This window comes from Molothrus aeneus, chromosome 20 (assembly GCF_037042795.1).
Source record: "Molothrus aeneus isolate 106 chromosome 20, BPBGC_Maene_1.0, whole genome shotgun sequence".
In the NCBI taxonomy this organism is placed as follows: Eukaryota; Metazoa; Chordata; class Aves; order Passeriformes; family Icteridae; genus Molothrus; species Molothrus aeneus.
This window is the reverse complement of record NC_089665.1, coordinates 7,952,732-8,422,452: the sequence shown is the minus strand read 5'-3', so window position 1 is coordinate 8,422,452 and position 469,721 is coordinate 7,952,732. Positions and strand designations below refer to the sequence as shown.

The 469,721-nt window shown below is 48.0% G+C and overlaps 27 protein-coding genes across 47 annotated transcripts; 10 read left to right on the top strand and 17 right to left on the bottom strand.

The window, feature by feature from the left end:
• Window positions 1-12,337: 12,337 nt before the first annotated feature.
• Window positions 12,338-56,466, bottom strand: RPH3AL (rabphilin 3A like (without C2 domains)). 5 transcript variants are annotated; one of them, XM_066563224.1, is made up of 10 exons: window positions 54,904-56,466; window positions 53,315-53,442; window positions 43,875-43,991; window positions 41,838-41,981; window positions 39,761-39,890; window positions 35,947-36,033; window positions 27,951-28,113; window positions 22,065-22,178; window positions 20,683-20,865; window positions 12,338-14,685 (listed from the first exon to the last, which is right to left on the bottom strand). In XM_066563224.1, the coding sequence occupies exons 3-10, from the start codon at window positions 43,949-43,951 to the stop codon at window positions 14,651-14,653; spliced, it is 933 nt and encodes a 310-aa protein (XP_066419321.1). In that variant the 5' UTR covers window positions 43,952-43,991; window positions 53,315-53,442; window positions 54,904-56,466; the 3' UTR covers window positions 12,338-14,650. The 5 variants fall into 5 exon arrangements, with proteins under 5 accessions (XP_066419321.1, XP_066419320.1, XP_066419322.1 ...); XM_066563223.1 differs by lacking the exon at window positions 54,904-56,466 and having other exon boundaries at window positions 53,315-54,695; XM_066563225.1 differs by lacking the exons at window positions 53,315-53,442; window positions 54,904-56,466 and adding an exon at window positions 51,722-51,813.
• Window positions 56,467-57,612: 1,146 nt separating this feature from the next.
• Window positions 57,613-58,578, top strand: LOC136565264 (uncharacterized). Its single transcript, XM_066563766.1, has one exon. It carries the CDS (start codon window positions 57,613-57,615, stop codon window positions 58,576-58,578), a length of 966 nt encoding a protein of 321 aa, XP_066419863.1.
• Window positions 58,579-62,310: 3,732 nt separating this feature from the next.
• Window positions 62,311-68,717, bottom strand: RFLNB (refilin B). The gene is made up of 3 exons (XM_066563673.1): window positions 68,514-68,717; window positions 67,059-67,168; window positions 62,311-65,035 (listed from the first exon to the last, which is right to left on the bottom strand). Exons 1-3 carry the CDS (start codon window positions 68,715-68,717, stop codon window positions 64,705-64,707), a joined length of 645 nt encoding a protein of 214 aa, XP_066419770.1. The 3' UTR covers window positions 62,311-64,704.
• A 2,962-nt stretch (window positions 68,718-71,679) lies between these two features.
• VPS53 (VPS53 subunit of GARP complex) lies at window positions 71,680-136,153 on the bottom strand. The gene is made up of 22 exons (XM_066563508.1): window positions 136,058-136,153; window positions 133,499-133,579; window positions 132,422-132,471; window positions 131,580-131,646; window positions 117,059-117,145; window positions 116,706-116,821; window positions 115,493-115,612; window positions 110,167-110,245; window positions 109,194-109,337; window positions 107,437-107,579; window positions 105,245-105,386; window positions 103,818-103,919; window positions 100,488-100,582; window positions 95,494-95,736; window positions 93,921-94,068; window positions 92,976-93,058; window positions 89,350-89,428; window positions 84,259-84,407; window positions 79,493-79,562; window positions 77,093-77,230; window positions 74,476-74,580; window positions 71,680-74,184 (listed from the first exon to the last, which is right to left on the bottom strand). The coding sequence occupies exons 1-22, from the start codon at window positions 136,139-136,141 to the stop codon at window positions 74,014-74,016; spliced, it is 2,496 nt and encodes an 831-aa protein (XP_066419605.1). The 5' UTR covers window positions 136,142-136,153; the 3' UTR covers window positions 71,680-74,013.
• A 311-nt stretch (window positions 136,154-136,464) lies between these two features.
• TLCD3A (TLC domain containing 3A) lies at window positions 136,465-141,837 on the top strand. Its single transcript, XM_066563255.1, has 5 exons — window positions 136,465-136,586; window positions 137,184-137,267; window positions 139,276-139,489; window positions 139,593-139,688; window positions 140,079-141,837. The coding sequence occupies exons 1-5, from the start codon at window positions 136,465-136,467 to the stop codon at window positions 140,346-140,348; spliced, it is 786 nt and encodes a 261-aa protein (XP_066419352.1). The 3' UTR covers window positions 140,349-141,837.
• A 433-nt stretch (window positions 141,838-142,270) lies between these two features.
• GEMIN4 (gem nuclear organelle associated protein 4) lies at window positions 142,271-146,506 on the bottom strand. 2 transcript variants are annotated; one of them, XM_066563252.1, is made up of 2 exons: window positions 142,905-146,506; window positions 142,271-142,773 (listed from the first exon to the last, which is right to left on the bottom strand). In XM_066563252.1, the coding sequence occupies exons 1-2, from the start codon at window positions 145,522-145,524 to the stop codon at window positions 142,481-142,483; spliced, it is 2,913 nt and encodes a 970-aa protein (XP_066419349.1). In that variant the 5' UTR covers window positions 145,525-146,506; the 3' UTR covers window positions 142,271-142,480. The 2 variants fall into 2 exon arrangements, with proteins under 2 accessions (XP_066419349.1, XP_066419348.1); XM_066563251.1 differs by having other exon boundaries at window positions 142,271-146,506.
• Window positions 146,507-146,629: 123 nt separating this feature from the next.
• GLOD4 (glyoxalase domain containing 4) lies at window positions 146,630-150,599 on the bottom strand. Its single transcript, XM_066563253.1, has 9 exons — window positions 150,495-150,599; window positions 150,059-150,108; window positions 149,371-149,491; window positions 148,809-148,953; window positions 148,473-148,609; window positions 148,087-148,173; window positions 147,866-147,979; window positions 147,698-147,784; window positions 146,630-146,989 (listed from the first exon to the last, which is right to left on the bottom strand). Exons 1-9 carry the CDS (start codon window positions 150,582-150,584, stop codon window positions 146,924-146,926), a joined length of 897 nt encoding a protein of 298 aa, XP_066419350.1. The 5' UTR covers window positions 150,585-150,599; the 3' UTR covers window positions 146,630-146,923.
• A 1,017-nt stretch (window positions 150,600-151,616) lies between these two features.
• MRM3 (mitochondrial rRNA methyltransferase 3) lies at window positions 151,617-152,936 on the top strand. Its single transcript, XM_066563631.1, has 3 exons — window positions 151,617-151,721; window positions 151,995-152,162; window positions 152,316-152,936. Exons 2-3 carry the CDS (start codon window positions 152,024-152,026, stop codon window positions 152,837-152,839), a joined length of 663 nt encoding a protein of 220 aa, XP_066419728.1. The 5' UTR covers window positions 151,617-151,721; window positions 151,995-152,023; the 3' UTR covers window positions 152,840-152,936.
• An 857-nt stretch (window positions 152,937-153,793) lies between these two features.
• Window positions 153,794-201,160, bottom strand: NXN (nucleoredoxin). The gene is made up of 8 exons (XM_066563630.1): window positions 200,831-201,160; window positions 167,798-167,915; window positions 166,307-166,440; window positions 165,865-165,965; window positions 165,319-165,425; window positions 159,653-159,832; window positions 157,069-157,193; window positions 153,794-154,986 (listed from the first exon to the last, which is right to left on the bottom strand). The coding sequence occupies exons 1-8, from the start codon at window positions 201,146-201,148 to the stop codon at window positions 154,804-154,806; spliced, it is 1,266 nt and encodes a 421-aa protein (XP_066419727.1). The 5' UTR covers window positions 201,149-201,160; the 3' UTR covers window positions 153,794-154,803.
• Window positions 201,161-206,596: 5,436 nt separating this feature from the next.
• On the top strand, window positions 206,597-215,500 carry LOC136565028 (multidrug and toxin extrusion protein 2-like). 2 transcript variants are annotated; one of them, XM_066563421.1, is made up of 17 exons: window positions 206,597-206,695; window positions 208,494-208,595; window positions 209,017-209,085; window positions 209,411-209,559; window positions 209,704-209,746; window positions 210,336-210,380; window positions 210,763-210,860; window positions 211,101-211,198; window positions 211,488-211,601; window positions 211,797-211,864; window positions 212,143-212,251; window positions 212,644-212,719; window positions 213,029-213,098; window positions 213,646-213,778; window positions 214,063-214,157; window positions 214,390-214,471; window positions 214,821-215,500. In XM_066563421.1, the coding sequence occupies exons 1-17, from the start codon at window positions 206,600-206,602 to the stop codon at window positions 215,054-215,056; spliced, it is 1,683 nt and encodes a 560-aa protein (XP_066419518.1). In that variant the 5' UTR covers window positions 206,597-206,599; the 3' UTR covers window positions 215,057-215,500. The 2 variants fall into 2 exon arrangements, with proteins under 2 accessions (XP_066419518.1, XP_066419519.1); XM_066563422.1 differs by lacking the exon at window positions 210,336-210,380.
• Window positions 215,501-216,362: 862 nt separating this feature from the next.
• LOC136564933 (multidrug and toxin extrusion protein 1-like) lies at window positions 216,363-222,459 on the top strand. Its single transcript, XM_066563269.1, has 18 exons — window positions 216,363-216,432; window positions 216,880-217,044; window positions 217,121-217,222; window positions 217,375-217,443; window positions 217,703-217,851; window positions 217,950-217,996; window positions 218,082-218,122; window positions 218,472-218,569; window positions 218,721-218,818; window positions 219,312-219,425; window positions 219,531-219,598; window positions 219,849-219,957; window positions 220,093-220,168; window positions 220,247-220,316; window positions 220,591-220,723; window positions 221,016-221,110; window positions 221,451-221,586; window positions 221,919-222,459. Exons 2-18 carry the CDS (start codon window positions 216,886-216,888, stop codon window positions 222,131-222,133), a joined length of 1,779 nt encoding a protein of 592 aa, XP_066419366.1. The 5' UTR covers window positions 216,363-216,432; window positions 216,880-216,885; the 3' UTR covers window positions 222,134-222,459.
• Window positions 222,460-223,412: 953 nt separating this feature from the next.
• LOC136565263 (aldehyde dehydrogenase family 3 member A2-like) lies at window positions 223,413-227,087 on the bottom strand. Its single transcript, XM_066563764.1, has 10 exons — window positions 226,914-227,087; window positions 226,468-226,699; window positions 226,294-226,379; window positions 225,997-226,205; window positions 225,728-225,845; window positions 225,480-225,621; window positions 225,153-225,319; window positions 224,491-224,590; window positions 223,571-223,806; window positions 223,413-223,430 (listed from the first exon to the last, which is right to left on the bottom strand). The coding sequence occupies exons 1-10, from the start codon at window positions 227,073-227,075 to the stop codon at window positions 223,413-223,415; spliced, it is 1,470 nt and encodes a 489-aa protein (XP_066419861.1). The 5' UTR covers window positions 227,076-227,087.
• Window positions 227,088-228,240: 1,153 nt separating this feature from the next.
• On the bottom strand, window positions 228,241-235,489 carry LOC136564978 (aldehyde dehydrogenase family 3 member A2-like). 6 transcript variants are annotated; one of them, XM_066563348.1, is made up of 12 exons: window positions 235,405-235,489; window positions 234,554-234,727; window positions 233,950-234,181; window positions 233,776-233,861; window positions 232,698-232,906; window positions 232,429-232,546; window positions 232,181-232,322; window positions 231,882-232,048; window positions 231,649-231,748; window positions 231,004-231,239; window positions 229,938-230,061; window positions 228,241-229,672 (listed from the first exon to the last, which is right to left on the bottom strand). In XM_066563348.1, the coding sequence occupies exons 2-11, from the start codon at window positions 234,713-234,715 to the stop codon at window positions 229,981-229,983; spliced, it is 1,533 nt and encodes a 510-aa protein (XP_066419445.1). In that variant the 5' UTR covers window positions 234,716-234,727; window positions 235,405-235,489; the 3' UTR covers window positions 228,241-229,672; window positions 229,938-229,980. The 6 variants fall into 6 exon arrangements, with proteins under 6 accessions (XP_066419445.1, XP_066419442.1, XP_066419446.1 ...); XM_066563345.1 differs by lacking the exon at window positions 235,405-235,489 and adding an exon at window positions 235,216-235,256; XM_066563349.1 differs by lacking the exon at window positions 235,405-235,489 and adding an exon at window positions 235,216-235,256 and having other exon boundaries at window positions 228,241-229,552.
• Window positions 235,490-239,529: 4,040 nt separating this feature from the next.
• Window positions 239,530-276,360, bottom strand: ULK2 (unc-51 like autophagy activating kinase 2). The gene is made up of 28 exons (XM_066563313.1): window positions 275,700-276,360; window positions 274,449-274,541; window positions 273,233-273,274; window positions 265,053-265,085; window positions 264,670-264,706; window positions 263,083-263,256; window positions 261,938-262,011; window positions 261,315-261,416; window positions 260,943-261,001; window positions 260,554-260,636; window positions 258,527-258,577; window positions 258,046-258,131; window positions 257,279-257,450; window positions 256,341-256,401; window positions 256,018-256,110; window positions 252,991-253,128; window positions 251,451-251,596; window positions 251,125-251,205; window positions 248,130-248,416; window positions 247,819-248,012; window positions 247,074-247,183; window positions 246,122-246,274; window positions 245,170-245,378; window positions 243,744-243,922; window positions 242,760-242,878; window positions 242,245-242,402; window positions 241,476-241,611; window positions 239,530-241,386 (listed from the first exon to the last, which is right to left on the bottom strand). The coding sequence occupies exons 1-28, from the start codon at window positions 275,790-275,792 to the stop codon at window positions 241,319-241,321; spliced, it is 3,231 nt and encodes a 1,076-aa protein (XP_066419410.1). The 5' UTR covers window positions 275,793-276,360; the 3' UTR covers window positions 239,530-241,318.
• A 1,619-nt stretch (window positions 276,361-277,979) lies between these two features.
• Window positions 277,980-289,432, bottom strand: NLE1 (notchless homolog 1). The gene is made up of 13 exons (XM_066563268.1): window positions 289,405-289,432; window positions 288,987-289,133; window positions 288,686-288,903; window positions 288,509-288,588; window positions 288,182-288,258; window positions 286,923-287,020; window positions 285,391-285,583; window positions 284,871-285,006; window positions 284,581-284,627; window positions 284,258-284,460; window positions 283,220-283,379; window positions 283,065-283,135; window positions 277,980-282,621 (listed from the first exon to the last, which is right to left on the bottom strand). The coding sequence occupies exons 1-13, from the start codon at window positions 289,411-289,413 to the stop codon at window positions 282,609-282,611; spliced, it is 1,452 nt and encodes a 483-aa protein (XP_066419365.1). The 5' UTR covers window positions 289,414-289,432; the 3' UTR covers window positions 277,980-282,608.
• Window positions 289,433-289,987: 555 nt separating this feature from the next.
• On the bottom strand, window positions 289,988-308,044 carry AKAP10 (A-kinase anchoring protein 10). Of its 2 annotated transcripts, XM_066563265.1 has the most exons (15): window positions 307,753-308,043; window positions 304,175-304,222; window positions 301,932-302,114; window positions 301,106-301,621; window positions 299,643-299,741; window positions 299,126-299,210; window positions 298,665-298,788; window positions 297,505-297,641; window positions 296,430-296,574; window positions 295,522-295,695; window positions 294,024-294,133; window positions 293,598-293,680; window positions 292,993-293,045; window positions 292,326-292,421; window positions 289,988-291,279 (listed from the first exon to the last, which is right to left on the bottom strand). In XM_066563265.1, the coding sequence occupies exons 1-15, from the start codon at window positions 307,910-307,912 to the stop codon at window positions 291,274-291,276; spliced, it is 2,019 nt and encodes a 672-aa protein (XP_066419362.1). In that variant the 5' UTR covers window positions 307,913-308,043; the 3' UTR covers window positions 289,988-291,273. The 2 variants fall into 2 exon arrangements, with proteins under 2 accessions (XP_066419362.1, XP_066419363.1); XM_066563266.1 differs by lacking the exon at window positions 304,175-304,222 and having other exon boundaries at window positions 307,753-308,044.
• A 4,423-nt stretch (window positions 308,045-312,467) lies between these two features.
• LHFPL7 (LHFPL tetraspan subfamily member 7) lies at window positions 312,468-371,714 on the top strand. Its single transcript, XM_066563653.1, has 3 exons — window positions 312,468-312,755; window positions 324,054-324,192; window positions 368,554-371,714. Exons 1-3 carry the CDS (start codon window positions 312,468-312,470, stop codon window positions 368,778-368,780), a joined length of 654 nt encoding a protein of 217 aa, XP_066419750.1. The 3' UTR covers window positions 368,781-371,714.
• Window positions 371,715-372,206: 492 nt separating this feature from the next.
• On the bottom strand, window positions 372,207-376,967 carry SPATA22 (spermatogenesis associated 22). 2 transcript variants are annotated; one of them, XM_066563649.1, is made up of 9 exons: window positions 376,693-376,967; window positions 375,922-376,014; window positions 375,388-375,516; window positions 374,615-374,669; window positions 374,396-374,491; window positions 373,681-373,984; window positions 373,229-373,358; window positions 372,793-372,890; window positions 372,207-372,473 (listed from the first exon to the last, which is right to left on the bottom strand). In XM_066563649.1, the coding sequence occupies exons 1-9, from the start codon at window positions 376,721-376,723 to the stop codon at window positions 372,282-372,284; spliced, it is 1,128 nt and encodes a 375-aa protein (XP_066419746.1). In that variant the 5' UTR covers window positions 376,724-376,967; the 3' UTR covers window positions 372,207-372,281. The 2 variants fall into 2 exon arrangements, with proteins under 2 accessions (XP_066419746.1, XP_066419747.1); XM_066563650.1 differs by having other exon boundaries at window positions 375,922-376,011.
• Window positions 376,968-378,160: 1,193 nt separating this feature from the next.
• On the top strand, window positions 378,161-385,364 carry ASPA (aspartoacylase). Of its 2 annotated transcripts, XM_066563652.1 has the most exons (7): window positions 378,161-378,233; window positions 378,842-379,089; window positions 380,928-381,123; window positions 382,282-382,375; window positions 382,776-382,883; window positions 383,446-383,555; window positions 384,088-385,364. In XM_066563652.1, the coding sequence occupies exons 2-7, from the start codon at window positions 378,863-378,865 to the stop codon at window positions 384,298-384,300; spliced, it is 948 nt and encodes a 315-aa protein (XP_066419749.1). In that variant the 5' UTR covers window positions 378,161-378,233; window positions 378,842-378,862; the 3' UTR covers window positions 384,301-385,364. The 2 variants fall into 2 exon arrangements, with proteins under 2 accessions (XP_066419749.1, XP_066419748.1); XM_066563651.1 differs by lacking the exon at window positions 378,161-378,233 and having other exon boundaries at window positions 378,763-379,089.
• Window positions 385,365-387,303: 1,939 nt separating this feature from the next.
• On the bottom strand, window positions 387,304-400,697 carry TRPV3 (transient receptor potential cation channel subfamily V member 3). Its single transcript, XM_066563648.1, has 17 exons — window positions 400,579-400,697; window positions 397,986-398,090; window positions 396,349-396,435; window positions 395,323-395,480; window positions 394,326-394,502; window positions 394,014-394,154; window positions 393,559-393,839; window positions 392,791-392,967; window positions 392,118-392,276; window positions 391,581-391,682; window positions 390,929-391,002; window positions 390,154-390,319; window positions 389,611-389,677; window positions 389,016-389,287; window positions 388,523-388,635; window positions 387,868-387,938; window positions 387,304-387,406 (listed from the first exon to the last, which is right to left on the bottom strand). The coding sequence occupies exons 1-17, from the start codon at window positions 400,695-400,697 to the stop codon at window positions 387,312-387,314; spliced, it is 2,364 nt and encodes a 787-aa protein (XP_066419745.1). The 3' UTR covers window positions 387,304-387,311.
• A 13,452-nt stretch (window positions 400,698-414,149) lies between these two features.
• Window positions 414,150-426,518, bottom strand: TRPV1 (transient receptor potential cation channel subfamily V member 1). 2 transcript variants are annotated; one of them, XM_066563437.1, is made up of 18 exons: window positions 426,144-426,518; window positions 424,793-424,976; window positions 424,129-424,159; window positions 422,345-422,660; window positions 421,627-421,793; window positions 421,188-421,340; window positions 420,680-420,820; window positions 419,914-420,212; window positions 419,135-419,311; window positions 418,768-418,932; window positions 418,407-418,502; window positions 418,038-418,108; window positions 417,492-417,657; window positions 416,703-416,769; window positions 415,986-416,302; window positions 415,290-415,417; window positions 414,917-415,059; window positions 414,150-414,477 (listed from the first exon to the last, which is right to left on the bottom strand). In XM_066563437.1, the coding sequence occupies exons 4-18, from the start codon at window positions 422,644-422,646 to the stop codon at window positions 414,308-414,310; spliced, it is 2,562 nt and encodes an 853-aa protein (XP_066419534.1). In that variant the 5' UTR covers window positions 422,647-422,660; window positions 424,129-424,159; window positions 424,793-424,976; window positions 426,144-426,518; the 3' UTR covers window positions 414,150-414,307. The 2 variants fall into 2 exon arrangements, with proteins under 2 accessions (XP_066419534.1, XP_066419535.1); XM_066563438.1 differs by having other exon boundaries at window positions 414,917-415,032; window positions 426,144-426,507.
• A 215-nt stretch (window positions 426,519-426,733) lies between these two features.
• Window positions 426,734-435,131, bottom strand: SHPK (sedoheptulokinase). 2 transcript variants are annotated; one of them, XM_066563439.1, is made up of 7 exons: window positions 434,693-435,131; window positions 433,360-433,501; window positions 430,846-431,029; window positions 429,515-429,667; window positions 428,289-428,464; window positions 427,983-428,183; window positions 426,734-427,143 (listed from the first exon to the last, which is right to left on the bottom strand). In XM_066563439.1, exons 1-7 carry the CDS (start codon window positions 434,858-434,860, stop codon window positions 426,749-426,751), a joined length of 1,419 nt encoding a protein of 472 aa, XP_066419536.1. In that variant the 5' UTR covers window positions 434,861-435,131; the 3' UTR covers window positions 426,734-426,748. The 2 variants fall into 2 exon arrangements, with proteins under 2 accessions (XP_066419536.1, XP_066419537.1); XM_066563440.1 differs by lacking the exon at window positions 429,515-429,667.
• A 99-nt stretch (window positions 435,132-435,230) lies between these two features.
• On the top strand, window positions 435,231-442,167 carry CTNS (cystinosin, lysosomal cystine transporter). 4 transcript variants are annotated; one of them, XM_066563564.1, is made up of 11 exons: window positions 435,266-435,348; window positions 435,757-435,830; window positions 436,584-436,662; window positions 437,261-437,345; window positions 437,436-437,539; window positions 438,408-438,539; window positions 439,250-439,349; window positions 439,444-439,563; window positions 440,631-440,801; window positions 441,005-441,122; window positions 441,457-442,167. In XM_066563564.1, the coding sequence occupies exons 2-11, from the start codon at window positions 435,767-435,769 to the stop codon at window positions 441,585-441,587; spliced, it is 1,104 nt and encodes a 367-aa protein (XP_066419661.1). In that variant the 5' UTR covers window positions 435,266-435,348; window positions 435,757-435,766; the 3' UTR covers window positions 441,588-442,167. The 4 variants fall into 4 exon arrangements, with proteins under 4 accessions (XP_066419664.1, XP_066419661.1, XP_066419663.1 ...); XM_066563566.1 differs by lacking the exon at window positions 435,266-435,348 and adding an exon at window positions 435,386-435,495; XM_066563563.1 differs by lacking the exon at window positions 435,266-435,348 and adding an exon at window positions 435,555-435,578.
• A 254-nt stretch (window positions 442,168-442,421) lies between these two features.
• TAX1BP3 (Tax1 binding protein 3) lies at window positions 442,422-446,179 on the bottom strand. Its single transcript, XM_066563568.1, has 4 exons — window positions 446,110-446,179; window positions 444,598-444,717; window positions 444,239-444,316; window positions 442,422-444,016 (listed from the first exon to the last, which is right to left on the bottom strand). The coding sequence occupies exons 1-4, from the start codon at window positions 446,146-446,148 to the stop codon at window positions 443,879-443,881; spliced, it is 375 nt and encodes a 124-aa protein (XP_066419665.1). The 5' UTR covers window positions 446,149-446,179; the 3' UTR covers window positions 442,422-443,878.
• A 156-nt stretch (window positions 446,180-446,335) lies between these two features.
• EMC6 (ER membrane protein complex subunit 6) lies at window positions 446,336-447,120 on the top strand. Its single transcript, XM_066563518.1, has 2 exons — window positions 446,336-446,461; window positions 446,564-447,120. The coding sequence occupies exon 2, from the start codon at window positions 446,606-446,608 to the stop codon at window positions 446,936-446,938; it is 333 nt and encodes a 110-aa protein (XP_066419615.1). The 5' UTR covers window positions 446,336-446,461; window positions 446,564-446,605; the 3' UTR covers window positions 446,939-447,120.
• Window positions 447,121-447,625: 505 nt separating this feature from the next.
• Window positions 447,626-458,234, bottom strand: P2RX5 (purinergic receptor P2X 5). Of its 2 annotated transcripts, XM_066563486.1 has the most exons (12): window positions 457,820-458,234; window positions 455,057-455,207; window positions 454,618-454,689; window positions 453,598-453,673; window positions 453,088-453,184; window positions 452,637-452,717; window positions 452,028-452,166; window positions 451,315-451,451; window positions 450,958-451,051; window positions 450,396-450,461; window positions 449,970-450,052; window positions 447,626-449,606 (listed from the first exon to the last, which is right to left on the bottom strand). In XM_066563486.1, exons 1-12 carry the CDS (start codon window positions 457,954-457,956, stop codon window positions 449,531-449,533), a joined length of 1,209 nt encoding a protein of 402 aa, XP_066419583.1. In that variant the 5' UTR covers window positions 457,957-458,234; the 3' UTR covers window positions 447,626-449,530. The 2 variants fall into 2 exon arrangements, with proteins under 2 accessions (XP_066419583.1, XP_066419582.1); XM_066563485.1 differs by lacking the exons at window positions 454,618-454,689; window positions 455,057-455,207; window positions 457,820-458,234 and having other exon boundaries at window positions 453,598-454,593.
• Window positions 458,235-466,120: 7,886 nt separating this feature from the next.
• On the top strand, window positions 466,121-469,169 carry HASPIN (histone H3 associated protein kinase). Its single transcript, XM_066563553.1, has one exon. The coding sequence runs from the start codon at window positions 466,121-466,123 to the stop codon at window positions 468,854-468,856; it is 2,736 nt and encodes a 911-aa protein (XP_066419650.1). The 3' UTR covers window positions 468,857-469,169.
• The last annotated feature ends 552 nt before the right edge of the window (window positions 469,170-469,721 follow it).

Below are 469,721 nucleotides of genomic sequence, written 5' to 3'. Positions count from 1 at the left end.
GAGACAGCTCACTGCTCCTTTGTGCCCCTGCTGTGTTTTCCCTCCGAGGTGGCTCCTGCCTGTTGCAGGTCTAACAGCAGATCCAGCCTCAGACAGTTTAACCCCCTTCCCACATCCAAGGGCTCCCAGGACACTAATTCAGAGGGAAATGCCATCCAGAGGCTGGAAACCTCACAGGTGGGCTGATGCTGGGTGGAAAGCTCACGGCAAGCACAAGGAGGTACCTCTGGATTTGGGTGTGTCCATCCACACAGGCTCCATCTTTGGGTGCAGCACGCAGGATGTGGTGTGGACTCAGACAGAACGAGGCAGAAATTGGGCCTGATGCCCAGAAAATAGCAGCAATTTCCTCTGAGAAAGGGCAAGTAAATAAATAAATAAAATCAAGTTACACGTGAGAGCCTAATGCCGTTACTACCATTACAAAAGCGTCATCATTTCAAATGCTTCCTCAAAGACCCAAATAGGCAAAGATTGTTTTATAGGACAGAAAATCAAGGCTCTGGGAATTAAGCTGAACCTCTGAGCTCCTCTTGCTCCTGCACCCACAGCCCACAGCCGGGATCAGGGCCCAGCAGCACCAGCTGGGAGATGCTCAGCTCACCCGGGGATCCACTCCCATGCTCAGCTCACCCAGAAAAGCAACAAGGGGACAAAAAAGGCAGAATTGAAGCAGACAAACTCCCTGAAGCAGGGCGGGTGTGGCCCCTGATGGAGACCCCATCACCAGCCCTGCAGACAGAGAGAAACCAAATCCAAGACCCACGGCAAACAGCCCAGGTGGGACCTTTGCAGTCCTTGCCCGATCCCAAGCCTACAGAAAGCAGCTGGAGCCTTTTCTTAGCCTTTAATGAGTCCCAAAGCAGCTTGGTCTTGATAACACACACTTTTCCTGCCTTCCCATCCTGCCTGAGTGTTTCCTCCTGCCCTGCACAGCCCCATATGTACCCAGGGCTCCCCAAACGTGTCACGCACGACAACACAGAAGGTGAAAGGGACAAAAATAGAAAGTTGGGCTTTGGAAGACAAAAGCAGGGCTTGCAGATACAAAGCCAGTTTCCAGGTAAAGCTCTTAATTCCCACCGTCTGTCTAATGCCCTGGAATGTGACTTGATTTGATCCCTGGCTCTGCTGGGGCCATCCAGAGCTGCTCTGCCCACGCTCGTGGCCTCTGCTGCCCTGAAAGGGGGAGTTTGATTTCCTCACCAGCCCCCCGGGAGGAAAAAGGAGAGTTTTAATGTTAAAATGCCAATTTGAACCCCCAGTTTTTCCTGGCAGGAAGCAAAGCCACTCTGCCAGGGCAAAGCCATCCCTGTAGGAAGGGGGAGGTGGCCATCACAGAGCCAGCATCAAAGCAGGGGTGGGATGAGGAGAAGAGTAATTTTCTCTGTCAAAACCCATGTTTTCTCCCAAGACACTGAGCCCAGCACCTGTGACATTGTGCTTGGGCTGTGGGATGCAGGAACTGACACTCAAACTCCAGCCCAGGCTCTGACAACACCAAGGTTTTACTTTAAATGTTGCCCTTTGGGCAACAGGGGCACAAGCACAGGTTTAAGTACACCCAGAAAAAGCCTGTGGCACTCACCCTCCCTGTGCCACAGCCCAGATTCCTCCTCTGCAAATGGGCAAACAGAAGGGATGTTCCTGCAGCCCCCAAAACTGCAGCACACAGATTAAACACACACCCAAACCCACAGCCTGTCCTCAGGGCACACTTCAACCAATTTTCTTACAAATGCTGAGCACCAAGCGCTGCTGTTCCAGGTTTAAATCCACGAGAGCAGGGGCTGGTTCCAGCCTGATCAATTAATTTCCAAATGGAGAGCACAGCAGCAGGCTGGCACATCCCATTGCCTGCCAGGGGTTCACCCACTGGTTCTTTATTTATTTCTTTGTCAACTCAAAATCTCTCTGAGCCCCCTTGCTCTGCTGGAGAGAGCACAAAGACGCCAAATTAAAGCCTTCAACATCCCTGGGTCTCATCCTCGACCTCGGAGAGGTGGGACAGGGGGGTTTGTCAGTGTCCCCAGGGAGCTGACACAGGCAGCACCAGCCCTAACTGGAATTTTGCTTTTCCCAACCATTTTTAAGCCTGAAAGTCCCCGCAGCTGCAGGCAGGAGAAGGTGCCAGCAGACACCACCAGCTCAATCTGGCTGCAGGGGCAGGGCTGGGGAGTTCAACACTGCCAGGGGATGCCAGCACTGCTGGAAGAGACCCCTCCATCCCTCCGGGCTGGCTCAGCACTGACCCTGCCCTCAGCTCCCCTGGCTGGGAGGTATGAAACATGGTTTTTATTTTTTTTTTTTCCACTGAGCTTAGCTCCAGCATGGCTGTGTGCATGGGAAGGGGGTTAATTGAAAAGCAACACGTGCCTGGCTCCTTGGCTGGCTCGGGGCTCTGTCTCCTGGCTGATGCACAGCTCCTGGCTGCCTCCCCTCCAAGACCCCTGCCCTCCACTGCTGGGGAGGCTTGGCTGAGCCCATTGCACTCCTTACCTGGTCAAACAGCCTTTGCATTTGCTAGGTAAAGCAATAATAATAATGGTGATAACTGGGAAACTTGGCCAAAATAATCCTAAGGAGCTTATTGCAGGCTGTGCTGATGACGGCTCCCCAGCAGTGCTGATATCTCAGTGCACCCTGGCCCCCACTGCTCCTCTGCTTGGATAATATCTGAAGTTATCTGTGCTCCAACAGGCCCTGCTAGCAACCATTATTTGACCAGATTTAACCAGCAATTACTAGCTGTGAGCAAAATCACTGTGGTGGAATACAACCCACATCCTTTTCACAACACAGACACAAACAAACCCTTGCATTCAGCCAGGCAAGGGCCAAATGCCAGCAGGGAAGAGCCCTCTCCCCTCAAAACATTGCTTAAGGTTCCCAGAGACTTTATGAAACACCCAGCCAGTGGCAAAGGTGGATGGAATCTTCCTGGCCAGCATTTTGCTACCTGCAGAAGGACCTGGAAAGGAGCTGGAAAAGAGGAGGGAGGGAGGGAGGGAGGGAGGCATCAGCTCCCCCTGCATCCTCAGGATGGGCCCAGAATAGCTCTACTTTTGGTAGGGGCTGATGTTTAACGTTCAGCATATGTTGCCATTTCCATGGGAATCCCAAAATAGTTGGTGTTTTCTTTTGTAATTTCCATGCCCTGAGGTTTTTTGGAGTCCTGAGCAATGCCTGCCCTCCTGCTGGGGAGGGGACCTGCTCTGCACCCTGACACCCCCCTGCCAACACCCCAGCACCTGCCAAGCCAGCAGAGGGGACAAACAGCTGCTGTCAATCCCACTCTGTGGAGCACAGCATCAGTCCACCCAGGGTGGGTCTGCTCACAGCAGGAGCTGCAGGAAAATCCACCCCAGCAGTGCCCAGGACTGGGGTGACACCCAATCTTAGGGCACAGCACTGCCAAGGGCTCAGTCCTCAGGGGGATTATCTTGGGGATGAACCTTTTTGGAGTTTTTCCCTCGGATTTTTCTCCTGATCTGTGGGTTCCTCTGACCTCCAGAGCCTTGGCAGGGGTTTGCCACCACCAGAGCCATCCTCTCACACGGCTGGCTCTGATTGTTGTGAGATAAATGCAGACCCACTCCCTTGCAATCAAGGGAGGGGAGACTCCTGTGCAGCATCAACTCCTATTAGACTAATTTTATCTGCTCTCAGCGCCTTCCCAAGCTGGAGTCAACGTCCTCTGAGATTATCCAGCTGACTTGTCTCAGGAGTTTCACCCTGCTTTTACCTCTTCCCGACTGTCTCCCAGCTGCGGGAGGATGACAACATCCCATCCCTCCTCAAGACTTCCCAGGCAGCCAGGAGCAAAGCCTGGTGTTCATTTTGCAGCAGCAGCTGATGCTGTGGTGGCTGGGACACCAATGCTGGCCTGGAGAGCTGAGCTGGGGCTGGGCTCTGCTGCCTCCGCACCCCCAGCCCTCCCCACTCCATGAATGTCCAGGAACAGAGCTCCCATCAGCAGTTGGGGCCTGGCCCCGTTGCCATGGAAATGGATAGACTTTCTGCTCACATTTTGGTGGGGAGAGGCATTTCAGGAGTCACAGCAGCTCCCAGAGTGAGCACAGGAGGAGCCAAGTGAGGGCAGAAAGCAGCAGAGCTCCACAGAGGCACTGAGGGGAAACTGCTCCCACCCCGCGCTCCAGGAATTCAGAGCTGGACGCAAGCAGAGGGAAAAATGCCACCAATAACCAGCAGCAGAGTGAGCCCCAGAGATTCACAAAATAACATCTTGGGTTTGCAGTATTAAAGAGCAATTTGGCTGCATTAAGAGAGCTTTAGAGCTGCTCCTCTCCCACATGCGTGTCAGGCTAATGACATCCTGTCAAAAGCAATCCACCCAAACCCCCCTGTGCAATCCCTGTACCTGGCACAGCTCTGGGGCAGCTCTGTCCTGCCTGCTGCTCCTCCCAGGGCTGTCAGATGCCCTGTCCATCCCTAGATCATGAGGCTGAGCCATGAGCTGTGAGGGAATGACCCATCCTGGGTGCCAGGGCGTTTTCCTGGCCCCATCCACGAATCCCAGCATCTTGCCAACATGAAAAAAAGCCACAAAAATGGAAGAGCAAGAAGAGGAGCAGGAAGAAAGAGGAGCAGGAAGAAAGAGGAGCAGGAAGAAAGAGGAGCAGGAAGAAAGAGGAGCAGGAAGAAAGAGGAGCAGGAAGAAAGAGGAGCAGGAAGAAAGAGGAGCAGGAAGAAAGAGGAGCAGGAAGAAAGAGGAGCAAGAAGGAAGAGGAGCAAGAACAGAAGCAAGAAGGAGAAAAGACCCCAGAGATTCACAGTGGGATCAGGCTGCTGGAGAAGCAAACAACCCCAGATTCAGCCCTGAACCAGGCAGGGCTGCTCACACGGGCACCACAAAAGCAAACTCACAGCAGCACCTGCGGGTCAGCAGGGAAGGAATTGAGGCCACAGCCCAGACAAGCAGATTCCTGCCTGGAGAGCAGCATTCCTGGCAGGGCTGAGCAGCCAGGCCAGCCTGCAGGATGCTCCCAGACCCAGGGGCTATTCACTGCCTGACCTTATATCACCCCACTCAGGACAAAGCTCCTCTCCACTACAGGGAAGCCCAAGCATTTTCCAGCTCTGTGGTGATCCTGGGAAAACAAAACTTTGGAGCAAAGAAAACCCACCAGATGGAAAAACAGCAGCCAGAGGGAGAGGTGGCATTCCCCAAAACACAGAATTTAACACCATCATCGAGGGGGGCACCTCCCAGGTCATTTAGCAGCCAGAGGAGTCACTAGATGGCCCTGCTAGCCCTGTTCATCTGATCTCAGCACGGATAGCGAGAAATGCTGCCCCGGCTGCTCTGCAGGAGCTGGGAAAGCTGCTCCAGGTCTCCTCCTGAGAGGAAGGGCCTCAAGGAGAGCGTGGCACCTTGGGCAGGACATGTGGCACCTCCCAGGCAGGTGAAGGGTCCCTCCTGGCGCCACCGTGCCCTGGGTGTCCTCTGCCCTCCCCGAGAGTGGCTCCAGGTGCCAGGGATGCTGGGAAGCTCAGCACAAGGCTGCTGACAGTGATGGGTGTAAGAGCCAGGGAACCATATTAATGAGCCCCGTGCTGCTGGATAATCATGACATTAGCGTTATTGGATTAGCACATTTGCATAATTTGGGCACGAGCTGCTTACCTGCGCGGGGACATGTGTTTACATGAATTTACATCCCATTTGCATCCCAATCAAGCTGCATCCTCAGCAGCTTCCCTGGCTGACCAGTCAGGGGCCATTGGCACCTCCACCCAGGGGGCATTTCCTGCTGGCAGGGACGGTCCCAAACCACTCAGGTGCAGAAAAAACAGCAAAATTTTCCCTCCTCGAGGTGTTCCTCACACAGGTTGGACCTCGTTATGCCCCCTATCCATCCCCAGCCTCAGCACTGGGGCAGAGTGACTCCTCCAATGACCTGGGAGGTGCCCCCCTCAACGGTGATAATTTCATTTTAAAGTTTGTGTTTTGAGGAGTGCCACCTCTCCCTCTGGCTCCCATTTGGATCCCGTTTGCATAATTTGGGCACAAGCTGCTACCTGCACGGGGACATATGTTTACATGAATTTACATCCCATTTGCATCCCGATCAAGCTGCATCCTGACCAGTCAGGGGCCATTGGCCCCTCCACCCAGGGGGCATTTCCTGCTGGCAGGGTCGATCCCAAGCCACTCAGGTGCAGAAAAAACAGCAAAATTTTCCCTCCTCGAGGTGTTCCTCACACAGGTTGGACCTCATTGTACCTCTCATCCATCCCCAGCCTCAGCACTGGGGTCACCCAGGCTAAAGTTGTCCTTCCCCAGCTCCCCCAAGCTCCTGCTGCCTCCCGGGTCCCAGGATAAGGGGCAGCTGAGTCCATCCCACTCGCAGCTGTGAAAAGGGATCCACAAAACACTCCCAGCAGGCTGCAAAGCTCAGAATTTAAGAGGCCAATAAAGGGAGCCCAAAATGAACTCCTTTCTCTGTCTCTTCAAATCATGTGCTCTTTGATTCGATTACTTGATTTTATAGGAAAGAGGGAGGGAGATTCAATTATTTGGTTCTTGATTTCTTAGCGCAGCAACACGGAAACCACAGAAATTCTGCAACCACAGAAAGGCAGAAAATCCCTTCAAAGCAGCATCACAGCAACTTGGTGGCAACATCAGGTTTATGGAGCTGTAAGAAATCAGCAGCTTCCCCTCCTGGGCTCCTTAGCAGAACCTGCTCCAGCATGAAAGGGGTGCAGGAATATCTGAGCACCAAGTCCTGCAGCCCACCCACAAAATTACAGGGTGAGAGGTGGCAGCTGCCTGGCTGTGTGTCCCTGAGTGCTTCCCTAGAGCAGAGCTGCTCAGGGAGTCACCAAACACCTCCACAACCCCGGGAATTATGATTTGGGAGGGAGCAGGAGCTGCACACTCGCTCCCAGGCATCTGCAGCCCCCCAAAATCGCTGCTGCCTCTGTCCAAAGGCTGCCATAAAAACTGACAGCAGGACCAGCCCAGGGGTGTCCAAACCGTGTCCATCCAGGCTCGGGGTAACCACACAAATCTGCAAATTACAGGGATTTATCTCTGAGTGCCGGCCTGCAAGATGTGAAGAGCTAAAATCCCCAAAGTGCCTTTGGGATTAAACCTACCTGAAGCCATCAGCGGCAAGGAGAGCAGCAGGGATTCCTGCTGGGAAGGGTTTCCTGGGATGCTGGGAGCTGGAGCAGCCCTCTGTCCCCTTTCCTGGCGCACACAACGGTGCTGCCGAGTCAGTGAAAGCTCAGATGGTGCTCTCAGGGTCTGCTCGCCCAAACCGAGCCACAGCTGCTGCTTCCCCTCCCGAAGAATCTGGAAAGGAAAGGAGCATTAAGGAACTGCTCACCTGGGTGAATCCAAGCCTGGGGGATTGGGTTCAGAGCCCAGCTCCGCTCTGAGGAAGGTGAGGAAGGTGAGGAAGGCCTGGCCCCCAGCCACCACGTTTTCCAGTCCCTGCTCAGCCTCAAAGCCTGGCATTCAGCACATCTCTGCTCCAGCCACTCGGGCTGCTAAACGGGAGCGTTTTCACTCAAAACCCTCCGGGAAACTTTTATCCTTATTTTAAATGGAATGCATTGTACTTCACCCCAAAGCTGTTCCTCACAAAGCTCATGAGAAACAGAAACAAACACAGCAGAGGGGCCGGGGGGAATCTCACCTCCACAGGAGGGACATCACCCCAATTTCTAGCTGAAAAATTTCTCCTGCTTTGGAAGAAAAACAGGCTTGCAACTGTGAAAAATGCCAATCACCTGTTTTTAAATTTTTAAAAGTTTAATAGTAATAAAATGGTTGTAAAAATAGTAATACAACTAGAGTAATGATAATTTGGACAATTTGAATTAGGACGATATGAGACAATAGAAACAAAGAGTTACAGACGTCCAGGTACCTTTTGCCTCTGGGCAAAATAAGCCTGAAAAAGGACCCACATTAACAGAGGATTAACCCTTAAAAGCAACAGCCTGTTGCATATTCATACACCTCATCCATGATGCATAAATTCCATTCAAACACAGGATTCTGTCTGGGCAGTGTCAGCTTCTTCCTCTGAATCCTGAGTGAGGCAGGAAGAAGTTAGTTTCTTCTGATAATGGGGCAATAAATTCTTTTTCTCTGATAGATTCAGGTGTCCTGTAGCTGCTATCTTGCTGCTGCGAGTCCTTTCTTTAAAAAAAGTATCTTACATAGCATAGTTCTTATTTTAACTTTTTTTTTTTAATCACCTAAAACTATATTAAACACAGTACTTAAGAGAATTAGTACAGCATTACTTTCTAACACAACACATACAATATTCATTTGAATATTTGCGAAAAGCCAATCACAAAATCCATGCATTTTTCACACGGCTGATTGTGCCATCAGGTGCCAAAGGCAGCTGCTAATGCCTGGTGGCTCCGTGGTGTCACAGGAGCCCAAAACCACGGCAGCAGGAGGGGGCAGAACCCTGGAGCTCTGGGCTTTGTGGTTTTCAAAACCCTCATCCTAGGTGGAACCCTAACCCTAGGCAGTGGAATCAGCTGGGGTTAAAGCTGGTTTTGATGAAAAAGCTGTAGAGGAAGGCATCTTGTGGCAGTTTTGTGTTCCCCTTGGGATGCCTTTTGCAGCTGCAGTGTGCCTGGAGCTCTGGGATTTCTGCTTTAAAACCCCTAACCCTAGCTGGAACCCTAACCCTAACCCTAGGCAGTAAACCCAGCCTAGGGATAAGTCTATTTCCAAGTAAAATGCTGTGGAGGAAGGCCTGTTGTGGCAGTTTTGTGCTCCCCTTGGGATGCCTTTCGCAGCTGCAGTGTGCCTGGAGCTCTGGGCTTTGTGGTTTTCCAAACCCTAACCCCAGGCACTAAACCCAGCCTAGGGCTCAGGCTGCTTCCAAGGGAAAAAACTATGGAGAATTTTATGTTATCTCAAAATCCGTCAGGACTGAGACTGTGCTGCAAAAATCTGACTCCTGCAGGCTTCCCTCTGCACAGAGGTAATGCACCAGGCTGCATCTGATTTCTCCTCTCCCCTTCCAGCCCTCTCACCCTCCTTTCCCTGTCTTCGAGGAACAGATGCACCCATTCATAACCAAGCAGAAGAAAGTGTGAATTTTCCTTCCCCACTGCAGCGCAGCTTGCAAAGCAGAGGAGGGAAAATGATGTTTTGCACGAATACAGAAATTATCTGCACTGATCTTATTAAGCCTGAATGGGGAAGCGACGGGAAAAGAAAGGAGGGAAGTGAAAGGCATTGTTTGGGTGCAGCATCATTATTGTTTACCCTCTCCAAGCACTCCATCATCCTCATCCCAGCATCTCCCACGGTGACGGGTCAGGAACAGGGATCTGTGACACAGCACGACGCAGAGCCTGCCTGAGGGATGCAAACCCGGCAAGGCAGCACCTCGGGGAAAGCCTCACCTGCAATTCCCAGGCAGCTCACAAACGTTATCAGTGCTGAAAATATCCACGTGGCACCAATTAGCGCCAGAGCACTGGGATAGGCAGGGGTGGGGGAGAAGCAAAGGCTCAGGAACTCCCCAACCCACACCCCCACACAGGGATATTCTTATTTATCGCACGAATAAATCCCGTGCCAGGATGCCCAGGACACAAGAGCCAATTGCTCATGCTAAAGGCAGCACAGCAGCTCCGGCAAGTACAGAAAAGCAATCCCAAGGTGGAGATTCGAACAGAACACAGCTCACCTGCTATCGAAACTGGGAGAATTTGGCAAGTTTCCTCCTCAGCACTTAGCACATCAAGGCTGCTCAGCGATGCTAATTAAACAGGTCCCTCCCAGACACAGCCTGGGAGATTTACATCCCTCGTTTGCATTTCTCAGTTTGTTTTTCCTTCCTCCAAGGCACCATTTGAGCGGCCGCGGTGTGATTGCTTGGAGGGGCTGGATTTGGCACGGGTGCCTTTTGAAGATGAAGGGCTGTCCTGTCAGCAGCTCCAGGGCTGCTCCTCCTGCCCTGCTCTCCCCCAGTGGGGCTCAGCTGGGCACTGAGCTTTCCTTGGTCTCTGGGGCTTGGTTTCACCGGCTGGGAAATAAAGAATGCTGGAATCAGCTGCTCTGGGCGATCCAGCTGCTGTCCCAGGGGCTGGGAGTGGATCAGTCTGGGCATTCTTTTGAGGATGAGTCTCTGAAATACCCAGCAGGGTTGTTAGGACCAGCCTCAGAGGTGTGATCCCCCCACCCAGCTCCCAAATCCTGTCCCAAAACCAGAGACCAGGGCAGCTCCCACACCCCTGTTCTGCTCAGAACAGAAGTTTGCTGGAACGGAAGTTTGTATAAGTGCAAATAACAAAAAGCAGCCTCGGCGCTGTGGGAATTTGTCAGCTCCGGAATCACAGGTCAGTCACACTCAGGGCAGGAGGTGTCTCTGCCAGCAGCCCTCTCCCGATAAGGCTCTGATTAGCAGCAAGTCACCAGGCTGATAAGAGGTGGGAGGAGGTGGCAGCTGGCATCGTGTTCCTGTCTGTTCTGCCACCGAGTAAAGGCAGATCCTCATCTCCTGCCACCCCAGCACCACCTGAACCTGCTGCTGACAGAGGCAATGGTCAGGGAGGACTCTGGGGGAGGAACTCAGGATGGAAGCGTCCCACGAGGTGCTGACCCATCACCTGCCATCCCACGCCTGCTGGAAGTCTCATTATGGGAGGGAGAGCCCTGCCAAAACGCTCCCCTGAGCTGTCTGTCCATCCCAGCCGCCTGCAGAACAGGCTGGAGAGCAGTGCCCAAGGCAGAAGGAACAAAGGGATGGGAGGAAGAAAAGGGACAGGGGAGCTGGTGAGACATCAGCCCTCTCCCCTTGGAGGAAACAACCTCTGGCAGGGGAGGGGAGCAACTGCACCAAGTTCAATTTCACAAATGAATTCCAGAGGTTGTTTGCCAGTTTGTGTCACTGTCCAAGCCCTCCTGCAGACTCTCCAGACCCAGCAGTGCCCAGAACCACGTTGCCCAACGTGAAAAATGCATATTTTATGATTGGTTTTTTGCAAATATTCAAATGAATATTATATGTGTTGTGTTAGAAAGTAATGCTGTACTAATTCTCTTAAGTAGTGTGCTAAATACAGCTTTAGGTTATAACAAAATGTTAAAATAGAAACTATGCTATGTAGGATGCTTTTTTCTAAAGAAAGGGCTTGCACTGAGATAGCAGCCACAGGACACCTGAATCTTTCAGACAAAGAGAATTTTTTGCCCCATTATCAGGAGAAACAAACTTCTTCCTGCCTCACTCGGGCAGGACGACGCCATCAGGATTCAGAGGAAGAAGCTGACACTGACCAAACAGAATCCTGTGTTTGAATGGAATTTATGCATCATGGATGAGCTGTATGAATATGCAACAGGCTGTTGTTTTTAAGGGTTAATCCTCTGTTAATGTGGGTCCTTTTTCAGGCTTATTTTGCCCAGAGGCAAAAGGTACCTGGACGTCTGTAACTCTTTGTTTCTATTGTCTCATATCGTCCTAATTCAAATTGTCCAAATTATTATTACTTGTATTACTATTTTTACAACCGTTTTATTACTATTAAACTTTTAAAATTTTAAAAACAGGTGATTGGCGTTTTACACACCCAAACACCAGCCGCTCACCCCATCGCTCTGGCCACAGACGCCTCTAACAGGTGAAGCACTGCCCTCCCCTCCCAAAATAAAGTGTAAAAACCAACCAGGGGAGCTTGGCAGTGCCCAGGCAGCGTTTCTGACTCGCAGAGATCCCACAGCTGACTCTCCCATCTGCTGGCTGTTGTCATGGCAAGCAGGGAGGGGAAGCAGCAGCACCAGAGCTGCTCAGTCCTTGACACGCTCCATCCTTGGCCTGATGGCAGCTCCCCAGCACAACAATCCCAGCAGCAATTACTGAGGAGCTTTTAGAGCAGGGGAAAGCAAAAAAAAAAACAGATTAAAAAGCTATTTGAAACCTTGAGGCTGAATGCTGAGGGCACAGGAGAGCCAGGGCTGTGTGAGCTCAGCACACAATGGGGAGACACAGAGGCACTTCTTGGTGTCCCTGCTTGTCACAGAGCCTCGGGAGGCTGTGGGGACAGCACTTGGCAAAAGGACAATTGCTGCTGCTTTGTGAGTCTCGGTTGCAGTGTGGAAAAGCTTCAGGGAAGGGCTGAGGAGCTGATCTGTGTCCCTGCCAGCCCCAGCACCAGGCACAGAGGAGGGGACAAGACAAAAGGTGACTTTCAAGTGCAGGATTCAATTAAAGTCCAGCCACACCAATCACAATTCCACTGGCTGGGTTATTGTCTTACCTCGCTGGAGGATTTGGAGAGTATCTACAAAAAAACTTCTTTACTGTTTCAGGAATGGCAAGGAGCTGTTACTGAGCAAAAGCTTTATTGTTTCCAGTAGTAAAACACCACATAAAAGTTGTGAGGGATGGAGGTGAGAACAAGAAAATAATAAACACAAATGACCAGAGCAGACTAAGCACATTCACTGAGCTCTTCCTGCCCACATTGAGCTGGCTCAAAAGACAGGTACAGGTTTAGGGTAATATTCCAACAAAAGCCACAAAACACAACCAAGAGAATCACCACAAAGGGAAAAGTGGTCTTCAAAATAAAATAATGCACAGAGCTGCAGATGTTCCTCTATCACATTCAGTTGTGCCTGGATCACATTGTCCAGGACCAGATCCTTCCCTCAATCCAAGAGGAGTCTTTCCACAGCTGATTGAACAGTTCTGGTTTGAACTCAGGTGGAATTACCCCATGGAGTTAAAATACACAGGTAAGAAAGAAAAGTTTCCGGCCTCACTAGCACCAGAGCAACGTCAAATTTATCTCTGAGGGTGTTTTATAAAAGCTGGCCTCAGTTAAAAACCAAGCTGATGCCTCACAGTGGCACAGCAAGGACTCCCAGGCTCCTGTGCAGAGCTGGCAGCCCATGGGGTGGGAAATGAGGGTGGGAATGGGGACACCAGAGACCTGCCTGCACTGCCCTGGAGAGAAGCACAAGGGACACAAGGAGAGTTAGAAATGACACTCAAGATTTTAAAAGCTCTTTCCAACTCAGTGTAGAGCTGGTGATGAGAAAGGAACAGGTTTAAGGAAAACAGAGTCAATTCCTAAAAGTCTTTTCCCTTCTCCTTGTGCTGTAGAATTAACTTTGCCTGGCAGGCCAGGCTGAGGCACTGCACTAATGAGCAAGGCAAGAATCACTTGGGTTGTCAAAAGCTTCAAGGCAAAACAGAACTCTTTTTGGTGCCTACACACACTGGAAATTGAAGACCCTACAGCCCTGAAACCACACCAGTATTTCAGCTGACAGCTGGAGTTCCTTTTTCAGCTACAGCTGATGGTTTTGGCATTCCCCATTCCACAGATGCAGTTAATGGCCAGGTTAACAGCAGACCATGCCATAAAACATCTCTCAGTGGAGAACAACCTCATCCTCTGCTCTCTCCAGCACTGCTGGTGTGCCCCTCACACTCAGTGATTTCTTTTTCTGCCATCTCAGGGAGCCCAAAGGTTTTGTTTCCATTTGTAAAAGGGCGGGAGGAGCAGATCACAGAGGGAAAGGTGGGAAGCATTTCACCAGCAAGCTGCCACAGCACATGACCTGGGGAGCAGTGAGGGAATGGCCTCTGTTGGGCCTGGCTCATCTGGAAAGCAAGCCAGGGATTGATTTCCCATCTCCTGCCAGAGTGTTCCAGCACCCAATCTCATTTATCTTCATCCTGCAGCCATTTGTAAGAACACACACTACATGCACACAAAGTGCCCAGAGCAAAGGGAAACAGAACAAAAGAGAAATAACCAGGGGAAAGGCTGACATTAATGGGCACAAATTGCCTTTAACTCTGTGATTTCAGAGGGAACTTTTTGGAATCCTTTGTTTCTTCATAATAGACAGGTCGGGTCCAAAGCATTTAATAAAATCCACAGACTCCCAGAGTGGGTTTTGTTCAGGCCTTCAAAGATCTAATTGCTCCAGAGATGTGAGGTAATTTGATTTTTCTCATCTGTCAGGCCTTAGAGGGAAATTGTCCATTCTGGAGGATAAGCAGGACCAGGGCATGCAGTTTTCAAGAGCCTGACTCATGATGACACCACCAGAGTCAGCCAGATGCTCAAGACTTCCAGGAAAAAGGCAAAAGAAGGTGTGCACGTGGGAGGGGAATCTGCAGAGCTTTACAGGATAAAGTCATTTGAAAGCTTTTATCCCATTTGGGCACTCACAGGCAGCCAGCTGGGCTGGGGTTTGGGGGTGTGCTCCCCCCAGGAGCTGCAGCAGACACATCTCCCCTGACCCCCACCCTCCCATGAGCACAAGGGGAGTGAAAAAATCCCAGCAAAACCCTCGGAGTGCTCCTTTACCCTCAGCAGAGAGGGAGGGAATGGGAGCGCAGCTTCACCAGGTTCATCAGGGGCTTCTGGTTCCTGCTGCTCCCTCCAAACTCACTCCAAGCAGAACAACCGACAGCAAACACAGGGATGGGAGCAAATCCCAGCCCCAGGCTCTTTGCTGGGGCTCTCAGGGTCAGGCAGGGCTGTCCCAGCTGCCACTGCCTGTGGAGCAGCATCACAGAGTCACCACTGGCAGCAGCTCCTGTCTGGGGTGGGATCTGAGGAATGGCAGTGCTGGATCCAGGAAAAGGCAGCTCCATCTTCACCCCCCTCAGGATCAGGGCCGCGTTCTGGTGTGGGCTCCTCGTTTGCCTTCAGAAAAAAAAAAGAAAAAAAAGAATAAAAGTTTTGTTTGGAAAGCAGCGAAGGGGAGAGGCTCCACAAAGTTATTTCACGTTGCTTTTGTGTGCTCAGTGCCATTTTGAGAGCTCCCTAAAAATAATAAAGAGAACATCTATGCATCATTAGTCCAGCAGTCAGAGCCCATTAGACTCGATTAAAGGAAGAAAAGCCAGGGGAGGGAAATGTGGAAAGGAGGAGAAATGAGGAGTTGTGCTGCTAGAAGTGGCCCTTCAGTACATGTTCCCAGGTCAGAGAGGAACCAAGGCTCCGCTCTGAGGGGTGGCTGGGCAGATCTGCCATGAGACCTTCCTGCTCTGGGCCACGGACAGGAGCCACAGCACAGGGACAGCCCCAGAGCTGGGGATGGGCACAGGACAGCCCTGCTCGACGCCAGATTTGGGCTCCTGTTGACTGAACAAACCTGAGCTGATCCCTTCAGTGCCCTGGCCAAGCTCAGGCTCTGCTGGGACACCCTGCTGCTCCTCCTGGAGAAAGGACAGGGGAACCACAGCACTCAGTGCCAATTGTTCAAGGCAAGAGGAGTCCCAAAGCAAATTCCTCCCAGCAGCTGCTGCCTGACATCCCTGCTGAAAGATAACCACAGAACCTCTCCCTGTGTTTACAAAGACTCCAAAATCCACTTTTCACTTCTATCTGGCTGACTTCCCCTGCTCTTCCCTTCCTGCTTTGTTTGCAAAGCTGCCATCAACTCCTGCCCTCGGCGCTTTGTGCAAAATGCTGAATGGGAAGTTGGAGTGAATGTATTGCAGAGGGCAGAGAATGAGTCTGAGGGGGTGGGGACAGGAGGCCAGACAGGCTGTTTGATCAAAGACCAAAGCACAGACCTCTGCAGTGGGAAAGGAGGCACAAAAACAGGAGTTTCATCCTCAGCAGCAGACTTGTTTCCTGATAGATTGAGTGAAAGAGCTGAGAGAATGAATCTTTGTCATCCCTCTATTTTGAAGGAAGAAGCCTTCAATTTAAAACTCCATAAAGAATTACAGGAGTAGTGAAAGCAATTTATTTTTTAGTTACTTGAGCCTTTATTCGCTTAACTCCGAGGCGGGCTTGAAAGAGCAGGAAATGTTTTGCTTCTTCCACTCGAGGATGAAAATATTTTAATTCCCTCAAACATGGAAAGGGGCACAGGCTTCTCCTGAGGTTCATATTTACAAATGCATTGTATCTGGAATGCAAACTTGAATCATTTCCTAATGCTGCCACTACCCAGAGCTATGTTTTATTTATAAGTACAGCAGGACCACTCGGTGCTCTGCGGATCTGAGGAGGCAGAGACAGCTCAAAGCTCCTCAGCCATGAAGGCACAATTCAATTTTTTCACTTTGGGGAAGACAGACAACTTATCCTCCTCCTTGGCAGCAGGAAAACTCAATCCCAGGGAGCTCTGAGCAAAACAGCAGTGCCCAAAATGTGATGAGTGAGGCAGCCAGTGAAGGGAGCAGAGGCTTGGATGGGTGTGGGTGAGGGTCTTTCCTTCATATCTGATCCCCCTGTCCTTCCCAAATTGTGCCCTAAATGCAGGCAGAGGGAGGAGGAGCAGGGATTTCCCACCTCTTCCAGCCTGCTGCAAATCCAGCCCTGGAAATCCACACAAACAAGGAACAAGCCTGAAAACATTTCAGCAACTTTCTCACCAGGCACAAGAAAACAAAAGTCAACTCCCCAAAGACTGCCATGAAGCAAGTAATTAAAGAAATTACTACCTCATTTGGAGCCTAATTACTGTTAGGACAGTTTTTTTTCCCTTCCTACATGGAATGGAGTAGTCAGACCCACTGAAGCAAAATGCTACCTCCTCATGGTCCCTGAGGGAGCAAAGCAGACATCTGAGAAGAAGAATGGAAGTGAAAATAGAAGTTAATGCTTTAACTTCAAAGATGCCCAGAGAATTTCCTGCCACAACAATAATGCTGGATGGCTCTGCCTGGCTCATGTATTAACAGCTTGAATATTTATGAGCAAAAGTGGATGCCTAGCCCAGCCAGGGAGGCATTGAGCCCACAGGGAGACACCACCTCATTTCTAAATCCAGTCAATTCCTGAAAGACAGGGCATAAATCTCCCCAAATTAAGAGAGCTGGGAGCAGCACTCCCTGTCCATCTCCCTCAGCTCTGCTCAGCCTCTCCCAGCACAAAGGAGGCACCCAGGAGACGCAGGGGAAGGGCTCAGGCTGGACCTGGTGACATCTGGGGATCTTTGCAGCAGGTCTCACCCCGTGCCTGCACACCAGAGCATTTCTGACCCTCAGCAGGCAGTGCCACCCTTGTCTCAGCTCTGTTTAACGCCGCTCTGTTGAAGTGCCAGCTGCTGCACCACTCTTTAAGTATTAATGATTTAGACAACACATTGGCAAGCAGGCAGAGATGGGGAGGCTGTGGTTTGCACTCACTCATTAAGAGCTTCTCTCCTGGCTGCCTCTCAGAGCTGATTCCAGCAGGAATCAGAGCTTCTGCAGCCCCACAGCCCATGCCAGGCTGGTTCCCCACTCCCCAGCAGCCAGCTGCTCATGGAACAGCCAGCAGGATTCACCATTTCTGGGGCAGATTCCTCAGAAGATGCTGAGAACCCCATCAGCTGGCACCCATCAGTGCAGAACTTGCTGCTGATCTGAGGGGAGATGACTTTGGTTTCATTTACCCCCTGCAGCAGGCCCAAGCTTGGATTTCTTATCTCCATTAAAAGCTCTCCCTGGGCTAATGAAAACCACTGTAAGATACTGATCATTTCTTTGTTTCATTCTGTTTCATATTCCCCTTCCTTAATAAAAACATCATAATCAACACAAGTGAGGATTTTGCTCTTTTTTAAGGCATCTCTCAGCATCAGCTGTGCAGCCAGAGCAAGGTGAGTCACCTGCCCTAGCTGGGAGCAAGAGGGAAAAAGGAAGACTGTTCTTCTTCCATATGTGCAAATTTAATTTTCTTTAGGATAAAACCTGCTTCAGGACAATGAGTGTGTGACCTTCCTCTTGAAAGCTATCAGGTCAGAGCAGGCACCTCCAGGAACTGCAGCTTCAGAAGCAGAGGGAGCAGCAGCCCCTCCGAAAACAGGGCTTTTGAAAGGCTTTGAGAGCAGGTGGTAAAAAAATTTAAAAAAAAATAATAAAACTGGCAGCCTCTCAACTCACCACTCTTCTGAAACTTTGGCACATGGGCTGAGGTTGCCTCAATCCCAATGCAGCTCTGACAATGAGTCATTTTATGACAAACTCCAGGCTTCATTATCAGCCCCAGCAAAGCCCAGGCAGGGCTGGAGCAGTGCACTGGAAACCTCCAACGTCTCCTTAAGAGCTCCTTGTCCTCCCCTGGCCAAAACCCTGTTGCTGGCTTGGTCTTCAGGCTGAAAGAGCCCAGGACAGTGAGAGCAGCTGCTTTTGCAGCATCTGTCCCCCGTTCCCTGCTCTGGAGGTGGCCTGGGATCTCAGGATGCTCCGCAAAGCCGCACTTGAGAGCGGAGTTAGAGCAGAGGTGAGAAAAGAAGTGCAAAGAAAGAACAACACCTGAGGTGATAATATGGAGCAAAAATTGCTCCTGACAGGGCGTTCTAAAGGTGCAGAAAATCAGCTTTTAACAGCCCCATCCTGCAGCTGAGGATCAGCAGCTGAAATGAGGAAAGATCTTTGCCCCTTGCTCTGCTCTTAGGGCAGGGCAGAGCTCAGGGAAGGGAAAGGGCAGGGAGAGGCTGGGAACCCTGAAATCCACCACTCTTTAAAGATCTCAACAGCAGGAGCAGCCTCTGTTAGCTGGCAAAGAGAGGCACCCATAGTGCTGATTTCTTGCCTCCCTGCCTGGATTTGGGGGGGCCACAGAGCCCCTGTACCTGAGCTCTGCTCTGAACAAAGCAGCCCCTTCTGCAGGAGCACTGAGAAATAAATGACCCCAGACATAACAAAGATCTTTACAGAAACTCCCTAGGCAGCCAACCTGGCTTAACCTTTTCCTTAGCAGGATCCTCTCTACATCTCAGGGCCAGCTTTAACTGGGCTCAGGAGGTTGCTGCAGTTTTCCTTTTTTAAATATCAGCCCATGCTGCCTGTCACTTCAGCTCTCCCCCATCTTCACAGGGAGATCCCTCTGGAAAGATCTGACCCCTTGTGCCAAGCTTTGCATATGGAGTTTTTAGCAGGAAAATGGGGGGGTTTTCTTTCTTTTTTTTTTTTTTTTTTGCCTCTGAAATAGAGTTTGCACTGTCATGGCCAGGCAGCAGTTGGCTCAAAGAGCAGGCAGAGAAGCTACAGAACACTGAGTACAAACACATTGTCCAGGCGTGGATCCATCTATCCACCAGAGGCAGCACCCAAAGGGTCACCTGCTGTCCACCAACACCCATTCCAACCCCAAGGACAACCTGCAGCTCCCCTCCACAGGCAGCAGGAATCCACCCTCTCTAATCCTGCACAACAGGAGCTTAAAATAAACCCCCCAGGGCAGGCTCTAATCCAGGGGGAGTAAGGACAGAGCAGAAGAATCACTTGTTTGGTTTGTCTGGTGAAAAACTAAAGGAAAACTGCCAGTGCCTGGAAGCTGGGGAGGGAGGGAAGAGCAGAGGAACAATTTTGTGCTGCCTGTTTCTAGCAGGAAGAGAAGGGAGGGAGGGGGACCACGGCTCCCTGGTGCACTGAAGGATGAACCTCCTCTCTCTAATCCAATTTATGCCTCAACATGGCCAGCACCAAGCAAGGCTCAGGAAGAACAGCAGAGGCAGTTCAGAGGGCAGGAATGCTGAGGAGGGAGCGGGGCTGGATGATAACTTGAGGGGTTAGTGACTAAATTAGTGGGAACTGCAGAGAGAACACATTTGCATCTCTTTCAGCTGCTTCAGGTGTGATAGCAGCCTCTGCTTTCCCAGTCACTTAATTGTTCTGAGGTTTTTTGAGGGGGAAAAAGTGTCTTTCTTCTGCACTGCAGAGTTCTGGGAAGAGCCATGCTTGGCTTTAAGAGCAACTTCACTCCAGGAAAAATGTTACTCGGTCTCATAAAGCTGCTGGACTTTGCTTTGCTTCAGGAGAAGCTCAATCTGTTCTGCTGGCTCTGCAGGACACAGAGGAGCTCTGCAGGGCCACAGCCCCAGGCTCTGAGTGCTCCTGGCCGTGGGTGTAGGCAGCTCCCACCCCAGACCATTACTCATGTTGCAGAAAAGCTTTTGCATTCAGGGAAGAAAGTGTGACACTGTGACAGCATCTGCTAATACGAAAAGAAAAGAAGCAGAGTGGCACAATGCCAGTGCCCCCATGAAAATACACTCTCCCTGGTGTCTGCTGTGAGATGTGACCAGGAATAGAGCAAAACAGGCTCCCACTTAGAAATAAAGAAGAGAAAACTTCATTAACTTACAACTATATGTAAAAACAAACACACAGAAAGAATGAAAACCTTCCAAAAATGTTTCCTCCTCCCCCCAGCAGATTTCCAATACATCCATCCCTCAGATCACCAACTCTCAGTCCATCACCACCCTTTAGATAATCAATTCTCCGTTCATCAAGGGGTGAGGAGTACCTCTTGTGCCATAGGCTTCCCCTGGAAACACGGTTGAGACCTCTTGACCACAGCATCCCAAAAACCTCACTTCCTCTCAAACCACGACACAGAGAAAAGTGATCCTAGGGCCACAGCTTTGTGTGCCTCTGGCAATTCAAATTGTCCAAATTATTATTACTCTAATTGTACAACTATTTTTACAACCGTTTTATTACTATTAAACTTTTAAAATTTTAAAAACAAGTGATTGGCATTTTTCACACCCAAACACCAGCTGGTCACCCATCCGCTCCAGCCACAGACGGCTCTGACAGAGGAAGCACTGCCCTCCCTTCCCCTCCCAAAATAAAGTGTAAAAGCACACAAAGCCCTTGGAAAAGCACACAAAGCCCTTGGGAAAGCTGTGCTTTCAGGGGGTTCAGCCCCAAGAAGCAGGGGTGTGCCCAGAGAGGGGGTGCAGCTTACCAGGGCTGCTGGTGCCGGCGTCGCCGTGGCGCCTGTCCAAGGCTTGGTCACCCTGGCCGCTCTCCGTGGGGCTGAGCTCGGCCCCCTGCTCACTGCCCAGGCTGCTGTGGCTGCCCCACAGCTGGGGACACTGCGGGGGCTCCAGGGCTCCGCTCCTGGCCTGGCTGGGTCCACTGGTGGGTGCTGTAGGGACAGGACAGAGACGAGCTGAGGGTGTGGAAGGGGGTGGTGTTGTATTTAGGGGAAGGAATGATGAATCTGGCTCCGTGTTTTCGGAAGGCCGATTTATTGTTTTATGATACTATGTTATATTAAAGAATACTTTACTAAACTATACTAAAGAATACAGAAAGGATGCTTACAGAAAGCTAAAAAAGATAATAATGAAAACTCGTGACTCTCTCCAGAGCCCCGACACAGCTTGGCACTGATTGGCCAATAAGTCAAAACAACTCACAGCAGAAAGCAATGAAACAATCTTCAAACACATTCCAAAGGAGCAAAACACAGAAGAAGCAAATCAGATAATTATTGTTTTCCTTTTTCTCTGAGGCTTCTCAGCTTCCCAGGAGAAAAATCCTGAGCGAAGGGATTTTTCCAGAAAATGTGAATGCAGAATTTTCCAGACAATGTGAATTCAGAATCCACAGGATGTGGATACTGAACTGGGTTCTACGGGAGCAGGAACATCCCAGCTCCAGCCAGGAGCCCTCAGGAGCAGGGTCAGCCCCAGTTCTTGTGCTCTGCTCCCAGGAAACACCAGTGATTCCAGGAGTGAGGAGCTGGCCAGGGACGTGGTGCCAGGAGCTGCCACATTCACATTTTCTGAAAAATCCCTTTGCCCAGGATTTTTCTCCTGGGAAGCTGAGAAGCCTCTGAGAAAAGGGAAAACAATAATTATCTGATTTGCTTCTCCCGTGTTTTGCTCCTTTGGAATGTGTTTGGAGATTGTTTACCCACAGGAGATTGTTTCATTGCTTTCTGCTGTGAGTTGTTTTCACTCATTGGCCAATCAGTGCCAAGCTGTGTTGGGACTCTGGAAAGAGTTTTCATTCTTATCTTTTTAGCTTTCTGTAAGCATCCTTTCTGTGTTCTTTAGTACAGTTTAGTAAAGCATTCTTTAATATAATATAGTATCATTAAATAATAAATCAGCCTTCTGATAACATGGAGTCAGGTTCATCATTCTTCCCTGCCACGAGGGTCCCCACAAATACAATAAGGAGCAGCTCCCAGCTCCTGGAATGCTGCAGGCCATGGAAGGAGCCAGGGAGAAATCCCAGGGAGAAAGGCTCACACCCTCACCCAGCACACCCAAGAGCCAAACACTGAATCACTTCACACCTCCCACCCTCCAGCCACAGGGAAGAGCAGCTCCTCACCCATTCCTGCTTGGAGCTTTCTCCCTTGAGAGCCTTTTGATCCCACAGGGCCAGGTTTGTCATCCAGGCTGGAGGAACTGAGCTCCGAGTCGCTCTCACTGTCACTGGAAACCACTGCAGGAGAGATCAGGGGGAGGAGAGGAGACAGACACTCAGCCACAACATCCACAACACTCCCCAAAGAGCTGCCAGACGGATCCAAAGGGAACAGGAACAAACTCTGACTCCCTGCTCACATTCTCCCTCCCCAGAGGAGACCCTTCCTGCTGCTCCTTCCTCCATGAATCCTCTGGAAATGCTGGAAATCACCACAGCACGAGGTGGTTTCACTCCTTGCAGATGATTTAGAACTCTAGAAGGTCCAGACACCACCAGTGCTTCTCTCCTAAAGCTGGCTGGGACCACGGGGGTGTGGTGCTTGTGGGGTCCCCAGGATGAGGTGAGAGATGAGAATTTGGCTCCATGTTATCAGAGGGCTGATTATTATATGATATGATATTTTACATTACTTATATTATATTACATTATATTATACTATATTTTACATTATTTACATTATATTACATTATATTGCTATACTAAAACTATACTAAAGAAAGAGAAAGGACACATCAAAAGGCTTTAACAAGAATGAATAATAAAAACCTGTGACTCCTCAGAGCCTCGACACAGCTGGACCATGACTGGTCACTAAATTAAAACAATTCCCATGGAACCAAATCAAACAATCACCTGTTGGCAAACAACGTCCAAGCCCCATTTCCAAAGCAGCAAACACAGGAGCAGCAATCAGAAAATTATTGTTTTCATTCCTCTCTGAGGCTTCTCAGCTTCCCAGGAGAAAATCCTGGGCAAAGAGGATTTTTCAGAAAATGTGCTGGTGACACGGGGGTGCTCCTGTGCCGCTCTCTGCTGCCACTGACCCACCCCAGCAAGCCCCCTCCTCCTGATATTTGCTGCCTCCCACCCAAAGTGGCTCCCTGAGGGATGGTACAGGGCTGGCTCCTGCTCAGCTGCCCCTGCTCCGCCCCTGGCTGATGAGGGGAGAGGGGTTGTTCCCCTCCAAGCTGCATTTCAAGTGTGGCAGGGTCTAAGAGGAAAACACCAGATAAATCCTGAGCACATCCAACCATCCCCATCAGCAAATTCTGTTGCTCCAGCATCCCCAAAGCTCCAAAGGGTCACTCCTTTTCCTCAAGGAAACTCTTCTCCTGTTTCAAAGCTGCTTTTTTTTCTCCTCTGTGTTTTTCTTCCCCCTGAATCCTGGCTCTCTTCCTGCTGCTTTCCACTCCCCATATTTTCCAAAAGAGCTGGAGGAGCCTCATTTTGCCAGACCCAGCTTCCCAAAACTGGCAGGTTCTTCCCACTTTTCCATGCAATTATGCAAACACCTCTCCTGCTTACACTGGTGTAAAAGATAACTCGACTGCCAGCTGCTCTGGGTAAAATTAAAATAATGTTTTTTCCCAATTCCTGGGTTTTTGTGGTGGTTTGATCTCAGAACAGAAATGGTGGGGCTGAGGAGGAAAGTAATGGGAAAAAAAATCTGGGTTTTGTTTGAGGGATTGCACTTCTCCATCTGAGCAGGCAGATACCAGCTCTCCTGGCAGCCACTTCAAACAGCAGGTCACAACTCCTGGTGAAAAGTACAAAATCAGCCCACGAGGGATGTAAAGTAGGTAACACTGCAAACTGCAGCCTCTCCTGAGGGAAAAGGAAGCCCCAAGGATGTTTTTTAGACCCACCAGGCCATCTCCAGAAGCTCACACTGCAGTGAGAAGCGATTTTCTCTGTGGGGATGTGGGTGCAGGGGAACAAGGTGACACCCCTGGGGTAACACAGAGCTGTCAGCTCATCCCTCTGTGTCAGCCCAAACCCCCCAGCACTCCCCAGGGCAGCAGGATGGGAATCGCTCCCCTTGCACAGAGCAGGAGCTGTCAAATATTCCTGCCAAGCACCTCTGCAGGCACTGCTGTATTCAAAGATCTGTGCTACACAAAATATTTAATTTAAAATAAAGAGGAAGGAATACCTAAAGTAATGCTAACATCTCTGAGGATATTAGAGTTGGCAGCCAGTGTTATTGCAAAGCATTATTGAAGTTGCCCTGGCAGGCAGCTCCTCACACACACCCTGCACAGCCTTTCCCTGCAGGGAAAAAGGCTCTTTTAAAAGCTGGGGGGCTGCAATGCTGGCTAAGAGTCCTCAAAGCAAAGGTTTGTCTAAAAAATATCTTCATTACTACCTGGGAACTTCAGGAAAAACATCTTCAGAACTCCCTGGGAGAGGTGGGGAGCTTTATATAAACACTGCTAAAAACAATCCATACATACCAGAGTGGGCTTTTTTTTTTCCTATATAATCCAAATCTCAGCTGCAAGACTCATTCTGACCATCTTATTGCTCAATTCTCTCAGAAAATGAAGTCCCGTTCCACTTGGTCATCATCTTTTTTTTTTTTTTTTTTTTTTTTTCTTTCTTTTTTTGCTCTCCTGGATTCATAAAATCCATTTCCTCAGCACAGCTCCTTCCTCCATGAATCCTCTGGAAATGCTGGGAGCCAGGATTTATTTGGAGAAGGCCCCAGTGAATCAGTGGAGGTGACTTTAGCTGCCTGTCCCTGCTGCCATTCAGCAGCTCAGAGAGAACCAGCACAAGAGGAAGAAGAAAATATTAATGACTGGGAGGCACTCTCACCACAGGACCAGCCCTGTCTGCTCTCATTTCCTCTGCTGCCAATAAGATTGTCTTTTACTCACTGCACCAAAGTCTCCCTTTCAGGTAATCCTTCATCCAAACCTTCTGCTGGCACTTTCCAGAGCCCAGAAGTATTAAATCTGGTGTTCCAGCAGTTGCTGATATATCAATGGGAGTTGTTGGACAGCTGTTCTTTCAGAGGATGGAACAGATTTATCCCTATCTCCAGCTGACTGGGGGAAAAAAAAAAAAGCTCATAAAATAAAATCTGCTGAGATAAAACTTGCTAGAAAAGCAATATTTCCACAGGGAATGGGTCACTCAGTGAGAGCCTGGAGCCCTGCAGCTGCTGGCAGAGCCCAGCTCCCTCCACACGTGCCTCAATCCCCAAGCCAGGGGCACACAGGGGATGGTGAAGGACAATTCTGGCTGTTCCTATTCCCAGAGGCAAATCAGGATGTGAGGAGGCTGTGCTGAGGCCAAGGGGAAGGAGCACTTGGCTGGGGCTGGGAGCTGGTGTTAAATGTGTGTTTTTAAAGCCATCCCAGCTCCCTGGTGCTGCCAGCTCAGGGCAGGCCCAGCCTGGCACACACACACACAGAGCCCTTGGCATCTCCTGCAGCTGCCAAAAACAGCAACAGCACGTGGGAATCACAGCCCCGGGGTGAGCACAGCCCCTGCAGCACCCAGAATTTTGGCAAGCACAGGGAGCAGGGAGGGTCACAGCTCCTGGTCAGTGCAGGTGGGGGAGTGAGAGAAAATGAGGATTTTTACTGCCCAGGGTCCCACAGCCAGATCACACCCCAAGAAGGAAAAGGTGACTGGAGCCAGCCCTTGTCCCTTTCAGGAGCAGCACAAGTTGCAGTTTTGCCAGTGCAAAGTTGGCAGGTTGGGTGACCTGCAGCCACCCCCCAGCACATCCCTTTCTGCTCCATCCCCCTGCATCCCCCTGCATCCCCCTGCCCAGCGCTGCTCCCCTGCCTCTGGCACATCCCACTGCTTGGCAACAGGGATGGAACAGGAAAACCCCCCAGGGACCAGCAGGGCAGGCAGCCCTCCTGCCAAACAGTGCAGCAGCTCGGGGATCACACTTCTGTTTGCTTTCCAGCTTTTTCCTGCACAACTCAGAGCCTGGATCAGGAAAGCCCTTGCTGCTCTTGCTCCCTCCCCCTGACCCAGCTGAGAATCCCACCCACATTCCAGCACACGGAGCAGAGCTGCTGCCCAGCAAAAGAAGTATTGCTGCCGTTCTCCTCCTGACAATACATTTGTGCCTTAATTAATAGCAGGGTTCCCATGGCAACTGCTTGTTTACAACAGGAAAACTAAAGGCACCAGCAAATCCCAGTGGCAGCAAGCACGGGAGAAATACTGGGTGTGCAAAAATAAAACTTCTGCCTTCCACCCTCCTGCAGTGGGAGCAAATTCCCAGGTTCTGACACTGATCCCTCCCTTTTGAGGGGGAAAAAGGGACATTTGAGGTTTGTCCCATCTCTGCTGCATGGCGGCTCCTGGCATGGAGGGTGTGGCAGGACTGGGCTGGCCCCACCTGACCTGAATCCCTGAAGAGCTCAGAGCTGGCTCCCCTTCAGCACCTCAGGGATGAGCAGAGGGGCTGGACAGGGCTGGCCAAGATGATGGAAAGCCCAGGGAGAGCAGCCTGTCAGAGGCAGGAGTGTTAAATGCCAGAGCTCATTCCCAGGAACATCCGGCCAAGCAAGCTGCAGGGCTGTGCTCCCAGCTGCAAGGACGTGTCTGGGGGAGCCTGCACCAGGTGTGAGCTGACAAATGCTATCAGCCAGGCACAGGGAACCAGCCCAGGCCAGCTCCAGCTGCAGGTTCACCCTGGCAATATCATGGATCCACATCTCCACGGGGGAAGGAGCTGCCCTGCCCACGGCAGAGCTGGGGGATGACAAACAGCAGGAGCCCCAGCACTGGCAGCTTCAAAGGAGGTAAAAGGAGGGGGGAGATGCACAAGTTCCCAGCTCCAGAGATGAATTACAGCCTGCAGTGCCCACTGAAAGCTGGCCAGAGGACAGGCAGGGCAACAGGGAAAGAAAGCACCAGAAAATAAAGCCATAAATTAATATTACCCAACCCATAAAGCAGCAGCCAGACAAACATCAGAGAGCAGGGACAGAGGCAGCTCACCACCCACATCAAAGCTCACCAAAGGTCACTTTGCTGTCCTCTCCTGCTCCTGCCTGTATTTAAGGGGAAGCCTTCTCCAAAAAACAGAACTCAGCTGAAAAGCTGAACTTAGCAGGCCAGGCCTGGGCTCAACAGCTTCAACTCCTAATGTTATTTCTATCATGTGAACAAAAAACAACCTCATCAATCAGTCCCTCTGCTAAGACAACTCCTTCCAAGCATCTCCTGGAGGGCAACGCAACCATCTATTGTTGATCTAATTTATGTTTAATTACAAAAGTTACAGCAGGGCTGGGAGTGCTTTCTTAGCTGGGCCCTGAAGAGCAGGTTTGTAAACCCAAGGCTCCTGAGGTTTCTTTATTAAAAGGTTATTTCCCCCTGCACTTCTGCTGAGTGGAGGAGAGCATGCAGCTGCTTCACTGGAGAGGTCTTCTCCAGCTGAGGGGATCTAACAGCAAAAAACAGAAGGGGAGAGGCCAGACAGTTCTGCTAATCCACACAGAGAGAAAGGAAATCAAAGCAGAACCGGCAGCAGCTCTGATGCTGCAGCACTCACATGCTGGCAGAGCAACTCCTAACTCAGCTCACAGTGACTTGAGGAATCTGCCCAGCAGAGCAGCAGAAGTGAGGAGCAAGGAGGGAGGGAATGAGCCCAGTTTTGGGTCAGCCCTGGCTGCACAGTGCTGGCCAGCAGTGGCACAGTCCCTGAGCTCAGCAGGAGCAGCTCCTCAGGCAGCTCTCTGTTCCATGGCTGTGTAGTGAAGGAGAAGGAATGAAAAACAGTGGGGTGAGGGCTGCAAGGAATGGAGGAAAGCAGGGCTGGACTGAAGGACAGGCACTCCAGGAGGACTGGGACTAATCCGAGCACTTCAACATCAGCGAATCCTCCAAAAACCATGAAACTCCAACATCCACATGGGGCACACACCACACCTTGTGGGACAACACCCCTAACAGAGAACTTCCCTGACTGCTGGGAAGCAAGAGGAGAAGGCAGCTCCTCCTCCCACCTCTTTTTTGGGGGGGACAACCAACCTTTTCCCCTGGCCCAGGTGAAGGGGCGGCTGCTCCCGGCGCTCTCGGGCTCCTGCCAGGGCTGGGCCTGCAGCTCCAGGGCTTTGCTGCTGCTGCTGCTCTTCAGAGGGGTGATGTACTTGGGCAGCCCTTTGTAGAACCACGCCCCAGACCTCTTCCAGACCTGCCAGAGACACAGACAGGACACCTTAAGCTGGGTTTTTACAGCAAAATGAGCTCCCCACCAAGCTTGGCCCAGCCGCTCGCTCTGATCCCAAATTCCTGCCCGGATTCATCTCCGTCCTCCTTCCACAGCTGAAAAATCCCAGCTGGGAGGAAGCAGCAGGTACAGATGGAAGGAGGAGCAGAAGGTGGTGGCAGAAGTGCTGCCTCATGCTGGACCTACAGCACAACCCCAGTGTTCATCCCACAGAGCAATTCAGGCCAAGCCAGGTCGTGTAATGAGCTTGAGAAAACAAGAAGAACTCTCAAATAACCTGAACCTGCCGCAGGAAATGGACCTCGAGCACCAAACTGTAATATCTGCTGTAAGAACAGCCTCCTCTCCAATTTAGCTTTAATGCAGCTTATGATGAAGGCACTCTATTAGGTATATTTAATATAAAGCCTGCTGTAAGCCAGGGGAAGGGAGAAGGGTGGCAGCTCAGACAAGAAGAAATGGCCTCTTACAAACCTAATTCTTGTGTGCCTTCCAGCAGCCTGATAATGAGCTAATGACACAGGCAGGGCAAAAATAAGTTAATATAGTAAAAATATCATTTTTTACTTCTTGCACTTCTGCTCAGAGTGAAGGAGATCATCAGTGTTCCCACTCCAAGTTCCCACAGCATTTTACACACAGTTTCATCACGATGGCAGTGGGTGCAAATGCAGATACCCCTAATTGCAGCAATACATTTGCAATTTGCCTTTAAGCTTAATGAAAGCAGAGGGCAGTGACAAAAGCTGACATTCAGGAGGACACCTGTAGTGACAAAATCTGACATTCAAAAAGCGGGACAGCAGCAGCACCACCACACTGATGGTTGCCTGGCTCCCAGAGCCACCAAGAGAGCTCAAATCTCCGTGTTTGGGGTCTTGAAAGCCAAGTGCAGGTAATCTGCATGCAGAGGGGGAGCTGGGAATGTGGTTTTTAAAGAAATCCACCCAGCAGGAGAAGCAAGCAGAGCAGTGCTGCGACCCAGCACGCGCGCAAGGGGGAGAGGCTGGTGCATCACAGCAAGGTCTGCAAAGCAGCAGGTGAGAGCATCCCACAGCTCCACCAACGTTCTCCTGCTGGGTAAGCACCCAGCAGGAATAACCACCCAGCAGGAGGGTGAGTCTGCCACCCGGGAAAAAAGCTGGGGAGCCAATTTCCCCAAGAACCTGCAAGTTGTAATTCTGCAGAGGGGGTTTGGCAGGCAGGACACCTCAGCAGCTCCTTCTCTGCTCTGTGCCAACAGTCAAAGTGACCCAGCCAGGCAAGGCACAGGCTGACCCAGCTCCTTCTGTCCCTTCTGCTGGCACGTGGGGACTCCCAGCAGTCGGTGCAGTGTGTCAAACAGCACATGGCAGAGCAGCACAGGGACCCTGCAGGAACGGGCTCTGCCTGCTGAGAATCAGGAAACGCAACAGATTCTGAAGTGTGGGACAGAAATCTCTGCACAGAGCTCAGGTACATGCAGGAGCTGCAGGCTGGGCAAGCCCAGGGGTCCCTGAGGAGGGCTGGAGGTTTTGGGAGCAGCTGCACCCAGGGGCACAGCAGGAGAACAGGGACAGGGTTGGGAATTGTCCATCCCTGACACACGCTGGGGATCTGGTGCACACACACACCTTCCCTGGATGAGCTGCTGGGGAGGAAACAGCCCTCTGGTACAGTCACTCTCTGAACAGACCTTGCAACATCTGTAATTTAATTTGAAGCACTGGAGAGACCTATTATCTTCAGGCTAGCTCCAATTTAGACACACCATAAAACCAATCAGACACAGCATGGATGGCTGGAACAAAGGCTGGGCACCCCCAGGTTCCTCACTACCCCAAAGCAAGTCGTTACAGAAAGAGTTAATGACACAACACACCCAGCTCTGATGTGCTAATACTACTATAAAATTGATTCTCTGCATACATATTCCCTTTAAATTGGTGCTTCTAATAGAGTTTGGTCCTATTATGGCAGCAGTGAAATTGTTTTGAAATCAGCTCTGAAATAGCTGCAGCAAGATGCTGTCCCCTGGATGGATTCAGTCCCTCTGCCCCTCCAGGTCTGCAGCACAGCCCATCCCAAAGGACCAGAGATCACATCCTGCTCTGCACATGGGGCACTCTGAGCATCCTTGGATCAGAACTCCATGTTTTGATCCATGGTTGATGTTGTTGACTGCTATTGATGGCATCTGATTGATGGCCAGAGTGGCCTGACAGCAAAGTCCTTGCTTGATTTTAAATTAATCCATCTGCAACAGAGCCTTGAGAATAAAATTCTTATTTATCAGCAGGACTTTACTCTTGCCAAGGAAGGGAGGATGCTGCTCCCAGCAGTTCACATTAAGGTGGAATTTGTTCCCCACAGCAGTCTGAGTTTGGGTGGAGCTGGAACGTCAGCAGGGAGAGGGACAGCCGTGGCCATGACAGATAAATGCCTTTTATGACCCTGATAATATTCCCATTAAAGCTGCATCAAGCCATCACTGCAGCTGTGGAGTGACACACGCAGAAGCAGATGGGGATTTTATCGAGCATTTTCAAGAGCAGCCTGGAAATGGGACCTGACACAGAATCACTGGGCCCTGCTGAAACTCATGTTGCTGCTCTGAGCACACAAGTGCTGAAACAAGCTCCTGAGCAGGGAAAACATTAGGGCTTGCTGATAAAGAGGTGGATCACAGCTTAGGGAATCACAACAAACACTTGCAGCCTCCCCAGAGTCCTCCTCATCTAAACAGAGATGCTCAGCTCTCGGGTTTTGGTTGTTAATTGCAGCCCTGAGATCTGCAGGATGTCTCTGTTTCAGCCCGTGTGTCCGAAGACCAAGTCAGAGCTCGGTCTTGAAGTTGTTTATCAATTCTTATCTATAAAATTTTCTTTCTGCCCAGCCGAGGTCTGCTCAGCAGGGCAGCCACAGGCGCTCTCACTGCCCCCGAGGCTATGTTGGTTTTTTATACTACAAACTACCTATAACATATTTACAATTACTTTCCAATACCTATCACCTATGTTAGACAGTGCACTTCTATTCCAAACCAATCCCAAAGTGCCAGCATCACAGCAGAAGATGGAGACCAAGAAGAAGAAGAAGAAGAAGAAGAAGAAGAAGAAAGGCTGGACACGCCCAAGTTCCTCCATCTTATCTCCAAAACCCCCATACCAAAAATCCTAAAATCTACATTTTCACCCTGTGATCATTTTATTATTGTACTATTTAAACTTCTATGACTATCAGGTCCTCATACAAAGCTGGCAATTTGCTCCACGGGTCACAATCAAACCCTCAGGTGCTCTGGGCTGTGTGCCAGGGTCTCTGAGCCCCCCGGCAACTCTGGACACCCAGAGGGATGCACTGAGTTCTGACACTTAGGAAAGATCTTTGCTGCAAAGCCACATTTTGCTCCACCACCTCCTGCTCGTGCCATGCAGCGTTCCCGCCCTGTCACAGACATCTCTTATGAAAAATCCTTTCCTTAGGATTTGTCCTCCTGAGAAGCTGAGAGGCCTCAGGAACAAAATGTAACCAATGGTTATCTGCTGCTGTGGAATGCAACAGGTGGATGTGTTGGATGTTTGTAATTAATGGCCAATCACAGCCCAGCTGGCTCGGACAGAGAGTCCCAGACGGAACCTTTGTTATCATTCTGCCTTATTCTATTCTTAGCTAGCCTTCTGATGAAATCCTTTCTTCTATTCTTTTAGTATAGTTTTAATGTAATAGATATCATAAAATAATAAATCAAGCCTTCTGAAACATGGGGTCAGATCTTCATCTCTTCCCTCAACCTAAGGCCCCTGTGAACACGGTCACACCACCCTGCAGCCCTTTCCTTCACAGCAGCCTGGGCTGGGTGAGAGGAAAACCACCCACTTCTACCCTCCCATGCTGACACCAGCAATACCAAAAGGTGGGGAAGCAGCTTCCTGTGGGCTACAGGGAGGAGAAAGGCACCTGCAGATGCAGGCCCCTGCTGGCATGTCCTGCCTGCAGCACATCCCCACACAGCCCCTCTGTCCCAGCCCTCCAAACACTGCTGGCAGCACAGAGACAGAGAGAGCCAGAGCTCCTCAGCCTCGTTATTTGCATTCATCTGCTTTTCCATAACACAGAGATTTCCAATTACATTATTTACAGCAAGCTGCTGTCGACTCCCACATTGGGCACTTGAGGATGAAGGAAATTAAAAGGCAGTGGAATTACCATTCCCAGCTTTGTTTCTGGAATAGCAAAATCCATCGCCCCCCTGACCCCGACGTTTCTCGAGCTGCAGTGCCTGCCAGCCTTCAACCATTTATCATCCCCCTTTCAATCAGGCCTCTTTTTTTCCCCCCCTCTATTCTAGAGGACACTATTTTGAGTCTAACTACTCTGCTGCCACCCCCAAAATAATATGGCAGAGGCTATTGATGAGTTCTTTCAATTGCAAACAGGTGCACATCGCTCCCATTCAATGCAGAGTCACCCAAAATAAACACCCCTCTCCATTCCTGGGGTGTTTTGCCAGGAAATCGTCATGCCAGGCAGGAATAACCCCAAGCTATGGTGCTTTACAGTGTTCCAAGTGGTAGGAGTGGATATTTGAAAAGGGAAGCCCCGGGGGCAAAAGGGGGGGGAGATGACTCTGCTCCTCCAGCACAAAAATCTTTGTGTGATAAACTGAGAAATGCAGCCATGAAAATGCTGTGTAGTGAAGGAGAAGGAATGAAAAGGAAAGTGAAGCAGAGAGGGCAATTCTAAACTTTTAACAGGTCCCAGGTAGTTGACACTCTCTTTCATATTCGAGGGAGTTTAAGAAAAAAAGCTTTCCCCCCACCCCACAGAAACTGCTTTCATTATCCCTACAATTCTGGATGTGTCAATTCAAATGTAAATGTGCACAAATGCTTCCAAGAGGATTTAATTACAATGATAGCATCGCTAATTATGGATATATATATATATATATTAAAATATATGTATAAGGGGTAATTCAGGAAGGTGCTCTGCAGAATCTGGTGCTACCAGTCAAAATAAGGCTGTGCAGAGAGTTAAAGGGCTGGGCAGGGATGTGACAAAACCCAGCAGGTCCCTTTTCCCCTTCAGGCCAGGAGGTGAGAGGCAGATTTCAGCCAGGCACAGCTAATTCAGGATGGGCAGTGCCTGGCAGCAGGGAATCCTTCCAGCTGTGGATTTACCAGCAGCTCTGCCGCCAGGCAAGCTCTGCTGCTGCTGCCACCAGCCCTGTGCACTGCAGGAGCTGCTCCCTCTCTGCCCCGGGATCTCACTCCCACTGCAAACCCACAGCTGCAGGCAGGGATCAGCACCCCTGAGCTCCCACAGATCCTGCAGGAGCAGGGGTGACCCAGGGGATCAGCCCTCCACACCTGACTGCTCAAAGGTGCAGCAAGATCAAAGCAAGGCACAAGAGGAGGGAAGGGGGAAGGGACATTCTTGCCCTCAGAAGTGGATGTGAGCATGGCTGAATTTGCTTCTGCCTTTGCTTGCAGGAGCACTGAACCACAATCCACAGCATCCACAGCAAAGGAAAACACCCACAGAAGCCTGGAAAAACAAAGGGGGGCTTCCCACAGCTCCCGCCGCAAACAGCTGGGACAAGTTCCCCTGGAGGGATGGTCTGGTTTACTCCAGGATGCACTGCTGGTGTGGGGCTGCCTGGGGGATGCTCCCCCTGCAGACACAGCCCCTGACCCTGCCCATCCCCTCTGCCCTGCCCGGGATGCCTGGGTGCAGCCAGAATCCCAGGAATCAGCAGGCAGAGCCCATCCCCTGCTTCCACTCCCCAGAAATAAGAAGGTGCCAGAGCAGCTCGCGGCTCTGCAGCACAGCCCTCCCAGAGGAGCTCCCCAAGGAAACAGAAAGCAGCACCAAGGCTGGGATTCCAGAGGGATCTGTGGGCACCCAGCACTGGGCTCTGACTGGAGAACTGATATTCCCACAGTTTGTAGCTCTGGAGTTGGTTTTGACCCAGGCTTGGGCGATGGTTTAATCACAACCAAAGCCAGGACTGCAAAAGGGGGACCCTAACCCTGACCTCAACCCTGATGTGCCACTAAACTTCTGCTGGCTTCATTCCAGCCTGCAGGGCTAAATAATAACCTGGGAAATGAAGGGATGAAGAAGTGTGGACACTGCCACAGGCTGCAGCTGTTAGCTGGTGCATGGGATGCCCAGCCCCAGCAGCCTTAGATCCTGCTGGGCCACATTTATTCTGATTTACCTCGACTTCCTTGGCCAAGGTTTCTCTAATTCTCAGCTCCCAAATCCCCAAAATAAAGGCAGGGCATGTAGGAACACAGGGGATGGATGATTTGATGTCTGTGTGCCTTCACTGTGACCCTGCCAAGCTTCTCCTGTTTAGGGCACCAGCAGCAGCATAAATAAAAAAGGAGACAGGCTTGAACCCACCTTAAAAGGAAATGGAAAGTAAAGCAGAAGCTAAGGGTTGGGGGGCAAGTTGAGGCTATGATTTAGTCTAAGAAGGAAAGGTCCATCCATTTTCCTCAGGGATGCACTTTGGCTGCATCTCAGGGCTCACAGAGTGAGTGCTGAAGGTTATCATACCCTCACACTCTGGCCACACCTAACACGTGCTGGACACATCAATATTCTCTGCCCACTGACCAGGTTACTTACTATTTTTTAAGAAATAGGAAAAAAAACCCACAGTGGAACAGAGAGACTGAAAAAAACCCCAAAAGAATAAAGGAAATAAAGCAAATTTTAGTCCCTGCGTTTTCCTGCAGAGCACAGAGAATACCTGCACCTGCCTCAGTCTCTATTTTGGGATCTCTATCTGGAATTCAAAACATCCAGATGATTCAGTGTATCAAACTGTTATCAAAATCCAGGGAGCTGGAATGCTCTCTTCCTGCCCTACCCACACTGTTGCTGATAATTTAAATTATCAGCATCCACGTACCCCTCATTTTACCCGAGCATGGACTTTGTGGGTGCTCCCACACAAAAAAAAAAAACCCCTCCAATGTAAAACCTAAGCAATGCAAAGTTTCCACGACTAATTAAAGAAAAAAATTCAGCACCTCCAACAGCTGCACAAACACTCTCACTACGCTTCAAAAATTGATTTAGCAGAGCACCCAGGTTACACAGCTGGGTACAGCTTGGTCTGAAATAACTGGACTGCATTGATGCTCAAGGACCACAAGCCAAAGCCCAGAATAAATTGATGGGAACAAGTGAAAATCCATCTGTAATCACAGAACAAATTCACAGACTTCACTTCAGAGCCCTGATGTTGGGGGATGCTGGCTGGCAGACAAGAATTGAGGCAGATTATTACTTTTTCTTTTTTTTTGCAGTGTAAAGTCAAGGATGAAGGATATAAAAATTTAGAGACCTGCATTAGAAGTCTCACACACTGGCAAGTTATGGGATTTTTGCAGGCAGGGAGGAAAACAGATTTAAAGGCTGCAATTCTAGTTATTTTTAGTGGGGCAAATATTGCAGTTACGCTCTACATCTCTCAAGCAGTATTAAAAAAAAAAAACAGTTAGCCAAGTTTATTTGCCACAGAGTGAGGAAGGAAAGGGTATAAGGGAACAACTTTATGGCCAGAGCTAGAAAAATCTCACAAAGTCAGGCTCCAAGTGTGGTTTTTCCCCTTCACCCCCTCATAAAACAAAGTTGTCACCACTGTGCGTGTTTGAGCCTGCCTGGCCTCCAGCCCAGCCTCCCAAATCCCATTTTCTGCCTTGCAAGGCCCAGGGAGGAGCCCACACATGCTGTGCACAGCTTTGGGGTGGGCAGGTGGGTGCTGCCGAGCCCCAGCTCCCCACAGCTGTGTTTTACCTCTCTCTGCTCACTGCAGATCTTGCACAGCCACAGGGGACGTTTCTGGCCTCCAACAGTTTCTATCCCACACTTGGTGCAAACTTTCTGAAACAAGGAGAGAGAAAAAAAGGAAGAAAAAACAAAAAAAAGAGAGAGGTGGTGTTAGCAGCTCCCCGCAGCCCTTGGGGGAGAGAAGGTTGAGAAGCAGCAGCTCTGTTTTGCTCTCCTTAAAAACCTAAAGCGTGGCACAAATTCCCTGTTTTTCCTGGAGAAGCACTGCCTGCAGGAAGGTGCTGCAGGGCTGTAAGGACAGGAGACAAAGGCAAATCCACTGCACAGTCCTTGATCCCAGGGGGAGGAGAGAGCTGGGCAGGGCAAACCAAACCCCATCACCCACAGGTGAATTTCCAGAGCTGCTTTTTTATTCCCCTGAATCCCAACCCCCGGTGCCTGAGGTGTGGAAAGCAGCTGTAAGCGGGCACAAGTGCGAGGTTGGGAATGTTCTCCTTCCTCCTCTCACACACAAGTGTTGAACCCCACGTTTTCCCCTCCGTCTCAGCGCTCTCTCCTCGATCTGGGGCTGTTTAGCAGGTGGCCATGGCCGTGGTCACACACATTTCCTGAATGTCTCTGGCTCTGCACAGCCCTTGCTGCTGTCTCTGCTGGCATTCCGAGCCATTTACAACCACCTGAATCACCCAGCATTACATAATGAAGCTGATGCCTATCAGCCCTGGCACTGCAGCCTGAATGAGAAATGGGATGAATCCTTTGATCCTCACAGAGGAGCAGCCGCTCACAAGACTAGAGCAAAGGCTTGCTGAGATATCCACGGGGATTGGATGTCCCCAGGTTCACACATCGCCCACACCAGGCTGCTCCTGTGCCCAGGGATGAAGGTCTCACCTTCTTCATCCCACTATTCCTGCCCTCATGCTCATCCTCCCAGAGAAACAATGAACAGCCTGTTGAGCCTGGTGCATCACCCCTCAGCATGGTGCTCCCCAGGCCAAGGGGGATTGGCACATTCAGTCACACACCCCAGCTAAAAGACCCCAAATTCTCCCCCTCTCAACCCAAACCCCGAGGGAGCAGCTCAGCCTGAAACACCCTCCAAAATCCCAATCCCCATATGGATAGTGCATTCAAACGCTCCCTCTAGTGGAAATTCCCAACAGGTTTTACTCCCAGCCACGAATTCTGAAAAATCCCAGCATTAAAACGGTGTTTTCCTCCTCCTCCCCTCCTCTGCAGAGTAGCTGGGAAATTGAGCATCACTCAGAATCCCCCCGGAAGAAGACATAAAAATCAAGGGCATTAAACGCAGCCCCATTTCTCATTAAATACAAGACAAAGCACTTTCCTCTCCCACTCATCCTTCACCTTTTACACATGACATCAATCCCCTCTGCATGGTAAAGCACCCTGGGCTTTGTCTCACTCCTGCTATGGTTAACACATCTGGCTTTGCCACAGTTATTTCACAGATAATAAAAATATCCCAATATTAAAAGCATTCTTTCCAAAGCAGAAAGCGGCACTTAGAAGACCCATCAGAAGTGCAGAAGCTCTGTTCAGCAGCAGGGACTTGCTGGAGGTAAATTCTTTGCTGTGTTTCAGGTGCATCATTACAATTCCTGGTACTGAATTAAATGTGCTGCAACGACACGGTACCAGAGCAGGGCCTGCCAGAAAAAGATGAACTTTAAAAAAATCCATAATTCCCTGACAAATTGCTTATTGCACACAGCACTCCATGAGTGATGGATATCCCTGGACAAGAGGAAACAAGCAGTTCACTCTGTGCTCTGCTGAAGGGTTGGCTGTTCCCCGAGTTCACTTCACAACATTAAAAAGCAGAAGGGGACAAGCCCAGGGCACCCAGGCAGAATTGCCTTGGGCCAGCACAGAGCTGAAAAGTGCAGCCAGTCTGAAAGCAGCTGCAAAATGCACCCTGAAAAAGTTGGGGCTCACTTAAATCAACCTGGATGTGAATGCCGCTGAACTGCCCAACAGACTCCAGACAAAAGGGAATTAAAAAAAAAAAGAAGAAAAAGAAAAGAAGAAAAAGGGAATAAGAAAAAAAGAAAAAGAAAAAGAAAAAAAAAGAGAAAAAGGAAAAAGGAAAATGGAGAAAAAGAAACAGGAAAAAGGAAAATAGAGAAAAAGAAAAAAAAGAAAAAAGAAAAAGAAAAAGAAAAAGAAAAAAGAAAAAAAGAAAAAAAAAAGAAAAAGAAAAAGAAAGGAAATAAGAAAATCCAGGTTTTCTCTGAGGTTTTCTGGACACAGCCCTCCTCAGGGACAGCTGAGGGTCACTCCTGCAAGGGGACAGGGCTGGGAAGTGCCTGAAGCAGCCCCTGCCTCCTCAGTAGCGCTGAGGGCTCACAGGAAATTGGTTAAAAAGCCCCATGGCAACGTGACTTAGCTGGCTCCTGACAAGGTGAGGGCAGAACTGCCAGGGGAAGAAGGCAGGAACAGAGCACATCCTGTTATTCCACATGCCTGAAATACAGGAAACAGCCAAGAATCTCCTGCCTGTCACCAACCCTTTATTGTCCACAGTGCACAGAGACCACGCTGCTCCCATCCAAACCCAACCTTTCACTCCCCACTGCTGCTTCCTCCCACACCCCTTCCCTAAAAGCTGCTTTCCCCATGGTTCAGGAGCCAGGGGCTCCAAGATTTGTGTTTCCTTCCCCAGGCACTGCCTTGGAAGGAATTTTCTGCACAATCCCAGTGATTTCTGTGGCTTCCAGCAGAGGAACCTGCTCTGCACGAGGGCTGCGTCCCACAAAAGCCAGCAGGGCCACAGAAGGTTGTCTCCCATGGTCCAACCACCAGTCCATGGTAGTTTTTACTAAAAAAAAAAAAAAAGGAAAACCAGCAGGTTTTACTCAGCAGAACCGCTCCAGCACCCAGCAGGTGCCCTCACCTCGCCACAGGAGATGCACTGGCATGAAGGAGCTCCCAGAGGGGAGTCCCCAGGGAAGGTGGGCTTCAAGAGCAGGAAAAGCAGCCTCCCAGCAGAGGCAGGATGAGGTGGTTGCCTTGGAGATCATAATCTCCACAGAAATACAGATGAACCCCTCAGCTGTGGAGCCAAGAGCAGCAGGAACCATCCCTGGGGTGCTGGAGAGCAACAGCTCACACAACACAGGCACTCCCTGAGGCTCAGGGATGGAAATCTTGCACTGGCTTGGAGCTTGAGGATGGACTTGGGTCCTCCTGGAAGGTCTCAGGGCAGACCTTGCAGTGAGGCCCAGCAAAGCTCACAGACTCTGTTCTGAGCTGTCTCTGGTGGCTGCACATTCCTGCCCCTTGTCCCACGCTGCAAACCCCAAAAACCCCAGCTGGGAATTGCAGAGGGGGCTGGCACAGCCCTTCCCAGCACTGAGGGCAACTCAGGCACTTTGGGATCCCAAGGAATCTCTTGCTATCACCAGGATCCTGAGGAACCTCTTGTTATCACCAGGATCCCGAGGAACTTCTTATTAGCACCAGGATCCTGAGGAATCTCTTGTTATCACCAGGATCCTGAGGAGCCTCTTGTTATCACCAGGATCCTGAATCTCTTATCATCACCAGGATCCTGAGGAATCTCTTGTTATCACCAGGATCCTGAGGAGCCTCTTGTTATCACTAGGATCTTGAGGAATCTCTTGTTATCACCAGGATCCTGAGGAACCTCTTGTTATCACCAGGCTGCCACAGCAAACTCGATGGTCTGACAGCACCGGTGACAATAAAATCACCCTGCAGAGCTCTCCGAGGGCCTGGTGGTGTTTCCTGGAGAGCCCTGCTGCCAGGGACAGGCTCGTGTGACCAAACCCACCTTTTTGCAGTCCTGGCAGAAGACAGAGGAGCTGCCCAGCAGCCCCAGCATCTCCCCACAGAGCAGGCACTGCGAGAGGCCGTTCCCCATGGCGTTCCTCCTCATGTTCTCCAGCCTCTCCACCAGGCGCCTGCAGGCAGGAGGCACAGCACAGTCACAGCACTGCAGGAAAAGCTCCAAGTCCATACCAATTTATTTTCTTTATTGACATTTGGCATGCTAAAAGGACATTTCAGAAAACTTTGCCATAGTTTAAAGTCGTTATTTCTTGTGAGAAAATCTAAATTTGAATGAATTGAACTAGCTGAAAAAATACAGAAACACTTCTAATCTACAAAATAGCAGTAAAGATATTGCTACCTGAATGAAATTTTTTTGCATACCTTCCCAAGGGGAGTAAATATGATCTATAGTATTCTACAGCACCCAAAGCTTGTATGTGGGTCTTGAAATCTCATATTTCAGTGTAGCTGGAGAAGATCTTTACACAATATACTTAAGTGGGGACATCAAAATAGCACATATCTATTTCTGTCTATGACATGTAAAAGTCTAAGTTTTATCCATTGTCTTGCCCTCACACCAGGGCAAGTCAAAAAGCACTGGGAAAGGGGCAAAGGAGCTAAACCTGCCAAGCCCTCTCCATTTCCCATCTCCCTGAAAGCAGCACTGACTTGCCCATGTCCCATTAGAAGCAGGAAGGCCAGGCTGAAGGCCAAAGAGCAAAATGAGCCAGACTGAAGCCATCAGACCAAAATGAGCCTGGCTGTGGCACCGGAATGGCACTGACTGCTCCCTGCTCTCCACCACAGCCCGTCTGGAAGACAAGAAGCACGTATGCAGGCTCAATGTCTGCAACAGCAGGGCTGGGAGAGGGCAGGAAGGCGGGACAGGCAATTAGGATGCAGGGTGTGGGGAGCATGCAGAGCAAGGCTGCTCTGCCGTGAGATCACTGCTTGGCAACCTTCAGGCCATCTGCAGAGGGGGACAGCAGCAGCCAGGCCATTCATCAGCACCAGCAGCAGGAGGGAGTGATCCTGCCATCCATGAATCCCACTCTCATTAGTGCTAATGTCCCATCCACCAGGGCTCCTTGGAGAGCAAGGCAAGGGCTGTTTGAAAGAGGTGCTGCCGTGGTGGGGAGGTCAGGCTGCACAGCCAGGGAGAGCCATCATTAGTGGTTTTATGATCCTCGACTTGGACTCTGGCACAAAAGAGCTCCTGGGAGTGAACAAAAGGCATTTCAGAGAATGCCTGAGCACAGGAGCTGCAAGGGGAGCACTTGCTGCAGCTCCAGCAGCAAGCACACAGGAGCAGGCAGGCCCTCAGGGTCGCTGGCTGCTGCTGGGGTCTCCCATTTATCACAAAAACATCACTGCCACTGCTCGTTAGCCCTCACTAACGAGCTCAGCACAGGGAAGCAGAGAAGCAAGGCCTGCTGGACAGGGGCTGGGAGTCCCTGGGATTTCTGTCTCATGAACACAAACACTGCTGGGAAATGCTGCAGGGCTGCCCAGCTCCCTGCCTCTGAAGGCAGCATGATCACAACACAGAGCTCAGGCCAGACCTCCAGCAGGAATGAGAGCAAATGGGAACCTGCAGGAGCAAAAGGATGCCTGTAAATTAAATAATTCAAGCTAGCAAACCCCATCCAGAGGGCTCAGCCAGCTAGAACATAAACTCATTCTCTGCTCCAGGCAAAATCCCAGGGGCCTGTTGCGGACAAGGGAAAACCTGATTACACTGCCAGCAGTGATCCTGAGCCACCCATGCCCTGGGCACAGCCCAGCCTCTCCCAGAGCCCCTGCCTCACCCAGCACCACCTGCATGTCCCAGGGGCTACGTCAGGGCTGCAGCCTCAGCAACCCCCAAGGCTCAAAGCAGGAAAAGACTTCAGCGAGAAGGAAAACACAGCGGTCATCACCTCCAAACAAGCAGCATGGGAGGGGAAAATCACTGAGCTAAGGGATGCTGTGAGGGATGGAGGCTGAGCTCAGGCAGCTGGGAGAGGCACTCCTGCCTGGGCCGGCCTTTTCTGGGGAGGGAGGGAAGGGAAGGGACAGGAACGTGGCCGTACCCGACGCGCTGCTGCTCCGCCACGTCCAGCTGCTCTGCCTTGCGGATGACTCCCAGGATGAGCTCAAGCTCCTGGGGGCTCAGAGCCTGCATCTTCCTCTGCTTCTCAGTCTGGAATGTGTGCACTGACCAGCCCGTCTGGAGCCTGTGGGAGGGCGTGGAGGGCAGGACTCAGCTGGGGAGGGAAGCACAGAGCCCCGGCCCTGCCCTGGAGGATGGCTGGGATGGATGGAGGGCAGAGATCTCTGGAGCCAGGTTGTGGAACTTGGGGTTTATTGCAAAGGGTGTGGGTGCAGGGGCTCTGCTGGGAGCTGCCAGCTCAGAGCAGGCCCCAAAGAGGAAGAGAGAGGTAAAGAGAGAGAAGGCAAGAGGGTGGTAAAGAGAAAATGAGAGAGCAAGGTCCCCGTTACAATCCAATAAATCTTCTTCTGTGCTGAATATTCTATTTTTCACTAGCCAATCTAATATAAGATAAAAATCCTATAGCATTTACATACAGCCTATAGGAATCATTACATTACCATACATTTTAAACCCTAAAAACTCCTCTTTGGACCTCTTCTGCCAAGCCTAAAAACTACTCTTTGGAAGCCCTAAAAACTACTCTTTAGAAACCCTAAAAACTACTCTTTGCAGTAGTTTTAAACCCTAAAATCTACTCTTTAGACCCTTTCTGCCAAGCTAGTAGGGTCTGCTCTGCCCCTTGGAGCTGTCTGAAGGCAGAGGGTATTGTTTGATCAAAAGGGGGATTACCTTCAGCTGGCCACATCATTGTTTTCCAGTTGTTCAGTAACTGAGGTATCTCAAAGCCTGCTATCATTTCCATCTTGTTTCTCTATTCTCAAAATCTTGTTCCTATATTTCCATCAGTTTCTATATTCTCAAAACCTCTTGCCAGGCAATCATATTTCTAAGGCTTTCCTGTTTCATCTTTCCTGCCCCACAGCCCAGGCACACAGACCCACGGCAGCCTCCCAGCAGGGATGTCTGCTCCATGCCTAAAGCCCAAAGCAGAGGCTCCTCTCACTGCCCACATTTCCACAGCAGCACTGAGTGCTGTGCTGCCTCTCCCTGACCTCCCTTTCTGCTCCTGTTTGTGTTTTTCTAAGCCCCTGTTCTGTTCCTGCCTGTCCACAAAGCAGCAGCAGCAGCATCACCCTGGGGCTGCCTGTCCTGGGGATCCCCTCCCAGGGATGGATGCTGGTGCCAGGCACCACAAATGCCAAGAGCAAACCCCCAAACACAGGGATCACCTCCTCCCTGCAGGATCCCACATCCCTCATGCCCTCAGTTCAAACACACAAACCCCTGGGCATGCCTAGAAATACAAATTTGGCACCATCCTCCCTTGGTCTGGCCCAGGTTCACACGAGGACTCCAGCAAACCCCCTGTGCCTCACATGCAGCAGCTGATGCTTCTCCTTGGCTCACTTGGCAACAGGCAGGAGCTTTCACAGCTCAGTTAATTAATTACCATCCAGGAGGGCTTTGGAGGTCACTGGACACACTTATGGCTGCAAGGAGGATGCACTCCTGGGCACCACTGCCTTGCTGAGGCTTTCTGCAGGCTGGGGAGGTGGCAGTGGGGTGCTGAGCCAGGCGGCCCCCTCAAACCATGGGGTGTTCCCCTATTTTCTAACACTCTGCAGCAGCAGCTGAGCCCAGGGGGTCAGGCAAGAGCAGAGGTGGCACAGTCCCAGCTGCCAGGGAGTGAAAACACCCAAGAAAAATGCACTTCTAGAGCTTGACTCATCCCCGTCCTTTTAGTCCTTAGGTTGTGCAGTAATTTTAACCTTCGGGGGAAAACGAGAACTAATTACAAGTTCCTAAAACAAAAAGGTGCTGGCAGCTGGGGGATGCCATCAATTGTATTTAGGGTGCTCCAACCCTTCCTTTCACCCAGAGGAGGGCTGTGGGATGGACTCCAGGGGTGCAGGATGAGGCCAAGAGCCCAGAGACACCAGGAAAGCTGTGAGGGCAGAGCCAAGGGTGGAAAGGGAGGAGGAGGAGGAGGATGAGGAGGGTGGGGAGGACTCACTTGGCTCTCAGGGCCAGCTGCCGGTCGTTGGGGCAAACCCAGGGGCCCGAACCACTGCCAAAAATCATGTCAGCCATGGCCCCAGCCTGGGGAGGGGTGGGGTGGCAGGAGTCACACCTGGAAGAAGCAAACAGAGCTGATCTGCCAGTACCACACACAGTGGGAACAGCCAGCCTCTCACCCACAGACAGTGATAAAAACATCCCATCACCCTCATAAAATAGAAGCTAATAAATACTTTCAGATACCTTGAAGGCAAGGCTGGAAGTTTAGATTTTATGGTATACACTGAGAAAAAAAAAAAAGCCAGACACTCTTTGTCAGTCCTGATTTTTCATTTCAAACTAGAGAAAAGCGTTGTCTGTAAAAATAATCCCTGCCTCCCCACCTCCAGAGCCCCAGCACTGCAGTTCTGACAGAGAAAGCCACTCCAAAGGACACAAAGAAGCTACAGTTGCCTTTTTTTTAACCTCTTAATGGGGTAACAAACAAAAACCCACGCAACAATCAGCATGAATAGTGGTAAGTCATTTCCTTCATTAAAACTGCCTCCATAATAGCCTGATATTTATAACTCCAGCCTACAACAGCAGCTTGTTTGCATCCCCTGATCCTTGAGACAGCACCTCTTGCAGCAGATCTCCTGCTGTGGCTCCTGTCCCTGGCATGGTCACACCAGAGCTCAGTGAAAATTCCTCTGAACTGATCAGGAAAGGCAGCAAGAACCAACTTCCAGATGCTCGTGGGAGAAACATCCCCCAAGGAGACTCTGCAGCTGAGCAGTTCTGAGTCCTACCAGCAGCTCAGATGAATGGAAAGCACCAAGGGACAGGCACAGCCAAAGGATTTCAATGGATGCTGAACTAGGCTTGATGTACTGAGCTTTCAACCAGCTGGATGTGCTCTCCAGCAGAGCGTCTCACAAGCCCTAATGCATTAATTCCCAGGTATTAATGCTTGTCCCCAGCACAGACACTTGCCAGCTTTGGAGCCACACCTGCTGGGCAGAGATAAGGTGTTTAATGCTGGTTGGCAAGCAGAAATCAGATCCAATGGCAGGCCAGGTGTATCACCTGCCAGCTGAGCTGGAGTTCCCAAGCAAACTCTGTTTTTCCAGCCTCCCTCCCCAGCAGTGCTGCAGCCACCCCTGCTATCTTGCTGCCGCCACACTGAGCTCTGTGTGCTCTGCCAGGCACAGCCTGGTGGCCTTGGCCCCCTCACACAGAGCTTGTGCACATCAAACCCTCCCTGCTGTGCTGAGCTCACGCGTCCCCCAGCACAGAAACACCAGAGAACTGCCAGCTCCCCCCTGCCAAACCCCACCTCAGCCCCCAGAGCCAAAATGAAGCAGTTCCCTCCTCTCTCTGGCCATCCCAGTTTCTGGAGAGAGACTGAAAATGCAGCGCTTGCAACAGGCAGGAGGGAAGAGGGGAAATTCCACACAGATTTCTTTCAGTGCAAGGGGAAATGTGTGCAAAGAAAGGTGGAGGCTCAGAAGGGTCTGACTTCTGCAAAGGGAGGCATGGGGGAGATGGGAAAGCTGCAGGAAGCAGGGCTGAGGCAGGAAGGACAGACAGAAATGTCACACGGGATTTTTTAAATTAGTCAAAGTGATGGCTCTTGAAAGAGAAGAAAACCTTGAACCCTGGCACTGCTCCCCTCACTCTGCTCAGTGCCACACGCTGGGTTTGCATTTCCATCCAGCCCCAGAACTCCTCCTGCTCTTTTAATCTTCCTGACAATCTCCAGCCAGAGATTGTCTGTTCTCCAGGAGAGAACACCAAGAACACCTTCCCCACTCCCATCCCACAGTGCTCACACCCAGGGGAGCAATCAGGCATGAACAGCACAAGAACACAGAGGCTCCCACCCTCAGGCCTGAGTTAGAAGCAGAGAAAAGCTACAATTGCACACAGAATGGCTGACCTGGGATTTTGCAGTGATTTCCCAAGCCTGTGATGTGTGGTTACAGGATTATATGCATATGTAGCCCCCCACACAAATGCATATATTAAATTACTCCTCAGCTGCACCATGAATTCCTCCCTCCCACTCGTGAACACCTGAAGAACAGCACGGCCCACACTCTGTGTCCATGCAGGGCTCCAGGCAAGCAGCCTGTGGTGCCTGGGGGGTCTTTGGAATAAAACCTGGAGCTGGAGATGAGCCCCAGAGCAGAGCCAGGGCAGAGGAGCTGGCTTTGCCAGCAGCTCTCAGGGTGGGAAGCTGTGCTGGAAGCATCTGCCCCTGCTCAGCAGAGCTTTATCTGCTCCACCAGAGCTGGAGGCGAGTCAGAACAGAGCACATGAGCTGAGCATATTTTCTCAGGAGAGGCTTAAAGGCATTCTCCAGCCTCAGAGCACAGTGAGCTTTGCTCAGCCTGACTGAACAAAAACAAGCAATGTCATGGTCCTCTGCCTCTTGTTACTCAGCATAAGCTCCCTGTCCTCCCCCTTCCCTGAGCAGCATCTGCAAAGAGAGAAGGCAAACAAAACACAGCCTAAAGAGCCACCAGGTCCCAAAAGAGTCTTCAGAGAGATTATTCCCTGAAACATTCACAGGATGTGCCATCTCCTCTGATGGGAGTTGCGGGCTTTCCACTTCTGCCCGTGGAAAAAGCCTGGTGGGGACACAGCTCGGGGAAGGAAACAGGAATGGGGCTGCAGGGCATGGTCTGCTGGGGGAAAAGCAGGGCTGGAGGGAAAGGATTGTCCCTCATGGGTGTGGGAATGATGCCAGAGGAGTGGAAGGCGTGGAGCATCTTCTCTCTTATCTCAGTACAGGACAAGAAGTGCAGGGAAATCAGAAACACCCAGATAGCAAAACCACGCCAGCCTGGGGAGTCGTTTCCATGGGCTGTGGTGAAATATGCCCCTCCTGCAGTCTTGCATTTTCTCTCAAAAAAAAAAAAATACTCCAGTGAGCACCAAGCCATCCCTTCCCTGCCCTCCTCTTCTCTACTGGTGAGAGAGCAAGAGAAACCCACAGCTCCTGGCCCTGCACACAGGGTGACAGCAAAGCACGAGCACTTTGTGGTACAGAAAAACCTCCCACTCCAGGCTTCTGCTTTTTACCTAAATTCAGAATTAAAAGGGGGAGTTCTTATCAATATTTTGTGACCTGCTTTAAAACCACTCCACCTGTTCATTCCTTTCCTGTGATGGAGGAAGTCATGTGAGACAAAACCTCATTAAATCTGAGTCCACCTGGCTGCCCTTGGCACAGCAGTGCCCTGCAGGGCTGCCCCTGCCTGTGGGGCCAGGGGCATCCAGGAGGATGCAGAGCTGAGCACATCCCTGCCCGCAGCTCTGTCTCTGCTGTCTCCGTGACAAGAGTTGTACTCTGGCAACCAGGACTCAGAATGTGATTTCAGTCTGGGAGGGAGAAACCTTCCAGTGAGGGAAGCAGTGGCAGGCAGACACAGCCCTTGGACATGATGCTCTTCAAAGAATTCCTGAGAAAGAATCCAGGTTTCCTCAGCAGAACATCAACATGAGCACGATGAATTTTACCTCAATAACAGCACAGACACAGCAGGTTGTACCTGCCACCTCACCAGCTGAAAGAGCAGGTGCTTAAGGAAGAATATAACAGGAATATAACAGAATATAAGAGCACAACACAGCAATCCTTCCCCAGAACACCCTCCCAGCCTCCAGGGATCCCTGGCTCATGCCTGACCCAGCCTGCAGCTCTGTTTAACACCCTCAACATTTCCCTGTCCCAAATTTACCAGCTTGCTCTTCCAGCACCAAGTCCCTTCCCCACTCCTCCACCTCAGACATTTGGACTTCAGCAAAGTTAAAACTGAAGGGTTTTACTGACACTGAGGCACTCATGGCACGAAAACCTCCTCATGCAGTGACAGAAAAAAAATCCTACACAGGTCCATGATGAGGCCTCCAGTCAGCTTCCATTTGCCTGCCTATTTCAGCTGAGCAGCTCGTAATTTGTTCTCATAGCAAATTAATTAGACTACTTTTTTTTTTTTAATATTTCATTTTACAAAAATCAAAATGAAGCAGTTGGCTGGAGCCAAGCTCCCAATTCCCAAGCTGTGTAAATACCTCACCTGCTCCCAGGGCATCACCTCCCTCAGGATTCCCAGGTTTTCCCTCCAAGAAATCAGTGTTGTGAAAAATGCTAATTACTTGTGTTAAAATTTTAAAAGCTTATATAGTATGTACATATAGGACATGTTTATACTATATGTATATACTATACTATATTATACTGTATTTTTATGGATTTTTGTAGTATATTATAGTATATTATACTATAATATACTATAAAAATAGTATATTTTTATATATTACTTTATTTTATAGTATATGTATATACTATATGTATATACTATACTATAGTTTACTATATTTTTATGCATTTATTTTTATAGTATATTATAGTATATTTATGGTATATTTTTATATATTACTATATTTCTATAGTATATGTATATACTATATACTTTTATACTATAGTATAAAAATAGTATAAAAATTAGAGCAATAAGTATTTGGACAATCAGAGTTAGGACAATAAAGGACAATAAAAAAGTAAGGAATTATGAACGTTTGGATGTTTTCTTCAAAAAAGCATGTCTGCTAACAAAGGATTAACTTTTTAAAGTAATAGTTTGTTGTATATTCATATATTTCATACATGATGTAAACATTCTTTTTAAACTAGGGATTTTTTTGTTTATTGTCAACTTCCCCCCCTTCATCTTGTAAATTATGATTTGACTCTGTGGAGTCTGAAAGGAGGTAGGAGTTTGGTTATTCTCAATAAGAAGGTAATAATTTTTCCTCTTTGGGATTTTAGTGTCTTGTTGTTATCTCTGTATGAAGAATTTCTTGATTATCTTATCCATTCCTTGAGCTGGTTAGAAAAGTATCTTGCACAGTTTGTATTTTAACATCATGTTATAGCCTAAAATTATATTTAACACACTACTTAAAAGGATTAACACAGCATAACTTTCTAACACAACCCATATAATATTCATGTTAATATTTGCAAAAAAGCCAATCACATAATACACATTTTTCACAGTGAAATCACCTCCTGCTCTGCAGCCAGACCCCATTATCCCAGGGAAACCCTGGCAACCCAGCAGTGTTTGCTGGTGTTGCCATGACACAAATGAGGGGCAGGGATTGATAAGGTTAACCCAGCTCACCAGCAGGAAGGTTCTTGCTGCAGCCACCCCTCTTGCCCTGTGCTTTAAAGGCCCCCAGCTGTATTTCAGAGCTGGTTTGAAGTGCCAGGAGAACCCTCGGGGCTGGAGGAAATGCAAAGTTGGCTTGGGAGCCAGAGCAAGGCTGAATCAGGGTTTGGAGAAGTTTTTCTCACACCTGAAGCACACTGAGCTGCTCATTCACACCCACATCCAGCAGTTCCACAGCCCCTGCAGCAGGAGCCTGCTGTGGGCACCAATAAAATGCTGGAAAATGATTTTATAAGGGCTAAGCAGGGCCAGGAGATCCCCAGCAGCTCCCTCAGGCAGAGACACACCTGGGCATGGCTGAGGAGCAGCATTTTGGCATTCCTTACACACCCTCAGCAGGAGATGGAGAGCCAGGAGACACAGGGAATCCAACAGGATCAGAGATGCTGACACAGGGATTTAATGGGATCAGAGCTAGCACAGGGAATCCAATGGGATCAGAGCTGACACTGGGATCTAATGGGATCAGAGATAACACAGGGATCTAATGGGATCAGAGCTGGCACAGGGAATCTAGGGATCAGAGCTGACTTGCAGCTTGGGCCAAAAGACTGCCCAAATAAACACCACAAAGCTTTGCCAAGCTTGGAGAAAACAACTTAAGGACCCAATCAGGGAGACTTTCCCCATGAAAGCTCCATCCAAGCAGCATCAGTGCCAGCAAAATGGGGACAACCTCATTCAGATCCTCATTCTGGCTGGGCCAGCCCAAACCAAACACCAGCTGGGAGGAGATGTCCTCATGGTGAAAGGCCAAGCTGGTAAAGAAGTGGGTGAGGATGAGGTTTGGGGGGGAAAACCAAGAAGTTTCCTCTCCACCACAGCTGCTTCCCAATCCCAGCAGCAGCAACAAGAAGCCAAACTGCTTTTAAGATGCAGCTTATAAAGAGTTTTTAAAATACAATGCCCTGGAGGCCCATGCCAGTCCCGTGAGTGGGAAGATAAAATCAGCTCGACAGGAAAGCCAACATCCAGCACCAACAATTCTGCATGAACGAGAGGCACTTGGTAGTGTGGCTACCTGAGAGATGGTGAGCTGCAAAAAAAAACAAAAAACAACAAAAAACCCCAAACCAAAACAAACAAAAAAAAAACCCACCAAAAAAACCCAAACGGGTTTTGCCAAAGCAAAGCAGCCTCCAGGTGCCCCAGCACCCCTTGATGCCGGGGAGGAAAGCCAGCACTGCTCCACCTGCCAAGGTGTATCTTTATTTATCAGACTTTGGACCCATTTCCTCCTGATCCCCAGCCAGGCAGGTGCCTTATGCAAAGTGAATAATTCATGAAGACAGCAGGCTCAGGTTGATCTGGCATGGGAGAAGGAAATTAGCATCTAAATGGCCAATTAGAGAAACTCATTTCACTATTCTGATATGCTAAAAAGCTCAGGCTGCAGGCTGGCACTGTGGCACCTCCCAGCCTCCAGAGAAGAATCAGGTTTCTTAGAAAGAATGGGACAGAGGGAAGCACTGAGCACGGGCCAGCTTTGTCCAGGAATCCCGTGCAGAAGAGGAGCCTCATGCCAGCCTGTCCCACGGGTAAACTCCAGTGAACCAGGAAAAGAACAGCTCCTGGCCGTGGAGAAACTCTGCTGAGCAGCCAGGCCTCCCCAAAAACTCCCTGTCCTCCGAGCCACAGGCCTGCTGGCACATCTGGGAGATGGAAGAGCTTTTCTCGGCATCCTTAAGGTGTAAAACTGGTTTTAGGCACCCTTGAACAGCACCACAAACGCAGCCGCTGCGAGGCTTTTATCACCCTGGACATCGTTGCTACGAGCAGAAGTAAAGCCGTGGACTTTGACCAGGAGAGCACCTGAGCCAACCTGCAGCACCCCAAAAACCCCGAGGGTGGGCACAGCATGTCGCTGTCACCTGCACGTCCAACCTTAATAACCCTCTCCACCCCTATCCTATTCCCACTTTGATCTAACAGTCGCAAGAATACCCTCAAGACCATCACAAGTACAGTCAAAACCTCCTTCCTAATCAGCTTAATCCCCATAACAACCTACATTTACTCGGGAACAGAAAGCCTAACTTCCTTCTGAGGATGAAAATTCATTACAAACTTCAAAATTCCCATCAGCTTAAAAACAGACTTCTACTCGCCTTCTTCCCTGTCACACTGTTGGTGTGGTATCACCTAAAACCCAGGACAATCCACCCTCCCACGGGTGGCTTCTCCCACCTGCCAGGCTCCCAAAAGCAGGACGTGCTGGTAACTTTTCCACACATCGCTTTCACCTCCACCTGTGGCTCGTTTCCCTGCACACCTTTCCCACTCGCAGTCAATTCCCTTCAGAGCCCGAATCCCACCCAAATTCCCAGAAGGGCTGGGGGTGGGAAGGCACCTGCGGAGCTCCTGCAGCCCAGCCCTAGGGCAGGCTCGCAGGTCACATCTCCCAGCTGCTCCCGGAGCCTTTCAGGGACCTCTCCCCCGGCTCTGGGTGCCCTGAGCCCCTCCAAGCTGCTCCCCCTTCCCAGAACCCACAAACCCCGGGCACGCCGCTTTTCCTCCCGCTGCCGGCCGCTGGATCCCGGCTCAAACTCCGCCCAAATCGAGCCGAGTTAGGCTGAGCCGAGCCGAGCCGAGCTGAGCCGCTCCCCCCCGCACCCACCTGCGCTCCGGCCTCACTCGCGGCCGCTCCCGGAGCCGCTGCCCCGGCGGGACGAGGCGGAAACGGAGCCGCACCTGCGCCCGCCCCCGCCCGCCCTCCGCGCGTCCCCTGCTGGTGTCCGGAGCGGCTACCGAGCGGCCCCGAGCGGCCTGGACACCGCCACATGCGCTGGGAAAGGCTGGAGGGGATGTGGGTACAGCCAGATGTGCATTGGGAAAGGCTGGAGGGGTGTTGGGTACAGCCAGATGTGGATAGGGAGGGTCTGAAGGGATGTGGGCACAACCAGATGTGCATTGGGAAAGGCTGGAGGGGTGTTGGGTACAGCCAGATGTGGATAGGGAGGGTCTGAAGGGATGTGGGCACAACCAGATGTGCATTGGGAAAGGCTGGAAGGATGTGGGTACAGCCAGATGTGGATAGGGAGGACCTGGAGGGGATGTGGGTACAGCCAGATGTGCCCCAGGTCCTGTGTGAGGTTCTAGACACTGCCAGCTGTTCACCAGGAGCAGAACAGGGCTGTGGGCATAGCCAGATGTGATCCAGGCGAAGCTAAGGGGGATGTGGGCACTGCCAGATGTGCCCCAGAACCTTTTCTGGGCTCTGGGCACTGCCAGATGTGCGTCCCAAAACAGAGCAAGAGCCCATGGGAAAAATACACCCAACCATAAACAAGGAAAGGTGGTACCAAAACAAACCCTGAAAAAGACCAAACAATAAGTTTCCCCAAACAATAACAACAAAAAAACCCCACCCAAAGCAGAAACAAAACAAACAAAACTACCCAACCAAACAAACCACAAACGCACACAAACAGAACAAACCGTCCAACAATCAGAAAAAGAAGGAAAAAAATCCCCAAAAACCAAACCAACCCAAAATCCACACAAGAAACAAACAAAAACCCAACCCCAACAAAAAAGGATCTTTAGAACTGAACAAGGGCACCTGCCAGGCCTGGGACAAGCACAGGGGACTCAGACCTTTTAAAACTGAAGGACCCAAACCTCCTGAGCAATCCCAATTACAGACATTTGCTGGTAATAGCAGCAAAATTTGGGTTTGTGGAGGGACAGCCTGAGATCCTGTGGTGAGTCAGCAGCAAATCACAGGAACACAATTATTCCTTTGCACCAGAACACAGGAATTTGGTCTCCTTACTGTCTAAATGTCCAGTTGATGCTGTGAGTAAATTTGCCGTGTGACAGGAAGGGATGGGGGGGAAATTAGGGAGGGAAAAGAGAAAGGAAGAGAAAATAAATTGTGTTTCTATTGCCCATTCAGAGCTGGCTCTTGAGAGATCTGGAGCTTCTGCAAACCCTTTCACCTCCACACATCCACCAGGGTCAGCTCAGGGACCCTCAGCCACCTTGCACCTGAATCAACTCAAGTCTAAGCAGATAATTTTCTTTTTGATTCAGGCAACTGTTGAAAAATACATCAGAGGGAGCATTTTGCATGAACACAGAGCCTGCAGCTCCGTGGAAGAAAACACTTGACGATGACATTTCGCACCAGGGTAGTTCTTCCACATAGTCAATAATATAAATAAATTAAACACACAGTTCAGCCAACTTCAGGAAGAAGATAAATTACCTTATTTAACCAGCTGTGCTGGCAGGGAAATAACACACATCTCAGAGCCTGCATCCATCCTGCTGTTGAATTTTTCTTGTCAGGATCCCCACAGTTGCTCCAGAGTCTGCAAGGCTGGGCCTTGGCAGCTGGATGCCACAGAGAATAAATATGATGTTACATTAAAAAAAATTTAAAGGCTAAATACAAGGTTTTATCTTTGATAGCACCAAGTCAATTTTTAATAGACTCGTTTCTCAGAAGCCAGGCACTTCCAGTTCCACCCAAAGAACCCTTCAAAGTCTCTCTTTTATCAATGATGGGTTTTGCTGAATTATTCACCAGATCACAGCTGCCAGAGATTTTAAATATCCCCGTGACAAGGACAATGAGGGATAACAACCTCCTCCTGCAGGCTCACCAGTGCTGCTGACAGTGGCACCATGCCTGCCCTCAGCTGATCCCTTCTCCTCTCCTGTGTCACATCAGGCTGGGATGTTCCCCAAGGAATGGCAAAGAAGGAGCAGCTTTTTGGAGAGGTTAAACTTGGTCCCGCAGAGGAACCACAGGTGCTTAAAAGCAGCTTTATTGTACAGCAGAATGGTCCAAGCTGGGAGAATCCTGGAGTGCTCCAGGATTCCCAGTTTGAACACTGGGCTGGTGAACACCAGGAGGTCAGACTGGCTGGATCCTTATCTCTTGAGCAGCAATTTCCCAGGAAAACTGGAGCAAGGAGCTGTCTGGCACTGCTTCCCCTTCTGCCTGACTGCCCCAGCTCAGTTCAGCTGCTTCACAATTCACAGCAAGAAGTCCAGGGCTTTTCTCCAAGCTGTTGCTCTGATTGCAATACTCTGATTCAATTTGTGTTCGTCCCTCTAATTACCGCTCCTTAATAAAATGTCAATGATTCTGTCCCTAATCTGAACCAAAAAGGTCTTGTTTACAGAGCACACCTGCTCAAGGGTGTGCAAGACAAAGCAAATGCTGGAAGAATACTGATGCTTCACAGCAAAATCTGCTTATTTTTTAACCTGTTTTAAAGAAAAATTCCCAATTCTGATCCACATTTTGCTTGCATGGGCAAGGCTCAGGTCTAATTCTCCTTTCCCTGTTCACATTGAGCCTGCAGCTCCCACAAGATCATTTCACAAGGCTTCCTTGGTAGCCCATGTGTAGATTCATACACAACTTCTGTGCCTCTGTGGCACAGGAAAACGATGCACATTTGGGAATAAACTGAGAAATTTAGAGAAATTTCTCAGTGTAGTTGTATCCAAAGTCAAAAAGGGCACCAGGGTTTGCCTGGGGATTTTGCCCTTTCAGGATAACCCAATCTGCCGCCAGGGGCACCCCAGCTCCCAGCCCCTGCAGCAGCAGGAGGGGCAGATCAGCCAGGAGAAAGCTGCTCCTACCTGTCCTGGCATCCAGGGAAAAGCTGTCAGAAGATGATTTTCTTTACAGGCAGCTCAGGCCAGCAGCTCCCACTGGGCTCTAATTTTGGCTGGCGAGTCAGGTTTTATCATAATAAAATTAACAACATCCACCACTTGTCATCAGCAACAAGTAATCCCCTTCCAAAAATACCACACTGGTATGGATGAATTATTTACACTCCATCACTGCTGCTGCTGCTTTCCTTCTCTTCTGCCCTGTGTCACTGTCCCTTTTATCCACAGGCAGCTCTGGGGACCTTCTGGCTGCTGTCCAGCATCAGCACTGGGCATGAGAGCATGGGTGGGAGCAGGAGCCTGATGCCACCTCCTGTCCCAGTGCCACCAGCAGTGCCACATCTGAACACATCAGGACAAAAGAGGAAGGGAGGAGGAGGAAAAAGCACCCAAAAAGGATTAAACCACTTGTTCCTCCCAGGGTGAGGACCTGTAAGAGGAGCATGGATTCAGCAGCTGCTCCTGGAGTTGTGAGGAAGGATTTTCACCTCTGCAGTCTGCCAGGGTCTCACAGCTCTTCCCACCAAACCCCAGCAGCAAGGACAGAGCTGCACCAGCCCCAAAAACCTCAGAGATGCTGCTGCCTCAGAAAATGTGCTTCCACTATTCTGGTAGGAGTAAAGGTGGAGAGGGAAGGAAAGGAAAAGGCAAACTGGGCTAGAGAAAGGGAAATGGGGAGAGGAAGGAAGGGAAAGATGAGTTTCCCTCAGCCTCTTGATTTACAGGGCTGAGGTGTGTGAAGGGATGGGATGATTTGGGGTTTGGTGTTTCCCCTGCCAATCCTGCAGCACCCTGGGGCTGGGACAGGGGACAAGGGACAGGCACAGCCCTGCACCTGCTCACGCAGGGACAAGGGTAGGGAACGGCTCCCAGTGACAAAGGGGCGAGTCCAGGCTTGTCCCTGTGTCACCCTGCCCTGGAGAGCTGCCGGGAGCGAGGGAAGGCGCTGGCATGGAGGGAGGAGAGGGGAAGGGAGAAAGTGAGGAGGAGGAGGAGGCAGGGAAGGGCTGAGGGGAGATGGGGGGGAAGGCTCACAGGGGAGGAAGGTGCAGAGGGGTCACAGACAGGAGGGAGGCCACGCTGGGGCTGCTGAATTTCCTCCCTCTGCTCCCTGCCAGGCCATTCCAGGGCTGTTGGGCAGCAGAGGGATGCGGGCAGGAGGAGGAGGAGGGACCCAGGACCCCCTCCAGCAGCTGGCACGAAGCCACCAGGGAGGAAGAAGCCACCACGCAGGAGTGCCACCAGTGCCATCACCGTCAGCACCAGGGCAGGTGAGAAAAACCAGCTTTTCCCAGGAAACCACCGATGGTGATTTAAAACCTTGCCCTGCCCCCTGTATATACACAGATTTTCCTCTCTAGCTACAAATTGATCCCAGAGATGGAGCACATGTAACTGCAGTGGGAGGCAGAAGGCACCTGCTGGGGAATAGAGAATTCCATAAAATGCCCAGGATTTGGGAATATTTAAATATTCACCCTTGCACTGGGTTACAGCACTGATCTATCAATCAGGGTGAGTGGTTGGTAAAACTACTTGACTGTCGTAAAATTGCCAAAAAGCGAAACTGTCGTAAAAGGTGCCGTAAAACGCGACTGCCGTAAAAATTGCCGTAAAGCAAAACTGTCGTAAAAGCTGCCGTAAAGCGCGACTGTCGTAAAAGGTGCCGTAAAGCGCGACTGTCGTAAAAGCTGCCGTAAAGCACGACTGTCGTAAAAGCTGCCGTAAAGCAAAACTGTCGTAAAAGGTGCCGTAAAGCGTGACTGTCGTAAAAGCTGCCGTAAAGCAAAACTGTCGTAAAAGGTGCTGTAAAGCGTGACTGTCGTAAAAGCTGCCGTAAAGCAAAACTGTCGTAAAAGCTGCCGTAAAGCACGACTGTCGTAAAAGGTGCCGTAAAGCAAAACTGTCGTAAAAGGTGCCGTAAAGCAAAACTGTCGTAAAAGGTGCCGTAAAGCGCGACTGTCGTAAAAGCTGCCGTAAAGCAAAACTGTCGTAAAAGGTGCTGTAAAGCGTGACTGTCGTAAAAGCTGCCGTAAAGCAAAACTGTCGTAAAAGGTGCTGTAAAGCGTGACTGTCGTAAAAGCTGCCGTAAAGCGCGACTGTCGTAAAAGGTGCCGTAAAGCAAAACTGTCGTAAAAGCTGCCGTAAAGCAAAACTGTCGTAAAAGGTGCCGTAAAGCACGACTGTCGTAAAAGGTACCGTAAAGCAAAACTGTCGTAAAAGGTGCCGTAAAGCACGACTGTCGTAAAAGGTGCCGTAAAGCAAAACTGTCGTAAAAGGTGCCGTAAAGCGTGACTGTCGTAAAAGGTGCCGTAAAGCGTGACTGTCGTAAAAGGTGCCGTAAAGCACGACTGTCGTAAAAGGTGCCGTAAAGCACGACTGTCGTAAAAGCTGCCGTAAAGCGCGACTGTCGTAAAAGCTGCCGTAAAGCGCGACTGTCGTAAAAGCTGCCGTAAAGCGCGACTGTCGTAAAAGGTGCCGTAAAGCGCGACTGTCGTAAAAGGTGCCGTAAAGCAAAACTGTCGTAAAAGGTGCCGTAAAGCACGACTGTCGTAAAAGGTGCCGTAAAGCGTGACTGTCGTAAAAGGTGCCGTAAAGCGTGACTGTCGTAAAGGGTGCCGTAAAGCACGACTGTCGTAGAAGGTGCCGTAAAGCACGACTGTCGTAAAAGGTGCCGTAAAGCAAAACTGTCGTAAAAGCTGCCGTAAAGCGCGACTGTCGTAAAATGGCGTGCCGTTCAGGCGTCCTCCCCACTGACTTTTAGGACACAGGTTTTTAAAGCACTTTTATAGGATCTCCCGCCAGGATCTGGCTGCCGAGGAGGTGGTCCCAGCTTGCTGGGCGCTGCTTGAGCTGTTTGCTGCACGGGGGATGCCTGCAGCAGCCACTCCGCCGAGCTCCGCCCCTCCTGCGACTCCGCCCCTCTCCACCGCGAGTCTCCAGCGGGACACGCCCCCCCCTCCCCGTGGGACCGCACAGCTCCGGTACCCGCGGTCCTGGTCGCCCCTGCCAGCCCGCCCCCGTCCTCTTGGCCCCTCCCACCGCTCCCGCCATCCCCGCCTTTGCCACCCCGTTGGCTCCTGCTCTCCCGGCTACCGCGGGCCCCGCCCCTCAATCCCGCCTCTACGAGCTCCCCCCCCACCGGCGTCACCGCGGCACCGCCCCCTCCTGCCCCCGCCGCTCCCCCCCCCCCCCCCCCCGCTACCCGCGAGTGCGGCCGCTTCTGCCGCCCCCCACGTCCCCCTCATCCCCTTTGCCGATACAGCGGGGTCGGCTGTGGCCCCAGTCCCGCCGCTGCTGCTCCGCCTCTGCAGTTCCCTGCGGCTCCCGGATCTGCGGCGCCGAGCGCGCCTGGCGCGGCCGCGCCACGCCCCCAGTGCCCCCTGCGCGCGGTGCCGCGGGAAGCTCTGCCCGCCCCCCCCCCCCCCCCCCGGCGTTCCAAGCGCACGCAGCGCACCCCGAGCTGCCCACGGGCCCGCCCCTGCCGGCGTTTGGGCGCAATCCCCCGGTCCCGGCACGGCACCGCTTGCGCTGGGACCGGAGCGCCCTAGCCCGCCCACCACCCCGTGCCGGCGCCGCGGCGTCTGCACCAGTGGCTGCAGCCTCTGCCGTGCCTGCTGCCGCTCCAGCCCAGCTTCTGCCGTGCCTGCTGCCGCTCAAGCCCAGCCTCTCGTCAGCGCCGCCCCTGCCCGCCGGACCAGCAGCCCCCCCAGCCCCCAGCGGCCGCACGCCGCGGCCAAGCCGCCGACCAGCCCATCGCTCGCCATGGCCGCCCCGCAGCACCTCCCGCCGCCCCCACGCCGCCCCTCCCGCCACCCCGGGATCATGTCCCGCTGACGAGGCCGCCCCGCCGCCGCCCGTGGCCGCTTTCTGGCTCCTGCCGCCGCCGCTCCATGGCGGGCCGAGCCGTGCCTTCCCCAGCACAGCCTCCCGCTTAAGAGCTGCTGGATGCCGCGGCTCCGCCGCCTCCTGCAGCCACGGCCGTCCCGGCGTTTACTCATCCAACCACCGCGCCGCTCCCGGGATCAGCCGCACGCATGCGCAATTCTATCCCCACGGCCCCGCCGCCCCCCCCCCCACTGGCAAAGCGGGCAAGAGAAACAGGAAGGGAAAGATGAGTTTCCCTCAGCCCCTTGATTTACAGGGCTGAGGTGTGTGAAGGGATGGGATGATTTGGGGTTTGGTGCTTCCCCTGCCAATCCTGCAGCACCTCAGGGCTGGGACAGGGACAGGGGACAAGGGACAGGCACAGCCCTGCACCTGCTCACGCAGGGACAAGGGTAGGGAACGGCTCCCAGTGACAAAGGGGCGAGTCCAGGCTTGTCCCTGTGTCACCCTGCCCTGGAGAGCTGCCGGGAGCGAGGGAAGGCGCTGGCATGGAGGGAGGAGAGGGGAAGGGAGAAAGTGAGGAGGAGGAGGAGGCAGGGAAGGGCTGAGGGGAGATGGGGGGGAAGGCTCACAGGGGAGGAAGGTGCAGAGGGGTCACAGACAGGAGGGAGGCCACGCTGGGGCTGCTGAATTTCCTCCCTCTGCTCCCTGCCAGGCCATTCCAGGGCTGTTGGGCAGCAGAGGGATGCGGGCAGGAGGAGGAGGGACCCAGGACCCCCTCCAGCAGCTGGCACGAAGCCACCAGGGAGGAAGAAGCCACCACGCAGGAGTGCCACCAGTGCCATCACCGTCAGCACCAGGGCAGGTGAGAAAAACCAGCTTTTCCCAGGAAACCACCGATGGTGATTTAAAACCTTGCCCTGCCCCCTGTTTATACACAGATTTTCCTCTCTAGCTACAAATTGATCCCAGAGATGGAGCACATGTAACTGCAGTAGGAGGCAGAAGGCACCTGCTGGGGAATAGAGAATTCCATAAACTGCCCGGGATTTGGGATGCTGTTAATATTTAGGGGATATTTAAATATTCACCCTTGCACTGGGTTACAGCACTGATCTATCAGTCAGGGTGAGTGGTTGGTAAAACTACAGAAAAGGAAGGGTAAATTCAAAAAATTTTCTGTGCAAAGGAATAATTCCATTCATTTGCTCTATCTTAGTACAAAAAGTGCCTGAAATTTTCCAGAAATTGTACTATTAAAAAAATAAAATCATATGGCTCACTTTATTAATGGATGGCAGCTTAAAAAAAATCCCCAACAACTCAGAATCAATTTCCTGCTAAAACTGAGTCAGGCAAATGCAGTGAACTTGATGCCAGTGCAGAAGTGCTATTAATGCATTAACAGCTTCAATAAATACATTTTACAGATGTGACAATCCCTACGCTGGCCAATTGGAAAAATATCTATTTCCTACTTAAAAATAAGATTTTTGGGCCATTACTATTTTTCCCGTAGATTTGGGGTTGTATTAAGGCACAGCAAGCCATTGGCTCGTTTTATTTTTGTTTTATGAAATAATCAGGAAAGCCTGAGAGGCAACACTTACCTTTTTTCTAACAGCATTTATCATTTCAACAGCAGAACAAGACCACAAAAGCAGAAAGCAGTGGGCCCACTCCCCTCCAGCACTTCACATCCCAGCTCCTGGGAGGAACCCTGACTCAGCCCAAAGCTCTGCAGAGGGGAATCAGGAAGATGCAAAAATAAACAAGGCTGTAGCATCAGCTGGCAGCATTTTGGGTTCTGCTGGGGCAGGGGAAGGTCTCTGTGCTCAGCTGAGCCAAAGCCTCCGCTGGGATGGGATTCTGGAGGATCCCCAGGCAGAGAGGGAAAGGCTGCAGGTTTATAGGGTGAACAGGAGGAAAAGGTATGAACTGTACATCCAGGAGCACTTCCCAGCTGCCAGGAATTCCCCACCCCTCCATGGCAGCAGCAGGTAAAGGGGATTCCTGCAGTAATTACTTGGAAGAGCAAAAATTGCTGTCCCTGAATGCTGATTGAGGAATTGCTGTGAAATGAACGCTGAAGGAGCCTCCGAGCTGCACCAGGGGTGTCACCCAAAATCCCAACAATTTCTGTATCCTAACAGTGGTTCCTCAATGTCTGTGTGGAGAAAAGGACATTTATATTTTAATAAACAAACCAATCTGTTAAAATATGGCTGCAACTCAAACTGCATCAATAATTAGAAGTGCTCCTTTCCACACTGTGTTTGTGCTAATTATTGCTGTTGGTTTATTTACAAATAACACTGCTAAACTTTCCAAGTATTCACGTTGTACGCTGATCTCTGAGCACTTGAAGGACCAGACACCTTGTTTAGAGGCTGAAATTATTTCCAGGCACATGAACTTACCTTCCTTGAAACTGAGGGAGCTGCAAAGTCAGGATGGGAATGCAGCCCTCACCTCCTGGCTTTTGATCCAATTGTTAGGTTGAGTGGTTTATTTTGTAACAAAAATTCATTATCCCAGACCCTCAGATGTGACATTCTGGAGAAGCATATGTGAAAGGGAAACAGCATATCCAGAACAACAGGGCTTCCTTGGAATGGTGGCTGCTAATTAGAAGCTCATTGGGCCAATATGAATTAAAAATCACATGAGCAGCCTTGTACTCCCCAACTTCAAATTTTTATAGTAAAATAATGTTTTTCATACAGGGTGTCATGACAATATTTAAGGAGAACAGCCCAGCCCTCACTGCAGGAAGATTTGAAAGTTAGGTGACATCTGAAAGTCTCCCTGAAGTTCCCTGAAAAACACTGTGCTGACTTCTCAGGTTTTTTCTTGATGGCTTTTTAAATCGACCCTTTTATACAGCATTGATGTTTATAAGTGGCTTTTCTCCTGTTTAATACTTCAAAACTCCAGGATACCCAAAAGCTCTCAGAGCCTTTTGCTGGAAGCAGCAGCTTTGCAGCAGCTCCACGGCTCCCCAGACCCCAATAATGTCATTACATGCAACTCTAGAGCTTCCACAAGCACATAACCAGATGAACAATAAAAAAGTAAGCAAAAAATCCCATTAGGAATTAATTAACTGATGTTCAATTACATCCATTCTTGCTCTGCCAGAGTCACTAACAAAATCAGCACGCCTGCAAAATGTGGAAAGGTTAAAAGAACAGATTAAGCATCCAGAAAACCACCACAGCATTTCTCTCAACACAATAGCTTATAATCATCTCTTCTGGTTTTATAAAGTTTAATGCATAACACACTCTAATCTTATATTTATGCTATGTTTACTAATGCAGCATTTGAGCATCTACATTTTAAAAATAAATTCCTGCCTGGATAAATACATGTTATATTTGAAAGGGATTAGTTCTTCACTTGTAGGATATGCTGAAATTCATACCAGAAACTCTCTTTAAAAACAAAACTGTACCAGATGAACGACTCAAACACATTAAGGAGAGGATTTTCAGCTGTCTTTAAAGAACTTTTTCAATGTCTTACTAAACTGAGAAATCCACAACATTTGGTGTTGGTTTGGTTTTTAATATAGACAGTTTTATATAGGAAACACCCTCCTAGAATATGTAAACAAAAATAGAAGAGGAAGGAGGGGAGATGGGATTGGCAGGAAATATTATGTATTTTTTTCTAAGTAACTACCACAATAAACACTGAAAAGCTTTGAATGAGAAATAAAGAGACTTCCCTGCAGGATGGTTTTCAGATCATTTATTACCAATAAAGTAAAAGACAAATTGAAAATCAGAAGGAGGGGGTGGGAAACATCACAGACACCAGAACACTTGCACAGAGCTAATCAGAGCTTTGCAAATGTTGGAACATAAATAATTTAAAAGGTATCTCTACCAATTAAAATATCCTTAAGAGGTACACATTAAGTTTGCTTGCTTTATAAAAATCAGGTGCTTTATCCTAAAACCGGAGCGTGAGGGGCATTTTGTGGGTTATTTTGCTTCTAACTAGGAACAGCTAATGGCTACAACTTAAAACAACCTCCTCTTAGATGTGTTCCAAGTGGATTCCTTGGGAGAGCATTTGTGGGAGCAATCCAGGGTCCGTGCTCTCCCAGAATCCTGTGCCCAGCAGCAGCAGCTGCAGGAGCGAGCTGCGGCGAGCGAGGGAGGGATGGAGCAACCCACCGAGCAGAGTGTGAAACCCCACGGGCTGTGGGGTGAGCTGGGCCCTCTGTTACACCACCAGGACATCCTGGGGCACACTTAGGGCACAATTGCATCATCTCTTTAAGACACATCTCCCCATCTTGCAGCCTGAGACCAAAGTGTTTAAGGGTGACGCCGCGCTGCTCTGAGCTCCGGAGCGCTGCCTGCCCAGCCGTGTCCTCTCTCATCCTGGGATTGTTTTGGGAGCTGCCTCTCTGAGGCAAGTACCAAAGGTGAAGGATGTTCTTTGCTGAGCTAATAAATAAGTAAAAAACCCCAACAAAAACAATAAAAAAACACCCAAACCATACAAACTCAAGGTTTCCTTCCTGCTGCACTCTTCATCTCCCGACTCCTTTCAGTTCCCTGGGATTCACTTCCACACCATCCATCACACTTGCACAAACACACGTTAAGCACAGCTCAAGAACAGCCTCCCGAGGCTGCCACTGACAAAACTCACCCTTGGGGCTGTGCACTGCCAAGTCCTCTTTAAAAGCTGCTCCAGGACCGGTGTTGCACGCCCACACCTTGGGGGAGTTTTGGAACACGTGGGTGTCCAGCTCAGACAGGTCTATCAGGTGTTTCTGAGAGACTACACCACACAAAAAACCAGCACAACCCACGCTCCCCAAAGCAGATGCTCTCAACACTACACTCTGTCAACACAGGAAAAAAAATTCTGGGGAAACAAGGAAACCTCTCTGTCTTATTTTCATCAAGGCACACGATAAACGAACGCACGTAACATCCAGACAGACTTTCATAGTATCTGAAGCTATTCCCTTTGGTCCCCAAACTCATCACACACTCAGGAGAGGATTTTCAGCAGCCAGCAGACAGGCAGAGGCTGCCCCATCCCAGTGACATCCCCAATCCCCAGGACACAGATTTGTGCTATGACAAGCTCAGCTGGGAAGCAGAGCTACAGCTGTGGATTTTGTTATGCACTACAAACCTGCCTGTCCCTCGCTACTTTTACCTCCTCCCAACCCCATCACAACAGTGTCTCACACCCAATCCAGCACCTCCTTGGCCATTCTGGGTCTCTCTGTCCAGCACTTTGTCTGAATCTTGCTTTGGTTTACAGCTCCTTTAGAGCACGCAGCCTGTGTGGGCAAAAATAAGGCACTTGTGGTTTTCTACCTCCACATCACCAAGATCCAACAACACAGGGATAATTTCTGGCCTGATATTCTCTGTTACAAGCCCTGCTGCAGGCACAGAAACACTTGTGTGTCACACAGAACAAGGGCTCCTCATCACCCTAAGAACTGGAATCACACAGTCCTGTCTCTGCTGCCTGGAGCTGCAGAAGCAGTTCATCCCCCACTCTGCTCAGAACTCCTTTTCTTCCCAATTTACACCTTCACACAAAATGTGAATGCCACTTGTTAACATTTTTGTATGTGTTAAATGCAGAATTCTGGGGTTTTCTCTGTTAGCCTTTTCCAGCAATTTCCAGGGGATGGTTCTTCTGGAGAAAACACGATCTAAACTGAAATGGCTGACAGCAATATGTGTAACCAAACAACCTGCTGGATCCTCTGCAAGAGAGTGAACTGCCCTTGCTTTTTGCACATCACCAAAGCACCCAATGGATCTCCACCTACCAACCACTACCCCACACTCCTCCTTACCTGTCACCTTTTCCTCTGGGGGAAATCACTTCCCGTTGTTATTTTCACCTGATTACAGCGGGGAAGGGGAGGGAACTCGCGGCTTTCGGGAGGCGAAGAGCCAAGCCCCTCGCCAAGTTATTTTCCCACAGAAAACCACGCTCGGGCTGCCGTGAGGCTTAAAAGCAGGAATTAAGAGCTGAGAGAGGGGGTCTGTGCCTGCTTTTAGCAAGTGGAGTCAGCACAGTACGTGAGGGGCGGATCGGAGCGAGAGGGGCGGCCGCCCTCAGCAGCCATGCAGGCCGCGGTCAGCAGCCGTCCAGGCCGCACTCGGCACTGGGGCACTCCGAGGTCTCCAGCTCCACGCTGGAGAGGAACCTGCGCGTGGCCTTGCGGCAGTTGTAGTCCAGCGTGGTGGTGTAGACAGTCTTGGCGTGCTTGGGGTAGATGATGGTGGTGCTGGTGAAGCGGCGGGGCCTGTGGCGCGGCTCGAAGCGCACCTCGGCCTTGTAGCTGCGCCACGAGCAGTTGGGCACGCAGACGATGGTCTGGCTGCACGAGGCCACGCTCAGCCCCACGGGCAGGTACACGTCGGCGATGAAGTGCTTCTCCGAGTCGTACCTCACCGAGGAGGTGTACCTGAAACAGAAGAGCCTGTGTTTATTCTGGAATAATCAGGCAAAATCACTGGGTTGGAAGAGATCTTTACGATCATCGAGTTCAACCCAGCCCCAACAACCCAGCTAAACCAAGTGCCACATCCAGTCTTGTTTTAAACACATCTACCTCCCTGGGCAGAAAGGTGCTCCCTGGGCACCTCATTCCAGTATTTTATAACCCTTTCTGTAAAAAATTTTTTTTCTAATATCCAACTTTTATTTCCCTCGGCGCAGCTTGAGACTATATCCGCTGGTTCTGTCAGTGCTGCCTGGAGAAAGAGACCAACCCCACCTGACTGCAACCATTTTTCAGGGAGTTGTAAAGAGTGATAAGGTCACCCCTGAGTCTCCTTTTCTCCAGGCTGAACACCCCCTGCTCCCTCAGTTGTTCCTCAAAGGGTTGGGTTCCAACCCCCTCACCAGCCTCGTTGCCCTCCTCTGGACAATCAAGCTTCTCAATGTCCTTCCCAAACTGAGGGGCGCAAAGAGTGATTACAGTGAGGAAGAAGTAATTCTAATATAAACTACAGAGTTTTAACTACAGCAGTGCAATTGTAGCTTGTAGCTAGGAGAGCATTTCTGTCGGAGACAAGCTCCAGTCACAGAAACACAACCTTTAAACATTGTTGACCTCGTCCATAGAAATAACTCTGTGTAGTCTCAGGCCAGTGATTCTTTAAAGGACAATTTCACATTTGCATGAGTGTTTTCTGGCATCAGCACGACTGATGGGACATCTGAGGTGGAAGAAGCAGGGCTGAGGATGGGTTGCTGCAGGGGATTTGTGAGCTCTGCTCATGGGTTTGTGGGGAAGAGGAACTGTCAGGTACTGGAGTGGCTCCTCACCCCACCTCACACAGAACCATCTGCTGGTGTCTTACACATTTACAGGATGAGAAAAGAGCCTCATGTTAGCAGCATTCCCAGGATTATCACCGCCTAGCCCAGCTGCCAGCGCTACCAAAACGTCCTCTCAGCCCTGAGCTCTGTGAATGTACAAACCTCCTGCAAACTCCCAAACCCAGAGGCCTTGATCCACATTTAGGCTTGGCACACAAACATCCCAACTCCTCTGGGCTGGGAAGCACACGTTATCTCCTCAGCTTTTCTCTGCCAGGAATCACCCAGGAGTGCTCTGCTATCACCCCTGGCACGGGGCACTCTCTGAAGACAAACTCCTGAAGATTCAGCTGGCAGGAAAACACTCCAGTTTGCACACCCAAATCCTCCGTGCCTGGGTTGTAAAAGAAAGTTTTAATCTCCTTCACACTGCCACAACTCTGTTGGCTTTTCCACTAACTAAGGAGTTAACTGCCTCCAATTCCAGCCACAGCACAGCTCCTTCCCCACACCAGGACATAATTCTCCCTACCCTCCCCTGCATTAGGCTTCCATTTGATTTTATCAGCCTCTCTCTAATTGCACAGTCATCAACTGGGAGCCTTCTTTTCTCATTACTGCAAATCATGGTGTTCAAAGGAATAATTCACAGGCTGTGAAGTGATGCAGTGCATTAAAAAAAAAAAAAGAATTATGCACTCCTCTGAATGTTAACATTTCTTTTAGTTCACACAACCAGCCACAGCTGTTAAGATAGAAAGTGCTTATTATAAAACCAGGAGGTTGAAAGAACAAAATTTCTTTCCCTTAATGAAACAGTCCTCGGAAGATCTTTGAAGGTCTTCCCTCATGATTGCCTCCTGGTTAATCAGCTGAAGGGAACGTTTTGGAGCAATGCAAGGAAGGAAAAGCAGGAGAGTAAAATGTAAGAAAGTCTTCCTGGAAAAATAACCAACAAAACAACCATATGGGTGGGATTAAAAGAGGCTGAACACTCCTTTAGCCTGTACAAATGTCCAGGTCCAGGAATGTACAGCTGCAGTGAACAATGGCTCTGCAAATAAATTAACTTGACTCACAGGCACTGATAAGGCCTAACTGCTCGTTTACAGGCTAACTCCTCTAACTCCTTCCAAAGGAGATGACTGTAACACAATATTTACCTTATTTCCTTGGCTGGTAAAGGGTCAAACTCAACTCCTTCACCAAAGGATAAAGGACACAGTCTTGGAGGGCAGCTGGAGAGAACGGGGCTGGGGGAGAACACGGAACTCTGCAAAAGAAATGCAAAATGGTTTATGTTACCATACTGTTGTACCTTTCATGTTACAATGCAGCACATTCTCAGGGAAACAGATTTATTTATCCCTTGGAAAAGAGCTGTTGAGGTTCACATTTACATGCAGGAGGATCTGCTATACCAAGATGTGCTACAGGTGCATCCTTTAGGCCTGACTCCACACTGGTCTAAAGCATCCTAGAGGTGGCCAGGAGCATTTTTTGAAGACAAGGTCCTAACTTGAGCAGCTTAATGCAGAGGAGCCACTCTGGGAAATGAGAGAGGAATGCAGCCCCTCTGTGCAGTGTAGTCTGTTCCCTGCATGAACCCACACTCAAATTAGAACCAACATTTTTTGGTGCCTGAGAACTCCCTCCTTGCTGAATTCACCCCATACCCCCACGGACAGACCACAGAGGAAATTACCACAGGGCACCTCGCCGTGAGCCACCTCCCTGCTCCACAGCTACGCCCTGGCTCCCGTTTGAAGGCATTAAATCCAACCTAATTCACACACCAAGGGTCGGGAAGGATTAACTCATTCCTGCCGAGCGGCGGGTGATCCACTGCCTGTCCCTGTGCTCCTCTCCTGACACCCAGCACCACGAGCCGACACCGAACCCCACAGCCCGAGGAAACCAAAGCAGCCCTGAAGGATGGAACCCAACCCGTGTGTGTTTCTGAAGCCACCTCTGCACGTGTCTTTGCTATCGAGGGGCTGGGGGGCTGTGAGCATCTTTCCCTCCTATGGCCTTTTCCAATTTCACAGCAGCAACGCTGCAGAAAGAAGATTTTCCCTCTAAATCTGCAGTTTCCAAAGTATTTGCACCAGCAGCTCAACATCCAAAAACTATTTGGTGAAAAACCAAATTAACTGAAACCGCAGTTTATGCACGAGAAAGTTACTGCTCCGGGTCACTCCGGAATAACGGGAGTTCACTTTCCACAGGGATTTCCAAAGACGTGCTGCGATGCCAGGAGGGACAGGAGCTTCCCTTGCAGACAGAGCTTTGTGAAAAGCCCCGGCCACCCCGGTTCCCGGCGGGACCCTTCCCTCCCGGCGCAAACCCATTCCGGGACACCACAGCGGCCGGAGGGCTCGGTGAAAACCGAGAAAAACCAGCGGACGGTTCTTCCAACCCATCCCAGGGCGGCCAGACCCGGGTTCCTCCCTCCTTTCCCCGCGGGATGCGCGGAGCAGCGCGGCGGCTCCGCAGGGCAGCGGCTCCGCCGGGACCCCGCACCTGCCGCGGCGGCACCGGGGGCACCGGGGGATCGCGGCTGCCGGTCCCGGGGGCTCCGGAGGGTGCGGGCAGAGCGGGGAGGGGCCGGTACTCACCGCAGCGGAGGGCGCGGGCGGCTCGGGCTCCGGGAGCCCGTTGGCGGCGGCGCGGTCGGGGCTGCCCGAGGAGAGCAGCCAGGGCGGCGGGGCCGGGCCGGGGCTGGGCGGCAGCCCGGAGTCGGGGCTGTCGAGGCCGGAGTCGCCCCGCTTCCTCATGTCCGGGAGGTCGGGCACCTCCCGCAGGCTGAGCCGCCCCACCATGGCCGAGCCGCCGCCGCCTGCCCCGGCCCGGCCCCTGCCCGCGCTGCGCTCCCTGTGCCGGCTGCGCCCGGGCGGCGGCGGCGGGCGGGGCGGACCGGGCCGGGGAGGGGCCACACAGGGGCGGGGCGTGCCCGGCCCGGTCCCACCGGGGTCCCGGGGTCCCACCCGTGTCTCTGTACCCTACCCGTGTCCCTCTATCCCACCCGTGTCCCACCCGTGTCCCTGTACCCTACCCGTGTCCCTCTATCCCACCCGTGTCCCACCGGTGTCCCTGTGTCTCACCCGTGTCTCTGTATCCCACCCGTGTCCCCGTATCCCCGCGTCCCACCGGTGTCCCCGTCCCCCGGGCTGTCCCCGTCCTCCCGGTACTCGCCGTTTTCCCGCAGTCCCTGCCCTCCTGGTGACCCCATTCCCGCACCCCCGTCCTGCCCCCTCGCTCGGAATTTGCCATTGGAAGGTGGCAGTGGCGGAGTCACCGTGCCTGGGTAAGGACAGACCGGCCTCAGTGCTCTGGTGGGGTTGACAAGGTGGGGATGGGTCCCGGGTTGGACTCGATGATCTCGGAGCTCTTTTCCAACCCAAACCATTCTGGGATTCTCTGGAACCGTGCCCGATGAGCTGCCCTCCACACATCCCGGTCCAACCCACAGTGCACCATCCCAAAGTGCTGCCAGCACGGATTTTGGGAAGCTCTGAAAGAGCTGCCAGATCCTGCTGGGCTGCCCCCACCTCCATTGGTGCTTTCCCCAACAGCAGGGATTTTGGCAGCCGGGTTAAGCCCCCCAAGTTCTCCCTCCAGGCTGCTCTTTCTCCCTCCCCATTCCCAAGCATTCAGGCTCAGGCAGCAGCACTGCTGCCTCTAATTGCATTTTTCAGGCAAAGCTGCCGAAGCTGAAACAAGAGAGCAGAAGGAAACGGTCTTTCTAGCACTACAGGAGAGCGAGGGAACCTTTTTTGGAAAATCCTAATGAAATAATTGCGCCATGTCATCAGATTTGGTGGGGGAATACTCTTGTGGAGGGAAAGCAACCCTGCAGCCGGCCAAAGTCAACACTCCCCTGCACAGAAAGCAGCAGTCTGGGCTGATGGGCCCAGCACAAGTGAGCCCAAACCTCTGAAAAAAATTCCTTCCCTGCCCCAAAATTAAAAGCAGAGCAGAACTTTCAGCCGTAGGCGTCTGTGGTTTGCAGCTATGCGGTGCTGGGAACTCCGGAGACTTCCTCAAGGAATTTACATTCCTTTGAAGAAATACTATGAGGCTGTTTGTCTTTGCTGAAAAATGCAGATGGAAAGAAAAGGAACATTAAGAATTTTGACTGAAATCTTTGGGGTCTGAGCAAATGTGCTGGACAGGTGTTTTCTTCCTTCTAATTTAAGTGTATCCCCCCCCAAAAAAAGAGATGCTGGTCTCTGCAAGCAATAGGAAAACTGATCAGTCCTCGCTCCAAAATCTCCCATAAAAGCCCTTTATGAAATCAGATGCCTTGGAAGGCACTGGAGCAGTTTCCAGATGAACACAATCATCATTTCAGAGCTGCTGTGCAGCTCCTGGGTGAAAACCCATGCTGCCAACAACCCACTAAGTGCAGTTTAGGAGGGGAGAACTTGTGGCACATCCCAGCAGTCACCTCTGAGAGCTGTGGGTGCTCCCACAGCCACTCCCATGGGGATCAGGGTCCAAGACAGAGAGATCTCAGTGCCTGGGATAAGCAGAACTCATGGAAACCTTTCTGCTCCTTATTTACCAGCAAAAAACCTCCCATTCTGGCATGGCTTGACACAAAAGTTAATTTTTTGTGCCTTTCCAGGTTCTCATTTCTGGGCTTTGCAGCCCACCCGAGGGTCTCCTGCAGCACCAACATCCAGACCTGCCGTTCTGCCTGCTAGGATGGAAAGGAAGTGTTTAAGCAGAATTTTAACTGCTCAATAACTCAAATACTGTTGAGTCACTGTGTACAGGGGCTCAGCTTTTTCAGGCCGTGTACTCTGCCCCCTCGGAAAGTCTGACTGGTTTCAAGTCTCAAACTGTACCAACCTGTGCCATTCCCTGATGCCATTGGAAATCTTGTCCCTTGCCTGTTTGTCCACATTATTTACTCTTTAACTGCCCACACACAGGCAGGATGGGGCAGATAAAAGTCTCTTATCAAGATCCTCCTTCCATAAAGGACTTTCCACCAGGCCGGGCGTGCTCAGCTTAATCAGCAATGAAACCACAGCCGATGCCACATGACAGCCCCATAGCTGGCAGAGGCAAACCAAAAGGATCCTGTGGTACCTGAAAAAGATAAAACTTTGGAAATAATAACTTTGGGAAAGGATGGGAAATGCCAGGCTGTGTCACAGAGGAGCTGTGCTCACCCAGCCCTGGGACTGATGGCAGGGACGAGCGCTGACAGCGCGTGGCTGAAGCTGCCGAGGTTTCATCAGCTTTTACAGCCCTGCTGCCACCGCCCTCGTGGAGCCAAGCAGAGGCTCGTGGAGGCTTGGCCATCGTCACTGGGATGCTCAGAGTCTTGGCTGTAAATCTGGGGGAAGAAAGGAACACCCAGCGCCCGGCGCTGCTCCTGCCCAAGGGCGGAGGGGGCAGGACCGCCAGGAGAAAAGCAAATGAGTCATTAATTCTCTGAGTGAAAGGAGCTGCTCCAGCGTCATGCAGAGTGTGGAAAAAGGCACTACCCCTTAATTAATTCCAAAGGAAAAATTAGGATCTCCCAGAAATCACTCCCACAGTGGCAGACAGCAGAACTGATGTGATTATTTAGAGGCACAAGGTCGGGAGCGTGGAGCCACCCACGCGGTGCAGGGAGCTGCTGTGAGTGTGGATGGTGCCAGAGAAGGTGGAAAAGGCAGAGAGGAGCTGCAGGAGCAGATGGACAGCAGGGAGTGCTGGGTCCAGCACAGTTTGGGTGAGGTCCATCCCAGCCACTGGGATTTGCAGCCATACAGAAACACCCAGCAATGAGCATCAGTTACCATTTAATTCACGTTAGTGTCACACCCCACGTACAGCCAGGATTACACCCCAGTCTGAAACCATAAAAAGTGGCATTTTGTACAGAAAACACATAATCATCCTTTATTCCCCAAAGCTGTAAACTCCAAAGAGCTAATGCACAAATAGAGACCTGCCAAATCTAATAAACACCCAAGAGCCAGGGGCACAAAACTCTTACACCAGAAGTAGGAAACTGTGGATTTGCTCTCTGAAAATGGAACTCCAAATACTCAGCCCTGTAGCGTTCTTCAAAGGCTGAAACTAAAAATTCATTTCTCATTTTATTTCCTCTTATCTACAGAATGAAATGCAGAGAATGAAATGGGGGAAGCCTTTGGGTAAGACACACGATGATAACTTCAACATCGTCTTCAGCTATTCATAATTTAGTAAGAGACTTAGCCTTAGACAAAGCAAAGAAAAATTCATCTAAAATAAATTATTCATCCCCTCATGGGAATAATGAATCTCTGCAAACCCATGTTCCCTCCTCTCCAGCTCTGCAGTGTGGTGCCTCGTGAGCCATCCTGCACATGCACCTTGAGATAATCTGTCCTTGGGGAATGGCTGCTCAGAATCCCAATGTGCTTTCAACCATTCCTCCTTCTGTCACCTAACGGGGAATCAGGAGGCAACAGCAGCTTTGTAAAACTGGAGTGATGAGAAACTGCTGTCCCTCCCCACAGGTGTTGTTATTGCTGCTCTTCATTCCCCATCCCAGTGAAGCTCTGTCTGGATGGAACTCATGTTCCTGGAGTCTGATCTGCCCTCCCTGATGTGAAGCAGTGATTTTTACAATCCCTGTGAGTACAGCCCCTAAATAAATACAGTCCTAAGGCCCAAACTTGCCCTGGTGGGGAGCACAACCCTCCCAGGAAGGAAGGCATGGTTGTTCCTCACCTGCCACACTGGTACAGGACTTCCCTTTCCTGCACATGCAAGTGAAGTTTGAGTTAAATAACACAGGCACGACTGGCTGATCTGCCCTACACCCGTGTGGGATGCACTCATGGTTGGGCATAGGCCTTCAAAGTCTCCCAGAAAGGGCACAGAGGAGTTTGGGAAGAAATCCAGCAGTGCTAATAAAAAGGTGAGGCCTCAGTGCATGGAGACTCCTTGGAGAAGCATCCACTGATCCCAGCCCTGCTCCACGCTGGCTCAGTGCCTGGGAGCCAGGAGCTGGGCCATGGCAAGAGGGAGCTGGGTTATCCAAAATATTTCACTGCTGGTTCTCCTCCCCTCTGCACTGCTGCAAGATGAGGCTCAGAGGAGCAGGAGGAGGAGGAGGAGGAGGGCCTTGAAGCCTGAGGCTGCTGAAAGCCTCCTGTGCCACTAAGTGACCCTGGCGCCCTGACAGAGCCAACATTTCCAGCACCTCTCCCTTGCAGGGCAGCAGAGGTGCCAAGGTGGCACATCCCTGCTCAGGACACTCCAGCTGGAGTGAGAATGAGGGGCTGGAGCAGTCTGACACTCGCTCCATGAAGGGCTCTTTGTGGAGAGAGGGACAGATGCTGGCCAGGAAGGATGGGAACTCCCACTGGGGACAGCAGGTGAGCCCAGCACACACCAGGGAAGTACCAAGCAGCTGGAGAGGGCTCCACACGGGTCCTGCTTTAAGCTCTAACAGCAACAGAGGCTGCCAGCTGGTTGGCAGGAGCTTTGCCAGGGTGCAGAAGGCATTAATTCAGCCCTTTCCTCCTGTTCTGAAAAGGATTTGCCTTGCTGTTTCATGGTGCTGTGTGCATGCCTGTCCTGGGAGCAGGGGAGAAATCTGCCTTGGGGTTCCCTCCTGGGCATCTCATTGATCCAGTGGAGCTGCAGGTGCCTGGATCCCAGCTGTTAAAGGGTTGGGGTTTTGGTGGTGGTGATGGGGTTGGTTCCCCCCACCCCACAATAAATAATGAATCAGAGGAACAGCTCTGCAGCAGGGAGTGAGAACTGAGGGAGTGAGAACTGAGGCAAAACCCTCAGTGCTGCAGCAGGAGCTCAGCCAGGATAAAAGCTGCGACACCAAGTGTATCACAGCCAGACAGTCTCTGAATCCACCTGAATGCTTTCTGTAGCTGCTGGCTTCCAGGTACTTCTGTTTTCTCCATCACATGGGCCTGGCAATGCCCTGGGTATCACTCCTGCTAAGCTGAGGGCAACACCATGGTCAGATTCCTCCTCCTCGGTCTGAAAGCGTCGCGGCACAGCAGGGACTGGGAGGGACAGCACAGGGGTGTAAATCACAACCTGACCAGCTCTGCTCCCCCTCCCTGCCAGCAGCCCCGAGGCAGGGAGCTCCCCTGTGCTCCCTCAGAGCCTCTTCTTGATGAGTTTCTCCAGTTTGCGGATGCGGGAGGATTCCTGCTCGGGCGTGGGAGCGCTCAGCGAGAGCGAGCCGGAGCCGTCGCCGCCGGGGGGAGGAGCGGGGAGGCGCAGGCGGAAAAGGTCCAACATGCTGCTCTGCTCACTCCTCTTCAGGCCCTGAGGGAGCAAGGGACAGCACTCACTGACCTGGGAGCACCTGCAGCAGAGCCCATTCAAACCTCCACCTCCCACTCAGCCAGCATAAAGAGCTCTGGATGATCCCGAGCAGAGCAGGTATCAAAATGTGAAATGAACTCGAAACTTTTTCTTCAGCAGCAACTCTACTTTCAAAGTAAAGATACACTTGTCTTAAAGCGCTTCTCTCATCCCCAAGCCCCTCAAAATTCACACTGAATTGAAGTCCCCAGCAATCCCAAAGCAGCACAGAAGCCCTGCACTGGTTCTCACCTTCATGTCGAGGATCTTCTGGAATGTGTCAGTGCTGCAGTCAGCGAGGAGCTTGATGTAATTGTCCACAAACACAACTGGGGGCTCGTGTGGAGCCATCACCACCTGCCAAGACAAGGAAAAAGAGATCAGACAAACAACAGGAATTAAAGGCAGTGCTCAGTCAACTCTGGCACAGGAGTGACAGCAGGGCTGGCTCCTAAAATAAAATGCCAAAGGAACAAGAAAGAGGCTGGATATGAGAGGGGTAAAGGTGAGTGAAGAGAAGCAGAGTAAGGACAGGGAGGAAGTTGGGTCTCTTTCAGCACAGCAGTGCTGCTCGTGGGCTCTGCATCATGTTTCAAAGGGCAGCAGGACTTTGTCTGTGGCCTGTGGGCTGGCAGGCACTGGGGTATTGTTAAAGCTCAAGATTTTATCATGTTGCAGGGGGAAGACAAGCTGGGGAGCTGCTCAGGGGACAGCGCTGGCAGTGGTGGTGACACTCACAAAGTCCCAGGAGATCAGGCAGCCTGGACAGAATCCAGAGCCTCAGCTTGGCTGTGTGTCCCTCCTGCTCCCTCCTGCCTGGAGGCAGGACACACAGTGTGCCACAGGGGAATGTGACAATGCTCTGGTCACTCCCTCAGTGCCCAGGACAGCGAGGGCCGGAGCTCTCTGCTCTGCAGCTCTCCTGACATGGCACCAGTGGGTGAGCAGTGCCTCACACAGCCACTCTGTCCCTGGCGTGCAGCTCCTCTTGGACACTCCTCTGGAGAGGAGGAATGAAGGATGGGAACCCCCCACCAACATCTGCCCAGGAGCAATCATAAAAAACAGGGAAAAAATCAAAATAGCATCAAAGCTGGTAAGATGATCCCTCACTGATGTGCTTTTCTTACATAAGCAGCAAGCTCCAGAGAACACAACTTTTGATAATGCTGGGCAGCCAAACCATCTTCCTGGGGAAGAGTGTGTGTGTGTGATTGTCTGAGTGTGTGTAAATGGGCAGAAACAGCACCAGACCAGACCCTCCCCTGTCTCCAAAAACATTTCCATATGTTTGCACTGACCCAGCTCACCCCACACTGCATTCTGTCACCAAGACATTTCTTTCTTCCCCTGCACTTCAGACCACTGAAACATCATAGCCATGTATACACTTATAAATCCTTAATTTACAGCCCTTGTAAAAATCCTCTGCCAAGATGAAAAGCTGGAGCTTCAGAGAGCATGGCCAGAGGAGAAGGGGAAGAGCTCAGCAGGATGTGCATGGCCCAGGGCCCTCCTCCCCACTCCCATCTGTGCTTCGTGGGGCTCAGCTCAATGGACTTGTTTGTGCTGCCCATGGGCCCAAAGTTTGTCTTCCTGCATTACCTGCCCCAGAACAAGCCTGGGAACACAGACTGGAGCTCCCAGTGCTGTCAGCCTGTGGCTGTTTGATTTGCAGTTCTGCACACTGAGCCCTCGCAAGGCCAGCATGGATTGTGTGACACAGCAGTGACACTGCTGCTGCACAGCCTGGGGACCTGCAGCACTCCACGTGCTGCTTTCCTCTCCAATGTGATGCTAAGGGTACACAAATTAACTCCATTACTCTTCTGATTCACACACAAGCTCCAAGGAAAGCCCTGCTCTGTACACAACAGGCACCAATCTTCCCTGCTCCCGTTAGCACAAACCAGGAACATTTTTTATTCAGGTCATTTCTAGGAAAATTTAGACTACAATTCACTAACATTTCAGTCACCTCACTCCAAAAGCAGGGAGCTGGAGAGCTGATGTCTGAACCCAGAGCACAAACTCAGCTGTGACATTCCCCTGGGCATGGGAGCAGAGCCACCCTGAGCAGCAGCTGAGGAGGGACAGCCCAGGCTCCTCACCCCCCTGGCCCTGGCTGTGCTTTACAGGAGGCTCTGGCTGGCAGCTGCCTGTCCTGCCTGACCCCAGGTCCCACTAATTCCCTCCCAGGAATGCCTTCCCAGCATTGCTGGCCAGCAGGGGACAATCCCATCACCCAGGAGGGCACAACTGTGCAGCTCCCACAGCTCCTCCTGGGATCAAACCTGACTGCAGCACCAGCTGGGAAGGGCAGATTGCTTTCCTTGCTGCTTTTCATGAAGACAACACTCTGCTTTTGGGTCATTTTCCAGGCACCAGGTCTGGAAAATGAAAAAGGGCTCTGGTGAGTACAGTAACCCAGACATGTTTGCACTGGCTGTTACACTAGACAGTAAACAGGTGACTCAAGCACAGCTTGGCTCCCCTGAGTGAGGAGTCTGCACAAAGGCCTGGAGTAACCTGAACCCTGGGCTGTGCCCCACACCAGACCCTCAGGGATGCAAACTCTGATTTCCACCAGCTCCTGAGGGAACCTGGTGCCCCAACTCTCCAAACTTGAGCCGTTGGTTGCCTTGAAAAGTGAGGGTGAAAACTCCTTGGTGGTATTAGAAGAGAGTGGGGGCAAACCCAAGGGGAGTGAGCCAGGTCTGCAGAGCAGCTGGCAGAGCCCCCAGGCAGGCTCACAAACCTCATGTGCAATTGCAGATTGCTGCATTCAGAGGAAGGGCCCCCTGGAATTCACTGCTGTGATTCCCAGGCCAGCAGTCTGGCTGGCAGGGTATCAACAGGCTTGAGTTACCTTCAGGATCATTTCAGCCCGAGTCATGCCTTTCACCACTATCTTTGTGTAGCTGGCAGGAGCCTTCCTCACCACTTGGGACCCGATGGAGGGAAGATCCAGGAGAACCATCTTCAGAGAGTGAGTGTCCAGCAGCAGCTGCAAGAGTTAACCACACTCTGTTACACAGGCTCCTTCTATACCAAAATCCATCAGCTGCTCTAACCCAACACCCTTAAAAGTTTAACATCCTTAAAAGTTTAACATCCTTAAAAGTTTAACACTTCCCACACTGGAAGAAGTCCTGGTAATTGCACTGCAGAACAGGAGGGACTGAGCCATGTAATGACACTTCCAGGAGACAGGATCACCCCCATGGCTACAGATCTGCATCGTGGTTGATTTTAACACAGCACTGCTCTGCTGACTGGAAATGATTTCTGGCAGCCCAACATCTGGCACATCAGGCACAGATTTCCAGTCCTCCCCCCCAAAAAGTATGAAGTGAAATAATCTTGGTTACCTGGAGCTGCATCATGATTTAGATATTGAGGTCAAATGAACTAACACCAGCCACACACACAGTCAGGTTTTCTGCATTTACTCAACCCCTTGATTGGGGTTTATTTCCTTAAAAACTGTCACACAATGCAGCTACACTGAGAACTGCTCACACCCTGGATGTTGTTTGTTTCTACCCCAGCAAATAAATAAGCAGCAGCCACGAAATTGAGCCCAGACAGACAGCACTGTCTTGTGACAAAATGCTGTGGGTTGGGGCTCCTTAGAGCAAAATTATCCTGAATACCACACTCCTCTGACTGCACAAAGTGTGTCTGAAGAGACAAGACCAGTGAAGAACAGAAATCTGAAATCAAACCAGAGGAAAGAGCAGCCCAATTTATTTAGACAGCAGTGAGCATGAAAGCCTGCTGGGCTGTCAGCACACCCAGAGCATTTCCTCAAAAAGGGAGCTCCTTCTGGAGGGACACAAAACATCCTGGGCACTGCAGAACCCCCAGCAGTGACCACAATGATGTGAACATTGAATTCCTACATGTGCTGAGGCCAAAGGAACACAAAGGAGTGGCTGTGGAGGAGGAGGAGAGGCTGGCAGGAGTCTGCACCCCATTATCTGCAGTGTCCTTGCTGCTGCTGCCTTCCCATGGCTTGCATGAGAAGAACTGATCCATCAATCTCCTCCTGGAGCCAGGAAACCACAGCACAGATGAGCAGCTCTGTGCAGCCCAGGCTGCTGGAACCCACAGCTCAGGCTGTCATTGCTGGGTTCCTGTGTGCCTACCAGGGATTCCAGAGAGGGAGAGATTCCAGGGTTGGGGAATTCACATCCTCCCCACATCAGCTCTCTCATGGCTAACAGGAGTTCTGCACACTCTGCAGCCTTTCCCACAGGCACAGCTCCTGCAGACTCTGTCTCCTCACCCCATTTTCCATTCCAGGTCCCTGGCATTGCTAACTCACTGCCAAAGCTTGCTGGGGTGCAGAGTTGTTAAGTCAGAGAGGAAAACACAGAAAGCAAAACCCCACAGGTCTTGTTCCCTGCACTGAACACTAAATACCTCCATAAATATCACCCCAGCATTCATATTGCAGCTGTAATTATCAGCAAACAGCAGGAAAGGCTGTGTGTAGAACCAGAAAGGCCAGGAAAATGGATTCCCCAGCAACATCTGCACCAGGGAGGAGAAGGTGGCACGGAAAGATGCTGGTGGGTGACCAGAGGGGTTCAAAAGATTTTAAGGGAATTGGGGTTCAACTTGCTGCAGAGAGAGATCAGCTCCTGAAACCTCTGCACCCTTAACCCCAGGGATGTATGTCCCACTTGTAATGGCAAGGATTCACTGGGAATCAGCCTAATAAAAACCTTCCCAGCCTGCTTTAAAGAAGCAAATTGGGCCTGTATTCCCATACAAGAATATTGAAAGCTTTTAACATTAGACACAAGCCCACTGCTGGTTAATCACTTGAGCAGCTTATTTTAAAAAGACTCCCTTTAATCACTCTCAGGTTATTGCTCATCACACAAGGCAAACAGGCACTGAGCTTCACTCATTTGCTTTCCATTAAGGATGAGGAAGGTTTTGATGTAAAGCTCCTGTTTCCTTTTGCAGACACTGCTCAGAACCATCTTTGATGCCTAAAACCCAAGCAGCTTTGAAGGAACCCATTTGAAGTTCACAGCAGTCCCATTAGGGATGATTCTGCTTTTTTTGCTTTTTCTTTCTTTTTTTTTATGAGCCCACAGGAGTAATAAGCTCTATGTGCAGGGGACAGATGAAATCCTGCCTCTTCCAAATCCCATCCTCACAGGGTCCAGCCCATGGCAGGGTGGGAGATACCTCAATTTCCTGAACCCAAAAGCCATCAAATACGACAGCCAATGCACCTATTTCTCCTTACCTGTTCTGCACCCACCATGCTGATAGGCTTGCACTTGAAGAGATGGTTAATGAACTTGGGAATGAAGGAGCTGCAGGAGAGGTACAAAAGGATACAATTACATAAGAATATTTGCAGTCAGACAGTCTTCTGTGGTGACAAAGCATGCAGAACCAAACCAGGATGGCTTCCACAAAGACACTCCCAGTGCCAGCTTCCCAAACTGATTCCAGACATGTTAAACGTACTAAATAAAAAACCCCCAACCCCTAGGCACAGTTCTTTTGCTTTAATCCCTCCTGATCTCCAAGTTTATTGAGAAGCTGCACACACACGCTCTAGAGGTAAATAAATTGCTATAAACTAAATATGAAGTGTTGCAGTAAAAGGTCAGCAAACAAACAATTTTATTTATCAGGATTAGTCTCACTGCTCATGAGTGGATGTATCTTGACTGTATCCAGAACCTACATTTTCCTGCACACAAGTAATTCCATAACATGCATATTACACACTGAACTTGAGGTCCAGCCAAGGCTGGAGGTCTGCTGGGCCCTGGACACTCACACTGAGGCACCTTTCCAGAAAGCTCCTGGCCAACACAATCAAGACAAGAAAAAGTTTTGTGAAAAGGAAAACACCATTACCATATTTTACTGTCATGGGTTTCAGACTCAGAAAAATGACTGCCCAAGCAGAGAGAGCTTGGTGAGGATGGAAGCCCAATATTCACCACTTCAGAGCATCTGCTTGGGGTTCAGCTGATTTTTGCCTCTTGGTTTGAGGCTTTGAAGCAGTTTCATTGCAAAAGCACTGGTTGGGCACCTGCAGGACAAGCTCCTGCCCCTGGCTCCACCAAGGAGCAGCACCAGGAAAGCTCAGGAGCCACAGACTCTGTCAGGACCCCACCACTTGACCAAGTCTTCCTCTCACTGCCTTGTTTTTAATGTACTCTCCTTCTTTCACATGTCCTCCTCTGGCTGAGTGCCTGCAGGGCTCACATTTCCAGCACTTGCCCATGACCTGGTGGCAGCTCCTGGGTTTTAATGGCTCTGTCCTGAGTCAGTCAGGTGCTGTACTCTGGACTGAGGCTGTCCATGATGATGATCTAAATTCAGCATGGTTTCTTCCTTGCATCTGTTAAGCTTTTTGTTCCCTCCCCACAAAGCGAGGAGCACAACAGCATCTTGTTTGTCCTGCCACCTGTTTTCCAAGGCAGGACATTCATTTCTCATCCTTTCTCATGGAAAAGTGACAAAAGTGCAGCTCAGGCACAGAGCAAGCCAAGCTGCTGAGCAAACCCAAAGGAATGGCTCAAGGAGAGCCCTCACAAGCAAAGATTCCTTCCCTTTCCCTCTGTCAGACACAGTCCCTACCTCTCTCAGTGAATCATTTTCTCCTGGAGAGGTGTCAAGGAGAACAGTTTCAAGCTACTGTTGAGAAGCAGCTACTGGGCTGCCCCGAGCAGTTTTGAATTTGGCCACCAGAGAAACAACCTTGGCAACAAAACAGAAAGAGGAGGAGGAAAAGAAGCTCTGACTCCTCCTGCACAAAAGCATTACAGTGGAGATTTAACCTATCTGTTTTAAAAGTCCATTTTTCAGGTCTATAACTAATTCCCAGAGGGCAATTAGAGAGTGATGAGCACAGCTGGAGCTGAGGTGATCCTAGAAAATGATAAATTGGCAGCAGCTCTGGATGCAGCAGCTCACTGCTGGCAGAACAGCACAAGAAATTAATTGTGCCTTTGATAGCACAGGTAGATCCAACTGTCCCTCCCTCTGCAAGGTCAGGCAGGGAGCTAAAGCCCATGTTGTGTATGAGAAACAGGGTGAGCCTCTCCTGCTGCAGGGGGGCACACTGGCAGCCCAAGCACCCCCTCCCCTGTTGGTTTTAATCTTCTTTTCTATATAACCACACAATCTCCCATAGACAGCATTCTGTCTTGCATGAAACAATTCCCAGGCCCCTCTGGATGGCCACCCACCATCAGTGCAGAGGGGTAAAGTGACCTTCCATCCCCACACGCCTCTTATTTCACGCTGCCTTATTGGAAACAGCTTCCCAACTCCAGCAGGACAGACAAGACAAACTGTAAGAGCCAAGGGCTGCTCTGGAATTTTTTTCCCCCCTTGGTTTTTATTTTTTTCCTGGACTAGCAGAGACCATCAAGAGCAGTTACACTTAACAGAAAGTGCCTCTTGACTAGGCTGGATTCAGTGCCTGGTGCTCTCAGAGTGCAGCAGGCAATCCTGATGAGAATAAAATGTGCATGTTCAGGGGTAATGCTCTGCATGAGGCTCTGTGCTCTGAGTGCCTTTACTCCCTGCACAATCACAGCTAGACTGGATGCCAGAATTCATTTACAGCTTCAGCTCTAAAACTGAACCCAGCAACCCCCCTCTAGAAGCAGGTAAGTCCCCAGTGTAATAATAAAGCAGTGCAAGACAGATGAGGAACCTGAAGCACAGAAACCACAGCATCCGAGAGCCTCCCCTGCAACAGGAGTGTGGCTCTGCCAGAGCCTGTGTTTTCCCTGCACTGATGATGCATCAAACACAATGCCTTGCTGAGAGAGGCACAGACAGACTTGCAACCACAGTCTGTTTGTCTGTCTGTCTGACAGCCTGAGCTACTGCAGGACATCCCCCAAAGGTTCTGGTGTCACTGAGTCACTGCAGCCCAGGAGGGTTTTGCTCTACACCACCCTCTGAGCTGGTGACCAGCCCTTACCCAGGCTGAGCTTAGCCCTGAACCCTCCACATCCCAACCTTCCTCCACCAAACTCCTCTCAGTTTTTCTCTGGAGCACCTGGAAGGACCCAGCACTCACCAGGCCTGGCTGCTGCAAACGGAGGAGCCGCTCCCCCGGCCAGGGGAGAACTGTTTGTTTTTCCTGTCTCTCAGTTCTAATCTCTTCCTCATTGAGGTCAGGTCACAGACTTCCCAAACACATCCCAGCAGAGCAGCCTGGCTGCTGTGGGGTTTGGTTTCAAAGGAGAAGGTGCAGGGAGAGCTGAGCCCCCCACCCTGCCTGGCAGCCTCGCTGTCCCCGGGGAGCGCCGCTCGCACATTGGGCAAAACAAAGCAAAAATGACAAATTAGCTTAAAGGATTGATGCAATTTCTGATGGCCATTTTTCTTCTCTCCAGACTTGGCTCAGATCCTGCTGGTTTAAATTTAGTGACTTTAGCTGCCTTCTCCCCTGTGGTCCTGTAACTCAACACTCACGCTTTATACAATCCATTAGAGCTGAGAAGTGGCAGCTCACAAAGACACGGGCATTAACATGTGGAGAAGCACAAGGCCTGTTAAAAGGATTTTCAGCATTGTGGGGCACACAAAAGGCCAGGTATTTATATTGGTCCAGCCAGAATATTCCATTAAAATGCAATTTCAAAAACAAAAATATTTATAGGTATTAAAAGGTATTTTAAGGAGATTGGTGCTCCCTTACCATTGGGCTGGCTCTCCTTAGCACCAAGTTGCACAGATCCAGCAAAATCACATGCAGGAACCCATTTTACCCTTCTACATCTGATCCATGGCACAGTGAGCTCAGGACTGTGTCTTAATTTTAATGTGCTGCCAATCAGAGCTGCAGTTGTCTTAAAAAATGTTTTGGAGAGGAGCAGGGGCTTCTGTGCTCATGGATGAGAACACTCAGCTTAGATGGGAACTTCCCTCAAATCTGAGAGCTGTTTCATCTGGAGTTTACTTGGTATGTGCCCAGCAATAAAGTTAAAAGGGAGGCAACTAAGCTGAGGTATTAAGAGTGTGCTGTGAACAGCTGAAAAAATGGGGGGTTTTATTTATCACATAAAATTCAAGTGTAACCACACAGAAGGTTTTCATACAATAAATTCTCACTGAGACAGCGTTTCAAACAGTGATTATGGGCAACATCCCAACATGATTTATCAGGAGCTGCTCCTTAAAGCAAACTCATGAGTACCCTGAGACAGAGAGGGGGATGAAACTCTCAGGTTGAGCCTCCCTGCTGTGAAAGCTCCCAGGATAGCTCCTGCATCCCACCCTGCTGAGGCAGGAGCTGCAGCTCAAATCTCCAACCCACACAGTCCCTGCCAGGCCACTGAGCTTATTTCAGGCTGGTTACCTTATCAGAGATGAATGAAACATTAAGGTATTTTAGAGTGACACATGACACGCACGCCACTGCCCTGCAGTCCACCAGCAGGGTCACATGTGCCACCAAAAGCAGCAGCTACAACTGGCACAGCCCTCCCAAGGGTTTTTCCTGGGGCATTGCCACGTGGAGCTCAGCTGGCCAAAGGCAAGCAGGGAAGAGCTCAAAGTATCTTCCCAAAGAGCTGAATTTGTGTTTCAGACAAAGTTTGGATGTTCCACCCTGAATCCAGCAGCAAGGGGCATTTCTGTCTCATCTGCCACTTCTGTCATGCTGCTCAACTTTAAGTGACTTGCCAGGGAGATACTTTAATACCCTCCAACATTTAAATTGCATTTCCCCTCCTGACTGGGCTATTTTTTGCACAGAAAAGCAGCTTTCAGATTGTGAAGGTAAAATATACTTCTCACACATGCCCTCCTTACAGGGCAATGTTATTTTGTGGCAAATTTCTCAGTACCTGGAAGCCCCATGGAAGAAAAGTAGATTTCCCCACAGCAAGAGTCATAGCTGAAGTCAGATATTCAAAGTCTTTTAAAGGTGCCCAACCCAAAACTTTCTGCACTTGGCAAACACCACCCAGTGACCATCACACTGTTTTATGGGATGAGCTGAATAAAGTGTCTGTGTTGGTAACTTACTTTGCAAATTTTATGCAGAACTGAGTGAAATACTTCCTCGTGGAGGCCAGGTTGTCACGGATGATGGGGACATTCTGTTTGATGTGCAGGATCACTGAGGTGACATAAGGACTCTGGTCACCAACATGTTCCACATTCTGCCACTGCATCTGCACAGAGGGGAAAAAACAACCAAAAAAAATGACTGTTTAATTCATCAACATTCAAGTAATAAGTAAGGGAAACTGTACAAACTTCCTGCCAGGGGGTCTCTAAGGAATCATTTAGAGACTGCCTCTGCAATTCACCACCAAGGTCAAGTTCTTCATCATTGAAGTGATTGGGCAAAACCATTCCAACAAGAAGACCCAAAGAAAAGCCAGAGCAGCCCTTTCTGCACCAGAGCAGAGACTGTCACCAGTAACCCACACAAATGGGGACCACTAGGATTAAAAATGGCCTTTGGAGCACACCAGGCTGCTTTAATATTTAACAGTTTCCAATTTGCTGGGATGAAGTGCCCATATAAATCCTGATTACAGGCATTTGAGAAAATATCTGCAAGCTTGCAAAGTCTGGATTCCTGTATGGCAGCCAAGACTTTAATACTGGTGAGACTGATGACAGATAGATGGAAGAGGTAAAAAGTCTTAAAGTCCAAAGCACTCTACACCAGAGCAGCTCACTGAAAACACTGCTGGTGTACAAGCCAGGATGCCCAAGTCCAGCTCTTCCAAATGCATGTAAAAAGTACAAAACAAGAGGAGTTACTCAACCTCCCATTTTGTTTTCGTTTATTCTCAGCAGAACTGCAGGAGAACAGCCCCTGTGAGCCAGATGTGTGGCTCTCTCGATTTTCTCTGAGCCTGGTTTGCAGTACACAGGGTACTCCCAATTTAAAACAAGTGGAAAAAACGGGAAAAAAAAAAAAAAAAAGAGATGATTGGGTCTGGCCTGGCCTTGTGTATGTACCAGAATTTCATTGAGGAACACAAGCACCCAGAAAAGCACACTCAGTTCTGCTGCTGCTCAGAACTCTGCAGTGTCCTCCCAAAAACTCTTTGGAGATCTGTTCCTCATGCTGGAGATGAGACAGGAGGAAAACTCATAGGAAATCAGGAGAGGAAACTGGGCACATATGGAAGATGAGCTTTTTCCTTTGAGGAGCTGTTTGTCCTCAAACTTGTTTTCCCAAGCTCTGGATTTTGCATATAAAGTTTTTTATTCCTGGTTTTAATTTAATTTAATATGGCTACTTTGCCCCCTGCAACTCAGCTGACTCAACTCCATCCAAACAACCCCAACCTAAGTGACTTAGTGGGAAAGAAAAGCCAAATTCTTTGCAAAACCACAGTGTCTGAGTCTACACATGTCCCACTAAAGCTGCCTTTATTTAAACCAAACAAACCAACCCCAGCCTGCTGCTCTCACATCAGCTGGGTGGCTGGAAGGGATTTCTCTCTCATCACCTGCTCCACAGGTTTTCAGAGTCACAGAGCATCCTGAGTTGGAAGGGACACACAAGGAGCACCAACTTCAACTCAGACACCCCAACAATCCCACCCTGGGTCTGGGATTGTCCAAACACTCCTGGAGCTCTGGCAGCCTCAGAGCTGTGACCATTCCCTGGGGAACTCCAGCATCCTCTGGGGAAAAAACCTTTCCCTAAAATCCAACCTAAACCTCCCAGCTCCAGCCATTCCCTCAGTCCTGTCACTGCTTTCCTGCTTTTCTACTCCTCATGGGGCTGATCACATCAAAACAAAATATTCTGTGCCTTTCTCCCTGATGGATTCACACATTTCCTTCTTGACAGAGCAATCCTCACCCAACACACCATCCCCACAGAATGGGAACAGCCAGAAAGTGGGAAGGGACTGCTGAGCTGAGTTATTGCACCAACAATGAAACAGTAGCTTTTTCATTTTGTTGGTCATCATTCCAAAAGCAATACTTTACAACCAAACCTTTAAAGCATGAACAGTAAAAATGGCTCTTTTGTTGTGTGTGTGTGTGTGTGCATTGTGGGTGTGTTTCACCCAAAAAAACCCACCCAGTAGCTGCAGAGAAAGGAACAGCACCACATACTGAAAAGTCATCAAAAGAAATATGAGCCCAACTCTGCTGGTAAAGCTTTGTTCCTGTCCTTTTAAATTTATTCTTCTTTTTCCCTTGTCCTGTGTTTTTCTTGGGATATCCACAGAGTTTACAAACACAAGCTGGAAATGAGTGCAAGGAACAGGAGCAGGGAGATTTCACTGCAGGGAGAAGCCCAAAGGCACCTGCAGGCTGGGAGGACACAGAAGGACTGGAGGAGCTGGTGCTGCCTCCTGCTTCTCACAACAAAACACAGGGATGAGAGTAAAACAGGCAGGAGAAAAGAGAAATGAGCAGAAATGGGGAACCCAGGGAAGGGGCAGGGGCCCAAGGGTGGCATGATGTCCCCAAAGAGCCACCAGCTCCCTCCATGTGTCCAGCCCCCCAGAAAAGGGGTTTGTGATGGAGCAGAGGATGAATGAACCTTCAATTCTCCCTGTTCACTGCACGGTGCTGTGTCCCCCAAAGAGCCACCAGGTCCCTCCCTGTGTCCAGCCCTCCAGAAAAGGGACTTTGGGATTGAGAAGAGGATGAATGAACCTTCAACTCTCCCTGTTCCCAGCAGCATCCCACTGCCAGCTTGCCCTGCAGGCTCCAGCCTGGGCACCTGCAGAGGGGCTGGGAGGGGAGCGGGAAGCGCTGCTGGCCCCGAGTTTGGGGACAGGAGCTGGGCTCTGCCCTGTCACACCCTGCCCTGCCACACTCTGCACATGTTCCAGGGCTCACACACTCTCCTGAGAGCTTTTAATTAGCAGCTGTAGCTCTGCCTGCTCTGCTCTCAGGGTTTTTTCTGTGTGTGGAGTGCAGAAATGATTAAAGCCCCGCTCTGTCCACTCGGCTGTGAGGGCACAGGGAATTGCAGCTGGGCCAAAAAAGGTTTCAGGAAAATGTAAAAAGCCAGCAAGAGGTTGATGTGAGGCACTAAAATGTCCCCCAGCCCCAGTTCCAGGCACAGTTTTGAATATAAATTGATGCTTAATTCAGCATGTAAATCAAGCCTTAGCCAGTGCAATCCATAAATTTAATTGAGGCGAAAATATCCCGTGCAGATTAGCAGTTCCCTCATCCCAGAAATGAAAAAGGAAGCACACCAGGCAACGTGAGTGCCTGCTACAGATCAGTACAGACACATTAACAGTTCTTAGTTATCCAGGATATCACAACAGGAGGGTTTAGGGCAAATTCTCCTCCCACCCACATCCCAGCTCCCCGTCCTACAGTCCTGTTTAATCATCCTACACCTGCTGTAAAGTCTGAGTAAGGATTATCACCTACAAGTTTTGTAATATGGGGCCCTCTCAGCATTTACCATTTTCTTCAGGACACACCAAGTAAAGAATCATGGAAACCAAGCAGCATTCCCAGCTGAAAGCAATATTCCTGATGCTGTTTTCTGTGTTAAATCTCTCAACGTGGCCTGCAGCCAAAGTGGATTGAGAGGTTTAAGCATTTCATAATTTACCTCTATAGTTCCTGAACATTTTTGCAAAGAAAAAAAAAACAAAAAAACCCCAAAGCCAGACTCCAACAAAGGACTGGGAATGTTCAATCCTGGAGGACACCAGAGTGAGGTAAATGAAAAGAAACTAAACAAAGGAAAGCCCTAATGGAGCATGGATCTTGAGAGAGCAAAATTGGAATGGATCAGCCACACAATCTTTATTTCTCTAATACAGGCTGAAATTTTACATTTCCAAATACTAGCTCTGTGTTTAAATAATTACATGCATTTCTTATTGAAGTGTCAGAGTAACAACCCAGCCCTGAAGGAAAGGGAGGAGGAAGGTGAAGGGAAAAAACCTCTTGCACCAAATCCAGGTCTAATAAAATCACATAAAAGCAACTCTGTCTGATGCAAATAGAGGAGTGTGTGCACAAGTGACAGGTATTTATTTAGCTAATTTCATAACACTTAAACTTGTTTATATATCATCAGTCCCATCACATGTGCTGCATTTTACAAAGACAAAAATAAATGGCCTACCAGCTGCTGCTTTCTCAAGGTTGTGGTTTACTTGGGTATAAACAGTGAGAGCTAAGTGATTTAAATATTCCTGTACTCTGCAGCTTCAGGAGATCTGAGGGGCTGCCACAGCACACAGGCAACACCTGAAGTGCTGAGCCCTTCCTAGGGGTGTTATTTGACTGGGCAAAAAAATCCTCTTTCCATTTGGAACCTGTACAAGCTCTATTACCAGCTGCATTCTACTTCAAATATTAGCTGGGGGGTGGTGGGACTGGTTACAGCTGGAATACATCATAAAGCAGAAAGCTATTAAAATTCATGGCAGCCAGACAGTGTGTTGATCCTACAAAAATGGAGCTCTATGTTTAATATTTCTAATTAAAAGGAAAAAAAAAAATATAGTTCAATCCACTTTTGTTGTCTTCACCTCTGTCTAAAGCAAGTCTGGGTTTTCACAATACTTTGGCAAGGAAACACAGCTCTGCATTTCAAACATATAAAAGCCAGCAGTGTAACTGCAACAAAATCCTTAAGCTCAGTCCTAGGGGCCTCTCCAGGAATGGCTCCATATGTCCTTGAGAGGATCACAGAGGCAATAAGGCTCAATCTCAATTCCACATCACCTCCAGTGTGGACTACCTCCATTTCAGAGCCCCAAACAAGCAGCCTGGTAAAACTCCCTGCCAAAGAAGACAAAGGGGAGAGCAAAACCTGAAGGTGCATTTGGAATTTCACGCTGACAAAAGTTTTTCCAAATTTGAAATGTTCTCACTGGCATTGGGAGTGGAAAGAGAAAGCCTTGAGTACTCACTGAATGTATTTCATTGTCTGTAGGTTTTAATGTGGTGCAAAAAGCCTGGAAGCTCTAATCTGAATAATAAGAGGGTTTGGAGTGAGGGATGGATTTATAAATACAGCAATTGCTGCTCTAAAAAGTAAGAAAAAAAAATCAGAGTAAAAAAATGTATCAGTAGTGAAATCAAGCAATCAAAGCACACAAGAACTCCACATGGATCTTAAGGTGACCTGTTCTGAAAATCCACCCCTACCTTGCTCATAGCAGTCAGGGCAGGGTCACAGGCTGCATCCAGGTCCTGCACTAACAGCTGGATGCTGTTGGAGATCACACTGCAAAAAAGGGAAAAAAAAAAAAAGAATCAAGCATGAGTTTCAGAATCACACTGAGTAACAGAGTGCCAGAACTGGAGCCTTTGACTGTGAGAGGAGGAAAATCCTCCACTGGCTGACAGCAGCACTGTGATGTGAATGCACACAGCTACAACTTGTACTGAGGAGGAGCTGGGAAACCCTGCAGGGAGCTGCACGATGCTTTAAAGTGGGCTCCAGGGGAGACAGGATGTTTTTACAGTTGACCTTTCTCTGTTTTAACACAAATAAGGGGCTGGGGATCAAAGGTGGCAGATGAAGAGGAGAAATCCCCAAGCACCAAGCCCAGACTGGGATTCAGCTTCACATTTAATCCAGTCTGTGTAACACCAACATTTTATCATCTCTCCATTTATTCACAGCCAATATTCTACTGCTCACAGGATCTCGCACAGAGGATTTTAAAAATGACATCTGCATGAGTTCTGTGTCTCCCATGTGTGAAGATGAAGGCAGATGTCTTATTTACACTATGTCTAGGACTGCTGCCATCCATTGTTTGAGTTCCTGAGACATATACCAGACTAAAGGACACATTAGTCAAACACATTTCCCTCCCTTCCCCCCCCTTTTTTTTTTTAAATTTTGAACAGCATGATATTGCTTTGAGACATATTTAATGCCATCATATTATGATGTGAATAGAGGTGCAGCTGATCCTAAAACAACAGCCAAGAAACTCTGCCTGCAGCAGCTCAGAGCCCTCAGGGGCACAGGACCAGCACCCCCGCTGCAGACAGCTTCTGCTAGGAGCAAGAACTGATTCTGTTTCACTAAGCACAGTTTTTAAAAACAGTGTCAACTTTAAATCTGCCACAGATGCGTGTTTACAACCTCAGGATTATATTTGTAAGAAGTGGATTTTACTTTTGCTCTTTCTCATGATGGTAGCACAGATGAGAATCACAGGGCTGTGAGAAACCTGAGCAATGCTTCCTCAAACCATCTTTCCTCTCCCTCATTGTCTTTGTGAAGTTTTGGACACTGCTCTGGGGTTCACTGTTCAAAATATCTGTAAGTGTCCACCTTCTCACTGAGACATGGCGACACCCACATGTCATTCTGACCTGGGTTTGTTCTTCACCACAACCCAGAAAAGTTGCCTGTTCCCTTTCCTACACCTCCAGCACATAAAGTCTGGAACAGGATGCAAAGTAAAAGACTTCCTTCAAAGCAATCCATTTGTTTGTAAAGGCAAACTCATGTAAAATAAGTTGGAAAAAATTAATATAGGAGGTGAAGTGACTACAGGCTTCAAGTTACACCATCTAAAACTTGCATTGGGATAAAAAAAGCCTGTGACTGTTTCTGCTGGTGCCTCTGCTTCTGCTGGGCACTCCAGAATCCCCTCCCTGGGGGATTCCCCCAGGCCAAGGGAGCCAGACTGAAATAAGCTGAAATAAGCACCCTGCAGGGCCCCTGCTGCCGCTGCCTGGCAGGGAGGAGCTGTGCTCAGCACCAAGGAGCAGCACAAAGCTCTGAGTGGGTGGAAAATGCCCCCACCATTTGTGTGTCCATGCTCAGGAGTCAGGAGAAGTGCAGGCTCTCACCTGAAAACCACAAACCAGGGAGAGAAACTCATTTGTGTGCACTTCAGAATGAACTCCTGCTGTGGAGGTGCAGCAGGAAAAGTGCTGGGAACACAAAGGATCACACCATGCTGAATGAGAGGGTTTGGAGCCTGGTTCTGCAGGAAAACACTTCCAATCCTAAGCCAGGCAGCAGTGGGTGACTCCTCACACAATCCCTGGCATGCACAGAGGGATGGATCAGGGAGCTGAGCCCATGAAGGAGCAGGGCAGCAACCCCAGTGAGCCCAACACCTCAGGGGTTCTCTGAGTGCTGCCCATCATTTCACAACACAGACCAACAGGGAAATGATGGATTTCTGGATTTGCATTACAATCATTTTTCTTTTGTGGAACATCAAGAAGAAGTTCCCATAATTTCTCCAACTTTCCTAAAGAAACTGCTTTGCCACCCCAAGGGTAAACCCCTCCTTTTCTCCACATCTGGGGTGGTTCTGCACCCTCCTTTCTCTGAAAGAAGAAACACTTCCCAGGGTGCATAAACAGCATTTTATCACTTATTTTATGACTGCCTAACAAGACATCAAATCCCAAAAGAAACCCCTTGTTTGATGTTGAATGAGCCAGCAAGGTTTATAGCTCAGACTTCCACTGACAGAAGGCTGGACAAAGCCCTCAGCTGGAACAGAATGAAAGTCAATTAAAAGCCTTTGTTACAAGATATATCAGCCCTGTCAGTTGGACTTTAAACCTGTCCAAAGCAGCAAATGTGAGCTGTACATTAAACAACTTCCAAAACACTTCACACGGGCTGTCTGAGGCAGCCACTGTGGAAATCCAGCAGCCACCTGAAGCTGCTGGCTCCTGATGGCAAAACTCACCTGTCCATGCTAAGAAAACCCCACCTTATGGCACATTTTATTTCTCTTTTCCTGCTACCTTGCTTGCTTTGGCTGAGTGGACACAGCAACCTTGAATTTCAGACAGGGATTCACTCCTAAAAAGGTCTGAGAAGAGCCTGGGGGGAAGGGAAGGGAAGGGAAGGGAAGGGAAGGGAAGGGAAGGGAAGGGAAGGGAAGGGAAGGGAAGGGAAGGGAAGGGAAGGGAAGGGAAGGGAAGGGAAGGGAAGGGAAGGGAAGGGAAGGGAAGGGAAGGGAAGGGAAGGGAAGGGAAGGGAAGGGAAGGGAATTCTGTGCAGCCTGGAATGGAGCCTGGGACCATGTGAAAGAGCTGGATGGAGATTCACTGGGATCCTGTCCACAGCAGCAGAAAAGCAGGAATCACAGGAAGGAAGTCTTCTGAAAAAAATATCTTACTGCTATCTGGGCTGAATCTTTGTTTTAGGAGAGGAGGAGCTGGTGACAGGGATTATTTTCCCAGTCTTGCAAAGATATTCTTTTGTCTGATAAGAGGCAAAACAACTTTTGCCTCAATTTTCTTGTCTCAAAAAATACATTCAATCTGTCTGTCAGGGGTGGAGAGGAAAGGATGTTAGAGCAGAATATTTTTAGCACCGCTACATGAAAAGTTATTTTAATGAACGATAATCTTCTCTCAATTATAATCCCCAAATATAAGATTGGATCAGTCTTTTATGTCATCTGAAATGGGGTTTGATCATACTGACAAGGCTGCTGATTACCAGGGGGAAGTTAAAGCAGGAAGGAATGTACTGAAATAGCTTCCTTTCTTGAAATGTAGCAGCCACCTCGCAGAGCTGCCAAGATGCAAATGATGTTTCAAATGGAAACTCACTATTTCCTTTCCCTTTTCCAGTGCTCTTGTTCCTTTGGCTTGGACCATGGGGAGCAGCTAAAGCCTGTGCTAGTGCTCAGCCAGAGGATACCATTCCTGAGCAGGGAAATGCCTGTGCCCATCCTGTGACACCAGGATTTCGGGATTGTTTTTACTCCAGCACCATCTGGCTGACAAAAGGGGATGTTTGACACATTGTGGGGAGAAGTAAGTGCTGGACATACATGCTGAAAGTGTCCATCTCTCCTGTCAGGTTGATTCTCTCCATTAGGCTTGTATCCACTTTTTCTTTGAGCTTCTCTTCCAACTGTTGGGAAACAAAACAAGCAACAGGGAGATCAGGTTTCCAGCTCGAAATAATTGTTCTTGAAAACTTGTGCCCTGGAAAGGTCAGCTTCTTCAAACTTCATCTGTGACCAAACCATATCCAAAACACATCCAGTGACACTGGAAATCTTTCCTTCCTGGCATCCCAGAGCTGTTGATTTGCCAGGATGGCCCATGGTGGCTCCATGTGCTCAAAGAATGAAAGCTCCAAGGTCAAATATGTAACTCTAGTATGACATGCTACCGTGCTAGCTTAACACTGTGGCATCTGTCCTGCTAATAAAGATGTTTCTCAACACTCTGCCTGTGCCCAAACTGCAGAGGAGGAGGAGGAGGAGGAGGATTGCCAGACCTAGTGGTGGAGAGGCCTGGATAGAGCCAAACATCACAGCTCATTGCTGACCCATGGCATTTTGGAAGCACCTGAATGTAATGAGTGGAGTGGCTGCAAATCACATCAGCATAAATTCCTCCTCTCTCCACTCCACATTGCCCCAGTATTTCATGCAAGTATTTTCCCAAAAGCATTTTGAATTATTGTTGTGCTTGTTTTGATGAAGGGGAGATAATGAACAGAGAATCTTTAAAAAAAAAAAAAATTGGCCCCCAATCCAAAACAAATTATGTAACAAGCAGAAAAGGATTGACCCCAAAACTGATGCTGCAAAGCAGGATTACAAGCAAATTACTTTTCTCAGAAAATCAATACTTTTCTTTCTTTGAAATACAGAATGAATCATGTAGAGCTCAATAATCAAATGGATTTTTTTATTACTTTTGGCTGTCCCAGCCTCCACAGCAACACAGAGGAGGGGCTGGTGTCTCCTCAGAGGAAAGCTCACCTGCTGGGTGGTGGCCAGGCAATACTCTGCAGTGCTCAGGATGCTGCAAATGAGGCACAGTTCTTCTAAAGTAAACTTTGCCACTTCAGAGCCTTCCTTTTCTTTCAGCAAACTTGTGATGGTGAGCCCACCACTGCTGCTGGTTGTCCTGGGGGGAAAAAAAAAAGGCAAAATGATAAAACCTGTGAGGTTTTTGAGAGTACAGACACTCAAGGTGCAAAATTACTGCTGGATTTTAATGCCATAAAAGGGCTTTATGACCACAGCCCTAAACCCTGTGCAATACAGGACATCAAACCCACAACTGCTATTTTGGTGAAGGAATTTCTTTTCCAAAGAGTTTTGTACCAGGTCTTCAAGCAAAGGACAACTCACTCATTGACAAGAAAAACAGATTAGGATGCAAGTGGAACACAGCCTTCCCCAGGCAGCTTCACCTTCACTGCCAGTTATCCAAAATCTAATTAAAGATTGCAGAAGGATCTCAGAACTATCAGGAAACTTGTCATATTTATCTCTGCAGCACTAAACAGCTTTCCACATGCATTTGAGACTTTGGCAACCTGTTTTAAAAGCTGATGGTATCAACAAAGTAAATTATGGAAGATGTGCCTTCCCCTCCACTGCCTTCCAGTGAGCAAGGTTCATGTATCAACAAAGACAGAGCAGTTTAGAGGCAGGAAATTCCCTACCTCTCAACTCTTTATAATCCAAATCCATTAAAAAAAAATAGGACAGTGATATTTATCTTGGACAGCAAAAATGGAGCACTCAAAAAAACGTGGATAAAGAATGCAATTGAGGTCTGATGGAGAACACACATTAAATTTATCTTTCCACTTGTCTGGATGGAACCCTCTCCCCTCCTTCCATCTGTGAAAGGTTTTACTGGTTTCAGAAAGTCATTCTGCTGCTCCCAGGTTTACAAAGGAAACAAACTGAAGATGTTAAATGGCAAATAAAATTATCTGCAGTGGAGCTTTGGCAACATCTCAAGAGCACCTTTAGCCTGTACACTGATCCATACTGCTGCAAACTCATTATGATTTCCTTTCCTTGCACTGGATTTACATCTACAGATCTTATTTATACAGAGATAAAATGTTCCAGAGCAGAGGGAGGTACAGGGAAGCACTTCAGCATCTCAGAAATAAACCACCTTCATTATAAATTACCATATAGATGATGTTGGGCTAAGGCAGCTGAGAATCCCAGTATGAGCTGGATACCCAAGCAGCAATTCTGAAAGCCAGGACCCTCTGAAGAGACTTGGGCTGGCATTTCAAAAGGAATTTCAAGAAACTGCAAATCTGACTGTGAATCAAAGCCAAATATGAAGCTGTTCTCCAGAGGCCCTTAAAAGAAAAACAATGTGTGACTGCCCATTTGCTCTCCTGCTTTTCTCTCTGTGCAAAAAAACTGAATTTTGGAGGAAACCATGAAGTAAATGGAGTGATCCTGCTGCTACCTGGGCTGTCTGACAGGGAAATGAGTGTATTTGTGAATCATCTTTACAAATGATCAGCTCCTCAGTGCAGTGGGATGTGTGCAGCACTGGCAGTGCCAGACTCACTTGGGCAGGTTTCCAGAGAGGATTTTCCAGGCGTATTCCCTCAGGTATTTCTGGAAGATGGTGGTCAGGGCTATCATGGGCTCCCCGGTGCTGAGCTGGGAGCACTGCACCATGCACTTCTTGTAGTACACAAAGAGGTCAGCACAGCTGGGCAGCACAGCTCCCCCTTCATCCACGTTGGGCTTGGGGGGACCCTGAGCCTTGAAGTCAGCCACAAATCTGTCAATCAGCTCTCCCAGATTCCTGGGGTGGGGAATAAAAAGATATTTGAGTCTGTTGAGGGAGGAATTGGGAGTGAAAAGAGAGAATAATGCTTACAATGAGATGCTCTGTCTTGTGACAGCAGCAAGTCCAGGTTTAGCAGCTGGGTATTCCCAGCCCTTTCTTATCTCCACACTCCCAGCACAAAGCTCACACAATTCCACAGCCCAAACCTTTTGTGCTCAGGAGTTTTAGTGGCAGCTTCAAATCTGTTCTCCAGCCACACATAAAAGCTCCCAGGTCTGCCAGGGCTCAGTTCAGCACATTTGATGCAAGTGCATTAAGCCCGTGCTCAAGTTTCATTCCTGGCAGCAGGAAAAGGAACAGTCAGGCCTCCCATCCCAGCAGAGCTCAGGGAATTCGGATTTTGAAGGGATGTGCTCAAAATGGTGTGTCCCATTTGCCATTGCTTGGTCCCATTTGGATACCACCTGGTTTTGCACAACTTCACACTTCCTTTAAAGAAGTTTTATTTAGCATGAGCACGAAGTGCACTTCCTACTCAAACTCTTTTTAAAAGCACAAAAAGCCCTCTTATTGTCTCCAGTGATTCATTACAGCCCGGTCCTTACTCAAATATTTCGGTCTTTAGGCAACAATAAACTTCACTCCATCCTTTCACCAGGACAAAAAGGCTTTTGAGCATGGCAGAGAGCCAGAGCCATCAACAGAGGACCAGAGAATCTTCTGATCTTGGGGAGTTCCTCCGGTCCTACCCCTCCAGAGAACAGCACATCCATGTCCAGCTCAGCTCCATGGAATAACCTCTGCCAGATGAATTCCAGCAATAAACCTCCTCCCCCAGGCAAATTCACACAGCCTTCCTCAAGGAAGCTTGGATTTTGGGAAATAGATAGGCCTTTCAGATGAGAGGTACCCTGCTGACCAGGAGTTCCTGTATTTTATATTCCTGTTTTGAATATGGTTTTCCTGCAGCTCTCCCCTTCCCATGGCACAAGCCACACCTCTGAGGGTAATGGCTGGGCTGTGCCACGATCCAGGGCTCCTAAGGAGAAAACCAAATCCTCAGGAGAAAGGCTGAGACTCTGCAGCACGTTCTCACCTTTACCAGTGAAAGGGGAAAAATCCACCAACAACAGCTTTCCCCCAGTTTCTATCCCTTTTTGCTTTCCCTCTTGTGAGAGAGAAAATTCCAGAGATTCAGAGAACCCACAAGTCAGAGAATTGAGAGAATCAGAGAACCCACAAGTCAGAGATATTGAGAGAATCAGAGAACCCACAAATCAGAGAAATCAGAGAACACACAAGTCAGAGAAGCAGGAGAATCAAAGAACCTGCAAGTCAGAGAATAGGAGAACCCACAAGTCAGAGAATTCAAGGAATGAGAGAACCCACAAATCAGAGAATTGAGAGAATTCAGAAACCCCCTAAGTTAGAGAATTGAGAGAACCCACAAGTCAGAGAATTCAGAGAATTCACAGAACCCACAAGTCTCTTCCCTGACAAACTCAGAGGCTGCTGCCTCAGAAGGGATGAGCTCCTACCAGGGGTGATCTGCTGGGCCAAACTTATCTCCAAAGATGTGCTTGGAATATCAGGATCTCCATCATGGAGCCAGGCAGTTGCAAAGACAAGCAGCCCCTTTTTCCATGCCTATTGCTCAAGCCCTGCACACAGCTCTGATTCCACACTCCCAGCTCCTCAGCTGTGCTACAAGCACTGTAAAAACATCAGGCTGCTCCACTGATGTGATAAATCTCCACGCTGGCAGCAGCAATTGAAGGCTGAAGTGAAGCATTGATTGTGTTGGGCCACAGAGAAGCAGAATTTACCTCCCTCTGTAGCTGTAGCAGAGCCAAACAGATGGCTGCTGCAGGAGGGCTGCAGCCTGCACATCCCTGCAGCTCCTCAAGGAAGGAGGACGTGGCTCACTCCTTGTCAAACTCAACAGCTGCATCTCCACCTCTGCATCTGTGCTGGGCTCCAGCTGGGCAACAAAGTGGAGCTTTCTTAGCACTCACCAGTCACTTGATTTTTTTTTTTTTTGCCTTCTCTCAGTCTCAAGACACGGTCAGGAATGTCGATGGCTTTTGTTTCTTTATGTTTAGCCCACATGTTCTCCTCTTCTCTGAGGCAAAGTGAAATGGATCTGCATTTTCCTGCTCCCCCCCAAGGTCTTGTCAAGTGGGATGCAGGAGAAAATGCAGCTGTTCAGAAGGGCTGGGAGAGCAGTGCTGGGGCTTCATGCTTGTTCTGATCCCAACCTGGATAAAGCTGCCCATCAAACCAGGCTGTGGGACTGCTCCCATTTCAGAATGGCACTGGTGACAGCTAAACATCAGGATACTGTGCACTAAAAGAACTAATTCATCATTAATGCACACCTTGGCTGATGGCAAAGCTTCACATGAGCCTCGGCTGGCCCAAATGTGATACCAAGGCCACAAACCTTTGTGTGGTGCAATGGGAGCACAGAGAGTCTGGCAGAAAAAGCTGCTGGGAGATGAAACAGAAGGCAGGAGAGCTACAGAAAATGAGTATTTTCTGCACAGACTCTGCAAAAAGGAAAAGCTCCAAGAAAAGTCTCTGGTAGTGCAGATGTGGTATTTCCTAACAGTAGCACATTTATTGGGAGTGAGAACTCGCCAAATCTAACCAAGAGAAAGAATGAAATGAAATCACATAAAGGGAATTCTATTCTGCTTCTTTTCATTCCTGCATTCCTCTTCCTTTGTTTTTTGGGGGGTTTTTTTGTGGTTTTTTTTTTTTTTTTCTTTCACTCAACCTATTGAGGGTTGTTCTGGCAATCAGGAGAAGAACCAGGAGAGGAGAAGAGGGTGCTCAGGAACCTGGGTGTGCCCAGGGGTGTGAACAGAGCAGTGGCACTGCCACACCTGGAGCACTGCAGAGCACTTTCCATGCACTGGGGATTCTGGAAGCCCCTGTGCTGACGAGGCTGCAAACACACAGCACAAAGTGCCAGCCTTCCAAGCACTCTGGACTCAGACGTGCCTCTGAGCAGATTTAAGGAGGGCTCTGCACACTCTCAGCCCTGCAGACCTGACAGAGCTCTTCCTCCTCTCCCAGAACAGCTCAGCTCACATCTGTGTGCTCCTGCTGCTCCAGCTGACCACAAAGGACAGCTAAAGATGCACATCCCAAAGGGGCAGGAATGAAATCTGCTCTGCTGGTCAGAAATCTGATATTTACTCTGCAGCTGAGGGTGGAGAGCAGCATCTTTAAACTCCTTCTTTCAGGTGTCTCCTCTTAAACTGCTACAGATTTTGGCAATGTGTTTCTATAAATGGGTATGGAAACAATTTTTTGGCAGAAAAAATTGTCCAGGCTTTTTTTCTGCCACAGATTTAATGTGGCAGAAAAATGATGAATAAAACTATTGCTCTCACTATTCAGAGCTCAAATATACAATTAATGATCTAAGCAACATCTCATTTTCAGACAATGGCAACAGATTCCTCCAAAGTTCAATCAAAGGAGGAAGAAGAGAGAAAAAAGTGAAGGAAAGCAATTTCTGGCAGTCAGGGGCAGCATGGGGAATACTGTGGCAGTTTTTCTTTGAACTCCCTGCAGCTTGTGGCTATAAAGATAATATAAAACATCTCAGGATTGTAAAGGAAAGGGAGAATAAAAAAAAAATAAAGGCAACTGAAGGGGCTAGGAGCACTGTGGGGTAGAATTACCAAAATGGGGATTAAAATGGCCCCCAGTGAGAAGGGAAGAAATATTCAAAGAAGTCTGTGCTCTGTTGGCTGAGGGCAGGGGGGAAATATCAGTTTCCCTTTGTGATATTGCAGAGCAGAACCTAAACCCAGCAGGACACAGCACTGTGCAAGGTTTCAGCTATTCAATGATTTTTTTTTAAGCATAAAAAGTTGATGGGACATGGAAAAGCTTTTTCAAGATGCTTATCATGGAGTTTGGATAAAATCAGGACACTCCAAGCCTTGAGTGAGACACTGTCTCATTGGAAGACACAAAAGCACACACAGGTGAGACTCCAAGCCTCCTCCTTTCCAGCACTAATCTGTGCTAAAAGACCAAACTGAACCTTTTTCAGCTATTTCCTCTCCCAGGTGGCACTGCAGCTGTTACTGAGATGTTGTTTAAACCCTGGTGTGAATGGAGGTGCACAAGGAAGTGTGGTGAGAGCCCTGCACACTTCTCAGAGCTCAAAGCTGAAAGCTCCTTTCATTCAAGGTTTTTTGCTGCAAGTCAGAGAGGAAGATGAAGAAGGGTGCCAGGGATTAAAGCCCCTGACAAAGTCCCAGTCTGTGAGCAATGATAATGTTATCTTACAACCAGCTTTCATCTTAGGATCTCAAATAACTTATTCCTACAAAGCAAATCCTGCAGCTCCTCTGCCACAAAGCCACATGTGTGTTTTACAGAAAACCCAACCCTGTTATTTGTGGAAGCCATGAGATGAAAGAAAGACACATGTCTGCAGTGGGAATTGCAGAGGCAACAGAAGTCATTTCAGGAACTCTGAGCCTCTTCCAGAGAAAGGCAGCAGGCACCACTCCTGCAGCCCTCTGCAATTACACACAAAACCAACCCCACAGCCCTCTGAACACTCATTTTGTCCAAGCAAAGGCCCCACTCAAAGCTTCCTGAACCACAAACACTGCTCCTGTTGAAATCAGGCAGCAGAGGTGCAATATATTAAATCTTCTGCAGCTTGAGTACAGAATCCAGCACAACCCAACACATCCAAAACCAAACAAACCCTGAAGTTCAGGCTGGTTACTCACTTGTCCTGGGACTCAATGTACACATAAAGGTGAGGCTCAAAGCACTTGGAAACAATGCCATGGAAAGGATTGTCAGGGACCTTTGGCTTCTTTGGCTGCAAGGAAACATTTAAAATGTTGGTTCAAAGCTGCCCTGTAAGACCTTGAAGGAACAGCAACGCAACAGCACAGAAGGATAGAAATCTTTAGAGATATTGTAACACAGAAATTTGCTGTCAAATCATCAAAGCATATAAATGTTATTATATCCAAGTCTTCCCTCCTTCTTAGAGAGCTGTTAGCAATCCAAGGAATTATCTTTCCACTTGTAAAATATTCTTAGCCTTAAAGAGAAGGCTGCTCCATGCTAACAGATTTCAGCTGAAGAGCCTTAATGCAGTTTGCAAATAAAATCTCCCTGAATCCTTCAAGCAGTAACAAGGCTCCTCTAGTCCCCTCTGAAATCAAATGTAGCAGTTATTTGGAAGCAAGATTAAAGAATCCTTACATTTTAGAGTGTCAAGGGCAATAACTCAAAGCTACAGGCTTCATCTGAATGAATTTTATTTAGATAAACAGCATGTAATTACTGCAGGAGCCAGAATTATACAGGCCTGCTTTCACTGTGAAACATGTTTCTGGGGATGCAAAGATTTCTATTTTTAAATCACATTTAGAGCATTAAGCACAGGTGCCATGTGGGAGCCATCCTGTTTACCCCCATTTGAGTTTAGTGCTGCACTCCAACCATGGCCAAGCACAGCCCCTGGGACTACTCACACATTTAAATTTGTGCATGTTTAAGTACCAGGCTGGGCAGGACCTTTAAGCTCTTTTTTTTTTGCCCTACAGATTATTATTATTCTTTTTTACCAATAGATAATTTCTCTTGTTGCTTCCCAGCAGCTTTTCCCTGGCTGCAAAGAGAGCTGCAGTGACTCTGGAATGGAATTCTTGCTTCTCTCTCCACAAAAAGCCAAGATCAGCTCCCAGCCAATGAAGATATGAATTTTTCCAGCTGAATTTTTTTTAAAATTCAGGAAAAGCCAAACAAAAGAAGCAAAGCCTAAAGGACTTTCTCTCCTAAACAACAGAGGAGATGGCACTAAGAATTTGGCAGAACTATCAGAGTGTGACAAGGCAAACTTTTCTCAGCAACAATTCAGCCCCAAATGATGAATCCCAACTTATGGCTGCAAGCCTAAAGTGAGGAAATGGTTTTATGGAGGCCAGACCACCTCTATGAGCCTTGAATGAAGAATTTAACTTTTAAGAGCCTTGGGACAGAACCATCACCAGGCATCCTCCACCCAATGCAGGATGCACTCACTCACTGGAGCTGGGAGGAAAAAAAAGAGCTGGGAATTACAGAAACCTCCCATCTGCAAAGCCCTGGCATGGCAGTGCCAGCACAAAGCTGCAGATTCACCAAGTTTAGCACTCAGCTCCTGCAGCAGGCCTGGCTCTCTGTGTCTCTGCACCACGCTGCTCCCAGCATGTCTGGTGGAAGGAATATTAAATCTTTTACCAGTAGCACTGAAGCTGTATTTCTGAGTGTGCAACCCTGTCCAAAAGCTGCAGATGTTTAAGCTATTTCCTCCTTGAGTTTGATGGAAATAATAAAAGGTTACTGTTGTCACAGCAAGGAGGTCTGCAGCTGGCCCAGTTTCCTTTCATTACCATCCAAAGTAAACAGATTAAATGGAACTGCTAGGATTACCAAAAGAGGTGCTTTTTTAGCATGGATTTCCCCCCCCAAAATTCTTGTGCTCCCTCTTAGATTCCCAAGTGTCTTGAATTTCCAGGAGTGGTGTCTTGGAAGGGCTCTTTTACTGAAAACCCTTCAACTCTTTGTGTCCCTTCTGTTCCTCATGCAGTGACAGGAAAGATGAGATTTTCAGCACTTCCAGACTCCCAGCATGAACCAGCAGCTGCTGGCACTGGGACACTGAAATGTTGGAGCCCTGCTGGCACCCAGGAGGCTGCAGGGCAGCAGAGCCCAGCCCTGTGACACTGACACAGGGCATTCCTGCAAGGAAGGGGCAGCCTCACCACAGCCTGCACTTCCAGGGATGTCTCCTCTCCATGGATGGCTTCACAAGGTCCAGGGAGCACAGCAGTTCCTCTCTCAGAAGCTCCTGAAGTGCTGTTCAATAAACCCAGCCCTAATTGTTGTAATTATCTCTTCACCTGCCTCCTAACACCTTGACTTCTCCAAGGATGTTCTCTCATCTCAACACTTCACATCCCAGCCAACATTCCAGTCACGAGGCACTGGAGAGCAAATTCTTCCCAAAAAATGCATCAGAGGTGTCTCCCCAGGTTCCAAATCTGCCTCACTGATAAAATCCACACAATACCAACTGTCCAAGCTGGATTTTAATGGAAAGAGCAAAACCTTGCTTAAATCATTCTGTTTCAGGACTTTGGCTGTGGATGAAGGCAGAGGGGCTGCCTTGCTCATGTGGAAATCTGGAGGGGATGCAATGCACCAGGCTCCCACCTCCTGTTCTCCCCAGGGGCATGGATCTGAGCAGGTCCTGAGGCCCTGGTCACCCATCAGGATACACCTGTACATGGCCCATTTACAGGGCTCTAAATCCCCTAAATAAGAGGAGAGTACCAGCCTCAAGTAACCCACAATTGAACATTTAGAAAACATCCATCTGGTGTATAAAAAAAAAAAATACAGGCTTTGATATTGGTGCCAATTAAAACAATTGCATTTACCATTCACCCTTTAATGTTTGCAGAGGGCTTTGGAAGCCCTGTGCTTGTACAAGCAGTTAGGTGCTGCCTGCTTTGCAGAGGTAATGGATAAAAAGCACTGTAAAGATAAAAATCCCACAAGTGATTTATCTGGAGTGAAAATCTAAAGCTGACACTTGAAAGTTCAATGACTTGCCTGGTGACTCCAGACAGTTTGCTTGGCTGACAGGGCAAAATATGAATTGCAACTGTTTGTAGAGGAGCTTCTTTGGGGATCTGAAAACCCAAATAGCTATTTCATCTCCCTTTGACAGAAATCCTGTAGTTACATCTGGGCTGTTGCTGTACAGGCTGGAACAGATTCCAGCTCACTCTCACGTGGCAGGATTGTCTCTGCACTATTAACTGGAATAAAGATTGCTTTGGTTTCAGTGAAGTGAGCCAGAGCAAAGCATGGTCGTACTGGGAGCCTGAATGCTGCACAAAGGATCAAAACTGCACTAAATTAATTGCACAAAGGATCAAAACTGCACTAAATTAATTGCTGTGAAAACAAACTTTTCAAATCAATGGGATGGGAAAAGCTGAGGCCCCACTGGAGGTTCTGACAGAGGCTGAGAAGTGGGAACTTCAAAGACTTACTTTGTCTGTATCACTTTTCTCCATCACAATCTCATCTGTCTCTGCCCCAGTTTCATCCTCCAGAAAGGGGTTGGTGGAGGGAGGTGGCACCTCTGGCTTCTTCTGTTGGAAAAGAGGAAGCTCTTCAGAGAACAGCCAGTTTTGTGTCCTCTGGCACACAGCTGCATCCACATTTTGCTTTCCTGAGCCCTTGAAAGCATTGCCCAGCAATCTGCCTTCTCCCAGCAGAGCTGATCAGATCCTGGCTCCCTCTCCACCCCTCCATGCTGCCTGAATCCTCCTTGAAAGTGTGACATTTTATCCAGTGTGACATTTCCACTCTCCCAAACCCCACTCCAAAGTGTGTGGTCTCCACTGGGATAAACCACAACAGCAGCTCCAAAACTCTGCCCTGAAATAAACCCCAAATTGCTGCTCCCACTGTTTGTCCCCCCCGCCCCTCAGCCAGCTATTTATAATGGTGGCCTTCATTTTGGGTGCAAAACAGGACAAATGACAGCCAGAGTGTCACAGCCTCTAGACATGTCAGAGAGAGGGAAACACAGGATTTTCTGTCATTTGAAACCACACCCTCCCCTTCTGCTTTTCTCACTTCCAACAATCCAGAGAAGTCAATTTAATTAAAGCTGCAAAATTTTCTATGAAATTTGTCAGAATAAATAAAGCCATATTCCTGAGAGATCTAAATTCAGCCAGGAGGAAAACCTTGCAGGACTCCCTCTTTTAATTAGCAGCACCCACAGCAAATGACCAGTGGGTCCAGCAGGCTTTCCTTGGAGGCTGAATTATCACATCCAGGCTGGACAGAGAAGTCAAGCTCACATGCTCTGTGCTGCCAGGGCATCTGGCTGGCAGAGTTCTGGGCTGAAATTCCAGGCAGGAAAAGCTCAGAGATGGCTCCAGAGATATTCCCTGAGTTTTTTCTCTTGTTTCTGCCTTTACAATCTACCAAAAGAGACAAAGCAGAAGCTACCAATGGAAGCCAGAGTGGCCCAACAACGTGGGACTGAAAGCTGGTACCATGTGGTCAATGTGTGGTACCCAGAACTGAGAAGAGGAGACTTTTAGTTATAATGTGTCACTGACATGTAGAGAACAAACATTACAAGGCATTTTACCACACCATAATAAACTCTGTGGCTTCAAACAGCACAGGGCCCCAGGAGAACCAAAAAAGCACACAAGTAGTGCATTTTTTATTCTTGTGAGCCCTGTGCCATCTTCTCCACAGTCGACACAACTAAAAAATCATTTTTCCAATACAGTAAAAAAAAGTGATACTGAGTAGAGTCACAGTGAACACCCTGAGCAAGGGGAGGCTGCAGATGACACCTTTTATAGTCTCCAGCCCCTGAGCTATGTGTGAGGGGCTTCTTTCTCCTGAGCAAGCTGCTGAGTAAAGGAGAGCTCTTCAGAAATGTCCTTACCCCTGTGCCATCAGCAAGGGTGCAGCCTGAGAAGCGTTTGGCCAGGAGCCCCTCAAAGTTGGTTGTCCTCTGAATTGCAAACAGAAGCAATTTCACCTCAATCTCCTTGGCCCTGGTGCGCATGATCTTGGAGAGCTCTGCCCTGCAAGAGAGAGGGGAGATAGAAAAAACAAATGTGGTTTCCTATAAAGGTCTGAAACCCAACACTGGAACTCAGTCCGTTCCCCAGAGAGACTTTCACCACAGAATTCAGGCTGATTCCTAAGAGGCTCTCTACCATAAAACTGCTTTGCAGATCCCATTTCAAACACAGCCACGGTTGTTGTGAGCTCTGTGGGTAACAGGACCCCATCTCCTGGCAGCCACTTGGGAAAGCCCTGAGGATCCAAGCTTGGGAAGCTCAGGGGCTCCCACTGGGACCCAGAAAAAAGCCAACAGTGTACTGGGACTCCACTGGCACCTTCCTCTGCTTCCCTGTCTCTGGCTGGCAAAGAGCCTGGTCACCACAATCAGCTCATGCTATTCCACTTTGGCCTGAAATATTGCTGATTTTTACCTCTGTTACGCTGAAAATTGATTTTCACATCACTTCAATTTCTCATCGTTTTAGCGACACTTCTCAGCCTTTTCACTCCTCACTTCCTTTTAACCATGGACAATTCCACAGAGACATTTTCACCCTGCCTTTAGACACTGACCAGCATGGCAGGAACCAAGCCAAACTTTTATTTTCAGGAAGCTGGGAGGCAGCAGGAGCTGCATGATATCTCCAAAGGGGTATTGGGACAGACAAAGGTGATACAGAGACTCTATCTTCAGAAGGCATGAAAAGGCACTTTATTATTAGAAATTTGCAGGGGTTTTTAAATTATTATTATATTTTTATTATTTATTATTTTTATTATTTTTATTATTATTTATTTACTCTTATTATTATTATTAGATGATTATGATGATGATGATTATTATTATTATTCAGTTTTTACAGAAACAATGGTGGACTTAAGACCTGATTGCCCTTTAGTGTCATTATAGGATACAAAACAACACAATGCAGACTTGCTGCTCTTTCTAAGGTAAAAAAGGGACTTTTATTTTACTGACTCTAATATTTATAGATTTCCAAAAGTGACAGTGGATTGGAGGGTGAAAGTGCTGCCTCTCCAATGACACTGGACAAACCAACAATCTTTTAAATTTCTCCTCCTCCATAAAAGAATGCAAAACAATGAGTTATTTACATAAAGTGTGTGAGAAAGTTCTTTACAAGAATGTAAACATCAGAAAGCTTAAAATATCTTAAAAAATCAGAGCAACACTTTAGGAATCTTCTTTTACACTACTGGTGAACTACGAATAGTACACTCTGGAGAATCACATCTATAAACAATAGAAAGAGAGATAATAATTGTTTTATTCTCTGAGCTTTCTCACAGCTTCTTACAGAAAACCCTGGGGCAGTTCTGTGTCTGTCAGAGCTGTGGGGTTCCCCAGGTGGGGCTCACCTGGTGATGTGGCAGAATGCTGGGGCAGTTCTGCAGTTCTGTGTCTGTCAGAGCTGTGGGGCTCCCCAGATGGGGCTCACCTGGTGATGTGGCAGAATCCTGGGGCAGTTCTGTGTCTCTGTTCAGAGCTGTGGGGCTCCCCAGGTGGGGCTCACCTGGTGATGTGGCAGAATGCTGGGGCAGTTCTGTGTCTGTCAGAGCTGTGGGGCTCCCCAGATGGGGCTCACCTGGTGATGTGGCAGAATGCTGGGGCAGTTCTGTGTCTCTGTTCAGAGATGTGAGGTTCCCCAGGTGGGGCTCACCTGGTGATGTGGCAGAATGCTGGGGCAGTTCTGTGTCTGTCAGAGCTGTGGGGCTCCCCAGATGGGGCTCACCTGGTGATGTGGCAGAATGCTGGGGCAGTTCTGTGTCTGTCAGAGCTGTGGGGCTCCCCAGGTGGGGCTCACCTGGTGATGTGGCAGAATGCTGGGGCAGTTCTGCAGTTCTGTGTCTCTGTTCAGAGCTGTGGGGCTCCCCAGGTGGGGCTCACCTGGTGATGTGGCAGAATCCTGGGGCAGTTCTGTGTCTCTGTTCAGAGCTGTGGGGCTCCCCAGGTGGGGCTCACCTGGTGATGTGGCAGAATGCTGGGGCAGTTCTGCAGTTCTGTGTCTCTGTTCAGAGCTGTGGGGCTCCCCAGGTGGGGCTCACCTGGTGATGTGGCAGAAGTCCACGGCGATGCGCTCCGTCATGCACCACTCTGCGGGGAACATGCGCCCGTACTTCTCCTCGTAATCCACCAGCTGCCTCTTGATCCACGCGTAGCGCCGGTCAATCTTGTCCAGCCAGGCCACCTGAACCCCAGGGACAAAGACTTTTTAGCACCATCAGCATCTTTAGCAAATATTCAGAGCTGTGCTGCTGCAGCTCTGCTTTGTCTCATGATTTTATATTGATTAACATCCTCTGAATGCTTTGGATTATTGGTGATGTTTTTGCCCGATGTCCGAGAGAAATGATGAGGACTCCATCTTATCAGAAGGCTAATTAATTACTTGATTATACTATATTATTCTGTATTATATTAAATTACATCTAAACTGAATCTGCCAAGCACTCAACTCATCTCCACTGCACACACACATGGATTCAGTTGGGCAGTGAATCAAAACATTGACACCAAAATCCAATCACCAATTCCCTTCAGGTGAGCAACCTCCCACAATGCATTCCCACTTGTGAACAACACAGGAGCAGTAAATGAGATAAGAATTGTTTTGATCATCTCTGCTTCTCTCACTGCTTCTCTCAGGTTCAGAGAATGTCAATCCCACATTGGATATTAGGAAATATTTCTTCACTGAAAGGGTTATCAAGCACTGGAACAGGCTGCCCAGGGAATTGGCTGAGTCACATCCCAGGAGGGATTGAAAAGATGTGTGGATGTGGCACTTAGGGACAGGGGTTAGCAGTGGACTTGGCAAGGGTTGGAATCAAGGATCTGAAAGGTCTTTTCCAACCTCAATGATTCTGGGATTCCAAGTGCTTAAACACATGCCAGGCTGAAAATCCTATCTTGTGCGAATTAAAGAGAGAAAGTTCTGTTGAAAATGAGGATAACAGTACTCCTAAATCATGCAGAGATTATTGAAAACTCAATCCAATAATATTTCATTTGATCCCACCCTCTTTGTTTCACAGATAGAGAGGTTAAAGTGAGTGGGATGAGAGTGCAGCAATTCCTGGATTCTTACATACAGCTCACATTTAAATCCCAACTAAAATTCTTACAAGCTGAGCAGGATGGAATTTTCTCCCCACAGTAATTGTGTTTTCTGGTCAAAAAGTAGAAAGATTAATCAAGAAAACTTTGGTGGAAAAATGTTATTTAAACTTAGGCAGTTTAGCCTTTCTCTATTCTATGTCAAACATTTGAAATTGATAAAAAACATTTTCATCTAAAGGTGATTCTGGTCTGTGTGGGTTTTTTTTTTCCAAATTCAAGAAGGTTATGGTAAATTTTTACAAAGCTGTTAGTATCAGGACAGGAAGTTTAAAAAATAGCTATAATTTAATTAACTTTCTAGAAATCCCTCCCTCTCAGCTTCCTAAGCATGTTGGGGTATTTCTTGATTGTTTGGGAGGGGTGGTGTTGAGTTTTCAATTTTCAGATTTTCATTTTTCAACCTTTTGCAGGGTTGAAATAAAACTAACACAAATTTATTTTCTATATGTGGGAGAAAACATTTCTAGTGATGATCTGAGAAACTGAGGTCTAAGGTGGGAGGATCCTGGCAGAGATAACAGCAACTCCCAGCTCATCAGCCACTCCAGATCACACCCAGAATCAGTTTCCAAGCCCTTGGGATAAAAACTTTTCACCACAGGAACCTGTGGAAGTGAGAACTCTGGGAATGCCAGCAGAGCAAAATGTGAAATCCAAATGGAGCTTGCAAAGCTTCCCTTACATCTTGATTTTCCTGGAAAAGGACCAGATACTCTGAGAGGTGTTGTTTAATGAATTTCTTGATGATTTCCTGTTTGATCCTGGGATCCAGGACGTTGGCTACCAGGCAGGCATCACGTAGGACATTGCTGGGCCCACCAGTCCTCTGTCAAAATAAACAGGAAGAAAATGATTTCAGGTTAAATAAGTTGCATGGGTGATTGTAAATGCATCCAGGTTTATCCTATTCTATTATTCTCTTTTCTGCTGCTACTCTTTATTTATTGCTGCATGAAAACTGAGCTGCTTCCATTTCACCGACCACGAAGCTGTTCCATGGTAAAGCCAGAAAATTTAGAAACCTTTTTTTTAAAAAAAAAAGCTGCTTTGGTGCTGCTTCTCACAGACACAGATTTGCCCTTCACCAACTGTTCCAAAAAGTCTCCTCATTTCTGTACTTGTCGCTTGCATGAAGAAACCAGCAGAGCTGGTAGTTTGAAAGACAGAACTGGTGTTTTCTTGGAAGTAAATTCAAATTCACACCTACTCCCCTTACTGTTTGCAAATGTTTGGATGCACAGTGCTGGGGAAGCACAGCTGGTGCTTTAGCCCCAGCCCAGATTTGTATCTGTACTGAGTAAACCAGACACAAACTTGGTGGCACTGTGTCAACAGCCAGCCTGTGCTTGGCTTCCCCTGAACAAAACACTGATTTTTGTGACAAACAAATAACCAGGCACGGGGTGAGACCCCAAGGAAACCCCAGAGATGGATTATTGGGCATTCCCTGCCTGGCTGCAGGGATCTTGCAGGAGCTGGGTGCAGAGTGAAGGGAAGGGATGGCAGAAATCACCCTCTGCTTTCTAAAGAAACTCCTGAAACAGGCAGAGACCAAATCTAGAGGAAAAATGAGACTAAATCCAATAACACAATCATCCTGAGGAGTTTTCAGTGACACTTTTCAATGGGAGGAAGAGGGAAAGTGAGAACTTTACCTTTGTACCTTGGGAAGGAAAGGCTTCCTCGAAATCAGCCAGGATCTGCTGCCCCAACTCGTTCTGTGCTGCCTTCACCCTGAGGGGACACAGAAAGGGCTTTGGGGGGATCTCAAAAACCTCCCTGCAGGGTGGCAGGAACACCAGCAGCTGCAGGAAGGTTTGTAAGGGATCAAAAGGATGCTGAAGAGAAAATATCCACACTCAGAAGGTCTGTGTGTCAAAACTGGGAGACTTTTTGCTCCCTGAATGATGATTCCTGAACCCTCAGCTGCAGCAGAACATGGCCTGGGTTCTCCTGCCCTGCTGCCATTTAATATTTCAATAAGGGGCAGTTAATCAGCTATTTGAAAGGCCTTTAATGCCAGTGTGAACTACACTGAAATTCATTTCTGTTGCCCACATTTCAACAGAAATATGTTTCCAACATGTAAAAAGCTTCACAATGTCTCAATCTCCACCATGAACCTTTCACAGCTCCAGGTGTACTGATCCACTTCTAAATGAATACAGCTGGCAGCAGTTTTATCCTATAAATTCTCAGTGTCTCAGAGAAGCACAAAAGAGCAAAAGGTATGAAATGGGAGTAGAATAAACCACAACCTTGCTCCTTATTTGGCTGAGAGAATAAAGCTTCCAATTTCCAGAAATAAAAGTCAATACAGCTTAATTGATACTTCTAGGGAAATGGAAATGCCTACACACACTAGAAAGTGCCAAAGCAAACAGTGAGGCACTTCTATCCCTCTGCAGCCCTTGAATTCTTCCATCAGTTTTTATTATACTGGAAAGGCTTTCAGGTCTGAACTGATCACTCAAACAGTGGATTTTTCCACTGAGATTGATACTTTAGCAAGACTGGCGACATTTACTGTTGTGAAAATGTTTGTTCAGACTGTGGGCAGAAGACTTGGGAATTTTTTTTTGTGCTTGTTTAAGACTCTTCAACCTTATCAAGGAATGATCTGCTTCTTTAATCTTCCCATTCGAGTTCCATTAGTAGGAAAAACCCACGAGATGATCTGACAGTGCTGGATTCTTTCCTGGTGCCAAGTGCAGAAAATTCCAGCCCTTTAAAACTGATGGCTGAAATATAAATTTATATCTGTGATTTAACTGGATGTACAACCTGCCTTCCTCAGGATTTATTTATGGGGATTTTGTTGGAAAAGCTTCCTGCCTGCAGTGTCAAAAATAATTCTCACATAAGCTCTCTGCTTCACAGGAATGTTCAGAGAGTCCTCTACTCTTCCAGGTAAAGACATCCAGTTAACAGCTTCATAAGTGGGAAACAAAATGTTGAAATCTAATTCACTAATATGTTGAAATAGGAGTGGGGAATTTAATCAGTAAGGAGGAAGCCACAGCTACAGGTTTACTCCTGCTTAAATTCTACAAGAAAGCACTTGATAAATGATGTGAGAAAGCATCACAGAAACAAACCTTTCATTCTCCAGGAAAAGAAGAGGGAAAAAATAAAAAAAAAAAAAAAGACACTGAAAACAGACTGAATTTTTTTATCTTCTAAATAATCCAGAAACAAGAAGTGTGTGGAATTAGGAGTCACAGAAATTAGTGAGTTTGTATGAACAACTGGAAGCTACTAGCAGTGATACTTCTTTCCTTCTGAATGGCTGTGGGGACCTTTCTGTTTGACAACAGCTGCAGTGCAGCACAGTGGAGGCACTGAAAAGAGCAGCAGCCAGATGCCTAAAGACTCAACAAATTTAAAAGAGCCTCTGTCAAGCAGTTAAAAGCCCTGTCCACAAGCTTTGTTGTTTTGGGCTCTGATTCAGGAAAGTACTTAAGGATAATCTTAATGGGGATTCTCATATCCTTAAATTAAGAAACTTGCAGGAATGCCTTGCTCAAAGTGGGATGTTAAAAATATGTATTTTTTAAAAATAGGTCCTGTATAAAAATCTCTCAAAAGCAGGCAGGGAGAACAAGTTTGAAGATCTTTTTTTTTTCCTTTCATATTTTCTAAGAGAGGGACAGGGCAGAGCCAAAGTTGAGGTGTGAGCAAGGACAGGGAGCCCCAGTGCCCTCCCAGTAAAATTCATTTTTTATATAACCACACACACAGAAACACTCAATTATTTTCACAATCATGAAAACACAGCCAGAAGCAAGAAAACCTTTCTGCTACCTCTTTAGAGCTCAACTGCCTTAGGCAGAGCACAAGGGGGGCACTTGCTTCAGCCACTGGAGATTATTGCCCCTGTGGAAAGCTGTCAGCTTTGCAATAATTCAGAATATTCTCCACGCAGTGGAAACTGCAGCCATAAAAACCTGGACATTCAACCCTGCACATGCCTGAGGGTGTGTGGGGAACCACTTCACCAGGTGAGCTGGCTCAGCAAGCCCAGGTAAGAGATTTAGGATCCCTCAGAGCCTCAGTGGGTTTGATAAGGGTCTCCTTCCCTGGGTAGGTTCCCCCAGAAATGTGCTGGGATATCCCAGCAGCCATCCCACACAGCAGGGAATTGCCTTTTCCTGGGGCTGCCAAACCCTCTGGTTATCCAGCTATTAATGATTTCTGTTTCTCTGACTTCTGTTTTATTATTAGTGGCTTTTTGTTCTCTGTTTCCCCTGCCTTCAAAAAATAAAAACAAGAAAACCCACTGCTATGTTTCAAATGACATTCAATTACTAGAAACCACAATTCCTTTAGCCAAAGCTACCAGAAATCTTAAACCAAGCCTGGCAGCTTGCTGAGATAAAAAGAGGCTGAGCCAGCCTGTTTTCCTGTGGCAAACTTATAATTATCTTTCTCCTAAATACTTTCCAGGCTTTTTTCCACTATCTGCTAGGCCTACAGGACCATTTTTTCTGGGTGGGTTTGGGACCACTAATTGTACCTCTCTCCACAGACAGAAAACAGCAGAGGATTGAGAGATAAGAAAATATTCCTGTTTACTACGACAGCTACCAATGCACTGCCTTAGTAATTGCTTTAGGAACACTCTTAGGAAAATATTTACATTTGGCTATGAACTGTGACATTTTTACATCAATACTCAACAGGATCAGCACAAGAAAAGCCATCTAATTGAGAGTTCAGTCCAGGTTTCCAATGAATCCTTACAGTGGGATTTTGGCTTGGTTGTTTTCAAAGGGACAGAACAGGTGGAAAACAACATTAAAAACACATCATTACTTCTCACAGCATCCAGGAGCAGCAACCCAAATTGGATACCCCATGACAAAGAGCACATCCAACAGCACCAAGCAGGCACTTCTCCTTCCCATGGTTTCCCATTCAGACTTGGCTTCACTCCATTCACACCATGAAAAAAAGAGGCTTTTTATTTCAGAAAGCAACAGAATCTGCTCCTTGAGCAGTGGATATAAAGGACTTATTGTATGTAACAGACATTGGTTACTGTCACAGGTCTGTGCCAACATCTACTAAAGCATTTCTTGCCTTCCCCACCATCCTAGAGGCTTCACTTGTACCCTTAAAACAAATCCATGAGATATCAAACCCCAGCAATTTCACAGCCTAAAAATACCCCTGCAAGAAGCCAGGCAAACTTCCTCTGATGTTTCAGGAATCACAAAAGGATTTCCAAGCAAAAGAGAGAGAACAGTCAACTCCAAACCAGGCCCTAACACACAGCCATGGAGTCAAGCTCCAAGAGCAGAATGATGGTGCCATGGACCTCCCTGCAGGAATTTTCTGCCTGGATGTGGAGCAGTGAGGAGCTCCCAGCAGCGCCCCAGAGCAGCTCCTTTCACCCCACAGCAGCCTCCTCTATCACTACCAGATGGTGCAGCTCTCCCTGTATAAACACTGGAAGGAAAACCCTGCCGAGGCAATGCTAAAAATAGGAGGAACAGACTTTCCTGAGCTTTTCAGATCCTTATCTTGAAGGGAGAATAAAACAACAAGAAGTTTTCCTCCATGTCCTTGCTGGCGTGACTCGAAACCACCCTGACTTTTAGCAGGAGCCTGAATTGGTTTCTGTAACAATCAGCAACTACAAAAGTATTAAATAATCATCCAGCAGAAAGGGGAAACCAGCCAGGATTCTAGAGCAAGGCTTAAATCATATTTGGCCTTTAAATGGCCAATGACAGCAGGTTTCTGCCCAAAGGGCATTACCACTGCAAGCAATCTCTGAGCACAAGGTTGGAATAGACAACAGCCTCAACTCAGAAAAGCACTGACATATGTTTACATTTCCTTGATGTTCATGTTCATTTAAGCAAATGCTTATGGTCAAATGCTTTGTTAAACAAGGCCCCATCCCTTCTCTAGATTTAGAGTGGATTTTTCTTCTGCTCTGTTTCATGGATTCCATCTGTGTTTTCTGGAAGAGGTGTCTGTACCATAAAGAAAGTCCAACAGATTTACATGAAAACATTACAAACAAATCATTCAAACTCTGTTTCCATCACTAAACAACACAGGGAGCCAGCTGCTGTCTTAGCAAAGGAAGGCACAAAAAATAAATTAATGACTGTGCCTGGAAGACTCCTTTGAGTACCTCAGTACTGATCAAAGTCATCTCAGGCAGGGACAACACAAGGGAGGACCTTGTTCCCTGAAATCCCAGCTGTCACATCCCAAATGAAGCCAAGACTGAGGAGAAACGGTGGCTTAGAGACCACTGAGCCTTCACCTGCTACTGCTGAGGGTGGTGGGGACTTGCACCAAACCTCACCAAATCAGTGTAACTCCAGTTCAGAAAATCAAAACTGTACAAGCCCAGCAGCAGATTTACTGTAAGCCTCAAATCTCAGCATAATTGGGCAATGGGAGCAGGTTTTGGCTGAAGAAACTTCAGGTGCTCAGAATAACCAGGTTTGGCAAAGGCAGAAGGAGAAATCCTGCCTGTCCAAGGCCTGGGGCTCTGCACAGCAGCACTGAGGATCCTGCTGAGGCACAAAGGGGCACAGACACCAATGTGTCACCACAGGCAGGGACAGATTTGTGCCTCAGGCCAGGCTGCTGAGCTCCATCACTGAGCTGAACAGAGCAGGAGAGAGCATCACCTCAGGGCTCACCACAAACACCTGCATGTGGCCATCACACACAACAACCTGCACTTCCACAGGCTCCTCCAGGCAAGGAAATGAAAAGCCAGTCAGTAAAAAGCACAGAGTGAGTTAAATTCACACTAATTACTGCTACTGAACAGAATGGGCTGCTCCAGATTTGAGCAAACTCTGTCCAGTTTTAAGCTGTTTGTTTTGGCTGTAAGGCAGCTCCAAGGACCATGTCCAAGCTTCACATCCTTGAGACTCTGAACCTGCCTAAGACATTTCCTACTCTTCCTCCCCAGCAGGAAAGGGAGTGCTCAGGGTTTGAACCTTTTACCTTTCAGACAGCTGTCGAATCTGAGGGATCCCCATGTATTTGTTGAAGTGCTCCAACACATTCACCACACCTTGCAGAAGGTTGGCAACTTCCCCATATTGTCTCCTCCTGGTCATAGCCCTGCAGAGGAAATTAAAGATTTACAAAGGCAGATGCAATGAAAATCCTGGGTGGTAATTCCACAGGTTACTTCATCCCCACTGGGTCACATTGGTCCCTACTGACATTTATTTTTCTAAAACACACAGCTCTTCATTAACATTCCAACGCTGCATTAAAATTTCACTTAAGCGACGCTAAAATAAACCAATCTGGCACAAATCTAACAATGCCTCAAAAAAACCCATAAATGTCAAAGCAACACTTGGCAAAGAACATGTAAACTACTGAATGCATCCACTTCTCAGTATGGGTCTGGAGGCAGTAAATGTTATTTCACTGTAATGACCTGAGTGAAGCCATTCGTCATCACACACAAAGTGTGAGTTAAAGCTTCTCTGGAGGAGAAGGATGCTGAAAAGTCATTAGCCTTGACTTCTCTGTTAATAACTTTCACAGGGAACTGACAGGGAAAAAAAAAAAAAAGAAAATCAAGTTAATTTATTTTTATATCATCCTTTAGGATCATTCCAGTGGAGACAGCAGGCTAAGTAAAATTTAATTCTCAGCATTTCACGACCCGGCGTTCGTGCAGGATTTGCTACAAACCAAGAACAGGCTGTGCAATTTCACAGATGCAACATGTAAAAAAACCTGTATTTTCCTAAATTGTGTGTTCCTCAAGCATATTAAAAAAACCAAAAATTACTATTAGAAATATTTAACCCCCAATTTACACACGGTACAAGCTGCAAGGTTTCCTTAAACTCATGCTAGAATGAAAATTAGAGTCGACCTTTACCAAAACTCATTGCAGTTTTAGATATAAGAGTGACAAAAATCCTCCCAAATTCCCAAGAGCACATCCCTAATGATGATTCCTTAACGAAGCCAGACTCATTCCTTATCACCAAGAATCAACAGAGCAATACAAGCAATCAGTGCTGCAAATTATTAAATGCAACAACACAGGCTGGGGGTCACTCAGAGCAACACAGATCTGCCAGCAGAAATCCAGACCTGGGAGCAAAATTCCCTCCAAAAAACCAGGCAGGCTGTGCCAGACTCATAGAGAACACTGCACAAACTTCACATCAAGAATTCCCAGACTTACTCCAGGGAATCCACCCCCCCTGCCAGCATGTGGAGGTGGTTGAGGGTGGTGATGGAGGTGGTCAGGTGACGTTTGGCATGGTCCAGCTGCTTGATATCCCTGGTGATTTCCTTCACCTGGGGAATGAAAAAGGATTCTGGTTGAATATCAAGCCCCAGCAATGGAATTTTCAGGAGATAAGAAGCCACTCTCTCCTCTTTGGGACTGCAGAGGTGTCAGCTCAGCAGCCCTGTGAACACCACAGGTTCAACACAGGAAATTACCAACCAGCCAGGACCAAGGACAAAAATGTTACTGCCAGGAAAAGTCAGTGTCCCTTCCCTTTCAAAGGCCAGAAAGAAAGTGCTGCTCACCATTTGTTCAGATTTTTCAGCCTTGTCTTTAATATCCTTAATTTTACCAAAGAGCTGTTGAATGGCTTTCTGGGCTTCTTCCAGGGCCTGGAAAAGAAACAAGGTCAGAGTGGAAAGAAAATCTGCATTCAGTTTTCACCTTTCTAAGAAATACACAGTTGCTCTTAACACTCTCTGGGGCTGGGGCACTGGAGGGGAGCAGATTTCTTACAAAGAAAATACCAGCAGCACAACAAAAGTCAATGTACCACGTTGGAATATTGAACCTGAGTGGGCCAGGGTTTCAGAATCCATTTTACAATAATGATCTGGCAAAATTTCATCAAGATATTTTATGAAAGCAGCTCTTTAAGGTTACTGGAATATATTTTGACATACTAAGTGTGGAAAAATCGGTAGAACTTGCTCCTGATCAACACATATTTAGAGCAGAAAAATGAAACCTCCACAAGACCTCCATGCTCATCATTAATTATAAATAAAAACCACACATATAGAACACTGAGTGCTTGCACAAACCCCTTGCTGAATTAACAGGACATTATCCTGGTGGAAAACATGATGCTGATTCCTTTGGAATGGGCAGCTCAGCCTCCCACACACCTGCAGGAGGAATGGCTCTTTCTAAGCACAGGTAAAGAGGTGGAGCCCAGGAAACGGCTCTCACCATTTAACAGGATTAAAAAATATTTTTAATATTTAAAATAGGATTTTAATGCTATTTTCTTGGGGCACCTGGTCCTTTTTATTTATCCAACCATGGCCCAGCCTGAGCTCACAGCAGCAGCGTGAAGCACATGTGGATGCAGTGAGGGAAGCCACACGTCCAAAATCCAAAATCCAGAATCACATGGCCAAAATCTGCCTTCTGCAGTAATTCTACACGTTCTGCCTTCCCAGCCTGATAACATTTCCAGCTCCAGCTCCACTTTGTTGCCTGCTGTTAAGTGGGCTTCTATCCCTCTGCTTTTATGTCCAGTCCCATGACCAAGGTTACAGCACAAGCTACAAGTTCCTTCAGCAAATAAATTTAACACATCTTCATTTGGAAATGGATGAGGAAACTATCTGCCAGGGGCTTTTTGCTGGAATATAGCTGGGTTATAATAAAAGCATAAAAGCTGGAGATGGTTCATAATTCATTTTCCAGAGGGGGTGGGGGAAGAAAAGTCTCCTCTGAAAAATTTTCTGAATCATGTGAAAGTTAACACTTTCTGGATTGGTGTCACAGATGTTCACTGAGGGACATGAACACACAGAAATGTGCTGCAGGGTGGCTGTGCCAGGGCTGAACAGCCCCCAGCAGCCTCTCCAACTCTTTTGAGAATTAAATTTCCTCCTCCATTTAAAGGCTTGTGGATTAAGTGCAAAGCAAAGGAGCAAAGAATGCTCTTTTCGACATATTTAGCTCTGTCTCTGTGCTCAGGCCCGCAACACATTACTCTGTAATGTAATTAATAATTAATAATTAAATTATTAAGCAAGCAGCAACTGTTTTGTATGGCCTGAGCTTTGGATAGGTCTGTATAAAATTCAAGATTCAGCCTGAAATTCTTCACAGATGCCAATTACTGTCTCCCTTTGCTTCAGCACTAACAGCAAATGCTGATTTTTCTGCACAGTCCCAGGAATTCAGAGCTTCTTCAAAAGAACCTATTTCTCTAATGGTGAAATTTAATGATTGTGATTAAAAAGAGGCTTTACAGGAAAGTGGGTGAAGAACAAGTTCCTGCTGCTCAGTGGAAAGCAGCACACTCAGGGTGGGCAAAATCCCCACCTAAAAACTGCCCCTGGAACACTGAGCTGAGAAAAAATGGGATTTTGTCCCTGAAAACTGCCAAAAATGAGGCAAACTGGTGTCATCACCTGGTCCTGACACTTTCACCTCCTAAAAAACTCTGGAAAAACACAAATGAGACAATGTGTGCTCTGCCCCATCTGATGAATTAAAGAATTGTGGTCTCCTGCTGCTGAGAGAAATGTGGCTGGGATGGGGGAGACACCAAACAGCAGCTGCTCTTCTGTCCTGCATCACATCCCTCAGAAAAGGGAAAACATTTCCATAACTGCGAAAAAATTAATAAAAAAACAGGCAGGGAGCTCAGCTGCAAACTTGAGTAAATCAGAATTGCTCATCAACACTTGTTTCATTCCTTAAAACTTTCTTCCAAATATTTGCTTGGACATTAAGACATAAATCTTTATCTATTCTCCTTAGAAAAAGAGCTGCATATTCCTTACATGAGTCAGAACACACCAATTTATTATATAATCTATATATATTTCTATAATGAATATATCATCTGTATAATTTACATTTAGAGATGAAAACATTCCTTCAAACATTTGCTGAAAGTAACAATGTGGGAAAATCTATTTTTTTTAAAGTCAGGAGGGCTCTGTCAGACAGATCTGTGAAGTTCAGAACTGGATAAAAAATGTTATTTCATGCATGTGTACCATTAAAAAAATCCCAGAAGACAGTTTAAAGAAATCAATTAAACTCTTTTTGCTGTACACTCTAACTATAGCATCTGAGAGTAAAATACTGTGTGTAGAGGAAACAAATAAAGAAAATTAACCAATAATAGAGAAAATTAACCAACAAATAAAGAAAATTAGCCAATAAACAAATAAAGAAAATTAACCAATAATGAAAGAAAACCATCACCTTCCCAATTACTATAAACACAGAGTAAAGCAAATAGAAAAACAAATTTCAAATACAAGAAAACACCTCATCTTTGATAAATAGTGTTATTAGGGGATAAGAAACCAACATCTAGGGCATGAAAGTAGGTCTAATTGCTCAAGGTGCAATACAGAAGTTTATTAATGTAACTAATGACTGTTCTTTCAGCTGTAAAAAGAGAGGGGAAACCACAGCCACGCTGAAGGAAAAAATGCATTTCCCTTCACACTCTGCTCCTGCTACAACAGTGAATCGTGAATTTTAAAAGCATTTTCTTCCTGCTTTTGTTACTACTTTATTAATAGGTTTCTTTTGGACAGAAATTCTAGGGAAAAACAGTATCAGGAGGCCAGGAATTGCTTTTATTGCAGTCTGGTTGCCATGATGGATGACAGGCAGTGCTCTCCCAGCTGTGCCCCAGCACTGCCTTCACCTTGCCTTGCTCATTGATTGCTTTCCTCACCAGTGCAACTGGGAAACATGGAAATGCACACACCCCAAACAGCAACCAGGAGGGAAGTTATTGCATTTCCTGCCCTCCACCAGCAGTTCATTCTGGGGGCAGAGGAGCAGGAAGAAATAAAAGAGACTGGAGACATCATCTGTTGTGGTTATACGAAACGAGGATGTTGAAAACAAGGTTGTGACACACTGGAAAAACACCATATGACTCTAATCAACAGCTGAGCCTGCAAGCTACAATTAACCCATCAGAATTATTTATTCAACTTTGTGCAACCTCTGAGTGCCAGCACCAGCTGAGAACCACGGTGGGGATGGAGAGGGCTCGGCTGGGAGGCAGAGCCAGGGGTGTCCGAGTTTTTCCCTAATGTTTGAGCCCAGGCTCCCCAACTGCTCTGAGCAGTGGAAATTTAGCAAAGAGCAGCTAAATTAGTAAATTTGGCAGGAGCAGCCATGGGGGGAGTGGCTCCAGCCACAGAGTGCTTGGTACAAGCCACGGATCACATTCCTCCTCCTGTGGTTTAGTGTGTCTGACACGTCCCGGGTGCAGGAGGGAAGGAGGGGATGTGGCCTGCCCTGCTTCCAGGGCTGCCTTGCAGAAGCGAGTTCCCAAAATAATTCATGGAGGGGAAGCCACAAAGGGGTCCCCCAGTTTAAGGCCACTGTGATTTTTCAGCCACCCCCATGTTTTTCAGGCAGTGTTTATGCAGTGGGAGCTCCTGTGCTCACAGCAGAAAGCTGAGACACCACACACAGCAGGTGGAAAACTCAACAGCCTGAGCTCAGGTAAGCTGGGCAGCCAGTGAGCAGCTCTGCTGTTTGCCAAATTCTCCAAAGCTGGAGGGAAAAACACAGCCCATGAATCAGCCACAGCTCTGCAACCTCATTCACCTTGAGATGTGACAGCGAAAGACTCCAAAGGCAGCGGTGTAAAACAATAGGGAGCAGAGGTAAACCGTGAATCACTGAGAGACTGCCTCTAAAATTGCTTTCCTTGGCACTGCCCCAAGCAGCTCCTGAGGTCAGACCACACATCATTCCTTGTGTCACCTCTTCACACCAGATCTTCCAAGCAGCAAAAGGAGGGAAGAAAATAACCCAAGCGAGAGGTGGGACCAGACTGTGACTGGTTTGTTAAATTTGGAAGTGATGCATTCTTTAAAAGGTTATGTTCCAGTGACTTACAGTACCAGGCTGACAAAAAACAGTGTTAGCAACAATTATTCCAGCCAAAAAACAAACCAGCCCAGTGAATTACAGTCAGTCTCTCCAAATCCCTGCAGTGCTGCAGATGGACACAGCCTCCTCCTCCTCCTCCAGCCCAGGTACAGAGCTGTCACATCACCCCATCAACCAGCAGCTCATTAGTGGGTGTGTTAATTTCTAAATACCTCTTTATGCATCCCATCAGGAATCTTGTGCAAGAAAATACTTCAGTACCAGGAAATATGCAAATAGGAATTAAGAGGCCTGTGTGTTACTAGAAGATGTCATTGAAGTGGGAGAAAAAGCAAATTTTCAGATGAAGTTTGCTTGCTTGGGGATTAACTGAACTAAGACTGGTTTTTTTTCCCCCTCAGTAATGGTTAAAATACCTCCATGGTTTCTATTTGCTTGCTGGTGTTGTGCTAGAAACATGTTATTTTTATTTGATTCTAGCCAATATATAGTTCAATTGAATGTTGTTATTCACATCAGAAAGCTGCCCTCTACCAAGTGTTTTATAGACACTTGACATCTGCCAAATTCACAGCATCCAAAAGTATTTTTAATGTTACGAATAGGGCTGTGGTCATGATGCTGAGAATTTAATGCTCCTGGCCTGGTCCCTGCTCTTGAATTCTGAGTGTTAATGCTTCTTTCATTTGCTGCCACACTTCCAGCCCAGATCAATGAAAATCTAGACCACGACTAAAAATAAAGTTCCCATCCCCAATTCTCTGAGGAGCCTCAGCTGTGGAGATTTCAAAGCAACCCTCTCACACTGGAACCAGCCTCACATTTTCTGCTGCTGAAACCTCATACAAACGAGTCCCTCCAGATTGGGGAAGGGTGGAAATTTACTTTGATTCTCAGACTGATTTCATTTCAGAGAAAACCCTCACGTTTTAACCACTGTGACTGAAGCCTGGGCTTGTCTCAGCACAGGACAGTGCCAGCTGCTTTCCCTAAGCAGGCAAACCTGAAGGGCTCATCACCCTGGGGTTTGATTTTAGCACATTTCTACCCTGGCAGTTCAGCAAATCGTACATAACTACTCCAATTGTCACTGAAGAAGAGAGTTTTGTGTCATCAGCTCCAATCCCAACCACTCAGGCTGCACAGGACACTTTCTATCAGCAGATTACATCCAACACTGCACAAAGCTTAAAATTGCTGGAACTGCCCCTTCATTTAACCCCAAATCATGCTTAGAAATCAAACCCCACGCTCTCCACAGCTGCACAAACACTGCCAGACACAAGGGGTGAAGTGACAGCTGATTTCCAGGTCGTTCTGGCCAAAACCTTGCAGTTTAACTCCTGAACTGCACCCTGGGCTGCTCCAGCACCTCTCTGAGCTGTCAGATTTTACTGCACCAGGGGTGTCTGCAGCACCCCAGATTTTACAGCATCACCCAGGGGTGTCTGCACTATGAGAAAGGTGCTGAAGTGACAGAGGTTTGGGTGGCCTTGCTCCTGTGAGTAATTTTACATGAGTTTTACAGTGCCTTATCTGCACCAGGGCAGTGTGGCCATTTAAATGTTAATTGCAGGCATTGCACAACCTAAAAAAATAAAGCTCCTGGAGCTTCATCAGGCTTAGGTTTCGTGGGAGGTTACTACAGCTTCACCATCACCTCATGGTCATATTTATAATGAGAATTGAAAATAAAAGGGTTAAAAAATAAAAATTTAAAAACAAAAAAAGAAAGGTTGAGGCTGGTGGTGCAGCTTTTGAATTTGGGGGATGGCAAGGATTTGGGAAGAAATGGTTTTAAACCAGAGCACTGGGGGCTTCTTGGCCCAATACAGCATAAATACTATAAATGTATTATATAAGTACAGTATAGTATTATATAAATACCATAAAATACTATAAATGTATTATAAATACTATATATGTACTTATAAGTATTTATAAAAATATATATAACCTCATGGCAGGTTACTACAGCTTCACCATCACCTCATAGCAGGTTACTACAGCTTTACCATCACCTCATGGCAGGTTACTACAGCTTTACCATCACCTCATGGCAGGTTACTACAACTTCCTCACGTGGCAGGTGAGCAGCCACAGCCTTGCCCCACGCCCAAAATTAAACACTATTATCATGCAGCAAAATCTCTGCAGCCACTCATTATTCTCCTTATCTATGTCAGGATAGCCAAGCTGAGGCTCTGCCCTCCTGTTGGTGTTGACACCCTTGATTGCAGGTGTTTGCTGCACCTCCCTGTGCACAGCACACACCTTGGAGAACCCAGAGCCCCTGGGAATGCTCCTCACCCTCCCTCCATCCTCCATCCTGTGTCTGCTTGATCAGAGGGAAAACACACTCAGTTTATTTGGGAAGGCTGTGAGTGACTGAGGGACCCCAGCTGATTTGTGTGCTGAGGTGTCTGCACACTGCAGTTGGTGATATTTGCAATTTCAGAGCCACATCTGCAACTTCAGAGCCACATCTGCAATTTCAGAGCCACATCTGCAATATCAGAGCCACATCTGCAATATCAGAGCTTGACTTCTGTGGAGGGTAAGTTTAGCAACCACTCAGGTTACATCAGGTTTTGCAAGATGAATTCTTATCCAGGTTCATGTGCTGGTTTGGGTTGGGGTAGAGTTAATTTTCATCACAAGGATGGGGTTCTTTCTCTGCCTCAGTCAAAATCAGCACAGGTTAAGAGTTTAAAGGCAAATAGAAATGGGGGGAAAGGACAGGCACACCAGGAACCCTGCAAGTAGGGATCTCCAAGTGGAATTCCTGTCAGTTTACCTCCTATAAGCATGGATGCAACACAGCTGGAATAAACATGGCCACACACCAAAAACGTGAGGCGACAACAACCAAAAACAAGACAAAAAATGGGGGGAAGAAAAGAATTTTAAATATCCACGATAAGACACAACCTCCTGCCTGTTTGGAATTCTGTTTTCAGGCTGGGTTTCTTGCTTTGTTGGCATCAAAGCCACACAGGACTGGTCACAGTTTGCAGCTTGCAGTGCCTCCAGCAGCACCAGCACCTTCCTCCTGCCAGCACAAGCACAACCCCATCCCCAGGCTCAGCTGCAGGACAGGAACATCCCCTGAGCTCAAGCACAAGGCAAGGTCAAGCTCAGACTTGCTCCTGCCTTGCAGCAGATGGCAAAAGTTATGCCAGCATGAGAATAAACAGCACCAGCTCTTCCTGGCATGCCATTCACCTGAAACCTTGTTCACTGAGCGTGTTCTGGGCTAGAAAAAGCTCAGTGTCACTACAAGGGAAGGACATTGTCCAGCTGTCACAATTCACTAGGGAAATGACTCTGAATGAAACTCACTTCTGATTCATTTTGGCAGCTCAGCTCCTGCTTATTATTCATGGGTTACAAAAGAACATTATGGGACTTTAATCACTCAGCTGGAGCCTTACAGAATCTGTGGCATGACTTTTTATAAAATATATGAAGTCACACAGCTTAAAACCCCATATTTAACCCCAATCCATTCACTATCTTAAAAAGGTATTGAAATCTAACACTAGTCATATTTCATATGCTCACATTTCAGAATAATGACCCATTCATAAAAATCCAGGTGATAAAGCTTAGCCAGGCAGGAGAGAATGAATACAACTGAGAGATGGTGCTTACAACACCAGGGATTGTGACACAAAATAGCTCCCAAATATTTCAGAGACTTAGGTTTAATTATTTATTAAGAGATTATGACAGCCAGTGCTGTCCCAGCAGCAGGGACACATCAACACCCTCCAAATGAGTCAAACCTGGCACTGGGGCCAAGGAAGCAGCTCTGGAATTTGATGGCTGGAAGTGTTTAAATAAACAAATAAATGGCAGGGAAGTGCCTAGGGTAGGAGATGTGCACTGGGTGCCTCAGTTCAGCAGGAAACACGACCTGCAGTCAGAAAAGTCACCTCATAAGGAGGTGGAGGTGAAGGAGGGAGGCTGAAGCAACAGAGCAGCTTCTTAAGCAGGTTTATACACAGAGAGCACAAAAGCACCTCCCTGCCTGCCAGGCTGACACTCCTGTAGCCAGTCCTCACAAAGCTGGAGGCGACTGTGGTGACACCACCCAGCAGCTGCCCTGGGGCTCGGGACACTGCTCAGAAAAGCAGCAGAGTGTCACAGACATCTTTTATGAAAAATCCTTTCCTTAGGATTATTCCTCCTGAGAAGCTGAGAGGCCTCAGGAACAAAGTGTAACCAATGGTTATCTGCTGCTGTGGAATGCAACAGGTGCAGCTGGGATTGGGCTCATGTGGCTGTTTCTAATTAATGGCCAATCACAGCCCAGCTGTCTCAGTCAGTCACAAACCTTTGTTATCATTCTTTTTCTATTCTTAGCCAGCCTTCTGATGAAATCCTTTCTTCTATTATTTTAGTATAGTTTTAATATAATATATATCATAAAATAATAAATCAAGCCTTCTGAAACATGGAGTCAGATCCTCATCTCTTCCCTCATCCTCAGACCCCTGTGAACACCACCACAGCAAAGGCCCCCACTGCCCTGTGCAGCACCTGCATCCCTCTCCTCTTCTGCTCACTCTCCATCTTCATCTCCTCCTTCCTCCCTCTATTGATTCTGCAAAGTGTTTCCTGATCTCTGTTTAAAGAAAAGAAAAACCAAGGGAGTATTTCACGTATTTCCAGCTACGACCTTGTCAAACCCACAACCTGTGGGCATTTTTCTCTGCCAGACACAGCCTCCTCCTCCTCCTCCTCCCACAGGCTCAAACACTGCCAGACACTGCAGCACACCCAGGGCAGGGCAGGCAGAGTCTCCCCACAGCTGCAGAGCCCAGATGTTCATTTTTACATGCCAGGAGAAAGGACAGCCCTGGCTGACCAAAAGATGGGATGGCCAAGTGAACTGTCTGGGCAGCAAGGAAATATTCCCATTATTTGACCACAGCAGCTACCATCCCTTTTCTTGTACTGCTGGAGTTATGAGAAAGAAAATATATATCACTGTTTTCATGGAGCAAAACAAAGAAGGAGCCAACCAAAGCAATCCCAAGTTATCAGCCAGTATCTTCAGCCATGAGAAACATCCAAAGCTTTTCCCAGCCCAGGCACATCCATTTGCACTTCTGGTTAACACTTAACTTTGTTCTAGCACTAATTGAGCCAGACTCTAACACAATTAGACACATTAAGCAATAAACCACATTTTTCTTTGAAACACAGTCCTTGTTTGATGCAACTTCAGTCACTTACGTTGTGTGCACAGGGCAGGAAGGGAAAGATGGACCAGAGATAACAGAAAGAACTTTGTTGGGTTTTATTTAGATTCAAATTATCAAGCCACAAATCCATTTGGGATCTTGGGACTGCTCTGGGACTCTTGATTCTTTCTTAAACGGATTTCAGCTGAATCCACCTCACCTTTACTCACCCTGGTTGCACAGACACTGCCAAGGGTTAAACCAGCAACAAATGCAGAGGCTACTTATTACAAGGACAAAAGCCTGATAGGTGAAGCAGCTTCAGCCAAACAACCAGTAAAGGCATGTCAGCAACTGTCAGAAAAATTACAGCCAGCCCATGCAGAAGCTCCAGCAATAAACACAACTGAGGAGTGACACATCAAACCATAGGGAGAGCGTTCGACGCTCCCTGGAAAAATCTATGGGAACTTTTTATACTGCACCCTAGGGCACAGAGGAAATTATGCCACAACTGGGCTGCAGCTCTCAGCAAGGTCAGCCCACACTCCAGTTCAGCAACAGCAGCAGCTCTGAGGGAAAAAAAACCCAAAAAACCTTCCAGAGGAAAAATCTGCGTAGCACTGGCTCCCTAGAAACTGTTACAACTGAAGCACAGCAGCTCCTGCATTCCCAGCCTCTCCCAAGGCATCCAAAATAGTCCAAGTCTGGGACTCCCAAGGAAAATTTTGTTACACCCTGCAGAGGAATGTTCCACCCACGGCTGTTGTTTCCTCCCATAAAAGGATCATTAGTGAGATAATTTCTGAGGTTCAGGGCATTGTCTGCAGATTTTACTGAAATATCGCACCAGGAAGGGGAAGCCAAATGAGCCAGACTATTTTAAGGCTTTTGCATTTGGAGGAAATTCTAGGGCAAAATTTCAAGAAGGCAGATGCTTTGAACTGGGAAACGTTATGCTTTGTGGGGAAGGGAGCATTCCTGCTTAAATAACTCTTTTGGGGCCACATCTATTTGATGGCCTTTAATTTTAGACTCGGAATCTGCTTTTTCAAACACCTCCTTGCTAATTTATCCACACACGTTGTACATGAGCAAGAGTGTTTGGGAAACAGTTTAAAAGCTGATAGACAAAAAAAAAAAAAAAGCTATTTTCACATGAAAATTTCTTACTGAAATGCCTTCTCATAGCTACAACTCAGCTCAAAGCCCTGCTCATTAGGCAGGGGGGCACAGAAGTGTTATCCCAACCATCATCCCAGCCAGACAGGACAGGAGACTCCAGCACAGCTGGAGCAGCTGGATCTGCAATCAGGATTTTGGACTTCCCATCCCTAAGGTCTCCTTTTCCTTAAGGAGCACAGAGAGCACATTTCCATAGCTGCACGCTCCATATTCCCCAGTGGCTCAGACTCAGGGATTTAGATTCCTCTGAAAATGTTATCCTGCTCTCAAAACCGAGGCTGGGCTCCCCTCTCCTGGACAGCTGGGAAGGTGCAGCTCTCAACAAAGCTCCTCCACAAGACAGCTTTGGAAAGCTCCTTGCTGGGCTCAGCTGGTAAATAACCCCTTCTCCTCCAAAAAAACCCAGGCTGGCAAGGCTGAGAAGCTCAGTTTGTCTTCTAGGAACCTGCCTGGATCACTGGTGTCTAAAAAAGGGAGTGGGTAGGTTGGTGATAAACCCCAGTAATTCAAGCAGCTTTGAATTAAGTGCCTGCACGAGATTCCCAAGCATTTTTTGGGCAGCTCTGGCTGACAGGAGATGGGAAAGCCAAGGCTGAGCTCCCTCACCTGCCAAGGGCAGCAGGGATGGACCAGCACAGGCAGCCGAGGGCAGGGACTCAGCAAAGAATCCCCTCCTGGCCTGCTTTGACTTAAACAACTTTTTTTTCCTTCTGTCACTGCATCCAGGGTTTGTGCTTCCCTTGGAAGGAAGTCAGAGACTGAAAGGATGTTTATTCAAACTCTTATTTACCCCTCAGACAAGGACATCTCCAGCACAACACACTCAGGCAATGCTGGCAAACACTGGCCACAATATCAGGGGTTGTTAGGAGAGAATAACTGAAGGGAAGATGTTTTTGAAAAACACCTTTCAGGCTCAATCCTGCAGTGAAATACACAAGATCCTGAGCTCCTACTGAAATCCAAGCAGCTACAAAATCAGAGTTCAGATGCACTTTTATTTATGGCACATGCTTTCAAAGGGATGATGGATTGCAGTGCTCCTCCTGGATCTCAGTGTGCCAAGGGATGGAAATCAAAAGACAGGAATTTTCCAAAAGTTTCTGACTTTTCCAAAAGCCAGCATGCTGCAAGTTCTGTGCACTACAGGCAGGAGACATCTCTAACTCCTAAGAGTTAAAAATGGAAGAAGATTAGAGATTGAATTTACTGATGTGGCTGCCTTTGAGCTTCGTTTCAAACCTCTTGCAAAAGCTGGTTGCCAACTGTTTCCTTCCTAATCAAGGGTGGTTTGCAGTTGTGGTTATGATGATAAAATGCAGTAATGATCTTCATCCTGTGCTGCCTGAGGGTGAGGCTCACAGGATGACACTATCTGTCCATGTGGATGTGTCAATCCAATTTTCCAGGGAAATACTGGTCTTGAGGATACAAGTTTCTTACAAATTTAGTAAGAATAGATCAGTAGAAACAAGAACTTAATTTTGTTGTGGGACCAAATTACCAGGAAAACTAAATAAGGAAAACAGCAACTCCCTTCCAAGCACAGAACTGACCTGCCTTAACAGCACCTTGTTTTCAGTTGTTTTAAAACAATTTATTGCATTGGAAAATAAAACCCTTCCCCTCCAAGTGGGAGCAGTCAGGCCTCTTACTCTATAAAAACATTTCCAAGTGTCCTTGATTCCCCCTGTGAATATGCTGGTAAAACAAAGGCACTTTTCAGCACAGGAACAGGCAGCTGAAGCTGGAAAACAAGGTTTGCACCCCCACAATGTGCTATCAGCAGGGTGGTCATGTGAAAAGGGCTGTGCCTCACTCCCCCACACAGCACCCAGGACACTCAGGGGACACAGGGCAGGGGTGACAACAACAAGAAATGTTCCTGCTAGGTTTTCTCTGATTTTGGAGTGACAAATGTAAAATTCCATCTCAGACTGAAATGCCACTCAGGAGTTCCCCAGACCTCCTCTGCTGCAGGTCCCTGTGATCTCCAAAATCTGAGCTTGCTGATGCTCCTTCACTGCTTTAAACTTCAAGACCCAGCCAAGTCCTGCCACTCCAACAGTCTGGCTCCAGCAATTCACACAAAAAAATGCAAATCCAGGTGTGAAACAATGGGCTTGGATTAGAAACATAGAAAGAAAAAGCTCACAGCAGTTCAGAATCAATCTTTTTTTCTTCCCAGAGAAGTAACACATTAAATAATTGAATGGTTTCAGTGTTTGTTAGGATCTCAAAGTAAGAAACAACAGCTGTGCTCCTGGGAGATTGTCTGGCCTCAGCCCATGCCACTGCAAGCTCTGGCATCTGTTTTAAAGTTTGCTTCTACTTTGCAAAGCAGCAAAATGAGGGAAAACAGGAAAATCCACAGCTAAATACAGCAATATCTGTGATTAACTACAGCTCCAAGCCACTTGAAACATGTCCTGCAAGGACACCCAAGTGAACACTTGAAGGTTTTTAGTTAATCAGGATTTTTACTGGTTCCTTTACAACCACACTGCAGGAAGGGCAGCACAGACAGCTTTGCCTTCCTGGTGCTTCAGAGCAGGACACTGCCCATGCCCTGGAGAACTTCAAAGGGATGGAAGAGTGAGAAAGAACAGACCCAGGACAGAGCTCTGAGCAAAGCTGGCCAATCTCCACAGCACAGAAATGCTCCTGTTATCCCACAGGCACTGATCATGGCACTGCTTGTGTTCATCCTTTTTTCCAAGCCCTGAGGCACTCCAGGCAATTCTCACCCAAAGCTCTTCTCAATGCCACTCCTTTGTGGCATTTCAGAGAATTTATCCTCTCAGGTGGGCCCAAAAGGCTACAACAGGTCCAGCTTTCCAACCACAGCCAAACTCCCCAAGCACTGCACCAGCTTCCACTCCCTCCTCAAGTCCTGTAATTGCCACCTCACCTGATTGCTGCTCTCCCTCCTGCACAGTAATTACAGCAGCACCACTCCCAGGTAAGCCTCATCCCAAGCACATCCCCAGTTTAACAGCACTGCTGAGACATCCATGATTCAACTTCTTCTGCTAGGACAGGTGAGCAGCTCTCATGTTTTTCTAAAGCATGACAAAAGTATAGACAGCTTAAATAATTCCCTTGAGGGCTCTGTGGCAGAAATGAGATTAGAAATAGATACCAAATGATGTGGTAGCAAGGAGTGGGGAATAGAGAGGGTCATTACCCCATGCCAGTGTTAAGGCTGGTATTAAGAAGTCACTGAGGAACCCTGACTGATGGTTCAAGGTTCAATGACCTCTAAAACAGGACAGGAAATAGAACCAAAGCAGGTGACACCTCAAAATCAGCTGGCACGGGAGCCAAGCTGAGCACCCACAGCCCCTGCAGACATGGCTGTGCTCACCAGTGCTGAACCCCCAGAAAACACCTCTGCCAGGCAAAAAACAAGAGAAAACCTGAGAGGCTGCAAGAGGAAGAGGCAGCCAGTGATCAGCACAGTGACAGAACTTGGGACACCTCAGCAAACAGCTCAGTGAAAAGGACAAACAGCCTTGTATTGATCCCCACCCAGGATCAAATGTACTTGTGCCTGCTCAGTGCTGCTTGTTTTATCATCAGCTCCAGAGTGGCACACACAGGCCTCCTGCTTTTGATCTTTAAATCAATTCCTCATTCCCTTCCCTTCAGAGGGTGAGGCAGGTCACAACAGCTGCCGAGTGAGCAGCTCATCAGTGTCAGAGGCACAGGAACATCTCAGCAACAGCAGCAGTGGAGTTCTGCCTGCCAGAGCCATTCCTCAGGGTGACATGCCAAGGTGAGAGGCCCTGGCACTGCTGGCTGCACATACCTGCCTGCCATCCTGTCCCACGTTGGTCTGTCCCCTCACCACAGTTCGGATGTTGTCATCCAACCTCCTGCAGGAAAAACCCCAGAGTGTCAAACCCAGGCTCTGGGAGCCTGACCCAAACAAATGGGGGGAGTCCTGAGAGCTACAGAACCAATTTAAAACAAAAAAAAACCCTGCTCTTACCAATGCTAAACTCATTATTTCCCCCCTCCCTCTCTGTTCAATGGCGCTATCTTGCACAATTTCAAAGTCCTGTTGCAAAAATAAAAATCCATTTCCTAATTTAACCAGGGTTTCTTGCATTCCTGTTCCCTTAAGCAATATTGTCAGCTCTCCCTTGTCTGTTTGCATTTCAACTTCCCACATGTGAAAGTGCTGTCTCAATCATTTCATGTTGGCAATATCAGCCAGCACAGAAAATTTAATTATTTCATGCACACTTGTGTTTCTTTTGTACTTTTAGGACCAATAAAGACAATTTAAAAATAGAGAGTGGGAGTTTTTACAATATATTCCAACCCCAAAAACAATGAATTCTTAGCAACTGAGTCTTTTGGGTAGTTTGCTCACTCAGCCTTCAAACTGTACTAAAATTTGGTATTTTTTGGTTCTTAGTTGTTTTTCAAAGCTGCACTTTGCAACCCATCAGCTTAAACAGCCTGAAGGACACATAATAGAAGTGAAATATAAAAATTATAATTGTTTTGTTCCACTATTAGACTCGAGGCTGGTCCTATCCATGCCTTTTAAACAAACTAAATCCTGTCAGCTGAAGCACTTTATGAAGCCTTGGTGACAATCAGACCTGAGATGCAATGAAATGCAGAAATATAAACATTTACCTTATTTTCAACCTGATCTTGTTCACAACTTCATCAATGTTTGCCAAAGACTGAAAAAAAAAATCAGAGAGAAGTGAAATGGTGAATGTTCTACAGAGGAATTTGTGATCCCAAACACTTCATCACACAGGGGTTTTGGGGAAGAGGAGAGCAATGGTTTTGTTTTACAGGTGGAGGAGCTGAGACAACAACTCAGCTGCTCCTCGGTCACATCACAAAGAGCAGAAAAAGACAGGTCAGGTTTCCCCCATCCCTGAGCTGTGCCCTGTCCTCTGCCAGCAGAACGGTGTGACAGTGACCTCCAGTGGGCACTGGGGATGGGGACAGAGCCTCGGGGCTGAGACCCCCTCCTGCAGAGCCCAGGGCCACAGAAAATAGGCTGGAAGGGGATGCAGTGAAGGCACTGCTGGGGAAGCAGCTCCTCCCTGCTGGCAAAGGGGAAAAAAGCCAAACCACAGCACTGGAGAAAGCTGCAAGGCAAAACCACAGTGCTGCAGAGGATCTCAGACATAAGAGATGTTGGAGCAGCCTCAAGACACAAAATTCACCTGTAGAAACATCTCTGTTTGGCAAGAGGTTAATCCAAAACTGCCCTGGGGCTGAAGTTGGGAACACCAAGCAGGGATGTGGGCCCACAGCAATCTCGTTCTTTAAATCTCAAAATAAATAATTGGATTCAAACTCTCCTGTGATACTGTACAGGCAAGACCTGCCTGATTTGGCTGAAAACCCCAGGAACTCACCAATGATTGATATATGGCAAGTTATGACATTTACTCCATCTACAGAGAAAATTAATTTATTTCCACAAATCAAAGCAAGACTTTAACTGCAGCAAGCACTCTGGGTGGAAAGAGACACATAATGACAGCAACCCTGTGAGCTGCAAATTTAAGAAGTGATTATTGTTAAAGCTTTATTTCCTGTGCTAGTGTTTAAAATAAAAGGTTTGGATAGAGGTTTAAACACTGCTTTGGTCATTTGCTATCAGGTTACCCTGATAGTAAAGGGTGGAAGTAAAATCTGATAGTAAAAAGTGTGGAAGTGAAGCCTGAGAGTATTTGGAGCATTACTTACTTGCTCAGTGGGAAAGAGAGCATTAATATACTCCACAGCATTGAAATCTGCTCTGTCCAGTGGATCTTGGCTGGGAAATACCTGGGAAGAGGGAGGGAAACAAACACAATCAACCATCATCAGTGATTTCTGTAACTTTACACAGTTTCTACAATTTTAATTCCCTCAGCACCCACTTCCAGCTGAGTTTCACAGCATTTCTCTAACAAGTGGCCAGGAGCAGAGCATCCACATGCTCTGCAGGGCTGTGACCTCCCAAAATTTCTGTGGCTATCAGCCTAGATAAACACAGATAATTCACACACATGACTCCACACACAGCCCTGGCACAACCCATCCATCCAGGAATTCCCAAGGCACACGAGCTCTGTATCCCAAACCACGCTGATGCTTTTGCTGCTGTCTGGGAACAAACTGAGGCTCAGCCCTGCTCTTTTCAGCAGGCAAGAGCTTTGCCAGGCCTCATGGTGACAGGCAGAGGGTTTGCTTTCCACAGCCCTGCAATAGGAAACGTGAATGAATCAAGGAGTGGCTGTACAAGTTCTCTGGGGACTTGGGTTTGCCACTTTTCACCAAAGAGAAACACAATCTGCTGAATGATTTGGGCAGGGGGAAAGAGCAGCTGTGCTGCAAACAGATCTCATCTCTCCTCAGCAGCTCAAACAACACAAACACAGCTGCCAGGATTTGCTTTTTGTCCCCAGAGACTGGTGTGTGGTGCTTTCCCTTCTCTGCTACCACACTGAGGCTGTGGATGTGCCATCACTGGAAGGGTTCAAGGTCAGTCTGGATGAGGTTTGGATCAGCCTGGGATGCAGGAAGGAATGGGATGGTCTTTAAGGTCCCTTCCAACCAAAGTATTCCATGATTCTGATATTTGTCCCATATTTACAGAGCCATCAGCTCTGCACCCCAAGGCCAACATGCCCCTGGCAAAAGCAGAGCTGACCCCACACAGCATCCCCTGAAAGCCTTCATACCTGGGCACATTAAATAGCATTTATGCACTGTGAAATCAGTGATTTTGTGAGATAAAAGCAAATTCTGCCTGAACCAGCCCTCCTGGGAAGCCTTCCCAGTCATCCTGTGGCCCGGGAGAAGCAGGCAGCAGTTAAACATGCACGAGGCTGTGGTGAGTGAAGAGAATGATCTGGCATCAGCCCATGGTAAGAGCACAACTGCAGCATCACACTCAGCCCATCCTGCTCACAACTCACACTCAACCAATCCCCACAAACCCCAAACCTCCGCAGGTATTAAGAGCAGATGAAACAAGAGGTGAGATGGGAGATAAAGGCTGCTCAGGAGCTCCACTCCAAGTGCAGATAGGGATCAGTGCTGCAGGCAGCTGGAGCAGCTGCAGGAGCTGTCACTCCCAGCAATTTGTCACAACCTATTAATCAGAAATGCTAGCCTGGCTTTGGTGGGGCACCAGTCCTGCCTGTGCTCCCCACCCTGCTTCCGGCAGGGCAGCTGAGCCAGCTCTGCTCATTTAACCAGAACTGGGCAGCTTTTGCCCCAAAACTGGTTAGGGAACACTGACAGGAGCAACAGGATTATTGGGCTGAGAAGTGCCAGAGAGGAAGTTGGAAGCAGCAGGTGGTGTCATCCTCACCATCTCCCAGTGCTCAGGATGTGAATATTTTACTACAGCTTTAATGTTTGTTAAAATAATTAACCTGATAGCAAATGTCTACAGGTGCAGAGGATTCTTTCTCTGGACAAGCTCTAGGTCCCCTTTAGAAGTTGCCATTTAATTTACCAGTTCCCAAAGTCACCCCTTGCTCTTCAAAGAGGGCCACCAAAAGCGACCCACAAGCCTCAACACCCAAGAAAGTGCAAAAACTTAAATTTGAGTGCTGCTTTGTGGGACAGACACTGCTGCTGCCCAGACTTCTGCTCCAGGAAGAGCCCTCGGGATGGAAGGGTCACTGCAGGCAGGGCAGGCTCAGTCACAGAGGACAAGAGCCATGGTTTGACCCTGGGTTCTCACAGGATTGGCTCCAGGTGCCACAAAGGGTTTCAGAGAACACTGGAACACAGAATGCCCTGAATTGGGGTGGCCCCACAAGGATTATCCAGCCCAGCTCCTGTCCCTGCACAGCCCCTCCAACACCCCCACCCTGGGCACCCCTGGAGCGGGGCCCAAACCCCCCTGGAGCTCTGGCAGCCTCGGGGCCGTGCCCCTTCTCTGGGGAGCCTGGGCAGTGCCAGCACCCTCTGGATGCAAACCCTGTGTGTTTCACCGCAATGGAACCAGGACACTCCCATTATCCCAATTCCAGCCGAGCCACGGGCACCGGGCTGCTCTGCACACCACGGACCGCGTCTGCGATCAGCGACGGGGACACGGCGAGCCACGCTCAGCCCCCGACGCGGGCCCGGCCGCTTCGAGCCCACAGGGGCTGACAGGGCACGGCCAGCCCGGGGCTCCCGGGCCCAGCAGCGGAAGGCCCGGAGCCGGCGGGGAAGGGCTCGGAGCCGGCCGCGGGCTCTCACCGAGCGGCCCCGGGCCTCGCCCGCACCTGTCCCCTGAGCAGAGGGGCCCGCCCGGCGCACCTGCTCGATGGCGGCCTGCACGGCGGGCGCCAGCTCCAGCGCCGCCTCCAGCCCGGCCTCCAGCTCCGGCTCGTCCTCCTCCATGGCGGCGCCGCTTCCGCCGGCAGCGCGCGGGAGGGGCGGGGCCGCCAGGGGGCGGGGCTTGACCCGCCGGGGAGGTGTCGGGATGGGCGTGGTTCCGTTGAGTGGGCGGGGTTTAACCGGACGGGGGCGGAGCCTCCGCCCGGCGGAGCGGGGCGCGTCCCGGCGGCGGCGGGAGCGGCGGGGCTGGTCCGGACCGAGCCGAGCCGAGCCGAGCCTGGCCCAGCAGAGCCGGACCGAGCTGAGCCGAGCCGAGCCGAGCCGGGCTCTCTCGCCGCCCGGCCGGCTGTTGACAAGCGGCGGCGGGAGACAGCGCGCTCGTCCCCATGTGGCGGACGCTGGCCCTCGCCTCCGCCTTCTTCCCGGGGCTCTTCATCCTCTGCATCCGGTTGCTGCGCTGGGCCTCCCCGGGATTGAGCCTCAAGGACCGCATCCTCCTCAGCGGCAGGTACGGGCGGCAGCGGCGGGAGGTGACGGGAACCGCGGCGGGACCCGCCGGGACCGGGATGGGGACCGGGAGCGGGACCGGGAGCGATCCGGGCGGGCCACAAGCACCGAGTCGCGCCGGCCGTGAGCCTGGACTCGGGGGTGCCGCGACGCTCCGGGGAACGGTCCCTGGCTGGCCCGAGCGGGGGGAGCAAGGACCGGCGCCAAGGAGCAGCACTCCGAGCGTGGGCATCCCACCGGAGAACGGGCATCCCACCGGAGAACGGGCATCCCCCCGAGCACCGGCATCTCTGCCCGGCCGGACCCGCACCGCGGTACCGCTGTCGGGCCGGGGATGCTCCGCTGCAGCTCTCCCTCCCTCCCTCCCTCTGCCCACGGGGAACCGGCAGCGTTTCCACCGGCCCGCGGGGGTGGAAGGGACGGGAGCCGGCACGATCCCCCTGGTACAGCCACCCCGACACGTCCTCGCCGTGACGAGGCGCTGGGGTGTGCACGGAGCGGGCACCTCAGTGCCACCAGCTCTCCCGGTGGCAGCCCCGAGCCTCGGCCCGTTTGGGGTCACATTTGGGGTGAGCCCTTTCCTCTCTGTCCGTTTCAGGCTGGTATCAACGGTCCAAGCCACGATGGCAACGGTGTCGGGGATCACGGTTATGCTCAGCTGCAAGAACGTGGTGCACGACAGGTAAGGCAGAGCCCCCTGGGGATGTGCTTGAGGATGTGCTCTGCCAAAGGCTTGCACGTACAAAGGGGAGAGGAAAATCGATTTCGTGCTCCTCTTTGCCCCATTTGGGTTGGGCAATGTGCTGGCTGTACACCCCCTGAACAGCAGCAGCTTGCTCAGGCCTGAGGGTGCTCTGCCAGCACAGGGTCCTCAAAAGATGGGCTGGAACAGGGGCTGGAACATGGGCTGGATATGAGAGAAAAATACAGATATCAATAGCTCTGAAGGGGTAGGGAGTCTCCTTGCTGGAAACTGAAATTGTAGAGTCAAGCAGACCTGTTGAGAACTGATTTCAGAGATAAATCAAGGCATGCCAAAAGGATTCTGAAATAGTCCAGAAATGGTAAAGTTGGGATGGAGCTTGCTCTGAAGGAAAATCTTGCTGCCTTGTCCTCGGTGCTCTGAGATAAACTGCCCAGAAGTGGCTCTCAGGAGCAGTGATAGTGTAATCTGGGTCAGAAGACTTAAAAACAGAGCTATTATCCAGACTAGCAGAGAAGATTGCAGGAGGGAAGAATATAATTATGCTGAGCTGGAATTCAACCATCACACACCAATTTTAGGGTGAATTTCAGGAAGGGCTGCCACCTTGGCCATACACACCTGTCTTTAACACACAGATATGAATTATCTTGCCTTGCTCTTCTAGGTAGAGATATCTACCCAGATCCTCACACCTGCTTAACCCAGGCAATCTATGAGTTATCTTTTTGTTCTGAAATAAAATTTCTGCTGTATAGATAAGGCAGATGATGGATCCCAAAGCCACACAGACAGAAGGTGCTGCCAGCAGCCCTCCTTCCCCCGGAGCTGTCTGCTTGCCTGGGTGTACTCAAGGCCAAGGGCTCTGTGCAAACACTTTGTGGGCAGAGACCTAGATTTTCTTTGAATCTGGAGGAAATTGAGCCCAGTGCTCAGCAGGGAAGATGACAGCAAGACAGCGAGCCAGGAAGCATCACAAAGGTTGCGGTAAAATTTGCCAGTTTATTTCCAGAGGCAGACAATCGTTATATTGCTGGTGCTGTAATTGCCCTCCAAAGCCCTGGGCAAGTTTTGCGAACACAATCACTTGCCACCCGTGCTTCACACCACTCACATCTTTCCATCTGGAGCAGAACTGCCACAATAATTTTTTCCTTGGGATGGCAAGAGAGCAAAAAGAGATTTGAGCCCCAAGCTACATTTCTCCAAGCAACAGCAAAGGGTAGTTTTGTCTATTTTTTTTTTTTAATCAGTGTGATTTCATGCAGGACTTTTTAAGGAGGCTGGTGTCCCTGCAGAGCAGGGCTTGCTGCTGCCCAGATTGTGCAACCAGGATTCCAACATGCTTTGGGAACAGGCAGCTGCCTGCAATTATTTCCCAACTGACAAACGCCTCATGGGGGTTTATTGCCTATATTGGATATTTTGTGCTTCACTCTCCAAACTCCAGGCCAGCCATCCCTGGTTAACTCTGAGCTCTCCACGTGCTTCCCAAGCATTCCCTGGGTTAGGCAGCCAGCTGGTGCAGTGTGACAGGCAGGAGAGACCCAGGACTGGGGGTTTCCACCACCAAGCACCAGCTCTGGGGGTCTGAGGGCTTAGGGAGGAGATCACCTGTGCAAAGGTGTCAGCTTGGTGCTGGATCCCAAAAAATGCTGTGCCTCTGGTCCGTGCAGCAACCACCTGGCTGTGGGGCTAATCAGGATCCATCCTTAGTGCTGTGTTTGTGCTTGGCCAGGCTGAGCTCAGTGCCTGGCACAGCCCAGCAGCAGCAGGGTCAGCACTGAGATCCTTCTTCCACACGTACCAGGCACCTTTTCTCTGGCTCAGCCTGTACTTGCTGAGCCAAACAGAGTTAAAACTCACCCCCTTTCAGCTTCAAAATCCATTGAGAATGCTGCCATTTCAGTCCTAAAGACTCTTCTATCTCCCAGAGCAAGGTGCTGGGAGCTGTTGTGATGTCTCTGTGTGTGCTGCTCCTCCCCAGGCACTGGCTGGCTGTGGAGTATGTCTGGGTCCTGGTTCCCTACATGACCTATGACATCTATGTCATGTACCTCTGCCACTGGCACAAGAGCCAGGAGAAGGGGATCCTGGAGAAGAAGCACTCGCTGGCCAGCGTGTGGAGCTTCCTCCTGCAGGAGAGGCTGATGGTGACCCACCACCTCTTCATCCTCATCGTGCTCACCCCCATCACCCAGGTAAGGGCTGCTGCAGGAGTCCAGAACCCTCTGGACATGCTGGGTGTTGGCTCCTGGACACCTCTCTGCAGGGCCCCATGCTCAGTGCTGGCTTTCTTTACAGCACTTCAGGGGAGAGCTGGGGGACTTCTTCGTGGGCTGCATCTTCACAGCAGAGCTGAGCACACCTTTTGTTTCACTGGGCAAAATCCTCATGCAGGTAGGTCAGGAGGGATGGGGCTCAGGGCCGGGAAGCCCCCAGCAGTTCATCCCCTTTCCCTGGCCCAGGGTCCATCAGGCCCTCTTCAGGCACTGGCTGAGCTGGGGGTGTCTCAGAGAGGAGCAGCCCCACAGCTGTGGCACAGATCTCCCCTGCAGTGCTGCCTTCCTCCCAGCGTCCCATCCCTCTCTCCCAGTCACCAGCATGCCCAGCATGCCCTTGGGCTGGTGCTGCCCTCTCCTGCACCACATTAATTCCCACCCCTGCCCTCTGCCCTCCTCCATCCCTTCCCACTCCCCTTCCTCCAGCCCTCCTGGATGCTCCCAGCACCGCCAGTGCCCCGGAGCTTTGTGATGCTGCTCACCCCACATTCACCTCCTTCCTCCCCAGCTCAAAATGCAGGACACGCTCCTGCACAAGGTGAACGGGATCCTCGTCCTGGTGACCTTCTTCGTGTGCCGCATCCTCCTCTTCCCCTTCATGTACGCGGCCTACGGCCGCCAGGTGGGGATCCCGGTGTACCTGGTGCCGTTCCGCATCCCCCTGCACTGCAACATCGCCAACGCCTCCCTCATCGCCCCCCAGCTCTACTGGTTCATGCTCATCTGCCGCAAGGCCGCCCGGCTCTACAGCGGCTCTCCCGCCCACCGGAGCAGATAACGGAGCTGATAACGGCAGGGGCTGGCACGGGGCAGCCCCCGGCCCTTCCCTCGGGGAGCGGCGGCTCCGCTGGAAGCGCCTCCCGTCCGCAGCACAGCCGGGGCTTGGAGGGCTCTCCTCGCGTCCTCCTGCCGAGGGGGGAGCCGGCCTGGAAGCGCGACATTCCCGCTGGGAGGCGGCTCTGCGGCCCGAGGGTTACACGAGAGGGGTTTGTTCCAGCCCCCCCCGGCGCTGACACCGGACACCGGCGCGGAGATGCTGGAGCGGGCCCAGCCCCGGCCATGGGGAGCCTGTGCCGGACCTGCCGCGGCCCCAGCCAGGCCTGGAGCTGCAGCACAGCTCTGCAGAGCCCTTCCTGACCTTTACTGACCTCAGCTCTACACTACAGCCCTGTTCGGCCTCTGACCTTCCACGTGCACCTCATCTCCTCCTCCTCCTGCTGCTGCTGGGCTCAAGCTCCACTCAACCCCACACGGTGCTTTTGGGTGCTTTTCTCTACAAACCTCTGACAGTCCTGGGGGGACTCCTGTGCTCCCAGCAGGGCTGGAGGGCAGAAGCTCATGCCAGGACAGGGGAATGGTTCTGCTGTCTCAGACAGGATGGGGACAGGAGCCTGCCAAGTCCTTGTCTCACCACCACCACACAGAGCACTATGCAGAGCCCTTCCTTGGCAAGGGGTGCAATTTTCCCTCCCCTAACCACAGCTGCTTTTATCTGGCCTGCATCCCCTCAGCAGGTATTTAAAACCACCTGGCAGGCCCTGCCCTGCAGCTGGCACCACCACCCCCTGGAAACACCTGTACAGTCCATCCCTCCAGCCCCATCCCACCCCCATGAGGCTGCCAGGGACAGACGTGGGGCTGCACAGAAGGAATCGGCAACCCCAGAGCAGGATGCTGAGCTGGTCCTTGACCAGCTCATTTCCACTTTTAGTCACAGTAAAATGGGTACAGGCTCCCCAGCCTGCCCTGCACCACAGGATGTGTGCAATCAGACCACAGCTGAGTTCATCCCCTGCAGCCAGGACAGCCACCTCCTCCTGCAGCCTCCTGTGCCTGCTCCAGGCAGGGAACTGCACTGGCACAGCCCTGGCACAGCCCCCATGCCCAGAGACCTGTGACCACTCTGTGCCTTTCATTCTGTTTGAAACCAGCAGCCAAGCTCTGCGAAACCTGGATCTTTTGGGCGTTGGATCTCATCCTAACCACAGCTGCTGTTCTGGATACAGTGTAAAAAAACAAAAAGGGCCTCTTCCGACCTGTGGTTGTCGTTGCAGAGACTCCACAGTCACAGTAACCACCGAGACCAGCTGATGTTACAAACTCCTGCAACTCCTTACAGATGTTGTATCTCACTGTTTTCATTGCGAATAACGTGCCTTATGTAAGGACCAAAAAAAACCCCAGCCAATGAGGCACCTCAGTTTGCACTAACACTGCCCTATTTACTATCAGGAGACCAATAAAGATTTCCTCTCTGAGTCACACCACTGGCTGGCTCTTCCACGTGCTGTTCATTGCTGGGTGGGGGCGTTACATGTGGGGTTACTGCTGCACCCCCACCTCCGGGCAGAAGCAGCACACATGGATTTCCAAAGGTTCCTGCCTGTCCTGAACTCACCCAACTCGATCCCAGCCTCCAACTTGCTTTCCAGCCTCAGGCAGCACATGGCAAAACCAGCAATTCTCCCGGGACTAGGAGAGGGCTGGTGGCAAAGCAGCCAGAGGGAAGCTATTTCCTCGATGCTGGAGGCTGCTGTGTAAATGCAGAGAGCCAGCAGGCAAGGCTGCAGCCACAGAACTGGCAGCTTGGCTCAGGAACAGCTCTGCCAGCCATTCCAATGGAAAACCAAAGTGGCTCCTCCTACCCATCTTTATACTCCTACTTCCAGTGCTTAGCGGGAGAACACAGCAGGGAGGGAATAAACTCAAAAAACGAAACATAAGGGTTTATTACAGATCTTACAAGGTCCAGATCAGTGCTCTGAGCGTGCTCCCAGCTTGCTGAGCTTCTGCAGGAGGGTGCAGCGCAGCTCCTCGTGCCCCAGGCTGTCGGTGACGGACTGCAGGAAGTGCCCCTCGTTGGCTCTGCGCAGCGCGGCACACGGCGACACGTCAGCCTTGCTGGACACCTCATACTGTGACAGCACCTCCAGGGCCACCACCAGCAGGGGCTCCTCGCAGCCCCCAGCTGGCAGCATGGCAGCCACGTGCAGCAGGTGGCAGAAGAGCTGGATGCAGGTGAAGGACACCTCCTGCGCGCAGGGCTGAGCCGCGGCTCGCGCCGTGGCCTGCAGGGAGGCCAGCAGGTCGGTGAGGCTGGAGCAGTAGAGCTGCACCAGGTGCAGCCAGGCCTCTGGGGGCAGCCAGCTGGAGCAGCTGGAGCTGCAGAGGAGCTGGAAGCCCCTCAGGAGGAGCACAGAGAGCTGCAGGTGGCAGGAGAAGGGGCGGAGGTTGAGCAGGGGCAGGTGCTGCACGTACTCCAGCGTGTAGGGCACGTGCAGCACCTGCCTCTGCAGCAGCTGCTCCACCACGGGCACCAGCCTCTTCCACTCACCGTGGCTGCACCAGGGCAGCACCTGGATGAGGGCCACCAGGAAGCCTTTGCTGAAGAGATTCACCTCCTCAGGGTTGTCCACGTTGACGGAGAGCAGTGCCAGCATGGTGTCCCTGAGCGCTGGGGACACGCAGCAGCACTCCATCCACGCCAGCAGCCCGCTGCCCGGCCCATAGGCTGGCCAGGACTGGGATGTCCACTCGTCCTCAGGGAACCTGCAGATCTCAAACAGTGTTGCTGGGACCTCGTTCTTGAAGTGGTCCCCATAAAGGTTCTTCAGACGGAGCCCCACGGTCCAGTCCAGGGCTGCCACCTTCCTGTGGAGCCAGGCCAGCGACTGCACCCACAGCTCCGGGGAGGGGACGGTCTCTGGTCCCAGCAGCTCACACAGCTGGCAGAGGATGTTCAGAATCAGGTCTTTGGTCTCCAGGGAAGGGAAGAGCTGCTCCCTAGGCTGATGCCAGTACTTGGTGTAACCATCCAGAAGTTTGCAGAGGCTGAGGAGAAGCGGGAATGGGTGGCAGGATTTGATCCAGTGCTCTTCTGAGCAGGATGGTATTCCCAAAACCTTACTGAGGATCTGCAGGCTCAGCTCAATCTGAGCACAGCCTGACTTCAAACAGGGAAGGACAAAGGCTTTGGTCACTTCTGCAGGTGACACCAGTGGGGTGGCTGAGCCTGGCTGCATAAGAAAGGCCAGGAATTGAAGGAATTGTTCCTCTTCCCTTGCTGTGGAAAGCTTCCCCCACACTGCCTCCTGCAGACACCTCAGCACCAGGCTGTGTGGCCTGCCTGCATCCTCGTGGCTCTCCAGGAAGCTCAGTGCTGGGAAGGAGCAGAGGATTTGGGCAAGGAACTGGTGTGCTCCGAGGTTGACCACAGCGAGGTGACAAACCTGCTTCACTGTGGCCTCAGGGGACAGGAGTGTCAGCCTGGCCACAGAAGCCACCGCCCTGGCCAGGCCTTCATCAGACACACTCTCTGTGATCTGGTTCAAAGTCACATTCAGGTCCTCCTGGAAACCCTCCCTGACAACTTGCACGTTCTGGGACAGACCTGGGCCACCCCAAGACGCCAGGACACCTGAGATCACTTTGTTTTTGTCACTCAATGAGAGCTCAGTGTAACACTCCATGATGGCTTTGGTCACTTGCATCTGCAGCTCTTGGGTCTCCTTGTCATGGTGGGATGTGGCAAAGCTCACCAGCGTCTCCAGCAGTTTCAAAACCAGCTCAGGGGTCTGGAACAGAGCTTTGTTTTCCACCAGGCACTCAACCCAGGCCTTTGAGAAAGCCCAGGTCTTTTCAGATGCGAAAACAGAGCAGGTGTCCACGTGGCGGTCCAGCCTCTGTGCAATGATTGCCATGGCAACTGAAGACACCAGGCTGGTGTCCAGATCCTCCAGGACAGCACTGGTGTCCCTGAGGAAGTCCTTGGTGAGCTGTGTCAGCTCTGACACCAGATGTGTCTCGCCCTCCCCCAGGTCTCTGGTCTCTGAGAGGAAATCCAGGTTCTTCCCAAGGCTGGTCAGAGCATCCAGCAGCCGGTAGCTCTCGAAGCTCAGCTCCTCAGGTGTCCTCAGAGTGTCCTGCAGCTCCTCTCCCCAGGCCTGCAACAAGCTGCAGAGCAAGTTCAAGCCAGCAAAGAGCTCCTCACGAGAGGGTCTGGTCAGGCACAGGAGGCTCATGCTCCTCTCTGCCTCCCTCACCTTCTCTCCCAGCCCACAGGGGTGGTACTGGCTGTCAGTGTCACTGCTCCACAGGCTGACCATGGCACTGAGCTTGGCCAGGTGCTCTGTGATGGGCAGGGGGCTGTCCCCTGGCCCCAGCCCCGAGGACAGGCACAGCAGCTCGGCCAGGTTGGCCAGGGCGTGGCACCTCAGGCGGGGCTGGGCGATGCTGCCTCGGATCTGCTTCAATCCCTGCAGCAGCACCGCCGGCAGCCCGGGGGCAGCAGGGTCACCCTTGAACCTCTTCGGGGGCTGCAGCCCATCCTCCAGCGAGGGCTCCCCGCCGTGCTGATGGATGAGAGCGCCGAACGCCGACACCGTGGCATCCTCCTGTCCCTCCCTGTGCTTCAGCACCTCCCACCACACGTCCAAGAAGAAGCTGACGTCGGACGGGGATGTGTCGCTGGAGATGTACTGCACCAAGCTCTCCAGCTGTGCCCGGCACACGCCGGGGGGCAGCGCCAGCAGCAGCTGCACGAAGAGCCGGGGCACGCCCAGCGCCTTCACCAGCTCGAAGAGCGCGGTGTGGTTCACATCGGGGATCATCGCGCCCACCGAGAAGAACCCGTCCTCCTTCCAGCCCCACTCCAGCGCCGCAGCGGCGGCAGGAGGGGCGGGCAGCAGGATCTTGGCCCACACGATGGCCACGGCCTCCTCCTTCCAGCGGCCCCGCGGCGAGGGGCAGCGCTCGCCGATCTCGCGCAGCGCGTCCGTGATGGGCACCCCGGCGCGGGGCCAGTCGGCCTTGCGGAGCTCCCGCAGCGGCCGCGGCTGCAGCAGGCGGGCGGCCAGCAGGAAGCCGCCGTGCAGGATCGCCGTCTCCTCGCCCACGGCCCACGGGCCCCCGGGACAGCCCGGCGCCATCGCGGCCCCGCGCTCCGCCGGCTCCATGGCGGCGGCGCCGCGCGATGACGTCACCACGGCGGTGAGCTGACGTCACGGCGCAAGCCGCGCCCACAGCGCCCCCTGGCGGGGCGGAGGTGGGCTTAATTAATTAATTAACTAATTACCGTGCTCCAATATCAACGTGTTTAATTTGATGAATAGGATCCAAAACCATCAATAAAACTGAATTGAATTTGGCTTAATTAATTAATTAATTAATTAATTCTGTGCTCCAATATCAACGTGTTTAATTTGACAAACAGGATTCAAAACTGTCATTAAAAAAAACTGAACTGGGCTTAATTAATTAATTAATTAATCTTGTGCTCCAATATCAACGTGTTTAATTTGACAAACAGGATTCAAAACAGTCATTAAAACAAATTGAATTGGGCTTAATTAATGAATTAATTCATTAACTCTGTGTTTAATTTGACCAATAGGATTCAAAACCTATTATTTCAATTCATTAAAAGTGAATTGAAAAGCTCAGACAAAATTGCAGCAAGGTATTTTTCCTGTTCCAGCTCAGAAATGCCTGATCTCCATGAAACTCATTTCAGTTTCATGACGAGAACCCGATTTAAGGTATTTTATTTCATTTTTTCATCAGGAAAACGAGCAGTCAGGCAGCATACCTGGCACAAACAATGCCAGGAGTGACTCCCTGTGTTCCCAGAAAAAGCAGAGTGACTTCATTCCAAAGGAATAAACCCTGAACCGTTATTTCCAAAGTTTCTTACCAAAACCTAACTGCAAATCTTATTTCAAGCTGCCCCCTGGCACCTCAGCAGACATTGCAGCTGCAAACCCCAAAGCACAGCCTCAGCTCATGGAAATCTCCTGGAGAAGGAGTGGAAACCACCCCATCCACAGCAGGATCCCAGTGAGAAACATCCCAGGGGCTCTTGAGTGGAATTTCCCCCTGGAATTTGGGGAAAGACCTTGGAATGAAACAAGGATGCAGCATTCACACAAATCATTTCTTTGTTCCCAATAAAGGGATGCACCCCACACCCCAGTGGAGAGGGGGAGTAGCCACAGCTACCTCAAAATCTCCTCTCTAGCCTGCAAATAAACAACAGCTAAAGCAAATTAATCAGAAAATCAATTAATCAGAAAATAACGCATCTATTCACCTTTCTTTCAAGTACAACACCACAGAAATGTGAGGTTTCCTTGAGTGATGATCCCTGGTTCTGAAGCCAGCTGCTCCTTCGCTGCACAGCCCCAGTTCTTTGGAAGGAGGAGATGTGAAAGGCAGAGACATCAGCTTAAATCAACCCAAAAATCCACCATGGGACATCCCAGCAGCCTCTGAGTGCAAAGGCAGCACTGGAACAGGATTGGCATTTTCTTGGAAGGGCTCCAAGGCACAGAGGAGCAGCCCAGGCCATTCCCCCAGCTAAGCTGAAACCTTCTTCATGTTGTGCTCTGCAAACCACTTGTCACTGTTGTCTGCAGCCATGGCCTGCACAAAGAAAGGGGGAAGTGCCCAGAACAGCAGGAATAATTTATCCCTTCCTCTCTGGAGGGATTAATTATTTTTTAGCTACTAATAAGGAGAACTGACACTGAAAACCAATGTTCTATGCCACAGCAAACAATGTGACCATGCCCCAAGAGTGAGGCTGGACAAGTCTACCCAGGGTACCAAGTGAGCTTTAAAAATTGATTTATTTTCCTTACCAAGCCTGGGTAATTTGCTTCTAGGAAAAACTCAATTTTTTAATGAGTAAAAAATTAAGTTTTAAAAATAAATTTTAAATTTATAAAAATAATAAAAATATGGATATGTATAAAAATATGGATATGTATAATAAAAATATGGATATGAATAATAAAATATAGACAATTATTATAAAATATAATAATAAAAATAATTATATAAAATGTAAACATTTTCAAAATAAATAAAATAAAAATGAAAATAAAAATATATACTGGAATAAAATAAAAATAATATCCTAAAATATAAATAAGATTTAAAATAAATATATATACTAAAATATAATAAAAATAATAAAGTAAAAATATAAATAAATGAAAATGAAAATATATAATAAAATAAAAATTAAAAATAAATAATAAATAAAAATTATTTAAGATATAATTATTTTTAATGAGAAAAATTACATGTATCTCTAAAAAGGAAGAAAATGATCATGCAGTCACTTACATCATCCAACAGCTTGTCACCATTAGGATCCACCTGGGACAGCTCTCTGAACGCTTCATCTCCCACAAAACAGACTTCATGGCCATCCTGGAAGGAAGCAGCTCAGTTATAACCAATGGCAAGGAGAAATTTAACCCCAGTTTAATCCCTGTTCCCAGTTTCACTCACAGGATCAGCCAGAATCACCACTTGCACTGTGGCTTTGCCAGGTGTGTCCAGGCTAACCAGAGGTGTCAGAATCTTCTGATTCTCCTTTTTCATCAGGGCTTCAATGCTTGGCAGCTGAAAACAGAAAACAAACTAAAATCACCTCACTGCCAGGAAGATAAACAAGGTGAGTTTTGCTAATACTAAAAATGGGAAAGGGCTGAGGGAAGTGGGGCTGGTACCTCATCCTTGGCACAGGAGAAGGCGACGCGGCCGAACGCTGTCCCGTGATCCACTGCCCCTCCTACAGCCCTCAGTTCCAGCTTGCACTGCAACAGAAAAACACAGCCTGGGCTGCAGGGAAAACCCAGCCTGGGCTGCAGGGACACTGCTCCACTGCTCTCCAGGCTGCAGCTTTTCCTCCAGGATCTGGTGATTCCAAAATCCCCGCATCCATGCCTTTGCCACCAAGCCAGAGCAAACCACAGCCTGACTTTTTTTAAAAGCTTCAATTCAATACAGCTTCAATTAAAACACTCCTAATTAAGGGCACAGTTGCTTTAATTAAGGACTTTTTCCCTTTTAAGATTCTGTTCTCAGGAAATTGGTGGTCTTTCCAAGGACTTACCTGGTCATCAGCATAGCCCAGCAAAGCTCTTTGTTTCTCCTCATCCTTCTCATATATTTTCATCCCAAGTAAACCAGACCAGTAGCTCACAGACTTCTGCAGGTTTGAGACACCCAGGGTTACCTTCCACACAGGATCTTGAGGATTGCAATAATTTCAAATTAGCTACAAACATTACAGGTTTAAACCCACAGTTAATGTCATTAGTACTCTTGAGAAGTAACAGAGAAATGATTTTAAAAAGTGTTCTGTTTGACAAAATGACATCAAAATAAACACACTCTAATACCCCATTGGTAAATCTCTGCTGAACACCAGTAGGGGTAAATATTTCACCTTGCTTGAGCCGTTCCTTGTCTTCCAGGTAGAACTTGTATCCTCCTGGGGCTTCAGTTTCAAAGACACCAGAGGTGACCTCTTTGAGGGGCCAGCCCATCTTCTTGGCATTGCTCACAGCCTGGCTGGACACCAGAGTGATGCCCTAGAGAGGACACAACACAATCCACGGGGTGGATGCAGAGACATCACCTGTTTTCACACAGCAAATACGACAGCTCCATCTGCTGCCAGCCACTAAATCTCAAAAAAATTATTAAAATAATAAATATAAGAGTGTTTTCCTGCAGCAAGTCCTTCCTAGCTCAGCATTACATGTTGGACCTGGCAGCAAACACCAGAGCAGAGGCAGAGCTCCAGAAATGTTTTCTGGACCTTTAAGTGAGCACAAATCTGTTCTTCCATCTCAGAGACAACCACAAAAACAACACTGAAGTGTTGAAGGAACCAAACAGCATTAAAAAAAAGGCAGCTGGTACAATCCATACAACAAATGAGCTTCTAATTATTAAGGTAAATCAGCTTATCATGAGAAGGGTTGGCTGCTTGCAGTGGAACTCACCAGGAAGTCGTTGCCCAGGCGATATTCCCCAATGCCGTAATTGTAAGTCAGCTCTACCACAAAGTGATTGTCCTCAGGTCCATAGCCCACCATGGTCTTGCTCCATTTTCCATCATAAGGGCTGGAATATCCATGTTATCCATATTTTAATGTCATTAGAATTGAAATGAACCACCAAGAGATGCAAGTATTTGTGTTTCAAGGGGGAGTTGCATTTCTAGAGTGAGATCATGGCAGATTTGACCCCGAGCTGTCATCCATGCCCATATGATAAAAGCAATTCTACCTCATTAACAGTGCTTTAAGGGCACAGGCTGCTCATTAGCTGCAATTACATAATCACTTCCTTATTGCTGAGTAGGAAAGGGCTCTTCAGAATAAAATGTGTTCCTCTTTCTTCTTTTTTTCATTCCTTTTTCTTTACAAAAGCCTTTGGGGCTAACAGGAGGGATTTTTAACTCAAGAACCTTGATAGTACCACGCTTATATAAACTATCAGTGGAAACTGGATGTAATTCCTGGTAAGCTAAGAAACAATTCAGACAAGTATCAATCTATAGATGTGGCATTTATGTTCAATACAAGCTCCACACCTGCAGAGTGGGGGGCTGTAGGTTCCAAGGGAAGAGATTGAATAAAAGATAAGATAACCCTTACTTTAGTGTGAATAACAGCTCAGGGCACTCACCCGTTGCAGGCGGCCTTGCAGCCCTCCTCGAACTCCTCGTGCCGCAGCACCTGGAGAGCCACTGCACGGGTTGGCTTGGGAGGGGACCCCGAGGATCCATCCCCTCCTTCCAACCTGAAACGCCTTCCCGAGGCCTGGGGAAGCGGGAGGGAGCGGGGCCGGAGCGGGCAGGAAACGGCTCCCACCCCATCCCCATTCCCATTCCATTCCCATCCTACCCCCACCCCATTCCCGTTCCCATTCCCATCCTATCCCCACCCCATTCTCATCTTACCCCCACCCCATTCCCATGCCCATGCCCATTCCCATCCTATCCCCACCCCATTCCCGTCCCCGTCCTCTGGGCCGCGCTCCGGGCACACGGAGGGCGCAGAACCGCCGGTTCCAGGCCGCAGCCGCCGCCGCCCCCCGAGCGAGCGCAGCCGTCGCCGCTGACCCTCATGCCGAGGAGCTCCCGGTAGAACCGCGCCGTGCGGGCCCGGTCTCCCACTTTGAAGACGAAGTGCAGCGCCCTGCGGGCGGCCATGGCGGCGGCCGTGACGTCACTGGGCGCTGCGCGGTGCCGCGGTGACGTCACGGGGCGGTGTCATGGCGGCGCCGTGGCCGGCGCTGTGGCGGGCGCTGCTGAGGCCCCGCGGGACGCGGGCGCAGCCGGGGCCGGGCGGGCGGCGCGGGGTGCGGGCGCTGCGGCGGAGCCCCGTGCGGGTGCTGCAGCCGCAGAGCCCCCGGGAGCCGCCGCCTCCGCCCGCTGTGGAGCGCAGCGCGGCCGCGCCGGGGCTGTGGTACGAGAAGGCGGCGGCCGGGGACCGCAGGCTGGGGTGAGCGCGGGGAGCGGGCCCGGCCGTGCTGCCCCTTAGAGCCCCGCTGGACGGGGGGAAAGGGCCGCCCGTGGGAGGGAGGGGGGGGGTCTGACAGGCGCTGCCGGGCTGGAGGTACCGGGGAATGTTTGGGTTGGGAGAGAGCTCAAAGCCCGTCCTGTTCCATCCCTTGCGTGGGCGGGGACACCTTCCCACAGAGCAGGTGCTCTAAGCATCATCCAGCCTGGCCTTGGGCACTGCCAGGGATCCAGGGGCAGCCACAGCTGCTCTGGGCACCCTGTGCCAACCTTACCACCCTCACAGGGAACAATTCCTCCCCAGTATCCCATCTAATCCTGCCCTCTGGCAGTTCAAAGCCATTCCCCATTGTCCTGGCACTCCAGGCCCTTGTTGCAGTCCTTCGCCAGATCCCATTCAGGTACTGAAAGGTGCTCTAAGGTCACCCCAGAGCCACCTCGCCCAGCCTTTCCTCCCAGGACAGGTGCTCCATCCCTCAGATCACCGTTGTGACCTCCCAGAGGAGCTCTGAGGGGCTCGCGAAGGTCAGACTGAAGGTGTTGTGAGCATCACGGCCACATTCCCTGAATAATTTCTCCACAGAAAAGTGGTGACTATCGCCAAGTCAAAGAAGTTTCGGGATAATCACGGGAAGGTTCTGCTGGAGGGGCACAGGCTGATCAAGGATGCTCTGGAGGCAGGGGCTGTGCCACAGACACTCTTCTTCAGCACCGTGAGGCACCTGAAGCTGCTGCCTGAGGCTGAGATAAAACGAGCCAGCTTGGTTAAGGTGAAATTTGAAGACATTAAGACCTGGTCTGACCTCGTAACTCCTCAGGGGCTTCTTGGTAAGTTGCCTCTGAAACAGTTGCAACACTGCCCAAAGGGAAACTTTTCATATTTAAGATAATGACTCTCTTAATAATCTTTCCGTAGACGTAGCACTGCTGGAAAATAAGTTTTCCTTGCCAAGTAACAAACTCTGCTCAAACTTCCTTTAGGTGGTGCTTTTCCTAACACTTCCTCCAGCACATCTTTAGTGAGATTTGGGCCAACTCTTTCAGAGCAGGCCTCTCCTTGGGGTGGGTCACTCATAAACCTGTCACACTCCATTTCCTCAGGCATTTTTTCCAAGCCTGACCCTGCCAAGATGTCCTACCCAGCAGCTCAGCTCGCCAACTCCCTGCCACTGCTCCTCATCTGCGACAACATCCGAGATCCAGGAAACCTGGGGACTATTCTGAGATCTGCAGCAGGAGCAGGCTGTGAGAAAGTGCTGCTCACCAAAGGTAAGAGAAAAGTTTGGGGGTAAGGGGGGGAATGAGGTGCTTGAAGATGCTCCCCAGAGTTCCTAAGGAGTGGCTGGCATGGTTGGCTGTGGTGTGAATCCCAGCTTTGTGGGGATCCCTGTGCTGTCACTGTTTCTCCCCGTTCCTTCCCAGGCTGTGTGGATCCGTGGGAGCCAAAGGTGCTCCGTGCAGGCATGGGGGCTCATTTCCGTGTGCCCATCATCGCCAGCCTGGACTGGGAATCCCTTCCCACCAACCTCCCTGCGGGCATCCAGGTCTGCGTGGCCGACAACAACGACCCCAGCAGCACATCCCTGCCCAGAGGGGCTGCCTCTGCTCCTGCCAGCCCAACAGCTCCTGTGAAATCCAGCCCCAAGGCTGCTCCTGAGCACGAGGATGAGGAGGGAGCAGCAATCCCAGTGCAGCATTACTACGAGGACTGGGCACGGGCTCCGGTGGCCGTGGTGGTGGGAGGGGAGACCCAGGGCCTGAGCCCAGCTGCACTGGGGCTGGCAGCCAGCACGGGGGGCAGGAGGCTGCTCATCCCCGTGGTGCCAGGCGTGGACAGCCTCAACTCTGCTATTGCTGCTGGCATCCTGCTCTTCGAGGGCAGGAGGCAGCTGCTGTGGAGGCACAAGCAGGAGGATGGCAGGCAGAAGTTGCCTGTGCCAGGCTGAACTGTGGTTTGGGTGCTGAAGGAGCACTTCTTGCATTTGGCTCCTTGAGGGTTAATAAAAGAGCAGCTGGGGCTGTTTGGTTTGTAGTAAATGAGTATTTAAGGCTGGAGAGTGCTGGGATGAGTGTGTGGCTCCCAGTGGATGTGGTGGCCACACGGTGATGCTAGAGAGAAGGGAAGGGAAGGGCCGGGTAGCAGCCTGGCCTCACCTCAGCCGGTTCCCCTCTGCTCCAGCTCTTTTATCCAGGAGATCCATGGAGAGCTCAGATCCCTGGTCTGTGCTGGCCGAGCCTGGCTGCTGCTGACAGCGTGTGTCCTTCCCAGCCTGGCTGTGGTTTTGGGTCACAAAGACCACATTGCTGCTGCCTGAATGGCTCCTGCCTGTGCTTACCCAAATCCTGTGCTCCAGCAATCACTCCCAGCCCTGCCATGGCCAGGCTGGCCCGGGTGGCTGTGCTGTGGGGTGTCCCAGCTCCAGCACTCCTGCCCACACTGCTGGGAGGTGCTGGGCTGCTCCTAGAGCTGCTCCCCAGTCACTTCACCACTGCTGAACAGGGGAACCCCTGAAACGTGCAAAACACAGGCTGGGTTTATGCAGGCTGAGCTGGCAGCCATTCCCAGCTCCTGGCAGGGCGGGAAGCTGCAGCAGGATAAAAGAGGAGGCCCTAATCCTGCCATGGCTGACTAATGAGCTGAAAGGGAGAAGCAGTGGCTTGCACAACACGGGCTATTCAGGCTGGGACATCAGGCTGGGAACGCCCCAGTGGCTGCCAAAGGGCTCCCTCCCTCCTGAGGAGCTCTGAGCAATGCCAGCAAAGCAGCACAGGCAGGGGCTGTGTGAGCCCAGGGAGGACACAGTCCCTGGAGCCCCCATCCACGGGGACAGGCTGTGGGCTCCTGTCCCCCACGCAGGTTTCCTCTCCCTGACAGCAGGACACAGCATCGGCACCTCGGGGAGGAGGTCATTGTAACAGTTTTATTACAAAGTTCCAATCACCATGTACAGTTTTTACAATGTCACTTTTCAAGGGCTCGGCTGTGCTGCTTGGGTTAGGGAGGGAGGGTTTGTTTTTTTTCTTAGGGTTTGGGAGGGGTTTTTTTTGGTTATTTTTTTTAAAGAACAGCACCATTAACGTTGAGTTTGGGACACACCTACGAAAAACAGCTCAATCAACTAACACAGAGGGGAGAGGACAATTCATACCAGAGAGAGGGACGAGACGGGACAGGGAGAGCACAAGGAAGAGACGAGAGGTGAGGGCAGCCCGGTGGTGATCCTCCTCCTGGCTCAGAGTGGGAGGGACAGAGGGAATACCCACCCATGGCAGGGGGATGGACCCTGACACAACAGCCAGCGCTGCCTAAGGCTGTCGGTGCTTGGAGTGGGGGGTGGGAAACCCACAAGGGAAGGTCTCACCCCCAGGAGGAAGAGCTTGGCTGTGCCGTGGTCTTTCAGAGGTTGTCAGCAGTTAAGACTTTGTCTTGGCCTTGTCAGGGGACTTTCGTGGGAGAGAAAGAACTGGCCAGGGGCGATGGGGACAGTTTCCTTATTGCTTCCTGGAAGTCATTTAGTCAGCAGGGGTGGTGAGAAAGGAAAGAAGGGGGGGAGGAGAAAGAAAAGAGCCCCAAGAACCCACCCACTGCCTGATGCATATGTTGGGAAGAACACCATGCAAAAAGATTTGCCTGCTAGCTAGTGCCGTGTATAAAATAACAATACAGTAACAGTTCTGGCCTGGTTATTAGAGGATATATCACCATGAAGCACAAGCGAAGTCTCCAAACGCCAACAACTCCCTGCTGAAAGTGCATCTCAAGGAGTTTGCTTAGGAGAAGGATTCACTGCGTAAAACAAGGCACCACAAGAAGGTTGGATACTGGGTCGGGCGTGAGGACACGCTGGAGAATCCACAAGCGGCGGAAGAGAGACCTGGTTTTAAATAACGTCTGTTGGCACAGGGGCCCTTAGATGGGCTCGGGTTTTAGCTTGTCTGCTAGAAAGTCGCTGACAAAGGCTTCCACGATTTCAGGTGTGATCTCCTCCACATCCATCACGTACTTGGCCCTGGCTGACATGTCCAGGATGGTGAGCAGGGGTGCAGCCTCGGGCAGGTTGGTGTAATCCCGCAGGGAGTCGGTCATGTCGTCCTGGAGGCCAAAAAGAGAAGGACAGAGGAGTCAAGAGCAGAGCCAGGAGACCAGGAACAGTTTGCTGCTGCCACAGTGTAGCCCAGGAGGCTGGGCCTTGCACCAGCATTAGCAGGCAACATCCATCTTGGTGCCTGCTCTGCTCGTGGTTTGTGTCAGAACCAAACTGGGTTGGTTTATCCCAGGCTGGAATGGGACATACACTCCTCCAACCCAGAGGCACTGCTCCCAGACTGACCTGCTGCCCCAGCCACCCCAGAGCCTCTGGGACATCCACAGCTCAAGGAACTGGGGACAAGTGCTGAATGTGGGGACTGCCAGGTCTCTGCCAGCACAGCCACGGCCTTGCTGCTCACCAAGGGTGGATACCAAAGGGACCCAAGTGCACGCCCAGAACAAAGCAAAGAATGGGAATGGGATGAAGACTTTGAGCCAACGATGAGACCCCACCAGCAGGTCCCAGTGTCTGGGCACAGACAGGAGCAGCAGGCTGCTTGCAGGGGGAGAGGACTGCCCTCCCCTCACCCAGGCAAGGCTCAGCTCTGGGCAAAGGCAGTGATTTATCCCTCCCAAGGCTGCGGGATGCAAAGAGCCGGCAGTGGCGCCATTCATCCCCGAGCCCAGGCTGCGCCGCACCCGCAGCGGGGCGTTCCTGCGCGCCCCTTCCGAGGGGCAGGAATGGAATCTGGAATCTGGATTCCATCCACCTGGTTGGCGGCCGGGGCTCTGCAGTGCTGGGGAGCTCCGCTCGCGCCTCCCCTTCCTTTGCAGGGGTTTCTGGCGCAGCTGGACCACGTGGCTGGAAGGGCCAGCAGGGCTGGGCTCGTCGCCTCAACCGCCCCCCACCCAGGTGTCAGGACGCCTTCGTCCCTTATTTACAAAGGCACCGAGGAATATTTTTAATCAATGCAAAATCGGTCCAGACGGTGCTGGGAGAGCGATGGGAGGCGCCTGCTCCGGCCATGGCCGGGCTGCTTTGTGCGTGGGGGCCAGCGGAGCCCCGGGGCCAGCGCTCCCAGCTATTGAGGTGACGGATGAATGGGATGTGCCGGACGCTCCCCATTCTTCGGGCCGGCCGCCGCAGGGCCGTCGGGAGCTGCATGAATAGCAGCAATGTTTCACTACAGCCGGCGAGCCAGGCTCTGGGGGAGGGGGGAAGGTCCCGGACCCTCCCAAAATAGCCCTTTCTAACAAGGGACTTATTCAAGGGTGCCGGGCTGAGCTGGGATGCTCAGAGACCCGTTACGGTGGTGGGAGCGGGAGCGGCTGCACGGAGGGGGCCCAAGGGGCTGTGGGAGGTGGCAGTGGGGGCCTGGCTGGCTGGGGGGGCCTGGGTGTGGCACTGGGGACCCTTTTGTCGCAGGGCGGCTCCGGAGGGCTCCGCGCATGGAGCACTGCAGTGTGACGTGGGCGTGCAGGGACAGAGCAGGCGCAGCCACTGCCACCTGCCCAGGCCCCAAGCAGGGATGTGGGAGGGGAACTGCAGGCCTGGGGGTGCTGGGAGCTTTTTGGACACAAAACCTTAGTTTGCCAGACTGCAGCAAGGCAAAGTGTCTATGCAAGGGAGGCCAGAAGTCCTCCAGTTTTCCTGTTTCCCATCTCCAGCCGATCTTTGATTTGGAGCACTGCAGCCTGCACATGCCTCAAATACCATCCCAGCCAAGAAAAACATGGTCAGCTCAGGGAAACAGCCAAAATTTCACTAGCTGGGCCAGGCTGAAACTCAAACCCTGCTCCTCTTCCCTTGCCCAGCCACTTTCCTGCCTGCACAGCCTCAGGGTTGAGCAGGCAGCAGCCCCAGCATGGCAGCTCCACTCCCTCCCACTGCCCCACTCTGTCTGTCCCTCTCCCACCTTCAGCTTTTCCATCTCTGAGCAAACCCTTTGCTAGAAGTAATATCCAGCAAGGAGAGCACAGACTGAGCCAGGCCTCAAGTCTGGCTTTGCTCTGTGCTGCCTGACAGCTGCAGTAGCTCCGTGCCTCAGTTTACTCCCTGAACAACAACAACAGCAGCAGCAGTACCCAACTCAGCTCAGCCCCTGTACCCAGCAGGACACAGCCCTGTGCTCTCCTCTCACTTACCTCACCCGCCACAAAGAAGAGCAACGGTGCCTCCTCCTCTTTGGCTTTGTACTTGGCTATGATTTTTTCAGCTATGGGCTGAATCAGTTGTTTCGCCGCCTCCGACTCCCCATCATCCTCTGAATCTGCAGGGCACAGGGTGGTGGAGACAAAACAAAAAGAGGCAGGGCAAAAAAAGGAGGTTAGGATCAAAGGATGCAAACGGGCCAGGAGCTGGCAGCTCTGTCCCACGGCACCACCAGGCAGGAAGCCGGAGCCCGGACGCGCCGCACGGACTTCAAAGGCACAGAGCTCTGGAGGAATCAGGGAAATGCACTACAGGGAAACACCGAGCTGAAGAGCAACTCCTGCTCCCCAAATACTCCACTGCTCACTCCCTGGTGCTGTTGGTGATGTGCAGGGACAAACAGGCACAAAAAAGCTGCTTTGTGGTTTGAGTGTGTTTTGAAGACCAAACAAAGGCGCTGATCTGAGGCTGCTGCCACCCCTGCCCGCCACCCACCGTCCCTCTGCCTCAGGATGGCTGAGCTGCAGCTTTACTGCTCCAGTCTCAGCGCTCTGAAGGCAGCTTTGATTTGACAGAGGTAGGGCAGAAAGAGATGGCAGCATCAATCAAATGCCAGCCACCACTGAAGTTCAAATAGTGAGCTGGAAAGAGGAGAGTCTGCGTCCTTGGGAAGCGTGGAGATGAAAAGATTCCAATCTGGGGACAACTTTTAGGCATTAAAGGAAGAAGGTAGAAGAGAGCCCCTTTTCTACCCTCGTGGTCCCTGATGTAACCACCACAACAGGTCCAGCCCCAGCTGGGACAAGCCATGCCCATGCCGGGAAAACTCTCTGCCCTTGCTTCACACATCCCTGTCCTCCTCTCCAAGCAAAGCAGGAGATTCCAGAGATGCTGCATGCTGGATTTCAGGGTCTGTCCTGCGTGCAGGGCAGTGATAAATACACTGACTAGGGGGTGTCTGCAAGGATTGCTTTTCCTACAAACATCAGCTGCTGGCAGTGCTCCAGGCAGCCCAGCACACTCTGGCTAACCCAGCCCTAACCCCTCTGGGGAAGGAGGTGCATCAGTCAGCATTTATTCAGCACCAGCACTTGCTAAGCCTGCCCTCTCCTGGGGGTGCTGCTGCCTGTGCAGTGCAGGCACTGGTCTGCTGGGGGGTCTCCCAGCAGGACAAAGCTGGCCAGGAGCCCCCATTCTCAGTGCCTGCCTTGCTGCAGCACCAGCTGCATCTCTGCCCCAGCACATCACTGGTGGGTTTCATCAAGACCATCCACCCCCAAAAGCACCGAGCAAGAGCTCCAGCTGTTCCCCTGATGAGCCGTTTGCAGCAAGGTGATAGAAAAACTTTGCTCAGAGCAAGATAAAAATAACTCTTTGCAGAGGCCTGCAGAGCCAGCCCCAATCCATCAGGCTTGGCGTGGCCAGCCGGCCCTTCCCGCGTGAGGAGAGGATTTTTGGCTCTGTGCTCACATCCCCTGCTGGGCTCTGCTGAATAAATAACCAGGGTCAAAAGGAAATCTGAAAGGGAAGAAGGAAAGGAGCGAGGGCCATGTTATCAGAGCTGCAGAGGAGTGTGTGCTGCTCACAAAGGGCACACGAGGAAGCGGGACACGAGTCCTGCCCTGGGCCGGGCACAGCACAACAAGGCAAGGGGGGCTGAAGAAGCACACCCCCAAACTCCACACAGCACACAGGGAACAGCTGCACCCCCCACGGACTCAGGACACCTCAATTCCCTGCATGGGATGCTGTGTGCACCCCAGTGCTGCCCACCCAGGGCTCAGCCTGCAGCACAGCTCATCCCAGCCATGCCCTTTCCTGAGTTTTTGTGTCCATTGCTGGAAGCAATGAAGCAATGAAGAATGAGCCATCTGTAGCTCTAGGCCTGTTTCTAACTGCAGGGAAGCTTCATGTGTGGGTTAGCAGTGAAAGGACAAGAACTTCGGGGGAAAACTTGCCCTGTCCTGCAGCCAGGGGAATTGGGGGAATCAAGGACCAGCAGAGCACGAAAGGCTGCTCTGACTGTCACTGTTCAGGGCTCAAGCCCTGAGCTGTGGTTTCAAGCACAGATCTCTAATCCCTTGCACACACACTTCCTCTGACTCCTCTGTAACATCACATGTGCCTCAAGTCCCTGCTCCAGAAAGGCTTTTCCCATCTCCACCACCACCAGCTGTGACAGTGTATTTCTCACACTCCCAACAGCTCATCAGCATTCCTATCCACAGCCACCACCACACCTTTGTTATGACAGCTCCTCTGTGCTGCCAATCGCTGCTCCAGCACATCCCAGGGGGGTGTGTGGGAGCTGCAGGAAGCCCCGTGGGCACAGCAGGCTCTGGCAAACCCCTGTGAGCTGCTGTGGTACAGGAAAGGGGCTAAGGGGCTTCCACAGGCCTTTCTGTGAGCACACAGGGATGGAAAATGGAAATGGAAGTGATATCCCCTCCCAGGGACCTTGTCATCACCAGAGGCAGGTCCCCAGCCCCGTGGTCAGCTCTAGCCAAGCTGTCAGGTCACCCAGCCCCCTTCCCCAGCACAGGCTCTGCTGTCAGAGCAGGGATGCTCCATCCATACCTACAAAGAGAACGAGGCAGGGGCCCTCATTCAGCTGCACGGCGTTGGAGTCTGTCAGCTCCAGCACGGGCTTGGGGTGCCAGGGGAACTCGCGGCACTCGACGTCGTTCAGCACCTCCACCCGGCCCTGCCGCGTGATCACCTCTCCCTTGGCGTCCAGCACAATCAGAGTGGGGATGCCTGCAGTGGGAAAAAACAGCCAAAGTATGAATGGCCAGCCACAGGGTGTGGGGAGAAAGGTTTTTCCTATGGGCTCTGGCTCTGGCAGGAGCCCAGCGAGCCTCCTGCCCCCGTGCAGCTCACACAGTGGGGATCTATCGCCGGCCAGGGGCTCTGTACAAATCACAAACGGGACAGGGCTGCTGTGGAACTGCCTTGAGCTGTTTGATTTTTCAGCATCAGTCTCGTTACATGGTTATGACAATGGGAAGATGCCAGCAGCTCCCATCCCAGGTAGCAGACAAAGAACTTAATGTTACAACTCACTTTATAAGTTTTTTGACCAATCACACAAAGCAAAAGCACAGTGACAGTAGTTCTATCCAATCACCATAAGCACATGTACCTTTGGTTAAACAATGCTTGCTTATTTCGAATACAATACCTGCTTGTAAGCCTTTAAACACGATGCACAGAGCTCCATTATTAAGCTTTAAACTTCCTAATATCTCTCTAGATAAACTTTTCTGTAGCTTAGAGAGTTATTCTAGACAAGCGTTAATACACAGACCATTGTTCTATTTGTCCTTGCTTTTCTACTTTTTAAATAATTTTTCTGCTGACCTATCTCATGGCTGCTGCTTAGCTCTGATCACAGTTCTGCTGTCTCTGAGGCCTGCCTTTTGCAGCTTTCCCAAAACCCTCTGATTTTGTGGATTCCCACAGGGATCAAGCTCCCTGGATCCTGTTTCCGTCCCAGCAGAGCACTGTGAGACAGGAGACAGAGCAGGAAGCTGACAGACAGCTCTGGCATTGCCTGCCTCTCCCTGCCCAGCTGCTGTCTGGTGCCACGGGTGCAAATCCCACTGTACCACCCAGGGACCCTCCCTCTTGCCCCACCATCCCAGTGCCTAGATGTGGCTGCCTCTGGAAGAGCCCAATTCCCAGGAACTCACTCCCAAGGCCTGCAGACAGCAGTGGCCAGGAAGCAGGGTGTGTTCCTTCCCCGAAGAACACCATGTATTATTGCCCCCACAGCCCTCCAGCACTCTGCACTAATGGCCCAGCCATTTCCACAGCACATCCCTCTGGAGACTAACAGAGCTGTACAGGAATGTTCAGGTCTACAGGATCCTGGCAGGATGTGGCTCAGGGAATATCCAGTGATGGTCTGGCCCTTGGGGAAAAGCAGCATTTTAACCTGAGCTATGAGGCTGAAAAGTTTAGACATAAAGGAGAAGCTTTGTACAGGAGGTGAACAGAGTTGCAGCAGAGACAGAGCACAGATCACAATCAAATGTCAGTGCAGTGGGGCAGGTTGGACACCAGCTGGTGACCATCCCATCTGATAAAGCACCGGCTTTCCGGCCACAAAACAGCCACGGGTGGGTCAGCAGGAGCGGCTCACACTGGTGACTTCATCTGGAAAGCACACCATTCCTCTGTCATCAGGGAGACAAAGAAACATCCCAGCAGGAAGGAAGAGGGGACAGCGGGATTGGGCCCCAAGGGACCAATGAAGTGACCAGAGTTAGTGCCAAGTGCTGCTGTCACTGCTCATCACCTGGGCTTTGCTCTGCTCCCTCTGCAGCATCTCCTTCACCCAGCAACATCCCTGGCAAGCTCAAACTCCTGCCCTTCATCCCAAGGTTCATTTTAAAGCTCATTCCTCAGAAATTCCCGGCAGAACCCTTCCCTGAGCAGAGGGCACACAGCGTTGTGTGCCCCTGCCAGGCTGCTGGCACTGAGCACTCCCGTGTTTGTCCAACAGTGGGTTACTCACAAGCCCTCTGAATCGGAGGCGTTTCTCTAGGAAATACTCGGCCATCTGTGTGTCCCAGCCTGCCTGCAGGTCCAGGCAGCGGCCGCATTCCCGGCATTCCAGCCCAGCGCATTCCTGCCTGAGCCGGGGCTGGTGCTAAGCAGCAGTGCAGGAACCCGCCCAATGGCTGAGCTTGCAGATCCTTAGGGTACGCCAAGAAAACCATTTTGTATCACAAAAAGGCTTATTCATTACCTGCTGGTAATTCAGTGTAGCCCCAGGGCAGGGATGGGTTAAACAGACTGGAAGGAATTGGGAAATCTCACGCTGGCCCTGCCCTTAGAGGCACAAAGTGCTACTGACACCAGGAGAAGCACTCGGTGCTCAGCAGCACGCAGGATTCGGATCTTGGTCCTTTTAGGATTGCCAACCCCACCCCAAACGCCTGCTTTCCATCCATTATACATGAGGGACAGGCTTCCAGGTCATCAGTCAGCCTGAGCAGCACTCCCAGGCAGAGCTTTCAAACAAGCTTTGCTGATCTGGGAAAATTAAGGGCTCAATTTAGACACAGATCGCTGTGATTCTGCAGCTATCAAGGATTTCATCCACTACTCAAAGCATTCCTTTAGACTTCACCTAATTTGCATATGCAGATTATTCCCCCCCCCCCCCAATATCAGCCATTGAACCTCCAACTGCAAATACAAAACTGAATCAGAAAACTGAATATTTTTTAAGATACTTCACATCCTCATCTTCTCAGGTGACCTTTGTGACTACCCCCCTAAAAGACACATCCTGTTTCCAGGGGACACAGACCTGCAGGACTAGGGAAACCTTTTTTAATGTTATTCACACCTGCTAACCCAAATAATTCCCCCTCCCCACTTGTCCCAGCCACTATTTGTTATTTTAGTGCCTTTTGGGGGATTTGGTAATTGCCTTAAGTCATAACACCAGAATTTACTTATCAAGAAGAATCAGCGATCAGACACTGCAATGAATATTGTATAAGCTTGGATGAGAATTAGCATAGACAGCCTTGGTTGGATTTTATGCACTAGAAAATGGATTTGGCTCCCACGGGGGCAGCATTTTATGAAAACACAGGGGCCAAATGGTTTGTTACCGAACCTGGCAAGGCATTTACATATTTATATATAAAACCCCAGACCCGATATTGAAATCTCATCTGCATGAAGTCTGTTGGGTGAGCAATCACAATCTAAGTGAAACAAACCCCACACCAACCACAGCACAGGTGGTGCATTTTATTGCTGGTTTTTCACTTTTTCAGAAGAAAGCTTCAGAAATCTCCTGTAGCAGTGATTTCCAGGCTGTGAGGGTGACCAGTGGGTGTCTGGAGCTAAAGCATGGGGAAGGAGAAAAACAGTTTTTGGAAGGCATTGCAAGTCCCAAAGAGACACCACAGAGTGCAGGGGGAATATTGGGGAACTCGTGAGATACACAACAACCAGGGGTGATTCCTATCACAGCACCAAATTTATCACTGCTCCCCATTCCACTGGAAGGAGAGCTAAGGCCAGGGGATTTCACCCAAGGCAGGACTGGGAGCTGCCTGCACAAAGGGGAATTATTTCTAAGCAGCCACAACACAAGCCATGACTCCTTCTCAGAACAGCACTGCACCCAGAAGCAATTTACTAGAGAGTGCACATGAGTTATGAATAGAGGCATTCAAAGTAAACTCAAATAAAGGCCTATAACTCAACTTGCATTTTATACTGAGTTTTTAAAAGTTGTAGGGGCCAACACGGGACTAAAACAACAAGAGATTTGACTCTCTTGCTGCTTTCCACCACTCAGGAACTTAAAGCAGACAGGGAAGATAAACTCTTGTGTTGTTTCAGTACCTAGCCTTCCAAAAAACAGAGGGAAACCTCCTCATGTTGTGCTTTCAACCCAAGCACCAGGATGGTAACCTGGACACTCTCACTGATCATAGGTGCAGCTCCTTTCAGAGAGGCAACATCAGAACCATGAGTGTGGGATATGCAGATGTGGCTACACAGAGCTAATTTTTCATGTAGGTGGAATAACCATGTGTGGTGACGAGCAGAGCCCAGGACACCCAGCTCTGTTTGCAGGAAGGTTTGGTCCCAGCTGGTGTGAAAAGCCTGGCTGCAAACAGGCAGGCAGCCCCAAATCTGCATGGAGCTGAGATTCAGGGATGACATGGGAGCTCCCTGGGCAGAGGAGGGGACTGGGGTGCAGGGGAATATTTACATAGTACAGCCAATATTTGCATTTTCAGGTCGGCACACAACAAAGAGAGATACCTTTAAGAAGGCTGGAGTTGGAGGGAAAGCTGTTGTAACTGTTTCCCTGGCTACAGCATACCTGGTGCTCAAGTATCCATGTCTGGACACCTTATTTACAGAAAGTCCCAGTGAAACTGGCAGCAGTCCTGCAGCGCTGGGCTGAAAGCAGCACTGGAGAGGGTTGTGAGTGGGCTGGGAAAAGACAGATGAATTTGGAAAGCTCTTGCCTCATGGGAAGGTCATTAAGCAGTGAACTGATGGCTATTTAAAGCAGGCTGATGGTTATTCTTGGGCTAAGGTCAGGGGACAGGGCTGAGTGGCAGCACCTGAGCTCACACGAGAAGGGGAGTTTGGAGAGGACTCCAAGCAGGGATTATTTCTCCTGTCACTCTTCCCAAGCCCTCAGCCTCCTTTGGCAAAACTCCTCCTTCCCTGCAGATCACATGAATGTTCTGCCAGCCTGCACCCACCTGGACAACACAAAGCTGAGTCAGGGGAGGTTTAGGTTGGATATCAGGAAAAAAATGTTCTCATCCAGAGGGCGGTTGAGAACTGAAGGAGGCTCCCCAGGGAAGTGCTCACAGCACCAAACCTGTCTGAGTTCAAGCATTGGGACAAAGCTCTCAGGCACAGGGTTGGGTTGTTGGGTGTCCTACATAGGGCCAGGAGCTGGATCTATGATCCTGATGGGTCCCTTCCAACTCAGCATATTCTGATTCTATGACATCACACAGAAACAGATGAGGAACAGCCACATTGCAGCAAGACCCTTTAACCACAGGGAGAAACTATTTGTACACACATGAGATCTCCTCACCAGCCAGTCACCTGGCACACCTCTGTGCTGCCGTTTGTCCCCCGCAGGAACAAGGTGCCAGCCCCCAGGAAGGCTGCTGTGAGCTTTTATCATCTTTGAGACTCTTTGAAGCCACCCAGACACACAGAGTCTCTCCCTGCCCCTGTGAGCAGCCGGGGCTGCTGGAATTCTGGCACTGGCATGTACAGTAAAAGCAAAGCCATGGTTTACATCAAACACTCTCTCCTTTGTAATTCATGTCACTAACATAAACCAGATGCCATCTTCCTCAGCCCCTGCACAGAATGATGGCCTGCTTTTGCATTACATAAACCAGCAAGAAAATGAAATTTAAACCTTCAAGAAATAGCAAAAAATAAATAAATCAGTAATTAGACAAAAAACATCCAAGCCAAAAAAACAGCTTCCAAGTTTCCAGGAAGAATTAGGTTGTTTATGGAAGTCCTGTTTCAACTAACAGCCTGCCTGGCAGGTGGTAGGAATGTGAGTTTGTGGAGAGCAGAAACATGAAGCTGCTCTGCCTGGGGCACTGTGCTTTGCTTTGTTGTTTTCTTGGTTTAGTTAAACAAGAGGAGACATTACAAATGCTCAAGAAAAAGGAGGGGGGAGAAGGAGATCTCTGCCTCAGTGTGGCCTTTCCTACCTTGGATGCCGTAGAGTCGGTTCAGGCGTGACCGTCTGGCCTCGTCCGCGTAGGGCACGGCCACCCAGGGCATCTCGCTGAAGTACTGCTTGAAGGAGTCCTCTGACCTGTGCCAGGGGAACAGGGCATGCCATGCTCAGCCCTCCACTTGCCAGGCTCTTTCCTCATTAAAAACCTGCCTTGCAAAGCCTCTTATCCCTCCCACCAAAACCCATCAGTTGGGAGAGAGTCAGACCAAATTTAAAGCTCCCAGCTCCTCATGAAGAAGTCCATGGTGTATTTTACCCCAGTAAAATATTAAGAAGTCCACAGTGTATTTTTCCCCAGTAAAATATTTCAAATTCTCCAGGGCATCTGAATGTCAACCCATGGTGACAGCAGCAGCTCAAGCATCCTTCAGACCCCAGAGGCACAAAGTGAAGTACAGACCTGCTCTTGCTGACCCCATTGTGCAACTCCCCACTGGGCAGAGGGAAAGGACTCAGGCAGATTTCTGATGCCAGAGCCAACCTGCTCTGCCTGCACAGGGTGTCAGGGCTGCCTCACCTGTCTGCACTAACGAAGAGGATCTCAAACTTCTGGCCTGCCTCCTTGATTTTCCTGTAGGACTCCACCAGCACCCTCGTGAGGCTCCGGCACGGCGGGCACTGCAAGACACAAGCATGAAGGAGGACATTGTCTCCTCCTCTGGACCAGCCCCACACCCAGCAGGGCCAGGTGACCCAGTGACCATGAACTGCTGTGACCTCATCTTTGAACGTGCCTGGGGTTTATGGTCTGTCAGTAACCAACAAAACCTCTTCCATTTTTAAAATCTGACCACTCTTCCCCTTACAGGGCCAGCTGAGGATAACAGGCCACTGCAATGCTGATGATCAAAGCATCCTAAATTCTTCTTAAATTCTTAAATTCTTCAGCACCAGCCAGCCTGGGGTCTTTACTCTCCCTGAGCCCAGTCCAAGTGCTCTGCCCAGCACCTCCTACTCACCCAGTGTGCAGAGAAATAGACCCCGACGTGAGAGCCCTCCAAGGCACTGCTGTCCAGTGTCTGCCCATTGTTCCTTAGCAGAGGCCCAGCAACAACTTCACTGAAGGGTTTTGGCCCCCAGGGAAACTCCAGACCTGGGGAGGGGTTGGGATAGGGGTGGAAAGAAGACACAAGATGGTAACGTGTGCATGCAGCTTTTACAGACTCAGAAGGTTCCACTAGAAAAAACATCCCATCTTGAGGATACAGGGGATCCTGTCTGAGGAACCCTGCTGGGGTTTATTCCCATCCAAGGGGGATGCAGAACACCTCAGCTGTCAGGCACCACCACAGCCCTGCCCTGAGGCAGCCAAGCTCTGCACTGCATCCAGGGTCACCTCTTTCTCTCACCCAAGTCACAGCACCTTCAGCTTGACAAAGCCTGCTCTGGGTTTGTGCCTGATGAGGCATCTTGCCCTTATCAACAGTGTTTATTTTAGCAAGAGAGGGCAAGGTGGTACGTGCTCAGGAATGCAGTCAGAATGTGTCCCTTATGCTGACAATAACCATATATTTTTACACATATCCATACATGTCTTTATTTACAAACCTTAGCTATATATATGTAAAAGATGGTGTGTTTATATCCATATATCTCTATATATATCTCTCACTAACCCTCTGCACCCCAAACAAGCTGTGTGTGTACACAAAAACATGCTCTGAATCATCTGCTGCCAGCTCCCAGAGCAATCAATCCATGTGCTCAGCCAGAGAGGAGGAAACATCACAGATGGCTCAGGCCACAACATGTTCCTGCTGCACAGCTCCTGCCACTGAATTAAAGACTCTGTCAGGATTTACTGCACCAAGAAACAATCAGCCAGTAATAAAAGAAATGGATGGACAACTACAGCACATGACTGATGGGTCTGCAGGGTCTATGAGTAAGGGCACATTTGGGTGGGTTTTTTTTCACAATTTGGCTCATTTGGGTTTTTTTCCAAATTGGAGGAAGATGGATTTAACACCAACTCCCAGCACAGCAAACCTCAACAAGGGAGAATAGTAACATTTTTCTGTTTAATTTCTAAATAATGGGAAATGCATTAACCTGAGTGTAATGTCAGTGATAAAAGTCCCACTCAGTATTCTGGAAGGATTCTGCTCCCAAGGTATGGAAGGTCTGGGCCCTCATTCTGTCTGTCCATGTGCCTCCATTAGGGAAAAATCCAAACTTCATGTTTCAGTTAGCCTAACCTTTTCCTCATTAGCACTCCAGACAAAAATCCTAGAGGGAAATTCTTTGTTCTTTTCAGTAAGCAAAACCAAAACACAAGATCTGGCAGGAATTACGCAGAAAATTTTATGCCGAAAATAGCACAGTGCTTTGAATAGTTAATTATGACAATAGTTCTTTGTTCCTTCCCCCCCAGGCCATTCAGAATGAACTGAGATGAAAGGGCAGCTGTGTGTCCATGTTTCTGTGGCACAGGGGACTGCAGGTCTTACCTTCAGGGTCATCTCTGATGACCAGGAGGCCGTTCCTGCAAACCACCTTCCCAGAGGAGGCATCGATAAATATTAGGGAAGGAATGTTGGAGACTCTGTACTTGTTCCACAGCTTCAGCTGCAAAAGAGATTGGAAAGGGAGATAAGGAAGGTAAACTTGGCTGCATGAAGAGGAAGATTTTGGAGCATTAGCATCTTTCAGAGCAGAGGTCAAAGGTGAGCAAAGAAACAGAGCTGGTGCTTCAGGGATGAGTGTGTAGGAATGTGAGGAAGAGCTGCTGGGCCAGGGCCCAGAGAGACCCTCACCATCACCACCATGCCCTCAGGACCTCAGGGGAGACCCCTGTGTGTCTCCCACCTTCTGTGAGCTTGCCTGTGAGCAGAGGCAAAGCTTCTCCTCCTTCTGCTTTTACCTCTTTGCAAGTAAAATGGGGATAATACTTGCCATGCTTTGAGCTCTTTGTTTAGAAGACATGGTAAGCACAAATACTTTTAATGCCACGGCTCTGAAGCAATTTGTAATGCTTCCCTGGCTGTTTCCTCCCCTCCCATTTCCATGTTCATTAAACAAACCAGCAACCCCTGCCAAGACACAGCCAGGCTGAGCACAAGGCCAAAACATAAAAAAATTATTTTTCTGTAACTGGGGCTTCCCGGGTTTGTTCCCAGGAGCTGATTAAGGGCTTTGACATCAGCCTGGAGGCCGAGCTCATCCATCCTGCACTGCCAGCTTTGCAGGCTGATGGCCACATTTTGGGCATCCCAGTCTGGATGGGCCTGTCTGCTGGTCACTGCAGCGAGCTCAGCCCTGCACAGCATCAGGACAGAGCCCTCTGGGTGTCACACACCCCTGGGCTCACGTTCCCCAGGATATGCTTCTGGCACAGGATCATTTAGAGCTTAATTCATGCACAGAAGCTGGCTGGGATGAGGAGGAACAGGACCAGCAGCTGCTGGCACAGCCCAGCCTGCAGGTGTGGGCTGGCAGAGCTGCTCTCCCCACCGTGCATGGAGGAGCTGCTGCCATCACCTCATTCTCCTTACATTTCTCCAAGCATTTCAACCCAAACAGCCCAGTGGTGAATTATCAAACTCTCAAACAAAAGCCAAACCATAACCAAGAGCCAAATGTGGAAGGAAACTAATCTCCACTTTCCCCTAACATCAAGCTTTGCTCTGCAAAGCCCCTCAGGCTCTGTGTGTTTACAACGTGCTCCAGTTTGGAGAATAAAACGCAGGCACTGGAGCAGCACAGAGGGGCCCACCAGTGCCAGCCAGTACAAGAGCCAGAGAAACCATCATGTGCTGCTGCTTCCAGCACTATCTCACAGAGAAACTGCACCCACGTGTTCCCAGAGGAAGAACTCTGCAGATGGCTGTCCCTGATTTGCAAAGAGAGGCAACCCCATGTCCCGAGATGGGAATGATCTGGGGACGTAGAGAGAGGCAAGGTTTTGTGTCCTACTCCCCAGCTTTCCATTTCCAACAGACATATTAATGGATTCACAAACCAAATGGCCTTGGGTATGAAAAGAACAAAGAAACCTTACTCAGTGCAAACCAGCCCCCTCACAAAGACTGTGTTCAAACCACAGAAGGTAAAATCCACTTCTGCGAAGTTTAAAGGGTGGGGGAAAGCTCTTTATAAGGATCACAGGCATTTAACAGGGTGCTGCAAACAATAAGGAAATTACAACTAGCAATCGGATCGTTCTTTTAAATAGTTGCTTACATTACACTTCATTTTGCCAAGTCCTTTGTATACAGAAGCAGCTCCCCCGGGGCATCACGGTGGGTCCTGGCAGTTTTGCTTGGCTGGGGAAGCAGCAGGGTCTGCACTTTGGAGCCAAGAGGCTGCACGGACTTGCTGTGCTCAGAGAGATGGGGCTAGAACACCCCAGACAAGGGGATAACAGCAAACCAAACCTGCTCAAAGCACTGCAGCAAGCATGGCACGGCTGGCTCCAGGCAGTCTATGAGGTCCAGCACATGTGGCAATTCTTGCCAACAGTTGGTCCTGGGTGTTCTCAGGATGTGTAAAACCACTGGACACAAACTGCAGGCACTGCTCTTGGCTTCCCAGACATGGATGGCACAGGCAGTCTGCAATCCAGACACTCTGTCCCCAAGAAATCAGGAGTTGCCACTTCTCACTCATCAGCAAGGGTCCAAAGGAAAATGCTTCAAGCAAGCATCAAGCCAGGTGTGCGTCAAAAGGGTCAAAAAGCATCAAAAGAGGTCAATGTGACATCTCTTGCTGCTGGGGGAGCACGTCCATCACTGAGCTCTGAGACTTGAACCTGAAGAACATCATGTCAGGCTCAGTCACACCTTGGGTGAGTGAGAAAAACAATTCAAATGGAAAGGTTTTTAAAAGCTCCCAGACACAGCCCACCAGCCAGGGAACACCAAACCAAGTTTCAGAGCTTCACACAGGCTGAGCAGCACTTCCTATTTTGAACAGATTTGCTGCCTGTGTTATCACTGAAATGCATCACACAACACCAATGAACAAACACAACAACTGCACATAAAGCAACTGGAACTGGGCTGGCATTTGAAGCCTTCTATAAAAGCCTTGAATTGGAAGTTAGTGGTCTCGCTGCACTAACCATATTAATTCCATCCAGGAATGTGCTGTTTAAAGTGGGAGCAGTTTGGTTTGATGAGTCCCCTGTGCGCCAGGAAAGCTGATGGGGAATGAGAAACGCACGCGCCGCAGGAGGAGCGCCAGGATCTACCACAATTCCCACCACCCTGGCCCTCATCAGCCAGATTCCAGCCTTTCCAGAGCCTGTCAGACATTTGGGAAGGAAGCCTGATGGCTCCTTTTACTGCAGGTCTGACCTGAAAGAGCAGAACCTTGATAGGAAATGGGCTGGTTCCTTTCAGCCAAGCTGAAGACAGCTCCCGATGGGATTCCCACGCTGTGCCATTATTTTGCACCTAAACTACAGCTCCCAGCAAGGGCATCTGATCCCCACCTAAAACCACTGGGATGACCCAACCTGTCTTGTGGCAAACCATTGTGCTAGTTAGCTTTTCTCAGGGTAAAATGTCAAGGATTTGCACATGTGAAGGTTCTGCAAAGGGACAAGCTCAGTTTACACCCACCCACTGGTTGTGGTCCATGCAGAAAGGGAAATCCAGGAGAAAAAAGGCATCTCTGGTATGGGTACCTGCACAACCACACAGCTCACAAAGGATTCTGTGTCAGGCTGGGTGTGGGATGCAGAAAGCAAATTATAACTTGCTGTGAGACTGCAGGCTGATGGGATGATAGCTCAGGCAGGAGGGCAGAGTGCTGCCTCAGCAACTCTGAAAAGCTGTTTTTCCTGCCGTGAAGAGGATGACATGGAAATAACATACTCCACACACTCTAAGGATTTGATCATCCATTTAAAGAGGGGATCTCTGCTCTGCTTCCCAACAGCTGTTGCAAATCTGTGGGATCAAGCCAAAGCTAACACAGATGTGGAAATAATCTACGGACTATTCAGCCTGAAAGCAGCTGATCCTCTTGCAGTGCTCTTCACTCCTGGTTCAGGCCTGTTCCAGTCACTGCTCACCCCAGGACACCCACTGGAGAAGAAGTGAGGAAATACAGCCCCTCACAAGACTCTGTGCAGGCTGAGCAGCCTTACAGAAACCTCCCTGGCTCCTGTGCAGATGGTTTAGTGCAGCGGTCCAGTGGAAAAACCGGAGTCACCAGATTCCTCTGGTAACTTTATCCCTGCACAAAAGTATCACCACGACATCCTGGAAACCACAAACCCTGGGGGCTCCCTCCATGACTCCATCCACAGCCAGCTGGGAGAGGCTTTCAGAGATCACTCATGATCTGAGGGCTGATCCCAGACATTGATCCCCAGACAGACCATGCAGCAGCACAAGGCTGCTCTCCCCACCAGTACCGGCTCCATTATTCCCCTCATCCTGAAGACTGGGAATTCCTGGCTGAGAGGCTGAGGAGACATTTGCAGACAGCCACAGTAATTTTTCCAGATAAAGGTGTCAGACAAGAGGTCTCCCCAGCAGCCATGGCTGTTTCTGCACAGGGCTGGCACCCGGCCGGGGAGGATGAAATCCCCTCCTGCTCTGCTCCTTCTGCTGGGGAAGGGATCCCCCACTTCCAACAGCTGCCAGGTGCTATTTTTGGTTGTGCTGATTGATTTATCAGTCCTGCTCGCATTCACTGGCTCACATAAATCCTGAGCTGCAGCAGTGAATGCTGGCAGAGATAAAGCACAACTGCCTACAGCGCACTGAGCCCTGGCTGCTGGGAAAGTGGTGCTCCCACCCTCCTTGGGGGCTGCATTTCTCTGCTGCTGTGTGAAACTGGACCATAAAAGCTCTCACACTTCCCTCTTCCATTGCATATGGAGCTGACTCTGCCCAAGGATGCAGAGGGCAGACATGGTCTCTACCCATCTTGCAACCCACACTTCCACCCTGACCAGTGACAGAAGACAAAGGCAGTTAAAGTACTCAAAAGCAGCAATAAATTAACATATTCCTGCTGTGGATGGCTGCTGCTTTATAGTAGCACAAATGTAAAGCCACTTTTCTAAAAATTCACTCTTAGATGCAATGGAGAATTTGTTCTGGTGAGGCATTGGAAAGATCCCACCTTCCAACAGCCCCATGAGTGACCATGTGAGAGCACAGAGGGGTTTCCATTACAGCAGAGGCTCAGCTCTTGCTGGTCTCACTCAAGAGCCCCAGGCTGAAACATGAAGCCTGTCTGAGGAACACACAAGCAGCCCACAGGTGGAAAAATGCCCTTGGTCCAGGGCTGCAGGGACCAGCAGAGCTCAATGTCCAGCTCTGCCACCCAGAGCAGCTCCAGGCTGAGATATCCATGGCCATTCCCAGTGCTCCAGCGCTGCGGGAACCCCTCTGTCCTCACTCACCGACAGTGCTAAACTGCAGCTTTTACATCGTGCCTTAAAGGGTTTACAAGCACCAGGGGCCACCCAGGCTCTGCAGACAACAGGCTGCTCCTCTCCCTGTCGATTTAAATCTACTTCACGCCTGTCCTTACGACTCAAGCTCAGCTTGGACAAAAGCTGCTCTTCCAGCCCTCCCTCGCTGCTCCTTTTCCTTCGTGCATCAGGGAAGCCCCTGAGCAGAAGGAGAACACGGTGAGGGAACAACACACAGCCAAGCAGTGGGGGGAGACCAGATGGTGCATGCCAAGGTCTGACCCCGTGACACAGAGGAGACCGAGCGAGGCTTGGGATAAATTAATGTCCATTGTGCTGTTGCTCCTCTCCGAAAGTAAATCAAAATCTAATTACAAAATACAATGGTGACAGAGATGTCTGCTCCAGGAACGTTAATGAGCTGAGGAGGGAGGATTTGGCATTGTAATAAACGAGATTGATGTGAACAGCTGAGACAGACAGCACAGAGCACCAGGGCTGTGGGTCCACACAGACCCCATTGCTCCCCTCCCTGTGCACACTGCCTGCAGTGGCTGAAAGCCCAGCTAAACCCAACCAGGGTCCCCTGGCACTCAGCCTGGCAGCACCTGCTGGGGACATTCCAGCAATATGACTCGGTGCAAGAAAAAACCTAAAGGAAATCAACCCAAAAGTTCTGCTTGTGACTTCCATCCTCTCCTTGCTGCGGCTCCATGGTGGGAGATGGGCACAGCACAGTCCAGCTTGTGGCTGCCCACATCGCCCCACAGCTGCTGGGGGGACAGGGGACACCCTGGGCTTTTGTTCCTCCTGACCAGGGAGCACAGTAGCAGCAGGTTTGGAGGTGAAGCAAAAGGAAATCCTCTCTGTGGGTTTCTGGCACAGCCAGAGAGCTGCTCTTTGTTCCCTGAGGAGCTCCACAGCCAAAACCTGCGATGAGGGACCTGGGCCAGCCCAGCCTCATGTCCTGGCGTTTCCTCCCATCCTCTTCCCTCACCACCCTGTTCCCCAGAGCTGGCTGCTGCTCTTTGCAATTTCCCAGGCTGTGCCATCCCAGGGACAGAGAGCTGAGGGTTTTGTTTGAGGGCAAGGCGGCAAGGCTGGCTCTGAGCACAAGCTGCCTGCTCTGCCCCTGACACACACCCAGGCTGACAGGCTGGATCCTCCGCAGCCCACAGCTGATAGGAAAACATTTAATTTGAGCAGAGCTGAAGAGCAGTTAACATGATGTATGGAGAGCAAAGCCCCAGGGCCCTCAGCAGACACGGGAGCTGGCCTGGTTGTTTTACATTGCAGGTTTCAAAGAGGTGCTGGGATGGCAGCTTGATTTGATCTCAGGATCAGGAGGAAGCAGCATTTGACTAAACATACAGATAACAACACAGGCAGGAAATCAAGCTGGGAGGATGCCACCAGACAGGCTGGTCTATCAACACTATGAGGATGCTTTTCATAAATATATTTTTTTCAAGTGTTCCTCAAATTGTATTCAACAGCCCAAAGAATGCAGAATTTAAGGATGCAGCACTGCACCCAGGACTAGGAAATACACCTCCGTGTATATCCAATAAATGGGGTTTTTTCCTCCATGTGCACACCATGCTTTACCTCTTAAAAGGGGGCTTGCACATGAGCAAGGTATTTAATAAACATTTTTCTTTCTGCAAAAACACAAAAAGCAGTGAGGGCAGTGGGAGTTAAAATGTATGTGGGAAAAATTTAAGACACATGTAGAAGTATATCATCCATGGCCCCTATAAATTACTCCCCCAAATGACTAACACTGAGTAAGAAATGGCTATGTAAACACAGAGGCAATAAGAAAAAAGAATAATTTCTGTCTATGGGAAAGGGATATTTTTCCATCTGTTTATAGGAAAGGCAAGGGGTGGGGTGGGAGTCTGGGATGTTGAATTGGAGTTCAGGGCCTCCCTTGGTCCCATGTCTCATCTGTCAGTGGAAGTGGGACAGTTGCCAGAACATGGGTTTCCTACCCACTGCCTTTGCTGCTACTGTTCACTTGAGGGCTGGCAGTAATCTCAAGGTCAAACACCTTGCAATCCCGGATCATTAAGAAACAAACACTTCTGAAAAGCCTTGAGTTAAAACAGAGTTCCCACCAAACACAAAAGCCTTTTAAATCAGCAGGGAAATCGGGATTTGGTTTTTTGTTTTGTTTTGTTTAATGCACACAATGAGGTATTAGTGAGGTTTCTGCTTTGTTTTCAGTGGTTAATCTGAGAGGGAACCTTACACAATCAGACCAACAAAATCCTGGAAAACAATGGAGCATTTGTTAGCACTGTAACACACCCTGGGGAGGGAGGCAGCCAGGAGCCTCCCAAGCAGTGACAAGGCAGCACCAGGACATCCCCCAGACCAGCTACACAAAAGATCCCTGCAAAACTATTAAGACATCACAGATACCCCCTTGTGCCCACTCTGCTGAGGTACCCACTGGGTGGATGGCAAATTTGCTTTTCCACAGCACCTTTTGAAATGCAATAGCTCATCCATCACATCACAGTGATGCTTCCTCCACTCAACACAGCTCTTGCATCACTGCAGACACTCAGACTGTTTAAAAGCAGCTGATCTCAGGATGCTCTGGTTGAGGTTGGTCTGATCCTCCCTACAGCAGATCTCCCTACAGATCCTCCCTACAGCTGCATCCATCTCCGTGTCTCAGAGCCAACAGCATTGAATCTCATCTGGCAGCACTCCTGGTTTGCAACCCAAGGAGGATTTTCATGCAAAGGTTACACAGCTGCAGAGCTACAAAGGCCACAACCACAGCCCTGGCTGCGGGGGCAGCTCTGGGCTTTGCATGCAACAGGCTCTGCTCCCAGCTCAAGGGATTCACTCTGTAACCACAGATCAAAATATGCCAGGAACTAACCAGATCCAGGTGCTCTCAAGCTGCAGCTGGAAAGAGCAATCCCTGCCAGTGACAGCTCTGAGTATTCCTGCTCCTCCTCTTCTCAGGGTGCAGCCTGTGCCAGCCTGGAGCAGCCACAGTGCTCATGGGGACTTCTCCTTTGGAGCCCCCAGTCCATCCTGGGCAAACATCACACCACCAAAACGGCTCTGGGCAAACCCCCTGATGATGATGTTGTGTTTTCAGAGCCTCTGTGCCCTCCTATCACACTTCACCAGCACAGCTGAGCCCCAGAGCTGTGCTGGCCTGAGCCAGCACTGGGTGCCCTGCGGGGAACAGCATTCGAGTGAGGCGTGACATGGGCAGGACAGATGTAACACAGGCTGCTGGAAAATGCTCTTCTGCTGAGCACTTCTCTGCCTCCTGCTCCCCAAACTGACATCCAGCCCCTCAGCAGAAAGGCTGGAAATGTAAACCTGCCCCAGCCAATGATCTCTAAATGGGAAAACGCCACCGAGAGTCCCACGTTTGCAATTAATCACCTGCACACATGAAAAGCCAGGGCAGAACAAAGCTGCCCGGAGCTCAGATGCACCAACACCTCAATTGCAGCACAAACCAGCAGGTGGGAAGTTGGAGAAGCCATTTCTTCACCCACTTCTTTTGCAGAGCAGCTTTCCCATCACACAGTGCTCCAGCAAAGCTGGGGAACGGGGAAGGGAGGGACAGGGAAAGGAGCAGAGTCATGGTATGGGCTGGGCACAGAGGAAGGGGAGGGACAACCAGTATGGGGCCAGCAGACAGGCCTGAGGGGTTTATGACACACACACATGGTGGGCCAGGTGCAGGGCCAGAGAGGGAACCTGATCTGTCCCCAAAACCCAGCACCGAGCCACAAGAGGCCCCCAGCTCCAGAGACATCGAGCAGGGAGGAATGGGACAGCAGCCTGCAATTCCTCTTCTTCATTTTAAGGCACTGTGAAGCAGCCAAACCAGCTAAGAAAATGAACATGGACAGTGAAAAATCAGTAGCAAGTCAAAAGCTCCACTGATGAAAGTCAGAAAATACAGAGCTTCCCAAGGAGCCAAGAGCCTGTTGTCAGCATATGGAGGAAAGCAGGACACTGGCGAGAGAGAGCCTTGGCCACCGTGTCCCTCCTGCCACCACGAGCATGGCACAGACAGTCATGGAGAAACAACAAGGAGCTGCTGCCAGGAACTGATGAAATGTGAATCCCACGGGGGTGCTGAGAATGTCAGATAAGATGCAGAGTATTCATTCCCTCTGCTGACAGCCAGCCCCAGCTGGAGGGGGAGGCTCGGAGACCGCAGGATTCAGAGAGCCAAGATACCCAACACCAGCTCTGCCATTGAGTCTGAGACAAGAGCAAAGCAGGTGACACAGAGGACTGGGTGGCAGGAGGGCTACCTCATGTTTTTGCTGAAAATAAGGGAGATTCTGTGCAAAAAAAAAAAAAAGCAAATTGTGTGTTCTTTTATAACATGCTGAAAACTTCTGTGCGCTGGCAGCGACCCTCCTCAGATGGGGCTGTATTTCAGCTGTTACTATATTCAGTTTGTAAAATGCTCTGGGATGATAAAAATCACTCCAGAAACAGTTACTAAAACTGTTTCCAGGAAATAGATTCACAGAGTTAGAGAAAGCCTGGTGTTTTTACAAGACCTTCTACTAGAGAAAGACCAAAGATAAGCAGCAAGTTTTGCTTCCTTGTCTTTTCAGCAATGAAAAGGACCTGTGCTGGGGTTTATTTCATTCTGCAACATACAAAACCACCATCAGTTATTTCCTCAGAGAGTAGCCTGACTTGAAATGGACAGATAACACCCCTCAAATCACCTGGAGTTGAAGGCTTTCTGCCTTAGTCAAGCTCTGGATTTGTCTGCTTGCATTCTTGTTTTATCCTGCTGCTTTCCATGATTATAGAATTGTCCAGAAGATGATCCCAGGGTAACTAAATCCATGCTGCAAAAACAGAGGTTTTATCCAGGAAAAGCACCGTGGGAGCACGGTCTATCTTCCCATCCCCACTCCAGCCTCAGTGCAAGGAAGGAACATGTTTGGAGTTGGATGAGCCACAGGAAATGCAAGCAAATCATCCACTTGTGTCCAAGTGCCTTTTTCCAAGGATCTGCCATGAAGTTTCAGGCTCAGTCACCCCTTCCCCACCCCTGGGTCAGAACTGATTGAATGCAGCCACCGAGTCAAACTCCAACACACTCATCTCCTTTGGCAGCTCTGCGGTTCCGCTGCGAGCTCCAAGCTTTTCCCCTCGTCTCCCTCTCCCTCCTCTCCCTCAATTATCTTGCTTCATCTTTATTCTGTTTCCAGGAACACTTAGCAACAGGCTCTTGCAATCAGCCACCGGCAGGCAGGATCTGAGGAGGAGACTGCAGTTGTGATGACCTTTTGCTACACTCATGCAAATTTTAAAGAAAGTATGAGAACAATTTGCCTTTTAAGTATCCTCTGCTTACATTCACCGGGAGTTAATTCTCCTTCTCTCCTCAGAGGCATCAGAAACACCAGATTTTCTGATTTTACACTAATGAGAACAAAACCCGCAGCTTAATTCCGGCTTACTTTGTGGGATTTTTTTTTTTTCTGTATCTCACGATGTGAGGAGAACCTGAAGGGGCAAAAATTAACATGTGACACCTACCCTGGCCTAGACCTCAGGTCTGCTCAGGCACCACGTGCTCCTGTCAGCAAAAGCCAAGTGTGGATTCAGGGCCCATCCCAGCAGCCAAACTCGTCCTGAGGAGGACAAGATGCTGCTGGCTCCTCTTGGTGAGGAGCAGCTTTCACTGCTCACCATCAGAGACTTTCATCCCAGGACAGCCCCAGGGTATGCCAGGAGCCAAACATTGCCTCAGCCTCCCAAGCAACCACAGCTTTTGTGATCTCCATAATTAAAGGCAGCAGATAATGGCTGGGACAGTGGCTCAGGACTCTCATTCCCATGGGACTCCTGGGGTGCTCCTGCCAAATCCAGGGACTTTGGCAAGTGACATCCTCCAAAGCAACACACCGACCACCACAGGGCTCTGGGAGGGCAACACTGATGCTGGATGGATGAAAATGGGTAAATAACAAACCTGGGTTTGGAAAACCACAGCAACAAACTCACAGCAGCCGTTTTTACAGCCACCCCAATGGGTGCTGGCATGGGAGAACAGGCAGCAGCCTTGCTTTTCATCAGATTTAAATCAAATCCCCAAAGCTTTCCAGCACTTTCCCTGTCACTCAGTAATTTTCTCACATACACAAACAAGTCTGGAGACAGCCCAAAGCACACACCAGGACAGCCAGTGCAGCTTGCAAGGCACAGGGCATTACTGAATTTAGTACTTTCCCCTTAAAACAAATACTCTGTGTTTGGAATAAAAAAATCCTGTATTTCTTGCAGTGGCTAGAAGCTGAAGGGAGGGAATGGGTGAATACCCAAGTACCAAGGCTGGCAGCTCAGCCTCTGCTTTCTGACGGGTGTTCATAACCAGGGAAAGAATTTGCAGGTCCCCGATCTGGGAAACAAACGAAACAAAAACCCCTCACAGATCTTTGATACTTCAGATTATCTTAAAAAGTATAATCTATTTCTTTTTTTTTTTTTTTCCTTTAAAAAATGAAAAGTCTAAATAAGCACATCATTGATCTGATTGCTGAGAACAGCATCTGGAACATCAATCTCTGACTGAGACTGCAGAAGCTGCAGGAGAGCTCAAAGCAGCCAAGGCTGCCCTTGAACCAGATGCTGCTCATTCTTACAGAAACGCCTGTGGATCTGTGTGAAAATGATTAAACAAAATTGCTCCCTCTTTTTCAAACTACAGAACTCAAATCTGTTTTCTCTTAGAGGGCAGATGCTCATTACATATCCCACAGAACATCAAAGAGCAGGAAAAGAAGGAAGGCAGCCACCCTGCCATGCACCAATGCCCAGGGTCCTGCCTGAGCAGCACCCACCACCTCCCCTCCCCAAAACCCTTGGCTTGGGGTACAGAGGGTAAAAATGCCTCTTCAAGTTCAGTCCCCACTTAGTGACAGCATCAAAGATGCCAATCAGGGGCTGTCTGCTCCAACAGCAGCAAACAGTAGCCATGTGTTTTGTAGGCAATTCTTTTGGGACTTCAAAAACTCCAGCTACCGCAGCACCTCAGGGAGCCCCAAACCTTGGGCATTTCTCAATATTCCTTTCCCATCAATGCTTGAGCATTCAGAGCAGAACACGAGGGACCATCAGCCCAGTCCCAGACCTGTAACCCCATCCAGATCCAACCAGCACCTTCTTCAGGTGCTTATTAACAAATGAGAACATCAAAAGAGCATTGTAAAGGTGCCAGGGGCCTCCCAATCCCCCATGAGAGGCTTGGCAGGATGTGACCTTAGGGGCACCAAACTCTGTGCCTTTAATGCCACACCTGATTCAAACCCCTGTGCTCAGAGGTAAAAGGCAAGTGACCGATGGGAGGCCTCATTCCCAGAGCCCTTCTCGTTTATTTTCGTTCAAAGAGCTCAGAAAACTCAAGGCAATCACTCAGCAGCTCGGATATTTAAGGAGGAGTGTGGGGAAGTGTGCCTGGGAAGCAGGAAGCACAAATTCAGCTTCATCCAAGATCCAAGAGAGAGGAGTCACAGCCAGGCTCTCACTTAACAGCTTCTTCCAGGCAAGCCACAGCCTCATCTGTCTTCATCTTTGACCACTGAGAGATGAAAACAATTTATCCTCATTCCCTGCTCTTACAAGGAGAGGTTACAAGAAACAAAACTAAACCAAAGATCAATGTTATAGCCCTTCTCAGAAAAACTCTGCCTGACCTGGACTTTCTCAGTATCCTTTTATCTGGGAGCGTATGGCTAAAGCTTTGCCGAGGAAAGCCATGTGAGTAAGCCAGTTAAAAACCTGGTACTTTCATGTTTATACAGCCAGCTAAGCAGCTCACTACAAAGGCTTTTATTTCAAGTCTCTCCTGACAAGCCAGCATGGATAAATTACATAATCTCCCAGGAATTATGATGCACAGGAGGAAAAAAACCCTCCAATTCCCTAGGTAAGAACTAAGGGCTCAGAAACTGAGAACTGAAGGAAAAGTCTGTACAAAAACCATCCCAAGATTAGAAGGCAACTTTTTTTGTACTCAAAGAGACAGCAAAACCAGCTGTAGATGCAGACACACTCCTTCCCCATGGCTACCAATAATTCACCAGGTCCACAGCTGAACATGGAAATATCTCAAAGGTCTCTTCTCCCAAATACCTTTATTTCCAGAAAAACCAATCTGAAACAAGCCCCTGTGCTTGACAAGCAGTGCAAAAGGCTACAAGCACGAGAAGAGATGAGCTTTCCAGTCTGAGAGGTGCAACTGAGCAATGAATCACAGAACAGAATCATGGAATATCCTGAGCTGGAAGGGACCCACCAGGATCATCAAAGCTGCTGTCAATGGGGTGCATCCAAGTACAGCCTGAGTCCCCAGGTTGAACCAGGCTTCACACACTGGCTGTGTACTGAGCTGTGTTGGTTTTACATGCTGTGTGTGCAAGAGCCAGGAAAAATCCATCTTCAATGTCATAACAAACCCTAAGTTAAACACAAAGGCAAAGCCAAGCATGTTATTCAGTTAAACAGGCACATAAAGGAGAAGGCAGCCCTGGCCGTGCGTTTGCTCCTGATTTTTGTTGTTTCTCAGGGAGCACACACATAAATGGGCAGATGCTCCCTTCTCTAAGAACAAACCTGCTGCTCCTAATAAAAAACAAGAGTTTTGCAGAAGAAACCTGCACTTCACAGCCTGTGCACTGCTCTCCCCCACCGTGGAGTGAGAAAGGAGCACACCTTGGTCCCCTTGCAGACACAGTGCCCCAGGGGCTGCCTGGGCTTGGGCAGCTGGGATAAACACCCAAACCCAGGGAATTCCCAAACTCTGAGAGACCAAACCAGAGCCAGCAGGTCTGTAAGGCTCCAACCCTACAGAAGAGTTTTGTCTTCAAGTTATGAATTTTATGGCATTTGCTCTGCCCATTATAAACTACACATGTGGTTTTTAAGGTGGTGGGCAAAGGAAGGGGTGTCTGAGGGTCCAGGTGCCCAGTCAGGCCAGGAGCAGCCAAAGGAAGAGTCCACCTACACAGAACCTTCTACAGCTGGATTGGGTCTTTTGTGCTTTCTCCAGGAAGTCTGAGCAGCTCCTCCCTCCACTGGGCAGAGCTGGAGCCTGACACATTAAATTCTGGGCACGGAACTGGTGGCACTTTGGATTACTGACAACTTCAAAAGGACCAGACAAGCCCTTCTCGGGTAAGTAAGCTCTTGCTGCTCAGTTTGCTGAAGGACATGAGGACAGCCTGAGCCAGCAGCTTTGCTGAACATTTCCAGACAGCCTGGAAACCTGGAAACAGTCTGGCAGCCTGGCACCCAGCCTGCTCCTCCTTTTCCGTGCCAACAGGGACACGCGGATACGCAGGACCCGCCTCGGGTACGGCAGCTCCGAGGGGAAGGGATGAGCAACTTCTACAGGAAAGATGCTCCCACAGATTGTACAAAATTCGTGATTTTCAACTCTGTGCTAGCTTAGGAAAGATTTAAAGCTCCAAAGTTAGGCTGTTTGTAAAAATAAATAAATAAATAAATAAATAAATAAATAAATAAATAAATAACCATGAGTCCCAGATTCTGTTCTGGATCTCAGGGAATCAGCAGGTGGCAGATGGTCAAAGCCAGAACAAGGTTATTTCAGATCTGCAAGCTGAAATATCCCCCTCCATCCCCCCTGCAGATCTACAGGAGGACCACAGGGAAGATTTAGCACCTGCAGCTTGGGGTTGTTGTGGTTACCTTTTAGCCCATTCAAAAGAACATTACAATGTATTCCCCAAGGGAGTCCATAAATAGAAAAGGATTCTGCTCTAATCCCCTATCTACTCCTTTCTGGATAATATGGCGTTTGGACAAGCACTGCCAAGACAAAGATTTATGACAAAGCTGAGAGTTTGCATGGCCAACACATGCTCTAAAAACTCAGGATTCCAAGGAATAAATAAAGCCTCTCCTAGGATATAGACAGCCCCTATGGAAGCTTCATGCAGATACAAACTTGTTTGCAGGATTTCTGCTTCCCTCTCCCATACCAGGCAAAAGACAAGTTTATGCTGATTTTGCCCAACACCAAAATCAACTGTTCTCACTGGGTGTTCTTGCTGAAACCACCACCACCACACAGTCACTTCCCATTTCTTTACTAATACTTTATAACATCTATCAGCTATTACCTATCCAGCCAGCTTCAAACTTCTTTTTCTGACAGTAACCAACATCAAAGGGAAAAGAACTAAGAAAACTGCAGACTAAAGGAACTATAAAAAGTACAGCTGATGAATGCTACAGTTTTACGGCTTCACTGGAGACACCAGGGAGCTGTGTGTTCTTAGAAGTTCCTCAGTGAATGGTGTATTAAAAAAACAAACAAACAAACAAAAAAACCAAATAACAGCAACTTTGCAGTGCTACTGCAATTAGATTTTGTAATGGAAATGCTGAAAAGCACTTGGACAACAGAGTCAGTGTAACACACACGTGTGCCAAAGCAGAACCAGTGGAGGCAGAAAATTCAGCACCAAATGCAAGCAAATATATTTTGCCCACCTGAAAATTCAAGGCAGTGAAGACACATCCACTCACAGAGGGACCAGGCAGGATTGTTTCCTACTCCACACTCCCCAGGTGTGATTTTAAATTACTCACTGCTGGGGCTGTCACACACCTCCCTTGGCTGCCTGCACACAGCCCTATACAAAGGCACAGATGAACAGCCAGGCACCACAGCAGGGTCTGGGAGGTGCATGCTAGGGTACAAAATTAAAAAAAAAGAAAAATGCAGTCATTTTTGACAAAGGGGAAGTGCTGCATCCCTGCTGAATCTCTGTGGCTGCCTACACACCCTTTGGATCCTGGCTACTTGCAAGCAAAACATAAAACCAAGGATATTTGTTCAAAACCCACAGGCGGACACTGTGATTCTATTGAAGAAAAAAATACAACTGGCATTCATTCTAAAAACTTCCCACCATTGGGACTGGGATTCAAAACCAGCACTGGGCAGCGAGGCCAAAACACACTGAGAGCAGACGCCTGCAAAAGATTCCAAGGGAAATTAGTTATGTGGGTTTTAACAAAAATAAAATTAAATCCAATGTTTACAAAGGGAAAAAAAAGGCAGCTTCCCTAGGAGACAGTGCTGCAAACACCCTTTGCAGATAAGTCAAGACCTGTCTGAGGCTTCCCCGGGTTCCTGTGCCAGTGTGTGCAGACAGGGAAAAGGCAAAGCCAAATGCTGAGCAGGCAGCAGCTGCCTCCTCCCATCCTTGGGGCTGGCACTGGCTCTGAGGGGCAGTGAAGGGAACTCTCCATCCATCCATCCATCCATCCATCCATCCATCCATCCATCCATCCATCCATCCATCCATCCATCCATCCATCCCTCCCTCCCTCCTCTTCCATCAGGGAGCTGTGGCCAGGGGAGCTCCTGGGCTTCCACTGCTCTGCTTCTCCTGTCTCATCTCTCTCCAGGAAGAGACATGGTGAGCTAAAGCTGGACGAGCAAGTGGATTTACAGAAAGCCCCAGCTTCCCTCCTGGTGTGCTACAGTCAGCCTGATTCTGTAAACTTTTCTTTTTCCCTTAAGTAATTTTGCTGCAGCTGAGTCACACACAGGTCCTGCCAGGAATTTTTATAATTACTGAATTAGAGCAAGGTTTTGCCTGTGCACGCCTGACAACATCTGCTGATGGAAGTGAGCTCTGCTCAAACCCTTGCAGAGCCCTGGAGGAGCAGGGCTGAGCGCTGCCCTTCCTCCCAACACCACCTCTCACGGGGCTCTTCTTGCCGCTCCTCCTGCAGAGAGCTTTGCAGCTCCCAATCCACGTTTTGGGAGGAAGGAAATAAACTGGAACAAAGTCCAAAGGGTGCTGAAGCAGAATGCTGGCTGCCTCTTGGCTCTCCAAGCCTCTTGCTGGAGCATCCCTGGGGCAGCATCCACAGTTATGTGCCTCTCCACATAGCTGCAAAGCCATCGTGCGTCACATCTTCCTTGGAGACAGACAACGGTGTAGAGTTCCATAAAACCACAGGAGAAAATAACTCCCTCCACCTCCTCCTTCAATGGACACGAGGAGTTATTCTGCAAGCGAAGCTCCACCACACAACACTGCTCCAGACTAAAGATCAAACACAACGCAGGTTCAGATAAGCCAAAAGCAGACATCTGGCATTAGCAGCCTAGACTACCCACTTCCTGGACGATCCAAAAACCTCCCACTTTATGCTACAGGTCAGAAATGCAAAGGAATTACCATGCTCAGCCTCCTCCTTGTTACTGTTTGCTGGAGAGTGATGCCTGTCCCCTCCTGGTTCACCCAGTGCTGTAATTTATCCCATGCTGCACCCGAAGGGCTGCATTAAGAACACAGTACAGCTGCCAAGCCCTGAAAAGCAGGGATGTGCTGGAAATGTGCTGTCTCTGTAGCTTTAATCCAGTCCACTTGCAGGGGTCTTTACAGCATGGCCACATACCATGTGTGCACACAGTCCTGACGCAGTTAGAACCAAGAATAGATGCTCAGCTAGAGGGGAATTACTCAGTTCTGGGTTTCAGCTGGTTGTGCATGCATAGCACTCAGCTCTCTTCACTTCACACTTTTCATGTGCTGCTCCAAGGCAAAAATGAAGGCGTCTTGCCACTACAGACTGGGATTCTTCTCAAAGGATCCTGAATTTATTTTCATAAAATCCTAAAGAACTATGTTCACAACACCTCGGGTTTACAGATGAAGAAAATAGTTACAGAGAAGCTCTGGGCACCCTGTTCCAGAATCAGCTTCCAGCTCCCTTTTAAAAAATAAATAGCACGGAGAGGCATTTTAAATGTTTGACGTACAACTTCCCATGAGATCATCTGCAGCAGGAGCACTCGGCACTTCTGCAGTCAACCCTCACCCTGGGGACCTGGGAAATCAAGTCCCTCCTTGTGCATGAAAAGCAATTTACCCAGCACCATCCCTGAGCCCTGCAGCAGCAGCAGAGCAGGAATTCCCATCTCCTTAAGCAGCACTTTATCCTCTCTTTTTCCATCACTTGCCTCACCTCCAAGCCTGAGAAGGGCTGAGGTTCTACACATGGAACCCCATCCTTCACTGGGCTGCCTCAGCTGCCCTCCAGGAGCAGCAAGGGCAGGGGTGCCATGGAAAAAACCCATCTGTGGTCCCATAATTAGAAACGGCATGGTAACGTATACAGGGGAATGAATTAAGGTTGCAGAGGAATACTGTAAATTGGATGCACATTTCTTGTTCCATTTTACTGCTATTTTTTTTTTGCCCTCTCCCTTATTGGGCTTTGGCTGCACTTCAGATTAAGCTCCTAATAAGGGCTGGAGTTGGATGAGATTTTTTTCAGCCCATCAGATTGCAGCCTTCCAAGCCATTGAAATGAGATTCAAGCTGAACTTGAATTTTCAATAGTTTGGCCTAAAGGGGAGGGTGTTAACAACAGACCTGCCAACACCTTCTCCATACAAAATGTCTGAAAACATGTCTACACATCAAATGCTGCTCGGGCTCTGCTAGACAAAAGCCACAAAGCCAACATCTCAAATCCACTGCTGACTTGCTCAGCTGGTTCCCCTGCCAGTGAAGCTCACACATTTCTCTGAAAATCCACAGAATTTCTGTGTTCTGTATTCTCTCTAGGAAAAAGGGTTTTCCCCCAGCAACCCAGCTGTTGTAGTTTCATTATGATAAATCAGGCTGGCCTGAGGAGACATCAGGTAAATCAGGTGGACACACAGGATGCAGACACACACCAGTTCACCCAACACAGTTTACTTAAATGATACAGCCCCAAAATTAAAGATACTCCAATGACATGCACAGGCTTTAATCAAGACCTCTGCCAGTACACATTTTTAAATGCTGAAGTCTATTTTCTTGAGGACATGAATGTTTCAGCTTCCATGCCACTAAAATTATTTCCATTTCACATTTCCAGTATGAACATCCATGGCTACTTTGGCCAGTGCTGCAGGGAGCAGAGCAGTAAAGGGAAGGTGCTCCTCTCCTTTGATGAGAAACAGTAAGAGAAAAGGAATGATGGTTTCTTGATCTGCATTCAAGGGAAAGTATGCCCGGCTGGAGTGCCTGGCAGGGCATCAAGAGCAATGGAAATTTCAGCTTTCAAAGAAATAATACTCAAGAAGGGGGTGGGAATATCGTGTAGGAGCTGAGGTGACACTAATCCCATGGTCTGTTTTACAAACTGTCACTTCTCTCCAATGAAATTAAATCCTCTGCAGAAAAATCCTCTGGCTCCAACATCTTTTGGTAAGTAGAGCATAAACAGAATGAAGAAGAGCTCATAACTGAGCAGAAAATGGACTCAGATGGGCTGATTACAGGCAGGAGAGTAGAGGGACAGCAACCTGACCACTGGGATTTTGCATTTTTCTTTGGATGGTCACTGCAGGATCTTTGAACCTCACCTGGCCAACAAAGCTCTTCCAACACGACAGGGACCCTCTGCTCACTGCGAGGGGAAGGAGAGCAGGGTGGGAGAAAATCACAGCAACTCCTGCAAAAAGGTCTGGACTTGATTAGCAACTTATTTTCTTTAGGAGCATTTAGCTAAGCAAGTGGGGAAGAAGCCTGTGGTGTCCTGCAGTGGCTCTTCCCAGGGAAGCTGGAGTGAGGCTGTTCATTCACCCGAGGAGCTGAACAGGCTCAGCACAGCAGCAGGAGCTGCTCACACCAATATCCATTTCCCTGTTGGGAGCTGCTTTCACCAGCACAAACAAGAAACACTGAAAATGTGTGAGTGAATGGCACTTTGAAATCAGAAGGTGTCTGGCAGCTCTGTGTCAGTGTGATGAACCCTCCAGGGCAATCACACACCGGCTCCGGTGGCTTGAAGCTCTGAACAAAGCAAATGCTGTGAGTAATCGTGGAGGAAAAAAACCCAACAAAATGGCATGGAAAGTGTTTGCCCAAGCTCATGTCAGACAGGACTTTTCTATCTCTGTGACACAATGTCCAATCTGCTGAGCTACAGAAGAAGTTTAATTTCTTTTTATAGGTTCGTGTTCTCAGCATTGCTCTGGCCACGAATCCGTGAATCCAGAACCAACAGGGATGCACCTTCAGCTACCTTCATCCAAGGATGATTGGAAGTATTTAACAGCTGAAGGAAAATACAGGTACAGCTTTTGTAGCCCTCATTTTTATGTCACTAAGCAGCTGCAGGTGGACACAGGCAAAGCACTGACTTGTGCAGGAGCAGCTCAGGCCAGGCACAGTCTCATTGACTGCAGAGGGACAGAGTCAACATCCACATGGATCCTGATTCTCTTAAATTCACCAAAGCCTCTCCAGGGCCAGCCTGTGCTTTTGCACAAGGCAGGTTTATCCTCAGGGCCAGCAAATGCTGTGTGAGACACGCACACAGAGCAGCAGAGGGAAGGCAAAATCTGTAGCTGTGCTAATTGGTGGAGGAATTACAAAGTAAAATACCAAACTAAATACCACAAGTCTGAGAATGAGCAAAGAACCCTTTCCCTTTCTGCCTCTCACAAATGACTTTCCCCACCAAGAACCACCTCCACGGGCCCAGACAGATGTTTGAGCAGATGACCAAAAAATGTCAGGTATTTTTCTTTTCAATAGATTTGCATCCAGACAGGATGAAAAGCCCTTTCTCTTGAGCAATTGAGTTCTCCCCACAACAGACACGAGCTGGCATGTTCTGAGCCTTTGGTATTTCAATCCCAATTAATAAAATAGTAATTGCTGCACCTAAGGGGTTCTCAGCTCCCTAAGAGGAAACACTTAATACATACACAGATTTTCCTAAGCTTTACCACTACATACTTAAGACATGGATTGAGGGATGAATCACAACTTCAAATTCTTCACTACTAAGCCTGGCAATCAACACTGCCACTTTCTGGCGAAGAAACCCTAAAAGCCCTCACCTGTGATGTCATCTGCCGACAGATTTATGTTCTGTGGGGCGCTCCCGTCCTGTGACTCCTTCACTGAGGAGGCAGCTGGGTAACAGGATTTGTTCTGGATAATCCCTGCTCAGGCTCTCGGGAGGGGAGGAAACAGATGAAGATGCACTCAGCCAGAGATGGCAGCCACCACTTTTAGGGAATTTATTATGCCCCAGCCACCTGCCAGGTGTAAATCCCATTTCTAGTTTCAAGCCTGGAGAAGGCAGCAGCATGAAGACAGAAGGGAGGTGAGGGAAGTCTGCACTTCCCCTCCCAGATCCCAAACCTGTGTGTCCACAAGGCAGGAGGCATCAAGCCTGGCCTGTCACTGTAGGGGAGAGGTAACACAGCCCTACATAACCTACTCTAGGGTAAGGACTATATCCTTCAAATGCAGTTCCCTGAACAGAGCCCAGCACAACAGACCCTGAGCCACCAGCAGGGCCATAAGCTCTGCCTGGGGTTATTATTTTCATAATTAGAGGGATGGCAGCAGACAGAGGTGGTATTTGGTGGCCTCTTAACCTAGAGACTTACTGGGGTTTATGCAGATGACTCCACTTTTCCAGCAGCAAAGCCTGCAGCAAATCCTCGTGGGGACAAACATCAAACCAGGATCTGGATGGGGCTCAACACAAGGCCACTGCTCGGTCAGCCAGAGCCAAAAGAACAACACAAAACATGCAGAGCTCAGAGGGAGTTTAAGTTTTAAAATTGAGTGAACCCTGCCAATTCAAATCTGTCTGAAGCAAAGTGACTCTTCAGGTGAGGCACCACTCCTTGCTCCAGCCTGGTCCTCATGCCTCCCTCCATCCACCTGCTTCTCTTCCCAGCCTCGGAGGCTCCTCCCAGCCTACCACATCCCCTTCTTTCCACCTGAAGAGCCACAGGTCCCATGCAGCCAGCAGGGACATGCCTGCAGGGAAAGGCAGGGACAGCCACCTACTCTTCTGCTTTACAACGCAGCAATTAACTGGTTTGAAAACTGCCTCTCTAGGCAAAAACTCATCCTGGGAGCCACCAGGGTGACAAACATCCATTTTGTGCACCACCTAAGAGATAAACACCAATCGATGCCCTGGATGCTCCTGTCACACACAATAATTAAACCATCAATGGGGACACAGCAAATTAAAGCAGACAGAGGGGGACAAAGGAATGAAATAGTTTCATTTGAATCCTCACAGCTTAACAAAAGCAAAACCAGGCCAGACTTATTGAGGAAAAAAGCAAAAGATGGAAAAAATCTCATTTAACAGTTGCTTTTCCCAGAGAGAAAAGCAGAAACCCAAGTATGCAGCAAACCAGGATCAGGCTGGGATGAAGACAGGCACCAGGGGCATTGCTGTGCCACAGGCAGGAGCGCACACAGGACACTCCTTTATTGAACACCAAGAAAACACTGTAAGAGAGGTGGTCTGCAGGTCTCTGAAGACAAGAAGGAGGCAAAATCCCTGGAACAGCAGCCCATAGCATTTTCCACTCCTTTAAGAAAGAAAGGAGCGGAAGCTGTGCCATACGTTAGCACTTAAGTAGTCCTTACCCTCAGTTTCCCACCATCTGTACTGCTCTCTGAAACTCCCCTACTCATTTAATTTATTGCTGTGTGTCTCCGCCAAAATCAAAGACCTAAATATCAGCAATCTTGGTGGGAGGCATCCAGCTGCTCCAGCTCATTGTAGGAACAAACCCTATTTGTGCAAAGTTGCATTGAGAAAGCCGGGCAGCAAATCTCCCCAGGAACAACTTCCCATGCTTTCAGATTAGCAGATCAAGCTGCAGGCATTAAGACCTTGCCCCTTCTCTATCTGTGAAATCCAGGGCTTTAGGACACGAAAATGGGTCTTTTCTAACCCTGGAACGAAGCGATTTTGGAAGCACACGGCACAGCAGCAGCAGGGGGCAATGGCTGAGGGAAGCAGAGCTCAATCTCGGGGTCATGTTCATGTGAGATGGGGATTTTCTGGGAGGCTGGAGTGCTGGGACCTGGAAATCACGGCTGTGGCAGAGGCACAGCCCCACTCTGGTCACTCATCCAGCCCCTTCTGCTTCCTTGCACAAGGGGTGAAGCCAGCAGGATTTCCCTAAGAACGCAGCAATTTGCAAATTTCCAAGCAGAGATTACAGGGAAGAGCTCATTAGAAGCAGTCTGTAACATAACAGCACAGTGACCTCTGTTCTGTGGCCACAAACCTGAATCAAAAAGGGAGCATCCTAAAAAATCAGCTCTTAGAGTCATCAGCCTCTCAGAAGCAAATAAGCACAGCTCCCTGCCCTCTTAAAACACCAGATATCAGCTGATAAAAGAGGAGCAATCCTGCAAGCCAAACACCCAGGCAGTACTTGCAAGGCAGGATTTGTAGCCTGGTGCTCTTTGATTTGCTCTGAGAGTGACAGAACAGTAGTCAGAAAAACATGAAGGGGAAGAACATTTCTAATGTTCTGCTGACCCGTCTGATGCTGAAAATCCCACCAGACCCAGGACTGTGCACAAGGACCGGGGTGCTGCTGCTGCTGCTCAGACCCTGAAGGGCAGACAGAGGGACAGCAGTCCCCCAGTGGGGCTGGGGACACCACGGACCCCAGCAGCTCTTGGACTCACTTGGTTCTCAGGGGCTGAAACAGACATACAAAGGAAGTTTCATCTCCTTCACAGATCTGACAGTAGATCTGGAAATTGTCATCTCCTTCCCACGCCATCACACAGCGTGGTTCATTTGAAACCTGTTTTATCCTGGCTCAGTTCAGCTTCTCTTACTCCTGCTCACAACAGCAGCAGCCAAGCAAAGAGTGGACAAACTGGGACCCCCAGTGAGGGGGAAGTGGATGCTGAACGGGCAAGTGGATGCTGAACTGCAAACACAGGGGCACAGCCCACAACCAAAGCACCCCACACACATCCCCAGCCCAGCGTGCAACCTTTCAACCAGCAGTGAGCAGGAGGGGATGGAACTGAGATCCCTGGCAACACCACTAAAACCCCTGTGTTTCTCCTTTATTTTGGGAGAGGCAGGATAATCCTTTTGAACTACCCAAGTGGGGGAGAACCAACATCTGTTCAGATTCAACAGCTTGGGTCTCACTGCTTCAGCTTCAACTCTTTCCTGGAGGCTGGGGAAGGTCTCTAGCTTTTATTCAAAGGCACTGCCCTCACACAGGACCTTTCAGCAGAGGCTTGCAGAGCACCTCACAGACATTTAATTAAATCCTACAGCCTGCCCCAGTGAGGGAAGGATTATAAACAGGCCCCCAGCTCAGGCAGCAGCTCAGCAGCACAAGCATCTCTTTCTGTGGTATGGCTGAGGCGTTGGGCTCACTGCAGGGGTGCAGCAGTCCCAGCTCCACCGAGCTGCTAAATACACATCAAACAGCCCAGAGACTCTGGAGAGCCAGCAGAGCAGAGCAGAGTGACCAGGAGCATCCTCTGATGGGATGGGTAGGGGCCCCTCTCCACGCTCAGAGCCGCGGCAACAAATCCGTGTTTTGTCACCCCTCTGCAAATTAAACCATACATTTCCAAAGTACAGCATTCCTGGTGACCAGTTCATCCACCCCACAGCCCTGGGAGCTTCATAAAATGGAAAAACACCTTTTTTCCTTTCTTTATTTTCCCCCCCATGCTCACCTATGCAGTGAGACTTTTGCTGGCTGAATTACATCTATTTAAACAAAAGTAAGGTCAGACATCTGCCTTTGCACAGTGTCAGCTGCAAGAAATGAGCTAACATCCAGATGCAGTGGCATGTCAGGATTAGCCCAGGCTGGGGCAGGAATGCTTCCATGTATGGAAAAATATTGGAGCAGTGAAACCATAAGCTTGGAGCTGAGTGAAGTGAGAGGCCCTGTCAATGAAATTGCAGGCTCAGATTTAGAGGATTTAGCAGCTCAGATCCGCCATAAGATCCTCAGTGTGTATTACAATAAATTTCACACTTTTTCCAAAAGGGACTCCTACAGCAATGCTGAGAGTCGTGAGGGTGAGATCCTGCACCCCTCTGTTCACTCTGGAAGCCAGGCTGGAACTGCTGGCCACCATTAATGCTCCCCATACCAGGCACAGGCTCGGGTGTTGATGGAGATGTTTTGGCTGCTGCTCTCCCATCCCTGGGCTGCTGCCTTCTGCCCAGCAGGATTCATCAAAGCCAGCTCAGAGCTGCAAGCAAGGATGAAGCAGTGGCAATTCAAAAGCAAATGCTGAGCTGGATCAGCTTGGCTGGGGAAGCAATGCCCACTTCTGCCACTGTCATGGCAAGGGCAGTGACTGCCAGGGCATGGAGAGAGAGCCAGAGCAGTGTCCCAGTCAGCCTGACACAAATCAAACAGGCTCATTTGTCAGCATCCTGAGCTAACACTAATGAAGTCATAGCTATGACTTCATCTCTCCAGTGGGAATCTCCTGGGAACAAGGGAGAACTAGAATTTCTCTCTCCGGCTCGCTCACGCAGTTGCAATTTGTTTCAGTCGCCTTATTCTCTGTTCTGCAAACATTACTTAATTCTCACCCAGATTTTTAAATCCTTGCCCTGAAATGTAAAATAATGTTTCCTTCTCAGCTGTCAAAGGCCAGGCTTGCTGAGATCCCTCCTGGTGGGATCTGTCTCCTTGTGCCAGCTGCCACCCATTCCCTGGGGTGTCAGCCCACAGCTGAGGATGCCACCAGCTATTTTTTAAACCTCAAATGTGTAACTAAAATCTGGTTAGTCTTGCCAAATTCATTTTAAATAGAGACTTTTGCACCTTTTGTCCATTAAAATATTTTAAAGTCAGGCTGGATTCAGCCACAGTTGCAAAGACAAACAAAATGTTGCAGGAGGAGCCTGGAGCTTCCCTCCTTGGCTGGGCAGGACGGATTCCAATGCTGCAAAAACCACCCAGCAATGAATGTCTCACACCACCCTGCTGCTACAACACCTTCTCTGCCTGGAGATGCACCCAGGAATTGTCCCAGGATATCCCTGCTGCCTTCCTCATCACAAGCTGTGGTGAGGGTTTGCTCCCCTCCCATTTCTGTTGCCACAGCTGGAGCAGCACCCATCACTAGGAATGCATCCTTTAGGAACCAGATTCTCTGTGGTGTTTGGGCTCCCCCCACACAGGCAGGGATCCAGGGATCCCACCCTGCCCTGTGCCTTGTTGAGGGCTCCCATCCCTTTGTTTTTAGGCCAGAGGGGCTTGCTGAGCCCCAGCATGGGTTTGATCAAATTGCAGATGCTCAGCTACTGCCCTGATGCAACTGAGCAGTCAGTCAGTCGCTCACACTAAATAAAGACTGCAAATTCTTTACATATTAATTGTTGGTTACAATTGTTCTCAGTGCTGACAGACAGACGTGAGAATATGCAGAAAACATTCCTGCATCTTTTTAGTTCCACCCTTCCATTAGTTGTGTGTGCTCTATGCCAAATCAATAAGGGACTGCATTTTCCCTGGAAAACTGAGATGATGAAAACGTGATCAGCTAGGAGACAAGGCACACATGTTGTAATCTGAAATACTCAAATAATTCACTTTCCCATGAGAGAATTTAACAGGTCTATCTGCTTACTTGTCAACTCATCCCACTCCCAGCTTCTCCATTGACCCTGTCTTTAATTTACAACCTACAGATTTAACTCTGATTGTGTTTTTTTGCCTACAGAGCATCAGCTGAGAAGCAGCAGTTCCAGCCAGCACAGAGGAAGCTGCTCTGCAGAGGGACATCAAGGCAGTGCTGGAGAAAGCCCCCACCCCAGAACACCCCCCAGTCCCCCATCTGGGCTCCCACCTCAAGAACAGAGAGGAATTAACATGCCCAAACCCCAAGGTGGAATGAATCCAAGCACCCTCCCCAGGCTGGCAGCACTCCCTCCTTTCCCAGCCGTTATTATCTGGAGATGGCACAAAGTGATCTGTCTACAAAAACATTTCAAACCTATCGTGCATTACACTGTGATGTGCCATGGAACCAGTTTAGAGAGCACATGCAGCTATAAAGTTGTGATTATTCAGTATTCAACCCAGCCTGAAAGCTCAGGAGTCAGCTTGTAGCTGCTGAAAGTGGGGGGGACCTGAAATTATCCGTGAATAGTTCAAAGCTGCAGTTAATTCAACATCTCCACTTTCAAAAGCATAAAAATCACAGACTCCTGGAGCGTGTAAGCTTTTCAAAAATTACAAACCACTAACTGTCAAATCAAAGCAACAAATAGAAATCCACATGGCTGATAAGACAAATAGTTGCATTTTAAAGAGTAATTAAATATCACTTTGGAATATTTTGCTTGGAACTTGTTTCCCTGATAAAAACAATGGGGAGGGGAAGGAGGAGGAAGCAATCCACACACACCAATAAGCTTCTCATCAAACGAATGCTCAGGCAAGCACTGCTCAAATTTGTTTTGCTGAATTCAGAGTTCAGCCTGCTGTACAACAGCCTCCCATGCCCTCTTAGTTTCCCTAGATCCCGACATTTCACATCAAACTCCAGCAATAAGGAGGAGGCAATCACTATGTTGAATCTGGATTGTTGGGGAGGAGGGCTGGGACGAGAATCCCCATGGTGTGGTCACTAAAAACTGCAATATTTTCTGATTTGACTTAGATTAAAACCATGCCCCAACTTCCATGCTGGGAGCATGGCTGAAAAAAACAGGAATGCAAAACAGAGAGCTCTACCCAAATGCAATTCAGAAGTGAAACTTTACCCCACTCCCACACCGTCACCCCACCAAGTTCTGCTTTGAAACATTAAAAGTTTGTCCATGAGAAAGTATCAAAAAACTCCAAACCACCCTGGACTCTTCCAAAACCTGAACCTGCCAGCAATGAACTCACCATGAATTTCACCCAAACTTTCTAGTACTAAGCAATACTTGTGGGCAACAATACAAAAGGATTGAGTACTGAACAAGGAGACAGCTACTGCATTTCAAACTAAAATGTTATTGAACCACTTGAAGAAGCCACCATGCAAAGGCCAGGCAAACCTGATGTCAGATTTTGGGATGGGATGTGTACAGAGCCCTGTTCAAGAACCAACCATATGATCAGCAAACAGTTTGTCCCCACCCTGGAGCCAGGAGGATTTGATAATGGAAAGATGCCCAAGACTTTTAGAGCAGGTCCTAAAACGTGGGCAATTACCCACTGAAGGATGTAATAAACACCACAGCAGACTACACGTCAGCAAGACTTTTAAAATACTAATTCTCCCCCAGGGAAAGTGCTCAGGCAGGCAACAGTTTGGATATGGGGGGAAATCCAACCTCCACGGACGTCAGAGGTGTTTTTGCAACTCTTGCAGGACCAGGAGCAGGACAAAGTCCCCAGACTTGCAGCCTCCTGAGCTGATGGGGATTTCACACAAGGATTAGGGTCTTGGCATGAGAGAGGACTGTTAATTGCATGGAGGGTGACTGCAAAGCTGTGTAAAACACACACAGAAATCATTTGGAAAAAAGGCATCAACAAAAACAAGAAGAAGTCAAAATGTTTTGGCTTCGATGTCATCTGCACAATGTGGAAATAGTGAATAATTGGAGTTCACTGTTGAACGTCTCCAAAATCGCAGGGAAAAACGCTCCATTGTTCTGCACTTTCTTTTGTAAAGCTGTTACGTGTTCAGCCTCTAAAGAATGCATTTTTGGAGAAGAACTATGCACTGATTACTTTACAAACTAAAGTTCCTTTGCTCGGTCCTGCAACCTGAGAGTAACGAATGAAATTGTCAAGCGTGCATTTTTAAACGAACATTTTCATTTCAACATCTGGATTAAGATGCCACAATGAAAAACAGCACACAGGCTTCCCTCTGCTCCCTTCATACATCTCCCATTCTTACATTTCAGAACCAGGGAAGTTTCAAAGCAAACAAAGAATCAGTTGGTGCTGCTAATGCCTTGCTTCTTACTCAATAGCCTGATGTCATGAAAAGACCATATTTTTCAAATCTACAGCTCTGTGAGCCAAAGAGTTCATATACATTCCCACCCCAGAAATATAAAGTCAGGAATACAGCTGAAAGTGATTACTTAGATATTTTTATATGATGAAATTCAAAAGCTGCTTCAAGTGATTTACAAAATCTTCTGTAAGACAAATCCCACATCTGTGCTGACCACTTGCCTCCCAGATCTCAGCAGATGGCAATTTCAAACAGAAAAATTCTGAGTCCCTGAAAATCAGGGTGTACCTTAAACTAATCTAGGGTTTGAAGATTTCTCCTCCATTAAAAAAAAAATTGTGGACAGTCTAATTTAATGACATTTCTATCTTCTCCCCACCATTTCTTGTACAAAATCTACACACAAAATTAGTACCTGGTTTCTTATTAGGAGAGGCTCCCATGGCAGATGATCTTTTCAGATAAAGAGAAAACACTCTGTCCCAACCAAAGGAAATTTACCAGCGTGAGCAAAGAGAGATCCTCAAATTGTTTTCAGATACTTGACTGAATAATCACAGAAAAACAATCAACATGTTTTGCATTTGTTTAAATCCAGAACAGAAGCATCTCAGCCTTCCCAAGAAGAATCTGTACAACACTCAACCAGATGCATAAATAAAGTAGAAAAACACAAAACACGAGAGAGGCAAAGCACAGCCCCAGAGCCACTGCGGCACTGTGTGGATGCACCAAGGAAATGTCAGGAGAAATTTCAAGATGAAAAAGAATGAGGAAGACGACTGGGCCAAGAAATTAACAAGTAAAAACAAAAGCAAAGGCAAATAAACAACAGCAAAAGATAAACTGCTGCTCCCTCACTGTAGAGCTTTTTCTCCTCCAGCACTCTCCTTTCTCCCACTCCTATGTGGAACCAGGTGAGAGGATCTACTCAATGGAGAATGTGGATGGTTCAGCATTTTTTAGCAGAGATGCCCAAGATGTCCCACAGCAACGCAGCAGGGCAGCACTCCTCCAACAGCCTGTGTGCCACAAGGCCTTGAAAAGCACCCAAATTCACCCTGAGTGTGGGTGGACTCTGCAGCAGGGACGGTGTGGAGCTCACCAGGAGAAGTCTGGGACCCTTCCGACAGCAGGAAGGGAGACAGCTCACTGTGGGTGCTGGGGGACATCAGGGCATGCAGGCAGATGGGGGCTGTTTACACTACTGGGGCTCTCAGCAGCAATCAGGATATTAAAGCTGTTATTAAATCAACCCTCCAGAACTTGAGCAGATGTCCATGCAAACAGACAACAACGGGGTGATGTTAAACCAAAACCACAAGCAAAACGAAGACACTGAGTAACATCTTCTCCCCATTGCTCTGCTCAGCCAGGCATTATCAGAAGAAAAATCAATCACCAAAAGCTACCTGTGGCTGCTCAAATCCAGGCCTGAACAACCTAACTGAGGGATGTGCACTATGAGCTAAAGGCTCCAATCTCATTTGGCTCATTCTGGTTTTGTCCTTGAAAAAACCCCACCCAATAATAGGTCTGGCTGCGGCTCAGACAGAGGCATAATGCCATCCTCCTCATTAATCAAAGGCTTTCCCCATGGCCAGATGTTTGCTGACTTGTACTGCTTTCTTTTATTACTGGTTTGGAGGCAAAAATTGCTGTGTGTTGAAGTTACTCCAATTGAACTGGCTGTCCCTGGTAACTGCACCCCAGCATTATTGAGTTACCGAGGCATTCAACAAAGAGCGGCTGTTTGCTTTGACAATTCCATCTACTTTCCCCAATAACCATCAGAGTAAGATGCTAATTTACTTTTAGGACTGTGGGGATTGTACTGCAAACCCACAAAGGAGCCTGGGTTTTAAGATCTATCAACCTAGATCTATTAGGTGTCCAGGATTTGGAAGAAAGAGAGATGTAGAAAAATGCAGAGTACGCCAGAGAAGGACAATGACAGATGGACCTTAAAAGTCATATTTTTTAATAACACTGAGCAACAAAAGTGATGCTTTTCTATAGGATAGGAAGCCATCATCTCTCCACAAAGCTTTCATGGCCTCAGTAAATAAAGTAAGCAACCCACAATGGGAAGAGTTGGCTTGAAAGGACTTCTGGAGGACTCTGAGCCGGGTCATCACCCACATTCAACCCTGCTGGGCAGAGCTTCTCCCAAACAAGCCCTGTAAGCTGCAAGGATGGGGAGCTGGGAGCTCTCAGTGTTCCCACCCCTCTTGCTGTCTCTACCCTGCATCTACAATATCCCTTTCTTCCCATAAATCTATATAATTCGCTGGGGTTTAGGAGTATCCCTTAGTGCAAAGGAACCATAACTCAAAAGCACTGCCTACATTCCTCTAATGCTTTTGTTTTAAAACAAATTAAGCCCGTGAGGTACTGAACATATGCTCGACTTCCCCAGCTCTCGCTGGCATGTTTTTGAAAAATACAAAGTTTGTGCTTTTCTGGGGAGTCAGGTCATTAACCCGACTATTTAAAAAATCAGCCTATTATACAAGGAAACTTCTAGCTGCCTGAGCTACAGGTTATAAATCTCCTGTTTAGAAATCTGATATCCTGACATAATTGCCCTTACAACTTACAAATAGGTTCTCTGTTATCCGTAGATTAAGCTTCCTCCAAAGCCACATCACATCTGCTTAGTTTTGAAAATATACAGCACGAGCTTCAATTACTTTACACTCCACACAAAAATAATCCTGAATTTAACTCAGGGCTTCTTGGAATAAGAGTTTAAGACCCCATAATCTTTTTATTTCATGTTTTCTTGCAATCTAATAGATGGAAGCATTGGCTGGCACGTAAAATTAATGCCACCTTCCACTTCTATGATTTCCCGACCATTTAACTACATTGCAGTGGAATTTTTAAAGCAAATACGGCAAGCAGAAGTCCCACCATCTAAATAATCTGAAATGTTCTGTAGGGAAACGGTCAGCTACTAATTGGAACCACAGTATTTTCACATCCCTGTAGGAAGAGGGTTTGGTTTAAAAGAAACCTGAGTTAAACTGTAGTTTCTCTGAAGGTTGCAGCTCCTCTGATTAATGGAACTGCTCAGATCCCGAGCACTTGGGTGAGCTCCCAGTTAGAAGTGTCTGGACTTCAAAGGGGCAAACTGGGGGCCTTGGGCAGCACTATCATCCAGGTGCACGGCATTAAATACACGAGTTTTTGCAGAACTGGGGGCTTAGTGACAAAAAAACGGCAGCAAATGAGGGAAAAACCAGCAAATCCATGGTTCAAAGCTACATCTCTTCTCAGCAGCAGGGACATCACACGGCGCTGCCAGAGAGCAGCCACCTATTCCTTAAACAAGTCCTTCACCTAAGGAGCAGAGCAGGGCTCAGAGACCCATCCTGGAAGATGCCATCCCTCTCATGCCTTCCATCCCAGCCCCTCAGTGTCCAGACACGGGGGATGCCTGAGGGGGCTCAGCCACCCCCGGCCCTGCAGGTACCAGCGTTATCCCAATCCCAGCCAGGGCTGAGCCACCCGCTGCCTCAACCACTCGCCAGAAAGACGTTTAGAAATGGCACTGTGGGGCACCATCTTTTCAATTCTTACTCAATTGCTTCCAGAGATTAGATTTCTAAAGAGGTTTCTTTTTTTTTCCTTTTAAGCGTTGCAAGCTCGTTGGGAAGTGGAGGCTCAGCCTGCGCCTTTCTTTTCATCGCAGCCTGCTCTGTCTGGGTCTTAGCGTGCTTTCTGTCCATTATCTTTCAGATTAAACTCTACGGATGAGAAGCTGTAACTTGCAGAGTACCGAACGCACCAAACGAGAGGAACAAACCCCATCCCACAGACTGGCCGGGCAGCCTCGCCAGCCGAGCCGGGCTCACTCGCTCCTCCAGCACCGCGTGTCCTCCCACGGCTGCCGGGGGCTCCTTTCTGTGCCCAAACCCGGGCAGGAGCCCACGGGCACCGTGTCCGCTGTCAGGGCAATGTCTGCCTTGCCCGGGTGCCCACCGGAGTGACGCCGTGCCCGGAGCAGCAGCTCCCCTCACACCTCACCTGCAGCCCCGCTCCTCTGCGGGCCCGGCGGTGCCCACGGTGCCCAGCCCAGGGCTCCCCTCGTACCGGTACCGCGGCCCCCAGGCCCCGCAGGAGCCGGCGTCGCCCCGCGGGACAGCAGCCGCCACCTCCCCGCCGCTTCCCCGGCTCCCCCGGGAACTTTCTGGAAGGCGCCCGGCCCCGGCCGAGCCCCGCGGCCCCCAGACAAAGCCCGGGGCGCGCCCCGCCGCCCCCCGCCCGGCCGCGGCCGCGGGGCTCACCTTGCGGTGCTTGTCGGCGAAGGGCAGCGCCAGCCAGGGCATGGCCCGCACCGCCTCCTGCCACTGCTGCTGCTCCTGCTCCGCCGACACGAAGACGATCTCGAGGCGCTGCCCGCCGGCCGCCGCCGCCTCCCCCCTGAAGCGCCCGTAGAAGGCGGCCAGGCTGGCGCCGAGCTGCGCGCAGGGGCCGCCGAGGCTGCAGCCGAAGTAGAGCCCCACCAAGGAGACCCCGCGGGCGGCCAGCGCCGACACGGCCACCTCCTCGCCGTCGGCGGCCACCAGCACCTCTCCCAGCAGGTCGGTGAGCGCGCCCGCCATCCCGCTCCGCTCCCGCTGCGCGCCCGCTCCGCTCCGCGCCCGCCGGCCGCGCCCGCCCCGCCCCGCCAGGGGGCGCTGCCGCGCCGCGCGGCCCCGCGCCCGCCCCCGCCCCGGGCAGCGCCGCCCCGGCCCGGCCCCCCCGGCCCCTCAGAGCCGCGGCCGGCCCAGGCCGGGCACGGAGCAGCGGCACGGCGGGACCGGGCTGCGCACTGTGCACGCTTAGGTGGGGAGTTGGGGGGAAATTCTTCCCTGAGAGGGGAAGCGCTGGCGCAGCTTGCTCGGAGCGCTGTGGGTGTCCCATCCCTGGAGCGTGCGAGGCCGGGCTGGATGTGGCTCCCAGCAGCCTGCTCCGGTGGAAGGAAGGTTCTGCCGGCCTGTGGGAGACCTGTGGTGGCACACGCAGGGTCGCACAGAACCAGCTAGGGTGAGAAAAGATCTTTGAGTCCAAGCTCTGACAGAACACTGCCTTGTCAAAGAGCCCATGGCACTGTGTGCACATCCAGCCTTCCTTTAACGCCTCCAGGGATGGTGACTCCACCACCTCCCTGAGCAGCCCATTCCAGCGCCCAAGCGCTTTTTTCTGTGAAGAACTTCTTCCTCATGTCCAGCCTAAACCTCCCCTGGTGCAGTTTAAGACCATCCTCTTGTCCTCTCGCTGTTATTACCTGGAGCAGAGGCTCAGACCCTCCACCTGGGTGCAGACCCTCACCTGGCCACAACTTCCTTTCAATAATTAATAGAGAATGATAAAGTCACCCCTGAGCCTCCTTTTCTCCAGGCTAAACATCCCCAACTCCCTCAGCCATTCCTTCCAGGGCTCCTTCCATAAGCTCCTTTCCAACCCAAACCATTCTGTGACTCGCCCATGAGGGTAGATCCAGCCTCCCCCAAAGCCCACAGATTTATTCCCTTCTTTGTTTCCAAAATCGAACATAAATACATATTTACCCCTATCGGATGCAGGCAGAAAAACCTGAAAGCCAATCCAGAAGCATAAACATAAATCGGGCTGCGTTGAGTTACACCGTCTGTCTGGCTGGGATACAGAAAGGAAATAAAGCAGAGACAGTGACATGCAAACCAGGCTGTAAAATGTATTTGCTCTTTGTGTAATCAAAGTCTGCAATCTGCAAGCCTGCAGAATTCACTGCGGGATCCTCAGCTGCTCCCGACTGATGTCCATGCTGCAGAAGAGCCCCAAAACAGCACATGAAATCTTACTATCTACTGCAATAAACACCTTCATTTTTACAACCCTTCCTTATTTGGTTTCTCGTTACTGTTGTTGCTTTCCATTGTATTTAAAATCGTTGTGTAGCATCCAGAGCCATTAGGGGATGCTTTATAAATACAATTAATTATCATTATTCTTATTATTTCAGCTTTACAATATCTCTTTTCTCTTGCCAAGACCTGCTCCCTTGAGGTGGTTCAAAGGAGGAGAAGTTTTGTCTTGTTTTTTATTTGTCCTTCCTTATCTGCCTTAATTAAGTATCTGGGTTCTTCAGGGCAGGGAAGCTGTTTTTTAAGTCTGCAACCCTGAACTCAACCAACCCATGCAGCAAGATAAATATTCTGCTGTAAAAATATTTATGGCTGCAGTTAATACGTCTGGCCCTGCTTTTAGTGAACAAAGAAGGAGGAAGATGCTCTGAAACACAGAAAAAGTCGAAAGCATTTCTCTCTTAAGGAACAATAAAATAAAATGAGGAAACAGCTGTTCTTAATGAAAAAAAACAAATCACAAGGTGAGGTGTGACTGAACTGAAGTTACACCATGAGAGAGCTTAAAATGTGGTGGGTGAGGTGCTGGTTCTGCAGCAAAATCACAGATTCAGGATGCCCATTTGAGAACCAGCTTGAGAAACTAGAATTAAAGAGTCAGGACAGCATCCCAAGGTTTTTAACAAAAAATTTCTTGTCCATATAGAGCCAGTGCCTATCTGCATTTTTCCAGCTCCTATTTATTTTTCATAAGTAGTGAGGTTTTTTTTTTTAATATTACACCCTAGTTGACTAGTACATACTATATTTTTCACTTAAGTATTTAGCAAGTATTTTTTCAAATATATTTAGTTTATTATATTATAACTATTATATTTTATATATATCTCTTAGTTTATTATATTTAGTTTATTTATAAAATAAAATTAATTTATTATATATATTTATTATTAGCATATTATACATTATTATATCATTATATCGTTATATACTTCTATATTATATGTTATATATATTTATACTTATATTTATATTTATATTTATATCTATATTTGTAGGTATATTTATATTTATAGGGTTTTTTTTTAATTTTATGTATATTATTTCAAATATATATTTTTTCCAAGCATATTTAACCAGTATTTTTTTCCAAAAATATTTGGCGTATATTTGGCTAATGATTGGCACATTTTGGGATTTCCCTGCATGTTTAACAGACACCCGGTGTCTATTAAACATTAGGGTCTTGAAAAATCAGCTCATTAGTGTCTTGAAAAATACGAACACCGGCGAAATGAGGCAGGGAAAAGCGCCGAGCCCGAGGAGCGGAGAGAAGAGGAGCGGCAGGAAAAGGGGATCCGTGTCCCCCCCGTTCCCTCCCGGTGCTGCGGAGGGACCGGAGGGACCGCGGGGCTCCGGTGCCATCTGCCGGGGACACCGCGCACGGCAAGCGGGGACCGCCACCGCCACCGGGCAGCGAGCGGGGACAGCGCGGCCGGGAAAAAAGAAAGGCTCGAAGGGACTTTATGGAGCTCCAGAGCTCCCTGCGGAGAGATCGCAGCCAGGTGTGCGGCAGTCGGTCCGCCCAGGACAGGAGGAAACGGCCTCGAGCTGCAACAGGATGGATATCTGGGAAAGATTCTTCACCAAAAGGGTGGCCGAGCCCTGGAAGAGGCTGCCCAGGGTGGTGGTGGGTTCAAAAACCATCTGGATGCGGCGCTGAAACAGCAGGGTTACCCTAAAGTATCCACTGATGGCTCTGATCATCTGATCTATGGTACGAAACTTATATAAAACCTTAATTTGATTGCAAAAGGCTCCTCAGTTTTTAATTCAGCTGCATCCTGAACTCCACGTTGCACTGAGGGCAGTGGATCTTCCACAGTGTGTGGACATCAGCCACAGCAAGATGCCTTAGAGGAAAGGGACACACTCCAAACAGTTCAGTGCTTGACACGAACCCATTGTGTCCTGACATTCTCCTTATTGGGCAGCTCTCAATCACGAGCACATTTGTGGGGTGCATTTTAGCAGTGAGATGTTGTCTGTGATTCAGATTATGGACATCCATACCCAGAGAAAGCCTGGGGTAACCATCCTGTGAGGAATCTGCAGGGAAAACAAGAGCTAATTCTGCTCTGCACATGATGCAAGTCAACTGCAATCCTTCTCCTCTCAGTTTTTTTCTTCTGCAGTCACATCAGCATTGCTGAGGACTGCACAGTGTCCCGGCTGCCGAAACCAGCTCCAGCAGGACAGCCCGTCTGCTCCAGCTGGGCTGGGGCTGGTCACACATTAACTCCTTCAAACTGCTCTGTGTTAAGGTACCGGCCCCCCAAAACGCTGCTATGGATCCACTGGGGGTCTGAAACAACCGTACGGAGTTTGACCCTTCAAATTCCTCCGGCTGTGTTGCAATCCTGTTAATATCCGGATTGCTGAGGGCAGCTCGTGGTACCTTTGACCATCCTCGTCAGAAGATAAGTCCTGCTGAATCCAGCTGCTGGCAAGGTCCTTGTCCCTGTCACAGAGGCGGAGGCAGTGCCAGGTCTGTTGTGCCTGCGGCCTCAGGGCACCCCTGCTCATCCAGCCAGGTCCCGGGTGCCCGTTCTGCCACTCTCCAGCAGGACTGGGATCCACGTGTAACCACAGAAACACAAACCAGCGCTTCTGAAAGTGATCAGAGTTGATTTCAAACAACACCAGCAAAACACAAGGAAACTGATTTCAACCACAGCCCTTCTGTGTGTATTTGGTTTCTGGGGGATAGTCCAGGACCTGGCTCCTGGGACTGGGAGGGAGTTTTTCTCCCCAAGCTTGTAAAGATGACCCTTTTTATTTTCAAAGCCCTTTCCCCCCAGGTTTCTGCCCGATTCTCTCCCTGCTCTTCATCAGCCCGGGGTATTGATCTCAGCAGGGTCACCAGTAAACTTCAAAGGGACTCACACTTGCACTGCTCGTTTAGGACCATGAATAACAGCATCTGAGCCTTATCATTTCCCCTCTGCCTCCACGGGAGATAAGGCACGGCAGGAGCCCTCCGGCCATCTCGCAGCCAGGCTGGTGACAGTCACACCACCAGTTATCACCTTTTCCCATAACCATTTCTGTTTCTTCAGAGCTGTCCCTGCAGCACCATCCTGCACCCACAGGAGAGGAGGGAAAGATCATTGAGAGGAGCACTCTTTTGTCCGGAAATACTCTGATTTTATCACGGCACATAAAATCAGAATGACTGTGACTCACCACCACTACTATGCGATTTTTCATGATGTCACGTCGTATCTGAAGGGACAAGGGGATAAGTGAAACATTAACAAGACATTCTATTTCGAGCTGGTGACACCACAGCTATAAGGCACCAGGACAGCATTTAAACAGCTGGAAAACCGAAACCCACTTTCCACTGCAATTTTCCATGCGTTAGCAATAGGTTTGGTTACAGCTACTTGGTTACCAGCACTTAGGTAAAATTTCACTCCTGTAACAACCCAGCCTCTGACCAAACCAAATCTCCTTTTTGCCAGGTGCTGGGCCAACACAGCCATTCCAACCTCCTCACCCTGCACCGCTGGGCACTGCTGGGTGGCAATCCCTGGATCAGGGACAATCCCTGCTCACCAGGTGTTGGTGAGTGGATGGAGAAGAGGAGGCTGCCCAGAGCCGGCTGTTTCCATGACGCTGATGGCAGAGGGGACATTCCTTTGCTCGGATGTCCCATTCCTACATTTGCCAGCTCCTGTGTTAGGGAGGACACAGCACCTTGGGGGTCCTAAACCATCGTCCCACAAGGAGTTCTCCCAGTCCATAACCACCACCCGGGGGTCTCTGGTGACCCCCTGATCAACACGTGTCTCCTCAGGGAATCCCCATCCCAGAGCCGGCGAGCAGGAGAGCTCCAGATGCCGCTGAACAAACAGGGGAGGTCCCCTGCCCTTTGCGCAGCAGATCCCCAGACCACCATCACCGGCAGGGGATCCCCAGTCCCCAAATTCCCCGCGACGGGCTCTGGGCACCAACACGTGTGTGCGGGGACTGCCCGGCTGCCGGAGCGCGGCCGTGCGACTCCCGCTCCCAGCCCGGAGCACGGAGCTGCCGAGCCGAGCCGAGCCGAGCCTTGCCGAGCCGTACCGAGCCGTGCCGCCCCGCCCACAGCCCCGCGGCCCCGGGGGCGGAGGCGGCCGTGCCGTGCCCATAAGGCGGGCGGGGGTGGCCGGGGTGGCGGCGATGGCGGCAGCGCGGTGCCTGCGGAGCGCCCGGCGCCTCCTGCCCGCGGGCGCACGGCACGAGTGCTTGGAGCTGGCCCGGCTGGCGGGGCCCGTGGTGAGAGCCTGGGCGGGGTGAGGCGGGAGGGACACGGGGGACACCCGGGGGACGCTCCCCGGCACGGGGATCGTGGCGGGGCTCGGCTGTCCGCATCTCCGGGCGCTCCGGGATGCTCAGGAGGGGGATTTCAGGCACTGCTGGTCCCGTCCCGCCGGGTTTCGGCTGCCTCCAGCCTCCGGGTACGGCTCTGCGACCGCGGTCCCTCGGCCGCTCCCCGAGCCTGGTTGCCGCCCGTGTCCTTATTCTTTGCCCCAGGCGCTCTTACTGCTGCCCAGCGTGGTCCCTGCTTCCCTGCAGCTCGGCTGTGGAACAGCGCTGGTGGGCTCGGGGAGGGGGACTAAGCTGTTAAACTGCTCTGTGAAACCAGGCCTGAGCCCTGGCACTGCCACTCACCCCTTGGGTGACAAGTGGCACTTTGCTTAGTGCCAGCTCCATATCTGGCCCTTCCAGCGGGCTCTGGGTGCCCGGTGCTCGCTGTCCTGAAATCCTCCCTGGACTGGAGCTGCCGTTTGCCATTTGTCTGGACCCTCTGGAGGGAAATGACCCTTTGGTAGCTGGCACAGACAGTGCTGAGCACGTTTTGCAGAGGCTTCTGCAGAGGGGAACCACGCACCCCAGCCCTGCTCCCAATCACTCGTGTGTGAACGTCTGTGCTTTTAGTCTTCTGCTTTATCTGGTAAATAAATACCAACTGTTAAACATCTCAGAGGCAACCTCCCTGACATCAAATCCCTGACCTGCTGTGTTTCAGTCAGCAGAAGAAGCCTGGACTAGTTTCAGTTTCTGTAGATGAGCACATCAAACCCTCTCAATCCCCTCAACCATGCTGCCTGCAGCACAGTCTGCTCCTCCATGTGCACAGACACCTCCAACCCAAACCTACAGCTGCTGTTTGACGATCATTCCATGATAAACGCTGTGCTGGGATGATGCTGGAGGTACAAACCCCTCCTGTGGGGATTACTCACAGCAGTAGGTCGAGCATGCCTGGGCCTGCATCTGCAGGCAGCGCTGGGAGGTCTGCAGAGGAGAAGGGATTGTTCTGCTCTTCCTCTGACCCCTCAGAGCTGGTTTTCCAGCAGCTCTGGGCTCTTGTCTTGCCAACTGCTGTGTGGGAAGGAGCATGAACAGCTCCTGGGCATGGTTTCCAGCTGTGCCCCCCCCTCAGTGGGTAGAAATGTCCCTAACTCCTGCCCATCTGTTTCAAGCTGTGCCATGACTCCATGCCCTGGATGCCTGCAAGGGAGACATCCTCTTGCCAAGGGAAAAGGAGGTCTGGAGTGCAATCTCTGCTGCAGCATTGTTGCACACTGCTGGCAAGGAGCTCACAGACTGGCCTTGGTGTCCCTCCAGGAGGAGAGGATGTTGTGGTTTTGGAGGATAGATTTCCACAGATGCACGCAAATGTGGAAAAGCACTGGGATGTTTTATTTTCCCTTCTCTGTGCAGCCTTCATCCTGGAAAAGAGGATTTCTAGTGAAGCCCTTAAGCCTCTCTTAAATGGGGTCATCTGGCAGAGTGGCTGTGTAACACCAAAATACCACGGGGCAGGTAGATGTTGGCTTTGAAAGACAAAGCTACTGAGAGTCTGCTTGAGTGCTGGAGCTGCCTCCCTGCCCAGCAGTGTTGGCAAGCAGGGATGGGCTCCCAGGACCTCAGCAGAGCCCTGGCCTCGAGGCATGGACAGAAGCACAAGGAAACCTGAGTGTTCATAGTCCATCTCCTGGGGCAGGCATGGTGTTCCACAAGCCCTAACAGGTCCTCATCTCACCATCTCCTTCTCCTCTCATCCTAGTTCTTTGCCCAGCTGCTGGGGTTCCTGATCAGCGTGGTCAGCTCCATCTTCTGTGGCCACCTGGGGAAAGCTGAGCTGGATGCTGTGACCCTGGCTGTGTCTGTATGTATTGCTCCAATTCCCCTTGGATTTAAAACACATTAATTACGTGTCACCAAAAACTGAAGAACTGAAAAACCCGATCTGTAGGAATGTATATGTGAGGGCCCTGGGGGGTTTTTTTGCCCTGAGCACAGGCAGGAGAGGGGAGCTGAGCAGTGCCAGTGCAAGGCCAGCACCTGAGAGCCTCTGGCCAGCTCTCTGAACCCAGCAGACCTGGGCATGTAGCCAGGAGCAGCACTGTTTGTTGTGGTGCTTTAGATCTTCACCCCTTGCTAGAAGAACCTTTAGTTAACCAGACTGTGTTATTCTGAGAAATAGAGAAGGACTGGAAAACTTCCCAGAAACTTGCAGCAGAGCTGTCTCCCCACCCAGCTGGGAGGGAGGCAGTGCTGTGGGCCAGCTTGCCCTGTCTCTCCCCCAGGTTATCAACGTGACAGGAATCTCCATCGGTGCTGGCTTAGCCTCAGCATGTGACACGCTGATGACCCAGGTCAGTAGCAGCTCCCCCTTTCCTGTGCCTGGGAGTGTTTGCTGGGGGTGTCTCACCTCCTGTGCAGCGTGATCTGAGCACAAAGGGCAGGGCAGTGGCAGCTTCCAGACAGAACAGGGTTGGAAACGCTCTGGCTGGAGCCTGCTCCTTCCCCAAGGAGCTCTGGGTCATGCCTGGGTGCCAAAGGATTTGCAATCTGCAAGTTGCACCCAACCAGCCTGGTATCTGCAGCTGTAAGGCACAAGAAAGGCATTTAGCTGTCCTGTTGTTGCCCAGCCCCTTTGGCTCCCTGTGATGCCCACCTTGATGCTCTCTCCTGACCCAGACCTACGGCAGCAAGAACCTGAAGCAGGTGGGCACCATCCTGCAGCGAGGCATCCTCATCCTGCTGCTCTTCTGCTTCCCTTGCTGGGCCCTCTTCATCAACACCGAGAGGATCCTCCTGCTCATCCGACAGGACCCCGAGGTCTCCAGGTCAGGGGTGAGATCCAGCCCTTCTGGATCAGGCATTTGCCATGGAGTGTTGAAATCAAGGCTCTCTGGAGCTCGAGTGCAGCTCTGTTTGGCCTGGCTCTTGCTTTGCTGGATCATTAACTGGGGAAACAACTCTCTTTCCAGGTTAACTCAGCTCTACGTGATGATCTTTATTCCAGCTCTTCCTGTAAGTCTCTGCTAAAGCTACTAGCAGCTCTGAGTACCTTAGGAACACCAGGGAAAGGAGGGAAGGCCTTTGCTGTGTTCCTCACAGGGCAGCTTTAGGGCTGTACAGCCCTTGTGCCTTGCAGGATGTGCACAGGCCAGCAGCTGTTGGACCAGCAAACAGGGGCTCTCTCATCTTGCAATGGCTTTTGCTGTGGCCACAAAACCTGTGATGGACATTGGAACCAGGGCCTCCAGGCTCACTCTTAGCCCCAAGATAAAGGCTGGAGCTGTTCCCACACTCACAGCTGTTCCCACACTCACATCCTCTGAGGCAGGGAGCAGAACCCCTGTGGGATAAGGGTCTGTGGGTTTATCCTTCCAAGCTCTCCAGGCTTTCTCACGCTGATGAGGAAGCGTTGGAGATTTCCCATTTGGAGACCGATCTGTCTTCCCAATGGGAATGAGATGTGCTTTTTGTCTCTCTTGGTTTTGGGTGCTGGCAGTGCTTCAGCTGGAGCGCAGGGGCTTTGGAGGAAGGTGCAGGGGGGTTGGTGTGTCGGTGTGCAGTGGTCACAGTGTGGTGATGAACTGAATCCTGGCTTTTGCAGGCAGCGTTTCTGTACCAGCTGCTGACAAGATATTTACTGAGTCAGGTATTGTATAACTGGCCAGCTCCTGGCCTTGGAATGCAGGTATTCCCAGAACATGGATAAACTTGGGGATCTCAGTTCACCGTGTTCCAGGGAGAGCTGGGCTGGGCAATGTGGGATGAGCCAGCCCTGGCTGAGCTCAGGGGAACCACTCTTAGCTGGCTCCATTTCCTTTTTCCCAACTCTGTGTTTTATGGGTTGCACCAGCTCCTGAGCTCTGCTTGTCACCTCCTGCATGTCTCACACAGCCCAGCCTCACCTGGAACAGGAGCTGCCTTCTTGGCTTTCTCCTTGGGTGTTGCTGGAGGTCTCCCTTGTGCTCACTGGATGGGGCTTGGGCTGCCTTTTGGGGAAGCAAACTCCAAAGTTCCTCCTTCGCTTCCAGGAGATCATAATGCCTCAGGTGGTGACAGGGATTGCAGCCAACATCCTCAATGCAGCCATGAACGCCTTCCTCCTCTATGCTCTGAAGCTGGGCATGGTGTAAGTGTGAGCAGGGCTGGGCACAGGCTCTCCCTGGGTGCAGGGCTTTGCTCAGGGCATGAGGGGGTTCCCTGTGTGCCCAGTTCTGCCACCCCCTCCCTCCAAACCCCAGCAAAGCTGAGGCTGGAGGGGTCTGTCCCATATCTGCAGCAAGGTTGCTGTGGGTGCCCTGGGCTCTGTCCTGCTGTGGCTGGGGAGGTGGGCACGGATGTCACTTGTAATCTGCCTGTCTCTCCCCAGGGGCTCTGCCTGGGCTAACATGGTTTCTCAGTACACCCAGGCCATCCTCCTCGTCCTTTACATGTGGTGGAGGAAGATCCATGTGAAGACCTGGGGAGGTACTGTTCTATCTTAACCCTTCAGGATATCAGCGTCTTTGGCATTGTCACCAGCACGTGACAAAGGCATTGCCATCCCCTCACAGTGGGAAGGTGCTGTAGCCATGTCCTCAAGGCCTTTACTGTAGCTCCTAACACATTCTTGTCAAATATCCTGTCTCAGGAATGGCACAGCAGCATCCTGGGCTGACGTCCTGTGAGCTGCAGGGGGGGTTGTCCTCAGAGAGTGGATGTGGCTCCCCTTTAGGATAACAACACATGTTCATTCTGCTTCACCTCCTCCTGTCAGGCTGGAGCAGGGAGTGCCTCGTGGATTGGGGATCCTTCATCTGGCTGGCAGTGCCTGGCATGGTCATGATGTGCATTGAGTGGTGGACCTTTGAGATTGGGAGCTTCTTGGCTGGTGAGTCCAAATCCTCTTTTCCCTCTGGTGCCTGGTGGCTGCTGCTTGAGGGTGTCCCCAGAGCCCCCTGGCCCTGCCAGCAGCAGCCTCCTCACCTACAGGGGCATCTGCAGGACACTGCAGGTGTTCCCATCCATCCCATGGGGACAGGTGCCTCCTTTTCAGCCAGTGAAGGAGGTGGCAAATCTTTTCCAGGGCTGATCAGTGTGGTGGAGCTGGGTGCACAATCTGTCATCTACGAGCTCGCCTGTGTGGCGTACATGGTAAGGGCTGGGGTGTGAGACCCTAAATAGCCTGAGAGGAACCCCAAAAAAGTGACCCTGTGGATCAGAGCTGGGCTGGGATGCAGGGCTTGGTACCAGGCAGGTGGTGCCTCTCCAAGGTGTGCTGCAGATGGGAAATCCCTTCACTGCAGCAATCCCAGTTTGTCCCCAGTTCCCCAATGGGGAAGAAGAAAATCCCTGCAGGCTCTGCTGGCCCTGCAGGCTCTGCTGGCCCTGCAGGCTCTGTCACTCACCCCCTGTTGTCTCCTGCTTCTCAGGTGCCTCTGGGCATCAGCGTGGCTGCGAGTGTCAGAGTGGGGAATGCCCTGGGAGCAGGGAATGTGGAGCAAGCCAAGACCTCCTGCATCACTGCACTGCTGTGCACAGGTCAGTGCAGTCCTGCAGAGCAGAATAAAGGGCAGTTATCAGCAAATAACTTCAGTTTCCCTCCCCCAAGGCTGGGGACCTCCCATAGGAACCCAGTCACACTTGTTTGGACCCTTTGGGCAAGGCAAGATCCTGATCAATCTTTTCTGCTATGAGCCTGGTGCAAAGGCTTTGATAATTAAAAATGCAGCTTAATGTTCTGTCCTCACACTCCAGAGGGTAGAGGGGATATCGGGGGAGAGTGAGAGGAAAACAGACTTGTCCTCTGCTGCAGTATCATTTGAGGTCACTGAAGTCCAGTCACCACCACATGGAGCCCCTGAGGTCTGGGCCTGGGTCAGGAGCAGGATGTGCTGCCCTTGAAGCAATTTGACTGTTCCTTTTTCTTTCAGGAGTTTTCGCTGTGGTGGTTGCAGCATTACTGGGGAGCCTAAGGAACGTGGTGGGATACATCTTCACCAATGACACGTGGGTTAACAGCTTTCTTTTAAGTACTATTGCCTTCCTGGAGGCTGTTATTTATACCCCGGAAGCTGCTGACAGATAAGAGTTCATAAACCCCTATCTGGCAAAGGTTCCTCAAAGGTTTCTCCCCATTTCCCAGCATCCCTGGGCAGCTGGGCAGCACAGCTGCTTCTAACACTGGGACACTACCATGGAACCAGGCTGGGATCAGAAAACTGGGATCAGCCTTTGTGGTTGATTGAGGAGGATATGTGAGAACCAGGGACCAGGTGGTGCTGCTTCCCCTGATCAATCCATCCCTCTTCCCAACAGGGAGATTGTCACCTTGGTGTCCAGAGTGATGCTCATCTTTGGTCCATTCCACTTGCTGGATGCCACAGCAGTGAGTGTTGCAGCACATGCAGTGACTCTTCCCTGCAGCTTGGGCAAAAGCTGCCTGAAGCCCACTCTGGACCTCTTAAAATGATCCAGAGAAGCCAACTGGGAAACTATCAAAGCAGCTGCTTGTGTTACCTGTACCACCTCTGTGCCTGTGGCTGCCCCCTGGCATTGCTGCAGACACCTCAGCTTTTCCTCCTCTTTTCCCCTGGCCACAGCCCCAGCTTTTTACTGGTTTATCAAAGCAACACAAGTGAGCAGCTGGCTCTCCAGAGATACCAGGCTCTCCCAGCACACTGGGATACTCAACAGACAGTAATTCTGGCCTGTTTCCTCCTGTCATATCCTGGGGGAGGCACCTTGGGGATCTCTTCGGGATCTGCTCCGTGTCTGTGTTGCCACCTGGAGCGAGACGAGCCCCACACCACATGCTCCAGAATGTAGCTTTGCTCCCTCTTGGCTGGGTGGGGCAGTGCTGTGGGTTTCCCTGTCCCCAGGGCTGTGCCATGCCCTGGAGGCCCCTGGCAGTGACGCCGTGTCCCTCTCCTCAGGCCACGTGTGGCGGGGTGCTGCGGGGCACGGGCCGGCAGAAGCTGGGCGCCATGGCCAACGCCGTGGGATATTACACCCTGGGCTTCCCCATCGGCATCTCCCTGATGTTTGCAGCCAGGATGGGGGTCTTAGGTACGTGTTCCCTCCAGCTGGTGTGGTTTTGAGCTGTGTGGAGCAAAGGCTGAGCCCTGGAACTCGTGCCTGGATCTTCCTTTGGGTCAGCGGGGCTGGATTGGACACTGCTGTGGTTGGGGCGGGCACTGAGTTGGTCCCAATAAATCCAGGCTTACTCCCAGCTTCCCCAGGAGCTGTTTCCTTGAAAGTTCTTGGGCTGAAGTCCTTGGGCATTCTGGCAATGACTGGCAAAGGCAGGTTTTCCTCAAGCTTTTCCCTGAAGGAACTTCCCACTGCTGCAGGTCTGTGGGTTGGGATGATCATTTGCATCTCCGTGCAAGCCCTTTCCTTCTTGGCTTTTGTCATCCGCATGGATTGGAGGAAAGCTGCAGAGGAGGTGAGAATTGTGCTTTTCTCTGGTAGTTCTTGAAAAGTGCTGAGTTAACTCCTGTTTCAGTACAACACTACAGCCCTCTGGGAGGTGGCAGAAGTGAACTGGGGTCTGTCCTTCTCCTGTAGCAGAGGAGCAGTTTGGTACTGAGAATGCTTGTCTTGGGAGAGTGGAGAGTTTTTAGGGCTGGGCAGGACACCCTTGCCCTGAGAAGAACAACTCTTCCCTGTGTTTTCAGGCTCAAGTCCGAGCTGGAATGAAAGAACAAGTGGAAGATGTGAACTCCAATGGCACAGCTGCTGTCAAAACATCTGCTGTGGGTATGCAGCCAGGCCTGACACCAGGCAGGGGGCCCAAATCCTCCACCCAACCCCTTCCTTTCCTTCCCAACTGTGGCAACCACGTCTGTCCTGGAGGCTCAAATGGCTGGAAAGAGCACAGTGCCTGCTGCTGGCCCTGAGCCAGCGTCACTTCTCCTGCACTGAGCAATGGGGTACAAGACACAGCTTGCAGCTGTGTGTCCCAGTGTCCCCAAGCCTTGTGAAGGGACCCTGAGGACTGTCACAGGTGCAGGGCTGTATGTCCCAGTGTCCCCAAGCCTTGTGAAGGGACCCTGAGGACTGTCACAGGTGCTTGTGCAGCCTCCCTGCAGCTCTGTCTGTCCCACAGGTTACACCTCCCTTGACACGGACACCGGGGACACCACGGTCCTACCTGAGAGCATGGTGATGGCTGAGAGGCAGCCTGGCCATGAGCTCAGCCCTCAGGAGGAGCCTGCTGTGGTCCCTGCCCTTCCCCCTGTGCCATGGAGAGCTGTGATGCTCCGCCGAGGCCTGGCTGCTGCTGCTGCCATCGCTGTCCTGCTGGTGGGAGTCCTGGTCCGGCTCCTGACTGGCAATGGATAAAGCAGGGACACTGGGGAGCTGTGCATGGAGCAGGAGGGCACAGGGCAATGTCCCAGAGGATGGGGAGGGGGAGGGATTCCCCCACAGTGCCTTACAAAAAGTCCCTTTGCACGGTTTCTGGTTAGCTCACAACGTTTTATCCCACACGCAGAGTTCTTAAAGGGGGTGAGGATGTGGCACCTGGGAAAAAAGGCTGGAGAGCTGGTTCCTCTCCTGCTCTGCACTGGGGTGTCACTCATCAGAGGTGGATGAGAGCAGACAGGGCCCTGGTGCTGTTGTCCTGCTCTCTGGGGACATTGGACCGTGTCATTTGCTCATGGCAGAGGCTCCTGCTGCCCGCAGCACATTTCCTCACACACTGCATCTTGAGGTGGCAAATGTCACTTGCAGCAGCTGTGGAACAAAATGGATTTTGCTGGAAGATGTCAGACTCTGCTCTTGGGTGCTGGCCCTGACCCTGCTCTCCCTCTGCAGGGCGGGCACAGGGCCTAAAGCAACTCTTCTTTACACTTTTGTAAGGTGGGATTTTGATACAATAAAGTTTTCTGAGTAAACGTTGGGCTGTTTAATATGGTGTGAGCGTGACCCTGGTCATTGGCAGGACTGTGCTCTTGAGAGGGAAGATTGTGGGTCTGCTCCTGGCCCTGAGGTTTGGGGCTGGCTCCAGACACAGTGTTACCACTCTTCCCCTCGGGTACAAAAGCAAGATTTGTTGTTGTCAGCATTGTTGAGCACTAGAAGAGGGAGACTGTGTTGCTCAACCACCAGGGAACTGCCCCATGTCACAATGCAGCCAGCCCAGCACTGAGTCCCCCCGGGCCTGGCCCGGGCTCTCACCTGCCCCTGGGTGACTGTGACATGTCAGCTGCTGGGCGCTGGGAGGTCAATACCTCATACAGGTGTGTGCACCTCCCTGTCACCCCACAGCTCTCCTGGTGCTGCTGGCCTGTGAATGAAAAAACGTGACACCGAGTTGGAGCGCGCCACCACCCCCAGCACCAGCGGGAGGACGGGGCAGACCCTGCCCTGCTCAGAGCCCCGGTAGGTTTGGGATGGCAGGGAGGTGTCCCACTGTGTGCCACGCGTTATCCCAGCCCACTCCGTGCAGCTGGGGGCTGCACTGGCAGCATCTCCCATCCCCATTCGGGCTCCGGGGGAGCGGTGCCAGTGAAACCCGACACGGCGGGGCTGTGCCAGGACAGCAGGAGCCAAGGGGCCGGCTTGTCTTGGCCACTGTGATGGGAGTGAGTGAGACACAGCCCCGCCACTGCCGGCAGAGCTCAGCAGAGCCCTCAGACCCCACAGCCCTGCCCGCCGCTGCCAGAGCAGGAGCAGCCTCCAGCCGCTGCCCGCGGGAGTGGGGTGAAGCAGGAGAGGTAGGAGGGCTCGCAGGGTGGATTTAGGATGGCTCGGCCCTAACGCTGGCTCAGGACAGGCAGCAGGAGCCTGGCACGGTGTGTCCGGGCTCCTTTCGCTGCCTCCTGGGCGCTGCCGTGCGCTGCCAGGACCTTCCTGGGCTCCGCCGCTCCGTGTCCACTGCTGGGGTGAAGCAGGAGAGGTAGGAGGGCTCGCAGGGTGGATTTAGGACGGCTCGGCCCTAACGCTGACTCAGGACAGGCAGCAAACACCCGGCACGGTGTGTCCGGGCTCCTTCGCGGGCTCCGCCGCTCCGTGCCCTGCCCTGCCCCGCTGCCCACCCTTCCCCTGGGCAGCCCAGCTCCGCGGGCCCCGGCTGAAGTTCAGCCCGGCGTGGTTACACATTGCTCGCCCCGGCGCGGTTTAACAGAGCGCGGAGGAAGGGGCTCGCTGCACTCCCCCGGCAGGGCACCATGAAGCCGGAGAGCTTCCCCGAGGAGAACGGCTTCGGGGAGGGAAGGGCCGCCGGCCAGGGCGACCTCACACCCGAGAGCTGCCAGAAGAAACGCCGCTGGATTCCGGAAAACTTCTGGGAGGACGTGAGGCAGCTGCTGGTGCTGGCGGGGCCGCTGGTAAGAGACTCTCCCCAGCACAACCAGCCCTGCTCACCCCCATCATCCCTAACCTTCAGCTCTGCTCCGTGCTTAGATCCTGATCCAGCTGCTGATCTTCCTGATCCACCTCGTCAGCTCCATATTCTGTGGCCACCTGGGCAAGGTTGAGCTGGCCTCTGTCACGCTGGCCATCGCTGTAAGCATTCATTCCCTCCCTGCTGACACGGGGATGAGATATGGCAGGGGAAAAAGAGGAGATATCATACTCCCACTTTTCCTTTCAGCCCCCTTCTCCCTACCTGGAAGTCTAAAATGCTCACCTTCACTCCTTGCTTTTTTAACTCCCAGGTTATAAATGTCACTGCCATCTCTGTAGGTTACGGTTTGACTTCAGCGTGTGACACCTTGATATCACAGGTGGGTAGGACATGCTGGCTTATCCTGGGGACATGGGGGGTGTCCAGCATCAGCCGATGGTGCCCAGGCACCACACAGAGCCCTGGCTGCTCCTGTGAGCTGGGGAAGCTTCTCCCCATGCAACAATCCCATAACAAGGAGATCTGTGCTCCAAACCCTTCCCAGGAGATTTTCAGGGTGGTCAGGGCTGCTCCGCACTCTCCAGGGCCCCTTTTCCCCCAGCACCAGCTGATTTCACTGCTGCCCTCTCACCCTGCAGACCTATGGCAGCAAGAACCTGCTGCGTGTGGGGGTGATCCTGCAGCGTGCCACCATCATCATCCTCCTCTGCTGCTTCCCCTGCTGCGCCGTCCTCATCAACGTCGAGCCGCTGATGCTGCTCATGCAGCAGGATCCCGATGTCTCCAGGTTGGGTGGTCCCCTCATCCCTCCCCGGTGTGGAGGGGCTGAGAGGAGGGAGGTGGCCATGGCCATGCCCCTCCCTGAGCCCGTCTCTGTGCCCCCAGGCTGACCCAGCACTACGTGAATGCATTTCTCCCTGCCCTCCCGGTGAGTGCCACCCGCACATGGGGACAGGCTGTCCCCATCCTACAGCTCAGCACTGCCTCCCTCTCATCCAAAATCTCCTTTGCAGGCAGTTTTTTTGTATAACCTGGAGACAAGATATCTGCAGAACCAGGTGGGTCCCAAAGTCCTCACACCCACCCTGGCTCAGGGCTCCCTTGCACAGTGCATCCAGGGTTTCCATGCTCACTGCTCCCACTGACAAGGAGCCCAGGTGCCCCAAAAGAGCTCTGACCCTGTAGATCACCCCATTCCACAGCCAGCTGTATCCACCCACCTCCCTTCATACTTCCCCACACCAGGGATTTACCTCCACCACACTCATTTTCCAAGCAGGCAACATCCCTGGAAGTTTGTTTTTTTTTTTTTTTTCTGGGAAAGGCACTGAGAGTGGGGCTGGGGGGAGCTTCACACCTCCCTCCCAAAGCCTTTGGGAAGACTCCCCCATCTCCTCCTCTTTGCAGATGATCATGTGGCCCCTGGTGCTGAGTGGGGTCATCGGCAACCTCACCAACGTGGCTGCAAACTACGTCCTCCTCTTCGTGTTCCACCTGGGCGTCATGTGAGCAGCACCTGTGTCCCCTGGAGGGCAAAACAGGGCACCTGGCACTGGCCAGGGAACACCGAGCTCCCAGGGGTACAGCAGGATGTCTCTTTCCACCCTGAGGGAGGCATAAGCAGGATGCCAATGACCTTTCTCACTTCCTCTGCAGGGGCTCTGCCTGGGCCAACACCATCGCTCAGTATTCGCAAGCCATTTTCTTGTTCCTGTACATCATAGGCAGGAAGCTCCATGTGAACACCTGGGGAGGTAAGGACATCTGCTCTGCTCCCTCTGCTTCCTGCTTTACCCAGAAGTGTCCATAAAACTTCTATCAGGTGTTCTTGATAGAAGAGGAATTCTGCTCATCCTGATGGTGAAACATTAACCCCAGCCCACAGTGCTGCTTCAGTGGCACTCGTCACGCACCAGCACTGGCAGAGCTGTGATCGGCACTAAACATTAATTCTGCAGAAATGAAACTTTCTGCTGAGGCTTTGGAAGGTTCAGCCCCCAAGCCAGATGAGCAGAGACGTAAGCAGGAGGGTGTCCCTGGACACAGCTCCAGGAGGGATGGGCTGAGGGTTGCGCTGCTCTGTGGCCCATGGGGCAGCAGCAGAGAGGTTGTAGGTGGACATTGAACTGCTGGACTTCCTGTGGAGGCTCTGAGAACAGGAGTGGCACCTCCAGCTGCCCTGGGTGCTGTGCAGGATGTAACCCTTGGCCAGGCTGGTCATCCATCAGGTGTTTCTCCTCTCAACAGGCTGGTCCAGCGAGTGCCTGCTGGAGTGGGACAGCTTCACCTCCCTGGCCATCCCCAGCATGCTCATGATGTGCATCGAGTGGTGGACCTACGAGATTGGGAGCTTCTTGATAGGTCAGTGGAGAGGGGATCTGCCAGGACACGGCCAGGCTGGACCCAGAGCAGCACCCACAGCCAGCACTGACCCCTCCTGTCCCACTGACCCCTCCTGTCCCACAGGCCTGCTGAGCGTTGTGGAGCTCTCTGTCCAGTCCATCATCTATGAGGTGTCTGTTGTTGCTTTCATGGTAAGGGCTGGGTTACCACTGCACACCAGGGCTCCAAGGGGGCTGTCCCCAGACAGGCACACAGCAAAATCTGCTCCAGCAAACCCCATCTTCCCCTCTGCACTCAAATCTCTCCCTGCTCTTGCCCCTCCCTCCTCACAGAGATGCTTTAAATCAAATCCTGAACTCCACCCTGCTCTCTGCTGGGTGGGTATCCCCCTGTCACTGTGACAGCCCCATTGTCAGGCACATGTGAGCCCTGTGCTTGCAGATCCCCCTGGGGCTGGGCACAGCTGCCAGCGTGCAGGTGGGCAATGCGCTGGGTGCTGGCAACGTTGAGATGGCCAAGAGATCCTCCCACACCAGCCTGATCTGCACAGGTCAGTCCACAGCAGCCTGGAAAGCCTCTTCCTGGCATCCTTCCCATGGAGCAGGGAGTGTTTGCAGCCCTCTGCCTGCCTCTTTTCCCCCTGCTCTCCAGCCAGGCCGGGCTCAGCTCTGTGCTCTGTTTTCAGGGGTGTTCTCTGTAATTGTGGGGTCCATTTTAGCTGCCACAAGGAATGTGCTGGGATATGTCTTCACCACAGACAAGTGAGTGCCCCCAGCTCCTGGCCTTGGTGTGTGGAGGTCAGTTCCCAAAAGTGATCCTTGGCTTTCCTCCGTCCCCAGGGAAATCATTGACTTGGTGGCGTGGATCATGCCTGTCTACGTTGTCTTCCACTTGTTTGAAGCCATGACTGTAAGTCCCAGGGAATGCTGCTATTTTCCATGGGGAACCTTGGTGCTCAGCAGTGTCATGGATCAGGCAGTTGAGGGTCCCTCAGGCTGCAGCTGAGCACCAGTGCCCACACCAGGACCCTGCAGAACTCCTGGGATCATCCCTTAGAAAACGTCGAGTGCATAAAAGGATGGCGACCCACAAGACTGGGCAGGGACACAGAAACAATGGGCAGAGGCAGGGAGCTGGGCCAAGGTGCTGCTCCCTGCCCCAGCCCCTCTCCCTCTCCTGGCAGGGTGCCTGCAGTGGGGTGCTCAGAGGCATCGGGAAGCAGAAATTTGGTGCCATCCTCAACGCTGTGACTTACTACGGTGTGGGCATGCCCCTGGCAGCTGTGCTGCTCTTCGTGGCCAGGATCGGCGTCATGGGTACTGACCCCTGGGCACTGCACCCCCAAACCCCCCCCAGGCAGCTGCAGCTCCACTGGGGGCTCACCACAACCCTCGTGCCCGGCTCTGTCCCTCTGCTGACCTGCCCACACACTGGGCTGGACTGGGATGGCTCCTGCAGCTGCGGGGAGCTTTTACTGGGAAAAAGTAACCCCAAAGCAGGCACCCATGAGCACCCCGTGTCCCCACTGACCTGGGTGACATTCCCTTTCCGGACCTGCTGTCCTGGGAGGCTGGGTTGGCTCTGGCTGATGCTGTGTGCCCTCTGCAGGCCTGTGGATTGGGATGCTCGTCTGCGTCTTCATGCTCTGCACCAGCTTCCTCACCTACATCTCCCGTGTGGACTGGGAGAAGGCAGCCAAGAAGGTAATCCAGGCACTGACAGCACATCCCTGCACTGGGAAGGTCCTCAATGCCCTGCTGGGATGAGACAGGCTCAATCTCATGTCCAGTGCTCCAGAGCAAAACCCAGCACTCCCACGACACCCCTGAATTCAGCTTCCCCCTGCGCAAGCACTCAGTGACCTCAAGGTTTCCCCCTGCCCCTCTTTTGGGGACACAAAGCTCAGAGCAGATGGAGTGACCTGGGCTACCTCAGCCCTGAGCATCACCTTGTGCCTCAACATCTCCAGGGAGGCCCCAGGAGAGGCAGCACAGCTTTGCCAGGTGGGAATTCCCAACTAACCCCAGCACATTCCCTCGGCAGGCTCAGCGCCGCGCAGGAGTGACCCCACAGGAGCTGCCAAGCCTGGGCCCCGAAGGCTCCTACAAGGACCTGGATATGGCACCAGCCCCCCAGCCCCACACTTTCCTCCCTGCCAGGGCCGTGCTGGGGTCTGTCGGTATGGCAGGAGCTGGGCACTGTGTGCAAGGGAGGGTTTGGTGCAGGAAGGGTCCTGAAAGGTTCAGGAATGAGCCCATAAAATGGGGGAGTGTCATGCTGGTGACACCCTCAGCTACGGGGAGAGCGGTAATTACAAGCATGGGCTCAGGACGGTGACAGAGGTTGGCAGAGGGACAACCTGTGGGCAGTCCTCACCTGGTCCCACCTCCAGGGGCAGGACCTGGTTGAGATCTGAGATCTCCACTGCTCCTAAGGTGCCTTCAGCCCTGTGACAAAACCCTCCTGAGAAACCCCTCCTGAGGTCCCCCCCAAACCCTGTTCTCCTTGCAGCGGGATTAGAATCACAGAGCGACGTTGTGCTCATGAGCATCACCAGGACAGAGGGACCCACGTACCAGCTGGAGCTGAGGGAAGCCACCTCCTCCCCGGGCACCCCTGTGGCGGTCACCAAGCAGCTGCTCCTCCGCCGTGGGCTGGCCGTGGCCGCGGCCATCGCCGCGCTGGCCCTCGGCATCGCCGTGAAGCTGATTGTCAGCACAGACTGACTCACACCGAGGACTCTGGGGACTCGTTTTTGGGGTGAAAGCCTTTCCTGAGGGACAGGCGTAGCAGGCACGGAGGAGCCAGAGAGAAGGTGGAGCGCACGCCTGTCCCGCAGGAGCCGAGGGGCCTCTGTCAGTGCTCAGCAGCGTTTGTGCAGGTTTTGGTTGGGAATGGGCCCTGAGGATGCTCTGGCACCCAAAATGATGCTCTGAGCTGACTGACACACACTGAGTGTGTGGGAGACCCCCCCCAGTCCACACTGTGACCACCCACTGCAGCTGAGCTCAGCCCAGCTCCCCCTGCTGCTCCGTGACAAATGCCCAATAAAGAATAAACCCAGCTGGAGTGGGACTGGCTCCTTGGGGTGGAGGCTGGGGACAGAGCAGGGAACATCCACACATGGGTCTCACCCTGCCCCAGGTGGCCTTTGCAGTAAAATAAAGGTTTTATTCAGCAAGGCTCAAGGGCAGCTCTCAGTTACAAGTCTGGAGGTAAAAGACTATCCATAAACTCATAAACCCCTGAAATTCAGTTACAGAGGAGGTGGCTGTGGCTGCTCTCCCACTCTGGCCAAGGATACCTGAGAGCTGGGACTCCAGTTGCGGCAGTGCCCCTGTCTTTGCCCCAGTAGCCCCCAAAACAGCAGCACAACAGGCTCTGGCACTTCTCAAGTCCTTGGGACAGCATGGTCACAGCTCAGGTGGCTTTTGCCACACCTTGGATGGCTAAAGGTGGTTTCCCTGCAAGGAGCATCACCCTTTCAGTCATGAGGCCCTTCAAGGATGAGATGCTGCAGGTTCTTCGAGGCTCCTTTCCCTCTGCTCTGGGGACAACCAGCCTGGACTGTGCCCTGCAGTGAGACCCTCATTTCCCAGGCTTATCGCTGTGATGAGCAGCTTCCTCTGGGGATCAGGTGAGGTGTTACAGAGATAACAGGCTCAGTAACGACTGGCTTTGTTTAGATACCCTTGTGACAAACACTCCCACGTTCCCAGGAGGTTTTAGAGGAGCTGCTGTTTACAAAGCAGGGTGTATGCTTCCTTCCCTCTGCCACTCACTGCTCAGGCATGATCCACGGACTAGGTCTGGATAGATTCCTGTTTCAGCAGGAGCTGGAGTCTTTAACTTGGGGTGTCTTTGCTTTGGGAGCATTTTTTTGTCTTCTACCTCTTCAGTGCACTGGCTGCCTTGGAAGAAATGAAACTGCAGCAAAGAAAAGTTCAGCAGTAGGACTGCAGAGAGTGAACAGTGGGTCCAAGGGCTGGCTGCCCATCACCCCTCTCAATGGGGGCACAACACCTGGAAAGGCACAGAAACAGGGATGAGTCCTCCAGGGAGGGAGCAGAGCTCAAAGGAATGGGGTGATGAAGGGTTAGGAGGGTCTCAGGGGACAGAGCTGGGAGCACACACCCACAGGGACAGCAGAGAGCCAAACTCACCTTTGCCACCACGGCTTTCACAGCCGCCAGCAGGGCCGAGATGAAGTGTCCCACCCTGCTCCTCTTGCACTGCCTCAGGAGGAAGAGCTTGACCAATTGCATCAGCTCCTCGCTGCCAGGTGGGTACCTCAGCCTGTTCACAACCTCCCACCTGAAGTCCTTGAGCAGGCAGGAGCGGCGGTGGGAGAAGGTCTCGAAGCTGAACCTGCCGTGGTAGGCGCCCATCCCGCTGTGCCCTGAGGGACACAGCCAGGCAGGGCACTCCTCAGGCTCACACTGCAACACCTGCGTTTCTCAAACTCACTTTGGCAGCCCCCAGGACACAGGGAAAGCTCGGTCATGCTCCTCCTCAGCACAGAGGAGCAAAGAGCAGCTTTTTGAACTTAGCAGCAATCAGCCAGGACCTGCCCTCTGCCTTGAGGTGCTGCTTGTGTGAACCCACCCTTAAAAGGTTAATGACACAAATTATCTCCTCTCAGGGCCAGCCTTGCTTTTCCCACAAAATTCTCACAGGGGTCAGGGACAGGAGGAGCTGGGCCTATGATTTCAAGGAGTGGAGATGAGGAGGACACTCAGCAACACCCAAGACCCCGGCCCTGTGCCCACAGCCAGGTGAGCTCTGCCACGGGAGTCTGACAGCAGCTATGGAAACTCAACCAGGCCAGGGACAAATCCATCCCACACCCCAGCACAGGAGAACCAGAGCTCACTTGTGTGCCAGAGAGTTTTCCTCTCTCACTGAGAGGCCCGACAACTAAAACACAAATGAGCCTTTTTACAAAGCAACCCACCCCAGAAAATAACACTAACGGGCAATGCAGCTGAAGCTCCTGAATTGCCAAATGGGCAGAGAGCTCCTGGGTGGGGCCAGAGGCTGCTGCTGATCGAATGCAGGTGCGTGGGCTGGGGCAGGGACTCACCCACACCGCCGAAGGGCAGCTCTGGGAGCACGGTGTGCATGATGACATCGTTGGCTGTCATGCCACCGCTGGAGGTCTCTGCTATCACCCGTCTGATCAGCTACCCACAATGGGAGAGGGCACACAACAAATCAGGAGGAGACACAACACCATGTACCACAGCAGGGAGGGTTCGTGGTGGTGCCTCCATCCCCCTTTGTAGGGGGCACAGGCTGTGCCTTGTTCCATGAGAGAGGCCACTTTACACCACTTAAGCACAGGATCTGCCCAGCTGGAACAGCCACAAAATGAAAAGGCTTCAGCCCAAGGTGCTCCTCAGCCCTCCCACCCAAACTGCCTGGGGCTGTTGTTCCAGGGCAAAGCCCTGACCTGGATTCCTGAGCTGGCACAACAGAGCCAGGAAACGGGGGCAGGAGACAGGGCAGGAAGCAGCACCCACCTGTGTGGGTAGAGATGAACAAACCTAGAGCCCTTCAGCATGTGACTGGGAGCTTCCAGCAGCTCTGGGGACTCTCATGGCCCCCAAACACTGCAATTTCCATAAATTTCCTTTATGGAAAAGGAACTGACTCAGACCCTGCAGAACTCTGTGTTGGGATCAGCCATGGTCAGGATCCAGCTGTGCAGAGACACATCCAGGAGAGAGCACAGCCCAGACCCACCTGCTTGTTGTTGGAGAAGACATACAGGGCAAGAGGCTTCTCTCGAAGGTTCATGAACTCAATGGCTTCCTCCACGCTCTTCACAGTCACAATGGGCAGCACTGGCCCAAAGATTTCCTCCTCCATCACCTTCGAGTCCGGGGAAACATCCGTGAGGATGGTTGGAGCTGAGGCAAATGGGAGAATGAGAGAACAGCATGAGCAGGACACAGACCTGGCCCATGACAGGACCTTGGGCTGCTCAACATAACTCAAGTTAGGCACAGACAAACAGACCCCACAAAACACCCACTACCACCTCCCCTCCACAGCAGCTGCCAGGAGCACCTATGAAGCGGGAGGCCTCATCAGTCTCTCCCCCAAAAGCAATTTTCTGCCCTTCCATCAAGCCCAGGATCCTCTTGAAGTGGCGCTGGTTGACGATCCTTTCATAGTCTGGAGATGACTTCACGTCCTCCCCATAGAATTCCTGACAAAAGGGAACAGCAGAAACAAAAGTGCTCAGCACACCTTCCAACAGCTCCAGGAAATCACACCTGGGACAATCTCCAGAGCACAAGGGACTCCTCCCTCACCTTCACACTGGCCTTGATGTTCTCCACCACCTTGCTCTGGATGGATGGGTCACACAGGATGTAGTCTGGGGCGACGCAGGTCTGCCCACAGTTCATGTACTTGCCCCACGCTATCCGCCTGTGGCAAGGGAGAAAGGGACATGCTTGCTCCATGCTCAGTCCCTTCCCCACCCCTCAGCCCAGCTGCCAGCACCTGAGCTGGCCATGCTGGCCCAGAGACGTTCCCCTGCCCTGCTGCTGAGGGCCCATCAAGGCTGCAAGAGCCAGACCTGCAGGCGACAGCCAGGTCACAGTCCCTGTCGATGTAGCAGGGGCTCTTCCCCCCCAGCTCCAGGGTGACAGGGGTCAGGTGCTTGGCAGCTGCTGCCATCACAATTCTGCCCACAGCAGAGTTGCCAGTGTAGAGGATGTGATCAAATCTCTGGGTCAGCAGCTCAGTTGTCTCAGGAACTCCTCCAGTAACCACAGCATACAGATCCTGCAGGGAAGGAGTGTCAGGATCACCCCAACCCAGCTCATCACTGTGACACAGAGAAACAAGGGGACCAAGACAGGGCCACACTCACCTTGTCCAGGTACTGTGGGAGCAGCTCAGCCACCAGCCGAGCCGTGTTCTCGCTGACCTCCGACGGCTTCACCACCACAGCATTGCCTGCAGGCACACACAGCACGGACACTGAGCCCTCAATCCTCTGCCCACACCCAGCCAGGACCCCAGCAAGGCCCTGCTGGATCCCCACCTGCCGCAATGGCCCCGATCAGGGGCTGCATGACCAGGGCAAAGGGGTAGTTCCAGGCCCCAATGATCAGCACCACGCCCAGGGGCTCGTAGCCGATGTAGGCCTCGTCCCTCATGGTCAGCAGGTCCTTTTTGACGTGATGAGGGGCTGCCCAGGATGGCAGCTCCTCCATGGTGAGGGCCAGCTCCCCCAGCACGCCCAGGATCTCTTGGGTGAAGGCGTTGGGCCCACTCTGTAACAACAGGGAGTTTGGGGAAGGGATGGAAAAGGCAGCACCTCCCACAGCCACCGTGGCCCCCTGGGGAGTCAGAATCATCCAGTTCCACGATGGGGGACATGACAAAAACCATTTGTCACTGCACAGCAGCCCTTGGCCTTCCTGCTTTGCTCAGGGTTACCCACTCTCCATGCACAGCAAAAGGGAGGGAGCCCCTGGCAACACAGACCTTGTTCAGATCGGCCTTGAGGGCTCTCATGATCTCCTTCTCCTTCTCCTGCACCATCCTCTCCAGAGCCTTCAGCTGCTGAATCCTGAACTCCAGCGGGCGGCTCCGGCCCGACCTGAAGGCAGCCCTGGCCCGGCTCACGATCTGCTGCATCTTCTCCATGGCTGCTCAGCACTGAGGAGACACCGGCGACCCCCAGCTCAGCACAGGGCCATGGAGGCCGCTCAGCCCCGGGAACACCTCCAGGAGTGTCCCACCCCGAGCAAGGCTGGAAGGTGTCATCCTTCTTGTGAGGAGTTGCCACTCTCAAGCCGAGTGCTGAGGGCTCACAGCACCCAAGCCCTGTTCCACCTGCACAGGGCACCTCCAGAGCAATCTGGGGTTTGCTGATTGATCCTGCTCTGAGGGTGCTTTCTCCAAGCCTCAAACCCACCAGCCACTCCACCCTCTGCTCACAGGGATGTTCCCAAGGAGCCAAAGCACAGAGATGACCGTGGCCAGGGTGGGCAGCCAGCTGGAAGCAGAGCTGTGTGCCCGGAGCCGGCCTGCACCTGTAACCCCGAGGCCCCCACACGTCAACACAACAAAACACTGCAGAGATCTCACCCTGCTTCCCAGGAGCAGCATTTCACTTTGGTCAGGACCAGAGATCTGGTGCTGCTTCCCTGCCCAACCGACACACCAAGATCCCCTTACAATGATTAAATCCTGCCCTTCCCAACCCACTGCCACAGCCAAGAAAGTAAGTGACTCATTAAAAAACGAGGGAAAAAAAGCAAGTTACCTTCAGAGGAGCTTCTCTCTCCACCAGCCTCCTGTGGCGACTGCAAGCAGGCACAAGCCCTTCCCCTGCCATGGCTGGGGGCGATCCCTCCTCCCACGGGAGAGCTGGCCCTGGCCCAGGGCTCTTGCTGGGCATCATGAGATGCCCTTTACCCAACCCTGTCCAGCCCTGGGTGGCTGCTCCAGGCAGGGCAGTGACTCAGCCCTGGTGTGGGATGGCACAGACCACGTGCCTTTGCCCACGCCTGGCCCACGTGTCGGGACACAAGGCTCAGACTCAGGATCTAAAACCCCCAAGCAGGCAGGTGGCAGGGAATCCAGCACGGATCTGAGAGGGGGAAACAGGCCAGCTCCTCTGCTGGCTCACCCCACTCCCTGCCTGGCTCCAGGAGTGTTTTCAGTGCCCAACAGAGCTCTGGGGGATCCTTGCCAGGGTGCCAGGGACACCTCACAACACCTGTGTGACATTCAGCCAAGCCATGGCCAGAGCTGGGACCAGCAGAGCAAGATTCCTCAAGAGACTGCAAGGACTTACCACACTCAGTTTATTATTTAAATCCTCAGTGTTTATTTAGTGGCTTGCAAAATGTATCATCAAAAAGGCTTAGCATATGGATTTTCACCAGACATGAAGAAATCCCACTTATTGCACAGTAAATATAATTTTCTACTCTATAGTAATTGCATTTAGTAATATTTTTTCAATTTGCTTAAACATTAATAGTTCGAAGGCTCTTTCACCTTCAATTCCTTCAGCATCCTTCCCCCAAGCTAGAACAAGCCCCACATAATCCCCCAGTGCAAGATTACAGAATCCTGAGAAGCTCAAACACGAAGGAGCACAGACACTCTTCCAGTAATTGTTTTCTCTTGGAGGAACCTGACCAGGAACAGCTTTGTACTGGGATGAAGTCAGTTTTCCTGTTAGAAACTAAGTTTCTTCATAGAAGGATGGTGCTGTTTTGGGTTTGTGACATTGGGAGTCCTGGTGTTTGTCTTCCCAAGTCACCACCAGGTGTGATGATGCCCTGCTCTCCTGGGGATGGCTGAACACCTGCCTGATGAGGGGAATTAATGAACAAATTCCTTAATTTGCTTTGATCTGCCTGCAAGCCCAGTTTTCACTTCACCTATTAAACTATTTTTATCTCAACATAAAAGTTTTCTCACTTTCTTCCAATTCTCTTCCCCATCCCACAGGGAAAAAACAAGTGGTTCTGTGGGGCTAATCCACAAGGTATTTGTCATTCCCACTTCTCTGAACAGGCCTGAAAATTCTTTTGCTCCAGCATGAGACACTCATCAGCACAACACAGGCAGCACAGGCATCACCTTTGGAATTTTCTAACTGCTAAATAACTGTTAAAGGCACATGATGAAACACAGAACCCAGCAAGCAGCCCCTGACCAGCTGTGGATGATTCTGGATTGCAGAGATGTGAGACTGTTTCACCTCAGTTAAATGGCAAGGGAAACCTCACTGGGTTTATTCACAGCCACCACTCTTGGCCAAATGCATCGGGCAGCACAGCCTGTGCCAGGCTTGTCACCAAGAGGGTGAGTGTTCAGACCATCCCCAAAACTGCAGGGAAAACACTCTCAACCCAAGGACTGCTGAAATTTCAGCTCCTGTTGGTCAGTGAAGGAAGGTGAGTGGTTTGGTGCAGGACACTGTGTGTCCCTGGAAGCTCTGCATGGCGTGGGGTGCAGGTAGGGACTGGAATTCCTGCAGTCCTCCTTCGGAGAGCTTGGCCCCAGTGTTCCCTCTGTTCCAGCATGGCTTTTAAGTAAACAGGAATCTGAGCCTTCTCGTGGTTAGTGCCTCTCTAAGGCTACTCTGTGTGCTCGACAGCTCACTGAAATCACCCAGAACAAAAGAAAATAATGACTTCCCAGCTTAAGGAAACAGACACAAAGCCAGCACCCAGAGTATGATGTGCACATGGTGCCTTCTCCTCTCTTCATCAGTTAAGCACCTGTGAAAGCAAAACACAACACCAACACCCTGTGAAGGATCTGCTGAGACGAAACCAATTCCCTTTCTAGAACAGCCTGAAGCAAAGCCCCTTCTTCAGGCAGGGGGTTCCCCAACGTGCAGCTCTCCTGCCCCTCAGCATGCACTGGTTATCTCAGATGCCAGGGAAAACATTGCGCTCTGGCTCAGCCCCACATTCACTCATCTATAACGCTTTTCCCAGTCTCAAACTAGGTCTACACACAGGAGAAGAAAAAGGCTCCTACCTCACTGTGGCAGCCACAGCAGTGCTCTGAAACCTGCTCCTCCTTACCACCCACTGGGCCAGCCCAGCCTCTGCACAGCCAGCAGAACCAAGAGGGCTTTTCTCTTCAGCACAGACTGGTGGCTCTGAGAAACCCAAATGATTTCAAGATGCCGTGAGATTCCCCCCCTCTCATTGCCCTACACAGGGCCTGCCTCCCTGGCTGCTGCCTCGAGGCCTGAGCCAGTTCTTGGCTCTTAAATCTCCTCCTGGGTTATGTGAGCAGGATATTTCCCCTGGGATGCTGGGCTCCTGAGTGTCTCCGTGCAGCAGCAACTACACAGACTGAAAGGCAGAGCTCTGATCCACCCTGCCTCCTCCTGTGCCCTCAGGAGCTGCTCCCTTAAGCTCAGTAATCCCCACAGAGCAGTCAGTGAAGGCACAGGTAGTGTCTGCTATGTCAGACATGGAGAACCAGCAGTGATCACACTTAGAGATTCAGATCTTGCTCCTCCACCTCAGGAGGCATCCTGAGCCTCCTGCAAGCCTCTGCCTCCTGCAGAGAGGAGAGGACATCCCACCCTTCCGCACTACCCAGCTGGAAACACAGGAGGAAATGGGAATAATTGAGCTGAGGTCAGACAGGGGCTGCCACGGGCGAGGAGGAACAAGAGCTTGTGGCAGACCCCAGCTTTGGGACACAGCTTCCCTCCCCAGGGTGCCACGGCACAGACTGCAGCTCTCTGGGCTGTGAGGCAGCTCAAACGCTGCTGAAGGAAGCTCTGGGATGGAAACCACGCCTAAGCAGTCCAAAACTACCAACCTCTGCCTCTGGAGGGAGCATCCCACGGGTGTCACCTACCAGGGAAGAGCAACAGGGAGTACAGCAGCCTGGAGATCTCTCCGGGGATATTCCTATTCTACAGACAGCTTGCAAGAGTGAGAAGGTAAGAATTTAAGGTGGGACAGATATCATAAATCTCAAGACAGAAAAAGAGGCCAGGCTTTACAAAAGGGCTGCAGTTGCAAAGAACAGGTCAGGCAAATTGTAAATGCACTGCTATAGACAGCAAAGACCCAAAACTCACCTTGATCATCACTGCTGCCACCACCCCCAGCAGGGCCAGGACAAAGAGCCCAATTCGGGCCTTGCTAAACCTCTTCAGCAGGAAGAACTTGGCCCAGTCCACCTTCTTCTGGCTGCCAGGTGGGTACCGCATTTTGTTGGTGCTCTCCATCTTCAGGTCCTTGATGAGGCAGGCGCGGCGGTGGGAGAAGGTCTCGAAGCTGTGCTTGCCGTGGTAGCCACCCATCCCACTGTGCCCTGAGGGACACAGCCAGGCAGGGCACTCCTCAGCCTCAGCCAGCCTGAACTCTGCCCACCTGAGGACAACTGAGCCTTCCCCTGCAGCACTTCTCATCTGTACTCCAACCCTCTTCTTCCTCACCTCATTTACACCAGTCACTCTGATTGCAGATCATGGTTTTAATGCACCTTCCCCAGCAGGCTGCACTAAATGCTTCAGTCTTTCCAAAAATACACCCAAAGGTTTTTCCCTCCTGGCCCCCATCCTAATGCACTCCCAGAACTTATAATTATTATCAAGACCTGCTGCACAGAGACTCTTGAGCTGTAGGAGGCACAGGGATACCCAGACACAAACCATGAGTTGTTGCTCCCTGGGACACACTGTATATTAAGTCCCAACTCTTAAGGAGCTCCAGTAACTTACCAACACCACCAAAAGGCAAAGTTGAGAGGAATAAATGCATAATGACATCATTTCCAGTCACACCACCACTGGAGGTTTCCGAGATGACTCTCTTGACTAACTAGAAAAAGAAAAAAACAGTAATCAAAAGATTAAAAAGGCTCAAAGAAGAGACCAGACCATGTAACTGAGGATACTGGAAAGGGAGCTACATTTCAGCAATGTTCATCTCCTCTGGCACAGCCCAGACCCACCTGCTTGTTGTTGGAGAAGACATACAGGGCAAGAGGCTTCTCCCGACCGTTGATGAACTCAATGGCTTCCTCCACGCTCTTCACAGTCACAATGGGCAGCACTGGCCCAAAGATTTCCTCCTCCATCACCTTCGAGTCCGGGGAAACATCCGTGAGGATGGTTGGAGCTGAGGCAGATGGGAGAATGAGAGAACAGCATGAGCAGGACACAGACCTGGCCCATGACAGCACCTGGGTCAAAAAAGGCACAGACAAACAGACCCCACAAAACACCCACTACCACCTCCCCTCCACAGAACCTATGAAGCGGGAGGCCTCATCAGTCTCTCCCCCAAAAGCAATTTTCTGCCCTTCCATCAAGCCCAGGATCCTCTTGAAGTGGCGCTGGTTGACGATCCTTTCATAGTCTGGAGATGACTTCACGTCCTCCCCATAGAATTCCTGACAAAAGGGAACAGCAGAAACAAAAGTGCTCAGCACACCTTCCAACAGCTCCAGGAAATCACACCTGGGACAGTCTCCAGAGCACAAGGGACTCCTCCCTCACCTTCACACTGGCCTTGATGTTCTCCACCACCTTGCTCTGGATGGATGGGTCACACAGGATGTAGTCTGGGGCGACGCAGGTCTGCCCACAGTTCATGTACTTGCCCCACGCTATCCGCCTGTGGCAAGGGAGAAAGGGACATGCTTGCTCCATGCTCAGTCCCTTCCCCACCCCTCAGCCCAGCTGCCAGCACCTGAGCTGGCCATGCTGGCCCAGAGACGTTCCCCTGCCCTGCTGCTGAGGGCCCATCAAGGCTGCAAGAGCCAGACCTGCAGGCGACAGCCAGGTCACAGTCCCTGTCGATGTAGCAGGGGCTCTTCCCCCCCAGCTCCAGGGTGACAGGGGTCAGGTGCTTGGCAGCTGCTGCCATCACAATTCTGCCCACGGCGGTGTTGCCAGTGTAGAGGATGTGATCAAATCTCTGGGTCAACAGCTCGGTTGTCTCAGGAACTCCTCCAGTGACCACAGCATACAGATCCTGAAGGGCAAACAAGAGCCTGAGAGTTACCTTGATTCAAAGCACTCACGTCAAGGCAGCAGCTCTGCCTGTGGCAGAGGGCAGACTTGTTTGCGGCCTATTCATGACAGGGACAAAATATGGTGGTGCCACAGATATGCTCTGCTCCTTCCCCTGAAATGAAAATTCATTTCCTACTTTGTGCCACTTCAACTAAAAGAAACGAAGGCTGAGGCCAGGGCTGAGTCTGGCTGTGGAGCTGCTCCCACACAGGAAGAATCAGAGCACATATGACTGCCAGGCTCTCCCAAGGGCTGCCTCCTTCCCCTGCTCCTGCCTCCCACCCAGAGAAGGCGCTAAAACCCTGGAGGAAACTCCACAGGGCCCTGTGCAGTGACAGGAACAGCCTATCTCCGTGACACAGTGCAAGGGATGACAGAACTGCTAGGCAAGAGGAGGAGGAACAACACCTCCTCCTGCAAGTGCACTTCAGCAGGACATGAAAACCCAGGCCATGTTGCCATGGAACACCCAGTGCCCAATTCTCAGGAAGAGCCAGGCACCACCAGCATCCCACACAACCTGTGCTGACCTAAGGGCATCCCCAGCACAGCTCCAAAAGAGCAGTGAGAAGTGCATACACAGCTCTCCATACGGTCATGGGTGTCAAAAAGCCTGTGATGCTGCAGCAGTGTTATGTAAGCTCATACACAAACACAGGGAGAATTTGTCAATGTACCTTTGGACTCTAACTGTAACTCAACCCTTCCTGTGCCTCCTGCTTATGCTCCTTTGAAGGGAGCAGGCAATGGCATTGGCTCGAACCTGCAGGAGCCCTTTGAAAGCAGGACAGATCAAGACACTCATGTCAGGCATGGGGCCACACTCACCTTGTCCAGGTACTGTGGGAGCAGCTCAGCCACCAGCCGAGCCGTGTTCTCGCTGACCTCCGACGGCTTCACCACCACAGCATTGCCTGCAGGCACACACAGCACGGACACTGAGCCCTCAATCCTCTGCCCACACCCAGCCAGGACCCCAGCAAGGCCCTGCTGGATCCCCACCTGCTGCAATGGCCCCGATCAGGGGCTGCACGACCAGGGCAAAGGGGTAGTTCCAGGCCCCAATGATCAGCACCACGCCCAGGGGCTCGTAGCCGATGTAGGCCTCGTCCCTCATGGTCAGCAGGTCCTTTTTGACGTGATGAGGGGCTGCCCAGGATGGCAGCTCCTCCATGGTGAGGGCCAGCTCCCTCAGCATGCCCAGGATCTCTTGGTTGAAGGCGTTGGGCCCACTCTGTAACAACAGGGAGTTTGGGGAAGGGATGGAAAAGGCAGCAGTTCCCACAGCACCCAGCTCCCACAGCCAGCCCTGCTGGCTTCCAAGTGTCTGTCACTGGCAGTGACAAAGGATCCCTGGCTAGAGATGGCCAGTCTGGGTGTGTGAGGCAGAACCCAAAACCTGACAGCCAGGACAGCCTTTGCAGTTCTGCCTTAGACTGACTCCTTCTCAGTAATGGTGGCAGCAGATCTTTGCAGGCCACAGTGGCACAAGGCCAAGGGGACAAAAGCAAAAGTCATTTAGCACAGCAAAAGCAGCCCTTGGCCTTCCCCCTTTCCCTTCAGGGCCAACCACTGTCCGTGCACAGCTGATGGGAGAAACCCAGACCTTGTTCAGATCGGCCTTGAGAGCTGCCATGATCTCCTTCTCCTTCTCCTTTATCATCCTCTCCAGAGCCTTCAGCTGCTGAATCCTGAACTCCAGCGGGCGGCTCCGGCCCGACATGAAGGCGGCCCTGGCCCGGCCCACGATCTGCTGCATCTTCTCCATGGCTGCTCAGCACTGAGGAGACACCGGCGACCCCCAGCTCAGCACAGGGCCATGGAGGCCGCTCAGCCCGGCTCGTCCCCAGGAGCACCGGGCGCGCTCCCGCCCTCCAGCCGCTCCCCCCGGCCCATCTGCAGGCAGCGATCCCGCCGCCGCGCCTCCCTAATCCCGCCGCATCTCTCCGGAGCCTTACATAACTCCCGAGTTAGAAAAGTTTGAGAAGCAGCGCAGGGCGTTGGTGGCAGCGTGGGGATGTCACCGAGGGAGCCGGGGCTGCTCCCGGCGGGGCGGAGCGCACCGCGGTACCGAGCGACACCCGGCGAGGACACGGCGGGATGGGGACCCCCTCTCCCACCCCCCGAGGAACCGCGGGGACCCCCGAGCGACACCGGAGCTGAGGCGGCAGTGGCTGCGGCACGGTGGCTGCGAGCCGCTGGTTCTCCCCCCGGCCGGTGCCCCCAGCCCCGGGCAGGACCCTCCGCCCCCGCGGCCCCGCCGCCCACCGGGGTCGCCGCCGCCGCCGCCGCTTCCTCTTTCCGCTCACATGACGGAAGCGGAACGGGCGAGGCCGCGGGGCAGCCGCCCTCCCTCCCTGCCCGGTGGTCCCGGTGGGAGAGAGGAGGAGGAGGAGGAGGAGGAGGAGGAAGAAGCGGAGCGGGGTGTAGGATGCGTCCCCGCGGTACCGCCGCTACCTTGGCCGCCGCGCTCGGGGATGCTCCTGCCGCAGTCCCTCCGTGGGCTCCGCGGGTGGAAGCGGCTCTGGCGCTGCCGGGCCGGTTGTGAAACGCTGCCGGGGCGTGGGGCTCTGCCCTAGGGGCGGAGGGCAGAGTCCCTGCGGAGCCTTATCGGGGCAGGGAGCGGGGAAAGAACGGGGCTGGCCCTGCCGTGCCGTGCCAGCGGCCTCCTGCCACGGAGGGGCAGCGAAGCCGGGCAGGTGCTGTTCTGGTCCAATTAACCTTGATACGGTCGTGGCGTGGGAAGCGAGCCAGAAAAAACGCGGAGAAAGGAGCTCGGGCAAGGTTGGGCACATTCCGGTTAAAAACAGACCTGCCACAACTTGTTCTAGGAAAAGCACGGTGACTATTTGAAAATTGTATGCAGGTTGTTACATGCTGCCTCTCGTGACTCGATTTACCCAGCGCCTTTACTGCTAAAGCTCCTCGGCTGCAGCTGTACCCCACTAAATCCATGGTGGCTGCACCTCCTTGGCACACAGGGCTGGCACCTGGGTGCTCCTGCCCAGGTGATGTGGGCTCCTAGCACAGAGCACCCCTTCTCCTGTCAAGTTTAATCCCATTTTCCCGTATCAACACAGCCCTCTGAAGCTGGGAGTGCCTTTTGGCTTCAGATTGTGCAGAACAACTATTCCCCCAAACACCAAGCTTGGCTTTTGTGGTCAGCTGGCTTCACTAACACCTCCTGGGCTGTGGCTCAGCGTTTCACAAGCTGTAGCACAAATCTCAGCAGTAAACACCCTGCTGTGGAGAAGAATGACATGAGCAACTGCTAAAACTTGTGTGCAGGAGGCAACATGAGAAGGAAAAACAGGCTGGGCTTGACAGGGCCCTTCCAGGTGGTGTAAGGAGAAAAGCTGGGTTTGCATTGAAAAAAACATGGGTAGAAGCAGGAATGTTCCTCACAGGACCGTTGCCTGATGGAAATGCTCCCCGTTATCCTGTCAGCATCCTTGCAGGCACAGGAGGTTGGAGCTCTGTGCAGGCTCAAGGGAATTTGTATGAGGATTAGTGGTGCTGAAATCAGAGTAAAAGCCTGAGCTGTCAGCATGGAGCATTACACTGTGCCTGGGGAAACGGTGCTGCACTGCACCCACCCAGGCTGGCAGCACCAGCAGGGAGGTGGATGGATTCTCCAGAGCTTGTAAAATTCTCACCCATCAGGCCAGAGGGGTTTTCATGTCACAACAGTGCTGCTTGTACTTGGCAGCACACACTGGAAGCAAATATCCCAGCTCCCAGTTATCCTTTGCTGAAATGAGGCAGCATCCTGGGAGAGAGTCCCTTTTGGTCCTTATCAGGGACATCTTTTGTCCAGCTGGGGACAGGGAATAAGGCTGAGGGGCTTTTTTAGCTTTGCAGAGTCTCAGCTGGGTGAGACATGAGGATTTCAGGGAAGTGTGGGATCCTGAGTGAGACAGAGGAATACCCCGTGCTCCCCACGCCTGGGAGCTGGCAGTGTTTTTCTATTTTAATTCAATCACTAAGAAACAATAAAGGGAGCTATTTATGGGAAAGCAATGTAACTCCAGAGGAACTGGGAGGTGAGCAGTGCTGGGGAGGGCTCTAATCTCTGGTTACAGCAGCAAGAGGTGTTTTATTGAGAAGCTGAGCTCAAGATTCCCCCCTACCCTCACTCCTTGTAGCCCTCACCCCCCTCTTGGAGTCAATTAACAGCAAGCAGACAGGCTGCCCTGCCCTGGGGAGCAGCCCTTTGTGCTTCCAAAAGCACCCAGCAGAGCCTGGGAGAGGAGGACTTTGGTTTGGAAGATAAACTGTGCAGTATTTGGTTTCAAGAGTCCACCAAATAACGCAGCTGATCAATAAATGTCCTTTTAGCTGACACACCACACTCACAGAGCTTCAAGTTTTCAGCTACAGTCCTTAGTCTCTGCTTAAATGTCTGCCCAGTCTCAAATTTCAAATGTTTTCTGGAAGTCACGTAACCCAGCCAGATCCCAAACCCAAACAGCACTCGACCATAAAAGTGGGTACAGAAGATGAACAACAGGGAGAGGTTTTTGAGGAACCTACAGGAATCAATGCAGCTCAGTTCATTTATGGCATCACTTGTTTTGAAAGCTGGGGCTGATCTCACATTTGCCAGAAGGAGATACTGTGTCACACACAGCCCTGGTCTGTGGGCTGCATTGTGGACAGAGTTCAGGCCATGGAAAATGTGAAAGGGACACAAAGAAACAATGGGAATGATTGGCACAAGGGCTGCAACAAGACTCAACAGCCCCACTGGCACTCGGCTGGCTTGCAGGCAGCCAGGAGGGGGGAGCCTGCCCTGCACAAAAGCCTTTTGAAAAGGTGTTTGTCCCAAGGAGCAGCGCCAAGGCTTCCTTCAGCTGGGCTCCAGCTGACTTGGAGACCTCAGGAGAGGGGTTACCCTGATGGACTCCACTCCTCTGCAAAAAGGAGGAGCTGTAGGGGCACTCTGGGAAAAGCCACAGCCAGGAGCAGGGCTCGGGTCAGATGGGGAAGTTCAGGGTGAAAAGAGATTTGCTTAAAGAAAAAAAAAAAAAAGATAGTGGCAAGTAGAGCTCAGCGAAGCCAAAGGATCAAAATTTAAATTAAAAAGTTCCCCAAAATAGGAGAGGAATCAGGAATCAAAAAGGAGGTGGGTCAAAAGTCAGGTCACAAGCCAGCCTATCTGAATTTCAAAGCCTCAACAAGCTTTCCCTGCTCCAGATGAAAACCAAGTTTCCCTTTTTGGTGTAGCTGGGCACAGCACTGGGACATGGGTGAATCACAAGTTATTGCCTCTGAACCCTGAGGTGATGTGATAATAATTTTATGTAGCTGTACAAGATAATAGCAAGAACTATGCAAAACCCAGGCAGTCCCAGGAACAGCTCCCTCCTCAAAATGCTCCTTGGAATAACTTGTAGCATCCTAAGTTGCAAGTTAAATTAACAGGATTTCCTCCTCTGTGTCAGAGGAAGGGCTGAGAGTTCAGTTTATTGCTTATGAAAAGCAGCAAATGTCAGAATCACAAAGTGTTTTAGATTCCTCAGCTGACATTCTGTAAAATGGACAGAGTGGAGCAAGTGCAGAACACTCAAAGAGATGCTGGAGAGCTGAGCTAGAAAAGCACAGCAAATTTCTCCTTTCAAGTTCTATCTTTTAAAGGCTGGGGGAAAAAAAAAAAAAAGTATTTTTTAAAAAGAAGCACCTGCTGTTCAGCACGGAGAGCCAAAGACAGAGGACAGCTTCAGGATCTTTGTGGAATGAGTTTATGCAGAAAGACAGGCCATGAACATTGGTCTCCTCCTCCTCCTGAAAACAGCCAGCAAGAATAGCCCTTTTCTTCTCCTCCTGTTTGTGCAGCTGTAGCCTTGCTGGCAAGAGGGGAAGGAGAATGAGCTTGAATCCTGAAAGGAAAGAAAGAAAACCAACAAAACCCAGTGAGTTCCTGAGAAAAGCAGCCTATCTCCCAGACTTGTGCATTAAGGCTGCTGCTTTGTTCCTAGATTCAGGCTCAGACATATCATTAAGCATTCCCAGCTCACTCCTTCCTCATCCTCTTTATGTGCCACTCACAAGTGGAGGGGTTTTTAATAATAAATTGGGGAAAATTTGATAGTACAGCTGAAAAATACAATATCCACACAGCAGCTAGCACAGCACATCTCAGCTGGGCAGAGGGCACAGGCTGTGAGGTGAACAAAGCCCATTTTTTGTCAACTTTGGATAGAAATTGTAACTTCCTGCCAGCTTTTGTCAATTAGCTCTGTATTTGCTGTTCTGGCAGCCCCAACAGCTCCCCTTTGCTAGAAGCAACAAATAAGCACCTTGTTGAAAGATCATACAGCTGTTACCCAGAATCCTACTTAGCATTTTTGTCTTCCAATCCAAGTTTAAAAAAAAAAAGCAGCAGGGTTAAATTGTCTTGCTAAAGCCAGAGAAAAACAAACTCAGGGACACTTTGTGCCTGAGCTATCCAGAGATAAAGAACTCAAGGATGCTGCCCCATCCTGCCCTGCTGGGGGGAATATTCAGCAACTTCTTTACCCAAGCAAGTAGAGAATTTTTGCTAAATTTAACACCTCTGGTCACAGAGACACAGAAACTCAATTGTACCATAGAAACACTTCTAGTGTCAGTATTTATTTTTACCTTAATATACATTTATACAGGCCATAATAAAAAGGCTATAACGCAACAGTTCAGTGAGTTATTACCTAGTTCCAAGAATAATGCATGCAATTACAAAGGAGAGGTAGAAACACCGTATTAAAGACCTAAAAATACAAACATTATATAAACAAACACTTTCAAATTAACTGTTGGAATTTCATACAGATAAATAAGGTAAAAAGTACATTACTCTGTCAAAGTAAAGGAAACACATGGTTATCCCAACACTGAAACAATATTTTGATGTGTAAGCCCTGTACAACTTTGTCAAATAGTTCAGACCACTGTGTTTAAGAGGATTAAAATGATTTTGTCCTGGAGAATGGTTTATTCAAGTATTCAAGCAGTTGAGTAACAAAAAAGTCCCCAAAACAAAGTATAGGAACCATTTCCAGAGAAGCTGATCTGCCCAAATACTTTGCAAATCGCTGTCCTGATGATCTCATGGGATGCTTGAAATGACAATGCCTATAAGGCTAAATGAAGCTTCCCACCTCTCCCTCAAAATGCACACAAAATAATCCTGATTTTTCACACACTCTATATGTAGAGATTCTACATCATTTTATCAGCATCTCAAACCACAACATTATTTTCTGGTTTGTTTTTTTTAATCTTTTTTTTTTGCATGGTTCCTTGCAGAACCTTTCAGTTTACAGTATTTATTGTAATACTGCCCAAGAAACAAACTACAGAGAACTGTCATTACACCCCTAAAGACTGCAGGCATTAATGCACATACTGCATGCACAAAAAGATGCAACCAAATCTATAGAAAAAGCAAACAACCAGCAACTCAACATTGCTATTACTGAGAAAGTCCAGAGCAGTAGTTACTCAAGTATTAGACAAATAGGTATAAAATGGAAAGGTTCACATGAATACAAGTTTTTACACAGTTTGTTTGAAAGTCTTCTAGAAGCTACATTTGAAATTCTGAAAAGAATTTTATGTACACTGAAATGAAATTCAGCCAAGTCCATTGTGCCTTCTTTCTCTAGATTTTTTTTTTTAATATAGTTCTTCAAAAATGAATATACAGTTTCTTTAGTAAATTAGTGCAAAACAAAATATTTTGGAAGAAGATCATCAAATAGTATCCACATCAGCTGAAAACCCCCTGGGGATTTTGCACAGATGGAGGGAATTTCTTCCATCCCCACTTTTCCCCTGGGATAAGAGCGTGTTTGCCATCCCTTGATATGACAACCTGAGCCATGTGTACAACAGGTGAGCTCCACACAAGGCAGCTGAGCCCCAAAAAGCTTCAAGCAGCACTTGCACATGGTTAGGGTTTCCCAAATTCACTCAGCCACATTTTACTGAACAGCTTAAAAATTCTTGAGGGAATCTTCTGAGGGAAATGTCTTTTTTTGTACCTGATGCAGAAGGATCCTCTCTCTAAAAACCTCACGAGGGAAAAACAACAAACCCCGATCATTCAAGTTCAAAGCACACGTACAAGGATCAGTTTGAAACGTGAAGAGAGATTCTTTTAAATTCTGTTGCTAGGAAGGAAAAGGAGCTGCTGGATTGGTAAGGCAAGTGTACTTTTGGAATTTCTCCTCTTTGAATACGCTGCTGTTTCTTTGGTAGTCACCACAGAAATGTAAGAATCATCTTCCACATGGGGCAGAACAAGGACAACAATGAAGCTGTAGTGAAAAAAGTGCAGTATCACTGATGTGGTCCCTTATGTTCACACCATCTGGTCCTCAGGATATTCCTACTGCTCATACACAGCCACTGTGCTGTAGCAGAGTGCAGAAAGCCTTCGCTCGATGCTGGATTTATCTGCAGGGAGAGGCACAACACAGGTCATCACCAGACTTATTTTACAATGAATTCATTCCCTGTAATGTTCATTATTCAGCTGAACTTACACTTGTGTACATTTTCTATATCTGCAGGGTCTTGCAGTATTTTAGTCAGTCCCTCAAGCAGCAGGGCTGCCTTGTGGTATCGATATGTGATATCCTCAGTTTGCTGGAACATCTCATCCAGAGCTGCTGACTGCACCTGCAATCAGTCAGGACAGTCAGCTTCACAAACTCCATTAGGCAAGCAGCAAAATGAAAAATGCAGAATTAATCACCTAAAAGTGTCATTAAGAAACTCTTTTTCAGCTTTGATTTAGCTGACGTGTTGTTGTAAAACTAAGACAACAAAATGAAGGTGGAACTAGATGATCTTTAAGGTCTCTTCCAAATCATTATGTGATTCTGAGAGGACACAGCACCTGTGCTGTGAGAATATTCTGCACAAAAAAATCTATAAAAGCATTTTTGATATGAATAAATATGCTCATTCCTACATCTGCATTCTCTTGTAAAGAAATGAATTAATTGTGAGAATATTCTGCACAAAAAAAATCTATAAAAGCATTTTTTGATATGAATAAATATGTTCATCCTTACACCTTGCATTCTCTTGTAAAGAAATTAATTAATTGTGCACAGCACCACCATTATCAGGGTTAAGCACAACATTTGTCAGAATCTTTTGTGTGACACAAGAATTCCCTCTCATCACCAAAGCAGTGAACTTCCCTGTGTGGCCACTGAAAAGATCAATTCTATTTTCTGGTTCTGTAGAAGAGATCTGTGAGAGAAGGCAGCAATTCCTGCAGTTCAGGGAAGAGGAGGGACTCACCATTTCCACAGCACAGTTGTAGATGAGTTTCTCTGCAGTTACACTGTTGATTTCATCAATGAACCTTTGCTTGTCCGAAAAAAAACGATTCAACTTTTCTGTCAATTTTTTGCACATTCCAATACAGAATTTGTATCTCTCATTGAGGCTTTTCACAACTGGGAGAAAGGTAAGAAGAAATTAAAAAAAAACCCAAACAAACCCAACAAAACCCAAACAATTCAGCCTAAGTTCAGCTTTGCAAAGTGAACTCATGTAAACTTGTAGTTTTAGTGTTTATTTACTCCACCACTTCTATGACTCGAGTATCTATCAAATAATTTCCATTTCAAGTTAATGAATACCCATTTCCTAACTGTTTCTGGCTGTTTACTATGAGAGTTGTGTAATTCTACATATCTACAGTTCTCCTGCAGAGAAGAAAAACAAAACAAAGGTTGCAACTTCAGCTTTCTGAGTGATGTATCAGCAAAAAAAATTCACAAGCAAAGCAAATTAGATGATGTTGCATTTACCTTGCTTAACAGCAGTGGATGGGTTCAGTTTGCCAGATTTGACCTGTGCTTTGGCAAGATGCAGAGAAGATGCCAGTAACTGGGCAGCTTTCATATACAACACCAGCTGCTCCACTTGTCTAGGGAGAAAAGGGGAAAAAAAAAGTAATTTATGCATCAAAATATCTTTTTTGAATGCATTCAAGCCAGGGGCAGACATCACTTTTTAATCACAACACCCCACAGGACCCAGCAGCAGCAGAAAAGGAAGACAGATGTTTAAAATGCAGTTCCACCCCTCCCCTCCCTTCCTTTCCCTTCACAAACACTCTGTCATGGGGTGAGGGGACATCTGCTCATTTAGGAGCTGCAGCAGCAAAGACAAACTGCTTTAAATGCAGACATTTGAGAAAGGAGCACTTATTTGTGGGGACTCTCTGCCCGAGGTCAGTGTCTCACCACAAGGGACAGGGTGTACTTTTCATTTCCTATCCCCCTGGAATTCTCAGTTGTGAAAAGCAAACACTTGACAGGGGTTTTCTGTTGGGTTTTTATTACTTCAGGAAGAAGGCAGGAAGTAGAACTGCCCTTTCCCACCACTTCAAACTTCTCATATTTCTCCTTGCTTTTGATTTTGTATTAGGGCTGACTGACTGTTTTTTCCAGTGAATCCAAATTTGGACACTTCTTCTCCCCTCCCAAACTCCACCTCAGGGCTTCAGTCAACAGGAAGGGATGAGGGCTCAGATCTGCCAGAAGCTGGTACACAAATTTCCATGCTCAGAAATGCACTGCTGCACCTCAAGCCTGAGCTCAACACCTACCCCAAAAAAGTGGCAGACAAGAACAAAAACTTTTGTCTTTGCTCTTTCTGATCTATCTTTAGTTGTTAAAAAAATAATTCTTATAAAGATTTTCTACAGGAAAGCAATCACTCCCAGCAAAAAGGACAGAATTTCAATACATTTTTAAGTGTTGGCTCTTGACCAATGACTGCAAACTCACCCCCATTCCTTGCTGAGCTGGCTGATCTGATCCACAACGATGCTCTCCTGGATCTGGTACAGTGACACAGCAGAAGTGCACAGCTCTGGGTTTCCCCCTCTCACTGCTGTCAGATCCAGGACACACTCTGTAAATGTCAGCATCATGTTCAGGTGACGCAGTGTGTCTGTGTGCTCTCTCTGTTAGAGGGAAAGATGACAGCAATTTAACCCCTCTGAGCCATCAGCCACATTTAAAACTCTTGTTAATCACTTAAAGATTTCTTGTTGTATCAGTTCTGTGCAGGAATCACATTGTGCTAGAGGCAGCATTAGGGATGACACAACCAAATGGGCCCCAACAGATCTGAACTTGCTCTTTTCTTTGTTAATGAATTCAAGATAGTGTAGCTTATACTTTAGAGTCTTTCAACAAAGCCAAAGGAATTGGTACATGCAGTTCTGTGTTGAAACCTGAGCAACTAAAGGAATCACAAGTTGGACAAATTACTTATTTTATCATCAGCAACACAAAAGTATGTTTAGCACTTGGGTGAGGAGCCAAGAGGAACATGTGGCTTTTATTATGTAATAGACTTAATACCTACAAAAGAACTGATCTGCTTCACTAATTTACATTTGGTTCTGGAATTAAATTGTGTAAAAAGGTGGTTGTTAGCAAAGTTTACACTTCAGACTAAAAACTTCAATTGGAGTGAGCAGCTCAGTGCTGCTCTGTCAGTAAAACACACAGTACACATGCAGAGTTCCTCCTCAAAAAGAAGCCTTCAAAACAAATCAAATGTATCTTAGCAATGTTTATAATATTTTAATTAATAATACAGGTCTAAATGCATTTAAAATTCTATCTGTGGGAAGAATACAGTGTACTGGTAAGCATTCATGTTATTAGAGATATTCAATAGGGACCCAAACACCTTCCAGCAAGATGTGAATGAGAAACCAGAACAGCAATCTGTCTGGAGAAATGTACACTCCAAGAATAGCATTCTGGTGAAAGACCACCCCAATTTATGTTTTTAAAGTGTCACTCCCCCACACATCCTAAAAAAAATATAGGACAGTCTTCCCACAAGTAGGATTGAAGTCATTCCCTGACTGTGAGGAAGGAATGAAATGCCCAGAGGGGCATTTTACTGTCAGCACCCACAGCCACTGGCATTTACAGAGGCCTCTCTGGGAGGCTCTGGTGCACAAAAGCAGCCATGTTCCTCTGGTTACCAATTCAAACATATGAAATGCCAGCAATAACTACCAAAGAGAAACTGGCAACTACTGATACAGCAATATTTTCAAGATCCTAAACAAAAAAACCAACAAGTGAGACAGCACAGAGCAAACTACAAAGCACATCGAGCAACCCTGATTTACCACATCTGTACCAGCAACATCACACATTAGAAAACATGAAATGATTGTTTTTATACCTCCATTAAAGTTTCCTCAGGCAATTCAGGAGCTTCAAAAGTGATAAATCCCTCTAGGCTGGGAGGGGAAGTACCATAGGGGATGTACTTCAGACTGGGAGCTGCCTCAGCCCCCGGAGGAGAGGAGCCCATGTAAATCCCAGGAGGAGAGCCCATGTACACACGGCCACTGGTGGAGCACAGAGACCCTCCAGAACTGTTTGATCCCACTGCAAGAAAAATAACACACACACATTCAGTCTGATCCAGCACTGGGGCTGTGGGTGACAGCAAGGGACACGTGAGGAGCCAGCACAGAGACCCCATGGAAGGCTCTCCCCACTGCTCCTGCCTGGCTCTGCAGGGAGTGCAGAGGATGAGATGTAACAACAGTGACAATTCCTGAAGTTCTGGATTCATGGCTGACAAGGACTGCAGCTTGTGCTGTGGTTCACACTGCCCACCTGAACCCTTCACATTGAGCTCTTTGGCAGCACAGATATTTGATGCTGGCTGATATTTGATATTTGGCTCTTGCCAAACTGCAGGCAACTCCCACCCCTGGTGTGCTGCTCCTGGGACAATGCATGGCAGCAGGCAAAAATCAGAATTCTGACTTTCCCTCTCCACCTTTGCCATAAAGATCACACTCCCAGCGAGGGAGTAAAGCTGTGTACACAGGAGGTTACTCACTGCTGGATTGTAAATCTGTGCCTCTGACCCTCTTTAGGGGAAAAAAGCAGAAACCATCTGATATTAATCTGTAAAGCTGTGTACACAGGAGGTTACTCACTGCTGGATTGTAAATCTGTGCCTCTGACCCTCTTCAGGGGAAAAAGGCAGAAACCATCTGATATTAATCTCTACTTTCCACAGCACTTTTACTGTGCAGGGCAGCGATGAGTCCCCAGAAGTGGACAAGCCCAAGTGCTGCCTTTGAGAAATGTCCACACAAGTGCCAGGAAAGTCTTACCTGAGGTGGTTCTGGTTCTGAGGACCATGTGGGTGCAGGTGGGAGGGGTGGCACTGCTTGGAGGGGACCCCACAGTGAACATGACAGCCCGAGAACTTGCCCCACTTGCCATGGATGGAGTTGCCATTGCAATTCCATAGGCTCCTGCTGGAGCTGGGAGAGAACATTTCAGCAAGTCAGTCCTTATTCCATATAATCACACCAAGAAGTAATTATATGCAGCAAATTGGAGCACTGCAACACAACGTGCTTTGATGCAGTTCCAAGCCCTGGACTAAGTTAGAAGTTCTCACAGGAAATAAAAGAGGCTGAGTGGACAGTCTTGGTGAGACACAGACAGTCAAGGTGCAGCTTCATGTATATTTTTACCTTCAATATCTCAGTGTTCTACTCTCACCCAGAAAAGAGCAGCAGAGACTCCCTGAGAGCCTGAAGATGTCAGTTTTGCAGCAAAAGATACAGCAGAAAAATTCTAAAAGCAGATTGTGACAGGTCTGGAGGCTAAAGACCAGCCCTGTCTGCAGAGCTCCTTCCACCTGCTCAGAAGAGAGAACTTCTGGTGGTGGCAAGGGACAAGCTCAGGGAGGAGAAGAAAAAAACCCAACCAAACACCCAGAGTTATATAAATTTGCTTTCATACGAAATCAAGGGGGAAAACGAAAAACCACAAATGCTAAATTACCAGAAAATCCCAAACCCCTCCAGCCAGCACAGGCAGTCAGATATTTCTGTGTTTAGCACAGAAATAAGTATTTTCCTGTCTCAGTTATTTTTAAAGCTATGCTAAAGAAATGGAACAGATCCCCTTAAACATTAAAAAAAGCCTTCTGTGCTGAGGCTAAAAATTGTCAGAACCAATTCTCCAAGCTGGAAGCAGAACTGTGATCCAGCTGGCATTCCATAAAAACCCAGGCACAGGGAAAGAGCTTGGATGCATCCCTCTGATCCTCACCTGTATCCATTGGCCTCTCTGTGTTGAGGCTGTCTGTACTGCCTTGGTATAACTGGCCCCCAAGGGTGGTCTTTACCTGTTGATCTGACAGCTTCCCAGTACTAACAGACCTGGACAGGAAAACACACAAATTCCCCAAAAAAAGGGTTATTCAGGAATATCATCCAACTTGCAAAAAGGATAACTAAGATTCTTGGTATTTACTACAGAGAATTTTTTAACAAAAATAGAAAAAGTATTGCAATCTTGCTTGTTATCATGGGTCTTCTAAAATAGAGCAAACCATAAAAATAAAGAGACCTTTTTCTCTTGAAAAATTTATATTGCAAATTTTGCCACAGAGATTTTCAAGCAAAAATTCTACAGGCTTTACAGAGGCAATGAAATTCCAGATTCAGCTAATCAAAACAAAAGGGAACTAGACAGCAACACAAAGTGCTCCAGGAAGTCTCTGCTATATTTATAGCCAGTACAAAACGTTTCTGTTGCACACACCAAACCTCAGCATCCCCTCACAGCTTTTTCACCCTCTGAGAGTTGCTGTGTGCAGTTCTGCTGCCCAGCTGCCTCCCCCAGGGATGCAAAGTTTCTCCTAAAGCAAATAGGAGATCTCTAAGTTATCATTTAAACAGAGAGCTTTGGGAAAATATCTCTTATAAACACTTCACCTACTCAAAGATACCCCTTCCTCTTTCAAAATTCGGCCTGGAATTTGATGAAATGTTCTGTTCCTGGCAGTGCCTACCTGCCAAAGGTTGTTTTGCTGTGCTGCTCTCCTGCCTGTTTGTCAGCTGCCTGGCTGGAGTGGAAGTGGCTGAAGTCCCTTGGCTCAGTGATATCTTTAGGCTGCAGCGGCGTTTCAGCCAAGCCCTGGCGATTTGCCAGGGCCAGCAAGTTGGAGGATGCTTGAGTTTTAGGTATTTTAAAAGGAGCTGTTGCCTTTAAGAATCAAGAGCAAGAAAACACACATTAAAAAAAAAAAAAAATCAAAGTTAGAACCCTGAAATATTCTTGTTTTCATGCACTGTGTTAGTGAGAATTGGAAATGTACCAAACCTTTGTGGGAGAGCCGATGATTGTTGGCAGGGGGGTTTTGAAGAGCCAGTCTGAGCTCCTGGGAGAGGATCCCATGTGCTTGGTGGGGGATGTCCCCAGGCTGCCTGGCCTGCTTGGCTGTGGAGAATGACTGTATCCATAGCCAGCATAGGATGGGCAAACTGGGTCTGAGTGCTGCTTTCTGAGCTTCTGCTTGTTTTGGTAGATATCTGTGAGAGTAGGAGCGCTCTGCAACCTGGCTCCCATCAGAAGTGACTGTGGGGACTGAGATGGTGGGACAGGAGAACCTGTGGAGATGACAAACAAGGTAAAATTCTACTTGCAGTGCTTGCAAAATATATTGATAAAGCCCAAAATCCCAGAGAGCAACATTAAACTGCAAATATTGAGATGTGTTTGATCATTAGCTCACTAGATAGCAAGGAGAATGGATTTGGCCCATGGATTGTTTGAACTATTGCTACACCACACTGATGAGACCTCCAAGCTGCCAAATGGGCACCATTTCAGGCTGACAGCTGTCCTGGCAGCTGCAGAACATCTGGCAACCTGGACCAAGACAAATAAAGTGGTTGGATTCAGCAGAAATGGCACAACCAGCACTGAAATCCCAAACTGAATAGAGGTTCTCAAGGCCTGGAATGATCTTACAAACAAGAGTGTGAATGGGACATTGCATGTTAATGACTTGTTTTGTGTGTAATGGCTTCATTTACAGACAAAGGCAGCTCATGTTCCTGCAAGAAAACTAGGAACTAAAAAGAACCAAATTATTCAGATGGAACAGTTTGGGGACATGACTTTGAGCAGTTGTTTATTTTTCAGTCTGTCAGACTGAATCTTTTTTTCAAAAGCTGACAGAGGAAGTCCACACTTAGGTACGAGTGCAGTTTCTCTTAAAGCAAATGGCAGAGCTCTAACATATCGTTTAAACAGAGGGCTTTGGGGAAATAACTATATTTATAAACACTTCACCTACTTAAAGATGACCCTCCTCTTTCAAAATTAGGCCTGAAATGTGATGAAATGTTCTGTTCCTGGTGTATGTTTGTATGTCTCATGATAAGGAACTGTGCAAAGTTACAAACAGTACATGAGACTTCAGCATTATGGTCACAGCTTCCCAGAGAAAATGCCTGCCTGTAACCTCCAAGAACTGACACTGAAGTGAGTTTCACTCATGTTTTAAGAAACAAAAAAAAGAAAGAGGGAAAAAACTGAACCATACAACTAGAGAAGGTTTTTTTAAAGCTGGCCACAAGAATCTTCTGAGAGAGGCTTCATTTCATAAATGTCTGCTCAAAAAAAACACCCCAAACTTCTTGCAGTTTGCTCAAAGTGCCCAGCTGTTACAACACATCCTTCAGCCTTCTTAAGTCCATGCTAGATTTTGAATATGAGCCACTTCATCTTGATTTCATTCCACTCCATTAGGCAGTATGTTTCAGAACAGCCTGTCTGCCTGCAGCTCTAGCAGAGGGATCAAGTCTATTTCTCATTAATTTCCCAGCCAAGAATTTGCTTGCCTGAAATCCCTCTGCTTGTCTGTCTCACAGCACTGAGGGAAGTCTTCACCTGTAGTTTTAGAATCAGTCTGAAATCTCACTGGTTACTGTTCCAGTGCTGTTGGCACCCCAGGGAAGGCTCCTGAATTAAAAGTGTGTCCTCTGCTGCCACTGGCAGCAAGAACAGCTCAATTAGTTCAGAAGCTACATTACGAAAGACATCTTCAGTCCTTAGAAAAATCTCAGTTCAGATGACCTCACCTCACCCAAAGCAAAAAACTGCTTCCCATAGCCATTAAAATGCTGAGAAACAGACTTGCTGCAATTTGTGGTATTGTACAAACAAAAATACCACTGCAGTCATTTCAAATTAAGAAGTGAAACTAAGGAGAAAAAAAAGAATGCAGAAAACATATGAAGGAATGAAACATTAAAGCCCCTGCCAGCCACAAAAACAGTGCTGTGGTGTGCTGCAAGTTGGTTTGATACTGGCAAAAGGCACTAAACCAACAGCCTGACAAAACTCTATCCAAAGTAAAGTTGCAACAAGAAAAGTAAATACAGTGTTTTGTATTCTCTTCACACATACCCCTTTTCACTTTTTAAGAGACCATTTCATATCTAAGGATTCACTCATTCCTTTTGTTGAGCCAGCCAATGGCACAGCAATCATCAAGGCAACTTTTGAGACACATCATAGAACTTATTTCATATGGATGAAAGCATTCCCAGACATGTCTACTGAAAGAAGTGAAGGCTCTATCATGCCCAGATGGCTTTGGACAAGTGTTTAAACAGGAGAAAAACTCACAATACAGTTTCAATATCAAATCACAAAAAGTCAAAATAAAAAGTATAACTGGTATTTTAGCTAGAGGAGAAAATGCACCCAAAATGTGCACAGAGCAGAAGAACAAGTTGCTGAATTGCATATTCTTATACTCAATCCTTCTGGCATTACAGTGCAATTCCATCTTTAACAGTCTCAGAACATCCTCAAGTCCTATTTCTTCTTGATCTTTTTTTTTCCCTGCTGGCATGCCATGATGATTTATGACTTGCAAAGCTTGCTGACTGCTTAGCAACAGGAACATCAGATCCCAGCCGATTTCCCAAGGGAATGATGAAAACGTGTTGCATGCTGTGCACTGGCAGCCCTGCCTCCCTTTTCTGAGAACTGGCATGACAGAGCTGGTCTATCAAAAGCAGATTCTCAGAAGCATGTTACTACCATTCATTAGAAACCAGCCCTGGTTAAAGACAGGCTTCATCAGAGTTGTTTTTCCATCCTGAGAATAAGAAATTTCAGTCGCTGTCTTATTGTGTAGGGAATTAGTTATGGGCAAAGGAGTCACAAATGGGCAGTTTCCACAAAAACTCAGTGTCTCCTATTAACCCATTCTAATGTGTGTTGGCTCTCCTATCCCTTCACAAAATGCTCTAGAAGCTCTATCAAAACAATGCTGATTGCACTGTCCAAAGTCACTCACCTGAGAAGTTTCTACTCCTTGATTCATGTCCTTGGAGTTGTCCACAACAACAGTGCCCAAGCTGCTCAGGTATGGTTCCAACTATGCAAACAAAACCAAAACGTGGATTTACACTTTCTACTTCACTTACAAAGCTAAAACAAGTGAAAACCTAGTTAGTTTACTTCTGTGAGCCATTTAACAGAAATTATTTCTGCACACGTGACCTGGCTGGGCATGTTGCGATTTAAGATTAATTTCATGCAAGAATCAAGAGTTCTGAATGACTGCTCCAGATAAAGCTCCAGATAAAGCTTTCCTAATTAACTGAGCATTTCTGTGCTTACCCAGTGGTGAAGGAGAGTATGGTCTGGAGGATCCTGTGGACAGCCTGCGCCCCACGGCCTGGGCAGGGTCAGCAGGCACTGGGGAGCACGAGCCCATCTTCATGAAGCCCATGGGGCTGGTGTTGGAGCGCCTCACCACGCCGGCTCTGCAAGGGAAAACAGGGCTCACACACACGGGGCTCTCCTGGAGATAAGCTTCAGCATCCCCCCTGAGGAGCCTGATCACTTAAAGGAAATACTGCTGTTTCAAGAGAAAGCTAGGAAGTTAAGCTTTCCATACTGACAATAATCAAGATTTAATTCCCTTTGTTACCACACTTTTAAATGTTGAATGCCATAATAGTCTGTTAACTGGAGAACATTAAAACAGACTTCCTTAGTACACTCTAATCTTCAAAAAGTTGGTCATCAATTTCTTTTATTTCCCAACCAAGTATGTGGCCACATTTCTCTTCACAGAGAAAAGCAAGGCACAGCTTCCCAAAGATTTTCTGGGATTCACATTCTCTGAACTCAGAGAAAGAAGAAACAATTCTTATCTCATTGACTGCTCCTGTGTTTTGGAACAAGCAGAATGCATTGGAAAAGATTATTCACCTGAAAGAATTTGCTTGATTGGATTCTGGTGTGAGTGTTTTGATTCATTAACCAATTGAATCCATGTGTGTGTGTCAGGACTGTCAGCTGACAGTTGAGTGCTTGTGCAGATTCAGTGTAATATAGTATAATATAGAATAATATAGTATAATAAAGTAATTAATTAGCCTTCTGATATCCAGAGAGTCAGATGCATAATTTTCTCCCCTTCATCGGGAGTGCCCTGCTTTTACAATACAAGTATTGCTTAAATTCCCGTTTTTTAAACAGCAAAGATTCTGACAAAATTTTCATATTGTGTCTGAAAAACATATCAGATAACTGAAAACAGATTATTTAAGGGAAAGTCATTTCCCTGCATGTAGCAGCTATAATCAAATCAGGGATCCTGGAAAAAATGTGCAAGAAACCCTGGGTTTTGTTTTTGTAAAGATCTCCAGAGTTCTGAGTAGTCTATTTATGAGTCTTTGACCTTCACCAGCCTGATCTTGTAGAGCACAAGGCAGAGAATAAGCCTGGCTCACTAGAGCTTTGTAATGAGACAAGCTGGTTAACTGGCATGCCAAAAATTGTTTCCTTGATATTCTACAGAACAAAGCATTCATCTCATCACTACATGTGTGAAAACAAACCAGAACTTATTACTGACATTTCAGTTCATGATGTAATGCCATGCAATACACAAAGAGCAGCAAAAAAGCAAGGCTTCATCTTTTTACCTTCTTGGGCTGCATTTTGAGTGAAAGAACAAGCTCAATTTGTTTTCATGAAATATTTCAAGTGCCCATCCAACAATCTTGAGACTGTGAAGGGCTTTCATTTGTTATCATTGAAACATCTCTTTAGCGTGGAAAAAACGACATTAACGAGAAAGCAGGGACATCTGCCAGGGTACAAACACCAACCAGAGCCAAGAGAAAGGAGTTAAAAAGCCCATCCTCACCTGGGTGATCCGTGGGGGTTTGACACGGGGCTGGCAGTGGAGGAGAGGTTCTGTTCTATGCGCTGGTAATTCCGGAGCTGGGTGGGAACCGGGATCGGCGCCGTCTCGCTGCGGGGGGACACGGAAGGCTGACAGTGCCTGGAGTTGGAAGGTGTGGAGACAGGAGATGAATACAGGTAGGCAGGTCTCACTCTGTCAGAATTGTACTGTAGGAATTTGGAGGAAATCTAGGAAACAGGCAAATGAACTTCTTCTGTGCTCCCTGCTGAGATCTCTGCTCGTCCTAACCCAGCTCCAATGCTGCACAGAGGAGGATCAGGAACTGTTCAGCACTCCCTGCCTTCCCTGCACTGCCTGGGATCACACAGAGCTGGGACTCAGCCCTTGGTCACACATCACTGAGATCTCCAGATCCCTCTGACTCCCTGCCAAGCCGCCTGCTGTGTTTACCACACTTGAAAATAGTGTTCTAGGAAAACCCAGGGACAGGAAGTTCAGAGCAGGGCTGGAATGTGGACAAAAGCCACCAAAGCACAGGCAGAGATATCCCCAGAGACATCATGAACTTGCAGGAGGAAAACATGTTATGTAATGTAAGAACCAACCCCTGGCAGGGGGAGCCAAACCACACACCTGAACATTAATCCACAGATTCCAAGTGCAGATTGCCCAAGTTCAGCTGGAGTGTCAGTGACCTGCCTCAGGGTGGTTCCCGACTCAAAGGGACTCAAACCACTGCATGTAATCAGTAACCAACACTTTTAAAGGAAAACAGAATTCAACTGAAAGAATTTCAAACAAATGGGCTGTGTGGAAGATAATAATTTTGCTATCTGGTCTTTTATTGACCATGTCTTTAAAGAAAGATCACAAATTCTTAGAAGAAATGTGAAAAGAAATTCTCTAGAAGACAGGCAGTTACAAGACTCACTGCCTGGCTCCAGCTGAACAGAAATCTGGGTTTTTTTACTGTAATTGTCCTATTCTCTTTGCTACCACTTAGAATGAAATATTACTTCCTAATAGGCACAGAACTTCCTTAGCAAAAGAAAAGTTGGTCCTGCTGTTGCCACCCAGTTTCTGGATCCCACAGAGTAATTTGGAAGCTGGCTGTGGACACACAGTCAGCAGAAAGCCTGAAAACTTCCAGGCAGGGAGAAGGACTCCCATGTGGAAACCACAGGAAGGCTGTGGGCAGCCTGCCATGACTACACAGCACACTCAGGGAGCCTCTCCCCAGGAGAGGGAAGCAGATGTTATTTAAACTGTGGCACTGACACTCAGGAGACCATGAAGGCACTTCAACTTTTAAAGAACTCAGCACAGAAAATGCCTTTCCCTGCTCTCAGCTGTGTGAGTGGGGTGCAGAGGCACAGCCCCACCAGGGCTCCCCAGCTCAGGCCCAAAGCTGAGCTCTGGCCAGGCATCCTCCAGTCTGATGTGGTCTGTGACCAGTCAGAGAAAATGCAGTACAGATGGGTGCAGAGCTGCATGCAAATCTTGTTTCTCTGAAGTGCAGAGGATAAAACTGATAATAAACCACAGCAGAGTGAACCACCTCGACCTAATCTGCCCATTCTGGCTGGAGACTGTCTGTGAAGACACACAGCATAACTATGGGCAAAATTAATTCAGTTTCATCAGTTAATCAGAAGGATTCAGTTTCACAGGGCATAACCTTTTGTAAAACACCAAAAAACCAAAGTGAAACAACCTACAAACAATGAACGAAGATTTGCCAGGAAATAAAAAACCAAACCCCAAACCAAAGCAAGCATCTTGTAGAATATCAGACACACACTCTGCTTTCTTCAGACCATGCCTCATGCAGCCCCAAATGCAGTTACTGAATTAACTCAGCCAGTAATTAAACTGTTATAGTACAGAGTGTGAACAGTAAGCACCTGTTTCTCATCATGTGACAATTTAGCTCTCAGTAATGTACAGATAACAAAACTGGCATATTTTCATAACATTTCTAACTCCAAAAACCCTGCCTGACACAACTTTAAAAAGGAAAGAACAGTGTATTTATACTACATTGCAGATGGTCAGTTCAAAGCAAATGGGTCTCTACAGGCAAAGCATCCCCATTATCTGCCCTTAACCATAAAACATGAGGCTAAAAGCTGTATCGACAGCCCCTGTCAGCACATTTCCCCCACTGCACAAAGATCAGCACAAAGTAACAAACTTTTCTTGTGACAAGCATTTCTAAACAAATAATGCTGACTTGCAGCCCTCTAGCACTGGCACAAGCCAAAAATGCACCCAACATAATAGCTTTATTCCCCAGTTAGCCACTCATCCTCTTTCTGTTTGTACTGAAAACATCATGAAATTCATCACTTGAACAAATTCTACTTAGATATTCCATGAGTAGGTAAACATCATAATTAAGCTTTATATTTTCCAAAGTAACACAGGAAAGATTTCAGGCCCCACTGATGAAAATCGGTTCTATTTTAAGCCAGCAGAAACTGAAGCCTACAGCCATAAGGAAGAAAGGGGACTAATTACCAGTCCTGCTGAAGGAAAACCTGCAATACATGTTTAGCTCCTTCATGTGACTTTGGCATCTTGTGAGACACAGCCATGCAATTCACAATCATCACTTGCACAAAAGCCACACCCAGTGACCAGACAAACCAAGCCAGCCACCAGACACAAATCCACTGCAATCTGGGCTTTCAAAGTTCCTCTTTCCTCCCAACCACTTTGTAAAATGTATCTGCATTCAACATCTTGACTCTCTCCATGAAGGCTGTGCTGTGCATCCCAACACCAAAAAAGACAAGGCAGTTATGTCCCTAAATTTCTGCTTTTAAACAGCTCAAAATTAAAACAAAGACTGCTCTCAACTCCTTGAGGAAATCTTTTGGGGGTGCACCAGAGAAGACATGAAGGGTAAAGAGCCTGGAAGAAAAGAGGTCTGGCTTCTATTTTAGTCCAGTTTCACAATTAAAAAAAGAAAGAAATGAAGCCAAACCCATAAAATAGCAGAGAATCTAAGGCCACATCACACACCTGTTAGCTGTACCAGAGGCAGCACTTCGAGAAGAGGCTGTGGATGGTTTCTGTACAGTTCCTGAGCTTCCAGAAATAGTTAATGGTGACTGCCTGTGGAAACAAAAGCCACTGTCTAAAGACAGCTTCTCACACCAGAGAAACTCTACTGGGCAGCAAAACTTCCTGAATTCAAGCTGTTTAGATACTCAAATTCAATTCTTGTTTATCTTTCAGAAAGTCCACGGAGCTATGACAACCCCAAAGCCCAGAACCCCCTTGTGCAGCTGCAGCACCAATTTTAGAAGAAGAGGTTTCTTTTGGAAGAAGCTCAGCACACCTACCCTCCACACATCAAGAACTCACTGGAAGCCCGCCTGCCAGCTGCTCCCAAAGGCATATCATCTGCAGGAGGGAACACATGAAAACCCACATCAGCAAGCAGAATCAGGAAAAAAATAATTAGATCTTCCATATTGCTGTTGTAGAGAAAAACATTTCTGTGAATATATGAAAGTTTCCTACACAAAAGGTTTTGTGTAGGAAAACATCTCAAATGTGACCCCCCCCAAGAGAAATGGAACTGGGGAAGGGAGTTCTTCACCAAGTTATTTTGCTGTTTGTTTGTGGGTTGTTGCCATATTAAGAAGAATTTTGAAAGAAACTCCATTGTGTAGGAGCACAAGGTATCAGCACTGGGATGTTTACAACAATGGATGGCAGAAGCCCTTCAGGCAGTCATTTAGTCAAATATTTACCACAACTGCTGGCATCATCCAGAAATCAGCTGACTTTGTGCAATTCAGGTTGGGACCATGTCATAAATGTGCTACATCCAAGTTTTTCCTTTCTATAAGCCCAGGCTGATGTTTTACCTTTCATGTTCAGGTTTTATGTTTACCTACTCCTGTTATTTAAAGCCCTAGAGCATGAGCTATAAACGTTCAGTGAGTCTGGAGGAAACAAAGAACTCCAAGAGAATCCTTGGGTCTTTTATCACCAGTTGTTTACAACTGAATCTCTTCTACTGCCAAGCCTCACTATTTTCCATGACTTTAAACCACCCCTATTGCATGTCTGGCTGCTCAATTGAAGATAAAAATGTCCCAGATAGACACACAGCACCCAAGAGTTTCCTTCCAAAGAGGAATCAAACTACATAAATTAATTTCAATTTGAATTCTGACACATCTAGAGCAACGAGAGCCAAAGAACAACAGGAGGTAGAAGTGTATTATGAATGAAAATTGGGTTGAGATGTAAAAATAAGAAAGGTTCTTACATGAATGGTCTGAAGAGATATTGTGTGGGACAAGAACAAAGTCATCTGTGTCACAAGAGGAGTTCTTGCTACTGGTACTGGCAGAGTCTTTAGAGACCTGAAGATAGTTAGGAGGACCCAGTGGAGGGGAAGACAAATTTTCTTCTTGAATGTGCTGCATGTCTGGCAGAGACTGGAGGGGGTGGTGGGAAAAAGAAAAGTTACAAAAACCCACTGAAAATGCAGTGATTCACAAAGTAGAAATGCTTTTGAACTATGACATTTCAAACACTGGAGAGCTCTGCAGTGTCAGTTTAGACAGTTCTATACTGATCAGGCTGTGAGTTTAAACAACTGGGATTTATTCAATCATTCCTGGTGATACAGATGTACCTGTTCCAAATGTCATATAAAACTGAAGTCACTGCTTTGTAATAAGGGGCCTTAGCCAAAAGGGCCAATTCAAAATTTATCTGTAACAGTCATTATATTGGAAACCATACCAGAATATCTGAAGATTTGCTGCTCTAGCATTTGATATTTGTATGAGGTTTTTTTACCTTAACCAAAAAGAACAACAAAACCCCCACAAGATACAACACAAGGAACAAGAGTGCACCACAGTGTTAATGGTATTTAAGGAAAAGACAGGGGTGTTCCTTGCTCTTTGCTCCCAAACATGACAGTTTACAGTGTTCAAGTATTAAAAGATTTTAAAAATTCATGAATTCTTGGCTAGACATTACAGAAAATATTTTCTGGAGATTGTTGTGTAACACAGAACTTACTGGAGGAGAAGCAAAGCGACAAGGAGAGCTACCACAGGAACTGCCAGAGACTGAGCCTGGGTATGTGGGCACTGGTACAGGACAAGCTAGAAGAGAAAAACCCAGAGGGGGGGGGAAATAAAAAGTGACTAAGACTTCAAAAGGCTGAATTTCAAACAAATTTCCTCACTGCTTCTCATTCATAAGCCCTTACACAGCTTATAAGAACAGCACATCCTCAATCACATGAGGGTATTTAAGTTCAGTGCAAACGTCAAAAGAACAAGTAAATAAGTATCACATTTCACTCTGGCATAATACAAGGAAGGATTCAACACTCAGGCTCATAATAGAGCACAACAACAGGCAGGCTGAGGAAAATGTCTCATAAACACTTAGTGTGATATTTGGCAGATCTTTTTCTCCCTCCCAGCCTGCAACATTCATCATTCACACAAATAAGTGAAAAAAAAAATCCCCAAAATCCCAACTAACTACTTACATTTTTTCACTGTTGAAATGTGATCCAGGAAAGGGTGGTTGAAAAATGCTTCTGTAGAACAAGAAACAACCACCATTGTGAGTAGATGTACAAATGACAGAATTTACAGACTGTATTGCAGATGGTGATAAATGGTTGCATTCCCAGAATCAACACTGCACAGCCACAGGGTGAAGAGCTTATAAAAGATTAAAGCTGTCTATGGTATGTGCTGCTATAGAGTTTGGAAAGGAAACAAGAATCAATTTAATAACTTCAAACATCAGTCAGCAAGGCAAATCAGACTGAATCACTAGAAGAAATCTTGTGACTGCACTTAAAGCCATGTACACAAGAAACCTCCCTATACTGCTGAGGAAATTGTGTTTTCTGTGGTAGTAATTCAGTTGTAGGCTGCTCTTCAAAACAATGAGCATTTTTCACACCAGACACTGAAAGTATTTTCAGCTCTGCCTTTCCCAAGGATTGATTTATTTTTGAAGCCATTAATGCTACACCTTAGGTGGCAAAAAAGAAAATCACAGTAGAGCCATTCTCCTTTCCACTTCCCAACAGCAGAACACGACCTGTGCAGACAATTCATGGCATAAAGCAGAATTAGACACCACTTCTTTAAAAATTTCCTCAGTGAACTCCCTGTTGTTACATTAGAAATACTTTGCTTTTGTTGTAAATGGATATCCTGAAGCACTTTTAATTGAGCATAACCAGTTGGCCACTAAGTTACATGGAAAGTTTTGTTCTGCAAGGAGCAGTGTTCAGCTGGTTCAGGGAATTTGAGGGTTGGTGGGAGCCAGCTGCTGAGCTGGGTGAACTTCAATGTCCTAACACTGGAGGAAAAACAATGCTGTGCCTCAGACATAAGCAAATAACAAGGAGAAAAAAAAAAAAAAAAAAAAGAGAAAGAATCTGAGGCCTGGAGTACGTCCCTTCCTTCAGCAACACTTTTCCCCATGACCTGATAAGGGAAGGAATCCAGCTGTAATGCCTGAACAATGCAATTATTCACTTGAACACAGGGATCAGGTGCTCTCCAGCTTTGGTACAACACCTGCTGTTCTACTTCGTATTGCTGGAAGATCAACAACATTTCCCGTGCTATTTTTACTTTAACAACAGGCCACAGGGCTCTGCTAGAAACTCTCCCTTTCACTCCCTTTGCTAAGCACATTCCAGAGCAGCCCCTTTGAGGCCCTTGAAGTGGCTCAGCCAAGGAAAACATGACTTTCAGCACTGCCACTCTGCTTTCTATTTTTCTTTCGAAGCACAAACGCTTTCTCCCACCACCACAAGTGATACAGTGAATTTCCCATGTTTGAAGAAACTGTAGGGATCAGCACACCCAGAGTGCAGAGTGGAATCAATTGCTCACAGCCCATGTTTGTGAAGTATTACTTCTCCTACATGTAGAGACTTATATACTGACCAATATAATTTGTGACATTCTACCCAATTATCGTGAGTTTTTTCTGGATCTGAACTAAAATTTTAAGATGAACATTTCCTGGCAGCTATGATAAAACTGCATTAACAAGTAGTGTTATAAAATTTAAATAAGCAGCATGAATATCATGACATACAAGATGCAGCTAAGAAGAATTAATCAAGATGTAACTGTTCAAGAGTGTTTCCAAAGAGAGCTCTTCCAGTACATGGAAATCAGAAATGTTTGCTCCCAGTCTGATGCTAAAACATCACTTAAAGTAACAGAAATAAGATTTCAACACAAAATTTAAGGTATAGCAGTAAATCCTTGAAGGAAAGGGCACAATTGAAAGAATTAAACTGATTTATACTTCACTACTCAAAAACAAAGTCATGATTTATGTGCATCACTTCATACAGACAGTAGTTTTCCAGTGATTTGTTTTAGCTACTCTGCCTTCTTCATGAAAACAGAGAAGAAAAAAACCACTTTACTTCTCATGTAATTGGTTGTGGACAAAAGGTCAAGATAATTATTCTGGTCACATGAATATAACTAACAAGGAAAGTCAAAAGAGCAAGAGGAAAAAAGAAATCCATACCAAAGTCCATTCTGTCCTTTTGGTTTCTCTGAAGCAAACCCAACAGCAGGTCAGCCAGGTAAGCTGATGTTTCCCTAGGAATGCTGCACACAAGAGGAAGTAAAACATCCATTAAATGTAATGCATGCATTGAATAATGCATAGCACATTGAATTGCAGGAAAGCAGCATTCTGCCACGTCCCCAAGTCATCACCATCTGTGCTTTACAGCCTTAGTCCATTTAGTTTCAGCTGGGTACAAAGCAAGGTGCAACATGATTCACAGGTATCACACTACATCCTTGCAAAGATAGCAACAGCAAATATTTTTATGAATCCCAGGCATTCCCCAAGATGAAAAAGTGTTCAATCAACAAGTGTAAGTGACAGGAAAGGCCATGGTGACATACCTAGGAATCAAATTCCTGTTCTTTTCATAAAACATTCTCAAATCTTGAGGACTATTGGCCTGTCAAATAAAAATGTACATTAATTAAAGCTCGGTTTCATGGAGGAAATAGCTTTTGTTCCTAAGCACACATACACAAAAAGGAGACTTTTGCATATGGGCATTAAAGGAGAAAACACCAAACAGAGCGCTGAGGCTCCTTATTTATGTATTTCCTCTGGATTGAACACACTCCTCATGCAGACTAAGCACAAACAACTTCTCCCTTGGCATTCTCAAGCAGACATCACTTGCTTCTGTTTTCCTGACTAGAAGCAAGAGCCCCAGGAATGTCCTTCAGACTGAGAAGAGGGAAAAGGAAAGGAAGTGTTACCTGAAAAGGTGGTTTTCCAACAAGACACTGATAAATCACAGTTCCTATGCTCCACAGATCTGCTTTAGCATCATAGTGTTGAGACATAATCACTTCAGGGGCCTGGAAAGAACAGCAAATTCTCAGAAGAGAAAACAAAACCAGGAAAGCCACAGCAATATGAATCTACTGTCAGAGCAGCATTATCTGAGACCACTTCATTGTAAGAGAAAATTAACATTTTCATGTGCATCACATGGCTTGAGAGGGACCAGCTCCATCTAAACTGAAAGCTGAGCTTCAAAACCACAAAGAAACTAGAAATGCTGATGTTCTGAAGAAAGCATCCAGCATTTGGCATGTTTGGCAAGAAGAGGGACATGTTATTTACTTGGCTTCTGCAGTTCTTCTTCTGGACAAAGAACCACCAGGAAATGATTGATGTCTCTCTGATTATAACAATCATGGTCTGCAAATCCCAAGGAAATTAAAAAAAGGTAGTAAAACCATGGAAAGGGGAACTGCACTCTGTTCCTGATCCTTGTAAAGCAACATGAGGCATTTGCCAATCTGCAAGCAGTCAATTATTTTGTTTTGGCAGGAGAATGTTTGAGACAAGCAAGATCATGTGAAATATCCCTTACCATGTACATAGGGGAACCACACAGAGTTGCAGCCATCATGTTGCTGTGCAGATAACGAGCAAAGCCAAAGTCAGCTGTGTAAAGAACAACCTTGGTCAATGAAGAGAAAGATAGTTTTCAATTTTTTACAGTCTAGAAATCACCTGTCTCTGACTGAAATCTGCCACAATTAACAGAGGGATTGAAAAAAGACAGGTTTAATATCTAGCCAGCTACATGGAATACTAGAATCTTTGTCATGCTGAAAGAATAATGGATTATCTCTCAAATGAGCAAGCCAAGAAGCAGCAGTGACATCATTTCCACAAACTGCTGCTCAGGCACCTCCCCAGCTGCAGAACAGCCTGTCTGGCATCAGCAGCAAAGGATTAAAGTCACTGGCTAAATATAAATGGCTCATTAAGAGTGATGAATATACAATCTGCCTGCAGTGAAATCACATCAGGTACAAGCTGAAGAAGTCAAGTTTCAGGTGCCTGAATTTTCCATGCAGGCAAAAGCATCTGAAGCTATCAAGTAAGGACAGCAAAGGAAGAAGTTTTGTCTTCCCTGTGCAGTTTTTGAGCAAAAGCACAGGAATGAACTTGTTTAAAACAAGGTAGCTTTAAATAACAGACAACAAGGAGTGATTAAAACTCCTGAAGGGGCCTCTGCAGAGGAGTTTGGTAGTATCATGAATATTTGACATCTCTCCCCGGTTACAAGGCCAAACCTCCCTTCAGCCATGCCAAAAACAGGTCATAACCTTCATTTCTAATCCTCTCAAATAACCCTTAGGAGGACCTACCACTAAAAAAGAAAACAGCTGGAAATGCAATTGGAGTCTTGCATACACAGAATTTTAATATGGGTTAAAGGCTACTCCCAGTTTCAAAAGTTAGATTTATACCTAATTAAAATAGTTTAGTACTAGAAACATCAGCTAAATAGATTTGTCCTGCAGATTTAATCAAACAGGTCTTTATGATTCAATCTTTTTTCATCCTGAGAACACAGCACAGCATGAAGCTCATCATTCTTGACTTGCTGTCTGATTTGCATCAATTGAATACACTCCATATGCAGGACTTGAATTGGAAAACCATTTCTGAGGGGGGAAACAGCCCAAGAGTGCTGATTTTCCCTTCCAGAGAGGGAGGTTGTACCTATTTTGATGCGGATGCCACTGACGCTGGATTTGCGGCGGCTGGCGTAGGACAGCAGGATGTTCTGGGGCTTGAGGTCCCTGTGGATGATGCCTTTGCTGTGCAGGATCCTCATGGCTGCTGCAATCTGCTGCAGGAACACTCGGATGGTGTCCTCACTCAGAGTCCCCTTAGCTGGCAGTGACACACACAGGAGCAGAGGGGAGAATAAATATCAATATCTTTAGGTAAAAGCAATCAACTTCATGGTGATCAGCTGAAAATGTACTGAGTTATAACCTCATCATCATGAATTACAATCTCCAGTGTTGTACAAATGGAAATATTCTCAACAATATCCACATCACCATAGCTTTAGAGCAGCTGCAGGACTCTGAACCATCAGTTTTTCCAGTGGTTTATTCAACTCGGCAGCATCGTAATTATAAAACTTCTCAATTGCCATTAAATCTCATTAAGTCTCAAGCTGAGTCAAGGGAAATTTAGGTTGGACACTGGGTAAAAGGTTTTTACAGAAAGGGTGCTAAAGTTCTGGAATGTTCTGCCCAGGGAGGTGGTGGAGTCACCATCCCTGCGTGTGTTTGAAACAAGCCTGGATTGGCCCTGGGTGCCAGGGTTTGGGTGAGGTGTTGGGGCTGGGTTGGACTCCATGATCTTGAAGGTCTCTTCCAACCCAGTGATTCTGTGAAATCCTAAACTGGCCAAAAAGGCAAAGAAAGCAAGAAAATAAAACAACTTAAGGTGAAGTACATCCAAAAATCATGTTAAAATCTGAAGCCATAAAATTTGTTCTTTATGGGGATGCTGAGAACCACTCTGCTCAGAAATTTCATCCATGATAAAACTTATATTTTGAAAGGAAAAAAAATGAGATGTACTTTTGAAAGTCTCTTCTGAAGGTATTACCTCATTCTGCAGCCCAAAAAAGCACTGAACACAGGAGCTGGATTTCACTGTCTGAGTCTTTCCAAAGGTTTTAATGGCAAGTGAATTAGGCTTTTAATACACACAGTTACCATAACAATAGCTGTGCATAAAAAAGATTCCTTCAGCAGGCTGACATACAAGGGCAAGTAGATTATTTTCATCATGAAAAATGTGAAGATTAACATCTCTGCTCAAAATTTTGGTTAGAATAAGAATCCATTTGTCATGATTTAGAAATTCTGTCCTCACTTTGGGCAGAGCCATGGAAAATCTCTCCTAAGCCAGCACTGCCTCTTTCTCAGAGCATTGTTATATAAGTAAATCAGTGGTTTTAAGTTCACATCTTGGAAAAGAAAAACAGGTGGAATCAAAACACTGGGAACAGCCCCCAAAATGTAGTTTTAGAAATAGAAACCCACACATCTTTTCAGCATGCTGCTGATGGTTAACTACAGCTTCTCCCTCATTGACAAATAAGGGAATGTTACATTCAGCTGTGGCAAAAAATAAAAAAGCATTTTCTGTCTGTGTATTATCACATTCATTTACCCAAATTTAAAGCACAAGCCAAAAAAACCCCACAGAAACACCAATGGATGTGAGGAATGCAGAATATAAACACATAAAGCAAAAGAATAGGGAAATACAGTCATCAATTACCTTGTAAGTAATCTGCCAAGTCCCCACCATTGCAGTACTGTTAAAAACAAAGGGTTTTATTTAAAATACAAGCACTGAAACACCTGCTACATCATTTCTATTTTGTAGTATTTTAATGGAAATTAGATCCCTTCCAGCTGTTTGCCTTAAAATTATTTTGTCAATTATTTGTAATCAATAATTTGAGGTGTCACCCTTCATCAATACTTACAGTATCATAACATGAAACAAACAGTGCAGATAAATTTAATGGGGCATAGGAAATTCATAATTTTCTTTTCAAAATTGTTTTAGCAAACCATGGTTAGTTTGCAGCTGTGCAAATGAACAGTTTTGTCTAAAAGTCTTTAAAATCAACCAGAAACATACATGTTAACACATACCTCCATGACCAAAAAGACAGAATTGGGCATTTCCTAAAAGAGAAGAAGAAAAGTGATTTAAGAATGTGAGAATACAAAGTCTGTACCTGCATTAACCAAGTGTAACATGGGATTTTCCCATCACCTTAATGTAAAGTCACTATTTCAGAGCATAGCAAAAGTGTAGTTTTTTCACTATATTTTCCATTTCCAAAAACATTTTCATATGTGAAACCATCAAACCAGCAGGCAATACCTCCATGAAGTGCCTCCCTGAGTGAGCCCTTGGCAGCAGCACATCCCTGCCATGCTCCTGAGGGCAGAGCTGGGAGCTCTGTCCATCCTCCTCACATTTTCCAAAGCATTCACCTCCCATGACCTCTCTGCAACCTGAATTCCCTCTCTTGTAATTGGGGAAAAGTTCCTGAAAGACAGATTGCCTAACTTCTACTGTAAATTACCTACACACTTCACAAATCCAGTTACAAAAATAAATCTGTGCTTCAACCTGACTGGAACAAAAACATTCATCCTGTTTCCAAATATTTATATTGTGTGAGGGAAGAAAGGCCTGAGCTGTCTGTGCTAATAATCAACATTGTTTTCCACAGTCTCCTGCATAAGACAGTTCTGTTGGGCCTACAAAATTGAAGATTCTGAGAGTTTTTATAAAGCAAAAGTATTTTTTTCTCTCTCTGAGCTGATTAAGATTGAAAGGAAAGAACACAAAGAGAACTGGAAGGAAACTAAAGAAGTGTACAGTAAGCAGGATGATGCTTTTAGTTACACAGTGTGTTACCTCCCTTTCCCTTTAAAAATAAACTTAAACAAGGGCTGACAGATTGAGGGAAAATATGGTTTTTTAAGGCAGTTGAAGGAAAAAAAGTGAGATGGCACCAGACAAGGCCAGGCACATGCCCCAGTGGGAAGTGGGACTGCAGACAGTCTGACTAAATTCTGCTAAAGTGTCACGAGGAAGTCAAAAGGGACATTGCACAGCAAAATAAATGCTGGGAACTCAGGGCCTTTCACTGTGCTTGCACTGACACTTCAGCAGATGCTCCATTTGACCACTCTGGCAAGAATTACCACCAGGATGCCATTGGCAAGGGCTCACTTATGTTAGAAAGCTTGAAAAAGAGAAATCAAAGCACAAATGAACCCAGGCCAGAGAAACCAGTGACCCCTAAACACAGCACAGAGCTCAGGGATGGCACAGCCCATCACAGACACATCCAGACAACTCCAAATAATGGAAATAATTACAGTCCAAGATAAACTGGCTGGTTTATGGTTAATTCAAAGATGCATTAGCCTGCTTCACTTTTGGGAAGAATTTAGTCACTCATGTCTGTGCTACAGAAATGCATGTGAGGTTCTTTCCAGCCCATCCAAAACATCAAGCACATTTTGCAGATTTGTTTACATTTGGAAATTAAAGCAAGTTTCTAGGAATATGAGTCAAATCTGTTGGGAATGACAGGCAAACTCCAACCAATATAGAATATTAAAGCAGCAGCAGATCACATTTCAGGAAGTCTCAATTGTTCAATGTTTCTGCAATAGCTGTGGCCAACATGAACCACAATTTACGTTCCTATAAACGCCTCAAAACCTCAGTGCATACAGCAAAGCAAATTAGTAATTACTTGCTTTGCAAATTACTGAAAATATATAATTGTTCCTTTCTGCATTGTTCTTTGCAACAACACCTTCCAAGACAGAAGCTGTCTTTTAGGAATCTGAGATCCCAATTTATCAAATTGACAATTCTGCCAACTGAGGATCATTTCACTTAAAGGGTAGCTGTGATGTGGAGCAGAACCCAGCTAAGAAGCAGAACTCCATTCTCCAGGGACAAGAGAGCAGCTCAGCTCCTGGATTTCCAGCCCAGCTTTGCAATCCCATGAATCACAAAGATGTATCACAGTGTCAGAGTGCACAAAACCAGCAGCTTAGGGCAGCATGTAATGCTCAGCTCATGACAGACATTTATTACATTTACTCATCACAGAACTAAGAGGATGTGTTTGCTGGATTCCCTTGGAAACAAAGTCCTCTCAAATGAACTGCTCTCTTCAGAAGCACAGAGCTGATGATTTGCCCTGTTGGACCAGCCTTCACCTGTTTGGAAAGTCATTTCTGCAGACCATACTGGATTGCCCTCAAATAGAATTACTCATCGTTTTTTTTTCATTTATATTCTTAATGGAAAATAACAAATCAAATCACCAAGTAAAGTCCCAGTAAGAAGTAGAGCATGTTTCCTTAATGTAGCTTAGAAAATCCCTTTTTGAATGAATCAGCAGAGCAGATCAGAGATTGCACAAAGACATTTTCCCAGACTTAAACTCCTCTCCAATTCACAGTGAGGAAGTAACAGTTTGCACAGAGCTGATACCAACCTCCCCAACCACAACTTGTCCCAAGGTGAACTCAGAACCAAACACTTTTCAATATCCCCCAACACAATCTTTAGTTCAAAACAGCTGAATTTGTTCAACCCTTCAGAGCTGCTCAAATTTTGCCTTACAGTTCTTGGCCAGCCTGACTGGGAATGTGATCTCTCCATTTTGGGAATACATTCAGAACAGACAAGACAGTTCTGGAGATTTATTTTGCCCTTCTAAATTATTTTGCTGAACAATAAAGCTCTCCCTATCAACATTCCCCAGACTTGTGATTTCTGTTGACTGCCTATGCAGAGCAAAGTGCTCAAAAAGGAAAGATTAGAAAACCAGCATGTTTCAGATCTAACAATCAGGAATAGGGCTGATCGAGCAAGTTATTTTAAACTGCCCCTTGAAACAGATAACAAAGCTTTCAGCAATTTGTATTGATGTACAGATCACAAAATTAGTGCAGCTGGAGTTGTTCTGACCTACACTTCTACCTAGATAAATAAGTAAAACAAATATCTGCTGTGTTGCAACAATTACCAGTTCTGCCCAGTAACACTTTTTTTTTGCTGCTGAAAGTTTTCTTGATAAAAACCTACTTTTGCTCTTTTTATTCTGAATCTAAGTTTTACTTTCAAGCAGAGGCTAACAGGAAACCAATTAACAATTCTGAAAGGTAAACAGATAAACCTAAGAGAAAGAGGTTAAGAGGCAAGATCTTTGCCAAAACTTGCTGTGTTTTAATCCAAGGATTCCACCAGTTGTCTTGGGGGATGCAAAATTGAACTTGAATCACAGTCTCAGCAAAGTCATTCCATTTAAAAAAACATTAATTGAAAAAGAAGTCAAAACATGGTTATTTCCAAGAGCTGTTGCTAGATCCCTGGAGTACTGGCAGAAACATTCCCTGATTTCATTCTGGTCCACAAGTCCTCCTTTAGAACAAGCTGAAGGTCTGCAAGGAGCTGAGTGAGCTCCCAAAGCAGCAACTGTGGCAAATGGTTACTCTCTTTTCACTTCAAGTCTGTAGATTTTATTTCATTGCAGTTTATGATGGGAGTCCCCAAAGCAGGAGAGTTAACCTGACAGTTTGTGCACTGCTGTTATCTGATTCATTTTCTGCTATGTTCATTTGGGCTATATTGGATACAATTTTTTGGCCAGGAACACACCTTTTTTTTTTTGGCTTTAAGTACATTTGGCAAAAATTCTAATGATATAGTGAAAAAGGACAGGTCCAGATCTTTTAAAGGCTGTTTCTCTCTGAATTAGACATTCTTGGTTTACTTTGTGAGTGCAACACAGCAGCAACTTCTGCCTCCAGCTCCTATCACCCCAAGGACTGAACACTTTGTTAATTCTGACAAAATATTAAATCTCAGACTAAATGTCACTTGACATGTGCCCGTAGGATTCAAACAAGGTGCATGCTGCCAATGATTCACATAAAAGAGCAATCAGCCATGGAGAAATGCACCACAAGAACTGGATCATCCATTTGCTGTTAGTGAAATGCTGTATTTAACCAATATATGGGAGGTGGGGAAAGAGGCTGCTCTTCTCTGCTCTCAGCACAAAGATTCAGCAGAGTTTTGTACTAAAAAAATCATGTGAAACAGGTCTGAAATTCAAATTACAGCATCCAGGCACAGCAGGTGAGCTAAGGCCTGTGTAGTAACTCCAATCTGGTTCTGTGGGTCACAACAAATTCTAATCCTGGTTGTCTCCAGCATTTCCACTGGCATCATTCCTGCACTGTCACAACCAACCCTGCAGCTGCCAGGTAACATTTCAAAACCTTTACAGTTGCTACAGGGCAGGATTTTTCTTTTATCTGAACAGCATGTTCTCATATGATTATTTCCACACAGACACAGGGGATGGATATTGACAAACAAAAAAGGCCTTAAGCAAGGAGCTGAGGGAACAAAAATAAAGATATTGAGACACTCTCTGTTCTGCTGGGAGTGTGGAGGCAATGAAAGCTGTGAGACACTGAGATCAGGAGCACACACAGGATGCCTGCAGCAAATATCTCCAGAAACACATGCAATAGTACCAGAGCAACTGGAGTCCTTGGGTAAACCAGAAGTATTTAATTCCTGCTGCTAAAACAACAGCTCCTCCCCTCAGCACCCCGGTAAGAACTCCTGGGCTCTGTGTGCACAACAAAGCTGAGCTGAAGGTCCCAGAAGGATTTCTGGCTCCATTCCCACTGCCTTTCTCTGCTTCCAAGGACTGCAGAAGCAGCTGCAGGGTTTTTGTCTGCTCTGTACCAACAAGCTAAGACAAGAAAGCATTTTTATCCAGATACTGTTTCTCCAATAACACTCTAGAAATTAGTTCTCCCTAAACTACTGTTCAAATAGCAAACTTCAGACTCCATACAGTGAGGACATTAATTCACTCTCCTAAAATGCTATCTCCAAGATACATTACAGACTTTCACTCTGAGAGCTGACATTCTAGAGAGGTTTTGAATTAAATTATTTGCTAAAACAGGCACTGTCTGGCACTGTGGAAGAGATTAGTTCTACTCAGCACACACTTGGGATCATGAACTGCACAAAACTGTAAACTCATGTCCTAAATATAGAACATTCCAAATAACTTACTGATACCTTCATTCCACTTCAGTGGAATACTTGATCCAAGGATCTCAGTTTATCTTACACTGGTAAATTAGAGGCTATTTTAGACTCCTTTTGCTTTTGAGAAACAGTGGCTCCACTTCTCCAATTAACAGGATCCAAGACTGATTTTCTTTTGCAGGATGAATGACATCCCACAGCACCACCATGGGAAAAGAGTTGTATCCTTAAACCATTTTAGAGATTTGGGAGATTTTTATTCTTGAATGACAGACAATCAAACACTTGCCCAAGAAGATAAGTGAAAAGTGTCTCTTTTGCTATCCATCTATCATATCTGAGGGGTTTTTTTAAGCATTTCACAAAAAAAAAAAATCATTTCACTTGTAGGGGTGAGCTATTTTCCAGAACCCTACTGCTGAAAAACATTTGTCTCTCACAGATGGAGGGTTTTTATTTCAATATCTCCACAAGTCCCCTCAGCCTTAGCACCATGGCCTCCACACCCCGGTGTGTGCAGCTCCCCAGCCCTGGTGGAGTGCTCTGCTTACATAAAATGCTTATCTGCAGCTCAAACCTGCCAGAGCTGCACGTCCACCTCATGGAAATCAAGGGCAATTATCCTGTTGGCTGCAGAACAAAACGTTTTTATGCCACCATTAACACACAGCAGTTCACTGGGGTGTGGCTCCAGACGAATGGGCACTTCTAGTAATTGAACTGCAGACACACTAATAACATATCAAATGGCATTCCCAGGAGATGAAGGACGAGCAGTGGAGAAGGTCTGAAAATGTTCGTGCACAATCAGCAGAATGGCCCACAGGTTCTTCTTGGATTTAATTAAAACCTCCACGGTGTATCTATCTTTATTATGCTGATTTGTGTGAGTGGTCATGCAGCAGGAACACAACCATAAATGAAGAGACATGAAGGAGAAGGAATCTAACTACTTCCTGAGAATAAATCCAAATGAAGCTTTTTACAATATATAAAATAATAACAGTACATTTATTCTCAAAAGATGCATTCCAAATTGCTATGCAGCTATACAGCTTTAATCTAAAGTACTGTCATTAATTTATTATTATGAGATGTGAAAGTATTCATCCTTGATCACAACCAATTTACACTTTCTTCACTTAGTTTTGCCACTTTCATTGCACACCATCTTTTCCATCTGAAATCTCAGAGCAACAATCAGCTCTTGGCTTATTCAGTGCCATGATCTGTCAAACTGCATGTGAAACAGGAGCATTTTCTTATTTCAAACTGTCTAAGGTTAAGAAAAGCTTCAGCCCAACAGAACTACAAAAATAAAACAGACTCCCATTCACACTGAGAACTTCCTACTGTGACACAGACTCCACTGGCACCAGCACTGAGGAAAAAAAAGTAGCTTCTGTAAACTCAGAAATAGCTTGAAATCCTAAAGCCTTATCTGCTGGACTGTATCACCATGTTCACAACAGCCTGGCAAACAAAAAGGGCAGCACATGCTAGAACATGAAATGCTACAGAAAATTAGTAGGTGTAACAGCCTACTAGACATGTGAATGCCTTGCATAGTGTTCATTCTTGCTGGGTTATAAATTAAATGTAATCACAGAAGCTAATGATGTCTGCCACTTCACAAACACAGCAGAAAGGGAAAAGCTCTTTTGTGCAAGTGGCACACTCTTTATGCCATGTTTTGCAAAGCAATTCCTTCTGCAGAAGCAGCATCCTGCTGCCAAGCTTTGTGTTTGCCATGAATGTATTTGAAATATATCAAGGTACAGGACACAGGCTTGCCCTTCTATTTGCTTTAACTGCTCATTTTAGTTAAACACAATAACTGGTGACAAGCAGCAACATCCCCCTCTGAAATGGAGCAGCACTGATCTTTCAAGAAATTCTGTCACCCCTTCCTGGGGCAGAACAGAAAAGCCTAACAGTTATTAAAGAAACCATAGACTGTGTAGGATTCTGGAGTCTCTTTCCTCGTGCATAAACCAAAGGAACAAGAGTCTCTCCAAAGCTCAGATGTTAAACCATGAGAACACCTGACTATTCCACTACCCCCACACTGAGCTGCAGAGCTGACTAAGGAACCTTCATGTATAAACAACTGTAAATGATAAATCTGAAATTCAGCTGCTTACTCACACACCAACACCCTCAGTCAACAATTCCAGTTGCTTTTGAGATGTCTGGACATACTAAATTTAGGATGCTGAGAGATTATTTCCACTTAGCAATGCTCAGGAAAACCTGGTCTCCTCAGGAAGCACAACAGACAATACTTTCCCTCTCAGAGCACATAACATCACTCAAAATTAAGAATTTTGAAGTCAAGATCCAGGAAAAACAGTCTCTAGATTGAACCTAGAAGATTTGATGCACAGTCAGTTGCTACCTGAACATCTCAGCTTTGTACCTAAAGTCACTTGGCCCTACAGCCCTAGAAACCCTGAGCTCACCTAATTTATGTCCCATGAACACAGATTTCTATAGCAAAAGATACAAATCCACACAAACTGAAAGCTTTTAACATGTGTAAAGACAGGAAGGACCGAATGTCACAATCTCTATTTTGTGTTGCTTTGACTGTGCAATGCCACACAAAGGTGCTTCTCAGTAATCTTTTTTTTTTTAATCAGTGTAACCCTGTATTTAAAATCAGGACTGAGCCCAGGAGATAAATGTATAGCTCCTATTCCAGCAGAACAAATGGCTGCATCAGCTGCCTCATGTCTTATTTAGCTTTGCTCCACACTGGCAGGCCTCAGGACACAAAAATGCACTTCCCAAGCAGAACACACTGCCCTAGACAGGCTGCAGAGTGACTCCTCCACCTCATCAGGCAATAGAGAGAGGAAAACAATCTGAAGGAATTGAATTGAAAAGGTCCAAGTGTCTGCTTGGCTTTTTTCACTGTATCCTGTCCTTCTGGACACACAAGCAACAGATACATGTGACTGTGGTTTTCTGCTTCCTCCAGTTCCTCCTCACTGTGACACAGGGCTCAACACCACATTTCTGTGTCACACAGATCCCCAAGATGCTGCTCTTAACTTGTTTTTGCTGAATTCCAAACTGATGACAGCAACAAAATAGATCCATTCAAAATAAATCCATTCAAAATTTTCTACTTGGCATACATTATAAATATTCTTTATATTTTCATAAATTATTTTTAATCAAAAAAAAGAATCAAAATATATTTTACCTGGACATCATAAAGAGCTACAATGTTCTCGTGCTGAAGTTCCTGTAAAACAAAAGATTTGTGTTATGGAAAAAGGTTATTAGTATTACTACTACTATTATCATTATTAATTAAATTTGCTGATAACGCTGATTAGGTGATAATCAAAGAGAATCTTTTTAAGATGATCAGATGGAATTTAGAGGAAATCCCAGTTGTGTAGACAATACTTAAAGGATAAGGAAGTTAGGCAATATCTTGAGAGGTCATAAAAACATTTGGTTCCAGAACTTTATGTCAGTGACTTGTTACAGAAAGTACCAGAGCACAAGATCCTCTAATGAGCACTGAAAACTGACAAGATTTAATTTCCTTCTCTTACATAATTTCTTCCTTAGTAAAGTAACCAACTCAACCATGTTCAAATCAACTTTACTTTTATAATACAAAAAAAATCAAACCAAATAACATTAAATAAAACTCACAGGACAGCTCATTAATTATTTGTAGCACACTCATACACCCAACACTAATTCTGGTATTTAATAAATAAATGAGAATATAATATGCATATAATAGTTTATAAAGTAGTGATGTATCTCAAGAAGCTCAGAAACGTGGGAGGAAAGCAGCACCCAGTATTACTGCAAAGCTGTGTGAAATGAGATGTGAAATTCAGAGAGCAGGGAATGCTGAATGACCACCCAAGGAGAAGTTTCCATAAAATAACACTGAAAAACTGAAAGATGCTCCATTACATTTCCTCTGCTAGAGCCACACTCCACATTTTAAGGCAATTATCACAAGTCAGAAGTGGGCAGCTGCTGCAGGAATTAAAGTCAGCTCACTGGTTTCAGCTTTCAAGGCACCTTTGAGCAAAAAAGACGAGGAAAGATCAAAGACTGATGCTATGGTCTGCTGGAAAAGGTGCCCCATTGGCCGTCCTGAAGGACAAACTCTTCCACGTGTGCAAGAAGCAAAGCCCAGAGACTGCCTCCACAACAATGTGCTACTTTTAACTGCAAAATCATGCTCACAACCTGTTCTGAGACATTTCCAGAACTAAAGATTTCATCTTTTTCTGTTTTTCTTAGTATTTTTATTTCTAGATCCCTAACAAAGAAACATCACAACAGCAATTACTGTGACACCACCCATGACCTGGAATGAACTAGGTCAGAAGTCTCTTTTCCTTTTCAAGCAAAGCAGCTTTAAAAATCACTGCAAATTAACATACCTTTAAGATTTTTATTTCTTTTCCAAGCAGGATTTGTGACTTGGACAAGTTCTTTTTGTTAATACTCTTTATGGCTACTTCCCAATCAGTTTTCTGGAAGTGAACAAAAAAGTACTGTTAGTTTACTTTTTTTTTTTTTAAGCTTTATTCTCTAACAACTATCTAGGAAAACACAGAGAAAAAGTTGCAAGATCACCCCTCTTCTACCCACCAGTTATTACTACCTCATGTGACACCATCAAGAACTATTTCACTCCACAGCTATTAAAATCCAGCTTTGGCTACACTGCATTTTAATGGATTCCAATGCATTAAAAACAAAACAAAATAAAACCTAAGTAATCATATTCCATTTATTTTTTGGTAGCAGCGCTATGTATCTGCTTTTTTAGACTTCTGGCAATGATGAAGTTACTTTCACTGTCCTTTAATGACTTCTCATTTTCAGCTTTTCTATACCCTGCAGATGAAAACTGCACAGAACCCCCTCTGTTTTAAGCGAGCTTATATATTGTCTATTTATATATTATCCAAAAATAAACTATTTATTTTTGAGGTGGGAGCACCTCCATCGGCCTTTAAAGTTTCCGTTTCCCTTTCTCCTTTTTTTAACCCCAAAATCACTGCACCGTGCCTCTCCAAGCCCTGAGCACTGCCTTAATCCTCCAAAATGCTAAATCTCAAGGGCTGTTTTCTGGAAAGCAAAGCTCTTTAGGCACCAGAATAAACTCCCAGCATCAAGAAACCATAACGTAACTATGAATATCCGGGGCGATGAGCAAGTCACGCCAGGAAACCAGACACCTCTGAATTTAAGAAATCTTCAGCCAATCCCAAAGGAGACAATTTTCCATTAGATCCCTCGTTATCCAGCGAGATAAACATGACCCTCCCGACAAACAAAGGGCTCAGCCTCCCCTACAGCTGCAACTCTCCCCTCGCCGCTACGGCAGGGAGAGGCGAGGAGCGGTGGGACCGCGGACAGGCCGGTGGGGCTGAGGGAGGGGAAAAAATAAAGATTTTATGGATGCCGGGGCCGGATCCCGGCTCAGGGCCGAGGGGCAGCCGCGGGCCGCAGCCCAGCCCGCACCTCCCTTCGGCTCTTTTTTCTCCCAAACCACGTCAAAACTCCGCAGAGGACACAACCCTCCCACCACCACCGCAGCTGTCACCCACCCGAGGGGCTCCTGTGGGCCCCGGGTTGTGTAACCAGCCCCGCTCCGGCTGCGGGCGAAGCCCGTCGCTGTTTACCTTGCGGTGGCGACCTTTGAAGACCACAGCAAAGGCTCCGTGTCCTATCAGGTCCTTCTTGCTGTACTCAAAGTCCCCCACCACCTCCATCATCCCTCAGCGGGGCATGAAGCCCCCGGGAAGGACGGAGGGAAAACAAAGGTGCTCTTCCTCCAGCTACAGCCGCCTCACGGCAGCCGGCGGCGGGGTGGGAGCCTGCCCCGGTCCTGGCTGCCCCCGGCGGCGGGGGCAGCTCCTCTCATAGCGCCGCAGACCCCCGGGCCGGCGGGGCTGCTGCAGGGCGTCACCGAGGCGAGGGGCTCCGTCGGGCATGGGGAGGGGAAAGAGGGGAATCTTAGGGGTCGGGTGTGAGGGGACAGCGCGGCATCGGCGCCGGGATGAGGGGCCTTCTCAGCGGGGAAGGGGGCTCCGTGCCCTGCCGCTGCCCGGCCCCATGGCCCCGCCACAGCGGGGGCTGCCAGCGCCGCGGCCCCGCTCAGGGACCGAACTCCAGAGCATCCAGCGAAGCGGGGAGAGGCGCGGCCCACGGCTCCGGGGATGGCTGTCGCTGTCTCCGCCGCAGCCCTCGCGAGAAGGGAGGAAGCAATGAGGGTGCGGACGGGGGGCTCTCAGGCCGCCAGCGCCTCCCGGGGCTCCTGCCGCTCTACCACTTCCTCCACAGAGATCCGCACTCGGCCAGCCCCGGCTGCGAGTGCCCGGCCCTCTGCACCGCCCCGCGGCTCTTATAGGCCGCAGTGCGCAGGCCCGGGCGCTCGGGTGCTTCCGCCGGCGGCCAAAGAGTACCTCACCCCAGGTAACCTGGCGGTCCCTCCGCCGCCAGCGCCTCAGAGCGGGGCCGGAGCGGGACCATTGCCCCGAGCCCTGCGGGACCCCGCCGAGCCCTCCCCGGCCCCGCACCCGTCCCATCAGGGCTCCGGGGGGCCGGTCTGGTCGTCCTCTCAGTGAGGACGGTGACCCGGGCCCCTGGGCCCACCCTCGCCCTCATGCCGGGGCAGAGAGGCCAAACTCAGCCCTTGCGCCCGGCCATCACCTCAGCCCTTCCCTCGGCCGCCTCAGGCGCACCCGCCAGTGAGGACAACGCTGAGGGGCCACCAGGGGAAGAGGGACAGGACAAGACCTGGGACAGTTAGGTAAGGGATCACCCCAGGTTTCCAAGGCACTGGCACTGCTTGCATAGCACCTCCAGGTCACACACCCTCAGCCCTGTCCCTGCTCCAGGTCACACACCCTAAGCCCCGTCCCTGCTCCAATACTGAGCAAGACTCTCCCTCAAACCTGAAACAAGGAATTTCAATGAATGGAGAGGCAATGGAGTAACAACATAAAGTGCTGTGAGCCAAAGACACTTGGAGTTGTTTGCTCCCTTTATAAGGAGAACAACGCCTGTAATTTACATCCCCTGCCTCCCAGCACTTTTAGATCAGCCTGAAGCTGTTTACAGCACGTACAAACATTAAAAAAAACCCAACCAGCCACCAAACAACAGTCACATGGAGCCTTTGACCTTCACCTCCAGGTTCACGTAATTACGCTCCTTTCCTCTGTGTTCATTCCTCACTGCTCTCTACCCATGTTCTCCATCACACCACCTCCATATCCCAGTTTCAGACCCTTTCAGGCTTCCCCAATATCCCCAGAGGATGCAGGGTGTGAGCCCACACAGCTGTGCTGTGCCTTCCCTGACGTGACCCAGGCTCTGCTTTCAGTGTCACCAGATCAAAACAGAGCCTGAGTGAATTGCTCTGCAGTTGGGCCTCTCCCCGTTCCTCACTCATCTCCCTTGGCTTTCCAACACTCCAAAACAGGAGCTGTGTGCCATATCAGGAGCTCCTCAGCTAAAGACTTCTCCCCCGACAATGAACTTAGATGTAAAAAATATCCAGCAAGAGATTCTTAAGGATTGACAGTTTTATGAAGGACATTTTAAGCTATGAGAGGAGTCCTAAGAAATCTCTTTTGTGCCAAAGAGAACCAAAGGGCTTTAAAACCCCTCAAAACTGAATCCCCCCTTTATCTGGTGAAGTTTTGAGCTCCCACCCAAAATCCACCCATGGCACTACCCTAACAAACAACACCAAGAAAGTGGAGTTGACCAGTAATTTCAACAGCTCAGAACACCCCTGTGGAAAGAGTAAATGAGATGTAAAAATATTCTAAGTTAATCATAAATTAAAGTGTTGGTAGTAACAGACACTTTGTGATACGCTTCACAGTGTCCCTTTAAACCAGGAAAAAGCCCACAAGCCTCCATGTGTTAAATATTCTGATTCATAAAAATAATTTCCCTCAGAACTGGTTGTTTATTGCCATCCACCAATTCTCACTTCAGTATTAATCCTCCCAGCGTCAGCGTGTATCCTCACCCCAAAATCAATGTCACAAGCTACATTCTAGGGAAGCTGAAAAACAAATTCATTCAGAAGATGCCGTTTGAACAGATAAAAGTCACAACAGCCATGACTAAGCCACCCAATCTGCATCACGCTTGCGAACCGAGACACATTTCCCGACACGTTTCCCTTCGGCAGCAGCGCTGCCTCACGTCCTTTTGTCCTCCTAATGGGGCTGGAGCCCTGGAGCAGGTTTGTTTCGGCACAGCGAGGACAAACAGCCAGGAGCGGCAGCGAGGTTTGACCGGAATAACAAAACACCCTGCGCTGGGATCCCAGCGAGCGGCACCCGAGGGCTCCGGCAGCGCTCGCTGGAGGCTGCGGCGTTTGCATGCGGGTCACTCCTCCGAGCCGGGTCCTTGACTGGCGGCTGCGTGTCGGTAACTCCAGCAACAAACAGCACCTTCACTTGCTTCTGGTGCTGGAAGAGTTCCGAGGCAGAACGGGCTGGATTCACCTTTCCCAAAGGAGCCTCGTTGCCGGAGATGTTGGGAGAGGATGCAGGATAACCCCGTGGGGCTCCTGCTGCTCCCACACACGGATATCCAGCATTCAGCCTGTATCCCGCAGCACCCAGGGGCTGCTCTGCTCCAACCGTGCACTAAAACACCCAGTGCACCTGCCTGATCACCCCAGTGATCCTTCAAAAACACGGAGCACTCTGTCCTGGGTTGGTTCACTTTCAACATCCCACTCTGCAGGAGCTGCAGCTCACTGAGACCACCAGCAACCCACAGGTCTGCAACCATTCACAGAGGGAAGAAAACAGAACAGCACTACTGGAGATGGCTCTGGGGCTCCTTCCCAGCTGCACCACCTTGCTTCAAATTAGTCCCTCAGCTGTGAGCCAGGACTTCTGAGCACAAGAGCAGCACATCAAGGAAGGAATTAGCAACTTCCAGGTTGCTTGTCTGAGTGCAGAGAAGGATGCTTTCATCTGGTAGCAGCTCCACAGAACACAGACATCACTGCCCTGAGGTTTCTTAGCACCTTTCATCCTCAAAAGCACTAATGGACTTCACAGCAAGTCCTTCTCTGCCATACCACACCACCAAAATGCAGCCCTGAGGTAGAAACTGAATAACGCCTGGGCTGACCCAAAAAAAGAGCAGAACAAGGCTGCTTTTCCTACTTTTCATGCAGAACAATGAATGAAGTTCATTTTCTTCCTATTCATTGAAAGATTTTTCTTGTCTCTCTCTCTCTCTCCCCAGGCTATAAACTTGCACATGGAAATTAAATTACAGATCTGGGAAAATATTCAAGAGATCATCTGAGTCGAACAGGACAGGAACATGTGGCTCCAAGGACCCAGGGAACACAACACACACTCCACTTGCATGGATAAGCAGGACACAGCCCCAAGTAAGAGTTTTCACATGGATTTTAAGGCCTCACTTATCTAAATCAGCTCCCAAAGGTAGGAGTCTGACAGCATCCTGCTCACCTCAGAGCTATCAACTTCACTCCAGGTGTTCTCACCATATCCTTCCTTCCCTCCCTCCATCACACTCAGGATTTCATTAGACAGGTAAACCTTCCTCAGAGGACTGGCACAATTCCCAGTCCTTATCACTACTGTCCTCCCATTGGGATTTGTAACAAAATTAACGGTGGCATCAGCTGAGCTTTTAAAGGAGAAAGTGTCAGAGGGCTCTGCAGGACAGTTTCTGGCTATGCTTAAAATTATTCTTGTATTACCAGTGAAAATAACGCCCTTGTGATAAGAAAACCTGTGTGGGATGCTTAATGAGTAACTCAGGAGAAACTGGACTGAAACATGGAAGCAGATCCCAGAATTCCTATCAAACAGCACTGGAAAAGCTCAGGCATTTCAGTAGGTTTTCTGTAAGGTTGGTGCTGCTGATCCCAGAAACGCAATCACAAAGCTCCAGCCTACCTCCTAGGTTTGTCCTTTAACACAAAGTAACATCTCCCCCGTTAATAACGCCATCAACCCCAATTTGCATCTGCAATTGCCCAGATTAGCTCATTAAAGCCCCCATCCCCAGCGTGGCCGAGCAGGGAGGCTCCTGCAGCTCCTCCCAAGCAGAGCCAGCTCGGGAGGGAAGGGCAGCAGCTCTTCCTTCCCCAGAGCCTGAGCAGGCACCGACTGCAGCCAGGCCCGGGAAATGCCGCATTCAAATAAAACTGGGAGGGAGGAGTGGCAGGGAATTGCTAAGGAATACAGCTGGAGCAGGGCCAGCTCTTAGTATGCATGGAGGCTGGTGCTGTATGAATGGTAAAAATAGCAGCAGATGCTTAGATAAGAAAATACAATTTGGTTTACATGCAAAGCCATCACAGAGCGTGGTTCAAAAATCTACCTGCTATCAGATCACAGGAAGATTAAGGCCAAGAGCTTATTTTGGTTTAAACTTAGTTGCAAGGCCTTCTCTTTCTTCAAGAGGAATCACTTCCCCTTGGAAAACCTTTCTGCTCCAGCATTAGAAAGGTGAGTTCTAATCAGGCCTTGTGTCACAGAAGCAGAGTCTGAAGGGATGGCAAGAGCACGGTCAAAAGGGCACAGTGATTGCTTTGGTTTGGAAATCAGTGGGCAAGGTACACTGATATTTTAGGTACACCTACACAGCCAAGGCTAGTTCCCACAGGCAGGATCGTGTCCCTGGGCTCTGATACATCCCTGCCTCCAACACAAAACACACCATGGCTTGACAGGGCACAGTGACCCTGAGCAGAACTCCAGGGAAGGAAGCAGAGAATGATTCTTCACTCAGGTAGAGCCACTTGCAACCAGGAGCTGCTGCTTGCAGCAAGTCAGACTTGGGGACAGAGCTGAACTTCCAAGGGGGGGTCATTTCCTTTAGCACAAGCACCCAAAAAACTTGGAAACCAGGCAGGCTTCTTGGCTGTTACCAGTGACCTGCTCCTCTTCTCCCCAAGGGCAGACTTAGCAGCTGGTTTTAGACCACCCTGTCCCACATTTACCTCAGTGAATCACAAAAGGTTTTGTTTGTGCAGATGGACGCAACCTGGACTTCACTGTAAGGAGGAACCAGCTGGAAGAAGCACCCTAATGGAAGAACGGGTATGGGATACTGAGCTCTTCCCAAAAGATCCCAGAGATAGATCCCTGCTGGCTTGGCTGGCAGGAGGAGATACTCACAGGAACTACTGATTGTCTTCTCAGTCATATTAAAGATTTAACCCTTTGTTCCAGCCTTTGGCTCACATGAACACTTGCAGACAAGCAAAAGGCCATTACTGCACAATTTTAATTCTCCAAAGCAATCCTGCCAGCAGGGATAAAGTCCTAAAATGCATCTTCAGCAGCTGGGAAGCATCTGAGACCCAAACTCCTGTTCTGAGTTGTAGTAATCACTGCATATGAGGGCTATGGAGAATGTTTTGATCTTCATGCTAACCCACTGCAACTAAATCTGACAGTATAATTTCTGCTCTTTATTAATCACATCTTGATTTTCTCTGTTTCATAAGCATCCTGGAAATAAACACTTAGTTCTAGGTTTATTCACCTCATGATGGCTGGAAGCCTGAACTGACTGATAAAAAGGCTCATAAGCAAACTTACAAATAGCCAGCTGACAGTGTGAATCCCTCTCACCCACCGGGCAAGTAAATGCATTTGAGAAATTCCAGAAGGAGCCAGCCCTGTGCAATGGCAGTATTGCTATTTTCTGTGTCTGTCCCAGCCCTGCTGTCAGCACGTATCCAGGGCAAGGGACAAGTGGCACACAGAATTCCTGCTCCATTCTTCCCCACCCTGCCCTTCCTTCCCCCTGAGCCAGTGGTGGATGGGAAATGGGCACTCTCTCCCCTGTTCACTCTCATTTTCCCATTCCCAAGAGCTGCTGAAACCTGAAAACTCAGCACAGCTCCAGCAGTCATTTGAAGTCCAGGCCTGTTGCACCCTGAGCAGATTAGCCAAGGAGTGATCTGCCGTGGATGCAGAGGATCACTGGCAGATAATGCTCAGCACAGCCCACAGGGAAATGGGGCTGTGTGGAAAGGCAAAACCTCCCTGGAATAATGAGAAGCCCCAAGTCCTCATTCTCAGCAGATCTTTGTCCCAGACACGCAGCCAGGCACAATTCTGCAATGGAATGATGTGCTGAATTTTCCCATTTTTCTCTCTCTCTCAAGGCCACACAAGGACAACCCTCTCTGTTCCCACTAAAACCCTCTTCTCCACAGGATTCTTCACAGAGCAAAAAAGGGCACAATCAATCTCCACCCTTTGCTTGCCCCTTTCAGGACAATGGCTACTGTGAGGCTGAAATTCCAATAAAAAGCCAGTTGAGATGGAGGCAGATGAGATATCCCTCCTGTGATGTTCAGAGGAAATCATCCTACAATGCACAGCTCTTAATAAGAACTAAAATTAAAATTTCCTTAAATAAATATAAGGAAAGGGTGCATGAGGGAGAGTTGCCAACGGGAACACGGAGCCATGTCTGGGTCAATCTCTTCATCCATCACCGTGGAGATGTCCCAGGACTGTGCTGAGGGCAGGACCAGCAGCTCCATGTCACCGCTCCTATCGACGCCATCTGGAAAGGGAAAGAGCTGCTGTGTCCCTGTGGTGGGGCACAGCTCTGCCCAGCAGGCAACACCACCACCACAGGGACTGGGGTCACCAGCCACAGTCAAATGGCAACCAGCTCCCAGGAATTTGTCTGCATAACAGGGAGAGGGAAGAAGGTCAGAAAGGAAGACCTGACCAGCTGGTGCAACTGTTCCTTTCCCTCTCCAGGAGTCAAAATATCTGAGTCAAATTTCATCCTGACTGCTCGGCTGGAGGGGCTCTGCTTTCTAGTTATCTCCCAGCTACAGCTCCTGCCCTGAGAGAGGTCAGGTCTCCCAGCTGGGATCTGACACAGTGCTCTCTGCAAGGAGATCATGCCCTAACCACACAGGGCTCTGCAAGGGCACTGTGGCTCCGAGGAACACACGGAGTAGCTGCAACATCCTCGTGGACAAACAGGTTACTCACATCCGCAAACACTTGTCCTTCCCTCCGCTCGCCACCCTCTGTCCGTCCGGGCTCCAATCCGCTGCATACACCTGGTGTGGTGGAAATCAGTCACCTGTGCTGGGAGGAGGGGTCACTGCTGCCTCCCAAACCCCTCAGCCCAGCAGGCAGCTCACCTCATCGGCGTGGCCAGGCAGATCGATGGCCAGCTTCTTTGTCTTGGCATCCCAGACCTTGAGGGTGCTGTCGCTGCTGCCGCTCACCAGCAAGCGGCTGTCGGCTGACCAGGCGATCTGGTACACGGCCGAGACGTGGCCCCGCAGCGACGTCAGGTACCTGGGGACAAGGACAGGCTGTCAGAGCAGCAGGCTTTGTTCCAAACTTGCCCTTGCATTCATGTTTCTTCTCCACCAGCACAGTCACAGGATGCCCAGCTTACTCCAGGAAGTCAATTGCTAGACAGAGTTCATCCAAAAGCTTCCCAAGTGGACTCAGAACCTTCTGGAGGATGCCTCCTCATCTCACCCCCTCACACAAGAGACCCTTATCCAGCAGGCAACACTTCAGCCTCACTGCACAGGTGTGTCCTTCCCTCTCTGGCTGAGCGGCCCAAGATTTAGAAGGACCTTTAAAATCACTGACATGAAAGCCTAGCTCATGAGCATTAAGGTTGGTTTGCTGCCTCCAAGAGCTCACCAGTACTGCAGCTGAAAGTTAAAAGCTGGATTACAGGAGCATCCAAACACCAACAGCACTTCTTGTAACTACAAGAATTTGCATCATCCAGAACAAGCTGTTCTCTGGCACAAGAACTGTTTAAACTGGGTCAGTCTCCAGTTCCCAACACACACATCTTCAGGAGATCACTGGAGTGGAACATCCCATCCCACCACAGCTGCGCCCGCCCCAGAGAACTGACCCTGCAGCAACAGGGTGTGCAAACAGGTGCCAGGCAGTGCTGTGGCTGAGTCACAGTGGGGCTGCACACTCAGAGCCAAGCACAGACACCCTGACACAAGAAAAGCCAGACAAGACTTCCCAAGGGCAGAAAAACACAGAGGCAGCAGAGTGACTTTGTATGAGTTGAAGCTACAGAGATGCTGAACACACACCAGGGAGCTGCTGGCAATGATCTGGGGCCCAGCCCTGTGTGCCCTGAGCATTACACACAGACTCCTTACCAGCACCACCTCTAACAGAACAAACCAACTCACTTTCCTGTCCTACCATCCCAGAGCTTTATGGACTTGTCAAAGGAAGCACTAGCGATGGTCCGGGTGTCTGGTGAGAACAGGACTTGGTTAATCAATGCCTGGTGGCCTGTCATTCTCTCCAGTGGCTTCTTGTCTTCTGCTGGTCTCCAAAGAAACAGGGTGAAATCATCTGACCCCGAGACAAGCCTTTCTGGCTCCTGGCCCTGAAAAAGAGATGGAAGAGCCCAAGTTTTGTACAAGCCAGATGTGGAGAGCTTGGAAGCACACCAGTGTTGGGGTGTCCACTGCTTTCACCAGTGACAGCAGGGACAAAAGGGACTTACCCGGACTTGGTTGTACCTCTGCAGTGCCCTGTCTTTCAGTTCTGACACTGAAAAAGTGAAAAGGAGGGTGAAAGAGAGATTGGCAATCTTAAGATGAAAAGAAATTTTATAACCTTGTCATGCCAATTCCAATCCTGGCTCTGCAGGTTTAGCAGGAGCATTTGTGACTGCTCAATTTACCAGTGACCTCCCCATCCCCCAGACTGATCCACCCTGGCATGGGCAAGAAAAATCTTGACTTCCAGCATGACCAGTCCTCCCCCAGCCTCCAAGGTGGGTGCTGCACTCACAGGAGCCTTTGACATCCTGGGGGTTGATGGTGGCCTCGGCCGGCTCGAAGGCGCCGGTGCGGAGAACGTAGTCGGTGCTCAGGGCCATGGTGTTCACCCAGTGAGCGTGGCCCTGCAGCGTGCGGCACAGGACACCCTGGGGACAGAGCCACCCTCAGACAGGGACAGAACACAGCCACCAGCCTGCAGGGACACACCCCAGACTTTCCAAACCAGCTGCAGGCAGCTTAAGTAAGCAGGGAAGACACAACGCTGTTGAGCTTCAGGAATCAGTTTCCCTTGCACAACACCCATCAGCTCAGGTTGCTGCAGGGATGTTTCCAGCTTTTAGACCCATTTAATGCTCTTAAGGATGAAAACATCACACAACAGATACCCCTTGCAAATGGTGCCGAGCAACAGGTCTGACAGGTCAGGAAGATAGAGCAGCTCTGTTTTTCAGGGCACAAGCTGTGCCAGGAAGAGCAGACAAAGCTACCCCACAGTGTGCCCAGCAGCCCAAGGACAGTCCCTCACTTACATCCTGGCTCCTCCAGACTTTGATGGTCCTGTCCTGGGAGGAGGAGTAGAGCAAGCCATCGCCCCCCCACTTCACACAGGTCACCGACTGCGTGTGGCTTGTGAGGATTTTGTCACACCTGCCCATCAGCGTGTCCCAGATGCGGATGCTGCCGTCCTTGGAGGCACTGGCCAGGTAACGGCACTCTGGGTTTCTGGGCAAAGAGATCAAATCCATTTGTGCAGCTCCCCTGAGCTCCTTCCCCACCAGCCCCAGAGGATTCAAGGGTCCAGCAGACAACAAAATACAACTTTCTTTTGCCTTAAGATCAGAGAGAGGCCAGTCAGGGGCACAGCACTGACCTACAGGGAACAAGGTCTCACAAGGCAGGGGAGAGGCAGATAAATGCCTCCTCCAAACCAACTCCTGGGCTGCACATTGGAGAAATCAATCCAGGGTAAACCTGGCAGCTGAGGCCTTGGCAGTGACTTTGCTTGCACAACTTTAACCCACTGGCTAGTGAGGTTACCACAAAGTGGCACCTTCCCTGGGCACAGGCTGGAGAGAGCCCTGGGCAGGGGATCAGCCTCACACAGGGAGCACAGACCCATGGCACTGGGAATGTGTTGGATGTTCCCCTGCCTCTGCCATGCTTCATCTCCAGCTTGTGGACAGAGTGCTGTTGTGTTGACAGGGCTGAAAGGAACTCTGTCCATCCACATCCGTTGTGGCTCAGGGGGCAAATTGAACACATCTGGAAGCAGCTGGCCACAACCCAGCAAGGACAGGGCAGCCACAGCCCTCTGTCCTTTGCACATCTTTAGTGTTCCTCAGCAGTGAGGAACAGCACGGCCCCTCCCACTGCACTGGAACTGGCTGGAGAAGGAGAACTGCAGCCCTGGCAGGGTCATGTCTCTCCTCCCCGTTTCCTCATCTTCCTTACAATCATTTTTTTGCTAATCCAGTTAATTGTCTGCAAATAGCTGGAGCTTCCTACTGGCAAATTCAATTTGCAAGGCTCTGCTCTGAAGGGGCCCTTTTTCTTTCTTTTTTAAATTTATTTCTGTAACATCTTGGATTAATGGCTACAACTGTCCCCTTCCACCCACCTCTCCCAGAGGGAGCTTTAGCTGATCGAAGGGATAAGGGGATTGTACAGTTAATCATCCCTGATGATAAACACACAGGATGACAGAGGCCAGCAGGATCAGGAGAGCAGAAAGGAGTGCTCTGCCCTTGGACACCACCAGGCTTCCCTGCTCCCACCTCAGCACATCAGTGTTTGTCCAGCACCACAAAAGCAGCATTTCCCACAGGCAGGTGTGTCTTTATTCCCAGGGGAAAAGAGACACAGCCTGGCAGTGATTCCCCAGCAACTCCCAGGGACTGTGAGCAGCAGCTGGGACTCCTGGCTCCCAGCTCACCTTGAGAGCTGTTCTACGTGGGCTTTTTCCCGTAACAGGAGAAAGGCAAACAGAAGCAATGCCCTTCAGGTCAGACTGCTCTTTTCCACAGGAGCAGAGGGGAAGGGCTGAGCTGGCCCCTTCACTCACCTGTGGAGCGGTTCCCAGCACAGACATGTGATCCATTTGGAGTGGCCAGAGAGCACCCGGCCGATCTGGCTGCCAGTGGCTGGGTCCCAGAGGAAGATCTGTGCAAGAGAGGAAGCACGAGGGTCATGTCAGGCCACAGACATCATGTGAATCCCAGAGACGTTGGAGCTCCATTTAGAAAGCAGAGGTGTCCTTGGGATCGTGTTTGCACTGGCAGGCAGCGGCAGGGGAAGGGGGCTGGATGCCTTTCCAAATCCCTGCAGCAATCAGCTGACACCCAAAAGAATGAGACCTGATTGCCCTCCTGTCTGCCTACAGCACTGCTGCTACAAAGTTATCTGACTCAACTCAAAAAGGATACAGTCCCCAAAGAGCCACCCCGTGCCAGAAACTCAGCGAGTGTTTGCAGAGCACAGTGAAAGCCACAGCTAAACGCTGCTGATTATCGGATGCTGTGGGTGGGACACATGCTGGTTTTCTCTTGTTGATTCTCTCTCTACATAAATGTTCATCTTAAGAGCCAAGGCATTAGTCATCTTCTACTAAGAACTTAGGAGAAATAGGGAAAAGGAGGACAAGCAGTTCTCTGGGTTCAATTAAAGGCAGAACAGCACCAAACCATGGCTGAACCACCCTGGCCCGGGACATTTCCTTGGGATTGGCATCACAACTTTGGCAGCTCTGTGAGTGCTGTCATTGCTCCCAGACCATTCAAAGGTCAGAGAGAGCGACTGCCCCTCAGGAGCTCAGCTCCCATTTAACCACACACTCCTCCTTCCCCAGGCATTTCTGCACTTCAAGCACACCAGTTTTGCCCCACAGCGAGGGCTGAACTCCTTTCACATTTGTGCAAGAGGGAATTTGGCTGTGTCTGTGTGGGAACACTGTGACCAGGCTGCTGCTGCACGGCTGGATCACGCCAACAGCAGCCCTGACCCATCCTCACTCCAGACACCTCCCTCGTGATGGAGCTGCCTGCCAAGGACCACATCCAAAGCCTGGACTCTTTCCTGGACAGAGGGAAAAGCGTCTGCCACAAAACAGCAGGACTCAGCAGCAAGAGCTCCCCAAGGTGACAATGCCAGAGCACTGCCTGGCACAGAGAGGCTTCTCGCAATATCGTGACACATCCACACACAAAGCTCCTCTGGAGAGTGGGAATCCTGCTCCAAACAATGGGATACACCCCTGACACCCCTGAAGAAACAAGAAACACCCCTAATCCCCCCCAGCCCCATGCTGAGGGAGCCCACGGGTACCTGGCTGTTCTTGCAGCCCGAGGCCAGTTTCTTGCCATCAGGTGACCAAGCAATGCTGAGCACCCAGTGCCGGTGACCTGGCAGAGAGAGCACGAGTGGGGCTGAGTGGAGAGCTGGGACTGTCCCTGGTGTCCCAGCAGGAAGCCACTCTCTGTTCCTCCTGGCCAGCCCTTCTTTCTTTACTTTGCCAAAGAGAGCTACTCCCTCCCCAGGCTGCAGTCCCAGCTCAGACAGCAGCAGGCTCTGCCCTGCTTGTCCCCCAGGCAGAGAGGGGGTCCATGAGGGAGGGGGTCACAGGTCGCCCTCCTGGCACTCCCCAGCACCCACCTTTGGCCGTGAACTGCGGCGTTTCCGTGCTCAGGTCCCAGAAACGGACAGTGGTGTCTCCAGAGCCACTTGCCAGGTACCTGGGAGAGGGGGAACAGCTCAGCACAGTGTCCCCAAGACAGGACAATGGCAGCTGCTGCTTTGTCCTGATCCCCGCCTGCAGCCACACCCTCGTACTTTCCCGTGGGGCTGAAAGCCACCGAGATGACGGCCTCGGTGTGTCCCTCCAGGGAGCTGGTGCAGCGTGTCACCGCCCGCACCCTGAACACTGCCTGCGGCTGGTAGATGATGTCCAGGACCTTCTCTGTCTCCACGCTCTGCCCTGCCAGAGTCTTCTCCAGCGACGCCACGATCTCGGCATCGTGGACGAAGAAGGCCAGAGGCACCGGCTCATCCTGCGGGAGGAAGGGCAGGTGAGGTAGCGAGGGGCGGCGCCGGGTCGGGCTGGGGGTGCCGGGGAGCTCGGGAGGGGTCTCACCTTCTGTAGGAGGGCGTTGCAGACCAGCTGCAGCTTGTCCGGGGTGATGGTGACCGGGACGTCGAAGGGGGAGCCCAGGCACTCCCCTGCCTCATCGCGGAACTGGATCAAGAGCCGCTGCACATCCTCCTCGTCCGGCGACATGTTCTGCGGGACAGCGGGCTCAGCGCGGGGAACCCCAGCGGGCGGCGGGCACAGCCCCGCATCCCGGCAGCGATCCCCGCCCGGGGAGAGGGAACCTCTACAGGGGGACCCGCGTAGGGCCCGTGGGAGGGAGAAACACCCCGCACCGAGCAGGAGCCGCGCGGGGGAACCCCAGGAGAGGGCGAGGAGACCCCGGAGCGCCGCAGCACTCCCACCCCTGCAGCTTCCAGGTGCTGCCCATCCCGGCCCCACTCCCGCTCCCGCTCCCGCTTACCGCGGCCATGTGCGCGCCCCCCCACGTGGGCCGGAAGCGGGCGGGGAGCGCCGAGCGCGGCGCTGCTGCCCCCTGGCGGCCGGCGGTGAGCGCGGCGCTTCCCGGGGCCGCGGGTTCGAGGCCGGGCGGGGACAACTCCCGCGGGTCCAGAACCTCGGGGGGTTGGTGCCAAAACTCAAGATGGGCCGAGCCTCACACACTCAATCCGGCCCACAGTTTAAGGAAACGCAGCCCTGAGAAATATCCATACCCAAATCTGGGAGCTGTAATCCCTGAACATGCCCAGGATTGGTCGGGATCATGCCCACGGGGGAAACTGAGGCAGGGTGCACTAAAATAGGTAAGAGTTTAGTGTGGTTCAATACTTCAGGACCAACCCCTGCCCCTTTACAGCTTTCCCAGCCCAACTTCTGCCATGTCCTGTGATTGAACAACTTATTTACTATTTAAATAAGAATTAATCTTATTCACAGGTTGCCATTAACCTAATCCATTAAGAAATGAGGGCAAAATTACCCCTAAAATTCACATAAAAAACCCCATCCCATGTAACTTCAAACCCCATGAAAACAGAAAATCGACACAAATTTTAATATTTATATATTTTAAATCAAAACACAATTAAATAGAGTATGTTTTAAGTACATGAATGCTTGGGTATGAGAGAAATAAGAGGTGGTACATAGTACCAAAAACCTATACACAGCCTTTTTTGCTTTTTCATAACAATACAGTGTGTCTCTATACAATCAAATATTGCAACAGAATAACACTTTCTAGTCAATCAAGATATTCTGAACATTGGAAATGATTTGAGTTCTTCGCATAGTGATTTCTTTGCACAAGTTTGAGGAGAAAAGCAATCATTAGAGTTAAAAAAAAAGACCCAAAATGAAAGTGTTGTATACTAAAAATGCAGCAGTAACATAAGGGTGAGACACTGAGTACTTCTGCTACCCTGCAAAATTGATTTGCTGGGGGAAAAAAAAGGAGGTGCTGTGTAACATGGTAAGTGTTGACAGTGTCAGGAAGGAGGCCAGAGGTCATTAAAAACTGTTTTTCTTTGTAAACCAAACATCTGGAATTAGATCCTATGGTGGGTGGAGGACAGCAAGCGATGGAGAATGGCAGCAATTCCTTTTTTCCTTGCTCGTGGGATGGTGAGGACAGGAGTGGAGCGCTCTGCAGGGACCAAGGTGGGAGCAGAGGGGCTGCAGGACCAGCCTTGGCTCTGCCCCGTGCTGGAAGTAGGGAGATGTGTGTGTGTGTGTGCAGGTGTAGGAGCTCAACAAGGAGGAGTTCCTGACCCTTCTGCACTGCCTTCAAAGTTAATGCAGTTATGAAGTAAAATACATTTATCTTACACTTGAATACTCATCTATTTCAAGTAACGGAAAATTAAACTTAGAACTTTCCAGGTCATTCACTGCCATTGGATTTGCCCCACAGCCCTTCCAACTCTGTGTTTAAAAATTACAAGCAGTAGAACCAGAAACTACAGCAAAACCTTCCCCTCTTTGTGGCCTCTGTGTCCCATTGCAGATATTTTGCCTGAAAGTCTTTTTTTGAGACAGGGTCAAGTATTTGTGAAGTCAATGACAGTTCCTCAGTGACACATTTGTAAACTGCATCCTCATCTCAGAACCATCATTACTGTGAATGCCACATACACCAGGCAGAAGTGTTTCTTCACTCTGTACAGTGCAGGTCCAGGATTGCTTCTTTTTCATTCTTAGAAATGAGGGGGATTCCAGTGGTTGGAGTAACAGTGCTTTGTTTTTATTGGCTGTGTTAAAGAATCCACCAATAGGGAAAGTTCACTCATTCTCAAAGTGGAAAACCAGATTTCCTGTCCTGGAGTTTCTAAAATCATAGCTGGAAAAGGGAAAACCAGTTAATTTTACCCTAAAACATGCAAGATAACTGTTCAATAGAAAGACATTTTGTGTTTAAAAGCCAGGTTTGTTTGAGTTTGGGGGAGAAAAAAGCCCCAAACCTAATCCAAACACACTCAACCTTTTGATTACTTGCTTAATTTAATCCAGAGCATCTGCAGTCATTTGAGAATTCTAAATACTGTGCTGAGTGACCTTTTCATCCAGGCAAACTGGAATTGTATCATTGCAGCCAAGCTATTAAGTGAAGTCATTGTACAAGTTATTTAAATGTTACTGCTCTACTAGAAAGAAAATAATCAGTGTTCACTTCCAGTGAAACTATGGATCCACGCATTTGGATCCAAAAACTGGGCTTTGGCACATGTTTACTTTCAATAACTGAACATAATGCAAGTTATTTTTTACAAACTCACATGCCTGAAAGTCAGAAGTACCAGACATTAACCTGGTAACCTGCTGTCACCCAATATTTCACAAAATCCAGCTGCTGCCTCAGAACTGAGGGTTTTACACAGAGACCACGTGGGCTGTACACCAACACAGCCACTAAGCAACAACACACAAACCCATGCACAGGGTTACTGTGTCTTTTTAAAGGCTGGAGACAGAACTGTGCAAATGAGAGCACCCAATGAGACAAATTCACAGCTGCTGAGTTTTACTGAACTTCAAGCAGAAATACCACTACTGACTAAGAGGACACAGCAAATGTGAGCTCAAGTCAGGAATTACACTTCATCCTGCAGCACAGATCACCCTTTTAACTAATTAGGCAGTTTGTAGACTCAAACTAAAACAAGTTTAATGCTTGCACAGGAGAACCACCACAGGCATCTGCTAAGAAATTCCTACATCACCCGTAGGCCGAAACACTTCCAACCTTTGTTTGCTCCTCTCATGCTCTGCTGGTTTGAACATTTTCCAGCGTGGGTTTCAGCCACAGGAGGAAGGCAAGTGAGAGCTCTGCTCCTCCCACAGCCTGGCTGGAGCCAGATGAAGACAGCAGCCTTTCCACCCCCCTACCTTGGTGACCTTCTCCAAGGGCTGCTCACACTGCGCCTGCTGCATGACGTCGTTGACAATCATCTTTGCTATCCTCCAAGCCATCTCTTCTTGAGCCTGAAAAACACAGCCCAAAACACAGATAGCTTCAGGTTCTTCAAAGACAAACACAGTGCTCTCAGCACAGCCTTGGAGTCAGGGTAACCTTCACAACTCCATAACCTGTATGAACACATCCTCCCTCGATGGAAACACACCTGGCTTCCACATACAGTGTTAATTTCAATTACTGTACTTAAGGCTTGATGCAATTTCCAAGAGAGTTAGTGGAGATTTTAGATTTATCTCTTGGGGATTTGTCCAAGGCCCTCAGAGGGGAAAAATGCAGCCTGGAATCCATGTGCAGTGGTCACTCAAACAGCACTTCCACCCCTACTTATAGATAAATAAAACCACAATAAGAAAAACCCTGACTGCAAGCACACACTTAATTAGTTCAACCAGCAAGCACTGGCAAAGAGCAAACCAGTTTCACACATACATGCAATCAAATTATATTTAGCACACAGAGTCTCCCTGTTCTTGGTGCAGCAAAAAGATACTCAGAGATAACAGGCAGGATTAAGAACATCAATGCTTTATTTCTCTGAAGTGTAAAGTCACAAGAAGAACATGAAAAGGGACACACCTCATCTGTATTTCCTTGAACCCATTTCTTCATTGCTTGTGAAAACATGGACCCTGGTTGAGATAAAAACAGCAAGCAAGGTATGTCAGCAAAGTGAGGCACAAAGCTGATTCCTGCCACCCTTGTGAAGGGTTTGCTCTGCTGCCATTCAGGACGTGGAGGAGTGGCAGGAAAGACAGGGACTGCCTGCAGCCATTTGGACACTGAGGCTTCCCCAGAGCTGAAAAGCAGCACCAGCAGCAGGTCCCAGCCTGGGTGGGAAGCATGTGGAGAGCTGCAGCTCTTTTCCATCTCAAGACCAAAGCTTTGAAGGTTTGATCACCAGCTCAGCTGCTGACACTTCCATCCCTGCCAGGTTCCATTGACAGCTCCAACTCCCACAGGCTGCTCATCCTCCCTGGAGTCCAGCTGGACCAGAAAAGCAGAATTTGGGCAGGAAGCTGGGCCAGAGATGGGTTTTGCCTCAGTACAGGCCAATCCCCACAGAATTTCTATTTAGCTTAAAACAGATCTGGAAAGAGTCAACACTGCCTATCTTAACTCCAGCAGGGAAGAGAGCAGCTCTGCAGATGTTTACAGAAATTGAGAGAAAGAGCAAAGCAAACCTTTTGATTTTTTGACATCAGGCTCTGGTTCAGATTCTCTGATGAACTGCCCCAAGTCACTGACTCTTCCAAACGTCATCTTCCTGAGGAGAGGAGCGAAGAACCATGTGGGTGATCAAAAGAACCATGACATTATGAAAATCTGTATTTGGCTATATACTTGGCTACATTTTGGAATCAAAGAGGAACAATAACTAAGAGGAAGAGAAAAACCAATTAGAAATATTTTCCTGGCTGCCATTTTGGTCAAAGAAACATTCACTGGGTGTTAAATCACACTATTGAAATAAAGTTACTGTCAAATATTAAGACATGGAGTAAGATCTTGCATTTAGGCCTACTCTCCATGCAGGAGGACACAGCAAAAATGAAACAGAGGTGAAACATGTAACCAGAAAGGAAACAATACACTGAAATGAACCTTACCCTGCATATGTTCGTTGATACAAAGATTCTGGATCCAGACTTGCAGCATCTACAATTATTGCTTCATCAAAATTTTTCAGGATTTTAACATTAGCCTTTTTGACATTGGACTACAAATAAAAATTCTAAGTATTAGTGCCCAATGCAGATAACTACCAGCTTCTTAACAAAACTGCAATTTTAGTGCTTTTAACACAGATAAACCTCCTTTAAGTCTCTAAGCAAGAGTACAAAAGAATCAGTGTGTCTACACAGCCTTGAATTCCCAACTCACAGGACATTGTTGTTAGCAGAGGATGATAAAATTCTGTGGACAGAGCCAAAGACACAAAGCCCAGGTCAGCACACGCTGCTCAATTATCAGCTCAACAGATCCGTGCGTGCTCGCAAATCATTTGTTGTGAGTCTGGAACATCCCTCCTGCTCTTGCTAAGCAATTCCCAAACACAGATGCCTCCCCCATGCACAGAGAACAAATTATTTATCTTCTGCCCTGGAGTATTTATATAAGATTATGAATAAAAAGCCAAGGAACCATCAGACCAACAGCAGGGAGGGCACAACACACAGCAATCCATTATCGCCTCAGCACGGAACGGGAACACCAATGGCAGCTCCTTTCCTGCTGCTCTTTATGCAAAAATATGCAGAGACCCAGAGATTCTCCTATTCACACAAGCAGGAATGCACACCACAGAAAGCAGCACCTCATTTCCTAAATTGCCCAGCCAATTACCAGCAGTTCCTCCTGCTCAGAGGTTCAAGCAGCAGGAGGCTTCAAGAACACAGATTTTATTCCTCACTTCACAGCTAGGGGAGGAATATTCCCTCCTTGCAAATTAGGAGGTTTAAAAATAGCACAAGCAGGTGGTACAGCTTCCAAGTTGCTGGAAAGCCAGGACATGACTAACATTGGTGTGGATACTGGGTTTGAAGCTCAGGGTAGCCCTGCAGAGTTCAATAAAAGCAGCAGTTGCTTGGCTCTTCTGCTCTCAGCTGGGCTTGCAGTTTCCAAGCTGTCCTGGTTACAGGTTAGCCAGAATCTGCACTGTGTTTGAGCAGATTGATGCCTTCAGCCCTGGAAATGAGTTTACTCTTCAGGACAGAAGATCTAGCACTTTAAAAGAACTGAGCACACAAATCTAGCATGTTTATATTTAAATTTGATAGCATATTCACAAGTGTCAATTTTCACCTGAAGCTGTTAACTATGATATTGACAAAATAATGTTAGTTCTAATAACAAGCATTCTTAGATATTATGGCATCATAAAAAGTCTTCAGTAAAGCAGCAACTTAATAAAGACATCACTGATGTAAAGAAATAACAGCAGCACAAGGCTTTGGGTACAACAAATAGCAGAGACACTTCTGACAGAACTGAGCTGCAGGTAGATTAAACACATCCTAACACAACACAGGCTTTAAATGAAAGTGGAATGGGGTTTCCTTACAGGATAAAAACTCGGATATTGACACAGAAAACCCAAAGTGGTACCTGTGAGGCAGAGCCATCCGTGCTCCCTATGGAATCACTGTCAGGAGAGCTACCAGGGCCATGGATACTCAGTGCAATGTTCCCTCCTGGGAATTCATCTCCTCGTACTGAATGGATGAGGTCATTCAAGTATTTGTAGTAAAGGTTGCTGGACAAGAAACCGGGTAGGAAAACCTGAGAGATAGAAAAAGTCTTCTTTAATTAAGGCTGGTCTGCATAGTTAGAGAAGAGCACACAAATATCTCAGTCCTTGTGTAGATGGAACACAAGTAAAAGCATCCATGCATGGAATTATTGTGGATTGGCAACTGCAGTGCTTTAAGTTTTAATCCTACTGCAAAATGAACAAACCCAACTGCCTATTAATGAAATCCCCCAGTAAATGGAACTGAAGTTCAGGGGGGTTTTCTTGCCTTCTACAAACTTAAGCTTGACAGCCCAACAGGCTTTACAGTGATTCTGTTTCACTGTGCACAATTCTCTGCAGCTCCAGAATCAAATAATTCATCTCTGGTATCTGGGTATCCCAGAGTTACACTATTAACCACAGCACTTGTATTAGACTTGCAAACAACTCCTACTAAGAGGAAGGAAAATTTTCTAAAGATACAAAATAAGCTGTTGATAGCAATTCACATGGGAGGAAATTCTGTTACTTCCATTAAACTGCAATAATCACCCAATGAGACAAACAGAGCATTAACAGCAGCAGTGGGTGGTATCTTCAAATCAGGCTGGGGAAGAGTCTGGCAGATTTTCCTGAAGCTGTTCTGTTATCCAGGTAAACTGGAAATCAGTAAAGGAAGAGGACAAATCAGGGCACACTGTGGAGCCCCATCACCCTCACTGAGTGTGAGCCCCACGCTGAAGGGGGATCAGCCCCACCCCACTCTGCAGGAGGATCTCACCGTCTCCATGGTTGTCCAGGCCTGCCTCAAGGGAGTGGTGAAGCAGTTGGGGAGAGGCCCCCCCTCCCTGCAGATGTTGGATTCAATCTCCAGCCTCACAGAGTCATCAAAGCCCAGAGGGTGCGTGGCCTGCAGGGAGAAGTACCTGGGCAGGGCAAGGAAACAACACAAACAGGATTTGCAAACCTCTGCAGTGCTCAGTGCCCACCCCAGACACTGCACACACCTGGTCCCCACTGCTACGGGTGAGACGGAAACAGTCTGAGAGCCCTGCCCTGAAACACAGATGGAAAACAGAATGGGAAACAGGAATGGAGCAGGAAACACCCAGAACTCCAAAGCAGCTTTGGCTCTACTGCTGCTCACTGCTGCTCACATCCTTGCAAACTGAGTCTAAGGATGGGGGAATGATTGATGAATCTCTGAGTGAAACATTTGGTTCCTCTCCAATTATTATTTCCTCCTTGGGTAATAACTCCAGTTGTGGTAGAGCCTCACACTTAAGCTTAAGAACAAACATTTCCTGGAAGCAGTTGTGCTGTCTGTCTCCCAGCTGTCTTATTGCTAAAGTGAAGCACAAAGTACAGGAAGAAAGTTCCTCTCCTGAAAGTCGGATATTAAAAAGGATCTGATTGCTTCCTTAAAAAAGGAAATATTTCACAATACTAAGAATAAGCACTAGTTGGCTTTTTTTACAAGTGAGAAGAGTTTCTGCAGCCTACTTTTAATGAGTAACAGTATCTGAACATTACAGTTTTCCTGCAGTGCTGTATCTGCTACTAGGCTTAAACCCCTTCCATTTTCAAATGACAACCAATCAGCTTTAATACTTCCCAACCAAACAAAACCAAGCAATTAAGTCCTGAAAATCCTGAATTATGTTTAAGACTGGAATCCTTGTAAGGATTTCTCCTCATGTATGTCAAAAAAAATCAGTTCATGTGTGCAAACACATCAAAAACCACCTTGATAAAATGCACCTCAGCAGACCAGCCCAAGAATGCAGAGAAGTTCCTTTTGCACAGCAAACACAAAACCACAAGTACAGAAAGAAAGGATTGTTGAGCTCCCTCACTTGTCATACAAAATCATGGCATCATTCTGTGCTTCTTGCCCATCATACTGGCCTTCTTTGGCAGCAAGCTGAGACTGGAAGTTATCTGCTGCCAACCAGAACTGCAGTACATTAACTGCATCTTCCTTCTCCATGTACTGCAAGGGAAAGCAGAAAAAGAGGAGATTAAAGAAGTTTTAGCAAGAAACTTTTAATAATTTTTTAACTTCCTTCTTCCCATTTAGAACAAGAAACATAGGGCATGTATTAGTCATGCAAAATTGGACACAGTATTTTGAATTTCTGTTTCAGACAGATTTAGCTTGCTTGGGGGGGAAAAAAGAGAAAAAAAAAAAAAAGAGAACTTCTGACATTTTTTTTCTGTACTCATTTTTACACTTAGTTTCCAAAAAACTATTTGTCTTGTCCTAGGACAGGAAGCACCATTTTCATGCTACATTTAGCTTACACTGAGCTCAGCACATTGTCTCAGCTTCCCAAGCTGCAGTTTCAAACTACATCAGCTTGTCAGACTGTCAGGACAAGTATGTCAAGAGCTGATTCCTTAAAGGTGCAGCAGCCTGAAACTGTGATATCTTTTATTTAACCTATCAAATCACTAAAGGTGCCCTCTCCACATAGCACTGGTTATGATTTGTTATCTGTAATCCGGGCTTTTACAGTCACTACAATGTGAAGATCAAGATGACAACGTCAAAGCTACTACAAAGCAAAGGGACTCTGAGAAGCACTCACTAACTGAGAGGAAATCACAAATACTCATTCCACAACACAATGGACAGGTTTGAACATTTGAATTAGTTCTACATGAGGGCAGGAAAAAGTTCAATGCATTTTCTCTCAGAAAAACACACCTGGGTTTTTTAAATTATATTTAGAATCATAGAATTACAGAATTGTTTGGGTGGAATGGGACCTTAAAAATGATCCAGTTCCAACCCCCTGCCATGGGCAGGGACACCTTCCACTATCCCAGGCTGCTCCAAGCCTCATCCAACCCAGCCTTGGACACTGCCAGGGATCCACAGCTGCTCTGGGCACCCTGTGCCAGGGAACAATTCCTGCCCAATATCCAACCCAAAGCCATCAAGGAATGACCAGATTTTTTTTTCCATCTGCTAGAAAGGGATCTAAAAGCAAACCCAACCATTGCCACTCACCTCAGAGAAGTAGAACAGGGCTGACTCACAGAACAGAATGTCAGCCAGATACACAGTCCCACTGGTCAGCACCTCAATCTGGTATTTACAGAAATGGTGACTCCGCAGGAACTCACTAAAGTGCCTGTACAGACAAGGGACAATCACTTATCAGGGTCAGCAGCACCCAAGGCACCCTCAGAACCCATCAGCTCTTGCCCAGAACTCTGATACTTTTGGCTGGATAAAAGGCAAACAAGCAAGAAACAGGGCAGGTTTGTAAATGGCACAAGAAAGAGATAAAGAACACAAGAGTGTGAACAGCCAAGTTCAGCAAGAATGGATTTGGAGGAGGGGATCTGAGCAGTTTCAAATATAAAATACAGCACAGAAAGTGCTGATATGGTCATGTTTCCATAAAGATTCTTAACAGAACCTTTAGGGCAAGAGACACAAGAACCCAAACCATGGCATCAACTTACTCTTGTTCCATTGCATTGAACACTATGGACTGGGCTGTAACAAAGCAGTTGGGATCCACTTGGCCATCCTCCCCACAGATCTTTGCTGCAAAGAAAGACCAGGTTAATTTTAACATGGATTTGGCTGATGGAGCTGAAAGGCAGAGCAAGGACTGGTTAATGAAAAATTGCAGTTCAAATCCACCAGAATCAGCTGGTTCTGACTGAGCAAAGAGCTGTCAAGGCTGGCCAGATAACAATAACATGGCTAAAGTATTTGATTGACACTCATCTGCATCCCCTCCACAATCACCAAGAATTCTTTCCCTAATTTAAACAAAATCTCTGGGAGTTTTTATGAGGATATTCTCAGCACTGCTGAAGGTCAGATCCACTGATACTTGGAATCTCCTATCTTTTTAAGGCTGCCTTTAAAATTCATAAAAATAAAGATAAATGCAAAAGTGTGACATATTAGAGACACATTTTTATGGGGACAGAGCAGCTCTGAAATGAGGAAGCAATTATTAATTCTTACCAACTATGTCATTTCTCATTGCTTCTGTAATAGGGATTGGTTTAGCAGCATCTGGAGAAATATATTTGGTAAAAGTACTAACTGCATCCCGTTCTATACCTGCAGGGAAGAAACACAGAATCACACTTGGAATTCCTTGGAGTGAGTGAGTAACAAATATTTCCTCTTCAGAAAAGCAACTGTCTAATTCTCAGTGATGCTTCCACTGCAGGATATTCATATTCTGCCCCTGACCAGCTGCAGGGACTGTGTGATCTCCAGTCAGGTCACAACAAACCCAGCATGGACTGAGGTGGAATAAAACAACATAGCTCCAAATTTTCCCTACCAGCACACAAGGCAGAACCCACTTCCCCAGCTGCACACCATAGTCCCAGAAGCAACAGCTTTCAGGCAAGTGAAATTCCCAATTTTTAGCTCTCATCACAGAGGAATCACTTGCATTATATAGGAATTACTAGGGAGAAAACCATCTTAAAATGATATGCCTCAAACAAGTTGTGTTCTTTACACATCATCTTTTGAGACTTGGGACTCTGTTCTGGAAGACAGAAAAAATTACACTCAAATTCTTTTCAGATTTCTCAATAAGGACCCTGTGTTTTCAAATTCTTTTTAGACATCAGAAAGCAGAGATGCTTTGGTGACTAAAACATAATTTTCCCTGTTTAAGTGGCTTTGGGGCTGAGGTTATGTATTGTGGAGGCACATGATAAATAACTACATGAGAAACACAAACAGCAAGAGAAAGGGATGCAACACGAGGAAACAGTTGGGCAAACAAAAGGAACCAATATGAAGAAAGAAGTGTTTCCTTTTTGGCTGCAGACTTGCACAAATGAGGGAGGACTGAGTAGATGCAAAGTAGAGAAACATGTTACTGTGCATGTAGCTCACTACCAAAAGGAAATATTTTAATTTCATCCTTACTTCCAGCAGCCTCTGAAGAGGTGGAATCCAAATGACAACAAATCAGTTACAAGGGGAGGAACTCTATCAAATAAATCCAAGAACAAAACCAGTACATTCCACACACAAATCTCCACAAGTCTCTTGCATATGTCATTTTATATATTTACCTTCCATGACCAGTGAATTATCAATTCCCAGCCCCACCATCCAAACTTTCTGCAATTCTTTTAAGGTGGGATGGGACAGGTAAGTGAGGAACTGGACATATCAATGTTCACTTAATTTCTTATCACACATGGAAGAACAGAAGCAACCTAAGCTCATTGAGTACACAATAATTTTGCAGTCTCTTCAGCAGCTTTTTTATTTTTCAACAAGTCAAACAATACACAGCTCAAACTGACCAGCATCAGTTAACATCAATAATACATAAAACTTTCTTCCTTGCAACATCACATCAGGCTTGCTAAGAACCTGAGAACTGAGGCTGCCCCCTGCACAAAAACATTCATTTCCCACCTTTCCAAGCAAAGGGAACACACAGCACTTACTTTTCATGAGTTTTCCTGACAAGTCCTTTAGTGCAGAGGAGGGGCTGTTTCTATTTGATACTGAAAGCTTGGAAGATTCTTGCTGATCAGCTGGGAGAGGGCGAGTCCCTGGCTCTGCTTTGCCCCGGGGCAGGGCCCTGGTGCCGTGGCTGTCCTGCCCCAGCAGCCCCGCATGGTTCTGGCTGCTGGCAGTTCTGTGGGGCTTGGAGAGCTCCAGCCTCTCCTCCAGGCTGGCAGCAGGGGGAGAGGAGCCCAGTTCCTGCTGCTTGCAGGGGGACACTGGCTCTGCCAGGGAGCTCTGCTTCACCGTGTTCAGGCTGTGCGCGCGGATGCGGGACCACGTGGTGGAGTGGAAGCTCTCGGCCTCCAGCCAGAATTTCACCAGGTGCTCCATCCTGCGCAGCTCCATGAACTGGATGAAGTAAGGGAGGGCTACACTGTCCTGCAGGACTTGTTCAAGGGTCTTGGAAAGGCTTGATTTGGTCTCTTGAGCCTGGTAGTTCAGACACGATCTGCCTAAAGGAAAACACGAAAGGGAGTGAGTCTGTACTGTACCACAGATGTGGGGGCTGGATACAGAAGTGTCCTGTAATGCAACTGTGAAGGGGCAATTCCAACACAATGCCAAAGTAAAGGAATTCAAGTCTGTTCCCTTCAAATCCCTCCCAGGGTAACACAGATGCTATTATAACAGCAGCCACACTTTCATTACCTATTTGCTTACCTGAAAACCAAGGGATGGTGAGTGCATACCATCACAAAATAAATACATAATAATATACAAAATAAATACACAAAATAAAATCTGACATTCTTACAGCCTTACCTAAGTCTCCAAAGTGAGCAGCTTCCATGTGACTTGGCTGCTTCTTGAGGGCAGCTGTGCGGCTGCTGGAGAAGGAGTCCATGTTGGCAGAGATGGCGTTGATGGCCACATGGCTTGGTCCTGCAGCCTCCAGCAAGGCATGATTCCTGGTGCTTCTCTGAGGGGAATGTACTGGGACTGGAGCTGGAATCAAGACAGGAATTGTTAAAGCACAAGGACCCCAAGATCTCTTCTAAACATTGCCCAATGCTAAGCACCCCAAACTAGATCAGGGATTTGGCAAGAGTCAGTCTCATTAGGACCTCTCTGTACCACTGGGTGTCCTCTTTGATCAAGGGTCTGATTAAAGACCACGAGTTTTATTATTGCAAGAATAAACTCACTCCCACCCACCTCTGCTTTCCTTATTCAGCAGCAAATCAAGAGATGCCACGTCCAAGTTTACACATGAAATATTCCTGGGTCTTCCTGCTTCCTTGATAACCACTACTGTAACAACTTTATACTCTGTCAACAGCTTGGTTTAGTTCCAATGCTCCTGCCAATCAATTTCCTGTTTGAAAGCTAAAATGTGATAAAAAATCCTGAGCTACAAACCTATCTGTGAGGTTTAACAAGAGTTATTTCTCAAAAATATTTTTGTTGCTTCTGCTTGGTTGCAAGAGAAAAAAAAAAAAGCAATAAGGAAATACCTGTGATGAAACCCAGGTTATAAACTTAACCCCCTCTGGCTGTTTTAGGACACAAGTGGCTACTGGAGCTCAGAAAAAACAAATAAGAACTTCCTCACACAAAACTCTGCTAATTGTTAATTGATGACAAAGCTGAAAAAAACCCCAAACATGCTCACAGCAGATTCCAAAGCTCTCAGGAAGCTGTGTTGGATGAGGATGTCATGCAGGGACATCTTACACCTCTGACTCAAAAATAAAGCACATCAGATGAGCTGATTATCTCAACACTTCTCAGGGATGTGTTCCATCAAGGTGTCAAGCAACTTGGGCTTCATGACTTCCATGCTGCATCACTTTATTTTTATTCCCAATTTTATGACAGCAGTTGACAATTTCACACTTAGATGTCACAGATACCTCAAGAGCAATGGAAATATTTAAATTATTGCCAAGTGTTTGTGCAGCTGCAGAACTGGACACCAAGACACCACTTGCTGCTTCTTACAAAGCCTCTGGGTGGTTCATACCAGCAATAATGGAGAAAATACCTTTTTTCCAAGGCCAAGGGATGGCAGCAGTGGGAAAATTTGGTGGAGGTTACTTGTGTAGAGCCAGAGACACACTCCTCATAATGCTACAGGCTTCTGTCAATTATATTTAAATTTAATTTTATATAACATTTGAGAAAAAAATGTTCTATTCTTTCCAAGGGTCAAACAAAGGTGGTCTCTGCTGCAGCAGCTCACAATGTGCAGTACTATAAATTTTCAATTTTATTTTTATTTTCAGGGTCACCATACTGGTAGTTGCACTGGAAGGTGAGGTGTGGCTCTAAAATTGATGCAACTCACTGTTTCCTGCATTTGATTTGAAAGACAGACCACCAAGGTGAAAAAAGCCTGTAATTTTCTCTTGATGTGCAGATAACACATTACCAAGTACAGAAACAAGATTTTGTCTGAGGGTATAAAAGTAACAAATCAGATTCTGGCATTTACCTCATCTCCTTTCAGTACTGCAAGAAAACCTGACAGGATCAACAAACTTGTTTTCCTACAGTTTATAAATCTCTATTCCACCAAGATCTGTTCTCCTTTCCTAAGGGATTTAGCAGCAAGACTTGGGCACCCCACAGAGCAGCAAGGAATGGCTCATTCAGGATTGGGATCTTCAGCTTCACAAACCCCAAAGTCAAATCTGCAGCTTCTTCTGCAAATCAGACACAGAGAAGCTGCACTTTGCAAACTCCAAAGGACACTGCACCTGAGCAAGGAACTCCTGGAGCAATTTGCTGTGGATAAGGGACAACCACTGCAAGGTGACTGGAGTGCCTGATCACTTTGAATTAAAGCTCATGCCTGACATAACTTAATAACCTCCTGCACCTACAGAATCAGCAAGAGGAGGAGGAAAGATTAGTTACTATAAATAGCCAGAAACAGAATTAAGTTCTGGGTTTGATGCACAGGTCAGATCTGTGCCCAGGAGCAAGGAATGATCCTGTTGGGGAAAATAAAAATGGTGGATGATGGCAGAGATCTGAATTTACAGACAAAAGTTTGTTCTTACTTTTAATTGCTTTCACATCTGTGGTCTTTTCTTGTTCTTTGCCTTTCACTGTAAAATACAAGGGAAAATGTTAATGCTATTTTGGGTGACTAATGGCATTCACCTGAGAATGGACACAGAATTCCCAACATCAGCAAGTATCAGAGGCAGACAGAAACTATAATCTTGTTAAAACTGATTCCGCATTTAAATTGCACATCCAGTAACTGACAGAGGCTTTCAAAGCTTTTCTGTTGATTTACTTTCAAAAGCAAAACCTTATCATCCATTAATTAAGTTTCGTGAAATACAGTCTGTTACATTTCCATGGAGGAAGATGTTTGTTGTCTATAGATTAAAGCTACATTCAGGGTGACTTTATTAAACAGCATGAACTGGGAAGAGTCTGAAAGGTGTGTTTTAAGTGTAGAGCACTGGCAGGTGCTCTCTGTGAACCAAAAATCACCTAAAAACAACATTTCCCTTGTGTTATAGGACGAGCAGCACAACACCCAACACTGAGGAGATGTGGGCTGGCTCTGGCTCCATGGAGCTGCTTCCATGCACATGATGGGAACCACAGAAATGCTCTGGAATCTCCCTGCAAACAGTTAATTCTCTCACAAACAGGCTTGCTTAATCATCATGAAACCCCGGGTGAACAACTGATGGGGAGATAACAGTGTAAAAAGTTGTGATGGAAAAGCGCTCTGAGGATTTATTTTTTAAAAATATTACTATTTGTAAAGGAAGCTCCTAAAGGAAGTGAAGGAGGAGATCTGTTCAAAACAAAAATGAAGAAACCCAAGCAGCACATAAACAGGATGGCAGAGAAATAAATTGGAGAATGTGATCTACCAGGGAGGCTGCTCCAGGCAAGGATTATTACTACAAATAGGTCATCCCTGCACACGACTGTGGAGCCCTTCCTAAGGTAACCACAGGGCACAGCCCAGCACAATCCCACATTTCCATCACAGAACACATCCCAAAAACCCACCCGAAGCGTTCCCATTCCGACCCAGGGATGGTAAATATTTCAAAGGAGAGCTCCGGTCTCGGGTTACATAATGGCCCTGGCCCGGTGGCTGCAGCGCTGCCTCCAGCCTCCCCTGCGAGCACAAACCCTGCAGGGCTGCGAATCGGCAGCTCGGGCTGGAAAACTGCAGCTGCCAGGAGCACATGGTGTGACAGACGGGTTCAGGTGAACATTAAAAGAGGAGGATTCTCCCCACGCCGACCTGCAGCCAATGCAGCAGGAGGGTAAGCAGCCTTTACATAACTGAGCTGATGGACAGGAGGGAAATCAACCTCTGTGAACTCTCATCTTTCCCAAATCGCTCCAATATTTCATCAAACCAGCTCCCAGCAGCAATTCCTGGGTTTCACACAACAGTCCTCCATAAGCCTATTTTCAGTTTAAATACCTCTGTTCCTTCTTTCCAAGCAACTCAGTTCCTCCCTAAATACCTACTTACAACTGGAAATACCAACTCCAGGCTCGTGTCCCAACCCTTTCCACCCAGGCTGCTTCTGTCCCCAGCAGCTCTGAGCATGACCAAGTGACACCAGTAACAGGAGGGGACAAAATCAGCTCCCATCGAGGACAAGCCCGAATTTCAGAGAGTGAAGTTTCACTACAAGAATTCACTTTCACTTCCCCCAGAGAGCGGACGCTGTGTGGTGCCTGTGTGAAACCAGAAGGAACCACAGGACAAGGGCTGAGGGTGACATTTCCAGTGGCCAATCCCATTCCAAAGGGTGCCAAACCAGCACGTGACGTTCCAGAGTTTCAATTCACATCTTGAAATGCTCTGAACCAACTCAAAAAGTGTTCACAGTGTGTCACCAGCACACAAAAAACAAGGAGATCCTGCTGAGGTCAGCCAGGCTGTGGAACTGCACATTATTCCCAAGATATCCCCAGGGATGAGCTGTTCCACTGGCAGCAGTTTCATAACCTGCCCTCAAGCACCCAGCTCACCTGCTATACTTTGATTTCTCAACCCATTATCCACCCTCAGTCTGCCAGACCTTTATTTTAGGGCCCAAGCTATAAAAACACTTCACCCCTGGTTTTAATTTCTCTACAGGTCAGTTGCTTTATGATCCTTGCTATGGCTTAATTTTAAATTAGTTTTAATTTTTACCCACTGCAATATCCTCACAAACAATGACAGCTCACCCCAGGAACATTGGTGTTTGTAGGATTATGGCCTGCATGTGGCCAGAGTTTTATCCTAAGCCTTAATGTGCTGCTTTCCTCACAGCTTCAGCTCAAATCTTCTCTAAAAGCCACACCTAAAAACGGAGATCACACTGAGCAGTGCTTTATGCACAGCCCAGATGAAAGGTTGCTTTTCTCCTCTCCTTCACAGCGTCTCTCTCTCGGGCATTTAGTGCTGATTTGCCTCTCTGACCAAAGATCCTTTAATCAAAGGAACACAGATCCTCAATTACACTTCTCAGATAATCAGAGCTTTCATGGCTTTCTCCCTGAGAAAGTTTCCTCACAGGCTGACCTTGTCCCTGTGATTCCACATCAGGACGGAACCTCAGCTCCACAATTCTCAATGAAGCAGCAGCAGCTCTTTTTGAAGAGTTCACAACCACTTCAAAATTTTATTCTGCAGCCCAACATTTGTATATAAACACCCCCAAAAGGATTATGGCACTTGCAAAGCCCTCGGTGTCTTCCAGACTCTTCAGATCTGCGAAGTTTAGACTCATTTCTTGCACAACTGCTGCATTACCCTCCCCAAAGCGTGACATTTTCAGTGCTGCTGCTTTGGCTGAGCAAGATCCAGAGGATGTGAGAGCCAAGAGCATCTCCATCAGCCCAGGTACCACATCCTCGCCTCTCAGGATGTGCATTGTGGCTTCAGTAACCCAGAGAGGCTTTAGGACAGCGCTACATCAGGAGATCAATGGTTGCATTGCTCGGGCTGCAGCATCACGAGGAAACAGAACTTCCCCAAGGGGCCCTTCCTAAAAGGTGCCACTTTCAACAAAAACCACCCAAACCACAGCTGGGCAGGCTGAGAGTGCAGGGTCCTGCCTGCAGCACGATCACAAAGTGCCTTCAAAACGCTGCACTCCCAGAGAACACTTAAAAACTGCATCCATTTGTGCTGCTGGAGTATTATAAATATTTCAGCAGCCCTGAATATCCCAGCTTGTGCTCCCTACCAAATCTATTGCAGAATAAACAGCCGAGGGCTCCTCTGGCTTTCACGGAGATCCCGATGCCATGAGGTCCCTTTTTCACTGACATTTTCAGCTGCTGCTGTACATTCTCATTGTAATTTATACAAAGCCGGCTTATGTCGGCGTTGTGAAAAACCAACCGTAAAGGGCTCAGAGGCTCAAACCCTGCACGAAGCGTGGGAGGTGCCCCAGCCCCCTCCCGCCCCGGTCACCGTCCGGAGCCGCGGGCAGCCGGGGCCCGCAGCCGGCGGTCGCTGACCGGAGAGCCCCGGCGGCCGCTGCCGCGCACCGGAGAGCCCCGGCGGCAGCCGAGCCCCCCGAGCCCCGCCCGGCCCCGGCCCCCCGAGTCCTCCCAACCCCGCGGAAGGAGAGGACGCGGCGCCGGCACTGACCGTCATTGGCGGGGACGCCGCTCCTCAGGGCCCGCGCGTCCTCGCGGGGCCCGGCGGCGGTGCCCGGAGGGGCAGGGCCGGGGCCCGGCAGCCGCGCGGGGGACGAGCCCGGCGGCCGCCCGCCCGCCGCCCCCCTACCTTTCCGCCTGAAGAAGGACATAGCGCCGGGGAGGGGGCGAGGCGGCCGCCGGGGCGGGGGAAGGCGGGAGGGAGGGAAGGCAGAGCACCGGGACCTATGAATGAGGCTGCTGCGCCCGCCCGCCGCCGCCGCCGCTCCCTCCGCCTCTTCCTCCCGCGGCGGCGCCCGCGGCCGCCATGTTGTCAACAACGGCCCCGCGCCCGCTTCCGGCAGCGCCGCCCGCGCGGCACGGCGGGATGCGGCCGCACTCAACATGGCCGCCCCGGCCTCGCGCCCGCCCGCCAATGGGGCCGGGGGGGGCGGCCATGTTGGTTGAGGGCATGGAGCCCGCGGGGGTCGGGCGGGGCGGGGCGGCCATCTTTGATCAGGGCGGGGGGCGCCGGGCGGCGTGAGGCGACGGGCGCCATCTTGGCTGAGGGCACCGACGACCCGGGGACGCTGCGGCAGCTCGGGCACGTCCCGAGGGCACAGGGACAGAGCCCCGAAAGGAGGGGACAGAGCCCCGGAAGCAGGGGATGACGGGCGGGCGCCGTGCAGGGCCGTGAGAGCCGAGGCGCCTTTGAGAGAAACCTCAGGGACGTGTCCCCAGATGTCCGCTTCGGCCGTGGGGGCCGCAGCAGAGGGGCGGACAGACAGACGGACACACGGACAGCCCCGCCCGGGTTGTGAGGGCTCTGCAGAGCCGGTCCCAGTCCTGCAGCCCTGTGGGCCCTGACTGTGCGGGACACGCGGGGCCGCGGCCGGTGCAGGAATGCGGCGGCTCCTTCCCTCATCCCACAGCAGCCCGAGTCCAGCACAGCCAGAAATCCCTGCCGGGCCGCTCGCCACCTGCGGAATCGCTGTCCCATAAGTCAGTTCCGTCTGCGTCCCGAATCCTGCCACAAAAATCCTCTTAATCATCCTCCCGAGGCAAATCTGCTCTTCCCTCACCTGCCAGGGACGTTTGTCACCGTGACGCGGCGCTTAGGTTGATATCCGAGGAGACACTCCTCAGGTTGATCTCTGAGGAGAGATATCTGCTCTAAAAGCTTTACAAACACTTTGTAAAGACTGCGATTATAAATTCTGGTTAGTGAGCGTGTGAGGAAACTGAGGCTCAGGGCCAGAGGGCAGCTCGGCCATGCCCGTGTCACCCCGGATCGATGCAGTGTCACCCTGTGCCGTGTAACTGTCCTGCCCTTGCTGCCTGAGCCGTGCCAAAGTGATGTAATTAATAATCATTGCCTGCGTTTCTGCGCCTCCTTTCATCCAAGCATTCCAAAGCTCTTTACAAACACTCAGTAATTAAGACTCATAAATTGTAAATGGCATAAAAGGTACACGGGGATCTTCCAGGGCTGGGATGGAGCCGTCTCCTGGGCGGGATGGTGCCGTTGATCAACACCCTGTAGCAATTGCATTTTCTCTTTTGATATTATTTTTGTTAACTGGTGCTCTTTGATACAGTTTTGTATACATGCCCAGAGGCTGGCTGAAGCATAATGAACTATTCTATATGGTTTCTGCATAATGAATGGAATTATTTAATTGGCACATAACCTCAGAGACTGCTAATAGACTAAAACATTCTGAAGATGAGCAAACTGGAAAGAATGGCATGACTCAGGGAACACTAAATTAACATATTCTGCCAAAAACTTTGCACCCAGTCCTCTTGGGTTTCACGGTATACATGGGGGTTGAAGGATGCAATGATTTACGCAAGAGTTTGACATGAATTACCCTCCCTGGACCAAAATTTTCTCTCATTTTTGGGAATTCAGAAGGGCTGAAGCTCCAATCCAGAGCTGCTCACTCAGCCTTGGACCTGGATCTGAACTGGAAGTGTGAGTGACAGCAGGTGCTGGAGCGTTTAACAGAACATGACAGTTTAATTATCTGAGCAATCAGTTAAATATGACTTCAGGACATGGGTTGGTCAACGTCAGAGAAGCTGAGGGACTCCTCCCTAAATGAAAACATTCAAATAATAATAAAAAAAAAGCTCTCACTGCTTGTTTTTTTCCTCTCCACAGGTAGAAAAAGAAGTAAACTTTATTATCTGAAAAGATCTGAATGGAATGATCATGTTTGGACAGATATAATAAAGCAGAACAAGCCTTGATAATTAATCACAGGGCACTGCTCTGCTCAATTACAGCACAAAAGCACAAATGTAACACATTAGAGGCCATTTCCATGTCTCCCATCTTTGGGACAGTCCATTTATTCCCATGATGTTGGGATTCTCTTTCATATATAGAATTCTCTCTACTTTGGGAACACACCAAAAATTATATGAGTAAGGGCTTTAACAGCTGAGATCTTACTCTGGAATAATAATGTCCTAAACACATCAGGAGTCAAAGTTTCTGTCTTTGCACAGAAACTCACAGCACCTTCAATTAGAGACTTGTATTTTACTCCTAATTCTCTTTATTTTTTAATGGGAAAACAAGTGTCTGCATGCACACACAGAATTCCTGGCAGGTTTGGCTGTGGCTGACCTCAGTCCACGAACCTCATGGGAACAGGAGGGTTGGTACCTGTGCTGAGCATTTCAAAGAAGGGAATTCTCCCACGTCCCAGCCTGGTGAAAATTAACTGCTTTTATTAAGACACTGCAATTCCTCCCTGTTTCCTTCCACGGGGCACATGCCCAGGGAGGGAGGTTTGTTCAAGCAAGGGGCAAAGAGTCTCTGCCTGACTCCCAGTGGGTGAGTTAAAACTCGAGGTTTGAAGTGTAAAATGGGATAAAAAGGTACAAAACAAGGTTCACTTCCCAGCAGGAAGAGCTGTGTTGGTGACCTGCAGGTGTGCTGGACAGAGCTCTGGGAAGCAGCACTGAGCAGCAGAAAGCAGAAAATCTCCCTCTCCAGTCCTGAGCTCTGCCCAGCCCTGCCACGGCTGCTCCTGCAGGAACGGAGCCTTTTCAGCAGGGCTGGAGCCACTCAGGGATTGTTCTGAACCAGGGAAGGCAAAGGGGCTCGTTGGCACCTCCACCCTGCCCAGATGGCACCGCCAGCGCTCTGTGGGACTCACCTCAGATGACCTTTCTGCAATCCACAGTGCTTTCCCCAAGTTCTTGGCCATTCGATGGCATCATAAATACTTGGAAAATAATCATTTATTTTAACACCATCTTCTGTTTCTCCGTTCTTTTTTCCCCCACCTTTTGCTTTTCTAGATCCCTCAAGGAGTACAAGAAGTGATGCAGCACATGACAGCAATCAGGTATTTCTTTGAGCCAGGGATATGGGAGAAAAAACAAGGCTGAGTGTGATTTTGTTCCTCTAGAACTTTCCTGAGGTCCCAGGACGAGCGGCGTCCGCGGCATTTCTAAAAGCAGGACACAGACACAGCCCATGGAGCCCAAGGGTTGCATGCGGGCAGGACCGCAGCGTTCCCGGGGCTTTGGCCGTGCCTCCATTCAGCTGCAGGAGCGGATTTGCCATCGCTGCCGCAGCACTCCGGGCGCGCACCAGGAGAGGGTGCCAAGCCCCCGGCTTGTGCTGCCGGGATCTGCGCTTCCCAGGACTCGGAGCCCTCTCCAAGCGCTGCGCTTTAAACACCAACCAACTCGCCCTGGATCTAAAGGAAAACTTCTTTTTTTTCACCAAAAGGTGCCCAAATGTCTTTACCTGTTTCAGCGCTCTCGGCAGTAAGTGCCCGAAACCCGCCCGAGGACATTAGCGCAGGATAAAGACATTTTTTGCTACATTTTAAAAAGGATCTGGTTCTTTATGCGGCTGATGGACGTGAGACCGCTCGGGGGAACAACTGAGCTCCTGGAGACCGAGAAAACCCGAGTAAGATCTGCGAGGCACAAACATCATAAAACATCAATCCGTGCAGCACCGTGAGGTTTAGCAGGAATAAAACCTGATCCATGAAGTTCTTAGAACGACTGTTATAAAAATCCATCTGCACTGGGAGGCGCAGCTTTTACACCTCAAGCAAGCGCAGGCTCCCGGGCAGCCGCTCTGCCTCCAGCACCTTGGAGAAACCTGCGGGATTAGAGGATAACACAGCCCGAGCCGGCGGACCTCGAGTCCGAGACCTCCTTGCCACGGCGGGTTTAGTCTAAACCTCCCTGTCACGGCGGGTTTCAATCTAAACCTCCCTGTCACGGCGGGTTTCAATCTAAACCTCCCTGTCACGGCGGGTTTCAATCCCCCGCGCGGTGCCACCGCGGGATTCCCGCACCCGCGTTCCCCACGCGTGTCCCCGTCCGGGAGAGCTGCAGGAGCGGAGCGGCAGCATCGCCGTGTGCGGGCACGGAGGGAGGGTTAAAAACACCGCTCGTAATTACCGGCAGCAACAACCCGACCCTTTCGGGGCCGCTGCGGAGCCTGCAGCGGGCGGAGAATCGCCGCGAACCCCCAGAAGGGAGCGCGCAGGTGACCCCGCTCCCCCCGCCCCGGATCCCCCCGCCCGCCGCGGGTGTCGCAACCGCGCCCGTCCTCAGCCGCGCCCCGCGGGGGGGGCGGCGCAGGCAGCGCGCAGGGAACGCGCAGGGAGCGCGCAGGGAGCGCGCAGGGGCGCGGGCAGCGCTGCCGGCCCCGCGCCCGGCCCCGCCGGCCGCCCCGCGCCGCCGATGCTGTCGGTGCCGGTGCCGGTGGCGGGCGCGGGGGCGGCGCGGGGCGCGGGCTCCCTGCCCCGCCGGCGCACCATGTGCAGCGGCGTCGGCTGCTTCTGGGCGCTGCTCTCCGCCGGCCTCCTGGCCGCCTGCGCCGCCGCCTTCCTCTCGCCGGCCTGGCTGCTGCCGCCCGGCCGCGCCGCCGCCGGCTTCGGCTTGCTCTGGCGCTGCGCGGGGCCGCCCCGCGGCTGCCACGGCTCCGCCGGCCCCGGCGGCTTCGGAGACATCCCCTCCGGTTCCTGGCAGGTGAGCGCCTCCCCGCCGCGGCACCCCCCACCGCCTCTCCCGGGCTCCCGGGAATCCCCCGGCAGCTCCCCGACATCCCGCCTGCCCTTCCCTGCACTCCCCGGCAGCTCCCGTCACCTCCCCGGCATCACCCGTGTCGGCTTCTGGCTCTCCGGCATCCCTCATCACCTCCCCGGCACCCCCCCCTTGCCTGCTTTCGGCTCCCCGGCGTCACCCCATCACCTCCTGGCCTCCCCCCAGACCTGCTCCAGGCTCTCCGGTATATCTCTGTCCTCCTCACGTCCCTAAGGTCCTCCTGTCATCACCCCAGCTTCCCTTGTCCTGTCTTCAAGAGCTGCTCCAGCATCCCTATCCTGCCCGGACCATCGCAGGCATCCCCTGCATCCCCCTCGAGCATCCTCGGCATCTCCTCGTGCTCTCTCCAGCATCCCTTCCCTCCTCCGCATCCCACCCGTCCTGCCTCTGAGCATCTCCTCAGCACCCCCTGGGTGCCCCGTGATCCCTGTGGGGTCTCATCCCTCTTTGGGATGCTGGGCTGTTCTCGGGGTGCTGCCTGAACCCCGGTGCCAGCGTGGTGGTCGGTGCAGCCCCAGCGTGGCCGCGGTGCCGGTCCCGGCAGTGCCGCGGGGCTGCCCCGGCCACCCCGCCCTGCCGGGCCCAGATCCCCTCGCCCGGGCCGGGCAGGCTCCTGCGGGCTGTGCGGGAGGGACTCGGGGAAGCTGCTGAGGTTTCTGTGCTTCCCAGCGGGGCTGAGCATCACTCGCGGCTGAGTTTGCTGCGCAGGAGGGAGCGGGGAGGTGCTGAAACTGCTGCTCCTGGGACACGTGGATGCAGAAATCGAGCCTGGATGTGGGGATCGTGGCTGTCCCCCTGGCCGGCCACCCGGGGCGATGCCCGTGCCAGGTTTTGGGAAGGAAGGAGGCCAGACCCCCCCGCTCGCCCCATGGTGTCCCGGGGTGACAAAAGAGCCGCCGGTCACACTGGGTGTGTGCAGGGAGCCCACAAAGCCCGGCCCCGGCATCCCAGCGCCCGCTTGGCCCCGTCCTTCCTCCCTCCTCTCCTTCCATCCTTACCCCGAGGCTGTGAGTGTGAAATCCCCGCCTCTGCTCGGAACACACGAGCTTGGACCCGCTCCAGGTCACGCCGTGGCAGGGTCCCCAAGCCGGGGCAGCATCCCCGGAGCTCGGGGCTGTGCCGGGCACAAAGCGTGGCTGTCAGCAGCTGAATTTCTCAGCCTGCCATGGAGCTGCGCTGTTATCTCTGCCAGGACACCAGGGCTGCGTGTGATTGCTTAAATCCCATCACGGTCCTTAAAATTGGCATTAGAGACAAATATTGTGAATTGCAAAGAAAAGAACCAGCTGTATAAACTCCTAACTATTTATATAAAAAGGTGCAAAAATGCTCTTGTTTCCATGGGCTGGCCTTTGTTCAGATGTTTTTGCAAATGTGATGCAGATAAACAATTCCAAGTAATAACAAACTTTAAAGATAAGAAGGAAGCTCAGCAGTGACTCATTTGAACAAGCCTCAGCCTCTGAAAACACAGAGATCCAGATTATGATGTAGCACGAAGTCTCTGAGTTCCTGAGCTTGGGCTGAGGGAGAGATGAATAATCACAGCACCGAGGGGAGTTTGCAGGGCATTTTGGTGACATGTCCGTGTCACCTTTGTTAATACCACCCAAATAATTAATGAACAACAACCAGTGCAGACTCTTTCAGAGGAGAGTGCTCCCTTACCATCTTTCTGCCATGAGGAGGGGGAGAATACCTGTTGTGATGGTTATTTGATGGGCTGGAATGTAATAAAATAGTCCTGACAGCTTTGCTGAGGCAGGCGACAGCTTTGGCTTTCCTGCATGAGCAGCCTCGGAGCCCGCACGCCTCGGTGCTCAGCACGGCTGAGAGCCCTGTCCGAGTTCAAGCAGGAGATTTCTCTCCGTTTTGGAGAGATGGGAAAGTCGTGGCTCTTTTTTCTTTGCTTTTAGAGCCGTGACATTCATTTCCAATCTTTCCAGCGATCTGACGGGCAGCTCTCGCTTTAAATGAAAGCCGAACGCGGACAGGAATCTGAGAGCTCCTGAAAAGAGCCTCGAGCGTTTGCTCCAGCGGAGTTTGCTGCAGGAGGGTGGGAGCTGGGGCTGCCGGGGGCAGAGGGGGCTAAAGCTGATGTGGGGCGCAGGAGCTCTTCTAGAATGGAGCTGGTGGCACATCTGGGGATGTGAGAGCACACCTGGGAGGATGCTGATGACATCTGGGTGGATGTTGAGCACACCTGGGGATGCTGAGCACACTGGGTGGATGCTGAGCACACCTGGGTGGATGCTGAGCACATCTGGGGATGCTGAGCACACCCGGGTGGATGCTGAGCACACTGGGAGGATGCTGAGCACACTGGGTGGATGCTGAGCACACTGGGAGGATGCTGAGCACATCTGGGAGGGTGCTGAGCACATTGGGAGGGTGCTGAGCACATCTGGGAGGGTGCTGAGCACACTGGGAGGATGCTGAGCACACTGGGAGGGTGCTGAGCACACTGGGAGGGTGCTGAGCACATCTGGGTGGATGCTGAGCACACTGGGTGGATGCTGAGCACACTGGGTGGGTGCTGAACACATCTGGGTGGGTGCTGAACACATCTGGGTGGATGCTGAGCACACTGGGAGGGTGCTGAACACATCTGGGTGGATGCTGAGCACACTGGGAGGGTGCTGAACACATCTGGGTGGATGCTGAGCACACTGGGTGGGTGCTGAGCACACTGGAAGGATGCTGAGCACACTGGGAGGATGCTGAGCACACTGGGAGGATGCTGAGCACACTGGGAGGGTGCTGAGCACACCTGGGAGGATGCTGAGCACACCTGGGAGGGTGCTGAGCACACTGGGAGGGTGCTGAGCACACTGGGAGGGTGCTGAGCACATCTGGGTGGATGCTGAGCACACTGGGAGGGTGCTGAGCACACCTGGGTGGATGCTGAGCACACTGGGAGGGTGCTGAGCACACCTGGGAGGGTGCTGAGCACACTGGGAGGGTGCTGAGCACACTGGGTGGATGCTGAGCACACTGGGAGGGTGCTGAGCACACTGGGAGGGTGCTGAGCACATCTGGGAGGGTGCTGAGCACACTGGGTGGATGCTGAGCACACTGGGAGGGTGCTGAGCACACCTGGGAGGGTGCTGAGCACACTGGGAGGATGCTGAGCACACCTGGGAGGGTGCTGAGCACACTGGGAGGATGCTGAGCACACTGGGAGGATGCTGAGCACACTGGGTGGATGCTGAGCACACTGGGTGGATGCTGAGCACACTGGGAGGGTGCTGAGCACACTGGGTGGATGCTGAGCACATTGGGGATGCTGAGCACACTGGGTGGATGCTGAGCACACTGGGTGGGTGCTGAGCACACTGGGTGGATGCTGAGCACACTGGGTGGATGCTGAGCACACTGGGTGGGTGCTGAGCACACTGGGTGGATGCTGAGCACACTGGGTGGATGCTGAGCACACTGGGAGGGTGCTGAGCACACTGGGTGGATGCCCACCCGCAGCAGGGATGCCCATCCCTGGGGAACACGGGGTTTTTTTGTCTCGCTGCCGTTCCGGTGTTTCCCTGCTCCGTTGTCCCGATTTGTTGAAGGGTGGGGGAGCGTTCAGTCCTGCAAACGATCGTTAATGCCAGTTGTGTGTGCACTTGGGGGATTATGTTAATCGCGCTACAAATGATGCTTTGAATCATGTCTGGAGGTTAATTAACATGCCTTTCTTCTCTTAAGAGGGCCTTCATGTCTGCTTGGAGTTGCTGGCTTTTTTCTGCTTCCTTTCATAATTACTTTGCAGCTCTCTAATATCATGGGTACCTTTAATTTAACCCTGTCAGTGCTGCTGGGGCTTTGCACTGAGCTCAGCACCATGATGGTTATTTGATGGGGTGGAATATAATAAAATATCCCTGATGGCTGCAGATGTTGTGGACAGGCTGAGATCTTGCAGGAGCTGATGGAAACTGGAGAGGATTTGGCTGGAGCCAGAGAGGAGAAAGGATGGTGATGGTGATATTGCCCTGCCAATTGTGAGTGAGGCCCTTAGGATCTGTTGTGGGATGACTTGGAGCTGTGAGGGCTGCAGAGGGACATCCCAAGGTGTGCAGGTACCCTGGGGAGAGGGGATTGCTCTTGGGAGGCCAAATTAAAAAAAAAAAAACAGGTGAACTTTGAGCTCTGTGTGGTTTCATTGCCTCTCATGACTTTTCTTTTTCCTGGTGCCAGATCACTGTGTACGTGCAAAATAGTGCTTCATCCTCAGCTAATTTATTTTCTCTTTCAGTGGGAGCATTTGGCTCATGGGTTCCTGTCTCAGTGCTGCACTTCGGAAGCTGCTGCTGTCACATTTCAGATTTCTATTTTTATTTTTCCAGATAGTCTCCAATTATTTTCAGGCTTTGCCAAGCATGTAATCTAAAATCACAAAGAAGCTGATCAGCCCATGATATTCAGGTTAAAGCCACATGAGCCATTTGCCTATGGAGCCAGTGGTGCCATGCTGGAGCAGAGCCCAAAATAACCTGCTCAGGACAGGGGGGAGGCTTTGCCCAACCCCAGCAGTTCCTTGAGTGGGTCTTTCCTGGGCTTTAAAGCAGGACTTGAAAAGATTCAGCAAAGCTTAGTGAAAATGTACAATAAACCTGCTTACCCTTTGTATTAATAATCTTCAGTGCTGGTTTCTCACTGCATCAGGTCCCTGATGTCATCTGGGGTTTGCCCATTGGGGCCAGGTTTGCAGATCAGCTGCCCTGATCCCATGAAAAAGCACATGGGGTCCTCATGGAGATGGGAAGGAATCTGTTACTCTGTGGAAATCTGTCCCTCCTCTTCTAGCACAGGCTCTGGAATTAGGGAGAGATGCAGTGAGACCCCAGCAGGGACTCGGTGTGTGCTGCCCCTCAGGCAGAGGCTGCTCTGCCTCCAGAGTCGTGTATCAGGCCAGCACATTAATTTGGGATTATCAGGAAATCAACTTTTAGCTCCTCATCCTAAGAACTTCCCAAGAGAGCAGACTCTGTCTGCCAGTCCATTTGATTTGTAATTGCACTTACACAACCTCGGCCAGAGTTGTGAGCGCTGAGTGTGAGGAATTCTTGACATCACCACCTTCATGCACATTACCCCAGAGCAGATTTATCTGCTTTCATCAGCCACCCAGACTTTTCTGACTTACATTAACAGGTCTGATGGTGGGGAAACCTGTAATTCCTGGGCTGTGGTCCCACATTTGAGTGCCCAAGTCACAAACCACCACTGGGACTCACCAACCTGGTCTCAGCTAAGCTGGGCTGAAAGGGGAGCTGAGGCAGGACCAGCTTAAGGGTGGGCCCTGGGAGGTCAGGCTGATTGAAAATGCAGCCAGGCTGCTCTCAGGATTAGTTCTGTCCCTGCCTCTCAGAGGGAGAGGGAAGCTGCTTGGCCACTCCTGGCAGGGATGGTCAGGTCACACGGGTCACCTGCCCCCTCCTCAAAGGCAAATCCTTGGCCTGCGGCTCGGGAAGGGCTCAGCAGAGCCACTCTGATGTTGCATTTGCCCTTAGCAGGGCCCAGAGCAGAGTCTGGCTCGGGCTGGCAGGGACATTCTGGCAGTGGGACATTCCCTGCATCCCCTGAGGCTGCAGATCCCGGCTGGGCGAGCGGGGGGACCCGCGGGGCATTCCCTGGCCACGGCCATGAGCCCGGCTCGGCTGCCAGCGCCAGGAAAGGGCCAATCCCAGGGAAGGATAATGACAGAGTGAGGGGAAGGAGGGCTCATCGGGTACCCAGCACCGTGCACTGCTTGCTGCCTAATTAAAATTTCATTAAGTTGGTTCGAATCCCTTGATGGAGGTCACAGGCACACCATTGATGTGCTAATGTCTTACTTTTCCCCTTTTTTTCTGTCTTTCACTACTATCCATCATCCTCTTAGATAAAGCAGTGCCATTAGGAACTGCTTTCCAGCATCCCCAGATGCAATGGCAGCAAAAGAGAGACAGCCATAATTCATCAGACGTATTATCTGTCCCTTATTTTCTCTCTAATTAAAAAAATGCCTTCCACCCCCATCACTTGGGTCAGTTTGAGCATTAACCCCTCTGGTGTTCTGTTGAATATGCTGGTGAGCTGGGAATTGGAAAAGTTGCCTGGGAGGCCACGACTGGCTGAGCTTTTAGTGGAGGTGGTGCTGAATTTAGGGCAAAAGCACCTAAATCTGGGCTGGGGAGAGATATCCCCGTGCATGTTGTGTTGTGGGCACCAAAATCTACCAAACCCTGCAGGATTTGAAGGGGAGGAAATGAGGGCTGGAGCCTCCTGTGCATGGCTGGGGCTCAGCCCCAGCTCGGGGGGTGGGACATCACCGTCCAGGTGTGGCAGCACAGCTGGGGCTCCGTGCCCCTGCCCGCTCTGGGTCTCGCACCAGCGGGCACCTCCCAGCCCCTGGGCACGGGAGGCGGCATTTCCTGCGAGCAGCGTGGAGAGGGAAGATAAACGGGCCGGAGAGAGCGCTCAGATGGCGCCCAAAGGAACGGAATTGCCGGGGAGGAGAAGCCGAGGGTGTGTGGGATCCTCCTCCTGGCCGTCGCTTCGATGCGGCCCAGATGGCGAATGTTTGGTTTTTGTTTGTTTCTGTGCCTCCAGTGGGGGGAACAGGAGCGAGCTGCGAGGCTCCCCCCGGCCCCGGGGTCTCTGCTCCTCCCCAGGCCCCGGAGCCCCTGCCCGGAGGAGGCAGAGGAGGCACCAGCCCACAGCTGCATCCCCGGGTGCTGCCAGCATCCCCAAATCCCAACGCTCAGCTCCCCACTCAGCACCTCCATCCTCATTTGGTTCTTAACAAGGTTAAAATCTCGGTGTCCATTTGGTTTCTACCTCAGCATTGCTCAGTTCAATCCCAAAAGATTCCCATAAGGAATATTTGATCACACTGAGCTCTGATAGGAAGGGGTTGCATTTAAAAATGAAAATGGTTGGATTAATTAATGGTTGCCACCTCTTCTCTTACAGTTGACTTTACAGTTTTTCTCGATCTCATTTGAGGTTTCTTAGATATTTTCTCTCAACAGAGAGACAGACACACACACTGTGTGCCAGACAGACACACTGTGACCTTCACTTCCTTTTTCTAACTGAGCCTGTGCCTTTGTTTCCCAGTTATTCAGGGCATTTATTTTCTGCCCCCACTTCCAAGGATGCTGAAGGAGCTGAGCAGGGCTGGAAGAGCCCAGCATTCTGTAACCTGGCCCTCAGCCTGCTGCCCTGGCTACCACAGGCCCCATCCAGGATGGCAGCTGTTGGGGATGGTCAAGTGCCAATTAATAAATTGCATTAATAAACTAATGTGCATCATGACCCAGTTCATAGTGATGGCAGGAGCTTTGCCAGGTTGGTTTATCTCTGCTGAACCAAACACCAGATAGTGTTTCTCAGCACTAAAAACTGGACTGGAGAATTTATTTTTCCTTCCCCCTTCCTGCTTTAATGCTGGCTTTCAAAGATTAGTTAACTTTACAAAAGTTTTCATTAGGGAAATTAAGGAATTCTTCCCAGGACAGCCATTATGTGGCATTTTAATTTTGATTTTTCCGGTGAATGAAACAACATCTTCAGCAGATTTATTGCTAAGTGAATGGCCCAGCCATGGCATGTGTCAGACCTGTAAAACACTAAAAATCAGGCAGGGGATTGTTGTTAATCAGAATTTATTAGGCCACATAAAGGCATATTTACAGTCCCACCAGGGGACGATTAATTTGTTTGGGGATAAACAATTAATCTCCCTGGGAGTGGGAGCAGAAAATCTGACACGGTTTGATGTCTTTTCCCAGCATGGCAGAGGCAGGATTGCTCACAGCCTCTCTGGGGGCATCTCCCTGGCACTGCCAGGGGTCAGCAATGCCCAGGGCCTCCCTGGCAGGGTTTGCACTGGGACCTCTGCTCTTTACTGGGATAAATGGGTTTTTTCCTGTCCTTCCTGAGCTGGGCTCTCACAGGCAGCCTCCTGCATCCCTGCTGTTCCTCCCCACCCTGTCTATTTTTGGGTTTCAGCCCTTGCATCTGTTTCCTGCATCCTCTCCTTTCTGCTCAAGATGCAACAGGCACAAACAGGGAGGCGAGAGGGAGGTGCTGCACAGTGGGAAGGAGACAATTGCAGCTGCTATTCTTTGGTACCTTTGCTCCATAGACTTCTTCAAACTTAAACCTTATTATTTCCCTTTGAAAGCAGCTTTTTGATCTGTGCAGGAGCAACTGCCCAGTACAGGGCAGGAGCACTTGAGAAATTCCCAGCTGAGGCCGTGGAAAGGTTATGACAAAAGCAACATTTCTGTTTTCCAAGAGCACGTGCAGTGTTTTGGCAGGTAATGTCAGCACACAGCCAGCAGAATGTGGGAGCCAGGGTGTGCCCTTTTCTACTGTCACCTGGTTTTGGGGCAGCTGTGTCCCTGCCACCCCTTCTGCCCCCCAAGAGCTGCCTGGCAGCTGTTGAGTGGCTCAGCATTCCTGGCCCACATAGCAGAACCCAAACCTCACCATTTACCTTCACCTGAATCTTCTCCCATTTATTCATAACAAGACCTTTGTTCCCTTTGCCAAGGCCTGGCTGGATTTGGGGGGTTTGGGGCACCCCTGTGCACATCAGGGTGCTGCCAGCCCTGAGACCCCTCAGTCTTGTTGCCAAGGCCTGATGGCAGCTCCCAAAGCAGCCCAGCCCTTCTGCCAGTTTAACTCACCTGCATCCAGCCTGTTGGTGCCTTTTTCCTGTCACTTTGTCCTGAAAAAGATCTTCACACTTCTCCACAGGATTAACAGTGGGAGCAGCTCATCACTTGTTTCCAGCAGGAACTGTGAGTTTTTAGGGAATTTGAGCCACCACAATTAAGGAGAACCTAGATCATTAAAAATAATACGCTTCACACAAGAGAAGAACCAGCCTGCTTCACAAGGCCCCTTTCTGCTGAAAAATTCATTGCTCTGAATAATTAATGGTCCTTGCAAAGGAGGATGGTTTTGCTGGGCAGAAGGTGAAATGCAGACGCCAGGCACAGTAATCCTTTTTTTTTTGTTATGAATCCAGATTTCCTGGCCATGCTGCTGCCCTGGGAGCAGTGGGGGAGCCATGGCTGTGGCTGCTTTCCCCATGGGGCCCCCCCATGTGACTGGGGGAGTGTCTGTGCAATGGGGACATCCATCCCATCCCATCCCATCCCATCCCATCCCATCCCATCCCATCCCATCCCATCCCATCCCATCCCATCCCAATCCCATGGGTCTCTCCTGGTGTAGAGACAGGGCAGGGGGCCCTGCTGGGGGTGTCCCAACCTTGTACCTTAAGCCCTGAAGCAGCTTTTGTCTGTGCAGGTCTCATGCCTTGGCAGGCTCTGGAGAGGAGCAGATTTCCCTGCTGGAGCAGCCTCTCCATTTCCCTGGGTAGCTTTTGCACTGCTGTTCCTTTTGCATTGCATGTCAGGAATTCATTTATTGCTGGGACAGCATTTGCATTGCTCAGTGCATAAATAGGCTATAAATAAGATGCTGATTTCTAATCACTGCACAGCCCCAGGAGAAGCACTCACACCAGGGTGTCAGGTGTGTCTGGCCTGTCCCTCTCCAGCACCAGGGTGTCCCTTGGAGCAGTGGCAGCTGCTGGGACACAGCTGGCAGTGGCTGTGTCACCCAGCACCAGCCAGTGCAGCTCAGCAGGCAGTAACAGGGGTAGGTGTAGGGCAGTGCCAGACCTGTGGGACAGCAACACTCATGGGAGGGGGGTTTGAGCTTTTGGGACCTCCCATGGGCATCCTAGGGTAAATCAAATTCCTCTTCCCCTGCTCAGCCGCCTGTGGTTCCTGCAGAATAATCTACATTATTATTATTATTATTATTATTATTATTATTATTATTATTATTATTATTATTATTATTATTATTATTATTATTATTATTATTATTATTATTCCAAACAGTAGCAGACTGTTTGTGACCTCTTTGGGGAGGGGAGGTAGATGGAAAGCTGTATCAGGGTTGTTTCCCCCAAAAGCTCAGGCAGAGGGGGGAAGATCAGAAAGGCAAAGTGTGCTCTGCCAACCAGAATGTCTCACCAGGACAAGAGGGCTGGACAAGGGTGACAGTGGGACCTGACCCCCTCAGAGCAGCTCCCACACAGGTTATAAAAGCCAGGCTTTCCAGGGAGGTGGGAGAGGGACCTGCCTTGGAGCTGTGCTGCTCCAGGAGCTGAGCAGGTGTCACTGCAGGGGGACTCACCAGAGCCAGCAGCATTCCTGGGATGTGCTGGAAGGGACAGGAGCTGCAGCACTCCTGGAATGTGCTGGGAAGTGACAGGAGCTGCAGCATTCCTGGGATGTGCTGGAAGTGACAGGAGCTGCAGCATTCCTGGAATGTGCTGGGAATCGACAGGAGCTGCAGCATTCCCTGGAATGTGCTGGAAGGGACAGGAGCTGCAGCATTCCCTGGGATGTGCTGGAAGGGACAGGAGCTGCAGCATTCCTGGAATGTGCTGGAAGGGACAGGAGCTGCAGCATTCCTGGAATGTGCTGGAAGGGCCAGGAGCTGCAGCATTCCTGGAATGTGCTGGAAGGGCCAGGAGCTGCCATGGCTGCTGCAGGGCTGGGCCTGAGGTGTCCTCACGCTGTTTGAGCGCTGTCACCAGCTGGGTGCTGGAGGAGGAAGGTCCCCTCTGTGCCCCTGGCCATGCCCCTGGCTGGGCTGGCACGTGTCCCTGCTGGAAGAGGCCACTTTGCTGCCAGTGCCACCCGCTGTCACCTGCAACGGGGACAGAAACAGCAGCAGGGCAGTGATTGAACACCTGTACCCAAGGGCGAGCTGTTTTGCCATGAATTAATGCTTTTCCCTGGTTTTAGGCTGCTGGGGGTGGGAGCAGCCTGCCATGTCAGCAGAGCTGCAGTGGGATCCCCAAAATGCCTGCTCATTGCCAGGCCTGCTGGGACAGGGCTGCCATGGATCCATTTCAGTGCTCAGCAGAGGCACTGACACAGCACACACATCTGATGGCACTGGTTTAGGATGTGGCCCTTCATGCAGTCATGCACTTGCAGGTGTCACTGCAGCCCCAGTGAGCCCTGGGAGCCGGGCACGGCTCAGCCTGGGCTCAGGACTCAGCAGTGAATTGAAGCAACAAAAGGTGGAAGGGAAAAGAAGGGAGAGCCGCCCATGACAGGGCTGCACGGGCCAGTCCCAGAGGGGATTTCTGGGGTGTGTGTGGTGTGGGTGGCCTCTCTGACAGCCCCTGTGTCCTTGCAGACGAGTGCAGTGCTGTGTGCGGGCGGCTGTGCCCTGCTGGCCCTCAGCTCCCTGCTGGCCATCGTGGCTGTGCTGCTGCCCGGCGGAGCCTGCGAGCGCCGACTCTGCACCCTGGCTGGCTACATGCAGACAGCAGCAGGCAAGTGATGGGGCTCTGCTCTTTGGGGGGGAAGGTGGGGTGTCCTGTCCTGCCATCTTGGGGCTCAGCAGCGTGAGGAGATTGCAAACCCTAAGCACAAAAGTTATTGAACATCACCTCCAACCACACAGGGGTCTGTGGCACAGACACACACCCCCCCACTGCCCCCAGCTCAGGGGGCTCTGGTGAGTGGTGGAGACCAGGCAGGGTGCTGCTGCACCTCCTGGGGTCCAGCAGGTGCTCCCTGTGAAGTGTCCAGTTCCATCTTTGTGGATAAGCCTCTGGAGGGATTTCCCTCTCTGAGCTTTACACCTGACACAGGGGTTGCCCAGCCTGTCCTGTATCTCCCCAGGCAGCCCTGGTGATGCTGCATCCACTTAAAATTCCTTTGCAATCTCCTGTGCTTCTGCCTTGGGGGAGTGCAGAGGGAGAGGGGAGGAAGCTGGGGAGGGACAAACCCCACTGGAGACTTGTCACCCCTGCAGGGAGCCCCGTCCCTGAGTGTTGGACCAAACCTCCCCAGCTGGCCATGAGCCACCATGGGAGATTAATGCCCCTTCATGTCTGTGCCCAAGAATAAACTCCTTTGCTTGGAGAAATTCTCAGGGCCAGCCAGGCTTTGTTCTCTGCCTGGAAGCATTCAAGCTGCTTTGGGGGGAAATCCTGTTACACGCTCTCCTCTGCAGGGCTCATCCCCTGGGATCTGATTTGGGACAGATGGAGCAGGACAGATTTCAGCCATGGCTGCTCCATCTCAGCCGGGCTGTGGGGCCACACACAGCTGCTTGTGCTGTGCCCTTCTCCCAGTCTGGAGATTCCCATCTCTGCTGGCTGGTGGCCAATGGCTCCCCTGGGTGTGGGGCAGAGGCTGGAGGAGCCCCATGGCAGATCCAGCTCCAGGGATGGGTCCCTTGCAGGGGATAACTGGGGTGGAAAAGGGTAACCCCCATTACCTTTGCCTGGGGGGTGGCACATCCCTGCTGTGTCTGGAGCAGATACAAAGCACAGGATTAGGAAGAGTCCCTGGAAAGGAAACTGACTGTGGCAGATAAATACAAATGAGGAGCTGCCAGGGGTTCTGGTGATATTGAACAGGCTGTAAATAAACTGTAGGCTCTAAGCGTTATTGACAAATGAAAATTTACTGGGGACGTTTGAGCAAGCTAATGGGTTGCTTTAAACCCTGGCATTGCCTGCTAAGCATTTTGTCTTGTGCTTTTTAATTTTGTGCACTGTGGATTAATTCCCATTCAGAGCCAGGCAGCCCTGAGTCAACAGAATTAAATGGTTTAATGTATTTGGATTCAGAAATGCTGCCCCTCCATATTTTCTCTCCTTGTTCCCCCCTCCCTCCCTAGGAAGAAGCTTTTCAATAGAAATCAGCTGCAGCGAGGTGACAGGGAGAGAAACTCCTCCCTAAAAATCACATTACCTCAGAGAAAAACAGGGATTTTAGGATAGATGAAATTATAGGGGAGGGAAGGAAAGCAGAGCAAGCCTGGAGGTTTGATAGAGAAGCTTTCTGATGGGGGGGTGTGGGCAGCTCTGCCAGGGGGACCCCCTGAGATGCTGGCAGAGCAGTGGGGCTTTGTTTCTCCCAAATCCCAGGTTTCCAGGTCCCACAGTCACCTTTCCTCTGTCTGACCAGACATTTTCCCACTGAAACCCAAATTTTGCTCTCCTTTTCCCATTTCACAAAGCCAACTTGAGGTATTCTTTTACAGCACCAAAGGTATGAGTAAATCAGCTCAATTCTGTGAAACATTGAATCAGGAATCCAATGTCCTGATAAAGAGCCAGGTGCACAGAACATGCCAGAAGTGCAGGAGCAGAGGTACCAGCAGAGCCAGAATCAGCCCCCACAGGCTCTGCACTGTCTCAGAGGGATGCCCTGAGCTGCACTCACATAAATCCAGGTGCAGAGGCCAAGGATTGATCCCTGAACCAAACAGGAACCAATCCTGAGAGCAGCCCCACAGCAAGGGCAGCCAGGCTCACACTACAGCTTTAACACTTTCCTGCTGTACATTTGGAGAGCCAAATTGTGCCTTTTGCAGCCCCAGAAGGGAGGAAGATAAAAACCTCAGGCAGACAGAGCAGAGCTCTAATTGCAGATGCAGACAGGCCATTGGGGTTCAGAGCTGGGCTAATTGCCACCATGCTTTGAGAACAGGAGTCCTGATGCCTGGCATCCGCTCCTTAGGAAAAACCCAACATATCCACACAAAAGACAAGAGGATGATCCCTAATGAAAGAGTTAATGAGCAACAGGGAGAGGAGGGAGGATAAAGGAACATTTGCTCAGCTCTCACACCCTACAAAGTCAAAGCTGCCTCTGAGAGATTAGAGATGAGGCTCACTCCTGCTCATGGTGTCAGCTCACTGGAATGAAATTTCTGGGGGATCCTTCCTCCCAAACCTGCATGGCAGCCCCTCCAAAGGGACTGAGGGAGCCAAGCTGGCCCATTTATGTGTGAGGTGCCCCAGTCCTCAGCTGCAACCCACTGCTGTTGCTGGAGAGGAGTCCTGGGGCTGAGGACAGGGACAGGGAGGGCAAATGGGGGCACAGCTGAAACCCTGCCAGTTGTTCTTCAGCAAAAGCCTCTTTGCTGGGGTTTAAAAACAGGAGTTAATTCCAGGAAGAAATGTCTCCTGCTGCATGGGGCTGAAAGGGAAGCACAGGGAATGCTCTCCAGGGCTGATTGTGCCTGTACAACCTCTCTGGGGGCTGCCAGGTGCTGCTCAGGGGCCCTGCAAGGCTCTCAGAGCAGTTTTTCAGTGACTGGGGGGGGAAGCTGCTGGAAGGAGCACGGGGCCATCCCAGTGTGTCAGGCAGTGCCTTCACCCATGGCACCTGTGGCTGATGCCCTGGGGAGCCCCAGGGCTCTGCTCTGAGCTGTCACAGCCCCCAGCAAATGCCTCACAGGAGTGTCCTGAGCCTGGGGCAGCTCAGAGCAGCCTGTGACAGGTTTCCAGCAAGGATTGTGCTCCAGAGCATCCCCACCCCCATGGGAATGGCCTTCCCAGGGCAGTGAGGCTGATGAAAACTGAGATTTCCACTCAGTAAACCCCATCAGACAGGAAATCTGCGTAGATTTCTGCTTTGGGGGCTCGTGGTACTAAGGGCAGGACTATGGGTGGCCATGCTCCAGCACTGGAGCTGGTTCCATCTGCTGCTGAGGAATGAATCCTCACAGGCAGGATGAGCAGCCCTCCTCATCCCTAAAAGCCTCAATAAAGGCAGGACTGTGTTGATTTTGGGAAGCTTTTCCCTGTGTGCTGTTGAGGCAAAGGGAGGGGGTGGCTGATCCAACCTGCAGTGGCCCCATGGCCGCTGCTCCTTCCCTTGGCCTCTGGGGCTGCCAGGAGGAGGCTGCAGAGCTTGGGACCTCACTGAGGGCACAGAGCACAAGAAGCCTTCAGGGAGAGCTTTGCTTTCACCCCACACTGCTCTCTGTCCAATCCCACCACCATCAAGTCACTGCTCAAGACAAACCCAGTGCTGAGGGAAATGATCCTGACCTGCCTGTGCCTTTCTAAGGCTCTTCTGGTTTTAAAGAGCAATTTCCCAGCATTGCCATGACAGAATCAGAGCAGTCACAAGGCTCCAGCAAGACAGGCAGAAACCCTCAGTTATGCAATTTAGCCACACTGTAATCCCAGGTTTCATGGTAGTCCCAGGAGCTTCTTCCTGGAAAATTTGATTGCATTCTGCAGCCAAGATGCCTCTTACTGGCAGCAGCATGGTGGCATTACAGAGATGGCCTCAGCTTCTGGTCAGTTAAGCAGCAGAGCAAAATACAGGAGACCTTTGTCTGTTCTTTAGACACTGATCATCCAGTAAGAACACAGAAAGAGGGAGAATTGTTCACTTTCAGATCAGTGTGAACCTTCTAAATGTATCAATTCCCAAGGACTGAAAACCAGCCAAGATTAAAATGCTTTGTGCCATTCCCAAGGGAGAGCAGCAGGAGGGGTGGGAGGTTTGGGGCAGCCTGGCGGCAGCAGGGCCACAGCAGTCCCTGGCCAGGATGCTGTCCCAGTGTCACAAATGTTATTTAGGAAGGCAGCACATGATCCTTCCCCCTCAGTGCATCTCCCATCCCTCCCTGCATCCCAGCCCACCTCTGGGATCGATGGTGCCCTGCTTGTCCCAGGCTGTGCAGGCTCTGCATGGCAAACAGCACCATCATCTGCATCAGTATTGATCCCTCAGGCTCCCATCCATCAGCCTGGTGACATATAGGTAATGTGTAATTAGTAACTTGGATAAAAACAGCACCAGGAGGGAGCTGCCAGGCCAGTGTGTCCATGGAGCAGCAAAAAGAGGGGTGGTGGCTGCCTGGTCATTGATGACCTGCCCGAGTCACTGAAACTTTTCTCCTGCCTTTTGGGTCCCTCCCATCCTGCCCCTCTCCCAAAAATCCCGATGGGAACAATGGCATGAGGAAGGCACCCTGCCAAGCATCCCTGGCCAATGCATTGTGGGGATGCTGGAGAGCAGCACCAAGGATGGTGCAGAGGCCACCAGGCAGTGGGGACACGCTCTGCTCCTGGCTTCAGTGTCCCAGCACGGCTCGGAGGGGACGGAACTGGAGCAGGTACCTCCCCAAGGCGGGGGGAGTGAACTAAACACGTTCGGGAAGGGCCAAGGAGAGGAGGCTCGGGGCGCTCCCAGCCCCGCAGCGGGCGGGGCAGAGCCAGCGGCGCTCCTGTGGCTGCGGCAGCCCCCGAGCCCCATCCTGCTGACCGAGGGCTGTTTGTCAGAAACATCCTTGGGATTCGGAAAAGGAACTTGGCAGTGGAGGCTGGAGGCAGGGGGGAAGCAGCGCCCTGTTGTCCAGGCATTGATTTGATTTAAAATCGCCCAAAGCTTCCCCCATGCCTGTTTAAAAATAGCAGCTTGGCTTTTATCACAGAGCCCACGCTGTCCCTCTCCTTGTGGCAGAAAAACACGCTCAGTCCTGATGCACTGACACTGCTGGATGTGCTCAATCATCAGAGCAGCATTAAGGAAATGCTGCCATAAAGCTGTTTCCCCGCTGACAAAAGGTTCCTCAGATCTGCAAGAGAAGCTCCCAAAAGAAGCCAAGTCCAGTCTTCCTGCAAGGTGCTTGGGCATGAAAGCAAAACACAGCAGCATAAAACCTGAGCCTGGAGATGTGTCCTGCTCCTGAATTGCAAGGGCAGCGTGTTTGTATTTCTCTGGAAAGAGCAAAGCTGGGAGCAGCTGCATGATCCTCCTCGGTGCTCAGGCCCTCACTGCCATCCTCATCCTCTCCCCTTCACATTTCACATCCTGTCCTTGCCATAGAGACAGCACTCACACTGTTGGAAGCCCTGATTCTGCCCCTGGTGCAAGGCTTTTCCCCCCCCTGCTTTCTTTAATTACATTAGCAAAGTCAAAAAACTGCCTTTGGCAGGTTATTATTCAGTCAGTGAACTCTCACTAATTCCTGACACAACCAATAAATATCTGAGCCAGGAGCTGGAGAGGGGCTCAGCCACAGCCCAGCCCCACTGCTCACTTCAGAGCCAGTTTTGCTCATGCCTGACTTTCCTGTGCTCTCATTTTATTCACTTGCACTGATGCAGCTCCTCTTCTGTTACATCTTTTGCTACTTTCCTCCAGAATTCAGCTCAGTAAAAGCCACAACCATCCTGAGCCTTGTGCTGGTTTGTCCTGGAGCAGGGACTGCCCTGAGCCCTGTGGAGATGCTGGGCACCAGCACCAAGCCCAGGTGTTATTCCATCAGTCTCTGTGTGCTCAAGAATTTGATGAACTCCTGTGTTAGAAGCAACAATTGACTTCTTTTCCCATTTCCCTCCCAGCTGGGAGGTGTTGTTTGAGAGGATGTTGCCGGGGAAAATGAACTTGTCAGATCTGCAGATTGACAGGCATGAAAGTGGAACCACAAACATCAACTTCAGCCTTTCAGGAAATTTTTACTTCTGCTGAAACAGTAATTTCTCTGTGCTCACTCCAGTGCATACATTCGAGTGATAGATCATCTTGGTTTGAGAACAATTTCATGATTTTACTTCCAAAACCCAAAATCTTCATTGGAGAGGCAGGCCATTAAACACAGCACGGACAGGGGAGGGGCTGGCAGCTCTGCTCCCAGCCAGGCTCCCTGCCACAGGTTAAGTGCAGATCATCCTTCCCAGGGCTCCAGCTTGTCTCACACAAGGTGCAGAGCTGCTCAAGGAGAAGGGGCCAGACCCTGGCTGTGCTGTGGAGCAGCTGAGCCCTGCTCCACCCCAGTGACAGATGACAGAGCTTCATTTCCATCTGACATTTGGACAGATTTCTTTCCTCTGCTCACTTCTCATGGTGTGCTGTGATTGTCTCCAGGTGGGTGGTGCAGTTTGGCACTTTGTGCCTTTGCCCTCCCTTCAGGCCAGGTCCCAGCAGCAGCAGTGTGCTGGGCTAATGCCAGGAGCAGAGCATTTCTCAGCAGCCTCATTTAGAGAATAAACCAGCCATGTCCTTTCACTGGCTTCTTGGAGAAGGGCAATACATTTCCAGTGGCATCAGTGACAGAAGCAATATTCTTTCATTGCTATCATCAGAAAAGAGCAGCTTTATACTGCAAGAAAGAACTATTTCACTTGTACAAAACATATTTTTTATTTCCTTAAACCTGGGGAAATCCTTGTCATATTAATATGTGTCTGAATTGCTTCTCTTTCAACAGTTCTCCCAGGGATTTGAGCTCAGACCAGTTATTGCACTTGGATGCAGTAACAGTCCATAAAACAGTATATTCTGTAAATAATAAGAGTGCTTTGTAATAAATGGAAACTACAAATAACAAGTGCCACTGGGACTCCAGCACTGCTGCCCCTGAGGAAATACAGGCCCCAAGGAGCCCAACACTGTGCCAGAGCCACGTGTTTCAGATGGGAAAATCCATATTTCATTTGATTCCCTCTGCCTGTGACTCTCCCTTCAGTTCACAGGCAGTTGTTCCTTCTATAAGGCAGGATATTTACCTGGATTCTAACATTTTCAAGGCACCAGGGTGGAGCTTGTGGGTGTTACCAGAAGGCTCCTCAAGCCACATCTCTCCAAGCAGGCTCCTCCTTGAATTTTTGGTGAGGGATGGCTTTGATAATTACTTGTCTTTCATGAAGTTTAATTGATCTTGTTGGTTGTTGAAGCAGAGAACAACAGCAGGAAAGGGTCCCCCTTCCCATGCAAGTTCAGGTTGTGTAATAAACCAGATCCTGCAAAGCTTGAGAGCATTTATCATTTCACAGCTGTCATTAGTGGCTGCCCAGCCTGCTTGTTGCATGCCCACAGTGCTGAGCAGGATCACATCCTCTTATCTCCTTGCTGTGTAATTATGTGTTCAGCTCAGGTTTCTTTTCACAAACAATTTGACTTCTCCCATTCCCCCTCCTTGCTTAGTCCATGTTTGTTGGAGACAACCCTGCACCCTCCTGCAGGGCCACCTGAATGTCCTGCCTTGCTGTGGGGAGGGAGCTCATAGCTGAATTTCATGCATCCTGAAGCAATTGTGTAGACACCACATCATCTTTATTGACTCATCCATATGCACTGAGTGCAGGGTGTAATGCTGAGGAAAAAACCCTCCCTGTCCCCTCTGATGCTGGCAGGGAGCTCAGGACTGTCAGGAGCATTCTGCAGTTCAGTCTGCTCAGGGGTGCATTTCAGGGAGTTTTGATCAGCCCCAGAGCCCACTCTGGCTCTGGCAATGCTGAAGTTTTTGGCCTGCTGGTTGGATGCTGGCTGTAATTTAAAAGGCATCTGAAAGTGGGGACAAGGACCTGTCAGGACACAGAGCAAGGCAGTGTATAGAGAAGCCATCCCCTGTCTGCCGACACCAACATGCTGCCCCAAAACCTAAAGGTTGACATCAAATTTAGGGTGAAGCAGTGAGCCCCTCAATGCCTCAAAAAACTCTGTTTTGCTGGGATTAGATGAAGCTCATGCTATTTGTAGATCCTCCTTAGAGGTCATTACAGGCCCTGCCTGGCCCAGCCTTGGAGAACACAGTGATAAATCTGGGTGGCAGCTGCTGGCTGTTTTTTGTGTCACAGATTTCCCAGGCAGTTAAAAACTCTGCATCTGTGCACCACAGTCTGGCTTTAGGAGCAGGGGTGCACAGAGAGGATTTCCCTGAGAAAGGAGCAGTGAAGATCTGACAAATGGGTCTTTCCACCTCCTGCAGTCCTGCTGACTGTGGGACAGACCCTTTGGTGGCACTTCCAGTCCCACTTTGCTTGCTCTGATTTGGCTTCAGTGTCCTGGATAACTGGGAGGTGCTGCTGGCTGAGCTGGGGAGGCAGCCCTGGGAACAGCCACAGGAGCAGTGGCTCTGGGCCAGCTCCACTTCCTTTTAGCACAGCCTGACAATGCAGGGAGTCTGGCAGAGGTCTCTGTCCTCCTGTGGGCACGTAGCACAGCTCCCAGGCGAGCTCTGCTTCGGAAATGTTTTGCTCTGCCTTCCTGTCTGAGCCTGTGCTGAGCTGGATTCCTTTGCTGGTAAGGAACAGATCTGCTCAGAGGAGAAATTTACCCTGCACCGAGTGTAAACACAGATGGAAACGTGGTGGAGCCCTTTCCAAAGTCAAGGGAATAAATCTGTTTAAAAGGCTGAACACCTGGGGCAGTGAAAGAGCAGGTGGAGCAAGAACCCCAGAAAGGACAGTGTGAGACTAAAGCAGAGGGCACAAACTGCACAATTAAGAGGAGAAATTACCCCAAAGAACGTAACAGAAAGGAGAAGAGACTCCTCTGTGGATCTTTTTTAAGACTCCAGAGTTGTTTGAGCCCTGTGAGCTGCATCCCAAGCAGGCAGGCTTTTCCCCTGGACTAACCTCATCTGCCTTCTCTAGGGCAGCATGTGAGGGATGCAGCCCCATGAGTCCTCCAGCTGCTGGGAGGGATAAGCAGGATTTTCCTTCCTGGTTATGCAGCTATTGCAAGGACAGGAACTCTGGAAGGACAGGGCATGTTCACACCAGTGGGAATCAGCTTCATGATGGTTTGGGTCAGCTCTGCTGCTCCAAACCAGTACATTTTCTATGTTCTACAGTAACAGCACTCCTGAACAAAGGCCTTGGTCCTGCAGGGCTTTATTCACTTGCTTAACCAAAAAAGCTAAAAACATGGATAAGCCTTGGATGGCTGAGAAAATGTGAAACTGGGTTCTCCTCCCAGCTGTAACCTTGGCAGAAGCACAGCTCTGGCTGCTAAAGCCCATAAAGTGCACAGCCCCTGTTGCTCCTGATAGGGGTATAAAATTATAATTACTTGAGGAGTGACTTACGATTCAGTGAAACAAGAATCTTCTCCTTTTTGATTGAATTACTCAGTGGTTATTCCTAGAAGACTGGAAGCAGATGGCAAGCTCTGGCCAGGCATTAATAGCCTGAGTTATGGTATGGAGGGGATGGAGCTGAGCTCCAACCTGCTGCTCCTGCCTTCCTGCTTGCTTTGGGTCCCATCCTGAGGTATTCTCCAGGAAAGGAGAGGCTGGGGGCTGGGACAAAACTGTTTGCAGCAATGGATGGAGATGTGGAGGATGTCCAGTAGCAGAGGGCTTGTTTTGTAGCTCAGTTGGCAGCACAGAAATGCAAAAATGTTGTTTCTGTAAATCCAGTGCTGCTTTGGCCTAGGTAGGCACATCTTGACAGCAATCCCAGTGCACTGTCAGGAGCCTGTGGAGCTGGCAGGTGACAACTGCCCTTGTGGCACACAGGAAAGCTCCTCATCCTTGCAGGCGCAGGAGGAGGAGGGATGGATGAAGCAGACAGTCCCCTGGGCTGGGGGGAACAAACACAGCTGTATAATTTCTGCCTCACTGCTCCTCCTGCCCCCGTGTATCTTGAGCACATCAATAAAATCAAACAGACTATTAGCAGCACGTCCTGTTATCAGCCATGGATGGGCATCATGCAACCTGCATTTTATGAAGTGCTGCTCCTACCACTGCTGGGCCTGCAGTGATTATCACATCTCCTCACAGCTGGGCCACACCAACAGCTTTTATGAGCTACCCTACATCAAAGGCCCTTTCTTTTTCAAGATAAATTAACAATTCTCTCTCTTTCTTTTTATTTAATAGCATAACAGCCAGCTGATTACTAGGTGAGACACCAATCGTGTTGCTGAGCTGTGCTTACTGCATTGTCTATTTGATTATTTTTATTGAATAAGCAAATGTTCTCTTAGAGCTCTGAAGTCCTTATGAGGGAGACTCATTTTCTGCTGCTGTGATCTCTTTGTCACGGGTGGGTGATGTATGAAAAGGAATTGCAAATAGCTGTTTACAGCAAGCAAAGTCCCAGAACAGCCCACTTCAATTTCTGCTATCTGTCGGAGGCTGTTGCTGGTGATGGTCAAAATTAATTAAGCAGGAAGGAAGAGAGCAGAGAGGCACCATGCATCCAGTTCTGCCATTGAAATATTAATGGTGAGCTAATCAAGAAAGAGTATCTATGAATATCTAATCAGCTCACAGTTTGCAGTTTTACTGAAGCAGTGAAGTTCTGGGCAGCAGCCCTTTGCAGGAGGTGTGGGAGGGGAGGTGGGTGGGCCGCTCCTGATCGCTCTATCTGGGAATAAACAAAGAGCTCCTGCCTGTCACAGGGGCTCAGGGACATTTTCCTTGCACATCTCACATCCCTGCTGCCCCTGGATGCTGCTGCATCCTTCCTGCAGTCACCCACAGAGTGCCCAGCCCACACCATTCCCAGGGCTGTGCTCCTTCCTCCCCAGTGCCAGAGGAGAGCTCAGCTCCTCCAGGACTGAGCTGCAGCCTCTGTCCACATCCAGGTCTTGGGAAAAGGCTCCAAATTGTACCTTGGACACACAGCCTGGCCCTGTCCCTCCATGCCTGGTACAGGCACCCCACAGGAGGCAGCAGCTGTGTCCCTGTCCCTCCTGCCAGCGTGTTCCCAAGCTTTTTATGGGGAAAGAGAAGGGGATGCTTGTGCTGCAGGGCCAGGGTGCACTGCAGACCCCCCAGGCTCAGTGCCTGCTCAGCTGCTTTCTGCCACCCACCACACAAGCAGGGAAAAACAAGAGGAAACAATCCCATGGCAAAGCTGGGCCGATTCCAATCAAAGCCACAAAAGTAAATGTCAGTTTTGGGTGCCAGGAGTCGTCAAGCATCATTTCTTTCTTCAGTGTCAGTGTAATGAGGGCTGTGGCTTTGGAGATTTCTATTGCTGTGTTTCTGCAAACAGTTCCCTCCTCTAACCTCTTGGAAATTGGATTTTGTGGGGCTGAGCAGTTTGTGTGCAGCAGATAGCAGCAGGACTGATAAGCAGAAACCTGTTTACACACTCACTGTCATCTAATACTCCAACTGGACAGGCAGCTGCCTAGATTATTTTTTGAATTTCTCTTTTTTTTTTTTTAACATTATCCAATGTAATCCTTGTTGGCTGGATGTTTTGCTGCTTAACTGGGAGAAATGTGAACTAGGCAGTTTTAACATGTAACAAACATGAAAATGATGTGAAGAAAAGGATAAAGGTAATAAGTAAATCTTAAATGCCACCAAGGAAGAATCAAGTGGTGATCAGGAGGGAACAGAAAACCTGTGCTGTCCTGTGTGAGTGGTATTTCATGTGCTGCCAAGGGAGTAGGGACTGGATACAACTCCAAATTCAGAGAGTCCTGGCACATTGCTCTGACAGCCCCAGGAACTTTCTGGGAAAGGAAAAGCAAAGCAGATGGCATCAGTTAAGAATAGTGGAAGGTACCAGGGATGTCCAGGGAAATGATGGAGCCCTGTGGCTGCATCCATTGTCTGTGGGAGGGAGAAGCCCCCTGACTGCAGGTGTGTGGGTGCTGCAGTGCCCACTCCAGCTCCTGGGGCTGCTGGGGGGTGAGCAGCAGGATTTCTGCAGCAGGAGCTTTCTGCAATGTGCTTCCCTCTACTGCTCCAATACAACCCAAATCTGTCAGCCCTTAGGGCTTGCTGAGAAGGTCATCTGTGAGCATGGCTAATTATTTCAAGCAAAGCATCAGGCTAATGCCACTAACCTGCTCCCAGGGACTGAGCTCTGCCCTGTGCCTTGGCTCTGTAGCTGCACACGAGCTGCAGGGAATTACAGATGCATGGGAGTGTGTGTAAAGCTCATGGATATAAACAGATCCCACTGGCATGTACCTTGAGCACAGGGAGGAAAATTCACATTTTTCATAGCCTGCTCATTCAGTTGTCATGAAAATGCTGTTCCAGCCAAAAGGCAGAATCTCTTCTTTCTGCCATTTAATTTTCTTTAATCTGCTCTTGACATTTATTGAAAGAAGTATTTTACCCACATCAAAGGCAAAGATTTCAAAACATCACATGGAAAAAAACTTAAGGTCAGTCCAAGTGAGGTTATGGTGGCTGACATGAGATGAAAGACTCTGGTTTCCACAAGGAAGGTCTGTGCAAAACAAGAGGCCTGTGCTCTGAGGGTGCTTCATTTGCACCCTGGCAGGAGCTGCAAGTGGTGGCCTTTGTGTGTCTGACGCTTTCAGCAATTCAAGCAAGGCTGTCCTTAATATGAACAGGTTCAAAAATGGAAGATGCCTTAATAACACAAGTTTTCAGAAGGCTCTCACAGGGGTGAAGTGTTTCCCATGGCTCTGCCCAACGTTGGCCCAACTCTCTTTGCCTGGGGCAGAGCTGGGCCCGGCTTTGCCTTCACCCTCCATGAGGAAGGGAGTGGTGCTGCTTCTCACAAAATTAAATGAGCCAAAACACCTGACAAACTGAACAAAGTGCTGAAAGTGCATCCAGCAGAGGGGCCAAGCCTGCAAGATGCCTCTGGATGTGGAACATCCTGAATTCCAGTTCTGAAGAAAGGTGTAAAATGTAAAAGCCCCTCGGAAAACTTCTGCATTTAGTTCATTTTGCATGGGTAGAGGTAACAAGCTGACACAGGTTAATTTATAGCTTGGCTGTATGCTGATTGCAAAGCACACATTTCCACTCAGCCACCATGAGTAAATCACTTTCCCACTGGTTCTCTTGGCATATAAAAGAAATTTCTCCCTTCCCGACATTTAAAAAAAATCCTAATATGTTATACACTCCATGACTTTATAGCATCTTTAATATTTAAAAGGCTAGAATCTATAACCTCAACCTTTAACAAATGTACAGTAACGTGATAACAAATTTGCCTGGAACAGCTGCTATCTTGGTACCAACTGGCACGAGGAGGAGGGAGGTAATTGGCTTGTTTTCAGATAATTACCATAATTGTAGTGACACCATTTGGATCACATCTAACTGCATTCCTGCTGCAAGTTGGATAATTTAATAATTGGCAGAATTTAGACTGACAGTAAAAGTAAAGTCAGCATATGGTGGGGAATCAGCAGGCACCTCCCTGCACTGCTGCTACAGGCTCTGATGCTGTTGCTGTGAACTTTAGCAAAATCTTTTGGTTTTGCTGCTTTTCTTGAGCTCTGTGACTGAGCCACATCTTTGCTCCTTTTCTGATGCTTGTCCTGATGAGACCACATTTTGCACCTCTTGAACCTTTTGATTTGAGATCAATCAGTTCAGTTCACTCCTACTCAAATTACTGCTTCCTTTGTGCTCTTGAGTATTTTTAGCTGTCCTAGTTCTGCTGGGGGCTGTCAGAGCTCTGCACTGAAAGGGGATTAAACCATGGTCAGGTGCTTCCAGGCAGCAGCCAAATGCCTCTCCCAGAGGTTGAAGGCTCCCTGGAGCAGGGCTCATTGCCCTGGCTGAGCTGCAGGGGACTTGTTCCTCTTGTGCCTTGCTGTCCTTGCTGCTGGTGGCAGCTGAAGGGATGCAGCAGCTCCTGTGCCTCCAGAGCTGAGAGCTGCCCAGCAGAGCCCAGGAGCTGCAAGGTAAGGCCAGGAGCTGGCTGAGGCTGCTGGGGGAAGGCAGGGAGGTTTCTCAGTTTCTCAGCTCAGCTTCTTGGGCACTTCAGGAGTGCAAAAGAGCAGAGCACTGAGCTACTGCCCTGCAGTGCCTGTCCCTGCCCTTGCCCTGCCTTTTTCTGCAGGGCAGAGCTGAGCACAGCTGCCAACACCACTGACAGTGCTGAGGAGAGGGGGCTGCTGGAGCTCCCCCAGATGAAATATACTGCCTAGGGTGCATTTGTTTGTGTGGCTCTTGTGCTTTCCCTGGGCTGAACCCAGCCACCAGGTGTACTTTCCACAGGTCCCAGTGGGCTGGGGATACACCCTTAGCTCAGTTCTGCAATGCAGTCAGGCCTGGGGCCTGGGGGATCCATCAGATGCTGGAGAGAACTCTGGCATGGAGCAGGGGAAGGGCTCATCTCTAATAGACCCCTCTGCCAAGGTGAGGTTGATGGCTCCATCCCAGACTGGGCACACACAGCCCTGGCACAGGAGGGAGGGAGGGGGGATGACTAAAAAATAAATGCCCAGGTTCTGGTGGGTGCTCTCCAGTGTAGTGCTGGGAAGGAGTGGGAGTTGTGCTGCACCAGGTTTGGGATGCCTGGAAGCAGCTGCTGATCCCCACACATCCTTTCTCCCTGCCCTGCACACAGAAACTGCAGGGTATCTCTTTCCTTGCAGCATTCCCTCCCCCTCTGTGATTTATTGCTGCCAGGAGGCTGTGCATGTGGAGGTGGCATAAATCTCACCCAAAAGAGAGAGAAGGAGGAAATTTGCATTTGCTTCCTCACTGGCATATTGAATGCAGCTTTCCAGTTCACTGCTGAAAGCCTGGGCAGGTCCCAGGATAACTTCCCTCAGGATAACACAGGGCCAGCACTGGGACCTCCTTCCCTGCTGGAGGAGGCTCCCACAGCCAGCAAGGAGCAGCTCCCCCACTCCACCCAATTATCCCCAGATTAATTTCAATCCACTCCTATTTATATTTTGTGGTATCAGCCTACTTAACTCTGTAGTATTTGCAGGCTTCAAGCATTCACTGTGCTGATCTGCCAACAGCCACAAACCCTTCCCTCATTCAGACCTTCCAGTCCTCCAGCTCATTTCTGTGTCTCACCCACCTCCCTCCAAGCTGCTTCCATCCAGACTGACAGTCCCTGTGCTGGAGTTCAAGTCCCCCAAGCTGCTACTGGAGGCTACAGAAAGCAATTAGAGAGATTACAGTCATGCTGCTGCAAGGGTCTGGGTGTCCTGCCACAAGCAGGCAGCCTGGACTAAGAGGCTTTCAAATAACAGAGAATAAGCAAACAGAAAAGCCTGGTAATTGTTGTCTCCAAGACTGCATTTTGCCTGGAAGTCCATCACTGTTTTCCTGTGTCAACACCAAACTGGATACAGGGCAAAGCAAAAGATGCAAAAGAGCAAGGAGAAAGCAAGGGGGATGTAACACATTAATCAGAGGCAAAAGTTGGAAGCAGTCTGCAAACCTCTGCTCCTGCAGGGGCTGACAGCTGTAAATAGCACATTGAAGCCATGGAGGAAGTAAAGAATTAATTACAGTGCCAAGACCCAATCCTGCTTCCAGCCACAGGCAGCATTTATTAAGATCTCACTGAGGCAGGAAAGATTGAACAAGGGACTCAGGGGACTACGAAGGGGAAAAGAATTAATCAGTTTGTCTCAGGAGACTGGAGAAGTCAGATTAAATAAAAACTGGAAGTAAAATGAAAGGGGGAACAAGATGGTTGGAAAGCTGGACCTGTTTGAAGGAGAAACTCTGGAGTCACAGCTGGGAGCAGTCTCAGGGGCTCCACTCCCCCACAACAGAAGCTGGAGAGCTTTGAGGACAAAGGCTGAAAGTTTGCCTTGACTTTTTAATAGGTTTAAAAATGTCACTCTGAGCCTCTTCCTTCCTTTGCCTGGCAGAAGGAGGCCAGGAAGGACATCCCCAGTTCCAGTGCATCACCAAGGAGCTCAGATTCCCCACCTCCCACTTTAACTTGGACCTGAGAGTCATTCCCCAGCCTGCTGAAATTCCCTGATAGCCAAGCAGGGCAGCAAGGGAAGCTACACCCAGTTGAACAAATAGAAGTCCAAAGCCCAGAACCAGCACCCTTAAAGGAATATTTGAATATTTTTGTCCCTGCTCATTGTCAGCCCAGTGTTTTCCATCACAATAACATTCAGTTATTTATCTTCCAAAGTGTACAACATTTTCTTCCCTCTTTTGTGCTGTTGCTTTTCTGCCTGTCCCTCTGGGAAAGGTCACTGAGCTTCCACATTCCTGCTGTGTAATGAGCTGTGACAAACGCTGCTGACCACGCCGGGGTCACAGAGTTTTAGAGGGCCTTGAACACCAACATCACAAGGAGGGAGCCTGTCCCCAGTTAGTGAATGGTGTCCCATTGCCAGGCTCCTTCCCCTGCGTGCAGCTCAGAGGCAGAAACTCCCTGGAAGCCACATCAGAGACCTTTGTCTTATTCTTCCCCCTCAAAAATCCCAAGCCTGACATATCCGGACATAAAATAAAACTTTGCATGTAATCAAAGTAAAGAGTGAATGGAGGAGCACACTTTGTCGTCCTTGGTAAGTTTTCAGGAAACAGGAAAGGATTCCTACTTTCCTTGCAAGTCCAGAAAAAGCCGTTTTGAGAAAACCCTTATGGAAATGCAAAGTGCAGATCCTATAGCGAGGTCTCTCCAAAATCCAACACCTTTGATTCAGAAGAGAGACACTAAACCCCTGCTTGTTGCAACAGAAACACTTTCCAATAGAAGTGCAGTTTAGAAAGTTCCTGACTTTATCATATCAGTCTCTTTCACAGACGTACAGGTCTGTGCCTACTTTTTTAGCAAACTTCCAGATTACTGGAATTTACTGATTACATAAAGCACAGGAATAGACACTCCACTAACAGCTGCATTGGGTAATAACCCTGAACATCAGAAAGCATCATAGCAGCATGGGTTTTGTCCCATGTATGCCAAAGAGCATTAAAAAAAAAAAAAAGAAAAAAAAAAGGTATTTTCTGCTGATTCTGTGGTGGTATTTCCTGGAAAAACCACTAAACACTGTTTGCTGGAGTTTAAAGTACATGAATGATGGGAGGGAGGGATGTGCACTGTATGACAGCCCCTGGCTTTTGAAACCTGGGGCTCTAAAGCTGTGAGTGCATGGCCAGCATCCCAACTCCCCATGTCCAGGGGAGGAGCAGCAGTGCCTGCTCCTGCTCACTCTGACCCACAGCACCACCAGCCTGGGTGCAGCCAGCCCCTTTCCCTGACCTCACATTTAAGGTGAACAAACCACCAAGCTACAGCTGCAGGCAAGACTTAAAAAATCCCACAAGCCACCAAAAATAAAGATGTGTCTCTCCCAACACATGTGTAATGTTTCAAACCAAGCCAGCCAAAGAACTGAATGTGAAACTGGTGCAGAAATAGATCCTCCCTCGGAAAATGAACAAAAAGAATGTTTGCTTGGGGATGTGGATAAGACAGAGGTAAAACCTGAAAGCTGGAGATGGAAGAGCCTCCCTGAACTAGCTGTGCTTCCCGGGGTCCCATGAGGCCCCAGTTTCAGTTTTTGGGCTGTGCAGTCCCAGCTGCACTGTGTGCTCTCCAGAGCTGCCCATGACACCTCACAGCTACGCTGTTAACTCACCCAGAAGGGACAAAACCTTCCCACCCCTTTCCAGTCAGCTTTTCCAGCCTGGTGCTGGTGAAAGCCTTGATGCATCTCACTTTAATGTCCCCAGGGCTTATCGATGGATCCCAAAATTAGATCACCAGACCCCAGCAGGCTCAGGAGTCTTAGCCAGGCTTGTTACCTTAATGAAATGCTAATTGCTGCTTCTGCAGACTAAAAAAGTGCCTTTGGTCCTACAGCAGCTTCAGTTAAGCAGTGTTAATTGCCAGAGCTAATTATGTTGCTGTTGCTCCTAGATACTGGTTCAGGTTAGGTGTGTAAACAATGAACCCAGTCAGTGCCCTGGGTGCTTTCTGTGCACAGAGCAGGTGCTGGCAGGGAACAGGGGCCACATCCTGAGCTGATGCCACACACACAGAACAGGACACTACCAGGGAGGTGACAACCTCTAGACAAGAGACCTCACAGCAAAACTTCTTTCTAAAATTTTTAGGATTTGTATTTTGAGACAAAACACTGGAAGAAAAAAAGGTGATCTTTCCTCAGTTCCATAGGTACAGGTTTTATTCATTTCTTTAACTAGCTGTCCTTAAAAAGCCTCAAACTTCTTTTGTGATGCAATTAGTGGAAGCCAAGGAGCAAACAGATCTGGGGTTCAGCTACCCAAGGCAAAAAAACCCCTTCAAACACCTTTTTTCTTGTACATGCCACACCTGTTTCATTGATTAAATTGCCAGCTGCAAAGGTGCATCATGTCATTTAAACCACCAGAATTTTCCAAGATCTTTATGAAAGACCATTAGGATAAAATATTTGCTAGTTAGAACAGCCTTGGATAATTGCTCCAGAGGGGTTTCGCTTTGCCAGGCCCTTTGGGAACCACTGCTTTGGGACTGGAGGCAGAGGCAGCCCTGTGTCAGCAGCTGTGGGGTTGCAAAAACCAGGATGAACCTTCCCTGGGACACTCCCAGGGCAAACAGGAACAGCCTGGGAGAGCCACAAGGAAAATTCTCTTGAGTTTGGCTGTGCTGCTTTACTGCTCACCTCCTTGTGCTGGGCAGGAGCAAAACAAAGCAGGCAGTGCTAGAGGTTGTGATTCTGGAAAGAACTTTACAGAATCCTGCTTGCAGTAAAACAGCTTTTATCCCAGATCCAATTAACAGCTGAGTTACAGGACTCCAGTGGAATAAAGGGCAGTGAATCTCCCAGCCTATTTACATGATTTATTAGAACACTGCTGTCTGCAGGAGCTGCTTTATGTTTCATTTATGAGGACACAAGGGGGTGAAGGCTCAGTTACCAAGCTGTTGGGGTGTTCCTACCCCGGCAGTGCTGAAATTCTCCTACAACAAAGGCACTACCAGGCCCCCTTGCTGCAGCACTGCTGGCTGTTCATGGCACGTCAGCCATGGCTTCCTGACTGGTCTTGGCAGAACTGCTGCTGGAAAAGCACCACTCATTTCCTCTCACTCCTTCCAAGGTTTCTCTGGAGCAGAGAGCCAAAGCTCAGACATCCAGAGGGAAAAAAGAGATGAGTTCCCAGCCTTGCAGCTGAACCAGCAGCAAGGGGCAATGCATGGAGTGGGAGTTTCTGTAACAAGCATGGAGAAGTTGGGACTGGAGTTTTCTCATCTGTTTCTGAAACTTCCCTTTCTAAGCATCTTCCAGGCCAGGAAAGGATATTTGAGCTGACAGCCTTGGAAGGGCTCCACCATTTGATGTTTGTATGTTTGTAGAGGAAGCAGAGAAGGATTTTCAGTGACAGATGAAATCTGCAGTCCTTCTAACACACCAGAGATCTTTTCTAAAGAGATTTTGCCTCTTGAAAGCCAGACTATAAGGTTTCTATTGCAGAGATGTTTGATACCAGGAAACTGAGTCTTGTGAGAAAATGCAAGTGTCCATGGTTTTCTCCCACTGCAATCAGTATTCCTGTAAAATAGCTGCTTTCCCTGTCTTGCATAGCAATGCAGCAGTGAGACCAGCTGCTGTTTCATTTTTCCCTTAATTTTCAGGAGTAGCTGATACACAGCGATAGGAAAATACAGTCACAAGTAATGTGACTTTCTCTGAGTGTCTGTTTTCAAGAAAAGTGTTTTTCTGTGTGTGGTGGGGTTTTTTAACACTTCAGTGGTGTTCTGAATAGCTGTTAAGATGAGAGGCTCCAATGCCATGTTGTATCAATATCACAAAATTGGGTGCTTCTGAGGGAAGGAGCCTAATTAGGATTATTATTTATTGCTAGAGCAGCCTTAGATTTGGCAAGTCCTCTCCAGCAAGACTGTGTTCACTCCTAGCATATGTTGTTTGGATCCATCATTTGAACTTAAAGCTAAAAGTACTTTTTCTCTAAGGGGTAGAGATGCAAGCTCTCCTCCAAATCTCTCCAGGAGGTGGAAGGCTCTCTCAAGGGGTTGCCTTTTTCTGTTAAGTGTTTCTCTAATGGGCTTGGAGAGAAGCAGCACTGACACAGAGCAGAAGGAGCAGAAATCAGCCTTACAGAGGTAATACAAAGCTCCTGTTCCCAACCACCTTCTCAGCTTTGTTCACCTTACCCACTCAGTCTGATCTCTCATAAGAAAACAGGCAACTCTCATGCTTGTACCCAAAACCTGATGTAAATAATAATTTAATGTCCATAAATACAGGTAAAATATTATTTGCAGAGAAAGCTATCCATTAAAAATCAGGTTGCTACATTTAATTTTCTACTGTCAGATAGAGAAGCAGGCTGCTTGTAAGGTGAACTTCAAATGGGACCAAGTTTTAACAGAGCAATTTGTGCATCCTTCTCCCTAAGATGCAGGCACACAAGTGTCCCCAGGCTTTGGTGTTCCTGAGTGACTGCTAACACACTCTCAGGGCCACCTGAAACACCACAAAATAAGACACCTGAGCCCTGTGGGGAGTTTTAGGCTATTGCTGTTAAAGGTGTTGTGATCTCCCATGTCCCAGTTTAGGGAACTCAAGAGAAAAAGCAGAAAACATGGTTTTCAATGAAGGGTGAGAAGTGTTAGATTAATGCACCAGTAGTTAAGTCTCTGCAACAGAAAGTGCTGTTTTTCTAACAGTATTTCATGCAGCTCCTAGGTGTGAGACAATAAACTCTGCACACTCATCTTAATAAGGGATCTGCCTTGGGAGTGCCAGCACTGGCATGGGCTGCTTGTGCAGGAGCAGTTTGAGTTCCACTGGAAATCAGGAGAGAATTCAGCTCTCAGGAGCACAGGGTCATATGAAGAATTCAAAGCAGGTCTCCCAAGCCACAGACAGTGCCAGCCCAATCTCCCCTCCTGACTAGGAAGAGTCATTTTTCTCATTTCCCTCATTCACACTCACACTGGCAGGGGAGTTGATGCTTCCAAATTCAGCTCAAAGCTTTCAGCCACATTTCACCACACCAGTGCAGAGCACACAGGTACCAAAGAAGGCATTCATTGAAATACAGAGGATTTCCAGGGTGCAGCAGAGTTCAGGTGGGGTTGTTGGAGCCCCCTGGGATGCCCAGTGTCCCAGCAGGGCTCCCTGGGGTAGGAGCACTGCTGCTGCACAGTGAGGACTCAGCAAGGAGCTGCTTTCCATCCAACCTGACCAAGGCTGCCAGCAGGGAAGCATTAGGGGCAAAATGTTTCCTCTGGCTCTTTTTCAAAAGCCTGGAATGGACACAGCCCATTTTATCATATTACTTTAGGATGAAATCAGCAGTCAGCCTAGACCAAGTTCTAGAAAATTCCAAAGTTTGGCAGCCAAGTAGCAAGTGTGAATAAACAGCCATTAACACTGTTGTTATTATTATTATTTACTGCCCTCAAGCATCCAGTACTGCAGGGGGGAGGAACAGGCTGGCACTTGTCCTCAGGAACCTGCTGCTTAGATTTAGTCACAGCAAAACAAAAGCTTCTATGTGCATCACACCTCCCTCCCTCCCTCCATCACAGTCACTGTGAGCTCTCAGTCTGAGGACAGCCTTGTCCCTGGCAGTAATTAAAGCCACAACAAGAGGTCCAGGTCTCTGTGCACAGGGCAGGGTTGAACCCAGCTCAGCCCCTCCTGGCAGCTGAATTTCCTTGTGTTTTGTGCCACAGCAGGTCTGGTCAGCACATACCTGGGCTCAGACAAGCAGTGCCATGAGCTGCCATGGTCTGATGACTTGTGATCACCACTCCAGACTTTAATAGTCACCTACAACTTTGATAACCAGCAATTGCTTGACTCAGCTCCTCTCCTTTCCCCCCCAGGCACTCCCAATTTACTCCTGGGAGCTCGTGGCTCTTCCCCATCAAGTTCCCCCCACCCCTGCTGACAAACCCATCTTTAAAAACTGTGTCAGCTGCGAGGATGCAGATGGTCGCATTTGCATCAAACAACTTTTAAATTATCATTCAAATTAAATTAAATTGAAAATGCAATGAGCTGTTCCTGTAGAACTCCGTGCACAAAGACGAGTTAATGAAGGTCATATTTGTAACCAGTGAGGAACATTTAAACTGTATCATGCTTGGCATGGGATGCCATTAGAATAACATGCCTTTCTAAACAAGGATGAATTACTCTTAAAGGCCTTGTGCAGGATTACTCCCTGCTCCAGAACAGATCTTTGGGCTCTCTGTAGTCCAGAGAGGGAGGAGCTGTGCTGGGTGCAGCAGAGCAGCAGCAAAACTCGTTGGCCACGAGGTGAGGCCTCAGGCACCAGCCTGGGCCATCAGGTCCTGCCTGCTCTCCCTGCCTGGATGCAAAGTCAGGCACACCTGGAAAGGGCTGCCAAGGGAGCTGATTGAAAGGTGCAGTCCCCATGCCTCTGGTTGGAATTGCTTCATTTACACACTCAGAACTGGGTGTCTATTGCCTTGCTCTGTGTTTGCAGCCATTGAAAAACTGCCCTGTAATGGTTTGGGTGACATCTGTCATCTTCATGGCTCTGTGCTGTCAGAAGGATGTCACAGAAATGAGCCATGCCCAGTTCTGTGTGCTGGGATGACAAATGTACCTGTTTGGCTCCTTGTGAGGTTTCACAGCTCCTGCTCTGATGCCAGGCTGGGCTCCAATAAAACACTGAGTGCAGGAGTTGAGCCCTGACTGAGTGCCCCGAGCCCAGGCAACCACAGAGCAACAACCTGAGCAAGCCACACAAAGCAGAAATTTGTAGTTACTCTCCTTTCTCTCTGCTTTGCATGATCCTTCACCTCATCTGCACCTGCTGCAGGCCACATCACATTTTTCATCTCAGGAAATGAAGGAGCATTTTGTGTAGGGAAATAAATAGCAATAGTACATCCCAAATGCTCCCTAGCAACAAAAGGAGAGGTTTTACTCTTGTTTTTACATGGTCTCTGCTCCACACTCAGGTGCAAAGTCAGATGCTGAGAGATCAGAGAAACCTGTGAAATGGAGAGTAATAATTGGCACAATTTTTGTCATCTGCAAAGGCTTAAGAGCTGTTGGTTCACTACAGCAGTCACCTGCTGTCTCAGAGAAGAGCTAACACTTGCCATCAAAAGGGGACTGAAGTGCTTTGCTTTAAATAGCTGCCGAGATTTTAGTTGCTTTGAAGTGACTGAGTGCTTCCAAAATCTTAGAAAGCAACTGTTCTAAAATCCACCCATCCCCATTTCTGCCATTACAACAAAAGCAGTCAAGTCACAGCTGAATGCAGTTCATAATTCCCTGCAGGAAGAATCCCCAGGTGCAGTTTCTGAGCTGAGGACAGTGGGTTGGCCCTGCCTGCAGAACATTGCTGAAAGGCAGCAATGTGCCTTTGCTTACTCTGAGCAGAGCATTGCTCAAATGTTTTTCCTAAAAAGCTCATAACAGTTTTAAATCTGAGGAAAACCCTTCTGATCCCTGTGGATGATGGTCTAATTTGTTATCAGCACAGCTGAGAACAAAATCTGGACCTGAGTGTTCTACTCAAAGCAAGCTTTTGTGTGATGACATCTGAGAAATTGCAACAACTGGAATTAAACTATTTTACATAATCCATTCATAAGATAGAGCTCATAAATAATAGTAGGAAAACAAAATGTCAAGCCAAACTGATTTTTAAAAAAAGCTTGAAAGCTGCCTTACAAATGAGTGGCACAATAGCAGCTCAGCACTGAATGGTGATTTACTCTCTGCTTTGTAAACCAATTTATTTATCAATAGTTGAAGTTCAAAGATTATGCAAAAGTAAGAAAGTCAAGGATATGTGACTAGGAGGAATGTGTCACACTGCTGCCTATATGGATTCAACAAAGGAATTTAAGGCTTTGTGTTCTTCCTGATAACTGCAGAACAACTCTCTGTCTAAAGGCACAGCTTCCCTGTGGCCATGGGAGCAGATTTCCAGCCCCAGTTTCTGTGCCTCCTCTTCACCAGCTCTGGGGAGTTGAGTTCAGTGGTCCTGACCAAGGAGGTCCTGCTGCCTTTTGCCTCTGCTAACTGCTGTGGTACATGAGCAGCCTGGGGCTCAGACACAGCTCAGTTCTGAGCCTGAAGAACTCAGGGATGTTCCAGAAGAGATGAAGACTCTGGGTCTGGCCCCTGAGTCCTCCTGCACAGCATCCAATGTTGCAAAGATGAACCTTTGCACTGTCAGTTCATTTTCTCCTCAGAATCTCCATGGAAAGGGAATTTTCCCTCTTTAGACGTTCCATTAGAAATTGCTGATGCAGAATCCATCAAATGCATTAAAGTCCATTAAGTCTGTAAGGCTGCTGCTTGTTTTCCTGTGCTGGCTGAAGAATTTGGAAGGCCACAAGCTGCATGTTGCCTCTGGTTATCCTGTGCTGGCTGGCTGTGTGCTCTGGCTGCAATATCCTGTGAGCAACAGGAATGTGTGGCTTCAAGAGATGAGAGGATACAAGGCCCTTTCAATCTGCCTGTGCCTTTGAACTGTGTCACACAAAAATGACAGCAGTGGGAGACACAGCAAATGATGCCCAAGAAGTTTGGCCCAAAATAAACTCATCATTTTGCATCAAACAATTCTGTCTGGGATATTTGCTCTTTAGTCAGTTCTGAAGTGCACATTTTTACCTAATTACTGCATCAACAGGTGACACTTTGCTCAGATTATAGCTAGATCTTCATTAAAGTAAGCTGAAGATCATGGTACTGAAGAATTCATCCAGGATAAATGCCCTGGAGCATTTAACAAACTTGTATTTATCCTTTGCATGTAAGTTAGAATTGATGGATGATTTCAGGTAACACCATGAAATAGTTATGTCTAAGATAAAACAAGGCACAACAATTCTGTGCAGCCCAGGATGATCAGGGCAGGACAGGCTGACTGGGACACAGGATTAATCTTTGCAAACTGTTGTTGAGCCAAGTGGGGAGTTCCAGCCACAGCTTGTTCCAACAAGTGACGTGCAGGGATTTTGATGAATCCTCACGACACCCTGTTGAGAAGTGGGGATGTTGTACAAACATGCAGCATCTTGGAATCTTGCAGAGAGCAGGGATACACCTGGTACAGCACAGAGGTCAGAGCTGAGTGTGTGAGACGCTTGTCTGGTTTGTTGTAGCCTCCTGGGAAATTTGTTTGGGTTTGGTTAACTTGAATTTTAAATGCAGGCATCCTACGGAAGGAAACTTCCCTGAATGACAAGTCTGATGTAGTTAAACAAAACCATTTTTGAAATGCAGAACTCCAAACGTGATTAAAATGCAGGTTTTCCAATGTATATTTCATCAAGGCTAACCATGAACAATCCTTTTAAAGTATTTCCTTTGATGGCTGGCTGTTTATTTGGATTCAGTGAATGCAGGTTTGGTGAAAGAGGGTGTCAAACAGGTCAAGAGGCGAGAGGGACACTGTGCCCTGGAAATTCAAGCCTTTATTATCTGGTCTCCACGGGATTTCCTTTCTTACATGGAAAAATGTGTGGTAATGCCATAGCAACAACAAAGGAACAAACATAGCAGGACATGTCTCTGCTGTTTAAGGCTTAGTAGACTGGATTTTGTAAATGACTGCATTTCCAGAACTGTTATTTTGCTTAGAATAATATAAACAATGAGAAGCTGAACTAAAGGCACAAGAAATAAGGATGAACAGCTTTCCATCTTCTCCTTGAGGATTTTGTCTGTAAGGCAAAAGGAGCCTTATAAATATTAAGGACAAGTTGAAAAATCCTCATTTTAATTTCAAACTGATTCCTCTTCCTCATCTCATACCACACTTAGAAAGGAATCATCCTTAAGCCCCACGATAAACTCCTCACCCTGTGTGGGGAAGCACAGATGCAGAATACTGCACGTATTCTCTGCCAGCCAGTTCCCACAGACAGAATCTGCTGCCTGCTTGTTAGGCAGAGAGGCTTTGCTGAAGGATTCAGGGGTTAAATGGCCCTTGGGGAGCTGGGATGTCTGTGGAGATTCACAAAATGGGAAGAGAAAGTGGCACTTGAAGGCTGGGCAGCTCCTGGTGTTGGGGTGCTGCTCTCAGATGGTCCTGCTCCCTTGTCCTGTGTGCCAGCAGGACACAGAGTAAGGCATAATCCACTTTTTTCCCTACGGATTTGCTCTAGGATGCCACAGGAATGCATGGCTCACCACCTGCTCTCTTAAAGCCACATGCAAACAGTAGATCAACATGATTTATCAAAATCAGTTTATAACCAAGACACTGATCTGTCAGTGAGCAGCCCCAGAGGAAAGTTTTTGCAGCCCTCCCAGACCCTTTAAGATCCTTGACATGAAATGCAAGGTTTTCTGAGCTGCCTCCTGACCCTTGCTGTGACCTTCCTCTCACAAGCCATTATTCTCCACAGCAGAGCCCATCAGCACCTGTCATGGAAGGGGTCTTGGCTAAGAACTCACAGTCTGGCTGCTGTATTTCAAACCAGCTCTTTATCAGAGGAGACCAAAGTCAGGCCAAGAAAAGATCTAAGGAGGTGTGTGTGTGTGTGTGTGTGTATGTGTGTGAGAAGGAAAAAAATTCCTCCAGTTTTCAGGACCACTGGGTAACTATAACCACCTTTCATGGTTACCCTGGTTTTGCTGGAGTAGATCTCAGCCTGGCTTGCAGTGCCTTCATTTGCAAATCTGCTTCCCATACCCATCACAGGCTCTAAAAAACTGCACCTCTGACCTCAACCTCTGCCCACCTACCCACTGTTATCCTGCCTCTGATTTCACCAGGAGTCTCTTTATAAAGAGTACCCAAAGCTGGGCAGTATCCAGACAGAGCCCATGAAAAAACCTCATGGGGAGAGGTCCCAACGTGCCTCAATAATGAACCTGAGCACATGGCTCACAAACACTGACAGGGCTTCATCCAAAAAGCTCCTCCATAAATAAGAGCTGCCCTAATTATATGAATTCTCTAATAGCTCAATACACGCTGAAATCATTTCAGTGGGCATAAAAAGACATATCATGAGATTAACACTGAAACAGATTGGAAACATCTGGCTTTGGAAAGTGGATTGGTTAGACAGCAGCTTTTGCAGAGCTTTGCAGGGTTATTTTCCCCTTTGGATTAATCTGCTCTACTACAGAATAAGTATTTTTCTGACCTGCCAGCAGAGACAATATTAATAGTTTCTAATTCTTTAGTCAGCAGAACAGTAAGGTGAATGCATGCTTGGGATTGGATAGAGAGAAGTCTTTATGATCCTCCAGCATCCCTTTAAATTCTCCTTCTGTCACTTGCAACAAAACAGGCACTTTTGGTATGGAAAACACATGGCACACAAAGAAAAAGGAAAAATAAGCCTGCCACCTCTAAAGGCAGAACTGCACTCAGATTTATGGGGTTGTGGCTAAGGAACAGAATAACAGCTGATATCTTTTATGGGTGATTGGGAAAAAGAAAATGTATTTCATATACCATTATGTGCTATTACACAATGGTTAGTCATCTCAAAGAGGTATTAGATGGAGTTTTTTTTCATTAAAATGCCATTAACAAATGAAATGGGTGGGAGGAGCCATTGGCTTGGTAGTGGTAAATGACCTGATCACAGGTGAGTAATAATAATTGTGCATCAGCAATGATCAGTGCCAGCTTGACAGATAGCTCAGATCTGACCAGTAATATTTGGCATCAAACCTCATTTCTATGCATCCAGCTTCCTGCCTTCTATCTTTATCACCCAGTGCATTTTCTTTTCTGAGAGCAGGCTGATTGCTACTAATCTTCCAGCCTGTAACCTAATGCTCTCTCTTTAAATGAAGTTCCATATTGTTGATAAAGAGTCATTGTGTTCCCTTATCTCCCTCCTCTCCAGAAGTGATAGCAGTAAATCTGACTTCTCAATTAACCTGTGCTGAATTAGAATCTTTATGATCAAATTGGTTGATGTCAGTTTGGATTTTTATTTTTTTTTTCTTTTTAAATCTGGACTGCTTGAAACTCAGTGGGAATTAGGATTTGTGTAAGTCACCAGAGCCTCTTTCTGTGTGTCAGATTGCTGTGGTGTACACAGATGAGAAGCAGTTTTCCTGTCATTCTTACAAATTGCTTCTCTTCCTGAAATTTTCGAAGGAGGAATGAACGTGGCATTGTGTTGCAGGGAAAGCAACAGAAATGACATCATTTACACCATGGAAAAATAATGGATGTTTCACAGAGGTAGCAAGGGAGAGTATGGCATAGATCTGTCTGTGAAACAGGAGCCAAACCCTCTACAAATTCATTACAATTATTATTTTAAATGTATTTTGCTGGGATGCAGCATTATACATTGGCATGTGAGAATGAAGACATTCAAAACTCAGTATATTTATGTTGTCTGTATATTTTCCAAACCATTCTTTTCAGATTAAAGTAATCTGTGGCTCACAGATGCCACATCCCATATGGGAATCTCATCAAAGGTTGGGGAAAAATTGAATGAGTCAAGACAGGCAAGAATTTCCAACCAAGCCAGGGGAAGAGGCTCGTGGGCTGCTGGGCTGGGAGCACATCCAGCCCTCCAGCCTTGACACAGCAGCACCAGCCTGGTCTTTCCTGGCTGTGCTCCACAGAGCAGGGATCTCTGCTGCAGGGACATCCTTCTGTCCTGCTTTAGAAACCTGCTGTTAGACACTGGCTTCCCTGGATGTCTTAAAGCAGGGCTTAGCCTGGCTTGCTCAAATTCCTTGGCATTTGACATAGATAAACCAAGGTTAATTACAGAATGTTTAATTAGAGACTGTATCTAAGATCATCAAAACGTCTCCTACTTTAAAAAGCACGCAAATCTCATTAAAATATGGATACCTAAGAAAAGATATTTAGTGGCTAAATGGAAGCCCTGTCATTACTGCTTCATTTCCTTGCTGCTGGTTGAGTTTTGACGGGAAGGGCACTGGCAGATGATCCCACTCTGATTAATCCAGTTCCATTGAAGATTTCACCTATAATTATCCCCTGTAGGAACACAAGGACCTGGCCAGGTTTAAATCAGCATGCCTCAGATATCTCCTCTATTCACCACTTCAAATATTTTTCTTGTTCAAACAGGGATGTGTAGCTGTAGTTCTTCTAGACTGTGTTTATCTAGCACTAGAAAGCCTGCACTGACACACAGAGAGGTTGGTACAAACCAAATTTCTCATCTCTCCACTACAGATTAAAGCATAAACCAAAACTAATGCCATAAAATAAAAACTGGTACAATGCAAAAGTTGTGCCAAAGTACACACTTGCACTGACTCCCATGTGTAAGATGTGCTGTAAAACTCCAGCTCAGAAGTGCAAACTTTTCCTAATAATTCTCCTTTTGCCGAAGATTTCAACCAATGCTTCTTCTCTTTCTATTGAATATTTATGTTGTCCTTGTTGGAATCTGTTTAAATTCCCATTATTTCAGGACTATCTTGCAATATTTGTGCAGTATTTTAAAGTGTGTAATTTCAGGACTATCTTGTAATATTTGTGCAATATTCCCAGTTAAAAGACATTAAGGTAATCTATGATACTATAAATAAGAGGCTTTTTTAAGGAAGTCCTTGAGTCATTTTGCTGTAATGACAGCAGGGCTCATTAAACAGCTGCATCTCCTGCCCAGATTGGGGACATTTGCAGTGCCTGCAGTTTGTGACATTGTCCCAGTGACCCCTGGGAACTCAGCAGGACCAGAGCCGGGGGATGTAAATCGGGCTGCAAAAGGAGCAGAGTGCAAAGAGCAGCCGGGGCAGGGCCTGGGGAACTCCTCCCTTGCTCAGCTCCTGCACACCTGCTGTGCTCTGCATTGTCCTGGGCATGGCAGCCACTGGCACAGCATGGAAATCCCACAGCTGCTTTGTCCAGAGTCTCCCAGCAGTGCTGGTGTGGCAGCACCTTCCACAGGGACACACTGAGCTCTTATTTCAGCTGTGCTGCTTTGAGGGGTTTATCTCACCTGGGTATCAGGAGCAGGGAGATCAGATTTGCTTTGAAGGGTTCTTTCCTCCTCCTGCTGGGGATGCTCACAGCTGAGAGAGCCCCACTGAGCACTTGTTCAGGCTGCTGAAAGTTCAACTCTTTATGCTACAGAAGCAAAACATTCCAGTGAATACATCCAGGCATACTGGGGTTTGATTAGAACTTTGTAATTTGCCCCTGGACAATTTGGAGTGGGAATTTGTCTGCAAATCATTTCACAAGGTCCAAGGGGTTATATTCTCCATGGGTTGCTGAACACAGGTGAACTTTTATAAAATATTGTTCTGTCAGCCCTTCCTGTGTATGTACAGAATACCAAGCTTCCAGGCTGCTGAATTAAAGCTGTAAATTTGACCTGTCAAAGCCAAAAGATGTTGGAGCAGGCAGCAGGTACCTTTATGACATTTCCTTATTACAAGCACTGAGATGCAATTGTTCATGGAGAGCATTAAATCAAATTGTGGACAGAAGCTGTGACAGAGCCCCCCAGGCTCCTGCCTCACCACAGGCACTGCAAAGTACTCACAATTAACCTGCCTGGCTGGAGAGCAGCAGAGAGGACTTGCTTTTCTTTTGGATGGATTTTGCCATCCCAAATGTAACTGTGCACTGTGCCACAGAGCAGTTGCAATTACCTTAATGAACTAAAGCCTGTGGAGCAGCTATTCCATCAGGCTTTTGGGACAGCATCTGCTGCATTGCCCCCTTGGCAGTGGTGCTCCACTGAGCTGCATCCTCCTAAAAATGGCATCAGGCTTGGAGGAGCAACCATTTGTCCAGAGACACAGGAGAAAGAATGGATTGATGGAATTAATGATGCTAGAAGGGTACTCCTGTGCTGAGCAGGTTATTTGGCTGTTGGTTGTATCTTACACGGCCTGCAATAGATCAGCAGGTGCAGTGACTCTGACAGGAGCTCACCTGTCTGCACTGAGTGAAAAGTTTGGGGTGGGCCCATCCCTGGGCACAGCAGAGGGAAGCCTGAGCTCTCAGACCCGTTCAGCCAGGCCATGGCTCCCCATCAGAGCAGTTTACTCGGCCTTTGTTATTAATTGTTTCACTCATTGCTTCTTTGTAGTCCATCACGTTTAATTCTGTCCGTGGATGCAGTAATTACACATTCCTGTTTTTATGAAGGGCTAATGGACCACCTAAGGCTTTGTGTAAATTAGTTGATGTTTCCTCCTGCAATGCTGCTGCTTGTCCTGTGTTGTGCTGGCAGGTGCAAAATGTTCCTTGCAAAAGCATATGGAGAATCACTGAAGTACAGCAAATACTGATGGGTTTTCCAAGGACAGGGTTAAAGGATCATGTTCTTTATGATCCATATGAGCACAGGGTTCATTTTATATTTCTTCTGTAGCCTGAAATGCCTTAAAATTGCTGCTGAGAAAGCAGATACCTCAGAGGAAAAATATTCTTGTAAGGGACATGGAGGAAAAATAATAATTTCAGGAGGTGCTTAAGCCAAATGGGAATGGTGACAGTGAGCAAACAGCCAGAAAGGAGCAGGGAACATTGTCTGGTTTGCACTGAAACACAAACTTGTGGAGCAAAGTTTTTAGGCTGGCTGCATACAAATTAAGGATTCTGTAGGGAAAGATAAACTGGTGTTGTCAGATATTAATCTGCCAGTCACACTGCAAGAGAATTGTGGTTCTTTGTAGATATCTGGGGCTAAAACTTGGCCTAATGAGGTCGATGGCAACATTTCTGTTGACTCAGTACGTGCAGGATTTCATTCTAATTCTTTAACTGTTTTTATTTCCTGTAAATAATCCTGCCTAGAGCTGAGGAACATTTTTAAGTGAGGGTTTATTCCTCAGTGCTTAACTATAATACATTAATAAATCAGTAGCCAAACTAAATAACTACTGGTTTTTGATTATATTTCAGCCTTCTCATTTATTTCTGGTTTTCCTCTTTCTCATGTTAAGTCCAAAATCCACATTTTCTGGCAATTGTGAGATGCCCATTAGAAGGGTGGCAGATACTCAGTTCTCTACCAAGCAATTCCTGCCGTGTGCTCAGGCAGTGGTGGAGGCAAAAGCACAGCATTAGTTCAGCTTTGGTTCCCTTCCCTTTCTGCTGATCCCATGAAATTGAAAAAGCAAGAGGAAAAAGACCAAAAGATCCCATCACATTTTCTCCAGTTTAAAGTACAGACTATCATGTTATGCAAAAGCCTGAGGTAAGCCTCAAAGCTGGATCTCTTACATGGCAATTTCCTTGAAAAGTTGTTGGATCACATTTTTGTAAGGGTTTCTCCTACACACGAGTATTTTATTGCATCTATTTATCCCAGTAACCTGGAATTCATTTATCTGACAAAGATATTTCCATGAGTGAGCTTCCAAACACACAGAGGAAAAATATGACACATCTGCTTTTAGTTTGTCCTTTCTGTGGCTAATTTAAAAATGAACACCAAGGGAAATACGTGTCAGGCACAGAGGATTCACCTCAAAACCAGCTCAAAACTTCCAACTCAGAATAGAAAATAAAATCTGAAATAAAGATTTCAAATGCCACACTGCAAACTTCTAGATGGCAACAGCTGTGCCAAACCACAGAATTCATATGGCTGTGATGGAGTGGAGGAAGGATTGCAATCAGTGGGCAGCTTCTTGGGGACTACAAAACAGGCAGGGATTTAGATCAGCTGGTGAAAAATCCCTTAAATCTTCCAGCTTGTTCCCAAGTCTCTTGCACAGTGATCAGATACAGCAGCTGAGGTCTCATGTCCCTCCCTGAACGGGGTATCTGAGCAAGCAGCAGAAATATCTTCATTTGGGAGCTCAATGCATTCAGAGTCTCTGAAATGGAGGTGGGGCCTCTTTCTGCCTTTGTCAGACCAAACCCTAATGGAACTGGGACAAGAACAAGTGCTGAGATGTGAGAGTTATTTCTTAGAGGGAAAATGAGTTCAGTGAATGGAAACTTTTGGGCCTTGATGGCTGATGTGTGCACTTAGGGTTCATCATTTGCCCTGCCTAGATGCACATCACTTCTGCCAGAACAAATGAGCATTTTCCTGATTAATCAGGAGCCCTCAGGGAGCTGCTCTTTCTGTACATACATTATGATCATTAAGGAGCCTGACTACCGTGTTCTTGTTGCAGGATGTGGGAAATGCAAAACAAATTGTGCAAACTGTGCTCTGTTTATTGGACACATTTCTCTGTATCCCTTTCAGTAATGGTGTAATTCAGTATCCTGAGAGGACAAATGATGTATTTGAGTTCATCTTCCCATGCTGCCCCATCAATGTTAAGTCAAACATTTAAATGCAGGAAGATGGAAATGCTGTGGGGTTTCTTGGCAGTGCTGAAGGAAGCCCCTGTCACTGGGGTGTCCCAGCTCTCAGCAGGGCACAGCTGAGCAGGGCTGGCTGCTGGAGCCACACAAACCCAGCTGCAGGGCTGGCACTCCTCCCACAGCATCCTCACCCCACAGTTTGGGCTGAGCAGCAGGACAGGGGACAGAGCCCTTCACTCTGTTTGCCAGCACACCTTTCACTCTGCAGACAAATGACTGCCCAAAGCACATCTGACAGGCTGCAGAGTCATTGCTGTGGGAGCAGGGCCTGAGTTTGGGGGGCAGGAGTGGCTGTGTCCACCTGACAATCTGGGGCTCCTCCCACCACACAGGTGTCTGTCTCACCATTGTTCTCTACCGGACACCTAATTAAACAGCAAATTAACATTAATTGCTACCCTTTCTACTGGCACAACCACCTCATTCTGGTACTGTATAAGGCTCGTGGAAGGTTTTCCACTAATGCTTTTCTCACACGAAAGAGAATTTTGCTGATATTTTCCTCTGCTGGGTCTACACTGATTTCTTTTTAAAGTTAAAAATATATGATGTAGTGCTCTTGAAAAATTAGAAAAACAAATTGTCCTGCAGCCCAATAGGTACTGTTTCAAATGCTGGCTAGAGCCTATGAGAAAGGAGAAAGAAATATGCATTTTTTAAATTACAAGACCTGAGCTTAGAAATTGGCTTCACTTCTCTGACGCCCTGGACTGGAGGGCACCATTTTCTGGCACTCTCACAACTTAACAAGGTCATTTGCACTCCCAGAAGAAACTCAAAATTCGTAACTGGAGTTTCAGTTGATTAAAAAAAAAAGAAGAAAAAATACTGATTTGCAGTTTCTTTGCATAAAAATATATTCAGGGAAATACAGGGATCTTATCACTACAGTTGCAGTCTTAAGTAGTTCATTTATTAAGTTCAATGTTTATTTAAGCATTTCAGCTCCCCTTTAAAAAGAAAATCTAGAAAATAAATAAAGTTCAATGTCAAAAAATCCACAGCAAAGCTATTCTGGTATTAGTAAAACAATGGGAATAATACAGATGTCCTTGAGAGTAACTCTTTCTTACAGAGATAAGGTGGTGATTAATGGGAAATTTGTTCTTGCCAGAGGTGGCTTTCAACAGTAAGTAAATAAATAGTATGATCCCATTCTTGCAGTCTACCTACCATAAATATTATTAATCTGGTAATAGGAAGCTGTAATACTGCTGGCCATTCAGAGGTTAAGATTCTGAAAACACCCTTGCCCCTAAGGTTATTTTGTTGATGATGTCATTTACTATAATGCCACAGGGAAAAAAAATGGCATGGCAACCAATTCAATTCAGTTTTAAAATAATTTCCAGAATAGAATGCTTATTTCTGACAGTGTCACTGCACCTGGTCCAAATCAGCTAAGGAGCTTTTCCTCAAGGAATGGAGCAGCCTTGATGAAGGTGGATTTTAAACCTGAGGGAGTGCTGGAGCAAATGAATATGGGTTATGTCCAGTGGCACATGTGCTGCAGCAGCTGGACTCCCCTAAGCACTCAGTGGGAAGCAGGACATTGCCAAAAGGCACCAACCTCCTGCAGCTCTCCTTAGCCTGGAGTTACTGCACAGAGACAGAGCATTTCCAATAGAACCTTAACCAGAAATAGGAAAAAACCCTCCTCCACAAAGACATTCAATTTTCCTCATAGTTTATTTATGAATTCTGAATTTCATGGGCCAAATTTATTAACTAAGTTATTCTGTCAAGAAATATAAATGATGATCATTTGTTAGCTGCACCTCTTGAATAACTGTATCAAAGTGTAATAAAATTATTGAGGGGATTTATTAACCTGATGAAGTAACTCATTAAATCCTTCAAAAGCATTAATGAAGGAGGAAGTGTGGGCCTTTTGGTATAATTGGAGATGGGAAATTGTGCAGCTGGGGCAACCTGATAAGAAGGATCAGATATCCCAAAACACTTTCATTTAGCTGGTAATTTGGGACATTTCTATCACTACTCTGGATTTCAACATGATTTTTCTAATCTAGGTAGCTCTGCATCAGAACACAACTATATTTTTTTTTAATTTTATTTTACTACTTTCTTCTAGCAGCTTTGGACTGGATGAAGCTCCTGTGTGAGATGTGGCTGGGGTTCTCTAAGGCTGATGTCTGCTGTTAACTGAGGGTGGCTGGACCAGCACAACCAGCCCAGGGCAGTTCTGACCACAGGTTTTAAGAGGACATTATTCAAAGTTGCTGTGTAAGACGTGGCTAAAGAGCACAGGGGTCAAACAAGGCTGAAGTCAAGACATCAGCTGTGCTGATTCATTTGCACAAACAGCCACCAGTGACAGCAAACCCTGCTCAGGGCTGGATATTAAAGCTGGATATTAGAAAGAGGGTGGGAGAGAAAGGATCAGAGTGCATTGAGCATCTGAGGATCACCTGCTGCATTTCCAGGCAGCTTTCAGTCAAGTAGCAGTTGCTATCCCATTTTCCATCTGCAGAGAGCATCTGGTTCAAGGCAGAGCTGACTCCATTTATAATGTTTTTAAAACCCCTGCACTGTTCCAGTGTGCAGCAGTAAAGACCTTCCAAGCACTCAGGGAGCATCACTGCTGGAGGTGCTGCTCTAACCCACTTCAGCAGGACAGGACTGCCTGCAGCTACAGCTGTGTGGCACCTGGGCTGGGAGAGAGGAGCTCTGGAGCAGACAATTATTTCCAACACTACTCCTGGTGTGGCTGATTTATGGTGGGCTGGAATCAGCAGCATGAAATGAGGGCTGTTACAGAGCTGTTCTTTATGATCAGGTGGTAGCACGTGAGCTTCTGCTGACTGATGACATTCACAGGACTAGGACATCTGAGAAACAGAAAGCTCTGCTTTCAACCCCCTGTCAAGCAGTTTTTATGAGGAGATTTGAAAACATGCAATTTGTGTCTTCCTGGTAGTTCCTGTGCCCTGGGAAAACTGCAGCTGGTCTTTGTAGCTTAAATCAATTAGGAGAAGGATGTAGGATGTCTTTTTTGTTTTAGGCATGTATTTTTCATGGTTGCATTCCAGATAAAGCACTGTTGTGTCAGGGATTCTAATCACCTTTCAGCCATATATGTAAAATACATGTCTCTGAAAGAGGTAATGAATGTGATATCCCTGAGGCTTGGAGGCTGCTGGGATGTGAAGTGCAGCTGTAATGAAGGGAGACGTGGGCATTATTCTGAGACCTCCCACCACCACTGCCTTGGCTGCCAGTGTGCAAGATGAGGTAGAGAATGGGCAAAGTCAAAATAAATTCACTGTACAACATTTTACAGTAAAGTCACCTCTGGTGGAAGGCTGGTATTTAATGGCCACCAGCTTCATTATAAATCTGTTTTCATCAGCGTCTGCTCTGCTTAAATTGTGAGTCTTGGGAGAGGTGAAAAGATTGATTTAAAACAGACCTGTGGGCTGAGCAGGTGGGGAGGAGAAGGGAGCAAATGTGTCATGTGGAATCATGACATTTCAGGTGATCTACACATCACTGCCTGTCTTTTGGACCTCAGCCCCTGCTCTAAATAGCTATTTAAGAGCTTGGATTTGACAGGCAGAGCAGGAGCCAAGACCTGCTGCAGGCTGGGCAGCATCTCCCCTTCCCAGGTGAGCTGGCTCCAAAGCAAAGACAAATAAATGTGGCTGTTCCCTCACTCCCTGCAGCTGCAGAAGGCTCGTGGAAGGCTTTCCACTAATGCTTTTCTCACATGAAAGAGAATTTTGGACCCAGGCTGACATTGCTTCTTTTGCTAGGGAATGCATCAGATGGTAGGTGGAAGCTGCTCTTGTTCTCAGCCAAAAGATCACAAGAAAAAGCATTAATTTAAATTTTCAGTCATCAGTTTCATTCCTTGCTCATGCTGAAGAACATAGCAGTTTTGGCAAGGATAGGTTAATTAAGAAGAGAAGCAAAGCGTTTGCCACCCTGATTTCTATTTGTAGAAATGTGCATTGCTTAGAAAATGTGTACCATGTTATGTTTACCTAAAATAGAACAACTGAAATATGCACTTTTTATTAGCACTTCTTGACTGTTGAATAAAATGTGACACAAAGATAAGGGAACACAGGCACATTACAGGCATGATACATTCTGAACATGCTGCTCTCAGCTAAAGAATCCAACACTTAAATATGTCAATATTACATTATTAGTCTGCTTCTGTGTTGGCTGTTCTGAGAGAGATGAAGTGAGCATGACTTAAATAATTTCCAAAAAAAAAAAAAAATAGAAAATCTATGTAATTATTGAAGCAGTAGAAAAGAGGAAAATCGCAATGGTTTCCAATCTGACAGTCCCCATTTCTTAGCTCTGTGACTCTTGTAAAATTTCGTGTAACAGGCTGCTATTTTGAGAAACATTAGCTCTTGTCTCTCTTTTACAGTCTGCTAAAGAGGCTGTATTTCTCCTAACCTTGCAGATGACAAAATGGACTCCTTCACCATAGTCCACACAGTGCTAGATCATTTCAGGCTTTTCGAGTCAATGACATGCAGCTCTATAACTGTATGATTAGGCCCATAGATTACCAGATTACAGCTATAAATCTTCACCACAGCTACCACTCACTTGGCAGAAATAGTCAAGTTTCATCATTTGTTCTCATGTAGAAAACAAGCTGTGAAATGCAGCCTCAAAGGTCACCAGGATGGCATTTCCTTTTGTGGCCCTTAATAAACTTGCAGCTAATGCAGTAATTACCAAGCCAAATCACCTCTGTGATGGCTTCAGAGAATTTCTTTTTCAAAGTCTGGATTGTCAGATTCCACTCCCTTCAGTTAATAAGTAAGATAGATTCAGCTATCCCTACAATTGTTAGGCATTTCTGAAATGTCTGAAAAGGCTACTTGTAGAATGAGGGAGTTGTGCCCACAGAACCTGAGTGGAGTATTTTAGTGGCACCAAAAGTATTTGTGTAAAAAAGGTGCATGGACACCCTTATTTCAGTGCTAGCTTTATTTAAAATAATGTGTTCCTACTCTACCTCAGCTAAATCCAAATAAACTGAATTGGAAAACATTGCCCAGCTTTTGATATACACATATTTCCCCATAATTTTGCATGAATGTAAATACATAAAAATACAAGCTACTATATCTGATGCAGCTCCTTAGTTTGTGAGTTGGAGTCCCAGACTCAGCATTTCCTTGAACACAGAGTTTGGAGACATTGTACAAACGAGCCCATTCCCTTTGTTAGCTACAAAGGGCTTTGACAAGCTCCACAGCTCTTGCTATAACTGCATTTATATTACAGCTGCTAAGTGCTAACTTGTGAGTTGCACCATTTAGAAAAGCCAGAAAAGGAACTGCTATAATCTACTCCTTTGGCACCAGTCCAGCACTGATAGAAGCTCCTCAAATCACAACATGTTTGACTGAAATGATGCCATTGGAATCATTCTTTACAAAGAAGAGCTAAAGTGTGATATGTTAGAAGTGGCTGGGCCATTATTAGGAGTTCCAGCTCTTTATTCAGTTACAAAGGAAGGCAGCTACATCTTTACACCAAGTATATGGGCATTATTATCCCCTTTTCCTGCTCTTCCTTTTGGTTTCCTTGGAGGGAATAATTGCTAGGGCTGCTTCCCAGAGTTTGAACTCCAGGTACCTGACATGCACCTGCCAGGAGTTCAGCAGAGCAGAATGGCATTTAACAGTGTCCCTGTTTGCCTCACCCTCCAAAGTTCAGCTGTTATAACAGGAGGATTTTAGTCTGGTTTCTTTTATCTTGAGAGGTCACTTCCCTGTTTGTTTTATTTATATGTAATAGGCATTTAAAATGATGCCTGCTGATTTTAGATATATTTCAGCTCTCCCCAAATTACTCTGGGTAATTCCTCCTTCCCTGAAGTTGTCAAAATGAAATCACTGATTTTCAGATAAGCCTAGAATTCCATCTTGTTTCTATTTGTACGCTGATGTGCGGCTATTACCGACAAAAAACCTTGGATCTTACTTAGCACTGTCTTCAAGGGATAGATATGGAAAAGAAATATAGGCACCTCCTTTTTGTACAAGAGAATTTATCCAAAATACCCCAAATGTAGAAACCCTTCAGGCATGCTACCAAAATATTTGATTGTGAAGAGGCTGGGAAGGATGGAGTGCAGTTCAGGCAGGGCAGCAGGACAAGAGGTGATTTTTTGAAGATGTCTGGCTGTGTTTGGCTGCCAGGTTTTCCCTGTTACCTGTGTCTCTGCTTGGTGTTAAGCTGTCTGTGGCTTTGGATCAGCACCTGCTTTCTCATTTAAGATCATGTAAGTAATGAAAAGCTGGCAAGTAGCTAATAAAATTATCAGGTGAATAAAATGGATGAACCTGAGAGGAAATGTGTTATTCCAAGTCACCTGATTGTGCATAAGAAGACCTGCCAGGTTTAATAAGGGAGGTAATGGATTATATGTAAGAGGAAACTTCTTGATGAGATGAGTGAAAATTGCTTTGGTAGATTAAGCTCTGTCAATAAAAATCTTCCAAGAAGACACAAGACTGTGACAATGTGTAATAGGGTTGGAATAATACCCTGGCTTGCCTATGATTCAACCCTAATTCCAATGATTATCTGATATGTCCCACAAGCTTGCAATTAATCCATCATTGTCATAAGTATCAGGAATATAATACACTCCTAAAGTAAGCAAATTAAATTTTTAAGACACACTAATCTTCTTACAGCAGGTAATTTCAGGAAGAGAATTCATGCACACAGCATATTTCCCTACTACACATCACAAAAACATATGAACAACACAACAAAATAAACCAGGTGTTTTTGTTCTCCATCTTTGTGAGCCACCTTTGGATTTCCATCCATTTCAACATTAGTATGGAAGATAAACATAAGCTTAGTCCAGTTTAAACATTCCTGCTTCACAATACAGAAAACGATTCAATTATTGTGTTTCAGATGCTGGACACTCCATCAGTCTTGCCAAAAGAAGGGGAATGGGAACAGCCTTTTTTTGTCCTGGTATCTGAGAGTGTTGTACATTGGTGCCCTCTGCACACACTCCAGAGAACTGCATTGCTTTGCTTTGGTTTAAAATCAACTTGAAAATGGTGTGAGAGATTTAAATAATTAAACACTTGTACAGGGGCTTAATGAAATGAATAAACCATTGCAATGACAAAGAGTTATATATTATTAATTTCAAAATAGCAGAAAATGCTATTTTTCCAAACTAGAAGTGTCATTGATTCTGTATTTTCACCAACAATTTACAGTTTTTTCCTACAAAAAGCCCTGTTTTCACTAAAGAGAAGTGTCCTCCTTTCAAATAATATCTTATTCCTATTAAAGTTATTTAGAAAGCAACCAATTCAGAAACCTACTTTTTAAAAACAAAACGAGGCTTTGGTGGCAAACCTTTCAGAGGAGAAAATGCCATTTACCATCTGGCTGTAGGACACCAGGGAAGCAAAGAGGATGAGACTGTAACTGTTTGGGATTGGAAAGTAGAAATAAAATACGACTTACTGTTGAACCAATGTGCTTGGCCTTGCCTCTGGGCTGCCATCAGCAGTGGCTGTGAGTTACTGCAGGGGGCTCAGGTGGGGAGAACCCAGCAATAACAAACACCTGTGTGGCACATAATAAAACAAAACAAAAAAAGGAGCACTTTCTAACCAGACTTGACAGCTGATGGGAGATTAATCAAATTATCAAAGCTCGTTAAAAAAGAATTCAACTATACATTTTACCAGCAAGTCCTCTCACACCCCAGAGGTACCGTGCTGCAGAACAGACCCCAATATGTTGTGTGGCCTCATCACCTCGTGTGACAGCGGGATTACAGCACACAGAACGGTGAGATGCACTCGCTGCTGCGTTCTGACACCTTTGAAAGTGATGTTTGTTGTTGGAAAGCCGTGCAGAGGCGTGAGTGTTACACGAGGAGCCTAAATGGAGCCCCACTGCTCCTTTGTGCGCTGTCCCAGCTCGCTGTGCCGCTGACAGGCAGCACCATTAAGCCGTCATTAGCACCACGCCTGAAAGCTCCGCTTCTGCGGGTAATAACGGGGCTATTCAATATTTGGAGCCTTTGTAAGAAAGAGGGCACCTAAATGAGAATAATGAGGTCATTCTATGACATGCCTGAGGACATGAAACCACGGGTAAGTTTTTAGCCCGTTTGATATGTGAGTATATACGTTCAGCTGTGACAGATTATTTCTAGCCTTGGAAAAAAATAAAGCTGCTTCCATTAAATCACACCACGCAACATCAGCACCAAGTGGTAATCAAAACACTGGAAAACACAGCCTTCAAAACAATTCTGTGTAACCCAATCAAAAAGAAAACATATATGGAACAGATATGTGAAACAGAGCAAGGGGTTGAGACAGTGTCAGAAAAACAGTGAAATTTAACAGTTAGGAAAGGATTTTATCGCTGAAAGGATTGTTTCCAATTCTGCTTTTTTTTTTTTTTTTCATCGAATGAGATGCTATTTTGGCTTTGAAAAGATGAACAAACTGAAATTTTAATTTTAGACCTGCTTCTTGCTTAGAGCAGTGACTGTTTCTTGTAAAATTGGCTCAATTTCCCAACATTTCACAGAAGGTTTTGCACCCTTCAAGGGGCTATTTCAGGATTCCTGGTGCAGTGGAGCAGCCTGGGTTGCAGGGGGGCTGTGCTGGGCACCTCCTGTGCACCACAGGCTCTTGGGCAGCCCCTGTTCCACATCCCAGCTGTGAACCTACAACTGCACAGGTCCAGGTTTAACAGGGTTTAGTTCATGATTTAACACTCTTGTAAATAGCAATAGGAAAAATCTCCCCTTCTTTTGAGTTATTTCCCATATTTCTGCCTCCAGAGGAGGTGTTCTGGAATTTTCCTGGGTGTGCAAGAGTGGCATGTGGCTCTCAGCTGTGCTGGCCCCTCAGCTCATTTTGGAAAGCTCAGTGACCTTTACTTAACAAAATGACAGAATCATGGAATAGTTTGGGTTGGAAGCAACCTGTAAATGTTCTCCTGGAGCAAACAGGGATGTCTTCAACAAGATAAGATTGCTTAGAACCCTGTCCAACCTGAGCTTGGGTGCTTCCAGGGATGGGGCATCCACCACCTCTCTGGGCAGCCCGTGCTGGTGTTTTACCACACTCATCATGAAAGATTTTTTCCTTCTATCTACTCTGAGTCCACCCTGTTTTAATTTAAAACTATCACCCCTTGTCCTTGTCTGGTTTGGCCTCATTTTAACAGTATTTTCATTTTCTGTTGTTTTTAGGGGTGTCACACATGAGCAGTTAGGGAGATCTGCATAACACAAGTTCTGTGTATTCAGGTCCAGCGTGGCTGGTGCCTGGCAGGCCCCAAAAGCAGGGACACAGCTGCTGAAATCTCAGCTCCAGCAGCTCCCCCTGCCCTGGGGCAGCTGCTGGAGGATCAGGAATTGTGAGCCTGGCTCAGGATGCTGCCTGTGCTGGGAAGGACTTTTCCCTTACTGGCTCTTGCAGCAGCACCTTGCACCCACCTTGTGTGGGGAGGTGGAAAGAGGAAAAGGCCACAGCAACCACTGCAAAATTCTTCCTGAGGTTTAAAGGAAGGAGGGTGGCTGCTGGAGCAGGTGAAACACTTGGTGCTCAGAGAGTTCCCCCTCTTAGCAGGCAGCTCCTCTTTGTACCCATATGTGAGATACCCAGAGGGAAACAAGACTTTGCTGCTGCTCCACTTTCTCTCCTTTTAATTTCCATTTTCTTCACCTTACTGTTTTCTACAAGGGATTAACTCAGCAGTTCCATTTGGACCAGAAGAAAAGGTTTAATTCAAATTATTCAGGGACTCGACAGGCTGTGTATTAGACTTTTGGACTTCATCTAGCCCCCAGCTAATTAAAGTGTTTTTTAATTTAAAAAGATTAATGAGTGATTGCCCTTTTTTAGTGGATACTTTTAAGATTAAGCTTCTCCAATATTATAATTGGAGTAATATGCACATGCCCTACCTGAAAGGCAATCACAAACACAGAGAATAGCACACAGTGTTTGTTTTATACTCCTAATGTTTCATTAGATGTTTGCTGGTTATGAATTATCTATCAGCTCAAACATAACTGTTAATTCTGGCTGCTTCTTGAATCACTTCCCTGAATTTGAACAGAACACCGCCCTGGAAAAAGAGGAAGAGAGGAAAAGGGACTGCTCCATGGTATCTTTTTAGTACATAAAATAAAGCCTTTTAAAATGGAGATTTTAAATAAAGTGGTTATTGATTAGCAGAAGGGATAAGAGAAGAAAATGTGGTTTCTCAGGGCTGTCTCAAACAAAAGCAGGTGTAACCCCTCTCACCAGCCTGGCTCAGCCCCTCTCCTTTCCAAGCTGGGCAGAATCAGGTGCCAAGAGTTGTTCCTGGGGGATTGTCCTGTATCTTTATCTTATTCATGAGTTATACCTTGGGCAGTCTTATTTTTAAAGTTGGAAAAGTGGTTCTGCTGTTGATTCTATATATAAATTGATATTTGAACATGACATGGGTTCCTTAAAGACTAAAATCTGTGAAGTTCTATTAAAAGCCAGTGGATAATGCAGGGTTATTGCAGGAGGCAAGCCTGGCTTTCCAATGTCAAGAGACATAAAAAAATAAATATAAAGAAGATAGATGGTGTTGGTTTTCATCAGTTGTTCAAATGCAGGATGTTTTAAACAACTTGAGTCGGTACTAATGAGTCTCACATTACCAGAACCTCACCAGCAGAATCTAAAAAATTGTATTTGAACTCTTTCATTGAAAGTTTCCATTTGGCAGAACAAAGTAATTGTTTGTCTCAAGCACAAAAATGCTGCTGAGAAGAAAGTGAAGCTGGTTTGGAATCTGCCAACTTAGGAATTCTTCTCCTCTGGATTCCATTCTATCTGAACCACCTTACTTTTTACATGGCTACATAATCTGGATCACAGCGTTTCTGAAGTTATTTAATGGCAAGAGTTCTCATGAAAAAAGTCCCAACTTGCAGCCTTGTCACACCACTGCTGTTCACAAGAGGTAATTATGAAAAGGAGGAGAATCTGCCAATCACAAGGGGGTTTTATAAGCTATGCCTTTTCCCATTGATTTTAATATAATATATATTTGCCTTTCTAAAATTAGGATTCCTTTTATCCAAAGGAATTAATGCTTGATAATAACTGGTGTGATTTTTTTTTCTCCTCTCTAGTGTTCATAATGGCTTCTGGGCTTTTGGTTTACCCTTTTGGTTTCAACTCTGCTACTGTGAAGAGATTCTGTGAGAACTCAGACATCTACTATGCAGGAGACTGCCAGATTGGATGGGGGTACATGCTGGCAATTGTTGGGGTCATGTTGTCTGTCTTTTTACCATTCTTTGCAAAATATGCACCAAAAGAGCACATATCTCCAACTCCAATACCTACTATTTTATAGTATTTGATTACTGTTTAAGAACAGAACATTCCTGTCTACACTAATGGGCAGAAATTCTTGAAGCACTTCCAGTTGGCTGTGTTGCTAAAGAGAGGAGAGGAGATGGGGAAGAGAAGGTCAGATTGACAAAGACCAAAAGTGCATTGAAAGTCTTCCGTAAGCAGGAGCAGCGAACGCTCTGGAATTGAAATAGGATTAATCAGCAGCTTTACACTGCTCTAAACAGATCATGGCATACTGCCTTAGACAAAAAAGAATCAGTTTATCCTCAAAACATCTGTCTACCTCCCAGTTTCTTTTGTGTCTCAAATTTGTGAGTTTTAAAAGCTTCAATTCACTTCTGATATATTGTGAAATGTCAGAACTTTTATGAACCCAGTAACTTTAAAATCAATAATGATATTTTGTTACAATTACTTTGATTAGTGAAAAAGCACCTACGAGTAGCCACAGCCTAAAATTAGGATTGATAGCTAAAAATCTGTATACAAGAAAAGTTTCTTTTTAATCTATGTATATTAGCAGCACCTGCATATTGTAAATTCTGGGCACAGCTTTTACTTCTGCTCTAATTGCCAAGATATAGAGACATCTCCATGAAGTCTTGGGTAAAATTGAAATTTCTTTTTTTTTCTGAGAACTTCAACTACTTCCAAAGGCTTCATGATGATTTAATACTTTAACAACAGGAAAAAAAAATCCCTAAGAATTTGTTCTCAATATTTCTTAAATTATGATTCTAACTGGACTTTAACAAAATGTTTTGAATTATGACAGCTATAGACTTTGGGTTTTGTTGTTTAAGGCTGAAAAAAAAAATCTCTGTTTACAAAAATGTCTGTGCCCAATGGCCCTTATCTGCAGTGATAATACAAGGCAGAATGAACTAATTCCAGTATTTCCATTGCAATTGAGAGTCCAGATTGTAAAACAAAAAAGTGAAGTGAAATGCTATTGAACATGACCAGCAAAAATCTGATGCTGTGTCAGAAGTACCAATGGCCATATTTCATTAGTCTGTATGGAAATTTTGTGAGGTCTGATTGCCACAATAGCACTGAATTCATTATTATCAAGCTTTGAAATAAGTGCACTTGATTGCCTTAAGCAAAAGAAACATTGGGTTCTAATCTCACACCACTGTTGTGTTTTTTTCATTTAAAATAAAATTTTAATTCTAATTCTATTCTCATCTTTTATTTTCTATTATTTATTAAAAAGAAAAATCACATAGATTATATTTAATTCAGAGGTGTACTTCTTAGTTTTGTATTTTGGCACAAACCAGGTGATCAAATTTATTATTCTTCACTTAGCTGAGTCCAACTGATTCCTGAATTTTTATTTTTTTTAATGGAAGGTGTACATGAAGGGACAGACAGAGACATGTTGAGGATGTATAAGAAAATGCAAACAGAACAATCACTGTGTTATTTTAATACACATCAAAGACTTCTGCAGTCTTGTTTACATTCCTCCCCCTTCTAAACTTCAATGGAACATTGCATTGTTTTCCAAAATAATTGTCCTGTTCTTACATTTCCATGCACTCCAAAAGCAATTTCTGCACATAAACTTAGCAAGTTCTTTGAAAATGCAGATTCCAATGCAGGATTAAGTATACTGAGAAAGAGAGCATGAGTGCTCTGCACCTTTGCTCACAGGGACTGAGAAATTAAATCTTCACATATTTAACAAAATAGGCTGAAGGAATGCCCTAAAGTAAGAAGAATAAATTTCAGTCACTTCTGTATATTAATGTGCTTTTCAGTGATGTCTTACACTTTTTTTTAATGAATGGCTGAGATTGATAATTTCCATGTGAGAGTCAGAAAAGTGAGGAATAACAAACAACATGCAAAAAGAAAAGAATCACCACATAGTAGAAAGACAGAGATGCAGGCTTTTCTTTCCTAACCAACCTGTGCCTTTACACTAGAACCATTATACAAGACAGGATCAATATGGTCAAGAAAAAAAATCACCCAACAACTGAAAAATGTTGAGTAGTGTGTATAAACTGTATTGAGTAGGGTTTTTCTGTTTTGTGTAATGTTTACGACTGTTCACTTAATGTTTCACTAGAAAAAGTGATTTGTTAGTGTCAAATAGAAACTTCTTTTGCAAAGATCTAAACACTTCCTGAAAAGAAAAATGAATTTAGATTTTTATTAACAGCCATAACATACCTAGTAGACAAAAGGACCTACTCCTGTCATCACTTGTTAACCTAAGTTTCACATGTGCAAAACTGGAAGCATCAATCACATAACTGGAAGCAGTTTTAAATTACTGTTACAGCAGAGTCCCCCAATTCACAACACTGCTGTACCAAATCCTTTACTTCTTAAAGCTCAACTTCAATCATCAACCTCTGCATCCTGCAAAATTCTGCACCTTTTATGAGTCAAGCTAATGCTTCCATTAGGAGCTTCCTTTAACATTTTATAACATTTTTATAATATTTAAATAAATCAAACACGTGTACATGACCTCTACAACTGGCAAAACCCTCCTTGAGGCATCCATGCTCTGAGCCCACCTGACAGTGCAGGTGTGGTGATAATTCCAGTGATCCTTGCAGCAGTTGGTAAAGCACATCCTTTAGATCTCACCTGCTGCTGGCAATGCCTGTGCTCACACTGACAGATCACTTTTTTCAATAAAGACTGTTTGCACGTTAAACTGTGTAAAAGCGTTTTCCTGTTACAATTTGCTGGACCAGGTTCAAGTTTTATTCTAAATATATAATTTTTTAAGTGTAACTAAAAGCTGTATTTTCCATTACTGTGTTTCTGAGTTGACTAGCTGGCTCCTTTTTAGAATATTAACTGTTTTCTGTATTTGACTTGTTGGATACAATATTTCAATTATTTTAAATGTGAAATTTCCAATTGCCAACACTGTATAATAAAATAATTTTAAAAATCCCCAGACTGTTTGCTATTTTCTTGACAACTCTTTTGTTTTGCAATTCCCAAGAGATCTGCTACAAAGCTTCTGAAGTAGGGGAAAAGGAAATAGGAACAGCAGGAATAACCTATGAAAGGTAATGTTTGAAGGCAAAGGCACATAAACATGTACATGGTCCATCTGTCATGAAAGATATTTCCATGGCCAAGGCAAGGAAGTTCTGTGTTCTAATAATTCTTTCCTTTCTACTTCCTCTGTGTCCTTGGGAATCTTCCTACAGCCTCAGGGTCTGTTGTTATTTTATACAGGTATTATACTGATTGTTTATTTTTTTCAAAAGAACATGAATCAGGTAACTCATAAATGGGAACCCAATGAACACAACACAGCATTTGCTGGATAACACAGCACAGTGATATTTATATAACCAGATTTTATACATATATATATATATATATATATATATATATATATATATATATATATATAACCAGATTTTCAGTGGTAGTTTTGGTAAATGTTGTAGCATGTCCAGCCTTTATGGGTAATAATTAGTTAAATCTGGGGTTTGGACAACTATTTTGACTTTTACATTTCATTCATAGTTTTTACATATGCTGTCATCTCAACATCTGCAATTTTAACAAAGTCTTGGAAAGTGTTCTGTTCTTGAGCGGTTGCTGGTCTTACAGAGACGCACTTGAAAATGTTCTTTTTTGCATCATAGGTTCCCATGCACCTGTGCACTCGACCTCTAATGAGTCGTGGAAGCTCCCGGTCCTTCATCAAAGCATAACAAACACATACAACAATTACATCACCTCACACAAGAGCTCTCCACGTGGCTGCTTCTGAGGGCTGCATCAAACAGAAAACCTCTACACCAGCTTTTCTCCTGTTACCAGCTGCTTACAAACTAAACTCAAAATCTCACCTGTTTTTCTGAAACACAAGTCTCAGGATGCCTAAGTAGTAACTATTGCTCTAAATTTGGAACAATGTGATAAAAACATTCAGTCTGCCTTTTGCACTGGGAATTTATGTTTTCTTTGAAAAGGATTGGAGCTAGTGGTGTTATGTGTGGACACAGAATACTCACAATTTCATAAAACACACAAGGCAGGGTCTCCTTTCCATCTCTCAGAAGAAAGTTCTTTGCTCCATATGCTCCAGGTGTGACTGCAGAATCCAGTGTGCCTGCCCCATTAAGCAAAAATTAATCATTCCAAGACTAATTATATTAAAAAATATTGTAAAACTGTATCACTCTACAGAAGATTCCTGCTAAACAGGAAAATTTATTCTTAAAACAAGGAAAGGAAAGAAACACGGTAGAAAAACTTGATGTTGGAGGATGACTGAAGTGTTAATTTTGTACCTGCTTCAGTCACCTTTGAGAGCTGAATGGAAGGGAAATTAGATGGTGTTCATGCCAGCATTTTGTGGGTTTAAGTACTTCAGCTATTGAAAAATTCTGACTTGTTGTTGCCCTAGCATTATGATCAGATTATATTATTATAATCTACAATGCTTACCTAAAACTTCAAACAGCAGTGCAGTCTTATAGGCATACTGGCTCCAGTGCCTCACACTCTGAATGACTGCAGACAGGATTCGCAAAGAATTCTTCTTTATTTTAGTTTTCACTTGAGATGATGGAATTTCCTTTCAGATGAAGACAAAAGCTTAAGTTAGACATACACACTTGCAATTTCAAAGGGCACATAGGCATTTATTTATTATGTTGAATAGGTGATAATTACATTAAAATTAGAGCATTTGTTCAGAATATACAAAAAACTCCCTGCCAGTTTACTGAGGATTTTAGATTATTACAGTATGAAAATCTGAATTCTAAATTTCAAGAAACTCCAGGTTTTACTAAGGCACCTTGGGCTGATGAAAACCTCATCATCTTCCACCAGATTTCTTTCTTTACTCCTTTCTTCATTATGTCTTTCCTATTAACCCTGCCCATAAGTTTTACCTGACTTTTATCTTCTGGGACACAACCAAATTGGTTTTCATTCATTTTATTTTGCTGAGTATTGTAGTTAAATTTATATACTGGACTATGATCCTGCAGACTTCTTGCCACAGTGTTGGGTTTCACTGGCCACTTTCCTTTGGATGTGTCTGTTTTGATGAGCTGGGATGGGTTACGACTGGCAGGATGGTTTTGCTGCTGGACAGTTTTCAAACCGCTTGGAAAGTTCTCAAACTTCTGAGAAGTTCCATTATCAGATCTTGAATTTGCTGTTTTACCTAAAGGAGTATATTCATTTCTGTTCCTGCAATACAACAGTTCAGTATCACAGTAGCTCTTCTGAATACTGAGCTATGTCATTAAAGTATATAAAAGCAATCCATAAATTGTTGATTGAGCTTTAAATATATCCAAACTCACTTGAGTTTACACCAAATTTATCCATGTACAGGGCAGTGATTACACCTGTGCATAAATCTATCTGACTTCAACAGACCTTAAAACCTGCTCAGTTATTGTCCTGCCCTGTCTAACAGATCTTTCCCGACCCAAAATTCACATATTTTCATAACTTTAAAATAAAATAAACAAGGTTTCCTCTGAGAGTGAGATTAAAAGGGTTTCTTTAACTGCTACAGGCATATGGGAAAATGTGAGATGCATTTTCACATAAGAACAAAAAGGAAGGGTAATAGACATTAAAGGCTTCACCAACCTGCAGGCAGACACGTTTTTCCCAGCATTTGCTAAATTAAACTTTGATGCATTTGGTGGTTTCATAAGGGAAGGAGCCATCGGATGTTCTGCTTGGCTTTCAAAGACAAGTTTAAAGAATCAGTGACACAGCAGCAGCTTTATTGTGAGACACACATGGATTGTTCAGGAAACAATTAACAAAATCAAAAAAGCAACAGATAACTTGCTTCTTACATACCCACTGTTTGCTGCTTTCTGCAGTTCATCCACTTCTGGGTTTGCAGCTCCCCAGCCTAATTTTCAAAAGATAAAGGACTGAATGTTGATAAAAATGGAAAAGACTAAAAGGTAGGCTTCCAATTCTGCCCAAAGTCCCACAAACAGGCTCACATAGGAAGGAGGAAGAAAAAAGAAATAAGGGAAATGTGATCCTTTGATATTTTTAACTATAAGACAACTTCTAACAAGTAGGTTGCTTCTCTAGACAATAGTTCAGTTACAAACATTAGACTTATTAGCAACAGAGATTTTATTATAAGAAAACTTTGAAACTTTATTACAAGTAAAACATAATGAGAGCACTAAAAGCAGAGCTCTGCACCGTTCTTTCCAAGCCCAATCTGAAGAACAGAAGTTCCTTTCTCAACTACAAGAAAGACATGTTACAAATGTTTCTTCTTGTAACACAGGACTTGAATGTTGATTGAAATCAACTGAAAACAAAAGGTCAGTTTCAAGAGACTCCATTTAAATGCCAGTGCTACTTCATTCTCCATCACACAATGAGTGAAACTCCCTCTAGGCAAGAATATAAAAAGCTCAATTGTACAGAGGAGAAAGAAATTTCCTGGAGGACAATTTTTACATAATGAACTTTTCAGAAATAGATATAAAGGATGCATATAGTTCTTGATAAAGACAATGTCTGATTTCATAGAATACAATTAGTAAGCTAAGATTTATTTGGATTTAGAGGCAGTAGAAAAAAAATATAAAATATGTCTTATTTACCGAATGATGAAGGAGAGAAGTCATAACTATGAGTCCCAGAACCAGTGCCTGGTTCATTTTTAAGTGGATTTGAAGTGAGGGGCTGTCTAGTTCTTTTTTTCTGATTGAACAGTGGTACAGGCAGACAACCTAAAATTAAAATTTAAGTAATGCTATATTAATAACAAAAGGATACACAACCTATACTTAAAACAAGTAAATAAAATTACTTAATTATTTTACATTACACGTAGGAACTGCATTTAATAAACACATAAAAGGCCCTTCCCTCGCAGAATTTATGTTCCCAACCCTCTGTCCTGCACATAATCCCTTTAATGAAACCTTTCCCTCAGTGACCAGTTCCCTGAATCCATCTAAAATCTCACCCTGTGCTGCAATAAACAGGTAACCCATTCAAGCCCATTCAGGAAATGGGGGTTTAGGGCTAAATACGGAATATCCTGTATGAATACTACATACATAAATGCATTTAATGTGCCTATAAAAGCATAATGAGGTGTGAACAGGAGAGCACGTAAGAAGGGCTGGTACCTGCTGTGCTCCGAGCCGGTGTGTCAGCTAAACTCCTTTTCATTTCTTTGCTGAATCTTAACAGGCAGCAATGTATTGATTTCTCCAAATCTGCTGTATGGAAGTCCGATAAACAAAGCAAAATAATTAATGCTGCAAACACATCCAAATTTCACGTGATTTTATGGCAGTTTCTCTTAACACTGCAGCGCCAGCGCCTGGCATAATTTCAAACACAAGCCCTAAAACACAGAATCAGCTGTAGTGAATTTAGAAGATCCACAGGTGCACGCCTAAGATGTAATCATATTCCAGGCCGTGAGGGAGTGGCGCTGAGGGTCAGGGCCATGTTGAGAGTCAGCGCTTACCCGGCTGAGGGTCAGCCCTGACGGTTCAGCCGTGAGGGACAGAGCTGAGGGTCAGCCCTCAGGGTCAGCCCTGACGGTTCAGCCGTGAGGGACGGAGCTGAGGGTCAGCCCTCAGGGTCAGCCCTGACGGTTCAGCCGTGAGGGACGGAGCTGAAGGTCAGCCCTCAGGGTCAGCCCTGACGGTTCAGCTGTGAGGGACGGAGCTGAGGGTCAGCCCTCAGGGTCAGCCCTCAGGTGAAGCCCTGAGGCGAAGCCCGCCAAAAATAACGGTCACTCGTCCGCGCGCTCGCGCCTCAGGCGGTGCGGAAATGGCGGGAAGGTGAAGCCCCGTTCCCAGCCGCTGAGGGCACGGAGGGCGCGGCCGGGCCCGGCTGGAGACACAAGAACCCTTTAATCACCCCCTCAGTGAGATTTCATTAATTACCCCCGCCGCCGAGGAACCCGTGTAGTGTCATCCTCAGAAAGCCCGGGGTAGGAGCTGAATCTGCAGAAGTGTGTGGACGCAAACGTGGCTGTAAATAAAACTAAAAGCATTCTTCGTTCTGATTGTCTCTTCAGCTTTTACGCATGGTTGGATCCTGCCTAAAATCTGAGTGCTTGGCACGACTGGATCTTGTCCTGTTTTGGTAAACCTTTTCCTTCAGAAGCGCTCCCAAAGATCTGTATGTAGAACATCAAACCAATCCGGATTCTTACTAAACTAAATATCCCACATCCTTTTTCAGAGTGTGAGTATTGGCAAAGCACAGGAATAAGGGATGGGTCCCAGTGTTTAACCCTGAAGAGTGAAAAGTTTCTAAGTGAATTTCCATTCATTCCCAAATTGGCAGGTCCTGGGACACCAGGAGTTAAAGGGTTTGCATGGGAACTCCTTTAAAGGGATAAAAGAAGCTTCCATGGGTTTAGTTCCTAAACTCATGTTTGGAAATTCACTGTCTCTGTCCTAAAAACTCTCTTAGGAGACAAACTTCTTGCATGTTAATTAAGTGCACAGACATCTCTGTGTTTCATTCAGTGCTTTGGAAGGAATTACAACCATTACAATGCCAGCAGGAATAAAAGATAAGCTAAATGTTCCAGCCCCGCATGTTTGCATTTTGCTGTTTACTCTTCAAACTTCTACTGTGTTTAAATTCAACAAACCCAGATTCAGAGTGTGAGTTGTGTTTTTGGGTGTTGTCACTCCCCATTCTGGCACCACCGCTAAAGAGAGACAGGGGTCAAAGGACAGTACACACTGTCCAGTGCTGTAAAACGCAACTTCACTGCTTTGTTTAATAAATTACTCGTTCTGATTAAATATCTGACAGCTCCTAAGTACAGAGTAATACAGTTGAGTATTTAAGCAAACAGTCTCTCTGTATTAACTCACTGTAAGCTTCAGCAAAATCTGAATGTGTGAACCGAAACATAAAGAGCAACTTCTGTAGAAATTATATTCCTGGCAGAACTATTTTAGATAAATCCTGTGCTCAGCTTTTCCTAGACCTACAGTCTGTCAGCCTGGGATATAAAGCCTTTCAGGCACTGGCCAAATATTCTCTCAGTCACTGGAGTATAATCCTAATAAAAAAGAATTGTTCAATAAACATTCTTTATTCTCTTGCAATCGAATATTTGTTATGTTTATATCATGAGTCATATACCAATTGCAAATACTTTTGTTGTTTACAGCAATAAAGCTTATTTTTCTGTTAACGAGTCCTTTTATTCTAAATGTTTTGATTCTCAGGATGGAAGTTACAGCTGGTCTTTGGCTTAAGCTTCAGAAGCCTTTCTGAAGAAAAGTTGCTGACTAAAGTTTTTTGGGGAGGGAACAGAACTATTGTCCCATGGTGGTCTAGATCTGTTTCCTTTTTAATAAAAGACTGCAAAAGTTAGAGGGCTGTCCCTGGCAAAGTTGTTTCAATGTGTTAGAGGTCTGTGTTAGCAGATCCCAAGATAGAACCGGAGCCAGAACTCTGGGTAAGTCAGTCGTGGATAAATTGCACTGTAATTTCAGCTCATGTTCCTTCTAATCACTGTTTGTAGGATTTCTAAAACAAAAAGGCACGATGTGCATTGAGGAACTTAGCTGTTCTTTGGCTTTTTTTCGATGAAAATACTTGATGTTTCAGCATTGTGTGCTGGACTAGAGCCAAGTTATGATTCTTATTTTGCTGATTTTGCTCACTTTAAATCATTCTGCCCTTTTATAATACTTATGTAACTTCAAACATACATGAGAATACCTGTTACACCTATTTGCAGCGCAAAAATGCCTGATATTTAAGTGTAAAAACAGCATTTTCCACTGTTGATTAGCACAGGATTTTCCTATAGATCATGCATTATAAAGACTGCCCAGAGTTAACTTTTGGACTGTGGAACAGTGCCATTAACAGCCTCGGAGATGTTACTAAATACAGAAACTGAAGGGGAGGCTCCTTGGGGAGGGAGGTTGGAAAATCCCGCCTCAAAACTGAGTTGAGAACTGTTGGGAGAAATCCACTCACTTTCTTTTGCGTCTGACCTAACCAGAAGAAAGACTCTCCTACTGGAAAGAATTTTTATTTTTTTTTTTTCCCCTTCAGAGAGAAAAGTTTTCCTCGAGCATGAGCTCCCCGTGTGCCCGGGTGAGCCGGGTCGGGCTCTTCGGGGGCACTCACGGCAATGAATTATCGGGGGTGCTGCTGGTCAGGCACTGGCAGCAGGATGGAGCTGAGATCCAGAGGGCAGGAGTGCAGGTGAAGCCATTCCTCACCAACCCCAGGGCTGTGGAGAGGGGCACCAGGTACATTGACTGTGATCTCAACCGGGTTTTTGACCCCGAGAGCCTTGGGTAAGAGCAGTTGTGCTTTCTGTTGTTCTGCTTTTTCTGGGTTTTAAAATTCTTTCCTGATTAAAATGTTGAACACAAGTTCCCCTACTACTTTAACAGTGCAGTCACATAACTGAAATTACTGACCTTTAACCCAAAAAAAGAACAAATTGCATGTGTTAACAGACTCACTTCTATTGCTGGTACAATCAGTCTCAAACCAACACATGATCTTAAACATAATTTTAAATTAGTATTAGATGAGCTGCATTTGTGTGAATTGGAGTACCACTGTTCTGAGTCAGAGTCATCGTTTCTCATGTCTTGTGCAATTCAGTTTGGGAGCTCTTCTGAATACAATTATATTTCCAAGAAATAGCAGATAAAAGCAATTAAACATGGACATCTGAGTATCTGAAAGAATGGCACAGAAATCAGAGAAGTGTGTTAATTCCAGTTACGTACAGCAAAAGGTGAAAACTTGAAATTAGAAAAAGTTGAAGCTGGAAATAATCTATTCTAAGGTAAAAGCATAGCCAAAAACCTGAATAATTTAACTGACTCGTTACTTTAAAAGAAGTACTGTCTATAATTACTGTAAATAGTAACTGATTTTACATTTTTAATAGGATTTGATGTTTCTGTGCTTTTGAGACATCTATTCCAGAGGTTTACTTTGCTATATAAACCTTCTTAGTGTAGCTGCTCACCAGGTAATTCTGTTTCAGAAAAGTTTTAATGGCAAAGGTGAATATCACAGAAAGGAATACTTACTGAGTATATTTTGCAGGCAGTTATTCTTATCTTACACTTCTTTCCATCTGGCTTTTCATCTTAGAATTTTGTTGTTGATTATTACATCTAAGATAAGCAGATGTTAGCACATAAGTATTGAGGCCATTCTTATAATTGTTTCTTTTGGAAAAACATACAAAAAAAAGGTAGTTTTGTTTGGTTTCAACTGCTTTGAACACAGAACACTTAAAAAAACCACAAGATTAAGACACCTGCAGGTTTCCTTCATATTTAGCTGCTATTTCTCAGTAAATACAACGAATTTGCCTGGTCCTATTTCAGCTCTACTGAGTGTTTGAAGTACCTGCCTCTGGTCCCTTAAGTGTAGAACCTTCAAAATCATAAATTATTTTACAAAATAAGAAAAAGGAGAGTGAAATTTTGATGCTACTGAAAGCAATGGTGTAAATCTCATTAGCTTCAATAAAAAAGTATTAATTAACAGTTTTATGTGAAGAAATGTTGAATTTCAAAGGCAGAGCTAAAGAATAGAGAGGTGGATTATATGATACACAGAGTCTCCTGAAATGACAAGGATTAAAACTTTGGAGGAACAGATTTGAGGTAGCAAAATCTTCACTGAGCTTTAAGAAGGAATAGACTGTGAAAATCTGGTCAGATCATGAGAAGATAAGAAATAAAACCAGTTAGAAAAAGCCTTGAGGGTGATGTCCAAGGCAAAACATCATGGACTGATGTCTGAGTATGGTCTCCAGCAGGAGAGGGATCCAGTCTTGGAAGTGCTCGATGTTGTTGCTAAATTTTTAGTTAGTTTTATGCATAGTGGGAAATTTTGGGATGTAAGGAGAAATATTTTCCAGCCAAACTTTGATTAAATAATTCTAATACCCTTCTGCACAAGACACAGAATAATAAAACAATTACTAGACAGTCATACTTGATTTCTTCAAAAAATTCAGCCAATTTTAAGTCTGGTAATTAAACATGTGATTTCAACTCCAGTCAATTTTGGATTTAAAGTAAAAAGAAAAGGCTAATACATATTTTGTTGACTGTAAAGCCATGGAATGAGCTCACTAATTTCTTTGTGCTGATATTAACAGCAGGCCAGTGGTGGAAGATATTCCATATGAAGTGAGGAGGGCTCAGGAAATCAATCATATATTTGGTCCCAAAGGTAGTGATGATGCCTATGACCTTATTTTTGACCTTCACAACACCACTTCTAACATGGGTGGTACCATTATTCTTGAAAACTCCAGGGATGACTTTACAATTCAAATGGTTCATTATATCAAGGTAAAACTAATTTAAATGAACTATTAAAATACATTATTAGTTGTAATGTTGTATTACTATATAGTATTTTGTAGTTTCTTTAAATATACTATTTTTTCTTCTGCAAAACTGTTTAAAATATTTCATTACTCATAGGATGAATTTTTTTAATCAGAGGCAACTATTAATTTGATTATAATATCAGGTAATTCAGATTTAAACTCATCATATCTTCATGTATTAAAATGAGCATTATTAAGACTAATGGGCAATGAGGAATACTTAGAATAACATCTATGAAAATTAATGCAGTTTAATCTGCTTTCACACTGATCTGTCAGGAACTTGGATAAATTTGGGTTACACATGCTAAATAGTTAAACATTAATTTTATTAAATGAAGAGATGTAACAAATAATGGAAGTAGGTACTGACAATGTTCCCTTATCAGTGATGTGTCTTTAGAAGCTGTTTGATTCTGCTGTTCCTAAAGCTGATAAGTTTTGCTAGAGGTTTGCAGAAGTGATGCTTTAAGCAGAATTTGCTTGAATTCTGGTGGCCTGGACAGTGACTGATGGAATCCAGGTTGGGCCAATGATGTGGGATTTTAATTTTGTTTTTTCCCTTAGAAACAAGGTCTTTTCAAGCACTTTTTTTCTTATCTCATGTATACTTTTTAAATGCTTATAAAAATATATGAAGATCTAAAAAGCTTTTGACAAAAATTATATTAAGAGTAATGGTGGACAGGCATCAAGAAAGAAGCCTCAAGTAGCAAAAATGCCAATTAAGATTAAAACGAGGCTTAATTCACAATCTGTGTTCCCCATAAGAGAACTGGAGTCTAACCCCAAATAAAATAGTTGAAATCTGCTTTATGGTATTTCAGTTCTCCCTTTTGGAACCATGCTGAGGAATTTTTTTTTTCTCTGCTGGCAGTTCCAGACTAGAACTGTGCTCAGTTCTGGTTCAGCAGAGCTGCCTGGCATCACTTAATGGGACAGACACCAACAAACACAGCTTTGTGCATTTTCTAAAGATGTCCTACTTCCTCAAGGGCCCTGAAATAAAGGCAACATATTGAAGACATTGTGTAAATCACTTCTGCATCAGTAATCTTTTGTGGCACAACATTTGAAACCCTTTTGCATGACAAAGGTTTTTAAACCATCTCCACAGAACGCTTTGGCTCCAGAACCTTGTCCTGCTCTGCTGATTGAACATCCCAGCCTGAAATATGCAACAACTCGCTCTGTGGCAAAGCATCCTGTTGGTAAATATCAAAGCTAAAGGCTCTTTCACCCCAGCAGCAATGGTTTGGAAATATGGCTGGTTTCAGGTGTGTTCACAGAGTGCTCTGAGCACCAGGAGCTGCCTGATTGACAATACTTACCAAAATGAAAGGATGTGATTTATCCATTCTTCTGAAGAGCTCTGATTTCCACAATCATTACATAACACAGAACTCCTTAAACTCAATTAACCCACTTTTTGCAGAAAATATTTATAATATATGACAAGGACTTGCTTGCCTTAAAAACCTACATCATTCTGTGCCTTACAATCCCTCTTAAACATTGAACACTGGCCCAGCAGACATTTATTTTTGCTGTGCACGTGATGTGCGATGGTGACATTAAGTGACATTAATCATCTCCCTCATCTCCAAACAGGTGTCGAGGTGGGGCCCCAGCCACAAGGTGTTGCTAGAGCTGATGTTTTGGACAAAATGAGGAAGATTGTCAAACATGGCCTTGATTTTGTGCAACTTTTTAATGAAGGTAATGAGAGGTCACAGCATCCTGTGTCATGTCAGTGGAATATTTTAGGAGAATATTTTTTAAAAATGACACTTTACAGTTAAACGCATAAAAGGTGGGGGGAGAATTAAAAAATTGAAGTCAAGCCTGTGCACTATCTAAAATACACTCTGACAAAAGTGTTTTTAATTATTTCAGAGTATATTTTGTCAGTAGATTGGGGTTTTTTTGAAATAGAAAGAAAATAATACTGTTATGCATGTCAGAATTTCCATTATTGTGCTGGAATAGTAAAGATTAAATACCACAGATATCACACTGTGCTGTGCAACACTAGTAAACAGACCTTTCATTGATTTCCTCATCTACAAAATAGGTCTTTTTACGTGAAAAGTAACATTTCAGTAGCAAATTTAGACTTGAACTTCATATGCCCCAATACATGACTGGGCCATCTTTCTACAATTTGCCTTTGAGGGGACAACTTGATGATTTCAGCCATTCTGCAGAGAATAAATAATGCAATGTTCTTTTTAACAGGCAGTTTTTCATTTTGACATTAAATTACATTTATTCTTTCTAGGCAAAGAATTTCCACCATGCACAATTGAGGTTTTTAAAATAATGGAGAAAGTAGATTATCCCAGGAATAAGAATGGTGAAATTATTGCAATAATTCATCCTAAACTACAGGTACATTCTAGAATAGTTTCCTTTTGTGACATTTTCTACTTATTCCTGTGTTGCTTCTGCTACATTGTTGTATATTTTAGGAATAAATATTTAAAATGCCAATATTGCCAAAGGATTTTATTGAATATTTTAGACCTCCCCTAGGGTTAAGTTCTCTCACTAAGGTCATACATTCATTATTTCAGGAACTGTCTTGGGAATCACTGAATCTAAAATCACTACAAAGAAAAAGATAATAGGACAGTTTATATTTTAAAATAGAAATCTAATTTTTAAGTCTAAAATGAGTGTCTGTTTTCAATTTTCAATCAATAGTGAGCATCTGCAGTTTCCTTCTAGTTCACTTTACCAGTGAATTCTGAAAATGAGGGCCAGACACACAAAATGAGGTATTAAGATTAAACTATTACTTTAAAAGTACTTTAAAAGTTTTGTCATAAACTGCAGAAATTTGCATAATTAGCATTAACTCAAGAATCACATAAAATATACAAAAACCTGAAAGTAAATATATTCTATTTCTTTTCTTAAGGATCAAGACTGGCAGCCACTGAAGAATGGTGATCCTCAATTTTTGACTCTTGATGGAGAAGTAATTCCATATCAAGGGGACTGTACAGTCTATCCAACATTTATTAATGAAGCTGCATATTATGAAAAGAAACAAGCTTTTGTAAAAACAGAGAAAATCAAACTCTCTGCAAAACACCTCAGGTTGTCAGTCTCAGAGCAGGGCACTTCTTAAGAGCTTTTTTCATATAAAAAGTGAATTTCCTTGTGAAGTCCAGGGTCATTCAGTAGTAACTTGTGGGATACATAAATGCAGAATCTAATTTTAAATTGTAATTTAATTAACCTTGCTGAGCACTTTGAGATCTATTGTCATAATGCTGATTATGACTCAGTTTATTGTTCTAATAGACTCCTATAGAGGCAAAGAATTTATAAATATTTTTGTGAAGTTTTTATGAAGAAGCTCATCCACAGTACTACATTACATACAAAGTTTACAGCTTTTCTACTTCATAACCCCAAACCTCAATAACCAACACTTTTTACAATGTGTTAATCTTTTAAATTAATTCCTCAGGTAAACACAGAAAATGTGAGGCAAAGGAGAAGCTAGGCAGAGAGAAACAGGGGGAGGGTGTGTATAATAAATGATATTATCTGCATATGTGACTGACCCCCACTGTGCTGAAGTGGAAGCCTTGGGGTTTATTTGGTTTTTGTACTTACAAACATAAAAATAAGCTAAAAACAGGGTTTCAGAGAAATATACTCTAAAAAGCTTCACATTTCACTTTAGTGTATTTCACAATGAATTCAAGCTGCTTCTGATTTAAGGCAAGATTTAGACTGTTATTCTGGTTTTGATGAAGAGCAGTGCATAAACCATACCTGAGTATTCCAGAATGGAAAATAAGAATAATTCCATATGGGGAGACTTGTTCTATATCTGTAGAGACAAAGCCTGTCATAACGTCTTAAAAAGAGAAAAAAATGGGGGTTTAATTAATTTTCTAAAGTTGTTTTTTACATATTTGAGAAGTTGGTAATAAACATTAAGAATTTTGCATAAGGACACATTAATTATTTACTGAAAGATTAATTATCCAGATAACTCCTATATTCTACCTTTGAAAAGTGATGTCACCCTCATTTACTATTAAATTTAATATTATTTTTTCCTTGCCTTTGTGTAACTCCTATGGCAATAAAATAAAAAAAAAGCAGAGGACAGAATGTTGATTGAATGACAAGTTTTATTTCCTTAATTTAAATAAACATGGTATAAAAAGCACAGAATTACCTGCTCTAGCCATTGTTCAGAGTATCTGGAGACAGCACATGGTGGATGTGAAGTGGCCAAGCTGTGTGGCCATACGAGGAGGGATTTTAGGAGCAGCCCCCAGCTGGTTCCTGAGTTCACCCACAGGTTTTGTGCCTGGGAGGGGCACAGCATATTCTTGTAGGGATTTTTGTGTTTCTTGTGGGGATTTTTGTGCTTTTTTCACAGCCCAGAGCAGCCTCAGCACGGTGCAGAGGCCTCGTTGTGTTTCCAGAGGCCTCACGGCCCAGCCAGGTTCCTGAGTGTGTGTGAAGAGGTATTTTTTTTTTTTTCCCTTTGTACAAAAACTGGCACAGAAAGGATCCAAGCAGAGCAGTCCTGAGGCAATGTCCTTCCTTGGCAGCCGTGGTGCAAAATCAACAATCCAAGATTCTGAGACCGCAGGAACTTTTCTTCTCACCCTCACATCTCCTCCTGAGGAAGCCGATGGGTTCTGGGCTGTGACGAGGTCTGAGGGTGCACAAATGTCCTTCCCTCCAATTCCTGTGCCCAGAACACAGCCCAGGGCTCCTGGGGATCCCCTCCATCCCTGCAGGCTGGGCTGGAACCTCAGGGCACGGCGTCTGTCGGGGGCAGGCCGGGCAGCAGGAACCACGCTCACCATCCCTGTAAATATTTTGCATTTTCCTTCCCACTGCAGGCTTCCCTCATGCTCTCTTCTGTCTTAAGAAAGTCTTTTGGATCATTTTGCCCACAGCTGCAAAATCCAATGCAATTCTTATTATCATTCAAACACAGAACTGAGTTCCCCTGAGTCTCACCTAAAATAGCACCTTTAAAACAGGCACCACATGAATAATTCTGATGAAAAGCCATGACACTGGAGATACATGTTAATTGAAATTTAAAAGCACACAGAACAAATGTTTCTCCTTATATATACACACGAAATAGAAAACCAAAAATATAAATAATAAAATTCATAATACTATGAATTATAGTATTAGTTTTCTAATAATATAATTCATAGTACTTGGTCATCACAGGTAATTAAATAAAAGCTACAGAAATGCATTACAGAGTCCTCTGAATGAAAAATAAAGTCTGGAATTGCATTGCATTGAAATTTTGTTCATCTGGGGAAGAAATTGATTTCTGATTTTTCTGAAGTGGTTAAATGCAAAAATTAATTCAGAAGAACTTCCAGTGTGGTAACTCTTTATGTAGGAAGATGCAACAGCATGGAAGGGCCAAGGAGGAAAAGTAATGTTGTGACTGGAGCAAAAATCCTCCATGAGGAATTCTATTTCTGGCCTGTTATTTCATGGGGAGGCACAGACACACAATAATAAATAAACAGCAATAAACTCCAGTTACACCCTGGGGACTGCACAGAGGAAAACAGATCAGGCAAAGCCACTGGGATCTGATTTTCCAACTCATGGGACCAAGCCCCCAGTAACACTGACAGTCAATGCAAAAGCTGCAAATGTACCCAGAACCTTGTGATTTCAAAATGACATACTTCATTTAGTCATCTTCAGAACTGAAATGCTTTGCTCCACAACAAGAACTTTTTTGTTTCAGTGTACAAAATGAGTTTCTCATGAGTTAGGGATTCCAAAAAGCAGCAGATTGGGATCTCGATGACCTTAATTTTCCACAAAAAGAAGAAATATCTCACATTTGACCTATTTTATCCAGTTAAACATCTCGAGCCAAGTTTGAGGAGCATCAGGCAAACTTGGACAGCAACAGTTTGAGAGGCTCAGAACTGACCCAGTGAAATAATCCCATTTATTTCAGCTCAGCTGCTCTGAATAAATGGGTGCAAGCCATCAGACTGTGTGACTGAAAGTTTGTGTTCCAGCTGGCTACAGCTGTCCAAAAGAGCCACAAAGCTTTCAGCATCCACTGCTGATGCTTTTAACCTTCAGAAGAGCCACACGTCAAGCCCAGCACAACTAAACAGAGGTTTCAGGCAAATCATCCATTTCTTCAAACGTATTCAGGGTGTTTTTGCTATTAGTTCTTGAATTATCTTGAATTTTGCTTGGATCTGCAAAAAAATGCATTGTAAACAAAACAGGATATGGTAGAAACTGTATAGGCAAGATCAGAGTTTTGCACCTATTTTTTTTTTTGTTAAAAACATGTATTTATTTCAACAGCAAGCTCTCAGTTTGCTACCATATCTTCTACAGAAATTTTTCACCCCAGAGGGAGAAGAATTTCTCCATTTCTCCAGGACACTCCTGCCCTGGCAGCAGATGGATGTCTTGGATTTCCTGGCCAACATTTATGTCATCCAATATATATGTTACAAAACTTGTTTGTCACCAACCCTCTCTCCAAGTCGTTAAAAGTAATTTAACACCACTGCCATATTAACCATTAGTTTCTCTACCAATAATATGTGGTTTAATATAAGAGTTTATATTTTTAAAGGTATAAAACTGTATCAAAAAGCATTTCAAAGAAAATATTCTACAAATAGGGTGTCATAAAATTCCACAGTACCTGTTGGCCCCGGATCTTCATTAATAAATGAAACATGGGTTTTCCACTCGGTCCATTTCACTTCATTAATCCTGTTTACATTTACATAAATTGTGTTATCAGCATGAATTATCCCCTAGCTACATCCCTGACCTTCCCCCTGGATTCCTGCCTGGGATTGTCACACTTGACCACCTGCTTTGCTGGCACTACAGTCTTTTGCACTATATGAAGGTGAGAATAAATACCAAGACTCCTTCATAATTTCACACATTGTTAGTACAGCCTTGAAATATTTAAGTATTTTTCATTAAACAGCACAGTTCTTTAATATGGTAATCATCAATTACCAATCAACTTAACTGTGATTGCTTTTAAGCTGACATTCAAAGGAGATTATGATAAAGTGACATTTACTGCAAACAGATTTGATGCTTCTACAGTCAAAACATATGAAGATGAAAATCTTTTCTTACCAAAGATTGCCTACATAAAAATTTATACATTTTCCTTATTTAAACAACTGGTTACAACTGAAAAAAAAAAAAGAATTATATTTTTGTGCATAATTTGTAGAGATAATAGAAATATTTTAAAGAGGGTTTTGAGGAGAAATAACCTTGAAGCAGCATAAAGAGAACAGAATTGATAGCACATGATTCCAGCTTTGCTTTACCTTAAACACACCCTGGTGTCATTTTCAGCCACTTTACACCGTTCACCCAGCTGGAATTTTTTCCTCAGGCATTTTGGTAAGAATTTTTCAAATTCCAAAATAGTCCTGGCTCTCTATTGGCAGTAAATAGTAAAATGAGAATGGTTAGCTGTGGTCTGATTTCACAGCATGCAGTTTGTAACAGGTCAAGCCTCCACCCACAGCCAACATCAAAATCACTGATAATTTGTGCAAACAGGGATTCAGATTCCTGGAGAAACAGTGAAACACATCATGCCATGATATATCCAGGGGAATGAAAGTCCTGACAGTGCATGGGTTGGAAATCCAAGCCATGATATCAGGATTGTTAATTCCAAAGTTCCTACAATTCTCTAACACTGGAACTATTTATTTCTATTATTCACACACAAAACCAAATGAGGATTATCTTTTAACACTTAACCTGCTGTGTCAGCATGAGGGTTTTAGCCCAGGCACCTCCCAAACAAACCTGGAGTTTCCAAATGTGCTCACTCTCCTTAGAAATATCCTCCACAGTTTCTCCCATTAATGCAATCAGCATGTTCAAGAGAAGAACAAAAGTGAGCACAACGAAAGTGATGAGGAGCAGGAGGAACAGGACGGGGTACTTGGAGTTCTGCTGGATCTCCAGGTCACCCAGCCCCAGGGTGAGCTTGAACAGATCCATCAGCACAGGCCCCAGGCTGCTGTTGGAGTGGCACTCCCCACCCTCCTGGCACGTCTCAATCAGGGCAGCCAGAGCTGAGAAGGAAGCACAGGGAAGTTTCAGTCACAATCATTATTTAGGAAAACAGGAATTTCATCCCAAAGAATTCTAACTGCTGAAGAGAGCCAGAGCTGCCCAGCCACACGGAGCAGCCAGGTGACAGCTCCAGGAGGCAGAAGGAGCCCACATCCAAATGAGATTCCAGGGATTTGAGATTAAGGCAAATCTGTTCACACCTGAACTTAACATCCAGAAGAAACCCCAACATCAGCTCTCATGCAAACAGGATTCTTATTCATAATAATGCTAAATTTTTCACCCACACAGAGCATCAGTGCTTTTCTCCAGTAATATTTACCTACACCAAATCCCAGCAGAAACACGATGTACACAACTAAAAACTTGATCACATCTTGCAGGATGACCTGAAAATGGAATGAAACAGTTGACAGAAATTAAAATTGAGAACTAGCTTTGTGCTTCTGAATTCTGCAGGGATACAGGTGAGGCACACACTGAAGCATCAGACTGCTCTGCTTGAGCAAACAAACCCAAAGGTCTGATTTTTTATCTCAAGCCTGCTGTGCTCTCTGAGAGTGACTAATTCTGTACAATACAGACATTGCAGATTATGATGCAATTAAATTGTAGAACTACATGAGCTGGAAAAAACACAAGCTACTCATATATTTAATGTAATAAAAATGTCAATATTAAGGCACAAACAAGTTCCTACTGTTGAAGAAGAACAAATATTGTGTTCTGCTGAAATAATGCATAAAATCTGGAAATAAGGCATTTCAAAATGAACTATAAAATACATATAACTGCTAAATATACTTGATTTGGCTTGTAGAACAATGGAGTATCATCAGGCAGGTAAAAGAAAAGAAAAACTTGCCTTTTGAATCATCACACTGTAAATGCCCATGGACTGGAAACCTCTGGTGAAATAGAGCATATTGGCCCAGCCAAGGGCCATTGCCAAAACAAGACACACCAGGTGTTCTTTGTAGGAAAACAAGTACAAAAAGACAGAGAAGATCACAAGCAAAGCTTGTATAAAACTGTTAAAAAACAAACATATACGTAAAAGAGAAATTACTAGCACAAAACCAACAACAGAATGGCAAAATACGAAAACAAGATTTTGCTCTTTAGGCTTAATTTGTAATTTCATGCAGCTTTTTATTCTCCCCATGAAATTGGTATTATACATTAATGATAAAATAGGTCAGTGCAAGCAGTATAAGTGTATTAACATATAAGGATTATATTTATTAAACTTAATTTAGGTAAACTATTCTCCCCAAACAGCTGCTCAATTCAGATAATGCTGACAGAATTATAAAAATCCTTACAATATCTCAGAAGCCATTTAATTGTAGCTTTAGCTTAATGAATTGATAGAATCATTAGAGATTTTCCACAAACAGGGAAGACACTGGCAGGAGGGGAAAATCCACTCCATGCACATCAACCCTGGTATTGTCACTGACAGTGCTGCCAAGAGTTTGTGTTACAGAAAAACTGCAGGCAAACCTACATCCATCCCTCTAAAACTGATAATTTCGAGGGGGGAAAGTGAGTATCTGCTACAGGAGCATATTCTCTGTGACCATGAGATAGAGAATTTGATATATAGTAGAAAAAAAAAATATATATGTCAGACTTACAATGCAAAGTGGAACCAGGCATCAGAGAGGATGGACTGCAGGTCTGAGGGCCTGAGCAGGAAGATGGCCACACTCTGTGCAGGCAGAACCAGAAAATGTGAAGAGAAAACAGACCTCAGCATCTATTTTTCAAAATAATTTAACTGGTATTCTTAACTAATCTGTCTACTGATAAGACATAGTAACTTCTAGAATTAATTTTTATAGGGATCTGTACATTCTGTAATTTATATTACAGATATTTTTAATATCTGTAAATCCAAAGGTTAAAATTCTGTCATCTCTGGCACAATTTAAGTTATTGTTTTTAATTACTTACATGGCAAAGTAATACCATGGGAATTTTTTTCATTACAACTTGCAATTCTTTTTTCTTAAAGCAAATCATTTGACAATACTGATATTATACAAATATCAGATCTCTGCATTGACAATTTGAAAAGCAAACATCCTTATATTTGTTTCACAGTTGTAATCAAATACATAACCAGGGTTGTTCTGAATAAATGATTGTGCCAAAGATTTGCAAATTACACATATCAAAGACACTCCATGTGTATTGTCAATATCAGCAGCAGCATATTCATAAATTTAGGGAAGTTCTTTACAAATTAGCTGTATATTTGTTACCAAAAAAAAAAAAAAATCTCACCTCTTTTATGGCTAAAAATATTGCTCCTAACATAACCATCACCTGTCCTGACAGCTGCAGCCACCCCACTCCTCGGGTCAGAGCCAGGGGATAAGGAGGAGCCTGCAGAGCAAATCCAGAAGGAAAATCTCAGATCCATCCCTGAAATGTGAAAGGAAAAGCAGCAGAAACCCTCCCACCTGTACCTCTCTGGGTTCTCAATTTCTTCCCTTCCAGGGAAAATTTTCTTGATGTATTTACACAATCAACCCCCTAAAAGTGATGTTTGAAATATCAGAAGTTTCTTTCTTGAAGGAAACCCAAAATCCCCTCTTCTCACCGTCAGAAATTTCACAGTCTTTGTATCATTTATTTGTATTTTAGGTCACTTCCACAAAATGCAGATCTGATGCTCCCACACTGATGTGGGAGAACATGGTCTCTCTATACCCAGATATTCCAATATCTGGCCTTGTTTTAGCATTTTAAACACAAGTCAGGAAATACTATTGCCTTTGAAGTCAGTAAAATTTGGTGAGGTTCAGCTGCTGTACTCACTTCATTTTCATTAGGCCTGTGGTAGGAAACCAGTGTTAATGTCACATTGTACAGGAAATAAAAACAGCAGGACATGAAGAACATGTGCCTTGCAAACTTCTTCCATTTCATCCTCAGCAGTGAGTTCAGAGGCTCCAAAGTCAGCATTTCATGACGATTCTGAGGAGGGAAATTAAAGAAATAAAAAATTTAAATATTTCAACTCACTGCCTGCAAGGAAACTGAATTTTAGGTGTGAATTTTGTGTATTTCATTCCATGCTATCCTTGCTGCTCTAGAAACACCTCTGTGCTCAGGGATGTGCCAGACCTCTCTGGGGTGGAAAAGACTCTCCCAAAACAACTAACCTGTGTTGCAGGAGCTGAATGCATATTTGCTTACAGCTGACATTATGCAGCAACATAAAATTTATCTTGTTCCTGATACAAAAACTGAGAACCAAAAATTACTGTTCACAAGAAATTCAGTTATGTGCAAGGCTGACAATTCTAATATGGGGATACTGCTAGAAAAAAATTTGTATTTTTAATATAACTATAATAGTTTATTATTATATTAGTTATTATATTATAGTATTCTTATCTATTTAATAATTTAATATTTTATTATAATAATGTTTTTCTTATATTTTAATAATATAAATTTATATTTGATATAAAAATGGGCAACTTACTCCAATATTTGTATTATAGACAATGATTTCCAGCACTGAGTTGTCGACAGTGGTGTCCAGCTCTGTCAGGTCATACAGAGAAGACTGAACAGGACCATAAGCCCAGTCTGTGAATTTTCTTGACAGGCTCCTGTTTGGCTTCTCTCTGATCTCTCTGCTCAGGATGTACTTCAGAATCTAAAACAGGAACAGATGATTTGTCAGCACTGTGTGTTCAGGGAAAGGAGACACACACAAATACACTTGCCCAAACTCCCACCTTTTATCTGTAACAATTTGTACAGTTGCTCAATTTAATGTATTTGCAATTTTGTTATTCAGTGAGGGATGCTGGAGGTGAAAAACCTCTAAGAAAAAAGTTCAATGTTTTTAATGCCTTCAGATTTTCTGTCAGAGATATTTTTCTAAAGGATGAAAGCACAATTTTCCACGTGTTCATTTATGCCTTCCTTGAACTTAATTACTTTCTAAATCATGCCATTGACAATTCCTTACACTGCAGTTGATTCATGCAGTCTTCTGAAATTGTTTGGTGGTAAATGCAGAATTTCTCTATGACAGAAGGCTGGTTCTAAACAGCTTGTGTGGTTTGTACAGAGGGAGGGAGTTACAGAGAAACCTGGAAGCACTGAAACAACACTGCAATGGAAATATTTGTGTTTTGAACAAAATTAGCTCACTAATACTGATACAAAACAGCATAACCAGCCTGGAAAGAGATGTGTCAGAGCAGAAGTTTCTCTTAGATGCTGCTGAAATCACACCCACCTCTAATTTCCCAGTTTTTGCAGCTAATTGCAGCGGTGTCAAACCCTCCTTATTCTTGGTTGTTTCCAGATTTCTGTCTTTGCTTTTCAGCAGGATCATGTCATACATTCTGATCACAAAATCATTCTGTGTTTTGGAGTCCTCTGCCACGGTCACTAATGCATGGAGGATGTTGTTTCCTCTGGAATCCTGAGAGGAAATATTGGTCCTAGCATTGTCCATTAACAGCTCAATTATGTCTGGCTGGTTGGTACATGCTGCCAAAGCCAGTGCAGTCTCACCTGCAGAATCACAAAATGCAGCAATGGTCATGTTCTATTTCATCAGAATGGAAAATATTGTGTTAACCATCTTAATATCTTGATTATATTGATTGTACTGGATTAAGCGCTTGTTTTATGGAAGTTTTGGGTAATTCTTCTTAACTTTTCGAGAAATATCTCAATTCCACTTACCAAAATAAAAGCCTTCATGCTTGTGTTTGGGATTAAAGAAAATACCCTGGGCATGAGCATTGACATCAGCTCCTTTCTCTATGAGGCTCTGGGTGATTTCATACTGTCTCCTCTCAATGGCAATGTTTAGAGCTGTCTGGCCTGAAAAAGCAGACACAGGAGTCTCAAGCACACTCTGAAACATTAATGATGTTTCACAAAAGATGGCATCAATGATACTGAATAAAAGTTGGTTCAAGGGATTTAAACCATTATTATTTTATAGAGGTTATGTTTAACCATATACCTGAAACTGCTATCAGATGGCAATACCTTTATATGCCTCTTCTGTGTATGCTGCATTGATAAATCTCTCCAAAATGCCATTTTCCTCTGCAAAGGACAGGAGCATGTTCACTATCTCATTTGTGTTCTGGTTGATGTTCAGCAGAGCTTTCATCAGACAAGTTTTGCCAGTGTCTGAAGCCGTGAACTTCTTCATCAGGTAATCTACAAGAGTGAATTTTGAGATTAAATCCTTGTTATTATTAAACTTCTATTCATTAGGGGTGAAACCTGATGGATATGGATGAATAGAAACTATTTGCCAAACCATGACTCCATCCTGTTCACTTTGTTCTTGAGCACCAAGGCAACCTTGGTGTTCCTGTTGGACATCCTGGTGCCATAACTCCCAAATTCCCAGGGAAATAAAGACCATTCCCAGGGAAACAAAGACCATTCCCAGGGAAACAAAGACCATTCCCAGGTTTAGGCTGCACCTGAGCTGCCAGAAGAGCTGGCAGCCCCTCCCTGATGCCTTGTCAAGGTTGTCCTGGAACAGAGGCTGCATGGAGTTAAAGAATAAAGCAGGGATTTATTAAAAGGATCCCCTCCATGGATCCACCTTGGGCAGCACATGAGCTCAGCCAGGGCTTCACCCAAGATGAACCAAAACGGGCACAAAATGAACCCAAGATGAACCAAAACGGGCACAAAATGGACAACTGCTCACAGGGTCTCTCACTTTGATCAGTTCTGCTCCATTTGCATATTGGAATTAATTGTCCAATTACAGCTTTAGGTTATGAAGTCCCATCCTTCTTGTTTTTCTCTCTTCAGCCCACATTGTTTGTGCTCTTGGGCCTGAGGTTTGGATCATTTGTCCTTGGTCCCCAGCCGGAGCAGGGATTGTTTTGTCTCCCTACTCTGTGCAGAGAGATCACCATCCCCTAACACAAAGCTCAGAACTGCACACTAAAGCAGTAGAGAGTCTAAAAAATACCAAATCTCCCAGCTGAGGCATCAGAGAGGTGCCTGCAGGGCTCACCTGGCACGGGCAGGGAGGTGCAGGCGCCCGAGCGCTCCCTGAGCTCGGCCAGCAGCCGCTGCAGCTCCTCCACGTTGCCCTCAGACACTGCCCGGAACAGGTTCCTCTTCAGCTTCTTCCTGGCACTCCTCAGCTCAGGCCCTTGGCACGTGGTAGCACTGAATTGTAAGAAATCATCATGAAATTTCTGCTGTGATTTATGCTGGTTTATTTTATTTTTTTAAGAAGAGTAAAACCAAATACAATTGCTGGCCCCAGACAAACCTGCCCCACTGCCATGTGAGGTTAAGATCTCTCTTCTGCTCTCACAGCAGAAGAGAGATCTTAACCTCACATCTTACACCACATTCTGATCATCCTTTATTCATGAAACAGCTGCTGCAATTTATCCTGGTTTATTTTATTTTAAAAAGAGTAAAACCAAATACAATTGTTGGCCCAGACTGGATGAACTTGCCCCGCTGCCATGGATAGCTCAGAACATTTCTCCCATTGCTCATTTGCAGTAAGTGGGCTGTTGAGAGGCTGCTTTATTATAAACAGCTCATTTTTCAAGTATTTTGTTGGGTTTTTTTCAGTTTATCCATTCTTCTAGAATAAAGGCTAAGGAACACCTCTTTGCTCTGCCACAACTGACTGCAGTGCTGAGGTTACCTGGGGCTGCCCTCACAGCAGAAGAGAGTTCTTAACCTCACATCTTACACCACTTTCTGGTCATCCTTTATTCTGGAAAAAGAATGATTTCATATTTCCTCCAAGCAGAAATACTCCATGCCTGGTTGTGGTGTGTGGGTCCTGTGTTGCCATCTAAAAAACACCCATTTTATATAAAGAATCCTCACACTAAACATGAAAATTGAGATTTTAGAGTTGTTTATTTCAGCATTTAATAATTAAAGGATCAGAAAGGCATGCACACATATGATCTTTTTTACTAAAACATGCCAGGAAAAATAGATAATATCTACCCTAACACAGATTGAATCAATTGAAAATGTATTGAGAAATATTTGTGTCTCCACTCACCCACAGCTGTCCACGTTAGGGCTGTATTCAGTGGCATCATCCTGAAGAGACTGGGGGGAATCCATGTCTTCCCCATTTGCAGATGCACTGCAGAGAAAGAAAAGCAAATGTGCCAAGGTATTAGCAGGTATTTTGGCAAATTGCACAAAGAATCAGTCAATGGTAGGTTAGAGTATCTGCACTAGAGCTTAAATTAGTCCAATTTGACATTGGCCTTTTAATTATATCATTTTATCTCCCACATGGATTTTAAAGTGAGTGATAAAATTGAAGAGACTCACAGGATTTTATTATATTTTAAAAAAAGACCACATTAGGAAAGCAATCTGCTTTGTGTTTTATTATTTCACTACAGATCCTGAAACCGTGGGAACTTTTTTCTTTTTTTTCTTTTTAATGATCACTGCTTTTTATGCATCACCCTGAATGCTTGAAGCTTGCATTCTCCTTTTTCACATGCTTAATTTGTCATCTGGCACAAAACAAGTGCTAAATCAGTAGCAGTGAGGGGGTTGCAAGCCCACAATGAAAGATTTACCTAAAGATTTACTACGCAGAACACTGGAGGCAATTCAGGAGTGTTTTGTGGCTGACTTGAATGAAAGAAATTGAGGACTGGGCCCTAAATAGATGTGTAGGTGATATATTTAAAGGATTTTCAATGGCATTGATATTTTGTAATTGCTGTACATAATTCCACACAGTCCTAAAAGCAGATCTGACTTAGAAAAATTAAGATAAATGAGTTTCTTACTTGTATTTTTGTTTTCTCTAAGGTTCAGATTGGATTAACTACCTCAGGTTAATAATTTAGGGAACCTGAGCCATTAATTACTGGCAAAACAGATGCATGGACAGCACTGCTCTGCAGGTATTCCCTTGTCTTTGAAATAAATCTGGGAGCTCTGAGTCCATTCTCATTCCATCTGTCTCCTCTGCAGAAAGCTGAGTAATGTGGTGACAAAGCACATGTGCAGGTCATTTCCTGAATGACAGGGGGAAATTTGGACACCTCTCCTCTGAAACCAAAATCAGCCTGTCAGCCAATTCCTAAAAGCTGACCAGGCTTCCCCAGCCACAAAAAACCTTTGGCCATTCTGGGCCTGTGCCTGATTTGTGACATATTTCACTTATTCATAATTATTGATTGTTAGCACCCCACACATTTTTTTTAAATTAAATGTATTCATCCCAGTCATAATTTTTCTCTATTCATTCAGCATAAATGACTGCTTTAAATATTTCAGACTCAGCATTTCCACGTTTGATTGTTAATGAGCAATAGAGGGAAGACGTCAGCAGCCAGCTGGGAACAGCTAAATTAGGCTGTGGTCTTCACACAGCAGAAAACACCCAATGAGAGCATGGAGTTTGTTCTAATAAGAGGCTAAGATTAAAAAAAAAAATACTGATTTTAAATTTATTCAGCTCTGAGGCCTGATTTATTTCATAGAAACAACAGCAGTATATAAAACCAAAGATAAATCTCCAGTGAAGTTCTGTCTTTGAAGTGACCAAAAGCTGTAAAAAATCATGTGAGATCCTGGCAGTGAAGCCCAAGGAGAATTAAAGGGAAGGTGCTGGAAGAAAATAGATTTATTTACAGTGGGACCATTGCTTGTGCATCTGGAACTTACCAGGGGCGAATATTGGAATCCATGGGTTTGGAAAACACAGGGGGAGAGGTGTTATTGGGACTGGCATTGCTTTCAAAACCATCAATCTCCAGGAAAAAGTGGGAACTGTTGAAGACAGTGCATTTAAAGAAATATCAATGATAAAAGGCAAGCCCAACCTTAAACCAAGAAAAGAACTACCAAGGGCAAGCTTGATAATTTATCTCTGCTGGCATCAAAGCTGAGCTGGAGCTGAGGCTTATCTGCTTTCCCTGAGGGATCCCAGCCTGTGCCCAGCTCTTCCAGGCTGGCAGATGGGCAAAATTCCCAAGGTATTTTTGGAACACATGGCATCAGATCCTGACATGTGTGAGCAGCAATATCTAAACCAGCCTTGCACCCAGTTCCTGTCACTGCCCAGCCACACAAAAATGATTTTTTAAAATCACAGTCCCTGCTCTCGCAGCCAGGAGCCATCAGGATGGATAATTTCAAACAGTGATAGTGATAAAATCAGAAAGTTTGAAAGGTCACACGTTGAGCAACATCAGGCATTTCCACCAGCCAGGGCTGAGTGTGTCCCCCTTCCCTGGATCACATTTAATTGCTTTCCCTATAAATAATTATATAAATATTGATAGTGAAAAGAAATAAAATTGGAACAACACAGACAAAGTGATATGAAAATAAAGATTTCACCTTTCAAAAGTCTGCAGAGCTGAGAGCCAAAAATCAATGGCTTGGTTTTAGTGGATCTCAGTAAAACATTGCTACAGCTCCCACAGACTGAGGAGTTTCAGGGCTGGAAGCAGCAACTCCCACCAGGGCTGTTGTTCACAAACTGCCTTACTTCTCTAAAATGTTGCAGTAGTCACCTGGGAAACCTTTCCAATTCACCTAATATTTATGGGTTTGTCCATAGGGCATTTCTTATCTAACTGCACTGCCAACAAGATGTTTTGGGGAAGATAAAGTAGTTGCATTGATGGTAAAATGCAAAAAAAAAAAAAAAAAAGAAAAAAAAAAGAAAAAAAAGTATTATTTAAAATTGTATTATGAGGACACCAGTGAATAACCTGCTGATATTTGCTAAAATCAGCAGTATCTATTAGTTCCAAACAACAGTGTCTATCTAGTTCACCTCCTTTTCCAATGGCTCGATGACCCAGGTGTTAATTCTGGCACCCAACAGCTGTGCAACAGCTGGGAAGGGAACCCTGCTCGTGGGGCTGACAGACCTCACCTGTCCTGGCTTGGGGCTTACCTGGGCATGTCATGGGAGGGAGATGACACCCCAAAGCCACCGTGCAAAGCAGGGTGCCATCAAATAGCCCGGTGCTGACGTGGCCGGGTGCTCTGCCCACAGCCATCAGCAGCTCTGGCAGCCTCCTCCCCACCCTCCCCTCGCATTTCCTGCGCTTAATTCCAGCCCCAGAACACCCCAATTCCAGGGGATTCCAGCAGGGAATGCCACTGTCTGGCAGAAAGTGAATACTGAGAGTGAAAATGCCACCCCTGGGAGTGCAGCAGCTCTGCTGGGGCAGGGGAGGGAGAGTTTTGAAGGAACAGCATGGAGCAGCATTGGAACATTTAATTAAGAGGATATGTTAAAGCCCTCATTAAAATCCACGTGATGTGGGTGCTGTGTGTTGCAGGAATGCTGCCAGCCACACCCTGATCTCTGGCTTGAGAGGTGGGAAAAACCCCAGGGTTCCTGCTCCTGAGGCCACAAGGAGTGTGAGATTGGGGCTCAGTAATTGAGGGCTTGGCTTTGGCAATGTTCCTATAAACTCCACAATCTGCCAGGGAATTGCCCCTTTTTGAAGTGCTGGGTGTATCATGAGCTGTTCAGACACTTTGTCTCTCCCCCATATGCCACCAAAGAGCTTCTCTTCTTGAATTTAATGACAGAAAGAGAAATTGGACCACCCAGGCAGTGGATCTCAAATAACTAATGGCACCATTCCTGTGAAAAGTGATTCCTCTGATTATTGAGAACTATAAATGTCAGAACAGCCACAATTGGCCAGGCCTTCAGAGTTTCAGAAATTGCCATAATAACCAGTAATTATTCAGAATGAAAAGTTTATGAATAAAAATTCATCCTCACTCTACAGTAACTTAGTTGACTCCATAGTTTCAGGCAGGAATTACAGCTCATATTTCCCCATTCATATTAAATACAAACCCTCAATCCCTTTATTAATTCTCTAATATCAATTATGAATGAAAGTGAATATTTTATAAAACAGCAAAAAAGTCTCATTAACCAGACTAATGAAAAAGAGAGTGAATTTAGGTTTCCTGTTTGTGATAGGATTTTTCAAAACTCTTGCTCTCCCTGCCCTCTGTCTCTCCATAGCCTCACATGGAAATGTGACAGATTAAGTTTGAAATGCTCCCTTTTTTCAGGCCAGGATCTCTTACATAAAACCTGGCGTGTTCTTCCATGTGATCTTTTGAAAAGATCACTTTATACCAAACATTAACCATCGTTAGATCAGATTCTTGGGAGGTTACATAGAACAAAGGTGTTGGTGGTGTTTCAGTGCAAAGATCCCCCAAAGGAGATAAAGTAGGGAGTTTCAGTGGTTCAGACTGAGCTGAGTCCTACCTTTTCTTGGTGGGAGTGCCTTCAGTCACCTTTTTCTCTTGCTGGTTTGCAGGGGGATTTCCAGGTGGGTTTGTTTTCTTGCCCATTAGTGGAAGAATTTCGTTGTTATCTTTAATCATGTTTCTGCAGTAGAGAAACATCAGTTACTTGACTTCTGTTCCTTTGAAGGAAGTGTGGTGACCAAATTACCCGTTTACAGTTTCTTCATATGTAAACACACAAATATTGATTCGTTTTTCTCCCAAGTTTCTCATTTTTCAGCTGTTAAGGACACACCTCCACCATTTCATGTGTCAAATCTGGAGGGTTCCACACATGACTCATTAAATTTCAGTCTATGACAAGTGCCATTAAAAGTGGTACAGGAGAACCATAAATTCAAGGCTGTGCCTAAATTAAACTGAAAGGAGCCTGTCAGTGACAGTGTGTGTTATTTAGAGAAAAAGAGAGATGACTTTTATAAGTAGCCTTAAAATTGGGCATCTTTTCAGTTATCTGAGCAGTCTGCTCTTGACCAAGATAATTTCAGAAAAGTGGCAAATCCCAGGAAGATCTGTGCAACAGCAAACAGATAAAGGAAGGTTCCAGATGTGAAAAGAACAAAGAAAAATCCCTGTAAGTTTTCATTGCATTGGAATAGCAGAAGCAGCAGACTGAAAATGATGCCCAAGGTGAGCTTAGCTAAATTATCACACGGATAACATCCAGGATTTGTGTCCTGGTGATTTCCCAACATTTCTTCAGGAAAAAGAAAAAATCCCCTTGATTCTGCTGGAGGGAATGACCACCAGCACATGACACAAAAGGATCCTGATGCAGTTACCTGCCTAGGAACACCCACAGCATGAATTCTGTAAGGAATAATGAATAACTATCTCCCTGTTTCTCAATCTAGTACTCAAGGGCATCATTTTAAATGGCCCAGGATAATTTGAAAGCAAGAAGGTGAATTCAGGATACATTAAAATTCACTGAAGGTAGACCCAGGAAGATTTATGAGGTCAGAGATCCATTCCCAAGGAAATCAAGGGAGTGGCCTCCATACCCAAGGACAAATGGTAAAAATAATTTGCCTGCAAAGTTTGAACAAAATCAACCACACATTTTCCCCCCTCCTACTCCACTTTCCTTGATGTGACAAATGTACACACACAAATTTTCTGCTCCTGTCACAGTGCTGTCAGTGTGCCTTAGCACCAGGATCCCTTCATTCTGGGAGTATCAAGATACGGAAAGCAGATTGTTCAGAGTGTTTGAAAAGACATGACACCTGGTGTGAGAGAAGAGCCAAGAATATCAAATACACTGCTATTGGAGTGAAAGTCTATTAATGCATAAACAACAAATGTTTAATTATGACAATTTTCAATCCCAAGTACAGAGAGCTGAGAATTTACAGGGTCCAAACACTCCTAAGTGCAGCTGTAATCTCTTGGCACTCTGTGGAACAGGAACTTGAAATATTGGAAAGGACTCCTTACCTTCCAAAGACTGGCTGAAGAAACAGGCATGAAAATAAATTTTTATTGTGTTTTCTACCATTGGCAGGTGTGTTCACACTAGGAAACATTCCTAGTTTGGATGAGTTCCCTAAGAATTCATGTCACAGCTTTCATAGGAATAATTTATAAAGGGACAAATATTTTTACTTGCATACAAAGTACACCACAGCTTCTGGTAAATGCAGAGAAGAGCTGAGTTTGGAGATGACACAGGGGAGATGGGAAGAGGGGGTTTGTCTGTGCCACTGGAAATGCCACTCACGTAGTCCTCAGGACATGTTGTGTCACTGAACACACTGATAAACATTTAGTCTAAACACAGCTAAAACAAATGACTGTTGTCCTGCTTAGTTCATAAATAATTCTGCTATTCACTTCTCACCAAGTACTTCAAGAATACAAAGCAGAGTGTGGGGAAAGACACCTCCCACCCCAAGGAAGAGGCAAATGGGAGTCTTGACATAAATCAAATAAAAGGGGACCATGGTGGGGATGGACAATAAATAGCCTTACAAAAGAAGTGACTTTAAAGGAGGAGAATAGGTGGGAACAGATTTTAAAAGTCCAAAAGCCAACAAAAGAAGCTGCCAAGTTGAGAAGGGCTCAGCTGGGTGGGGTGTGAAGTCAGAGGGGTGAGAGAGCAGAATGAAGAGCTGGAGGAATAAAGATCAAGTTAAATTCCTAAATTCCTCCTGTTTGTGAGTGATGCTGGAGCTGCTCAGAGATGGCAACACCTCCCTGCAAGGGCAGCAGCTCCAAGCCCCATTTGCAGTTGGTTTTCAGCACAGAGATTTTAGCAGTGACTCGAGAACAGGCTGCACCTCTGAGGAGAGGTGGGAAATAACCACATATAGCCCTGGAGTGGTGTTGGATGGTGAAGGACTGCTGAAGCACCAGTGAGGTAAGGAAGCAGTTTGGGAAGGAAAAAGAGGACAGATTTCCTTAAGTACAGAGGGACTACACTTTCAAAAGCACAGAGATGTGACTGCATCCCAGCCAAAAAGTCTATTTAAAATGAGATTTTAATCAGCCTGCCAAGTAAATAACTGCAGGCACCAGAGCAGAAGTACCTTGCTACAGTGCTGAGGCAGCGTCTGCCTCATTTTTAATCACAATTAATTGTGTGCTGAGATGAAAACTAAGCTGGGCTTTCAACAGCAGCTTCCAGGGCACTATCATTTTCTGGAAACTCTGACAGAAAGAGAAAAATAGTGCAGCAGCCTGAAAAGTGTCAGATCTAAGCAGTGTAGCTTATGTAACCTGATACAGAGTGTTGTCTTTGGTTGTAACTATTTTCTACTCCCATTATCTCCTTAATTGTCACTTCCAGGCCACCAGAGAAGTGGCTTATTTGAAGTGGCCAGCAAGACAAAACCCCTGCATTGATTTATAGTATCAAGAATTACTTTGAAAGGGATCTGAGGAGTTGGTATCTGACCTCCAGTGTGCTGGGGGTAAGAAAAGGGAATTTGTTTGTGATGGTGAATGGCATTCTGCCATTGCTACACATTATCACAGACTCACCTTCTGCTTATCTGAGAACAAGAAAAATCACACATATCTGTATCTTTATAGCTCAGTAACAGTTCATAGGACGTGGCTAAAGAGAGAATCCTACAAATCAGAAGAAAGACTCAGCTGTGATGTGGCACAAAGGTCTCCCCTTCCCTGGGGGCAGAGGAGGGGAAGTGCCTTCCAAGAGCTCTTTCATTCACAGGCTGCTCGGAACAGACCATGGCACTACAAACTAATTCTTACTGGCCCATAAAAAATAAACCCCCTCCCCGAGGGGAAAGCTGATAAAGCTTCATTCTGACTTTTCTGCATTATTTATGATCAGTCATATCAGCAGAAAGCTGCACTTGGTAGGAAGAGTTTCATCTTCCTGTAAGGTTTGAAAATTTTGAGGGTCATTCATAGACTTCAGGTGCTACCAAGAAAGCTCTTCATGGTGAGAAATTTTCACTTTCCTATGAAAGTTTTTCCTAACAGAATTTTTTTTAAATCTCTGAAAAGCAACATTTTTCCCTGAGGAAAAATGATTTGAGATTATTTACCTGCCTATTTCTGAAATAAAAAAAAAAAGGGGGGGGATTCTGAGTTGAAATAACTTATTCTATACCGTATATTTGACTTTCAGTGGTCACTACAGTAGCTGAAACTTTTGCTGGAGGATGATGAATGTATTAAAGTTCTGATATTACATTTTGGATCCCCTTGGCACAGGACTTAGGAAGCGCAACAGTGTTCCAGGCTGACAAACACAAATTAAATCAGGCCTGTCCTTCTTCACTCCTGAATGCCCAAGGAAATAGCCCAGCTCAGGAGAGCCATTTACAGACTAGAAGAACAGAAAGAAGCACAACAGGAACACATTCTCAGTGTGAAGGATGGGTTCTGTCTCTGGAAGATTTCACCCCCAAACACCCCTGGAGCACTCACCCTGCTCACAGCACCTCCATGTCGTCGTGGACGGATCCGGGTGGCGAAAACCAAAGCAGGGCCCCACTGACAACATCCAAAACTCATCTGCCAAAGGAGCAGAACCACACTCAGGCTCCAGACTATCCCAAAAACACAAAAGCACCCTGCTCCAGGCATCTGGTGTGCTCAGCTGGGGAGCAGAGCCGGGACAGCGCCGAGGAGCCGCGGCCGCGCCGAGTTTGCTCCATCTGAAATTAGGGAACAGGGAGAAACTGGCCAGGCAACAACTCCTGACTTCAGAGCTGCTAAAGTGGGATGACACACAGGCAGTAATTACACACTGGGGTGTTGCTAAAGCTGGGTTGCTCACAGGTGACTTCATGGCAGCAGTGGAGTATCTCAGGTGATTGCTGCTCTGCAGTTTACACGGGTTTTGCAAAGGAAAATGGTTGTGCAGCTGCATTTGGGTTGTAAATGACACCTTTATGTCATGCTCAGTTTATTACATAGCATGGACCTACTCAGGAGGCAGAAAGCAAAAACAAGGAAATGATTCTAAGTGCTCCAGCAAGCAAAAATTTTTGCTGTTACTTCAAAGTTTTACATACATTAGAAAATCTTGTAATTGCACAGTGCTGTCAGGGAAAACGTGATGGGTGGGTTTAAATTCATCCCTCCCTGTAAAAGTTTTTAATGAATTTGTCCCCACAGGGACTGTGGGAACAACAGGTGGGTTTCACATCCCTGTCACAGGATGGCTTTTCTCAGCTTTTCTACTTTGGAGCTGTTGAGCAATGGTGAATGCAGAATTCTTGTCTGGGACATACCAGAAGAGTGACCATGAGTTCCTCTGCTCTTTTTATAGAATCTTTGCATTGTCACCAGTAATAGGATGTGAAAAACTCCCATGTCTTTGCAGTCAGACCTGCAAGGTGTATTTACAGCTGCTGGTCTTGAGTTAATTATTAGATAGGAGTTTAAGAATAACTATGTAGGCAGCAAAACAGGAATCTTTTTTCAGCTGTAGACAAGGGCAAAAAGAAGTCAAGTTTGGGTGGTGTTTTTTGTTGGGAGGTAGGTCAAAATTTGGAAGTAAAACAAAAATACCTTTGGATACTATAACATAGAAATTTTAATCCAAAGACTATGGCATTAATCTACACACTTAAGGTAAGCTCCTCCTGTTCATAAATTATCTTTAAAACCAGGTCTGCTGGGTGTTACATTTGCCTCAGACCTTGTGTGAAATGCCAGGAGCACTGCACAGCTCCTGCTCATGAATCAGCTCCCAGGAGCTGCATGGGGAGAGGGGCTGTGCCTGGGCTGGTTGGCTTTGGCACCAGGGATCCCTTTGCTTGGAGGGGCTGAGCACACATCCAGCTCTGCCTGACAGATTCCTGCTCTGCTCCAAACCCTGTGCCAGGAGATGTTGTTCACATCTTGCCAAATGCCTGAGCTCAGCTGTGACAACCCAGAGGCAGCTGCTTTAATGGTCTTTTAGTGTAAGAACCTGGAATAAGGACTGGATCCTGCCTTTCCCTCCTGCCTGGGACTGCACCAGCTTGGTTCTCAACACAAACTGCAAGGAACTGTTTAATTGAAATCATTCTGAGGGTGGAAAGAGGCAAAGCCACCTGAAATCTGGGTGAAGGTGCATTTGAGGACTCTTGCTTTACCTCTGATCAACCACAGTAAGAGAAATCCTTTTGCTAAGGAGGGAAAATGAATTTGGCAGCAAGCAGGAGTTTGAATTTGGAAAGCAGCTATATCTGAAAGCCCCCAGATCTGTGGGGTTTAGCAGAACACAGCACCTAGCAGCAAGGTCTATTTATAATGTTGTGGCAGTTATCCAGAGAGGAAAAACCAGGACAAGCTGCAGCAAGAGAGGCAGAGCCCTGCTCCCAACGTGCCCAGGAAAGGTGCAGGGACTGCAGGAGCTGTGAGCAGCTCACAGCAGCTCCACTCCATCCTGCCTGTGAGCAGCTGCTCCTTGCACTGGCAGGGCAGCCTTGACCCCCTGAACCCCAGTGTGACCTTTCCTCTCAGATTTGGGGAGCAGGAGCCCTGCCTGGCTCTGGCTGATCTCCCTGCAAACAGAACTTTGGGGTGCTGTGAGCCTGAGCTGGGCTGCTTGTGAGGACAGACTTGAGGGGCAGGAAATGAGAGGCAGAGCTACAGCCAGTCACATCTGTGCAAACATTTTCTTCCAGTTTTAATCATTAACCTGCTCAGCCTTTTTGTTCCCTGCTCCACCCTGATGTTTCTGACAAGGGCAGCATTTTTCAGGAGCCGTGGAGGCTTTTGCAAGAGGCTCTGTCATGACCATTTTATAGAGTTTTACAGTAGTCACCAGCTGCTCCAGCTACTGAAGAGATGCCAGAAGGGTCAAGAACATTAATAACATGCATCTCCTATTAAAAAATTACTTGAAAATTCCAGCTTTGGACAGTCTGTGCAGCACAAATAAGCAGCAGAAGCCCTGTGTAGCATTATTTTGTTTTCCTAGCAAGTGTTAGACTCAGTAGAAACCAAAATGAACAAGATGAAGGAAAGCCCAGATGGGAGGGAATGAACATTTGGAGATCTTCCATCTGACATCAGCAAGTCAGAGCAGCATTTGCTCTTCTGCTGATACAGGACACCATCCCAGGCAAGCTCATTAGAAGTTATTCAGATTTTAGATTTAATTCTACGATTTTCAGTACCCCAACAGAGTCACTTAGGGGAAAAGCCACTCTCTAAATGCATGTTAGACCTTGGGTAGCATCAAGAATAATTGTAAATTATTTTTTTACAATTATTCCATTCCTCAAGTGCCTTAGAAATAAGCCAAAATATGAGAATTAAAACACTGAGCATACCAGTAGCAGCCCAGTTGCCCTGAGCATAGTGTTTAATTGATTCACAGGAGTCTCCCATGGTTTTTCACTGTGCTCTCCTCACCCCTCCCCTCAGAGTTAAACTTGTCCTGGGATCACCTCTGTGTGCTGCTACACAAAGAGCTTTTCACACCTCTCCAGACAACCGAGTAGCACTTGCAAATATTTATACATGATGCTCATAAATTGCAAGATAAGAGGCTGCTTTATGCAGCTGAGCAACAGGAAAATGAATTAGCCTGCAAGTGTGTGACTGTCACCTACCAGGAGACAGCCCTGTGGGAAGTCATTCCAGGAAAATCCACTCCAGGGACATCACTTACCAGTTGGTGCAGTCTGGCTGCAGGGACAAGTCAGCCTCTTTAGCAATGCTGGGATGCATTTTTGCACTGGAGATCTGATTCCCAAAGATCCCTGCCAGAAAAGAACAGTCCCATGCACGAGGGGATGGAGAAGGGATGCTGGAGCCTCCATCACAAATATATTCCCTGCAACTATGGCACTGTGTAGTTTGTTCTTTCTTCTTGGGCAAAAAAAAAAATTGTTATCCTAATTATTTTCTATTTCTCTTCCACAGTACAAAGAGCAAGAGCAAGAGCAAGAGCAAGAGCAAGAGCAAGAGCAAGAGCAAGAGCAAGAGCAAGAGCAAGAGCAAGAGCAAGAGCAAGAGCAAGAGCAAGAGCAAGAGCAAGAGCAAGAGCAAGAGCAAGAGCAAGAGCAAGAGCAAGAGCAAGAGCAAGAGCAAGAGCAAGAGCAAGAGCAAGAGCAAGAGCAAGAGCCTGTATCTCAGCCTCCAGCCAAAAAGCCCAAAGCCACCTCCCTTCCCCCCTTATTATACCCTCTCCCCACCTGACAGAGTGCTCACTCCCACCTGCAGCTGATTCCCACATCTGTGGCCTATTCCCTATGCAGGCATGGGCTCAGTAATGATTAAGTTGAAATAAGTGCAGTAAAACCCCACTTTATGTTTAGTGGCATTAATATTTGACTTCAGGCCACAGTTCTCCCTTCTCTTGGCAAAGTGTCAGGCCTACCTAAGCATGAGATCATGATAAGCAATGGCAAGAATGGATTTGTTACTTTTTCCCAGTGTGTTTTCCTGCATTTGTGCTGTTCTCAGTGTCCCCTGCCACTCCTGAGGCAAAGCCCAAACCTACAGAGTCCTTTTCAGCCCTCACTGGACAGATGTGCAGGTCCAGATGTGCAGGGTGGTGGCTGCTCCTCTTGTCCCTGTCCTGTGAGCATATCCTGCTGCTGGTGCTGTGGGTTACAGGCTGGGCACACAGAGGGGAGGCTCACCAGGCCATAAAACCTTTGGAGTAAAAAATAAAATCAGTTTTAGGAGCAGGAGAGAGGCAATTTTCCTGCAGTTGGCTCTTGGCTGAGGGAGCCAGGCCTCCTGTGTGACACATCCCAGCTCAGAGAGGTCTCCCAAGGCACAGACCTCTGTTGGCTGCTGAGTCTCACTCTCCCAACTAGGTCAGGGTGTTCTGCAGCTGTTTCAGGCTGAGTTTGGGACTCTTCAGTTGTGGTGCAGAGTTTCTGGTAACGCTGAGCAGCGCTGGGGAATGAGGCAACATGAAAATGCCTCAAGGAATGCACAGTGAGGAAAGCAGGGCCCCACCTAAATGCTGCATTTTTTTTGGCTCAGGTTTGTGCTGCCACTGCTTGACTCAAGTAGTTTTTGGAGGGTGAGCACCAAAACTGGGGAGGAACTTTCATGTTCTAAGAAATTCAGGTTGAACTAATGGTTCAGTCATTTGATTTTTTTAAAACATCAAACCTCCCTTCTTAGAATGGGGATATTTTTATCTGTCCCATCCATCTAAATCTGGGGAATGGTTCATTTCCATTCCCTCTCCAAAGATCTGTTTAGACCTGTAAAACACAGGAGGGGAGCAAAAATTCACCCACTATCAGGCCTTAAACTGAGAGCTGAAATTTGTATCAGCTGCAGCTCAGGAGCTGTGACAAACTGAAGTCCCTGCAGGCCCCTTCCACTTTTTGTCAAGTTCTTTCTGATGAATAAATAAATGCAGAATTGAAGGTGAACATCTTCCAGTTGAAATAAACCCTCAGATGCTTTGGGTCCCCAAAACAAGAGCACCAAAACCTGCAGGTCCCTCGTTGCTGCAGTCAGGAGGGCACGGGATAAATCTGGTGTTTGAAACTTCCAGTGATTCCAAAGGGAATTCTTTGGGCAGACATGTATCATATGTGCCCCAGCATCTTTCCAGGATACATTTTCCCTGCCTCAGTTTCAACCCATTATTCTAATTAAAACCTCTTTCATTATGCAAATCATCTCCTCTCTCAGTTTTCAGTTATCCTGTGCATATTTCAAAACCAGCTGTTTCTATCTGTTCCTGCATTCATCCTCTAGAGAAAACTTCTCCCATTTCCAGCCCTAAACTCCTGTCATGAGGGATGTTGTGTTCCTTGTGTGTTCTTCTTTGCCCCTAAAGCCCTCCAGGCTTTCCCCCTCTGACAGGAGCTCCCTTCTCCCTGGTGGGTCATTATCCACATTCTTCTCTGGAAAAAGAGGAACTGCCTGGCTTAAACCTCCTCTGTCAGCTTGGACAGAAGTGGCCTGGACCTGGTGACATGGCTGGAAACTGCTCCTTCTGGCCCAGTGACTCAGACACTTCCTCCAGTTCCTGGAACTGGGAGCTGCTCCTGCTGCCTGACACGGCAATTCCACCTTCCATACCAACATCCAGGTGACTAAAATGTTGATTTTAGAGGCTGATTACAGCAATGAGTGAGGAACACAGCTCTGGGTGATGATGGAGCCTGAAAAACCTCGATGATGCTGTGAGTGTTGGCGTCTCCTGCCCTGCCCACAGGAACAGGGAATGTTTCAGATGGAGATGGAGCCACAGCATCACCAGCACAGCAGGAGGAGAGCAGTCCAGTGAGCTCAGCTGGTTGATTTTTCCTCCTTCCTAGAGAAATAAATGCTCCCCACCACGTGTTTTGAAGATTAACATGTGCTGTGGGAGAAACTGGATCCCTATTTCCTCTGTGGAAGCTATTCCAGGGTGAGAAGGAATCCCAGCCTGCATGGTGTGGCTGATGGGAAGCACTTCAGAGCCCTAGAACCACATCAAGGAGAGCCAGGGTGCCTGTGCTGACTCTGGCAACATCAATGGAATCCTCTTCCTCCCCAGGCCTGGTAAATCCATGCCTGTGCCCAGTGGAGCAGACAGGGAGACTTGTAAGAAGCATTTTTCACTGCAGGAGGGTTCTCTCTGAGCCTGCAAGCTGCTCTCAAATACCCAAAACACTGCCTGACCCCCAGCTTGCCTGGGATTTTTAATGGAATTTTTTTTTAATTTGGAAGATTTACCACAACATTTTGAACAAAAACAATAGGAATAAAATTCCTGTTGATGGAATTCTGAAAACTTGAAGCCTCAGAAGCTGAGAGCAGTGGCTTTATACCTTAAGGCTGGGCTTGGCAGGATCCCCTGTGTTTTGTAGCACAGCAGCACCCGCTGAGCACACACCTTGTGGGGGTTTGAGTGTTGAGTATTTGAGTATTGAGGCCTCCAGCAAAGATCCTTGAGTGAGTCTGATATCCAGACCACAGAATAGTGACAGAATGAGCTGGCAGGGGACAAATTTATTTACAAAAATAAATCTGATTGTGTGCCATGAATTTGAGCAGAGCAGCAAAGCAGGACAGTGGCATCAGAGGGAGAGGGGCTGTCCTGGGGCCAGGGGAACAGCAGCAGCCCCACCCATGGTGTGGGACCCCTCTTGTGGGCCCTGCTCTGCCACAGACCCCATTAAAAACTGCCTCAGAAGGGATTAACATTGGTGTTTAATTAGGACAGGGGATATTCACACTCCAGTGCAGCTGTGGCAGAGGGCACATGAACAGCAGGATGTGTGGCTCCAAGGTTTCCAGGCAGGGTGTGTGGTTTTTTTCTCAATAATTCAGGAATTACTGGAGTTTGAAAAGCAGCTCAGTTTTCATGGCTGACTCGACCATTTGCATCTCAGGGATGGAAATGCTGACAATACTGAGATTGTGTTTTGTTTTTCCACATGTTCATGGACCCCTTCTCACCTCCCAGGGAAGCTGAGCCCTGCTCACCCCTTCCTGCAATCTCCATCCACACACATTTGCAGTCACTGTTAATTACAGCTGCCACCCTCTAATGGGAGGGGAACACATCAACAGCCTCCATTTCTTTTGCTCCAGTTCCACTGTGGTTATTGGGAGCTGGGGGTTATATTTATATATTTATATACAGTTGTCCAACCTGATCATCTCCTATTAAATGTAGACACAAATTAATGTAATTAATAACTGTGAGAAGACAGATTTTTACCCCCTGCAAGCCTCAAAAACAGCCCAGGAGCCATGTGCTGCTTCTAACCCTGTTCAGTGTGAAATAATTGCACAAATTTCAAACTAAAGGTGAGCAGAACCTCCACAAAACAGCCCAAATAAAGATCATTTATTGCAGGGCCATGCTTCTCCTCAGTGGAGGTGTCAGCAGTAGGAACAGAAAGGTGCTGGTCCTAAAGGACAAACACTCCTGAGTTGGAGTCACTGCCAAGCTGAACCTCCCCATCTGTGGGAAATAAATATAAATCTGTGCCCATTGCAGGAACTGATGATTTAGCTGGAAATTCTGAGAGCTTGGTAATAACTCCCTCTAGAAAAGTGGGATAACTTTGTTTGCTTCCCAGAGAAGATTAAGGGATTTTAGAAATGCAACCAAAAACCCCACCAGCACCACCCTATGCCACAAATACAGGGTATTTGCATTCTTAACCACAGCATCATTCTGATGTACGTTTTCAGCCCGAATTTCAGCATTTCTGGTTGTAAGAAGTCCTTTGCAGTCTTTGTGATATTTTTGAGCAGGAAGGGACAGGAAGGCAGAGGTGTAGGATGTGTTCAGCTCACCCAGGGCAGTGACCAACCCTTCTGGATTGGCTCTTGATGGAAATCAGGGTGGGTTTTAACCAATGAATCAGGTCTCTACCCAGGCTGATAATTATGAAAAATGGATTCCTCTCAGGGAAAACAGAAATTTCATGAATGCTTTCCAGCTATATCATAATCCTGGTGTCCCTCCAAGCATAAATTTGCTGTGGCATACAAAGCACAGAGACAACCAACCATGTTTTTCTGGTCAGCTCCTTTCTATGTTTATTCTTAGTAGTTTAAATAATAAATTATTTCACTGTCTCAGCTTGTCTGGCCTACTCAGCTGTGCTTGTTTTACATGTGGATTGTCTCTTGCCAAGCTCAGAGTGGAGCATAATGAAGCCTTGAGGGGCACCTAGAGACTGCTACCAAGGGTTTAGAGATATGAAACTGAACACACCTACTTTAAACATCTTCTGTGGCTTCCTTCTGCACCAGAGACATTGAATTCTGATTATTTCCATTTCAAATTGTGACTTTCTTCAAGTAATTCTTTCAAATCCTTTGCCAGTTTTCTCTGGTTATACCCTACAACTCTGTGAAAATAAAATTACATTTGTCCTGAGTGTTGTTAACCAAAGAAACAAGAATTATTAGTCCTCTAGATGGTGCTACTATTTCAAATAAAGCAGCTGGATGTTTAGAGATTTCCTTGAAATATATTCTATAGTGCCCCATGAGAAAGGACCACAGTGAGAAATCCTGACTCCAGTAAAAGAAGTGATGTCGCACAACCCACAATTTCATCTCACAGGGCAGCCTGTGCACAAACACATTGGCTGCTTCTCTTTAAAAGCAGTGATGTCCCAGGATTTTGGTAAATGCAGCAAAATTACAAGATTTACTGATGAAAATGATCTGGACTTCAGTGAAAGCCCAGGAGCAGCTGCAGGCCCTGGTTAAACACCCGGCTGACTCAGGGAGTTGTGTGTGCTCTCTGTTAAAGGCTGTTTACTCCAAGTGCTTTAGGGATATAAGGAAAGAAGGTAAAACCATTTATCTCTTCTTGCCCAGCACAGCTGCACTGTGGCCCAGCACTGAAATATGGGGCCAGCTGTCAATAAAACAAATTTTCTTGTCCTTAGCTCCTCTATGCCCACTCACTTTTCAAGAAGATGCCAAAGTTCCTCTTATTCTTTCCTCTCTTTCCAAGGCTCCCATCTGTATTTTCAGAACATCTGCCTATTTTCCCTCTGACATTTTTCCTTATTCTCTTTATAGATCCAGCCAGATGGATTTTCAGCACCAGATTTTTTCCCTGTTGCTGTCAAAATCAAGAACAAAAACTTTCTAATTTCAAGATTATCATTGTTGTACATTGTTATACATCTGACCTTTGAAACATATATTCTCTATAACCACTATCTCTTACTTTGTGCAAAGTTCATCTGTTATCTAAATAAATGTCAAATTTGGGATCTTGTTAAGCTTTTAGCTTCAGTAAAATAACTATGAATTTCTGGAGTTTACTCAGACAGTGTAAAAGAAACATTTATTTCATTGATTTTGACTATTCAACCTTTAAAATTTCAGAGTGTATTTGTTCTTGTGTTATGAGAAAATGATTTTGTATTCTTTCCATGTCCCCATTTATTTATCTGCTTTCCAAGAAACTTTCCCCACAGGAACATCCTGGTGACTTTTACTGCTCTTTTATGAGTGCTTTTCCACTGTCATAATAATTTGGTTGGTTGGTTTTTGAGGCAGCAAAGCCACCAAATCAGGGCCTGTGTATGCTCACAAAAATGATTTTTTAATACAAGAGACTCTAAAAACAGACAGAAGTTTGTATTAGAAAATAACCATGAAGACATGAGCTTAAACAACAAATAGTTTATTTAGCACACTTAGTGTAATAAATAAATCCTTGCACATGGTAATTCCCTAAGTCCTCTGACCTTTTTCCAGAAGTCCCTGTTCCTGTACATGAAATGCTCTCCTGTCCCTTTTGTGAGGACCAGCACAGGCCATCAGAATTAGGCTGACTTTGGAATTGACTCTTTCAACTCCTCAGAATTTTCTGGCTCAAAATAAGGTTCCAAAACAGGTTTTAATTTGACTTCTTCTGGTGGCTTGTGAAGCTCTTCTCTCCTCTTCTCTCCATCTTTTAGAAGTGGAACCAATGTTTTCCAGTGCTTCCCTGAAACTAAAAAGGAAAGGAATGGTTAATCTTTTCCCCTCCACAGAAATAGAAGAAAATATACAAGTGGTTTGAACAGGAAGCTGCTGAAAGAAGAAAGAAGCAGGAAGAAAGGACTTTGTGGTTTTCTTCCCCATCCTGTTCCACAAGTTTTCCATATTTCAGGTGCTAAGTGCTGACTGCACAGTGAAATGCTTTGGTGCTGGATGCTGAGCTCCCAGACTCTGGGGCTTGGGGTCTCCAAGGCAGCTCCTTGGTTTTTACTGCAGAGAGTCAAACTGTGAGCAGTGAGCCCATTTCATCCTCTGCATTTGGTGCTGGCTGAAAACACCATCAGCTCAGTCACTGCATTATCAGTAAGTGCAAAGCACTGACTGCCCTCCATCAGTTAATCCATGCTGCTGCTTTCACCAGAGTGCAGGATTTGGGTCTCTGAAAGCCTCACCTCTGCCAGGCTTAATGGAGAAACTGAGATTTCGTCTGAGGTCCCCCGAGTACCCAGGGTCCTCGTTGATGATGCCCAGATTAGTGTTCCACGTGGACCAGTTCACTTCATCAACCCTGGGGAGACAACAACAAACCCAAGATCTATTCTAAGGATCACCAGACAGCTCCAGGATCAGTTTATATACCACAAAATGTCACCTCTCAAGCCTGAGATCTGACCCAAAACCCAGATTAAACTGACCATTGCAGACACTATTAGTGCTCTATTCTTCAGAGTGATCCAGGGGGAAAGTTCTGCTTCCCACCACCAGACACTTGAAGCTGTTTGTCTACAAAAGCTTGTTGGCTTGATACACAAACAAAGAGGTTACCTGAAGCACCATCTGTAATCATCTTGGCCATCAGGGGTGATCCCCACCAGGACTTGCTTCCCAGAGCGGAACGAGTGCCTCAGACAGTTCAAGTAGCTGTTCTCAATGTCCAGGATTGTGATGGCTCTCTGCCAGGTAAAGGAAAGCAGAGCACTGAGGGACTGCTGGTCAAAGTCAAACAAATCCTGAATTCTTGCTTTGTTTTAAAAAGCCTGAGTTTTTATCATTGTCAACATCTTAGAGCTGACACTGTAACTCTGCAGCATCACCCTTTGTTAATATGTCACTGAGAATGCTGAGTTACTGCCCCATGAATAAAACTGTGAAGTTCCTCTCTTACCTCCAACAAAAACTGATTCTGGTAAAGATTGGTTTTCCCCTTGCATAATCTCCCTCTTCATAGTCTGATCAGGATTTTCCATCATACAAAGCCAAATAATTTAGTCCAATTACAAAAAGACTTCATTGCTTACATTCTGAAAATCTGTGGAACACTGGCAACATCTGCTTAGTCAAAACATCAAATATACATGGAAAAGGAGCTAATGCACTTTTTTTAGGAGCTGTTCAGGTGAATCAGAAAGAAGCAATGACCTGCTATTTAAATACATGTCAGCTCCTAAGGATTCTTTCTGAAATCTCTTCTGACTCCCCACACCTTTTTTTTTGGACAGCAGCCTGACAGAACCAACACACCTGGAGTTTCCAGATGCTCTTGCTCTCCTGTGCAATTTTGTTGACAGTCTCTCCCATCAGTGCAATGAGCATGTTGAGCAGGAGGATGTAGGTGAGGATGACATAGAGCACCAGCAGGATGACAAACACAGATTTGAACCTGTAATTCTCTGTGAACTCCAGGTCCCCCATGCCAATGGTGAACTTGAAGAGCTCCAGGCAGGTGTAGTAGAGGCTGTTGTAGGAGGTGCGGCCCCGTTTCAAGTGGCAGCACCTGGCATAGTCAGAGATGTTTGTTTCCTGCCCCTCGTTGTCATCTTCAATCAAAGTCACCACAGCTGGGGCAAAAAGAGAATTCACACAATGGAAACACAGTTTGAGATCATAACTTCATTGCAAGCAGTGAAAAGGAGCAGAGAGGTAACACACTTTCCCCCATGGCATGTTGACCTCAGGGAAATTGCCCTATAAAATATTCCCCAGAGCTGACACCCTCTTAGCAGGTGCTGGCTCAGTTTTCTCCACATAGAAAAGGATGACTGGTTTTCTATTCAGCTTTACAACTTTGAAAAGTTGTATGAAATTACTACAAATAATCGTTATTCTGAAGAGATTTTTTTTTTAATTAGGTTAATTTGTTAGTTTTTTTGTTGGGATCAAAATGGCTAAGCAACTTGAAAAACTAACTTTTCTGAGATTCTTTAAGGTAAAAAAAAGTAACTCCAAGTAGAATATTACCTGTGGAAAATCCCAAGAGGAATACAAGATAGACAAACATGAAGCGACATAAATCTCTAAGGATCATCTGTAGCATGTAAACAGAGGAAAAGATTTTAAAACTTGAATGTAAACTGCAACAAAAACTGGTAGAAAATACTGCTTTGGCTCAAGAATGCATCTGCTCTGAACTGGCTGTTCATGCATTAAGCATTATTATCTAGCTGAGATAATAAACTTTAATACAGAAAACATTTTTCTCTTATCCATGCAACAATTTACCCACAAATGCAACACATACACATGGGAACAGTTTCCTCTTTGTGAGCACAAACCACATAAAGGGAGTTTCATCTTTCTTCCCCTCTTGGGCTGGCTGGCTACAGCACAGAGAGATTTATTAGCCAGCTACTGCCTCTTGTCTAATTGCTCTGTTTGGCAACACTTTATCTATACCTGGAGAGATTTCCAGCTGGTAGAAAGCTGGGCCATCTCCCACCAGAGCAGCCTGGTGAGACTGTTCTCAGTCTCCTTGCATCCATGCCTACCCAATTATAGTTCTTTTCAAGCATGGCAGGTAATAAAAATAATAATAATCATCATCATCATCCTATCAAGACTGCTATAAAACATATGGGTGAAGAGCAGAGAGGTTTTTTTACATCACTTACATTTTATCACTTCACTCAGAAAATAATAACAAAGGGTAGCAGAGTCATATGAGAGGCAGACACGGCCTGGAAATGGGGCTGCAGGCAGAGGTTCCTGCGGTGAGGCTCTGCTGCCCCCTCAGGCGCTCCCTGCACTGACCTTGGCGATCATGACCGAGTAAATCCCCATCTGCTGGAAGCCCCGCGTGTAGTAGAGCATGTTGGCCCAGCCCAGGGCCAGGGAGAACACCATGGAAGCCACGTAGAGCTCCTGGCCACAGAAGTAGAGCACCACAGAGCTCAGCAGGAGCAGGGAGTGGACAAAGCTGGAAGACAAGAGTGGTGTGAGTGCAGAGGCCTGAGCTGGCCACAGGTGCTGGGAACAGAGCAGCCCCGTGGGGGAGAGAGCAGAACAAGGGATTGTCCAGCTGGGAAGAGAAAGGGCCTTGGAGAGGCTTTCTGCATAAACAATGTGTAAATCCCACTTGGAGATCTATTCCTAACTCCTGCATGACACACTGAGCATTCAGACACTTAATTTGCTTTACCTCCACAGGAGGTCACTGACCCAGACCCACGTGTTCAAGGATATCCACTGGCAATTCTAAAGACCCAGGGAATTATAGCAAAGCTCCTATCACAAGTGGCTTCAGCCTCAACTACAGATACCATACACTGAGATGCAATCAAAGATATTGGAGCTTACAAAAGAACCTCACTGTAGCCATCAACTATCAGTGTCCTGAGTGATGGGCGCCTCTGCACGAAATACTGGATCTGAAAAGGGAACAAAGACCAGGTTTGCATCAAGGAAATGTTAATATCCCCTGTGAATTAATTAACTAAGCACTGACTCCTGTATCAGGGAGCTGGAACCCATAAAACACCTCAAAGCCAACACTGGTGCAAGATCCAGGGAGGACCCTTCCAGTAACATCAGGTCAAGGAAAATGATTTGTATCTCTTGACTAAAACATGGATTATCTAAGCAGCCAATGTTCATGAATAGGAAAAGCTTGTTTGATTCTCTCCTACACCTACCAAACAGCAAAATGAAAATTTTCAAATATCTTACCCCTCTGAAAAAAAAATAGAGGCCTCCCAGTACGCTCAGGATCTCTCCAGTTACTCGAAAATATTCCCCAGTGCTGTAACCAAAGGTAAAAGGAGGCTGTAGAAGACAGGAAAACAGATATGTTCAGCAGAACTGGGATAGAAATACCTGGCCTTGCCTGGAAGCAACTCCATTTCTGGGGGAACAGGGAGTGGTTAAGTTTCTCAATGTGCTGCAGCAAGGGGGCAAGACTGGGAAGCAAGCAGAGTCAAATCTCTCTCCTGCCTTTTGGAAAGGGGAAAATTTGGATGCTAAGGGCACGCATTCAAATTGGGATATCATGCAGTGGGTGGTTCCCCTGACACATGACAGGATAATGTACCTTTTCATTCTTCTGTACAGGTCTGTAGTAAGCAGCTGCAGTGAGGATGGTGATGTGCATGGTGTAGACAAAGAAGTTGAAGTAAAACAAATGCTTGACAAAGCGGTCCCACTTGTCCTGCAGCAGCCTGTTAAGGGGCTCCACCAGCAGCATCTCGTGACGGTTCTGTGCAGGAGCAACAGGAGAATTTTGGTAGGACCAGAATATACTGGACTTTGAAAAAACCCATACTCTATAAAATCTTCAGTAAATGATCCCTCTAGTTCCCTTATGCTCAGGGTGGAGGTTGCTGTTTCATGGAAATGAGGGAAAAGATGCTCCGTGTGGAAGATGAGGCTCTCCCCAGGCAAGGAGGTGCAGTACTCACTGGTGTCTCGCTGCTGTAGGCAAGGATCTCCAGCACTGAATTTTTCTCACAGGTGTCTATACAGGACAGGTCATAAAGAGAGGAGTGGACAGGTCCATAGGCCCATTCAGTGAACTTCCTGGACAAGTGTCTGCACTCGGGGTCTTTGATCTCCCGTCTGAGGATGTAAGCGAAAATCTAATTGCAAAAGAACAATACAACCAACATTTCAGTGCTAATGAACTTCTCATTCCTCAGCCTCTCCACAACACAGGAAGGGTCTTTTCTCCCCAGTTCAACTGAGCTGAAGCCAAACCACTGGAGCACTGCAGAGATCACAGGATGAAATAAACACAGTTAATTTTCTCACTCTGTGGTGGGAGATGAGAAATACAAACACCTCTTACAACTTGGAATTATATGTTTCAAAACTGCAAGAGAAAAACAGAGATGTTACACATCTCTGAGCAGTCACTTTGAATGGGGACTGCCAGAAGATGAGTTACATCAGCCAGTGTGAAATAAAAGAGCTCCAGTGGTTCAGATGATATCAGAGATACACTTTCTGTTTCCTCTGGGGCTGCCTTGCATACCAGTGGGGTGTGAATAAACCAGCTGGGCACAGACACACTCACTCTTTGTAGCCTTTAAGGACTGTGCAGTTAAACAGCAGCATTAGTTCCCCTTAACTAAAAGGCCTCAAAAATGAACTTCTAAAATCCATTCTGCATAAATGTTTTACATGTTCTCTCTATAATGTGACACAGCAATGGGACAGTCAAACACCTTTGTTCACCTACCCCTATCTTCCCTGTTTTGGCTGCCAGAGTTAAAGGAGTCAGCCCTTTCTTGTTGGTGAGTTCTTCCAGCTTGAGGATGGGATTAATTTTGGCACCAAGGATCAATATGTTGTTATACATCTTGGTCACAAACTTGGTGTTATCCTTGGTGTTATCTGCAATCTCCACCAGTGTGTGCAGGACCATGTTGCCCATGGAGTCTTCAGCAGCAATGTTGGCTGCCTGGTAGGGATTCTCCAGGAGGAACTTCACAATGCAGAGCTGGTTGGTGCAGGCAGCCAGGGACAAAGGCAGCTCTCCTATGGCAAGCAAAGGGAAGGAGTGGTCAGAAAGCCCAGTACTAGAGGTGCATAAACAGAAACATCACATTGGTTTCATCTTTCACCATGAGAAAAGATTAATCTCTCTGTCTGGAACAGCACTAATTCTTGTAATAGCTGTTAAAATAGGTTTTCTTTAGTTTAACTACATCACAGAAACAGAGCTGCTTAAAATACCCTGCCAGGACAGGAGCAGGTTACAAAGGATACAGTGCGCAGAGAACAAAGGAAAGCTGACACCAGGCTCACACTGAACACCATCAGCTACCAACTGTGCTTCTTTATAAGCTCAGTCTTTGGGAGGAAATATTTGGCCTAAAGGTGGAACAGCCCATCTGGTACTTCTGAGCCTCCAGTCCCACACAAACAGGATTATTTAACAGCTTGCACTTGGGATGCTGCTAGGACAACTCCATCAATAAAGACCATACTGTGCTCACTCCTACCAAAATAAAAGCCAGATTTCCCTTTGATTTTCCTGAAGAACTCCCCACAGGCTCTGGCATGAACATCTGCTCCATTCTGGACCAGGAGCTTCACCAGGTACATGTTCCTCCTCTCGATGGCAATGTGAAGAGCAGTCTGGCCTGCAGAGACACCCATCAGACAGGAATCCTCAGCATTTAGTACAGACTGAGAGCTTTCAGCACTGCAATTCCCTCAGCTCCATGTAAGATGCTGGAACTGAGAGCTCTGCAGGCTAAAACGCTCTACAACTGAACAGGGAAAAAAACCACACAAACAGCAAATGCAAGTCATTAAATCACTGTATATCAAAAATGGCAGCATATTGCCCCTAACAGGGCACAGCTCCAGCACAAAAGCACAGATTGTCAATGACACACCAGAACTTTGGGGTGCATAAAGCCTCATGCACAAGACTTTGAGAGCTCTGCCTGACCCCATTGCAGTCTGAGCACCCTAAGCATTCACTGCAGCAGCTGCTTCTCTTACCCTTGTAGTAGTTGTCAGTATATTCTGCATTAACAAACTCTTTCAGAGTTCCAGTTTTCCTCGCAATATCCAGCAGCAAGGGAATGGTATCATTTTTCCCATCATGTAGATTCAGCATGGCTTTCAGTAAACAGGTTTTGCCAGTTTCAGGCTCTGTAAAACAAAAAATTGCAGGTATATAGAAGTGATTACAAACCCACCATCTAAACCCAGGCAAGCAGGAATTAATGAGGTTCTTTTCAAAAGACAAGAAACCTCATTTAGTGTTTCACAGAAAATTTCAGCTCCTGTAACCTTCCAATCAATGGGTTGCCCAATCAATAGGGCTATTAAAGGACCTCCTGCAGACATGCCACATAATTATCTGTTTTATTTTCATCTCGGGAGCACTACTGGAAGAAGAAGAAGGCAACTCAAGGTATGTGACACTAAAAGATACCTTTGAACTCCTCATCTGTGAGATGCTTGAAGGTTCTGTTAAGGTAGAGTAGCAGGTCACTGAGGTCCTTTGTGTTGCCTTGGGCTACAGCATCAAAGATCCTTCTGCGGTCATAAAATCTGAAAGCTTTTTCTGAGCAGCCTGTGATGGAATCTGTAGATAGGAGCCTAACAAGGGGAAATCTCAGTTACCTCAAGTCAGATATTTAGCAGGCTTTTTATCAACTACCAGAACACTGCTCTTCATCTGCTCAGGTGAAGTAGTAAATGCTGCAGATCAGAATAGGTACCTCTGCAAAGACTAAAAGAACAAAGTCTGCAAGCAACTCTGCTGATAAAATTACAATTCTGTTGTTGAAAAGCTGAGAACAAGTGATCAAAGAGGCATTGAAGCTTGGCAGTGTAACTGCAAGCCTGGAGCCAGGCAATCCCTTGTTCTCACTCTGAACCATGTCCATTCACTGAGCAGCCTCAAGCGAGTGAACTGAGGCCCACTGCCAATTTTGGGCATAATATCCATGGAGATAGATATTTTTAGAGATGCCAAGAGACAACAGTTATTGTCACTTTCAGTTGCAACATTCCTTAATTTGGCATGGAAAATACTGAAACTGAAAAAATGGTCCTGCTCAAGTGGAGAGAACAAATGCTGCTCTAAGAACCATGGCCTGCAGCTGTCAAACTACTCATTACAACCAAATCTCACCAGGCAGACTTACTTGTGAAGTTTGCCCCTCTCCAAATTCACGTGGAATTTGATGACAGAAGGTGCCATCAGGTGATCCATCTGGCAGAAGGAGTCCATGGGAGCCATGTCCTTGTCACTGTCCCCCATCACAAAGCGGCCCCGTCTTGCAAAAATGTTGCTTTTGGGTGGGTGCACCCGGGAGCTGAGTGGGCCCTGGGGGTTGTCAGGGGCTTCCTGGACAGAGTCCTCCCCATCTGTGTGTTCATCTGTCACTTCAGATTCTTCCATGTCAAAACTGCCAAACTTCTTCATCTTCCCAAGGATGGAGGACATGATGAGCCAGCAGTCTGTGAGGAAGGACACAAACACCTCAGGTCAGCACTTACAGGGCCATGAGTCCCTTTTGCCCAGGAATGTTTTCCACAAACAGCAGGGAGTGGGTTGGTTGCTCTCATCCCAGAAATGAGGCAGATGGACACATTCTCACTGTGCCCACAGCTAGAACAGTTTAGTAGGGTCTTTATTCCATTTGTATCTGTTCCCACTGCCCTTACCCATTCCAGAATGCAGAAAGCAAACCAGAGCATCCCAGAGCTTCCTGTCCATTTCCCTGCAGAGCTGAGCCTCAGCTACCTCTGCCTAAAATCACTGCCTCATCCTCCAGTCATTGCTAAAGCATGAACAACCTCAAACCCCCAAAATCTCTGCTTTTCTTCTCTACTTTCTGACTGGTTTGTGCCACAAACCATTCTCATGATTCTATCAGGGATGTGAAAAAGCCCAGCTTGTGCCATAACCTGACCTCTGGAATGCTGAGCACAGAGGGCTTCCTGCACCCAGGAAAATGATCCCTTTAAGGGCTTTGCCAGATGCCTGATGGAAACTGCAGAGTGTGATCCTTGAGAGGTGAGTGTCACCTCAGCCATGAGGCACGGAAACGCAGAGGAGAGCTTAGCACAGATAAGAACAACCACAGCTGATCTTGTCTGATTCACAACCACACAGAACCTGACACAAGCAACAAATACACAACCAGAGAATGCTCTGGCTGGGAAGAGACCTTAAAGCTCATCTCATTCCACCCCTCTGCCATGGCCAGGGACACTTTCCACTATTCAAGGTTGCTCCAAGCCCTGTCCAACCTGGCCTTGGACATTCCCAGGGATGGGGCAGCCACAGCTGCTGTGGGCAGCCTGTGCCTCCCCACCCTCACAGATAACACACTCTGCTGAGGGTAGAACAGGTTGCCTTTTTTTTTTGTTTGGTTTCTTATCAACCTGTTTTAATCAGACAAATATTGTCCTCGTGCCAGTGAATGGAAAATATCCTGGAATTCCAGCAGTGGAGACAGGAACACATCATATCTGAACTGCTGCACAGCTGGCTTAGAGACATGCTCTGAAACCCCACACTGCTTGGAAATCCTACAGCTTTGAGCACAGGAATGTCACTAAATCTTTAAAAGCCTCAAATTATAAACCACATTGGAGTGGTCAGTAATTTTCTCCGTACAGTCAGCATGAAAACAACATGAACACGCTTCAAGGTTGTTTCTCTTCACAAGAAAAACATTCTGAGGGTTGTGTGCAAACCTGCATTGAAGCTGGATTTTCAGTTCTGTGGGAATAATTCATGTTTACATCAAGGGTCACTTACATTTGTCTGTGAAAATTTTTGTCATTTGCGTTTTCTATAATTTTGTACAATATACACATAAATAAAACATCAGTTTGCAAACTTGCACATTTAGGGTTACTGGAAACAATCTATCTTAGCACAGATAAAATGCTAATGACTGCAATTTAACTTGCTCACCTTTCAAGTAATTTGTCTTCTTAGAACCACTCTGAAAGAAAAACATAATATCTTATTAACTGAATTGTCCTATAAATAAGAAATAAAAATATTTCTATTTGAAACAAGATACTAAAATTACAGAAGAACTATTGCTACAGTGAAAAAGGAATAAAACCAGTTCTATAAAATATAGAAAAAATACAGAGGGAATATAGTAATGTATAATTTTAATTTTTTGTCTATTTAAACTCATGTGGATTGAACCAAACAGTGAGTGGCTACAGAACACACAATCAATTACTTTTACACAAAATAAATATAAATGTGCAGAATAGGTTCAATCCTGTCTCCCTGGCAATTGCTCAAACCTACATTATACATGCTTTCCTTTCTAAACCCTGGTAATTTATTTGATAATGAAGACAAAGCTGCATTTCCTCATAAGTAGGAATTTGCAAGGGAAATAACCTTCACAAATCTGAGGAAGGATTATCAAAAAAACCCAATAAGCATTATCTAGTTTAAAAAATGCACAACATACTTGACCTCTTTGAAACCCACATAAACAAAAGTTTCATACAATGAACAAGGAAATATTTTGGCTAGAATGCCTTGCCACATCACAAATAACAGAGTTTAAAAATAACCAACCATGCTATTCAAATATACATGCAGAACTTACAAATACTGACAAAAATCCTGTCTTCTGAGAAATGGTCCAGTCTCAGTAAACACCCACTGATCTACAGGAATTTGGTGCCAGATATTCCTCCTCCAAGGTGCCTGGACTGCAAAGCCCTCAGAGTTTGCTTCTCCACCTCATTTGTCTGCAAAATGTGATGATTTTTAGAACCAAGGGAAGTTCACTGGAAAAAAAGAGAATAGAGCAATAAGATAATTAAGAACAATTCTGGAACCAGAAGCATCAGTGGCTTCTATTCCCAGAGGTTTAGCAAAGCTCTTTACAAGAATTGCAGTAAGTTGCTGCTGTTTTTCCCTCCCCTTTAATTGCATTTAGTAATGGATATTCTTCTCCAGATATCCTCTTCATAAATACACTCAAGTTTGCAAAAAATAAATTAAAAAAACCCAAAAAAACAAACAGCACCCAAACCACCAGACAACAATTGTTTCTGGGGGGGGGTCACAGTTTCAATTCTTGAATTTCAATTCAATTTACAAAACTTTGTAAAATCTTTCATGTGTGGCTGATTTAAAGATAAATATTTTAACAATAAGCTAATTCAGAACAGAGTTGAGGAAGAACCAGTAACAAAACCCTTTTTATTATTTCATGTTCCTCCTATGTTTTTTTTTAATTTTATATACAGGTATGTAAGGGTCAGCCTCTAAATACTGATGTTATGAGGAAAAAAACCCCAATTTATCTAATCCTGGATGGATCCAACACCCTCAAAAATTCAGAGCTGTGTCATATATTGCTAAATATATAATTTACATAAGATCTTTTTGACAGAAACTGGTCTGGAGAAACAGCTTTTCCTGAGGCTGTTAGGCTGGGAGCAGCCCCCCAACTTCCTGAGATTTTGAGTAGAATATGAAATTATTCAATAAAATTATCAGTCTTTTGTTTTGTAAAAGGTGGCTGTCTCTCTAGTCTTGCCATCTATCCATGAATACATAAAGGAATTATGTATTTACCTATTTAATAGCAAACTAATTATACTCCTTAGAAGTGTGGTACTCAGAGTAACAAGGCTCTTTATTAATGCATAAATATAGATTACCAATAGGCAGCTCCTCAGCAGCATCCAAAATGCTGCAAAGGCTTTTGATGCAACAGCATCATCAGCTCTTGCCTGTTATTCAATAGAAATGAAAGCAGACCTGTTGATAAAAATATATTTATAATAATGCAATAGGAAAAACAACATATAACAAATTCAGACTTTTTCCAACACCTCTGGTCAACATTTTCTCTGTAACATTCAACAGTTCTCTAAACATGACATGGAATGGAAATGAAGCCATCTCTGTGATTAAGATCTCAGAACTCAGCACAGCTTTCTCACCATAAAAATGTCAGTCCTGATGTTGCTAATGAGCAAGAGGGGAATCCATGTCCATATTCCAGAGGAAACATGTGCTTCCTAGGAATGAAACTGTATGCAGATAACATGAAACACCTTACTTGTCTCCAAAGTTATTTGAGCAAAAGAAACGTACATATAGACAGAAAAGTATAAATGTTTTAACATTAAAATAAAGACTGGGAGAAGAAAGAAATTCTAAGAGAATAACATAGGGGATAAAACTTGGAACTTTTACAGGAGTGCACAAAAGCATCAGAGCAAATTACAGACAGCAGCTCATCTCTCCCAGCCCTTTCCAACATATTTCCTAGCAGGAAAATGAGCCTCACAAGAAGTGTCTTTTTATGCAGAAAGTTAATGGATCTTTCCCAGTCACTCAGATAAATTTAATGTGATAATTACTCATTTCACAAATGGGAATGAGAGAGCAACAAAATGTGCAGACCCAGGAGAAGCAGACATTAAATGCAGGGGGTTTGTCCCACTGTAACGAATGAGAGTGCATGTGGAATAAAGTAAAAACCAAAACATTATAGAGTCAGGAAAAAACCAGAAGCTGCATCAGGCCATTCCAAATAATGACTTTATTTACTATGGAACATCACCATAGCTGCCCCTACAGCAGCATCCACATCCTTCCCATAAAGCACAGGGAATGGAAAAATCCTCTCCACTTCCTGCCTCAGCACCTCGTTCCTGGCAAGGGCACTGCCACTGCCCAGGATCCTGCTGACCCCCAGCTCCTGCAGCTGCTGCACAGGGAACATGGAGCACAGGTTCTCCACGAGGCCACGGCACAGGGCTCTGGTGACATGGCCCAGGGACAGCTCAGAGGCACCAATGCTGCTCACTGATGCCAGCAGCTCTGGAAGGTGTCTCTCTCCAAATATGGTTGGCTGGACTGAGAGCTTGCTGTGTTTTTGGGCCAAGGCTGCTTGGATTATCCTTGGGTAGATGGCAGATTCCTGAACCTGAAATCCTGCAGATGGGAAATATCTCGTTACCAATCTGAAAGGGTCTTGTGTATCTCACATGTGGACAGTTACAGTAGACACTGATGCACCTGTTCAGCAAAATACTGGATATCTTTTTCTGTGCCCCAAAGGTAATTGTGTGTCCAAGATTATGAACCATAATTCTACCCTCCAACTGTACCCAGAATGTGCAATAGCAGAAACCTTTTTCTGATTGCAGCAACTGCCTTTCCTGACAACAACAGCTACTCCTCATTGCCTGTACTGTCCCACAAAACAATGTCTTTAAAGGGACTGACAGCAGGGCTCAGCTTCAGTGGCTGGATTCCATGTGAATGCAACACTCACCTCGAGTACTTACTGAAAGAACAATTTCAGAGCTGATTTCTGTAGTGCAAAACCCAAGAGATTATTAAAAAACCTGTCAATGCCATGCTTAAAGCACTTAGATATTCCATGAGTTTGAGTCTTAAAATCCATTAGTGCTGCGAAATATGCACCAAAAGGACTCCTTTGGACTGCAGTCACACAAAATTACAGGCTGCTGTCCTCAAATCTGCCAACCTTGCCTTTTGAAAATCAACTTGCACAAAATAACTCTGTGCTTGAAACAAAAGAAGGCCTAGAGGGAATATGAATGTGGAGTCCAAGCATGACTGTCCCAGCATGTTCAAAAGCTTCAGCAGGAAATTCCAGAGATCTGGGAAGCATGACCCAGGAATTCCATCCTTGTTCCCTTTATGGCATGATGAAACAGCTCCAGGCTTGTCCCTTTGCTTCAGCTTCCTTTTACCTTGATGATCAACCCCAGTTTTGTGCTTCAACTCTCCTTGAAAGGACTTACCCAGCTCTTGTGCCCACTGTGCCACCATTCCCACAAATGCTGCAAGCACGTTCCCTCCATTGAGTGATGCTGCCACTGCCAAGTAGTCACCATTGAAGTAGGGAAAATAAGTGACAGCTGAGGAAGGATCTGGTGCCTCTGGAGGCTGGAAACCCAGGGGCATTGAGATGGTCAGCTGAGCAGAGGTGCTGATATTAAGAACTAAAACATGCACCAAAAAAAAGAAAGAAAAATAAAGAGTGTTTTACTGAGCTACCCTGAAGGAGAACAATGAGAGAAACAACTTAGATACCAAAATGACCATACCTGCATCGGTCCTCTCAGTCAGACAGGAATAAACTGAGCACTGGAAATCTCCCAGAGCAATTCCCACTTTTGCTCCTTGGGGTATCCCATGCCATGCACAAGTTGTCCTGCCTGCAATACTGCCAGGGTCTCCCACCTCTGGAAGCAAGTGGACAGGAAAGCCAGAATTTTTCAGTCTGGAAGCAGAACAACATTATTGGAATAAAGCAGTTTAGGAATGTGTGGTATTACTACAGAAAACTCTTTGAAGTCACAGATGAACCTGGCCACACATTTGTGGCTGCCGGATTTATGGATGCTTTCACCAGTTTAGAAAGCTTGGCCTTGGACAGGGGCAGCATTCCAGCCCAGTGGGTTGGGTAAACCAGTCTGGAAGAATAAATTGTTTTCCTTTCTATGCAATCTGAGCACCTCAGATTATACAGTGCATGTTCAGCAAGTTTAACCTACTGATGTCATATGGACAAGCAGGTCCAGGGTAAAGGGACAATCACAAAACTAGCAAAAAATGCAGCTAGAGTGTCAAAGAACTCCAGTTGTCATGCAATTAGTAGTTCACAACAAAATCATGAAGAGTTAAGTCCAACAAACTCCTTACACAATCAGCTGCAGGTGCTACAGCAACACCACCACATTAGTAACAGTTCAGTTCAGTCAGCAAAATGCAAATTTCTGTCACTCTTTCATACCTTGATGAGAAGATCTTTCACCTTGGAGTCCTGGCCTAACCTAAGCCCTGAAATATATAAGGCCTTAGCACTCAGCCCTGGAAGAGCAAATCATTAAAATAAATAAGTAAACAAATAAACTGATTCCTTCTAAGATTTCCTGTAGCTTAATAGCTCTTAAGTATTATCACAAGTAAGTCTTAGAAATTATGAAGCTCAGCTCAAAGAACCAGAGAGTGGTAACTGTTTACCATGGCACAGGTAACTGTGGCTGCACTTCTCCATCCCACTCCCCACAGAAAGGGGGAGAACAGCTTGAAATCACTGATAAGTCTCTCAGCTCTGCTGTTTGTAGGTATTTTTAAAATTACTGGGCCAGATTTTATCAGATTAAACAGAGCAAACTCTCAATAGCTCCTCAGTACAGGCTACAATTGATTAGAAATAACTCTGAATCCCTTTCTATCTGTAGCACATCAACAGTCAGAGCCCAAGGAGGTGCTTGCACTGCCTGCCACGAGCAGTGCACAAACCCCCCTGAATGGCCTCAGCACTTACATTTCAGTATTCCAGCTCTTGTTTCTGCAGTTAAAATATCCCCAGCTGGCAGCATTCTGGACAGACATCAGTGGCTTCCTCAGGTCACACAGCATGGCAACCACGTAGTCCTGGATCGTGCCAGCTGCATCATAAGCCTTCAGAAAATCTGGACTTTTAAACAAGATGTTTGAAAAACAACAAAAAAAAACACTCAAAAAACAGAGGGGTTTTTGCTTTAAAGCAGTGAGAGAAGACAGTTTTCATTGTTAGGGGGAACTTCAGACATGTGGGTCCATTAAAATATCAAACAGCCATCTCAGTGATCAACCTGAATTTTATTGTTTTGGTTTGGTTTTTTAAATGGAATTTGTTATCCAAGCTGCAGCAATACTTATCTGCAGATGGAAGATGGAGAGAGGGCAGCTTTAAGGAATGGGTTGTCAAAGTTCAAAAGCACAGCATGGAAAAAAATTACCAGGAAAGTAGTAATTGTTTGTGTGAAATAAACAACACTTTGTTGATCCCAGAGCATTACTGAAAAATAGGTAAATTCCCACTTGCTGTGGGATCCACAAATTATATGAATGGAAATGTACCACATGTGAAGCAAAACAAAGCAGCTGGACTCATGACTTATGCAGCTCCAAAGATCACACCAGGCTCCATAGATTTGCTGGACACACAGTGAAAAAAAACAAGACCTAATAAAAATTTCCCCATTCATTGAACCTGAACTCATTGCAGAGGAAGAGACTGGCTCTTTGAGAAAGATGAAACTGAAGAGCAAATCTTGCTGATGCCAAATCATAAGTGAAAAATGATATCCTCTGCAAACACACCACAACAAAGCAGAGCACTTGTGTCACCCCATGAGGATCTGTCTCAGTGTCTGAGGAAGGAAGGAACTGAAATTAATTTAGAGACTCTGTTTTGGCATCTGGCAGCAACCAGACCAAGCAACTCTGTTACTGTTTTAGGCATGTCTGTACTTTCCACAGGGCAGCACAAGGAAAAATGACAGTGTTCAAACTGCACTAGCAGAGCTGCTCTGAGCCATGGGACAGACCAGAGTTACTCTCTGATACTTTAAAGCTTCTACTCCTATATGATCAAAAGCTTACCCTTTTGTTAGTGATCTGTAGTATTTTTATGAGGTCAGAGACTCTTGCATGCTTAATTGCACATAGTTTATATGAAATACTGCCATTTTAAATATTCTTTGACTACTTAATTAAGATTATGATTACAGAGAAGCACAGCCCTCAGCCTGCAGCAGCATTAACGTGCTACAAGAATACTAATTGTCACATCAATCCAAGATGAGAACAGCCTTTGGAGCAGCAATGTACCTGTTCCTTGAATACCAGAAGACTGTGGCACATCCAAATCCTGTAGCCAGGCTCACGTGTGACTGAGGCAGAGGAAGGGAGGTGAGGAAGGTGGGGCTGCAGCGCCCATCCTGCCAGGTGACCAGGTGGCTGACCTTGTCTGCCTCAAAGGCAGGGCCTGGGCCACTCTCTGACCACTTGCACCCTGAGAACAAAACAGAATCCAAGAAATCCAGTGACTCCCTGCAGCACAGCCTGCCTGGCATTCCTCATTTCTGGACACACCTGACAATTTGTTAACTATATCAGAAATAGAGCCAGTAGAGAGTGTAATGAAATTGTCTTAGTCTTAGTTTTGAAATGACAAATGAAATTGCCTTTGTCTTAGTCTTAGTTTCCAGCCCTAGATAACATCATAATGCAAATTCTCCTTTGTAACACAGAGAATGGTATCCAAAGCATTCCTTCTCTTGAAGAGAGATATTAAAGATACAACTTAAATACCAGGTGAGCCTCAAAAAAACCCAACCACAGTCTGCTATGAGAGGTGAGGAGCTGGCATGGCAGCTCTCACATGAAAACCTCAGCTGGGTTTTTGGTTTTTTTTTTAAATCACCAGCTGGAGAATGCTGCCTCAGTAATGAACTGCCCAGGATGGAGAGCACAAAGCTGCATCACCTCTGGAGCCCAAGCAACAAGAAACCTGCATCTGAGAGTATTTAGCAGTGCACTGCAAAGTGCTTAAGAGCAAAATCCTCATGTACAACAAAACAAAGGTAGGACAGGGTTTAATTCAGGGTTTAATTCAGTTTCCCAGTCCAGCACGTTCCCTTTGAGCAGAGAACACCACACCTCTGAGGAAACTTTCCCATTCTTCCACTGGAGAGGAGAGCTGGGCTCAAGCACTGTTTGCCTGCACATTCCAGGGCACAGCTCTGACCCCTCCCAGGCCATCCCTGGACACAGGGCAGGGACAGGACAGGTCACTCACTCTGCAGCTGAGGCAAACCCTGGGTTTTGGCCACAGAGCAGAGAGTCAAGAGAAAATACTCAGCTTCCTGACTCCCACAAGTATGGCTCAAAAATATAATTCTTGGGTTGGATACAGGGCTTGGAACTCACACAGCAAAAAGCAGCCCTGGAGGCTGGGAGGTGCCATGAGAAACATGCAAAATAAAACACATACTTTTTCTTGTTTCCTCAATTCCCTGTTCTATCAAATCTCCTTGAACTGAATTTCCAATTGGCTTGCTTTTCTCATTTTAAATGGATTCTAAGAAATATTATTAGTCATAATCTAACCCTAAAGGACTCTATTAAAATTTTTATTTGTGTCCCAAAGGTCCTGGATTCACTTAGTCCACTCAAAACAAATGAGAGCAAACACCCTCTTTCACTTGATAGAAATGAAACTAAAGTGGCATGTGGCTTTAGGACATAAAATATTTACCAATATGACATAAGAATCTGTGCCTGTGAATACACAAGGCTTTGTTATGCAGCTCCTGGGACAGCTGGAAAGCAACAACAGCTCCTCCAGTCCATCAGCCCTTGGACTTCTTTCTTTCTAATCATTTTTGGTATTTAATGTAAAATTACAGCCAGTAATGAATAGTACAGTGCCTCTTCAAGCAATTAAGACTCTGACAACTTCTGACAGGCAGTGACCAGCACTTTTGAGAAATCTGCTCTGTGGTTTACAATACATCTTTACTTCATCTGCATAACTCCTGTCATAATAAGACTTGTATAATTGTCCAGATGAGCACAGTACAGGGTTAAGTGCAAAAGACATGGACCCACTCTCTGGAAGCCTAAGACTTCAGAAAGTCCATAAGACATTAGCCAAGAAGATAATCCATCCCTATCTCACAGGGCTGGCAATCCAAGGCCTGGATTCTTCAAATATCCTCCCTATCACAAGGATTATCTGGGGATTTGCACAACCAAGCCCCACATGACTACCATGACTACCTCACTGCAGCTGACTTTGTCTCTGAGGTCTTGGCAAGCAGCTGAGCATCCACAATCCTGACCACACTCCTTTCCAGCTCCTACTAACAGAAGCATAAGCAACAAAATGAATGCAACATGACATTAATGCATGACTTGCTAGGAAAAAAAAGTCTTGGGATTTTGGGAAAAAAACAGAGTTTTTGAGATGCTGGACAGCATCTAGGTAAGGGGTTTATGAGGTGAATAAAATCGCCCTGCAAGTTATTCACAGGATGCAGAAGTTCTTTCAAAGGGCAGCAGATAGCATGTGATGGAGAAACAATTAACAAGGCACAAATATGCTATTCCTCTTTTATGTTAATAATTGTGCTGAACCTGCAGGGATGTCATTAGGCTAAATCCTTTATCATTAACTATAGTGAGTAGCTGAAATTTCAGCAAAAAAAAGCAAAATTCCCATAAGAGCTCTTCTGTTAATTCTGTTTTAGAGAAGACCAAAGTGATGCAGCAGTTTAATGTTACAATTTAATTTTGTGCATCATAATACTCTGAGCAGGAATGTTAAAGAATGAAAGTTACCTTTATCACTTTTCCAAAACACAACCCCATGCATTTGTCCAGAAATCCCAATGTGGGTGACTTGCTGAAGCTGCTGCTGAGGCAGAGCAGCAAGGCATTCATTCAATGCTCTTATGATTTTCTGGACATCCTGCTCCATTCCCTGCAATCACAAAGCATTATCCTGAGCATGAAGCCATTAGGATTCACTCAGTGTATTTATTAAACAAGGCTGCTTTAGTTAGAAGTGAAGGACAGAATTCATTTAGTTTAATAGCATTTATGAGAGTAATATTCACTACTAAACTGTAACAAAAAAAAGAAAAGAAAAATTTCAAAAAAATCCCACAAACCCACAAAAACTAAAAATCAATACTACTAAGTTGAGCCTCTTAAGCTGAAGGCCAAATAATTCTTAATTTCCTAAATAACCACACTCAACTGTAACTTTAAAAAAATCCATGACCACTGACTACAAGCTTTCATTATTTCACCTTATCTATTGCTCTTCATTCTCCTCACAGAGCAAAAAATCCATGTGTTCTGGCAGGTGTGCAGCCTCCCCTGCCTCTTTCCTAAAGCTCCTCCCTGTTTACTCACTGATGATTTTGGTGATGCTGATATTCAATTTCTGGATATTCTATTCCTAGAACCACCCGGGAAACTGACCCAACAGTTCCCCAGAAGCTTTCACACTTTCAAAGGTTCAGGTTACTTTGTGCCAGACCGGTATGACGTTTACAAAACTATTGCAACAGAGTCTACAAATAAATGTGAACTTTGTGCATAGGTACTTTAAGCTGCAAAAATTGGCAGGAGGAGGGTTGGCCTGTTTGGTATCCTTGGTATCAGAAACAGTGCACATACTTTATGATTCTGATTAATCCTTTTTTTAGATTGAGCAGCACAATGGATGTAAAGATCTTTAACAGGAACACTTCTTCCTGGTTATTTTCACAGGGAGTTTCCAGTTATGATTTCACCTCACACTGAAGTGCTAAATAAAATACCCTTCCAGTTGGCAAGTGGTTGCTGTTTCCTTACTGGGAGTGTCAAAGACAAGGTGGTGGCTCATGGGAGAACAGTTTTACAGTGTCTTAGGCAATTTTTTCAAAACCTGTGTCCTTTTTAAGTCAAGCAGTTCTGCTTGACTTCCTTGAACGGTGAGCAGGGGGTGTTTTAATCCTTTTGATACCCAGACATATGCTGCTAATCTGGGCACCAAAACAATCCAGGAGAGCCACTGCACTCTGCGCAATGTACCAAACAACCCAAGCACTGCAAGGCAAGGCCGGCGTCCTGCAATGTCCCTCAGCACTCCCTGAGGGAAATTGCAGGATAATTCAGCCCTTACCTGCGGTGCAGCTCCCGGGCTATCGCTGTGTGCCTGCGTCTCCCTGGAGCAGCTCTGTGCCAGCGCCAGCCCTCGCTCTGTCCCTGTCACCAGCGCTGCCTTCACCGACGTCGTGCCCAGGTCAATGCCCAGCACACAGGTGGGCCCGGGCCCGTCCGCCGCGGCCATGAGGGGACGGCTGTCACCTTGTCACAGGCGGAACAACACCCACCAAGCTGAGCCCCTCACGGCCCCCGGTGCCGCCCGAGACCCTCCCGGCCGAGCCCCTCACGGCCCCCGGTGCCGCCCTGCGGGCTCTCAGGGACGGGGCAGGACCGCGACCTGGACTTCGCCCTCAGGCTGGAGGTGCTCCCTGCCCTCAGCGCTCCCCGGTCGCTACCCCTCCACTGTGAATGTAACAGAGCGCCCCTTCCCCAGCTAACCTGCGCTGCTTTAAACCATGCTTTTTATCCAAACCAAACCACCACGGCGCCCAGCCCACCCTGTCCCCCTGCTCACGGCCCTGCCCCCCTCATGGACCCGCTCCGCCACACCCAAGATGGCCCCCGGGGGCGGCCGCAGCGACGCGGTGGGCGCTGGGCGGGGAGTCCACAGGCGATCGCCTCACGTGAGAGCTGAAAAAGGAAGAACCGGGACGGCGCGGGGCACTGAAGGGGGTGGGTTACCGCCCGCTCCCCGGTACCGCCGCCTCGGCAGCGGCGCGTTCCAAAGCACCGCGCACTGCGCTCCGCCGGAGCGCCGAAGGAAAGAGCGGCCGGACTACAAGTCCCAGCGTGCACCGCGGCGCGCCGCCAGCGGCGAGGGTCTGGCAGGGGCGCGGGGGCTGCCGAGATTTGTAGTCCCGCGCGTTGGGGTGGGGCGGGTCCATCACGGGAGCAGTGCTGAGGTAAAGATGTGCCCGGGACGGGGAGAGCGGTACCCTCCGAGGGGAGCTGAGGGTCCCTCGGCCGGGCTGGGGGCCGTGGTGCTGCGGAGGGAGCCGCTTGCCGCGGCTCCCAGCGGAGGGGATGGGCTGTGTGGCCGTGTGGGTGCTGAGGAAAGCTTCTCCCCTGCTTTTCCCGCAGCTTTTCCACCATGAGGACGCGGTACCTGCTCCCCGCTCTGCTGAGCCTCTCGCTGGCGCTGCTGGGGCCTGGCGGTGAGTGTTTGGTCAGCGCAGCTTGGGCCCACAGGGCTCCAGCTCAGTAAGAGATGGAAAAGGGCAGCTCTTTAGTTATCCCATTACATCTCTCCAGGGATACCCGTGCCGCGCTTCACATCAGCTCTTCTCTCACCCCTTACCTCGGCTTCTTGTGCTCCTACACTATGCTGAGGTTGTGCACCTCGTGCTCCAAAGTCACTTCTGCAGATTGAATAGTGCCTGGGGTGCAGTCAGTGATGAACTGGGAGCTCCTCTGCACATAACTTCTTACAGACAATGTGTAGTATGTGGCAGCAGAAAAAAAAGTGTCCAGGCCAACCTGTGCAACCTGTGTCTCTCTCTGTTTCTGTAAATGTACATTCTCTTGCACATCTGGGTACTTGGATTGAATTTGTGGCCCAAGAAACAATTTTATAATAAATTTGGGGCATTTATGACTCCTAGATCACCAGGATCACATCAAGAACCATGGTGGGTTTGCAGTACCTTATAATCTTCCCTTGGCATTAACTTTTGTTACACTTCAAGCATTTAAATTACTTCCTTGCAACATGTTCAAGTGACAGTTATATACTTCTCTTTTTGCTTGGTTTCCCCCTTTGCTTTTTATTGTGTGAACTTTGTGATTGATCTGATACTGCAGGGACCAATGGGTAAAATATCTATGGCACAAAAAAAGTAGATTGTTCTTCTTAAGGAGCTGTTCATAGTAATTGAGACTTGTGTGGGTGTTTTTTCCCCCCCCCACAGATGGAGCCATTGTGTTGTCAGTCCCTGAAGTGGTTTCTCTAGAAAGTGGAAGTTCAACAAACGTCACTATCTCACTGAGGTAAAATCATGATTGCAGCTTTACTTTCCCTTTGGAACATGGGCTGCCCTCCATAAGTGAATTTACAGTTCCTCCCTTTCTAAAAATTGATGCTTAAGAGAAACTTGCATTTCCTAGAAGGATCACATCCTGGACAAATGATCAGTGGAGTTCTTTAGGAAAGCTGTGCAGGACTGTGTCACTTGGAAAGGTTTTATTTGTTCTGTTTTGTCTTTCTGCTGTAATTCCTGTCCTTCATTACTCCAAGTATTTGTGCCTTGTTTCAGCAAAGGGTAATGAGCACCAGGACAGGATAGGACAGGACAGGATAGGACAGGACAGGATAGGATAGGACAGGATAGGATAGGATAGGATAGGATCTTTTGGTGACTTTGCCACTTGTGTGGAGAAGAGGGAGGTACAGTGTGGCCATCACTGGATCAGATAAAAGAACCAGTGCAATATCACACAGTTTGGTACTGGTTCCTCTGAGCATGAGGCAGCTTCTATTGTGTGTGGGCTGCTCATTGCTGAGAGGATTGAGCAGATGCTCCCCTGCAGCCCTAAAGCAACCCCTGAGCTCAGGTACCAGCCTAACTTGTTTTTTCTGCCTTCTCAGGGCCCCACTAAATGAGACACTGGTGATAACTCTTAATATTACACACTCCTCAAAGCACAGCACCATTGTTGAACTTCCTGATGAGGTGAGTGAGAGCACAGACTTGTAACCATATGCAAAAAGCTCCTGCTGCTATGGTGCAACTCCTCTTTCTTCCCTCTGCTCTGCCTTGCAGGTACAGTTCCCTGCAGGTCACACTAAAGTAGAGTTCAAAGTGAAAGCAGATGATGTGGGACAAGTAACAGTTTACCTTTATCCCAATAATTCCAACTTAACTGGGTGAGAAACTGGTTTTTTTTGTTCTACTTACTATCCTGTAGCTTCCTAAAAGTTGGGGTAACTATTCCTAGGAGTTAAATGGGACATGGGTGGGATGCAGTTAAGAAGATTGGTAACCCTGCAGCAAATCCCCAAATACTCAGGTAAGTAGAGGGCACAGAAGCAGAGTGATGTCTTAGATTTAATTACAAGATAACTGAGTTCTCACGGCTCCTTAGTCTGGTTTTAATAGTGCCTCCCAAAAGTATGAAGATCACATGTCAGCTTTTCTGCTCTGGGGAGCATTTGGCTCTCAGTGTCCAGTGGGATGCTGTTCTTGCTGTGCAGGATCTGTTCTGGAGTTCCTGGGGTGTGTCAGTTAGGGGAGCCCTCTCCTCACAGATGCCAGTTCTCCCTCCTGGGAAAAGCCCAGCCAGATGGAGAAAGCTGGACTGCACTTGCTTGTGGCTCAGATATTACTGAGCAGCAGGGTGCTCCTATTTTACTTCCTTGTTTTGCTTCTGCTTTTGAAACTCGAGGCAAAGGCAGAGGCGAGCACGTGGAACGCTCACAGAGCAGCACAATCACGAGGGTGAGGAGTGCAGCTCTGCTCTTGCCTAACAGACCCTGTGCTGAGGGAGGGGAAGCCACTGGCACAAGGTGACCTGGTGACCATGGTGAAAGGATGGAAAGGAAAGACTCAGGGAGTGGGAGGTGTCCCAAACATAACAAGGTCACAAATGAAAAGGGGAGCAACTCAGCTGAACCCAACCGAATCTTTATTGTCTTGTCTCAACACCTGGACTCTATTTCCTCTCTCAGAGCAGAACAAGATAAAATCTCCTGAGAAAAGCTTTAATTAACTGATTCTTCTTGCATTAACCATCAGGCCTAGGATTCAATTTCAAGTGATTCACAGCATCATAGTGAGGTATGCTGATGAGGTGATTGGCTGGATCTATTTTGTTGCCTGGTCCATCTCCTTTTATCCTCAACTCTTTGAGAACTGGCGACGGAAAAGGTAAAGAGATGTGTTTGCAAGTCACTAAAGCACTTCTGCAAATCATCCTCATAGCTTCAGCTACATCTGTCTTGGTTATTGGGAATTATCCATGGAAAGGTGGGGAAAAAGGCAAAGGTAGGGTCTGAATAATTGCAGCCCCAGTGAGATTTTATACATGCAGGTTGGAGGGAAACCAAGTGCATCCTACAAACACCTGGTCCTAAGATTTGGCATCCAGTATGAATTTGTGATAGAGGAGACTTCCCCATTCCTTTTGGTGCCATGTTGTAAATCATCTGGCTGAGGCAGCTGTGATGATCACTGTCAAAGATTACCAGCTGTTTCTCAGACACCTCCTTGTAGTGTCACATTTGGCCAGCTCCCCTTGAGCTAAGTGACTCTGAGTAGGAGCATTATCATATATGAGAAGGAAACCATTTGATCTGGCAATGATGCACTTGTGCTTTATGGATTCAGGCTGGAAGGGCTTTATCAGGCTGAGCTCATGGAGGGGTGCAGCTAAAGAGCAGAGACACAAATTGATCCATGAGAGCTGTTATTTCACCCAGCTTCCTGATGAACTCACAGCATTGTGTGGTCACAATGCCTGAAGCTTTTGCTTACACCAGAAACTGTTATAAATCAATACATTCCAGGGTCAGTTTGTCCCTGGAACTGCCTGTAACTCTCTAATGCATGTTTCTCTTTTTTTTTCCCCTCTTCTCTAGCGTTGTTGGACTAAGCTTTGACTTCATAGCATTAAACCTTACTGGCTTTATAGCATACAGTGTGTTTAATGTTGGGCTCTTCTGGATTCCCCTGATTAAGGTGAGCATGATTCTCTCTTAACACGTGCTGGGGGTTGGGTCTGTGCAGAAGGGAGTCAAGACACGTGGCTGGTTTTGCTTTCTCTTACCTTTAGGAGGAGTTCCTGGTCAGTTATCCCAGCGGGGTGAACCCTGTGGCCATCAATGATGTTTTCTTCAGTCTCCACGCAGTGGCCCTGACCCTCCTCACCATCATTCAGTGCTGCATCTACGAGGTGGGTCCGGGTGCTGGGCTCACCTGTGGGCTCTGCCAGAGCTCCCTCTGCCGGGCACCTCCCTGCTCCATTTGGGCTCCAAAATCCCAAATTCCCTGCACTTCCACCGGCCTTTCCAGGAGCCAGGCTTCACAGCCCAGCTGCCTTCAGCTTTCCCGAGCTAGGAGCACCTCCACTAACCTTATCTACTTCAGCCTCATGGATGTTCTGAGCTTATAAGTAAACTCCTTAGGGACTCAAAATAACTGAGGCAAACAGCCAAGTTCATAAAGTTCCCAAACAGCTCTCTAGCCAGCACATAGATTACAGCTCTTCACAGCACAAATGCTTTGCTGTTTCTTTGGAGCATTCTTCAAGCTATGATAGGATTTTAGATACTTCCTGCAATTCAAACACAGTTTTTTCAGCTTCTTTCCTAAAACAGCTGAAAATGCCCTTTCATAATTCACACCTTTTCAAGTGAAACTGATTGTTACAGTCAAGTGATTCTTACTTAATCCCACTAAATGTTCCAGTCAGGTGGTTCTTTGTTTGATTTTCATTGTAAAAACCTCCCATCTGAACAGACCAATTTTCTCACTACATAGATGGTAACTTTTTCTCTCTTTGGGTTCTTCCTCTGGTCATGCTAAATCTAAAATTGTAACAGCCCATCTGTCATCATTGCCAGGTACTACAGAATTTTCTAGTGAAGAATTAGAAAGCAACCACAAATCTTTTACCATAATGGTATTATCAGCCTTTTGCACATACAGGAACTCCTGATCTCGTCAGATTGAATTTTGGAGCTTTGTTACAGATTATGCACCATAAATACTCAAGAATACTGTTCCCCCTTGCTCAGGGACAGCAGTGTTTTAAATTATTGATATGAGTATTGCTCATCAGCTCTTGCAAACCTCCAGCTGGTTGCTGTAGCACTTGCTTCATTTTAAAGTTCTCCTTGTGGTACCAGCCTGACTGGTAAAACAGGTTTGGAGTGTAGTGCTGCAGGGTCCTGAGCAAACTGTATCTTTGTGTCTGGGGATGTGTGACCTGGCCAAAATGTACCTGTGTTTCTATTTCAGCGAGCAGGTCAGAAAGTATCCAAAGTTGTTGTTGGACTCCTGGCACTTGCATGGATCTTCACCTTCACAACGCTGTTCCTGGCTGCAGCTGAGGTGATGACATGGCTGCAGTTCTTGTTCTGCTTCTCCTACATTAAGTTAGCAGTCACACTGATCAAATACTTCCCACAGGTAAATCTGAATTATTCTGCTTGCATTCCATATCCCTGCCACCCTAAGCCTGCAGTGTGTACTCTTGAAAGTCTGAAGAGACTAAACCACCAATGATTATTTATTAATAGTGACAAAGCAGTAGAATTGTACTGAAAACTGCCTGCAAGTCAATCCCAAATCCTGTGCAGGACACTCTGACTGACTTCTTGTCACACTCCCAGGCCTACATGAATTTCCGCCGGAAGAGCACTGAGGGATGGAGTATTGGAAATGTGTTACTGGACTTCACTGGGGGAAGCTTCAGCCTTCTCCAGATGTTTCTGCAGTCTTACAACAATGGTAAGCCTGGAACTGAGGTGCTGGAGCCTGTCCTAATGGGGTGGGAAGTCCACTACAAAGCAGGTTATCTCAGAAGAATGATGTTTGTGCTGTGTTGTGGGGAGCAGTTCTTATGGGAAGGTTAAAGAATCTTTCATATTCCTTCAAGATATAAAATGAAGTAGCCACCCTGAAGAAACCACAGGAAAAGTTATTAATTAGCTTTGCATAAGATGTGCACTGCAGTCAGTCTTGGATGTGTCTGAGCAGTCCAGGTAATAGACATGAACTTCTCTAAAGGGTCTTAAGACTACACTTGAGGAGTCAGACTTAACTCTAATTTTGTGTTTGACAGATGAGTGGAGGTTAATCTTTGGAGATCCAACCAAGTTTGGCCTGGGCGTCTTCTCCATCATCTTTGACATTGTTTTCATGGCCCAGCACTACTGCCTGTACAGGAGACGAGGCTACGAACCTTGTGAATAACAAACCTCATTTGTGGAGACTCAAACTTTAAACTGAACTTGGCCCTACCCTCTCTGAGGGCTTTCAAGATTCTTGCTGCCAGTTACCAGAAATGCTGATTCTGATTTCTGCCTGTGACTTGATCCTCTCTGGGCTGGAACACAAGCTGTTGCCTTGCCAAGCACTGGCTGCCAGATGCCTTAAGGACAGCAAGCTCTCAGCTGCACACGGGGGACTCGTGCCTGTTGGAGCTGCACACACAGCTCAGAGGGAGCTGTCCAAGCAGCACATGGCTCTTTTTTCACCAACCACAGGGAAGAGAAAGACCAAAGTGATGTCTTTCTGATTGGAGGTGAAGCACAAAGAGCAGAGTTCTGTCTTCCAAAAATCTGATCATGTTGAAGCAATCACTTCATATCTTTAAGTAATGACTGAAGACTGTCTGTGGATCCAAGTGCTGCTGCTGACCTTTCCCAGACAGCTCACAGTCCACCACCACTCAGGCTGGCCACAGTGGTACATCACAATAATGGAGTTTGTAACAAATGCACAAATATTACCATTTGAACTCTTTATTAAAAAAAAATCCTAAAAAACAGAAGCTGTATTCTTATTTCACAGAAAGCTCTTTCAAAGGTGCTAAGATAAGTAATTAGAAGGGAAGTTGTGTATTTATACTTGTATGCTTAGAACCTAATGTGTCTTTCTAGATCCCAGGTGAGGTTGGACAGTTCCCCACCAGTGAAACCAAATCTTACTGACCTCAGTAATTCCAAAATCTACCCTTGAGCCAAAAATGGTCCCAGCTAGAGGCACCCAAGTGATGTGGCACTAGTAAATGTAAGGAGAAACAGCTCAGGAAAACCAACTTTGTTTTATTGTGTAAAATCAAGTGAAAAAAAGCAGTACAAATAGCAGTGTATCTTTATAGTAACAAAAATAACTCCAACTTGAAAGACTTATAACTTACTACAGCATTCTTAAGTAACAAAATTCCAAAGCAGGATTGTAGTAATTCCAGAGATATAAAATTGTTAAGTAGGCATCTGCTGGTGAGCACAGAACAGTCTGAGATGCATCAATCACAAGGTACATGGCACAGCAGTAAGGTACTGAATAAATTAGTCTGCCACCTCCTCGTGCTCTATTTACAACAGCTTTTACCCCAAGGCTGCTTAAGGAAACTATAGATATGTCTAGATCAACTGAAGAGGATTAAAAACTCCAGGTTTTGGATAACTGTAAAGCTAACTGGCTAACAAACCACAGGATGCTAGATCGTGGACTTAGTGTTGCAGCAAGAATCTTCAGTCCTGTGGCATGTTGATTTAAACCACTTTAGTGTCCTGCTAGAAGTTTAAATTTGGTCAAGAGGCACTTCTGCAAAATTACTGGCATATTCATCTCTTCCATCCAATAAATCACTGATTTAAGCAAAGTCTTCTAAAAGACAAACCAAAATCCCTCCCATTTCAAGTCTGATAGGAGTGGAATGAAGGACTGAAAACTCTACAGTGACAAGCAGCATTTTTGGTAAGTTCAGGAACATTGTTTTGTTTCCTGCTCCGTATTCCTTTCAATTAAACTCAATTCATCTGATGGTACAAACTGGGAGTAAGGAGAATTCAGGTTTTACCCTGGCAGTGAGGTTGAACTGTAGTGTCCATGAAGTTGTAGTGTATTTCACAGGCATAGAGCTAACACTTGTGTGTTCCTCAGGTGTTCCTTGCCTGAAGAGGATGCTTTATCCAGGGAATCTTTGCAGGAAACTGTGATGCCCCAAACCCTTCAGTCACTCTCTATCTTGCACATAGTGAAGGATTAGTACAGTGCTCCTCCCCACAGCATTGTGCAGCTCTTAACTCTGGCATTTCAACTTGGTAGCAGTGTGGGGGACAGGACAGCTCCCTTCTAAAAGCTTAGGCACAGCAAACCCTCTGGTCTCCCATAGCAGAAACCACATTTCCTCCTAAAATAGGAGGCTTTTGTGCTACAGAAGAATCCTGTCCAAGTTAAGGCTTTTCCAGTTGCTCTTAGATAACTTGGGTCTGTCCTGTCCTGAAAGCCATGACTGCAGAAATCTTGCCATGTACCTGCAGGGCAGACTTTAGAGGAGCATTCTGCTGAGGGAAGTATTGTTTTACTACTGCCAGTTACACCAGAAGAAGTTAAAATAAAAAAAAAAGTAGCGTTTACCACAGGTAGGAACATGCATTCCCTTCCAGACAACCTGTTCCAGTCTAATAGTTGCTTCTTTCTTTGATACCAGTCTCTAGATCTCCCTCCCACCCCCTCCCCAGCTGGATGATGGATTAGGACATCATGGATTGCTGCACAGCCTTCTGCAGGGACTGCCTGGTCACCAGCAGCCTGACCACCTCCTCATTCCTTTTGGTCAGCCTCTTCCTGGCCTGGTCATGGGTCACCATTGTCATATCCCAGCCATTCACCTGGAAAAAAACCCATAAAATAAGGCAGGTGCAGGGGCTCACAGGTGTCCTGTAACTGTTCTGTCAGAACCACATGTTGGATATGGTTGTGCCACAGCTCAGTTTATTTATAAACCCCACAAACTGTCCTGGGAAGTCCCCAGAAGATTATTTTCCCCAGCAGATGCTTCTCTGCACTGTGCAGCTGGTACTACATCAGTACTGTCTTATTTTGGTGCTTACCTGCATGATCTTATCTCCAGTCTGGAGTCCTGCAACTTCTGCTGGGCCTCCTGCTGTCACCCTTGTTACATAGATACCCTGGAGAAAAAATGGAGAGTTCATTTACTAAATGTGGGAGGATTCAGTACTCAAGGGCCATTTGACTGACAGCACAAAAAAAACCTCTGAAGTGTATTATGAGATTTTAGTTAAAAACAGGCAGTGCAATGCTGGAAAATAGAAAAGGTGGAGAAGTCACTTGAATAACTCGGGCTGCAAGTGATGATGGGGCAAGAGAGTAGCTGTGGCAGAGAGCAGATGATGATTTGGGTATCTCAGCCTTTGGGAGAGGGAATTGCTACAGAAAAAGATTGTCTGACCTTGTCAGTCTTGTCTTCAGAGAAAGGATTCTGAGTAGGGTCCTGATCAATGCCACCCCCAATGCTGAATCCCAGAATCAAATTGTCACCTTGACGAAGCTTATGTATTTCAATTCTTTGCTGGAAAGAGAAAGAGATCAAATAGCTGAGCATTGTGATGAGTGCAAGAAATTTCAAATGCATTTCAGGCACTGGTACTTCAGATCCAGTTAGATTGTTTTTCACAGAGATCCCACAACACAGCCCAGCCCCTCAATTACTCAGAGCTATCCTGCCTGCCCAGAAATAGAAAGGAACAACACTAAAACCAGAGCAGGTCTCTGCAAACATGACTCATGCCTTGATAAGCAGCAGTCACTCATGCCCAGCCTCATCTTGCTCATTATCCACATGCCCTATGTTCCTGCTAGTCCTATCAGCAGAAATAACAACCTATTATTAGGATGGCTCTTTTTCAGGATAACTTTTGTAACCCGGGGCAGGTTCCTCACTGCCCGATGCACAAAGGCATCTGAGCAGCTTTGGGCATTATGTCAGCACTGTAGAAATGCCAGCTGCTGCAATTCCTGAGCCAGGGTGAAAAGCCACGGTCTTAACTGACACAAAAACCTCTCAAAAGGTGCTTCCACCCTATCTAATGGAAGATGTTCCTGCTCATTGCAGCGGGGTGGATGTGAGGACCTTCACGGGTGCCTTCCAACCCAAACCACTCAGTGATCCTCCTCTCACGGCCCTGTCACACAGACCTTGAACTGCCCCGCTGAATTCCAAACTCCCTGGATTCCAAACATCCGTGTCCCCAGCGGGAGCACCCACGCAAGCACAGCCCAGTTACAGCCGGGGTAAAGCACAGAATCTCTCCCTCGCACTGCGCGCTGATTAAAGCCATTATCTCACTCTAAAGCTCTGCTTCCCAAACCCCACCCAGACACGCAGGTGCTTATCCTGCCCTCAGCGGGGGATCCGCACCGAGACCGGGCTCGGCTGCCGCACGGTCCCGGTACCGGGAGAACGCGCGTCTCGCCGGCTTCGCTCCCTCTTCTCTCGAGCAGCCCCGGTCGAAGGTCGGTCCCTCCGCCCGGCGGAGTTTCCCCTCCGTTCTCCCACCCGGTATCGCAGATGGAGAATCTGACAGCGGGCAGCGGCCACGGGGCCGACGGCGCTGCGGATCGAGCGGCCGCGCCCTTCGCCGGCGGACCGGGGCTGCCCGGGCACCTCCGCCCTCCGACAGCCCGCAGGGCGCTGCCGGACAGCACCGGTACCGGCACCCGTGTCCCCGGCCGCTCCTTCCACACACCCGCGAATCAGAGCTGCCCCGGGGCGGCACCTCCGCCCGCTGACAGCGCCCGGGCACCACCGGCATCCCCCGCTCCATCCCCGCCAGCGGCCCCCGCGCACCACCGGCATCCCCCTCTCCATCCCGGCCAGCGGCCCTCGGCACGGTATCCCCGAATAGCGGTGACCGGCTGGCCCTGTAGGAACGCCGTGCCCGCCCCTCCCGTGCCCGCTCACCACCACGGCGGTCACCGGCTGCCCCGGTACGAACGCCATGTCCGCCCCGTCGCCGCCGCCGTCCGAACAAAAGCGCCTCACCCGGCCCCGCCCCTCGCTCCCCGCCAGCCAATCCGGCCCCGCCCCTCTCTCCCCACCAGCCAATCCGGAGCCGCCCCGCCCACGGCGCACCGCCCGCGCGGCCGCGTCCCGTCGGCCCCCTGGCCAAGATGGCGGCCGGGCGGTGGCGGCGGCGCGGTCGGGGCGGGCCGGGCCCGGCGGGCGGCCCGCGGTGACGGGCGCTGTGCGGGGTCCCTCGGCGCGCTGCGAGGTTTGACGGAGCGGCGGGGCTGCGCGCCGCCGTGGATGAGAGGTACGGAGGAAGGGGAGGACGGGCGGGAGGGCCCGCGGGGCTCTCCCGGCGGCCTGAGGGAGGTCGGGCGGGCTCGTACAGCGCGTGTTTGCTTCACCTCAGTGTCGGTGCGAGCGAGGAGGTGCCCGAGCCCGGCGCGGAGCCATGGCCGCCGTGGTGGCCAAGCGCGAGGGACCGCAGTTCATCAGCGAGGCGGCGGTGCGGGGCAACGCGGCCATCCTGGACTATTGCCGCACCTCGGTGTCCGCCCTGTCGGGCGCCACGGCCGGGATCCTCGGCCTCACCGGCCTGCACGGCTTCATCTTCTACTTCCTGGCCTCCGTCCTCCTGTCCGTGCTGCTGGTGCTGAAGGCCGGGCGGCGGTGGAACAAGTACTTCAAGTCGCGGAGGCCGCTGTTCACGGGGGGGCTCGTGGGAGGGCTCTTCACCTACGTCCTGTTCTGGACTTTCCTGTACGGAATGGTTCACGTGTACTGATGTACGGAATGTTCGCCGCTACCGGAGCTGCAGGACTGTTGCCAAAAGTCACTACACCATAGGCCAGCTCACTTTCCACACTGTTGTCCGTGGCTCGTGTCGTTAATGCTGTTGGTAAATTATGTCCAAGTACGAATTAATCAGTAGCACTGTTCTAATTAAACTGAATGTGAAGCACCGTTTGGATGCCTCCTGTATTTGTTTCCTTTTTAAAGGACAATTTCTGTCCCTAAAAACAGGCACAGCTGTGGGGTTTGATTGATATAGTCCCTTGTATTCTTTGTGGTTTGGATACACACACCAGTTACAATCCCCTCTGGATGTGCTGCCTGTCCCTACACACAAATATTGGAGTAGTAACACAGCACTCTGAAATAACCAAATTATTTTAAAATAATTCCACTGACACAAGAAAGTAATTAAGTGGATGTAAAGGTTTGGTACAGAAACATACATGCAAATGTTCTCTTCCCTTACTGCCATCAGTAAATGGCACTGGCACAGGTGATTGTCACTGGTCTCCAAAAAAGCCACAAAAGGGGATAAATCCATCACCTACCATCCAGGTAGTGCCTTTCCTGTAGCCCTGTTCCTGCAAAAATAAGTGATTCATTGATTTGCTCACATCACTATCACCACACCAGGTGGTTTGACCTGAAAAAACACTTACAGAACACTCCCAGGGAGCACTGGCCTAAAGTGACACATTTTATTGCTGAACATGAAACACAAGGAGAAAAAAAAGAGTCAAAGTCAAGAAAGGAGCTCCTGAGAAGGAATCTGGTTATGTTTTATTAACAGCAGGGGTTGTAGGAGTTGTGTTACACAGTCTAAAGAAAGGAAACATTCTAGGGGATCTGGGAGGCCTGGAGACTCAGATTCAGGAAATAGCTTTGGTCCTCTCACAGGAGGATGTTTTGGCAAGTTAAAACAATGGTTTCAGCAGAGTACAGTCAGCTTTGCATGTCAGGAGGAGCTGCTTGCTTGCCAGCAGTTGTGCCAGGCCCTGATGTCACACAGGGGCTTCACTCTGTGTTTCACCATCTAGAAATTACTCAACTCCAATTAAACCCTGACAGTCAAAAGCCTGATGGGAGCTCTTGTGCAGTTCTCCACTGCACAAGAGTGGAGTGACTTGTGTTTGCCTTGAGGAGAGACTCCTGACTCTCCTGACAGAGAGAAGGTTTTGGATGAGATCAGAGCACCAAAGGTACACGGCTTATCCTAAATGAACTCCAGTGTTTAATTCTATTTTCTAGCCCCATTTTTGGCTCACTACACAGAAGCAGAGGGGGGGGAACTGGACTGGGTGGGGTTTGCTGTCAGTGACTGGGTTCAGAGTTTGCCAATGCTAACAGAGGTGAATTTTAATTCAGGATGAACCTGTACCTCAGAGTACCTGTACCTTAAAGAAGCTGAAGCAGAGTGGGTGCAGCTGCTGGTGCCATTTGTGCAGACACTCGATGGCAGCAGCTCCCTGATGCCACCCTCAGATGCTCCAGCAGGAGCCGTTTAACTTTTGGTATTCAAAGCATGCACAGAAACATTTAATCTTCATCAGGACAGCTCCCAGTCAGTGGTGATGGGGCAGCATATACAGAACACAAGGATATTCTGATATTCCTTAAGCCCTTTTCTGAGATTGGTTACATCCTCACATGAGATAAATGGACAAAATGGGCTGCAGGGAGACTGATTCTGCTGAGAGACAAGCACTTGTGTTTCCTGGAGGTCCCTGGTGTTGAAGTAGCAGGCAGCTATGTCCTAACTTTCCCTGCTGTTGCTGTATTTGGAGGAGGCTGGCCCAGCCCGTGGCCCTGGCAGAGCTGCCCCTCTCAGTCTGCAGCACAGCCCGGGGTGCTGTGAGAAACAGAGGCACTGAGTGCCCATCCAGACCTGCCCAGCATGAGAAATCGGGCAGCGGTGCAGCGAGGACAGTCCCCAGCAAATGACAGCAGGCACTGGAGGCAGGAGGCAGAAGCTGTGCAGGTGCTCCACGTTGCTGCTCAGTGCATTCACCCCCACAAGAGTGACTGTCCCCCCTGCCTCAGGCCCTGCAGGATCACAGCCCCTTCCCCAGCCCCAGCAGCTGCTCCAGTGCCACATTTCCCTGCATTTCCTGAGCAGAGCAGTCCTGCTGCTTCACACCTGATGTCACATCATCACCCAGGCAGGAGCTGGAGGCCGTGGCTGCCACTGCAGCAGAGCAGGAAACAGGTTGGGTTTCAGCTTCAGCCCTTCCCAAAGTGCTCCCATCACAGCTTTTCTCCACATGGAAGCAAAGCACAGCCACAGGACAGTGCTGGCTATTGGTATAAGTACAGATATATTTATCAGTGGATATAAAAACATTCATTTGGTGCCTTCTTTGTCCTTTTATAAAAATCCTTTTATAAATCCATAGTGACGACACATGTTGCAAGCTCAGGATCCCAGAGAAATCTCAGGGAAGAAAGGCAGTCTTTAGAGAAGGCTTTTTCCTCTGGGAATCCTGATCATAGCAGGCCTGATCTGGGGTATGTCCACCTCCCATTGCTGGTGTGGTGCCACACCTGTGTGGGTTTCCTGGAGCTAGCAGAGCCTCTGCTGTGCCTAGAGCCCATCGAGCTGCTCCGGGCTCTGATTCCCGTTCAGCGTAGGGCTGGACAAGGACTTCCTGGAGTTGGACCTGGGGAAACAGGCACAGGGACAGGATGAGCAGCCTGGGATTGTTTCAGGAGGCAAAAATCTTCCCAGCCAGGCCTGTCTCACCTTACCCAAAGGCCCCTCCACATCTCAGTTTCACGAGGCTCTTGGAGCTGCCCCAATTCCACCCTCGGTCATTAGGGACCAACAGCACAAGGCCATTGCCAGTCCAACCATGACACAGCAGCTGCCTGTGCTCCCCAGCTCACTGCAGCAAGGAAGTACAGAGGAAGCCAATAACTTGGCCAAAATAATTTGGAAGAATATATTTCCCTGGAACTGTGCTCCTGTATCTATCACTTAACAAAAAGCCATGATTTTTTAACACAAAGCCAGGTCCACTTACTTGACTTCCTCATACTTTTTGCCTCGATAAAAGTTACTCTTCTTGATCAGATACAGCAGCACCAGGTCACAAAAGAAAGCTCCCTGCAAAGGGATAAAACTTGTGTTTTACCTTTGAAACAGAAAAGGAAGTATTCTGATTTCATTAGAAATGAACATTAATGAAAGGATAACTTGTACAAACTGTGTTTGCCTTCATTCTCCATGCATTTTCCAGGGTATGTATGTACAATATACAGCCTGTGTGGATGTTTAGACTAGTAGGTTTATTAACAAATGCTTTTAAGACAGGATACAGACACACACCTGGCTGAGTAGTCTGAGCAGTAAAGATTCTGCTGGAGAAAGTTTAAGCCCCCCATCCCATTCTCATCCCATTTTGGGTCTGGGTCCCCTGGGGTTACTTTAACACAAAACATTCACTTACAGCTCCCATGAGTGCCAGCCCCGAGCTGATATTGATGATGGTGGGAATGATGTTAAATTTCCCTGCCTGGAAGAACAAAGGTCATGAAGTCACCACTGAGAGAACAACCCACAAAACAAACCCAAGGGTGTGGTACTGCCCTGGGGAAGCTGCTGCTGCCCCTGGGTGTGTTTTGTTCCCAGGCACAACCACGGGGGATTTGCACTGAGCAATCTTGGAGGCTGAAGGTCTGTGTGTCTTAGGTCTGACTGTCCCTGGCTGCATTTCTGAGCTTGCATCATGCCTAGATTAGGCTTCTTTTCTCTCTGCAGTGCTTGCACATGGAAAACAAGTCTCTGGGGCACATTTATTTCTGTTGGGCTTTACATAAGCCTGGTTTTAAGTAGAGGAGGTGCAGGCTCAGCTGCATTGCAGGTGATCTCTTACATGGGGATTAGCTCCACATGGATGGATGGGAAGAGCCCTTTCCTACAACAAGCCAGAGAAGCTGTCCTCACCTCAGAGCTGCCTCCCCCCACTTCCTTCCTCTGCAGGCTCTGGCACATCCTGGCCTGGCCCTCACCTTGCCGTTCACCATCACATCGAAGCGGATTCCGTAGGCTTTAATGAGCGTCCGGTAGTCGACCCCCTCAGCATCCCGGAAATACTTGGCAAACCTGGAATACAACAATTCTGGATTTAATTCCACCTGCGCCTCTGAAGTCTCTCATCCCTTCAAAGAGATCTGTCCCCTTATCAAAGCCAGCTTTAGCCTGCCAGGAGCACTCCCTACCTCCCTCCCTCCTCTGCAGCACTCTGTGCTTGGCTGCAGCAGTGCCTGGCACAGGCTGGTGCCACTCCACTGCCAACCTCCAGCACCTGCAAGCCCAGGCAGCCCAGCCCAGCTGTGGTTCTGCATTGTGCCCTCCTCTGTACCCACCTGAAGTTGTACCCAGAAGAGATGGAGGTTTCTGCAGACTTGTTATCCAGCCGGCTAAAAGAATAGTGAGGATTACATTCAGAAGGGGCTTTATCAAGATCACAGTTCCATTCAATCTGAATTCCTATCACACCACCCTTAAAAGAGAGAGACAGGGTGAGTTGTTTAAGCTTAGTTCAGTTAAAGTGTCTTCAAATTTGTCAGACCCTTGGGCAGGTTTTCCCCAGGGGCAAGAAGCAGCTGCACTTCTGGTCACAGACAAGGGGGCACACACTCCTGCCTGGGCTGAGTTCAGGTGTGTGACATTAATGCCATTATTACTCTACAACCCCACTTCTCCCTGAGGTTTCTCATCCTGGGACATTGATTTCATCCCACGCTTCAGTGAGGAAGATGATCTTTTATGCAGGGGTGGATTTTCAGAGTACTGGGTTTAAACCAACGCTGTAGTAAGGTTGAAATTAAACAAAAAATCCCTGCTGGCAGAGCAGCAGTTTGGGCAGCCCTGAATAGAAGATAAGTGACACAACCAGCTGTTTTGAGAGAACTCCCATTCCCTGGGGACAGGATAAATGGGACCAGCTTGACTTTAAGCACTGGCACCTCTGCAGTGCAGTGCAGGGCAGTGCAGGAGGCAGCTCGCAGGGCAGTGACTCCTCACAGGCTCCCAGTGATCCAGCTGGGAGCACCCACGAGCCCCGGGCCACTCCTACCTGCGAGGCCATGTCCTGGAAGTCGCCCCCAGCCCAGCGGACGATGTTGCCCAGCACGAAGATGGGGCAGTAGGGATGCTCCTGGCTGTACCGACAGCTCTTCAGGTAGGACTCGTTGTCAGTGGCCAGCACATTCATCCTGCACGTAGGAAACAGGGAAATCCACCTTGGCTCCCTCTTTCCTTGCCTTCAGATCCTGCAGCTGGACTGCAGAGACAAGAGGCTTCTCCAACAGCCTCTGTGCACCCTGAGGGTGTCTCTGCTGCTGGCCTGGGAAAGCAGTCTGTGCCCCCAAAAATGATCTCCTGGCCAGATGAATCTGGGCTCAAGAAAGGACTCACACAGAACAGATTGCCAGACTGCTCCAGGGTGATCTATTTTTCTCAAGGGAAAACAATAGGATTCTGGAAATGCTTATCTGAGCCCCAGGACAAGAGCCAGAACATGCCCATTTCTACACTGCTTCAGTTTGTTCACATGGCAGCAGCAAAGGCAAACAAATATTTTTTAAATTTGCTTTTTTTGCCAGCCTTGTCCAGGCACTTTATTTTTCTGGAGGAGGGGGAATATCTATTGAGCAGGAGAAGCTCAGGAAGCTCTGGCACTTACTTGGAGAACTTAAACTTGGGGAAGCGAATGGAGTTCTTGATGTAAACAGTGAAGTTTTCTGCACTGCCCAGAAGTGGTTTCCTGCAAGAGAAGGGTTTGTTCTCTGTCTTTGTCCCCTGCCCACATGTGAAATCTTGAACTGCCATTTTAGAAGCAGCTTTATCCAGTAGGTTGGATGGCACCAGGCCAGCTGTGCCACTTCCCCCACAGTGCCAGCAAGGGGTTGGTGAGGAGCATGCAGGTCCAGGGGACACTGCCAGGGCTGGGAGCAGCCAGGGAGAGAAGCAGGGGGAGCAGAGGGCCAGTCCTGCCAGGGGGAGCCTTGCAGAGCCCCTGAACAGCCCTGACTGAGCAGCCAACATTCCAGCAAGCACCCAAGCAGAGGGGACACGGGATCTGCCCTGGGTGACACACAAGCCAAGCAACTCAAGCTTGGAAAGCAGACACGTACTTGGGCTTGGATCTTTTCTCCACTGGGCACCAGGCCAGTATCTCACAAGTCCCTCTGGTGCTGCCCCTGTCTTTCAAACAACGGCCAGTCTTAACCCCTGTGAGCAGACAGCACAGAAAAGGTCACAGCAGCAGGCACCGCCTCTCCTTGCCTACAGGGCATGTGAGAATAGAGGATTTTCCCTCTCCTCCCTGCTGTGAAAGGGCCTCTCAGCTGGAACAAACACCCTCTTGTTGTGCCTCTGAGCAGCCTGGGGTTCCCTGGCCCAGCCACCACAGAGCTGTGAGCAAGGCAGGGATCTCAATAAAAGAGGGGAGAAAGGAAAGGGGGGAGGAAAGGAAAGGGGGGAAAAGAAAGGAAAGGGGGGAGGAAAGGAAAGGGGGGAAGAAAGGAAAGGGGGGAAGAAAGGAAAGGCCTTGGTGCTCTCTGCAATCAAGATCTGGGGGTTGTACCCAGGCTGAGGGCTCTGAAGGACACCAGACACAGCTCAGACAGGGACATGTCCCTTACCATTGCCAGCCACCACTGCTTCCCCTTCCAGGCAGTCTGTGTCCTTGTCACACAGGGCATCGGGAATGCTGGCACTCTGCAGAGGGGAAAGGACACAGGTGACAGTGTGACAGGACACCAGAGACACAGAAAGTGGGGTGGGCTCTGTGTGAGCACTAAAACCACACAGCTGAAGTGGGAACTGGGGGTCATGTACACATATCCCACCACCAGGAGCACCAGCATTCAGCCACACCCGATTCTGGGTTCTGCTCAGTCTGGAGAGGGGCAGACTGGAAAAACCAACATTAGTACTCACCAAAACCAGGCAGGAGGCCTCTTTGCTGTGAGATAACCCTACCTTGGATCTAAGCCACAAAGTTCTCTGGCTCAAAAGTGCCCCTGTCCTGGCCACCAGAGGACAGCAGTGCCCTGACCAAGCCAGCTGTGCTCCTGATGTGACATGGAAAATCCTTCTGCTCCATGGACAAAAATCCATCTGCTCCATGCACAGCGCTCCATGCACAGCCACACACCTCCTCCCTGGGCTCCAGCCCACTCTAAACATCCCCTCAGAGGATATTCCACAAGCACCTCACGCCTTTGGCCTTCAGGGAATGTTCTGGAAGGTGCTGAGCAGCCACCCCATGTCTGGGAAGTAATGAAAACCTGAATGTTCAGCACTTTCCAGGATGGGGCTCTTAAAAAGTCTCTTCTCCCCATAACTACCCTGAGTCACATCAAATTTGTTTTCCCAGGGCCTTTTCTAACCCTGAGCAATCACTGCCTGGTCTCATCTCCAGCTGGGCAGAAATTCAACACCACCTGAAGTCAGGGAGTCTCTGTGTGATCAATGCCTCTGGAAGTTAAAACAGCTGAGCCTTCCAGGTTTACAGTAATTTCCCAAATTAGCTTTTACACTATAGGAAAAAATACTTGTCTTTCATCCTTCCTCTCTTTGTGGCTCCAGAAGTGTCCTCTGTCAGTTCTTTTCCCTGGTTTTTCAGGGGTCTGGGGGTCAAGGGGCTCGGTTCTTCCTACCTCAGCACACGTGGCTTGTCTCTGGTTTGGGGTCACAATCAGATTTGTCATGACAAAGAAGACACTTTCACCCTGCAATAAACAAAGAGTCAGATAACTTGGTTTACTCTAAAAGTACTTGTAAATAAGGAGCATGAAGCTCTCTTCAGAAGAGAGGAACCCCCTCTCCCCACGGCTTCTCAGGCTGAGATACATGAGATACAACACCACCCTTTGTGTGGATATTTGTTTGGATGAATTCCCTCACACTGTGGGTGCACACACAACCATGAGAGCCAGCCCACGGTCCTGGGGGGAGGCAGAGCACCCCCAGCATCTCCAATAAAAAACTCACAGCAGAAAACCCCTTCCAGCATCACTTTCTTGTATCCCAGCTCCTGCCAATTCACAGGGGAGACCGGGATAGATCCCTTCAGCACCCACAGGGGGTGATGCCAACCTGGGGAGGGATGACATAGTCTGCAACATCCCAAATCCTCTCCCCCAGCTCCGAGGTGTTGGTGAAGGCCACCCCTTTCAGCTTGGTGATGACAGAGCTCTGGAGGGACGTGTCTGTGTCCTGGTAGCCTTTCTTGACCACAAACACCCACCTGTGTGAACACAGCAGCGTTAGGGGCAGTCAGGGAATGAGTCAGACAGAGAAATTCACACCGAGGTCAAATCAAAACATGCCAATGACACCAAACCCTCTGCTCCCCCTGCTTCTGCTAATAAAGGATAAACTCCTGGACACGAGCTGTGCTTGCCAACAGTGGAGGAATGTGTAACAACAGGTCATGAGGTAAGAAACCAAAGCCTCCATCTGTGCTACACTCAGCAACCTCAGAAAGGAAAAAGAAGAGCAGGACTGTGCCTTTCTCGAGATGAAAAACAAGAGAGGCTTTTGCAGGTTCACAAGTGCAGAACTCTCACTTCAGCACACAGACCCTGAGCTGCCAGCCAGCAACACACGAGGCTGGGACAGGGAACCCCTGCAGCTGAGCTGGGGATGCCTGGCAGGAACCTGCAGGGGATGATCCCAGCTGGATCCAGCTCCTTTGTCAGCCAGGGTGATGGGAACAGCCCTGGGAGAGCTGCTGCCTTGCTAAGCCATCCAGGGAAAGGCTTTGCTTCCTCCTCTCCACTGGAAGCAGCGGGAGTTCCATTTCCCTGGGTGAAAACCTCTGGCTCAAATGAAACACTTCCAGCTCCCCCACAATACTGCTAAAATCACCTGTCAGGACAATAAATCACCCTTGAAGAAGCTGAGGGTGCTGGGGCACGTTGGGAGAGGGGCTGAATCTGTGGCACAGCTCCTCTTTTCAGGGCTCTCCTGCCCACAGGGGCTGAGCAGCACTGGTGGCACCCAGCCCTTCACCTGCCACGTGGGACAAACCTGCACATGAACACTCCCCACTGTCATAAATACATATTATAATATTGGCTTTTCACAAATATTGAAATGGATGCTAAATGTATAATGTCAAAGTAACTTTGCTATAAAGATATAGTTTATATTTCTGTTAGTCAAATAGCTGATAGAAGTATTTTTGTGTTAAACTGCCTGCCTGGTTGGGATAACATTCAGTGAACACAAGAAGATCCCTGCTATTGATATGGCAACTGTCAGCACTTACCATCGACAGAAAATATGGACCAAAGCCCAAACTGGAGGTGATGATAAGAATGATAAAACCACAACCAAGGAATACAGATGCTCTGAAAAGGCAGCCCTGAGGATGAGCCCTGCCAAACAATTCCTGGAACATGTTAACTGGTTTGGGGGGAAGTCTCAATATGCCTAAATGTTTATTAACATGCAACAGGCTGATGCCATAGGAATGGTACATAAAGGTTGTTTCTGGAATGGCCAGGGTGCTCTTGGTGGAATGCCAAGAGGCACCTGACCGTTAAACCAATTGCTTTATTAGCTTTGTCTCCTGACGTCCCTTATTAAACTTTTACATTTCTACAGGAGAGTGAACCTTGTTTTTTACACCCACCCTGGGAAGTTTCCTACTCTCCCCTTTTCCCAAGAGCACTGATTTCCTCTCCCAGGAAGGCTCAAAAGCAGATCCTTGCATTTTCTGCAGTGAATCAATGAATCAATGGCAGCTGCATCCCAGAAATAGTCCAGAAGGGTTTGATGATCCCCACCCAAAGCCAGCCTGTGACGTGTTCCTGCAAGCCCTAAGCACAGAGGGGTCACTGTGACAATGCCAGGGGTTTGCAGGAGGCCACAGATACCAGAGGAGGAAAAGAACCCTGCCCTGTCCATGCTGTATCTCCCTCAGCCCTCAGCCATGCTCTGCACAGGATTCCTCCTCCAGCCAGACCATGCCAGAGTGCTGAGGAGCTGCTGTGCTCACTGGGACTGCACAGCTTTCTATAAATACACCCAGCACCTAAAAATGACTCTGCTATATTTAATCAGTGGAAACACGAGGTGTGGGAAAGGTGAAGGGACCAGGAGCACAGACAGTGAGGGGACAGTTAGGTGTCACAATCTAAAAAGCCTCAGAAACTCAAGAATCAACAGCACAGGCTGGATAATTCCAGGTCTGAGCCTGCAGGGACTGGTCACACACCAGTGTGCCCAGTGTGCTGCAGAACTGGGCCTTTCCCAGGCTGTTCCTGAGCCAATGCCCTGCTCTGAAATGAATGCAAAGCAGCTGACACTGCTGCTGCCTCAGCCCCCACAGCCTGGCTGCTGCAGCCCACTCCAGCTCAGACATCCCCCATTTTCTGCTTTTCCCTCCCATCTGCACCTGAGCAGGTCGTGGTGCTGTGCAGAGAACACAGGAGTGCCCCAAGGCCCAGCACCAGGGCTGATAATGCTCATTTGTCCCGAGGAGTCACACAGTAGGGTTTGGCACCATTCCCACAGAATATAGAAATAAAGGCATAAATAATGCAGTACTAAGCCATAGACACTGGGTCTATTTTTAACCCAAACTTAATCTGAAGGGTAGAGCTGAATGTGGCCATCCCTAGCAGGTGAAAAATCAGACATAACCTATTAGACACTACAAAATGCAGCTGTATAAACCTGTCTGATGAACTGCATTGAAATCAGGAGGCACAGCAGGCTGTCACTGTGTGCAGAGTGCCCTAATTTATCTTTATCACAGCAAAACCCGTCCTTATCACAGCAAAACCCATCCTTATCACAGCAAAACCCACCGTTATCACAGCAAAACATGAAGCAGAGTGTGATTCTTACCCCACCAGGTAAGCCAGGATGGAGAGCTGCACCACTCGGTAGAGGACCCCAACCTTCTTGTTCTTGGCAATGACGTATTTCTCCGTTTTATAATCGAAAAGAGACAGAAATAAAGCCTTCCAAGCCACCTGCCCCATGCTCCCAGCTCGCTCGGTGGCTGGAGCAGGCACAGCTCGCACCACCCACACGTGCAGTGCATGGAAACCTGAGACAGCAGCCCTGCTCTCCTCCTCCTCCTCCTCCTCCTCCTCCTTCGGCAGCAGCTCGGTCAGGAGCCAGCAGCTGCACTGTCACATCCTTCCTGAGCTGCTTTCCAGCTGATTCATCCCTGGGGACAGCCCCTGTCCCCCTCCAGGTTGCATTCTCTGCCCCGCAGGAAATGTTTGGAATTGAATACGTTGCAGCGCAAAGCCTGTGTCACAGTGCTCCCACAGGCACAGAGTGGGCTGGGCTGGAAGGGACCCACAGGAACCACCCAGTCCAACCCTCAGCCCTGCACTGGCACCCCAAAAATCCCACCCAGTGTTTCCAAACGCTCCTGGAGCTCTGTCAGGCCGTGCCCATTCCCTGGGAGCCTGGCAGAGCAGAGGGGGCTCAGCATTTTCCTGATGTCCGCCCTGACCCAGCTGCAGCCCTTCCCTGGGTCCTGTCACTGCCACCAGAGCTCAGCTGCAGCATCCAGGGGACACGGGGACAGCCTCTCACCATTTCTCAGTGATTGAAGCCTTTCTCCAGCCTTTACAGCATGACAACACATTGGGATAAATTTTTGATTTCTGGAACGGTCTGCATGAGCAATGAGAGCCAGAGTCCTAGAGAACCTGCCTGGTTCCCACTCCTTCCCACCAAAACCCAAACTGAATAACTCATGAATAAATTCTGCACGTGCCTAAGGATAAATCAATGCTTTCCAAGAACTGGACATGAGGAAACAAGCACAGAGGGCGAGCAGCCTGGGTTGGTTTCAGGAAAAAAATGTGGGCAAGAGGCTCCCAGCCAAGCCTGTCTCACCCAGATGTCCCTCCATGCAGGAAAAACTCCAGATCTCAGTTCCATGAGGCTTCTGAGCTGCCCCAGTTCCACCCTGGGCCATGAGGAGCAGCACCAGGCCGGGGGCAGTGACACAGCAGCTGCCTCTGCTGCTCAGCTCTCTGCAGAATGAATTACACAGGGAGCCAGTCACTGCTAAACTAATTTCAAGAAATAGAATTTCCTGTAATTGACCTCTGTTTGCCAATAACAATTACTGTGCTCCTGTATCTCCTTTTATTTCTATTAGGCAGAAAAATGAAGAAACTGCACAAATCCCTTCCTTGGGAAAATCATTCTTAAGAAGATCTCAGGCTTTATGAAATTGTTATCCTTCATCCTCCTTAAATTCCATATCAAATTTAAGCAGATGGTTCTGGTTTTTAATGAAGTTGCTCCAAATCACAAGAGAATCACAACCAGCATCATAAGGAACGAAGAACTCATTTTATCCCTCATCCCAGAGCCATCCCTGGAGTTCCTCTGCAAAGGCAAAGAAACCTTTCTCCAGAAACTTCCTCCATGCAAAGGGAAAGAAACTTTTCACCAGAAACCTTCTCCCTGCAAAGGGAAAGAAACTTTTCTCCCCTTTTCCTCTGCAAAGGGAAAGAAGCCTTTCTCTTCTCTCTCTCTCTGTCCTCTGCAAACTAGAACACAAACCTGCCTGTGGCCTCCTTGAAACCTGGTGGCTGCCCTGAGCCTTTGTAGTTATTTTCCAGGTCAATTAATCTGAGACAGGTTAAAAAAAAATCTCTAGAGTGAGAAATGTTCTGCTCTAGGCGAGGCCTGAAGGTGTAAACCACATCTGATCACTGAGATAAAAATAAAATTAGAATGCAAAACTGACATTTTCTTGTGGTTTTGGAGGCATCAGCAGAGGCACAGGTAGAATAGCTGTTTTGGAATAAAAGGTTCCCATTTATACCAAATGTGCCCCGGAACACTGCTCAGCACAAGCTCCATTTTTGCTGACAATGCTGTTGCTGCAGAAGTTTAACTTGCACTGAGCTGCAAAAACAATTTAGCTGGGACTTTGTGGCACGCTCTTGGGGGTTGTTTTTATCACCTGGTTTTCACAGCCTTGGGTTTGGGGTTTTTTTTCCCTTGCCTGGAAATCAAGTCTACTGCTGGGTTTGTCAAAGAATTTGTGGATGTTCAAATAAAAGCAGTTTTGTTCATAGCAAGGGACTAAATAACCCAAAGAAGTCTAATTGTTACCAGTTAAATGTGCAAATAACGTAGAATCTCTCAGTTCTTCTCAAGGGACAGAGGCTGAATCTTCTATGCAAGGTATTTCCCTTTTTGAGTTCCACATCTTGAATTTCCCATGAAAAAAAAAAAAACCAAAAAAAACCCAAAAAACCCAAAAACCTCCATTCCCACGAGGGCTGTTTGCTCAGCCTAGGAATTCTCCCAGGGAGGATTTCTCCTCCACAACTGAAACTTCTTCTTTCTCTTTTTTTTTTCCCCCTTCAATTCCTGCCATGTCTCACCTGTATTTAATTCCTCACACTGCTGACAGTGATTGCCTCCTCATAACTCACAAATACTCACAGGATGCACATCCCTGCCTGCCCAGGCTGCTCCTCATCTCCTCCTCCTCCACCTGTCACTGCTCAGCTGCCCCAGAGCTGATCTCAGCCTCTAATGCCAACTGCAGGGACTGTGAAAATCAGACTTTCAACCTCTGCCCTGACCCAGGGACATTTGAAACGCTGCAAGGTCACATCTGACACTGGAAAGATTTCAAGATCGGCCCAATAATATCTTGAAATTACACCCAAACAGAGCCTGTGCTTTGCAGGCAGTGGCAGACAGCCCTGGCCAGGACATTGTGATTCACCAGGGCTGATTTTGGGTTTCTGGGCACTTATTCTGCTTTTGGGCACTCATCCTGGTCACTCCCAGTGCCAAACGCTCCCTCCAGGCACCCACTGATCCCCACCCTGACTCAGAAGTGCTGAGATGCTTCTCCAGCACTGAAAAGCTCCTGCAGCAAACGTTTGAGTGGTGCAGATCCATCTTCTGTCGGAAACAGGAGCCAGAGCAGAGCCTGAAAATGCAGAGACAGGGAGGAAGGAAAGAGGGGATTCGGCAAGGAAATGATCAGAGAACAGGCAGAGGTCAGCTCTCTACATTAGTCATTTAGTTCTTGTCACTCTTGTAAGCAAATATCTGCAGAAAAACAAGGTGGAGAGTCAAAGCTGGGAGAGGAAGTTGCTTCAAACCTCAGTTTGTGGCCACAGAAAGCAGCAATAACAGGCAGGAGCTGCTCTCTGAAGGTGAGGGGTTTGGAGGCAAGAACAAAGAAATGAAATGCATGGAGCCCATGGAGAAAAATGCTCTGTTCATCTTCTCTTGTAATCCTTGGCTGGGTCAATCAGCCACTCTTTAACCCCCTGAGCAACACAGCTGCACACCCGGCCCTAATGGAAATGGAATTGTAGGGGGAGTTTCTGCCCCAGTCCACAGAGCTGTCTGTAGGAAGAGAAGGGAAAAGGGAGAGTGCTGACATTGCAGAACAGATTCTCCATTTCCAGGAGAGCCATTTTCAGCCTTTGAATGTGTTCCATGTTCCTCCCCAAGTGCTGAATCTCCCATGCAGGGTGCAGGAATGTTGTTACTATTAGCTGGAACACTTACCCACTGCTCTCCCCCAACCCAAGGAGAAAAAGTGCTTGAGGAAGAGCATCAGAGGAGAAGGAAAAATAGTGCACATCTAATGAAACCAAGCCATCATGCCCTGCTCTGTGAGGGAGCTGGCACTGAATCAGGCAAGAGAAATTAATAAAAGTGCACATAAAACACTGCTGAGAGACTGAGTGCAAGGAGAGCTGTGCTGTGTTGCAGTGAATTCACCTCCTAAGGTCGGACAATAAAAGCATCACTGGGAAATAAAAGTGTGTTGAATCAAACCCTGAAAGCTGAAGGGGTTTAATAAAAAGTGTATTCACATTAACCACTGATTTAAAGGTGAAACCCTGCTCTTGAATACACCCAACAGAACAGCATTTACTTCTTTGGTAACACAAAGACATGAAATTAGCGCTGGCTTGATACCTCTGCCAGCTCTTACCTTGCTGCAAGCCCTGAGCAGAACCCTTCATCCCCTTCCTTCACCTTCCTCACAGACACAGCTTGGGAGTCTGGGATGTGTCCCCACCCTGGTTTCCCAGCTGGGAACTCCTTGCAGCCACAGGAAAACACAGGAGCTGCTCAGACCTGAGCCCCAGAGGAAAAAGTGTCAGCCTGGCCCCTGGGCTCCCCTCAGGTGTGCTCTGGGCCTGACCCTGCTGCTGTAACCAGGTGGTCCCAGCCCAGCAGGAGGCTGATGTGTCCCAGCTGTGCTGCACAGACCAACTGGCTCCAGCTTAGCCAGGCTGGGGCTGGGGGAGCCAAAGCAATCTGTCCGTGGCACTGCAGCCTCACTCAGCTCTTCAGCCTGCTGGAATGAGCTCAGGAAATGTCTCTTCAGAGCCACAATTCAATTACCCTGCAAGCAAAGCTGCCCCAGCAGGCCCTGGAGCCCAGCAAAGCTCTGCATGGCTCCTCTCTGATGCCCTTACCCTGATGACTTGTGAAGGCTGGCCTAGAACAGAGGCTGGACAGAGCTAAAGAATAAAATAGAAATTTATTGAAAGGATCTCCTCAATGGATCCACCTTGGGCAGCACAAGAGCCCAGCCAGGGCTGCACCCAAGATGAACCAAAATGGTCCCAAAATGGACACAAGATGAACCAAAATGGTCCCAAAACGAACCCAAGATGAACCAGAATGGGCACAAAATGGACACAAGGTCACGGGGTCTCTCATTTTTAAGTTCTGCTCCATTTGCATATTGCAGTTGATTATCCAATTCCAGCTTTAGGTTATGCAGTCCCATCCTGCTTGTTTTTCTCTCTTCTGCCCACATTGTTTGTGCTCTTGGGCTTCAGATTTGGATCATTTGTCCTTGGTCCCCAGCTAGAGCACCCCCTAATATGAACCCAGAACTACACACTAAAGCAGCAGAGAATCTGAAAAATATAAAATATAAAATAAACATAAAATATAAAACCTGAGGCATCAACGCCAGTGCCCTGTGCTTTATAATGAAGGAGGACTGATGGCTTTCTGCTGCTGAGCTGAGCTCCCTTTCTCCTGCAGACACCCAGGTCACTGCATTCCCCAGCTCTGCCCACAAACCTGGCAGCTCCTGAGCACACCCAGGGAAACCCAAGCTTTGGGGCTGCTCCTGCTGTGTGACCAAGCCATCAGCAGCTGGTGTCACCCCCGACTGAAGCAGCATCACAAACGCATCCTGTCCTCCCGTGGGAGGCACAAACTGCGAAGAAATGCAAAGCTGGATAAGTGAGGGGGCCCACAGAGATGAAAGCAGGAAATTGTGGCTCTGCAAACCCTCTGCCACCTTTGCATGAGGCAGAAGGAGAGGTCATGAACCGTGCTGGCAGCTCCAAGGCTGCTCTGGGACATCTGCAGCAGCTGCTCTCCCACCACACCTGGCCCCAAAGTGCTGCCAGCTCCTTCACCTGCCTGGGGACAGGTGGCTCCTCACCCTGAAGGAGGCCAGAGTTTGCCAATTTTCTGAAAATTTGCCAATTTTCTGTCCCTCAGGGAGATGCCACAACCGTGCCACAAAGTCAGGCAGGCTCCTGCACAGGGCACTTTATGCAAAATGTAGATTGCAAATAAATTTAGCAGCAGCAGCCATGGCCAGGCTCCCATGGAAACCTCACAAAAAGGCAGCTGTGGTTTGGATGAGGTGAGTCTTGGCACTCTTGGCTAATCCCTTAAGTGCCATCCAATTACTGCAAATGTGTTTGGCATCTGCTGCAGTGATGGCAAAGAATTAAATGGTCGATGGAACTCGCCGGAAATTACAATCACAGAGCCCTGTAATGCATTTAGGAGAAAAAAACATCTAAAAAGGAAAATAGCATTACCCACTGCAAGAGCTGACCTCCTTGAGAGCCATGAGGGACAACAAAAGGCATCCAAGTAATAAAAGAAGATTAATTCAGAGAAGAAACTAGAAAAATAAAGGAGAGAAGGATTGTTTGTTCTTTTTCCAATATTGGTTAGGCCAAAGGAGACAGGAGCCCTTTTGTCTTCTGAAGGTCTGAATGAGAAATCTTTGTTTATTCTGCTGCTTTCTACAAACACACATTAGATCTGTGGGGTTTATGGTCAACAAAACAGGACAGAAATAAATAAAAACAACCACAAGAATAGGAGACAGAGAAAGGAACATTACCAAGTGCCCATCCTTGACTTTCTTTGGAATCCACAAAGGCCTGAGATCATTTCGCTGGAAGAACACAAGGCCTGGCCAGGCATCTTCTTTCCCCAAACCCCCCAAATTGCAATTACTGATAACCTGCAGCTGATAAATCACCAGGGTCAGTCTCTCAGATTAAAGAATTAAAGATTTCCCTGGGTTCAGTGGGGAAAGGTGAGAATTCAGGATAAAAATCCCTGAAAGAACAGGAGGCCTCTGCTTTAACCGCATCAGTACAAGAGTTCCAAACAGAACCTGAATATTCTCTGCTCTGCAATGACAAATATCCTCCCTCTGCTTCTGTCCCACAGTCAAAACCTGATTTCACTAAACTCAGAGACAGAACAAAAGGTGCAGAATTTAACTTTGGACTTTGATTGCTTCTCTGTGCTCAGCAAACCCCTCTGGGTGTCCCACTTGTTGCTGCCCCGAGGGAAGGTCCAGGCTGCCTGTGTGACCCTCAGGCTCTCCTCTTCCAGGTGGAGCTCTCTGCTGGAGATAATTTCCCCCTGTTTTTTGTTTGTTTGTTTGTTTGTGGTTTTTTGTTTGTTTGTTTTTGTTTTGTTTGGGTTTTTGTTTTGTTTTGGGGTTTTTTGCTTTGTTTTTTGGGGTTTTTGGGATTTGGGGGGGGTTGGTTGGTTTTTTTGGTGGTTTTTTTGTTGTTGTTGTTGTTTGTTTGGGGGGTTTTTTGTTTGTTTGTTTGTTTTCTCAGGGATCAGCAGCACAGCTCTTTAAGCTTTTTAAGAACAATGGGAAACAGAAACGAAAGGAACAAACCACCGGCAGCTTTCCAGCAACGCTCAGCTGCAGGATCCCAGTGCTGTGCTGCCACCAAGCTGCGTCCCCTGTCCCCAGCCCGAGCGACAGCTGCGACAGCGACACCGAAACCTGCAGGGCTTGAAGGGCCAAACAGCGGCTGGAGGGAGCAGGAGAGCTGCAGGAAAGACATTTTTGTGCTGTTCTTGTGAGCCAGCGAAGGCTTCTTGAGGATAAGGAAAGCCCCGTATCTCTCTCGAGGAGGGTAGCAAGGCGGTCACCATGACAACGTGGAGAAACAGAGAAAATAAAAATATATGGACTTTAGCTGGCTCAGGGTGATGTGGCTGCTTTTTACCTATTGAGAGTTTTGTTTCTTTTTCATGCCCAATGGGCAGTGTATGTGTTTGCTAAGCAAATGTAAATATCCTGTAAAACTATAAAGGAACATGCTGCTTTAATAAAAGAGCCCGATACAGGCTCCTGATGGAGTGCTGGTGCGACATGGAGCTGCAGCATCCCTGCTGAGCCCTGGGAGAGCCGGCTGTGGATAAAAGATGGATAAAAGGGAACAGCATCACCTGTGGTCCTGCAGCGCAGGGCACACCCTGAACGCGCCCTGGAGCCTCCCTGCGGTGGGGATACCTGCAATAAATCCTATTTTTACACACAGAGTCATCGAATGCTGGGGTGGGAAGGGACCTTAAAGATCGTCCATTCCCAAGCTCGCTGCCACGTGCAGGGACACCTCCCCTTACCCCAGGTCGCTCACGGCTTTATCCAGCCTGGCTTTGGGTTGGGGCACCCACATCCTTCCCGGGCAAGGCGTGCCGGTGTCCCCCGCTGAATGGTACACGGGTGTAACACACGTACACGGGTGTGTTCCGTGCAGGGGTGCGCAATACAGGTGAATTAATTAATTAATTAATTCTGCCGTCGCTGCCACGCGTCTCAGAGTGTGGATGGAGCAGCGCCGGCACCGCTCATCCCGGCGGTCCTGAAACGCCACGGAAACGCTGCGGAACGCCGGGACATCGGGAGCGGCACCGGGACATGGCGGGACACCGGGAGCGGCACCGGCAGTGACACCGGGCGGGGAGGCGTGTCCGGGGCGCGTCCCGTGGGCGTGTCCTGTCCGTTAGCCCCGCTCTCGCGCGCTCTCGCGCGCTCTCGCGATACCCGTTCGAACGGGTCGGCGGGCGGGCTCCTTCAGAGGGCCCGGCCCGCCCGGCCCCGCCATGCCGCTGCAGCCGCGGCTGCTCCGCACCTACTCGCGGCGCGCCGGCTACCTGCGCCCGCTGCCGCCGCCCGACCGATGGATCTCGCCGCCGCAGAACCGCAAGAGCCTCTTCAGCTCGACCTCCGCCGCCTCCAGCGCCGCCTCCAGCGCCCTCTCCGCTTCCAGCGCCGGCTCCACCCCCTCGGACGACCCCGACTTCTCGCCGCCCGGCAAGCGGCCCCTGCAGGCCCTCGGTAAGCGCCCCGCCTGGGCCCGGCGGCTGCGGACCCGCAGGAAGGAGAACCGGGGCTCGGCCGGGAAGGAGAACCGGGAACCGGCCGGGAACGTGAACCAGGGGCGGGGGACGCGGGGCCGGGGAAAGGAGAACCAGGAGCCGCCGAGGAAGAAGAAGCAGAGCCAGAGCAAAGAGCTCCGCGGGCGCAGAGAGGAGCCCCGGCGCTCGCCGCCCTCGCTGTCCTCGCCCTCACCGTGCCCGTCGCCGTCCCCGTCCCCGCCGCGCGGTTCGCGGCGCCGCCGGCAGGGCCCGCTGTGCGCGGCGCGGCCGCCGCTGCTGTGCAGCACCCCGCAATGGGCGCCGCTGCTGCTCAGCTCCACCGCCGACAGCGCCTCGGCGCCCGGGGACAGCCCCCCGCCCCGCCGCCGCCGCTCGCCCCTGCGCCTCAGCTCGCTCCTGCTCAGCACCACCATCGAGGGCGGCTCGGCGCTGGGCGAGTCCCGCTCGCAGCACCGGCTGCCCCGCGGCTCGCCCGAGGGGTGCTCCGGGCAGCGGCCGTCGCTGCTGAGTGCTGGCGAGGAGGTGCCTGAGTGGTTCCGAGCGCAAGACTCGGCTCGGAGCTGTGAGCCCCAGCCCGGGCTGCGGGGGTCCCGCCGTGTTCTGAGGTTGGCGGTGCGGGGACCCTGCCCGGCACAGGCTGCACCGTCCCCGCTGAAAGCCCCAAGCACTTCCCCGCCCCTGGAGGGTGAGCCACAGCCCCTTGTGTCCTGTGACAGTGGCACTCGTGAGGAGCCCTCTGAGGTCCGATCTCATCTCACAAGATGTTCGGCAAAAAAAAACTCGAGTTGTCAGAGAGACCTGGCCAAAGAGTACCAGCTTGTGCCAGTGGTGGTCCTGGACCCTCTGGAAGTACCAATGAGGTTGAAGAGCATGAAACCCAACAATCAGGCTGATGTTCAACCTGCCTGCCTGCAGCCAGGATCTCCTGTGGGCCGCCAGGGGATCTTGGAGAACAAGCACAAAAGGACCAAGGGTGTCCCTGGGGAGGGCAGCACCTGCAGGAAAGCTTGTATCAGTGGCTTCAGTGCCAGCCGCTGGGGCAGGCACACCCGCCTCCGGCCAAGAAGGCACAAGAACAAGAGGCAGCAGCAGCCCAATAATTCCCTTTTCAGACTCCAGACGAGGCAAAAACGAACTCGGAGGAGAGCTCTGGAGATGTCTGTAGGTCTCAGAGACAGTGACTCTTCACTCCTCAATAACTCCTATTCCTGGGCTAGAGTTCGAGCGTCTCTGTCCTTCCATAAAAAGAAGAAAGTGACCACAGATGAGAGTTTCTGCAGCAGCATCCTCTGCACCCCCTCAGGGAAATCCCAGCTTTCGGGGTACCAAGCCAGTCTGTCTGCTGGAAAAGCTCAGGGCTGCTCCTGGTTTGCTTCCTCCATGGTCATGCTGGCTCCCAAGGATTCCTCCTCTGTCCTGGAGGAGCTGCTCCTTACAGATGCTGAGAAAGTGTTTGGAGAATGCAATCAGGAGGGGCCTATTGCTTTTGAGGAGTGCATTCCTTTAAATAAGATGAAAGATTGCAAGAAAATTGGAGAGGGGGTGTTTGGAGAGGTGTTCCAGATTGACAGCGAGAGAGGACCTGTGGCCTTAAAAATAATTCCCATTGAGGGGACTGAAAAAGTAAATGGTGAAGCTCAGAAGAGCTTTGGGGAGATTCTGCCTGAGGTAATAATTTCAAAAGAGCTCAGTCTTCTGTCTGAGGGCTCCGTGAACAGAACTGTGGGGTTCATCAGCCTCTACTCCGTGCACTGTGTCCAGGGGGCCTATCCCAGGTATCTCCTGGAAGCCTGGGACAAATTCCACAATGAAACAGGCTCGGAAAACGACCGGCCAGACTTTTTTGGGGCCCAGCAGCTGTTCATGGTGCTGGAGTTTGAGTTTGGAGGCCGGGATCTGGAGCGCATGAGGAGCAGCTTCTCCTCGGTGGCGTCGGCCAGGAGCATCTTGCACCAGGTCACTGCATCCCTGGCAGTGGCAGAGCAGGAGCTGCACTTCGAGCACAGGGACCTGCACTGGGGGAACGTGCTGGTCAGGAGCACAGAGCTGAGGGAGCTGCAGTATGTGCTGAGTGGAGAGACACACTCCATCCCCACTGCTGGCCTCCACGTCAACATCATCGACTACACCCTGTCCCGCCTGGAGAAGGACGGGCTCACCGTCTTCTGTGACCTCTCCACGGACCTGGAGCTCTTCCAGGGCACCGGGGACCCCCAGTTTGACATCTACAGGCAGATGAAAGAGGAGAACTCCAACAGCTGGACTGACTACCACCCCCACAGCAATGTCCTCTGGCTGCACTACCTGGCTGATAAATTTTTGAAAGCCATGAGCTACAAGAGGAAGGCAACAACTCCTGCCCTGAAGAAAATCAAGATGCAGCTCAGCAAGTTCCACAAGGAAGTGCTGACCTTTGGGTCTGCCCTTGATGTTCTGCACCACAGCAGCCTCTTCCAGTGAGCAGGGGTCCAAGGACTGAGCCACTGGTGCTGCCTCTCTCCTCTGCTTTTTGTATGTGTTGGCACAATGATATGTTTTGATTAGTTCCAAATATTTTTAATACATTATCAAAAATGTTCTGTAAAATCCCCCCCCCAATGTCTTCTGCTCTAAGATATTTCCATACCTCTGGGTTTTGAGGGGAGACAACAGAGCTGACTTTGGAGAAAGGAGGGGAAAAGAGACTTCTTCAGGCTCAGTTAATACTCTGAATTTCACTTACCTTTTCTTACCATTTTAGCCTTAGATTATTAAAAGTTCTTTTCTTACTGTATTGTCTTTTTTACAGATTCTTTTTCTACAGGTAAAAACTCTTCAGATCTGGACAGTGAGGACAAGGGTTGAATATTGTTGGCTCACTGGAGACAGAAGGGAAAAATCCATCCTTTGATTTAATTTTGGCTAAATTTATACCTGGAATGAAAGTATAAAATGTAAATATGTGAAATTTCTGTAAAGGGTTTTAAACCCACTAATCTGCACTTATCTGTTCTTTTTTCCCCCCCCCTCTCTTAAGGACCAAGGAAGAGGTACCTGATTGTGAAAAGAAAAGACAAAGTACCTGTGTTCCTGATTTTTAATGGTTATAATGTTGTGGTCTTGTGCACTGATAGGAACTCAAATCTGTAACCTGGTGGTAGCACTGAAGTAATTTCTTCCTTTATCTACAGAAGAAGATGCCCAAGGTAATAAATGTTCTTAACAGGTAGACCAGGTGCTCTAAACTGGGGGCTCTTACATTAAATCCCAATTCCCTGTTTTCAAGAAGTCCTTTGCTAACATTCCTGTTTATTAAAGAAATTGGGCTAAAGACAACAATAAATCA

What these genes read in the sequence shown, in the direction of transcription:
- RPH3AL (XM_066563224.1), bottom strand. Translation starts at nt 43,951, where the DNA reads ATGGCTGACATGATTTTTGGCAGTGGTTCGGGCCCCTGGGTTTGCCCC. An exon ending in TCTGCCAGGACTGCAAAAAG is followed by an intron (nt 36,034 to 39,760) that starts GTGGGTTTGGTC and finishes TCCTTGTTTCAG; the next exon opens with AAAGTTTGCACCAAGTGTGG. An exon ending in CACCTGGGCCAGGGGAAAAG is followed by an intron (nt 22,179 to 27,950) that starts GTTGGTTGTCCC and finishes TCTCTCCTGCAG; the next exon opens with TGGTTTCCAGTGACAGTGAG.
- LOC136565264 (XM_066563766.1), top strand. Translation starts at nt 57,613, where the DNA reads ATGCCTGCAGCAGCCACTCCGCCGAGCTCCGCCCCTCCTGCGACTCCG.
- RFLNB (XM_066563673.1), bottom strand. Translation starts at nt 68,717, where the DNA reads ATGGTGGGGCGGCTCAGCCTGCGGGAGGTGCCCGACCTCCCGGACATG. An exon ending in CGCCCGCGCCCTCCGCTGCG is followed by an intron (nt 67,169 to 68,513) that starts GTGAGTACCGGC and finishes TTTCTTTTGCAG; the next exon opens with AGTTCCGTGTTCTCCCCCAG. An exon ending in TTACCAGCCAAGGAAATAAG is followed by an intron (nt 65,036 to 67,058) that starts GTAAATATTGTG and finishes CTTCTGTTTCAG; the next exon opens with GTACACCTCCTCGGTGAGGT.
- VPS53 (XM_066563508.1), bottom strand. Translation starts at nt 136,141, where the DNA reads ATGGAGGAGGACGAGCCGGAGCTGGAGGCCGGGCTGGAGGCGGCGCTG. An exon ending in TACATTGAGTCCCAGGACAA is followed by an intron (nt 95,737 to 100,487) that starts GTGAGTAACCAG and finishes TCCCCACCCCAG; the next exon opens with GAATCTGGGAGAGCTGATTG. An exon ending in GAGATGGACACTTTCAGCAT is followed by an intron (nt 89,429 to 92,975) that starts GTATGTCCAGCA and finishes CCTTTTTTGCAG; the next exon opens with TGTGATCTCCAACAGCATCC.
- TLCD3A (XM_066563255.1), top strand. Translation starts at nt 136,465, where the DNA reads ATGTGGCGGACGCTGGCCCTCGCCTCCGCCTTCTTCCCGGGGCTCTTC. An exon ending in AAGAACGTGGTGCACGACAG is followed by an intron (nt 137,268 to 139,275) that starts GTAAGGCAGAGC and finishes GCTCCTCCCCAG; the next exon opens with GCACTGGCTGGCTGTGGAGT. An exon ending in TGCTCACCCCCATCACCCAG is followed by an intron (nt 139,490 to 139,592) that starts GTAAGGGCTGCT and finishes CTTTCTTTACAG; the next exon opens with CACTTCAGGGGAGAGCTGGG.
- GEMIN4 (XM_066563251.1), bottom strand. Translation starts at nt 145,524, where the DNA reads ATGGAGCCGGCGGAGCGCGGGGCCGCGATGGCGCCGGGCTGTCCCGGG.
- GLOD4 (XM_066563253.1), bottom strand. Translation starts at nt 150,584, where the DNA reads ATGGCCGCCCGCAGGGCGCTGCACTTCGTCTTCAAAGTGGGAGACCGG. An exon ending in GCCTGGGCAACGACTTCCTG is followed by an intron (nt 148,954 to 149,370) that starts GTGAGTTCCACT and finishes TGTCCTCTCTAG; the next exon opens with GGCATCACTCTGGTGTCCAG. An exon ending in TGGTGATTCTGGCTGATCCT is followed by an intron (nt 147,785 to 147,865) that starts GTGAGTGAAACT and finishes GCTTCCTTCCAG; the next exon opens with GATGGCCATGAAGTCTGTTT.
- MRM3 (XM_066563631.1), top strand. Translation starts at nt 152,024, where the DNA reads ATGTCCTACCCAGCAGCTCAGCTCGCCAACTCCCTGCCACTGCTCCTC. An exon ending in GAAAGTGCTGCTCACCAAAG is followed by an intron (nt 152,163 to 152,315) that starts GTAAGAGAAAAG and finishes GTTCCTTCCCAG; the next exon opens with GCTGTGTGGATCCGTGGGAG.
- NXN (XM_066563630.1), bottom strand. Translation starts at nt 201,148, where the DNA reads ATGGCGGGCGCGCTCACCGACCTGCTGGGAGAGGTGCTGGTGGCCGCC. An exon ending in CATCAGAGATGACCCTGAAG is followed by an intron (nt 166,441 to 167,797) that starts GTAAGACCTGCA and finishes ACCCCTCCCCAG; the next exon opens with GTCTGGAGTTTCCCTGGGGG. An exon ending in CTCTTCGTTAGTGCAGACAG is followed by an intron (nt 165,426 to 165,864) that starts GTGAGGCAGCCC and finishes CCCCTGGCACAG; the next exon opens with GTCAGAGGACTCCTTCAAGC.
- LOC136565028 (XM_066563421.1), top strand. Translation starts at nt 206,600, where the DNA reads ATGGCGGCAGCGCGGTGCCTGCGGAGCGCCCGGCGCCTCCTGCCCGCG. An exon ending in GCTCTGAAGCTGGGCATGGT is followed by an intron (nt 210,861 to 211,100) that starts GTAAGTGTGAGC and finishes GTCTCTCCCCAG; the next exon opens with GGGCTCTGCCTGGGCTAACA. An exon ending in CCATGTGAAGACCTGGGGAG is followed by an intron (nt 211,199 to 211,487) that starts GTACTGTTCTAT and finishes TCCTCCTGTCAG; the next exon opens with GCTGGAGCAGGGAGTGCCTC.
- LOC136564933 (XM_066563269.1), top strand. Translation starts at nt 216,886, where the DNA reads ATGAAGCCGGAGAGCTTCCCCGAGGAGAACGGCTTCGGGGAGGGAAGG. An exon ending in CCATGTGAACACCTGGGGAG is followed by an intron (nt 218,819 to 219,311) that starts GTAAGGACATCT and finishes TCCTCTCAACAG; the next exon opens with GCTGGTCCAGCGAGTGCCTG. An exon ending in CACCAGCCTGATCTGCACAG is followed by an intron (nt 219,958 to 220,092) that starts GTCAGTCCACAG and finishes CTCTGTTTTCAG; the next exon opens with GGGTGTTCTCTGTAATTGTG.
- LOC136565263 (XM_066563764.1), bottom strand. Translation starts at nt 227,075, where the DNA reads ATGGAGAAGATGCAGCAGATCGTGAGCCGGGCCAGGGCTGCCTTCAGG. An exon ending in GACCTGGCTGTCGCCTGCAG is followed by an intron (nt 225,846 to 225,996) that starts GTCTGGCTCTTG and finishes CCCTTGCCACAG; the next exon opens with GCGGATAGCGTGGGGCAAGT. An exon ending in TCTTCTCCAACAACAAGCAG is followed by an intron (nt 224,591 to 225,152) that starts GTGGGTCTGGGC and finishes CATTGTGGGTAG; the next exon opens with CTGATCAGACGGGTGATAGC.
- LOC136564978 (XM_066563348.1), bottom strand. Translation starts at nt 234,715, where the DNA reads ATGGAGAAGATGCAGCAGATCGTGGGCCGGGCCAGGGCCGCCTTCATG. An exon ending in TCCCACAGTACCTGGACAAG is followed by an intron (nt 232,907 to 233,775) that starts GTGAGTGTGGCC and finishes TTTGCCCTTCAG; the next exon opens with GATCTGTATGCTGTGGTCAC. An exon ending in TGGCAGCAGTGATGATCAAG is followed by an intron (nt 230,062 to 231,003) that starts GTGAGTTTTGGG and finishes TGGGTTTCTCAG; the next exon opens with AGCCACCAGTCTGTGCTGAA.
- ULK2 (XM_066563313.1), bottom strand. Translation starts at nt 275,792, where the DNA reads ATGATGGAGGTGGTGGGGGACTTTGAGTACAGCAAGAAGGACCTGATA. An exon ending in CAGAACCAGAACCACCTCAG is followed by an intron (nt 245,379 to 246,121) that starts GTAAGACTTTCC and finishes TTTTTCTTGCAG; the next exon opens with TGGGATCAAACAGTTCTGGA. An exon ending in CAGCTCAGCAAGGAATGGGG is followed by an intron (nt 242,879 to 243,743) that starts GTGAGTTTGCAG and finishes TTTTCTCCCTAG; the next exon opens with ACAAGTGGAGCAGCTGGTGT.
- NLE1 (XM_066563268.1), bottom strand. An exon ending in AAGTCTGGAGGAGCCAGGAT is followed by an intron (nt 285,007 to 285,390) that starts GTAAGTGAGGGA and finishes CTCTGTCCCCAG; the next exon opens with GGTGTCCTGTGCCGCACGCT. An exon ending in TGGGATGGTAGGACAGGAAA is followed by an intron (nt 283,380 to 284,257) that starts GTGAGTTGGTTT and finishes CCTTGTCCCCAG; the next exon opens with GTACCTGACGTCGCTGCGGG.
- AKAP10 (XM_066563265.1), bottom strand. Translation starts at nt 307,912, where the DNA reads ATGTCCTTCTTCAGGCGGAAAGGTAGGGGGGCGGCGGGCGGGCGGCCG. An exon ending in TGCTCACTTTGGAGACTTAG is followed by an intron (nt 301,622 to 301,931) that starts GTAAGGCTGTAA and finishes GTTTTCCTTTAG; the next exon opens with GCAGATCGTGTCTGAACTAC. An exon ending in GTCAGGAAAACTCATGAAAA is followed by an intron (nt 299,742 to 301,105) that starts GTAAGTGCTGTG and finishes TCTTCCCTGCAG; the next exon opens with GTATAGAACGGGATGCAGTT.
- LHFPL7 (XM_066563653.1), top strand. Translation starts at nt 312,468, where the DNA reads ATGCTGTCGGTGCCGGTGCCGGTGGCGGGCGCGGGGGCGGCGCGGGGC. An exon ending in TCCCCTCCGGTTCCTGGCAG is followed by an intron (nt 312,756 to 324,053) that starts GTGAGCGCCTCC and finishes GTGTCCTTGCAG; the next exon opens with ACGAGTGCAGTGCTGTGTGC. An exon ending in CTACATGCAGACAGCAGCAG is followed by an intron (nt 324,193 to 368,553) that starts GCAAGTGATGGG and finishes TCTCCTCTCTAG; the next exon opens with TGTTCATAATGGCTTCTGGG.
- SPATA22 (XM_066563649.1), bottom strand. Translation starts at nt 376,723, where the DNA reads ATGACACTACACGGGTTCCTCGGCGGCGGGG. An exon ending in ACCGGCTCGGAGCACAGCAG is followed by an intron (nt 375,517 to 375,921) that starts GTACCAGCCCTT and finishes TTTTAATTTTAG; the next exon opens with GTTGTCTGCCTGTACCACTG. An exon ending in CTTGTGTGTTTTATGAAATT is followed by an intron (nt 372,474 to 372,792) that starts GTGAGTATTCTG and finishes GCTTTGATGAAG; the next exon opens with GACCGGGAGCTTCCACGACT.
- ASPA (XM_066563652.1), top strand. Translation starts at nt 378,863, where the DNA reads ATGAGCTCCCCGTGTGCCCGGGTGAGCCGGGTCGGGCTCTTCGGGGGC. An exon ending in TGTGGCAAAGCATCCTGTTG is followed by an intron (nt 382,376 to 382,775) that starts GTAAATATCAAA and finishes ATCTCCAAACAG; the next exon opens with GTGTCGAGGTGGGGCCCCAG. An exon ending in TGTGCAACTTTTTAATGAAG is followed by an intron (nt 382,884 to 383,445) that starts GTAATGAGAGGT and finishes TATTCTTTCTAG; the next exon opens with GCAAAGAATTTCCACCATGC.
- TRPV3 (XM_066563648.1), bottom strand. Translation starts at nt 400,697, where the DNA reads ATGATTAAAGATAACAACGAAATTCTTCCACTAATGGGCAAGAAAACA. An exon ending in CACCTCCCTGCCCGTGCCAG is followed by an intron (nt 394,503 to 395,322) that starts GTGAGCCCTGCA and finishes TCACTCTTGTAG; the next exon opens with ATTACCTGATGAAGAAGTTC. An exon ending in AGCACATTTGGAAACTCCAG is followed by an intron (nt 388,636 to 389,015) that starts GTTTGTTTGGGA and finishes TACTGCCAATAG; the next exon opens with AGAGCCAGGACTATTTTGGA.
- TRPV1 (XM_066563437.1), bottom strand. Translation starts at nt 422,646, where the DNA reads ATGTCCTCCATCCTTGGGAAGATGAAGAAGTTTGGCAGTTTTGACATG. An exon ending in TCTATTTTTTTTTCAGAGGG is followed by an intron (nt 418,109 to 418,406) that starts GTAAGATATTTG and finishes TTCCCTTTTCAG; the next exon opens with ATCCAGTATTTCGTGCAGAG. An exon ending in CTCCATTAAGCCTGGCAGAG is followed by an intron (nt 414,478 to 414,916) that starts GTGAGGCTTTCA and finishes TTTCCTTTTTAG; the next exon opens with TTTCAGGGAAGCACTGGAAA.
- SHPK (XM_066563439.1), bottom strand. Translation starts at nt 434,860, where the DNA reads ATGGCCGCGGCGGACGGGCCCGGGCCCACCTGTGTGCTGGGCATTGAC. An exon ending in AAGAGCTGGAATACTGAAAT is followed by an intron (nt 428,465 to 429,514) that starts GTAAGTGCTGAG and finishes TTCTGCTTCCAG; the next exon opens with ACTGAAAAATTCTGGCTTTC. An exon ending in ACAGTGGGCACAAGAGCTGG is followed by an intron (nt 427,144 to 427,982) that starts GTAAGTCCTTTC and finishes TCCCATCTGCAG; the next exon opens with GATTTCAGGTTCAGGAATCT.
- CTNS (XM_066563567.1), top strand. Translation starts at nt 435,231, where the DNA reads ATGGCCCCCGGGGGCGGCCGCAGCGACGCGGTGGGCGCTGGGCGGGGA. An exon ending in GAGAACTGGCGACGGAAAAG is followed by an intron (nt 438,540 to 439,249) that starts GTAAAGAGATGT and finishes CCTCTTCTCTAG; the next exon opens with CGTTGTTGGACTAAGCTTTG. An exon ending in TTCAGTGCTGCATCTACGAG is followed by an intron (nt 439,564 to 440,630) that starts GTGGGTCCGGGT and finishes TTTCTATTTCAG; the next exon opens with CGAGCAGGTCAGAAAGTATC.
- TAX1BP3 (XM_066563568.1), bottom strand. Translation starts at nt 446,148, where the DNA reads ATGGCGTTCGTACCGGGGCAGCCGGTGACCGCCGTGGTG. An exon ending in CTGAAGACAAGACTGACAAG is followed by an intron (nt 444,317 to 444,597) that starts GTCAGACAATCT and finishes TTTTTTCTCCAG; the next exon opens with GGTATCTATGTAACAAGGGT. An exon ending in CTGGAGATAAGATCATGCAG is followed by an intron (nt 444,017 to 444,238) that starts GTAAGCACCAAA and finishes GTTTTTTTCCAG; the next exon opens with GTGAATGGCTGGGATATGAC.
- EMC6 (XM_066563518.1), top strand. Translation starts at nt 446,606, where the DNA reads ATGGCCGCCGTGGTGGCCAAGCGCGAGGGACCGCAGTTCATCAGCGAG.
- P2RX5 (XM_066563485.1), bottom strand. Translation starts at nt 454,144, where the DNA reads ATGTTTAGAGTGGGCTGGAGCCCAGGGAGGAGGTGTGTGGCTGTGCAT. An exon ending in TCCAGGACATGGCCTCGCAG is followed by an intron (nt 451,452 to 452,027) that starts GTAGGAGTGGCC and finishes CTCTCTTTTAAG; the next exon opens with GGTGGTGTGATAGGAATTCA. An exon ending in ATGTGATGGTGAACGGCAAG is followed by an intron (nt 450,462 to 450,957) that starts GTGAGGGCCAGG and finishes TTGTTCTTCCAG; the next exon opens with GCAGGGAAATTTAACATCAT.
- HASPIN (XM_066563553.1), top strand. Translation starts at nt 466,121, where the DNA reads ATGCCGCTGCAGCCGCGGCTGCTCCGCACCTACTCGCGGCGCGCCGGC.